The 472,133-nt window shown below is 41.5% G+C and overlaps 6 protein-coding genes across 15 annotated transcripts; 3 read left to right on the plus strand and 3 right to left on the minus strand.

Annotated features, from left to right (window-relative positions):
• Positions 1 to 15,889: 15,889 nt before the first annotated feature.
• Positions 15,890 to 67,951, minus strand: ACSL3 (acyl-CoA synthetase long chain family member 3). Of its 5 annotated transcripts, none has more exons than XM_051781429.1 (16): positions 67,864 to 67,946; positions 52,919 to 53,022; positions 48,002 to 48,423; positions 40,992 to 41,169; positions 35,647 to 35,756; positions 34,289 to 34,427; positions 32,297 to 32,447; positions 31,587 to 31,710; positions 31,230 to 31,301; positions 30,597 to 30,736; positions 29,698 to 29,870; positions 28,982 to 29,056; positions 27,817 to 28,008; positions 26,446 to 26,560; positions 21,699 to 21,856; positions 15,890 to 19,982 (listed from the first exon to the last, which is right to left on the minus strand). In XM_051781429.1, exons 3-16 carry the CDS (start codon positions 48,392 to 48,394, stop codon positions 19,819 to 19,821), a joined length of 2,184 nt encoding a protein of 727 aa, XP_051637389.1. In that variant the 5' UTR covers positions 48,395 to 48,423; positions 52,919 to 53,022; positions 67,864 to 67,946; the 3' UTR covers positions 15,890 to 19,818. The 5 variants fall into 5 exon arrangements, 4 of the variants coding, with proteins under 4 accessions (XP_051637389.1, XP_051637390.1, XP_051637391.1 ...); XM_051781430.1 differs by lacking the exon at positions 67,864 to 67,946 and adding an exon at positions 67,649 to 67,667; XM_051781431.1 differs by lacking the exon at positions 52,919 to 53,022 and having other exon boundaries at positions 67,864 to 67,951.
• Positions 67,952 to 89,060: 21,109 nt separating this feature from the next.
• On the minus strand, positions 89,061 to 112,963 carry MOGAT1 (monoacylglycerol O-acyltransferase 1). Of its 2 annotated transcripts, none has more exons than XM_051781456.1 (6): positions 112,760 to 112,963; positions 102,588 to 102,766; positions 101,972 to 102,173; positions 99,223 to 99,397; positions 95,772 to 95,971; positions 89,061 to 92,721 (listed from the first exon to the last, which is right to left on the minus strand). In XM_051781456.1, the coding sequence occupies exons 1-6, from the start codon at positions 112,851 to 112,853 to the stop codon at positions 92,567 to 92,569; spliced, it is 1,005 nt and encodes a 334-aa protein (XP_051637416.1). In that variant the 5' UTR covers positions 112,854 to 112,963; the 3' UTR covers positions 89,061 to 92,566. The 2 variants fall into 2 exon arrangements, with proteins under 2 accessions (XP_051637416.1, XP_051637415.1); XM_051781455.1 differs by having other exon boundaries at positions 102,074 to 102,173; positions 112,760 to 112,940.
• A 1,150-nt stretch (positions 112,964 to 114,113) lies between these two features.
• On the plus strand, positions 114,114 to 149,089 carry FARSB (phenylalanyl-tRNA synthetase subunit beta). The gene is made up of 17 exons (XM_051781440.1): positions 114,114 to 114,218; positions 115,150 to 115,205; positions 116,137 to 116,291; positions 116,797 to 116,869; positions 117,341 to 117,456; positions 117,900 to 118,050; positions 119,244 to 119,352; positions 121,578 to 121,648; positions 122,964 to 123,025; positions 123,107 to 123,158; positions 124,703 to 124,764; positions 125,167 to 125,374; positions 125,799 to 125,879; positions 128,268 to 128,360; positions 129,592 to 129,709; positions 134,969 to 135,121; positions 148,817 to 149,089. Exons 1-17 carry the CDS (start codon positions 114,161 to 114,163, stop codon positions 148,966 to 148,968), a joined length of 1,770 nt encoding a protein of 589 aa, XP_051637400.1. The 5' UTR covers positions 114,114 to 114,160; the 3' UTR covers positions 148,969 to 149,089.
• Positions 149,090 to 153,841: 4,752 nt separating this feature from the next.
• Positions 153,842 to 190,898, minus strand: SGPP2 (sphingosine-1-phosphate phosphatase 2). Its single transcript, XM_051781454.1, has 5 exons — positions 190,634 to 190,898; positions 177,047 to 177,205; positions 166,000 to 166,179; positions 163,440 to 163,529; positions 153,842 to 157,261 (listed from the first exon to the last, which is right to left on the minus strand). Exons 1-5 carry the CDS (start codon positions 190,853 to 190,855, stop codon positions 156,719 to 156,721), a joined length of 1,194 nt encoding a protein of 397 aa, XP_051637414.1. The 5' UTR covers positions 190,856 to 190,898; the 3' UTR covers positions 153,842 to 156,718.
• A 17,062-nt stretch (positions 190,899 to 207,960) lies between these two features.
• LOC127468345 (RING finger protein 223) lies at positions 207,961 to 208,896 on the plus strand. The gene has a single exon (XM_051781394.1). The coding sequence runs from the start codon at positions 208,066 to 208,068 to the stop codon at positions 208,894 to 208,896; it is 831 nt and encodes a 276-aa protein (XP_051637354.1). The 5' UTR covers positions 207,961 to 208,065.
• Positions 208,897 to 223,692: 14,796 nt separating this feature from the next.
• PAX3 (paired box 3) lies at positions 223,693 to 299,774 on the plus strand. 5 transcript variants are annotated; one of them, XM_051781445.1, is made up of 9 exons: positions 223,694 to 223,979; positions 224,862 to 225,097; positions 226,468 to 226,597; positions 227,247 to 227,381; positions 274,535 to 274,734; positions 285,212 to 285,377; positions 286,467 to 286,681; positions 297,379 to 297,625; positions 298,145 to 299,774. In XM_051781445.1, exons 1-9 carry the CDS (start codon positions 223,895 to 223,897, stop codon positions 298,177 to 298,179), a joined length of 1,449 nt encoding a protein of 482 aa, XP_051637405.1. In that variant the 5' UTR covers positions 223,694 to 223,894; the 3' UTR covers positions 298,180 to 299,774. The 5 variants fall into 5 exon arrangements, with proteins under 5 accessions (XP_051637401.1, XP_051637405.1, XP_051637406.1 ...); XM_051781446.1 differs by having other exon boundaries at positions 226,471 to 226,597; XM_051781442.1 differs by having other exon boundaries at positions 223,695 to 223,979; positions 274,529 to 274,734.
• Positions 299,775 to 472,133: the final 172,359 nt, after the last annotated feature.

A 472,133-nucleotide genomic window follows, 5' to 3' on the forward strand; every position in this document is an offset into this window, starting at 1 on the left:
GATATAAGGAGTACTTCATATTAAGTTTAAACACTGCTCTTGAGGACACAGTGTTCAAAAGAGATTGAAAAAAGAGAGGGAGTTCATCATGGTATTTACTACAAATACAATTCACAACAGCATACAATAAAGGCTACAACCCAAGTGTCACAGTGATATCCCATCCTCCCATCACATGCAGAGGGAGGTTCACTCTCCTCTCCCAGAAACAGGTGTAGAGCAGAGATGAAAGGGAAAGAGTGTTATCACAGTGGCACACATCCAGCCCAGCTGAAGTAAAAGCATTTGCAAGGCCTGAGAGGAACAACCCACATTTCTCTTCATTCTTATTTTTTTCCAGTCAGGCAAAATTTGTTTGCAAAGTAAGAAGTAGCCTATCCTGCTTCACAACCATGTCAGCACAGCACTCAGGTCACTGTGACCTTCAGCACATGCTGGATTTTCACTTTCACATGGATACCAGATGTTAAGCTCACTTTCCCTCTGATAGTCAAGGCCCTCAGGCTTTTGTACATCAGGCACTAGGCATCATGTGCTTTTGTAACACTCCCTTTGAGTTTTAGTTGAGAAACTCTCACATTTACTGTAGCTGTTACAGCAAACATCACACTCCATTAATTTTGGCTTTCAACCCTGTTGACCTGAATCTTCATGGGATTGCAAATGCAGCTAGATTTCATCACTGCAGTTTTCTACAGCAGACCCCTTTCAAGATGAAGCAAAAAGACAGCATTTCAGTTTGATCCATTACATCTTGGCGTCTGTTGACTGTATTACTTTTAGAGCATAAAATACTCAGAACAGCTATTTGTGTTCTTATTCCAAAAGTCTGCTTTGGAATCACAACATAAAGCCCAAAATAGCAATCTGGGGTGTAAAGAGCATCAATAGGATGAAGTCCAGGTGTATAGCAAAGAAGACAGAAAGTATACAAAAGAATCAGCAACAGCACATGCATCCTCTCCAAAGGGAGGGATTCCGCAAGGCAAAGGAGAGAAAGCAGGAAGCTGCGATTTCTGAAGCCTGAGGCTGAACTCCCAGTCTCAAAATATGAACCTATCTGCAATTTCCTTTGGTTCCTGTAAGGTCTGGATTTCCCTCTTAGTGTCTAGATGTAAGAATTTAAGATTATTCCTGAAAATGAGCTGAAATCTTTTCCTGTATTTCTGCATTTTGGTATTAGTCCTCAGAGCCACAGCTGTGAGCGTGCAGAGAAGGAGCCCCTAAATGCATAATTGTAGGGCTGTAAGCAATGCAGGGTCACATCAGCTTTAACAGGACAGGATTTCTTTCTTCTCAGCTGTTAGAAAAAACTTCATTTCTTTCATTTAACACAAACACTCGTAATCCAGCCTTGAGTGGACAACTGATGGAGCTTGAATAATCTAATCCTCCATTACCAGGACCTTGGCTGATGTAACAGCCCCCTGAACCCTCCCATACCTCCTGCATGAAAGACATTGAAAAAGAGTTCCAAGAGACTTGGAGAAGCCCGAGGAGAAGCCCTCCTGACATTTCCCTCATCAGTGCTGTGAGTTGTGCTGCAGATTAGGTGAGTTGCACCCCCTGGGTGCACGTGGCATCAAACTGAACAGATAAAGCATGCAGCCCTCTGGAAATGACTGCCATGTTCCACTCCACCCCACGGAAAACTGTCCCTGTACCATGTGTTGAATAAAAGAGGGGAAAGAGTAGCATCAACAGTGCAATAAGATTGATCAAAGGAATCAAAGTTAACTTCCTGAATTATTTTTTTAAAAGCGATACCAAAGAAAAGAAACAGCACAACACAGAAATGCCTACTCTAGGCAGGGGTGGCTTACTTGCAAATGATAAAAGAAACCAGAGAGGATATGTTTTTCAAATGCAGGCATTTATATCTCAGTGGGGAGACATCATCCCTTCTTCAACGAATTTTGTTAAAGCAAAGACAACCATTGTTTTGATGGAATAATGCTTTTAGAACTTAAGGGAAAACACTCTCCTATCTTGGCTGCTCCTAACATGTGAATAATCAGCCCAAAGTAAACAACGTGTGGTCTTGTGTGGTCTTTTTTCTCTTCATATGAGGCTGGTATTTCACTCAAATCTAGGAAGTGACGGGAAGTGGAGAGTTCTGTGCAGATAAAGGAGAGTCTGTGTTTTCATAACAAGCTCTGGAAATGCAGCATGTTTTGGGAAAAAAAATACTGCTGTTGCAGATAGGAAATACAAAAAGTACATCTAAACCCATAGAATGAATGTGTTTAGTCCTTTAAGTCATAAAACTAAAGAATTTTGTGTGGCCACATTCACAGTATTTCCTGACTCTTTTGTGGCATTTGAGTGCTCAAGCATCACTGAGTACTAATCAATTCTTAAACTGAAGCATTAAAAGAGTTCCTGAAAGCAACATAACCACAGTATTATTTGCAAATATAGTTCACGTTGTGTCACATGTGGTTGCTCACATAAGTCATCCGCTCAGGGAGGAGAAACAGTGCTCTGGCAGACAGAAGGGCTCAGCACAGCAGGGTCTGTGCTCCCCTTGCTGTTGCACTGCAGGCAAGGAATCCATTGGCTGCTTTCTTCAGCAGGGATCCTGAAGAATGATGACTCTTTTGCACACTGCTACCCGTTTTCATGTCAATACGGGGTGTGGAACGTTTGTATTGGTTTTCTTAACTGCCACTTGCTTACTCAACCCCAGCACACCCCTCCTGCTCCCACCATGGTAGGGGATGCACACAAACCATCAACTCAGTGTGTTTTCCAACTCCCTGCTCCCTTTCTCTACCACACAACTTCTCTCCTACATGACCCATCCATGTTCCCATCACTCCAGCCCTTCCCCTCCTGGTCTTGATCTGCATCCCTCCAAGCCTTTCAGTCCAGCTCAGCCAAAACCCAGGAGAGGTTTGCTGCCTCTGGCCACCTCACAGGATATGACTGTCTCCTTCTGCCCCACAGGCTCAGCTTCATGCTCTGTGTAGTGCAAAAGCAAGAGGACACAGACTAGTCTTATGATTCAAATACTTCAGCTGTGAACTGAAAATGAAAACTGGAAGTTGTTGCTTTGAATACTGGGACTCATGTGGTCCTTATATACATTTCAAGGCTTACCTCCTTCTGAGTTATAACTCTGGACACCTTCTTCCATGACTCGTCCCTCTCCCAAGTTCTCTCATTTTCACCATCAATGTCCTTCAAAAAAACAGGTTGCCAAAGCATCTCCTTCAAACCCCTCTGAAATACACCTGCTTGCCTATAGGGGTAGGGAGGGAAGGGAGATAGAGAGATTTAAAAAGATTGTAAGTAACACTAAAAGACAATGAAAAATACTTAGTGCACATACATTACTCATCACGACACATCCATATTACTTGTCCATATCCTCTGTGTCTTTTCTCCGACATTTCTAATTATAAACATAACGTATCATATCAAACCACATTACTGTGTTTGTAGTGGGGTGGGACTGTAATTGTCTGTAGTGAGATACCTCATATTTTTCTGAGCCCTGAAGTAGCAATCACACCCCATACCTTTGTGAAGCTCGATCGCTGGGACAGCTCTGCAAAGTTCCAAGTGTTTTCCCAATATCTCCCACCAACAAAGAGCTGCCAAAATCAGTTCCTTCCTTCTCCCAAGAGAAAAACTCTCTCTACCACATCTCCCTGGGGGTGCAGCTCAGCACCTTGCCCACCAAGCCACCAGCCCTGGAGCTGGTGCAAGGCACATTCCAGGAATGCTTCCAGCCATAGCTCTGTGCTTCTAACTCCTAACTCTCCTCCTTTTCCTAAACTGTCCAGCCACAGTTTAGTCAAACTTTTTTTTTTTTAAATAATTGCTCATTCTTGAGCAGAGATGTGTACTTATTCTGGAAGGTTCCCTGCTCAGCTCCTCATCTTGGTACTAGTATTGGAGTACAGATCAAGAAAAAATTAATCTGAATTCATTTGCTTTTCTAAGTAACAGATTTAATACAAAAAGTGGATGCAGATTTAATTGTTGTGGGTATAATAATCTCAGCATTAGGATTAGCTAGCAGCATAAGTAAAAAACAAACAAACAAACAAACGAGCAAAACCAAACTACAAAAGAAAAAATAGTTCAGAAAACAGTTCTTTGGTATTAAAGAGTCTTGATGATTAAGCTTTATGATTTGCTGCAGAATCAACCAACACATCTAAATATGTCATTATTTTTCCTAAACCCAAGAATTAACAACACAAAACAAAATAAATTCCCATCAATGTTTTAGTCTATTACAAAGTCTTTTTTTTTGAATTAAGTATCAAGCTGACTCTCTGAAGACTATTGCAGAACATAACTAAAAAGTAAACAACACAAAATTGCAATGAAACTTAGTGATGAGCTGTGCCAGGGTACAAGTTTGAGGCAGTGAGGGCAGAACCAACTTGTTCTGGTCTTCTGCATGATGTGAGGGTGAATAAACCAAAAATAATCTCTTCCAGTTCTGTGAAGGATAAAAAGGAGCCGCAGAATCATTCAGAACAGGGCACAGATCAAAAATCCCTGAGGATACTGCACCACTCCTTTTGAATCACAGTTTCTAGAAATTCTGCAGGGATCAGACTTCGGTTGGTGCTGAAGAGCTTGGAAAGCATGCTGTGGAACTGGGAGCTCAGTTTCCAGAGAAGCAGCAGGTTTAGTGGTGGATGCAGAAGTCAATCACCTCCAGTATCAGGGGGCTCTGCCCTGCCTCTGCCGCAGCCCGCGCTGGCTCCCGCCGCTCTCTTGGGAGATGGGGCAGAGCTGATGGACATTACTGGGTCCTGAAAGCTCCCAGCAGGAAGCTCACAGCCCCCTATGCAGACAGAGGGGTGCTTGCTCACAGATACCCACTGCACTTGATTTTTTATTACAGCCAGTCAACAAGCTCGGGCACAGCCTGGGAACTGCTCAATTCCATTAGACACATCAAATCCACACAGAGATCATTTCCCGCTGAAGTTACTGGGTTGGTTTATTTTTCTATAGGGTATATCATATTCTGCCTTTTGAGCTTAATACATAAATCCTTTTCCAGATAAGATTCCCACTAACTCAGCTCTGTAAGTTGCCTCATAACCTCGTAACCCATTGATGTCAACAGAAATGAGGATTGGTCACCTCTTCATTGTGCCCCAAAACACTGTGCTTGTGTTACTACAAATCTGTCCCCTTTGCAGCCATTGCTGTAGCATGTCCAGGTCCTACAGTTTAATGTTGGCTGGTCTCTGGTACATCTCTGCCATAAACTCCTTCTCAAACAGAACTCACGTGGACTCTCCCTTGAGTATTCAGCAAACCACAACAGGCTTCAATACAGTGAACAGAGAGAAGTTGTAATAGGTCCTATTTCATCATTGGAAATCTGTGTGGGGAAGCTTAGGTCATCACTGAAACAAGGAGTTGTGGTTTCAGGTTTTTTGGTGCTTGGTTTGTGTCTTTTTTCCTTTCCCCTCATGACTGGCTTCAAAGTCTGATGAATCTCAAAAAGGAAAACACAAAATAAAATACAGACATTAATTTGGGTGTCCAGTGCTCAGACATCTTCAAATAAATTGTCAAGTGCCTTCATGTAATTTAGCTCAGGAAAGCAGACAACTTGCTAAATTAAATATATTAGAACTCTTATGAGTTAAGTGAGCCTAGACTTTGCCCCTAACTTATTAGCACTTTCATTTCATTTCTCTTATCTTACTCAACCCTTTGTTTCAGAACTGGTCAAGTTACAACCATGTATGTTCATTATCACATGGCAAAATCCACGTGCTAGACCAGTGTTGTAGACTGCAGTAGCACCCTTAAAAATAACAACCACTGCAGGAGTGAGCTGCACATCCCCAGCACGGGCCAGTGTGGACTCCTGTCACCCCGTGTTGCCATGGCTACGAGCGATGCTCAGGGACCAGCGCTGCACGGAGATGAGATTGCCATGACACCAAGGCAAGCAAGGCAGGCAACACATTGAATTCTGGATGTCATCATTTTAGTTAATGAGGAAATGTAATGTAGCCAATTATACAGGGGTAATGCAGAATTCTGGGAGCATTTCCGTCAAATTAAACTTAGGAGAGGATTTAATCTAGCTTTAAAAATGAGTGACAAAAATGCAAGATCTTGTTAACAAATCACAGATAAAAGATATTGGATTTCTGTTATTATAACAATAAAGTGGCAACAATGAATATGCACTAAACATATGTAAAAACCAAATTAGGATCCCTTATACCTACATTACCAACATACTACTTTCTGAGGATAAAAGTTAAAGGCTTCCTTCCTAGGAGGTAATTATAGTGCAGGGGAAACCGAGTAAGCTGCAAACTCCTCTGTAATAGGATTTTTAATACTGGAAATTTATCCATGACTGGAGGTGTTCACAGCTCAGTCTGTATGATCCACAGGCGCCCTTAAGCAGGACCCATGTCATCAACTCCCCCCACTTAAATAGATACCTTGCAGCACTGAGATACTCATCTCACATTATTCCACTGTTGCCAAGACACCACTCACACTTCTGATTACCTGTTAGCATTAGCTAATAATCTTCTGCTGTTGGTTTTCAAAGCACTCCATAAGGATTCAAGGCTGCTGTAAGAAAACAGGGCAAGAGAAAAAAGCTGCTTGCTCTTGCAAGCAGTCAAATGAAATTTACCCCGTGGCTTTTGCGTGCTTCAGATAACCAGGAAACCAGAAAGATAAAATCCTAAATCCATTACTTTAAATCTAATCATTCAGGGATCTGAGTTGTAATTTTTGAATTACAACTTGCTCGGAGTTAGCAAGAGCAATAAAACTTTAAAAAACAGGCATGACCACAGGTTCCCCTGTTTCCACTCTCTTCTCCCTTGAGTGTTAAGCAAGCTCTCTCTCTGCTTACATCCACAGCTGGGTCCCTCCTCTTTCCCTGGAAGCCCACAGCACAGCCCCTGCACTTCTCAGCTGCTTTCCCATTTTGCTCAAGGCACAGATGATTTCAGCAGAGATTCAGACAGGGCACAGAATCTGTTCATCCTGAGCAAAGTTTTGGGGAGCTGTATCCCAGGGCCAGAGCTAAGGAAAGCCCTGCTGCAGAGGCCAGCCAGAGCTGCTGCTCCTCAGCATGGACAAGGTCAGAGAGACTGAAAAATTCCAGCCAGCCTGATCTCACCCCATTACTTTGCTCTGACTGAAACAGAAATGCTGTTATCTTTCACCCTACTCTCCTTCCAGGATGCAACCACAGCACTTGAGAAATGCTGCTGCTTCTGCAACACTAAATCCACAGTGGGGAAATCAGTCCCATAGATCTCAGAGTCTGAGCAAAACTACAGACATTTAGTAACCACCGTGTTCACAGGGCTGTATATTCTGGGCTTTGCACTGGTGTAACATGAGATCCATGTCTTCAGCCCTTGGCAGGAAGGTAACAGTGGCAGAGAGAGATGAATGCCAAGGCTAGCAGGAAGCCAGCAGCACAATAAATGTCTAACTGCCCAGCCTTTACTGCAGCAACCAGACTACCCTTACCCCCAGATTTGCTTCCAATCTTATTTCAGCTTAACTTGATATTAGCCCTCAAAACAGTTAAAAGAAAGAAACTCTTACATCTGTGAAAACAATACTGCAGGCAAATGAAAGAGGTATGAGAACCCCAAACCAATACATTCTGTTAAGTTTGGTGCGATGATACCTGGGTTTGAGACGTGGAGATTTCTGATTTACTCCCTTCATTTTGTTCCTGGACAAAACACTTGCTCTAGAACCAAGAGGAAAACACGACTGGGTCACTGCCCGGGAGGAAGACAGCCTCCAGGGAGGTCAGGAACTCCCCCCTACAGCAGGAAAACTACAAGGATGAATTAAAAACAGATAAGGACTTTTTTACTTTGTTTTGCTACTGTGAAATAGACAGTCAAAATATTTTCAAAACAAATCAAGTCAGACCGGGAAGATAATTCTTTAGAGTAATTAAAGGTATTGCTTTTTCTAGATTCAAAATGTTGGGGGAACCGTGTCAGAACCACAGGTCTTTGCTCTTCTGAGAGCTTCCCAAATTCACAGGAAAACAAATGTCACTGCTGCTCACCAAGTCATCTGTTGCACGCAAGTGCTATCATAACTGAGTCATAGACAAGTCACAAACATTTCCCACCATTTATTAGTTCTGTAAGGTTGTGGAGTTTTTTGTGTTTTTTTCTATAGGAAAGAAAAAAAAACCCCTGAAGTCAGGTCCAACACAAAAATCCCGAGTTGCATTTTAAATATTACTTACATTATATTTAAATAGCATAAGATTGCCACCCTTCATACCTACTGACAAATTTTCTTAGACTGCAGTTTCAGGGTATGAACACAGATTGTGCCCAAAGATATTCATACAGCTCCTATTTAAGACAATCACATGTACCAGTAGAGAAAAATCAGTAGAGTTTTTTTGCTTTGAAACTACCAATACCAATACTTTGGTTCATTAGCCTAGGAAATGAAAAAAAATTCAAGCCAATTATCCAGCCTCATGTGGGCTGAGTTACTGATTCCCTCAGTGCTTCAGGAGCTTTCAGTCCTAGAGGAGCTGCAGTGACAAAGGGGCTCTGGGACACTGACTTGCTCATGTCTCCTGCATCCCATGATAGTTGGGGACCCCATGACTAAGGTGGGTGGCTTTTGCAGGTGCAGAGAAGCTGGGCTGCTCCAGCCCACAGCTCCCACCTCTGCAGCCACCTCCAGAAATGATGCTTGGTCACATCAAAAGACTCCCAGAGACAGCTTGAGGTATAAGCTCCACAATAAAACAGATGAAGAGAGGGGATAATGAAGAGAATTGAAGTTTCAATATACTTTGGAAAAAACTTTTACAAGAGTTCTGTCCATTCAGTTAATACAGAAAGTATTTTGCTGCAGCTTACACGTGCTTCCTAATTTTAAAAAGATCTATAAATTAAAATACCAGATGTGGAGATGCTATAAGCATTTGAGATGTATCAATCTCTAAACTGTTTGTCTCCAAAAACTATGAGAAAGGTCCTGGTAACAAAATCAAAAAGTCATAGTAAGAAAAAAATAGGGCAAACAATATATTAAATGTTTCCTAAGTGGATCTGGGAAGAAAACCAAAGCTGGACTGTGTAACAGTGGAAACTGGGTATAATTTTCTGAAGTGCCTCTGCTAAAGGTTACCACAGCAGTGTCCTTCACTGTATAAAGTCACTGTTTACCAGTAATGAGCTGGACTCAAAGGCTCCTGATGTCAGGAGGAAAGGCTCCCTTCCTTTCGCTGGGCTTTGGCGCAAGCCCTGACTCAGCAGCCGCCTGCACGTGGTGACGTGGCCACAGGGATCCGATGGGAAAGCAGGCTCTGCTCTGCTCTCCGGACACAGGGACGGCGTCACCACAGGCCATGCTCCCGGTGGAGGGCGATTTCCTTGGAAAGATTGGACTGGGAGTCCCCCCCAGCAACAACGTGCCCTGTGACCTGCCAGTGCATCTGGCTCCAGTCTGACCAGGAGGGCAAAGGGAGCACCTGGAGACACAGACAGATGCAAGGAGAAAAGTATGAGTGTGGAAGAGAAGCAACCAAAAGATTTATAAAATAATTAAACAACATTTGAAAGAAGCCAGGGAGTTGGCTGTAGCCTCAGCACAAAGTGGGAAAGGAAATGTGAAATGGCATCAGGCTGTGGTCTCAAATAGATTTTCTAAGGCTTTGCTGCACTGAATCAGCACAGAAATCTGCAGATCACAATGGGCTAGAAATTTCTATCACAATAAAGCTGTTCTGAGTACTACTAGAGCTTTCTTGAAAAAGTAAACAAACAAAGGCAGACAGATGGAAATAATTATAATCCAAATGCTTGGAATTGTTGGAGTGCAGTTTTCAATTATCCTAGATTGACCTGGGCCCTAAAACCCCATCCAAACAGTTAAAGCTACAAAATAGAAAAAAAAAAAACCTTCTGGTGAAAGCAGGTAGGAGGTTCCTGGGCTCTGGCCCTCTCCTGCTATCAGCAGCAAAACCCTCTGAGAGCACAGGCAGGGCTGCTGCACTGGCACCCCACTGTGGAGCCCTGTTTGACAGCCTGGGACCCCTGGCACACTCCACCTTTGAGTAGGGCTGAGCCCACAGAGCAGGACATTCTTCCCTGCATGGAGGGTAAAGCCCAACTCAGGTGGCTGCCCCAGGTACCTCAGGAGAAGCTCTGGCAGTCACACTCTGTCTGGGGGCTCCCCAAAGCTGCTGCCCTCCTCCTGGTCATCCCTGGAGTAGGATGGAGATGTTATCTACCAACAATTCCTTTACCTGCATCAAATCTTACTTTAAACATAAAAAATTAAAAATAAACAACTCATAATAAAAGTTTTCAAAAACACCATTAAACCTCTTTCTATATGTAAAGAGAAATGCCCACATTGCTGATTCCCCACCCAAACTGTTTGCCTCCACAGTACCCATTGCTCTGGCTGCTGTTGCCAAGGGTACCAGTTCCAAAAGGCACCCAAGACATGAGTGATTTGTGTGGCATTTCCAGAGTCACAGCTTTAGTCAGGTGGCAAGTAACTGAGATACAGATAAATATGGAAAACAGAAACCTATGAGCAGAACCAAATGAGCACAGCTATTCTGCTCTGGCTCCTCAGGCCCCCAAGGGCCACCAGTGGCACCAGCCCCACAGCTGAGGAACATGGTGTCTGGGAGGTCCTGGAAGGTTCAGCCCAAACTCAACGATCCCTTGGGGTGACCCCACACTTAGTCAGGGCAGCCCTGGCCCCAGTTCTCAGCCCAGTCCCTGGCCAGGGCAGGGGCACAGTGGGGCTTCCAAGTCACAAGCCCACAAGGCTGGATTGGACAGACTCATCTATGATTCAAAGTGTCTTCATTTCTTCCCTAAGGGAAAGAGAGCTGATGTAAATAAAATACACTTCTTCTTGCACCTTGGCCAGCCCTTCAGCTCAAGGAGTTCTGTCAGGTAGGCTGCTGAAGCCTGGGTGAGTCTTTCTTCTGCTAACGTTCCATTTGCTTTAGAAATTAAAAAAAATCTGTAGCTGATCTAATTATAAATATTGAAATATTTATTTAGGCATATTTTCCATTGTGGAAAACACAGGGAAGCTCTGAAACAAGGGGGGTAGTGGTGTCTGTTTTACCACTGTACAGTGGCTACTTACTACAACTGACATAACTAACCCTGTTTGCCTACCTGACATTTCCTGCTTTGCCCAGCTCCTCCTTGTGCAGGAGCCTGCCACGGTACCACCACCATTTCAACACACTGCACTCGGTGAGAGTGGGGTCAGAGGTTCAGAGCACAGGGATTCTCCTTATTTTTGGCTAGAGGAAGAAAAAGGGACCTGTATGGAGAGCTGCCCCTGGGGTAAGGTCAGGCTGCCCTCTGCTTGCCTCGGCACAGCTCACACACAGCACGGCTCCCCCGGGGCGGGGGCAGCATCTCTGCCGTGCGCTCAGGGAGCGATGCAGCAACACAGGTGGTTAACCAGGTATTCACTGAGGTACAGAAGGGAAATGGCAAGGGTTTACCTGCTCTCAGCAGAGGAGAGGGGCAGCCGGTGCCCTCCAGCACAGAGGCTGGTGGAGAAGGGGCAGCACCCTGGCACCAGGAGCAAGTCTTAAAGTCACTTAAACAATAAGACATCACATGACAATTCAGTGCCTAACAATTCATTGTTTAACTATGGAATATTTGGCTTACTGGGAAAAGGAAGGTGTTAGGTTAATTTAATTCTTTTTCATACCTTTCCCCCCCCCCAGGTTTTCCATTTCCCACTGAACCGGGGCTGCTGCAGGCAGATGCTCAAACCAGAGGCTGAGGACAGCAAGCCTTTGCTTTCATGGCAGGCATTTCTCAAATGCAGTTCTTTCTCTCCACCACATTAGCCATGGGCTCACCTTTCCACAAGGACCAGCAAAGGCAGGGTGGTGCCCTGAGCACAGCCTGCTCCACGTGACACTTGGCAGCCACAGCCTCACTGTTCCAGCATTTTAGAAAAAGTTATATCTAGAAATCTTTGCCAGTCAAGACTTAGCAAGCATCGTGCCTCCTGTGCAAGCAATCCATTTTATCTACATCTAATATAGTCCAAATTTTATAAAATAATTGACAAAGAATCAGTTATGGGGAAAAAAAACCAAACAACAAAACCCATACCAGAAAGGTCTGATCAGCACATGGCATAGTGAAAAGTTACTGGCAGAAAATGATTCTGATAGAAGGAAATGGAAAAATGACTTAAAAACCAAGCATCCCTTAGTTCCCCTGGAAAAATTTTGGGGAAAGTCCCAAATCTCATCTATTTATGAAAACATTAGGAAAATTACTGCAAAATACATTGTCAACAGCACATCAATGAATAAATACAGAAGCAATTACAAACTCAGTAGACTGGGGCTTTGGGGGGGCCTGCAAGGGCACAGAAAGTGTTCTGAATGCTCAGTGGAAACACCAGCACTGGAAGGACCACTACATTTGAGCAAACTAAAGTCAGGCTATCCAGAGCCCACAGTGGCTCCTGGGGCTTAGTGAAGGAAGCCAGCCCTGAGGACACACTCCCCATTGGACACCCCTCAACAAGACCTGTCACCTCCCAGTCCTGGAAAACATCAGATTGGCCCCTTTTGATATAGAAACTATTCTTGAAAAACTTTCCTTTTTCTACAGCTCTTACACAACTTTGACAAGAAGGGGAGGAAAGCTGATGTGCTGCTAAACAGGCCAGATTGCTCATTGGCCTTCTTACCCTTCCTGCTAATTTTATTACAATACTTTAGCTGGAACAGACCAAGTCTTGAATTGCAACAAAATTAAGCAAAACCATTTCATTTCCAAGAAACCTGGCAGTAATAACCAGTAAACGTGCGTGAGATCCAGAGAACTGATGAAACAAAATTCTTACCAAGTTTTTGCAACTAGTTTCCTTATAGATTGTTAAGCAACCACAACCTACCTTCCAACTACACTAAATAACAGACACCATGTGTTCCAAGACATTCTTAAATCTTGTAAGTTATATGCTTATATTCAGAAACAACCAGGAAACTTATCAAAAATAGAGAGTTTGTAGAAAAATCCCCGATGCAAATCTTATTTAGAAAAAACTGAACTGTGTCTGATCAGCATCATTAAGACAAATCTCTAAATCAAAGCCTGTATTATTAGCTAAGCATCCACTATGTCTTACCAGGTTGGGATAAAATGAATTTTATGGGAATTTGATACAGTAGACAGTCTCTTTTACTATTAATATTTTCATATTTCAAAAAGATAATGCTTTCTCCCCCACCCTCTCTAGGAGCCTGAAACTCGATGGAAACATAAGGATTTACGTCAAAATCTTGCCATTTCAGAGGAATTAAGGACACCAGCCACCAGGCCTGTTGCCAAACACAACTGCAATTGCTCATCAGTGGGAAGCCATATAAACTTTTCCATTAAAGTTTCATATGAACTTTTACATTCATAGTTATCTCTGTTATCTGCAAGTAATTACCAAAACAAAAAACAAACTACCCTAATCAACCCTGCCACCAATAGAAAGCATTACAGCTTCAGAGAAAAAAAATAAACACATGCTTGTAATAAAGTGGGAAAGAGTACATTGGAACACATGGATATTCAGGGACTAGGGATTAAAATGTGGCATGTGGCTTTTTTCCTGCTGTTGCACTGGGCAGTGCTGGGTACCCCTGAAGTCTGACATAAAACATCTTTTTGGCATTTCTTGCACTGAAGAATTGTCCCAGCAAACATAACTCACCCACCTCAAGAGGGAAACAGTGCTTGCTTTTCTACCAGCTGTCTTGTCCTGGAGACCAGGCAGCAGTTTGGGGATGCTGTCCAGGACCACACACAGATGGAAGTGGCCCAATGCCCAGCCCTGTGCGAGGGCTGCAAGGTCTGTACATTGGCTGGGTGGGCAGCCAAAGCCAAGCAGTGTAAAGCAGGAATGAAATCCTGCAAACACTTGGTTTAAAGCAATATGTAATGAAATTTGAGGTTCAGATCTTACAGACATTACTTGCTGAAAGCTACAGGTGTCTATTTTAATACTTAGTAGCTTCAGTGGAGAAAATATTCACATTCTCTGAAACTTTTAGCTACCTTCCCTCCAGCCACAGCAGCTGGATCTCTGCCAGACAGGTACAGGCAGACACAGGGCACTGGCACCAGCTCTGGCCCTGAAGTTCAGCTTCAGTTATCCACATGCAAAAGCTGCCTCTCCTGGGAGCATTTCCTAATTTCCCAGTTTTCACTGGCACCTCAGAAGACCAATAAACACTATCCAGCCCTTTCATCCCAAAATAGAAATATTTCTCCGCTGGCTCTCCGGCACAAGGAAAAGGCACACCTGCCATCAGTTCCCTGGGTTGCCAAGAGTGCACAAACCCACTTTTTAAGAATCATTCCTAGGGAAAGCCAGAGTTAGTTTTCTACACCATTCACCTTTGATCTGCAAGAGAATATTTCAAACAGGAGGGCAGGCTGAGGGCCCCCCCAGGTCACAGCCCCAGCTTAGCAACATTCCCAATAGTTCCCTTGGGACAGCAGGTAAGGACAGTCCTGCTCTGTGAACACGACACAGACCTGGGGCTCCCTTTAACTTTCATTGCCAAGATGGAAACTGTCCATACCCAGAAATAATAACATGTTTTAAAAAGTACTATTCACAAGTGTTAAAACTCTTAAAAAAAAATTACTCACTTTTTCAGCTGCTTGGGTGTTCCTTTCCCTGCTGTCTCCCCTATTTTTTTGGTGTAGACAATAACAGCAATTCAGGTCTACAGTGTTTTTTATTTTTATTGTATCTATTTTGGAGCCTATGCCTCTCTAATGACTTCCTTAACTTAATATTTTCTGAAAAATTATGATGTTTATCCTTTCTGAAATTAGTTGCTATAATAAATTAATATAGTAGTTCTGAACTTGTTTACTTCTCTTTATTTTATTAAAGAGACACCTAATAGCATTTTAGCAGCTATAGATGCCCAAGAGAAAAAGAAAAAAAATCAATTAAAGTGTGTCATATTATCCTAAAACATTTGAAACAAGAAGTTTTCAGTCTTAAAAAACACCCAGCATTTTTGAAAGAAAAGAAAAAGGCAAAAAAAAAAAAAAAACTGAATCAGGAAAAAGCTGGAGCCTTCTCATGGCTGATTAGAGGGATAAAATAAAGATCAGCTATGCAGCAAGGAAGGCTTGACATTTTGTCAGCACTATGACCCTGGGCATTTGGGGAATCTGTAAATAGAGACCAAAAAAAAAACAAAGAAAAAGATGCATCTGTTGAGATGCCTCCAGGCTGGATGGTTACCAGCAATGCTTTGTGAGTTTGTAATCAAAACTTAAAAGTGCCCAAGATCTCTTAAGAATTCCAACTGCAAGCATCCAACATCACTTTGGGATCTGACCCTTCAACCCACCCACCCTAGGGAAAATTACACACCAAATATAAGTCCTAGCACACCTGGACAGGTAAATAAGTCAGAAGGTTAGAGCTTTACATCAGGTATTTACCACAGCTGGTGCTTTTAAACAGGGTAAATAACACATCATATGCAAATTAAAAAAATTGATCAAGCAGGATTAACTTTCCTGCAGTGAAAATCCAGGCTAAACTGGTAACTCCTGTTCCTGCATTCAGCCTGAAAAAGTCACATATATTTGAAATATCTGACAATAACAAACACATCTCTATATTATCAATTCTATGTTCAGCACAAATCCAAAATGCAGCCCCATACTGGCCTTGTGAAAACAGACTATCTGAGCCAAATCCAGAACACCCAGTGACCTCCTTAACAGCCATGTGCCCAATTAACATAATTTGAATCTACTAATTTACAACCATAAGTTATCCAGACTCAGATAAAAATGAAGTGCCATTGAAAAAACTGGACATATGAGTCCAGATTTGTGAAATTAATTTTATTTTTGAAACATGATATCCAATTACAAATAAATAATTCATACAATATAACTCAATTAGGATATACAACGTTCAGGCAGTTCATAGTAACAACCAAGATCACATTGAAAATGAGTTTACATTAAATAACCCATTACAATAATATACAACTGGTCATTTAATTAACATTTCAGCCTGGTCCAAGGTGTACACAAGTTGAAGATTGTTCCTCCTGCCAGTAAAGAAACAGATGTACACAATTTTATACTGAGTCCAAAGTAGTTAATACATCACATTAATAGAAATTAAAAATGCTGCATTGCACTGCCTAAATGTAATTTTAGTACAGAATAAAAAGTCTGAATTTTAGCAGAACAAAGGTTATTGCAAAGGAGTTTTATGTCCTACAGCAATTTCTGCACAAACTTATGAGTTTTACAAGGTGTTCTTAATGTATGGTTTTGATTCCATACTCTTCTCTGCATCCTGTCTATAAACCAGGGGATGTAGGTATGCATTATGTCCTTAGCTCCAGTTGCATGTTGCTTTTTGCTTTCATTTCAGCACAATCTTTTACTGCTCAGCCACAGCTCCCATGGAGGTGTGCCCCTGCCTCTGTGTGACCTGCAGCAGCAGCAGTGAACTTGCACTGTCTTCTCTGACACATAACTTTTTAATTTCCTACCTACCCCAGAAACACTATCCTCTGCAAAGAACACTTATGAGATCTAAAGTGAATTTAGCCTAAAGTCCTGAAATTTTTTTAAATAATTGTGGAAATTTAAAGGAGATTCACAGGATCCTTGGAATTTCTTAGTCAATCATTTTAATAATGATATTATGTAAATTTTCATAACAGAGTAAGTAGTAACAATTCCAATGATTCAAAGTCCTGGGAAGCTTGTATTTACAAAAGTTTTGTTAAAAATCCCCCTCTTTTGGGGGGCCCTTGTTCTTACTTTGAACTCAGATTGTATAAAAGTTACAGCTCTTTCCATTATGAAATTCCCCACGTGACCATTACTCCCAACCATGCACTACTCTAAGTTACTGTACAGCCCTGGGGACACGTGCAGCACATTCCAGCAGGTACTTTTGTTCCTGTTACACTGGGCATGGGAAGACACACCAGGAAAAAAAAATATGGAGAGAGCCTAGGCAAATTCCCAGCTGGCAAGCACTGCATCTCTGCAGGGTTTCAACAAATTCCTCTACAGTTGTCCTTCTGCTCAGCAATGTGAGAGCACGTGGTGGCAGCCAGAAGCACCTGGCAGGCTTGGCAGCCTACAGAACCAGGGTCACCAGAGCAAGGAAGCCCCACGCCTGAACTGCAACCTGATTTACCAGCCCTTCCCAGCCCCAGTCACTTCCCAGCAAGTGAGGGCACCCACGGGACAGGTAGCCTCAGTGGGACATGGAAGTATTCATTCTAGCAGTATTGGAATCTGTCTTGTGTTATAAACCAAAAGCAAAAACATACTCATCACAAGTATTTTTAAAAGTCTTTCTATCTCCAACATTGAGACTAGTCTTAATGAACTGCTTTAGTTTCACATTCTGTTGAAGAAATAAATGTCCACGATGAATCTGATGTTTAATAAATGAGGAACTATATATATCACATCCATTTTAAACATAAACAGACCTGAACTATAAAATCAAATGCATAGTTAGACTGCAACCCCATCTTGTGACTGGATTAGAAGAAAAATTAAAACTACTATTTCCAAACAATTTAAAAAGTTTCATTTATGCAATTTCTCCAAAATGGATTTAAACCCTTAGCAGAACAAAATACTAACTTCAGATTTCTTTAACCAAAGCAGATTTGTTTTCTCACATCTGCTGCACAATGCACCAAGTGATATACATAATACTTCAGCAATTTATTAATTTTCACTAGAAAAAAAAATCACAAAAAAACATTTGAACAATGTACAGTTTGTGCTGAGCGTGAACTATTTAAGAATTTAAGATGGAGAACAGATACATATTTAATATTAGCAATGTGTAATAAATGGTGTGACACTTCCCTACAGCCTTGGCAATTTTCCCACAGTTGGATTCTTCAGTCATTTTTCAACATTTCATTTATGACCAAGATATCTGAAGGCAGTAATCTCATAAATACGGTTCCAATTTCTTTTTGATGCTTATCTATCCATTTGATTACTTACACCAAGATTCACCAAATGTTAACAGTTTTTCATGGACAGCAGCAGGGGAAATCCATGAATAGCAGAAACTACCTTATCATTTCATCAAAACCGAAGTACAGGGAACCTGCTTGATAACTTTCAACTCCTAGGAAACTGCTTTCTACAATCATTGGAAAGTGTTAATTTAAAAAATATCTCAGAGGGTTTTTTTAGATGAGAATTTGCACATCCAATAGCTCCCAAAACTCCATGTCACAAACACTAACAGCAGCAACTCCTTCCCCCAAACAAAGCTTCTGCCCTTCAGCATTGCTATGTCCTACTATAGCAGGGGATTAAGTGAGCATCAGGACCCTGATTTTTAGTACTACAAGTAAAGGATACGCATGAAAGTAATCTCCAAATTAAAGCCATTTTAATATTTGCTCCATCACAAGGTTGACTGATGTATGCCTTTTCACATTCTCATGTAACCGTGAATATGCTTTCCAGAAATATTTTGAAAATAAAATTCACACCTGAAATAAATCTTAACACTCTCATTGAAGAAAAGTTCCCACATATTTCTTCACACAATATCCATATATCTCTAGTGAAACAAAAATTGAGGCTCCTTCCCAAAATAAGAATTTGGTGTAACAAACCAAGCAACATAACTCTGGCTGACAAATGCTTCAAATACCTGTTTTTAAAGCAAAAAGTGCTAAACAAAAGAACACAGCATCAAAGGGAGATTTTTAATGGCACAAAGGGCAGCTAGGCACTGTGTGAGCTGAGAACATAACTGTCATTATGACTTTAAAAATCCCCCCCAGGAAGGTTTGGGTTGCAGCTAGGGCAGAGCAGGGGTCTTGCCAGACTTTCACAAACAAATAAAGAGCAAACCCAGTGTAATGTTCAAACCTAAAAGTTGTTAGAGTCCCTCTGCTAAAAGGACACTGTCCAACCTGTAAATTGTTAAGTGAAAATAACGCTGAGAGTTCATATTAGCACTACACAACTCAGCTCTGGATGAAATGGTCATGAGCTGTTTAAGAAAGGAGTTTCTGTATCTGAGAGATTATTCTTAGGTTTAACATCTGCTGTGTTAATAGCAATTTCTGTATTAACAAGCTTTAACTAACACCTGCCTTGATGCAGAGTTGTGCCATGACCATCTTTCCATTTTCAGATAAAAATAAAAGTAACCATTAGGCACATATTGAAGGTGTATTACACAAGCTGGAATGTCAAACATGTTCTCCCCCTCAGATTTACACAGAAAAATAGCACAGCAGCAAATAACCTGGTTCTCTGTTCAACAATTATCTTGTTACAAGCATTTTCAATGTACATAATGTCACAACATCAATACCTTATCTTTAAATAATTAGGTAAAAAAAGGCCCCCAGTATAACCATTTCTTATATAGCCAAGTTCTCTCTATATACATCCAAATTTTAAAGATACAAATAAAACATTATACAGGATTTATAAATGTTTAAAAATTTGAGGCTTCAGAATCATGGTTTCCCAAAAAGACCTGGGAAAATCCACAGTCTGACAAGGTAGCAGAGAAAACTGGAAAAAAAGGAGACAGACACAAGTTTGCTGCCGTAACAATTTACTAAACTTGCCAGTCATCATAGTGATGTCATCAGAAATAACAGTTTAAGCTGGAAATGAGGAATGGTGGTTTCATGTGTTGATCTCAAGTGCTGAGTTGAGACAGGCAATTCAAGTATTTCCTATTTGATCCAAGCTCATCGTAGCAAAGTGGTGTAGAGGAGAATTATTTTACATTTTTTCCATACATTCGATCAATGTCCATTTGATAATACGCTGTGAGCTCTTTGCGTTTGAGCTTGAACGCATCTGTCACCAGACCAGTCTCTGGGGTCCAAGGATCAGGGCTCAAACGAATCTTCACTGGTATTTCAAACTTCTCCAGATTAGCTGTAAGGAGAAATATTTTGAATACAAAACATAACTGTAACCATTTCGCTAAAATGAAGAGCAAAAGGAGAAATCATTCTCACAGACAAAAGCACGAGACATAAATGAAGTGCTCCTCTAAACCCCCATGGTTAGCTTTGATAACCTGTGGGGTCACAAGCAGGGACAGGATCCACCAGTAACTGTTCTCCAGTTTCCACAGAAATACTGGAATAAAGCCCAGCTGTTCAGATAGCTGTGCTCCCTAACTTCAGAAAAGCATCAGTGCATGGAAGTGACATCCTCAAAACATACACTACTGTACCAGCGTTATGGTACTCATCATCTGGAGACAAAAATCTTAAAATCCATACTACTTAAGCCTGAAAAAATAGGGGAGGTAGTTGTTTTTTCCCCAATAGTCCTAAATTGATGAAGGAAATTAAGTTCATATGGCAGCTGGTCCCTGTTCTGAAACAGAACAGTGCTCTGTATGTTACACATTTAGCAAAAAACACTATCATTTGCAAGAGCTTCTGCTACGGTTTCAGATATAAGAGAAGAAAAACAACTTAGAAAAGTAACCAACAGATGAGCAATAATCTCAACAAAACATTTATTTTCAAGTTAAATTTCAAAAATATACACAAATGCATAGTTATCCTGTGCAATCTGCCATTTTCAGATTGCAGAAGAGGTGCAGAAGGACATTGATGGTTCTCTGCAATGACTGTTTTGTGCTGTTTTGCAGTTGCTCAGTATCACAAAGAGAATGTGTATGAAAAATTTAACATTCCCAATGACCATTTAAAAAAACATTCTGTGCTCTTAAGTGATAGCTTTATGAAAAACCTCAGTGATTAGGAATGGCCAAAAGCAAAAATAAGGCAGAAATTATTCCGAAGAACAAACTGTCACTGTGCCACTGTTTCATTCTGCACCAGAACAGCCTAACAGACTATGACCAATTAGCATGAAAAAGATACAGCTGAGGGGGAAGTATAATCGACACCAAAAGTATCACAACCACCATTGTGACTGTCCACTGCCTCTCCCATACCAGAGCTCAGCAGAACCAACCCCAGCTGGCAGATAGCAGGGTTGGAACAAACCAGGCATTTCTTCACACACATGGCTGAACTGTGCAACTCTGCCACAGGATACTGTGGATATTGATACAGAACATTTGAGTAATTTTCAAGTGTGACAAAAGAGTTAATGGAAGGAAAAATCTACTGAAAGTTACAATCTGAAGAGATGCTGCTTTAGTTTTGGAAATCCCTCAGATGCAAGTGACTGGAAACCAGGAGAGCCCCTGTCTCCATGGGTTTATTTCAACTCTGTATCAGTATGTAGCATGTGAGACTGTGTGACACACAACCATGGATCTATAGGTAACACACATTATTTTTGGACCACCAGCTAAGGCCAAAAAGATACCTCAGGACATCTTAAAGAACACCAGACACACATACACCCATATATACAGGGAACTGAACTTGTTAAGTTTGTCCTGGTTTATATTCTTTCCTCAGCTATTGGCCACAGTAAGAGAAGTTCCATGAACCAAAATGATGCAACTCATGTTTTGTTGTTGGTGTCTTTTGGTATAAAAGTTTCCTTTCATATAGGTTCTATGAAATATACACACTCTGGGAAATCTTTTTAGGGCCTATACTTACCTGTTTCACAGACACTGCAGTCCACAAGGTTGATAATATCTACCCAGCCACTCACCTGCCATGGCAGCCTCAGCTAGCACCTTCAGTACCTCTTTTTCCATCTCAGGACTGTTACAGATCTCTTCCCAGGTTCCTTTAAATCCTTTTTTTCGAGCTAGTTCTGCGAGCTCCTTTTGATTTGGCACAACAAATCCAATGACATAAGAATGGAAACTGAGGAGTACAATATACTTTAGTATGAATTTAGTAAAGTAAACAAGTCTTCAAAAATAACATTTCAAGTTGGGTGGGTTTGCACTTTCATACAGAGATATTGCTCTCAACAGATGGTTTTTGTTCACCTGATAATATTTCTGAAATAGTACACAGGTTACCTTTACCTGCTTCAAAATAAGTAGAAAGAGAAGCTACTTACCTTACAGTAACTGGATTGCTTCAAGGTGTGCTGTCCATATGCATATTCCACTGTGTCTCATGCTCAAAGCTTTGGGAAGCAGTTCCCATACGGTGTCAATGCTCCCTGCCTCTCCTCATGTTTTGCATCCCGGTATGAAGACTGGTGTGCGGCTTCCCTACCTCAGTTTCCTCTCAACTGCAGAATCCAGTTACTGTAGAGGAGTAGAGGACTGCAGTGAAGAGGGGTTGGAGAGCAGGTTGTGGAATGAGCATATGCACAACACATCTCAAAGAATGCCTGCTTCTGTAAGGGAAGTGACTTCTCTTTCTCTTTTAAGTGATTGTCCATACGCTCACTCGACTGTTGGCAATCTTTGTCTGCTCCTGATATGCCCAGAACATATGAAGCTGTGATCTTAAAAGTCTTTGGAAAACACTGAAGCACAGTTCACCTTGAAACAGGTATTCAAGATTTTTCAGATGGTGTACAGTTTAGGGAAAATGTGAACAGAGCCTCATATAGGAGCTCTACTCATTCTAACAAAGCCCTTCATAGAATCAGAGAGTTGAAAGCAAACTCTCACCTAATTAACTGACCTGCCCTGAAACAGTCAGATATATGTAACAGATGCTTGTCTAAATCTTTCTTAAACATGGGGTGAGTGCTACCATCACTGCTTCATTGCAAGCTCTTCCTGATGGCTATTCCTGACTCCTCCTCTCTGCAGCTTACCTCAGAATGGTCAGATGTTCCTCTCTTTTCCACAGAAGCCATTTATTTATTTACAGACTGTTACTTTTTTTCCTTCTCACTTTTCTAGTCTTCCTTCCTTTTTTATGTTTATTTAGGAATTTAAGCAGTGCCCTTTCCTCCTAAATCATGTATCACAGACCTCTGCCCAGACATACCCATTTTTCTCCTGGACTCTTTCAAGAAGTCCACTTTTTCAGAAGCACTACATATGAAAAATCAGACTCTTTGATGCTTGGTAGAGCAAAAAGATCATTGTGCATCTTGTAGGCAATACATTTGTTAGGTCATACCTTCTTATAACTGCATGGCACTTGTTGACTCATGTCAGCTCCAACAGGCTACCAGGTGGTGGCTCTGATCCTGGCCTTCTGCAGTTGAGGTGTAAGTATAATTTACAATTCCCCTCTTTAACCTGACTCTGTTTTCAAGCAAATCTCCATCTAGCCAAGCTTGCTCTGAATTCTAATCCTATCCTCCACTGTGGCTTTAGTTCTATCTCACCTTAGCTACCCACAGATTTATTAAATCTTTTCAACTCTCTCTTTCATCAGACAGATCATTAATGTAACATACAGAAACTTAACCCTGGTATGGAGATTACTGTAGCTTATCCTTTAAGGTCTCCAAGATAATTTTAAAATACTAACTCTAAATATCCTTTTGGTTCCTGTACATTACAATTTTCTGCTTTGTTACTGACATGAATAATAATGGGCCTCTGACAGCAGTTGTGAAGACTGCAGCAGAGTCCATTACAAACACAGGCTTCCCTGTCAGCATCATCACAAGCTCTGCCTACTGGCTGCCTTGAAACCATTCTCATTTTGCTCTTACTAAGAATGTACTTAAAGAATGATTTCAGATTAGTCTCAATATCATTACTGCTTGCATCTCACTTTCTGCTTTTGCCTTGGTCTGATTTTCTTCCCCATGCACACTCATGCTCTGCTCTGTACTGAACCCTTGTAACTTCATCTAGGCTCTCCTCTCTAATGTGTATGTATTGCATATGAAGGCATCCAGAACAAAGGACTCTGCCTCTTTCATCCCTGGTTCCTGTAGTCTTTTGACATGCTTAAGGTCAAGTCCAGCAGTATCACCGGTGTCTCCACGAATAAACAGTATACAGAAACAATCAGTTGACTGCGTAAACATTGAACTTTCTGATTCACCTAAAATTCAGCCTCTTGAGTAGAAGTATACTTGTTCTGGACAAGCAGGTTCATCCAACTGTGCTTTTTCCTGGAAAGAACACCACAGCTCCTGGAACGTGCAGCTTTTCATTCTGTTTCACGATGTTAAATCTTCACTTGTTACAGTTCAAATGCTAAAGCACTGTTTTGTCTCGAGAAGTATCCTGAAGAGTACATCTTCTCTCTAGAGCAGTTACTTCCCTCTCCACCACCGTTCCTTCTGCAGATCTTTTGCATTTGGTAGCTTTGCCAGTCTTGGAAGTCATCACAACAGCATGAAGGAAGAAATCTTCAGACTTTGGTCCCCAGGACCTCCTTAGCCATCCCTCCCATGCTAAAAGAATTTGCCAAAATGTCTGTCCTACTCTAGACATCCTCATTCCCTTGCTGTGCTTGAAATCCTACCCATGTACAGCTCTCAGACCTACGGTCAGACACATTTAGTGACACTATACATCTGGTCCTTATCTCCTTAAGACTTCTGCTGAGAACTCCCTCAGGTGTTTTTTTACCACATTTGCTCATTTCTCAGGTAACTGAACTACTCATTTTCCTGAGGTGATGCTCAAGACCCACTTAATGCATCCTGGATGCATGAAGTGTTGATAAAGCAGTAGGAGTCTCCCCTGAAAGAACTCTAATAATGATTCCTTTCAGCAAACATTTTATTCCTTATCATACTGAATATTTATATGTGAAGTCAATACAGCTTCTGAAGCACCAATATCATGCAAACAATTTTGATTCCCTATTGCCACGTTCAGAGGAGCTTTGCACCCCAAGATCTAAAGTCAAATCACAGATATAACTCATTTATAAAAGTCTGCCCTCCTTGTCCTTTTGCATGGGGGAGGCAGAACAGCTACAAATGAAAGACTCCTCCTGCACAGGAGATCACCCAGGCAAAGTATAAGGAGAGACAGGATCTAAGAGATCATGGGTACTGTTACAAAACTCTCTGAGCTGACTGCTGAGGTGAGCATATACCCACAATGAAATGTGCATATGGACAATCAATCAGGGAATCTGTATGATGTGGCTACTTATGCCACATTACACACAATAGCCTGGAGAAGAAATACAGCAGCAGCAAAACCAATCTAGAATGTCTTGTCTTGTTTGTCCTTGATCTGGACTCTTGTTTGTAAATTACCTTTAAAAATTGCTCATAGGTTTTCCTGTTTTTAAATAATGGTCAAGACAGTCTATCAGAGTCAAGTGTCTGTCTGACAAGTGCATTTTAGCTTCCAAAGTTATTTTGACCTGGCAAAATTAATACAAAATTTGATAGTACGAGGCCAATAGTGAACTTCAATCCTAGAAGAATAGAAATCACCACCTGTAGGAAGCTCCTTCTCCATAGACTACAGAGGGTGCTTGGAAAAGGCACATAACTTCAGGCAGTCAAAGCAATCAAACATGAGACTCACTCAACAGGTCCAAACCACAAATAAAGATTAATATAATGGAAATTTTCTCAGCAATGGCTTGCCCAATGCATGTTAGCCTACTGATCCCAAACTGTCAGGACTGAAGTTACAGGATGACTACCATCAGTCAACACAAACCACCCAAGAACTACAGAGAACCAGGAGAACAACCCAAAAGTTAATTTTTTATTTATTACCACTGAGCAATTCTCTGGTATGCTTCTCCTGGCTTCTATCGAAAGTGGGGGGTTTTTTGCCATACTGGAAATCAGAATATTTCTGATAATTCAAAAGCTCCAAAATGATTTTTCAAACATCAAAACGTCAAAGAAAACAAAGACAACCTGAAGCATATTTATATGTGTAAGCCTCTATTATGCATAGGCAAGAAATTGTAGAAATACAAACTTAAGACATGCTTGAGCCCTTGTATGCCTCATTTATTAGTGCACATAGAAAGCAAAGAGAAAGGTCATTTGATCATCATTTATTAACTGTGTGTTTGCATAGTATTTAGAGTGTTTTAAGCTTCAAGGCTTCTGCTGGTGTATGCAGGGGTTAAAGAAAAGTAATTTTAACTTGCAAGCCAGCTTCTGGGCTGTTGGTGATTTTTTCTACCACCTTCCTCTGAAGTACCACAGTACTTCCTCTGAAGGACAGATGCAACTAAATACAGCAACAAACAAGGTGTCCTAAGGCTTCTATAGGTAATAATCTCTAAAGTGCTTGAGTGATGTCCATTATTAATGCAGCCAGAACTCAGCTGCTTTTCAGATTGGGGAAGAGGGAATGAAAAGACTCATTATTGGCATTTCCAGCAAATAATGAAAACAAATAAGAAAAAAAATAAAACCCACAGATTTCAGATGTTTCAGTTTTAATAAGGTTATTATTCCATTGTATTATATGTTAACTCCTTTTTCAATTGATTAAAAAAATGTCACACAATGAGTGGCAAAAATTTTTGCTTATGGTTTCAATAGGACAGACAAAGAACAGAGCAGTAAAAAAGTATCAGCTGCCTCTTACCTGCTTGCATAGACACAAATATTATCTACCAGTGGGAGATTCTTCAGAGCTGCTTCTACTTTGCCAAGAGAAACATATTCTCCTGCCTGCAGTTTTACAAGATCTTTTTTGCGATCTATTGAGGAAAAAAGGAATTAAATGTTAATTACAGAACAGAAAACTTTTAGACAACGATTTTAGATTTTTCTGAAATGCATCTATAAATACCAAAAGATAAGCTGACTCATGTTTGGTGAATATACCAGAAACATTTAAAGTCAGGTTTCCAGACTCTGTATTTTATCAATCCATTGCTCACACCAAAACAAAAGACACTACAATTCCATGCATTTTCTGCCTTTAGAACAGCATTTCCTATATGACAGCACCATCATGTGCATGGAAGACAACTAGGATTATGCAAAAGCCAGTATTAGCTAGGAGCACATATTTTGTACTGTCTGGTACAGACACTCAAGGCAGAAAATGCACCACTTGGTGACATTTTCTTATTTATTTCAGGCTAAATCCATATATAAAGAGCAACTGTCCTGTTGTTACTTGAAAAACAACAACAGGAACCAAAAGTTAAGGCAAAATAACTGAATCTTATTGTACATAGCCCAAAGAAGACAAAGGTGAGGACAGGGCCTTACCCCCAAGGTGTGGGGGCAGCACCTCTCCTTCCCCGTGTACTGTTGTGCTGCTTTGTGTGACCAGGCCAGAGGGTTTGTAGCTGTCTGACCTACCTGACCAGTGCAAGACAACTGCAATGGGACCTAAGATTTTTCTCCTATAATAAACTAAGTAAGCTTTGTTTTTCAGGATTAAAAGCTCCCTGAATCACCTACTGATTTTAAGAGACTCCTGGTCATTTATAAAGCACCTAATTTTGCACCTGCAGGTGTCAAAAAACTATGAGCCTATCACTGGCTTATGTACTAACACCTTTATCTCAGTATATTTTGCCCTGGTTCATATATGATATAAGGATATTCTTATTAAAGAATGCCAAGATTTAAAAAAAGTTTATTTAATTCCTGAGCATGTATTACCCCAAGAGCCTTTTCACCAATCAAATTCCACACTTACACAATTATACAATCTCAGGCAGCTTATCTACTGAACTAGCTTATAGTTAATTTTCTAATTACTACCCTGTCTCACTAATATATGGAGTCACTGTTAAGACTGTTTCAAAAGTAACCAAAAAACAACTTCTAAAACACACAAACAAGCCTACAGTAACATATCAGAACCTCTCTGGGATAAATGGGAGGGCTTTAGACTGCATGCCAAGATATGGAGATTTTTTTGTTGTTAATTACTGTATTTAGCAGCCCTGGAAAATGTGAGTATATATACACATATGTTCACCTGAATTTAACTCACCAATAATTTTTAGACACCCATCATGATGAAACTCTCCAATGTCTCCAGTATGGAGCCACCTCTGCCCATTCTCATCAACAGTGAAATCTTTTTTGGTTCGTGCTTCATTTTTGTAGTAGCCTGCAGTCACATTCTGCCCTCCAATAAGGATCTCACCTCTAGGATATGGTTTGTCAGTGTTGTAATAGCCACCTAAAACAATGGTTTTTTTAGTTAGCAAGAATTAAAACATATTACAAAGAAAAAATTCCTACTATTTTTACTATCTCAATATAGAACTAAACACTGTAGTAAGTCCTTAGCCAAAGCTACCACTTGCCTAAATAGTTCATTAAGAGAGGAAACGGTTCCAATTCTTTTCAGCATTTAAACAGCTGTTAAACAGGTGTGTTTAACAGTGATGTTCACACACATGCAGAGGCAAATGCCATCTCTGTGCAATCTTTCTGCCATGTACTAACACCCTCCATCAGTTCTACACAGGCTCAAATAAAAAAAAATAAATAATTTTGCCTCACATTTTAGGAAAGAAAAAACCTATAAGGTTTCCCTCTAGCCTAAACCAGCCTTAAGTATTATGTATTTCTACTCTGCAATACATAAAAGCCTACAGTGAAAGGAAATCACCTAAATGTATTTCAAACTTTATTATATATATTTTATATAGCATCCATTATGCTTCCACACTACGTGTCAATTTTTTAATGATTTTACTAATAATACTATAAAGATTATTTTAAAATATTTCTTAGTGGTAACTTAAGGTATCATACACACACTTCAGCTGAAGTTTCCTGAATCCAGCACCTCTAAGGCACAACACACAACCTGCATGAACACTGATCTAAATCAGGAAGAGGTACAGTGCTGTATGCATTTATATAATGTACAAGAAATAGTATAGTCAAAGAGAGTCATAACACTACCAAGTCAAAATCCCACCTGCATTGACAGCCTCTGTCTAGGTATTTCAAAGTTTAAAAACCACTGAGGAATTTATTTTACCTTTCTTCTCCCCAAGAGCAAGATTTATAGGCAAGAGTAGCATTTAAAATCTAAACAGTCAATAAATAGTCTTCTAATTACTACTACTGAACAAGGCCCGATTAAAAAAAACCAGTTTTTACAAACATACTTCAATTTAATCACATACAGGAATTCTCACCTTCTTCCCAGTTCATTAACTTTATTTCACAACAGACCAAAGGTGCTCCCACTCTTCCTGTAGTGTAGTCCCAAACTAGAATTTTAAAAAGAGTATTTTTCAGAAAAACATTTAAACAAAACTGATTAGAAAGAAAAACCTTTTTTTTGTCACGCATCTTATTTAGTGAGAATTAACTGCTATTTATTTTGAAACTTAATTCATAGAACAGAACTTACAAGAAAAACAATGGATTTATCAAGGTAATGCAGGTAAAATTCTTATCATGCCAAGAGAGTAGATGGACTGTATTTACAGACACCTTCAGTTACTAAAAGGCAACTGAAACCATTGGGTTCTATTATATGAAATTAGAATCTGGTGCAGGCTTTTGCTTTCCATTTTCTATTTTCCTAACATCTCAATATACTCACCAAAATTTGAAAAAAATTATTCAGTTCAACTGGTAAGTGCAACAATGCCACGATCCCATTCACATTATTATGGGTTGCTCCATCACAAACGAGAACATTCATTTGATATGTAGGTCACCAGTTTTAGCACAATGTGCCAAAATTAGTGCTCCTGCTGTTTCATACGTTTATAACAAGTAATTCCCAGGATTCCCCAATCATGCCTGGTGGCAGGCACACACCAGAGGAACAGGCCACCAAAGATGGCACATGCAGGATGCTCCGCACGGACCAGAGCTCACAGTGGGATTCACGGACACCAACCTTCCGTGATTGTTCCGGCTCCGGCCGATTCCGTCAGCCCGTAGCCCTGTCCCACAGGGCAGCAGAAACAGATGTTCATGAACCTCTGAGTTGCTGCTGAGAGGGGAGCTCCTCCACAAAGCAGGATGCGGATTTTCCCACCTAGCAGCATTCGGACTTTCCGGAAGATAAGGCTGAAACACAAAGATAGGAATACATATTTGCTGCTTAAAAACAAAATGAGACAATACCTAATTTTGTATCTGAACTGTAAGTTTCCACCATCTTCAAAAACACTTCTAAGGCATTCAAGGAAAATCCTGAAGGAGCAGCACACTCAAGTTTTCAAAAAGCTTTCTAAGCTTGTTTCCACATTCTAATTTAAAGAGGGGTTAAGTGTCTGAGAACAAAGATTGAATGAGACAGCAAAGTTCTGTGATTTTCTCCTAAAAATAATTCAAGTACACTGTATAAATTTTGGAACTACATTATCCTTCAGTCTCACTGAAGCTGGGAGTCAGACTCAGTGATCCTTGTGGGTTCCTTCCAACTTGAGATATTCTGTGACTCCCTTCTGTGAAAATGTGAAGTCTACAGTTTTCTATAGGAATAGAATTCTCATCTTACCCAAGAATTATATAAATCTATTATTAAATTCCTGATGAAAATAATGCAATAAATGTAAATTTCCAATCAGTTTATAGTTAAATAACACTCACTTGAATTATATCAATAAATATTTAAATCCATCACACAAACTACTGATTTGTTGTTTCAACTGACACTTATTTAGACTTGCTCATGTTCAGAGTGTCAACAATAAAGTGAAGAAAAGCACAAAAAGAAAACCAGATACTGCTCACGCGGTAAGACTTTGATAAGTGATTTTCTGGTGCCATTACAAATAAAGTTCACATTACCTGTCGCAGAGTGGGGTAGTGTAACCTTTGGAAATCTGTTCCATTTTGTAATTGTAGGCCAATATAAATAGATTCCGCTGGAAACTCGTCATTTCATTCACTTTATTCATAACATTTTTGTAGATCCGATCCATAATTTCCTAGTTACATAAAAAGATTAACTCAAAGAAACAAATCCTAAATTCAGTACAACAAAAAGAAAACACGATCTAGAAATTAAAGTACATTTCAGGTGACAACCAACTCCCAGGTTCCCTCCTCTTCCATCGCTAAGAGATACCAAGATGATCATAGAAAGGAGGAAAGCAAATGTCTGGGCAGGAGCACCAGTTAAACCCCAAGCTGCCTGCTGCCAACTCTCTTTATTCCATTCATTCACTATGATGATCAATAAATTACTAATTGAGTGGGAATCTAATCCCTATAGCTCTTCTAACTTGGAAAAACGCTGTCACTCATATGATGATATCCCCAACATAAAAATACTAAAATTATTATTTTAAACTAGTTTATCATCAAAGGATCTACCTTTTTTACTTAAATGGTCATTGCACTGATTTTGTTGTTAAAAACTGAATTATGAATCCACATTTAAAAACAATTTTTAGAATTATTTATCCTTCAGTTACTTACCGGGACAGCTGCCATTAGGGTTGGCTTAAGTGTAGTAACATCACCTTTGCTTCCTTTCTTTATTTTAGAGGACTAAAGTGAAGAACAAATTTACTAGCAGACATATTCAAGATTTTTAACATGAGAAACAAAATGACATATCTTTCAAAGCAATAATTTTTATTTAAATTATATTCTAACAATTAAAGCTAGTCCAGAGTATCAGCCATAAGCCCCAACACCCTGTTTCATGAACTGTAGAAATGAAGATTCGTTGTACTGTTTTTTTAAGAAATATTATAGAGATCTGAGTAATTTTTTTTTTAATTTCTTTTTTTTTATATATATATCCTCTAAGGACTTACATCTACAACATACCTGGTCAGCCAATGTCTGAGGTGAGGAGTAACCGATGCGGCACCCATGAGACAGACACACGAGTTCAGCACTCAGCTCCAGAACATGGGCAAGAGGCAAGTAGCCAATATAGATGTCTTTTTCCCTGTGAAGAATTTGTGAAAGACAGATTTTTGTACCACTAGAATCCTCAGATGAATCATTAAGCAAGATTTTCTCAGAGTTTACCACAGAAGTAGAGAAAGTAGGAAAATGCCTTTGAGCTTGAGAACATATTTCAAATGATATGGGTTTTGTTTCACAAGTCCTGTACTATGTACTGTAAGTTTAAGGCATGAACAAAGGGAGATGTTTACTCCCTTTAACCTGTGTTACGGTTGCAAAGGCAACTCTGTGGACAAGATCACAAACTGCACCAAACAGAAAGAAACCACAGAATTTAAACACTAACCAAGGGAAGTACTGCTTAGGGGAGCTTTCAACCACCCAAGTGCAAGACGGCCTCACAGGCTTTTGTGTCCCAGTCTTACCCACATAGAGAAGATGAGAGAACAAACAGCACATGAAGTAGTTGTGTCATTTAGTGCAGTACTGGAAGATCCTCAGACATCAGTACATAGTATGATGTGTCACAGACATAGCTATGTTTATTTTTTCCACAGTAATTAATCTAAAATGATATTAAACTACATGACTTCTTTATTTGCTGGTAACTAATGGTTGGTACGTACCCCAGGTTTGGAATCCTCTCAGCCATTCCAGTTATCCCAGCAATTATGTTGCAATGGGAGATCATGACTCCTTTGGGAATTCCTGTGGATCCACTTGTGTACATGATCACTGCAATATCCGAGGGCACAGGCCTGGATGGCTGTTTGTGTCCTGCAATTTGTGTTAAAAAAAGAGAACATACAATATGTGGAGAGGCTCTCAGGCTGGAAGATCTGATACACTAACATATTCCAGCAGTCACTGCAATACAGCACCACATGACTCTTGCCATCACATTTTGCTTAAAAAGACTGTGGTCCAGCTCAAATGCTTTCACAAAGAGTAGGAACTTTGCATTAGCTGAGCAATACTTTGAGGGACTGTCCTAGTCTGCCAGGACAATGCTTTTCCTATTATGTTTCTGTTATTCCAGCAGCAGAAAGAAAATTGAGCAGAACTTTGGCTTCTCAAAAATGTCACTGAGCATTTTCCCCCTCGGGCAGGTTTGCTGCCCTGGTTCCATGCTGCTGCAGGGACCATCCCCTCTGTGCAAAGCTCCTTTCTCACATGCTCCCTGGCAGGGAACACACTGCCTCATCTGCAACACCTGCAGCAAGGCACTGCTGAGCCAGTGTGAGGTCCAATTCCTATACATATTTAAAAGAAGTTCAACAGCTCTAATTGGATTAAAGTGCTTTTTAAATGCTTGCACTGAGAGCAAGAAAATACAAAAACAATTGTGTTTACTCAGAGGAAAAACTGCATAATGCACAATGCATGTGGTACAATGAGCACAGTGAATGAGAAGCATGAAAGCATATTTAATCATTTCCCACTCACTGAATCCTGCCCATCCCGCACAATGAACACCACAGAGGAAGAAAATATAAGAAACAGCTCATCTACTTAATATTAATTGGACATGCCTGACCATAAACAATTCATGATAGTATTTCACAGTTTATGAATGGTTAACTTGACAAAGATAAATGTTCCTTTATTGTAGTGCAGAGTATGTGATATTTAAAAGACTGAAGAAAGAAGGATTAGACACTGTTTTTACACTGCACACAGATTAACAGATCTCAGGGAGCTAATGAATTACCACAGACATAATTTTTCTGTTGGTGTTGTATGAAACAGTTTTAATAGTACATAAAACTGGTACATCAAAAAGGGAAAACCATCTTTTAACTAAATTGAGAGGTAATGATGCTGGGAGCAAACCTGCCATTCCCCTGAACATCAAGAGCAGACAGATTAACCACCCTCCCTACTCCTCAAATACAATCCATGTGCCTTCAGTAGTCAAGAGATTCTGAAAACACAAAGGATAAGGACAGAAGAAAACAACTACTGAATATAATTAAATCTTGAGATACTAAGTTGGCGGGACTTCAGAGCCAAGAATAAATATTTCTCATGTTAATAGTTAAAAAACCTTAGAAAATTCAGAATTTTAGTTCTAAAAATGTGACAGATTAGAAATAGATTTCAATGCATTTACATAGTAAATTGATACTTTCATATATGTAGTAATTGACCAAGTTCTACCAGATTCAACTGGTTATTTTACATTTTTCTATCTGTGAATTTTACAAAACTTAATAGTAGCAAACCACTGATTTCTTTTGTCATAAAATGTACAATGGTTTTGTGTGCCCTGAAAAACCTGGTTTTAAAATGTCTGATCAGAAGAACACTTTCTGAGCTTCTATCCTGGACTAAATGCTTATCCAAAAAAATTATCCTTCAACATGTGACACTTGATTGTGGAGAAGGCATTTTCACTAAAAGCATCTCCCTCTGTTGAAAAACAAAACAAACTACACCCCAAAAACCAACCACAGCCATACAAAAAGAAAATCCCACATATTTTATTCAAAGAAAAGGCAGATAAGAAAAGGTTAATCACTGCATAATTTTGAGATCTGCAATTTCCCCAGGTTTACTCAACAGAGTCAGGGTAGGACAACAAATGAAATGGTCCAAACAGAAAGAAGAGAACCTACCAGCATCTGCCTTGGCCCCCATGGCTTGCACAGATGCCATCGTGTGAACGATGACACCCTTGGGAAACTCTGACCACATTGTTGGTTTGCCATCCACTGTTATAATGTGTCGTAGCAGGGGAACTTGAGATACAATTTCCTGTGGAAATAAAAATGTGTTCAAAAACTAAAAATGAGGATTATGCCAACAAGAAAACAAACAAACAAACAAGAACCCAAACCCCCACACTATCTACTGTATACTTTTTAAAAAGCATTGACATAAAATCTCAGAATTTTAAATATCAGAGGATAAACCTGTTGAGCTCAAATAGCTGCAAAGGTTGAAACTTTCCACTTACAAGTCCAGAAGCTTCTCCAACCATTTCTTGATTTGTGTCTTATTTCATGAAAACCCCACAAATAAGACTGCAATGACTTGTAGAGATAATTGACTTTTCACATCTATAGAACACTGAGAGAAACTGATGATACTGAGCTCACAATAATTCTTAGGTTACCCCTTGGTAACTACGTTACTTAAAATAAGCAACAGCTAGCAAAAATATGGAAAATCATTAATCAAGCATTTGAAGCAAAATGGCAGTCCTAAAACATTTATCAGTGTCCTAGTGGAAGAAGAGATGATCATTACCTCTAGCAGAACAAATGCATTCTCTTACTGCAAGTTGAAATAAATGTGCATTGCATATATACCGTCATTGTAGAACCTTTTTAAAAGTTTGGGTCATTCCCATTCAATTTCCAGCAACAGCACAGTATTCCATTAAATTCCTTTATCTGAAAGGCCCCATTTCCACCAAAACACATAATGATGAAACTCATTCAGATTAATTGTTCTACTTGGGTATTCCAACTGGGTTAGCGAGTCACAAAAGTTTTTTGACCGTTCTAATGTTTAGTAAGTTTTCCCCCACACAGAAAAACAGCTCTAACTCTTCAATCAGCCATCTTTAGATTTAAAAGCCATTCTCTGCTGGGAGAACATCCAGCAATAAGCCAGGAGGGTGATCACATTTAGCTCTTCATACACAGTGTATACATTTTTCTGTTCTTCCCATTGTTAAATTTATAGGCACTAAATCCACTCAGAAACCATGGCAGTTGCTTGTAAAGGTGTTCCAGGCAGCACTGCAGGTCTTCTATACTGCAAATTGCTCATCCCATTCTCCAGAGTCACTGAGGAGCCTAAAACCCACTGAAAGCAAACTATCACTTTTTTTGTACGTAAACCTTATTCCAAAAGCATCTGCCTTATAGAAGGGCAATAAATCATTGTTCTGTACAATGGAACCAGGTCATTTAACGATAATGAACAGACACACTGGAAAGAAATAGACAAAGAACAGTTTGCTGACCTTCAGTTTTGTTTGCATCAATTCTTTACTGGTGATGATGGTGGTCACCTCCGTTTCATTCAGCCCATGTACTATTGCCGGGCCCCCCAGGGTGGCGTACAGAGTGACAACTGAAACACAGAACGGGGGGGAAATGCTGAATCTCCGTGTCACATTTTCAGTTCCAGTTTACAATAAAGGACTGAGATCGATTCATTCCAAGTTGCGTGACAGTAAAAATATTTGTCAACTCAAAGGCGGGACAATTTTGTACTTAAAAAAATTCCGACCACATGGATTTAAATGCAGCATGATTTTCAGTTACTCCCAGAACGAATAAAGAACTACCATTGTCTGTATGACTGTTTACTATTTTTCAAGCTCTAATTAGGGGTTCCAAAACCACATCACCCTATGCAATTCTCCTAGATCTTACCAACTGAAAAGAAGCAAATGTTCTCAGTTTAACCATTGTGTAGCAGTCCTCTTGCACACAGGAAAGAAACAGCTTTCACTCATGTGACTTCTCTTTTCAGAATTCACATACTCTGTTACTAATCTTTTAAAATTGACTACTAATAAATTATTACAACATAGCAAAATGTGTCATGAGCAGATGAATTCTCACACTCAGTAATAAATCCATGGCTATCCTATTCGCCCATCTATTTGAAACAATATCATGTCAGAAAGGTTTAATCATCACCATCATTAGAAATTAAACTGAAATCATGAGAATCATACAGAACAGTAAAGAAAATATTTTAAGAATTGACTATAAGAAACACTGTTTCTTCTATTTAAGGACAGTTCATTAGTAATAAATGCGTTAAAAAATTATTTCCTATTAACAACTTTTAAGAACATTTAATTTCCTGTCACTTTAATGGGAACTGAATGAGAACAGAAGAGATTGGTGAAGAAAAAGGCAGCTCAAAAAGGAAGAGAGGTATTGGTCTCAAAAAAAATCATAATTTCCTATTTTCCAAGCAGAACACAAAACATGGGTATCTCAAAGAAGTTATAAGGTCAGTCAACACAATCAATAGTTACAACATCCATGCTGGAAGTTTTGTCACATCAGGTATCTGAATCACTTTTGTATTTTAGTCTGCATTTAGTTGAATATTTAAACAACATAATTATGAAAACAAGACACCCTACTGTATGTTAGGACTGTAACTCTACTATGCTCACTGCAGCAAGGATAAAAAAATTAAAGTTCTGTTGTATTTTAAGATTTGAAATCCAAGGAGTTACTAACCCAGCACAGTATACCAAGGAAGAACTCAAAAGCAGTTTTCTTACACAGAAAAGTAAATAGTTGACCTCTACTTATTTTTTCCTTGTTAAAACAGTCCATCATAGTTCAGAACTGTTGCAGGGCAAATGCACATGCACTGTGTTTTCTTTAATTTGGTGGGAGCAAAGTCCAGAAGAGTGCCTCTACTAGTTCCCACGAGCTCTCTCTACTTACTGCAGTGACCCCTGTTATATAAACATCTCACAGAAATTCAGCTTCCCTGAGCCAACAAGCAGAACCGACACACCGCCCAGAAGGAAAAGGATCATCTCTGAAATAACCCTGTATGTAGTTACTCATCTGCAAATAAGTACATTAAGACACTTAGAGCTATATGACAGAGCCAAACAGAGAAACCATTTATATGACGGTGCACTTATGTCATGGAGAGAATAAAATTGAGCAATGACTCTGATCTCTGAAATTCTCACTTCTCCACACTGGCACCCAAAACTTTTTCAGGCAAATCTGAAAGTTTTGGTAAATTTTTCTTCTCTCCTTGTTCTCTTGAAAACATATCAAGAAGGGATTATCTCGTGTTCACCTTTAGACATGCAGTAGTACAAGTGAGCCTTTGTTATCTGACCTTCTGCTAGGAATGCTGCTCTAAAAGTCTAAAAAGAGAAACCCCAACACTTCTAAATATTTGCCAGCTCATATACAAGGACAAAGCCTTGCCCTAAAGAAACAAATTAACTACTGCAATTTATTTCAATGTAACTCAAATTTTAAACTGAGTATTTCAACATCCATCATACATCAAAAATAAAAAGCAAAATACACATTTAAAGGCTTCAACCAAATAAATTCTGACAAGACCACTTCTGCTGAAGGTATGATTGAAAAATAAGGTCTCCTATTTGGTTATTTGGTTATACATTTGGGTGTTCTATCTGCCTACACTGGTGAAGAGCTGTTCACATAGATGGAGAGGAGGTACTCTGGAAGAAAATCTGGTTTCATGTTATACTACTTTTCTCATTTTTGAACTAGCAGTCCCACTCTGCTTCCTCAAATACAAGACTTAGCCTCAAACAATTCACATTTAAAACCAAGCATTTCTAATCATAAAATTGCTTGCTTGTGCAAGTAATCCAAAACAAAAATTACTTTCCCCATTTTAATTCTGTAGTGCAAAAGGCATTATCTCCAACAGAATGTATGAAACAGATGAACCTGCTCTCTTGGCATCAGTTCTGGGCCCACACCATCAGATTTCATACACTTCACGTTCAGAAAGAATGTCACAACGCTACCAGAGCGGTTAGCTCTAAAACAAAAAATACTAAGTCACTTAGCAATGTCTTGCCACACTACTACTTCAAGACCATCTGAATTTTCTAATTCATTCAGCAAACTGACCGTGGATACTGCACAACACTCTCATCCTCTGCCAACACACAAGTCAGCCAAGTTCACATCAGACGACGCACAGCTCAGATGCCGAATACCACGTCAGACAGTGTGCTGGAGCACGTTGCAACGAGGGGATTTAAAACATTAATCCAACAAAACCAAAAACATATGCATTCCATTCTGCTCACAACATCCATCCCCTATCTCAGATTTCACCCCCCCCCCCCCCAAATTACGAAATCTTCCTAGGATTTGTAAGTGTACTTCACTACCAAAGGGAAAAAATGATACAAGCCTTTGAATTTTATTTATTTACAAGACTTTGAATGTTGTATTTATTACACAAGCCTATTAATTTTAAGCTCTTGAATTTTATTGAATTTATTCAAAGGTTTTTATACAAGCCTTTGAATTTATATAGTCACCAGGAATCTGATAGATCCCAAAAGTGATAAAAGGGAACTGGCATGGTGTATTACGAGACATGTAATTTAAAAGCAACACAGGTATCTTATCTGAGAATAGCCTGTGCAGGTCTCTGCTCTGACAGACAGGCCAGCAGCATTTACTCACTTAAGAAAGAATCAAAAACATCACCAAATTTAGGTTGGAAGGCACCTAGGAAGATCACCTGCACACACCATTCACTACAGCAGAGTGTTCAGAACCATGGCCAGTCTGGTTTTTACACATCTCCAAGGATGGATATCTCACAACTATTCTAGGTCCCTGTTCTGATACTGAACCACCCTCACAATGAAGAGGTTTGCCCTAATATCTAATCAAGTTTTCCTGCCATTCAACTAGTATCTGTCACCTCCAGTCTCATCAAAACACACCTTTGAGCAGAGTCTGGCTTCACCTCCTCTGAATGCTCCCACTGGATAGTTCTAGATGGCAGCAAGATCTGAACTCACTCATCTTAATGCTGAACAGATCCTGATCTATCAGCCTCTCCTCAAAGGTCACATTCTCCAGCCCCTTCAGCCTCTTGGCAGCCCTCCACTGGACTTGCTCCAGTATGTCAATGTCTTTTTCCTACAAGGAAGTCCTAAAGCAGACACAGTACTCCAGATGTGGTTTTACCAGTGTTCAAAAGGAGAAGAAGGATAATTTCCCTGGACACTAAGTGCTACATTCATGCTACCACCACCCAGGATGCTGCTGGCCTCCACTGCAAGAAAGCACTGAGAAATCTGATTGACCCATTGCCCACCAGAACCCTCAGGTACTTCTCTGTCAAGCTGCTCTCTCCGACTGTCCCCCAGCCTATACCGGTACATGAGGTATTCCAGCACACACAGAGAAAATTTTAAGTGCCTCCACCAAACTCCATCAGGTTCCAGACAACACGCTTTTCAGCTGACAGGTTCCTCTCCACATCAGCCCTGTCCTTGAGTGTCCAGAGCCCTGTCTTCCTCCCTACATCAGCTCTGTCCTTGACTGTACTGGCTGCTGTGTAACACCTCCTGTGTTTGCATTCTGTCCCATCATCCAGGTCTTCAATAAAGAAATTAAACAGTATTGGAGTCAATATCAACCCCTGAGGGCTGGCAAGTAACTTTGCCCTACTTATCCAGCTTTTATCTGAATAGTTTGGCTGTACAGGTACTACAAGAGCCCATTGCCAAAGGCCTTGGTGAAGTCACAATACAGGACATCCACTCTTTCCTTATCTGCAGAGCCAGATATCATATAAGGCAAGCAGGCTGACTTTGAAATGTTATGTGCTAGGGCAGTGCACCTTGTCATCAACTCCACCCTTAAAACTAAGGGAACAACCCAGCAAAGGGTACACACAAAATAAGTCTTCACTGCATATCTCGGGTTATGTAAGTGAAAACTGCTATACACTCATCAACATATGATTTCTCAGACTGAAACAGATTCGTGCTCAGAGCAAAGAGGGACCATTGAAGACATAATAATCTTGTTAGGCTTGTTGTGAAAAGCTGAAAAAAGTCTAACTGATAGACATCTTTGGTGTACATAGGTAGCAAATCAGGAATTTCTGCACATGTGGCTTTTACAGCCCATCTCTTATTGAAGGAGGGTTAACACAGCAGGGAAGAGGCCAAAGCCCGTGAGGAACAGCAGTTTTTAGCGTGCCCTGTGGGACAAGGAGATATGGACCTCTGAGAGCATCACAGAACCCAGCCAGGCTAGGTTTACAGTGAGGTGAATGACAAACTACAAGCGATGATGAAACAGATATTTAAACAACTACAGCAAGTTGAGATTAGCACTCAGGAAATTTCTTGGCAAGAAAAAAACAGGTCGAACCAAAATCAAAACCAAAAACCTGACAAAACATCCAGTTAAAACAAAACTTACAGGCACGGATGAAGGTTTGACGTCAACTCCTGAAACTGAGTTAATGAATTCATGTGTGATTTTTGTTTGTTTGCTTGTTTTTAGAAACTTGGGAATCTGTACTGATTTGAGACTACAAGAAGATAAACCTCCCGTGAATTCATTGAGCAAACTCAAAATCATACTCCATCTGCAAACATGCAGGTTTCTCTATTCACTAACACAAAATGCTATAAAGTGCACAGTCTCTACCTTATGCAGCATTTTTTAGTTTGCAAATTTTAACGCTTTATACAAAATACATACCAAGTTTTCTTAGTATGTAAAGCAAAGAAAAAGTTTTATTTTCAGACTGTGTTGTAAGATCAAAACTTCAGGGAAGACGTGGACTTACGCTGGTAGTTGCACATAAAGCAGGCCTGTGCTGCAATCATCCACTCAGCTCTGGTCTCACAGAAGATAGCGATGTTAGTCTTTGGCTGCTGACCCAACACTGCTAAGCCATTTCCAAAATTAACAGCTTTAATGTATACATCTTCATAAGAAAGCCAGGTGTACTTGCCAAGGATGACCTAATAAGAATAATAAGTTCATTTTAGAAAGTGAAAATGTTTAACACATGTCCTACTACATCTTCACCCACATGAAGAGTCCACAGATGTCTGCAGTAACATGTGCTTGAATTATAACAGCAGTTTACTCAAGATAATGAATAATACTCTTGCCAAAAGCTACAGGGTCTGTGGAAGTTCCAACACAAATACTGCAATATGTCCACACATGTTACCACCTCAGTTTCTATTTTCATGTGAGGGAAGCACACGATTCCCACAGTGCTCCACAGCTTCAGAAGCCCCCTGAAAGGCTGCATGTGGTTATCTGGCCCACATGCCTTTACTTTTTAAAAAGGTTTGTTTTATGTAAAGGGTGACAAGCACTAGCTGGTACAATTCGTTCTTGATATTTCTTGTATATTTGGGCTACAGTTCTCCTACACAAATACAATGCTTAGGCATTCATTAAAACAAAAAAAATAAAAAAAGGTAAACTGGAATCCAGAAAGCAGCATATCCACAGGTCCTCAGTCAGAAATTGTGAAATCCCTTTTCCCTTCACTCTGAAACAAATGTCAAGGGGAAGAGTAGCAATAATTTTGCCCTTTTTTTTACTGTTAAGCAAAAGTGGGACTGAAGACCAGACTGGAAATTACTGACAAATCTCAGTTCTGAGAAGTCATGTGGAAAATATTAAGCAATCTCACTTTTCCTCTATACGGGAAAGCTGGTGCACAGTAAAACTGGATTTGAATTTACAGGCCATATCACAGGTTTCTACACGTGCACTTGCACCTTGCAGTACTATTTTCTTACTGAGTGACAGAATATTTCTTTGAGGATATTCTAGATACTTTCATATCTAGATGTAGTATGAAGATGTTTTACATTGAAATCCAGACTCTAAATCATTATACCTTACCCATCTAGTTATACAAGCACACTGACAATTTTGAAAAACATAATTGTTTAGTCAAGTATTTCAGAAATTTTCCTTAACTAGAAAATATTAGCAATAAATGCAAGCAAACACTAAAAAGCTATAAAAGCAAACTTTTCTTCCTTCTCCATTCTTTTTTTCCCACATTTCACTCATAAACTTGAACTGAATTTCAAACTTGTAGGCTGTTGAATCTAATGATGTTTTGGCATGTAATTACATTTCTAGTGAGTATGTATTTCCACATCCACTTCCTTAATAAAATATATTTAAAAACCTCTCTCAAGCTCTAATAAAAACTAAAATTTAGTAGATTTCTTTTATCAAAACACTTTTCCAAACTGCTGAAGTTACAACAAGGTAACTGAGTTGGCACCTATCAGTCTTGCTGCATATTGCTCACTAATCTACTTGTTTAGCAGGACAAACCTTTCTTTACTCAGGACAGGTACATGTGCAGCTGCTCAGAAATTCCACAAAATGTTTTCATGGGACAACACCATTTAATGAACTCAAAAAACAATACTTGCAATATATAGCAATTCTGCCAGAAAATACATATTTCCCACACAACTATCTTCTTAGGTTTTCCTGGGTTAGTTACAGAAACTCATTTTCATTGGCAAACAGGCTGTTTCAGAGCCAAAAACCTTACTGGAGCAGAAAGACCAGGTTGGAAATCTCTACTGTAAGCAGTGAGAGAACCCCAGCAGCACTGCTGCTGCACCAAGAGGGGGGGGCTCACCCCTGGCTGGTGCTCACTGCCACATCCCCCCATGAGAGGGGGATTTTGGGGTTCCTTTCAACTCACCAAGATATTTCTGGTGTGGAAAACTCCTACTGTTTCCAAGGAAAATATTGCACCTCTTCCCGTCCATACAAATTTCGGTAATTTGGAATTTAAATTCTAATTTGGGACATTTTTCCCCAAAGGCAGTATTTTTGGCACAGTTGGAAATTCTTGACAAGCTCATCAGTTGAAAACAATTTATAGCAGTGAACTGGGCAATATCCTTTCCCCCATTATATTCTGCCTACAGCGTGGCCTCAGGAAAACTGTTCATAAATAATTAGGCCAGGAAATACAAGCAGATTCTTGTTACTGTTTCTGGTAAGTTTGCCAAGTCATAACAGGTTTTAGTAATTTCCACCATTCACTACGTTACTCGTTAAAGTAGGGAAAAAAAATCATTAAGAGGTCAAAAATAAATCTTATCGAGTAAGACCTGAAATTCCATTTTTCTTCCCTTTTTTAATTCTCTTACAGAATTCATCCTCATTACTTAAACAAGTTTGATATGAAGTAGTGAGAGAAGGGTTTATTGGTGCCTTCTTTTCTTAAAAAGGAAAATTCCACAGGAAAGACGTTAGGTATAGTTATTTATATACATATAAAAATACATTTCTGAAGAACACTGACACGTGAAAACAGGTAAGATTATTTTCAATGCAGTTATTTTGAGTTTTACTTTCCTACTGCCTTCTATATATTTAAATTTTAATGTTCCTTTCTTCCTCATGCCCACCATTTCTTCTCTATTCCCTCCCTACATGATTTATAATATATTCACTTTAATGAGTAATATATATTCACATATACATATATAAATATTAACATACTGCCTCTGTCTGTATGTCCCTTTCCTCTGCATTTCGCTATACGCTTCTTTTGCAGGGCACAGAGCAGATTATGGTCTTTCTCAAACTTCCTTATTTTTTATGTCTCCAAATCCATCTCCCTTCCTGGCCTTTCCCTCAGTAGCTTTTGCTAATATTTTCCAGTGCACAGCTCAGGAAAGACAAGAAACTATTGGAGAGGGTCCAGTGGAGGCTACAAAGATGATCTGGCATCTGGAACATCTCTCTTAGAAGGAGACTGTGGGAGCTGGGTCTGTTCAGTCCAGAGAAAAGACTGAGGGGATCTCATTAATGCACAGAAATATCTCAAAGGCAGGTGCCAAGAGGATGGTGCCAGACTCTTTTCAGTGGTGCCCAGTGACAGGATGAGGAAGACCATCTCAACATGAGGAAGAACTTCTTTACACTGAGGGTGGCAGATCACTGGAACAGGCTGCCCAGGGAGGTCATGGAATCTCCCTCTCCGGAGACATTCCAAACCCACCTGGATGTGTTCCTGTGTCACCTGCTCCAGGTGACCCTGCCTTAGCAGGAAGGTTGGACTAGAGGATCCCCAGAGATACCTTCCAACCCCAACAATTCTGTCCCTCAGTTTCTGCTGTAAACAGCTGTTAAGGTTGACATTAAGTGCCATAATCCTTTTTAAACGTTCACCCACATTTAACTTCACAACTTTCCGAACTTGCTTTTGCTTGGTAACTACTTACATGTGTAAAAAAAGCAACTGTCTAAGAGTTGGCAAAAGGGGCCAAAAAGTGGAGATTATTGAGCATTCACTAAACAGCCCCACAAACCTCAGCAGTGCCCAGCAGGGAACGCAGCTCTGGGGCTTCACCTGGAAACACGACATTCCATAGGAAAACGCTGCCCTCTAGTGCTCCAGATTTTAAACTGCAGGATGAGTTACCGACGTAATGCACCATAAAATACTAGGAAGTATCAGGACTATATTAATATTTGGAACTCCAGAAAAGTGTAGACACTAAACACACAGTTAACATTTCTTTTACCTGGATTTTAGGGAGATATTAAATTTTTTTACTACGAAGGTGTCATAAAATATTCTCCATAAAGCTGCTGGCACAAGTACAGTCATTAAACTACCTGACTTCAATTACCTTTGAAGGTCTTGCTAAAAGTACCTTATAAGGCTTAAAGAACCTTGACTACTCTTTGGAAGCAAGTAATCATTAATTAAATATATTTTCTTGTAGAAAGCATATTATAAATAATACAAACGAGATTATTTGAAATATCTACTTTTGGCCTTTTTCAAATGAAAACATGGATTGCAGCTGAACACTTCTGAAAAAACCCCACTCTAAAATAATTACTTACATAGCACCGTATGGTTTTCAACATCAAAAACTACTCTTTTACTGCTCAGTGACTTGGCATGCAAGAACCTTCCTGTACCTTCACAATAAGTTTCAGTATCAACAATAATGAGTAAAGTTCTGAATTCTCAAGTGCTTTCCCACGTGCTTGCTGTTTCACCTAAATCTCTCAGGCTTCAGATGCATCACCTTCCCCTCTCAAAATTGTGTTTTCTTTTCCTCACAATGTCTTATTTATTATGTTTCCATAAATTCTGTTCTTGGTTACAAACCCTTTTTAAAACAGAACGAGACAAACAACTGATCTCCAAAACAAACAAACATTCCCCTCAAAAAATAAACTACCAAAAGAACACAAACACACAGAGCGAAATCCACATACCAATGTAGATAAAAGCAAGCACCTGACAATATAACTAAGATGACATAAAGCCATCAGAATAAAGCTCATCTTTTGGGCATCACAAAATTTAAGCTCTGCTTAAATTAATCATTTTTTTCAATTACTTATGTCTTAATCTTTGAGGTATTTTTATTCTGACTTAAATAAATATTTTATGAAATTATTATTAGGTATGGTCTCCAACAATGAGATTGGAGAAGGAAACTGGAGAAGTAAACTACAGAAGGAAACAGAAAAACTAACTCCATATGAAATATTATAAAATGCAACAAGGTGAGCAAGTATTTATATTTTATTCACATCCATGAGTTCCTGCTACTTTGGCAACCGCACAGGAATAAATATTTTTATAACAATATCACATCACAAAAATTAAAGAAATTACACATTATCTGGGATATCTCAGAATAAATTAATGCCATATCTGATTTTAAAGACGTTAATAAGCTTTAAACAATTTCAGCTACAAGTGTGAGCACACTTAGCTCTCCGAAGAAGTTAAATATTTTACTTTTTTGAGATGTATATTTACCCCATTAATGAATCATTGATTAGGCTAATCTAGCCCACTGCAATTTGCCGAGGGACACATCTAACAGGTATTGCAACTCAGCCAGACCCATGATCCAGAGCTACTCCTGACTTGCAGATGACCCCAGAAAAATGCATCACTCCAATCACTATGTTCAATCATGAAAAAGGAAAAGTAATTAACAAGTTTCGCAGCTTCTGTAAAGTATACAAATTATATGCATTATACCTAAGAATGAAACTTGTCATGCACCTTTTTGAAGAGCTGCATCAAGCAAATCTCAGCAAGTTGCCTTTGCTAAAGGAATCCAGGCAATAAAATGGTGCATGATATGAAAGACAGAAATCAAAGGAAAAGAACCCTGACATTTAGAATCAACAAGGTATCTTGTGAAATGGTCCAATTTTCCTCTATTGCTAAAATATGCTATGAGGTATTAAGAAACACTGTATTCCTTAATGGAAAAAAAATTAAAAGTAGATTTGTGTGATAATGCCACAATTTGGAACAAAGTAACAAGAGGGCAAGTGTGGCAATCGACCATAATGCACTGTTGTGTCAAGCTTAGACACAATTATCTAACTTGGGTAATTTCTAAGTCTAAATACTTAGAAACAAGTAATTTAAGTAGCTCAACACAAACATTCTTCAGCTTTCCAATATTCAGAACACATTGCTTGCATAATGGAAAAGGCTAAAACTCCTAAGTTCTTAAGTCTTACATTACCAATTGCAATTAAAAAACAGGGCACATATCACAGGCAGCCAAAATTCTGATTTGTGCTCAGAAGTCTTTCTTTGTACAACTTTGTACAACATGAACTTTCTGTTTCTTTATAGGGTAATGAGGCAGCAAAACGTGTATCAAGAAAGATTACATGTAACCATTCATCCCAGCATTTCCTTCATACTAAAAAAACTAACTCCACAGCTGAGAGGAAGTTTCTCTAACAATTAAAGCTTCTATAAAGATTTAACAGAACTGAACTTTGCCATATATTGTGATATTAACCAAATTCTATTGTAAACATACTTCTCCATCAGAATTAAAACTAGTAGTATTTAAGGGATTTTATTTTTATTTTATTTAAGGAATATTACTTTTTATTATATGAAGAGATAATTTTTTTCATCTGCAGGGAAACTAATCGTAGCTAGAAATTATCTTTATATTATGGATTTTAACAACTTCTAATACAGAAATGCAGACCTTTCATAAACTACACAGAGATGCACAGACATATATATCCTGTTACAGTGTCCTGCCTTGCTTCTTCAGGCAAAAGTGCATTTTTAAATGCCTCTGAACAAACACAAAGCAGCAAATGACAATACAGGCTCGAACATTAAACACTATTAAAAAATCTGTCCCTTGAAACAGAGTTCATACTGCAATCACATCTCACACACACACCTGGATCACATATTAGCAGAGAAGTAGTTCACCTGAAAGGAGACAAAGAAAAAAAAGACAAAAAAGACTCCTCCAATAAAATCTGCAAAATCCTTTCCCAAAAAAACTTCATTTAAGTCTTGAATTTGCTGTAGAACAGTAAATCTTTAAGTTATAACTGAGTTTACTGGAATGGCACATCTGAGCATAGGCATCTAGTAATTTTTCAATATTTATCTGATTATAGTTCAGAATAATACAAAGGGAGACTTTTTTTAATTCACCTAAAAAGCAACCTTTAAAGCTACTTAAATCGTCAGCTGAATATTAAAAACAAATACTTAAAACATATTTGTGCTTTTTATTTGGATGAAACCATAAAAAAAGGATATCTACTCAAGAATGCAAAAAGAAGGTTTAGATTTGTTTTAAATGCCAAGTAATGAGAGATCGGGAATTAGATAATTTAACTCTTTTCAAAACTATTCAATCTAAGTAGAGAAACTTATTTTTTGCCCAGTTTTGTTTTACAGGACTAGAAGTGCTGCACAAGAAAGTAAACACATTTTGACAAAAATTCTTAAAGGCAGACTGCAGGAAGACCTACCTTTTTAAAAACTTTTCCCGATGGCTGGATTTCGTCTTCCTCTTTCAGGATTTCACGTGTTCCCAAGAGTTTTTTGTCCTTAAATTTAGTCTTCGCATATTTAAAAACTTTGTCAAGTGTATCACACCCAGGATATAAAACTGAAGCTAAGCAATGTAGGCTGTTAACAGATCTGTAAGCACCCCCAGCCTTGTTATTCACAGGTCTGGCTTTAACCTGCTTGGCTTTTTCTATAGCCTGCTTTGATCCCGAAAGTATGTACCATGGAATGTATGTTACAAGGGTGTACATCAAAATTATAAAGTTTATCAACTGTAAAAGAACAGGGTTGATGTTATGCTTCAACTTCATTTTGGTTGCTTGTGAAGGTTCCAAGAAAGAGTTTGGAAACATGAATCAACTACACAGGGATCCAAAGAGATCTGAAAAGAGAAAAGAAAAGGTAAGTGGTAAACTATCACCATTGGCAAGGGGGTTATTTTCGAACATAATATTACAATCCATATCCCAGTAGGTCTTTTTATGCAGAAATTATGCTACAAGTCTTAATCCATAATACAAATGAAACAAGACATTGATACACGAGGAAAAACTTTTCCATTCCCATTTAGCAGACTGTAATAGAATGACATGTGAATGGGATACATTTCTCCGAAAATGTTATGTGATTATACAGTTTAAAAGACTCTCTCCAACCACATCAGCATACCTACATGTGTATTTTCATTAGCCATCTTTACATGACTGTAAATCAGCCTCCAAACAAGCCCTAAGAACACAAGCAATGCCACTGCTCTCTGCACATGGGAACCCCAACCACTGAGGATGTGATTAGACACACTGGGACACATAAGAGAAGGAAGGCCCTGTATGTGACAGAACTTTGCTGGTTCTTTTATTCCTAGAGACTTCCAATCGGTCCCATGACTTCAGTCTCAGAACCAGTAGGCAATGGGCACACTTGTTATATCAATAAGCATGACAATGAGTTAACTTATATTTGGTAAATACTGGAAAATACCTTAGAAATAGCCCCAAATTCCTAAACACCAGCACTATGAAGAGACGTGTAACTTTTCACAGGGTCCCTAATGATGCCAGGATATTCACTTTGACTTTTTTAAAAGCATCATTTATCATATCCAATGACCACAGTGATGATACTACTTTCTAATGTACTCTACTGTTGAGTCAAGAAATGGTGCCATCTATCTAAAAGATTAAAAAAACCCAAATCAACAAAATCATTTAAAACCTTATGGAAAACCGGGACACTTGCCAAAATGGCTGAGGATGAATTTATGCAGCAGAGAATGAGACACCAGTTATTAAAATCAGTGTTTTGCACATAAAACAAAATCAACTGCAAATGCATTTCACTCAGGTAACTTTTCAAGGGTATGGATAGAACTTATTAATACCATAAATCAAGCAGCTAATAATGATATATACATAAGATGCAGAGCTTTTGATAATACTAAATTAAGCAAACTTTCATTTGTAAGATATATTATTCTTTGCTGATGTCTTACGCTCATTGACTCTTTGCCCACTAACTCTCCAAAAACCCTAAAGAAAAGAAATTTGAGTTGAAGAAGTAATGTGTAAGTCATGTAAGATCCTTCAGTAGTAATGAAAAGAAACCTTGCTTCACTAGTCTTAGATCTGTAGGTCCTTTTGGGAACAGATCAACCCAACACCCTTCCTTTGTAGCATGAGATTAATTCCACCTTTCCCTAAAATATACAATTTCTTAAAACTCCAAGCAAAAATATTTCACCATCTTCTTCCCTAACAAGCTGCTGTAACCTCATCGTTAACATTGCCTCATTACAGGCAGTTTGAAGGAGAGCAGAGCACCCACAGATGCACACCCAAACCATAGGAGCTCTTCACAGTAGGGACTTACTGCAACAAGCAGCAGGGGGGAAAAAGGGATTTAAAAAAAAAGGAAGTATATGTATTTTAATTTTCAGATCAAAGGCAAAAAGCAATGACAAATTAAAAAAAACAAACTTAAATAGGCTAAAGGGCAAACTCAGTAATCATTTGAATAGACTTATGTTCTTAGTCGGTCACCGAAGGATACTTAAGGAAAATAATCATGAGCCAGCCAATAAGCTACTGCTACCCAGAAAAACTGTGCTGTTGTTGATAGCAACATAGAACAAGATGTTTTAAAGCTAATCCAAAGTTCACACAGCAAAAGTTTACCCATTTTTCAAAAACTGTACGTTGCCCTATAATTTTGTCTGGCCCAGTTCAGAAGGGGTACATCTTTTTTCTCCTTATAAAGCTGGAGAATTCTCTGCCTACAAAGTAGAAAGAGAATATAACCAAACACTGTTATAAACAAAAACCTAAAGCAACTCATTTAATACCTTTAGGAAAACTTTTCTTCAAAGAAATTCCTTGTCTGACAGTCAAGCCTGTCTAAAAATATTCTAAGTTTCGTATCTTTCCTTGGTTAGAGAGACGCTGAGCCCTTCTGGAATACCAGCCTGTCATTTGATTTTGCAGTTATTTTAACAGCTTTATTCTTGCCTCAGAAGGAGAGAGGAACCTTTTTCACCATTTCTAAAATAACCACATCAAGGTCTCATGTCAAGCTCTTTCTTCTGGCTTACCCAAGGCCTTGCATATAACCCCCAAACCTGGAAATGTTGGCTTTGAATTGCAAACATAAATTGTGCTAGGCCCACCTGTTCATAAAAGGTTGCATTGCAAGAAAGAGTCTAAGGAACACTACAACAGGACAGACTTGAGGGAAATGTTTTGAAATGTCACCCTGGCTCAGAAAAGTAAGCACCCAGTTCTAGAACTCCGCTCTTATGTACATCTTTTACCCTGAGTAAATTGCTAATTATTTCAGCTCCTCCTTCAGAAAAGTGAGGCTATCACAAGTCATTTATTGCAAACAATTTCTTTTAAAAATTAACACTCGCAAAAGTTTTTTCATTTAAAAATGCAGGTTTTTTGAGATTAAAAACTATCTTTTGCACATGCAGTTTCTTGCCTTAAAGGCCACTTAAGACTCCATTTTTCTTCCTTCAAAGTCTTATAATTAGGAGATAGGAACCTTTAGCAAGAGAGCACTTCCGTGCCAGTATTGACAATTTGGCAATGGATTTCAGACTATGATATTTGCAGAGCATCTACACTTGTAACTAATTGTAATTACTGTTGTAACTGGAAGTTGGAAAAGTGCAGTCCCTTTCTGAACAAGCAAGAAAAATATAATAGTCTCATCGGAAGGATAAGCTCCAGTATCTTTGTAGGGTGATTGTTCTAAGGAGACCCGAGTCATGACACAAAGGAAGTTCCTTGGTGGCAATGAAAAGGCTCCACCTCTTTCCTTGTATAACTGAAGAACAGAAGATGCATTTTAATTCATCATTTTGTTTATTTGTTTGATATGTTGTTAAACAGAAAAATACCAGGTAAAAAAAAGAGATCAGTTTAAAATACCTTCATCCCCAACAGATTTATCATTGCCATTCCCAGTAGAAGAACACTGAAGTCAGCTAAATGGATCACTAAGCATGCAATAAAAAATTCATTTTGATGACAACATAGAAGCAAAACTCCACCCTAATGTGAGACTGGAGTTCTAGCTATAAGACAATTATATTTTACTGCAAGCAAAACCAATGCAGTTGAACTTGACAGTGGTTTGTTTTTGTTTGGTTTGTTTTTTTTTAAATAAAAGGTCATTTAATCTCAAAAAAACCCTCCACTTTTAATGACAATTGAAAAGAAAAAGATTATTTCCATGAAGATATAGAGAAAAATGCAAAAGCAAACACTTGTAACAACTGCTATTTCAAACCTTTACTGTATGGTATTCTAAAAACTCAAAATGAAAATACATTATAAATAATCAATTTGCAGAACTAACATGAAAATTAAAAGTTTTGGTAAATTTTCAGGGGTTTATCAGATTTGAAAGGCTTAAAAGAGATGCACTGTTGACTGTTTAACACTCTTCCTTTAAAAAAAGCACCATCAAACAGCAACAACAAAAAAATCCTCTGAAAGGTTTAGTGAAATACTATACAGGGCTTTACAATTTCATTTAAGTACAATTTGTTGTCGCCTTATTAATTTTGGAAGTATATGCCTGCTTTTGACCATAAAAAGAGGGTAAGTAAACCCAACATTTTCAGCCAGGGAATGGAAAGCAGAGGACATGAGCCTAAGCAGTTTTTGCAAGTATTAAGACTATGACCCAGTAAGAAAGTCCACTGCCTTTACAGTGCATAAGTTTTGTTCTTAGGTAGCTCCTGCTGACAAATAAAATCACTGACAAATAAAAATACCTGACGTGGTAATATTCTAACTAAGTGGTTCAGTCTGCAGATTAGCTGTAAACACTCAGGCGCTTACAGAACATGCATCCATCCTGGTTTCACACAGTCCTGCTGGGGTTTTTGAAAAACCAGCGCTCAAACTAGTGACGCAGGAAAAGTTGGGAGATTGAATCCTGGAGGGAAGAGCTGCTAACTTATGCAAGAATACAACCTATAGAAAAACTGTGCAAGCAAATGATTCCACAATAGCTGTCTGGTTACATGGAACTCTGTTTCACGAAGCTGTCACCAAACGGGAAAGAGCAAGACTACAAGTTAAAAAAATGTACACACTTTTTTCAAGAGCAAATTGAGAAGCAGCAATCAGCACACTCATGAATGAGTCTGGAGAAGTAAACCAGCTCTTTTCAGGACTGATCCTGCTTAATACATAATCAGTGATTTGGCCTGATATACTACTTATACTAATACTGTTATACCCTTTAGTTTTAGAAGCAAACTTATGTTAGATGAGAAAAAAAAAATCCTTAAAGGAATGTGTTTACTAATTGGCCTGCTTATAACAATTACACTACAATAAAAGCATGAATTAACAATAAAAAGAAACCTTATGCAACTTCTCATGGTGGCAGGTACAGGTACAACAGGCGATACAAGATGTTCCCGTCTCAGTTTACTCAACAGGAGCTGTCACAGGCAACTGCACGAAATCTAAAAATGGAAAATCCCCATTAAATATGGCAATTATAAAACATATCCTCCATTCTTTCACTTTTATTATGTAATAAATAAAGCCTTTTCCTCATCTGATACTGCACTGTATCACCTCGGAGAGTGTAGACCTACTACCTCCAAGTTAAGTAAAGCCAACTTTAACACAGCCATGGCTCAGACTCAAGTCCTGTACAATCAGGGTGGCTGGAAGCGCATTAGTTAAACTCAGTAGCTCATGGTACTTGCCTCCCTGACAAATTCTAATTCCCCAGGGGCTTTCAGTGTACACTGGTTCTACCATTAGGGGTAAAAAAAAAAACAACAAAAAAAAAGTACCTATCTTTGTTTATCTGTCTACACAGAGAACACATTTCAGCCTGAGTAACAAATATTCCTGAACACTTTATAAAAAGACTAAATAAAGTACTAATCATTGCATTTATTGACTATGCTCTACTATACAAAGTTTCATTTATTGCCCTTTGCAGAAGGAAGTCCTGATCTGTGCCAGTAATTCACATTTAAAATATGCAGCAAATGTAAACATTTTGTACCTATTACCTTTGTGCAAACATTATTATTTACACAGTTATTCAGTTCATACAGACATAATATTTTCCGGTTTCAGTGGATGTACTACTTGTTGCTTGAGGTGAACACCAATTCAGTGCCTCATTCAACTTCCTTGATTTCACACATACTAATTAAACAAAACCAAGCCTATGCTTCACAAACAAATTCCCTGGACTAAGAAGCAAGGTAGAGCCTGAGGTGATGAATGGTGCACAGAAGAATCCTAAACATGGACCCATCTAAGCAGAAGATCTCTTTTGCAATATGGATTTAAGACACAGTTATATCTGAAAACAGATGTTCCTCACAGCTACAGCAGAAGTGTCTTCACACATTCCTTGAAACTGAGAGGATGGAAATCCCAACAAGCCCAACTGAATGGTGGAAATGGATGCCTTGGATCCCTGGAGAGGAGCTGGTGCTCAGTACATCTTCTGCAGAGTGAGCACAAGGACACACCTCAGCTCCCCAATTAACCCCCCATTGCTTCCTCAAGCCTCTCCTCCCATCACCTCCTGTATCCCCAGAGAGCTGCTGCCCTGGACTGCTCACAGGACCCAGGGCCCAGTTCCCTCCAGGCCATCCTGGCAGTCCCCTCTCTTACCTGTCCTGTGGGTTCCACACAAGCACACACACTGTCCTTGTTCCCTGCTTGCTGATTTTTCAGCCTCCCCGTCTCTCCACGTCATCCTTTTCCAGGCTGCTGCCTGGGTCTCAGTATCACTTCTAGCACAAGGGAGACCTTCCACATGCTTCCCAAACGTCCACAAAACCCTTCACCAGGCAGACTTGAAACCCTGTTACAAAATGGACTGCCTCTCCGGAGTCAAGTTGGGAACAGATCCATGGCTCTGTCCCAAAGGACATCTGCTTTCAACAGGGTGCTCAGCAAAGCAGTGCTCACAATACCAAGCACTCACTGGAAACAAATCCAGCGGGACCTTCCTTGACAGCTCCACATCACCACACAGGGCTTGTCTGTAGCCTCTGCTACAGAAAGATCTAGAACAGGATTGCATGGCTGTAACAGACTGACCCACACTCAAAGGGGTTTTTGACACTTTTTCAAGCAGGCAGACACAAAGAAGTTATTCCCACATCAACTCCAGCCCTTGATTTCTCACTCCCAGTCCTGAACAAGAAATAACCCATCTCTCCCTGGACTCTGCCCTCTCTGCTGCTACATGCACACTGTGAACTGCTGTTAGCTTACACACATTTGGTGGGAGACCAAAATTACTACTGATTACATGATTACTCTTCTCTCAAAAGGAGGCAGATCTTCTGGACATGGGGAGAATAACTACTCTCTGCAAGCATATCTAGGGTAATTCTGAGCTACCTTATTCAGATCACCTGTAGCCTCCAGCTCTGACCCATCTCTTTCACAACCCTGGGTGAATTCTCAGGCTCTTTAAAAGCTTCCCATTACCCTTCTGTGGAACACAAACAGGCACTGGCAGATTGCTGGAGCCACCTCAGCACTCCTGCTCCCACAACTCGCCCCCCAAAAGGCATCAGCATAACCAAATCCACAACTTAACTCTCTTCTGTGCACGAGTGTGTTTCTGAAAAGCACAAGAAGGCACACACAGACCATCAGGAAAGGGGACAGCATGACCTGGAACGAGCCAGTTTCCAAGGTAAGAGTTTAGCAAACCGCTGGGGCAGCAAAGGTTGGTCACGAACTGCACAGCCTGAGGGTGTGATTTCAGTTTGGCTCAAGCAGGTTTAACTGGGCTGCTAATAAAAACAGACTGTTCATCTCTGAAGTGTAATTCAGCTCTTTCCCTCCATTGTACCAACACACAAGTGCCTATGTGGCTAGGAATGAGTCAGATTAGCTTGCTGATCCAGTTTAAACCCTCCTTCTCAGGGCAGAACAGTGGATTTTCCTTTGTATCAACACTGGTACTTACTCGAGCCTAGGGTGAGTCACTCCAGCCACCTAAATCAACAGAAAATTAGCACTACAAAAGAAGTTATTCTTCTGTTATCTCAAACTGAGTAACCATGAATAGGAGTTAATGCCAAAGCAAAACTGGAGGAGGAGAGGGAAGGAGACTGGCAATCGTACTGCAAATCAAACCGCAGAAGACCAGAGATCAGCACAGACCGACAGCAGAACACCTTGTGACTCGTCAGCAGTGCACTGTGGGATCAGAGAAGAGCTGTGGACTGGAGGATTAACTTGATGCTCTCCCTACTAATGATCTCTCTACTTACTTTTTCTGGAGCTCACCGTTGGGAGTTGCAACTGGTACAAACCTAAATACCTTTAAATTCTGGATGTAGGCTAATAAACATTCCTATAAAGACAGACGGGTTGAATTTATGTTCTTCACATGTCAATGTTTGTAAAATGATATTCCTATTTCCTTAGGAGGCAGCCAGAAGGCATGCTGTTAGGATAAAATTGTTATGTAATTGTTAAACACCAAGATACTATAACAGAAGGAATAACATGAACCAAACAAGTCCTTTACCCTAGAGAGATACTTTCTACTCTTTTAGCTAAATTTTGAGACAAAAAGTTTTATTATCTAGGGAAGAGTTTTTTTTCCTCTTAGTAGGCTCATTTACTTTGGGGGGGGGAAATCACACCTAGTGGTGGCAGACAACAGGGAGGCAAATGTGGTAACAAAGAACTAAAGTAGGCTGAAGGAGCTGACATTTCTTGAAGGCAAAGACCTGCACTTTCTCTCAAATGGATCCTTTGTATATCCAGTTATTTTTAAAAAGGTAATGGTAAGTGGGTGTTAAAAACTATTTGACATCAATCTCTTCTACATACTTCCAACCCCTTCTGTATGAAATATCACTACATGGTGCAGGACAGCAAGAGGCTCAGGTTTGTACATCTATCCTCTGCTTTCTAACAAAACAAAGACAGTAATATTTCTGAGAACCTAAAAGCTAAAGTGAAATCACAAAGCAGACAAAAAGCTTTATTTTTCAAAAAAAGCCCCTACAGGACCTTCAATGCACAGTCTGACTGCACAGGCTACAAATTTAAGTTTAAACCTTTGTTACAGGTGAAAATTAAAACTAAATCAAAATGAGTTCAGCACTGATGAGCTCCAGGAGCAACACTTAAAACAGGCACTTCTAAAGTTACCCTCACCCACAACACAAATACCCATTCAATAAAATCAACTGAAAATGAAAACCGCATTACAATCCTGCATCTTAGGTTTTTTTCTATTCAAAACATTTAAAAACTTATTTTCCTTAAGTAATTTTTTTACCTTATACAAGACAGTTGAAATATTTAATGGATTGACAAGTACATCTTCTATTAATAAGAACAATAAAAGACAGCTCTAAGGTAATAACTGCCGTCAGCAAACCTGAAAGCACTTCCCAAGATGAAAACAGTGTGCTAAAAACATTTACTCAAAGTCATGGAGCAAAGTAATGGCTATGCCAGAACACGGTCCCGTGCTGCTACATCTTTTATCTCCTTCTCCTCCCACTACATACTACTGCTTCATGGCAAACAAGTGTCTTGCTTGTTTCAGACACTTTATCAGATACTGTCAATATGCTGCTTCTACTCCTTTTTATAAGAAGGTCTTAGAGCACATAAGAGATGTATTCAATGCCAAACTAAATTCAATGTTTTCACGTTTGTGTCAGAGAAACAAAGAAATTAATGGATAAAGTACCTTACTACTGGAGAAGACCTCAGAGGAACTTTGGTATCTACAAATCAACTGACAGAGAGAGAAAATCCCACCAATTTCCCTGGCATACTGCTAGATTTTTAAACCACAGATACAAATTATACTTAAATAAGAACACTAATACCACTGTATATACAGTATGAAAAAAAATCTGCATAAAAATAAGCCAGAAGCTTCACTGTTACTCCCAGCTTTTGGCTACTGAAGAAGGGGAGTAACTGCCTACTTATCACTGCCAGTTTATCACTCCCCAAATTCCTACAATCACTTTCCACTCCTTTAAGTCAATCCTCCTAAGTACTTCCACTGGGAGGCAGACTCTGCTTTCCATCTGAATCGAAGGGACTGGCCAGAATGGTTTATATGCTATTTTCTACTACAAAACAGCCTAAGATCACTTCTCCAATTTCTGGGAAATCTGAAATGCTAAGGCATAAACAATTCTGGTTCGTTTGTTTCTTAGAAAAGAAAACAAAAATAGATATTCTGATGCCATACATTCAATGTGGTTTGTGCTGTATCCTAGTCATGTATTTGTCAGATCAGAACAAAAATATCTAACACAACACAACAACACCACAAATTTTTAGCAGTGAGGTTGCTTCTGGTTTTTTTTTCTCTAGCAGAAGCTATACATGCATAAGAGTGTTCTTATTTAGATTGAGTTCATATGCAGTGTCACAGTAAAAATTACCCATTACCCTGTATTCATCTTTTAAAAAATACCAGGTGGTCAGGTCCAAAATCTGGTAAGCACGTGTATTTATATTTTTTTTGCCTTCTTTCTGTAACATTTCTTCTCTGTTTGATGTGCTTTTGTTAGGGATAACTGTTGTCCCTAACACAGGCTCCTTACCTGGTGTGCAGACTCAAATCATACACCAAGATGAAGTATTTTATTTGTTTAGTCTAGTTTGTGCAAAGTAGGGAGGTTGCTGTAACCCACAAAGTCAGTCAAACCGTACACTTCAACATTTAAACAAAGGCATCAGTTTTCATTGGTTACAAATTACATAGCTTTCTCAATAATTAGTACTCAAACCCTTATTTGCTAATTGTATCTCTTGCTTCTTGTGCTAATTAGTCTGCATATGCAGCTCTTCCCTCCATTTGAGTCAAGAGTCTGTTCTGAGTAGTTGGTCGATGGGTCGGTGGCCGTGATCTCCCCTGCCAGAATTACCTTTCCCTGAGCTCCTGCTCAGTCCTGCTCACTTCACTCCTAGTGGCTCTTGTCCAAACAGCCCATTCATCTTGGGATTGTGTTCCCCTTTCCTGAAAGCAGAACATGAGCCAAGCCTACAAGTCTCTACAAGTTTCACAATGCAGTTGCTTAATTGTAACTGCCTACCTATAACTACTGTTAACATCAAAAACCGGCAGTTTGGTTCAAATCTTGACAGACTAGATACCACAACCTTAAACCAGAAGCTCTTAAAGAATAAGCAGCAGATGAATACACTCAGGGAACAAAGCAAATCTGAGAGAACAAAATGGAGATCGAGACCTCACCAGAGAAAGTGTGAAAATTCCACGTCTTTAGAGAAGTTCTTCACAAGGAAAACAATCAATCAGGTGAACAATATGTGCAACAGGAATTTTATATCTCAAAGGAAAAAGGATATCCACAGCATGACCAAAGCTATCAAGGTGATAAAGTGGGATGTTTCACCATTTAGTTTGAAAGGCCAAGCTGCTGACATTTTCAATACACTTTCTCTTTTGAAGGATGAATACATTTTTGGGTTTCGATTCCTTGGGGTTTTGGTGTGGGTTTTCTGGTTTTTAGTGTGGGTTTTCTGGTTTTGGTGGCGTTTTTTTGGTTGGTTTTGTGATTTTGTGGGGATTTTTTGTGTGTTTGTTTTGGTTTGGGTTTTTTTGCTTTTTTGGGGTTTTGTTTGTTTGTTTGTTTTAGATTGGGTAGTTTTGGGGGGGAATTGGTTTGTTTTTGTAATCCTTTTTCTTTGTTATTGTTATTTTTTTAAACATCATCATTGTGTGCAGTCATCTACAGAGATTTACTACCAAAAACAATTTAATGAAAAAGTTCCCACAAGAATATCTGCTTTTCTCACACCCCACTTTCCACTGTGGTGACTGAAACTCCAGAACAGGAGCAACTCCTCTCCTCTGGCCTGCAATGGAAGTCACGAATCCTTCAGAAAGGACCACTACCTTTTTAAGGAAAGACTACTGCTCCCAAGCCCACATGCATGCTTCAGACTTACCTAATGTTCACTCTCAAAATAACGAAGAGTTCCCCCTGAAGCCACACAGAAAGACCAAGAGGAATGCAATTTATAAAAATCACAGCCCCAGGAAGTGTTGCCTCAAGCCAACACTCCCCGGGAGTTTCGTACTTTGCAGACTGAACTCCCTGCAAGGACTAAGCCAGACATATCGAAAGCAGTACTTCACCCCAGCAACCATGTAAATGCAGAAAATAACTTGTAGAGCCTTTTTTGAGCACAAATAGAAAGAGAGAAATGACATTCACTCATTCAAAGTTTTAGGAATGTGCAATTTTCACTTTTGGTAATAAATCTATTCTCAAAAACATAGTTGTCTGTTTCTTAGACAGCTTACAGGAGTGTCTGTGAAACCCCTTCTCCTAAACACCCAGGTTTACAGATAACTATAACTGACCCCTAAGCTCGTTTAACAGAAATACTTTGCTTAACAGTCGTTGTATTTGAACATAAACCCCAACTGTACTGCAATGGCCAAAAACTGCCTCTCCCCTAACACTTTTCAGAACGTAATGCTAAAAAATACTTGGCTTATGTAACTCCAGATTTCAAAAAGACTCACACTAAACTGATTTATAAGACACTAGGAATGCTGCAAAATCTGTAAAAACAGGACTTTGACAAACGTTTCCTATGGATACAAACATGACACTATAAATGCCAAGTTGCCAAAAGGAACATCACCTGGAAGCCACAGCAAAACAGTTCCCCAGTTAAGCACTTGATGAAGGCTGGGGAAGGCTACCACAGAAGCAGGTTTCAGCTGTTAATGTTTCAGCCTCATTCCTCCATGTATTTATGGGCAGACAGCGCTTTTTACACTCAACAAGTGGGGGATGACCAATGGGAAGTCACACAAATCGTTGAGCTACAGAAAAACCAGCAGGATGTTTCACTGCAAACCACTTTATAAGGTTTTTATTTCTCTTGGCTGCTCTAAAATTCTAGGGGCAGTGGGGAATACAATATTAGAAAAGAAAGAAATGGCCAAGGAAAAAGAAAACATTTCAAATTCAGTGTTTTCCTAAAGAGCTACTTGATCAAGGTTTTATATCAATACTGCTTGGGGAAAAATTACTCCTTTGTTCAAAATCCAGCACTAGAATTTACTTAAGCATGGCATAAAGAAGTCTACTCTGCTCATTTGAGTCATCATTCTGTTTTCTAGCCTTAGAAGTAACAGTGTCAGGACAACCTCTCTCCTCCATCACACTGGAAAAAATATCCTTTTCTCTCCTTTTATTATTCTCTCTTTCATAAGTAAAGCAAGGCAGGATCAGTTATGAACATGCTCAACAATTGCATAACACAAAGCGAACATGAAACAAGATCTCATTAAATTAGAGGCCATTTTATTCTGTGTGAAGAAGCCTTACAGAAGTGTGGTTCTCAGCTCCAAGTCCTTACATGCCCTTAAAACTTACAGGTGTTGGAAATCAGAGGACAATATCCAGCACCCACAGATATGGACTGGATGGGAAGAAGGCGAGGAACAAACTAAGTCTGCACAGGAGACAATTCAAGTCAGTAGTTCAGAATTAGCAGACAAACATGGCATAGGTAGGCGGAGGTTTTGGTAGAAGGGAAGCCTGTTTTTCTATTCAGGGAAAACAAACACACCCTTATACTCGTTATATAAACACGACCAAAACTGAGTTACCTGGCTGGGTAGAGCCTTCACTGCTAAGTTTCAAGAACACTGACCTTTTTAAAAAAGAGAAGTGCCATAGTACCAACAGCATTTGTAGGAATTTTGTGAATATTCTTGGGCAAAATTATTTTGTCTGTCTTATACAGATGTTCATATTAGATTAATACAAGCTGACAAGTTGGAAGTCTAGAATAGACTATTACCTATTTTTGAAAGAATATAAATATTTCATCTGTTTCATGAGCCTCCAACATTTTAAACACCAAGAGAAATACATCTTGCCTTTAAAAAAATCTCCAAAAAAGTCATGAAATATTAAGCTAATGATATAATTAAAATACATGCAGTTTCAACCACTGTACTCAAACTCTTAGATGTATACACATCGGCAAATGCACAAAAAGAAGTCAGGTTAGTACATCTCTCAGTTCTTTCACACCCTGGACCTGGCCACAACTGCATTTGTGAATGCATAACACAGGATTTGGGCAGAAGATTATTTTTTTCTTAACTAAAACTTAATTTTCTGGTCAATGGCAGATTTTTTTTAATGTCTATTTTAGTGAGCATTCCTAATCAAAAACCCTCACACCCACTAACAGCCCTGGCTTGGTGGCTGACACACCAGCTCACAGCCCTGCTGCACCTATTGGGAAGTGGACTTGTACCTTGTTCTTTAAAGTAATGGACGTTACCAGGTTAAGCTATTTGTGCAGCTTGCAAAAGAAGTACATAAAAATCTCCATAAGCATCTTCCCCCTCAAGGAGGGGGAAAAAATAAAATCCACACCATTTTCAGCACTGCTGAACTGGAAAATATTTTCTAAGCATCTCAAAGCTGTCCATCAGGAAAATCATTTCTCTATTTACAGTTTCCCTAGAACAATACAGGGCAGCAGTACTTCATCAAGACAATCAAAGTGCAGCAATAAAAGCCTGGAAAGTTCTGTCAGCACAGCCTGATGAGCCATTTGTGGACTTTCTGCTGTGGAACAGACCAAACCCAGTTTGCCACACAGACTCCCTGCCCCAGCATTACTGAGACCACTGTCTCCCCCCATGCCTGCTTCCTCACCTCTCTCCTCTTCAGCACTCACAAACATACAAATCCTTACAAAATCTGCAGACATAAAAAGCAGATGCATCTCTCCACGTAACCACTTAAATCCTCCTGCAAAGCCATCACCTCCTGCTTCTCCTGTTCCCTTCTGTCCTTCTCCATACCCACACAGTTAAAACTGCTACAGACACCTCTTTACCAAACACATCTAAATTCTACAAGCTAACCTTAGATGTTCCACATTTTTCACAGGTTCTCACAGAATAAGCCCATAAACATAGACTTTAATAATGGTGTGATGAAACAACTGTGGACGACACTGTTTCACAAATCACCTTCTCATACAGTCTTAAAACTTTGGTTGGTAGAAATCATTCTGTATGTCTGATCCAATAAACGTTGTGTCATCATGCACACTGATGTAGGACACTGCACTAATTGCTCAAGAAGCAAAGTACCCAGGAAAAACCTTCCTGAGGATGGTCCAGGTTTCTTGCATGTCTCAGCAGCCAACCTGAACAAAACGAGGCACATTCCATTCCCTGTCCTGGAGAGCAGTAAGGGAAAGGCAGAAGTCTTTTCTCTAAAGGTGTAGATAAGGTATTTTTACATAGCTTTCAGTTCAAAGTATCCTTAGGAGTTTATCACAGGAGGAGAGAATGTTCCACACAGACAGCAATGTAAAACAGCAAATAGGTGGGAAACTGGAGCTGGTAGTGCAGGACTACTGCTATTCTGCTGCTTCATCTTCAGCAAGTCACTTCTAATATTTATTATCTACTTTCCCTTTCTAGGTCTCATACTGGTTTCATCTAGTATATAGAAGCATTCAGGGTAAGGATATTTACGTAGTTCCTAAAAAACAAACCACCAGATTTCCAAATTTATAGTATAGGGAGAAGGCTTGCAGTTTGTTATTGTTGTTTTCACTATTAATGAAAATCTAAGTCAATAATTTCAATAATCTTATCTTCCCTGCTTTTCAAGAAACTCACAGAACTGAGAAGCCAGCTTGTCCCACTTCAGATACTGTAATTAACTAGCACATTTTCATAATTAACAAGACTCAGGAACACTGAAGGAAAGACAACTTCCCAATGCTCACGTGGTGACAAATTGCCACCTCCTCCCCCGGGATTACAGACACTAAGTCAGCACCTTGACTTCCCGTGAGCTGCAGGCTCACTTAAGGAACGAGAGGACAGGTGAATAATTCCTTCCCAAGGATCAGTAAAAGACTCTTGCAAGTTTTGAATCAAGCTGATTTTAAAAACAGTTTGAATTTTGAACAACTTTTCTCTAATTCATTTAAAAGGTAATACACAGTAAGATTTGAGCTTCCTTCAGAGAGTTGCACTATTTCCCCCCCCACAGAGTGGTATTTTGGAATAGCCATTCAGAAGGTGTGGTTAGGATATGGCCTTGTCCAGGGGATTTCCTTCAACAGACTCAGAATCATTAGATCCCAACTGTATCTCAAAGCTGAGTACTGAATACTTTGACAGCCCTTCAGGCCTTACTACACAGCAAACACTGATGTAGACCAGGCCCTCAGGATGAAGAGCAGGTTCTTCCAACTCTAACTGCATAATTAAACAAATAAAGCCCTGGCATTTGGGAACTGCTTAAGATTGGCTTGAGTGCTTCCTATACTCCTCCAAGTTTGATGTGTAAACCTGCACTGCCAGACCACATGCAGTCCTAAATAAGCTGGCTCAGAACCTTCCACTGCGACTGCTCTGTTGGCACAAACTTAACAGAGCCACGGGACAATTCAAGTAGGAAAGGACAGTAGGAGGACTCTGGTTCAACTTCAAGCTCAAAGTGAGATCACACCTGCTTTCTCATGGCTTTATCGAGTTGAATTTTGAAAACCTCCATAGAAGGAATCTGCACAAGCTCTCTGGATAGCAAGTCTCACCACCTGACAAACCTCAGGGTGAAAAATGCCTTGTAGAGACAGACCCCTCACACCCACTGTCTCTTGTCCTCCCACCATGCACCACTGCGAAGAACTTGGCTTCATTCTCTTGAAAACCTCCACACAGGTTCTGGAAGGGCCCCCCAGGCCTTTCTCTTCTCCAAGCTCAACTTCTACTTCTCCTCACAAAGCAAAAGCTCCAGACAATCTTGGCAGCAGTCCAGTTAACTCACTCCAGTTTATCAACATTTCCCTCGTCCCAGGGAGAAAAACCGGATGCTGTATTCTGGATGCAGTCTAATGAGTGCCAGTGGAATGGGATAATTGCTTCCCTTCACCTACTGGCTGTGCTCCTGTTCATACAGGGCACACGCTGCCCCATGCTCAGCTTGCTGTCCACCACGACCCCGAGAGCCCTCTCAGCAGAGCTACCCCCAGGCAGGCTGTGCCAGTGCAGGAGGTCACTCCTGACAGAGAACAAGCCAGGAAGCCCCCACCCTCAAACAGCTGCTTAAATGGTAAATTTGCTTAGTAATCGGCAGCAGATGAAATGGATAGAAATTGAAGCCAAGTCTTCTTAGTGTTAATACACCTTACTTAGTAGTACTAAGTCGCATCTTAGGGCCATATTCAGATGGCCTAAATTCCACATAAATCCTTCTGTCTCCTATTTCTTATTAGCTGGCTTTCAGGCAGCTCCCGATTCCGTGTCATATGTAAATTCTCTGAATTGCTTTTCAAAACCACCTAGATTTCTCCAATGAAGAGAAAAGGTGCTTCAGTGGAATCCAGGCCACCTGAATCTAGTCTTTAGGGTCCGATAACATTGCAGCATCAGATTGCATTATTCCTTTGGATTTGCCATTGTGGTAGCAAGTAGCAGCTCATTTGTCAAGACAGGTTTAGTTACTCTTCCACTGAAACATATATTTCAAAAGAAAATGTAGATCACTAAACAATTCAGGACTCAGTTCTTCCTGCTACTTTCTGGAAATTTACTCCATAGTTGGATCTCCTTGAACAAGAATGCTTTATCCACAGCTCTTCTGCATTTTGTCCTGAGACATGGATGATGCTTTGTTCCGGATGTCTCAACAATTCATTGAAAAAAAATGGGTCTTTAGTATGACTGTGGCTCAAACCATTCACTGGTCTACAGAAAGGAAGAATAAAAGCCCTACAATCAGCACTGAATGTGGGCTGGGGAAATCAATGGCTTAAATGCTCACCAGTTCAGCAAAAGCACACCACGCTTTAGGTCAAGCATGAAGACATTTCTTCTAGTTCTTCAAAGATTATTAGTTTTCCAATAAATACCATTTTGATTTTCCTAATTTTCTGGCTGAACCAGAACTTTTGATTTGAGAAATTATTTCTTTTAGGCATTATGGTTTTATAACAGTGTCATAAATTGAGAAGTTACACATACCAGCATGCTCTACTCACTGTTCTTACATAACCAGGATTCTCCAAGCAAGAGAGATGCAGCAGGGAAGGTGGGAACCACTCATAAACACTTCTGAAAAGAGGACCCAGATTCAACGCACCACAGTCCTGACACCTCTTTTTAGGACAGTAACAGTGCTTTTCTCAAAGCTCCAGAGAACTCCAGATGCACAGGTATGGAGAGTCTGCCCCCTGTACACAGCTGTAACCCAGAGCTCTCTCAAAACATCCCAGTACTGTGACACATACAGAATAAAACTGAGGCTGAGATTTATTGTATCACTCCTCACTTTGAGTGGAACAGGACACTTGGAGACAGCACAACTTTCAGAACCAAGCGCCAGTTTATTGCAGATCAAACAGGCTATTTTAGAATTAAGTCAGTAATTTTGCTCCTCTCCAAGGCATTCTGTATCCATTAGCAAGAAGCTTGCTTTCCTGATCAGCCAAAAGGTACCAGATGCATACCACAGGCTGACTGTATTATGTGTTTCAGAAGTTTCCACCACACACATCAGCAGCTCCATCAGACTGACTCAAGCCTGTCAACCAGCCATCAACACTGAACATGGAAACATTAAATGTGAACCTACCTTTGGTTTCTAGGGACTAACAACAACAAACGTGCTGAACAACTACAAAGAAAATCAGGTCTGTAAGTTACAGTGTTTAGTTTCAACCACTCCTGAAGCATAAATCCACGGGACAAGGGGGAATTACCAGACTTCATAATATCTTTCCTTCACTTTTCAAAGCACACAGGACAGTCAAATACTGCAAAGTGCAGATGGTTATGAGCAGTGGTGCAGATGGTTATGAGCATAAAGTCTTAAGAGTGCACCGAGATGATTACCTTCCTCTTAGGGAATAGTTAAGAGCTGATAAAGCATCTATTATTTCAGACCTTTACTTTTTAGCCCCAGGAAACAAAAAAGGCATATGCCACAATGAATTTCTGCACAATGAGATACCAATCCACTCTGGAAAAAGACCAGATCTACAGCAGAATGTAACCAGACAAAAAAAGTCATTAAGGCTTTTTGGTTTCATTTTATGCTTTTTCTTTACATGATGCTTAAACAATAACAACAACAAAAAAAACCCCTTTCACGTCAACTAAAATATTCCTTAACACTTCTATAATATTCCAAATGTATTAAGTAAAAATGACTGCCTTTACCGGTATCAGACTTTTAAAAGTACCCAAAACCATTTATCATTTGTGTTGCTCATAAATATTGGTATTGCTCACTTCATAAATTCTGTACTGAGAACTGCACTTCAGGATAAAAAGTGAGGCTATTTAAATACAAGAATTTCACATCTGGTGTTATCAAATCCATTTCACAGGCCAAAAAAAGTCACGTTCTAGAATCAGGTACTTCTAAACAAAGTGCAGTATTTCTGATCTTAAAAAATTACGTATCAGTTGCTGTACATAATAATTAAACGGTTTGGGAAGCTTATTTCTTCAGCAAGCTAAAAAATAAATGCAGCAGTGCTTATAAGCTACCTTACAACTATTTTTATTCTGTCGTTGTCTTACTTTCTCTGAAAGCTACTGTTTGCTTATTTCTCAGAGATTCTATACGGGTCCCAAACACTGAACTTCACCCTCTTAATGAAGTTTCATTATCTGAAATAGTCTTTTAAGCCTTTCTTTCCTCCCCTCGAGCGAAGGGTGTTCCTGTGCTACCCTTCCCGGGGGAGCCCAGGGAGGGAATCTACCCAAGCACTAAATCCAGCACCGAAACCCTGGAAACCTGAATGGCAACACTGGAACGGGGCTGGAAGTCCCGGCCCGTGCCTCCCCCGGCCCTGCAGCTCTCACACCACACGCGCTCGCACATCCCGAGCAGCGGCCGGGCCGGGACCCCCGGGCCGGGGACAGCGTGGGGACAACCGTGTCACCCCCGCGCCGGGCACCTGCCGGGCGGTGCCCCCGGCCCCGCCGGGCTCCCCGCACCCGCCGGACCCGAAACACAAAGAAAAGCCTACGGAAAACCCCCCCTCGCTATCGCCTGTTATCTCGCTAATTACCCGCGGCCGGGAGGCGCGGCGGCACGGTCGGTGCGCAGCCCAGCCCGCCGCCCCCGCCGGGCCGCCCCAGCCCCGCCGCGGCCCGCGCGGCCGCCGCACTCGCCCCCGCGGAGGCGGCGAGAGGCCCGGCGGGGCTCCGCAGCGCAGCGCGGCGCGGCCGGGCGCGCTCCCGGCGGGCGCAGGGCCCCGCGCTCCCCCCGCAGCCCCGCACTCACCGGCCCCGGCCCCGCGGACGCTCCGCGGCGGCACCGCCCGCTCCGCCCGAGTGCGCGCCCCGCGCTCCGGCTCAGCCGCGGCCGGGCCGCCCCCCGCCGCCAGCGCCGCGCGCGCTCATCCCGTATGCGCCACGGCGCCTCCTGGTTGGCCCGCGCCGAGTGGCGCGCGGGGCCGGGCTCCCGCCGCGCGGGGTTACTACAGGTCACCCGCGGAGGGGGCGGAGCGAACCGGCACGAGGGGGCGGGGCCGGAGCCGGGGCCGCCCCCCCGCCCGCGCCGCGTCAGCGCCGCGGCCTCGCCGAGCTGCGCATGCGCGGCCGCGGGGCGGCCGAGGGCGCTGAGGGGCGGTCGCGGTTCGGAACGAGCGGGACCCCCCCGGGCCCGCCGGGGCTGCTCACCTCCGGCACCGCCCCTGGTAATGGCCCCGGGCCCGCCGCTAACGCCGCTGTCCGACGGGCGCTACGGTGGCGCCGGTACTGCGCGCAGGCAGGTGATGCTCTGTGTGCCGCCGGCGCGCGTTAATGGGTGCTCTCTGACACGTGCCCCGGTCAGAGTCACCGCGGCAGAGCGCTGGACGGGCCTCGGCAGCTGCCCGGCTCGGGTCCTGAGGTGCTGCAGGAGCGCCAGGGCTCGAGGCTGCCGTTTGGGCTTCCCTGAAGCTGAGCTTTTAAGGGACGGTGTTACCCGTGGCAGCTGCTGCAGAGGTTCTTGACCTGGATCTCTGCTGGCGGGACTGAGCAAAGATCGCTCCTTTCACATCAGAGCTGCCGTCACCTGCAGCGAGTTTTGGTCAGTGCTGCTCGAGGCTGGGTCCCTATTTAACAATTACTGAGGAACCTCTTCTGTCAGTATTGATTTACCCGGGCCCTGCAAATGTTCCTGCAGAATTAGAGGTTTCCATTTAATCGCCCGTAATACAATGCTGAAAGATAAAAGAAATGAGCACCTGCCAAAGATAAGCAAAATAAAAACAACGAATGGGAGGAAGGTTCCAAAGCCCCGAGGAAAGATTTAGTTACGGCAGGTGCTGGGGTTGCCTTTGCAGTGGTGGCAGCCAGCATTGACACAAGGGGTAGGTTTGTTTTGAACAGTCTGTGCAGGTCAAGTGTCCCTGTCACAGCCCTGGGAGCTGAGCAGCCCCGAGGTCTGAGGAGAGGAGGATTGCAGTGCTGGGGACAGGAGCCTGAACACAGCTGTACCTACAGGTCATCGGGCAGTGAGTTACTTTGTGCAGGTGACACTGCCCATGGCATGTCCCACCTCCTTGCCCCTCGCTGACACCACGTTTCAGAAGAAGAAGCACTGTTTGCATCTACAGTCATCTGCAGGGCACTTGAGTGGCAGGGAATATACTCACTCTTGCTAAGAGCAGATTAACAGGGTATATACTTCTAATCCAAAGACCAACTAAGTCAGTCACCTCAATGACTGGAAAAAGCGCTTCCAAGTGTTTAGAACTGGAACGGAAGAGATGGCCACTGACTGCTTTGAAAAGCAGGAAAACAGTATCCACAGGAGTTGTCTGAGCTATAAAAGTCATGAGCTATTGAAGGTAGTGATGCTACCTGGATTATGGGTAGGAGCATGGAAGTGTTATATTTCAGTTTCACACTCACTGGAAAAAGTGGAAAAGGATAAGCAAACTTGGAAGAAGAAACTCATTTCTCAAAGATAGAAAATGTGGCCATTTGTGCAACAGGAGGGAATTCATGGGGCTTTCTGCCAAAATATTTACTTATATTGGTAGAGACAGGATAAAGTTAATAAATACAATGTGAATATTAGCACAAGGAAAAGAGTCCCAGATTTGTGTCACAGAATCACAGAATTACAGAATCACACCATCTTTCACATATCATTCAAAGCAAGGAAGGTTCAGAATAAAACTAGAAAAGCAATTTGATGTAAAGGAAGATTGGAGATAAAGCATTGGACAGCACAGAGCTCATCTGCTCAGTGTCAGATCTCACATTGAACCCTCTGTTCTTGTTTGCTTCTGGGTAATCACCAGTGACTGACTGGAAAACACCTCAGCAAAAGCCTCACTGTGAGAAATAAATGGACCCCACAACTTGAAATTAAATGTGATCCTTATTAAACTGCTAGATCTGAATACTGTCAATTTTTATGAGAAGGAGATTCCAAAGAAACTTTAACTTCAAATACAGATTTGTTGTAAACTTTGTATTTCAGTCTTATCTGTATTAGAGGGTGCATCTGTGTGCATGGTTTAAGTTTGCCTGAACTTTGGAGTGATTTGAAATCCAAATGCTGTGTAAGTAGCTGTATTTACTCCAAATAGACCCACGTATTGGCTGTATCCCTAGCAGTCTTCAGGGTAAATAAGGAGTTGTTGGTGACATACCACCCCAGAGGGATGTTTTTTGAAAAATTGTGAGGCCTTTGGTGTTGATACCCCCCAGTTCTTACTGCTTGTCTGCAGGAGATAACAGCTACATCAGCCAAACTAGTACTCCAGGCCTGTAACTGGGGAGTGGGCAAACTGTTACAGACACCAAAGGACCTGAAGTACTTTAATTGCCCTCCCAGTACCAACCATCCAAGCCTGCCAGGGTCTTCCTGCATGCAGGACCACACATAATCATCACAGAGCATCTCTTTTGTCCCAAAAAGCTGTCCAGTGCATTCCATATCTAAAGATAATTTAGGTATGAGCAAGACATTCAAATAACAACAAAAATACTTAGAACTAACTATTAAATTCTAACAGGTTTTCAAACTTTCTTTTGTTAGCATTTAAACTAATTTCTAAGGAGTTACTATTAAAAAGACAAAACTGTGTTCAATCCACTAGTCTACAATGACATTTCTTAAGCTTCTCCCTGTGTCATTTGGTGCTGGTGGATGCTGGAGACAGTACTCCTGACTGGATAGCCTGGTCCCTGGCAATCCCTGTGGTTCCTAATTCAGCTCAGCATCAGAAGTGAAACATAACTGCAGCCTACACTGATAAAGCAACTTCAATTTTACAGACCCCTAAGGCTTAAAAACGTACACACATATACAGAAACAACGACTTTGTTGTTAAATATTGATTTAAATGGATTCCTACATGTATTCACTATTTTCTTGAGGTTCTTCATAGATTCCTGATGTTTACATACAGCATAGGCAAAGCTTTTCACAATATCAGGGATTTTACCACACCTTTTGCTTAAATGTAGATTTTACAGAGCAGGGCTTTGGAAGATACTGGTGTAATGTGTCACTTACACTAACAATTTTCTTGTACAAGTCTATGCTGAGTATCCCATAGGAAAACCAAAGAATTTGGGGATAGATAGTACAGATAACAGTCACCAATAAAATTATGGATAATGTATGTTTATAATTGGAAATTTAAACTGCACAAGACACATGCTCTAGTGACTGTGGGAGACAGTGACTTTGCCTACACAAGCCATGCATAGGGATGGGAAATTAAAACAGTATCTGATTTATATTTTCATTAGAAAGGCAACTAACAGAAATAAAGGCAAGAAATAAGTAGTTGTATCATTCTAGAGCATTCAGGCAGGGAAGGAGTATCAGTGAAAATATTCGTGGCTCCTACTAACCACATTCATGTATTCACAAATGCTTGTTTGGTTAGGGTTTTTGATTCCCAGAAGGAGAAGCTCATTAACTATTCTCGTTTTCCCTTTTAAAAAGTTTCAGGCATGCAGTCAAGGGGAAAAAAAAACCACTGCCATATGTTTTGTTCAACAGTGGAGAATGAGTAGCAAGCAGTAAATAGCAGGGAAAATTGCAAGTGATCCTATGAAAATACTGATTTGGAAGTACAGTCAACTGACTCATTAGGAAAGAGAACACAAAGCCCATCTTATATTTGGCCAATTCTAACTAATATCTAGGGGGAATTAATAAAAACAAAACCATGAACCACACTGAAAGAGGAGAGTCTGAATGGGTAAACGTGTGGAAGGCTGGCATTAATCCTTGATGAGCAGGCTGCTGCCCACTGATTCTTGGGAAGAAGCTAGAGGGGAAAGACCCAACGGTGTCACAGATATAACAGATGCAAGAGCCTTCAGCTAAAAATCCCTGGAGGGACACGAACAAAATTAAGTAGTATAGGACAGTACATATGGTTAAATTACAATCAAATTGACTTCTTATGTGAAATAACGGAGACCATCAAAGAAGGGTTTGGGTGGAACAAAGCTCATGGTCTTGATGGAATATATGTCAGTGTATGCCTTCAAACCTGTGAAAAATGAATGGCTCTATAATTAGCAAACTTTCTCCATGACTCATTAAATAATTGAATGCTACAAGTTAATACAGTGCTAGTCTAAATTAAATTAATTGTAGCTGAAGAAAAGATAATATTTTTAAACTGTTTGCTTAGAATTTATTTTGCTTTAGCTACAAACAATACCAGTTCAACAAAGGGACAGGTATCCCTGGTAATTTTTAATTAAACAATCAAACTGACATTGTAATGTTTTATTTCTAGAGATATCCTGGTAGTGTGGCATTTTTAAATGCCCTCTTAAAAGGCAGAGAGGGCTGAGTTACTACTGAAGGGGCAGGGAGAGCCAGCTGGGATGTGAGTTCTGGCAGCAGAAACAGCTTGTGTTCCTGAAGTGATCATTCTCACAACTGTTAATTTTGGGGTGTTGTTTTAAAAGATGGAAAAACATTTCTAGCACAAGCTAATGTACACGTGTACATATCAGTATATTTGACTCATTTTTATCCGTGAAGCTTTTTGTTTCCAAATAAAGAAATGAATGAGTAAGTTGCTGAGATTAAATTGGAAAGCAGTAAACTCTGGCAACATGACCCAATGATTAATTCTTTAGCAGAACATCTGGTCATATGGGCATGCCCAGAGCCACTTCTTACAGAGAGAGATTGATGACATTAATAACAAGGTGATCAAGGGTATAGTGGAAAATTTATCACCACTTGACACAGTTCAGCTTTGTTAATGCTTGAGTACTTCTTTAAATTCCTAGCTTGTATTTTCTCATCCCACAGATCTGTTGCCAACCCACTGTGATAAATCAAAGTGCCATTCAGGTATTAGTAGTACAATAACCCCCAAACCTGAAATTTCCAAGTAGGGGAAAGCATGTAAACAGGTCAGGATCTGTAAAACAGGCTGCAAGGCAAGCTCTGTGACACCACCACACCTTGGAACTGCCGTGCTGTGAGAAATTGTGTCACCCACGGAAAATGAGAAGAAGGATTAAAAATAGAATTTATTTCTGCTCTTGAACTTTCTGGCTCAAAAAGCCGCCTGTCATTTTCTAGGCCAGTGAAAAATTACAGTGGAGCTGACAGTGTCAAAGGCAGCCAAGAGGAATCAAATCATCAAACAATGAATGGTGACTCAAGCCTGCAGAAGAAAGGTAATCCCTGTGGGCTCCAAAGACAGTGGCGTCCTGAGAATCTTAAAATACAATTTAATCACCAAGTAGACCATAAAAACATCCAAGCCCAGATCCAAATCCATGTCTGAGCCTTCCACACTGCTTGTGCCCCAGTGGCTGCCCGGACTGGGCTCCCCCACAACTTGCCCTGTGCTCAGATGTTATTCCATGGGCATGGATGCATCGGGCTTGCTGCAGCCCAGTCCAGCACCCCTTCCAGCCTTGGCACAGCACAGATTTAAGATTTGCTTCTTCATCCAAGCAGCACCAGGCACAGAGCCCTTTTGCTTTTTAGACCACCATAGTTAAGACTCACCAGGTTTGTCTGGATTACCTTGTGTGCACCTGATATTTGAGAAGGAAGGAAAAAGACACTTCCCAGAACAGACCTGCTTTCTTCGGCAATTCTGAATAACCATGGTAAACAAGTACTATTACAGATAAAGCTGGCAGTTATAAATCCTGAAATGTGACACCAAGTGGCCAAAACAATCCGAGTGTTTTCCTGCTGTAGCAGGGGAAGGCTGCAAAGGCTTCCAGTAGTTTGCTTTTATTTAATGGGCTTTGTTTAGTCAACTACTGTGCAATGTTTTCATAAAACAAAACCATTTTACTGTCTTAAGACTTCAACCAGGAAACAAATGTGGCCAAGGGTTTCCAAAACAGAAGTTTAAATTTGGGCTCTTGTGTGAGTTGGATATTTGGGGTTATTTGAGAAAACTGAGGTAAACAACCACATATTTGACAGCTTGAGAAATGCATAACTCAAGTGGGTGCCCGACTTACCCAAGACGAATTCCGTGAACTTCAAAAGAATGGCTTTCAGTGTGTTTTCTAGAGGAGGGAACAGCATCTTCCCCCTGGCAGAGATATGGAAAGGAAGCCATTCCATCAATTGCATTAAGCTGAACTAGGGAATTCTTCAAAAAATAAGGGATGTAGCAGAGGTGTCTGATTTTGCAGGCTGAGCTGGTCACTGCCAGGCTGTCTGCTGGTTAGTACCTACAAGGCAATGCTTCATGACTTGTTTATTTAAGTTTTGACTGATGGACACACTCCTTTGCTTCATAGCAATTACTTAGGAATTGAAAATCTGGTATCAGAAACAGCAGACAATGAAACAGAACTTCTCTAGCAGCTAGGGCTTATATGCTTAAGAATTGTGTGTTAAATAAAGAAATTGCCAAATTCGATAATTCAATAATAGTAATTGCAAAATTCAATACATTTTAAGGCTATTCCACTGAAATACTAGAGAAAGAGATCACTGATTTAAAAAAAAAAAAGAAACCCAAAGAAAAATAAATTCTAAATTAAATACTAATATGCTTACATACACTAATATTCCATTCTATACCATGAAAACGTACTAGAAAACATATTAGAAGGCACAGAGAACTGAGAACTTGCAGTGACAAGTACAATCAGAAAATAAAAAGAAAATATGCATAGCATAAAGGCAGGAGTATTAAAGAGTACAGTCTCATTCAGGAATTCAGAGCTGAAGGTGGAATAATGAAAGTATGATTTTATAATCCTCCTACGTCTTGGCATTATTCTGAAGTAAATCTACGAAGGCATAAATAACTGAAGACAATGTGATCTCTTTGATGATTAAAGTGATACAACACTGAGTTCAGATATAGGGTGGTCTGGGTTTAGGGAAACTAGGCCAGTGGTAGCTGGGAGCACTTAGAGCATTCACCCTCACCTGACACAGGAAAGGTCTAAGGATTAGAAGGATTAAGATTAAGGAAGACAGTTCATGCGTGAGGAAGATTAAAACCACACTTGCTTAACAACACACCAAGAGAATGGCTACATCTCATGATCTGCATCACTGCAAAATGTTAATTATCAGCTAATGGAACATATGTGTGTTCTTCCAGACACTGCATTCTGTACCTCTTCACTCCTCTGATATTTCAAAGACATGAGCGTTTCTAAGAAATGAAAGTAGAATATATGCAAATGTATGTAAAAATTTGAAACAACCAATGCTTTACATGTGCTGGGAATATTTTTAAGGGATAGCTCCCCTAAATCTTTCCCATAGGAGACTAAAATGCTATTACATTCACAGGAGAACACCATAATTCAAAGAAGTCTTAAATCCTGTAAGGGTGGTCCAGCTTGAACACAAGCAGCATTTCCTCCTGAATACTGTATGCTGGACCTTCCTGAGACGACCCATGCCAAGAAGTTCTAACCCCAGTCCAAGCAGTCATTACCTTTGGCAAGAAGGTGATGAACATGAATTTATCCTCTCAAACTACACATCACTCACAAAATACATTTAGGGCTGGTCTTTGCCAGCCAGTTAAGTTACAGGGCCAATGTGCTCAGTACTGGGACCATTGCATTCCTGTGCAGCCAGGTGTCAGCTAACACCACCACACTACAGGTATTCACAACTTTTGTGGGGTTAGTACAAGTTTCCACACATGCCAGCTTGGGAAAAACTGAACATACTTTAGCTAGAGATCACCTAGTTACTAACTGTAATATTTTTTAATTGTATCTACATTTTGTTTAGTGCTATTTGTGTTGTTTTAAATGCATTTTGTCTCATCTAATTCTCTACTTGAGACAAAAGCCTGGAATTTTAAATCACAGTCATTAGCACAGCTCACCAAGGTCATGTTCTCACATAACCTGTTTTGCTCCTGGAAGACAGTTCTGAGAGCTCAACTGCATGCACTGAGTCAGCTCCATTTTCTTCCAGCATGGGACGTTAACACAGCAACAGCATTATTTTTTCTTGAAGCAAGGTATTACTGTTCACCAGGGGAGGCTATGGCAATAATTGCTTCTTATGTAAACAAGCAGAAATTAATAATGTTTTCTGGAGACCTAGAAAAAAGTCTTGTAAATTACTTGGCGAGATGCATGGATGTAAAATCTCAGACCAGATAAATATTAGATCACTATACACTTAAAGTTCTATTTCATCTCTAACGTTAAAGAAATGAGAGCAATAGTTTTGTAGTACATGGATATGTTAGAAATGTCTGCAAACTATAGGGCTGACTTAGCACATGGTATTCTTACAATACATTAGAGCATGATTTTTTCAAGATTTTGAGTGTAATAGACAATTAGACTACTCAGCTGACACTGTAATTACCATGATATAAAGGTAATAGTGAATAATGAATGGTGCTACTGAAAGTATCTTGTGGAATAACTAATCAATGTGTGAAATCTGGATGCCTTTAGGTTATGATCAGCTAGAAAAACTGTCACCAAGTGTCATTTGCTTTGTTCCATCTGAGACAAAGAAAGCATGATACAAACCATTACGAACCATTAAAATGAGTTTATTAATAAACTAATTTTAAAAGGCTTTAAACTCTCCTTATTACTTCCTTAAAAATAAGGAAGTGCAAGGGATACCAGACTTTATTGCAATATTAAGTTTCCTCTGATTATCTCAAAGGATAAAACTCCTGGAAAAAATCTGTTTAATTGATCCATCTTTATTTCTATCCTTAACAGTTTTCAACACTAATTCATGAAGCCGTTTATACCTTTTTATTACTCCATTCATCCCCTCCTCAGTACCCAGCACTGAAGGTAACAATCAACATCACAGTCATTACACCATGAAAAGAAGCTGATACTTTTTTAAGCAAGAGAAAAATCTAGCTTGAAGTCTGATTTTAGAAATTCAATGGTATTATTCTGCAAACATATAATCGTGCAGTGTGGAACAGATTACACCCCATCACCCTTATTTAATGGTTTGGTATTATAATTAGTAATATCTTTTGCCTGCTGAAAGCACCATTCCCAAAGTACTTCTAGCCCTCATAGTCAGCCTTGGGAAACCCATGGTTTTCCTTCATTTCATTTACCAGAGACAAATACAAAATGAAAACTAGTCTTCGTCTAAAAAAACATCCCAGCAAATAAGACATCAGTGTTTCTATAAACAAAGTCTGAAATCTTGACAGGCTCTGAATCCAGAGTGCAAAGGATGAATCTTACATTTGCTATTAACATTTTTTGTGGTGCAAGATTTCTTTTTTTTTTTTATATTGAGGCTTACAGTGTGGCTTTCAAGAGACACTTATTGCTTACAGAACCCAGTTCTTGGTTTAGGAAATATATATATGCTATGATATCATAGGAATTGGCTAACCTAAGTTCCCAAAAAGTCACATTTGAGGTGCCAGCTGCAGAGTAGCCTAGCTGTGGCCAGCTGGAAATGCTGGCAGGGGAACTTCCGCCGGTATTTAAGAGGAAGATGTTATATTTCAATGACAGCTCTTTTAAGAGGACAACAAAACTGGTACCAGGGGAGGGCAGGCCAACACACAGGTAATCCTCCTGTTGGATTAAATGTTTGGGTCCTGTGAAAATTCTGAATTTTCCCTTTCTGCAAGAACTGTAGTCATCATGTACAACTCAGCTGCTGTGACCCCTGCTCTCCATCATCTTCATCGCTTGTTGTGGTACCTGGAACACAGCCCTTGATCTTACAGCAGTTGTGCTAGACTAGGATCAAAGTCTAGAGGCTGGCAAATTAGCATGTGAGGCTCCAGCCACAAGGAAAAGGCTTTTTCATACTTGGAAAACAACGTGCATACTTCTGCTGCCATGTAACTAAAAGCATAGTTATGGTTAGACACATGATGATGAGTAACAATGATAGAGATTACTTGAGTGCATGGAGATGTGTTCACATCATCCAAAATGCTGACAGTGCCAGGATTCATCACTTGCTGTTAGTGACACCTCCCACTACATGCTTTTATTTTTCCACCATGAGCTAAAATTTCAAAATGTGGCAGCATGAGCTAGTTACGGATGACCTGAACTGACAAGCAAGTAGTTATTCACAGAAAGCCAGATATATTTAAAAAAAATTAGAAGTTCATGCATCTCTATCCTATTTCGTCATCACTGCTTGTGGTTACAGCCTGTCTACATGACAGGTTTAGTGATCACCTCTCATCAGCTGCATTCCCTGACCCTTAGCCCAGCTAGGCAGTGGCTGACAGCTTCTGCTGCAATGAGACAGGGAGGGAAGGTAAAACTGAGCCAGGTTCTTCAGTCCTCGGTGGGCCGGAGCAGCTTTTGGTCTTGATTTTCATTCAGTCCTTCATGGGTGATAAGGAAGGCAGGATAGTGGGCCTTTGATGTCATTTGCAGTGGTAATTCTGGGACCTGCAGCCAGTGCTGGCAGGATGACAATTCTCACTGGGATCAGTGGAGGCACTGCTGCTCCCCAAAGCCAGTTATTTTAAGTCACATCTAAACAAGGAATTACGAGCTTAAGATCAGCCTTTCTCCCCCGCAGGAGGTTCAGTTAGATGCAAGACTTGGTAACTAAAAACCCAAATCACATCCCTCTTGCTTGAGCCAGACTGCTGTTGGGTTAGGAGGGTGTTGGCTCCTGCTGAACTGAAGAATTCACAGCCTGGCCGTAGGTATGTGGGTAAATACCTGAGAGGCTGACGTGCCTGGTGTGCCTCTTTGTTGCTGGATACCAGCAAAGGGGGCCACAGCAGCCTCACTGCAGACAGTTCTCTGCATGCTAATGACTGACATCCTTGCCTGTGGGTGGGCAGGTGACTCCTCACCATTTCTTGTACCACCTGCCTGGCACCACCTCACTTTCTGGTGGCTTTTATTTGAGTCTTCTCTTACTCATATCCTGAGCAAAAATAAACAAACACTCCACCAAAAACTACCACTGGACTCTACACTTCACAGCCTGCCCCATGCACGCTCCTTTCCCTTCTCTCCTCCGTACTTTGCATTTTCAGTGGGTATTTGCTGCTCCAGCCACTGTGTATTTAGTGGCAGCATATCTGCACCAGCACTTGGCATCACTGTTATAATCCAAGCAGAGCCTAAGAGCCCATTTCAGAAAAGGTCTTAGAAACATGAAGAGGCTTGCAATAAGGGAAACACAACAAAAATGCTCTTAACACATCCATGTTTTTTTCTATGAATCTATTTCATTACTTTTCTTTTTAATCCATCGCTAGTTCCCTATACAATATTATTGCCCATTAAAGAAAAAGATTTACACAGCCAAACAAAAAGACAACCAAATCCCAATCTCTTTATTTTTGCCAGGCTTAGCTCAGGAAACCTCTTGCTGGGCTGTAGGGCTGAGCACCAGCCAGGGCCACCAACAGTCATTTAAATTAGAGACATCCCTGGGCAGTGATGGCCAGTTCCAAAGAGTGAAGCTAGGCCCTCCTTTTCTCACTGCTGAATTAAAAACAGCATGAGTAAATCCCCTTCCCCACAAGTCAGAGCATTTCTGTTAACATCTGTTAGATAAAAACTTCACTCTGTATCCAAATACCTCTGGCGTTCAGGCGGGTGCAGATCCAGGGATGACTCTCATGTCTTACTGAAATCCATGGCATTGCTTCTCAGCTTCCTTGCAGAATTACCAGCCCACATCTAAGGCTCAGGCTCCACCAGGCTTCTCCTCCAGCAAGGGGTGACCCCCTGGAGCCCTGCTCAGCTGCTGTGTCCTCAGCCCTGGTCAGCCCCTCAGCTCCTCCAGCTCCTCTGGGTATGGCTGTCTTCCCAGGCAGATTTCTGAAATGATTCAGTTGAGGGAATAAACAAAATGGAGCTTCCTCCCTGCGGGAGAGGCATGAGCAGCAGGTGAGCAGTGAGAATACCAGCAACCTGCTGTCACAGCCCAAGACTGTCATTGCCTTACATTGCATGTAATTAAGGCTGCGATTCAGCCACAGCGAATTAATTTGTTCAGTCCTCATTCACTTGCTGCTGAAATCATGGCATGGGTCCCCTAACTACACTAGGACTTCATATGTGAAGTCAGATTTGCACTCTTCAGACTTAAAACCAGAAAACCTCCATCCAGATCCCCTCTCTAGTTCTTTGTGCCTATTTCTTCAATTGCAAGGATTTGTTTGAAATTGATGATGAATCAGGACATTTTTGAGGGATCTGAACAGAAAAGAAATCCAGGTGAATTTTGTGTATATATACATTTTTAAAGGTTTCACTTAATTTCATCAATATTGCTGTACTAAATGCAATAATCTTGAGAATCCAGGTGTGAACTTCATGTAAAAAGGTGGAACAAGCCTAGGACTGATGATGAGAGTGCTGATGGAACAAATGAACATTAAAAAAAAAAAAAAGAAACCAAACTTCCCTTCAATATTAATTTGATCTGGGCTATTGTAGAGCAATGACAACCCTCAGATTGCTTAATACTCCAGTAGGTTAGACTTCAGTGCTTCATGAGAGAACTAAGAAAGCTCATGAAAAGAAACGCCATCATTCAAAATTTCTAAGAGCTAATAAGAAATTAGCTACAGAAAGTTCTGCCATTTTATTACCTACATGCACACACGTGCATGTAGAACTGCTTATTTACTCATTAATGAACTTTTTACATCACCCACCCATTGTAGCTCCTTTGCTGTGAGCCCCTAACCAAAATTTAGAGGCAGCTGCACAGCCCTTTTCACACATTAACAGAACCTGGACATTATGTTATAATTCTTTGTATTTCAAATGGTTATAAATTATTAAAATAGGAGATCTAGCTGACTGTGGTGTAGAGAAATCATGCTTTACCTAAGCTCAGACTGGTTTTTTTAACAATATTGTTTATTTCAATACCTCATAAACTCGAATATAGGAAAAGCTATTTTTCTATTGAAAATTTAACTGAAGGTTATCCCAAGTAATAACGAAAGCCTTTAGCAGCATTGGCATTACATCAAACGTCTGTCCTGGTGTATTACAAAGGTACCTCTGTACTAATCATGATCAGAAAAAAGATTAAGTGATATAGAGGGTCGGTTGGTGCTGTTTTAATAAATTCTGGCAACAGAGTTACAACTCTGGACCCTGGCCAAGAGCACGGTTTTCCTGTGCAATCAAGGGTATAGCTTAAAACAGAGAAGGAAACAAATCCTCCTCTGCAGCCAGGGCTGGAGAGGGGACAAGCCAGCAGGTGGCCACGATAGAGCCTCAGAACCACGACTGGGGACAGTTGTACACTATACTCCAGTTAATTTTCATATTTTTTTTTAATGCAAGTGATTAAAAGCGCAGCTGTCCATCTGCACTGCCCAATGACAGCTGGTTTTGCTTTCTCACAGATTAAGTAAAGACAATCAGTCTCCGTAGCCCTCTGAGACCACTTCCCATTGATGCAAGAGCCTGGCTCAGCCCCATTCTCACTGCACCCTTTGAATGGGAGCAGCAGGTGACTCCAGTGAGTCACTACCACGGCAAGGGCAATCTAGATGCCTTTGCAGACAGGCCAAGCTAAGCAGGCTGTGCCCGACTGCTCCTCAAGCACCACAGGGCACAGCAGCCCTCCTGTTGTGTAGATGGGGTCAGGAGTGGCATCAAACTGACCAGGAATTGTGAATGAAGTAGAAGACATTGTACCCCACAGCCTGGCCTTTGAGGAGCATCTTAAATCTCAGCACACAGCTGAAATGATGCCCTTTTACAAATACCACTTTGCCTTAAGCAAAGAAGTTGCATTTATATCAGAAGGTGTCACAGGGGCCCTGCCATACAAATCTTCATTGGAAGCAGAATCTGATTCTTTAGATGCAACTGTGTAAAATGTGCAATGGCATTGATTGGCAATTTTACATGGAAAGAGTCAATTTCATGCTCTTCTCTATTTTTTCCAGCTCTTACCATCTTGCACTGTGAAATCTTAGGCAAACGTAGCAATACAGTCAAGCAATATTAGAAGAATTTTCTTTGCAATACTGAAAAGGATACATCACACGTGTTAGCAAAATTTGTAATAATGCCACATAAATATCAAGCACGTCAACATTATTATCCAGCTGCCACCATGAAGGACTGTAGACAAATAGTGTGATAAGCACTTTGAGAACTGCAGATTTCCATGCAGGTATCCAAACAGATTACCTTTTTCCCAAGAGTTCAGTGTGCCAGGCTATCGTCATACAAAATCAAATGAAGAGATTCTTGTAGAAACAAGACATGGGGTTTAGGATTCCAGTTCTAAAACAATTAATTTAACTTCAAAGTCATTTTATGTTATTACATTCATACTTTTGGTTTTGTTATTTCAAGTGTGGATTATTGTCTTACATATTTTGGTTTTTACTAATGGATAAATAATAATAATAATTAATAATATGTCCATTTAATTTTTCCAACTCTTATAGAAAAGGTCAATTATGGAGTTTATACCAGCTTTTAAACCAAAAATTTTTGTCTGAGGAAGGAATCTAGGAGCTCTGTCTTCTATGAAGGTAAACTTCAATGCTTAAAAAAGATCCAAGTTGATGACAATATCACTTACTAGTTTTACCTCCACTGACAGCATGCCCAGACTGAGATAAGAATCACACCCATGGGTGGTTTCCATCAGAGGGGGATGAACTTCTCAAGATACTCCAGATAGAGCTGATCACCTTGCAGTGAGGGTCAGTGTTTCAGCACTGGATTTTGAGATACAAGAAAAATCAGCATTTACTGGGATCAGGCCCCTAAAACAGCTTTTCTCTTCACTTTTTACACCAGTGTTTGTACAGACTGGTTATTACAAGTGGGGTCCCAGGTGCTGCAGGGAAGCAGCCTGTCACACAGCCTGTCACACACAGAGCCATACCTGCCAGTGAGTGCCAGCAGGTTTTGGGATCTAGCTACACTTCCAGCAATTTGCAGCAGCAGATACTTGGGAAGCATTAATTATGCTCTGGCCAAAGAGGTAAACCGAGGCACAGAGGATGAGGGCCTATTCTGAATCCCAAGGCAATCAGTTAATGAACTCTGATTTGTTTATTACAAAATGGTTAGTCCTTTGTGAACCTGCTCCCTGTTTGCCAATCCACTGTCCTGACTTCTGGACCACATTCAGGCTACTGGACCAGACCCACTGTTACCTGGTTAAAAGGATTGAGAACAATTTCCCCTTTTGTATTTGCTTTTGCACAGGCAAGTTGTTGCACCATCATTACCTGTAAGTGAAATCCTCTTGAGCTGATTATCTGTTGGTGTGAGTAACTTCTCCCAAGGTTACTGCAGGTTTTTTAAGACTAAAATGTGTCTCTCTGAAGTGCTTCATTCCCACAGGCTTTGTGGCTTTGCACTGAGGTCCATCATACCTAAGGGTTCTGTTTACTTCAGTTGTATGTATTTTCTCAGTGGCTCCCCAGACACGTGGACTGCTATGGGACTATCTGGGTGATGAGAAAACTTTCAGTGCTTTGCTCTGAAATGTCCAAAGACAACACTTCCAGAAAGGTAAAAAGGTCTTGACAACACATTCCTGTGAGGCTTGCAAGAGGATCCTGAGTTGAAAGTTAAACAAACAAGAAACTCACACTGTCTACAAGTCAGACTGGATCAAGACTTTTTTCTCAAGGTATAGAAATTTCAGCTGACCTGCTGGTGACTTCTCACTTTTGCCTCATGTAAAATTGAAACAAGCTTCACACATAAGACCCAGGATAACATGCTGTATAGTGGGGAAGTGAAATCTTCTCAAGTTTTCCTGCTGACTTTGAGACCTTTCCCCTGGAACCATATGTTTTCAAAGAAAGAGAAACTGCTACAAGCAAATGCATTTTAACCTTCCCTGCTGTTCTTCTGATTCAAAGCAGATCTGAATAAACTGCATCAGATATATTTAAGAGTTGCCATACACCAGTGAAAAGATACAGTGCTTTGGACTTATTTCTGTAGTGCTTCTTGGAATGAATGCCTTAAAGTCTACAGACATTTGGTCACAGAGCAGAATCCAGCACATGAGGATAGTGGCTGAGGGAGTTTATTGACATATCCACATTTTAGTTTAGCTTGGGGTTGCTCATTTGAACCAAATCTTCGAAGCACAGCAGTTCAGAATTAGTTGAAGGTATGCTTTGTGATGACTAAACACTATAAAACTGAAGAACTAAATTCCTGGATACAGCTTCATTTCTCACCTGGGAATAACACTTAACGTAGGACTAGAAATTAAACCCTTCCTTCCATAGTTGAGTGGATTCAGTGAGAGCTGTGGATACCAGTGCCCATACTGCCTTTTCAACACACCTGTATGATACTCAGCACACCTCGACCCCTGAAAAAAATGACAAAAGCTATTTCAGCTTGACCCCGTGCTTTCTCTCTCCAGCTCACTGTTGGCGGCTGGAATTTCAGCTTCTGTTTTCTTCTCCCCAACTTCCATCCCCCCTCCCCTTCCCGCCCCGTGCTGACCCCCAGCTTACAGAGACTGCCCCACAATATACAGGACACACCGCAATTCAAAGGCCAAAAGTTGCTAAAGCGCTTATGCAAGTTAATTACTGTGCCTGTTTAATCCTATGTAATGCAGATTAGCGCTGTCAGCTACTGTTCGGAGAGCACTTGATGTTACGGGCTGGGCAGTCAGCAGGGAAACCGCTCTCCTCAGGAGCAGCACAGTCACTTGGAGTGAGGAGATGCTGACCAGTGCTGGGAACAGAAACCTACCGCACTGTTCCCTCGTTGCTGTCAGGATGGAGGAGTTGGATACAAAAGCTACATATGAAAAACAGGCAGGTTTAAAGAGGGTATTGCACCCCTCATTTCAAAAGAAAATTGTCAGCTTTGACCCCATACCCCACTTCTGCACCTTCAGATGAAAAATTCCAGCAAAGAGATCCACAAAAGAAAGACATCCTTACACCAAGACACGAGCCATGGTGAAGTCAAGCCACTAGACACTATTTATATATCAAAGTCCTAAAAACGAGAGGTCACAGAAAGCTGTCCAGTTCGAAAGGCACATCATCTGTCAGGCAGGAGAAGGTAGAAAGGTGGAGCGCTTCCTGGGAACTTCTACTTGTCACAACTTGAGTCCAATCTAATAGGATTAATATACAGTCATTACTCAGGTAAAATGTCCTTTGGCAGCAGGTGTGTTTACATAGGGCCTGCTTATTCCCTGAAGGAGTGCAAATACAGTGTGTTCAGATGGCTCATTCAAAAAATTATTGACATGTAGTATTTCAGAATTTCCAGCACTGCTTTTCCTATTCTAAAGTGTTAAAAAATATGGGTTATCTTGATTTGTAAATGGTAGCCAGGACTACAGCATTTCATATGACACCATTGGTAACCCAGCTACAGTAATAATGCCAATTTCCTCCACCCATGCATTATATTACAGTTAAGCAAATATTTTCCACCTCAGCAGATTTTACGATCAAATGACAGACTTATCTCTTTCTGGTTCATGGCTGATAACACTTTGATTGATGGAGGTAATAATGACAGAATATGTGATAAGGTTGTCTATCACTGGCTGAGACTCAAGGCATGGGACACTAAACTTCCACATTGTTAAAAGACCTTTTTATTCTATGTGACTTACAGATGCAGTAAAATTTAATCATTATTTTAAAAAGAGTATAATTAATTATAAATCACATTAATACCTCTTTTACATTAGAAATCTAAGTCATTTATATTCTTAAAAATTAGATTTTGCAAGCAAAAGAGATAAGAGATTAAAAGACGAACCAAGTGTCTAGAGATGTTTATTATTGCACTCAGCATGCTTCAGCCTCAATGCCTGAGCATGGACATTAAACTTTGCAGCCATCTACCTCAAGCTGAATCCGATTTCCTTAAAATCTGCCTGCCAGCACTCCCATGTGCAGCACCACAGCGATGGTCTCCTGGGATGATGCTCACAGGTGAGTGCATTGAGTCTTGGCAACAGCCAGAGATGTTCCTGCCCACACCTGCCTCTTCCTCATGCCTCTGCCAGTCGCTGCCAGCCTGAGTTTCAATGAAGGCTTGAGGCAAGATGCCAGGCTGAGATGTGGACACGCATCTTGTCCTACCAGCTCTCCTTCAGGAGTGCTGACGTCCATCAGGGAGGTGGGGAAGGGAGCAGAGGTGCCATCTCAGCCACCACGGCAAGACCTGCAGCAGCTCAGGTACCAGACACCCCACTCCTCTCTGCTCAACCCCAAGGGCAGTGGGTATCCAAGGAGGGGGGTTACCTGTGACTGTGTAGGAGATGGCAGACAAAACATCTTGGCCAATCATCAGCAAAGCCACTCACTTCACACAGCAGTGGGACAGGATACTGCAAATGAGGAAGGCAAAAGTATCCACAGGGAAACGTGGCAAGTACAGAGGAGCAGAGTGGGTAGAGAAAGTCGCTCAAAAGGAGGAATACACTGAAAAATAAACTCTGGTACAATGTAAACAGGCTTCCAATTTGAGAATATTAAACATTTTTTCATAGGGTCTTTTTTTCTTTTTGCTGAAGATCAAAAAGGAATTATCTATTTCAGTGGCTTCCAGAGCAGCAGCAGTTGTGTTACCGTTTCTGTGCCTTCCTTCCTCCTCCCAGCTTCAGGAATTAAAATGTCGAGCTTCAGAGTCATACCTAGAATTTTTTTCAGGTGAAACACTGAACCGGAAGGAAAACAACCAGGGAACGAAGGCATTCGAGCAGCAGCACCTTCCTCAGAGCAGAAAACAAACGCGCCAAAGCCGGGCAGTCGGGAGGCAGAGTCTGCGTGTTTTAGCTCCATAGAGCTTGAGCAAACCGCCAGCCCCACAGCTCCCGCAGGCAGGAGAAGTAAGACAAACTCATCTCCTCCGCTGTTGCCTCTCATCCCACCTGCGCCGGCTTCCTGCTCTGGAAGCGAGCAGAGCAGGGAGTCACGGCACCGCGGAGCGCACAGGGCACGCTTCCATCCCTCCCGCTCCAGAAGCGCGAGAGAGCACATGCCTAAATCGTGGTATCCAGGGACAGAATTTCAAGGGCATCCATCCCACCCTCTCCTGTCCCTGGAGATGAGGACCGGTTGCCGGTTCCTCCCCGCATCCCGGTCCCGGAGGGTGCGGAGCCGCTCCCGCAACGCGCCGCGGGCGTCACCTGGCGGCGATGGGGCTCCGTGAGCCCGCACGGCTCATCCCGGCCCAGCCCCTCCTGCCCTTCCCGAACTTAAAAGGCAATGCTGTGTCACTTACAGAAACTGCCACCGAAACGAGAAGCGGCACAGATTTTAGCAACAAATAAACCACCTGGCTTCTGTTTTAACGCGGACTTCCAGTGCATTTTTAAGCACACAGATGTCCATATTATTACGTGCTTAGTCCTAAGCAATTTCCCCAGGAAAACACTGTAGTTCGTGTCTCTAGAGGACAATCTGTGCTCTGCAAATAGGGAGAATGAGAATTTTCCACTCAACACACTTATTCTCTGCGATTAAATACTGCTTGCTGACTGCAGAAGGGAAAGATGAGACCACTAGTAACTCATGTTAGCCAAAAAAAAAGCTCACAGTCAACATGCCAGGTTCCTGGTCTGTTCATTAAATTTCAGCATAGCCATTCCAAAAGCAATGGGGCTCCATTCATGCCAGAAGGAAATTTAGCTGAAAATAAATTGCACAAACAGAAAATGTCCCTTGCCTAACAGTTGTAATTGTTAGTACTGCCCAAGATGGAAAGGATCCAGGTTAGATGCCTGCCCAACTGGGTAACAAGTATCTCTTGATCCCAGCATGCTTTAAGGGAAGCTCTCCATCTTTGCACCACAAAAGGCTTTTCCCAAGCTTGCTCTATTTGTGAAACTTATTGTATGGAAGGCAACCAAAAAGGATATGGTTCCTCACCTTCTTTTAGCTACTTTTTTAGATGGATGTATTTCTCCAGCATGTGACTACATTAAGTAAATTAATTTCCTCTCTTTTGTCTTCTTCTCTTCTTTTTCTGCAGCTCTACTCTATCTGTTAAACTGGAAAAAAACAAGGCTCTCCTGGGATCTGCACTATAGGCACTGCTCCAGCAGTTCAGCTGACAGGAAAGTGATACCACGCTTAAGCAACATCAGTTGAAAAACCATCTTAATATCACTGTATCACTTACCTGTCACAAGCAGTTGAGATCAGGATTTGTGTTGCTGCAGCACCTTGAGAAGCATGAATGTCCAGTTCCTCTCCATTCCTTGTTTTTCTGCATTTCTTGCTTTACAGGTATAACATGCTTCTTTCTAGTATTTCAGCAAAACCAGGATGTGATCTTGATCCATTGATGAACCATGCCACACCTCCAATTTACACATGCACACACATAATGGGACTACTTCAAAGCAATCCAATGCCACTTTTTATCCATTTTTCCTCTTTACAGTATACTGAGATGCAAGATGGGATCATTGCACAAAGAAAGTACTAAAATAGTAACAAAATACAATTAGCTTTTCCTAGGCTTTGGAATTCACACTTGTCACTGCAGCTGTTAGTGCTGTGTAACATTGCCCTACTTAAAAAAACCCAAACATCAAGTACATCACTGTTATGAGTGGTTTTCCTCTTCCCAAAAGACAAATGAGACACATTTTTTACTCCAACAGCTATTTAGTTCTCCAGTTCCTAGAGTTAAGCAGAGCCTCTGCAGGGTTTGTTCTTCTTTCTAGGGTACAGTTACTAAGATTTGGACTCCTTGATGCAAGTTTCATGTAAAATTCAAACTTGTCTTAAAACTGAAGTTGAATTCAACTCCAAAAACTATTATTTCACCAGCTCCTCAGGGGATTGCCCACCTTCCCATGCTCTAGCTTCCCTGTTGTGCCCTTTTGGCATTGAGCTCCTGGTTGTGGGCTGCTGCAGCCCAGCCCTTCCCTGCTGTGGGTCACTTGTTCCTCAGATCCTTTGGAACCCCAGCAGGAACCTGGTTTCTGGTGATCCTTCAGGAGACTGCAGCAAGCAATCCATCCACCTTCCCTGCCCCCCTGATTTCTCAGCATGCTATGAGCACATAAGACCCCCTGAGGAGCAGTGGTACATATCTGAATTTCAGTCAACACAAGCCCACTTTGATACAAACCTTTATTATCTCACATCTTGCCACAGCTATCATTGAAACAATTGATGTTCATATTTTACAGGCACCATAAAAAGTTACAAAGTGTAAAATATGCTTTGTAGTTCACAAAGTAAAAATACTTGAGGACTGACTTTCTGTAAACAAAATTTGGCACAGAGATGTTCACACACAAGGGAACAGGCAGGTACTGTTATCCTGAGCACATTGGGGAAGCAGCGTTTGTGTGGTATAGAGGCAGAGCATCTCTGTCAATGGGATTACCTGTGGCATTAAAATCCCTTCCCTGGGATTACCTATGGCATCAAAAGGCACAAAGAGAAACACACCACGAAGCAGACCCCAGTCAGTGTGGTCATCCCATCAGAAATCTAAGCGCTACCCAATTCTTCTAGTCACAGCTGGGGAGGGGGTGTCACCATTCCTACTGGCTCTTGCTTTGTCCAGCATGAACTGCAACTGAAGACTGTGTTACTCCAACAAACATGGGCAGCCTCCTCGTGGCTGCAGCAGTGGTGGGATTGGTGCCTTCACTGGCCAAAATGAGTCTCTGGCTTCCAGGAGTCTGGCCTTTAAGCTCAGTATTGTGAGTCTGCTTTACAAATCCACACACTAACACAGTAAAATTTTTAGATGATGCCATGTCTAACAGGTTTATAGATGGAAATCCTATTTTAAAGTAGTCCTATAGACAAATGGTTAATAAAAGATACTTTGGAAGGACCATTATAAACTATAGGCAGCAGTTATTGAGCAACAATAAACTTTTAAGTAGCTTGGAAATCTTGTTTTCCTTTTTTCTTTTTTCCATCTCCCTGTGTTACAAAGCAATGACAATATCAGTAGTCATAGTAACACAGTCCCTACTTGTTCTACCTATGCCAGTTATGGATGGTACTCAGAGCCCACAGATAATTTTCTCAGGGAAAACACAGGTAAGCCTGTTTTTAAGGTACTCTCTGGACCAGATATTGCCCCCAAATCAGTATAATAATAATAATAATAAATAATGCATATTCCCTAGAAGTTTTGGTTAATTTGATCAACAAAAATCCATTGTTACTTCCCATCCTCAACCTCAACATTAATGTTTTTAAATTTACATACAGCCTGAGCTTCTATATCATAAAGTAATGTAAAAAGAACAAACAGAGAATGAGAGGAAATATCTCATTAGAGCAGATGATCTAGGAGAGAACAGGCTGACACGGACTTCAAATTCTTCTTTCATGAATAATCAGCACTACTCATCAGGGCAGGCAGCAAAGAAACAGATCCAAAGGCAATTTCACACAGCTGGTTAAGGAAAAATGACTGCTCAGGGCTCATCACTTAGTACCATGCTTAGGACCATACAGATCTCTGCCGAGGAAAAACCTGCTGTGTTTGACCTCCCTAGAAACATGCCCTTCCAAGTGCTGAAACAATCCTGATCTTAAACTCCTGTCAAACCTGTACAGTCACAGTGCTTCCTCTTCTCAAACCCTGTTCCTAAAACTCATTTCTGCTGAATGAGAAGACACCACTCAATATTTTGTATGCACAGACAGTCCAGAGATCTCAACCCAGGGAAAGATGGACAGAGAGTGAGGAAGTAAGATGCCTACACCACAGTGATCATCAGGCAGCAAAGGCATGGGAAGGGAGGGCAAACACTTATGGCAGCAAGAAAGCTCAAGTAGAGGTGAATTATGGGCACATTTACAGCAGTCTGTCAGGGAAGAGAGGCTTCTTCAGGCAGTGCAAATTCCAGCCCTGGTTCCCAGAAAGATTCTATTGTCCAAGAGAAAATGAGAGCGGGATTTGCTGGCGCATTGTTGCCTACATCCATACACTAAAAGGAAGAGCTCTCCTAAGGAAACCAACTTGTTGCTGGGGGGGTTTTTGGAACACATACATCTGCTCTGTCTGGCAAATACTTGTTTGGCTTTGGAGCTTTGGTTCATTAGGAGTTCACTCTGTAAGAGTTGAGATCTTTCCTTTAAACACTTTCATCTTGCTAAGATACTTTCTTTACAGAGTTCTACCTTGTTCCCAAAGTCCCAACTGTGTTTCTTCTAAGAAGCCTCCAGCCCAGCAAGCACACAATGTGCCCAGTCCTGCTGTTCCTGGAGCATCCCAGTGCTGAACTGAACCATCTGCAGATGCCCCAGGCTGCCTGACAACCCTGTGCACAACTTGCCAGAGCACCTAATCGATGTCATATTCAGGCACCAAAACTGCTTAAAGCAAAACAAACTGTTCATTAATATCAGATCTGCAAAGTCCACATGCAGATAGAAAGTATGTACAAACACAAGAATTTATCTCATAAAAAGTTCAGTAATATAGTACAATTCTCTCCACACGCCGTAATCTCCAAGACCTAGGCATTTTAACTGAAAAACAGTTTGGCTAGGATTTTTTCCTTTTTTCTGAAATGGATATCCACATTTAGGATACAACTTAAGGTACTTGGTTTATACACAAAACCTCCTCTTAACCTGCTGCACCCTACAGCTGTGCTCACACTGCCTTGGCATTGCAGCTGTGTCACACTGCAGAGCAGCTTTACACATACTTCCCCACATCTGTCAGAGGGGAAGAAAAAGGCATTATCAAGTACATTTTCCTTGGTGAAGATTCAGAACTAGACTGAGCAAACGGGGCTCCCCTTCCTTCTGTGCAAGCACTTGACATAAAATCATTTTTACTTTGCACAAGGTGTAAAGTTCACATGATTCCCTCACTTCTCCTGTCCTGTGCCTGCCATCTCCTCTGAAGCTGGAGCTATCAAACAGATGATTCAAAACACAGATTGTCCCGAAAAGTCACATCATTCAGTGCTTCCCACCACTCAGCACACACACGCACACAAAAGCTCAACACACTGTTCTCCTCCAAACAGAAGGTTTGCTTTGCTTCCTAACTCGGACAAACCACCTTTGCCAATATCCCATTCAGGGCTGAAAGCTCCTATTTATTCTTGAATTCTCATGTAAATGGTTTACAATACCCATCTGCTGAAAACACACACCTTCGTTTCTGTGGAAGAGCAGCAGGGGTTTCTGGGATTCAGAGAACAACCTGATGCCACATTTGATAAATGCTGGAAAGTCTCTTAACTTCTAATCAAAGACTTCTTGGGTTTATAGTTTTCCTGCTCATGATCTCATGCTGGGGCAATTTCCTGTGCTCAAGCTATGGGTAGGTACCATGGTGGTAAGAAGATCTGTGTGAGATGTCTCACTTGCATTTCTGGTATAGATAAACCTAAAAGGACAACTCAAAACAGCACTGGCTTCGAGGCTTATATCCCAAAGATTTCCCCCCCCCCAAGGATAAGATAAAAATCAAAAAATCATCTAATAATCCCTTCTTAAAAGTATTCCTTGCATAAGGATAATTACAGATTGCAAAATATGGATTGTAACAAAGATATCTTTCAGCAGATACTGTTTCTTTCCATGAGATTTGGAATTTCAAATTGTAATTTGCTATTCGAAGATGAGAGATTTATGCTCAGGGATCCCATAATTTCTTTTGTGTTCTTCAAACAATTGCCTTAGTTTCTGTAGATACAATGCATGTAGCTCATCAATCTCTTCAGTGGTGGGGTTCAAGTTCCGTTTCACAGGGATGGGGCTTCCCACTGCAAATCAAACACAACAGCAGCATTAGCTTCATTGATATCCCTTTTAAATTAGAATTACTGTTCCTCTTGTAACAGATGCTACACAGCTCCCAGGGAGATGGCAGAATCACAGCACAATTCTCTTGCCGTGGGGCCTGATCCTGCCTTTCACAAACCTGAGTCCTGGGTCTTGTTTTTCACTTGCTTTTGCTGAAGTTCAGGTAAAATGAATTAAAACCCCCACCATTTCAGTATGGCAGCAAAAGAGCAGGTGAGAAGGGGATTTAGTTCTAACTTGAAGGAGCAGTTTACACTTCAAGATACAACCCCATGGGTTATGTGCTGTCCACAAGTTCAACATAGTATTTAAAAAATGTACTTTCTCACAGTCTTCTGTTCTGATGGGAATACTAAAGCTATTCAGTGTGTGGGACATGCCTAAGACAACAGTGGTGCCCTCAACCACACAGTCACAAAACAGGACTGCAGGAAACACAGTTACCTTCCAGTTTTTTTCAGAATGGGTATCACTGCACCAGAAATGTTGTCAGTGACCTCAGCCTACGGTAGCATGTAAACTCCCAGACCCTCTAAGGTGTCTTTGAACCATCCATTGCCCACAAATGTAATTGCAACCAAAATGTTCTCCAGGCACTGCAAAGCCTGCTGCTTGCTCCATCCGAGCGAGAGCAAGAGGGAACATGGAAGTCCGGAGGGCAGTCTCCTCCTCTACAAAAAGCTATTGTTAAAAAGCCTGTGATGTGCTAAGAGAAGCTTCCCATGATCTCAGTCTTCCCTGTGTTGTTCAATCACTGCAGATTTTGACAGCTGTTCTGGCACTGGAGGCACCAAGACCCAAACCTGGATTACAAAGAAAATCTGTAGAAAAGCAGAGAGTTAAAAGCACCCCCAGGAGCTTTTCCAGAGACACCTGAAAATCCCTTTCAAGAGATGTTGCCACTTCAAATTGAATGGTGTTGACTATAGGGAAGCCTAGCCAGAACCACAGAGAGGCTGAATCTGCATTTTCCTGCTGCAGCTTCAGCTGCCAACAGCTCTCAGGCCTTGTGTGGTGCTGAAATTCAGACTTTACGTGGATAGGACTGGGAACCCAGCCCCGGATTGAGCAATACCTTAGGGGGTATGAAATCAATATACATACAATACAGGATTTCCAGAAGCAAGACTGGAAACAGCAAACAAACCCCAAGCCCTTCTGCAACAGCCTCTTCTCCCAAGAGTGAAGATTTCTTGTGGAATTAGAAACTACACTCATCTCCCTAATTTTATGTGCAGCTTTAAGAAACCTGCTTAATTTGATATTTGAGAGTTGTTTCTATTTCTGAAAAGCAGTAATAATTTTCAGGAAAAACAGAAGTACCTCACTGATCAAGCCCAAAACACTCAGACTACACAAACCTTGGCTTAGCTGAATGGCTTTAGGATCCATGACTTCTGAACCAGGAGTAAAACGCTGTCAACACAGCTAACTGGTGATCCCTGTGGGTCCCTTCCAACTCAGCATACTCTGCAATCTGTGAACCTGGCTCAGGTAGAGCTCACTGTGACTCTGCAGCTCTCAGAAGCAGAGCCAATGCTTTCCAAGCCATGTTGAGCCATACCAAGAATAACCCACACACCTCCAAGGACACAAGGACATCGTGACAGTTCTCAAACATGAGGAAAGATAAAGGTAAAGGATTTCATCAGATCTTATGAGTTCTGTTGCAAGACTCTGGTCTTGCTGATTTGTAGCACTCCTGTGCTCTTGCCAGGGACCACCTCTGCACTTGCAATAAATATTACAATGATGATTTGACTCAGACTAAGACATTTTAAGCTCCAGAACAGTCTCAATGTCATCAGCCAAAGGAAAAATTGCAGAAAATACATTTTAGGTCATCCAATACATCTCATTCCAATGCTTTCTTAACTCTCTGGCTTTAAAATAAGTGACATTTTTAGCCTACCTGTGAACAATGCGGGCTTTAAAAATTAAATCTTTTCAAAATATTTAACTGCATGAAGTGATAAAACACAGATCTGCATGAAATTTAACATAAGAGATACATTTTTGTCTTAAACGTTTTTATTTGCTTCATACTAAAATCAAATCATCCCTCCATTAAAGGGAGGGCCACATTAAATGTCCCTTGTGGAACACCAGAAAAGCTTGATTTACTTTTCTTTGGAAAAAGGCTTCATTAGCTCACTCCAGTCAGAATCTGGCAAAACATTATTTGTCAAAAAGTATAAAGACAGAGAAGTATTGCTTTTGCATGATGCCCAGCATCATTTTTTTTTAAAAAAAGTGTGGTTGTCAATAGCACTAGTTAAAGCCATTAAAAATATATTCAGTTCCTCACTCCAGTGAGAATAGATGACCAGTAATGAAAACTTTTGGGGAAAAACACTCTTCCAAACTGCCTGTTTTGGCATGAACACTCACAAGTAAACATGACTGGATCTTCCCATGGGGAAAAAACCAAAAGGGAAGGAAACATCCTAAAGACCTGCAAAGCCCAAGGGCTGTGGCAGAGGTGCTGCAAGGTGCCCTCTCCCTTTCCTCCTCCATCTTTCCCTCTGTCCTGATGAACACCAGGTCAGGACCACACAAGTTCCTTCCAGTAGCCTTGCCCCAGAGCACTGCTGTGGTGGCATCACCCAACTGTTACTTCTCTGCAGAGCTAAGAAATTAAGGTTCTGGGCTTCTAACATAATAACTGCAGCATCCAGAAGCCACAGCAACAGCTGGAGAGCTGTGGCATCCCTCTGGTATGGACTGGACAACCCTTGCATTTCTTTGTGGATTGCTAAGGATAGAAGCCTGGGAGTAACTGAGAATGAAGAGTATGATATGGCCTAGGGCAGAAAGGGGAAAGGGAGAAGAAAACCTCCCCTTTTAACTGGGAAGGATAGCAATTAAAAAAAAAAAGTAGTTTAAACCTCACATACTGGTTTTAGATGCACAATAATCAATTCTTTCTATTATAACAAATTTATAAAGCAGCACACTGATGAATTTCTAAACATTTGCAAAAACATTAGAAAAGGCACAGGGAACTTACCAACAGTATGAATAGGTTGCCTGTAAGGTATTATGCCAAAACTGTATTGAAATACTCCTCTAGCATGAAACAGGGGTAAAGCAAAGCCCATTATCTTTTGCAGCTTCTCCTGTATGTTTCTGAGCCACGAGCCTTTGGGGTTTGCAACTTGTTTGAATAGTTCATTTTCCCCAAAGGAAAACACCGGAACCAGATGAGCTCTGTAAAACAAAGAGGGCACTGAGAACCCCACATCAGCCTGCACTCACACTGCAGTTCACATCAGCAGCGTGGAAACAGTTTCACAATACCCAGCACAGAAAGCTTCAGCAGCTTTAGATTTCATCAGCAACAGGCATTCAACTCTTCTGATGTGCAGCTGCTTTTTGATGCCTTGGGTGGTTTGTGTTTAAAAAAAAAAAAAAAATGATAGGCATACAACTAGCAACTAGCTTTTGGCAGTGTTTGTTGGTACCTATTGCAACTTGTTATGACTGTTCGTAATCATAAAAGTGAGTAATTGTATATATCATAAGTACGAGTTTATCCACTTCTGTTTCCGCAAGTCCACACTTGCTGCACTACATTTTCTCCATTGGGAAGCAAAGAAGCCTCATTTCTAACCTTATAATGCTCCCAGCTGGGTGGCATCAAAACCAGATCTTGGCTTGCCTTTGTCTTTTGACTGGCATAATGCATGCCCTTGATTTCAGCTTAAAAGCCATGATAAAAAACAGACATCCTCACAGACATGACTGCAATGCCAAAGTTCTCCTCTGCTGTCCAGTTCCCAGTGAAATCCTGCTTCTTCCAGACTTCTTTGAAAACACCAGCCTTAATCCATTATTACCAGAGGTTAAATCCTACCCACAGAAATTACATGAACTCGCTTTGGCTCTTGTACAGCCTAATGAATTCCCATTCAGTTCATGAATTGGCTTGGCGGGAAAGGCACTGACTCCTGGACAAACTACTTGGGTAGATGGAATCAGTGCAGTTGTCTCCAGCAGGTAAACCCACCATTATATTGAAAACCTTGACTGCAGTATGCTTTTTGAATAATGCTTAGTTTCATTAAATATTCTACAGAGTTTAGAGGAAAAAAAGAGCAGGGTAATCCTAAGCAGTCTCTGAAGGATTCATAGATGTTTCATTTGCTTTACTTAAGTCTTAGCTTGTATATTTTAGCTCCATGCAGCCCACGTTATCTTTGAGGAAAACCTTACTGTAAAATAGCAGCATTGCTATAATGTTGTCAGGATGAATTTCTGCATGGCTCTGAATGCCTGAGGAGGATGGAGGATGCACTGAGGACAGAGCTGGCAGGAAAATACTGTGGACAATCAAAACCCACCAGTACAGAAAAAAATCAACTGCTTCAACAGCTTCTTTAGCCTGAGGACTCACAAAGACTATCATTCCCACCTACTATTCTGACTGGTGTCTGCTCGAAGTTTCTTTCTCCAGTGGAGCACATATCAGCATCCACTTGTAAAGGAAATATTATAAAGCCTGGTACTTACTGTGGCCATGTAAAAACTCCACTTTCTACTCCAACACTAAGACAAACAGGAATATCGTGTGGTGCAATAGTACCCTGACACTGTGGGATTTGTTTTAATCTGGTGAAGGCTTTTGCAAGATGCTATGTAGGAGGCTGAGACAGAGAAATAAGTAACTTATGGTTATGAAACTACAGATAAGTCAGTTGATTCACAGTTTGTTTCATGTCTTTAAGATTTCTTCACTTCATATCAGATATTTGTACTACCTTGGACCACAATATCTTTTGCAGAAGTGCAGGAGTTCTGCTGACATATTCAGACCACTTTTGACAAGTTCCTAGCTGAGGAACACAGCTTCTCTGTGCTGGCAGCACAGAAGCCAGGGGCAGAGAGGACAGCTTTCTGCATTGCCCCTTCCTCTCTTGGTATTTGATGCTGCAGTTCATGAGCACCAGGAATGTGTGCAGGCACTGATGGCAGGTGGCTCTTCTCATCCATGTCCCACAAGCCTCCCTTACCCTTTCACTGCCACATTAGTTGGAAGTTTTCTTCACATTTTGTTACTTTTTAGAAACAAAACATTAAAACCCGAAGCAATTAATGGATGCAGAATCTTTGGGCAAGAGCTCTGTTAGAGTCATATTGTCCCACAGCAGCCATTCCTCTGTTTTGTAAGTGTCCTGATCTTCTTGTTATGTGTTAGAGATGCTTTTGAAATCAAGGCCACGACAGGCCCAGGTGTATCTGATTTCTCAATCCAAATCAATTTAGATGAGAGATAATGACCAGCCTTTGTGATCTGACAGACCAGACATTTATCAACATGCCAAAAAAAAAAAGAGAAAAAAAGGGCACCTAACTATTCTTCTAAATTTTATGGTTAAAACAAGTAAAAGCTACTGAGAGTGTTGAGGATCCCACTGAATTAATCAGCAGCTGAGCAGAAAATGAATAAAGACTCATTTAGGTGCTAAAGTTCTAATTCAAATACAGAAGAGGTGTTTCTGGGTGCAAATTAGACTAAAATGTTACTTTCTATTGGCAAACAGGTCCTTTATGAGTCTCCTAGTCATATGTATAAGAAACTCTCTTGGAATTTTGACACAGAACAGTTTCTAGAACAGACCTTAGCATCCTGTGTGAAAACAGAGAGCTCTTCTTGTAGACCACCTTTTTCCAGCTAATAGCTTAAAAAGCTGTTACAGATTTCTCAAGACTAGTATTTCTTTCTCATTGCTTCACATGTTAATATATAATCCTGGGAACTTTTCAGAAAGCTTATCGGGTACAAGTCATTGGTTCCAATATTTCTAATATACAAGCCATCTAGACCAGTCCAGAACAAACACAATAGCTTCTAATATGTAAATCACTCAAAAGATAATACCATCTCTGTTTAGTTACACACTGATGGCTGCTTGATAATAAAAAGTAAGCTAGTTTTTCACTAAAAATTCCCAGGAACTTACTTTTTCAAATAACAATCTTCAAAAGGAAGTCTTTAGAATAACGGTGAAAGCAGATCTTCCTCGACCACAGATTTTCAGAGATTTAGTAAAACAGGGCCTGGCTTTTCAATTTGTTTGTTTGCTTAAATTGATAAGAAAAGTCTATCTTAATGTAACTTTCATTTACAGACCAGACAACAGAATGTTTGTTCTACTCAGCAAAACCAGCCAAGGTTTACTAATATTGTTTCATAATTCTTACACTTTGCTAGTGCAAGAAACAAATGAAACAAAATGTATGCTAATAACACCTACTGTTTACAAATTATGAAAGTCAAAGGGAGTTTTCAACACTCCCAGATAGGATCTAGGTGGACAGGCTCACTCCTGTGCCAGATATCTGCATGTTCTTAGACAAGTAACTTTCAAAGTCTCTAAGTTTATATAATATGAACTATATTTAAGAATCAATCTGCATTCAAAGCATGCTTACTATATCAGCCTAAATGGGAAACCTACCCATGTTTCAGGGCCATTTTAATAAAGCCCTTCCTCTTGAGGATGTTCAGTGTTAGACTTCCAGGATGTGCATTCAGAGACTCCTCTGCTCCTCCGATCACAATGACGGACGCATGGCCACCTCCTTCGTTATTCAGCACATACGAGACACTCTCCTTGGATGCAGAAACCATTCCTTCAGGAGAAAACATTTCAAGAGTGACCACTGGATCTTCATATGCAAGTACAATGGAATTTAAGAAATATTTTTAAATATCATTGTGTTTCAAAATTATAACAACAGAGGACAGAGTTCAGCTCTGCAACAAATTTGGTCTTAGGCAAGTCCTTTGATTCACACTCATGAGCTAAATGCTGTTGACTACTGCAAGAGTTTTGAGTTCTCCAGTGTGCTCCCCTGCCACATTAACTCCCCCCCAGAGAGACTCTGTGCCTGGGAACAGAGGAGTTGAATGGCAGCAGATACTGCTGAGAGGCAGCAGCTAAAGCCATACAGCAGGTGCATATAAACACAGGCACAGAGGGGTTAAAAGAATATGAATAGAGGACTTGTTAACTCAATGGAGCTACAGTGCCAAGCTGATCCCCTTCATTCTTTTCAAAGCTATAAAGCAGCAGCTCCATTTAAGGCGATGGCCCGACAACATTAGAAGCAGCAGAACTTGTACCATTCCCAGTGATTGCAACAGCTCATTCTCGAGTAACCAGGCCCCAGCACTCACCAACCTATTCAGGCTAAAACAGCAGACTACATGAAGCTTTTGTGGTACTCCCACTGGTACTTCTAATCAGAGGCACGCTGCTGTATGAGCCTTTATCAATGATTTAGATCTTGCTCTGGACTTGGTGCTTTGAAAAATCCCCTTTCTAACAGATATGTACCTAACCCTTTCAGAGTTCCTTTGCACCCTAATTTTTACTTCAAAGGCTCATAGTTGTACCATTTACCCAGAAGCCGTGTTTAAATACACTGTGCTGAATTAATATAATCCAAATGATAATTCAGAGATCAAGTCTAATTGATGTTGTAGTTGGTTTTACAGAGCTGGTATCAAAATGCACTCTTTTGGATGTCCTGGTACTCGCTTGGGTGTTTTTCTCTCAGGGACATTACAATGTGGATCATAAAAATTTCATAAAAAAGGAAAAATGACTGTCACCTCGTTTTGAGAGCTGGCCACCAAGAGGAATAGCTTGCTACTGGAGCAAGTTCAGACCTCAGTAAAAAGCTACTTTCATTTGCCATATAGGTTTTCACAGTTACTTTTACTCTGAAAAATGCAGCTGACCTGAGACTCACAAATAATTCAAGTGATGCTCGTTCACACATCAGCTTGCATCTTCTCTGGAAAGGAAAGCAAGGGCCACTGTCTTTCCCCAGGACAAATGTGTCCCACTGCTGAGGCTGAGAAGTCAGCCTGCATGCAGGCACTGCTCCCTGCTCGCTCACACCACAGCTCTGCAATGACAACTCCAGCCTGGTAGGCTTTGGAGACAGGCAGAACAACACTGGGAGATGAAACAATGTGCTAGGAGCATGGTTTTCAGTACACAGAAGATTTTGTGTTCCATGACTTGACTGATAACCTGTATGACACTGAAGGTCCTCTCTGGTTTACCAGCTGCATACCCATGAAAACCGAGCTCCAATGCTGACTATTCTTTAGCATGCTTTTTACTGCAGTTGTTTCTTATCCTGCAGGTAAATATTTGTTCCTCGGGGTCAAGATGCCAAAAACATGTAAAGCTGACTTCCAGCCTAGGAAGTTTAACAGGGTTTAAAAGACACTATTTAAAATTGTCATATTCTGCCACTGCCAATCCTTCACTTTGCAAGCCTCAAAGAATCCCCTCAGAAATAACATTTGCCTGGAAAGGCATTCTCTGCTATGTTGATGTATATGTAGATATGTAATTCTGATATTAATCTGAACAACCCCCTAGATCTGTTTCTACGAATGGAGCAGCTGAACAGCTTATTGAGATCACACCACCTGTGTTACAGTCAGGAATAAGTTACATCTCTATCTCCCAAACCTAGTCTTGTGTATCAGACCATACTCAAATACTCTAGTTGAGTGAATTTAAGTAAAATAACTCCTGTATTAAACCACTGTGGGGGAATGCTAGTCCTGATTTCATGAGTCATTCTACTCTTCCCCCAACTTTATTGCTTATTTTTTATTACTGCAGTACCAGTCATGAATATCACCCCTTTATGACAAGTGCTGCTAGGAACAGAGAAAAAAGGATCCTGTTTTTAGAGTTTACATCTCAATTAAAAGTACACAAATTTGCAATATGGGACCTCAGTCAGAAGCAAGTAATTAAGATCTGACTAGAAAGATATTTGTAATGAGTAAAACTTTAAGCTCCCTCAGGTAAGAGATTAGCCTGAATTTGTTTCACAAGTGCCTGCTCCATGACTAAATAACATTATAAATGATTATGCCCTTCTCTTCTTGCATAAAATGAGTACTCAGTACTGCTGTCTCACAGTTCAAGAGATAACCAGCAATTTTTTTTCAGAAAGGAAAAAAAAGCTCAGTGGTATAATTTAACAAAACTATTACTAAAACCTTCCAAATTGTTTTGTTAAATTTCATCATAAAATACAGGTTAAATTTAGCATCAACACTGATCCTCCTGAAGTGAAATTACTTACCTTTATAAGTAGAGGAATAGACCCTACATTTGAAGCAGAAGCTACAATATGGAGGAACAGCTGAGACATTCTGCTTTTACCTACCAGCACTCATTACGTATTCTCTGAAGAAGGGACAGCCAAACCAGATGGGCATGATATGAAGATATGGAGTAAGCCCAGGAAATAAATTTTTGAAACTTGTACCGGTGCAAAAGTTTCCGAAGGCTCCAGCTACCAGGACCCCATGAGGGTGAAAGCCAAGTAAGTAGTTGTGATTTGGGTTCAGATCTGAAGTTTTTATAAGCTGAAAAATAGAGTCAGTGGAGGACATTATAATACTTACCTCAAAAACAACAAGTACGGAGATTGCACATTGACAGGACACAGAACCGATGACAATTCATCTCTTCTGAGCACTTTAAACTATTGTCCCATTTTACAGATGAACGGAGTTTAAATAGACGTGTCTCAAGATATCATGTCTAGCATTTACTGTGCTGAGGCACTACCTGGTGACCCAACAGTCCAAGCAGAAAACCGGGCCCTGTCCCTTTTTGTCACTATATCTCAGATTTCCCATGTTCTAAAAAGAAGTTAAGTTCACCCTGGAGTATTAGATTTTTACCAAAGATGAGTCTTAGACAGTTGTCCATGCTCATGGCTATTCAAGCTGCCTCTGTTCCAATGTTTACAGTTCTGTGAGAAACCTCTTACTCACATGAATGGGAAAGTATTCCCTAAAGTACTTCCAAACAGTCCAGCTTCTGACCCATTGGGACCGTCTGCCTCCAGCACATGGTGTTTCCCAGTCGAGGTAGAGCCACAGCAGATACAGAACAGCAAGGAACCAGAAGTTGCCCAGGATCAGGATCACAAAGAATCCACAGCAAAACTGTCCTGCAAGATACGAAAAGGGAAACCACAGCAAGCATTAATCACACTTGTCTCCTTTTAAGACCCTGAATGTCCAGCCCTGATATTTTTATTATGGATGTTACTCACAAGGCACACAAACTGAACTCAACTTACTCCACATTGCATTGTTACCCTGATGGTGAAACATCTCATGGGTATATCACCTCAGTCTATTATTTCTCCTTCTACTGCACAACAGGATATTTGGTAACTAATGTTTGGTAGAGAGCATCTGGTTTACCTAAGGCAGAATAAAAGGACATAGCAGGAGCTAACAAGGATGTGAAGCTCCAGGGAGTGAGAAGAAAGGAGAGCTGTGGAAGGAAAGAACAGAAAGGGGACCACAGCATCATCTCTTTTCTAATGAGAGCAGTGTTGGGCAATCATTTTTCCATTGTTTCTTAGTTTCTCTACCTATAACATGGGACTGGTAGTTCTAATCCCAGTCAAAAGTGCTGTCAGTGGTCAAGGAGACACAATAGACAAGATCAAATGTCCTAGTTAGAACAGCTGGGACCAGTTCATCACTGTATGGGTGTAACCCAAAACTGTGTATTCTATAGCCTTCCATGCCATTTCCCAGAAACTGGTATCAATAGACTACTTACACCTTCTGCCCAGAGCAGCCTGACTCCTCAGGCTATAAACTAGGTGTTAAGAGGCCTGTGAGATAGGAGGGTGCCTCCCATGTCCTCACACTCTTTTGTGGAACTCCCCTCCCTGAGGGAAGTACTGAGCATTCCTGCCTGAACTGGAGAATATATAATCTTGGAGTCTTGGAACTTTGGAAAACACTCGTGGGATCCAGAGGAAGACTGCAGACCACCACTCTCGACCGGACTGCAATCACCACTCTTGACCAGACTGCAACAGCACTCTCACCAACAGGTTTTCCCCTCTCCTTTTACTTTGGACTCAGGGGGCCCAAAGAACACCACTCTGTTCATGCCCCAGGGTGCTGGGTTGTACATTTGGGTTTTGTGGGTTAAAACCAACTGTTTGTCTGTATAACCGTACTTATTGTATTATTTTATTAAATTGTTATTCTGATTTATAATCTCTCTTTTGAGTTGAGTTCATTTCCCCTGCTGGTTTACCTTTAAACCAGCACATCAAAACATCAAGAGGTTCCACTTCAGCCACTAAACATGTCACTCTAAGTGGAAGTTCACTACTGCTATGGAAACACAACAGCAGTTTTAAGTCCTGATACATCCATAAGTACATCCTGCTACAAAAAACAGAAGTACTTCAGGCAATAATTTGGCTAACACTAAGTAAATATCACCAGAACTGAAAACTTTGAAATAAGCAGATGGACCAACAGTAAAACCCACTCATCCTAGTTTAGATCACCTTCATTCAAGAGATATTACTTGGGCATTGAAAACTCACAGCAGATTTCCCAGACTAAGCAGGTTTCAAACTGCTGAAATTCAGAGCTTAACTTGGCCTGACGACACCCTTTCGTTTCCTTCAACTTACTTTTTCTGAACTTCAGCCAACTTGTTCTTCTGCCTAGTTTGACTGTGCCTTCGGAACAGAAATTAATATCTTGTCATGGGGTCACTGAGAACTACCACAGAATCCAGAAGCAGACAGAGAAAGCAAAGTTGCTGGTTAGATTGAGTAGAAAAGAAAGGGATGAACATTCACATTTATGGCAGGGATATGAGCAGAAAAATAAGGAATTTCACTTGCTCTGAGGAAGCAATAGGGAAACAACCATAAACAAAACCAAGAGCTGGATCAGATCTACCATTTTGAAGGATAGTCCATTCCTCAGTACAGAAGCTCACCGCTCCCTGCTCAAACAGGCAACCCCAGTTTTGCACAGAAAAGCACTTCAGTGAGAGCTCTTGAAAAATACAACTGTTAATTGAGACCCAGAGACCTCCAAAGTCAATGTGGAAAACTCACAAGAGTTGCAACAAGTTCTAAGGAACGTCACTAATGCAGGACAAGTAACACAGGTGAAAGATGACACTCAATTCCACTGCTCCGGATGAAGAAATCATTGGGAATCCCACAACAACATCACTTCAAAATAGGGCACAGAAGTCTTTTGAGGAAAAGTCACTACCTGTTCTTTGAAGAAGAGATTCTGAAACTACAGGAATTTCTAGGAATGCTAATCTGGACAGGATGCTAAATTTCACAGTTTAAGTTTGAATGAGAAGTTTTTTAAATCACCATAAATCTATTAGTTTCAAGTTGTTAATGCAAAAATTGTCAAGGATTTATATTTGCTAGCCTTCCTTGCAGAAGCACCTTTGGCTCCATGCAGAATCACATAGGTTTTTGGTATCAGTTTCCAAGCCAAATAGCTGAAAGGTGTTTTTTAATCAAAGCATCCTTGCTGTGAGACCTAATTAAATCAGCAGTGAGAAGGCCCCGATAGCAACACTTAATCCTATGCAGACAAACATACACGAGATCAACAAGCTCAATGCTTTGCTTTAGGTAGAACACATTCCTGAGTGCATGCAAGGTATGGGGAGATAAGTGTGCTGTTAGCACTTCCTAAGGAGAGCTCAGCATCTTGTAGGACAAAGTCGATTACTGCATTCCCTGTGAGACACGTGGCAAATTCCTTTTACCATACCTCCTTATTATTTCAATGCATTAGCAGCCTGCAAGGTGAGTTAAACAGTGATGACTCAAAACCAATGAGCCTATAAACACAAACCGGGTGTTTTCTCCTTCAGACAAGACAGTGAGTAAACAAATGACAATCATTTTACCCAAATTCATAAACAAATTCCAAGCAAAAGGTGTATAACTTGGAATTCATCGTTCTGCTCTATCATTACATCCGTGGATGTAATGCAATGTATGCTGTAAGAATAATTTTTTGGTAGAACTTGAATTAAAGCTTTGAAAAATATCTCTATGGTGTATTGGAATAGTGGAGGGAAAAGGAAATATAGATTAAAAGAAAAATCACTGCCATGGGACTCTGAACATAGGGTTTTCCAGCCAATGTTGGCGAGTCCCTTTTCCTCCATTTCCCCATTTACAACTTGTGGATATTCATCTGTTGCAACCAACGGATGTAGTGTTAGCAGCACTGGAAGCCATCCTGCCCAATGATATTTGAACCCCTGATGCTTTAATCATTGAACAGGCTCTGAGTTTGCAGCTGTGGGCACCAAATTCATCAAATAGTTAAAATACCACAGAGGTAGGAAGTAGGAAAACAGCATATTGGGGGACAAAATACAGGTGATGCCTGCAATTGGAAGATCAAAATGCATTTGTAGTTATTAAGGAGTCAAAAATGTTTGAATAATATCTAATGTGATGGCCACCAAATGCCCACTAGAAGAAAAGCCTCTCATTACTCTCAGAGCAGTCACAAACCATGCCCAGACAGTGCAAGTGTGTCCTAGGTGCCAAGGGTGCTTGTCTCAATCCAAACAGCACTACAGGCTCTCAGTAGTGCCCCAAAAACCTGTGCAAAGCAGCTCACTCCAAAACCTCCACACGGCCTGACAGGTCTGAACTACCAGCCAGTTCCTGCTGTTTCCCACATGCCATTAGTAAACACATTATGTTGCTATGCCTTAAATGAGATGAAGACTTTCAGAGTTCAGCACCAAGGACATGATAAACAAAACATCTTTTTTCTGCTGGCATGCTACTGAATACACAGGCAGAGATGTGATTTTTAATACTGTACTTCTCTGGGCTTTATGAGTACATGTGCATACCAATACACAAAGCAAGGTGAAAAGCTCATTTTTTACACCTCTGGACACAGAGGGGGGAAAAAAAAACAAACAACAAAACAAAAGATGGCATATCCTTCAATAACCATGTTGATGTATCTACAATGGAACACCTTTAGTTTTCAGATCTCAGACTCTGAGCTGGGTTAGGAACAAAACATTGGAGGGAACACATAAAGAGAATTCCACAGTGATGCTTTCATCCCTAATGCTCTTCTCTATTATCCCTCAAGATACCATTGATAAGTTGATTTTGGCATTATAAAAAAATTACTTTCCCTGCTTAGTGGATTCTTTCACGCTGGAAAAGAAAAAAAAAATCAGCTTTAATTTCTGGAAATACTTTCTGTATTATTTATAAATCATAAAGAAAGTGATTGAAATTTAAATGAAGTAACGAATACCACAAACATACTCCAACAGTCCCATCAAAGTAAGACCTGAGACAATAGGCAACACCTGAAAGGAGGCAACCTGCTAGGGCAACAGTATCATGCCTCTGCAGTATTCACATAGAAAGTCTCTTTTTAAAAAAAATAGAGTCATAATGTTAGTACTATCCTGTTTAAAGCCTACTAGTCTGTGCAATTCTGTCAATTTACAGATTTCCACCAGGAGCACAGGAACCTGCTGTCACTTTTTAATTATGGCAAAGAAAAAACTGGGAATTTATTTAAACTAACTGCACTGGGAAGTTGTTGAAGCCCACAGGAATTTGGTATTCTCCTCCAGGACTGAGGTGGTCAGGTGGCCAGCATTCGTTGAATACGTGGTGTCAGTCTCCTGTAGTGGAGGGCCTTTGTCAGGTTATTGGTTACAAATGGGAGCCCCAGTCAGAAGGATATTTGAGCATTCCTACCCAGGGAGCTGTATCTCAACAGTGGTGTGATAATGAATACAAACCACCCTAAGATGCAAGGTTTGAAGGTTTGTTTATTTGGTTGCAGTTCCCAAGACCTTGCACTGGCAAATACTGATAAACTACAGATACAGAGCATTAAGCACTACTGACTTGCAGATAGTGTGGTCTGGATACCATAAATCCCTCAGTTACTAATTACCAAATCCCAAAACAGCTTGCCACATTTAGTCTACATATTTCCTGTTTCTTTTATTTCTCCTTAGGCATCCACTGTCAGTTATGTTTCACACACAGGTTGCCAGGTCAGCATCTCTGGCCTGACACAGCACAGTCATTTTCTCTTCTTATTCTTGAGAGATACAAACAAATATACACAGATATATGGTGAAATTCCCTCCCTAAGACAAAGGTAACAGAGGCAGCATTCCTAGAAATACTAGTCAGTCAGGCATCATTAAGTACCCTGTTATTCTCTGTGATCACACTTCAGTCACTAGCCACGGGCCAGCAATAAATTTTATGGATAGATGAGTTCTGACTGACAAAACCATGTAGCAATACCAGCCTGCTTGCTAAGATAACTCAGCTAAGCTCCATGAGCCTTTCTTAATTATTAAAAGAGTTTTTTTAAAGAAGGTTTTTGGAAGAACAGGACCATATTAGTTAGCCAGCTATCGCTGATGAATTAAATCAACAACAGATAACAAGAAACCATGGCATGTTTTGGGAAAAAGTTATTATTTGCTTTAGCACATTACCTGCTTTCTCAACACAGAAATCACGTATTAATCCAGCAGCAATATCTCACCCTGTGGCAAATTTTTCATCATTTCTACTCTTTTGGGGAAGCCAGATCCACAACCCCAAACTATCTCCAGCAAGTTCAATTAACAGACTATTTCATCCTACATGCACAGAAGTTTAATCACTAGAAAACAGGATGTACTTTAATATATAACAACGTCTTCAACATATTATTTTGTGGCTTCATGCAGATTAAAGTATACCTTATATTACATACTCATTTTGTATGTATTTTGCTAGTAAACACAGGGATGCCTGCACAACAGTCACTTCCTAAATCCCCAGCAAGAAGAAGACCAGCTGGACCTCAAAAGTGAGCCTTAGAGGATGCATCCCCTACCACCATCTTGTCTCAGAGCAAAACACTGGTACCTCTGTCATAGGGTTAAACTCTCATTTTCCTCTCTCATCATCATCCAAGACATCACCACTCCACCCAAGTTACCTAGTTATGCATTTGATTTTGTACCTGCTCAAACTCCACTGTCCCTTTTCACATCACTTGCACAGAAGCTAGCAGGAGAGAAGCTCACCAACCCATCCTCTAGCTTTATTTTCTCTAAAATGCTGTCATCTGATTTCTGCACATAAGAAAGAAAGGGAAACAAAAGGCTAAAGCACCTGCCAAGCAGCACTTCAGTCAAATCTGATTAGTTTGTCGGTTTTTGTTTGGTTGGGTTTTTTGTTTTGGTTTTTTTTGTTTGTTTTAGTTTGTTGTTTTGGTTTTTTGCTTAAATGGTTTTGTCTTTAAATGAACCCTTTGATCTACCTCCTGGCTAGGTACTGCTCATGTCCTGATACAAACTGAACCTCACTGACAGATGTGCAGTACTGAGGCACACAGCTCACACACAAAGGATAAATCACTGCCCAGTTACTGTGCAAGAAACAGAAAACCTGTTCCTAACAGGAGGATATTGGACAAAGTGGTAAACACATACAATTAATTCAAAGTTCTTGAGAAAAATATTTCCAAGCTTAAAAGCAAAGATTTCATATTAAACACTGGGGACATCCATTGCATTCATTGACAGCGACAATTCCTTCTGTGTGTGTGTGTGTACCATGAAACCTATGGCACAAAAACGTGAGTGATGTGACCTCTTTGTTTTGTTGGTCCAGCAGCACTTACAGGTTCGGAGATTTCATTTCTCCAGGTGCCTTTCTGATTGGGGTTGGGCTGCACAATGGCACAGAGTGATCAAGAGCAGACAGCTCCACAGTGAGACATGATGTGGGTGCTGCATGAGCTTGGAATGGGGCCAGACCAGCCCCAGGACTGTCAGTCCCTGGCCAAGATGATGAATCTCTAATAACAGTAATTACATCCATAAAACTACCTATCAAAATGGTCTGTTTCAGCTTTTTTCCAAGGTAGGTGCTATGAAATTGCAAAACTTTATGTATTTGCTGTTTCAGCAGTATAACACTAATCGCTTGACATTATGATTCAGCCTGAAGATCTTTTGGATACCTGCCTAATAGTGCAAGTAACAGTATAATTTCAGCATTTCCTCATTTTTAGTTTTCATAGGTTTAGTTTTCTGGACTCCAGACTAACCATAACACTTTTCTTTCAAAAGAGGGAAGCCCATTTAAAACACCTTTTCATGGAACTTATAACTAAACTTTTTTGGCCTGCTGCATTTAGAGAACATAAGATAGGAAACCATATGGCAGTTTCAGCCAGCATAGGGTGGGAATCTGTGAATGGACATTTCTCTCATCTAATCCAGTATTTCAGAACTTATTTTGGCTTCTGGTGTCATGCCCTTGGATAACGAACAGACAAATCACTGTTACAATGAAAACTTGTCTTTTCCCTTTGAGGGTGAACTCTGGCAGCTTGCAGCACAGAACAAGGAAGCACAGGAACTTACAGCCAGAATTTTAAAGAGGTTCCTTTTGTGTGTAATGAAATTCTGTGCACATCTGTACAGCTTTTCTGAGGCAGGGGTATGTTTACTCTGCCTACGCTGCACAGCAGAAGTAATGCAGACCCAGCCTAAGTTGGTATGCTGCATGAAGAAGCACAACTTTGCTTGTACCATTCTGCTGCAGCTATTTTTTCAGTATTTTTTGACTGATTCGCTCTTTCTACAGTGGGGATAAGATTCAGTCTTCACCAACTATTGCATGTCTGTATTTCAGATCAACTTGTGCATAGCCTTTAGTCACACAAGCAAGAGGGCATTTTTAGTCATCAATTCCACAGTCTCAGAAAACCATGCAGCAGGGATTTTTACATTTCTCAGCCAGGGAGATAAAACCAATGCTTGATTTTCTGAGTCTTCTATCCAAGCCACATTACAAATTCCAAGTTGAAATAATAGGCTCACATACCCCTTACAGCTTATTCAGTGTGCCAAATCACATTTTCACATGTCACTCCCCAGATTTAAAGGACATCATTAACCGATTAAGCTTTTGTCATTCAGGGCACTAATTTTCAGAGTTATCTTTATCTGTTAGTCCTACTGTTCATTTTACTAAGTTAAGGCACCTTACCACATACCTAGATGGACAACTTTGGGAGCTAGGCCAGTCCCCTGGTTATTCACTGCTCTAAACATAATACCTCTATCTATAATATGAATCATTAGTTATCATGGGGTGTTACCTGTTCATGTTTTCACATGTAGATATTTAACACAAGACAGACTGAATCTACATAAGATCTTGCTTGCCATAAACTAGTTGCAGCCACATACAACCCCCCAAACAACACCTAAATCTCAAATGTCTCCTGCAATCAGCTCACACGGTATTTCAGTTGCACTGGGACACCCCCTCCATGATTTGAAAGTGTCACTTTTGAGTTCAAGAGCTTACAAACAGATAATGCTTCCCTATTTTATCTGCACAGCAGGGGAAAAAAAAAAAAAAAGACAGAAAATCCAGACATAGAAACAATTCAGAACTTCAGAAACCAGCCCTTTTTTCACTGCTTTAAGTCATTTAGGATTCAGCCACCTGAATTTTCCTGCAGCTAAATGAAACGTTTTGGCCAGATCACTATGACTGAAAGCTTACGTCTATGAAATTAAAAGCTCACCTGGGATAGCCCTAAACATAAGCATCCCCATGAAGCACAAGCAGATAACCATTATTAAAATCAATTTGTTCACCAAAATTCAAACATTCTTGCAAACTGCTTTTTCGTGGTCACATGTACTCCCTATACCAAACATAACCAGCCATAAGACCACTTCCTTGTTGATTTTCCTTGACATTTATTCCCAAACACCATCAGCTGCAGATGACAGCTGCCTACTTCTGCTGAACTACAGCAAGAGTGGATTTTCTGCATCCCAATCACTTCTAGTAAGCTCAGAAGGATGTGTTTTTCTGCAGCAGCATTGCTACTTTAGGATAAAAAATTGCTTTCTTCCACTGCTACTGAACTTCCACTGCATTATGAGACTGGAAAAATGGCAGCTGCCAAGATCTAATTCAATAACAGAAAATTAGAAGTACAGACTATTTACCATGTAGACACAAACACAAACCGTTCATACTCCAACTACATATAATTTAGAGGTAAGAAAACAGCCAGATGGTAGGGATAAATCTATGAAGATGCTTCATACCCTCCATGCTTCTCCCACATACGCATATCTTTCATGTGTGGGCTAACAGCCTAAAAAAAGAAATCATCTGAAAGACATGAGACCATCTGAAGGATAATATATTTGTAAGACACACAAGGAAGATATGCACACAATTCCTTTTCTCCTTGTAAGTCCTCAAGCACAGACGGTAGCAAAGCATTCCAACATTTCCAGTAAGGCACAGGTAATCAGTTGCTCTGTACCTCAGAACAGATTATTTGATAACCACTTCCCAATTTACACAATCCATGGCTTTAGTCTGAGAGAGCTAAGGCTTATCTTTCCTTATCAAGTGACCCATTCCACTGAGTTCAAGATAACTACCCATGTGAATAAGATTTGCTGCTGTGAATAGGTGTTCAGTGATAGGTGTCTATTAAGACATTATGAACATTAATTATAGAGGAACAATCAGTGCAAAAAGTTTATCAAGTAGAATTGTTACAAACACTTCCTTAAAGCAAGTGAGGACATTTACAGAAATGGTTTGAGCCAGTTCCTTGATGATCCCTATTAATTTTCATCACCTAGTTAAATGAGAATTTTATTGAACTGCAGTATATAAAGTTATTTAACACAATTACTAATGAAAACAGCATTAGTCATGTACAAGCCTTTATGCTCATGTTCAGTAAAAAGTTGCTGTCAGAAACCTAGACAGCACCTCAACGTGAAGACACAGTCACTAGCTTTTTAGGATCATATTTATAAAAGAACCCATAGAAAGAAATAGACCCAAAAAAGAGGAAAAGCCATCCATCCAGAGCTTTAAGAGAAGAAAGAAGTGCGATGCTCTTCCCCGCCCAGGGATCGCCGGGGAGCTGCTCGCCTCCGGCCGCAGCCTCTGCACCCACGTGGAGACACGGGTGGCACAGAGCGACGCGCACAGGTAACGCCGGCCACGGAAAAAGCCGATTCTTAGCCCTTTTCCCTCTAGGGCAAGGGTAGGAAGGAGGAAGGCTGTTACCCAGCAGGAGGAAGGAGAAGATCCACTGCAGCACGGCGACTGTCTGGATCCTCCTCTTTAGGGGGATGTTGATGGGGGCAAACTCGACCTTCATGCTGACGGGCGGAGAGCAGCGCGGGGAGGCGCGGACCTGCCGGCTCCGGTTCCAGCCGCGGCTCCAGGCGCAGCCCCAGCTCCAGGCGCAGCCCCAGCTCCAGGCGCAGCCCCAGCCCGCCGCACCTGCCCGCTCCGCTCCGCTCTGCCGCGGCCCCGGCCGAGGACGCGCCCCTCCCGCCGCCGGCGCTGCCCACGGAGAGGCGGCACCGCCCGCCCCGGCCGTCGGAAACCCGATCCTGGAGCGAGAGTGGGACGGAGCCCGGGCGCGGCTGCGGGGCTGGTTCTGCTACGCCCCCTCCTCAGGGACGGCTCTCACGGCCCGGGACACCGCGGCTGCTCCCGGTCCTGAACGGCTGCGGGGCGGAGGCACCCGCGGCTTTATCGGAGCGAGCCCCGGGCCCGCGGAGCCAGGTGTGTCCGCACCCCCGGCACCCGCGGAGCCAGGTGTGTCCGCACCCCCGGCACCTGCGCTGCCCTGACGGTCCGGGCCGGCGTTTCCTCTCGCAGCGGCCGGAGCGCTCCTGGGCGCGCTTAAGGCTCTTGCCATTAAAGAGCTTATGCAGCTGACCCAGAACTTAAGAGTTCCTGCAGCGTTCGGGGTCAAGCCTTTCGTTTCTGATTAAATTAGCACACGCACAGCCTCCTCCGGCTGCCGGGGTGTCCGTGACGGGGACCGTCCCAAACAAAAATGAAAAGTGATAAAGAAAACACACTCCCGAAACTTGCACACCGCTGCCCCGGCTGAACCCTCTTCCCCGCGGGGACGGCGGCAGCGCCCGGGACTCCTGGTCCAGTGTAGGGCCAGGGACAGCGCCGGGAGTGATGGTCCGGTATGGGGATGGGAACAGCGCCGGGACTGGCGGTCCCGTATGGGGATAGGAACAGCGCCGGGACTGGCGGTCCCGTATGGGGACAGGGACAGGAACAGCGCTGGGACTGGCGGTGCCACGTGGGGACGGGGACAGGGACAGCACCGGCACAGCGGCAGTACCGGGACGCCCCATCCCCGCGGGCGGTGTCCCCGCTCCCCGCCGGCCCCTCCCGCCCCAGCGCCGCCGCCAGCCCGGGTCCCGGCCGCCGGGCTGATGTCACGGCCGTAGCTGCCCGCCGCGCTGCCGGGACCTGGCGCGCCGCCCTCTCCGTCCCCGGGCGCAGGGCACGGGCGGACCCTCCCCACGGCCGCCCGTCCGCGCCGCGTCCCCTCGCTGTCCGCGCCGTGTCCGCCCCGGGGTCCGGCGGGCGAACCGCGGGCAGCGCGGCGGGGCCTGGCGCGCGGGCGGCGCAGGCGCGGTGCGAGCGGCCGCCATGCCGACCGTGAGCGTGAAGCGGGATCTGCTGTTCCAGGCGCTGGGCAGGACCTACAGTGAGTGTCCCGGGAACCCCGGCCGCGCCGCGGGGCTGCGTCCCGACATCCCCCGGCCCGGCACCGCGGCCGCCGGGCTGCGATCGGCCCGGACCGGCGAGCCCCTGGGTGGGCACGGCCCCGCCGGCCTCGCCCTCCGCGGGGTGTGTCCCGTGTCCGGGGGCTGAGCTGGGACCCCCGGGGGAGCCCGGGCTGTGGTGGCGCATCGCGGGTGCCCCGAGCCCACCTGGCTGCTCCTCGGCACCGCCGGCACGCCAGGCACGGCCTGGCCCACGTGGGCGCTGTGTGAGCCCAGATCTCTTGGGGAATCAGAACCAGGCGCTTCCAGATCGCGGGTTCTGTCTGGGAGTTCCACTGGCTGTTTTAGGAACTGGTTAAATCAGAAAGGAGAGAGAAGAGGCGGGAGTGGTCAAAGCAAGGGGTGAATACCGTGGTTTTATTCAGTTCTCCTTTCCCGGCTCTTTAGAAACGTGACTCTTGGGCTGAAGGAGCATTCAGGGCCATACACGCAGGGGCTGTGGCTCTTCAGACAAATCTCCATGGCCAGATCAGGGCTGCGTGTGCTACGACGCAGTTGATGCAACCTCTGTATAACAAGCTGACAGGAGCAGTTGGCAGAAGCTGCCCAATTATTCGCTCCTCTTTTCATTATCTGTTCAGGCCGGAGTTGCTCTGACAAGCTTGTCTGAGGAGCTAAGCTCCAAGGCTCAGAAGCCCTTGCTGTGACTGTAAGAATACCATGTCACTAAATGTACATATACTAAAGAAGCTGCCACTCAGATGCAAATACAAGCAAAATTCTTTAAATTACTACTACCTTTTTTTTTTTCAAAATATCATTCGTTACCTTGTTTGAAAACATTGAAAACAAACACACAAAAAAATTAAGTCTGAGATCTGCTTATTAACCAAAGTTCACCTTCCTTCACAGCGGATGAAGAATTTGATGAGCTTTGCTTTGAGTTTGGTTTGGAGCTCGATGAAATTGTAAGTAATGTTTTTATTTGTTGCTTTTTTGGTAGAGGTAGCGTGTTGACAGTGTTTATGTTTGGTAAGAGTTTTTACTGCATTATTTCCAGTGTATCCTGTGGTACAGTATTGTAATGGATATTGTAATGCAATGTTGTATTAACAGTGGTGTTTTGAATCTGAAAAAAATCCCCTAGTATGCAAAAATTATTGCCTTGGAAGCAAGAGACTCCAAGGTGGCATATTGCTGGACATTCTGGAGGTCAGCACTCTGTGACACTTATTCTTCAGTCTCTGGCCCCATTTTATTTAGCAGCATAAATATGGCCACAGACCATATATTGATTCTACTTTACAAGATTTGTTTGGCTTTGTTTTGTATGCATTCTTTTGTGCAATATCCACAAAAAGTATATTTGTCCTGTACATTGTTACCTAAGTTGTAATTAATTCATATTTAAAGTTTTGATTTAGATTCTGTACCTGTGAAAATTTGCTAGCCCTGATAAATGTATACATGTAAATCTTTTTCAAGTAAATCTTTTGCAAGTAGACCTATTTTGGTTTTGATTTTTAATTTTAATTTATTGATCTTTTAATGACATATGTCAAAAGACATCTGAACATCATGTGTTATGCTTTATTTCAGAATAGACTTGATTATAACAAGTCATTTGCCGATCTATTGCCAAAAATGTCTCAGTTATCTACTGGGATCTGACAGCCTGGAGACTCCTGCTTCTAAAATTTCTATTTTTAAAATAGTCTCTTAGTCTGAGAAAGATGGTGTGTAGCTCCTCATATCTGGTGTGTCCACTTGTTGTATAAATCCCAATTACACTGTTAAACTTCTAATTAATACAGTCTTTTCTTGCTGTGTTATATCACTGTCACATTCCTGTCAGTGATAAGTTATTTCAGGTTCAAAACACGTTTTTCTTAATTTCAGACATCTGAGAAAGACATTATAAGTAAAGAAAAAGGCGAAGAAAAGGCAAAGGGTGCATCTGATGTCGTTCTCTACAAAATTGATGTTCCTGCCAACCGTTATGATCTTCTTTGCCTGGAAGGGCTGGTCCGAGGACTGCAGGTCTTTAAAGAAAGGTAAGGCAGAGTTGTGAGATTTTTGTGTGGTTGGTTATTTGTTGACATACAAGTCCATTTCTGATCAGTGAATGAACTTTCTACTTGCTTGGATTATGAATATGATGAGATTCACCAGATGTTCCTCTGGACAGGATCTACTGTATAACTTAAAAAGACTACACTGTTAACGGGGTATTGGATCTGTTCTAAAAATTTTTCAGCTGCTGTTCCATTGAGACTTATCCTCTGTAAAGAACTCCTGCAGCAAAACTTCCTTATGATCCTTTGTAATAAATACCAAAACAAAGAATTTATTCCACTTTATCTTCTTGACTCCTTCCTTTCTAGCTCAGTAATCTGTTTACCATCCCATAGAAAAGAAGTTTTGAACAGTTAGCTAATTACATGTCAAGAAACGTTACTAAGTTTTGTACATATCATTGCTGCTACATTTCTAAAGTTTCCTGCCCTTGGGGAGCTTTTTTTTTTTTCACTTACAAACTTACTTCTGGTTTTGTTTTAGGATAAATGTCCCTAGATATGAAAAGATAATACCAGCTGAGGGTGAAGGTCAGAAGCTGATTATCACTGAACAGGTAAAAGTGTTTACTGCACCTCTGTAAATATATTGAGAGGTGCTGAAGCAGCAAGATCTATATCAGTGCCAATTTTGTAAGAGCAGTGAGACTGGAAATCTTATTTGCAGAACAAGAGCTAAGGAAATTAAAATATCTCTACTCACTGCGATTAATTTTTAGTGAAGTGGATGGGGAGGAACAACAGACAAATTATTTTGGGTGAACCTAATAGCAGATCAAATCAAAGTTTCAGATGCTCACATTCCATTGACCTTCTGGGCCATTACACAGTATATTGCAAACCTCCTGGTCTCTACTGACCTGGATTGGGTTTATTTGGTTTTTTTCCCCTTTGGGATTCAAATGTCTTTCCATGAATTTTCCTACTTTACAAAAGGGGATTTTATGACGAAGAGTGCACATTTAATCAGTTGGAATTTTGTATTTTCTGTGTACTTGAAATTTGCATGTTGCTGCTGTAAACTGCAGACTGTCCAGATCCGTCCTCACGCTGTAGCTGCCGTCCTCCGTAATATAACTTTTACCAAGGAACGTTATGAGAGTTTCATTGACCTCCAGGAAAAGCTACACCAAAATATTTGCAGGTTAGTGCTTAAACTTAAAGTAGTATATAGTGTCTATGTGTGAGATTTTATCACATGTTAAGACTGCAGATCGCTATTGCTGAGAGGCATTATGGTTACACCCAGAAAAATCTTCTATAGCAGCTGTCTTTATCCTTCTCATTTCTTTGCCTGTTTCTGCCCTCTATCAATAATGTTCAACAAAAATAGCTGTTACAGCTCGTACAACAGTTGAGACAGAAGCATTTTACAACATTCCCACTGGATTTACCTTGACTATTGTGTTGTTAACATTTGATAAAATGTGATTTGTGAAATAATTTCTGGGCTTCTCAGAATTATCATTCTATTTTTTCAGTAAGTTCTGGGAATGCATAGAAGTGTAGAGCATCACGACATACTATTTCTAAGAAACTCCAAGTATTATTAGTAAAAACATTATTTTGTTTTCTTTTTCTTTGTAGGAAAAGAGCGTTAGTAGCAATAGGTACCCATGACTTGGACACCATCTCTGGTCCATTTACTTTTACAGCCAAACCACCTTCAGAAATTAAATTCAAGCCCTTGAATCAATCTCAGGAGTACACAGCCTCACAAATTATGGATCTATATAGGGTAAGTGAGATTTTCCAGGCTTGTTGCACTAAATGCAGGAAGATAAATTTCCAAGGCTTAACATCTCTAATATACTTGTTACTGAGAGTTGTTCTTACAAATAAAACACAGTTATTTTCTGTAGTTTCACAGACAGTGAAGAGTCCACGTTTTTTCATGAGAAATGCATGGTAATACTTTATTTTTATTGTCCATGAGGGATACATCGTGGTGTTCTGTGGCTAAGCACAGCTCTAAGAATAGTGGGTTTGATAGTAACCCTCTGATCTGTCAACACAAAGGCTGCTTTTTATGATGCTTTTAGTAATGCTGTAAAAGGGTTCTGTATTTATCTGTCTACACTGGTAAAATACACAGTGTAAAAAGCTGGGAAAAGTTCGGGGTAAATATTTTTTAATGTTACTTTCATTTGGCCAATTTATTTGTGGAAGATGTTGGATTGTTTACCCAACTGCATATCAGGCAAGCATAGCTGTGTGAAAGGCTCAGGTTAGCTCTGGCACTGCTCTTGGCCCAGCATCCTGATGAAACCAGGTAAATGCTAGGAAAAGATTCTGTCAGGGCTAACTTATGATGTCTGTGTGTCCACTTTTAGTGCCAGCATTTGAACATAATAGTTATTATTGCTATTGTTACAATATACAGCTGTGCTGGAGCACATGTACTGGCCACAGAGACAAATCCTCAAATATCTCTGACTGAAGATGAGTAAGAGCTAGGAAACAAGGGTTATCAGAGAGAATGATGTTTTTGGCACGGCATATACTTATATCATTGAAATAAATGTAAATTCTGAATCAAATTCAAGTGTGCCAGTGTGCAGCAACTTATAATTAAGAGAATTACAGTGCTAATTTTTATCACTTTTAAGGACAGTTCCTATAAACTAAGGATGTTTGGCAGTGAAATGTCTGCTGTGGTGAACAGGGGCATCCTCTGGACAGCATGGCCTATGTTTGTTTGAGAGAATCCTGAAAGTAATAATTTTTAACACTTCTGAAAAAAACCAAAAATCCAGTTCTCTCATTTCAAACTTCTCCTGCTGCTGCGAGCAAACAGCCTTTGCTAGTAAAGTATGTAGCTCTAAGACCAATCCTTCCTCCTTTCAAAATTCCCCTCAGTAAAGGTTTGTGGCACTGCAGAAGTTCACGTGTGAGCTGAAGTGACATTTAGGTTGTGCTTTGTTTCCCCAGAATGACAGCCACCTTCGGCACTATTTGCCCCTAATTGAGAACAAGCCACGTTATCCTGTCATTTATGACAGCAACGGTGTCGTTCTGTCCATGCCACCCATCATCAATGGTAAGATTAATTTGTGACTGGCTTGTGCTGTCACTGCTGTTCTGTGTGTGTTTGTGTCTCACAGAAACACTGATGTGTAACAGGGATTATTGTGCTTTCTTAACATTGTTTCACATAATCTTCTTTTCTTCTTCCAATTTAAATGCAGCCAAACCTTTTGCTCCCTCCCTAGGCTGCTACTGTTCCTTCCTCTGATCCTCATCAAGAGGATGTAAAAGTCCAACTGCAAACCTCTGCATTTATCTTCTCACACCCTTCTACAACTCAGTAAAGTTCCTTGTGACAGGAATCTTTGTTAGGAAAGCATTTGTTTAGCTAAAAGGAGCATGCACTAAATTATTTTGTGAACTGGTAACTGTAACTTTGTACTCCATTTTGTATGGTCACAGCAGAGAACGTTTCACCTCTGCCATAAGATCAGTGTATTTATCAGCAGTGTGAACTAGTTTTTATGGATACCTATTGCTATCTCACAAGTGATTTCAGGAGACTTTGATGGCTTAAAAATAATAAATTGGTCTCGACTTTTTTGCATTGTTTCTAAACGTGGGTTCCTCTGAAGGCAAAAGAAGTGGGTGATTTTTGAGAACCACACTTACTGAAGCCATTTAATGGCATGACAAGAATTAATTACTCCTTTAAGAAAGATATTTCAGTATGTCTATATCTATATATACCTATATACTGAAATACAGGTCAAGAATCAGTAACTTTCCCTACACTGACCAATAAATCTGCAGTGATAATCTCTTTGGATGTATTTTTCCTAATTGACCTTATCCAGCTAACCCAAATCTTCTTAAAAAGCAGCACAAACTCTCTGACAGGGACTGGTAAGAACAACTGCTGTGAACTGAAGCCGATGGCAACCACTGTGTCTGATCCTTCTTTGTTGGGCTCGTTCCAGTTTGGGTGTTTTCCATATATAAGTGTTACATATTGTTTATATTTTATCAATTAAAAATGTTGAACAGTATCTGAGATAGGCTTCCAGGTTAAAGGTACTTTTTAAATGCAGTGTCAACATCACTATTGGTTGTTTGGGCTATCTACAAGCACTGAAGTGAAGGGTTATGTTTGCTTTGAAGTGGGTCCAGAAATGCCGAATACATTCCATCTACAAAGAGATGCAGCACAGCATTAAAGGGAATACAAGATCCCTCAGTCCTGGGATCTTCAGTGCACAAACTTTCAGTCTAGCTGTGACTTAGTTTCTCAGATAGGAAACTAAAACAGAAAAGCTGAATGACTTGCTCAGGGTCAGAGGAAGCAGGAATGCCCCTGTGTATCCAAGTGCTTCCCTTTGCCTCCAGTGGGGTGCATCTGCTTTAGCTAATGGTGCAGTGAAAGGCAAGAAGGAAAAGGAGGTTGGATTTGGCATGATCCCATACAATTCTAGGACTCTGTGTGCCCATGGTGCATGGTTACCAGCAATGGAATTCACTCAAGGTGTGCAATGCCCATCTGTACCTAACAGGCAGTACCAGGACTGCGTGTGGCTTACTAACAACCCCACTTGTGAACCAGCTACTGGGGGAGTTTGCATCCAGTTTGCAAGAGAGACACTTTAGGTGCTTCTTCCAGACAAGAAACAGTTTTGAGTGCATCAGGGATGTGCTTTAGTGCACACCTCATGGCTCCCAGGACAGACAAAGCAAATTCATGCCTAGAAGGGATCCATACTAGGACCTAAATCACTAATGTAGAGCATCCTATAGTGTGTCAGCAGACAGTGTCTAGGGATCTTGATTATTCACAAAATTAGCTATTGACAGCCATTAGTCTAAAGCACTTTTTAAAAACCATTTCATTTATTCCTGCCTGAGGAAATTATGCACTTCCCACATCTGATGCGAATGTGAGACTAAATCCAGGGACGATGGGATGCTGTGGTAGTGCAGAACCCCTGTGCCAACAGCAGATGGCCACTGTCCTGCTAGTTGGCTTTTTCAGCTGGGGACTGAGATGCCTGTAGATTCGTGTGTCCTTTAGTGAAAGTCATGGCCCAGTCAGTGTGTCTGGTCTTGTCTTTTTCCTTTCTTTGATTCATAAATTAAAAAGAGCTGCTATTCTGCCAACAGTTGTGAATGTTGGTGCAGTAGACAGTGTCTTTTTTAAGCTGCAGAAGATGATAGTGATCTTTCTGAATCACAAAATGAGTCAGTATCAGTGTTATTGCAATAAAAGTAATATTCTTAACATGGTTTTGTCTTCACATCTTTTAGGAGATCATACAAAAATAAGCCTGAACACCAGAAATGTGTTTATTGAATGTACAGGCACAGATATTACAAAGGTAAAATAATCTTTCCTGCTTTTGATGTGTATTAAGATTATTGTTTTCCCTATGGGTGATAGGGCTCCAATACAAAGACCTACAATAACCGGGCATTTACTTCATGGAGCCAACCTTCCAATTCAGAAGCTGTAGGACTGTGGAATTCCCTAGACACAGTTTTAGGCTTGCTCAATAGACAGCATTCTGTTTTCACTGAGTTTTAATTTTCCTGTATCTTTACGTGGACAGTAAGTGTTCAGCTTGTACGAGAAAGTAATTTAAGTAAATTAGGAACTGTTTGTTCTTGTCGAGTTCAGCACTTCTTCTAAATCTGAAAGACTCTGAAAAGAGTAAAATTCACTAAGACTGCCTGTTTTGGCAGAATACTCTTTCTAAATAATCATTTTGTCTCCTACTGAAAATTTGGGCTGAGGGAAGGAAGGCAGCAATTTTTCTTCATAGTTATCTTTTTCAAGCAGGGATATTGTGCAAATAGTTGCCAGATTCAAGTCTTCCCATATGCAAATTCCGTAACTCAAAGCTGAAGCATGAAAGCCTAGCAATTATGATTGCCTATTCTTGAATATAGGTTGTGCATTCATTGAGAGTCTCCCCAAAGTGTGTAACTTGATCCTTAAGAGCAAAACTGCTTTTAACTTACCCTACTACACAATTATATGTTAGCAGCACAAATAAATCTGCACATTGAGAGTGGCTTCTAAGCAAACTAATAAATAACTGCTTCTTGCTACTGCTTGCCTTGACAGTAAAAATAAAAATAATGCTATTCTGTTTGCATGAAGGAAATTATACTGTCAGGCATCAAAAAAACCCCCTTTGTGGGTGGAGAAGTTCATCTGAATCTCATGATTATGTTCTGCTATACTGATCTCTTAAAATATTAACTGTAAAAAAATTTGCAGACAAGGTTATTTGATAATGTATTACTAAGCAATGCACAGTCCTTCAGCCTCTACATTCTCACTTGAACTTCAGTGAAATGACTAATTAGACTGAAGGTTAGGAAGACCCAGCTCCAAATGGTCAAGACCCTGTGTATCTTCAGAACAGAATTAATATAAGATAAACCACTACTTCAGAACCTCGAAAACCAAAGATTTCAAGTTTTTGCACAAACGTCTTTGCGTCAGAAGAAAAACATCCATTAAAATTGAATCTAGTTTTCTACTGCTAGGATTTTGTTTAAGTTATTAGAATAGAATGAAAAGAGTGTAACACAAGATTTCCCCTCCCATTTTTTGTTAAGATATTTTGTCTACTTCAACACAAGGAGATGAGAGATTTCAGTGGGATTATTTTCTTTATTTTGTAGGCAAAAATTGTTCTTGATATTATAGTCACGATGTTTAGTGAATATTGTGAGAAGCCATTCACGTGAGTATAAATCTCCAGTTGGAGAGACATTTGGGCCATGTGTTAAAAACATTTTTACTTCCATTTTTTTGTCTCTCTCAGTGTTGAAGCAGCAGAAGTAGTTTATCCCAATGGGAAGACCCACATCTATCCGGTAAGCATTGCATTATGATATCTCTGTGTCCTTAGGGAAAGGGTTTTATTTACACAGAGTTTGGTAAGAGTGACACTGGGGGTTGTTTTGTGCAGTGGCAGCATATGCTGGTTCTGAGGTGCAGTAAAAACTCAGCTTGGCACTATCTGTGTATTAGTGAGTCAGAGCCTTCTCTAACCCCATAGAAAATAACTTGCTTCCTCTTATCTAGGAAACTCATTATGTAGCTCCATTAATTTATGATAAAGCTAAAGATACAGACTCACTGACATAGCTTAGTACTCCAGGAAAAAGAGTAGGGTTTAAAGTTACAAGTGGCAACTACTGTTATGTTTTAGAATGCATGTGATAGGAACTTCTTCAGGAAAAAATAAAAACTGCAACCAAAGGTCATAATCTATGTCTAAAGCCTTTAAAACCTATGTATTCCAAATCAGGAAAAATTAATGCAGGAAGAGGTTCTTCAGCCTTAAGCCCATGGACAGCTGAAATCAGCCTCAGCATAACTTACTTATCAGATCTGGAAGCTCTAATGCCCTTCAGTTAAAATAACCTTGTAACACTGCATTTTTCAGTCTTTCACTTCATAGACACCAGCTATATAAAGGTCTGTAAGGCAGGATGTTGACTTCAAGTGCAGGTTGCCTGCGTTCAGAGTCCCAGACAGACAGACCTCTTTGCAGTAATAGAGTCTTACATTTTTGTTCTCTTAATAAGTATAAAGAAAGCAATTCCTCATGTTTCCTGAAAGTAACCGAAGACAGATCTGGTTGAGTTCCTAAAATCAGATATATCAAGCAAGTACAAACTGTTTAGAGGGAAAGTTATTTTTGTTGAGAGGTTTTCTAGTGGTATTTTAGCTTTTTCTTTTTTGTAATGTCAGCTTTAATCAACAGAGGAAAGACCTTGAATCCTGAAGAGATATCCAACCAAACAGAAATCTCTGCAGTCACCAAAGTAGCTTCTCTAAATAAAACAGCAAAAAAAAATCCCCAAAGTTTTGGATGCTATGGTTTTTAAAGATGTGTATATCAAGAAGTTTAGAAACACACAAAATACATAAATACATACAAAATAACTTTCTAAAATATGGTGCAAACTTGCTAAGTAAGATACTCAGATATTTTTTGCTAATATGGAAATAGAAAAGTCCTAAAAAGTCACTTGATCTGTACTAGACTATGAGATCTCATGCATTCAGTGCTTTAGGGCTTTGACTTAGGATGAACTGGTGACCAGAAACTTTCAGTGACTCTGTTACTTGCATAGGTCAGAAATTATCAGAAGTTTCAATAACAAGGATTTCATGCTGCATTCAGCCTTCTAGCTTAACCAAGACCAGCTTTTGCATCACATACTATAGTATGTTTTCAAGATTCCTGTTACCTTTAAAATGCTAGGTTTAGCCCAATACTCCACATTTTCTTCTGTGGATGTCATTTTAATATGGCAGTTAGAAACTGGATTACTAAGATGTCAGCATTGAATCCTCTTAGGTGGAAATGGCAGGCACTGTGTATGCTTAAAAGCTTTTCTCTTTTCAGGAACTGGCTTATCGAAAAGAGAAGGTGAAACCTGAAGTCATTAACAAGAAAATAGGAATCAGGTGTGTTATTGCAAATGAAAACAGTTTCCATTGATCATGAAAAAGGTACTGGAAGATACTGATTATTGCATTGTTTTAAAAATGTTTAGATTATGTGACTTTTTTAGTTTATCAAAAATTCAGGGGTAATTTGAATCACCCTATAAGACTTTATCCCCTGTTCTTAACGAAAGGGAATGATTTTTATGGTCCCACACAACTGTTATGAAGTAAAGAAAAATGACCATCTCAAGAGTCAGAATCTGAGCTGGTTCTGATTGAATGCTAAGTCTATGTGTAGTCCATAAAACATTTGGAGATTCTTTAGGACATAAGGCAATGCAGCAGAAACATTGATTACTTTAAAAAGCCGGTCAATATAGTGCAAAATCCCTAAATTACTACTCTCTTGTTTTGTTTCAGTGAAACTCCATCAAGCCTTGCAAAGCTGCTGACCAGGATGTGTTTGAAGTCGCACGTCATAGGGAATGGGAACCATCTAGAGGTTGAAATCCCTCCTACCAGGGCAGACATTATCCATGCATGTGATATCATAGAAGATGCAGCAATAGCTTATGGTTATAACAACATTCAGATGGTTATTCCGAAAACGTACACCATAGCTAATCAAGTAAGATTGCCCCTTCAAATGAACTGCTCTGTTGTCAGTAAATGACTGGTGCATGCCAGAAGGGCTTTGGGGAAAACAGAACCTAGGAATTAAATATTTTGACATGCTTTGCCTTGAGAAGTATTTACCATGGATGGGATACAAAACAGATGCCCCGCTGATTTGAATAAGTCCAAGACCAGTGGTTGCTGGTACTTGAAAAAAGACAGGGCTTAAGTAGGGAGCCTGTATTAAATCTCTAACTGGGAGATTCATTTCCTCAGGCAAGCCTAAAGGCAGCTGGCTGATGCTTTCTAAAATTTTAAGCACACAAGCATAGTCCTTCCCTAGTGAATTCACCATCATGTAACAGGCAGAATCACCTCGGGGAAAAATAGCAAAATGCTTTTAGATGGAAGCTGAAAACTGTTTTGTTTCATTTTAGCTCCCTCTGAATAAGCTCTCAGAACTTCTGAGACTGGACCTGGCAGCTGCTGGATTCACTGAAGCACTCACTTTTGCCCTGGTATATTACATTGATTTCATACTTTTCTTAGTTGCATGTTGGAACAGCAGTGCAGTCAGAACTGCAGAGGACGGTGTGAATATATGTTGTATAAATGTACCAGTATTGTACTGTTTTGGCAGCTGATTAGTTTACTAGTGCTTTGGATTTATAGTATAATATATTTTGTGAGTTTGTAAGTCAGAGAAATTGAATGAATCACTGTTAATGTGGCGTGGAGTTTTAAGTATAGAGGGGAAAATAGCTGCTAGTACTAGTTTGAGTTTAACTTGATAGGATGAAATTGTAAGACAGCAAGTCTCTCTTGAGACTTTGGTCACCAGTGAAATTCATCACAGTTCTATAATCTGGAAAACAAACATTTATACGTTCTGGTGGATACTACTACAGTTTATGGATTACCCTGTTTCTGTATTTCTCTTCAGTATTGTTACTTGCCCCTGATTCCTTGCAATAGATACCAAGCTGGTATATAATTATTCAGTCAGCAAATTTTTATTCTTATTTTAAGAATACCCTTTAAAAAGTTACAATGCACACTAAAGGGACACAAAATCCCCTGTAAATTTCACCACAGTTAGAGGGGAGTTTTCTGTATGCAAGAACAAATAAAAATACAGCTATTGTTAGCACTGGTTGTAGATATTATTCATATTATTGGCTACAAGCCATGCCAGTAGTCTTTGACCAAGAATTAGGACTCTGCAACAGCAAGATGCACCAGTGCAGGCTCCTAAAACACTTCCAGTATTTGAAAAATTCAGGTATTGCAATCAAATTTGGTAATTTGAATGTATTAAATAAAATTTTAACACCTTCAGGTTTCACAGAGCTTCAAAAGCAAAATTTGGCCTAATTCTAAAAAATATATTCCAGTTTTAATATTTGTTATTAACATTTAAGTAACCAGAACAATAACTATTATTACTTCCTGCAGTGCTGGTATTCAGACCTGTGGTAGTACTGTGTTGGGGAAACCTGACATATTACATGGTCAAGCTTTTATAGTTTTTCTTACTCATTAATAAATATAGTTAATTTTTTTTCAGCATTGAATAGGTAATACATTTAAAACATTTAATGTATTATATCGCTACAACTGAAAACCTTTTATGAACTGCAACAGCAGAATTTTTGAAGGTCATGCAGTATATCATGTTATCACGTTACATATTTGTATTTCTGCTGTGGCAGGATGAAACCCACAGTCTGCTGTGTCACCAACACTATTAAAACACCAGTGTGAGGCCCATGACTATGATAACTATAATTTATGCTGTAACATTCTGTAGCCCAGTGTTATATGATAAACAGTGCTTATGTATTTATGCACTCAATCTGTTCCTTTGGTTAGATAAATTATACTTGTACACAATAACATTGCCTTCTGTGAGAAGCTCCAATTTAGCCAGAATGCATTTGGTTAAATCACAGTAACATGCTGTAGTTTAGATACACATCTGAAAACTGTTTAACACAGTTTTCTTCTCCTGAGTTCAGCATTCCTTGTGTTGCTTGGGGATTTTTGTTATTCAGTCATCCATTTTTTCAGATGGTATCATCTGCTCATTTTTCTCACATTTGGTCTATCAATACACTTTTCAGAGTGCTGCCAGTGCAAAGGGAGCACTTCTGGGGGACTGCAGTATACAAGCAAATCCTCAATTACATGCCTAGTCTGCTATTGGTTTCTTTAATACATTAATAAAGCTATAAATTCTGGAAATCTGAAGTGTGGATCTTATCAGTAGCATCTATTGCTGTATGTGCACAGACAGTGTCTGAGTCTGATAAAGTGAATGCATATTGTTTTACTGACCAGCATGAAAATACACTCTAGAATAAGGGCATTAAAAATACTCCAACTCAAAAAATTGAAAAGAACAAACTGCAAGAGTCCTATGCAGCTCTGAAGATTGAAGTCTTGGCCATAGGACCTGTTTTTCATAGACAGTACCCTACTTGCTCCAAGTTTCCCCCCAAAGGATTGTTCTCACGAGAAAGCTCAGGTACAGTCCCTTTACAAGTGTTATTTTCAGAACAAAATACTTCACCCACTGCAAGTCAGGGGGCACAATCTGAGCCTCTGTTTTTAAAACAGATGACAACAATCCATGACAGAAGCTGAAATAAACACTTTTTTTTTTTTTAAACCAGATTTATTTTGCTTAGTAATTAACATTTGTAAATAAACCAGTTTGCCTACTTAATCTTAGGACCAGGGCTTAATTTTTATTACGAGTAATTGTTGCACATGAGAGCATATATATTATGGGGCCTCAGAGCCAGTGCTACAATTGCACTGTTCATTCTTGATATCAGATTCCATCACTGGCTTGCTGTCTGTTTTAACCACTTGACCTTGGTGGGGTTTTATCTCGTTTTCAGTGTTCTCAAGAAGATATAGCAGATAAACTTGGCATGGATATGTCTGCAACAAACGCCGTGCGCATAGCAAACCCCAAAACCGCCGAATTTCAGGTGAGGTCATGGACGTGGGGAGCAGTATTGTCACAGATTCTATATTTAAAGAGGAGAGAAAGGAACCAACAGAAAGTAAAATTTATAGACTAGAGCTACTTTTCCTACATTAAAGAGGTTGTGTTTTTTTACATGCTGAACTTGCTAGCAGCCGTCTTCTGTTACTCCTTCACTGAGAAACACCTTTTCTGGTGCAAAATACTATTAGCTTTTCAATAAAGTAAAATACCATGCTCTGTGTACAGAATATGGCAAAACTGAGCAGTCTGACTGCAGAAAATTCCAGATGGTTGATCAACTCCTGCATTTAGAAAAAACTATTCAACATAAAAGGAACTATCACACCTGGCAATCCCTAAACTTCCTCAGCTCTGGATAGGAAACATTTGGGTATTTTTTTAATTATTAACCATTTTTACTGCTGTGTTGGGGTTGCACACTCCAACTGAGTGTGCAGCTAGAACCCCTCATTGGTTATGAAAAGTAGGATAAATAGGCAGAAATGCTGCAGACCAAGGATAAGTAACTGTGGCTGAGCACATGGTAACTTGACCTGCAGTCGAGGAGCAGACAGTCACTCCCATCCCTCTTCTGTTAGATTTACTGAATTAGACTCTTCTGGTTTGACAAGTAAAAATGAAAAAGCTGCACTTCTAAGGAACTATTTGAATGGAGAACACAGGAAATGTTACTGTTCCTACAGATAAATTCACAGGTATGACTGTCTCTTGGTTGGTTCTTTACATACTTTTTCCATGGATTTCAGGTTGTCCCTGACTGAATATATCCATTTCTGTTACTTAGCGTATTCCTATATCACTGATTGGTATCAGGAGGTATAAAAATAGTAGTTTTGATTGCACTTAATATTTCCAAAATAACACTTAGGATTTGCCTTTTGCATAGGTGAGAGTAAATTTCTGGGAATTTTTTGCACTTTATGTGTTATTTTTCTACCCTGCACTGCAGCTCAAGCACCTGTAAAATGGTACATGTTCTTAAGGTCACATATAAGCTCTTTGAGAAAATGCAGTATAAAGAACATGCAGAGAATGTACATTTTCATGTTCAGTCATTCTAAATCAAAGACGCTTAAACATAAGAGATAAGTACAGTATTTGCACCTGACTACTTTTAAACTCTTGTTACAAATGAGAAAAAAAAAGTGAAGAAAACGAACAAGAGCTATTTTGGAAGGTATTTGACTTGCAGCATCATGTTTGTCCTGCAGGTGGCACGTACAACCCTCCTTCCTGGGCTGCTGAAAACTATTGCTGCCAACAGAAAGATGCCCTTGCCTCTGAAACTCTTTGAGATTTCTGACATCGTAGTAAAAGATCCTAATACAGGTAAGAGAAGGTTCCTCAGAATCTTTGATAGTGGAAACATGCCTACATACCAAAAGGCAATAGTAAGTAAATCTGTATTTCCTTAAAAGTAGTAATTTCAATAATAATAGTTATTACGTACTACGTTGGGGGTTTTATTTATGTGCACAGGACAAGAGAGCTTGGTGGACCAGGCTGGATTTTAAGAGTGGCTAGAAACATGGTTCATTTTAGATGTTCTCTCAAAAGTACAAGTTAGGTAGATTGTAAATTTATAGGTATCTAAATATCACTTAAAATCTGTCAAGAAAACAGAAAAACTGCAAGGGTAAACACAAGGCAATTTTGCACCAAGAAAGAACCTGCTCTAAAATGCTTGTGTTGATGCACCTATTTTTACTTGCTCTTAATCTAGGGCTCCTTTGGATTCTCATCAGGTATGTAATTGATATTCTTATCAGAGATGTAACTCAGAAGCTACCTGCTGGTAGTGTTTTCAAGTGGCACAAATGATGTAAAGTAGTAAATACTGAAGCCATGCTGCTGTTACAGTCCTAGAGCCCTGAACCTCTGCAGATGTGCAGTGCTCTGCCAGCTGTAGAGCAGAATGTCTTGAGCCTGGGAATAGCAGGTTGTATTTGCAGACAGATTCTGTCCTGGAGGGTAGTGATTCAGAGGAAAATTTTGGGGTCAGTGTGTCTCAACATGAATCCCTTTTCCATCATCTTTAAACAGGATTGCTTGTATTTGTTTTCCATAATTATCTTCTGGGAATCTGACAACAGATATGAAGAATGAGATTGGTAGCAGAGATACAGGGTAGAGAGTGGAGCAAGTCTGTATAAAACTGTATCAATAAATAGAAAAGCTCCACAGTACAGAACTTCCCCTCTCATCAATAAAAATATTTTCCTTATCTTTCCACTTCATCCAACTATGCTAAGAAAGTGTGGCTGCCCTGTAGTTTGGGCCTCTTTGCACTGATTTCACTGTACATGATCAAAATTTCAAATTGCCTTTGTCTGGAAAAATGTATCACAGGAAAATGAAGTGTAAAAATAGATTTTTAAGTGTTAAAAATTTTACTGATTAATTTCTTTTTTTATGGTATATTGAGGGAAAAGGAGGGCACAAGCTACAGCTTTTGGGAAGAGTTACAAGTCTGAATGGAGTTTTGCCTCTCAGTGAAAAAGGCTGACATTACTTTAAATTCAGCAGTAGAATTGGTTCTGTTGTTTCATTATCTGGTTTCAGATTTTAGTGGTTGTGTTTAAAGTATCTGGGATCTGCAAAACAAAGGTTTATATAAGGCATAAACAAAATGGCAAGTAAATTGCTTTGGTGATGAATTTAATTTGTAGATTACCTTTTTTTTTTTAAAGAAAAAAAAGGAGCTTTGCCAAGCAAAATAAGCAGTTTTAGTAAGCCATATCGACTTTTTTTTATTAAATACAGACAGTTTGGTGGTGCAGCTCATTCCTTGTTGGGCATGCAGTTAGCTACAATGCAAAAAACGTGGTACAGATGGCAGAATAGCATCAGCATTCTTCAGGACCGAGAGTGGGGCTGTTTATCTTGGACTAAGGAGAACATTTACTCTGGCATTGTAACATTTGCAGGTTAAATTGTTACTTTTATTTCGTGTGTGTCAAGTGTAGCTCTTGAAGGGTTTCATTTATGTGGATGGCTGTTTAACAGTTCTATGAAGACTGATTTTGTGGTGTGCTTCGTTTTGATGGGAATCATCGCAACAGATAAAAGACTTTTGAGGCAGCAGCTTTGTGCTGGTGGGCAGCCCTCTCATGGACTGAGCACTTACAGAGTCTGAGCAGTGTCTGATTGGTTTTAAAGTTGTGTTTAAAATAATTACTACTGTCTTTCCCAAATTTACTTCCAAAATTAAACTTGGCCTAATAAGCAGTTTGAAAGCGGGGGGTGGGAAGAAAGGTAACTCTGCAAACACTGAGAAATATGGGGTTGTCCTCTCACATATGGAATGAGATTTCCTTCACAAGGCTTATGTCATCAGACTGAGTAATTTAATTTTATTATTTCATGATTTTGGCATGCAGAATTTCCAATTAATAATTTCAAAAGTATGGGTCAAGAGAGTACTGACATTAACTGTGTTTGAAATGGCATCCTGTAGTCATTCATGTGTGAATGAACCAGTCTCTTTTAAACACACTGGTTTTTAATAAAATACCTTCTTACACAGAACTTGTGCTTACCAAGGTGAACAGAACACATTTCTCTTCAGACATATCTGGAGGAAAGGTTTGATGTATTAAATTAGCAAAATGTGTGCCAGATTTAATGTAACTAAATGGAACCAAATCTGAGCAAAAATGTTTCTTCTCAGGGCAGGAGGAAATGTGCTGATTTTGAATATGTTGCACAATATTTGTGTGGTTAGCTTGTAACACCAGACAGTCTCTTCGGGTAGGATAGTTACACTAGTTCAGGGCATAAATCATCATTTTTACCACCAAGCCTGACAGAGAATACCCTTTCACCACAACAAAAGAAATTAATCCATTAAAAAATCACCTCTGACTAGTGATCTTGGAGAATCTGGCAAGCTTATGGTAGCACACTTTTGGCACAATTTACATCATTTGTGAGTACAGCTGCTGCCACATTTTGAAGCATTTTTCCAAACTGTCTGGAAGTGTTAGTTATATGCAGAAAATAGTTTGGAAGGTGAAAAGACAGGTTTAAATGAGCAGGTGTCTCCTTTCAGATCACCAGGTCATTTTTCTGAAGCATCTCTAGTTTGGAAGTGAACAGCACACAACACTGCTTTATCTTCCTCTGTACTCTTTTGGCTCACATGTTCCTGAGCAGCTGCCCATCCTTTAGATTGTTTTTCAGCAGCATCCCCAGGAAGTACTTTGAAGTCTCAGAAATATATACATATATATATATATGTATTTATAATTTAGGTTGACATACTTGGCAGGCTCATTTGAAAAATAGCAGTGTTTCATGGCATGACACAAGAGATCTCTTAAGTGAGTTATAAAGAACTGAAGCATTTCTAACATCTGCCAGCTTTTGCCTACAATTCGTAATAGTTTCTTTTTTCTTCCTGTTGCCTGTAAAGAACTTCCTGTGTTGTAATATAACTCTGTAAAGGAGTGAGTTTTATAACACAGCTTTTTTGAGTGCTTGAAAAAGCATCCTTTACCAAAGATTTCCTAAGTTGAAAACATAAGGCATAAAAAAATGTTCTGCATGTTTATTTATGATGCTTTAATTAACAATTCTGATCTGAAGACACCATTGACTATCTTAATCATAATGAAACTGAAATTCAGATAGTTGTCACAAAATCTGCTAGCATAATGACTCACAGGAAAAAAAAGGAAATCATTTTACTGACTGTCTAGCCCAAAGAATGTGCTGTCTTAGGGAAGGAAAAAACCCTTTTTTTCTATTCTGTTGTTCCATACAACATGAAAATAAATTATCGACCATCCATGACTGCATTACTGATTGGTATCTCAGTAGAGCTGGGAAACAGAGACACATGTTATGGGGCTGAACAGCCAGTATGCTGAGAGCCAAAATCAGATGCTGCATTTATTCATACTTTCTCTGTAGCCTTTACTTTTTTGCGTTGCCATTTTAACTTCAAGACTGGATTCTCCAGCGTTATTTAACACTGAACATTATTATCATGATAGGAAAAATATCCTGAGTGACGAAATACAGACTTACTGTCACAGTAAGTTCAGCTTTCAGTGACTGATTAGAGAAGTTGCAGCTGTGTTACCAAGTTGCTGCACTGGAAGCTTTGAATGACTTCTGGCTCAAAAAGGCTGAGCTTTCATCTTGTATGGAGGCTCTGCCCCTGTGTTTTCCTGTACTTTTTAACCTGTATTTCTAGTCATTTGTTAAATGTTTTCCTGTTTAGTTTCTGACAGATTTTTTGTTACTAACTGTTTAGTTGGAGCAAATAAACAAAGTGTAAATTTCATTTACTCTCTGATTTCTTATGTGGTAGGTAATAACATGAGTTCAGGAAATACTCATGAGTGTGAAAGTTTCTGCTGCTATTTCAGCTCACCCTGTGTCATGCACGAAGATTGGCTATGGGGAGTCAGACTAAAGCTCATTTAACCCAGTGCCCTGCCTGTAACTCCTGCTAAAAGTGCTTGTCAGGGGAGAAGCATGAGAGCAAGTACACAGAAATCATTCTTTCAGAGAGCTCCCTGTTGTCTGGCCACAAGTAGCTCAGGGACTTCCCAACATAACACGGTTCTTTGTGCTAAGAAGTAGTAGATTTATCTGCTATGAACTTCATCTGCCTCCTCAGAGCTGTGTAAGCTCCTGGCACCCACAAAATCCTGTTGCAGAGAAGTTCCACTACTTCACTCTATGCTGCCTGAAGAACCCAGTCCTTTTCTTGTTTCTTGCTTTGGGTTTGGTTCCTCTTGACTTTAATGAAAATGCTGAAACCCCCTCAAAAGTAGACCACAGTAGTCCTAAAGAGTGTGTAGTGCAATGAAGTAGCCTCAAGGTACAAGTATAACAACATACTACCACATACTAATTTTGAAAATTTAAAAAAAGGGAGACCTATTTTGCTGAAATCAATAATGTAAGAAGGAATAGGGCAGGGTTCTTGCTTAAGGAACTGTCACAAGTGGGAGATACTTGTGTCAGTCACTGTCTTGAGTTTGTGCAGTGTAGCACAATTTTCATAATCACTTGGTTTCAGGGATATCCAGGATGATCACAAAAACCATCAGTTGTGATTTGAAACCCTCTGTGAATTTAGATCTTTTCACAGATCACCACACTAATGTTATTACTCATGTCAGGTTGTGGGCTGGGTTTTTTTGTAGTGGTAGTTGTTCTGCAGCCGAGTTCTATAAATATTTAGCTTTCCCCCCAGCATCACAGGTTTCTCTATGCTTACTGAGTATTTGCATTTTGGCTAGTCCATTTTAAATTTCTTTAACACTTGACTATATGCTTGGTACCTGTCACTGCACAGAAGATACTCCTATGTAACAACCCTCTTTCCTGCCCAAGGAATAGGGTACTTTAAATCTTTCTTTACATTTCTGACTGTGAGAGCCCAGTGGGTTAAAGAAATACCATTATTTCCTCAGATTACATGACAAGTGTGTCAGAGAAGCCATTTTACGTATTTATTTCTCCTTTCAGCCACAAGTGCCTCACAGTACAGCAGAAGAAAACTGATGCAAAAGGCAAGGTTGAAAGTGTGATAAAGTTCCCAGATAGAGTAATTGTTTCCTCCTCCTTCAGATGTCGGTGCAAGAAACTACAGACATTTATGCGCCATTTACTACAACAAAAGCCCGGGCTTTGAGATTATCCATGGTTTGCTGGACAGGATCATGCAGGTTCTGGAAGTACCACCAAATGAAGAGAATGGCTACACAATCAAGGCAACTGAAGGTAAGGAAGACAGAACTAAAGTGTACAGCAGAGGTTGTTCTGGAGCTCAAATGTTCCTCTGCAGTCTGAGGTGAATTTTTGGTTGTTCTCAGCAGTAGACACTGAAGATTAATATCATTATATATGCTGTCATTCTGAGGCATGATGAAATGATAGTGAAAAGGCATTAATGGCATTCACTGATTGTAGGATGGGATTGCTGTATTTCTGTGAGCTATTCTGAGTAGTTTTATGTAGTTTGTGAGTTGACAGCCTTTTAAGGACACTTATAGTAAAGCAAATGCCATGAGCATCCTGGACTGTTTATAATGAATTAATCTGCTGATGGCAAGGGTATGTAGGAATTCACTGAACTGATGAATATGCCAGACACCCACTGTATGCTCCTTGGATAACAGAGGCTGGAAAAGACAACTTCTTACAGCTTATCTTTTAGTTTAGAGCTTTATCCATAGCTTTTTTTCCTATAGGTACGCTTTATTTATACATTCATGTGAAGGTATATGCCTTATATATCTTTTATTCAGCCTTTGAGACTGACCCTGCTGCTTAGACAGTTTTATAACAGCCCTCTTCCTTCTCCATACAGGGTGAGCTGCATATGAATTAAAAATAACATCCTTAAGTGCAGAATCTCCTCTGTGTATGTGCCTGTGCATGTAAGAGAGAAAGCAAGCAGGTTGACCTGATTACTTCATTGAGAGAGCATAGGCTGATGGAAGAGAGCAAGCACCAGCACTCATCTATTCTGCTGCCTAAAATAACAGCATAGAAAATACAAAATAGAAAAGCAAGACTGCAGGGATGGCAACTATGATTCTTCCTACATGTCATGCACTGGTGTCCAGAGATAGGAGACACTGACTCAGCTTGCAGAAGTGCCTCCATTCTGCACTTCCTGGGGCAGAGGCACAGGGTCCCTGACAGCCTGACCGAGCTCGCCTGTTCACAGACCTTTAATGGAAAATTGTCAGATATATCCCTGTTCTGCAGTGTGCTGCCAACATCACACTTCAGCTAAGCAGTCTTCTGGCACTTCAGTGCACACTTCTCTCATATGTACTGACGCATCTTCCCTCTCCTTTTTTTAAGAAAGTACTGTTTTGCTCAGTATTATTTAGACAGACTCTCAAAGGGTTTAGTAGAATATTGCTAATAGGATTCCCAGGTTGACCACAGGAATGTTTAATACAATTATACTTCTTATTCTAATTCTACCAAGCACCGAATGGGTAATAGCAAAGCTTCATATTTGGAAAGGGGGTAGTGGTAGTGGGGAGTTAGAAGAGCCTCTGGGAGCTGGGTACTCAGCTGTCATTGAAGTTAAACCAAACTGCTGTACGCCTATTAAAATTCTTCTGTAGCTGCTTTTTGAATAGACATATCAAGAGTTTGCTTTAATACTGAAAAATATTTGCAGGTGGTTTTATATTCTGTATTGTAACATTTCAGCTGGCTGCAAGAAACAGGAAAAAGATCTCAAAAATAATCCTAACACAAGGAAGAAGTTATTTCTAGATATTAGTGCTGCTCAGTATTCCTGATGCTGTGAGATTTGTAATGCTCATTCAAAATCCCTGCATTCTCATGACATTACTCCACAATGCATTTAGTGTAAAGGGTGGATTATGCCTTGTCATGTGCAATATATTACAAGCAGTTTGTGGCTGTTGGCTATAGCCAGAAAAAAGTGTCTACTACTTTCTGTTTCATCAGTGATTCAGAAACTCTCGTGGGATGGCACATAGATTCCTTGCAGTTCTCCTGACATTGGAATTTAACCTTGGTAACAATGCAGATGGCTGATACTCCAATGCCATAGCAAATGCAGCGTCACTGCACCAACTTATCTTCAAAGACCTTCACTGCAGAGATGGTTGGAAGTCAAAGTAGTTGGGGAATTTTGTGTGGGGCTTTTTGTTGTTCGTTTGTTGATTATTTTTGGGTTCTTTTAAACTTGCTTCACAATCTGTCAATTGAGCATGTGCCAGAGTGAAAATGTCAGCAGATGATAGAGTAAGGTCAATTGCTGAATGAAAAAAAAAAAGATATCCTTTAACATCTTAAGAGACTGCAGGATACTGAAATAATTCATGAGAACACTGCAAGTTACTTCAGAGGTTTTAAAATCAGGACATTACACATGGCAGGGATTTTTAGATGCATCTCTATGGAGCCTGCTTTTTTATTGCCTGTGCCAAATTTAAAATTTATACAGTGAGAAATGGGTTTATCCTGTGACTGGTTTATTCCCTGATTTAGAGAGATTTAGAGGTACTTTCTCTGTATGTAATTTTAAGCAAAACTTGAGACTAGCGAGCAACAGAGTGTAAAAGTAGAGTTTTAGTCCAGTTGTTTTTATTCCTTGTGTAACTGATTAAAATAGTTCCAGTGATTATTGAAAAACATTACAGGGAATAAAATATTGCTCTGAACGAACAACTGAGAATCATGGCTAGGCTTCACGAACAAAGATTTGGGGAACAACTGAGAATAGACAGAGATGTATTGGGGACATGTTTGTCACTTTCCCAAATTCACTTTGAAAAATGAAATGCCTGTACTGTAGTCCTGTTTGGTCCATATGTGCAAATCACGGTTATTTAAGCTCCTTCTGTTCCACCAACACCTAAGTGCCCTGTGATTTGACCTTAAGGTCAGAGTCTTTTTGCCTTCGTAGCAACACCTGTGAAAAAAGTACAGATGCTAGAAAATATGGGTGAAATTGTGATGTTCCCCTGGCCTTTGCACTAGGGTTTCGTGTAATCTGAGCTAGGTGATAAATGGAGAAGAGCTGTTTAGAGCAGCCTTAAGGAAGAGAGGGTTTTGAGTGACTGAATTCAAGGATTTCAACATACATTTGGCACTCAGTGCCTTTCAGTTTCTTAAAAGCTACTAATGAAACCTTTTGGGTTTTTTTCTTATTGCCTCTAAACACACAAAATTAAAGTTTTAAAGGCAGAATTCTGAAATACTACCCATTGTTTTAAAATGCACAGAATTAACTTTTTGATGTGGTAGTGAATCCTACTGGCCAAGAAAAGCATTTTGGTTTTTCTCTTTGTTTTATGGCATAGGCACCCATAATCAAACATAGATTGAAAAGAGTACATTGAATCAATCCTCAAATTTGTATGTGCTCCATAATAAAAAATTTTTGCATAAAACTTTTGAGATTTTAGCCAGTTCCATACCATTAATAAAATGTAAAGATCAGTGTGAATGTGTATGATTAGGAGGTAAACAAATAGAATCAAACTTTTTAGAATATAAAAATATGGGTAGAAAAAGACAACAAATATGGTCATACGTTGTCAGGTAATTTCATAACATCATTAAATTTTTAGTTCACTTTCATGGCTTTCAGTTCCCTTGAATTGAAAGCTGGAGGCATTCTGATTATTGTATTGGAAGGTATTCCTAATTTCAAGTTTTAATCTCTTCAGGAATGAGTATGTTTTCTGCAACATTTTAGTGATCCTGTGCTTCTGGATGACCATCTGAGATGACTATTTTCTTCCAGAATTCAGGACAATGATCACAGGAGGTGCTGTTAATCATGGGATTTGGGTCCATAGTAAAGTCTCACTTAGGCTAAGAAGAATAAAGAAGGGCTTAGTAAATACTGACAGCAGATTATATATCACAGCCTTCAAAGGAGTGGTGTGAAGTCTAAGGTGTAATTATCCTCACTCTTAATGTAACATTTAGAACGACTGTCCCTTATTTAAGAAGAAACCCCTCGTTTTACAGTACCTTTGAAGTGCCTCCCTACTTTGCAAATGGAATGTAATTGGGCACAAACTGTTTTAAAAGGGAAAACAATATCCCTATTTTATAAAAAAGAAGCAATTAGGTTCACAAAAAGTGAAAAATCTATATATAAAGAAAAAACCTATATATATGCATGGATACTGCTTCACTGTCTCCCCCACTGCCTTCCATGGTAAAACTGAAGTAGCATTAATGTGAAAACAAGCAATCCCTGAATAGTGTCAGCTTGTGACATGAGCTACTTTTTTGTACATGATTGATTCTTATGGATCTCAGCTAACTCTTGGATTTATTAATATTTTTTTAACTAAATGTTCATGCCATTCATTCTTTTAGGGTAATCATCAGCTTAGCAAAGCTGGGAGGTCAGTCTGTTTGTGTTCAGCATAAACATGTGCATAATAAATGCATACTAACTCTTGCTTCATTCAGTAACTGACAATTGTCTTTAAAAAAAAAAAAGAGAAACTGCACTCCCTTCTTTTTATTGCCCTTATTTAATTAAATGAAAGGTGTGGTAAAGTGTAGAAAATTTTAATTCCACAGTAAATCATAGTAATAGCTTCTCATTTAGTAAGGTTTAGCTGTGAAATTAGAGGTGTAATAGTTATCTCCATAACTAAGAACATCAGTAAACATTTGCTTTTATAATAATAATTATACAATAAACAACTTTAAAAGAAGATTTAGACCGTGAACCTCAATTCACAAGACAAGAGGAGGGAAATCTGGGACTAATTCCAAGTTAGGTGGATAGAATGGAACCACAGCATCTATCTCTAGTGATCAGTTTAAACTGGGAGACTACAATCTGTACAGATGTTTAATGCCCATGTTGAACTTGGCATTATTGATGCCTGGTTTATTTTAAGAAATCGTAGCTTGATTGCTTTTAATGGCAATCCTGGCCTTTCAGCTGCCTGTCTTGGCAGCCACTGCATTGCTCACAGATGTCAACAATTGTCTATTTACTCACAGATAACTAAAGGACATAAGCCAATTTTACTATGAAGCCTCCAGATATCATTTCTGACATACTAGGAGATGCCAAACAATTCTTAATTCATTTAACTGGCATTCAGAAATAGATACTTTATAGGTGCTATTGCATCCTTGTAATTGTATTTATAGTATTTCAGATTACAAGTTTGGTAGATAATCAGGTTTCTTTGAAAACATCTGTTCTCAACAAAAACATATCAGCTGGTAATTCAATATATTCAAGTCCTCTTCATTTCACATTTGCCAATTCCTAAGATTTATTTTTTTGTCACCCAGGATCAATCTAGATCATCCACCTTGGAATATTGGCACTACATTAATGTTTTTCTAGTACTACTGAATTCCCAGTATTGTTACTGTAAGTTAACAGCAGCAGGCAGGATATTTGCTTTGAGAACTGTACCATAATTCTGACACCTAAGACTCCTAGTGTCTCAGAAACATCCTAATCCTGGTAGATGTAACCAGACATATTCTTAATTTTTTTTTTTCATATTCAAGAATACCTTTCCCCCCCTGCCTGGTGAAAAGAAATATTTATTAAAAACCTAATACATTTCTATCTCATGAAAAGTTAAGCCAGTCTTGTTAGCAAATGAAAACATCATAACAAGTCTAACAGATAAAAATATTTCTTGCATCAGGAGTTTTAAATGTCTGGCACAGCTTTACTTTATATAATTGTAGATTTAGGTCATTTCCATGTTTTCTGTCTGTTTCCTTACATTTTTAAATAGAAAATTACTTCTTAATCATAAACTATATTTTTCATGTTGCAAAGCCTTCTCTAGAAAAGAAATGATTCATCCAAGCCAGTAGCAGAAATAGCAGCAATAGCACATCTCCTTTCTCAGTGAACAGGGGCAGTGATCTAAGCACTGAGGGTCAGGGTGTTTGATCCTTCAATTCCATTTTCACCTGCACACCTGCTATAGCTAGAGGCAAACTAAGTGTGCATATGCTTTCATTTTCACTACTATATTAATATTAATGCTAGCAAATGGGAACATGTCAATTTTATGCTTTATAGTTAAGCAGTTTCTCCAGTCTGGTGTGATTTTTCAACTGTGATATGGGAGCAGAGGGGCAGTGCTTCAAATTTAATCTTACTTTTTTTTTTTTTTTAGTGTCTGCAATTACATTTTAAACAAGAATTTGCAAGATATTGGCTCAAAGTTTTAGATCAATGTGAATGCAGGTTCCAAAGACTTCTGTTGCCCGTGGTGGAGGAACTGACTTTATCGTGGCTCATGGTTTATATGTTAGAAAACAGTAGATAAACAAAGAAATGCTGAGCTAGGTCAGGCTGAGCCCAGTACCTGTGCTGGGCACAGACCCTCCTGGTTGGGGACCTGAAGCAGAACAGCCATATTTGTGTCAGGCCCTGGTCTTGGGTGAGCTCACACTCAGCCAGTTCAGGTGTTTCTGTTCCTGGTGGAGCAGCCGTGGTGCTCCAGCCACGAGGCCTTGGTTTGCAACAGAAACCCTATCTGCTAAAACTTGAGTGATTAACAGTTCCACTGACTGCTGGAGTTCATCTTTTCATTATGTATTATTCCATGCTAGTTTGTCAAGTCATTTCCTGAAGGGCATGAAATGTGGTAGCTGTGAAAGCCAACATCAGGTGGCTGTTAGTTATCTCAGCAAGTGATGTCAGGTCACTGGGAGGGGAGGGCAGCTCCATCTGAGACATGAGGTGATTAAACAACATACAAACTAAGTATGACATACTAAAGTAGACTTGCAGACTGACTGAGTGCTGGTTCTCGTTATTCTCTAATGCTTGTGTGAAAGCAGAGCCTAAAAGCTAAAACTGCTGCCTTACTGCGAGTACATAAAGTTCTACCCCCTACCATAAGGAATATGGTTTATTGTTTCCTAGTTTCTGACAGACTGTGATGTTTGCAAGGATGAATTATTCCTTTAGATATGCAAAGAGAGATAAAAAACAGTCATGGAACAGAAAGAAATTAAGGTTTTTAATACTGAAAGCTTTGTGTTCTCTGACTCAAGTGAAATAGCAAGACATCTAAAAAAAAAAAAGAAAAAAAAAAGAGTGAGCTTCATCTGGGATTAGGAATTCCCTAGTTTTATCAATACAATAGCTGTGACACAATACCAGCTTAGATTTGTGACTTTTAGAAAAGACAAGGTATAATATTTCAGATAAATCTGGATAAATCAGATAAAACAGGCCTAAAAGCAAAGGTTAGCTGTGTAATGGTAACTGTGCAGTGCAACTAAACTCCAGTGTAGAATTGCTGTTTCTCACGACTGCCCCACAAATGCAAAGTTTTTGAGCTTTAGACACAAACACTGATTTCTAGAAAAACACATGGAATTTGATAGATTTCTTTCTAGGTTTCCTGCTGTAGTTTTTCTGTACGCAGTATTTAAACAACCACACTGGGACTCCAGCACTGAATAAGAGAAACACTGTTACCCAAATCAGTGACCCAAAATGTCTGTGTTCCTTTAGCCTCAGCATCCACCCAAGTATTACTCTCCATTAGGAAAGGCAGGAACACAGTGATACAGCTTAAGTATCTGAGACTGCTGTAATCCTGAGGATAACATGGGCAGATAAAGAGGTTCTCCAAACCTATTGCATTCTTAAACCACTTCCTGACATCCAGCAACACCAAACACCCTTCGTTTCTAGAGCAATAATGAAAAATAAGTCAGGCTTATAGGGTTGTAGTATGAGATAGAAGAGTTAATTTTTCTCACATCCTCCCTGAGATACAAATTAATAAAAACACAGCCATTGACTTAGTTGTAATACGAGATGATGATTAATTGACTGACCACTGCAGATTTGTGGATGATTCTCCATGTTCCCTAGTCTCATTGTCTGCACAAGGACTCTAATATTCAGCTCTATTTTTGGATATCCAGTGTACCAGTCCAGGTAAATAATTGACTGTCACTCTACCCTCTTCTGTTATGCCCTGTATGAGGAGGCTTTTGAAAAAGGAGATTGTCAGAATGAAAAATGTCCTTTAGACAAGGACATATTCATTCCCATCATAAAGATATTTCTTCTGTCATTTTTGTCAGGTGTTAATTATTTTCCTGAGGGGGAGAATTAAGGCACATACCTGAAATTTGATTGTACTACTTTGAATTTCCTGATATGTCATTACAGTTAGGTGTGATCTGGGGAGTGGCAGTTGTTGTGGCACAGCTGTAGTCAGGATTTACAAACCAAGGGACTAAAGTAATAAATATTCCACTGTTCCCAAAGTATGGTTTTTCTGGGCATGAGGATATAAGGGGGAAGAACTGCAGACAGTGTGCAACTTAAAAGAACAATTGGTCTCAATGTGTTCCAAAAATCATGCCAGATTTGAGATGTCTGTGATTTTAAAAAATTAGCTGAAGGTAAATTATCCCACAGAGATATGATTTTTAGGTTGCTGTTTTGCATAAGGTTCTGGGAGCTTGGCTGCACTGTGTGCATGGGCAAGAAAAGGTGCCTTTTAAAACACTGCCCAGTCTGATAGTGTCCTCTGACTCTGCATTTGATTTGTATTATCTGCCAAAAGAAAGAATTGGTCGAAAGTGTGAAGAACCTGATCCTAAACCCAACATCTAACCTCACAAAACTAAATTCCACCCAGTCCAGCACAGGCAAAATACTTCACCAGGTGAGTCAGGATGAGGTAGTGAAAGGGCAGCTGGACGACTAAAGGGGAAGAGAATTAAGATGAAAGACTACTGAGGCCAGATGAGCTCTGCTCTGTTACCTTCTTAAGCTTCAGCTTCCAGTGTTCCTTCAAATTACAGGAACAAACAAGTGGGTCTGAAGGCTTAGTGCAACTGTAGGCCTATAATACTACTTTAACCTATTTCTTTTTGAAAGGAAGGGAGAGTAAGGTAGAGAAAAGAAACTGTGCAAGGTGTTTGACAACAGAGAGTGCAGGGAACTCAGAGCTCTTTGAGGGTCAATTAGCCAGAAAATGTGCTAAAGACTACATGCTCTGTTGGATTATTGGCCAAAGAATTACCCCAGAGCAATCAAAGTGGCCCTGTTGCCTGAATACAGAAAGGCAATTACGGATTTTGAGGACATGCTACAGAAGCTTTAATTAAAGGTATTATTTCTACATCACTGAACATTGGAAATTAAATTCTTACTTGCAGCCATGAGAAGTAGCTTTTGTCTTTTACTGGCGTGTAGTATGTCAGCATAAGACACGGCTGGCTTTGGCATCTCTTCTTTAGGAACACATATTGTATTTCACCCCACCCCTTCTCCTAACTACCAATTATAGACCCGACATATTAAGAGGTGGATTTCCATTGCTAGACCTTCAGGCTTCCTCTGGCATTGTCTAGGTCTCAATCAGCAAGGACAATACAATCTGACTAAATTTCAAGGTGAAGTTTATGAAGTACTACTACTGTGCAGAGCAGAAAGGATTTACATATCGAGAATGATAAATCTGTTATCCTTAAAACAGAAGGTATAATAAACTACAATTTTTAAATTAATTTTGACTCTCCACAAACAACCAGACAGACCTACAAGAGCAGCCTTTCAGTATGACTGCACTAGCAGCAAACACAGTGCCTTCCTTGCACACCTACCAAGAGTGGGGCCTCCAGCTGTGCTTTAGTGGCTGCCTGACTAATGAAAGCTTCCTTCAGGAAGACCATACTCTTCACAACCATACTGTTCTTGATGGCACTGCCTAGACAGATAAGACAAACTCTATGATGAACTCCTGCTCAAAAGCTGCAGGTCACAGCTGCTAATGATTCTGGAAAGGCTCCTTTTGGCATCAATGCTTTATTGAAGCCTTAGAGCACTGGGCTTCACCTTATGGTGTGATTTATTCAAACAAGGTAACACTGTGCATTTTTTTATGGACTCCCCATATGTGCAAGTAGCATCAGCACCTGTCTTTCACACAGCCTGGACTCTCACTCTATAAAGTTTTTAGTTTACTTCAGAAGTTGAAGTCACATAACACTGTCTAGTACAAAACACAAGCTTTGCTAGAAATCTAAACCACCATTGCTATTTACTTGATAACACAAGAAACACACAAATTAGGATAAAAAACATCCTTACCTTTGTTTCCTGGTTATTTTGATGTACCCTCAGGTTTGCTGCCCTGCTCCATGGGTTGTTCAAGCCCTCCTGCAGCCTGTCCTCAGCACAGGTTCCTCCAGCTCAGGTCTCCTTTTGTGGTAGTGGTTGGTCCCTCAATCAAAGCCCTCCCCCCCCAGCTGCAAAATGATTGTTCCTTTTTCCCCCCCTGCTTTTTGCTCAGGTGTTTCCTGTTTCTTCTGAGATTTTTTCCTTCTTTATGTGCTTCCCTTTCACTGTCTGAATTTTTTAATCTGAAATTTACATTTGCTCCAAATTCCGGTGCCTTGGCAACCAACATTACCCAGTCCAGTGCCTGAGACAACCTCCTTCTCTCTCCACCTGTGTGGTCAAAGGAAGAGTTCCTAAGATGAGGAAGGCTTTAGATCCCCCATGTGGGATGCAGTCTGGAGGTCCTTTTGGCAGGCAGGAATATACTTTGAAGCATTCTGTAGTGCAGCCAATTATCATAATAATAGTTCCATTATTAACCAGAGTTCATAAACTCTCTGTAAACCTGTTCCTCAGCTCATGTTTCTTTGGTGCAAGAGCCAAGTGTTAGCTGGACAGATGGGGGCTCTAAAGCTTTTAACAGGTTCTTTCATTTTTATTTGCTTATTGTCTGATCTTTTCCAGTCACAGAATTATGCCCTGCAACTGCCATGTCTGCAAAGCATTGGGCACAATGGTGACTGCCCTGTGAAGTAGCCAACATTTCAGGGTTAGCTTAACCAGAAATGGAAAGGTACTTTGAAGGTCCTATTGCCTGCACTTTGGGGACCAAAATGTTCCCCCTTCATATTAACTATCTATTTTCCTCTTCACTGCAAGGAAGTGCAAAGAAAAGTAACATCATGGTCCAGCATAAGTTGCTGCATGAGATGGAAAAATACTGCTGAATGTCTAACCTGTAGCCTGGAGCACCATGTTTGGAGCACACTGAATGTTTGGTTTCACAGCAAAGGCCTTCAGCCAAATCAACAGCTTGTCCCACACTCCTTCCCCCTCCAGGTGTGGAGCCAGTCACCACCTCCTTCTGGCAGTAGTGATTCAGGTCCCTTTGCCACGGAGCTGTGCTGTAAGCTCATGGGGAGAAGGGATAAATTTTATCAGTGTTGAGATTCCAGCTAACATAGTCTTCACTTTATGCCATAATCACTAAGCCATTTCATAGTTTTTGGTGCAATGGCATGAATTGCTTTCAGGTTTCAAAATTTATCACAAATGCATGTTATTTAGTTAAATGCAAGGAAACTTCTCCTGAAGTTAACATTCTAGGGAAGGTCAGTAGTGGTGGATGTGAGGGTTGGATAAGGCTTCAAGTCCCCCCACCACTTGTTCAGCTACTGCCTGACTTCTGACTGGGAGACCAACAACTGGTGATGCCTGGATAGCAGAGCATTTCTTGTGCCTGAAAACTTGACAGCGTTTCACACAATGGGAAGTGCTACAGATCTGGGAAACTGCCCTTGACAGATTGACTGAGTGCAGTATTATTTGAGACCCCATCAGATGTCTATAAGTTTAAAAACAGTTGAGTCTCATGATATAGTTGGGTCTAGATGTGCAAGAAGATAAAATAACTTTCCCAAGACTACAGACAAGGCAGCTCAGAAGAACAGACAAGTCAGACTCATAGCTTTTTAACTGACCATACTGTCAGAGATCTTTTTTCCTATAAATTTATAGTGGGGTACCATGCCAACCTTATTAACTTGTGCTTGGTTCTTGCTCTTGTACGAGTTTAATCTTACAGTCCAGTTTCTAAAAGAATGTCACTGTATGCTGCTCACATCTTTGGGACAATACTGGCTTTATTCACAAATAGGAAAGCCTTTGCCACTGACTAAAAGGGGACTTTATTTTTAGGTTGTGTTTTCACCCACAATCTGCAGAGTGATCTGTATGGCATTTGTCTCTTTTCTAAATTTGTTTCATCAAGTTTTATTTTAACACTTGTTTTGAATAGTGCAGTTTGGCAGTTCAAGTGTCTGTTTGGCTGGAGTCATGTGCCAGTAACATCCAGGGTGAGATAATTTCACTGTTGTATGTCCAGTGTAGGTAGTAGGTATGTGCTTGTAGCTAAGACTGGAATTGGATCATTTAAAAGATGAATATTTTTTAAAACAGCCTTTAAGTAATGTTACTGTGGTCATTTGCTACTGCCATCAGATTTCACAAGGTAGCCAAAACTGACGTAAGATATTTAAGTTAATTTGCTCTTGCAGCAGCTTGGGCAAGAAAAAGACCCAACTGCTGTTCTTGTAGCTGCAGGTTACAACTACAAACCTCACAGGAGATACTTCTTAAATGAATTATTTCCATTGGAGAGCTAACGAAGAATATATCTCTAGACTTGACCACTAGTGATCAGAGTGTCACAGAAGTGTTCCTGAGGTTTGAGATTCATTTGGACCTTTATTGCCTTTTAATTATCTCCTTTTTCACATAGTAAAGTGTCCTGGGCTTATCCTGAACCTTAAGTAGTATTTGGAACAACCAGAGAGTAAGTTGCTGTTAGGAAGTTCTTGTGACCTTTTTTCAGGAGGTAGAGGATGCTGAAGGGCAGGGAGCAGGAGTGGGAGCAGCTCCTCAGCTCTTGTCTTCACACTGGCACAGAAGCAAGTACAGCATCCCCACTGATGCAACCCCACACACCCCCAATAACTGTCTCCTTCTGGTAGAAGATGCTTTGTTGGGTTTTAGCTAAAGGTGCAGAGCACAGGGTGAGGGCAGGGAAGCTGACTGGTCCCCAGTGCTGACCCTGCTGACTTGTTTAACTTCTGAGTGGAAATCCAGTAAAGAGGCCTTCCTCTCTGCAAGGGCAGCAGCATTAAAAACATGGTGGAGGCAGCTTTCTGAGGAGGATCTGTAGGATGCAGTGGCCTTGTTTCATCCTCTCTCCTTTCCTCCTTTGAGATCACAGCATCAGCTGCAGCACTACTCACTGGATATCCCACACCCTGTGCCTTGCTTCCACACACTTGTTCTGGAAGAGGTCGTTTCAGAAGGAGCAACTTGCTGGTTTGGTTTGGGTTTGTCTTTTGAAGGGCTATCAGGTGAAAATGCCTCTCAGCTCAGACCAAAAATGCAAGTGTAGCTGCTCTAGACAAGCTTGAACACATTGCTGGTATAGGCACCATGCAGAGGGAAGTTCCCATGTGGGAAGGCTTTCCATGAAAAAGTCTGCACAGCTCCTCCAAGTTCTTCATGGCAAATTCAACTACTATTTTTTTAAAACTTCTAACTAACACTGAAAACCTGGGACTTGGGTTGAGGTAAGAGGAAGGTGATCTTTGACTTCCTTGGAGTTGTTCATTGTTTCACAGTTTTACAGTGTATAGGAAACTGCCTAAAAGCTCTTCTCCAGATGAGGAATGTAGGTTGTTTCTAATTATGTGACATATAATCAAGGATGACATGCCTACTTACCCTTTAAATGACAGCAAGCTTTATTTCCTTAAACAGACTAAGGTGGGAAACATTCAGGTGTTAAATAGCCCAAAGGCTGCAAAAGTTCCTTATTTCAGTAGCCCTCCGACTCGACTTAACTGTGCTAATTTCTGTTGCAGGAGCAACTTAGTCAAAACAACTGGAGTGTGAAAAATGCCCACGCTTTGGGCTTCACATTTTATTTTTAACTCAGTGTTTTCTCATTCTCTATCAATCATGACAACTGTTAATGCAAGAAAGTGAGAGCCCCTTCTTAGCATCTCGGCACAGAGAACAGTTTAATACTGAGAGCTTTGTTCTGCACGTTAAATGCCTATTGACTTCTCTGGCCCAAAGAAACATTGATTTTTCTCTCACTTTCTTTACAGGCTCTGCTTTCTTTCCTGGTCGCTGTGCTGAGGTCTTTGCCAAAGGTCAAAGCATTGGGAAACTTGGAGTTCTACACCCTGATGTTATCACCAAGTTTGAGCTCACCATGCCATGCTCTGCCCTGGAGATCAATATTGAGCCCTTCGTGTGAAGATATGACTTTTATCCTCCGACAGCTGTCCACTGTCACATGCAGCACCCTCTGGTCTTTTGTCTCCCCCTCGGGGGACATCGGCTGGTGCTTTTATGTTCCAATAAACTAGAAAAACAGCCCCTGTCTCCCTGAGTAAATGTGTTCCTTACAGTCAATCTGGCTGGCTTCTGCAGGGAAAGAATGTGGCATCTCGGACTAGGCTGTGCCATCAATGTTTTTAAAGGGCAGGGGGGAAGAAACAAGTTGGGTCAAAGCCCAGTGTTTTTCAAGAGAAACGTAATGGCAGAGCACATGATTAGTTTTCAAAATCAGAAATGTTCCACAGACACAGCTTCATACTGTAACTGATTATGGCTGCATAACAGGAATCTCATTCTTTTCTTATTGCATGAAATAAGATAATTGATTAGAGCAAATGTTGAGTGAATGTGAGCAGAACTAAGGAGTTGAGCTTTTATTCTGTACGGTTGTCATGTGCTCATCAATGGCTGGGGGAGGAAAATAAACTTGTTTCATGAAAACCAGAGCTATTTTGTAAGCAAGATGTGTGTAATATCTGCTCCCCTACTCCAGACATAACTGTTGATCCTTTATCATTCTAAATTCAGAAAGGAGAGGGGGTGGAATTAAATTTTTTCATGGTTGATGTAAGCCTAGCGATTTTTGAAGCGCCAAACCAAACTGGGGAAGTGCATTTAAGAGCATATGCCCGTGGTCTTTTGCATGAGGAGCAGAGCACTATCAAAGCCTTTGTCCTTCTGGGGCTGGCATGTTTGTCTGCAGAAGTCAGCGTGGGCCCGCTGCACTCACACCCCGCCGGTGGCTTTCTGGCCCCCAGCTGCACGGGGACCACGCAGCTTTGGGATAGGATTACTTCCCTTGAAGTTTTGCCCCTGCCAATACATGAGAACCTCTCATGGGTCAGGCTTTTCCTTCTAGGTGGCTTTCTGGCAGCAGTTATGCCGCAGCCTGGCGCATTGTGCCTCGGCTCTCTGGGAAAATGAGAAGCTCCATCCAGCACCGATGCCCAATCCAGCCTTTCTGTGGGAATGTCACTAAGTGGGTGGTCAGCTCAGTATGTTCAGGCAGCTCTTTACTCTCTGGCTTGTGAAGTTGGCTGTCCCTCCTATGCAATGTTATAACCATTGCTAATGGTTGCAGGCTAACAATAGCCAGTATTTTATGTTAGGTCTGTACACTGTGGCTCTTTTCCATTGGGAGAGCCAGATAGCCCCTGATCCCAGGAGGGGACTGTCCAAAAGTGGGCATCTGGGAGATGCTGGAGAAGGGTGTTACAATGACTGCCTCACTGAGCAGAGGGATATGCAATGGTGAGGTAAGCTCACAGTTTTACGAGCTGCATGCCTGCACACACCCATATCACTAGACCCACGAGGGCTTTTCAATGGCAGCCCCGTCAATAATCTTAACAGGTGGGAGGGCAACAGGCAAGGCTTTTTGGTATGAGTGCTAATCCAGTATGAAAAATGCACTACAGTTACTCATCTGGAAACCCTACGGTTCCCCCTCAGATGGAAGTGTAGATTTTAATTATCTCTGCATGACAGAAGTGAAATGAGAATATAGCTATTGCCATACGTTGCACGACTGGCTCCAGTGCCCACGGAGAGTGAGAAAACTGCAGCTCACATTTTAACTCTCCCAAGGGATTAGCCAGCTTGCCGTTTGCAGGATATATCTCTCCGTGGTGCCTACACAACTGTAACCAAGCAAGCTCGCAGTGTGGGAAGCAATCTGTAACGCAGATGGTAAGTATTAACCCCCCCTGTTTATTGGTGTGTCATGCACGGGGATTAGGACGACAATAAGGCAGATTTGCATTGCAGCAGAGTGCAGGCATATTTGCGTGCACTAAATATATTTCTCTACACAAGATTTTCTGACTCTTTGGGTGTCCCAATTCTCCTGTGAATTTACTGTCCTTTGAGTTTAAAGACCAGATTAGGCAGGGACTAAGGGCTTGAGCTGCAGTGGCATGTGTTGTGAGGCTTTTAGGGATCACTTCTTTTTCAAACCATTTGCCCATGCATTGGCAGCTAAGTGCACCACAAACGGGACACTAACTCTGTCCCAGGTAAGTACCATTACTTGCTAAAAGTGGAGGATGAGAATCAAGATAAAGGTTAAAAAACCCATTTGGAGCCCCTGGCCTCCCCAGCTAACTGTGGTGCCAGCAGCCTTGCAGGGGCTGCTGTAGCAATGAAATTCAAGCTTTGCTGTAGTGCTGTGCTCAGGATTAACCGTGATTCCTGATGAGTGGGGCACTTCATATAAGTCTGGTGTATTTATTGCAAGGCTTTGTCTTTCACAGCTCCAAACCAATTATCTGGTATTTACGGCCTGCTCATAGCTGTATGCAGAACTCGAGGTAGCTATCACCCAGCTTCATGCTGGAGTGAGCCATTGTGAGCATTGAAATTTGCTTTTACCCTTTGCTGTAGCCGTGGTCTCAGGCAAAGGCAATGTCTGCTGGTGGTGGTGGCTTCTGAGCAATTTTTTAACATCTTTTGAACTTGGATTTTCTTTTTAAAGAAAAGTTGGAAGTGGGATTTTTCACTACTGGTCCCAAATTATGGATTACTTTTGGCCTGCTCCTGCTGCCTGTGCGTACTGGGTCATCGCTGGGGATCTGAACACGAGCACAAAAGGATGAAGAGCTGGTGACAGAGAGGACAAAGCTGATTTAGGGTGCTGTCCAGGTAGCTGCCAGGTTCCATTCTGCTGGACACAAGCACCTCTGGGTTTGTCCTTGCTGTGCTTTGGAGCTGTAAAGGCGATTTTCCAAAGGAGCAGAACCCTGAGACAGCCCGACTGCAGCTCCCAGCACAGGCCCCTGTGCTCGCAGGTCACCCTGGCTATTGCACAAGAGTGTTTATGTAAAGGTGACACTTGGGACTGTTTCCATCTCCGTGCTGGCATTGTGCTTGCTTGCAATTCAAATCATTCTCGGTTTGGCAGGTGAGTATGGAACAGGCTGAGCAAAAGCACCGGGCGCTGCCAGGAGGCTGCTGGGGGGTCACGGCCTCTCACACGCGACACCTCTGACCGCCCGGTGACCTCGAAACCGAGCCTGGTGCAGGGCAGCCGGGTGAGCAGGGCAGCAGCAGGGTGGCAGCGGGACAGTGGGCAGGCTGGCCATCACTGCCAGCCCACTGCCAGCCCCAGCAGATGACAGGGGAAGCGATGTGCTCTGGCAGGAGCTGGAGCTGGAGCTGGCTGGCAGCAAGCGAGGGCCTTCCTTTACACGGGTTTTAGCAAATGTGCAAGATCCCATCCATACACTACTGAACTGCACTTCCACCCTGTGCAGAGAGGTACTCGCATTTCCTAACTTCTGCTTGTAGCACAGATATTAGAAGGGTCAAAACTGAAACTCAAACCGTTGTATTCTATCCCCTAAATTACATCCAGAAAAGCAAGGCGCAAGCCTGCTGCTGATTTTGCATAGAAATTTGGATGGATTAGGAAACTGGGGTCATGACAAAGTTACTGCTGGAAAGTTAAAGCAGAAAAATTCAGTGCTTGCTGCTTTGAGTTTTAATCCCTGCCAAAAGGTCCAATACCATTTTGCTGCTGGCAGAGTAGCTGGTTCTGCACTGGAAGGCTGTCACACAGAGATGCCCCACGACAGGAGGAAGGCTGGGTTGGCACCACACAACCAAAAAGTGATTTGCAAAGTGAGCATTTCAGCAGGCAGCCTCAAGGCAGGACAGAGTGGACTAAGCTAAGGGTGAGGTGCCTGCTACATCCCTCTCGACAGAATAACGAAGGAAACTTAGAAACAGATTGCCTTGCACCACCCCTCCAGCTGTAGGCAGCCACAGGATGGATACCTGTAGCACTGGACCAGGACAGACAGAATTCAACAGCCCAGGCTCCAAGGCTGATGCTCTAGAAGTTGCCTCCTATCCCGTTCACAACAAACACAGTGTTTTACTCTAAAATCTGAGCATGCCTACTCAAGAGGATTCAGCTGGTGACTTTGTGAGAACAGAACATGACCAGCAAAACAACCACAAAAACTCATTTTCTACCACCACACTGGAAATGCAGAGGCACACACGCTGCAGGGATGAAGGGGTGGGGAGCATTTCCACAGACAGCAAAGACACACACGGGTTTGCCATGAGGACCTGGTTAATGAATACAGAAAGGGTGAAGTCTCTTACCTTGTTAGAGGACTTGCCTTTCCAAGTCTGGCCCTGTGGGAATGGCTGTGGTCCCATGAGCATCCCACAAGCACAGATACAACACAGAGCCCAGCTGAAACCTGTGCCTGGCCCAGGTGGCCCAGGGATGTTGCAGCAATTGGGCTCACTCTCATCAGCTGTGGGCACTTAGGGCCCAGGGCCATGCCACTTCCAGGTAAGGCATGATGCTGAGGGGAGGACATGGCTCTATCTGGTTTCAAATACACATCCTTGGCCACAAAACCTTGTTGGGCTGCTCAGTGAATGCAAAATATTCTTCAGTTCATGGGTTGTCACACTATAATTGCACATGTTAACTTAAATTGGCTTCCTATTAACTGTTTAGTCTATTAGAGGTAGATATTGCAGGTGAAGAAGAAATAATCATTAGTAGGTCAGCAGTCTTTTTTTTATTTTATGTTTTAAAAAGAGCAAGATCTTGCTGTAGGAGCCAAAACTCTCAGCTGGACTGAACAGGAGACAAAGGGCCACAAGCAGGACAGCTTGGGAAGAGAGGTGCATGGTTGCACTTGGGAATCTCTTTAAACTGTGACTCATTCCCCTCACATCAGTCATTTACAAATAGCAATGGAGGGCACAAAATGAACAGACAAACACCAAACTCTGCAAAATAGATATATTTTAAAATTTGAACCAAATACAGTTTGCATTTATTCCATGAATCACGTGCAGGTTAATACTATAAAAATACCTGTGCAGCATTTATATATAATTTATAAAATCTTTGTAGCACAAAATAGCTGTGAATCAAAACAGAAATTTTACACATAAAGCTGCATGAATGTCCCTGTCAAACTATGCCTTTCTTGGGACTGATTCCACTCCCCAGCTTAAACACAGCTTGCTGCCAAGTTTTTTCCCAGTTTTGGTCCCATCCACTGCGATATGGCCCCTCCACAGGGCTCCAGCTCTGCACAGCAGCTGTACATCATACAGCACTCTTAACACTGGGGTTTTAAAGGTGTTTTAAAGGTGTTTTAAATCCTGATGGCAGCACTTTTGTGGTGTGTGGGAGGGAGAGAGAGTGAGGATGGAACCCCATGGCTTTGATGGCCAGAGCCCAGCACTCACCCGAGGGCAAGTGTGACTGGGCATGTGCCATGCTGAAAGGCTCATTGAAGCTGTTGGCATGCACATGTGAAGTCCACACAACCCGATATAAAACAGTTTATCCACAGCCTGAACAAATCTAAAAGTGGTTAAAATTTCTGCCTGCATTTCTTCTGGAGACGGACACCCTGGGCTTTAAAGTGGCACAGCCCTTTCATGTGCATGCCTCCCACTCCTCAGAAGAACTCCCAGGTACCATTTTGGAACTTGATTACGTTTATCCAACCAGCCAACTGATGGCAAAGAACTTCCTTTACACTCTTCAGGTTCATTTTCCTTGCAGCCAGGAAGACAAGTGTACATGGTTAAAAAGCTGGCTCTCACTGTACATTCTGCCAGGAAAGGCACGGGGGCCATGCTTGAAGCTCTGCAGCGATAGCATGGTAACATTTTTCTAGCCAAGCAGACCACATTCACCGCTGTATTTCTCAACAGCTCATTGGTCCAACAGCTGATATATATTTTTTTAAATAAGCAGCCTGAGTTATAGGGATGACCCTCCCATGAACACTCCTAACCTGCTATTCTACAAATGTACAAACAGTATTGCAGGATGCATGGAAGACCAACTGTGATGCTGTGCAGCACTAGAAAATGATAGCATCCTATTATTGCCACACGTTGCAGTCACCAGAGTCACTACTCAGCTCCTTCCACAACGTAGTTTATGGACACTACTTGTCATCCCTGCATGACAGGAAGGACTTTTCCCTGTCCTTTAGACAGGGGAGATTAATCTGAGTTAAACAGTTTGAACACAAACATCAGTGCTGTGGTAATAACTCTGCTCAGTTGTATGTGGGCAAATGATCTCTTGGTGGAGGCTTTCTTACTAATATCCAAGATAAATTTGTTACAAATCACATTACATGTTTTGTGTTAGATTTTCCTTGTGTTTTATGTTTGGGGGGGGGTTTTGAACTGTAATGGGTAAAACCATCCACAAAGAACTAGCCAGCTCTGGCAGTGCCATCAGAAGACACTGTGAGATCTGCCTGATGATGGCACTTCACTCTGGGATGGTTGTCCTTGCCCCACACCACCAGCCACTTGTTCTCCCATGCCCCAAACCTAAGCCCTTCCTTGGCTTGCTCTACTGCTTCAGCAGGAACAGGCTCACAGCTGGGCAGGGAGCAGCACAGCCACACTCCCTGGTATCCCCAATCCCATGGCAAACCAGCCACTGCTGCTACTCTGGAAGGGATTTTGGCTTTGTGCTTGTCATCTTTAGTCACCTGGACCAAGGGGTCTCTAGTTATGGGACATGGTGGGGGCAGAGATTTCTCACCCAAAGGTATCTGTGCCCAGCAATTCCTGCAACTCCTCCAAGTCAGCCAGTTGGGGTCTGTGTGGCAAGGTCATGGTAGTGAGGGGCGGCTTCTCTAAGAATGTGCCAGAAGCTCCAACAGAACCAGTGCCAGCCAGCTCCAAGACAGATCCACTGCTGGACAAGGCTGAGCCCCACAGTAACAGTGGCAACACCTCTGGGATAACACAGCTAAGAAGGGGAAAAAAACCTGTGCAACTGCAGCCAGAGAGAGGAGTGAAGATATGGGAGAGGAACAACTCTGCAGACACCAAGATCACTGAAGAAGGAGGAGTAAGAGGTGCTTTGGGTGCCAGAACAGAGATTTCACTGCAGCTTGTGGCACAGACCACATGAAGCAGCTGTCCCCCTGCAGCTCACTGAAGTCCATAGTGGAGCAGAGACCCACCTGCAGCTTGTGGAGATCCCACATGGGAGCAGCGGGATGCCCTAAGGCGGCTGCAACTCTGTGGGAAGCCTACACTGGAACAGTTACTGAAGAACTGTAGCCCACAGGAAGGACTTGTGTTGGAGAAGTTTTAGAGAGGTGTCTTCTATGGGAAGGACCCCATACTGAAGCAGAGGAGGGGTGTGAGGAGTCTGACCCCCATGGAGGAAGGAGAGCAGAAATAACATGTGATGAACTGACCGTAACCTCCATTCCCCATCCCCCTGTGATGGTGGGTGGAAGGATGTAGAGAATTTGGGGGCGAAGTTGAGCCTAGGAAGAAGAAAGGGGTAGGTGGAAGGTGTTTTTAATATTTGGTTTTATTTCTCATTTTCCTGCTCTGATTAGTTTGGTAATAAATTAAACTAATTTCCCCAAGTCGTGACTGTTTCGTCTGTGACTGTAAGTGCTGAGAGATCTCTCCCTGTCTTTATCTCAACCGATGACCCTCTCGTTATATTTTCTTTTCCCTGCCCAGCTGAGGAGTGATAGAGCGGCTTTGGTGAGCCCCTGGCATCCAGCCAGAGTCAACCCACCACACCAGTGCAGAAAGGCACAAAACACTTTTTGGTCAAGTTACCAGCCTTGATGGAGTTCCCGCGTCTCTGAAGTGGTGGTGCCGCCCGTCGCTCAGTGAGGAAGGTGCTGAGCTCACTTCAGCCCCAACAGCTCGTGCAGCAGCGGCACAATCACGGTAGCCGTGAAGCCAACTGAGGAGTACGTGATAAACTTATAGGGCACTTCAACTTCCAGTCGTCTCCGGGCTTCCAGGTCACGAATGGGAAACTTGTACCGATAACCCAGCGCACCAAGGACCACGCTCTTCATGAGCCAGCGCGTCAGTAGAACAACTAAGATGCCTACAAAGAACCTGGCTAGCACAACCACCAATTTGCTGGTGATCAGAGGAAATCCAAGCTCCAAACTTTTGCTGGCATAGACTGGTGCAGTGTACTGGTTGGTCAACCAAAATCCCACAGTTGCTCCAGCTGTTGCTCCTAAGATAGTAGTGGTGTCTCCCCTAGTAGGGCTATAATAGTCTAGTTTGGGGTAGTTGTAACATAAGACAAGAGGCACAACTATGGAAAGCAGTGGGCAGAAGGGACTAGTTAACAGCAAGTGATCTATCATGTCCCACGCAGGATACAAGAGCATGAGCAGCATGGCCGAAATCAGTGCTCCACCGATCACATCCTGCAAAGAAATTACGTTTAGGAACTTTGTGAGACCTGGAAGGTAAGCAAGATATTCAGGTGATGATAAAAGGCCATTATCTGCATTGGTGGGTGCCCAGCAGTGGAGGAACACACTGAATTCACAGTGATGGCACTATTCATGTGCAGGGACAACCTGAAGCCTGTGCTAAACAAAACCCAACCCAGATACATACAGATATGCATGTATCTGTGGACACATATTTCCCCTGAACAAGTGAAATTCTCCCCCTCACCCACTCTCATGCTTTAAAGGCACTCTTCACCTACGACCTGAATGGAAAAGGCACACACACAGCTCCACCTCAGGGACAACCTCACAGTAATCTGCCTTCACACAAACCCTTCCCCTCCCATTATCCTACAAGTAATTTCATCACATCAGCAGGATTATCATTGGCTTGCTTTGCATAAATGGGAAGATGCTGTCCTTTGTCAGAGACAAGCTCCCATCCTGGTAACACAAGCTCCAGGGATGAGAAGTGCAGAGCTGTGGGACGTGGTGCGTGTGCCATGATTTCTGCCAGCCTTGGCAGGAGGCAGGCGCTGCCCGGCAGGAATACATCGAGAGGGAATTTGTTGCCCAAGCCACTGAAGTCCGGCTTTCAGTACAGCGCCTGGAGCAAGCACATAGTTAAACCCTAATTTATTAACAGAGGCAAATAAGGTGCTTTAAGAACTTGATTGTTGTCAGCTACAAAGCTGGGAAAGAAGACAGGAGGTAACCCTAACAAAAGCCGTGTGTATGAGAGCAGCCAGGTAAAAAGCAATAAAACAAGTTTCCCTGTGCTGCTCTCAGAGGCAGCAGAGTTAGTACTCTAGGCACAAAATACACTGCAAAAGCTGAAGTTAGTCACAGACAGAAATGTCCCTCTTCTCAGGGTTGTTTCTTTTTCACCAAATCATGGCAGTATGAATACTACCATGCTTGGTCACAGTCTGAAAATGAATTATTTATGCAAACTTCACTTTCAGTTAGGCAGGAATGAGGGGACTTTTCCACAACAGAAATATTTAATGGTATTCTGGTAAATGCATTACTCCAGTATAGCTGAACTTCAGCTGTTTACAACTTCCAGGCAATAGATTCACAGCATGTTTGGTTTTAAGCAACTTCAAGAGCCATTTTGCATATTCCTAATACAAATTTCCGCTTACATTTATTCTCTCATTCATAACTTTAGGCTAGCCATGGAAATACACAAAGTTGTTCACAGATATCTAGTATGTAAAATACTATTAGGTGTCCATATTTCATAATAATTCCTCTTTTTATATCAATTTTTAGGTGATAACTTTACATGCAAAGTATGTTTTGGCCCAACACTAAGTCAGTACCTCAACACAAAAGAGCTGAGGACTGCTCCCAGGACTGATGTTCAGAAATTCCATCCCCACTCTGTACCTCTATTTCCCGCCCTGTTATTTGTCCACCTCATATTAGAAGAAAAAGTCCTTCTAAATACCCCTCTATGGGTGATCAAGGAGTGAACTCAAAAGCTGTTCACGTGCTTTTGTTTTCCAATTAAAGAGATGTAACCAAACATCATCATTCCCTCACAAAGGCTTTGCTCAGATCTACCCAGCCAACTCCAGCAGTTCCCAAACCGGTTGTAGACAGTGTCTATTTACAAACCTGATAAAAGTTTTCTGAATTTTATTATCCTCCCCATTCAGCCCCAGTACAGTCACACAGCTCCTGTAGCTTTCAAGCAGGACCCAGATAACCAGCTCTGCCCCAACTGGTGGCTTATACCAGTGGTCTCCAAATGGGGTGCACAAGGCAACCCTTTGGGCTGGGGGAAGAAAATAGCTTTGGCACCACTAATGAGTAAAATAAAATATACATATTTTTTCAAAGTACTGTTTATTTTATCCTTCTCTTACATTTTTAAAGTCTATTTCATGCATGTTTTATAACATATGCATCAGTACAGTAGTACATGATTGCAATTCCTAAGTAAATATGTATGTATGTATAGGTGGTGTATGTTCAAAATTTTTTACTGAACAAAAAAGTTTGGAGGCCAGTGGTTTATTCAGTTTTTAACCCCTATCCACCAATATATGGGCTGCTCATATATTAGGAGCTTAAAGCTTACTAGAAGCTGCTGGAGAGCTCAGGACACACCCAGCCACGGCAATCTGTGGTGACTTCCTTCGGTCCTGGTGTGCATGGACAGCTTTGAGTTTTTGAACACACAGAGATGTTCCAGACCAACCCTTTATACAGACATTTAGCAGTGAATTAATTATTTCCCCCCCGCCTGTTAAACTAAGGAGCAAATGGGAAGAGGAGGGTCGGCTCCGATTTCTGCGAGAAACGCTGCTGTTCTGGACCCTCCCTGCTGTGCCCCCTGGAGCAGGACCCGAGTTTTTCCCGGGGGTGGAGCTGCTGTTAGCACTCCCAGGAAGCACATTCTTTCCTATACGCCTGTGTAAACAGATTAGCCTCTCGCCAAGCCCACAATTATAAAGGAATTTTTAAATAAGGGCAGGCACGAATTTTGCTCAAGGTGCAGTACTACCGGCAAAGCTTAAAATCCCCTGCTGGGATGCTCCAGCTTCCTCAGCACAGATGAGCCCTCCACAGGCTCCATCTACCTCCCCAAAAGGCCCCCCACTGCTCTGCAGCTCGGCCCCGCTCCCACATAGCACCAAACATCTGCCCCTTTTCAGCACCAGCGAGGCCTTGCTCTCATGGATTTTAAGTGGAGAGCTGCCAGTTTGCTTTGCTGCCCTAAGAGCAGGCCACTGGGGGAGTTTCTAATGCTGCACTCATTCAGATTGTTTTGCTGTGCACCAGGTACATACAGAAAAACAACAAAGGCAAACATCCAGTTGCAGGTGATGCCTGGGATGCAGGACTGGGGGCTTCAAGATGCTCCCAGCCTGTCATCAGGGTCCGTGAGTACCGTCACCAGCTGCCATTCTTGCTGGCTTTTTATTTCTCTATGTCATAGAGCACAGTTTGGTGTAGGATTGAAAAAGCTTTCTGGAGGTGAGACCCTCCTACACTCTTCCCACTGAATCTACAGTTGGAATTGCAGACACTCACAAAATCCCTCAGGCTATCAAACCAGCACAAACCACCAAACGTTGCCACTCAAGCACCTTCCCTGATATTGCCAATCAAAGCAAAAATCACACTTTTCCCATTCTGTCTTGTACATGGTCACCTATTGCCTGAGTTACCTTCATGTTTTCATTTAGTGTGAAACTCCACCCGGTCTCCTAAAGATAAATATCTTATTTGGTTTCCATTCCTAAAGGTTACTTTATTTCACCCCCCAAGGACTGTACTGCACAGTGTGTAAAGTAATGTGAATATGTTGTTTCTTGATCAGCTTTAAAATATTTAGGATAATTTCAGGATTAATGGTACTATTAAAAAACCTGCAATACAGCACAGGAAAGGGGCAATGTGGAGGCTCCAGAACACCCCCTCCTGAGCACAGTGTCATCAGTAGTAAATGCATCAACACTGAATCGGTGTATCTTGGGGGAAAAACAAGTGACTTTTGTTTACAGAACAACTTGTTTACAAACAACTTTACAAACAACTTTCACGTTTCTTTTTGGTCATAAAAAGCGACCTTTTGACTCCTCCCTATACCCTGCACACAATGCTGGCCAGCACAGGGAATTATTGCTTGTAACTCAGGGCAGCTGCAGTACCAGTGAGGTTCTCACCACATCAGCTGTGGCTCTGGAGGGACAGGCTTCAGCAGCTGAGACAGCTCAGACTTGTTCATGAACTCCACTGAGGCAGAGACCAAAAACTGGGCCAATGTTTTAAGATGGCAAGCAAAGGGATATTTTCTAAAATACAGTTCTCTGGTGAAAAAGGCAAATGAAACAACCACTAGTCTTATTGTCTCCAATTGCTTTTTGTTCCATAAAAATAACTCCTAAAATCTTACGGATTCACTGTTTCAAAATGTGTCCAAATTTTTGCTTTGGTCTTTCCAGGTAACTCCAGGTTCCCTCTTTGCCAGGCCTTCATATTCCATCATCTAAGACCTAAAAGAAATGACCCTGCCTTTCCACACACGTGGGACATTCTGGTGTTGAGGCGGTGAAGGTGGGTTGTTGTAACTAATTTACCTCTAAGCAGTGCAAGTGCATTGCTGCCACCCCATTCTTTGGCTGGGTGATGTTCTCCCAGTAACAGCCCAGGCAATGGGTGTTTATTCCCTTTTCCCTAAGCATAGTATTCATTCTGGTACAGCTATAATGATGCAGATAGCTCTCATACCAGCTTACTGCCTCTCCAGAAGGTCTTCAATGGTAACATCTCTTCTACTGACATGACTGTGCTTTCTGAGACCACTCTTGATTCAAAAGTGAGACCAGTAGTGCTGAAATACAAACTGATTTGTAGAGCTGAGACTCCAGAAGACAAGCTTCTGCACCCAAGCTACAGCTGTAGCAAAGCACAATGCAACCCTCCTTGTCACTCCTCTTGTTGTTCCTCGAACAGGCAAAATTCAGTTACACCAAGCTGGTGGATATATGTTACCCACCATGTTATCTACTTACTTTACTAAAACATGATGGTTAATACATAATTATATCCTTTGTATTAAAACCTCAGTTAAAAATCCAGAGGCTCTTCCAGCCAATGGCTTGGCTGAGCAGCTGCTGCACCTCGGCCCCATGGCATCCCACACGGCTCAGGGCAGGAGCCATCCCTCAAAGAGTGGGAAACGGCTCTGAACTGCACTTGTTCCCCCAAAGAACCAGTCACTGCAGGTGGGGCACCAGAACCAGTCATTGTGGGTGGCACACTGCTGCAGAGAGAGGGGTTGCATTTGGGCAGCTGTGATCTTGGGCCTTTCCCCATCTCAATCCCCACCATGGCATATATGGGATGAAGACCCCAGCAAAGTACATTTGCCCTTTTGAAAGGCAGCATTGCTCCCACGTCAACTAAGGAGCTTTTTTTTGGTTATTTTAAAGCCCTTTTTTACCATGTCAAAAGCACAAAGGATGTTTTCTTCTTTACCCTAAAATCCATCTAAATTTAGAGGAGTCTTTCATTATAATGGACCAGCAAGAGAAGTATGCAAAGAATTTTTACTGATTGACTTAAGGTCACTAGCCAAGAAAGGGTGTCTCCAGCTTCGATGTAAGTTATTGTTTTGATCCACTAGGCCTGAAAGGGAAGGTCAAGCTATATTTTATAGCTAACCCTAATCTCATAAGGGCTCCCTTTCTTACAGTCACCAAGTCTCATTACAAACATAATTACTGCTTAGTAAAAAAAGATTAAATTATTTATGCACATGCAACCAACAATGCATATCAAACTCCTGCAGGGAAGTAGCCAGGATTTTTTATCCGTACTTGGGAAGCTGGACCACCACCCTGACCACTATATATAACACATAAATAGTGTTTGCTCTTGTCAGGAAGGAACCAGTTACTGTGTTATCACAGGTACACTGAAATCTGTTCCTAAAACAGGACTGATGTCTCTAAGCAACTGTGCCCAACAAATCTGTCGTATAAAGTCACAGATATTTTATGATTATTTTCAGACAAAGTATTTGCACATCTTAGTCCTTTAAGAATTAGTTTCCTTCCAGCTGAAAACAAGAAACTTGTCATAATATTTTTATAAGTATGGTACCTTGTATGGTAACAGGAGACCTGCTGTCCCCCAGGCCCCCAAGGGCAGCTCACTTGCCATGGTTTACCCTCGTGACTCACCAACCTGCTATTCCTGCCCTGACACTCCCAGGCTAAACCAGCCCCGTGTATTTCTCGCTGAAAACAGTGATACTGTTGCACAAAAGGCTTAGCTAAGGATCAGCGTCAGTTACCCAAGTACATTCCTCACAATTAAAATTTCAAAATAGAGAACTACAATTGAGATGCCACCCCGACCTCACCCGGCTCCTCAACCTCCGCACGCTTGTGCTTCCCAACTGCTATAAATTATTCCCCTGTGCACTCAAATAGCAATAGCCTGAGGGTTTCCTCACAGCTCCTTTGAATGCACAGCCTGAAATTCAGTGGCACGACTTTTATATCTCTGTGGTGCCATGGCCAAGGCAGGTCACACATCATTGGAAGAGTGAGAGATGGGAATTGCTGTAGGAAAGCAGAGCTGGAGGCACAACCAGCATGGGGCTGGTGCAGGGCATCCTTACCAGGACTGTGTGCATCCCCGTGTAGAGCCTGCTGAGACATACCAGGGTCGAAAACACAAACGCTGCTACCAGGCCGAGTTCAAATGGATACTGTGAAAAGGGAAAAAAATTAAAATAAATACACCCATTACACCAAGCAGTTGGACTGACCTAAGGACGTCTGCAAGGATCTCGTGCTGGGAAGTGGCTCCTGACCTGTACTTTCCCAAAGAGATTAATCTGACCTGAAAAAAGACCCCACATCAGCCAACGTGCAATCCTGCTAGAAGGTCATTTCATTACCTGTGGTGCTGCTTTTGCAAAAATATAGTCTCAATGTGGGGAATCCTGGGAAACAGATGGCATTTGTGGAGTTGTTCCCTTACAATATCTACCTTTAGCATGTTAGTGATAAAGACCTTAAGGAAAATGTCACAGCATGTACAAACGATGTCCAAGGTTGCACTGCAGCCTCAGCTCAGCCAAGGGGATCGTGACAGCCCCAGAGCCTGAGCAGATGTGTGATCAATAGTCCTCGAGCAGTGGGCTGAGAGGGGAGAATCAATGTCTGGGCTGAAACCACAATCCGGCTATTAGAGCAGTCAGGACCGCTCTTCCCCGTGACACTTAAAACTTTAATCATCTTCTTATGAAGCTGTTTTTGCTTAATTCCCTCTCCAAGTTGCCTGCAAACATGGAAAGGAGCATTTGAATAAGTCAATGTTTAAAAAGGAAAAAAACCTCCTACATTTGGTAAAGAATAAACTTAACATATTAGCCCTTAATCCAGTCATTCAAATCCTGAAACCGAGTGGGCTGCTGGGTTCCTTTCAGTCCAAAAAGGAGATTTTTCTGTAAAAAATAAACCAACTCCAAATACAAATAAATGAAATTAATTCACCCAATTTGACACAAAGTCTCCATCTTCTGCCAGAGGCTGCCAACTCACCAGGGTGGCCACAGGTCAGAGCAAAAATGCATCTGTGGAAATTTTAAGCATAACAACTCTCTTCTGACCCTTTCACCCAGCATATTCTAACCACCAAATAGAGAGCCCAGACCCAGCTGCAGATGTCACTCCCAGTTCATAAAACACTACTTTTCCTGGCTTCTCTAAGCCTTCAGAGGATTTACACCCACTTTACTCCCCCCTTAGCGAGCAGCCTGGGAGCTAGTCCAGATCAGTAATTGATATTTAGGGCAGCTTGAGAAGATAGCAGCATAATGTTCTGGAAGATTTTTCTGTCCTAATAGAGGCAATTAAATCATTTAATTATTTGACAGCAGTTTTATTGTTTCATGGCAGCTTCCAAGAAGTGCCAGGCAGCCTGTGAAGAGCTGCGTGTCCCAGTGGTCACTTGTTGATTAAAGAAGAAGAGAAGGTGCTGCTGGACCAGGTCTTCTTGGCAGCTCTGACACACAGGATGGATCTGGTCTTCCAAGGATGACAAATATCCCATCTTATGGCTTCCTGTCCCCATCCCACTGTCAAGCTGTTCTGATCAGTTACCACACAGTGATCGGGGAGCAGGGGGCTGGCAGCACAGCTTTGGGCACGACTGACCTGCTCACTTGTCCCCATGCTGTGGGCAGGAGAAAAGCCTGCTACTTCACAGCTGGGACCAGAGGGGTCTGGAAGTAAAATTATCTCAGAGATCTCAGTGTAACTCAGAGATTCCCATTGCTATGAGCTGCAGTCCCAGGACACGGTGAGCAGTGGCCACCTTTCTCCCTACACAGGACTGGAACTGCAGGGGGGACACCCAGGGACACTGTGACAGCAAGACCCCCCTGGCTGTACTGCAAGCCCTCTTGGCTACATGGATTTATCCTTGAAATACACTTGAGAGGGATGAGAAACATGCTTAAGTACAATGCAGCCAGGAAGTTATTATTGCTAGAGTACAGGAAATGCATGCTTGGATTCATAAAATGAAACGAAAATAATCATCATGGAGAAATGAGTTTCTAGTAAATAAACCTTTTAGAAAGATAATGAGGGAAAATAATGATGAAAAATCCCCAAGCAGCCTACAGCTCCAGTGCAGTGAAATTGCTGTTACTTCTCTGGCAAACAGGCTCTCAAATCATGTTGTATGCTGTTAGTCTAACATATGTTAGAGCCAGGGGATTTCCAAGGATGCTTTTCCTCTCATACAAAAAACAGGTGACACAGAGCTCCTTGGTTTCCCTGGGAGCTGGCCTGTCCTGACGTACAGCAGTGACTTGGCGGGCATGGGATGAGCACAAAATGCTGGCATTGGGCACCTTCCCTCCATGGTCACCCCATGTGAGAAAGCACAGTGAACTCACCAAACCATGGCAGGGCAGTGCAGCCTGCCCACAGTTCATGCTAAAGAGAGGAGATTTCCACTGAGTTTCTTTTTGTGTCTATTATTGGACAGCTACAGGTAAACACAGGAAAGAATACATACACATCTGTGAAAATAAATACAGAGCTCCTCTGGAAGCAGCAGCAGCTTTGGATTTGCCAGCTTTGTGTAGCTTGCTGGAAGCAGACACATGTTTTTTTAAAAAGCCATATATTTTCTTTTCCTTCCTTTCTTTTTGTACCCCCTACCTTGTACTGGTCCATGGTTGCAATGAAAAAGGAGAAGGAGATGGCTGTGGCTGCCATGGCATGGGTGGAAGGCATCCCATACTCCGCGTTCGTCCTCATTTCCAGCTTGACGACAGGTGGTGAGAGAGGCCGAGGCCACTTCAGGATGTCCTTGGAGACCTGGCCTATGTACATCACTATCTGGGGACAGGAAAGGCCACAGGGCTGTCAGTCAGCACAGGCAACCCCCATGCAACCCACCCAACAACCACCTGTATTTCTGTGCTTTTTCCTGCAAAATCCACCCCTCCAAGTGCAGAATTTATCCCCTGAATTATTAAAGGGGTTGCCATTAGCTTAGTCAGTGAAGGAAGCAGTGGTTTTACTGCACCGTGTGGTAACTTGATCAGAAGTGGGACCAAAAGGAGGGTTGGCTGACGAGATGCAGCAATACAGGACAGTGTGAGACAGACAGCTGGCTCCCACCCCATGCCAGAGAAGTTTAAGTTCCCTCCCTATCCCTCACACCCCCTCTCCTTCAAAGAAAACAGCTATAAGAGAAATTTTCCCAGCACCATCTTTGAATCAGTGCCTTGCCCAGCCATGTCCCCCCCAGCTGCGTGCAGCACCAGCTCCCCCATTCCCAGCAGCTCCCACTCCACCCACTGCACGAGGTGCTGCAGGAAACCCTCTGGGATGCACCACCCGTGTGGTTATTAAATTACAACCTCAGCATCCTTGGTGAGGCAGCAGAGGGAGAACTGGACAAGCAACATGAAGTACCAGTTCTCCTGCCTAACTCCGCAGTAAAAGGCTTTTGTTCCCTGCTTGGGACCCCAGAGGTTTAAGCAAAGACTCCATTAATTAGCTCCCAAGGAGAGCAACACTATTTTTGGGGGGAAATGTTGCATTCTCAGTTCAGCAACAGAAGCAGAGGTAAGGATGGCCAGCATCCCTAAGAGGTGCAGCTCATCCAGCCATGCCCAGGGCACCCACTGTGTCAACATCCTCTGCTCCTTTGCAGCAGGCTCTCAGCATCCAGTGAGGACTGAGAAAAATCAACCAGGCTGTCCCTGGAGGATGCATTTCCTTTCTATTTCCAGCCTCCTGCCTTTAGATAGTGTAGCCAGACATAGGCAAAGAAGGCTCTTCAAAACAAAGCAAACCTTTTTCCTTTTTTTTTTAATATAAAAATCAGGTTAACTGATGTCTACCATGAAAGCTCAGTTGCTGTGTGAGACAGCTCACTGTTCTGCTTCTCACGCTTCCACTAGCAAAGGAGGGGTCTTAAAATAACATCCTTCCCATGCTGGTGTTAGCCATATGCTACAACAGCAACACGATCATCCAGTGCCACATTTGTCACCAGCCACATTACATCCCTCTCTCTCCCACCAGCCATTTAAAAAATGGCTTCACATTGAAAGAAAGACATCAGGACTCGGGATTCACATGTCAGGACCAGGAAAAAGCCAAAAGTCATGTCCTTTTCTCTACAACAAAACACATGCTGCAGAGAGTGCTAGACTTACATCCAGCACCAGAGCCTGGAAAAGTGATTGCTGGTGCCTTTTTAGCCTTTATCCCTCATCATGTGAATCACGTTACTGCCTTACTATCGGCACCAGGTGTGACACTCCTGGCTGCTCCTGCAGACACACAGGGCACAGGGGAGACAGCAAAGACCCTGCCCCAGACTGTTCACAGTAAACAAAGGCTCAAGGAACAAATGTCTTTTAGAAAACACTGTGTGGGTTTATTTGGTTAATGCTACCAGTTTCCAAATGGATGCAGGCACATCTTTAGAAGTTAATTAAATTCTGGGGTAGAAAGCAAAATTACTCTCTCCAGCAGAACATAAAACATTGAGGCTGCTGTTTGTGATACCATCTGAGAGGCAAGGTAGAATGAGCCAGTTTATCAGCAGTCCTCTGTAATAATGACTTCCACTTGTGGAAGTATTATTAGTGCTGGTACGTAAGAGCATTACAGGAGAGGAAATGAGTCATCTCTAAAATGAAGGCTATGCTAGGACTCCTCTGATGGTGACAAACAGGCTGAATACTTGAGGTGGTATGGGTAAGCAAAAATACCAGGCTTCCTCACAACACCCTCCTTCCTGGCATCCCAGATTAAATTCTGACCCTTCTACTTTTTAAAAACACATATTGTACAGACGGTGAGGAGAGGTGAGACAACCTCTGTATAAACACAAAGAGGAATCCAGAATGTGCACAGACTAAGCACTGATCTCTGACACACCAGACCTTTGCCTTTAGCTTATCTGGGTACCGTACACGTGTCTTTACACACAATGTCCTGGATTATTTGGCAGAAGCAGCAGTTGTGGGCGCAGTAAAACATCCCTCGCCAGTTGAACTGGCAGGCTTCCCTGAGAGGTGAAACATGGCAAGTGCCCGTGTCTAAAGGCCCCCCAGCACAGGTGTTGCTCTGCTTTGCCTGCACCCCACATGCTGCTCACACTAGCTGGAGGAGCCAGACTCAAACCACGCTCATCTAAGATTTAAATAAAACCCATTCCAAAAGTTTTTCTGTACCCGTGTACATTTCCACCCAAGGGGTCTCCAAGCCCAAGGCTGAACACTGAGGAGAAGAGGGAACAGGCCCTCGACCACAGAGCAAGCAGGTGCTGTTTGCTCTCTTGTAGGCATGGCAGAGAGCAAAACCTTGAAGCAAGTAATGCCTCCATGCTTAATTGTTCTGTTTGCTTCTTCCTTGCATTGCTGACATTTTTTGCCTGCCTAGAGTGCTGTATTACAGCTCTCAGTGCTGTTCTTCTGTATTTATTTCTAGCACAGGCTCTTTTAAATAACCCGAGTTTCAAAGATGTATGAGTGAAAAAGGGGCACTGCTAAGGCTGGCAGGGAGCAGGGGGAGCTGAAGCTCAAGGATGGACAAGGGAAAAGTACCCAAAACCAGGCCCCAAACCTGGGCAGAAAGAAGTGATGTTCTTGAACATCAAATAGATTCGCACAAGGAGCCCTTGTCCCAAGACCCTCACCACACTTTCCCACAGGAACCCCTGTTAAGGGACACTCAGGGACCCTGCTTTCCCTCTGCATTTTCCAGTCCTACAAGCTATGGTTGAGACAAGAGCTACAGCGCGAGTCCTTATTAAACAAATGACAGCAAAAGCAGGACTGTGGCCTGGGAGCAGAGGTGTGGTGGAGGGGTCACTGGCAACCATCATGCACATGCATAGCAGGGAAATGCCACCTTCCTGTCTGTGCTGAGGTGTGTGCATGCACACACAAGGAAAAGTTGCTCCCACAGCACTGACATGGTGGGGACCCTCAGGAAGTTATGTCAGCTCCTTAACATTTGCAGGGTCACTTTACAGGGGCATGGCAGCACCAGCTGTGGGAAGTAAAGCACATCCCCTCAGTCCCTTCCTCCAAAGCCACAGGGGCACAGCCTGTCACCATGGGGCTATCCTCTACCATCTTCCCAGGAGACCCTGGCCTCAGGCTGCACAACTCTCGCCTTAGTGCAGCACAAACCAGGCACTCCATTCATTGGCTGAAGCTGTGAGCTGCACTCACAGGCAGAGGGAGAGCCCAGGGCAGGCTTTTCCTCCCAAGGACTCCTGCTCAGCACTGCATGGGAATGTATTATCTGCATCTCACTCTGCTCCGCAGCGAAGTAGTAAGCAACCCAGCTAACTGAGCCATGCTTGAAACCCAGAGTACAACTGCCCTAATCTGAACAGAGGTGGACAAGCCTCCTCTGTTTCTGCACTGCCAGGTGCTACCACACCAGTTCAGCAATTCCTGTTCAGCTGGGAATGTGACACAGACTGTGCCTGAGCTGCCGTCCCTCCCAAGGGTCTCGCATCTATAACCACACAGGCTGAACACATGGGCCAGAGCAGCAAGCTGGGCACACCAGTCTAAATCCAAACCCATAGACACTATTATTCAGTTTTGGATCCTGTGAATTTTCTGCTCTTTTCTCAAACACATCCATGCCTTCTGAATGCAATGAAAATGACTCTGAAGTCTCCCAAGTTAAATCCTTACAAAAAATGTAAGCATCAATAAAAAAAAAAAATACCTGGGTAAGGACTTCTTACTTGTTCCCCTCTCAAAATTACTTTTCATTAATACTGTAAGCAACTTAAAATCAAGACTTCCCTCCCTGGTGCCTACCAGTAGAGCTGGGGTGGCCTGTGCTGTGCGAGGGCAATAGCAATCATTTACAGTAAGCCAGGGTATCAGGTGAAGGAAAGGCAAAGCTTTATTGCCACTTTGGGTCAACAGCATTACATTTTACTACATAAAGGCAATTGGCAGTTGCTATAGCAGCACGACAGCCTCTGTAGTCTTTTTCTGAGAGCTTCCTCTTAATTTGCTCTGAGTCATATATATGGTCTGTCTCCAAAAATATATCCTCACCTGGGCCTTTACATCACAGTAAACAAGATGAATCTACCTTTGTCATTTTAACAGATCTTGCTTTATTGAACAATCATAGAATTAAACTTGAGGCATTAGCATCCACACAGGTCCAGATGCCAATTCATTTGTTCCAACATCTGCAAGAGTTCCCTCTGGGGTGAGAGACTGCTCCCTTCCCTCTGAGCATTTTAGTCCCAAAATATGACCTGTGTCCTAGACATTTGCATACCTCTGGTATTGAGTCAATCATCTAAGAAGAGGTTTTTCTCACCTGCAGGTGTTGTCTGGCATTTGCAGTGGTTCTCCCTCACTCCTCTCTCAGTTGCTGCAGGCAGCACTCCCGTGGCAGGAAGCAGGAATGCTGCAAGCAGATTTACTGCCACAGTGCAGATGCACAAGAGGGCACACAGACACACAGCCAAGCCAGTTCTGCATGTAGAGGCACAGAACCAGTGCCTCAGGGCACGATTTCCCCTGTGGAACATTCCTATGGCAGCTGCCCAGACCCCGAGTCTGGCAGGATTGAGGAAACAGGCTCAGTGCTGCAGGTGTGCTGTGTGTGGACATCCTCCATCACCCTTCCCCTGCCACGGCCTCCACACAGGGCTGGGCACACCTGAGCCTCCCACAGGCATGTGAAGGTCAGGAGGAGCAACTCTTTTGTATTCTGTAATATTTCAGCTAACAAAGAGAAACCAGAACATGTTTATTTTCAACTTCTGATTTTACAGCTCTTCTATCTATGCTATTGATCTACTAAAAGGACAAGATGAAATTCAAGAGGAGACATGGGGTCAAAAAGCATTGGCGACGCCTTCCCCGAGACTCACAGTGTGGCAGCCTGACTTTGAATCTGCTGTTTTGGCTCCAAAACAGAAACTCTATAACCTGGCTCTAGAAACCCTGGCCTGCAGTAGCATATGTCATCTTCTCAGAAAGGAAACTCACAGTTTGAAAATGATGTTGTTTTGGGTTTTTTTCCATAACATTATGCACTGATAAGAGTGACCAAGTACATCAGGGGAAAAAGGAAGGATGCACTATTAATAAACTGGCATTTGCAGATTAGTCAAGCAGAAGCAAAACTGTATGTGGTTGCCAAGGCAAGACTTTCATTTACCATACAGGAATTAAACCAAGCACCCAGGCTGCACCATTCACAGCTTCTGTTCTCAGCATCCCCCAGTGAAAGCTTAAGTGACCAGAGAAACACTGCAGCAGATAATAGCTGTGACTGTGTCCCTTGAGCATCCCTTGGTTCATGGGGAAAGAGGAGCAGGGAAAGGAAGAGAACGTTCTTGTGGAGATACTCCTCTACCCCCAAGTCAATGCCAAGAACTAGGGTTTGGCATCAGGGAAACACACCGTGAAAGTCACTGAGCAGCACTGCTGGCCTTTTGCCCTGGCAGCAGCCCATGTGGAGGAAGCCCTGTAGAGCAGAGGAGCCCCAGGCACCCCCAGCCTGGGGGGGCCCTAAGCCACTCTCTGATTTTATCCTGCTCTCCATCCCCTCCCTGAACCTCCCTGCATGCAGATATGCCAACGGCTGGGATCCTCCTTGAGGCACACATGCCTTATGGGAGAGGGCAGCTGGCTGTGGGAACTCAAGGATCTGCCATTTCCAGCATGGTTATTGCTTTTCAGAAAATACATCAATCTTGTGCTAGCTGCACAGGAACTTTACACGTTTTCCAAGGGTTTAGTCAGGTTCAATGGGACATTCAAGGTCACACTGAGCTGGTGGGATGCTCAGACACTCGGGTTGTCCCAGCTCCACAACGGGAGCAGCAAATCTAGGAGGCAGGTCTCCAGCCCACCACAAGCTTCACAGCACACACATCATGGCAAGGGTCAGCAGGAGACAGGGAGAGAGGAGAGACAGCATAGACAGCTTCCTAGAAAAAGTTATATATATATGTGTGTATATATATATATATATATATATGTATGTATGTATATAAGGAGGGAGGACTTTGTCTCAATTCAGGCTTCAGAAACACAAAACCAGAACAAGATCCCGTGCTTCCAGAAGTACAACCAACTAACACCCTAGCACATTCACTCTGTCTTTAAAAGAAGCCTTTGGACAAAAACTATAAGGGGGTTGACTATCTCATAAGGAGCTCAAAGAAGGAAATTTGGGGCCAATCTCCTGGCAGCAGGAAAAGTACTGTCAAATTGATCTGGTTTGTCATCTAACACCTAAAATTGGGAAATGGTTATACCTAGTAGATCTAGTGAAATACAAAAGGCTGCCAATTTAAACTTCACCTTAAATGATTCACAGCTGGTCTCAGTTGTGAAAGCCTCACTGGCACTCTTTCTTCAGGGGTGGAGTACATCTACCAGCTCTTACAAAATTCCATTTCAATCAACACTTTATCAACTTCCACATGGCATTTTCTTTTAGGGACCATTTATTTTTGCATTCTGACATTATGTAGTTATTTATGTGCCCAAATACAGTTTTACATGATCTTGTGCAGTGTAATATATGATGCTTTCAAGAGCTCGACTTTTGAGTGACTATGTTTATCAGCTGTTCCTGGCTTGTTTTGGTGAAATGTAGCAAAAGCAGTAAAACTAACAAACACATAAGAATTGTTAAACCCAAAGTTTGCTTCAAAGTGTGTTTTCAAAGCAGTGTCCAAGGATTCAAGCACCTCACAATAATGTCAGTGGCACCCCAATTGCAGGTAAACTCCTGCTGGTTAGGAAACTCCTGGTTACCCTGAGAGATGGAGTTCAGAGCTCATCATTCCTAACTATGTGCTGACATTCTGTACAAAGCTGTTCCTCTGAAAAGCAAGATGCTAAATTGCCATGGACTCAGACCCAGGACCTTCTCAGACTTGCTGAAAATGTCTACACCCAGTGCTGCTCAAGGAGCCCAGAGTGGCACACACAGCCTGGCAAACTCCTGCCTGGCATCACCAGGCACCCAAACCCTGCCTTCCTTCAGAGCTGACACCTACCCCTGAGTCAGCAGCTTATCACTGTCACATGCCAACAGCTTCCACACCTGCCCCAACAAAGTCCATGCTGGCCAGCTCTTATTTATATTGCATAAATTAAAGTTTTATAGGCTATAAAGAAGTGTGGATACCCTCAGAGAGAAAAAAAAAAAAAAAAGAGAGAGAAAAAAAGATTTCCAGGCATGCTGAATAACAAACTGAAACTGTAACTAATTTTTTCCCCAGGTCTCTACCTCTGAAATTGCACACCAAAATAAAGCTTTCAGACCTGAGAAGTGCAGAAAATAAAAAACAAACAAACAAACATACAAAACCAAAGTGAGCTTTCGCCTCTTGACCTGAGATGTGCAGTGAATTTAAAGTACATTTGAGGCCTGGTTTGTGTGAAGCTATTTTTCATCTCTGTACTTCCTGGTTGAAGTCACGACAGTCACAGGCTTCAAAACTTTGTCTGTGCAGGTTCAAGAGCTTTTACTTCAAATTTCTGGAGAAGAGAAGCAAAGACACCAGAGTACCTTCAGCACTGACCCAGCATCTTGCTCAGAAGTTTCAGTTATTTCCTCCATCTATCCAGAAAGGTAAAACCTGCATATGTACTATGAATCCTCAGAGGAAAGACACCATTGGAACTGCCTTATGCATGTTTCTTCTTGTGATTGTACTTTTATTTAAAGAAGCTCCTTTCCTGTGTGGTTTGCAGCCAGCCCCATTCTCTCTCCAACTTCATTTTGTTAGGGACTTATCTAAGTTTTCAGTCTGCTCAGAAAATAGTCTGTTCTTTAATCATCCCTGGCCCTGCTCCAGTTTGAAATCATCTTTCTCAAATGGGGGTGACTGGCTCTGCATAAAATATTACAGATAAGATGGCAGGAAAGCTTTGTAAACAGCATTAATGCTGCTTTGATTCTTAAGGGAAGAAACTCCCCTGATTCATCCTGGCAAACTGACATTATTTCCAACTTGCAGCAGAAACTCACAGGTTTAAGTTGGAAACAGCACAAACCAAAGTACCACCCTCAGCACCCTTCTGTTTCTCCAGTGCTCACAGGCAGCCCCACTTCTGGCCGATGATCTCACCCTCTTTGTCACCACCATCCCTGCCTACGATGTTCCCAGTGTACCCAGCTCTCACTGGGAACTCTCACTGGTCCACTCCCTGCTGAAGAGCTTCACTAACAGCCCCTCCTCATCCTGAACATCTCTTTTAAAGGGAACTACTACTACCTTCCTCTTAAAGCTCTCCCTTTGATACCAACTCCTTTCCCCTGATGGGTAAGAGCCTTCTGCAGAACATGCCTGGGTGCTGCACTTGCCCCTTCATACTTTTCCCAGACTTCAACTGGCAGCTGTTGCCAGAGATATCAGGTTACCTGGATTTTTACTTTTATCTAACACAGCTCTTAGCCCCACATCATCATCATCCATTCAGAAGCATTTCTTCAAAACTCTGGATTGCACTTCTGCTCACCACTGTGTCACCAGACAGGTGTCCTTCCACTGCTATCAACCAAAAACCTCCCAGTTAGCTAACACCATGGCTTTGTCCCACTGACTCCTTGGCATTTCCCATGCAGCTAAACCAATTGTGCTGTCACATACATGACTAAGACCAGGCTGGATGGGGCTTTGAGCAACCTGGTCTAGTGGAAGGTGTCCCTGCCCATGGCAGGGAGGATGGAAGTAGATGATCCTTAAGGTCCCTTCCAACCCAAGCCATTTTATGATTCTGTAAGACAGACCAGCACCACTTACAGCACTGTTAATACCAGTTCCTGCTCACAGCCTTCTCGCCAGCAAGAAACCCACCCAGCTGAGCTTGCCATAATATTAACACATGGCCTGCACAGACATCTTTAGTCATTTCACAATTACACATAATCAACGTTTTAAAAATACAGGTTGTCATAAGCCCATATATTTAAAACAACTTCCCCTTTTCATTATAAAGTGCAAATCCACAACTCCCTCAGTAACTGGAAAAATAATATTAATAATCATAATATCACATGCTTGAATACTCTAATTACAGAATCACAGAATATGCTGATTTGGAAGGGATCCGCAAGGATCATCAAGTCCAACTCCTGGCCCTGCACAGGACCATCCCCAAGAATCACACCATGTGCCTCAGGGTATCATCCAAACACTTGAACTCTGTCAGGCTTGGTGCTGTGACCACTGACCTGGGGAGCCTGTTCAATGCCCAACCACCATCTGGGTGAAGAACCTCTTTCTAATATCCAACCTAAACCTCCCCTGACACAACTTCAGACCATTCCCACAGGTCCTGTCACTGGTCACCACAGAGAAGAGATCAGTGCCTGCCCTTCCTCTTCCCCTCACGAGGAAGTTATAGACTGTGACGAGGTCTTAAACCAGACTAGATCTGGCCAGTACTCAGAAGAGCTCCTTGAAAGAAAAAGACAAGGCAAGTCTGCATGTGAGGAGCTCTAAAGAGTCATTTTCTGAGCAATATGCAAACCCAGAAGGCAGTGACTACCAATTTTCATCTTCTGTGGCATGTTTCCAGAAGCAGTAGGTGTACTCCTGGCCAAAACCCAGCTCTAATTATACAGTGTCCACCTACTTCTACATTTCACTTGCAAGTTATTTTTCATGTCCTCTTTATAAAATGTATTGACTAGGGTTATTGGCACAGAGCAATTGATGCCTTCTCTCCAAGACCGTGTGTATTTGAAGTGTATTAAGAATTCAAATAGTTTTTATTATTTCTTATCATATTATTTGGTCAAAAGACAGAATATTATTAAACAGAATTGACCAAATCACAGAGAAGCTTCACTGTAAAGAAAAAAAGCTAGCTATCAAACCCAAGTTTTTACCAAACTTCAATTTCTTAGATCAATTGACAGCTAAACCTCCATGGTCCTGCCATCTGCCAGAGGTGCTCACTTACCTCCCTTCCTTGTTCTAAAATGGTCATATTTGGGCAGCAAAGATCTGATCAATACCAGGATGAGCAATGTCAGTGACAAAAGAGCCAATCTCAGCCTGAAGTGCCTGGTTATCTACTATTTTTTCAGTGCCAGAATGGAAATACATTTTTCTGGATACCCACAAACCACACTTGTGAAGGCTGAAGCAATGCAGAAACCAGTTAATTTGAGAATGCTCTCGTATTAACAAAGAAATCAATGCTTTTAAGTCTTAGTCTTCAACAGATAATCTGATTCCCCCCCCTCAAATTACTGCTTATCCTGCTGCAGTCTGCACATCCCCTTACTATCAGGTTTATAGTAATTTCAGTCAAGCAAGAACTATGCAATAAGTTATGCAGAAGAAATTAGAATAAGAGAAAGATTTCCCAAAGTTATGAAAAATTATCATTAAAATACTATGACACATTGGGAAGGAAGTGTTTTCCCCAACTGTTCTATGTAAATCCTATCAGCAGCTGAATCTGTGATTGGGCTGGAAAAAAATAAGTCAGTCCAAGATGTGGCAGAGATGAGCAGACACCCCATGTCAACTAATGCCTGCCAGCTCCTCTTTCAGCATCACAATGCCTCTGATTCCTGAACACACGAGTTATGTATAAATAGTGTCGGTGCTTCTTTTGTTTGAAGGGATTTTGTTTGTTCAAAGGGTTATTCTTAAATATTCATTTGCTGTAGATGCAGAATCAACATTTAAATTAATCATAGAAATACTTACAGACCAAACAATTATCATTCTTCTAGATACGGAGTGATCAATATTCCAGTAGGTAAATGGAAGGAAAGTGATATAAAAAATCTCTTCACCCAAAGCAGCTGAAAACCTGAACAAGTAGTAGTAGAAGTAGTTCTTCACAATATACTTCTGTGTGCAGCCCTGGAAAAGGAGAATTTTGCAAAGTTTTAATGAATTAGAAAATCACAGTAAACATTTAAGATACTTTAACTGCTACAGTTCCCAGACCTTAAACTAAACAACTTGTTATAAAAAGTGTCAGGAAACGAAGTTCAACTTTTATACTAAAATGAAGACTATAGTGATAGCTCAACTATGTTTCCTGCAGAGCAGAAATCTATTCAGGCTAATTAAACTGACAGAAACTTTCAAGAGAAGGGATCAGCTCTTCCTCGAGGGTAATAAAGAGTATTTCAGAAAAGAGTACTGATGTGCTAAGTTTTTACATCTGTAGACAAAGCCACCATTGTTTTCACTGTTGAGATGAAAAACATAAACTGCAATTAGCAAACCACTTCATTTAGGATTTGCCTCATTATAGCAGGTAAAGTTGGGCCAGCTAGTATGAGAAATTTGCTGCCAGGTCCACTGACAGCAGCATCCCCAGCACTGCCCTCAACACCAGGCTCTCCATGTGCCTCCCACTCCATGCTGCCCATGGCAGGATGCTCAGGGAGTCACCCCACGCTGAGATGCCACAGCTGTAAACTACAGCTCTTACATGGAACTGGGCTCAGCAATCGCAGCTGCACGAGCAGATCCAGGGGAAAACAAGGCTGTGAGTGGGCAGAGAGAGGAGCTGCCCCTGTCACCACCAGATTTTCACTTCTGTGAAATCTTTAAGTAACAACCACCAGGTTGTCTCTTTAAACATTACCAGCAGATACATTGCAATCAGTGACACTTTAGCACTTTATTTATTCATTTTATTAAGCTAGATATTTCATTCAATCTCTGGATTTGGCAGCTGGATGATTTCATAAGATGTACCCCACCTAACACGTTTGTATTCTCTCTTCTGAAAGGTGACACCCAGCCCTCCAGGGCTGGGAAGCCACAGAACAGCACTCATTGCTAAGTCCATGACTTTGTTCACTTGTCCAAAGTGTCTAGAAAAGGTTTGCTGCTGCTGCTGCCATTTGAGACTAGGACACCACTAAGCACCCTCACATCCTGTCAGCAGGAGCAACATGCAAGTCAATCACATTTTATAGGAATACCTGTACACTTAAGGAAAAAGAAGGATATATATACACACATATATATACACACACACACAAATGTATATGAAGAGAATTTTTGCTTTGGGGAAGAAGCAAAGGAGCCAGTCTAGTCCCACTCCATCTCCCCCCAAAAAATTAATATAGAGGTTGCCTATGTAAATATGAGATGAAAGAACTTCCTAAAGATGAGAACTAAGAAGGGATCACAAAGGTTTCAGCATAGACACACTAAGTTAAGATACAGCTTTGACATAAGCTAGCAAAACTCTTCTAACAGGAACACTGTTATGCTCAGAGTGGTCTGTGTAATTCATTAACCAGAGAGAAACTCTCATCCTATGTGCTAGTGAGAAAATGTAAAAATTGTCTAAGGAGTCTAGATATACAATTGTGACTCGTTGTAAAAGCCATTAGAAGTTTCAGTCATTTCATCTGCTTTTAATGCAGAGATGAGGCAAACTGCATAGACACTACAAAAGGAAAATGGAAAGAAGTTGCATCCATTCACCTATCATAGAAAAAACACAACTTAAATTGATTTTTGTGTCAATAAACAGAAGAGATGAGTCTGAAACGCCGGGGTCAGAGGAGTGTTCCACCATCTATCAGTAGCAGAGGTCACAGAGGATTTACTAGAATCCCTCTAGGATAACACAGCAGTATGCTGGGGCTGGCCAAATGACAGAGCAATCAGTCTGAGTGTCTCTAGTCTCATCTGCCACTTAGAAAACACCCCAAGTGCAATTAGCACTCCAATGCTGCTTCTGTCTGAGATTCTGAAACCGTATTTGGTGACACTTAACATGGCCCCACAGAAAGCCCTCTTCTGGCATCACTAACTCCTCAATTAAGCATCAATCCTCCAAGGTATTAGGAATGATGTGCTTGTGTGCTTTAGCTCAAGATGATCAGATATATCCCTAAGGTAATGCTTTTGTATTCAGAACCTGAGGGATAAAATATTCCAATTCCAATAGCTGTTTTGTGGGCAATAGTTTTTCAAGTTCTAAAAGAAATCTGGAGTTAAAAAAGTATTTTCAGGTAGAAGGCAGGGCCAAGTCCTTCCACGTGATTTTTAAAACCTTTCTTTTTCTTTCTCCTTTCCTATCAGAAATCACCCCCTACACACACTTGTTTGGGATTTTTTGTTTGCTTGGGTTTTTAACACTTTCTTTTTTTAACTCTACACCAGCAGTTGTGCACAGCCAGTGCGTGGCAGGGGACAAACAGAGTCTGTCTGTGACCCACAGTGCTAACAGCCACATGTCAGACATGCACAGTATCACCACTTGATGTTGGGTAGTGCATGGTAATAAAAAGTTGATGTTTGCACTCACTGTGATCCTAAAGCATTGTAAGTACAGCAAACCTGCTCCATGCACCTTCAGACAGCAGTTAGCTCACGTTCACTATTAATACACACTATTCCTGCAGAAAGCAAAGACTGCTGTGCTTTGAGAAGTGTCTTCCCTTTTTATTCTCATTCTAACCCCAGTGCAGGAAAAGTGATTGCAATTGTTCATGTGAACATTTAGCATATTCTAACATTCTCAGAAGTTTATCCAATCTCTAATTTTAAGTAACACTGATCTTTAGACTTGGTTATTCTTAATGTACTGAAGTGATCTGATGCCTTTCACAATCCCTGAAGCCCTTTCAGTGAGTCAGCCCTTTCATGCATCTCCACTGCTATTTGGTCTGGACCAGAGGGGTTTTAATGGGCAGTAATTAAGGCTGTATATAAAATCAGAATTTTAGAGCATTTCAGAAGCAAGATGCTATAAGCCATGACATTTGCAGATGACACATAATTTCCCACAAATGACTCTTCTCATCAACTGTAAAGTATCTACTTTTTAAAATCCTTGACTGCTCAGAATATAAGAAACTCTCATGAATGGTGAGTCTCTGTAAATTAACTACTCACCTGAAGTACTGTCATGGAAAATGGCTATTGAAGGTCATCCCACTTTGGCAGTCTCTGCATTTGAGTGGGTCACCCACACCAGGTGCTGCCTTATCTCAGGGCCCTTGAGTGCAAACCCTGTGCCACAGCACCCACCCAACCTCCCTGGAGCATCCCCAAAGCATTCCTACAGAGCAGTAATGACAGGGCCAGCAGAGCAGGGCAAACCAACACCATGGTGACTCTGGAGATACAATAACAGACAATGACACAGCATAGCAGGAATCCATCATTTTAAAAGGATGTGCATATGTAACATTTAGCCATCAAAGCTGAAGTGAGGGAACAGCAACTGCACCACTAACAGAACTTGTATTTTTAGGCAGAGGTATAACCCCACAAGACAAAAAAATAGTAGCTGTGTAAAGATACTGCTCCTGCAATTCCTGTGGGATATCTCTTGTCAGAGATCTAAACAGGGCTTATCTTGCCCTGTCTCTAGAGACAAGCTTTGCAGCATCAGACTTCTAAGGCTCAGAGTCTGACCCAGAGATACAATTAACCAACACTCTGTTCTCAGCTCTCAATTACTTTGGATCTTTTAGAAGATGTACATGTTTAATTGAAGTTCTTGAAGTCCCTTCCTTCCCCTTCCAACAGAATTGCCTTGCAGAAGATCAGTGATTTCCCTCCCAAAGTCCGTAGTTAATGCATTGCAATATTTATCATTTCAGTGATTTTTTTACTGCAGTAAAAAAAAAAAAAGGTACAAAATTTAGAGAAGTCACCAGGAACAAGGGGAAAAGCCAAAAATTCTAATCTAGATGTTGCTGCACATAGAGAAAGTGTAAATCAGACAATTCAGCCCCAAAGGGCAGTGCTGTCTGGAGTATAAGCAGTGGGAAAAAACATTCTGTACTCCAGTCTTCTGTAGAAACAGTCAGTCTTACATCAGCTTCTATGTTTACTAGCAGTTAATAAAAGAACCTATCAAGTCACAACAAAAAATTAGATATTGGTGATTAGATTTTGGAAAATGAGAAAAAGCAAAAACCACGATTATCAAAGGCTTCAGCTCTTCCATCCATCTCAATGTCAAACACATTCAGAGTTTCCTGAAGATCCAACAAGCAGCTGAGAGCACTCAGTAACACTCCAGGACCTATGCATTCACCTTCCCTGGGAGCAGCAACACTGGAACTCACTGCTCCAAGAGGAAAGAACAGGGTGGCCACAAGACAGGCACTGTGCCCAAGTGGGAGATCCTGATGTGGCCACGAGCCCCTCACAGGGAGGGCTGGGGGCAGAGCACCCATGGTGAGGTGAGGGAGGAGCCAGCAAAGGAGGGTTACAGACAGATGGAAGGAATTGCAAAGACGTCAGGAAGACAGTGGTGGGGAGGGCAATAGCACAGGAAGCCCCAAGGCATGAAAAACACACCTAACCAAACTCATACATATGTGCAGCTTCCCACTCTGTCCAACCACTTTTAAAGAAGTAATTCATTTTTTACCCTCTACAGAATGTGAGGCAGCCAGTGAGCAATAGTTGTGCAGTCTACATACTGTTCTTATTGAAGGAGGGACACCTAGAGCTAATGAAACCTCAGAAATGTGGAGACTGAGACAAACAGAAATCACAAGAAAATGCCATAAAGTTCAGTCCAGCTCTGCTGTTTGCAGCAAGTGCTTGTTGAGTAGTACACAGAGAGGCAACGTCCAGCTCCCAGCAATTACAGGGACATGTGGTCTGGGACCATCAGCTGATGCAGAAGCAAAGACAATCACTGCATGAGAAGTAACAACACATCAGCTTCAAGCCAGAGAGTCACAGAGCACTTTCAGTCACCTCAGGCAAAGAACAAGTGGGGAGCCTAAAAACCAGGCAGAATCCCAGTAACATTTCTTAATTCATTCAAAGCACTAAAAAAGGCCATTACCTAAAGCTCTCAGCAAAGGTACCATAACAGAGCAGTGTTGCAAATGGCACCAGGGATGGCTGGAAGCTGTCAGGCTGAAAGGGGCTATGCTTTGCCAGACCAAAGCCTGAGACCAGTCTAGTAGTAAAGAGGACATGAGCATCCAGGTCTTCCAACTGTCCCACTGGGCACAATGGTCACCCAATCAATCTCTCACACCATTCACCACATTTGACATCAGTACATCTTCATCCAAAATTTCCCCTTCAGTCTGTAAAGGATGGTGTAGCTGAGACAGACACACACACCTGCACAATCAACACACACCCAGCACACTGAAGCTGGAATGGGTTCAGCACACAGTTAAAATAGCTCAGCTTACGTGTGAAGATTTAATTTTTTAAACTTCAGATTATAACTCCTTCCACTCCAATTAGTACTTGGGAGGTAGACTGAATTATAGGTTTTATTTCTGTATCATGCTTTTGAGGTAACACTATTAGCCTCCTTCATTCAGTTGGAAGAACACATAGAAGTAACAGAATCTGCCAAGTAATTTAAATGTAAAGGGAATAACATAAGATTAGAGTTGACAGAGCATTTGTTCAGGCAGTTAATAGGAGGAATCAGTGAAGGAAAAAATTGATTACGTTGTCTTTCTAAAAGAAAGCCTTCTTAAAGAAACAAAGAAAACCCCATAAGTCTTTCAGATGCATAGGGGCATGGTTACAAGAGTGAGATTGCTTATGAAGGACCTGCAAGTCACTGGAAGGACAGCCTTGGGCTTCCTAAAAGACAACCTAAACCAAGCCTAGTCCAGCTTGTCTGCCAAGGATGGACAGCTTACACTCTCATCACTCCAATGGAAGTTCATCTAAAATTTGTCTAACCTGTCTTTACTGACACCAGTGGTGGAGGCTCCATTGCTTCTCCAGGCAATCTCCAAGTGGTCTGCTCTCCTGCCACCTAGCCTGAAACTTTCTTAATAAAATAGTCATAGGTTTAAATTTCAGTATCTGCTGCAGACAAGGAAAAAATTGTTTCCCCTCTCTTAAAGCTTACACAGGAGAAGGTTGCACAAGCATTCAGAAAGGACAACTGTGCTCTCTTCCACTGCTTAATCACCTGGTAATTCTTCCAGAAGATAGTTAGCATTTTCCAGACACAGTACTTAACATGCCTGTCTTGAATTTCAGAGCCCAAATATCATGGTGCAGTAATGCTGAAGAAACACTCCTGCAGAAATTCATTCATTTTGAGGGTGGTTTTCAGAGGCATGCCACCATTGAACCATGCCCAACCTGTGATCTCCTCTACCCACTTCTTTTCCTCCATGAAATCGCTACCAAGTCTATTGTTTTCCATTCTGCAGTTGAGTATCTATTACAACTGCTTCTTCAATAAGTATCTGCACCTACTGAACAGAAGCCGATTTTCAAACACACCTTCAGCTTGACAAGACTATTTGACTTCCGTTCTCATCCTCCAGCCTGACTGCAGTTTCTCCTAAATTCACCTCACAAGCAGCACGTCTCTCACAGTCAAATTTCCAACTAGTTATTTCCACATAGATATGAAGCCTATTCTGAAGAGACTCTCATTGTTTTCCATCAAAAGGTGCCCATTGTGGCACTCAAACTTGCAGACCATGCAGCTTCATATATTCCTTTCTTAGCCAATACCCGGAGAGTTGACAAACTCAGGGAAACAGAGCAGTTTAGGTTGGAAGGGACCTTTAAAGGTCATCTAGTGCAACCCCCAAACCTGCTAGCTCATATACTTTGGAGCTTTTGCCAGTTGCTAGTAAAAAAGCGAGATGTTCTGATCTTCTCCACACAGTGGTCTCGTGAGATCAGAATCATGCTTCCCTCCTTTTCTTCTGGTGTAATTTTGAGGAATCCAAAAAGGTCTACCTTCCACCATGATCTTCAGAGTTTTGAGCACACACCTATACACACCTCCCTGACACAGAGGGTAAGGCCTTTCTGTTTGCTCCCTTGCATGCTCTTTATGGTAAGTTGTTCCTCTCACGGCCATTCCAGTTGCTCGAGTGACACCCCCGATGTCCAGGTCTTACTCTTTTGTTTTTAATCACTGATGTGTGTTGGTAGCAGTTTCCTGCCAAGAAAGCTGCACAACAACAGTGTAGGTAGGGCTGTGTGCATCTCCTTCTTGATGAGCTCACCTCCTGCATCCCCTCAGCCCTGCTTTGCCAGCCAGAGGTTGGGCAGATTGACACAGTTTCAAGTGCCATGACAGAAGCGGTGGGTGAGCTTCCCATGCACTTCAGCATCCTCCCACATTCCAGGAAGAACTGGCCAATTTGTGCAATATCAAAACAACAGGGCAAAAGGGAGGCAGGAGAGGGAAGGGCAGAAGGAAGGGCTTCCTTCCTCCCTATTTTACAGTGGAAGAACAGGTTTATTTAATTGCATTTTAATTTACGAGAATTAGACTGCAATTTTGAGAGGTGCAACATAGGGTCCACACCTGGAAATGTCTGAGGAGGTTATTTTAAGGGCTAGGTAACATTTGTGTCTGTGGACAGAGGGAGGAAAACACATGAGTTAAAAGCCAGAGAAAGAAAATTACAGGCAGTACAGAAAGATGGGCATTCCAACTTCAAAGCAGATATCACATTCCTCTGAAACATAACTGTACTTCATCTCTGCAAAGGCAGAGTGTTACTAAAACTGTTTTTGGATAGAAGAAGGATGTGTCACAAAACAGCAGTTTTCAATCTGCACAGCATTAGATGGCCACCCTGCCTACACACCAGCTCCCTGCAAGCACCACCACCTCTTAGTTCTGACTTCCTGCCAAAAACACATGAGTCAGAGCATTACTAGGACCTGCATGGCTGCTAAATAGCCAGGGTGTTCTCAGAGATATAGGGGAGGAGGAATGGGAAGCCTCTCTATTACTTTTCCCCCAGCACACCAGGTTTGAGGCGCTCCCAGCTGATGGGAGCTCCTCAACAGAAGCTTAACCTGACCTAACCCACCCACATTCACATGTGTGAATGGCCAGTGACCATGGAGAACCAGCACTTCACTGTTATGTTTCTTCTCAGAGCAAAAAGCTTGTTCTCATCTTAAGATTTTGTTTTAGAAATTAAACCTATCCTGGAAGCTTGACACCACAGATTAGTCACATATTTCTACCCAGCAGCACCAAGAACGCAGTCAGTTACTTTTGCACAAAGATTGGTTCCACAGCAGAGGTCTACCCTGAGAGGCATGGAGCAGTAAGGCTTCTGGAAGATAAATGGGCAGAGAAACATTTACCATTTTCAGAAAACTAAACTATTATTTTTTTAATCTCTGAGTCCCTTCCCTGCAAACACTCAATATTTGCTCTTGTGACACAATAGAGGTGTCTGACACTGCCTTCTGTAAAATAAAGTACCCCAATGCTCTCCCTTTGCAAGAGGAAATTGCAATGGGAAACACGGAAGGCAATACACCTAATTAAGCTGGTTAACATAAGTATTTATAATTCTATCCAGTGGAGTGAGCTGCAAAGGGGATAACAACCTGGCCTGGGGTTATAGAGTGACCACTCAGCTTCCTGTGTGCCAGAATCCAGTTTGCAGCTGCGAACTGTCTTCAAAAGGAAGAATTAAACATTTTTATTTTTATATTTAGTAATAAATATTTCCAAATATAGTAATAAAATAAAGTAGCAATAAATCAGCAATGCAGCTCCATATTAAAGCATTTAAATGCCTCTATATCTAAACCAATAGCAGTTTACCTTGAATAAGTAGCAGATGCTAACCAAATTGAACTGATATGAAGCCCTATAAAGCAGGAAAGTGAATAGCCATTTAAAATAAAACTCTCATGGTTTAGACAATGCTACCCACACATTCTAGACCTCAGATTTACTTGCCATGACAGACAATAGTCACCTTCCACTGTCCAGATGACCCATAAACATTCCCTGCAGAGCATATACACAAGGTAAAGTGAAAGAACTGGCTGTTCAAAGGAATTTTCCAGAGACAACAGATTTTCTCTGGCTTCTCATCTGTTAAACCTACTCCTGTTCTCCAGAGCTCTAAAGGAGAAAAATGACAGCAGATGAGCTTTTATTCTTCTGGTTGATATCTGAACTAATGGCCTAAGACATTCAGCAGAATTATAGAGCAGTAAGTGGCTCACCTCCAAGCACTGGAATTAATCCTAGGATCCTGACAGCTCCTCATTACGAGGTTCAATGGCCTCCAAAAAGATGACTGAGGCTGTGAGCCAGGAAGCACTGAGTCATGAAGCTCATCATCACAGGTGTAAGGACTCGGGCTGCTGGCACAGCCCCTCACACACCCCCCGCACTAGCACCCACCTGGCCAGCAGCAGCTCTCTCAGCAGTTGGCACCACACAGCCACCACGCAGGATACCTACTGCAATCAATGAAGCTTCACAAACTTCTCTCAGCATCAGGCATTTCTGCAGCAAGATCCTGAAGATGAGACGGTAACAAACGACACACGTCTGGCTTTGCTGTCTGTTCTCCGCAGGGGACACTGGGCTTCTCACTGAGGAGTGGCAAACCCAGGGCTAACAGATTTTCACAGGGTTGCCACACACTACTTGAATCTTGGATGCGACTGTACTGTCATCTTCCAAAGGACCATCACTCACAGGGCTGGCCCAAACCATCCAGTGAAACCATCTCACTCATACAGAATAACATCATCCCTTAGTGCCTGCTTAAACCTTAAACCAAAAATCAGACACATGCAAGACAGACAAGCTCCCTCAGCAGCCACACCAGGTAGGGGATATTGAACATGGAGTACCAGAGCATGGGAACAGCGTCGGGGAACGTGAGCCTTGTGCTCATTGAAATAAGAAACTGGATCTCATGTTTCTCCAGCTGCAGCTCCAAACTGAGGAACTTCCAAAAGTTCAGCTGCATTCTCTAGGAGGACAAAGTGCTAGCAACTTGAGGCAGGAATGCCTTGCTGCCAGTTCTCCTAACAGTGCTCATGGGCATTTTTCACAGGGGTTTGTCTCATCTGCTGGACCTACCCCAGCTACCACCAACTTACTGCTGCACGAAAAGGGAAACAACATGAAAGCAAGTAAGCCTGCGAGATGATTAAAAAAGAAAAGTAAGATTCTGAGGCTGATGTAAAACTCTATTTCAAGGGAACACCACAGAAGAGAGAGCTTGACTCTAGCCCTAGAACAAGCATGCTTCAAGTTACCAGCCATGCCATCACAGCAAAAGCGGTGTTGTCATCTACGTCTTGCCAGTAATTGACTACAATTTCTGGGAACTGCAATACATTTGAGCTGGATGTGCAGTTTTTACCCACTTTTTCCATTTCTGTTACCACCACCTTGCTGTTATCCTGGTTACGATCCTCCTCACCTACAACATGAGCAAGAACCATACAATCACTAAACGTCATCAGGCAGTTTGTAAACATTGTGCCAGTTCGGAGCAGTTCTGGCAGTTAAGGTATAACTACAGAGTAAACATGAACTGTACTCTTTCAAAGGCAGAAAGAAAGATCTCAAGAGATGATAAAGCATCTGGGAAAGGAAGAGTGGAGAAAGACAAACAAATCTCCACAGAGAACTTTGAATAGATGATTATTTTTTTCCTTTGCTCCCTTTCATTCAGGCTATTAATTTCAGGAGCAAAAGTCCATCAGGAGATTAAAGATAAGCAGAGCTCCACTTTTTAAACATATCTAGCATTTATTTGGCAAGTCACAGAGCACCAGAGAAATCCTCAAAAAGCAAGCCAGTGTTTTTAAGTACACAACTTGAAGACTTTATACAGAGCATCAGGAAAAGATACCTTTCAAGCAGTTTCAGAAATAAATTCCTTGTGAAACAAGCTAATAATAGAAAGGAGTACAGAAAAGAAAGTAGTATTAGCTAGAGACAGGATAATTACAAGAAGTTACTGTCTTGTCTTCTGTAGCAATAAAAACAGACAGTTTCTCCACTAAAAGCCCATGGGTTCAATATGCAGTCCAAACCAGGTCATAAATCCAGTTAGCATCTTGGACTAGCACCATTCTATATCATCCACAAATACCAGAGTTTTCATCTGAGGTATTAAAAAGTGTTTCTAAATGATCTGGTAACCAGGGAACATCAAGAACATGGGCTAGGCAACTAATTCAATGTTTAAGTAATTCAACTAATTCAATAATTAATATGCAGCTGTGGATGTCACATCTAAGCATTTCATTCCTTGTCTCATCATCTCATGGCAACTCCTGTGGGGCAGACAGGACTGACTTCCAAAGATTCAGGAATACAGCAACTGTAATCAGGCCTTGCTGGCTTTTTTTTTTTTTTTAACAGGTTATACATAAAAGAAGACACTCATGAATTGTGAGCAGCCCTCCTGGCAACAGATGTATGCAGGTAATTAAAGTCCTCCTTCTCCCAGATGAAGAGCTGTCCTGTCTCTTTACCCTCCTGAGGGATCCTCTTTTCTCTCCATCCAGTATGACATCCATCCCTACCAGGTGTGTCCATGTCCTCCCAAACTACTACCAGCTACAAGCCCTCAACTCCCTTTTCCCAGAGTCTCTCCAGCTGGGACACCCTGGCACACAATCCAGCCCATGTCCGATGCAGGGACCTGAGAGCTGGCACTGAAGAAAGGGGGAATGCCCTAGAGAGATGGGGCTGTGGCAACCCCAGCATCCAGTCAGCCATTCACATCTTCACTGCATGCAATATACTCTGTTTTCAGATATAACCCACTGATTACACAAGAATTCACACAGGAGAACCTGAAAACCTTTAGCTACTGCATTGCAAGAACAAAGTAGTGTGAGAGTTACTACCTCACAGAAACCACTTGTCCTGATGACACGAACTTTGAAACTCCCAAGTTTCAGGAAGGGATAGATGAGCATAGAGCCACTCCAAGTCGTCAGGAGGAGATGCAGAGGCAGCGCTTAAGCACCTTTCTACAAACACCTGCAGCTAACAGCAAGAAAATACCACTGTTGATAGAGAACTTATGGCCAAGGAATTTGCTATGTGTATGAAACTCCTAAACCTACTTATTTGCAGATATGTCAGGGCAACCCCAGTTCATTTAGCAACAGAGCAATGGGCCTGGGAGTTGGCATAAGGGAGATCCAAATTCACTTTTTTCATCACCTGGCAGGTTGGACAAGGCCCTCCTTGTAAAAATGGATTTTCCATTTCCCATTTCAAAAAAAGGAGCAGAGAGAGTCTATCTTTATAATTCTAGGACCTGAAAGAAAGAAACTCTATTCAAACCATTACTCCCATCTCCATTTGGGAGGGATTTGAACCCAAATTTCACATGTTTCAGAAGTTAGTGTCCTAATTCTATGGAAACAAACCCTTTTGCTTCTATCTCCAAGTTTCATGTAGTCTCACTCAGGACACATTCACCCTCCATATACAGGTAGTTGTGCCTTACTTTGTGAAACCCAAAACAGTTGCTCAAGGTGAACAGCTGCATTCATGGATCATTAACTTGGACAGTATTTTAGTATCAACACTGCTACATTAGCTATGTCACTGTGCAAAAGAAAGCAACAACAACAAAACTTCCTGTGAATTATCTGCATATTTTACCCAAAATAGATCTTACTGTAGTTCAGAAATTAACAGGCTGAAGAACTACATCTTCTAATTGACAAAGAGTCAAGCAGCAGCTGATGAAGAGTTTTAGATGCTTGAAACGGGAATCCGGGCACTGGGTGTGAAACAGGGAAGGAGTAGTAGAGTTGCAGCATTCACGGCTGGTCCTTGTTTATTTTGCAGGTAGAGTTTGGAAGCCCATTATCACACCCGCTTTCCAAAAGGCACCACAAAGCTATCTACTAATGAATTCAAGTCATTACTGTAGGAGAAAAAGCAGGTCGTCCGACCTGTACACATGGGTTGCATCATGCCCTTCCCTGTTCCCTTCTGATACACAAGGGAATTACAGACCGTGCCGGGAAACGCCGCGACCTGCCCGGCCAGCGGGCAGCCCAGGGAGCTCAGCCTGTCTCCATGGGCACCCCGGCTGCGACGAACAGAGATGAGCCGCTCACCGCCCAGTCCCGGGCGGCAGCGGGGCCGGCTGCGGGCACCCGGTGCGGGGACAGCGCAGCACCGCGGCAGGTGCGCCCGGACGGAGAGACCGCGGGGAACAGAACTACTCCTTCCCGGCCGCTGCCCGCCGGAAAACCTGCACCCCATGGTGACGGGACAGGGGTCCTCCAGGCCCCTCAGCAGGCAAGTCCCGCTCGCACCGACCGCCTCATTTCGGGGGCGCCAGCGCTGGGGATGAGCGGAGAAGCCAAAGCTGCCTCCCCGGCGGGGCCGGGATGCAGCCGGGCTGCGGCACCGCACAGCGCTCCCCGGCGCCCGCTCGCAGCCCGGCCCCTCCATCCCTCCTCCCGATCCCCAGCCCGGGCAGGCGGCCGGATGCGGGGGAACCCTCCCGGGGGGACCCTCCCGGGGTGCCCCTGCGCGCACGGCTGTGCTGAGTCACGGCCAGGCCCCCCAGCACTCACCTGCGGGCCGGGGCCGCTCCGCACCCCGCCGGGGGGGCCGCGCCCGGCGGCTGCTCGGCAGCGCAGCGCGGCCGCCCCATTGCAGGCGCCGCGGTCCCGGGACCCGTCCGCGGGGTCGCTGCCGCTGCCGCCGCCCTCCTCGCCGGCGGGGAAGAGCCCGCAGGAGCGCTGGAAGCGCGCCACGGGCTGGGAGCTGCGCAGGGTGCCCAGCAGGCGGGCCATGCTGCCGGCAGCCTCCGCGCAGCGCGGCCCCAGCGCGCCCCGCCGGCCGCGGGACCGCGGGCAGGTGCGCCCGCCCCGCCCCGCACAGGTGCGCCAGCCCCGCCTCGCCCCGCCCCGCCCCGCCCCGCACAGGTGCGGGGCCCCGCCCGGGAGCGCCCTTTGCCGGCCGGGCCGTGCGCTTCCCTACCCCCCCCGCTGGTTCCCACCCGGCGGGGGCAGGAATTTCAGAGCCTTTCTCTTCTTTGGAGTTTTCCCTGCCTGATGACCCTGGTAAAAAAAAACCCAAACAAACACCAAAAAACAAAAGAACGTAATCTGCCTCGAGATAAGCACGGCTGCTTTCCTAACCTAAAGATAAAATGCCCTGAATCACATCGAGATCTTTGGGAAATGTGGATGCCAGGCCACGTGAGCTCATTTCCTGTCAATTCACCCCTTGGGTGTAAAATGTACCCTGGGTTGTCCCTGGCTTCATTTGGTCCTGTATTGGAGTCAGTTTTCATTTCTTCTCCCAAATATTTGCACATCTGTATTGTATAAATCACATGTACACACACCCCTATAAGGATGCATCTCTAAATATTTCCTCCCTTAAATACAACTATGAAGTTTCCCATAGAAAGAGAGGAAGATGCTTGGAAGATGCTTCTCAATCTCTGGGGTTGCAAACCTTGCCACAGGTGAAACTTGCTAATTCTTGCTGTTGAAACATTAAGGACCTTAGTTTTGTAAGTGCATTTTTTATTTTTTTTTTTTTTTTTAGAACAGCCCATTTCTATTCCCACAAATTATTTTGTACAAGGATTGCACAATCATCATTTGCTCAATGCAGACTCATTTCAAGTTTGTTACCTTTTTTTTTTTTTGCTCTCAAATACACCAAATTATCCAAGATTGCATCAAGGCTTTTCTTTCCAGAGCCCTTGGAAACCAAAGGAATGCTCTTACACTTTATAGCAAGTCAGTTTGTCACTGTGCCACTGTCTGGGCTGCCTGTGGGAGATGGTCACAGGCCCTGTGAGTGCCTGTGCTCTCGAGATGGCAGAGTCATCTCACCACCCAGCCTGGGCTGGGGCCTCTGTGAGGAGTCCCAGGGACAGCTTTCCATCACCACCATCCACACTCCAGGGCAGACTCCATAGATCTTATCTAATTGTTTGTGTGATTCATTTTCTCTTATCTTCTCACAATGCAGCCTTCTATCATTAGGGGTTGGGCTGCAGCTCCAGGTGCCATCACGTTTCGGTGCTTTCCTCACTGCTGTGAGTGCACACACTCCTCCCAGGCCGTGATGACAGGGCTGCAGCTCAGCTCTCTGCAGAACCAGTTCACACAGACTGAGGAGGGAGGCTGCCCACTCCCACTGGGTTATATGTTTGTACTCTTTCTTAAGGGAATTATTCATTATTTGCTTCTGGATTTGTTTTTTTTAATGGTTGTATAATTTACTAGGTGCACACATAAGTATCTGGGAAACTTTTCCGTTCTTTTTCCTGTGTCTTGGATCTGAGAAACTTCCACAAGCATGGAATTTCAATTAAAAATTGCATTCATACTGCTTAATTCCTTCTACATAGACTGACTTCAATACAGCTGGATGCATTCAGTCCATACTCCCTTCATGGTTGTTTTCACTGCATTAAAAAAACTGTCCTCATAACTATTACATTCTTATTTTATCTACTTATATGACAGCATGTACAAGGGTTTTAGCATGTTAATTTGAAGAGGAAAATTACAGCCCTGCTGGTGCCACCTGCAGCTGATGCCAGTGGGATGGGACATCATCCAGAGACACAGCGGAAAGCAGAAAAGCAGGAATGAAAGTGAATGACCAGGGCCAGCACTCAATAGGTATTTTAAAACATCTCTTTGTCAACCACAAGTCAATATTTATCTGATCTGCCTACACACTTATGTCATTATAATACTTCCAAAGTATTAAAATAGAACTAACCATTTGCAGCCAGCTTCTCCCTAATTCCTCTTCAGGCACACACTTAGGCTAGTGGAAGTGTGCCTCAGAGAGGATATCCATGTCCAGCTGATAAAAATTGAGGATGATTGAGGTTTTTTTAATCAAACTTACTCTAAACTTAATAGAGAGGGAAAAAAAAGGGGGGGGGATTTCTACTTATTGTTAATTTTAATATGCCTTGTCCATGTCTTGGAATCAACATGAGCAATTACAAGTGCTACATGAGCTGATAATGGAAGTCTGTGACCCTTTTTTTGCTGTGGGAAGTGAAGGGATTTGTGGAAGTTATGTTCCTAATATAGACTGATTTCTGGAATGAAACGTTGCAGGTCCTGTTTCATAGAACCAGAGAATATGCTGAGTTGAAAGGGAGCCCCAAGGATCATCATAGTCCAACTCCTGGCCCTGCACAGGACAGCCCCAAAATCACACCATGTGCCTGTTAGCATTGTCTAAACACTTCTTGAACTCTGTTATACTTGGTGCTGTGACCACTTCTCTAGGGATCCTGTTCCACTTCTCAACCACGCTCTGTGTGAAAAACCTTTTCTTATATCCAGCCCAAACCTTCCCTGGCACAGCCTCATGCCACTCCCTTGGGTCCTATTACTGGTCACCAGAGAGAAGAGATCAGTGTCTGTCCCTCCATTTCCCCTCATGAGGATGTTGAAGACCACGAGGTCTCCTCCAGGCTGAACAGACCAAGTGATCTCAGCCCCTCCTCACAGGGCTTCCCTGCTAGACCCCTCACCATCTTTGTAGCCTGTAGGTTTAGGACACAAAGAAAACTCACTAATGGCTTTTGGATGTTTTCTTAGGAAGATAACGATCAACCTAATTAAACTGCCTTTACCACCTCTCCTCAACTGATTTTTGAACCAACTGGCAAATTCTAACCACATTCATCATGGGAGCAGAGGTTTCCCCAGACTTGCAGTCCTGAAAGGAGAAATGGCAGTGGAATAACAGACAGAGACACAACTTGAGCTTCCTGATGACCCCACTCAGCACACACTTATTTCCAGGTAGGCGGCTGGCAGTTCCACCTCTTGCCTGTCCAGTACCAAACAGATACAGGCACGGCTGCAGGATACAGCAGCATGGTTATGGGGGACCAGGAACAGGGAAACAGAGATACTTCCAGGATGAAATAGAGGATTGTAGAAAGGATTGCAGCACATCAGAGAGAGGTGTTTGGACCAGAGAGAAGATGGAGGATTTGAGGAGCGAACTGAGGGCAGAAGACTGACTATTGCAGAGGAAAATACCTAGTAATGTGAAAACATAAAAATCTATAGAAACCTTGTTTTATCATTTCTACTGCTCACAGAACAACTTGTTTACACTTGCTCAAAGCAATCCCTCTTCTATTCCCTTTATGGAACAATGTTCTAACCCCCTTTTCCTGAGACCTACCTCCCATTACTTCTGATGGGAAAAAAAATACTCAGGATTTGGCTCCTTGAAAGATTTGCTTTAGAATAAAACCCACCAAAATATAACAACTAAAAAAAAAATCAAGAACTGTCCCACACTTCATGTGGCCCATAGAGATTTCCTGACATTCAGAAAGGCAGTTTTCTTTAAAACCAGTGGAATCAAGTCACTCCAAAAGACTAGACAAGCAGCATTCTGAGAGTGTTTAAAAGAAGCTATTTACAAACTGTCCAGTTCCAAAAAAAAGGTTTTTAAAGCTTTATCTAGTAAAACTACCTCATCCAGGGCCAGAATATCTCACTAATAGCTGGTCAGCATTCAGCTACATTTTCACAAGGGAACAAAATCACCCCTGGGCTGAGGATAAGCGTGAAAGATGAGAATATAAAGGATAATTTTTGAGAAAGCTGAAAATAGTGCCTTGTGCTGAAGGCATTTCCTTTAACAACAACGGGTGTCACTGTCATGACTGTGGATAATTTTGCCTCCAGCATCAACACAGCTAAGAGCGAAGTACAAGTTCCACAACTGGGGGTGGGTGATGATGCTGGGAGAACACAGCACAGTTTTCAGATGTCAGCCTGAGCTTGCAATCCTGACAGGCCAGACAAGCCTTGTTTTGACTCGTAAGCTGAGGGAATGGGCCTGGGGGAGCAAAACAGAAGCACAACTTTTGCCATCGCTCTACAGACAGCAACCACATTTCACTGAGGAAAATCACGCTTGGAGTTACTTCGGCTGAGAGCCCTTTGGGGTGACTGTGGGTTGTTAGTTATAAATACAAACATCAGAACTGCAGTTTTCCAAACAAAAAAACCACTGAAATGACATGAACATGGACAAATTGACAACTTTGCTGAAACTGCTGTAGAGCAGGCAGAGAGCCACTGCATGATGAGGTATCTCTGGTACCAGGGGAGAGGCCTTACTGGTGTCTTCAATAACTGGAGGGGTGATGAAGGTTTGCCGGGGCAGAGCTACAAACACCAGCAGACTGTGACCTGGGACCACCAAACTTGGCAGTGGGATATGGGCTATGCCAAAGGGAGGGGTGAGACTCAACTTACAGTTTCCTGAGAGTCCTCTTCTTCCCCATTTGAAGACGCTTACGGATAGACACAGAAATCCTTTGGCCACAGTGAAGACAGAAATCTCACCAACTCATCAAGTGTCACAGCACATTTTATTTAAGCAGGTTTGAACAAATTTTCTTTTCAGCTCCATCCCATGTGTTTTCATTATTCTCAGTCATTTTCTCAACATACTTAGAGCCCAACTCTCACTTTCATCTTTGCTGTTTTTTGACAATTTGCAATTTTTTACTGTTATACTGTGAAAGAAACCATTAAAATTTGTATGCTTTAATAACTCAAGTTACAAGTACTCTTTCTATGACTCTTTTGCTTCTTCATTATATTTAGTTGACAAGCTATTGAACACATTAGTTTGGATCTGAGCCTTTCAGTACTGAATGTCAGACCCAACCACCCACTAACCTCACAGGCAACAAAATGAAGCTTTCTCAGCTCAGCTGGAAGAACTGAAGTTTTTAAAATATGGTGAGAAGATGAAAAAGTCCTGTAGAAAGTGCCCTTAGAAACCAACACATGAGAGGCTATGGTTTTCACAGCACTTGAATTTTTTGCTTTTGATTTAATGCTATCAGAGTTCAAATAAAATTCGGTTTGAAGAAATGTTTTTAGGAAAAAAATGTTTGCAACAAAGGTCAATAAAGAAAGAATCACAGAGTTTCACCAGGCTCTGCTCTGCAGCAGAAGGAACCTGTGTCTGCAACCTAATGCCACAGACAGGTACAATTCCCATTGCATCTCTCCCAGGTTTGATCTCCATTAGAGACGTAACAACCTAAAACCAGCTTGATTTGGCACAGCAGGAGTCTGCACAGCTGTGATGGATCTCAAGTCTGCATGTTTTGTAGGCCTTTTCTGACTAGGATGAAATTTTTTCTGTGCTAGAACCTTCACTAGTTTAGCTGAGTGGTACAGCAAGACTGGATCCTGTTTCTGTAATACTTCCACGGGCTTCAACGCACTGAACACATAGTGATTGTCATTGCACAGATGGTCTTAAAATGTAAAGCTCCATCACACAGTGTGTGATAAACATATCAGTCCTTTGGGGTCCAAACTGCTCATCAAGTCCCATAATTCTAGGCACAGAGGAAAATGGAGTTGTAGACCCATTCTTGAATAATTCTCTCATAATTTTATTACAAAATCCCTATTATATATAGTCTGAGAGAATGAAAGTACAAAAGCAAAGTGAATTTTAGAGCTTGGAAAGATGAATGCATCTCCAAAAACTGCTAGAAAGAGAATGTGCTGAAGCTGCAGCGCCGTCTTGGGTAGGGATAATTAACTTTTCTGTTTGCAGTGTAAGTAACCAGATAATTCTATGTAATTGTTTATGATTTGAATTGCTTGAAATGGTATTGCTAATTTCCAGAGATGATTAGCATGCCATTTAAATAATTATTGTGCACCATATCACTTGGGCACTTCAATTGCACGCACATCTACTGTGAAATTCCTAGAGGTGTTCTCAGCATTTCTGGTTATTTGTAGGCTATACCATACCTTTACTATTCCAGTGTTTTGGAAAACAACAGCAGAAGAGAAATTAATAAAGTTGTGTTTAATTATCAAACTTAACCTCCAAAAATATTTAAAAACTTAACTATCATAAGAGTTGACCTGTCTGATTATCTTATTTACAGCACCATATACCAGCCCTCCGAAAAAAGTTCCGATTGTCTCAACAGCAGTCTAGGCTTAAAATGGTGAAAACTTTCCTTTCTCTGGGCTGAGTTTTGCCTTGACGTACTTGGAACCATGCAAAGGGTTTCTAGTGTTTTTTACAGTGGCTCCCATGCTACTGCCTGGTGCATCTCTGCTTACAGCAGTCAGTGCTGGGACTGAAGGGATGACACAAAGACAAGGATATTCAGCAGGTTCTGTAAATCACCCCTGTGAAGGTGCCTGGGAGGGTCTTTGCTAATGGTGACCAGCTCCAGATCCTTGTAACCAGCTCCCCTGGAAATGGTCAGACTGATAGTACACCTTTGCTAAAGAGATGAGGACACTGCTGGAAGGGCACAGCTGAACAATCCTCCTTTCTCTTTGTTTGCTTTATTCCAAGACATCTGCTGGCATGGTCTCTTTTACTCATTCAGCATGTGTAAAAATGATTACAAGATTATAGTTCTCAAGTAATTATTGTTGACTACAGCACAATACCCCACTTTTTACAACTGCCTTTCCTTTCAAGAAATCTGTTATTCTAGAAAAGTCAGTTCTGCTCTGAGCCCACGTGCACAGCAGGAAGCCTGAACACAGTGTGCTGTTTCCAAGCAGTCAGCTGCTAATGGGCAGCTCACAGCCAATATGTACAAAACTGAGCAAAAACTATGGACAAAGAGCTGCTGATTTTAATCACGTACCTTTTCTGTGGCAAAAGTAACTGATACTCACCAGTGCTGGGCAGCAGCAGTTTATCTTGCCCTGGCAGAGACCACTTCCAAATGCCCTCTGTGCACTGCATGTTCTCCATGGTTCTTCATCCTGTTCAGAGCAAGAATGGATTTGAAAGCCTCTCCATCCTGCCCCTTGGTAGCTTCTCCTTACTGACAGCTTGCACACGTCAAACTTCATGCCATTATTTCTGAAGCTGCAGCACCACGTCTTCTAAATGCTTATCCCTGTGTTATGGCAGCATGAGTCACTGCTGCCCAACACTTGTTTGCAATGCAACCCATTGAGGGTACTTTTCTTTCCTCTGAAATCTCTCTATTTGCAGTATGGAGCTGGGCATTGCTAGGGCAGGTCAACCTGGCCATCAGGATTGTTCAGTCCCTGCAGAGACTCGGCCAACAGAAAGCATCCTGAAAAGGGCAACAGTGGCTTTTGATGGGAGCTGCTGTCCTCTTAAATAATTTTTTTTCAGGCAATTCATGAGTGAACAATCCAGAGAAGAAAGGGTGGGAGTGGAAAATAAGCAATGAAATGGATGGATGGAGATTTGTGCAACAAGTTCATAGATTTATTTTATCCTTAGTTCATATATTTATTTTGGTTTTATGCATGAACTTTGGGTAACTAATGCTTTTTAAACCACTAAAAAATATATGCCCAGTCAATTCATTCAACTATGAACAGCTTTGAAATTCGCTACTTTTTCATTCTACTGCCACCCACATTACAGATGTCATCCTAAAACCATAAATAACTCTTGGGTTTTTTGCCTTATTTCTACTATTTACACGACAAACCTTAAGGTCATTGATCCTATTTTAAAGACAGAAAAAAATCCCACATCCATATGTCAACATTTTAACATTGCTTGACTGGCAGTAAACCAAGAAGAATACATATGTACATTTTTTAAGATATAGTAGATAGAAACAATCATTAGGAGGTCTGACTCATTTAAAAATAATATGAGCCATCCACTTCAAACAGTAGAATCTGTGAAATTAACTGCACAGGACAGTAAGAAAAATCCTTTTATATTCTGGGAATTTGCCCTGATTTTAGCAATACTCAGTTACTGATGAAGCAAGGACACTGCTATTCTTACACGTGGATAAGTGATGTTGAGATGATTATTTCTTTCAGGTGTGACTGATGTGTTTCCAGAGCCTCAGGCTGTCCTGTCCCTGCTTTCTGAAGCAGTTTGCAACCCTAAGAAATGTGACCATCTTCAGATGAGGGGAAGGAAGAAAGGAAAAGGGATCCATAAGGAAGACAGAAATATAGGGCTACCCTGCACTTACAGAACTCTTTGTGGAAACATCACTGAATTCAGAGGCAGACAGACTGAGGAGGTGGCTTGCCTAGGTGGCTCCCTCCTCCCTCTTCAGAATGGAGTCATAATTGGTCCTTCACCTCTAGTAACTCATAGTAGGAGTGATTTTCTACTATGCCTCATTCTCAGAGCAAACATTTTGCTCTTGAAATGCATTTAAATATCACCAAATGGCAGGCATTTTCAATATTTTTTTGCAGGAGGGAAACATGGCCATACTTTGTTATCTTCCTTTAATGCAAAACTCTATCAACTGCCTGTATGGCTATTTTAATAAGCCTTATTTTTAACTATTTCAACAAAGTATTTCCTCTGCATCAAGCTCCTGAACATCAGATGTCACCTGAGAGGTGACCAACTACACCTGATAGGAGCTGCTGCACCCTCTGACTGGGAGGGGGGATGTTGGGGGGATGTTGGGTGGATTTTAGGTGGATGTTAGGGCAGCCTTTACAGTGCTACAGCCTGTGTGTCTCTTGCATGCACACTGTGCAGGTCAACAAGACTTGGAACATCCACTGATTGTTTTAGAGAAGACATCCATGCCCACCCTGTTATCTCTATTGTGCTCATTTGGGGAATATGCACTTTTGAAGAGCAATGGTAGCATCTACAGAGCTTTTAACTATGACTGTTGACCTTCCACCATGGATCATGCATCTGATTAGCAGATCTGTCAATGGCTGAAGAGAAAATTGTGTTTTAACTCTGTTCCTTAGCAGTTATGAGGTCTCTAGTAGTGCAAGAGTTGAGAGAAGTTGCATTCTTTGAGTGCTTTCTTGCATGAGCATCTACAAATCCAAACCACAACTCTAACTCAATGTCCACTCTTCTAGCAAAATTATTACAGAAACTTGGGATGAGCTTCTGAAATCTTATTTGAAGCCTCAGACAGTCAAAGAGACAAGACTATAGAAGTAAATAAAACAAAAATATTGATCTAAATACACAGGGTCAAAATGTTTCTCTGAGACTGCAAGATAAATTTTTTTGAGGGCAGAAGTGTTTACAGAGACCTGAAGTGGCTCTAAGAAAATTTCTCCCAAATACGGTATTTTTCTCTCTACACAAAAAAAACCCAGTCAGTATAGATCACATCTCATAAATGAGATATATGATGATTTCTAGCATGAAGAATGAATTGCCTCTTCTGCTGTTGATAAAATCACCCAAAGGTCTCTTTCATAGTAACTGCCAAGGCAAGCTTGTTTTTACTGATTTTGTAATCTGCATATGAAAGACTTGATCTGGAATAGGATCTCAACCTGGCTCCTGATTATATTCCCTCAGGTCTAAAAGTGGAAAACTTATGTACACAGAGCCCAATTCTGTACTCACTAAGGGAGGTACAACTAGAACAAATGCAATGAACCCAGTGGAATTCTTCCAAATTGGCATTTTCTACTAGGAGTACAAATTTAGTCCACATTTTTGTGGGGAAAAAAATTGTGAACAAAAAAAATAGTAATTTAATCAATTTTTAGTTATTCTTACTCATAAAACTCAGGAACCATAAACTCTTCAATGAATGTAATTCAGGTTTTAAATTGGGATGAAGGAATCTCTGTCTTGACTCAACTAGAATTTCATTTTTAGCTAAATGAAGTTTTCTCTCCAAATATAACATCCTGAATTTTCACCCCCATCAGAAAGTTGCTTGTTGCTTTTGTTACAAAATATTTAATATCTAATCAATCCATTAGACTCAAGCTTCTCATCTTGCTTTCCAGTATTGTGAAAGTGAGTGGGCCAGCAGCACAGACCATACAGCAGGAATATGCCAAGTAACAAATCAGATATCCCTTTCCTTCTAGAGTTACAGTCACCCCTGGCAGGGAGAGTTTGGAAGTTGGCAGCATCCCTTTTGGCAGTCTCCATCCCCTTGTAATGCTGTTCACTGGATCTAAGTCACTTGGCTTGTTCAGCAGAGACAGTTACACTGCTATTGTATCCCCTTTAAGCCACCTCTTCCAGAGGCTGTGGAGTTGTGGTCTGTTGGATTTCCTTCAGACGGAAGATCTTCCCAATCCCCAGTCCTTTCTGCCTGAACATTTTCCTTCCTAGAGAAGAGGCACCAGAAGCACACACAGTGCTCAATATGTGGTTGATACAGTGACAAAATAGTGTTTTCTCTTTTAATCTATAATAGTTCCTAATCACCTCTAACACTTAGTTTGCTTTTCTGACTGATACCTCTTTTAAAGCAGAGGCTGAGCTCATCCAGGGTTGCAGAGATCCAGGTAGGTTTTAGGTTCATGTCAAGTGATGTTTAAATTCACTATTTCTTGTGAGAAGATGTTATGGGTTTTTTTTTTAAAAAAAAGAAGAAAAAAAAAAAGAAAAGAAACCCCTTTGTGCTCACTTCAGCTCAAAACCAACAAAAAATTTATGATTTTAATATCTGAATATACACAATAGTATGAATGTAAAAATTCCCAAGCTCTTCCTCTGTTTCTCATTCTGAATTCATTCAAGCACATATACATAATATTGTGGTCTAAGCAGTAGTAGTTGTTTCCAAGCTGTCCTAAAAAAATATGTCCCTATCATTATCAAGGACAAAAACTTGGCTACCTTGAAGCTGATGACAAAAAACTCTTAACCAGCTTCACTGGATCAGGATTTCAGTTCAGAGATAGCCATCCCTATTTTAACTCAAGGTTACCAATGATATCCTGTAATAAAATCAGTAAATGTAACGTGCACTATGTATTTTAAACTGAGCTCTCAAAGAACTAAGTAACCTTTTACAGTGATTCCATATACTCAATATGATGCAAGAATAATTTGGGTAGCAGAAAGTAACTGCCCAAGATAAGGTAGCCATTCACTAATTATTCTAATCACCATTAATAGTAATTATTAATTTTGGCTATATTTTCCCCACAAGCTGCTTTACTGTGGGAAATATAGCCATGACACTTAGTTAATTTTAAGCTCCAAGGTGCCACGAGACACAGCAGCTCCTCATCCTGAAACGCCCTGCTCTGCAGAGATCTGTCCCCTTGCCGAGGCTGCTGTGCCAGAACGCTGCACCAAGCAAGCCCAAACAGGCTCTGCCAGCCCCACACTGCCACCTAAATCAGCATCCAGTGTCAGATTAAATTTTCACTATTACTCTGATGTGCAGAAAATATAATGCTGGCCAAAACAAAGGCCTTCTCTCAGGTTTTCCCTCTTTTTCTCCTTTTAGCTTGGTCCTTTTCGAAAAAAACAACTGTTAAATCCAAGAATCCAATTCCTGGATTCTTGACTCAGTTCTATCATCAGGAAATGATTTGAAGAAGTGCCATTTGCTTAGGAGAAGGTAAATTTTATAAAAATACATTTGTTCCCAAAGCTGCGACAAATCCGGAAGACTGCATCAACTTAAATACTGTTTTGTATGAGATTAATTAAATCCCTGCAAACACCCAGGGCAAATCTGCCCTAACACAGAAACACAGTTCCTGCTCCAAGGACCTGTTAATAAAGCACCATTCCATGAGAAATGCAGACTCCTTTGGCTGTGTATTGCTGCTCTGTGCAGCCCAAGGGACCCGAGGAGAGAATATCTCTGGAGCCCAAATGATCAATCTTAATTCTTCCATCAGCTGGATTAAATGCAGGTCTACAAAGGGAATACCAGAGTAACCTCTGCTCAAACTGTACAGTCAGCCCATGTCTGCCACCATCTTAAATAACATTCCTGAGCTGGGTTTCCTCTGGTAGCAAGTCTGTAGTGATCTCCTCGTTGCTGTTAAACCTAAGCTATTTGGTAAGTATATTGCACTTAATGGTCATACCCTCAAAATTTCAAATGGTTCCTCACCTTTTCTTAACAGCTTGCAATGCAGTTACCTGTTTGGGATGTGCTGAAAACACAAGATTATGGAAAATATAGGGATGGGAATAACCAGAAATTATTCCCATCAGAAATTACGTATCATCCCCAGCCTTAAGCCTACGTCTCTCGCTCTTTCATTGCCAATAAACCTGTTGCACAATTTGGCATCAGACTGATGCCAGTTGAGGGTGTGTCTGTGCTTGGGGCTGCAGGTCAACACTGGGAGAGGAAGTGAAGCTTAAAGCTTAACCTAGAAGAAAAGAAGAAGCCCAGACCTCACTGGCAAAGTCGAGTGGTTAGTGAAGTCCTGTCTTTCACATATTTCTCATTGCCTGAGGCGGCTGAAATAAGACCGAATTTAGCAGCTACAACACAAGAAAAGGTTTTTTTTTTAGGGAGAGTAGTGTCAAACATTGTATGTCTGCTTTTACCTCTGCATCTTTCCTGTTATATACATTAAGAGATTAACATGTTTTTATATGGCTGTGGCTGACATAGAATTGCTCATAATTGTAATCCTTTTTCTCTCCTTTTTCAGCTCCCTGAAATACCCTGCAAATATTATTGAAAATTAACACTCCTTTCTGTACTGAACACAAAAGACCACACATGCAATAGCTTTTATAGTAGTTCCAATACAGAAAAGGTAAAAAAGCACTATAATTGTAAATTATTCAGAAATACTTTATGTAAAATAAAATGTTAATGTGAAGAAAGTAGAAGATGTTGCAGTTTCCTACTATGCAATGATAGTGCATAAAAATGAGGCACATCTTTTGCCAGCCCTCAAAAGTGAGTGGAATTGGGGTTGGAGAAGGAATCTTGTGTAAATGAATTTGAGTGGAAGAATTGAAAATAAGAGAGTTCTGTTTTTCTAAGTATTTACCAAATGAGCTCTCCTGATGTCAATTGTTGCACTATATTAAATCACAAGAACTGTCAGATTTCAGAGCTGTTAGATTTCAATGACATTTGCATCAGTCCTAAACAAGCTAGTTAATTGCTGCAATGTACAGAAAACATAAGCATAAAACAGAGGGTTTAACTTTTTTAGTGAATGGTCTGGCATCCAATTCATTCTTGTCTTGTTCATCCATCAGGAATAACTTTTGTCCTGCCTGTAAATAAAAATGATGTCAAATTTCATTAAACATATCTATTGTACAACAACAATATTCTGAAGAAATAAACTGGCTAAACATGATATTACTGCTGCAGGGCTGTACATCCCTTCTGAAAAATGGGAGGTTCTTCTACGAAGTTTTGGGCTTGGCTCATCAGTGAGTTCATTTTACGCTGTTATAGCTCTTCTTAGACCAAGTCCTGCACCGGCATCAAACTGGCACACTGCACTAGATAAATCAGGCCCAATATTTAAAACGCTAAAAATCAATTCTTATCAGCTACAGAATGACTATTTTTAAGTGGAAAAAATATTTTGTAAGGGTTGCTTGCCACTTTTGCTCCAAATTTGTAACACAACTTCTGCTGAATAACACTCAAAGTCTTCAGTAGTGGTTCAGCCAAAAATCAGCCCTCAGAATCGGCTCAGCTGCATTTGGCATTATTTTTACAATAACTAATACACCTTTCCCCCTAAAGAACAGTCCCTACAAGCTGACAATCCACAGAATAAACACTCGTTGTAATTAAAGTGACTAAAAGAGAGAATACATCTGGAGCTTCAGAAATACAGCAAGTATTCCAGAAATCTGAAGAAATTTTTCTTCACTCTCTACTTAGGAAGCCTTTAAATTCATCATGGAGATGTTTTTCAGTATTCATGGTCCAGCTTCTCTGCTTATGAAGAATCACAGGTTTGGTTGCCAGAAGAATCCAGTGAAGAAGCCACTTCTAACTCCAGGTTGGACACCCTGCTTGTCCAAGTGACCGAGGAGACAGGGCAGCACCACACTGCAGAGAGTAGGAGCATGTGCTGCACAAACACTGCCTGGTGAAGCCACAAACCCCTGGAGAGCTACAGCTCGACACTATCCCACTTATCCTATAAGGCTGCCAGCGGATACAAGAGCACAACTTACTCTTCAGGTTGTCACAGCAGCCCTTTAAGCCTGGCTCTGGACTATAACATCCCATGACACAACTAAAGCATGCACATGACATGATGCTGGACCAAGACAGAAGGGCTGAACTCATTAATAGCTGTGTTCCATAGTAAGGTAAGTGCATGTAAGTCACCGTCGCTGCTGTCCCAGCCTCAGTTCCTCTCCTGACCCCATAGCCACCAGTGTTTTCCCTCCACTGGCCACAGACCTCATGCACCCAGGGAGCAACCTGCTGTGCTGAGTTGTTTCAGCAGAAAACTTAACGAAAAAGTGTTCAGTTTGATTGTCTCCTAGAACCGACTTGCCATGTTATCACACGAGTTCCTGTGCTTGCAGAAGGGTAAGGACAGAACCTGCAAATGCCACTAGAGACACAAAGAGGTAAACAGGAGTTGCACCCTTCCACAGAGCAAAGCAGCATCTCACCAGCTGTGAGGACCTCGTGCCCTACATGTTCTGCTTAGTAATGTCCCCTAGGGACTGCATGGCACAGGATAACCTTGCTTGTGTGGGACTGACTTGTGCAGCATTGTGTTCACGAGGGTAATTATGAACATGGAAGTTTCTGTGATTACACACCAGTTTTTCTCATTCTTTTATCAGAAAAAAAAAAAAAGTAAATTTCATCTTAATTTTGCATTTAGCTTTTTTAAGTTATTACGATTTTTCAGTTATGCTCAACTTCCCCATCTGTGTAGTTTTCATGCCAGAATTACAGGAAGCTTTCCCAATTCTGACTTCCATATACTTATTAGACAGAGTTTCAGTTGACCTCAAGGCAGATACACATCAGATAAGAAAATTCAGAACAAAAAAGACAGGGGAAAAGCAGTTTGAACCAGAAATGCAGCTGACATATCTGGACCTTATTAAAGCATTTGATACAGTGCCTCAAAAAAATTTACTTGAAAAAGTAATTCATATTTGCTTGGATCTAAGGACTTTCACATGTTTTAAAAATTAATTGGAAGTTGTAGGGTTGTGAAAGTGACAATAATATTAAAGGGAAGGGCGGTGCCTGGGATAATTTGACATACATCTTTTAACAATGAGCTAATTAAATAGGAACATGACGCTATTTGGGAAACAGTAGCGAGCAAAAAAAAACCCCAACAAAAATAAAACAAAAGGCAAACCAAAATAAACAACCACCAGAAACATACGTTATAGAATATAAGAACGCCTGAGTAAATATGATGAGATTTCATTTAAAAAATTGAAGTTACCAGAGTTAGATGAAAACCGTCCCAAATTTATCAAGCAGATTATCTCTGAGGTTGCAAACCAGTGTGGGCTTTTAAAAAGGGCCAGTTTTTGACTCCGCATGCCAAGTAGCTGTGCGCTGTAGACAGCAACAGCGAAAGTAATTAGCTTTCTTTTTTTTTTAGAGACACAATCAAGATTTTTAAAAGACTTTAAATCTTCTAGGCTAAATTATAAAAAATACATGTCTCTCTGTACAGAGAATGTTCCTCTGTTTGACTTTATCCCATGATTTTGGTTTATGCTAAGCTAAGGAACTTTAAGTTCCCTCTTTTGCTAGCTTTATTTCTCAAGGACAATCTTCAGATCTGCCATCACAGATGGTATATTTACCAATATTTACCAATATGTGGCTTTTCATCTTTTCAACAAGCCAGTCTTTCTTAACAACGGTTTCCTCATTTTGTCTCTTCAAGAATGCTCAGAGCTCAAGAACAAATTAAGTCCTGGCACAGTGAGAAGGGTCCAGTACTGAGAAGAAGAGGGAGCTTTCCTTAGCCTTTGCCATGAAGCACTTCTGATAACGTGGCAGAGGAGAGGGTAAGGTGTCCAAGCTGAAACAGCTCTCAGTCCAGAGTGGACATGCCTAAGATGCAGCTTTAGCAAGACAGCAGGGCAATGCAGTGTGCCTGAAACACAGGCATTACCTGGCTAGAGCTATCCTCATGTAGTGTTTCAGAACTACAAAGAGAAATAATCACTGTTACGGCCTGTGCTACATCTGAAGATAAAGGAGTTGTTCCAGACTTCCCTGACAAGGCAGTGCAGATTTTCATTTAGTGAAATCTATCAAATTGTTTAACATATGACATCACCAGCTATGGACGTTTCACTGTTGGGATTCTTTTTCATTAAACTAGGCAAAAGCTCTCAACCTTTTAGTGATGTCAGGATGTAAATAACAACATCAGCAGCTCCTTCCGCCTCCTGTTTCCGGAATAAAACACCTTTTATTTTCACTGTGCAAAATGAAAGAGAATCACAGTGGACAAAAGGTTCTTCCTGAAAAGCAGCAAAATATCGGTTAGCCTGTGAACTGCAGTGTATGGAAGAGATGTCACCCTGTATTCCCATGTTAACCCTTCACCAGCGGCGTTCGTGCCTAACGAGGGTCTTGTCATCGCAACCGCTGGACCCAGCGCATAATGACGGTGGGGAATCCTCATCAACTGCAGAAATGAACAAAACGGTTAAAAAAAAAAAAAAGGAAAAAAGAAAAAAAAAGCACTCCAAGACTAAAAATCTCCCCGGCACACAGTCGCGTTCCCAGAGCCGAGCAGCGCTGCGGGGCGATGGGGCTGCGGGAGAGCACCGACCCCCCGCCCGGCCGTGCTGCGGGGGCGGCTCCCGCGGCCGAGCCAGACGCGGGGCGCTGGGATGCGGCATCCCGGGGGCACGGGCCGCCGCGCCGCACGGCCCCGCTGCACCGCACCGCCGCACGGCCCCGCACCGCCGCACGGCCCCGCACCGCCGCACGGCCCCGCACCGCTCGCCAGGCGGGCAGGGGAGAGGCCCCGCCGCGCACCGGCGGCCGCTCCCGGAGGCGGGCGGCGTCGATCCCGCCCCCCGCCCGCGGCAGCCGCCAGCAGCCCCCGGCAGCCGCCAGCGCGGCGGGCGGCGCAGGCAGGCGGCCATCAGCCGTCCCTCCCTCCCTCCATCCTCCCGCCCTCCCCGCCGGGCCGCACCGCAGCCCGCGGGCGCGGCCAGGAGGCGGCGGGGCCGCGGCTTCCCCGGCTCCCCGCCCGCCTGCCAGGCGTGGGGCGGCCCGGGACTCCCCGCCTTTCCGCGGCTCTCCGTCCCCCTCCGGCGAGATGTTATGGCCGAGCCGACGCAGACGGGCGGCGTAGGGCAGGGCGGGCAGCGGGAGGATGAGGCGGCGGCGGCGGCGGCGGCCGCCGTCCCCAGCTGCGAGGACTACGAGTGCAAGATCTGCTACAACTACTTCGACCTGGAGCGGCGGGCGCCCAAGCTGCTGGAGTGCCTGCACACCTTCTGCCAGGAGTGCCTGAGCCAGCTGCACCTGCGCGCCGCGCAGCATCCTCCCGCCGCGGGCGCCGAGCCGGGGCCGGGCCGGTCCCCCGGCGGCTCCCTGGCCTGCCCGCTCTGCCGCCACCGCACGGCGCTGCCCGACCACCGCGTCCACGGCCTCCCGGTCAACACCAAGCTGGCCGCCGCCTGCCCGCCGCAGCTGCGGGCCCGCGACCCGGTGCCGCAGGACCGGCTGCCGCCGCTGCCACCGCACCGCCCGCCCCGCGCCCGGGAGGCGGCGGCCGCGCTCGCCCCGCCGCCCCCCGCCCCCGCCGGGCCGCGCTCCTCGGGCGGCGGCTACGAGAGCTGCCAGAGCTGCAAGCGGGCGGCGCTGAGCGCCGGCTGCGTGTGCGTCGTCGTCTCCTTCCTCTCCATGGTGGTGCTGCTCTTCACCGGCCTCATCTTCGTCAACCAGTACGGCGGGGACGCCGCCCCGGGTGCCGCGGCATCGCCGTCGCCGGTGGGGCCCATCTGCCTGTCGGTGGCCAGCATCCTCGCCCTCTTCTCGGTCGTCGTCACATGGCTCATCTGCTGGCTCAAGTACCGGCCCGAGGCGGCCACCGGCGGGGCCACCGCGAACGGCACCGCGCGGGGCCGGGCCCGCAGGAGCGACACGTAGCCCCGGCGGAGCCGAGCGGGGCCGAGCCGGGCCGGGCTGCGCGGCGCGGGCGGCGCGGGGCGGGCTGAGCGCGGTGCGGGGGTCCGGCGGTGCGGGCACAGCGCGGACCCTGCGCGCAGGTGCCCCGCGCTGGGTGCGGTGACCCCCGGGCGGGACGGGCCCGCCCTGGTGACAGGTGTCAGTCCTGCCGCGGTGACAGGTGCCAGGCCCGACCTGATGTCATGGTGAGCCCTGCGGCCACGCCGGCCCCCTGGCACCGGCACAGCCCGCGGCGGTGGGGATGGGCTGCAGGGTGAGCCGGCGAGGGGTCACGGAGGGTCCGGACGCTCAGGAGGGAGGGCAGGGCGCGCCTTTCCAGCTGAGATGCCTGGAAGGGCCTCTCTGGGGAGCTGGAGGCTGGGGGCTGACGCGCCTCCCCTCTTCTGCGGGAGCGCACCCCGGGTTCTGAGCTCCTGATGCAGAAGGACACAATCGAGATTAAAGAAAACTGGCTTACTGTTGCCCCCACCTGGAAGATAATTGGAGAGATTCACTGTGGTTAGGAGCAGAACAGGATTACAATGTTTAATGCGCTTTGTGTTTTCCCTTTTATGAAGTTAACAAGTACATGTAGAAGAAGCTGTAACAGAAATGTATTATCTTAAAAGAGACTGAGCCAAAGTTTCCTACAATGTATTGAGTACGGTTTTATTATAATTTTATTACAAGGCCATTGAGCCCTCTGATGGTTGCTTAAAATAAGCTGTATTATTTAATTCTTTGAAATTTTAATTTAATGTGGGAGACTGAAACACTACATTGAACACTTACAGCAATTTATGGAAGATTATTTAATTAATGGAGCTCTAAAATGGAGCAAAGAGACTCCTGTGGCAGGGAGTAATATTTCACTGGCCATTGATTTCAATTTTTACACAGTGAGAGAAGCCCACATTAAAGTACAGACTTTCAGCATCACTGTAAAAGTGGAATGCAGTAGCATAATTTGTGATTGAACGTTTGCCTCTGGTCGAGATAGCTATAATAAGATGGTGGTTTTCCCTCTTGGTAAGTTTCTCTTCTGTGTTGGGAGTTTCTGTAGCGGCCAGTAGAAAATGTTTTTATTCTAAGTTTGGAATATCACAGATGTCTGTGAAATGTGATGAGATGCTCATAAGTTGAAATGGAAAAACATTGCCATACAGCTGGGTTTGTAGTATATTAAGGAGAACACTCTATATAGATACTGTTCAATGTTGCAGGATAATTCATTTGGTGCCTGAATTTTTTTAACTTAATTAGTTGTTATAATCTATTCTATTGGGAATAAGATAATGCTACTTATTCCGTGTTTCTACACAGTACTGTAATGGAATGAAGTAATTATTTTCGTGCTTAACAATTCAAGAATTTTAAAAGTGATCTTTTAGTATGTGTGTTTTGCAAGCTGTCTGCATGATATTCTGACAAGTATCCTCTTAATAGACCTTTACTTGACCACTTATATTTATCACAAGTGCAAATGAATTTACTATGTAGAAATGTAAAGACAGCAGGTGAAGATGTGTGATGTGTTTTATGACTGCACAAGTGATGTGTACTGTGCATTGTCCTGATTATCACAAATTTGTGAAAAACAACCCCCTGACGCCCGAGAAATCCCACAAACCCAAGCGATGTTTATACAAACTCTGTGACGATGGACACAGTTTATGGAAACAGTTTATGATCTTTGTGTCACGTCTATTTAAAAAGATCCGCACCAGCCTTTTAAAGTTGTATATCATATTATAAAGGCCCTGTGGAGATAAATTACTGGGATCAGCTGTGGCTCTGACCATGATTCGTGTATTTAGACCAATGTTTTCCAACTTGGAGTTGCTCGTTAGCTGTCTAAAAGGTTATGCCTCCTAAAATCAGGCCTGACCGTTAGCCCCTGTTGACTTCAGCAGTAGTTGTGAATGTTCTGCACCAAAGAAAATCGTGAGACTTTTATTTAAGCATCTAAATGAGAGTTTAGGTGCTTGACTTCAGGTACAAATGTTTGAAAATTTGGGCCTTAACCTCTCTGTTCTTCAGTTAATGCATCTGTAAAGTTTGATAATAGCATTGACCTACCTCACAGGCAAGATGTGAGGCTTTATTTATTAAAGTTTTTAAGCAATTGGAGATCCTTGAAGAGGAGGTGCTATAGAAGTGAAAGTATTATTATAAATGATACTGTAGTAGGAATAAATATATGTAAATTAATGGACATAAACAGCAGCAATGTTTTCTAAGAAAAATAAATATATAAAATATGTACATGTGTACATCATATGCACCAATACACGATTTACCTGTTTGTGCTTCTACTGCAAACGCAGCGCGCGTATCCGCATTTCTGTTCAACCAGGTAAGCTCCAGTCCCTTGCAGTTCAGGTGAGCCCAGCCAGCGGTCGCTGCTCCAACTCCATCTCTTGTAGACGTGCCAGAGGTAGCTCTGAGCTGCTCAGGTGTCACAGGTGTGCTCCTGGCGCCCTGGTGAGCTCCCACCAATGTGCAATGTGTGCAGGAGCTGCCGGCCCACGGAAGCTGTCACTTTGCTGTGCCCTGAAATACTGATTACAATAAGAAGTGTATACTCCCATCCAATCCTTTCCACATCATAGTTTTTATTCTTGCCTTTTCTCTGTAAACAGTATTTGCCATTTTGACTAAACCAATGGTTTCAACTGGGATCCATGGACTACTTCTAAAGGAGCTGCGAAAGGTAAGTTAAGAAAAGCAAATTGATAATCAGAAGCTTAAATCTGTTACTTTAAACTTTAAAGTGTTTAGAGGTTGGCACATTACAAAAAAGTTGAAGATCACAGGCCTAAACAGGATTTTCAGCCTTTTTCACATTGAACGATCATGTTACGTATCGGGTTCCTACACATATATTTGAAAATACATCAGAGCCAAATTAAAATGGGCAGTCTGACAATATGCCAAATCTTTCTCTCTGCTTATGCAAATTTTGGGAAACTCCACTGGTTTCAAGAGTGTTAGTCTGGATCCACATCACAGTATCAGTCAGAAAAAAATCATGCATTGTATACATCTCTGGCTACTGTAGAATCCCAGTATTATATTTGTATTTTGGGTTCCTTTGAGTGTACAGATTGTTTGTCCAAAGCCAAACTTTGCTCAAGTTTCAGTAAAAAAAAAGGTTATACAAAAAGAAAAAAATCTGTGTGGCTGGTGGTGTTTTATTATTGTAACTATTTCAGTCACAACACTTCTGTGTTCTGGTTGTTTAAAAATGCACAGAGATTGTCAGGAGAAGGGATGTGCAGCAGTTACAGTATCGACACCTCTTGCAGAAAAAAGTGGTGCTTTGGGGCACTCTGTGGGAAAGCAGAGAAGACAGGGTATGCCACAACACCGTGGGGAAAATTGTGGGAAATACAGGCTACTGGCTTTTTTTTTTTTCTTGCCCTCATTGGTTTTTTGCCCTTTTTTTTTTTTTTCTGCTGTGCAATATTTTCCTGTTTTATTCAGTCTGGGGCACAAGGAATGGAAATACCAGGAAAGTAGACAGCGGCCTGAATCTTTCTCGGGAATTTTTTTTACCTCTCCGTGATCACAGTCTGTGTGAACTCTGAAAGATACGTAGTTTCCAGTTGCACCAAAAGATCTCAACATTTTTGTGGCAGTAATCCCCAATTCCTCTACCTGAATGGAGCATACTGAACTCCAGACAGGAAGATTAGATCAAATGTTAGGTGCAGGATTTGGAATAGGCTGCCAGACATCGGTGGTATTAGACCAAGAGAGGGAGAGAAAAGTAGATAGGAGGGTAGAACCACCCAACAAACACAGAACCTGGGGGGGCAGTCACATGCTGCAAACTGTGCATTTCCATGTCACCTGGGACAGGTGACTACCATTGCTGCTGGAGGAAAGTTCTCATTGGAGATAACTGTAGCCACAGGAGGAGACTCAGTCTATGGTCTTCATGGGCAGCTTCTGCCTTTGAAAATGTGTGGGGACAATCACTACCACAACTTTCCTTCGTTCATGTCACCCTTCTGTATAACTTGTGCTCAAGAATTCAGTTTTTTTAAAGCACAGTTACATTTTTAATATTTACCATGTACCTTCAGTGTCACAGTGTAAAAATGTTATTTCTGCTCTCTCCTCTGGAAGTGTCTCTAGTAAATACTGAAGTTGCAGAGAAGAAATTATGTTGCTTTTTGCATCACTAACCCTTAAGTAGTAAAGAATCATACAGCGTTCATTTATATAATGGCAGGTATTTGTTTTTTGAAAGGCAAGTTTGACAGAAAACCACTCAAGTATTTCATAAATGCATTGAAGGAATAAACTCTAGTTGATTGGTTAAAAGGCCTGCATCCGGAGAGACTTATGTATTTTATCATGCAAAAAGCAACAGAGCAGTAACTCTCGTGTTTATGATAATTTGAATTTTAGCAAATAATGAAAAAAGTAGGTAACAGCAGTAGGTACGGAGTTGTACATCCCTACAAGTTAGAGCAATGACCTGCACTTCCTGAAGTGACTAGTAGTTTGCATCCCATCTATTTTGGGCTGGGTTGAGACAGCATTTTGGAAGCAAATTTTGAAAATCAGGCTTAATCATAGTACTGTGGGCTGAGAACCTCAAAAAACCATCTTACTCTGAAAAGAGAGTTTCTGTCTGCATTTATACTTTTAAGAACAGATAAAAAAAAATCTGTTTTTTATTTTCCTGGCGCTGTCAAAATACATTTTTAAAATATGGTGGGTCACAGGTGCAATGGAAATGCTGTTGCTTCTTATCTTAATACTCTTTCTTTGTAGATCAAATAACAACTCATAGGGATTCGGGTTTGTTTTTAAGGCTTACGTCCCAAAGTAGCTTATTGTGTGTAACTGTTACGACCCCGTCCCAGGAAAAGGGGAGGGGGAGTAACTCACGTTTTTATCAATAATTCCCTTGGGGTGGATTAGAGTGAAAAGACACTGAATAATCGGTGTCTGAAAACATATATTGGTAAGATTTATTTTAAAAATTCTGCATCAACAGCTATGCTGTTTCGGTGTTGTCATATAACTATGTGACATAGAGATAACCTTTTTGGGGGGGGGGGGAGAAAATGCATAGGGGAGAGAAAGACAGGATAAGAGTAAGGGAGAGTAAGGAAAAAGAAAAGATGAGAGTGAGAAAGAAACGTATATAGTCACCGCCCACTGGATCCAGCGATGCAGCTTGGCAATCTTGAAAGCGATGGTCTCGATTCGGAGGCGGTGGGGGAGAAGGAAAACCCCAAAACCCCAAAGTCACCAGTCAGTTTATATACCCTCAGCATGCTTTTACACCTCCCCTGAGGCGGGGAGTTATCTTCTTGCTTTTTCAGGGCTTGACACCTTCAGCACTGGAGGGAGGGATGGGCCTAATTGCCCATCAGAGGTATAATACAGAAGTCAAAAGCCTGCAAGAGTCTCCTAGAATAAATCATCAACCATTTCAGTCTCTGACAAACACTTCGCATAAAATGCCTTCTGCACATGATGGAAGAGTGAGTTTCCTGCAGGCAGTTACCTGGAGGGGAGTACAGGTGTAGTTGTAGGGTTAATGAGCATTTTCAGTTCAAATCCTACTTTGGTGAAAAATTTCACTGGTGTGTGTGAACTACAGGTTCACTGTAGGTGTGCTATGTGTATTCAAACCTGAGGCTGAAAAACTTTGCTCAGGGCAATGGTCTTTGTGAATCCCTAGGAAAGGTGCTGTTGCAGCTTCTTACTGCCGAAGAAGCCAGTATTTAAACATGAATGTGTCCAGAACAATGGTTATTGACCATCTCTGACCTGCAGGCTTAAGCATAAACAATGCAGTGGTCAGTAATATGGTGCAAGATACGTTTATAGGCACAAAATTGAGAGCCTAAAATTCATTTAAATTAAAAGTGTCTAACTTTGTCAGAGCTCTCTGTGTGCACTTAAGTCTTCCTGAGCTGAATGGCCCTTTCTCATGTGTTACAGATGCTTTGTAGCTGTTCTGTCCCTGTCTGTTCTACTAGTCTAGAGAATATGCTTTTCTCACTGGAGGTTAGTTGATTTTGCTAGTGTGTTATATTGCCAAAGAAAACTTTAATCTTTGCTTGTATTAACCTCTGCTCATTTAAACTACAAGAGGTGGCTCCCTGTCACTTGCCCATTGGTACGAGATCTTCACACAAACAGTACAAATGTTCCCTTCATGTTACAGATGGGTCCAGGAAGCAGTGGGTTTTTCACGGCTATGATTTCTAATGTTTCTGAAGGATATTTAAAATTGATGGCTTGCTTTTATTAAAGCTCGAAAATGCTACAACTTATCCTGCTTTTACATTTTATCCAAGCACATGTAGAAATGGAAACAGTTGGAAGAAATGCCAAAGTTGCATTAACAAAATGTGGTTTATGTCATGGGGTATGCACACATTCATACTGCACATATTCAACTACGTTGATCTTTGATCAGTGCAGCATAAAATACTTTTGCCTGTGTTTTGAGAAGGAGAGATGTTGGCCCTCTGCCTGTTATCTCCTCTTACTGAAAACACCTGGTTCTGAAACTGGCCTCGAAGCTTAGGATCTGAGCTGCTCTCAGGCGTGTTGTTCACATGTCATGCAGATTGAGAGATTTTGCATGAAGGTGGTTGTAGTCTCTTACACATAGTTTTGGTTGAGAAATATTTCAGCTGTTTTAAGAAGATTTTTACAGTAATCAAATATCATGAGGTTGATTTGTCTCATTGGATTATGAAATTTGGGGGGAATAGCTTGAAAGATTTTTACTTTTTTTTAAATTATTTTTATTTCTCACTTTGATTCCTCCTACTCTTGATTTGTCAAGGAATCTAAATCTTAGACTTCAGCTCATTACAGATCCAGATATAAGCTGTTTCCCCATCCTACTTCTAAGTTGTTTAAACATGTAGAAAAATCTAACAAATCCATTTTGATTATTATTTTGTGATATTTTGATTAATAAACAATAGCAATAGCAGCATTTGGGTTTTGGCTGGGGTTTTGATTGGTTGATTGGTTGGCTGGTTTTTTTTAATGAGTGAAATTTGAGGAACATGCTTGAGATACAAATCAAAATTTGCTTTCCTTTAAAAGGAGAAACATGAAACTTTTTATGACTTAGAAAAAGTGATGATGAGCAATAATGCCAGCTTGACTTCCACGTGGAAAATAAGGACTTGTTAGTTGGATGGTTAATATTAGGAGACAGAAAGTATTCCTCTAGGAAAAAAATAAATCTGTAACTATCGAAAACTTCGAAGTAGATTTAATGAAACTGTAAAACTAAAATATAAAACACTTTCTTCTAGTCAAGTAGCAAGCCTTTCTCTGTGAGAATAAATTTAGCTCTCCTTGCATTATTTAAGTATCAACATCATTTGGAAAATAGGTGACATTCCAGTTGTCCTGGAAGTTACTTCTTTATTTCTGAAGGAGGAGTCTGTCTTTGGTAATGATCACGAAAAGTATTCGTCTAGATATTAATTGGGTGAAGTTGCCCGCGAAAAAAAAAAACACTCCATTGTCTTTATTTTTTGTGGGCAGTTGTTTAATTTTGGCCCGAGGCAAACCCGTCGGGCCGAACACCAGCTCTCCCCCGCGCCGGGAGCTGCGTGGCCGGGGGCGGCGGCGGTGCCGGGATCTGGGGAGCTGCCCCCTCGGGAAGGTGTCCACGGGCCGGTGCTGAAAGCGCCCCGAACCCCCCACATCTTGCGCTGTGTCTGTTCCCGCTGTGTTTTACTTAACCCAGTGATGCTCTGCCGTTGGAAATGAGCGCCTGGCACTGACAGGGGCAGCGCTCGGCGGCTGGGCAGAGGGATCCCCGTGTTCGGGGTGGGATGGATGGCGGGAAAGCAGGCGGCAGCAGAGCGGCGGCATCAGCCGGCTCCCGGTCCCGCTCGGGGATGGGCAGTACCCACTGCGGGGAGCGGGGGCTGGAGCCAGGGGATGGAGCCGGCCCTGCTGTGCTGCCCCGGGCCACGGCTTCACCCGCTCGGGTGGCCGGGGACAGTACCGCACGGCCGCAGCCCCGGCACCGGCGGGACCCCTCTCTGGTCCTTCTCTTCTTTCTTTCTTTCTTTCTTTCTTTCTCTTTCTTTCTTTCTTTCTTTCGGTCTTTCTCAATTTCTGTCTTTTTCACTCTCTTTCTGCTTATCCTTTCCCAAATTTTAATCCAGTTCATCTTTAAAAGAATAAGCGATGAAATCATATAGCTGCGGGCGAAATACCGATTAATGAATTCAATGTCTGTGCTAATAGGGCCGTTTCCCCCTTAATATCGTTAATTCCTGGCTCGATCGTATTGGATAGACGGTGAGGAGAGAGGGAGGCAGGAATGTCCCAGAAGACAGTTGTGACGGCTGGGATCGAGGGCTGGATGCCTGCTGGTGCCCCGATACCTGTTGACAGACCTGGTCACGCAGAGCCACGGGTGTTTTCTCCCCGCCGCCGTGCAAATCCCTTGCTCCGAAGCCAGACGTACCTGATGGTCCAAGCCTCGGGTCCCTAAATCCTCATGGTCTCTCTGCTGCAGTAAAACTCCCGGTGGAAATCTATTGTGATACTGCTGGAATTAATAATCTCTGGTGTTTTTACGAGTAATTAACGAGGATTAGACGCTTCGTTTTGACATGAGGCTGGTAACTACGAAGGAGGTGGGGAAGGGAGATGCGGGTTTCCCGAGAGTGGCTCGCAGGTGGACACGAGGAGCCGGCCCTGCCCTCCCGTCGGGGACATGGCGGGGTCTTGCCGCCCCTCTCTGAGATGCACCCGAAATTCGATGGTAATCCTTAAATTCATAAATGAATGAGTAGCGCCGCCTTTTCCTCTCGTCTCTTTAAAGGGAAGGACCGTCTCGTCCCAGCCGCCGTGGCCCTCTGGAAGGAGCCCTCGGGCCCACACCCACCCCTCCCTCCTGCCCCCAGCCTCAGGACTGCAGATACATCCCTGTCCTCGTTCGGCGGGCACGTGTCAGTGCGGAGTGGCAGCTGTAGTATCGCTTACTGCGGGATCTGGTAGTAATCAGAAAGGTGAGGAGTTAGTGAAATACATGTTGTATTTATTGCCAGTTTACAGGGAGAGAGGGCGGCCGCTGCCGCAAAGGGAGCCATTTGTGGGGTTAAGTGTTTCAGCTTTCTCCCACAGGCAGCCTCGCCGGCTTACGGGGAGATGGATTTCGGCCCTTCCTGGAAACCAACTCCCACCCCTTGGGTGTTTGCTCCCTCTCATGGCTCCCTCCGGGACCCTGCTGGCGAGAGCTATCCCGTATATTCCCACCGTGGAAATGCTTTGCCGTTACCCTCCAGATTTCTCTTTCCTCCGCGGTGATGGCACAGGCGATCCCCGGAGGACATAACCTCGGAGAAAAACTCTTCCTTAATGGCAGGGGCAAGATGCCCTCCTTTCCCCTCGGCCCGGACAGCGGGGCTCCAAAATGGTTCCTGGGCTCGGCTCGGGGGATCTGGGATGTCCCGTCCCCTATCCCTGCCCTTCCACAGAGCCTCCTCTCGTACCGAGCCGTCCCTTCTCCGGCTGCCAGTCGTGCTGATCTGTAAATTAATGAAAACGTAACAATTCAGAAAGGGAACAAAAAAAAAAAAAAGATGGTGCTGAAACGTGCGGATGGGACATAAAAGCAATGGAAAAAAGGTTCAAAGCTTTCAGTGATGACTTTTCAACCTTTATTTATGTGCCTATTAATGCAATATCCATCATGGAGATACACATCTTTATCCTTTCAACTGATATGCTGGGAATCAATTGGATATGCAGATTACATTTCATAAGTTTCCAAATGTTAATCTCCCCGGCCCTTTGCTGGTAATTTCTTTTTTCGCCAAATAGTATTATGTTTCTGCCACTAAAAAAAAAAAAAAAAAAAAGCCTTAAAATAATTAATCTTAAAGCTACTTGTCTCGAAATATTGCTAAGGCTTGGTTGGGCCCAGGAGCCGGGCGGAGGGCACACTTCTGTCCGCTCCACTGCCAGCCCAGGCCTTCCCGGGGCACCGGCCTTCGACCCGGGCTCCTCTGGGGCGAAGGCTTCTGAGGGCTCGGGCGGCGAGGTGTTCGGTGGGCCGGGGGAGACGTCCAGCGGGTACTTTCCCTTCTAATCCCAGCGGTGTGATCCGGTTCCCCCCGAGCCTCCCAGCCCGGCGGCTGGGGAAGCGGCGCGGTCGGGATCCGGGCGAACCCCGCACGTCCCACCGCCGCTTCCCGCCGCCGGGGCGGTGCTTCCCAGCCGGCTGCCCCAGGGCTCCCTCACAGCCCCGACTCGATGGGTAATGTCCCCGAACACCTCTGGGACCATATATGAGGAGTGGGGGCGATGTGCGAAAATACGACGCGGAGGGGCTTTCCTGGGAGGGCTCATTCGCGGAGCCTATTTCCGAGGAGGTGACCGGGCTGTACCGAGTATCTGTCGCTGTAACCGGTCACTTCTCCAGTGTGGCCACCGGCGGGGTACCACGGGATGTCACCACCTATCGCCTCCATCCTTGCCCCGCTCCTCCACCCCCGCGCCCCGCCGCCACATGTCCCGTGGCGTCCTCTCTAGAAGCAGGGGATTTAACAACCTTTCGAATTACACTAACCTCAAATTACTCGAACAGCATTGAAGTTTCTGTTCTGTGGCGTTTTACAACTCGCCGTCCTACGTCGGTCACTCCCGTCCGAACACGGCGATACCAGTTTGGTTTAATACGCCTCGGGTCCGTGGCAGCGCTCGAGTCCCCCATGTCAGGCTTGCGGCGGGGATAGACCTTCCTAACGCGGAGGACACGCTCGGGGCGGGACAGCGGTTGCTGGAACTTCACAGCCCCAGCCCCGCAACCCCCGGTCCCCATCCCGCCGGGCACACGCTCCTCCGCCCCTCACCGGCGGGCAGCGGCTCTCGGCCTCTGCCCTGTCCGGGAGGCCGTGATCGGGTGGGCCCGGGTGCCCCAAACGCACAAACCCGCTCGCTCCGGGGGAGGGGGAGAAGGAGGGAAACCTGTGTGAAGCGAGAGCCGTCAGGGAGGAGGTGAAGCTGGACCGAGCAGCCCCGAGGGAGCCCAAGGCCGGAGACCCAAACCCAGAGGTTTCTTTTTAAGGTGTTTTGTGGCGAGGGCAGCGTGGAGCACGGATCAACAGTTACAGGCGCCCGAACACACTAGTTATGCCACTCTTGTCTTTCTTTCATTCATTCTTTCGGTTTTTCTGGTCTTTCTCTCTTTCTTTCTTTCTTTCTTTCTTTCTTTTTCTTTCTTTCTTTCTTTCTTTCTTTCTTTCTTTCTTTCTTTCTTTCTTTCTTTCTTTCTTTCTTTCTTTCTTTCTTTCTTTCTCTTTCTTTCTTTCTTTCTTTCTTTCTTTCTTTCTTTCTTTCTTTCTTTCTTTCTTTCTTTCTTTCTTTCTTTCTTTCTTTCTTTCTTTCTTTCTTTCTTTCTTTCTTTCTTTCTCCCTTTCTTTCCTTTCCTTTCCTTTCCTTTCCTTTCCTTTCCTTTCCTTTCCTTTCCTTTCCTTTCCTTTCCTTTCCTTTCCTTTCCTTTCCTTTCCTTTCCTTTCCTTTCCTTTCCTTTCCTTTCCTTTCCTTTCCTTTCCTTTCCTTTCCTTTCCTTTCCTTTCCTTTCCTTTCCTTTCCTTTCCTTTCCTTTCCTTTCCTTTCCTTTTTGTACATGTTTCTATATACCAGACTGTAGACTCCTCTACACTTCACATCCCTTGGAAATATCCGGGGAATTCGCTTCGAAACCCTTATCAGAAATGAATTTGTGCAGGAAAAGGCGGAAACAGTTGTAATTGATTTATTTCTAATAGAGGGGAGACCAACACTGTTTATCATTCAGAAATGATTGCCTGTGTTCTTAATAGCTCTAATTTTCACTGTCCATTTGATGTGCTGCAGGTTTAATATAGAGCACTTACTAATCCAATTAAAAGTGCACCTGGCCTGGAAGAGCTCTGTAATTAGCAGAAGCGTTTTTAGCTATTTCCACTGGAAAACCGTGAAATCATCTCTGCTGGCCTAAAGGACTGTAATATGGGGGTGGGGGCGCGGAGGGGAGGGAGGAGCGGGGCCAGGCATTCGTGCCTAATCTTTTTGCCTTGAATTTTTCACAGTTCCCGTGCGGGAAGATGAGGCTGTTTCATCGCGGGCCACTCGGTGTCTGGTAGCACAGGACCGCGAGGGCGAGACTAGGTGGGTTTCAACATCGCTTTCCCCTCCCTTCCACGCGAGCCCGGCCCAGGAGCCTGTCTTAGGGGAGCGGAGCTGAGCTTTGGGACTGGGGGGAGGCGCTGGGACGGCGGGATCCACGGCAGCCCCACGGGGCCGGACGCGGAGCGGGAGTCGGAGCTACTGTTGGAGCCGCCAGCCGTGTCCCCTGCCCCAGGAGCTCCGGCGGCTACGGAGCTCCCGAAACGGTTCCTGGCACCGGGATGGGCTTGCCAGGGCTGCCCCGGGCACGACTCTGGGCCCACGCAAATATACGCGGCACTCACACGAAGGCGCGTCGTTAAAGGAGGGGGGAAAGCAGCTGAGACACTGCCCAGGCCGGTTTTCCTGCCGGGGTGAGGGGCTCCGCTCCTCCTCCTCTGCGGGTGAGGAGTCGGGGCAGTCCCCGTTCGTGCCCCTCCTCGCATGGACGAGGGTTACGGCCCGAGCATCACGATGGAAGGGTTTCTGGTCCTACTCTGGGAGCCGTAGCACCGATGGGGAGAGGGGCGGCCACGGGGACGCTGTTGGCACCGAGTGCACTTCTTGCGGCCCTGCTCCCCGCCGCGGGGTTCCCAAGCGCGAATTAAACCATAAGTAGTTTCATCTCTTTTTCTAATAACACTTCTACCGCCTTCCTTTCTCCAGTAAAAGACGCGTGGCGAGTGGCACGGCGCCGTTGGACGGTCTGTGGAGCGCCGGAGAGTACCCACGGCTCCGGCCGCCGCTCCGCCGGCGCTCCCCCGGCCGCCGCCGGCGCTCCGCCGCCCGGTTCGGCGCGGGTCTCACGGGGCTGGGTTTCCACAGGGCTAGCTAACGGGTTTCTCAAAGCTCCGGCCATCGGGGTGTTTGTAGAACACAAACGCTTTGTGAAACACACGCTGATTTTTACTGCGTGCGAACTTTTCCTGCCAGCCTGTTCCTTGGGGTGCGGGAGCGTTCCCGGGCAGCACCTGGCATTAGGGATTATTTGTGTGCGTTTAAAAAGCGAGAGAAACCGCTCGGTTTGGTGGCCGGGGTGGGGGTCTGGAGAGAGCGGGACCACGGGCCAGAGGCCTCCCCGGTGTGCGGTGAGTGCCGGTTGTTCTGCGGGCCCCTCGCCCCCCATTGCAGAGCGGAGCGCGACGGAGACTCCGAATTTCCCCGGGGGCCGCTGTCCCCGCCGTGATGCTGCCGGTCCCTCAGCGGCCGGTTCTTTTACAACTGCGGCTCCGGATTTCTGCCTAAATAACGCGAACCCCCGCCCTCCCTGGGACCAGCACCGGCCCCGCAACCATCGTTCGGCTCTTTAAGGGAACGCGGACTGGGAGCACAGAAAACATTTTCCCCCCTCATTTTAAAGGAGGAAACCTGAGCGATTCCCATCCTTTTGATTGATTAATGTCTTGAATAACTTGAAGCTCGGGAGTGACAGTTCTTGAATAGACGATTGCAAATAAAGAGCCCTGTGGAAAGCTGGGCTGGCACTTCGGAGTGTAAAGGAGGCGAGTTTGCTGGCACTTACCAAGTTATAAATAAAAGGCCGTGCACAATGGTACCTTCTCTAAGGACAGACAGTCTTTACAACACTCCTGGCGTCATATCCTGCTGTGGGCACTCCAGCTCCGAGGCAGACTTTACCTCTTTTATTTTTCCAGCAGTTTAGTTTGAATACTACAATAAATTCCTGGGAACAAATGCTTGTTAGTAAGACTTTAACACGCACCGCCTCGCACCCATACACTCCCGCATATAAGCGCTCACGCACACGCGTGAAACGCAGAGACACTCTTGTCTCATCGGTTTTTAAAAGCAGATATCCCCCCGGACATCTCACTGATAGCTCTCTCTTTCAAAACGGTGAGCACCGTCTGTTCCAGAGATGCTGCTTCTGGACGCGAGAGATTTCGGTTCAAAGTAAATGAGTAGAAAGAAAGAATGAGGGAAGAAGCATTTTTTCCTTAAAATTAAAAAAACAGGGAGGTTGTTCCCCCGACCCGCCACCACTGGTGCTGGGGGAGCGGAGCCAGGAGAAAAAGTGCTTCATGGCAGCGAGGCGGGCGCTGTCCCTGCGGGAGTCCCGCAGTGACACGGGGTCCTGAGAGATGCGATGTCCGGGCCGCCCCGGCTGATGCTTCTCTCTGCGATCCGGGGCTGCCGTCGGGGGGCACCGAATAGATTCCCCGTCGCCGGCTGCGCTTTGCTTGCGGCGAGAGGGCCCAGCACGGCTCTGGCAGTGGGGTCAGCGCGGGATGTGTCTTGCCGTGCCGTGTCGAACCGAAACGAGCCGGGTGGGGCCGTGGCGATCCGTGCGGTGCCGGGGCCGAACCGAGCCGGGTCGGGCCGTGCGGTGCCGGTGTGAGGGAGCCGCGGGCCGGGGCGATGCGGGAGAGCCGCCCCGCTCGCCCAATCAGCGGGGGCGGCGCGGCCGGGCCGGGCCAATCGCGGCGGCGCCGCGGCGGAGCCGCGCCGGGCACGGAGCCGATAAATGGTCCCGGCCCCGCGGCCGCCGCTCCCGCCGCACCGGGCACCGCGCTGGGCACCGCGCCGCCGCCCCCGCCCCGCCAGCCCGCCCTCCCCGCACCCAGCCGCGCCACCCCGCGGGGCTCCGGCCCGGCCCCTGCCCTCCCGGTGCGGGGCAGCGCGGGTCACTGACAAAGGGGCAGTGGCGGAGCTGCCTCCTCCCCGCCCCTCGGCGGCATCCCCCACCCCCTCTGGGACCGCTCCTGATTCGGCGGGGCCCGCTGACAGCGCGGGTCTCCCCTAGATCAGCCCTCACCTGGATATAACCCTGTCGGCCGCTGCCGCCGCGATGACAACTCTGGCCGGAGCTGTCCCCAGGATGATGCGCCCCGGGGCCGGGCAGAACTACCCCCGCAGCGGGTTCCCGCTGGAAGGTAAGGCCGCGCTCGGGCTGCTCCCGGTCGGGAAAGGGAGAATCGCTCCGTGCCGGGACTCCGGGACAAAGCGGATCCCCTGGCCCGCCAGAACCGGCGCACGGAGGACTCCAGAATAGCCGCCTGGTTTCCCCCGGGCTGTCAGGGCAGGGATTTTTCCCAGGACGGGCAGGGCTTGGGCCGCTGCGGGCCGGCGGCTCCATCCTCGCTCACTGAGAGCGGCCCATCCCGGGAGCGGGAGGAACCGACAGGGAGACCGGCAGGGCAGCGGGCCCCGAGTCCTCTCTTCAGCGGAGTGAAAGGGCGGTGGTTTGGGGAGCCCAAAGTTTGGGAAAAAGTAAGGGCGAAGTTAGAAAAAATAATTAAACTCAAATAAAAGCCACGTGAACGAAATCGAAAGGAACTTTAGAACCGTGGACATGTCCCAGGCGGGCCGGGCTGCTGCGAGTGGCCGCTCTTCCCCGCGGCAGCGACGGTGCGAGGGCCGCGCGGTGCCGGGGACCCTCAGGCCGTGCCCGAGGGAGGACGGGCGGTGCGGCGGCTCCCACCGCGCCGCCGGGGACACCGCGGCCTTCCCGCATCTCTTCCCCCTTCTCCGCTGGAGTCGGGCGGGCTTTGAAAGCCAGCTCGGGCGCGAGTGCAACAGGTGAAGCCTGTATGTGCCCGCCGCCCTCCCCTGCCCGCCGGGGTGGTGGTGGGGGCTCCGCGGGAGCTGCGGGCCCCGGGCGCGCTGCGGGGCGGCGGGGCGGGCGGGAGAGAGTTGCTTTATAGAAAAGTAACGACAAAAAACCCAGTAACAACAACAACAAAAAAAGACGCAGCAGGATCCGAAGAAGACGTTAACGCCGTTTACTCCCCTGCCTCCCCTCCCTCCTTTTCTAGTCTCTACCCCTCTAGGCCAGGGCAGAGTCAATCAGCTCGGAGGAGTGTTTATCAATGGCAGGCCTTTACCCAACCATATCCGGCACAAGATAGTGGAGATGGCCCACCATGGCATAAGGCCCTGTGTCATCTCCCGCCAGCTGCGAGTGTCCCACGGCTGCGTCTCCAAAATTCTCTGCAGGTACCAGGAGACGGGCTCCATCCGGCCGGGGGCCATCGGCGGCAGCAAGCCCAAGGTGAGCCCCTCCTGCCCGCCCGGAGCCGGGCAAACCCCGGCCGCGGTGGAGGGGAGCGAGGCCCGACTGGGTCACGGCCCAGACTGGCCGGCACTGGGGTTTGCAGGCGGGACGGCAGCACCCGGGAGGGCCGGGGGTGGGCGTAGACACGCATGGGGCACAGCACCCTTGCCGTGTCTCTGCCTGTTGCTCACAAACTTTCCGAGGTTTTACAAAATATCGTTGGAGTTCGCGGAAATTAGATACTTTAATTAAGAAAACTCTATTGAAAAACAAATTTCAAACGAAACTAGGGCGAAAAGGGTGTTATTTTGAGCGCTTGGCTGCCCAAAGCCCCGCATGCCCTACACTCATCCCCGCAGGACCACTGGAGGGCTCGGCGCTGCGGGACGGACCGGGACGCGATCGGTCCGGTGAAGGGCTGGCACAGCGCGGCGGGATCGGGCCCTTCCTGCTTTCGGTGCAAAGCTCAACAAAACGACCTGTATTTCTGCCTGTCTCCCTACCACTCCTTCTCTTGCTCTGTTTACTTTTTCTCCCCGCTCTGAAGCTGCGTGTATTTATAGCCACACCGCCGAAAAGTTTGTGCTCGCAATAATGCAGACGAATTCTTGTCCCAAGATTAGCCTTCTCCTCTAGCTTTTCATTCCCATTAAAGAAAAGTAAAGGCTTATGTTTCTGTTGGAAATTGTTGCTAGATTTTTTCCCCCTTTGTTTCTTCTAAAGTAGTAATGCTCGAACTTTTCCTTTCGGTGTTGGCAGTAGATGTAATTTTTTATAAGCGTGTTATCCGAACATAAGGTTGTTCCCAGACCGTAGACCGTTCTTTTGTTTGATTTTAGCTTTATCTTAAAACCACGAGGCCACCGAAGGAACCTTTCGGTACTCGAACCTCTCCGATCTTTTTATTATGCTGGTTTTTTGTTCGGCGCTGCAACCTTTGTTGAGCCGAAACTTTACTAACCTGGGGCTTCGCTGCCCGAAGTCCTCTGCTAACCGCGACCCAGAATTTACCCGGGACTTTCAGCTCGGACGCACGGCAGCCAGTGCTGCCTAATTCGGGGTTTTCCTTGCCGAGGGCTCGGTCCCACCTTCCCAGTAGCCCCGGAAGACTTCCTGCGACGTTTCGTTTAACGCGGGGACTGCTTGTCTTAGGCGGACCCGTTATTACCTTCTGTGTCCCCTCTGATTTTACCCTGCCCGTCCTCGGGTGTTTTATAACGGGGTTTCTAAGCGGGGCCGATGTCGGCTTTCGCTGGCGGTGGCGCGGGAGGCCCCGGCCGCACCGGGGGTCCCGGCGGGGCACACCGGGCTCCCCCGACCGCCTCTGGCCCTACAGACTGTGCCCGCTCGCCTTGTCTTTACTGAAGCAGGTGACGACTCCGGATGTTGAGAAGAAAATCGAGGAATACAAGCGGGAAAACGCGGGCATGTTCAGCTGGGAGATCCGGGACAAGCTGCTGAAGGACGGGGTGTGTGACCGCAACACGGTGCCGTCAGGTACGGGGCGGGGGGCTCGGACGCGTCCCGGAGGGTCGGAGGCAGCCCGGGGGTGGGGGGCAGCCCGATACCCGTGTGAACCCCGACTCCCCGGGATCGGAGCCCCGGGCCGGGCCAGTGCCCACGGAGCGGCTGGCATGTCCTGGGAGGATTCCCGTGCTCGACGGGGTGTTTTCAATTAAATTGTAATTTCATTCTCCTCCCCTCCTCCTCCTGACGCTTCCCCGCCGTCCCCCCCGGGCTGCTGCCGCAGGAGGGCTTGTGTCTTGCCGGAGTCCGGGAGCTGGGAAGTAGGAGATGGGGAACAGCTCCCTGTGCCGGTGGATTACTTGTGGGATGGGGCGGGGGGGCACATGGAGCCGAAACAGTATTTGTGCGGGTGTCCGCCACTTTTTTTTATCATCCACCACCCGGGCTCGGGAAAAAAAAAAAAAGATACTTGAGAGCCGCTGTGCCCTCCCTGGAAGCCGGTGCGGGACGATGCCTCCTGAAACCTCGCGGGGAGGGGAGCGGGCCGCTGCCTCTCCAATGCCCCGACTGATGGCGGCTGCGGGGCGAGGGCAGTGGCTCTGACTGGGGGCTCGGCTCGACCGCTGCGGGGGGGGCTTCTGGGGACGAGCCGCTCACAGCTCTGCACTCCCCCCCGAAGTGAGCTCCATCAGCCGCATCCTGCGGAGCAAGTTCGGGAAAGGCGAGGAAGAGGAGGCTGAACTGGAAAGGAAGGAGGTGGAGGACGGCGACAAGAAGGCCAAGCACAGCATTGATGGCATCCTCAGTGAAAGAGGTAAAGTCCCATTTCCCCTGCTCTCCGTAGGGTCCTGGGATGGGGTAGTACCAGTCCCAGATGCTGGTCGGTATCATTCCCCTTCTCTCGGAGGTTGTCCGGGGGCCAGTGCAGCGGGAGGTGTAGGGCGAGGGGCTTGCCCTAATGGCATGGCTGCCACGTCCCGTCGCATCCCCGCTGGAACGACCCGACAGTGTGCGGTAATGGCGCGGAGGTGGGAACGAAGATGGGAGTCAATGCGAGCTTGGCTTTCAGTAACCAGGGAGCAGGGAGCGTTGGAGCCACCACAGAGCTCTCCAGTCGCAGCCATGCAGGGGCTCCTTTCCCAAACCAAGAAAAAGGCTGCATAGAAGTGGCAGTTGTAGCCAAAGACTGAGGAGCCTCGAGTCTCTACAGTCGTGAACAGGGCAGGGAGCTGCACGTTTTGTTTTTTCTGCTGCTAAAACTGCTGGGAAGAGCATGTGTTGGTGCTTGGCCAGGGGCTGTGAGGAGGTTGCAACCTGAACAAGGCGGAGGTGAAGGGCTGCTCCGGGGGGACAGCTGCTGCCCCCGCCGCGGCCATGCCCAGCTCCTGGCTGGGCCAGGGTGCAGGGGCAGGGCAGGGCCCGGCCGGCGGCCTCTGTGTGGAAGTCGCTGCCCAGCACATGCACAGGCGCTGGAGAAGGCGAGACAAAAGTACCAAATGAGCTGGTCAAACATTTGTACAACTTTTCCAGCTTTTACAAAGAAGGCCTTCTATACACAATCTACACTTGGAGATGAACTTGGAAAACAAAGAGGGGGGAGTCCATTGAAACTCACACTTTGGCTTTGCACAGACAAAGCTTCAGCTAGCAGCAGCTTGATGTGAACAAAAGAAGGCAACCTTTTTATAATTCAAGGAGAAAAGAAGAGAAAACAGCCCCACAAAAGGCTGAGAAAAGACATTATGGGCTTGCAATGAGGGATGAATTATTCAATGAGCCCCTAATAGCTGATGCTCCACGCAGTTTTATGGACTCTCCATCGTGGAAAAAAATAGCTCTTTTTAGGCAGAAAGTGTTTCTAGCATTTCTAGGCATCTGAGATGCTGGTGCCATCCAAGGACAACTGGAACCCATTCTTTAACAGTAGGAAATGTCCTTGGTTTTTAGAAACAAACCCCTAAACTCTCCCAAAATATAGTTTTCAACTCTGTTATTAAAATTCTTAAGAAACTTCATCTTCTGTGTGTCTGTGTTTGCATGGATATGTGTAATACAAACACGCAGAAGATGAAAACTAAATACGAGATTTTTAAGGCCAGAAGACATGATTTGATTGCCTGGTCTAGTTGCCCCCACAGAATAGGTTCAGTTTCCTCCAGTGTCTCCTTCAACAGAGGATTGCTCCAAGGGGGATGTGCATCAAGGGAAAAATAGCTAAATTCAGTGTCCTACTTGTTAGATAACTGGTTTTGCTGCCTTCCTGAATTTCTTGATAGAGATTAGAAATAGAAGATAGTGAGCTTTGATAATATTATTACTTTATGGAACAAAGAGTAATTAATAGAGACAACAAGAGAAAAAATTTTGTTATCAATATAACCCATCCCTGTTTGTCTTTGAAACAATCTTCCTCTTCTTTGACTCTCTGCACTTTAAAGGGGGGCTCCTGATCTATTATATATGGGTGCATGGCTGCTTCCTGCCAGCCCAATGGAATCCCAAAATTTTTTCTTGCAGGAAAGTCAGTGATACCTTGCTGTGAACAGGGGCTCACTCTTGCCTCCCAGTTGTACAAGAAGGCTGCATTCTGTCCCTGAATGTATCTTCTCCTTCACTCTCTGTGGATGTGAATGTCTTACTTTGCCTCTTTTGAGTTTGATCAGTAGCAAATTTCCCTTGATTAAAAGGGGTAGTGTAGCCCTACCCTGCCCTGGGCAAGCAGGTTTTTTCTGCATGAACGTGACCGGACAGTTCCGTGGAAACAGCAGCTTTGATAATCCTGTCTGTTCTGTGACGGTGCCTGGGAAGGTTTGGCAGTTGGAGGGAGAGCGTGCTCTTTCCCACAGCAATGCTTACTCCCCCTCCCTGACTAGCAAGCTGTTGCTTAATCTCATTACTGCAGTGGCCAGGATGCTGCTCCAGAAAGGATGTATTGCCATACTTGTGCCTTACATGTATTGTAATACCATAGGGACAACACACTAGTGAGATCATTACATGAAAAAAATAACCATAAAAGAAGTCTGCCACTACTTTCTGTATCCAATCAACAAAAAAAGGTTCTGCTTCAATGCCCACTGCCAGCTGAGAAGCTTCAATTTCACCCCATCTATAAAAATAATCCTGCCCTCTTATTGAAATACCTGGCAGTGCTCCTAAGGATTTTGATGCTGCAGGATCATATTTGCCAGTGCCCACTAGCCTGGCTATGAGGCCTGGTGTGGCTGAGGGTGCCCGCTGGCAGTGCATCTCAGATGCCCTTTCCAATAGTCGGGTTGCTTGCAGTGTTTCCAAAGGTTATCCACGGGCTGTGCAGCAAAACCCTCGTGTGGTAGCTCAGCACTGAGTGCTCCACATTTCGGAGGGAGAAAAGTGTGAATCTTTTGCAGTATGTGGAATTTTTATAGCTCTGGTCTCAGGAGCTTGAGGTATCCCAGAGCATGGGTGCAAGGGAAGGCTGTGGGATAGATCAGAAAGCAAGTCCTGAGGCTGAGCACAGAGCAAAGTATTGCTCTTCTGCTCAGGAGCACACATAAGTACTGGATGTTTGCTGACACTGCCTGAAATCCCCTCCTCACCATGGACTTTTGGGTGCCTTAAGGAGTGGCATTTTTTCTGAGGGCAGGGATAACAATTGTCATTTTAATGGTAGCTAATTCAAGATTTAGAGAGCACTTACAGCAGAGTGGGATTAGGGAATATAGAAACATGATATTTTTGAAAAATGTGTGATAGAAACAGTATATTGTGTGACTTGGGATTTTTCCCACCACATATATAAGTGTAGGTAAACTTTGGTATGCCCCGTGTGATTCTGTTCCAGCCTCTTTGCAGACACTTAAATATGATTCTCTCACCGGGGTTTACAGATGCCACACGTGCAGCCCTGTACGTGCTGTATTTCAGCATTTCTGTTTGCATCACCCTCAACCCTGATTTTGAGTATATATTTAAAGAAAACCTTGACTGTCATAATGTGTATGTATCAGGAAGCTGGTAGTTCTACAATAGCACATCTGTATTTCTGCATGCGTGATAATTTTCTCTTAAAGGCACAAGCCATAAATAAAGAACATGAGAGAGAAAGTTTTGTGCCTTTATATGGCACATCAGGGCTTATTTTTAGCATAACCGCTACAGAAGAGGGAGTCACTTGTACCTTTGGTGGGAGTTACGTGTGGTTTGGTTTGCTGACTAATCTGATAACTCCCCCCTTCATAAAATAGCTGTTGTTTTCTGGCAGAAAACAGTGGCTTTCAGCACTCCAGTGGTGGGGTGTGGAGCTGGTCCTCGGGCCGCTGTGAGCGGGCTGGGGCTGGGGCTGGGGCCGGGGCCGGGACCCCCCCGCCTGGCCTCAAAGGGGGCCTCTGTTCCCAGCCAGCGGAATTGGCCCCCGGGCCCTGTCCTGGCGGATCCTCCCCCAGTCATGCGCACCCGTCCAAAAAGGGCCCTACTCATCCCAAGCCTCTACCCTTGGCTGTACTGAGAGCAATTCAGGCTACAGCAGACTAAATTGCCTCCTTTATTTTCTTCTTACTTTCATCTTGGACCAAACCCTTCCCCCCTCTCCCTCCCCTTCCTCTTTTCTTTTTTTCTGTGTGCCTGAGGCTCACATTAATACAATTTCAGCACCACCCCTATTTTAGTGTGTGTATGTGGGGAGTTTGAAGGGGGAGAAAGAAAAAGGACCTTAGCACAAAAGCCCTGCTCAGCAGCTCGAAAGTTCAAGCTGCTGCTGCCTCTCTAGCTGTGTGATGCTTTTCCTGTTTGTGAGTTTTGGGAAACATTTTTGCTTTGTACTGTAATGGAATTAGAGGACAGATGCTGACTGTAAATGGGACACGCGACTACCAGCCCCTAGCTTAAATATTTAGATGCAATGTTACAATTACTGACTTGATGCACAGGCTTTGAAGTGGTGGCACACGATCTAAAGGGTATCTCAGGCTAGATGGGCTGGCAGATGTTTTGATTAGAATTGGTCACTATCATGCAGCCAGTTATTTTTAGATTGCTAAACTAATAAAGGCAGTTTATTAAGGGAGGGGATTAACATGCAGGCACCAGATATCAGTTTGAGTCATCCCATTCATTTCTGTATCATAGACTGTTGGGTTAGTGGCTGGAGCTTGGGACAAGGCAGATCCCGAGTTAGATTTTGCTAGTGATTTTCTAACGCAGGGCTTGTCCTGATTTTGCTACAGTGTCCTGTCCCAGGGCACAGTGGTGAGAGGACTTACGTGCTGTGTGCAATGCTGTTGTGGGCTGAGAAGCACAGTGTGTTCCCCTGCTCAGTGTTCCCGGTAAAGATTCACTTATTGAATGAAATATGATGACTGTGGCTGCAGGCAATTATCTTCTTGAGTCTGGAATTTCATACAGTACTTTATATATTTGGTCACTAGCAGGTCTAAGAAATCAACTCGTGTAACTTGAACAGTGTTGTTTCTGAGGCTCTCAGAGCTGACAAGAAAATAGTGCTTAATTAAGAAAAATTCCTTAGTGAGTCCAGTATTTGGCTCAAGGCAAATATTGCCAACAATATTTTCTGTCTTTTCCCCTTTTCTTTCCTCATATCTTACTAGTCTGGGTAGAGAAGCCAGGTGTGGCACAAGCGTAAATCGATGTAGGTGATGCCACACAATCCCAGGACAGCTTTGTTTCTTTTGCCTGACCCATCATCACTGCGGGGCTCTGGGCCAGGCTTCTGCTTCCAAATACTTTTTCTAAGCTAATAATAGTAGTAACTGATGACCTCAGTGATCAATAATGACCTCACCATCAAGCGTGATGTCCCAGCATGCTGAGCATTTTTAGAAAGGTGCTAAATGTTTGTGTTTAGAGTGACTTGAAAGTGAAGTTTGCAGTTCCAGAGCTACCGGGAGTAGCCCATACCCTCCTGTCTTGGAGGGAGCTGGGAAGGGGGGGATTTTGAGGAGAGTGCTAATTGTCAGACTAACTGCAGGCTAATCGCCTGACACAAGCACTAGTAATACTTTCAGGTGTGGGAAGAAAGGGTGTTAATCTAGCAGCGACTCTCTGAAGGAATATATAGATACATCATATCCCTTTCTTAAAATCATGATTTTGTTAATGGCTTTGCGTGTTTTGCCGTCTTAGGGACACTTTCTTCAACTTAAGAGTCAGTGCCTCTTCAAACAAAATTGCTTTGGGCTTCCTTTCTCGTTTTTCTAATTGCATATATATAGAACAAAGCCAAATGTTATTTTAGCAAATGTAAGATTGCTTCACACACAGCAATTCATTAACTTGAATTTGTACTCAAGTTAACATCTTATTTGATTGCTTAGAAAATCTTCATCTATTAGACTTAGTGTCATTCTGAAAAGGCTGAGGCAAGAAACGTGGTTGGTTGATTGCCGTGTGCCTGGGACTTGCTCTGAAAATGCGATTTGTATCTTCGGCTTTCCAGATCCTCCCGTGATTGCAGAATCCTTGACGTCAGCAGGAATTTACCACAGTAGAGATCAGGCTTTTCTTGAAACCAGCTCTGTAATGTGCTGAGCAACAGCAGCTCTGCGAGAAATCCTCAGGTTTAATATGTAAAATGGGTTTGGTGGTTTGGGTATCAGACCTCCAGTTCTGCAAATGCTGTCATAGGCGAGTAACAGCGAGGAGTCCCCCTCAAAGGGCCTATTCATGTGTGTAACGTTACTCACGTGGGTTGGGGCAGGCAGGAATGGGGCCCAAATTTGTTCTATTCTGCTAGTGTAAAGTACCCGCTACATAAGAGTGTGACTCTAATCCCTGGTGAAACTCTGGCAAAACTCTTACTGAGGACAAGGATCTTTGTGTCTGTGTTTACAGAGGTAGTGATGGAATCAGCAGACAGACAGAGGTTTTAATTAGATAAAAAGCCAATTAGCAATTAATGCTGAAAGTAAAAGTCAATACTGATAAAATCCTTAAAACAAATAATTTTCCATGTCTGATTCTGAATAGTGATTCTCTGTTGTATCAGTCAAAGAACACTTTTATTTAACACTTATTTGGGGATGGTTAATTTAGTATTGGGATTACTTATTGATAAGGGTTGAAACAGGGTTTAGAAGAGGGAGGCCAATAAAGCTGATAGTGATAAATTATCATGAGTCTCCAGAGCTGTGTAATAAAACTTCATTGGGAAATGAAGCAGAACTACAAAGTGCTCTCTGGTTAATTTAAGAAGAAATTGAGTGAAACACAAAGCAATAAATCAGAGTAAGCCAGTCAATGTGAATTTCTCCATGTAAATGTCACTTTAAATCCTATGTAGCAAACACATGTGGCCAGAGAAAGAACAAAATATAGAAATAAAAATGCAGGATGCTTCCAAGTGTTCCCCAAACGCTGAGTTCTCTGGCTAATAAAAATTATGTACAGTAATATAATTCACCACAAGACCTTGTTTAGTGTAGAGTGAGTGTGGCATTTTACTTTACTTGCCCTGGAGTACTCCTACCCCATGCTGTTAAGCTAATTCAGTTTAAATCACTCTACCTAGAAAAAAAACGTGAATCGTAATGAAATTAAAACTCACTGAGGACACATTAGAGTTAAAGTGTGTCATGGGATGAGATTATTTAGCTAGTGGAGTTTGATGTAATTGTTGACAGGTCATTTATTCATCCTAGTAAATAAAGATCTACGAACTATTAAGAATGTGCATATATAACTAGTAAGACAGTAAAAGGCAATTAAGCAGTCAGTTTAATGTCTTATCTTGCTGGTTGCCCTACAGTTGTTTTACAACTAGGAATTAAAATTTGAAAAGAAAGTTTTCAGTGTCCCTGGCCAAATATTGATTAAGTAGTTGTTTGCTGATGCCATTGTGGCACATAAAAAGGCCAGTGGTTCTGCCCCTTGTTGTTCATCTTCCATTGTTGCTGATTCTTAACCTCGGAGATCAAAGGAGGATCATTTCAGTTTATCTGTCTTGGAAAATCCTTCTTTGCTCCTAAACCCGTATGGATTAATGGCCAAATTGTCTTTAATGAGATGTGAAATTTGAATGGAATCCTTATTTTGCATGGTCTGTTTTATGTATGCACTGTATGCTCTTACAGTTTTGCGGAGGATATTTCTTTAGCATTATTGGATTTGATTTTGTTTTAATCACTTTAGTATACAGTGCATTGAAATGTTACTATTGCAGCAGGTAAAATACAATGTGTTTAACTGAATTTTACTAAACCCCATTTTGTTGCATGTAATCTTTTTGATGAGTGTAGCCTAAAGGTGAAAAAAAAAAAGATAACTTCTCTTTGTATACCAAATCATATAGGAGAGAAATAGTCCAGGGCTGCCAATAAAATAAAGGAAGCTTGAGAAGCCTGACCAGTCTCCAAATTGGGCTCTCAGTATAAAGGCAATACAAACAAGCTTGCAGCATTTCTTTGTGCATTTTCTTCAGTTTCGATTTTATGGACCCTATTGCCTCAGTGAGGATAGTTGTACTGTCCCTTCTCAAAAAGGGGAAAGTTGGATCAACCAGGCTGTGCAGAAAACTGAGACTCCTTGAGAATAATCATTTCCCTGTTGCATGGTAGAAAGCTACACTTTATTTCAGAGACAGTAAAATATATCCCACAACATCCTCTGTAGAAGAGACCGTGCAATCTGGATGTGTTATGTTGGCTTGTAATTATGATATGAAGTTTCACGTGAATTGTAAGGTGTGTGCATGTTAGATCCAGGTTCCTCTGCATCCACCTGACACAGAAATTTAGCTTCAAAAACAGTAGTAAGAAGCCTCGTAAAGCCACTAATCCTCTCCTGGTTTTGCATTGATTTTTAGGTGAGTGAGCCTCCTCTGCTGTTGTGACAAACAGCAGAGTGAAGGGCTAAGACAGATTTTTTTTTAACCATAATTTTCTTGTTCCCTTTCTTAAATACCCTCTGTTTTTATTCTGTTTTGTTATATCTGATTAAAATACCAGTCTGTGCATACTTTACAAATACTCAGCTACTTAAGGAGGCATTTTGTCCTAGAGTAAGAGGTAACATTCCTTGAAAGCATTTTCAATACAAATTTCCCTTAAGTCTGTGAACTCAACTTTTTTGTTTCCATGGAGAGCTGTGGTGAGCACAGTGTTATCCGTGCTACCTTTTGATTTTTTTTTAGTGGATATTTGCCTGGATGTACACTTTCTGCCAAACTTGATCAGTGTTTATATCACACACAAGCCCATATAAGGACCCATCTTAAGGATTTTTATATTTGTGATGTGCCTCATGTTGGATGTCTGATCCAAAAATGACTATGTAGTAATTTCTTTATCAGATATAATGTCACATAGATCACTCTGGTTTGAATAGTATGAGGAATAAACTGTCTGTGGCTGACATTTCTGCAAGCAGACAGCTTATTCAGCCCCTGTCAAATTTTATTCACCTTATATAAATGAGTAGGACTGTTCATGCCAATATAATTAGAATCTCTTCCATGTACCAGCCCAGAGAAGCAAAAGCAACCACAATTCTTTTGGCAAAACTACTCTGCTTTGTTAAAAATGTAACCAATTTATAACCCATACTACCCCCTGTGAGGTAGTAGCACCAACCATACTCAGTATAACCATATTGGACTTAAAACTACTTTCTGTTTCTGTGTCTTTAGCTGGCTCACAGAAGATGGAGATGAATATAGACAGGTTTTACAGAAATGAGGCTTGGGGAGTAGCAGGGAATGTTTCCACAGAAAATCCCTTTTTGCAGGCGATGGTGTGGCAGGACTTCCTTTTTATTTTGACCCAAGGGCTGGTTGTTTGATCTGGTGTGAAGTGTTGAAGGGTCAGATGGATGGTGAGGTGGGGGGATCAGTGTCCTGATACTCTGACACCTACTCAGCCCCTCCTGTCAGGCTGAGTGGCCAAAAAAAAAAAAAACGTACACAGAACTAGCTGGAAGTTAGGTTTCGTCTGGTTTCATGAACAGCAAAATAAGTTGTTTTCAGAAAGGGCGTTTTGATAGAAAAAAGGGAAGTGGAAAATATTTAGCTAAAGAAATTTGAAAACGGAAAGCGAAATACACTGTTTTGCCATTTTCACAATGAAATCCTGAAAAGTACAGATTTTGAAAAAAAAAAATAAAAATCTCCAGAATTCCATTTACTAAGGTATAAAATCAAGATTAACTCGATTAACTCCACTGTAGCTGGTAAACTGATGCTGGTGTGTGAGCAAACACTGAATTAGATCATCAGTATTTACATATAGGAAGGGATTTTTTCAAACAACTACTAGGTAAGGAGTGGTGTTTTAAGTGAGTAGAAATCAAATCTTTATGGTGTAGTATTTTGGAGGCAGTCTACAATTTTTTTCTGTAGATTTTTAATACATGGGGCGCAGAGAAAGTCATTGTATGTGCTGACCTCTCTTGCTGCCCGTGGTACATATTCCCTGCATGGTATATGACTTAACTATGCTCTTTGCCGCTGCCCATGGAACTGGAAAATAATAGAGGAAAATATTTAGAAACCTATTTAGAAGATTGTACAACAGATGTCACAGTCAGGAAAAAGCCCTGTGGGTTCATCCCTGGTTTAGCACAGTTGATTTGACCTGCTCTCTTTTAAATCAACAGGCTCAAGCAAAAATGCTCAAATATTTGGCAGCTCTACAGAAAACCACACAAGCCTCTGTTGCTTTAGTACCCACAACTTGTTTTCCAGAAAAACACAGTGTTTCCTTTTGAAAAACTTTTAAAACTAACTGCCTGTCCACCTATTCTGAACAGCACTGAGACTGCAGTGAGCTGCATGTTGTGTGCACCAGGGCAGGTGACCCTGACCAGCCTGCACAGAGCTGGTGCCCCGAAGGGACTGAAGCAGCCAGAAGTATTGCAGGCTCTCGGGATGCTCACAAAATGCAAAATGGCTGCATACAGCAGACATTTTGTTTATCCTTTCGTTTTTTCCTTCTTCCTCTATGTTTAAAAAGTTTCTTGATACCAAATTTTATTGTCGTTTACATCTGAACAGTCCTGTGCTCTCAGTAAGGGCTATGCAGGTTATCATTGAATTTGGCCCTGTATGAAAGTTTAATTATATTTCAGATTTGAGGGAACACTTTCACTTTCTCAGACTTGGCAACACCTTATAGTGCTAAATGCGTATTTTTGTTGGTAAAGAAGAGATCTGACACGCCAAGTAAGCATTGTTAAAATACTACAAGCAGAACAAATTAAAAAGAGCTGTTTTAGAAAATGGCATTAACATTTTTTTTTTAAATACATGATTTAGCAAAAAAGCCAAACAACCGCCCCTGGCTCTCTGCTGCAAGGAGCTCTATAACCAATCTGCTCTGCCCTGGTGGGGTGGGTGGCAGTTCTGCTCGCTGCCTCTGATTTCTGGCTCCTCCCTGGCCAGAAGAGGAGACATGCTCTGTCCCCCTACACAGCATTCCTCCCCTCAACCTTTGATCCTAATCAACAAATTGAAAATTTCAGAAAGATATCAGTGCCTTAATTTGAATGGTTGTCAAACCTTACACTATGACAGCTGTAAAGAAGATTTGTCTCCAAGCTGTTAAGAGGTCACTTGGCCAAGGAAGAACTTAAAACAAACCAGAATTCAAAGTTACTGTATTTCTCTTGCGTTGGCAGTCAAAAAGATGGAGTGATGATTGATGACATAAATAATTCTCTTAATCTGACATCAGGAACAGACTTGTCAGTCCTGGAAGAAGAAATCAGGTACAAAAATTTTGAGCGAGCATTAAAAGAATCCTAACTATATCTAGTATCTGAACCCTGATAATGGTAGCTATAAATAAAAAATAAAACACCCCAGAAAAGTGCTGTGAGGGGAAAAAAAGATCCTCCAGGTGATCAAAGAGTGGATGAGGGACTCATCTGTTCTTAATCTTAAATGTTAGCATGCAGAAAAGTCACTCTATTAAAGAAACAGGCCACCTGGGGCTTATTTTTTGGCCACTGGCTAGCATAGGGAGGGCATATAGAATGGTGGGTTTCCCAGGATGGCAAAGAGGGAACTTCCTTGGATGCACTTCTGTGTTGTTCCTCTGTTTTAACCTCAGGGGTTTTTTGGAGTGATGTGAGTTCCCTCGGGGCACCTTGGCCCCCTTTTGTAGGGGATCCTTAGGTTAAAAGACCCGTTGTGCTTCTCTGAGTGTGAGTTTGGAGCAGTGAAGACAACCCTGGCAATTTAGGGCGGGGTGCAGGGGTGGCTCCCAGCACAGGTGGGAGCTGGTGCTACCCTGTTTCCAACCCAGGGAGCTCCTTGTTCTGCCTTTTTCTTCTGGGAGGCTTGCAAGTGCTTTCCATTATATTTGATGTGAAGTTTAAAGCTTACACGGGACCGCTGTGTTCTCTAGGTGGAGATGTGGTCACAGCTGTGCTTTGTAGGTGGTGTTTTGCACTTGGTGACATTCAGCTCTTTGAGTGGATCCCTCAGGTCCCAGTGATTTGGGCTAAAGGGCTTCCCCCCGCCCCCCTCAGACAGCTGGTGCTGGTTTGCTGCTGCAGAAAAGGGGCTGCCCAAGACATCCTTCCATAGGCTTTAACAGTCTTCTGATGGGGCTGTGGAGAGCATGGTTCTGCATCTTTGAATTGGGAAAAGAGATCTTTTTAACCCCCCTTTTGAGAAGGAAAGAGTGATCCTGGTGACTGAAGTGTTTATAAGTAAGTGATACCCCTAAATACAAACAAATATGAGAAAAGTGGTTATGGCAAAACTGGTGCTGGAAGAGTTGGCTTTGTTTTGAAGGAAAACTGGCTGGAGTTGGTACAATTTGCTCTGCATTTCTTTCAGTGATTTTCTGCATTGCTTGTGCCTGGAGACAGCAGAGATAGGATTGCTCACTCCTCCTTCCAGTTACTGGTCTCTGCCCTTGCTTGGCCATGCTCCTCCTGAGTAGGAAGAAGCTGCTGTTTCCTGATTTCTATGCTTTCCTTAATTTCCTCCCCCCTCTGTGCCCTACCCTTGCTGTGCATCCTGACGGTGTATGCTGTGGAGAAGGAGCTGTTTCTCTGTCAGATGATCCTGTTAGGTCAAATTTTCAATTTTGTCTTTGTAACTGTGTGGTTGTGGTTCCCCACCCCCCCCCCCCGGGTATGGGTGGGGGGAGGTTACCTTTTTGTTTGTTTGTTTGTTTCTGTGTGGGTTTTTTTGTTTGTTTGGTTGGTTTTTTTCCTTGTTTGGAGTTTTTATTTATTTGGTTTTTTTTCTGTTAAAAATGGGACAAATGATATTTTCCTCCCTCAGTGTTATCTCAAAATACCTGGGGTCCAGGAATCAAAAGTGCTATAAGGTTCAGATGCCATAGTTTATCTGCTGAAACTGCAGATCCAGATGGAAAGAAGTTTTAGAACAAATGCTTTGTGGCTAGGAAGGGTTGCAGCCTGTCCTTGGAATCCAGCCCTTGGGGTTGCAGAGTTGGGGAACACTAGGTGTTGTTTGTAGAGGAGCCAGTAGCCCATGATGTGCAACACTTAACTGAGCAGAGAAATGCTGCAAGCCCTGGCGCAGAGCAGCAGGTGTGTGTGTTTTGACAAAATGGTAAAGACTGTGCACCTTTATTTTTAATACTTTTATTACTATTGTTTACAGCTAAAGCAGATCAATAGCTAGTGTGGTCTGGGATCAAGATCATGAATTCAGAGGTGTTGCCTCAATTTATATTGAGGCTCTGAGCCATAGTGTGCTTACTGGAATACAGCAATTATTGATACATATCTTTTGCTGGTTTTGCTGGGTCTCCCATGAATACCCTGCAATTTTCTCAAATATGTGGTGTGGAAAATCTATTCAATAATACAAATAATCACTGGTTCTAAGAGAGTATTCGATGCTTGAAATTTATGTGGTTGTGACTGGGCATGCAAGCCCTGCCCTGGTTTCTTTTTCTGCAACTTGGTGTTGCTGTTGCATTCACTAAACACTTATATTTTCTGGATAGTTGCTTAAAACATTTTATTTCTTTTAAAATTAGATTTATTTTTTTACTAATGTATTTGTTAAAACAGAAACATGGACTGAGCAGAAGAAGGAGACAAAAATCGTGCTTTTAGCATTCTTTTGTTGTATATTGCCAGTATTTATGGTTTAAAACTGTAGCTCTCAGTCTTTATGCAAGAGAATGCATTTCTCAGCGGTGGGATTTTGTGCTACACAGGCTGATTAAAGATGAACTATTTTGGTTTGCTTTTGAACTTTTATTATATGAAATCTGAAATTTCTTCTATAAACATTCTTCCTGACAAAGAGAAATTGTACATCATCTTGGACATCAAGTTATGAGCCAAAAAGCCGAGGAGCCGGTTGCAGTGGATACACTGGCTTGATCTTGTTTACAGGTCTTAGAGAAAAAAGTTTTTAGATGTTAAGCTGCAGTACAACTTGCAGTAAGGCACAATCTGATTTCCAGAGTTGTTGAAACAAATAATTTTTACCTACTTCTTGAGTTTCAAGAAAAAGAGTATTGTTGAAGTCTGTTCTTTAAACAGTAAATTTAGGTTTTGGTTTGTGTGTTTTTCTTTTTTTTTTTTTTTTAAACACCATTGATTCCTCTAATGAATAGTGTCAAACATGTGAGATTCTTCATAAATCTCAAAAAATGCCTATTGAATGTAATAGCAAGACTTGCATTGTCTTAAATGAAATTTAGTCAGACCTTAAATAGACAAGTTTTTTTCTGTCTCTTTTTTTTCCCCTATCTTTTTTCTTTTTCTCTCTCTCCTCTCCTTTCCTCGAGGGAGAAAAAGTTTTGAGTTTTTCTGAGGAAACAGAGGAATTCTAGCATTCCTGGGCATGAGAGGAGAATACTGATTTGAATCAGGCAGAGAGCAAGCAGGTGCTGAGCATGTTCATTGCTTAACCTCCTGCCCTGCTCCTGCATCCCGGCCTGACCCAGCGCACAGACCCTGCAAATAACAGCAAGTTGCCAGATGTTGGAGATGTTTTCAGTAGAGTGATTATTCACCAGGTCTCGTCTAAGACCGGGGAGTTCCTACAATGGTTGTGTTTCATGTTTAAAGCCCGGTTGGATAAGCCACTGGGGACAGTGTTGGGGGAAAGTACTGTATTTCTAAGGACAAGGGCTGTCTGTTCTGTTGCTGACTGCTGTGTGTCTTTGCAAAAAGTAATACAAAAATTTAACAACTAGAGTAGATTGCATGAAGGGGGAAAGATGTCTATTTTTTTTTTTTTTTAAATGAACAGAAGATTTTATGACTTAGAAACAGCACGCCCTAAAGAGAGGTGTGTTTAAAAGTTAAGAACTCGAAAGCTTTTGTCTGGAGAATAATACACTTGGTGTAAAGAGCAGCACAATGGAAGTCTTTTCTTCTAGTTATGTATGGATGAGCATCAGTCAGCCAAGGAAGAACTTCAAAGGCCAAAGTGAAAACTTGCTAGATTCTTTCTTTCCTGGCAGGTTCTTCTTGAGGTAAGATGGGGAGAGCTGTTTGAGCTGGGAACTGGCACTCTCCTCCTGCAGCAGAGGAGGTAATAAATTCTGTGCAAACTGAGGTACTCAGCTTCAACTATCTCTGTCTCCAGTTGATTTGCCTTTTTGGATGTTACTAAACTATTCCATCTCATGAGACTTTATTGCTTATTCATAAAGAGGTCTTGAATTCCACTTCTGCCTTGCTGGGAAGGCACCATGCCAGAGGGAAGGGGAAGATGATCTATTTCTCTGCATCCAAAAAAATATTCATTATTCATATGCTATGATTTGCCTCTAAGGTAGAAAAATAGCCCCAATGTGTTTTAATATAAGTAGTCCAAGGATATAACTGCTGTACACCAAAAAGGCGACCAATCTTCATGTCTGCAAATATGTATGCAGAGTGTCAGGTTTTGTAAAGGGGATGCTCATGTGATAGGAAATAGAAATTCCAAATAGCATCCATCTTCAACATGACTTTACATCACCATTTTGTTTTATGAATTTTAAAACCTTTTTTTTTTGCCTAGGAGTTTATTTACAGGATGTTAAATGCTTCAGTCTAGAGCCATTTATCTAGTTTTAAAATGAATTGAAGCAGCAGTATTAGTGTTACCTTCAAAGTTGTGTTTTGGAGGCATGTGAAGAAGTGACTGCTACTTTAGTGGACTGTGTGTGTCACACCAGTCTTTGTCAAAGGCAGAGACACAACAGAGAAACCAGAGGATGTCTGATGGAGAAAACAGCTCTTCTGATTTCCCAAGACCACAAAGTAGAGCAATCTGTACCACAACCCTAAATTATGTTGTGCTCCTGCTGATGCACACAGGGCTATTCACCTTCTGGGGGGTGGGGTAGGGAAAGCCAGGTGTCATTTGGAACAAAAGAAATATTGCAGCATCTTGGCACTAATACTTGAGAAATGCTTGTATAGGCAAGTGAGTAACCCCCCTGCCAGCCCTCCTCCACAAGCAGGGTATGAGCATCAGAGAGTGCCACTTGTGCTGCCCTGGACCCAGTGACCAAGCAAAGTGGTGGGAAGGAGAGCCCTGGGTCACCAATCTATGAAGCATAAAGCAGTTTTTCTGAGGTTCAGGGAAAGCTCAGGTAGGCTGTTCTCAAAGCACATTTTGTATGAGCCTGTATTAGGACTTAAGTGCTGCACGGAGGAGACTGTGGGGTTTTGTGTGTTTTCTCTGTGTTCCTCTCCTGATCATCCAGCTGCGCCAGACTTAAAATTTGAGTCCCTTTTCATGACAACCCTCATTCAGTTAGCTATGCATTAGGCTGGGAAGAAGAACCAGTAATTATGAACAAGCTGGCAATAGCATGTTCCAATAACAGTTTCATAGTGTGTTTGAGTTGATGGCTTCAAGAATGGAAAATAAGTCTTTGGGATGATGTGGAAGATCTCTGTTTGCATGCTCTGTCTTTTGGCTCAAGCCTGTTGTACGTGCTCAGGCATCCTTGGCTTCAGTCAGGCTGTTTGGAGGAAACAGGGTTTCTGTGAGGGCTAGGTTGAAAATAAATGATTTGCCCACAAAAGTAGCGGTTGTGATGTTTGCTAGGAATGCATTGTATGATTCAGCCCACAGACTCTGTCTAGGTGCTTTGGAGCCATCAGTTGAAGATACAGAAAAGGCAGCTTAGGGTTGGCTGGTTTAAATTTCCTGTGCAAGGGTTTGAGGGAAGCTTCTAAGGAAACACTCTAAGTGGAAAAAAAAGTGAATGACCACTTCATTAATGATTTCAGGTGAGTTCAGCTTCATTGCTGAGAGAGTTTCAGTAAGCAAAGCAAGGGGATGTTTCACAGAACAGATATGTGCAGCTGTGGAAAGTGGTAATTTGAAATTATGATACTTTATAATAAGTTTCAAATGTGTAATACTGCAACTGATTTGTTTTTTGGTTTTTTTTTGTTTTTGTTTTTGTTTTTTTTTTTACTTTCAGCATAATGCAATGCCATCTAGCTCTCTGAAAATAAAGTATGTGAACAAACACAATTAATTTTATCTTTCATTTTGGGAAAAGGGTGAAAGAATAATTAGGATTTAGAGCTAAAAATGGGATAACAGACCTGGATTTGGCAGAGTTGTCAGCAGGGTTTTAGTTTTTCAAAAGTAAAGAAAGTGCATTTTGGATTCTGGTTCTGTCATGAGCTGACAGTTTTAGACCATTAGTGGGAATTGGATAATAGTCCTTGTTTTGCATGAACTGTACAGAGTTTAAAACATATTTGGGAAATGAGAGAATTTGTTTCCTACTTGCATGGAACATTTTTAGACTCTTGCAATACAAACATAACATTTTTGACCATGATAATGTCTCTATATTCTCATTTCCAAAGTACTTATTTTTATAAAATAATAAATGTCTTTTGACTTCCCTAGTGGAAAAGTGCTAGGTAGATTCAGGGTATTATTTTTACGCTATTCCTTCTCCAAATTTAAACCACACCTGATTTGCTAGAGATTGAGGTAGGGGGAAGTTGACGACTGGGAGGGATCCTTATTTTACTGCCACTTTTCATCAGCTGTTCATAACTCATGGAGTGCCACGGGCAATTGCAGAAAGAGCCTTTACAGGTACCAAAATAGAATAAAACCCTGAAAATTCATCTGAAAAGTTTCTGCTACACAAATATTCAGGAGGCATTCGGGTACTTATCTGCCTCTGTCCTTGATTGCATGGGAAGAGAGCTGGGTAAAGAGCTCAGTAGCACTATCAGTCCACTTGTATTCAGCTGCCATCATCTCCTTTTTCCTGTATGGTTCTGTAGTTTAGTAAAAGAACAATTTTAATCTCCTTTCTGGTATGTTTTGTTAGGTTGCAAAGAAGAAACCAATGTATGCTGAGATATTGACCTAATCTAGTTGCTCTCGTGGAACAATAAATAATGGATTGAGGCATTACAAATTTGTACTTTCATGTTGATTTCCCAATAAACTGTTAGGAAATAGTGCCACAGTATAGAATATGTTTTTAGATCAGATTCTGGACCTGGCATCAAATTTGATGCCTGCTGGCATCAAATCAGAGTGATTCCTTTGTCTAACTCCCTTAGTGTAACAGAGATCTCAACCTGGCTTTATGGATAATTCTGTAGTTTCAACAACAGAGGACTTTTTGCTGAGCAAGGGCATGTAAGATGTACTGCCAGGTATTGAATTATCTCTGTTGAAAGGTCAAGTTATTTTTCTAATTTTTCTTTGGGGATGTTAGTTGCTGTTTATGGAGAATCTTATTCTGTTTAATAATATAAACCAAATTATGGAACGAATAATACCGTGATTTGGGGAAAATTTGAAAGATTCCTGATTGCTTTTAATGCAGCTTCTGTAATAAGGTGGTATAGCACACTTTAGTCTAATGTATGTGTCTATTGATATTAGTTTCCTGAATGTATTGTTAAGAAATATTGCTAGTCTTAAGGAATGATGCTCTGTAACTTCTGCTTGTTGTGTGTGTCACTTTTCACACACACAAGTGTACAGATGTGCCCTGCAGACACATGTAAACTGTGAAGTTGGGGCAGAGCAAGGTCTTACCAGTCACATTGCTCTTGCAACCAGAAGAAAATCATATGCTTGGTGCAAAAGATGAGTTTGTAACTACTTAAGCAAAGCTGTACCTGCTTTTATTAGTAAAAGGATGCAAATGGAGGATTTTATGCATATTAAGGAATGTTTCTTTTGCTGCTCAGCAGTCTTGCTGTCAGCAAAGTCTCCAAATTAAAATAAAAATAAAACAACAAACAATCCACCCCAACCCTTGAATTTCAAACAAAACCCAATCCTCTGAATATACTCTGTGTGGTAGACAATTTAGAAAACTAGGTTATAACCTCAAGACGCTCCTCTGGCACCCCTCCATGTGAACACTGCTAATATCCTTTGAATTACTTTGTGCTATTGTCTTTCCAAACACTCTTTGGAGGTTGTGCTGGTCTGGAGATCTCAGAACTATTTTCTACTGGGAAGATAGGAGTCCACTGAACATGAAACTCAATCAAATCATGACCATTATGGCAGCATTTTGTTCTGAAGAAAACAAAAGGCAGAATCTAGGCTACATAAAATCACTCATTTCAATATTTTGCAGAATTAAATATTTTTTTTATTATTTTTAAATTTTGTTTCTAATTTTTAACTTTTTACTCTTAGAAAATGCAGGTTAAAGACCTGATTATTTTGTTGTTATTGCTTTTGAGACAAAGTGAATATATTTAAAAGGAATTTTTCCCTGAAGTTTTCTACCGTTGTGGCATATTCAGATTTCTGTTAACTAGAATGAAAACAAATGTAGAGATGCTCAACTTTGCTGTGGATCGGGGTTTCTCTCTCCAAAAAGTGTCCTTTAGAGGGCTGACTGAGAAGAAATGTCAGAAACAAAAGTTACACTTCATTTTCCCCCCCAGACACTGGTTTGCACAGGTCAGTTAGTCTGTGGGATGTGCAGAAGTTGGCAGCCTCTTTGAGGATGGACAGAATCAATTTTTGTGGTGGCTGTTTCCCGCAGCGATAGCAGGCACCAGAGCTGGCAGGAAGGACCTGGAGCATTAGCTCTGAATCCACCAACTGGGACAGTCCCTCAGAGTAAAAAAGGCTGTCCCAGCAAACAGTAAAGTACTCATTTTTACTAGAGCAACGTATTTTGCCTGCCTGTGAAATGTTAGTTTTGAGCAAATTTGATCTGTCACTTAGCTTAAAAAGAAGTGATTTATGCAATAAATTTAATGCTTTTTTTCAGTTTGTTTTGCAGACTTTTGTTAATTTAAAATCATTGGAGCTGTTCAGGGAAGTAGCAGAGAGCTCAACAGCAAAGCAGTTAATTATAGCTGAGCAGTGGTTTGAAATAGGGACATGAATATTAATTCTTTTGAAGCTGCTTGACGTATAAGCTGAGTTTGATTGGGGCTGCTTCTTTCTGTCTCTGCTTTTAGCATTCTTTCATTTTTTCATTCTTTTGTCCACTTGACACACAGTTCCTCTAAAATGGTTTTGCAGAAACTGTTGGCATGGTCCCTGAACGGTTTTTCCATGGAGTAAGTTGCTCCCCCAGTGTATAGCCTGACTTTTAATTAAAAGATTTGTCTACACTGCTTCAAACAGATGAAGAAATAGCAGTTGGTGTAAAGGTATGGGTGGAAAGTATTGGTGCTGACAGTGCTGAGCACCTCTGTGGCTTTTGGGTGTTGGGGATAAACAGGTTTATGGGAAGAAGGAGGTGTAGTTTTTAGCATTAGGAAGATTTTCTGGGGTTGCCAGAAGTTTTCAGTGTGGTTATATTCAGTGCCATTGAAATTTAAACACAGGCTGAGAAAATAGTTTTGTTTATTAACTCAAATTATGGGTTCTGTCAGTCTTCTGCGGGAGGGGGGGGAAAGGAAAGAAAGGTGTAACTTTAAGCACACACTGATTTGTTCTTATTACATAACAAAAGTCTATTTCTTTATCATGTTATCATTCAGTTAATAAAAATTAGCTACAATAACAGCATCAACTTAGAAACCCCTCAAAGTCCAGGGGATTTTCTTTCACAATGAACATGAATACTGTTCAGAAATACAAACAGTCAAAGGATAACTTTAGGTCTGAAAGAGAAACCTGGCAAGGGTAATTGAATAAGCCTGGATCTCCTGAATATGTCATGGTGAGTGCAGTCAACATGTCATAATTAGGTTTATTGAGGGCCATTCCAACAATCTGCTTCTATTCTTCCTGCCTTATTGTCCACAGCTAGGCAAATAGCCAGGGGACAAAAGGAATCAAGTGCTGACAAAACATGAAAGAGGAAAAAGATTTAGCTGCTTTTATCAAAGAAACTGAGAAGGACTTTGTGTAAATAAAGTAAGTAACTGGCCATCCTGCATTTAGGCAATGCCGTTTTCATTAGAATTAATTCTTGACATATTGGAAAGGTTCCAAGGGAAGGATTTCTACTTCTGACAAGTTTAATTTGTAAATTAAAAACAGTTGGTTAAACATGAGCTGCCATCAACAAAACTTAACTAAAGCCATACATGGTCAAGTCCTAAGCAGGTGAAAAAGAGAATTACTTTGAAAACAAAGTATTCCCCAAAATTATGCAAATTCTTATTACTTCATAACAAATGTTTTCTATTGAGACCTTCAGCAGGATAGCTGTTCGGAAATTTTCTTTGGATCCTGTTTATTTTGCTCTTTAAATCCTGTTAGCTTGCACAGCACTCCCTGCTCGTTATTTATGGTTGATCAGCAAAAGTGGCCTCAAGGTTTTGGGATCTTCTGGGGACTAAAAGGCCAGGGGGAAAAAAGTAGAGCCTATGTATATGCCTGTGCTTTGGATAATAAGTGGAGAAGAGCAGTTTCAGGTGAGTTCCTCCTGCCTCTCCTTTAACTCTTGAAATGATGATGATGTTTCGTTGGAGCACAGGGACAGATGAAATATTTTCTGCTATTCACAGCGGGTAGTTTGATTAAGACCAGCTCAGTGCTGCAGTCCTGGGCTGGGAGCTGCTCGTGGAGCTTCTGCTGAAGTCAAATGGGAGCTTCTTGCTGGCTTAATGGCACTGGAACTGGGCCCTCTGGGCTGAGAGCCTGGGTTAGATCACATCATGACATGTGCTTTGGGGTCACACCAACGGTCTTTTAAGATTAAAGAATTAACATACGGCCACATTTTCGTTCTCTTGTACAGCTTCTAATTTTCCTTGAAGATGGTTGTATTGTATGTGTGAAAAGTAGACACCCCTGTTCTGTAACTGTCTGTAGTGTTTGTTTTTTTGATAAGTTTGCCACTGGACGTTTACAGATCAAAAATCCTCAAACCTTTCTGTTAATTTGGACTTAAGGTTAAGCAGATGTACTAGTAAAACTTGTAGGTGGGGAAAAGAAGGATTTTTTTTAAACACACATAAGTCCTTTTCTGAAGAACTTTAGAATGTCTTAAAATTAAATAGGAAGGCTGAAATTTATAAAATAAAAATTCAGTACAGAAAACCTTGTAAAATGTATCAAAAGTCTTTTGGTGCCTCCTGGGACTCTGTCCAGTTAGAGCTAGAGGCCTTGGGAGAGCTGTCCTGCATAGGACCTGGAATGATGGAGCACAGTTCAGTTTATCTGAGTGCTTTCCCATAAATTTCAGTTTTGCTGTAAATTCAGTCTTTGAGTTTATATGTTTTCTAAGATCCAGTTTGCTTTTCAGTTTCAGTGATTCAGTGATCTTTTAAGTTGTTTTTTTTTTTTTAAAAAGAAAGTGGCTCAGTTTCATTGGTGTTCCATCCACAAACTTCCTGGGCTCTGAAAGAAGACCTGAAGGTTTTGATAAAATATCCCAGCAGCAGGTAGGTGTTGGGCAGGGGATGAATGAGGATGTTCCCACCTGCATCAGTCTCTGCATACACCCCAAGAATGGTGCTCTCATGGACATGATGTTCTGGAGAATAATTTGGCTAAACAATAATACTATTTGTATTGGGAACTCTGCATTAAGTTGAGTATGGTGTGATGAATGCATTGATACAGGTTTAACAACTGAGTTTCAGTTAATTATTGAAATGGGCAGTAGATCAATCCGGGTAGCAAAGACCAGATTCTCAGTTTTGGGACTCTCTATTTCTGTACGTAGTACATAGATGGTAGGGGAATGCTGTTCTTCCAAGCTTTAGTTGGCTACTTTCATGCAATTCCCTGATGATTAGATGGTGATTATTAAACTCTACAGTATTTTCATTCTTTTTTTTTTTTATATGCATTATATTTTTCCCTTTTTTTTTTTTTTTGTTTAGTAACAATAATAAACCAACTGTCAGTAATTAATTACTTTGTATAGGATTTAGTACTGAAGTTGTAGATAACAAAAAAAGCTGGACAATTAGACTTTGAAGTGTGATGGTTAAGCTCTTTAAATGACATCTAAAACCAGAAACAATGTTGAAAAATTACAAAAAGCAGAGAATAGTTGAATCCAGTTATTACAAAATGGTCTTGTGGTGTTTGACACAAAACTTCCAGGGAAATATTGTCCAGGAACACACATGCCTCAGGCAATACTGGATGGACAGCTAATTGCAGAGGGGTAGTGGTGGTTGTGTTCATGTCCCTCTCCTGTATGAAGTGGTTTGTATCTATGAATGGTTCTGTTCTGCTTTGTGTCAGTAAAGAACTTATGCAGTACAAAACATTAAGAAATCCATTTGCTTATGTTTTAAATTTTATGGTGATTCTTGATAATTCGCTAATGATAATCACAATAACAAAGGGTCCCTTTGTTTCACAAAATATAGCAACTTAGCTATTTTTATGGTAGTGAATATGTAAGATTATTATTTTTCTGTTTGCCCATGATTAGGTTATTCTGAACAGTTATTATCATAACACTAAATATGTTTTATGTACTGATAGAAGCTGGAGCAACAGATTGGACAAAATAGTCAATTTAATAGAGAAATAAATTTATTCCTCTTTTTAATGTTTTGTTAGGTTTTAATACATAACGGTAAAGCAATTTTGCCTAAATTTGAAAGATGGAAAGCATCTAAGCTACTTGTTTTGTTAGGTTGATTCTAAACAGGTTCCAAGTGGAAAGTCTAGGTATCCTTGTTGGAGACTCATGTATCTAGCTTTGCATTTGTAATTTATACATTATAGTCAGGAATTATAATTGTGACAGTCTGCTGTATTTCTAGACTGTGTGCTAATGAGTAAGAGCAGTTGAAGATCTATACAAACTGCAGACACCATTGCACTGCAAGTCAAGAGAGGACAGTCCACATGTCTGGTGTTTGTTTCAATAATGTAATGATTATGACAATTGATGTGTGAGTAGGTTTGACTTGTTAGTTTTGCCCTCATGGGGGGTGAAAATGTAGGTCTCAGCTCCTGTAATGGTAGCATAGTGCCTGTCGTGGGTGAGACTGGGTGGTGAGGATGGGGCTGTGCCGCCTTTGGGACTCCCTGCTCTCTGTATCTGAGCCTCATCTTTGGCTTCTGAAGCAAACAGACCTGGTGGCACCAGGCTGGACCTGCTTCTCTGGTTTTCTCTGAGGCTGTGGCATGGAGGAGACTGCTTGTGAGCTGGCCAAGCAGCCAATCTTCAGCCTGGAGCAAGCTGTCGGGAACAACTTTGCCGTTTCCAGCCCTAAGCTCGTGCCATGTGTCAGGCTGCTGCTCAGCCCACTGTCCCTGCAGCTTTGCTCCTAAGTGCATGTGGGAAACATTCATGTTATATGAGTGGAGGTGACGTATAAATGGCTATTTCTACATGTGGTGTGACGCAGTTTCGCTTCTGATGCTCTGCTGAGGCCGGTGTTGTGGAGGTGTCAGCTGTGCTGTGATTTCTAGAAGAGGAATTCAAATGGGGCAGAATGTTTTATGTTGCCAGCTAATGGTGTAAGCTAGCCTAATGTACAGAGCTGTCTGTGAGTATTTGAAGAAGAGTGAAACTAATAATCTGAAATACGGAAAATATGGGAAAAATAAATTAGCTAACATTTTTTTTGAAAATTTGATAGAAAATACAACACTTCTGAAAAAGAAGAGCATCAGGCATTAGAGGAACAGTACAACCTTGGTGGTGTTCGATGATTAATGAAATAAATCCAGCATTTCAAGGGACTTGACTAATATTAAAGCAGGATTGCAAATCAGGCTGGCTCAAAAAACCACCCAGATTTCAGTAGGTTAAATTAAGACAGTACAGTTGAGCAGTTTCCTAGCAGGCTGCTCAACATATGGCTTTATGTTCTGAAAAACAAGCAACTTAACTGTGCTGCTGTTGGTGCTGAAACTTCAAAATCTCTCCTGTCCCCGTTCTGCAGCTGATACCTTTTCGTTCTCCTCTTGCTTATTTTTCATTACTGTGCTACTTCCCTCCACTTCACAAACGCACGATGCTTTTCCAGTGTTTGTCAGTACTGAGTTTCCAGCTGGATGTTTAAGGTCAAAGTTCTTCACGTTCTGGTAAGTAATAAAGATTCTGATCCAGGATTGGGGTGATGAGTGCTCTTACTGAGCAAGGCAGGGGTAGGGTAGCAGCGAAGGAGTGTAAAAAAAAAAAAAAAAAAAAAAAATCCCAGGAAGTGTTGGTAAGGGAAAGTCTTGTGACAGGTTGCACATGGAGTTAGGCTCGAGTGGATGCAATATTAATGAGAGAACCTTTTTTGAAGAAGTGGGGCTAAAAATGTGGTCTGTGTTTTTCTGGGCTGTTTGTACCCCTACAGCCTTCTTAGTTATGGGAGATATCAGCACGATTCTTGGTGTGAATGCACTTATAAGGCACTTTTACACTGTTATGAGTATAGCTAATCCGCTTTCATGGGGGGATAACTCTTCTGCAAGAAAACAACCTTGTATTTGTTAAGTAAGTTATTATTTCTGTGCAAAGAGAAGCCTGAGTCTATAAATAATAAGTCAGAATTTATAAAGAGGACACCTGTGAACTTCTTGTTTCTGTTCACTTGCATTGTGGATGTAATTGCATTACAATATATGTTAAAGCTTCTCATTTCAATTTTATATTCTTGCCGTTTTAAAGAGAAAATAGAAGACTCCATAGGCAGGATTAAGAAGCTGAGTAAGTTTTCTTAGTGCAGCTTCATAGGTTTCAAATAAGCAAAACTAGCCAGTCAACCAAACAAAATCCCCAAGTATTGGAATTTATAACAAAATATTGGAGACGTTTGGGCAATTAAGAAATTTGAACACCCACACATTTTAACACAGTACTGAATGCATTAGGAAAATGTAATCAATAATAATTTAAGTATAGAGTTTTTTACTCCATAGGCACTAAAATGCAAACTACTGAACATGCTCTGTCTCCGAAAAAAATAAGCAAAGTTAACTTGCCGATTCCTTTTCTTTATTTCTTATAGCAAAATTAGAGAGACTTTTTTTTTTTTTTTCGATACCTCTGGAAAGAACTGTGTTAAAACAATTTGTGTGTTTGGTCTGAGAGTGAAAGTTTAAACTCCAAAGTTTTTTATGGAAGGAACAAGGAGGTTGGAGCAGAGGCTGCACCTCAGCATTTTGCAAAGGGTTAAGGGCTTTATGAACACAATAGGATGTTGGTGCTTTTTTAACACATTCAGCCATACTAACTTATTTTCTGTTGTGGGGATGTTTGCGTTGTTTTTTATTTGTTTACTCTTGTTTGTTTGAACTAATCACCACTTAAGTAAAAGCCTCTCTGCCTGCCCTGCCTCCTCTTCACCCAGCATTTAGCCATGGTGACCAGTCAGGCATAAAAACGTGCTTATCTGCAAATGAATGGCAGCTCTTTGCTTCATTAAAGCCTCTTTCTCTTTTGGCACTCGCATTGTGACCCTTTGATATTAATTCAAAGGGCAATTAAAGAATGCGGCCCATCTTTGAAGTAAAGCATTCAGGGCAAGGAATGGGATGAACCTGGGACTCTGATGGACTGTGCACATTCAACAGGCCTTTTCAAGGCAGTTTGAAGTGACTCAAAGAAAATGGGCAGGAGAAGGTCAAAGAGAAAAAAGGGGCTAAAGAAACAGTCTGTATTTGTTCGAAGTATTAGCCAAGCAAACTGCAAATAGCAACAAAATGAAACAGTTAATAGAGCAGCCAGACAGAGGCATGTCAATCACTTAACTTGAACAGCATTGGGCTAACCAAGGCTTCAGTCCACTGTGTTATCTAATTATCTTGGGAAAGCCAGTAGCTGGAAGTAATAGTATTGTATTTCTTTCTGCTTACTGCTCAGAAAAGGTGATAAATACTCACAGCTTCATAATTATTCAACATATATACATAAAGAGTGGTGGGTTGGTGGATTGTAGGCAAGCTGCTAGTAGAAAACCAACAAAAAACCCTTCTCGATTAACCTGAGATGCAGAATGTGAGCATTAGCATGTTTAAAAATCGTGTAAGGGTTTGCATATGGAGCGAGCTAAGGCATGCGTGGTTTCCTCTGGAACAAACCCTAAAGACAAACACATTTACCGACCTAGGAGACTCGTTTTTGCTCTTTCCTCCAAATATAGTTTTAAACCACATATAATGTTAAGGGTCAGACTTTAAACCACAATAAACAATGAGATTAAGAGCCAAGGCTGCAACTCTCCTTATTTAACATATGCTGTTGTACCTAAGCGATGTAGCACACATGGTATGAGGTTCCTGCCTTATTTTGCCCTAACAGGGTAAATTAAGGACAAAGTTTCACATTTGCCTCACTATTTTCTTTGTATTGTTGGTTAAATCATCCCCATGGGGCTTAATTTTCCACTGACCTGAATCTGCATGCTCAAAACAAATACATGATTTTATTTCCCCAAATGAATATGCCCCAAAACAACCATATTTTAAGGTTCTGGCATAAGAAAAGATTCCTGAGCTTATCTTCACAGTTACATTAAACTGTCAAATTATTGAAACAAGGAAATAATGAATTTTCTATGTGAGAAAAGTGCTCTGGCCTTGATCCAACTGATGCAGAGAATTATGTAATAAGACAAAACGTGAACAGAAGTGTGTGGCAAGAACCATCTTTAAATAAGTGAAGTTTTACAACATTACTGAACTACTTGCATCTCGATTGTAGTTTTTTGTTTGTTTGGTTGGTTTTTTGTCTGTTTGTTTTTAACGTGAATGGATTTTAATTTGAAAGGGTGGCTTTGTACATGCAAAATCATCTGAAAAGGTTTGCTTTGTTCGAAGATGCTGCTGCATCACCTTTGTGTAAATGTAACTTCAGTCTCCAGCCCGATCCTGTTTGGTGGGATCCCGCTTGTGCTAATAAGCCCCAAGCTGTGCAACAAGATTGGGTGGTACTTTTGGGTTTATTGGTATTACATGGTAAAGAATTTGTAGCAAAAATTGCTCTACACACATGAAATGGACTATATACAATATGACTTAACGCATGTTAAAAAATACCCTGTCAACAGCTGGTAATGGTTTACTGTGGAGGAGAAGGAAGAAATAATTTTTTGTTGCTGTTGTTGAGAAAACAAAAGCATTGGCATAGTCAAAAAAAATCACTTTTGTTGAGATCTTCCATGCTAAATTTTAACCAGAGGGACTTTTTTTTTTTTTCCTGGCTACATTGCACCCTCCTTTGAACTTCAGTCTAACAAATAATCTAAAAGACTATTCAGTGTGGTTGTGCTTGTATGAAGGGTTCTGCCATCATACAAGAAAAAATATCATCTTTTCTTTTATAGTGGCCACTGTATTTTCTCTTTTAAGAGCAGAAAAGAAGAGGAATTCTTGTATATGCTAGGCATAGAATGATTTCAAAGCTACATAGTAATAGAGAAAATGGCATTATGTGAACACTTCACTGTCTAAGAATTCCAGCTGGAATAACTGTACAGAACCAATGACCTCTGTTTTGTATGGGTCCCTCCTGATGTCTATAGGGTTTTATCTATAGTCTGTTGGAGTCAAAGCCATAAATTAAATTTGTTTGTCTTTAAAAGGTTCTCCCCTTACAAGAGGGATAAGGCTTTATAAGGATCCTTCTGAATATATCAAGACTGACAAAGTCTTATTGCATTGGCTGAAAATAGAGAGGATTTCTAGAGGGAGCACAGAACCTTAGCTGGTGCAAGATGCCTTGCCCATGTCTCCAGCTAGACTTGGACCAGGATCCACGGCAGTAACAGATTGGTGTAGTTCACTAGCTGGTCTGTTTTCATTGTCTCTCTCTTTTGATTTTAAGCTGTTTCAAATGTTATCTAAACTTCTTTCTTCCGCTGCAAACGAAAAGTGCTCTGTTCTCACTCCCTTGGTAGATGCATTTGCCCGGAGCAAGGAAGGTTAGTGCATGTCCCAGAGGGGTGGCTCACTCTGTTGCTGGATGGCATACCAGTTTAATAGGCTCTGCCAATTTAAAATTTGGAGCATAGGACTGCAAAAGGAAGCAATAGTCTTCACATTGCAAGTGGAGCAAAGGAAAGATGGCTGGATGGAGTCAGCTGAGCTAGGAAAAGAAAACAGAAAGCACTGAAGTCCCATGATGTGCATTATCTATTATGTCAATGTACAGTAAACAACTTGGGGTTTGAATACCCTGTTCTGTGGAAACTTGGAGAGTTTGGATATCTGCCCCAGTCTCGTTTGCAAGAGTTTCAGGGAGCTTTGCTGCCTCCTTAGATTTTTGGTTTCAAACCAAGTGAGCCCTGCCTGCAGCATGCATTGGTGGGACAGATGCTGCAACCAGAGCCTTGCCTGGAACAGAGCTTGTTTCTTTGCTGCAGTTGTCTCAACTCATGGTTTAGTCCTACAGAAATCTGCCCAACTACCATCAGGCCCCAAGCCCAGTCCAAAACCCACATTGTTTGGGGTATGTTCTGTCCTGGTAGGTCTTTTCAGACGTGCATAGGGATTTAATAAAAATCCCAACCCTTGATTATTGCTGCTTGCCTGGTAGGGTTTCCTGGATGCTGTGTTTGTGACTGAGTCCCCCATGTTTGTGAGGCGAGTGTGCTTTGGGCCTGGATGCTGCCCTGGGCCCCTCTTGATTGTCAGCCAAGGGACCTGAGATGTGGGGTGAATGCTTGGGATGCACCCCTCAAGGGTCAGTGGGATGCTTGAAAGCACAAAATTTCCCATCTGACTGTTCCACCACCCCAAACTGGAGTCTAGCTGATCTGTGGCAGGAAGAAGTGGAACCTGAGCGTGTTTTTTGTGAAACTGGCTTCCGTCTATCCTTGTTGGTGCCAGTCCCTGATGTGTTCCTGGCCTTCGATTTCTTCAGCGAGTGTTGGTTGGTGCTATGTGGGTTTTGCTTTTTAAATGCAAGACTTAATTTTAAACTGCATTTTCTTGGAGCTTTTGGGAAATATTTTTGCCTAGCAAGAAAACAAACCCAGCTCTAAGAATATAACATTGTAATTGTTGAGTATGTACTGCATTTTATGAAAAAAAAAAAAAAGGCAAGTCACTTTGCTTTGTTAAACCCTCTCATTTACTGTGCCCAGTGCTTCTCCTTGAGTTTGGAGGCCTTTCATTTGGTGGTGTTCCTTACCAGAGGCTGAGTGCTGTAGTGTTGTGTGTGCGATGTACACTTGATACATCATCTAAGCACTGGAAAACATTCACTCTCCTTGTGCAATCTCTCAGTCCTGATGTAAAACAGGCAGAAGTGCAGAAATTCCTGCCATAATGTAACATGATTCCAGGAATTAGAAATTTCCATCTCGGAATGTACCAGGAAGCAGCAGCGTGCCTTGGCTGGCGGGGATGGGCTGGTAGTGGGATCTTCAACCTTTGCTTTAGTGCACTGTGTGTGTGAATGGCTGCTAGAACAGAGGGTTCAGAGTGTAGGAACATATGTAAATATCTATTTTTTTCCTGTAGACACTGAAACTTCTTTCAAGAAGTAGATCTAAAAATGTCAAATGTTGGCTAGAAAGTGGCACTGAGTGCCTCGGCCCAGAGGCCAGATGCTGTTGACATGGGAATCAGTGGAAGTTTTGCCTTTGGTTTTTGTGGCTGCAGGACTGAATCTGAACCATGATGTAAAGTGATCTGAAAAAAGTTGTGAAGCTGCTGAAATGCACAGATAAATCTGAAAAGCAGTGCAAAGAAGGAGGCTTTTTAGAATATATTGTTGTTCATGGGGAGGATTTTTTTTAGTAATGTCAAGGAGCTTGAATGTTACTTGGAGTTTTACTAAGCCTGAAAACAAAAGATTAAACTCTAAAGGAGTGTCTTGAGAGGTTGTTGTTTTTTTTTTTTTTTTTTTGTAATCTGGAAACCCACTAAATGAAGTAAACATTCATTATATTCAAATTCAAACAACAACAACTTAAAAGGAAGGGAGAATGCTTAATAAAACATGAGCAAAATTAATTATTACTAGAAAATAAGTTTTTTCCACTTGCAAACAATTGACAGGGTTTAGGAATCAAGTCTGGGGTCAAAAGGTCTTGATGGCCAAGTCAAAGGGCACCTAGAGATGTATATTAATGCGTGTCAGCTTCTAGATCCTAGAGTCAAGCAGTAGTTCATAAAAGAAACAAGGCATCTTAAGAAGAAGTGTTATTAGCAAACATCAGGTCAAAGTTTATCTTTGGGTCAATGTGTATGGGAGGGTCATCCATTCACACTTCTGACACAGGCGTTATCCTTAAAGCTGCCTCGGCACAAGGTGTTAAGGGAAAACAGAAATATGAAGTTTTAACTGGGGAAACTTGGTAATTTATCAGAACACTTTGCAAGATTAAGAATTAAATTGTGGCATCCTTAATGGAGCAAAGGAAAATGGAGATTGTATTTAAATTAGTTTTCTGATTTTAATTTTATATTATTTCTTTTTAAATCCAAAGCTAAAACATACTTTTGTATTGACATACGGGATTCTCAGAAATGTCTTTGCTCTCTTTCCTGAGTCAGAGCTGATGCTATAGGGGACAGACATGTCTTTCTCTTTGAAAGAACCAGTATAGCCAATGTCAAACCCTTTGATGTGGAGGTATTGTAAATCTTTCCACGTGATTCTTCCTGGAAGCCATGGATTTCCTAAGAAGCGTGTTGACCAGTTCATCCCATTTACAACGCTGCTTCTGCAGCTCTGCTTTCTCCTCTTCCCACCGCCTTGGGTGTGGGAACCCCGGCGCCCAGGGCAGCCACGGCCGGGGGCGCTCCGCCACTCAGACCTGGAGGAATGCTCCCGCTGTGCCGGAGCACACAAAGGCTGCCTACTTGCTTTGACAAGCCCATGCTGCAGAAAATCCTTGCAATCTTTTGTGCTTCGTGGTGTTGACTTATTTTAGTTCCACGCTAAGATGCTCCCCATTGAAACAAGCCAAAAAAAGAGGGGGGGGGGAAAAAAATGGAATACGGTTCTTTTAAATACTGTTATTCTGATGCCTTTAGGAACCACTTTGCCTGACTTCCTAAAGAGATGGGTTTGAACGGTGCAACTTTGGTTATGCTTTGGAGGGGAAGAGAAGAGCATAGTTGTAGGAATAATAAATATGACTATTCGCTAAAGCCCATTATGTTTGCATTGAATGTCGATTAAAATATAATGTGCAATGATAACTGGGTATTTCTGAGAACCAACCTGACAAGAGGTGACAGAAAAGAGATTATCTGTTAGATTTTCACCTGCATAGTATGAATATTGTAGACCTGAATTGTGCATTTCTTACATAACATTGTGCACTAGAAAGACCCAAGTTCCAGAGACATCAGTTAGCATAATGGAAAACTGTGTCATGCTCATGAAACCAGTCATGTGTTGGCTGTTCTGTGCAGTTATAGCAGAATAGTTTCAGCCTCTTAATTAAGTCTTTTCGTAAATCTTTCTGAATTTTGTTTTGGTAAGATATATGAGGAAAGTCAGAAATAAAAACCTTGAGCTGTAACAGTCAAGCTTTAATGTTTTTTAGACAAAATGCCTTTCTCCTTGGCCCCTGGCAGTGGGACAAAACTGACTTTTCTTTGGAGCACATCATATTTGCCAGGAGAATTTTCCTGACTCCAGATGGAGGAATTCCTGGTTGGGAGTATGGGGAGAAAGTGCCTGTCCTGTCTGCTGTCCTGTCCTGTGAGCAGGGCATGTCCCTACCTTAGGGAAGGAATGTGTTTCCCTGGCACTGAGGTGAAAGCTGTAACCAGACCTCTCCAGGTCCTCTGAGTTCCTTCACTTCCTCTGTATAACTACCGTCTATTGGGCATTAAGATGATTGCTTGGAGCGTGGGAGAGTCAAACTCAAGTGCTTGGGGTTTATTTGGGGATGTGTTGGGGTTTTGTTTAGTTGGGTTTTTATCTGTCTTTTTTTTCAAGCACCCAGTGGACCTTTTTGAAGAGTAGAAATAGAGAGGGAGCTACTGGTATTGGATAGGCCAGTTGGTTTCCACTGTAAAGCACCCTGAGTGAGTGCCATGACCGCATACCTCTCCCTCTAGAAGACAGATGATTCCTTCTCTCTTTCCATTTTTCACAAAAAACTTTAACTAAATTTTGTTTTTCTGCTAGCACAGAATCAGGAAGGCGGGGGAGAAAGTTTGGAAGGAGAAATGTGAAATGAGGAGAAGGGCAAATATTTCCCTCCTCACCAAACCGCAACCATGGTCTGAAAGCATGAAATGGCATCAATTGGAAACATACCCAAACGGCAGAGCAGCCGAACCATTGCTGGTATAATCTGTCATGGCTCCAATGAAGTTAATTTGAAAGTCTGTCTGCTCCTAAATAGGTGCAAAGGCCTTCCAATGAATTGTGTGTTACCGTAGGAAATCATATTAAAGGGAACGGCATTTTAGGAGTCTGTAAGTCGTCACTTTTAATGGTTGCTGCATTGAGTTTGATATAAGTGCTCAGAAAATTTGTGGGCTTGACTTTAACTTTGTGAGAATATCTTGTACTGCTAAACTGAGAGTTCAAACTCTGTAAAATGCTTTGTGCTAGAGCCTGGTCCTGACAGAGCTCTGCTAAAAAGTGGGAGCTGAGTGCTCTCACTGTGTCATGGGAACAGACTCCTGAAACCACACTGTACGTGGGGTGCAGAATTCAGAAAGTCAAAAGTTTGTTAAGTGTGCTGGTGAACTCAGAGGCTAAGGGGGAGTGTGGGAATCTTGGTTCCTTCTGTAGCTCAGCAGGATCAAATTTACTTCTAATTCTTTCTCCCGAATTCTGGTTGCAAAAATTAACCAAATAAGAACTTGAATTTATTAGACAGAATTAGGAGTTTATCTTGTTCCTAATGAAGCTGACGGCAACATTAGTTTATTACAAGATGGTGCCCACTAACATAATAAACAATTACTTTAAAAGAGGAAAACAACTGAATGCCAATTAAGACAAGCATCAGAATGACAATGTTCCATTTTTCCACTGTACAGAGAATGATTTGTGGCCAGGGGATTACTTTTGGAATTGTTTTGAATTCTGCCCTTTAATTTATTAAATGAATCCTTCTTAAGAACTTGATTACTAATTCACTCTAATTTAGAAAAGCCCCACTGTCTTTGGATGTAGGCAGAGCCCTCAGGGGTCTATAAAACTGTCAATATGGCTGTTAATTTGGCTTTTCTTTTTTTTCTTATGGCTTAAAGCTTATTTGTGGGAGCTGGGAAGATGCCATGGTTTTGGTTTGCAGGGACTCAAACAGTGCCTTATGGGTTTCAGATCCCATCAGAAGTCATAGGAACCCTCCTGGTTCTGCTGACATTCCAAGCTGGAAAAGCTGTAAAAATCTGGGGAGGACTGGGGATTTGCTGAAAGTGAGTCCCACCTGGTTTTCATGCTGGAATCAGAGATGGACAAGAACCAAGTCACTTAGCCTAAATGTCCCTCAGCTTTGGGTGGGTCTGGATCCTGATCAGGATCTGAACTTTTTGTGCCTCAGGCTTGTCTGTAATTGAATCCATGCAAAACCAGACATTTCACATGACTTTGATGCAAAACCATAAATAGGCCCATTTTTTTATTCAAAACGAAGTCCAGGTTTGCTTAGAAGGATCACAAACCTTCTACTGAACCTTGATGGTCCCAGATTATAATGAAAATTGAAGTCTCCAATGCAATAACATTCCTGGAGGGAAGGATGCTTGATTTTTGTCTTTCTAGTTAAATGTGTAACCGTTCTGAGACAGGCAATGATGTCCCACTTGCTTCAAATTGGAGAGAAGATGGTCTAGACTCTTGCTCACACAGAACCTGACTGTAATTAAATATCTTGGATTAGATCCTGATTGAAAAAATCTCAATGGCACTTATACTGATTTTGTGTCTTGTAAAGAACAGCATAGAAATAATTCCAAGTGATATGGGATTAAAAAAGCAAGACAAAGCATGGAAGCTTGGATGAGGTTTTGTTTGGATTGAAACACTTTCTGCAAACTCTTTTCCTAAGCAGTTAAATTGGGGGTAAAAAAATCTGAATGTTTGAATTTTGCAAAACAATTCTCATGTTTTGAAGGAGACTTTCACAGTGCAAGGATTTTGGCAATACAAATTCTCATACCTGGGCAGAACAGCATGACTATAACTTAATTTTAATGACAGATACAGGCTCTTCTTTGAAGATCCCAGTCTGAGCATTCACTGTGAAGTTATCCACTGCACATAGTGGTTAATCCATTTATACGTGATGATATATGTTAGAATCAAGTGAATGTTCACCAGAGCACAGCCTGGGTCAAAGTTTGTTTGTAAGATATTGTTTGGTAACTGCCCTTAGACTCTGATTTGGAAAGTCTAAGTGGAGTGTCTGAATAGGTAATTGTCACTGAAAACATCAGAAATGTTTCCAGGCCATCTGTCAGTCAGCCACTTGTTGTTATTTGTATTGCTATGGTAAACAGGAGCCCTGCTTATGGACTGCCACTGTGCTGGGAGCTGTACCAACACAGATCTTGCAATGTCCCTGTGAAAAGGACCTAATGATGTAAGCATATGATGGTGCACAGACATGTTTAGACTTTAAAGTAGAGTCGGAGGCTCTTGAGCTCTATGATGAGCAGCAGTCTCAGCCCGCTGGTACCCAATCTGCAGCAGATGTTGGCAAGCTGTCACAGCAGTGAAACCCCTCTACAATTGATGTCTAGTTTGATGTCTGTTGTGAGCCCAAAGGCACAACAGTTATGTGCTACCAGGGACAGAGGAACACGCCACTTGGCCGACAGTAGATGAAGGCAAAAAGTCCACTACACTCACAAGGTAACTCTGGCATTGGTTTCTGTGCTTTGTGATCCCCTTGTGAAGTATTAAACCTGGGACTCTGGTTCTCCTTACCCTGCTTCTATAACAATAAAAAGGAAGCCACTTAGAAAAGCTGCAAAGATCCTGTTTCTGAGTTGATCCCTGTTTCCCTCTCTGGACACAGGAGGCTGGCTGGCAGTGTGCGGCTTTTATCCTCTTCTGTCTCTCTCCTATTGTGCAGAGTTCACTCTGGCAGCCTCCCCCTTACGCATCTGGGGCATCTGTCAGGCCCCATTGCCGGGCTCTGTCCGGCTGGGTTGCAGGCCAAGTTTTGACTTCCTAATCTGTATTTAACTCTTTGATGTGGCTCTCAGCAGGATTTGACCTAAAGCAGACAGAGGATTGCATCTCACAATCCGTAGGGTATGAATTGAAGAAAAAAATTAGCATTATAAAAATTTGCTGTCAAATAAAAAGAAAGAACATGATTTTTGCTGAAATTCAGTGGGTTTTGAATGCTTGTCTTTTCTAAGCTTCCTGGAAAAGCCCACCAAAATATGTACTGCTTGTCTGCATAGGCAAGGAAGGCAGGCTGTGTATTAGTGGTTGCAGTTCTTCCAGTACTCATCATGAGGCTATTTCTTTTTCAGAATGGATTTAGAAGATGAGATTAACAAGCTTGCATGTAGCCATACTCAAGCTCCCATTTTAGGACCTGTTATGTTTTCATAACATAACAGGAAGGTAAATGCCAAGCACCCTGGAGAGTTTGCTTTCAAGAAGCCCTCTTGCTTTTAAATGTGGTAAAATGCTAAGAGGATTTCAGAGTTTTCAGGAGAAATTATAAACAAGAGCTACTTTTATTTCTACCTAAGGAAGCTCTCTCATTGCACGTTTTATGATGGAGCTATTAGGACTCTCACTTGTGTGGTGGGTGCCCAGCATCACATGTATGAGTCTTTGCAGGCTGTGGTGCTCTTAGCTGAGTCCTTGTTTGTTCTACTTGTACACAACTGAGTGGTGCCATAGCACTGGAAGACAAGATGAAGCAGGAGCCAGGATTTTTACAGTTGACATAAAGCTTCTCCCTGATTGCCCCTCTCTCTCCCTGAAATGCTGAGGACCTTTGGGAAAAAAGAGAACCTTTAAACGGATGCTATCAATTAACCCTAAAGCCTAACAATTTAAGATAGATGATTTTACAGAGATGAAAGATTATAGCTAAGAAACTAGGAGTTTTAACTTTTCTGAATTCATCTGTTTGCATTTTGGCCATTTGTTTTTTCTGGTTTTAAACACTGTAAATCTTTTTGGGACCAGTTCCACTGTTATCTTTGAGAATGCGCCCTATTTCTGGAGGGTAAAATCATTACTTTTAATGAAACCATTGCTTTTCAGTCTGTGGGAGATGATCTAAAAATGAGCTTCTCTTCGTGCTCCAAAAAAAGCACAGGCTGTTTCATTGGGTTCCCCATTTGGGTAAAAGGAACAAAATTAAAGAACATCTACCTTGTGTCTTCTGAACATGGACATTCCTAGTGCCTGAGGGTGATTGAGGGCTGCATCTGAGCCTAGAGGCTGGATCTAAAGACCACTGAAACAATGTGATTTGCATGTAATATTGGGGTTGTACAACCAGATTCTCCGCAGTCTCTTCCTTTGTGAATGGCAAGAAGCAAATGAGTGATAGTATCTGTGGGTTTGTACCTAATGTATCACTTAAATGCTTTCTGTTTAGGCAATCATGTCACTTTAAGTAATTTAAACTCCAGGGACACTGTTGGAGTGGGATAAAGAGAAACAAGAGTGAAAATATGTTTTGTAATGTTAGTGTCCAAGCAAAGCCTACAGGTCTTACCAGTAGGCATCCTGCTGCTTCTGCTATATGTGTACAGCAAATAGTTAAGAGAAGTCAGTGTGTTTATCTCACAAAATTTGGTGTAGAGTTACTTTGTCAGTTTTTGGGGCTGCTAATAATTCAAAGAGACAGGTATAAATTGGTTAATATCTGTAGAGGTTTCAAAGCAGATGATATTAAGTATGTGTATGTTTAGTCAAATAATTTTTGACGTCTCTACCATTAAGCATTCACCAGCAACCATCTTTCTTGTAGGTTTTCTAGAACATTTATCAGCACCTGTCAACAAGTAGTAAATGAGAGCAAATGTATGGGAATTACATATGTCTGTGGTGTAGAGAATGGATCAAGAGTGACTCCCAACTGGCACATTTTCCTTGCTGTAAAGGTGCTGTGGGCCTGGCTGCAGCCCAGCACAGCACATCACTCCCTTTCATTGACTGCTCTGAGGTCAGCTGGTGCTAGGCTTTGTTCTGGTTTTCTTATTGAACTGAAGAATTGTAAGTTTTCTTTGGAATTTAAGCTCCCCGTGTTTCTTTTGAACACAGAGCAAGCAGTATACCTTGCTTCATTATTAGCAAACCAGAGCTCGTCCCCTTAAACGAGTTTAAACGAGCATTTTCTCATGCTTGTTTAGTGTCTGTATTATGGCAATGCAATGGTCAGGTGGCATCTACAAGCTTTTGCCAGGTTTGTTTGCTCACCTTTTTCTTACACAGGACTCAATCTGCTCTGCTTAAGTGTTGCACCACAGGCTCTCGGGAGACAGTCCCTGGGAAGGGTAATTAAAGGATGATGCTAGGAGCTCATGGGCATGTAAACCTCACAGGGTAAGGAACAAAAAGCATCTGTAGGTGACTGGCCCTTGGATGGAATTCAGGTAATTAGTGTAACAGCATCACAGGCACTATAACGAGTGAAACAGCACTGTGTGCTTTGGGGAGTCTTGGGCACAGAGTCCTACACCCCCCTATGTGGGCACCCAAGGCAGGAGCTGGAAGGAAAAACCCCAGGGGAAGTAACACAAAGAGGTGCTGAGCACCCTGCTGCTTTCCCGTTGTAGGGTCCTTTCATCCCAAATACTGGAACAACCATAAAGGCAGGGGCTGTCTTTGACCAGTGGGACTGAAGGGCTCAGTTCCCAGTAGGACCAGGTTCCATGACAGAAGATGATGGATTTGAGGTCAGCACCCCAAATCCTATGTAGTTGTAATGGAAGTGCCCTAGAGTTACTAACAGCTTTGGATGGAAAAGGAGCATTTAGCAGGAGTAGGTAGTGCCTTGAAAAATCAATTACAAGAAAAATATTTGGCGAAAAACCTAACTTATTTTTATTGACTGAAGACTGGAAAATAGAGGGGAAAAAAATCAATACTTTCAGTTTTCTCTCACAAAAAACCACAGAAATCTTCTGTAAAGTTAAGTGATTTCCAGAGGAAGTGGATTGTTTGATAAAATCCAATATTCTGTTTAAAAAAAAAAAGTCCGGAAATATTTTGACCATTCCAAGTCCTGAAAGTGATAAATTGAGATGGTCATATAACTCAGTGTAGCTCAATAGCAGGTAAAAGTGGCTTGAGAGGTGGCCTGGCTGCAGCTGTGGGTTTAAGAAGAGATGATAACCTTTATTTCTCATAGAAACTTTGAGGACTGTAATCCTGACACTGAGATGAAGCCATCTACAACAGCTTGCTCTGCCAGTGTTTCTTTTGAATAAAGGATGGTATTAATTCAGGTGCTAGAACTAGTTGAGAGAAATAGGAAATGTATTAGAACATCCTCAAATTTTTTTTTACCTAAGCCATCTTTGCAGTTTCTTTTTTCTTCAGAAATGTTTTAGCAACTCCACAAGTTGAACCAGTGAAGCAATGAAGAGCTGTTCTTGAAAAATGCTTGTAAGCTTTAGCCATCTTGGTGTGACCAGTAGTTTGATCAGCTTGTATAACTTCGGTTCTGTTTGCATGGTGTTGCTGCAAAGGATTGAGCCAAATATAATTTATAGATTTTTCTTTTTTTCTTCTGTGAAATCCATACTGCCTACACAATTGAGAGGTTACTGACAGCTCAATTATTTGCAGTGCTTTAACTCGCTAATACAGTCTCATTATTTATCCAGGGACTCCTTCATTTGCTTTAATTTCTCAGCTGACAAATTCCATCTCCCAGGATACTCAGTGTTTTCAGTCTTAATTGGTTACCAATCGACTCTTCCATCAGCTGATACCGGCTCGAAGACATGATGCCAATCCTTTCTAAATATGTTCTGAGATTCCTGCAAGAGAGATCTAGCTTTCCTTTTAGTTCTCCCTGTCTTATACTAAAATATCACCTAAAGTATTCACTTCCTAAAGTGGGAGCAAACCTTATTTGGTTTTGAGTGTTTAGTTTTCTTCACCTCATTCTAAATTTAGGAGGCAGAGTTCTTCTTTAATCCTCTGGAAGTTTTTCTTTGAAATGTCCTGGTGAGAAGATGTTGCAATGCTTAAATACAGTGCTCGTGTTCACAGCGTTACCACGGATGCTCCCTGTGGGAAGGACTGGAAAACCCCCAGATGTGGGCACTCGTGAGCTCCCAGTGAAAATCAACCGGACGTGCTTGTGACTCCTCTTCACACTTTTTGGAAAGCTCTCCGGGTCCCCAGGCTGTGTTCAGAGGGCCGGGCCAGAGTGACTCACAGTCTGGTGACAGTGTGATTGTGTGGGTCTGTGCTCTGTTGTGCCGGGTTATCTCAGTGCTGGCTCCCTCTTGCTGAACTCCTTCCTTGGATCTACCAGGAAAGATGAGAGAGATCAAACAAGGGTCAAAGTTTTCTTGGATCCAGCTTTGCTCTTATACCAGGAGAAACAGCAGAGTAGTCTTTTGAGGCCAGAGAATGGAAACTTTATGAAGTCAGCACTCTTGGCTGCGTGGGGAAAACTATAGCAATTTAATTTTTATTTAGTCGTTAAACCTTACGTGGGTACCAACCTCTGAAACCACAGGGAAAACTCCCACAGGCTACATGAGTTTTACCAAATCGCATTATTTCTTGGTTTTCTTTCCTTTTTATTTTTTTTTTTTCCCCCAGATATTGTAGCTGTTCAGGTAAATCTGGTGGAGTGTCTGGTTTGCCCTGGTCTGTGCAATTTAGGAAGAGCTGTCTCCTCTCGCTTTCTGCCCTTCCTTAGCAGTCTCCCTGGGCTATACACACAAGTGTATGTACTACCTGTACATTAGGAGTACTAGCTGCTACTCCTTTACATTTAGTTTTCAATGAAAAATAATAATCATAATAATTCCCAGTGCAGATTTACAGCAGTGAAACTTGGGATCGGGCCCACATGCAAAGCTATTAAGTACTTTAATGTTGCTTGTATCAACAAAACAAATCTTTTTTTTTTTTTGGCAAAGGAGGTGGTGGAATAAGAAGAGATGTTTGTAGTTGCATTTGCAGTTTCCTTTTCCCTTCCTTTCACTCTAGAAATTCTTTATCCTTTCATGCACAGTTGAGAATTAGCCATTTATTCTTAGCGCTGGCGATGCAGTCTTTGATATTTAAAATGGAATGTGTTCCTTTTTGATGCTCTGTGGTTTTGAATGAAGTACATGCTAGCAGATTAATGGTGCAGAACAGTTAGATACTGTGCATTTTTTTTCCTTTCCATATTATTTCATCATTCAAAAAAAAATTTAAATATATTTTTTAAAAGAAGAGCTCGTGAATTGTCTGTTGTTAGTGCAGTTAAATTGTTTTCACAGTCTTGTCATTCTCTTCTAAGTTGAAATCGTTGAATAGCTATGAGCTGTCACATTTTTTGTCAGTTATAACTGCATCAAGCTGTGCTGACAAAATGTCCCTGCATAACTGTTAATATGCATTGTCATTTTAAGCATGGAACAGTTTAGCTAATGATTTATCTCTTATAATGCAGCACTTGGGGCAGCTGTATGATTTGTCTCTTTAGCAAGTCAAGTAATTTCTTTAACAAAATGTTAAGCACAGATGGGCCATAGGCTGTCAGTTAACCATTATTGTGCATGCATCTGCTTGCCTTCAATGCACTGTTTTATGTATTCAGCCACTTACTTAGGCACAGTTCTCTGAAAAGCGGAACCTACTCTGATTGGCAAATAAAATGTTCATTTGTCTCTTCTTCCTATTGTTTTGTTTTGGTAACACATGTCAGCAGCTCAATTACCCAGTTCATTAACAGCTCCCAATGGACATGATGGCCAACCCATGATAAGGAGGGTGATTGTGGCACATATGGTCAATAATAGCCTGTCTCTTGGTAATTGTAAATAAAAGTCACTGTCGGCCATTTCCTTTTACTGCAGCTACTGTTTTCCTTTTCACTTTGCTGTACAAAGCAAAGTTTCTCTATGTGAATCAGCCCAAACAAAATAAATATGCCATCCATTTCTCTCAAGAAGATCACTTTTATCACTGCTGTGGTGGTTGTTTCCTCTCTGTGCTGACTTTCCAGCTTAGAGCTCTCGGGATATGGGGTTGCTCTTTTCCAAATCTAGCAACAGATTAATTACTCTTATTAATCAGTTTACTTAAATAGCAACATATTTTATCCACATTTCTCTCATTCTCTCACTGCAGATTTTCGTAAAGTGCCTGTGGAGTTTAAAAAAAGCCATTTACGATGTTTTTTTCTATGTATGCCCTTTACAAATAGCAGGGGTTTTCAAAGGAGTAATTGAAGTGTGACTTAATCCTTGTTAGATGAGCGATATTCCTGTCTGGAACAGAGGCTTTCTTTTTGGTTTCGTTTCCCCTTCTTTGATATTTCATAGGCAAAATGCCAGTAGAACAGGTTAAAAGCAATTCTACTACTTGTGCATATTTCACATTGTACTAGGTACTCTGCTGCTTTCTAGCAAGGTAGAGAATTTCCTATATATTTGCTGATCCTAAATTTTTCATAGGAAAAGGGGAGCATGTAGCAGGATTAGCACATTTTATGATATCTTGTTTTGTTTTTTGTTTCTTGAAATTTGCTTTTCCTTTTCCTCTCCAAGAAGAGGAGTCCAGCTGATAACAAGTGTTGGGCTGTGACCTAACTTGGGTGCCCAAGTCTTCCCTCTGTCCTCTTCCCCTGTTGATGGTGAGGCACAGAAAGCAAACATTGAATTGGATGAAATTGTGGCTCTGAGTCCTGGTCACCTTGATAAAAGTGCTGTGGTGGGAGCACCAGAATCTGAAATTTAGGGGTGATCTTCTCATCCTTCAAGTAGGCTTTATCTTGGATAAACACAGCCTTCAGTTGTAGTGTCTTAAATGCTCACAGTTGGCTGAGGGGTGACTCTGGAACCCCTGAGCTCGTCCGTCCCCCCCCCGCCTGCCATATTCATAAGTAATCTGTAGTCTCCTCCCCGGGCTGCAGGCACTTGGGGAGTTGTTGAGTGTCAGAGTTTATTTGTCCTGGTTTGATTAGCACAGACCTGGCAGGGTGTATTTTCTTTTTAATGGCTCCTTGCTGTGACAGTGAGGTTTTGGGAGGAGGAGGAGGAGAAGGGGGAGCCTGGCGTCATGTTTCCCCAGGCAAACACAGCAAAATGAAGGACTGCTGTGGTGGGAGGGAGGTAGGTGGTTGGCTCTAGAGTCTTCATTATATTTCGTATGGATATATGAGCCTGCCCCTAAATGGGACTGCTGATGGGGAGAAGAGAGTAGGGCTGTCAGGACAAAATAAGGATGCCGTTTTATTATTCCTGTGGATTTTATTTTGAGGAAAGAAAGGATGCCTGATGTGTTTCTAGCCCATCACTGTTAAACGCCAGCTGCTGAAAGCCTACCTCAACACAAACAAGGATCCAGGGAGGAATGCACTGCTGGCCACCTACTGCTGCTCCTGGCCCTCGTGGGGAGCCAGTGCCAGAAGTGTATTTGAGGAGCGCCTGGGATGCCCCTGACATCCCCATCCTGGGGCAGTTCTCCCACTCTCCCCCCCTTTCCTCCCTAATTCACCCACAAAGAGGGCTGCGTTTGAGCCCCTTTACCTCTGTAAGCCCCTTTACCTCTGGCGGGGAGAGGCGGTGTTGGAGGGACACCTCCAGGTGCGGAGGTTTGGAGAGGGGGAGCCTGGATTAACCCCTGCTGTGCATCCCCTTCACCAGGCGTGCCCTGCCCGGCCCCCCCGGCCCGCCGTCCCCCGCCTCCGCAGCAGCCGCCTTTGTGCCTCCCGCATCCTGCCAGGCAGGTGTCAGAGCCCTGAATGCGGGCAAAGGCCCCGCTGATGGATACCACAGATGGAGCGTGGAAATCGGCCCAATAGGCCTCAGCCACAGGCCATTTCTTAGGACCCAACAAAAGCCTCCAAATAAGTCAACAAAAATCCCAAAGATCACAAAGAGAAAGTGTCATTTGTCATTTGCTGTGGGTTTGTGTGGGGGTGGTTGCCCCCGCTGCACTCCCCTCGCCTGCACCCGAGCAAACACGGGGAGGTCACTCGCCTGCTTCAGCCTGCGAGGCTGTGGGGATCAGACGGACGTCGGCTGCCAACCCAGCGAGCCCCACAACTGGGGCTGTCCCAGTGAGCCCCACAACCAGCAGAACGAGCACCCTGGAGAACCCCAAAGCGGGGGCTGCTCAAGCCGCAGACTCAAGTGAGCTGCGGCACAAGGGGTAGATCCCGTGAGATTGATCTTGCTTAAATAGAGAAATGGGGAGGTGGATGTGGGGAAGGTAGCTAGCAAATAAACGGCTACCAGAACCCTCCCTGCCCTTTGCTATTTTTTAGATTGGTATTATTTTAGTGATCTCCGTGGCTAGACAGAATTCGTCCTGGGCAGACCCCGAGCAGTTACAGTCAGAGGAAGAGGCTGTGTAATACTTTTTAAAAAAATGTCAGAGTGCCTGAAGGAGTGCCAGAGGAATTGTGCCTCCGTGGGTCGCAGGGTGATAACCTCTCCATGATGAACTCCCTGCCTGCCTCTGTCAGGTGCGCTGTGCTGCAGTGCTAATGTATGGGCTTTAAATGGTTGTCATGTTATTGTTATTTAATTATTCAAATGAAATGTCTTGCTGAGAGGAAGAACAGCCCACAGAATGACCTCTTGTGTGTTATTTTGTTGTTCGTTTTTTGCCCCCGATGTGTCTATTTACAGTGTTTGGAAAAGGGATGGTTGCAGAACTCCAGGTGACTGAATGCCTACGACACTGGGCCCAGGGGTTCTGCATTTTGTGCTGATAATCGGCATGCAGCATTTCCTTAGGCCACCAGATAGGTCACGAGGGGTTAAGGGACAAATAATTTCTCTTTAATTCTTTAATTCCTTCTTTAATTAAACTTCACGGCTCACTCCTTGTAGTGCTTTTGGCTGCCTCTCCCACTTTGAGCTGTGCAGTAAGGGATGCTTTGGTGATCCCAAGAAGTCTGGTTGGGGAATCTCCCAAGGCACTGGGGAGTCTCCTTCTTTTTCCTATTTACAGCTTGAGGGGCTGGGGACTTAAGATCATTAGGACATCTGCAAAGGTGTCTGTAGTGGTGATAGAGGTAGAAATGACCCAGCTAAAATCTGACTACCTTCACCTGTGCTAAATAATATCTTTGTATATCATGGAAGTCAGTGGACCTATTAGTGAGATACTGTTTAGCAAAAGGGCAATGCACTATGACTATCGAGCAAATATAAGATTAAATACTGAGTCTTTTAAAGGCTGAGGTGTATCCAATTTATGTGTTTAACCAATATTCTCATTGGCTTCTCACCTATATAAAAATCTAGTAATGATATTTTCACAGGAAAAAATAAGAATAAAAGCTTCCTTGAAGCTAATAATGTTTAAGAATTTTTTTTTAAGAAATAAAACCAGTACAGTTTGTAGTACAGACATGTAACTACCCTTTGAGATTACACTTGTTTGATTTTAATATCACAGAGAAGATAAGACGAAGGAAGCCAATGTTTCCAATAAAGCTGCACGGAGCAGCCAAACCTGCCAAGGGGCAATGTCGATGAAAGCAGATAGATATGAAGGTCACTTCATTTGGTATACATTCTCTCCTTACTTTAACTTTATTATTTTCTTTCTGAATGCTTGCCCTTGATCAGGCATATTGTTCTGAACTCTTAGATACTACAGGATTTTTTTATTGGTTTACCTTTGTGCCATTCACATACTGCTTAATGAAATGGAAATCTAAAACTAAAATGAAATGAAGTCGGGGTTTCAGTTCTGTATTCTTATTGCAGAAAAGAATGAGGGTGCAAGGAAACATTCAAGATGTTTTGCTGTCTTTATAAAACATGTTAAGAATGATCATGATATATCTTCTGGTACTTCCCATTCAGTCGGTGAGGGAATTCACTTCAGAAATTTAGCAATAAATATCCCCTTTAAATTGCAGAGTTTAAGCTGGCTTTTTACAGGCATATACACAGATGTTTGAAGAAGTTCTATACATACATATGAAATATGAAAGAGTATTGAATTTCGAGTTCTCGACATGTCGGTATTTGACTTTTTTTTTTTAACTCAATTTGTACACAATCAAAGGCAACTTTTGTCAGACAAGTTGTCTCCAAAAGGGATGTTTCTGAGCTCTGTGTCAGATCTCACCACATCAGGTATGGGCACAGTGCAGTGCTAGGCAGTGTGGCTGGTGTGCTCTCTTCCTCTAGCCTAGGTGGGCAGAAATAGCTGCTCTGCTTAAGATGGGTGATTTGTATCTCAGGATAACACTGGGAAACTATATTTTAGATACCCTAAGTTTCTTTTTGTTCTTGGATGGCAGCATGAAGCCATCCTGGAGGATTGTAACTTGGGGCAGTTGCTGAGGAGAGCAGGTGTCACTTGGGACTCCAACTGAGAAGATTTGGGGTTTGCCACTAATTCAGACAACGTGTTATGTTCATTTGGGAATACTCTAGATTGTTTGTTTAATAAGGAATGAACTTGAACTGTTTGGGATAGGATGTCTGAGCTGATTTTCTTCTGTTCTAGAGAACAATATTCTTAAGAACGAGAACCATTTAGTCCAGTCTTATTTGGGGCAAACTTTCAATGCAAGTAAGAGACTTTGGGAGTTGAGTGTTCAGTATACTGATGCAGATATCCACAGAAGTTTCTCCTTATGCTCTGTGTATGTTGGGTCTAAGATATTGATGCTGTCTGGAAAATGAAGACACTTTTCACATAAGAGCCACTGGTTCAGCTGAAATATTTTTGTTTGGTTGGTTGGTTTTTTGTTATTGTTTTTCTTCATGTTTTTTTTTTCCTTTATGTTTTTTGGTATACAGAAATTAATAAACTTTTCAGCTGAACTGTCTGAAAAAGCACTCTGTCTTTCTCATGCTGCAAGACTAAGTAAACAGATTAGGTGTATTAATTAGTTCAAACAACTTGAGTGAAATTGGAAATGTAAGATAGCTAGAAATGAACATGGTGGGAGGTTTTAGCTGGAGCTTGAGAAACTTTTTACTTCCAAATAAATTACATTAAAAGGATTATATTAAATCAATGTCTATATCAATAATTTCTTTGGCATTATTGAAGTAGTAGCAACAATGCTTGCATTTCCATTAAATAAGCAGTTTCAGCATCACTGGGGAATGTCTGCCCTCTTTAGGTGGTTTCCCTTGAAGACTTGGGCAAGAGGGAATGTCTCCTGGACAGCAAGTGAAGGCTCGCTTTGAAAGTCTACTCTTAGTTCATTACCATTTGCTGGAGAGAGTGAATGGGGTCAGGTGCTGGAAGAGGCTTTGCAGCCTTCACAGTTATAGCTTGGGTTCAGCTATAGCTGGAATTCATTTGACTGCCAGGGGAAACAAGTAATGCTGCCAGGAGCTGCCTGGCTGTGTGTGTGACCTCACTATTTCCATGTCTATGAAATCCAGAAAGAGTTTCTGTATTGATTTCTCTATAAACTGCTGATTGCAAGAGTTGGTAGCCCCTTCCTGTGTCATGGACATGCTGTATGTGGGCTGTTTCTTGCTGGCTTTCCTCAAGTTCCAACTCAGGGCATGTGAGGGGGCCTTTGGTCCAACACAGCCTCCATACAAGAGCATGTCATTGGTTGCTCCAAAATTTTGCTCTTCTTTCTCCTCTACTAAAGTTAATTTTTGTCTTTTATTTTTTTTTCTTTTTTGAGCACCAGCACCCCAGTCTGATGAAGGTTCTGACATCGATTCTGAACCAGATTTACCTTTGAAAAGAAAGCAGCGTCGCAGCAGGACGACCTTCACAGCAGAACAACTAGAAGAGCTGGAAAGAGCTTTTGAGAGGACACATTACCCTGATATTTATACTAGGGAAGAACTTGCACAAAGAGCCAAACTCACAGAGGCTCGTGTCCAGGTATGTATTGGAAAGCTGCCTAACAAAAGGAATTTAGTCTTCTGTTAGCGTGTGAGTCCTTCTAAATCTTATGTGATCCTACTCTGGAGTAGAAGGAAAATGTGAAGCAACATTGTTTACAGCCTTAGGGTTTGTACATGGACAGTGGTTTTACAACTGTTTGAGACAACTGCTTTGAAAAAACCTCTTGTGTGTTCCCCAGGAATTGTTCCATACCTACCATGAATATAATACTGAGTCTGTGGAGAAGAAGGTCTGATATCCCCATTTGTTTGTTTTATGCATTTGACAGTACTCTGCATGTAATCAGGCCAGCTGTTGTGCCAGCTCATGGTTACTTAACTGATTTCATCTGTTGTTGTTTGGGTCTTTCAGGCATTAACAGAGGAGAGAAAAACATTTTTTTAAAGGACAATGTGTCTACAAAGCCATGGAAGTGAGCAAGGTTACTGGTGTGGTATTTACAGTTAATTTTTAGGTTAGATTTTGTAGTTGACTTGGTTTAAACCTTGTAATATCTTTTATCCCCACTGTTAGTTTAATTCAAAGGAAAATAAACCCTCAAATAACTGTTAAATCTTCACAACTTCATGTAGATCTGGATTGTCTAAAACAAGCTAATGTACTGGAGCAGTAACATGGAGTTGATTTAAACTTAAAAAAAGGCATGAACCTAGATTTTTAGCTGTCTAAAAATGGGAAAATAGCAACTAGATAACTCTGGAACAAGCTGCACCCTGGAGTTCAATTTTAGATTAGGACTTATTTGGTTTCATGGCAAAGAAACACATCCTGTAAAATGTTTAATACCGCAAGCAGAATCTTCTGCTGGTCTTTTACTATTTAACATCTAAGGGTCAGTGGGAAAACTACACCCCCTTTATATCAGTCTGAATTGCAAGTGTAACTAAGCAAATATGTGGCTGGGTGAAAAGCAAAATGTTGTAGCTTGTGATCTAACAAAGGAAAAGAAATGAATGGTGACTTGTGATCTAACCAAGGATGCAGGTGAATTTGGTTTCTTTGGCGAAACTTTACTATGTTTTGACCTTTGAAACTCAGCTTGAGGCATTCAGACACTGCAAACTCAAATAAGAAATACAAAATATCCCTCTGACTTTTTAAGACAAGCATGCCTGTTGCAGCATAGCTGTATTATTGAGCATCTACCTTGAAAGGTCCAGACTTTTTCAGTTTTACCTGCTAAATGTTTTTGCAGAGGACTTCACACCACATTTCTTGTAAGTGTTTGTTATGACTGTGGGAGAAAATCAGATGTGTGGATGAATTTGTCTGGAAGGCAAACTCAGTGGTGCAAGACTCTTAACATGTTTACTAAGTGAAATATTTGCAAAACAGCTTTGTATATAGACTTGGACCAGGTAAGACCAAATCAAGCCCTGAGAATAATTTGTGCACAAACATAATAAAGATAACTCCCCTCACAAGTTCTGTTAGTAAGACGAATGGGATCTAAGCTATGATGTTTTGGTCTATGTTAGCTTCAGTGGACAAATATGATAAAATTAAAAAGACCTTGTTCATGTTTTTCTAAATCAATGACCCACAGCTAGAAGAAAAGCAGAACTCTCATTAACATAACAGCTGTCTTAATGTGGCTTTAACCCTGTGACTTTTTACATTCCTTATGGCTTCCTTGGTTCCCTTGAGATGCATCCTGTCTCACACCACTCGTATGATCTACAGCCTCACAAATTCCCCAGTACCTCTGACATGGATATTTTACCTAACCCAGCATGGAAGAAAGTTCCCAGTCAATCAATGATTAAAATACCAGAACAAAACCTTTCTGGATTAAAGATGAGCTGAGGTTGAAGTAACCACCCTGTGGGCAGTTTTCTAGTGCACTCCATCTGTCTGGTACCCTTGAAGGCTGGCAGAGTGATTTAGAAGTGGATTAAGGGATACAGGATTTGCCTTATCAGCATTCAGCACCTCTCTATAGCCTCTTAAAATAGCCACTTATGATGGGCATGAAATAAAAGAAGACCTGTGAAAAGAAAATAACCCTAAGAGACTTGAGACTGAGAGGGATGGATAGCCATACTGAAGTAGCATTCAAGCTTTCTTAGTCACACTTCTTTTTTGGTAACAGTATGACAGAGATCAGAGATACCAAATTTTATATGGATATAAACACAAAGATCTCTTTGACTGCTTCCCAATTAAGCATCATCCAAAAGAGCTGGCTCTTTGCAGCCTGAATCCAACTGAGCTCAGAAGGTTTTTTTATTTTTTCCCTTTCCCTTTGGAGCTGTAAGGTCCAATTTTGTAGTTGATCACAACTGGACCAACCTTGCTATTCCCTCAGTCCCTCTGTGTAGTGCTCACATCTCGTGATTTGTTTTCTTTACCCTGCCTCCCCCGTGCTTCCCCTTTCCTTCTGTTCCCTGAGGCAGTCTATTACTCCTGTGAAAGGAAGAGTCTTAAGCCACTGAACCATCTATTTTCTCACTTTCCCACTGTTGAAGGGTAACCAAATGCATGTTTCTAAACTGGTTGCTTGGAGGTGGGGAAAAAAAGTTGCCTCTGGTTTGAGATCAAGCTTAGAACACGTCAGCCCCTAAGGGGAATTTTTTGAAAGCTGGTCAAGCAACTGAAAACAGACTTTACACTGTCAGTGTTACTTGTGTACCTAATCATGGGGACAGGAAAGGCTTTCAGCAAAAGAAGCGTTGCAACAAACTCCACATTGCAAGAGTCATGAGATGTGTAAGTACAATCACTACAAATATTTCAGCACTGAGTGTAATAAAGAGTTAAAAGGCTCCCTGCAATTCCTCCTGCAGCACCTTTCCACTCAAGAACTGCTGATTCCTTCTCCCCAGTGTTTGAACCTCAATGTGATGTGGAGCCAGGACAATCTCTTGTGCTGCAGGTGCACTTTAGACAAAAAGAAGGGGGGAGTTCTTTGTTTTTGTATGTTTATCAGATATGTTTCAGAAAGATAAGTAGAGCTCCAAAGGAGGAGCCTTCATTTAAAAGATTAAAAAAACGTAGTAATACTCACAATGTGAAGTCAAAGATTCACATATTGTGAGTAAAAATCGCAACCTTACAGGGCTTTACTTGTCCAGTTCAAAACTTCATTAAAACCATCATTAAGTTGCAGTGTAGGCCCTTAAGGTCTGTGGCCTACTTTTACTGACAATCTGAAGGCAAGTTCTAAAAGTGAATTTTTCCCCAGTGTAGATAAAAATCAATGGCTCTTTCTGAGCTGCAGAGCAGTGTGGTTATGGTTTCTGCAACAAATACTGCATAAGGAGTGGTGGGTAGCATCTTTTCCGTCCACCTTTTAATTCACACATCTGGCTTGTTTTTGGACCTGGATGAACTGGGCAAGCTTTGGCAGCAGCTTGGAGCCTGTTTCATGTTGATGGTGGGGGCTGTTTGCATCAATCTTTTGGTGAAGGATTTTTAAATAAGGTTCAGGTTTGTCCTGTGGCTGGCCAGGAGCCTGCCTTGGCCAACAGGGGCTGGCCAGCCAGACAAATCTTTTGGGTTGTGGGTTGAAGGCAGGTCCCCCAAATTGTCAGAAGTGTGATGCATGATGCTTGTGTGTTGGCCCACTTTAAGGTGTGCCCCCAGCTGTATGGATCCTCTGGGGTGGGACACCCAGCAGTGAGAAGCAGCTGGCACACAGCCTTCCTGTTTAACCCCAAAAGGCAACGGCAGAAATTTGTTTGGGTTCTTTTTTTTTTTTGTCCATGAATAATGTTGAAAAAGCAGGGCAAGTCAGGAAGAATTCTGAAACATGACTATGCCCTATCCTGAAAATGTTCTTCTTAGCCAGATCCCAGTTTTAAATTGACTTGCTTGAAAACTTCCAAAAAGAAAAATGTTGTTTATCAACAGAGCATGTCTGAAAATTCAGGCAGATCTCTCCAGGCTACTAGGATGGGATTGAATGTTCCCATGTCAAACTTGTATTCAGCTTGTCAGCTATTGTAAAAGCCTTATTATAACCTCAACAAATAAGTCCCAAGAGCTCAGAAGTCTTGAGTAGCCAGAAGAAAAATTATTGAAAAAAAAATTTCAAGTGTTTTGCTTACATATTGCTTTCTTTGTTTCACTGTACTACAGGGAGGGAAAGAGATAGTTTATGGAGGAGGATAGTGGGAGGAAAGGTGAGAGAAGTTCTGACTCTTAAGCTAGCAGTAGGGCTTGAAATCTCCAAAGTCCAATCTCTCAGCTTTAATAGCCTCTTCTCAGTAGCAAACAGTGAAAAGCACTCACTGAGAAATCATGGAGGAGGGGGGAATCTGTGCCAAAAAAAATCTTAGCTTGCCCCCAGCTCCTCTGAAAATGTTTGAGCTTGTATGCTGAACTGCCCAGTCCTAGGGGAAGATGGGACAAGGGAATGTAGGATGGATTCAGAAACATTTAAGACCTTTCAGCAGATCTTCATGGTTATTCCTGATGTGGTTTGTGGAGAATTTCTAGTGCCTTTTCTTGAGACTGATGCTCTTGCATTATATATGGGCTGAAGAAAGAAAAAGCTTTGTGTATCCTTGCAGTAGATAACCCTGTAATTGCAGATTCCACCCTCCTCCATGAAGGGGAAATTTTTATGTGTAAATTTGCCAACTAAATTCATATGCAGGCCCAGGAGGACATTTGTAAATATAAAGGAAAAGAAGGGATGTGATTTTGATTGTCTTTTTCTGGTCCCTGCTGCCTGAGGGCTCCAATTAGTGTCACTTTAATTTATAAATACACAGTTCAATTTGTTTATTACTGAATAATTTTCAGAACTATTCAGCTGCAATGTTTTAGAAGTATTTTTCTAGGACTGAGCCAAAGTCTTTTCAAAGGAACCTATAAGATCTGAGTACGTTGGATCGCACTGGGAGGTGGTTGGAAGTCCCTATTCCCTTTGGCACAGTCTACTGGCTTTTTGGTCTGTGTTTTTGGGGTTTTTTTCTGTTTTGTTTTTTTTTTTTTTTTTTTTTTTGTGTGTGGTGTGTTGGGCTTTGGATTTTTTTTTGGGGGGGGGTTGTTTGGTACATTTTTCCTTCTTTCCCCCTCCCCCCCGTTATGTTTTAAAAGAACTCTGGTTTCCATTGCATTGATAACTCGCTGTGTCCCAAGCATCATGACTTCCCATTTCCATAAAGAGCAGTTCTCAGCAGGCAGAGAACATTCAGCCTTGTGACGTTCCCACTGGTGGTCACGGCAGGTTGCTCCCAGCAGGTTTTGGTGCTGCTTTGAGATGCTGTGAGGAAACACAGTGTGCCTCTGTACACTTATTCCTGTGAGGCTGGGGGTGTACAGACATTGTAGTGAAGCTGATTTACCAACTAGTTGTGCTAAAAAGCAGTTCTGTCTCTACTCTTCTCACTATCGCTGGTCTCTGGCAGCGCTCTCCTTGGAGCTCATCTGATACCTTGGTGAGCCATGATGGACATTCACTCTACTGCAAAAAAAAAAAAAGAAAAAGGGAGATAAAAACTTATTTCTTTTTTTTTTTTCTCCGCTCTTGTGTTCTTTGAATGAACTTCCAGCCTGGTCAGGCAGGCATATGGGCTGTTAGCCCTCCACCTGGCGAGAGGGTTTTCACTTCCTGCACACACCACTCTGTGGGTGCTGAAATAAGTGAGGCATCAGTAGGGGCTGAAGGACTGGGCACTGTGGGTCTTTAGAAGTCACACTGCCATGTTTTCCTGTTAGCGATTTCCTTCTTCAACCTCCTCTCTTTGCAAGGCACCCCTGCTGCTTCTGGCACAGCCCACATTCTCTCCCTGGTGGAACACCCGCCAAGGAGTCCCGCTTCCAGCATGGTCAGACTTTATTTTGAACATGTGAATTTTGTGGGAAGGGAGAGGTGGGGAACAGCGGGGTGGGGGAGGCAGTTACCATGAAAAATATCATGTGGCAAAAGGGGAAAAACCCAACACCCCCCTCCTCGTCTAAAATTAGAAGTGCCGTTAACAATACATCAGTCTTTTGACTTTGTGTGTTTCTGGCACTCATGCTTGCAATGGTCAGGACTGTGTATAACAAAATATCCACGGGTTTTCTGCAACATTCACATCTTGAATGTTTTGCCCTGTTGAATCAGAGATCTTTTTGCCTTAAAAGCACATAGAACACTCTGTGTTTATGATCAGACTGTCGAAATGTCAAGGCTAATTACACTAGTGTGTTCCCAAGTGAATAAATGCGTCTTTTAAAGAATATCCTGTTGAGATCAACAAAATAAGATGTTGGCATGATCACTTGAGAACTACTTAAAGGAAAAAATGATAATAAGAGGCAGGATCTAAATATTAGGAAATAGTGATGGGAGAAACTTATTAGTTCACCTTATCCATTCTACATTGGTGTAAAATGCTTCTTTTTATGTTCTACTACAGAGGAATTTCTTTTTTGGTCAGTCTAGTTCCAGGCGCTAGGAAAAACTGGAGCCTCCAGTACTTAAAGGGCTATTTTTTTTTTCCTTTTGTTCTAAATTTCATCCTCTCCAGTTCTCTTTTTGAGATGTAAATTTTGGCCAGACTCTGGGGTACAATTTTGTTTCCAAATCATCTGGGTTATTTACATTCCAGCTTTGAAAGTGACATAGGAACTGTGGAGCCCAAGCCTCACTGAAATGAATGTAACTTGGCTTCTGTGCAGACTTAGGTTTTTGGATGCTTGGATCCCTCAGCCAAGTCATGTTTCCTCTGTCCATGTCTGCATTTGCACAGCACCAAGTGCAATATTCACCTAATCTAGAGCTCCTGCACGTTACACCAGCATGAGTAGATTGTGTTCCTTCAGAGTGCTTGTGTAAGACCGCTGCGTTTTGAGTCTCAAAACTGCAGTAGCTTGCTTAGCCACTGCTTTTGCTTCCATGGGAGAAGTTGGTGTGGTCCTGGTGATTTGATCATGCAGACCTAGGATTGGTCTGCGTGCCACTGAGATCCACACTGTTGCTGGTGAAGGCAACACACAAAATACATTAGTTTGTCAGGTGAAGTAGTTGTAGATAGTTTAGAGTTGGTTTTCTGTTGTGTTGTTGTGTTCACGGCAGGGTGGCACTTCATCACAGAATGACACTTGTGATCTTCTCCAGGGGCTGCACTGTATTCTGAGCATCCCTGAATCCAGGTGATGGTTGTGTCCCTCTCAGAAGGGAGGCTGTAGGAGAGCAGAAACATCCTATGGGGACCTGCTAGACTTGAAAAGGCCACTCACAAGATGAGGATTTCTTCATGTTAGTGGAAGCTGAAATCTGCTGCACATAAGGGGGCACTGTGTTTAAATCACATTGGAAATGTACAAACAAAAGAAAATATTTCCCCAGGTGCTTACAATATGTTTCTAAGCAAACACATTGGCTTGTGGTGACTAGATTTATTTTTAAGTCTTGGCTTGATATTAGCAAATTTTTCAATATTTCTTTAATTAGTGATAGTAGTGCCCAAGGATTTTTCATGTGAGGATTTAAAAAATAAAAGAAATCTGGACTCTTGAAAATGAATCAAGGCTGTAGTCCAAGTGAAATACTATGATTAAAAAAATAATTTCGGTTAACACAGCATGTGTTAATATGCTATGCTAATATCGCTTCTGAATAAAGCTTGAGATCTGACTAATTCCCATAAAATTTACAAAAAATGTAAATAAAACACTTAGACTTGAGTTATTCAGGTTTGAGTTGTTTAATTTTGAGTAACTTGTTCTTGATTCGATTTTTTGTTTGTTTTTATTTTCTTATGTGCCTCTGCCATCCTGTAGTGATGAACGTGTGTGATATTAGTGGCAGTAAGACTTGCTCTGCAGTGGAGTGACAGTGTCTGGAGCTGACAAGCCTGGAGCTGTGACAGTGCCAGTGGCATGTGACATGGGTGCCAGTCAAGTAGCACATCCCAGTTCATGTAGCCTGGTTTCTGCACAGCCCAGGCAGGTTTCTGCACCCCTGCAGAGTCCCACTTATATTACTGGGGCTCCAAGTGGCAACAAAGCTGTGCACCAGGATGTTAATTGTGTGGCTGCTGCAGACCTTTTGATACCATTGAGTGTGTCCCTTTCAGGGATGTCTGATACATAGCTGCAGTTCTGGAAAAAATGCAAGTCTGTAAAATGAGCCAAAATCTGCCTGTAATTAGAAGCACAAAACCTGGCATTAGTGCAAATCGCTCTCTACTGCATTAACATTTGGGATCTGACTCATTTTAATAAAGATCTGGAGCTTGAAGAAAAATGCTTATCTGTAGAGGAAACAAAATCTTGTTACTTCATTTTTCTTGGTGAAATCCATTCATGTAATGTAGTTCAGTCAGTGTTCTCAAAGTGTTTAGAGGTCATCAGATAACCTTTTTGACCTGAAGAAGGGAGAGTGTTAAGGAAAAAGCTGCAGTTAATGACCTGGGTAGGCTAATTACAACGTGCATTTGCTGTTCCCTCCTTACTCTTTGACCTCCATTATCCTTCCTAAGTGTTCTTTGGCTCTTTAGCAAATCCTCTTTCTTGCTCTCCAGTGTGTCTTGTCCTCTTTTCCTTCCCAATATGGTTGTTTTCAGAAGATATTGCTGCAGGAGTGTGAAACTGGTGTGCTTTGGGGGACAAAGGCAGGTGGAAACAGTCTGTGAGGAGTAAATAAGAAATTTAGACTTACGTGTCAGTGAAGGAAGTAAAAGGTAAGAAGAAAACTTAAAAAGGGTATAGATGTCTATAGGAGGAGAAATAAAAAAAATATTGCTGAATCTAGACACACCCTCAACTATTGCTCATCACAGGTTTCAGATCTCCACCCTGGTGACTTGTCCCTGCCAGCTGCTTTCAGAAATGGCTCATGTGGAGGCAGAGGGGAGTTAGTATGTATGGTAAAAAAACAAGAGAGGGATTTGTAGGGTAGAACAGAGGCTCAGTCTATCCCTCTGTCCTAAATCTTAAACCAGAGTGGGAGTGTATAATCGAGGAGTAGTTGTGGCCAAAGGAGAAGGCAGCTGTATGAGCCGAGCATCTCATTCTGAAAAGCGTATGAAGCCAAAACAAACTACGTGGTGACAGATGGCCTACGTCAGAAACCAGATGGCCCAGTGAGTCCCACCACTCCTGTTATGAAACAGAAAGCAGAGAAGCCCACAGTGTAGTTCAAACTGTTTTTATACTCTTATGTGAGGGCCCACTCATGGTTTGTAAATGATGCTACACCTAGAATTCTAGTCTGTGATGGCTGATTCATAAGCCAGCATGGGCTGCTTGCAGGAAGGGTGACAGATCTGAGCCCCAGTTTTTACAGATACATCAATATGTGGCTCATCAGCTCACTTGCCTCAGAGGCTTTCAGACCAGGCTGCCTTACAGGCTGTGCAGAGCTCCCTTGTAAGGTGCTAACACTCAGTTAAGGTCTTATCTAATTGATAGTATCCATGGATGATCATTGCAGCTGCTTCAGGGTGTAGGATTATGAGCAACTGTCTGCTTGTTTACAAATGTGTATAGTTTCTGTTATCTTAAACAACCTTTATTTTCTGTGGTCATCCAACTCATGGACCTGAGCTCTGTAATCAAGAAGTTGCTCTGAAACTGCAGCAGGGCAATGTGCCTGCAGGCTGGTCCAGGCACCCCTGCAGTGACTCGTTGCCCTTCCAACTTGTGGCAGTTTAATCACTGTGATATCAGTATTAACCTATGTGTTTTGCAGCTCTATTATTATGTCTACATTTGTGAAGTCTCATGTGTGCAAGTCTTGCCTCTTCCTTTCTTGGAGGGAATAAGCCATCCAAGACTTGGAAAACTTAAAACGAACTGAGAATGGCATGAAGAAAAGCAGATTTATAGTTAAAATGTTGCACTAGTCCAAACCCCATCTGGTTGGTATGCTGTCCTGGGAACAGATTTCAAAGTGGTTCTGAAATGCTAATCTAGTGCTGAAGTTCTGACCTACTGTTGTAAGTTTATTAAGAGATGTTTTTTACATATGTGAATACATGAAAACTTCCTGGGAGGGATTTGTGTGTTTTGTACATGGGGCTTGTATTTTTCTAATTAAAAGCTTAAAGTTCTGTTGGCCATTAGGACAATATAGTATCCCAATATATAAGTACATGCACCTTCTAATAGTGCATTGAGTGCTGCTACTAACTTGTCAGCAAATTAAAGATGATACAGACTAAATAGCTTTGACTGGCACTTAAATTAAATGGAGACATGTTTCCCCTTTCTTATTAAATGTGGCACAGTAATGATAGTGGTTGATGGCTATTAAAAGCACTAAAGCTTGAAAGAGCAGTCAGTTTTCTTCTCAGGAGAGGAAACTAGGGATCAGAATTCCCGTGTCCTGCCTGTTGAACCATGGAAGTGTGTGCCAAGGGCACCTTTCTTGTCTAGAAGCCCTGAGTCTGGTGTGCATCTTGTGTATCTCTCATCTCAGACACTGAATGCATTTGAAATATGATGCCATTATTTCTGACGCAGCTGAACTAAATGTACAAAAATCAAATGTTCGTGTTTAAAACATTTGTAGGTCTGGTTTAGTAACCGTCGTGCCAGATGGAGGAAACAGGCAGGAGCCAATCAACTGATGGCTTTCAACCACCTGATCCCTGGAGGATTTCCACCCAGTGCCATGCCAACTTTGCCGACGTACCAGCTCTCTGATCCCTCTTACCAACCCACCTCCATACCGCAAGGTACAGTAGCCAACAGGTACTTGGTTAAAATAGTGTTACTGGGGGGTTTACCTTGTTGTTCCCTTGTAGAAATATTTTCTAATGTGTCGACTAATTCAGGGTCTGACTCAGGGAGAACCTTGCAAGCCTGCTTATTTTAAGCACGTAAGAACTCATGTTTGTTTTGCTGCAAGAAAGGGCTGGTTCTACATGAAGGGTGCTAGCTAGAGAAATAATCACCTCCCTTGTGGTAGGTGTGTAGCTTTGGTAAAGACATGTACACACACTCCTGCCCTTCTACTGTATTGGCCTCCTCTGCTGCCCAGAGCGGTGCAGAAGGAGGCAGGTGCACTTTAGATTCTTTGAGGCCTTCAACGGTGGTGCACTGGAAACTTCTGAATATTTATCTGATGGTGGAAAAAACAGCTATTCAGACCATTTTGTTTCACATCAGACAATAGCAAGTCTCAGTATGGTAAAAATTTTCCTTTATGTTATCAGAAATTCTGTGAACTTTGGCGGATTTGAGGGGTGAGGGAACAGAGCCTCAAACCTAGACTATGTTAGATTTTAGTACTAAAGAAAAACCTTACTGGTGAGATTTTATAAAATATGTTACTGTGTTTCCTCCTTGAGATTTGGATGCTAATTGTTGATGGATGTTCTAATTAAGGGAATTTTTCTAAGCCCAGGGCTTCTCCCATGCATTGCTAGGCTTGCTACAAACCACGGCAGAATTTCTGTGCTGTGACCTGGAGGGGAAAACCTGTTGTTAGTCTTCTAAGGAAATAAATATTTTCCTTTATTTATATATATATCTATATATCTCTCTATATATAAAATATTGCTGACCAATATGTGCCCACTAAGAGTGTCCCCCAAGGTCTGAAAACTGCATGTGTCTGTTGTTATGATGTTTACAGTCTGCTTAAGAATTTTTGTGTGATCTTACAAGCCAGTTAAATATCTAGCAATAATAAAGATTTACCTTCCTACTTAACCAGTATTTAGATGCAGGTTCTGATGCAATTCTGTTGAGCTTCACATAATGAACTTCTTATGCCAGAAATAAAGGAGTGAAACATATCGACACGCTTCTTTTGCTTCTAGCTGTGTCTGATCCAAGCAGTACCGTCCATAGACCTCAACCTCTCCCTCCAAGCACTGTACACCAAAGCAGCCTCCCTTCGAATCCAGAGAGCAGCTCTGCCTATTGCCTACCCAGCACCAGGCATGGATTTTCCAGCTATACAGACAGCTTTGTGCCTCCGTCCGGGCCCTCAAATCCCATGAACCCTGCCATTGGCAATGGCCTCTCACCTCAGGTCAGTCCTGTGTTTTCAGACAGAGGATTTGCTGTATACCAGAACCAAAGAGTCTATTCCCTCAGGCCACAGTATAATGAATTGCCAAATTTAAACCATAATGTATTCTTTATATAAGCCACATGATTTCAGTTTGCTAGTTTCCTTCTTTTTTTTTTTTTTTTAAATTTTTTTCCTCCTACTGGCTGAATCAAGAGTCATAGTTTATATTTAATTTCAACTGATTTATAATGAAATCATGCGGACTTCACTTTTGCATTCAGTTGTCAACCATTTGTAATGTACTATTCTTCTCCTGAAGACAGATCTTGTAGCTTTTCCGTGAATAAAATATCTCTTTAAGATAACCTCATCAAGATTTTACCGACTGGTACAGGAAAATTACAGGCAAGTTGTACGAGGAGAGTTCCAAGGACTGAGCACTGAGATGAGTGTGCATTGAGATGAGTTATAATCAAGTTATAAATACATAAATTAGGAGTATTACTGCTGTTTGGCAACATATAAATGCATGAATACCATAATTGTTTTTCTAATTCGCGTGAGCTCTTTTAAGGAAATCATGTTAATAAATTGCTTTGATAATTGAGTGTCAAAAGGTTGGTTGAATTTTCCTACACATGTCATCTGTCTGAAGCCGACATTATTAGTTAAAGTTTAAATAGATGGTAGTTTATTTTATTAGCTAGAGCTTTGCCCAGGTGCTTGGAAAGAGATGTCCACTAAATTCTGAAGATTCACAAAGAGGATGCAATCTATAATTACAATCAGAAATCTCTTCAGGGCTGAAAGTGAGAGTTTTAACAGCTTTATCTGCTTTTTACCCTTTTTTCCTCTCAGTGGTTAGAAAAACAGAGAGAAGCTCAGAATGACACAAATGAAAAGTGAAAAGACAATTATACTCAATTACACACTAATCACCGACTATCACCACTGCCTAAGCAGGGAGAGGGCATTCTAATAGGCAGAAAATGAGATTTTAATGGCACAAAGGGTGGCCAAAATAACGACTCGTATATCTTTGCCTCCTTCGTTTTCCTCAACTTGTGGTTTGCATCTCGGGAGTACAGTTCCTGGTTCCTGTGCAACGGTGATAACTCTGTGCAGCTGAAAAGTTCAAAGGCACTGGAGTTGAAAAGAATGAATAACAAAGGCAATGAAATAAACATTTTTGCCCAAAGGCAAAAGTTCATAAACCCTTTTTTGTAACGGTAAATGTAATTAAGATTCACAGATTCCTATAGCATAGAGTGGGGCACAAAACTTTATGGCTTGAAACCTCAGGAAAAAAATACCAACAGGAAAACAAACGAATGTACTTCCAACAAGACTTGGATAGATTTCCTTTGAAAGAATTCTGATTTCTAAATGCAATCTCCAACAAAATACATGACATTATGTTAGTTGCCTTATTTATTTATTTATTTATTTATTTATTTATTTTTAGTGACTAATTTCATAGTGTGCAAGGCTTCAACATTTTTGACACAATTATCTATCTGGGGTTCTATGTTAATTTATCAAAAGTGTTTGTTAGTGTCAGTTGAAATGTATGTTGGTTCTGCTTATGGAAAATGTGATCTTTTATTTTTCCTTTCACAAAGCTTTTATTGTCTGTGACCCAGAAGGAGAGCACAACAGTAAAGAAATCTTGTGATGGCTGGGCAGAATGGGAAAAAAAGTGAGGCCAGGCTTCCTCCCCCCAAAGTCTTGCTGATCTGAGGTTTGATATAATCAAGAGAGATCCTGGAGAAGATTAAATTACTTTAATCAGTTCTGTGCTTCCTTACACCCAGCCTTGTCTTTCTACTACGAAACTTTTGTTGTTTTGGCTTTTTTTCCCTCTTTAAACTTTTGAAATCTTTTTCTAACCCAGTGTTTAGAGCTCCTGGCCTTGTCCAGCAACTCTACCAACAGGTTTAGGAAGACACTGATCCCTCTGAAGCCTGACATCATGCATTTACCACTCAGTGCATAGAGGAGACAACTTGCATCCATTTAGATTTTGAACAACAACTTGGTAACTGAATGATTACCTTCACCAGCTGATAAAGATCTTCCCATTAAACAAACAAACATAAAAATCCAAGCCTTAAATTCATGTGGTGTTACCAACAGCTCCTTTAAATCAGTTTTGGTGCCTAAACAATGAGTTAAGAGACATGTATAAAATGTAGAGCTTTATAAAGTGGCATACCCAGACTTCATGTTTATATAAGAGAGTGATACAGCCACAAACATATAAATCACGTGTGGGGCTGTAGCAAAACAGGAAAGTCTCACAGACTAAAGGAACCTCAGCTGTTGGTCACGTAGGTTGCAATGTTAGTGTGTGAAACATCCCTTGGCTGTGGGGTGTGTGACAGCTCATCCCCTCTCCACCCTTCCTCAGGGCTCTTCCCACAGCCTCCCGGGTGCTGCCCCAGAGGATGAGGTAGCAGTGGATGGAAAGTTGAAAGCCAGCTCTGCGTTGGGGGTTTCATGAAGAGGAGAAGCAGGAGTTTTCCTGCTGAGTGGGCATGTTGCAGTGCCCTGCCAGTGTGCATGGAATTTAGATGAGAAAGAAAGAGGGTCTTTTTATTAGCCAGTGGATTTTTGACCACAATAAATCTGGGTGTGTGAGCAATTAACATAATGTTTCCACCCATCCATGTGTCTCTTGCTGGCAAATGCTCTGGACAAACTGTGTGTAAAGCTGAATTTATGGTGACTTTAGGGGGGGTGGAGAGGGGAGCTTTGTCTGAAGCCCAGATAATCTTTTGTGATTTAAAAAAACCCACCCTTAGAATGTGTGGAACAAAATCTAATACTAAGATTCACAGGATCATATTCTTAGTATACTTAAGCTTCTTTCTCCCCTTTGACATCAATTTATTGCAAATGAGGTCTGACACACAGAACTCTGGGGAAGCCTTATTTTCCATGTGGGATGTTCCATTCTTAACTTTTTTCTTGAATATGATGGACAAATATGTTGTTTAAGGCAAGCCCTGGGTGAAGGCACAGGACAGGGAGAGATGGCCAGGGTGCTGTGATTTTATTTTTATTGTGTTAGCCTTGAATTTGGAGGTTAGAGGGCATGGTATGTCTTTGTCAGTTTTAGGAAGCATAATGCTACATATAACATACTTGTCTTGCAAGCTGGGTATTAAAACATTGTTGCTCTTGTTAAAAAAAAAATAAGAGAACAAAAAGAGTTCCACCTTCTTAAGTTTTGGCATTTTTTAACATCAAGACAAGATCTGCAGGTATCTTCCAGATGACTAATTATTCTCCTTGTTCATCTGGTTTATTCATTGTTACCTGGATGCAGTGAGAGAATCTCTGTCTTGCAGACCTATGAAGTGTTGACTTTTGCAGGAAAAAGGCAGGGATTAATGTCCTGGGGAGCTGATAGCCTGGAGTGTCCTTGTTTGTATTTCATGAAAAAGCAACTCAACTGCAAGCATGCCATCTCAGCCAGAGTTCTTTAAAAATAGCATCAGAACAGAGATTATTAGTGTGTAATATATGTAAATTGCATATTTTTATGTTTTCTATGCCTATTATGCAGCTTCTTGCCTCTCCTGCATACGTTTATGGGAATACTGTATTTCCTTTTCAAATTAGGTTTCAGTTGCTCAGTGCACTTTCTTTTAGCAAATATTTGTTCACTCAAAATTTTGAGTGGGTAGCATATCTATGCATTAATATGTGAGTACAGCACCTGGGTGTGCTTCTGAGTTGGCTTGTCCCTTTCTGATCCCAGTGTCAGGGGCCACTGCCAGCTCCTCGATCCGGCTGCAGAAACACTTGTCTCGCACCTGCAGGTGTATGGTCACAGCAAACAGCAGACTGTTTTTAAGACAGGATATCAATATTTTGAACTGCTTCATTTAAGATAAGGGAAAAGGCTTTTCCGGTGTACACGGGCATCCCCTGACCTTGTCATGTGCTTTTTATTAGTGTGGAAGCAGCAGAGTTTGCCCTACACCAGGAGATCAGGCAGTTTGCTGGTTTGGAGAGTGCTGTAGCTGTTTTGGGCTACTGTGGATTCGGGTGGAGCAACAATACTCTGCTCAGGTTCCTGCCCATGAGGTCGTGTGCTTTCTATGTTTAACCTGTAGGACATTTAACTTGTAGGATATCCAGGCTTAAACAGTACTGCAGTGTTAAGGTTTTACTGGAAAAAGAAGTGTGTGCTACCTGTCTCCTGCTAGGCACATTTTTTTTCCTCCTTGCCCTGTAGAAAAACTTCTGATATCTAGTTTTTCCTCTTCTGTGCCTTCTCCCACTATAATTGAATCAGTAGCTTTAAAGGCTGCAGTTTTAAACTGGGAAATGGATTGAATGTTGAAGGGGTTGTGTAGAAGATCATAACAGGCTTTAACAAAGTTTGCAGTTCCCGTGCCATTACCTGGTGCTCAGGAATAATCCTAATAAGAAAATTCCAAACTTTTCCATGAACAGTAGTAAAGATGCAAGCTCTTTCAAGTTTTCTTTCTTCTACTGTCAAAACATTTCACTGCCTGAGTTTAAGAATTACCCTGTAACTCCTTTTGGTGAGATAGATCTTAGGCAATGGGCTTCCCTTAAGTCTTTGAGAGCACTTGGTTTTCATTAACCTGAAGTATGGAACTGATGGCAGCTGTCGAATCAGTTAGATATGTTCATATTGTCTTGTTAACTCTGTTTGTAAGGGAGACACATGAACCAGGGGCTAAAAACCTTCATTACCTCATTAAGAGGGATGAGAAGGAGGGGAAAAAAAAGCAACTATTAATTTTTCCTATACCTTTTGTTGGATTACTGCTGCATTGGTTGCCCACAGAAACATTTCACTTGGATTCAAGTCCCACAGCAGTGAGAAGCTCATGATGTTTGTCACAATGCACTTGGCTTTGAGAGCTCTTTGCTTAATGACCCAGGAACATGAGACAGGTCAGGGATTTCTTTGTGAGGAAGAAAGTAAATTCACATGATATAATTTTCATGAACATGAGTTTGTTGGTTTTTTTTTAATTAAAAAACAAAAGCCCAGCCAATGGGGTTGATTATTTTTGTTTCTGTGAGTACAAATAGATGATATTCAACAGTTTTGTAACTGTTATCATGGAAAATAACATTTTTATTTGTTTTGTAAGTATTCTAATATATAAAATATTGAAAATATACATTTACAAATAACATAATGTATTATTAAATATATTAATATAGCAGCAACAATAAACAGGTGATTGCACATTTTTGAATGTCCACATTAACTTCTCTCTTTTAGTTTGTTTGGCTTTCAGACAAATCCATGTAGTTGTGGATGGAAGGTGTGTAAGATCTGGGCTGGTGTTCATAATGTCCAGAATCCTTCTTTTGTGTTTCAGGTTTGATAGAAGGTGGGAGAAGGAGAGTTCACAGACAGAGAGCAATCTAATCTCAAATTTAGGCTTGTTATGGATTGTTTTAAGTAATATTTCCAGAGTTGAGCATTTAAATTCATGACCCTACAATCTCTGAGACTGTCTGAAAAAGTTATGAAATGTTTCATTTTATATATATACTTATATATTCATATAGATTATTCATATAAATTATATGTTCATCTCTGATCTTTCTTTTGTTTTTTGAGTCATCTTTGGATGCTTTTCATACAACCAGAAGCTCAAGAATTAACTGATCTTACAATTATTTGGTAATGTTATCAGGTTCCATGTCTCTATGATCTAGCACCTAAAAAAAGACATGAGTTTCATGTGATAATGTTGTGAACATCGGTAATCTTGTGTAGATAAAAATATAATTCATGAAAGAGCAAGTTATCCTCTTAATTATCCTAAATATACACCAGTGCAACTTCTCTAATTTCAGTGTAGGTGATATCTGGTGGTGTGAAATCAGCATGAGGTCTCATTTGATATGAGGATACAGAAGGTCACATCATCAATGTTCAAAATCAGTGCATTTGCTCCTCTTTTCATCAGCCAAGGATGTGGTTACCAACACTTGCCATTTGACACAAAAATGCTTTCTGTCAGGTTTCTTATATTCAGCAGAAACATTCATATATATAAAATGAATCAGCAACATCATTCTAGGATCCTACAGGTATACATCCATGTCCCTAATTAATTTTAATTAATCCTCTCTTTATAATGCATTATAACAATCCTTTTTGTACTCTTTCTTGTGCAATATTTTGTTTTTTGAGAGATTTCTCTACAGTGAAAAGAGTTAACAGCAGGTAATGCCATTCATCTCGGGAGGAGTTTGAAATTTTCAGTATTAGTGATGAATGAGGGTATCTGACCCACATCTGTTTTACATTAGAATGGAACATTGCCCTGACATCGTTAGGAGCATTTGTCAAGATTCCCTGGACAGAGCTTCTGTAAATTACATGCTGCAAATGTGTCAGGGTCAGATAAGAGGATATCATTAACTGTGCTAAAGTTTACTCATGATTCTGTCACTTCAACTTAATATGTTAACTGCCAACCATTTTCCTTGGGTTGTTTCATTAAATCTTTCATTCACGGGAGGGGAAAAAAATGTATCACTGTACCCAAAAAATATTGCACATGTTCTTTTCTCATAAATCATATTAATTGCAGACATGGTCACAAAGCATATTAAACGCAGGCATCCGTAAATGAATTAAAACATATGAGAATTTTATTGTGCCTATGGTAGGTCCTACGTCCTAAAATACCAACCATGTTAACAGACATAAAGTTTCTTTTAAATGGAATAAGCTTTTTCTCAGTTTAATGGTCTTTATTTTGGTGATAATATTTTCTAATACCTGATAATGGAGCACACATTTTGTACGTGGCCTTTAAGGCTTTCATCACTCAATTTCTCTTTCTGGATCGTATCCTCAGCTGGTGATTCTGTGCTAACTCCACCAGCAAGGGATTTGTCCTAAGGAATATTTTGGATTGTTTCAGATGTGGTCTCAAAACTTTTCTATAGAGTTTGACTGTTGCAGTCCACTGTGTTTCATTTACTTATTCCTAATTTCTCCTTTGTTTTCTAATAAAATATGGTGATTTTATCAACTGCATATACTGTATTTTGCTGTATAAGTGCAAAGGCTGTGCCTTAACATTCCTGCGTGTGTTTTGCAAAAAATTATATCCTGACTTTGTTTTTTTTTATTTATAGGTGTTCTATTCTAAAATAATTGAATAGTTATTGCATCATTTAATTATAGGTGTCAGATTAGCCCTTGGGGCTAATATCCATATCAGTGAGGCTGACAATTACTACTCTAACTTTCCCAAAATCATTCAGAAGGAAGTACATATTTTACAGTAATATGGATGATATAGAGAGTGAATAAATGTATTTTATGCCTTAGTTATTATAAAACAATCTGGTCTGTTTACTTCTTTAGAACTGTACTGCTTCATATCCACGGAACATCTGAGTTGCAAAATCTAGGTTTTTGTGTGTTTTCTGTGCACTGCTAAGCTGAGGGTGCTGAGGATCTTGCAGACATGGCCTATTAATGGATTTCTAATTGATTAGGTGAAAGTCAGCCATGCCCTTCCTGTAACTCCTTGTATGGGTGATAAGGTCATGGCACATACCTACAAAAGACTTCTACCCTGAGGCTACTTCCCTTGGAGCTTTCAAAACAGACATGACCAAAAATCTAATTATTTAGATACTAATCAACTGCAGGATGATTCTGAAGGCCTCTGAAGAAGATATTTTTGAGAAGACAGTTACTGTTTGAGCTTCAGTTTTCTCCACCTCAAAGACAGAGAGCTCTGTCAGTTCTGCTCTAGTGTATCTACTAGGTGCATATCCACTTAGCAAGATGATGCCTAAAGACTTGTGTTATTATCTAACTAATCTAAAAATTTTAAAGTAAATCTCACAAAAAGCTAATTTTAGTTTGTCAAAGGAGATAAATCTCTACCCAAATATAGATGCTACTCAAGTTTGAGAGGCATTTGAGACCATGTCTGGATCCAGGTTTAAATTTCAAGGCTAATCTCAAATTTTAAAATAGCTTCCAATCCCAAAAGTTTATAGCTCACTGTTTTCTGCCAGTAAAGTCAAAATAAGTTTGTCTGGGGCTCTATTCTATCGAAAACATTAAAGTGAAAAAAACTTTAGTTAAAATATGCAGTTGGTAATATAACTGTTTGCCAGCTCAGCAATCACTCCTAAAAGTCCTGGCAGAGACAGGGTGTGATGTGAGAGTGCTCAGGCAGGGAGAAGTGTCACTGGGGTTCCAGTAGGGCTGTGAGAGTGATGTGAGCACAACCCCTCCTCTCTGCTCTTGAACTTGGAACAGAACGTGGTACAGTCTGTAAATATTGGTATCACACTGGAGCTGTGCAGGGATGGAAAGGGTTGTGCACTTACTTCAGATTTCTGATAAACCCCTGTGTGTTTTAAGCCGTAGTCAAAACCATGATACTCCTGCCAACATAAATATTTTCCAAAGTAGTAATTTTCAATGTAAATGTTGAAGTTAAGCCATGTTTTTTGTAGATCTTTCTCTTCTTTTAACTCTGCCAGTGATAATTTCAAAGGACAAGGATTAATATAACCTAAATGAATGTAGGTTCTAATACTGTGTCCTGCTGATGCAATGGCAGGTCATTAAGCACGCTAGATTTTCAGACCATATCAATTTCCAAAGTTATAAGAAAAAGATCTGTAATTTCTGAAACAGAAATACTTGCTAAAATAATCTTTAGTAATTCTAATAGTTTTCAGAAACCAACTTTTGGAAGAAAAAGTTAGGAGCCCAGTTATTTCACTTTTTAGGGAATTTTGGGACAAAATGCTGTGCAAGTTGCTGGGCAGATAACATGATTTTTCAAACAGTCGTGACTCCAGAGTTGTTTTTTTATTATTAACCTCAAGTTTTTTAACAGCTTTTGTGCACTGAAAAGACTCACTGAATGAAGTAGAAACTATCTTGCAGCCTGAATATAAATTCTTATTGTTTTTTAACTTAAAAAAGATTTCAGTATCTGAATGAACTCTTGCATGTGTTTTGAAACTTCTTTTTCACAAACTTAAGCATTCAACAGATACCATCAGTTAAACTCATGTTTTCCTGCTTAGTGAAACAGAAGTGAACATTTCAGTGCTGTATGTAGTAACTGAACTTCTTTCTCAGGCTTTTTTTTTTTAGTGAGATGTCTTGGGTGCATCTAATGCAAAGATATTTTTTGTTCTTGATGCAGATATCTGGGTGTCTCTTTTTGAAGTGCTCTGCTTGTACCTCTTGCTCTTCTCCTAATCAGACATTCAAAACCTGGATAGGTCTTCCTTCCTACTTAAACCACTATCCCTGGATCTTGTTTCACTTATTTATTAAAAAACAAACAAAATTTGGAGCTGAGACCACAAGCTCCCTGCAGTAATAATCTCTTTTAGTTTGAGATGGAAAAGGAAGTACAATTTAGGGAGGAGCATCAGAGCTTTAGGAACCAGATATGTTGTTATGAGGTTTAATTTATTCTTCACAAAATAGACTTCAATTTAAATAATTTCTCTTTAGTTTATGGTAAGAAGTGCTGTGAAGCCAACTGATTATCAAATAGCAGGTCAGATAATTGTGATGCCTTTTTGGAGCACAAACAGCCTGTAAATTATCAGAACATGCAGTTTTGGCAGAAGCTGTACATCAGCCATCCATTATAGGCTGCAGACTGTTTGTCAGGCTTTGAAGTGCAATTTATTCCAGCAGAAGGAAGCAAATCTCTCAGCCACACTTATTTTAGAAGTGTGTTATAGAGATGTGCCAGGAAAGGAAATACCATCCTACAGTGTGAGGGACTTTTGTACAGCAAAAACTTATCACTGTAGTTTCTTCCTTTGCTTCTTTTTGAAAGTGCAGATGCTTTTTTTTTTTTCTTTTTTATTTTTTTTTCTTTTTTATTCTACTGGAAATCATAACCTAGAGGGCCGGACTTTTATAGGGACAAGCATGTATTTCCCAGTAACCTCTTTTCAAACTCATTTTGACTGTTGATTTCATAACTGCTACTGTAGAAACAGTTTATTAAGGGAGTCACAGTTGACTAGAAGCCAGTCTGGAATACCTGACCCTTTCTGTTGTGTCCTCTAACACAGAGGATGAAATGGATAACTGGTGCTATGACCAGTACTTTACTTTTTCACATTCTTTTCTTCACAGGGCATGAAGCAGCAGGAGGGGCTGCTACTTTGCCCTTTTCCCAGCACCCAGAACATCATCAATATGTGGGGTTCTTTGTTGCTTCTGGTAGTGTTGCTGTGATCTGCTCCATATTAACCTCATTGTAATGATTGCTGATCTTGGAGAAGAAAATTGTGTGGGCTTTTTCACATCTTTTTGTATGTTTGTTGATCACGCAGGACAGCACGGCTGAAAGCCACTACGTGCTTTTTGTTCTCTTACAGTTTAGTTCTCAAAGAGTAAACATATGCAGAAATCCCAGCTGGGACTGGGATCAGGCACTCTAAAACTATAAAAATTTAAAATATTAATTTTCCTTATTTGCCATTGGTATCACCTTTTATTGCTTGTTACCCATCAGATTTTATTTTGGTGGATGATGCAACCGAGTTCTACTTCCTCTACTCAATGCACAGTTCAAGTATCAAGTCTACCTGGTTTAGGAAATCAAATTATAGATTTGGGAACTTCTGTGGCTCTGTAAGCAACAAGGTTCATCGCATGTTTTAACTGTTTTTATTATTCTACATTTTAGGTAATGGGACTCTTGACTAACCATGGTGGTGTGCCTCACCAGCCCCAAACCGATTATGCCCTGTCTCCTTTAACCGGGGGCCTGGAGCCCACCACCACTGTCTCAGCCAGCTGCAGCCAGCGGCTGGATCACATGAAGAGCTTAGACAGCCTGCCTACATCCCAGTCCTACTGCCCGCCCACCTACAGCACCACGGGTTACAGCATGGACCCCGTCACGGGATACCAGTACGGACAGTACGGACAAAGTGAGTGTGGGGACACTGCGACACCGCGCCCGGTTACCAACGGGCTGCACTTTGTGTCTGGGACCAAGAAAATTGGGAGCAGAGATCCTAAAGGCTGACGGCTGCTTCTCTCCAGAGCCGTGCAGAGTGCACTGGTGAGATAGCTGATTGTTCGAGCGAGATTTCTGCTGCATAATTATTTTCTTAAGTGATGTCAACAACATCTTGATGTTATTAATTGTTGAGACATGAAACCTGATTGCCATTAGGTAAAACATAAGGGTTGTCCAAAATGAAATAACCGCTGGCATTCCACTATTAGAAACACATGTTCTTAATGAGGTCAGCTCAAGAATCATTACAGTATATAGTCCCAGATACATAGAGTTTTGTCAAACTTGTCCTAGGAATAAAAATATTAGTCCCTTTCCTTTGATATATCAGTATTAAATATGACAATGTCAACCTGTAGTTGGCATGGCCCCATGCTGTGAGGTTGTCACTGCATGACTTAAAAAGCTTCTTTTGCTTTTTTTGCAGGTGCCTTTCATTATCTGAAGCCAGATATTGCATAAATGAACTGTCCACTTCAAGTTAAAACTGGTCTTGTTTTCCGGTCTCACTCCAAGGCTTGGATAAGAGGGATCTTCTCAACACTCTGCAGCCTAAACTGGGGCAGTCCCATTGAGAGAAGCAGGCTTGTTATGTTCTCTCCAGTCATAGCTTTTAGTAGACTTTTGAAGGTTGGACAAAGCTATACAGAAGACAAAGGCCAAAAGCAATAATGAATAAATGTGACATGCTTCATTATGAGTGGGTATACAGAACAGAGCATATTGAACATCACTGCCTGGCAAACATTCCATTTTTTTGTTGCTGTTGAAATTAATGGACATTGATTGGGACAAATAGAACATTTTGAAACTAAACTTGGAGCGGCTGAGCTCTGCATACTCTGACTCATCTGACATCCAGTGCTGACTTTAGTCTAACTTTAAAACTGCTCAGTTTCTGAAGCAAGGTCAGGAGGACCTCTTTCATTTTACACACTGGAAATTGTCATCAAGAAGAAACATCACAGTCCATAAGGAAGCTAGGATAAATGCAAAAGACTTCCAGAGCAACTTATTGGTTACCTTACCATGTTTCTGTAATCACATTGTCAATAAATGCCACTCATGAGTTTTGCTTTACTGAGAGATGAGATCTTGTGTAACATGAAAAACAGATTTCACCTTTTTGTATGTGGAGTTTTCCCAGTCCGTTGTACCTTTTTGGTCAAACGTGGGAGGAAAAAAAACCCACCAGCAACGCGACTGATTTTTCACAACTGCCTAGCAATGTGCAATACTGTGTACCTCACACAAACTTTGGGATCATCCAAAGTCATAGAGATAGAATCAGAACTATATTTTTGCAGGTACTTTTATTTTTGCAGTGCATAATTCCTGATGATAAAATACAGAGATGTTGCAGTCTGCTGGATTACTGAAATCCAGCTTGCTAATCATGATTTAAAGGTCATCTTCAGGAAACAATACGAAGAAATGATTACGTTTACATTTTTTTTAGTGATATACAGGACATAGACAGAGATGGGCCTGTATTTGACACATTTGTTTAAATTATACAGCGATATCCAATATAGAAAGTATAATTATAGGAACCAAGGTTTACAACAAGTTTGCATTGTGACATTTTAGAATGTCAATAAATTTGTGTTTTGTGATGTTGAGAGGAAGAGGACGATGGAAAGTGGGATTATTTATTTCTCTCTATTCTTGTAAAAGGAGGGAGGCAGAACACAAATACATTCCTTTTAGTGTTAAGGACTATGAAGTAGTGAGTTAGACTAGGTTCAGTACAGAGGTTAGTTCACACATTGGTCTTAAGGGTGATGGAAAAATGAAATATTATCTTTGTGTTGCAGCCTCTACAACAACACATGTTGTAAAAAAAAAAAAAAACAAAAAAATAAAATAAAAAAAGAATACAAAAAGCAAATGTCTTTCATGTAAAAAGTTCAGTAAATATTTACTATTTATAATGAATAAACATTATGAAGACTTGCAAAGCACTGATGATTTTGTCCTAAAATGTAGTATTGTGCTAAATACATTGATACATTTTAATCTGAATATCATGAAGAAATAAACTATGTTATCTTCAATGCAAACTGTATTCATTATGTGTGTTGTGCACACATCCCAGGCTGCAGGAGCATTGGGCAGCCTCTGTGCCCAGGTGCTGCTAATGTGCCACGTGGAACTGTGTGTGTGTGTTAATGAACTATGCATTTTTCAAGTGCTGTCGGTACTATAGTACATATTCCTTATAAGAGGCCTTTTCTGTCCATTTTAAAAACAATAAAATAGGCCTAAACCAAGCACAAATAGGGCAAATCAATGGCTTCATACAATGCAGGAACTTTGTAATCAATTACGGGCAGTATCTGTCCTGAATTATATTTTTTTTCTTAGAAACCTCAAGATTTTTTTACTAGGCTTACACACAAGCTGATGGAAACATGGGGAAGACCCTCCAAAATGAGTGGAGTGAGTCTTAGTGGCACATCAGTGTGCAAATAAATTGTACTTCACCCTAGGCTTGGTGGACATTTAATTTCTTCACCATTTTGTAGGGGATGTAACCTCCTTGAATTTATTTCGTCTTTTATTTCTGTGTGCGCTTTATTTTTATTTTTTATTGTTATTTTGTTCTTTTGATTCTAGCCCTCTTCCACTGGAAAAGGAAGGAATGTAGAAGATATTAAAAATATGCTGAAAAATGGGAAAAGGGGATTTCTTTTTTTTCCTTCCAGTTTAGGTTTCTCTGATATACTTTTTAATTTCTGAGACTATCAAAATTTAAAAGACTCTTATCTATACCTATTCCCTGCTTTAAACTTCTAATTTTTCTGGTTTTTTTTCAATGTTTCTTCCCCTCCCTGGGGACTTGGCCTTTGGCATTTGTCTCCTGTCCTGGGCTTGCTACAAAGGCTAAGTAAACCTCTGTTTCACCACTTGCAATCCCTTTGCTGTAAAATGCAGAATAGAAGCCTGTTTGCACAGTTTGGAACTGGGTGATGTCTGTGAGTGTGAGAGCTCCTTGCCAGGAGAGGTTTACCCTTGGTACAGGAGAATTACCAAGTGCCACCTTCACTGCCTGTCCTTTTCTGTTCCAACAGCTGTGGGGCTGGGACAGAGCTGTGATTTCTCCCCATCCTATCAATGCTACTGAGGTGTTTTACTGACCTCAAGTTAAAGAACAGGAATTTTGGCTACTCCATCCTCTTTTCAACTTGCCTCTCCCAAGCACTTTCTTGTGTGAGATCCTAATGCAGAGCTGGAGAGCCTGGAAACAAGTCAGATAAGGAGAAAAGGCAGATGTGGGAGGATTGGAACTAAATGATCTTTAAGGTACCTTCCAACCCAAACCATTCTGATGCTATGAAAATCATCTGGGTCTCTCACAGTAAGCCATGCAAGCAGGGAACCAGGATGAGGTCTTGCCAGGGGAAGTGAGGAGCCTGGGGCAGAGGGGACTAAGCAGTTTCCAGATTTATGATGCGCTGTAGGAATCTTTGACAGAGCTATAGGGATCGCTTGGGGTACAGCTGATCCCTTCTTGTTATCACTGTCTAGGCTGAAGAGGTTCTTGGGAACAACATGTGTTGTCTGGAACACAAATCCTGAACACTTGGAAAGTCAAAGGGTAATGAGCCTGCCATGGATATTGCATTTGACAGAAATGCCATGCAATAGCTTGGAGGAATGTGCTCACAGCAATGGAGTCCAAAACCCAATCACTGCTGAGTAGAGAAAGGGCAGATCTCAGGGTCCCTCCTGTCTTTTTCTTTTTTGTGTGTGTGTGAGTGAGCATATTTTACAAGATGAAAATAAATAACAACAGCTGCTTATTCAGCTGTCTGCCATCTCATTGGAATAGGAAACTCTTGAGAGACAGGTTTTGATGCAAAAGTATTTGTTTATTGTGGCACAACCATGATTTTTACTCTATTATTTTCTTTTAAATCTTCCTTTATCTACAAATAACCTCTACTCCTATCACAATACCCAATATATGCATTTTGCCATATATTTACCTTGGTATGTGCTACTATTCCTTTATTTGAGCATTAATGAATGAGCTACGAAAAGAATAATTTTTAATGACACCTATTATCCTTTTGTTTTCCCTGGATATTTCAGTGTTTCCCATTTAAACAAAACCTAGAAATAAACATTTTTTTCCCATAGTCACATGGGATTTTCTAGTCAATATTGCCTAAAAGTCTCTCATCTCTACAAGTGACAAATGATGTTGATGTGTATCTTTCTGAACCACTCTGAAAGGCACAAAATGCCTATCTAAATCTACAAACCTTCATTAAAAACAGATGATTGTTAAACAGGGTCTATATCTTCAGAAATCCATTTCTGCATATATGTGATATTAAATTTTTAATCCCTAGGTTAAGGTCTGTGCAAATTCAAGCTTTAGAAAGTCTGGCCACAGGTCTGTAACCTAGATCTCCAAATGTAAAGAGAAAATACAGTTACTTAATTTTGGAATTCCAAACCCCATCTGAAATTATCACCTGCTACTAATAATTTTTGTAGCAAGTATGTATTTGTATTTTCTCAGAATTATGGCAGACTATAGTATGCAAATTATTTGTTATGTCTAAATCCTGTGATATATTCTCATACATACATAAGAGAACTGCTGTTTACTTCTGATGTGTAAAGCACATTTTACTGTGCTGGTAACCATGAACTTTCTCAACATTTTCTATCCATCAAGTCTTCTGCCCTAAAGTCTGTGAAGTGGATTACTAAAAGGTATCTTTGCATAAAATAACAAAAAATTAATTTAAGGCAATATCAACGAGACAATCAAACCTTGAACAGCTTGAATTAATGAACTTCTTTGTATTGTTCTCTTCAATGTTCTGCTACTCACTTAACTGCAAGAAAACCTGCATCCTGATTAGAAGATCCCATTTTTCATTTCTTCTGGCTTTTCCAATGACATCTAGATATTGCCTAGGGCAACTGGAGAGTCATAGGATAATTTAAAGAATCACATAGGTTGATTTGAATCTCTCCAAGATATTTGTCTATTGTAAAATAATAAAACCTGTAGTCTGCTCCTGTGGTCATTGTAGGTAACAGGCCATTTGATCTGTCAGATTTTCACTGCCTATTCTCTCCCAGCACTTCTGGCAGCTCATCACAGGCTGAGAAGCTCTCATCAGTCACAGGGAGCAAAGTGCTGTAGCTAGATGGTTAGTCAGATTCAAAAACTTACAAACTATTTCTCATATAAGCAGGCTTCAAAATCAGTATGTGTACATGATGCTGGTGCTTGGTTCTCTATCGCTGTTATGGTTCCCACAAGCAACACTTTGCAGTGTTCACACATATTTTAAATCTTTGTTTAATTCATTTACATTGCCTGAATAACCCACAGCGTCTGTGGACACCTTGGGCACTGCAGCATTTTTATATGCACTATTTATTATTCAGCTACTCAGGCAATGTCATGAAAAATCATAATAAAACTAGGAAGACACATCACATTTGACCTTTGCTGAATAATTTAATAAAGCCAGCTCGATACACAAATATGAAGGAGCAGTTACTGGTAAGAGCGGAACTATTGCTTCCTTGTCTGAGAATTGGAAACAGTTCAGAAGCTTTATTAACCTTTTGGTGTCTTCATCTTCAGCGAAGTTTGTCCCTTAGGCCATGACCAAATGTTAAGCTACTTGTTTCTTCCTGCACTCTCCTCCTTTCAGTGCTCACACAGGTATCTTTGCATATGCTGTACACAATTGTGATTTCAATTCTTCTCACATCTCTGTACAATTATCCACTTTTTTTCTCACATTCTCGGTTTCATTTACACAAGTATTTTTCTCCCCATATATATGCACTTATTCATAATGATCTCAAGTGTACATACCTGTAAAAATTTAGCTTTTTAAGAGTGGTTGTTACTTTTTTAAGGGTGTTAAGTCCTCTGCACACTTAGCCCATAACATTTTATAGTTCAGAAATTCAGAGATGGAAAAAATTTCTTTGGAGCTATGTTTGTGTGAGTGTCCCCATGGTCAGTACCAGAATAATTAACAAAGAGTACAAATCTCCCAAGGTTTTGAACTGCTCTTTTGGCCATGTTTAACCTGGGGAAGGGTCTATTGGGGCTGGGGATGGTGTGGCTTGCAGAGACCATCCAATCTTTCTCCATCATCTCCATCTAAAATCTCCGGGTGGTGGAAGACGTTCCCTTCCCTTTGTTTCATGGCTGCTCCCCATTGCCTCCCTTTCCCCTGTGGCTCTCCAATAAACTTGAGTCCTGCCACTCTGCAGGTTCCCGCCAGCCACACCTTTTTTCCAGCATCTGGATCAGCTCAATAGAATTTCTCTCTTGCCTGCTCTTCCCAAGGACTCCGACCTTCCCCCTGCCTTGGGCAGGGCAGTGCCAGCAGCACCTGCACCAACCACAGACATCCCCAAATGGCACATCACTGTTTTGCCTAGCTCTGAAAGCTGAGGGAAACTTTGAAAAGTCAGGGTTGCCTGATTTCAGAAAGGGGATAATGAATGTGTGTTTAAAGGTAAGATGGAGTTCAGTTTTTCCTTTAGAGTCCAGCACAGAGTAGTTGTGGTGGACATGGGTGGGCATGGGGGGCACAGGGGCCACTGTGGAATACATGGGAAGCAGCCAAAACATGGCCCTCACCAGCTGTGATGACACAGCCCTGAGCAGAGCACAGAGCCACTGTCGGGAGCAGCTCCTGACCTGCTGGGACTGGGGAAGCTCAGGGGTGTGATGTGGGAGGGGGACAGTGCTCGACCAGGAGCTGTCAGTGGTGGGAGGGGGCTCTGTGGTGTGTGAGCCATCTGGTCTCTCTGGTGCCAGGGTGTCCAGATGCCATGTGCTGTGGAAACAGCATGGCTTTTCCTGTGGGTGGAGAGACAGCAGGAACCATGCTGGGAATCCTCAGAAACCTGAAGGGTGGTTTCTGCTCAGGGTAAAGCCCAAATACGATTTTCCACATGGGTGCTGCTGTCCCAGGAAAGGCACACAGTGGATGGGGAGGGGAGATGGTGCTGTGGCCCCTCAGTATTACTAAAAGCACATTTTTCTCAGCAAGAGGTGGCTGAGTGGAGCAGCCAGGGCAGAGGCATTCCCACCCACAGCAGACATGGGTGCCTTTGAGCAGAGCTCAGTCTGTCCTTTGGGAATGGCTGGGAGAAGTGTGTGCTGGTTCTGGTGCTCCATGCACCCCAGCTCACGGTGCACAGAGCACTGCATAAAATAAAATCCCACTCCCTTTGCAGGAACTACTGAGACATGGTGGAGCTATGCCAGTGCTGCAGTGGGTCCAGGTGATCCACGTGTGAGCAGAACTAGGTGTGGTAGGGACCATACTGGCTTCTTGGTAACTGCACTTGCCAGACCAGACCTCTCCTGTGAACCTTTGCCTTAGGCTGGCTTTGGTTTCAGAGCATTTTGTTGGATCCAGTCTCGATTCAGAGATTGAGATGTGAGACTGAGATGTGCCAGTGCTGACACCTTACATCTGAGGTCTCTGCCAGTCCCACAGGTGATCTCCCAGGCCAGATCCTGACCCCGGGGGGGGGGGTGGCTTGCCTTGGTGAGAACCAACCACAGCAAAACCATCTGTGAGCCTCTGGAAAAGTAGTCCGTTTGGGTAAAATTACCCTGTAGACTTTGGTAAATTATTTCTGGGGTTTAGACATGCATCAAGTTTGGGGCAGAAATCTCTGCCTGCCTTCTTCTGTAATCCTTATTCATAAAGGGATACATAAATGCCATACATTTAAAAGACCTGTGAGTAAGGAGTTTCTCCACACCCCAAAAGGGTGTTCTGCTATTGTGTCCAAAAAAATCTAAAGGAAAACATAATCTGTACTAATGCAAATGGTATCACAAGCTCTCTTGACAAAAAGAGACTTGGAGTAGTTAGTTTTTTTTTAATCTCTAAAGCTTAAATAAACCTTCCTAAAATGAATACACAAAGTAGATAAAGAGTTGGATCTTATATCCATGTCACTTACACCCAGTCACTTTCCCTTGATTTTTAGTGGAAATTTTAGGTATGTGAAGACCCAGAGACAACAAAGATGAGTGAACAAGGCAATTTTTATCCATGAAACTACAGTTCTGTTGCTTCTATTCTGATCCTGCTCAAGTTCATCAGGAAAGATTAACTTTGGCAGCTTGTTCAGTGACTAAATCTTGATATTTTTGTGGCTTAATTCATAACATAACTGTAAGCTATTGCCCTGTGTTTATATTTCCCATCCATTTCTCACATTTCCAAAGCATACTGATATGTGATCCTGGCAATTTAGCTACCATAATTGGCATTTTTCTAGGGCCAAAAGGAAACAAATTCCTTATCCTCCATACTTCTTTAATTTCTGAAAAACAACAAGTAACATAGTTAATCCTCTTTTTTGATCTTTCCCCCCCCTTTGAGTTTTTCTTATGGTCTTTTCCTTTTAATCTTTTACTTTCTTTTTAATCTTCACTCATTGTCCCCCCGCATTTGAAGAGTTTCATGTACTTACATCTCTAAAAAGAACTGGACCACTTTATGGAAATAGCTCTTTAGGATCTTGTTCAAAGCATCATTATGTACTTTTAGGTTTTTAGGGGAGGTTGAAAAAAGGAGAGAAAAAACAACTTTAAAGCAGTGTTTGTGTAGCCTAACAGAATACTGATCTGTTCAACTAAATGCAGAAACAGTGGACGGAAATACCCTAAATTACAATAAACTCAGATTGCATTAGATGAGCAGGAGGAAAAATAAGCATCTGCCTTTAATTGGGTGGGGTCATATCATCTAACTCCTGATGCAGGTGTGTTTGGGCAAGAGCATTTCAGGAGGGGCAAAGCAGGACAGCACAGGTGAGTTCAATGGTCTATCAGCGAGCAGCTCCTTCAAAGCAGGAGGGAATGAGCTTCCAGCTGTGTCTGGAAGGCATAACACGTCCCAAGGCTGAGCAGGAGGCAGTTGAGGTCCCTCCATTTACCCAGAAAGGATTCCTAGAGGCTTCTTTCAGTTTAGAGGCAGAAGACTTCATCTGCTGTGGTATGTGTGTTCCTTGGCTTATAGTTTTCTTGTACGTGTGTGTGCAAAGCCTTTAAACGTTTTTTTTTTTGCAGCTGACATTTGTTAAGACTAGAAGTCTTCCTTTGTGTGTCATCCTTTCTCAGGTGGAGATTGCTCTGTGAGCAGTCATGTGGAAACTGGTGAAATGTAGTATCTGTTGTGCTAAGGGTGGTGCATTCTGGTTCCTGAGTAGCCTCTGCTCTGGGGAGAGATGGGCATGTTACAGCATGCTTGGAAAGGAAGGTGTAGCACTGAGTTCAGTGGGCCAGGATTCTGGGTTTGTGAGCTACCTGAGGGATGAAGCTCATATATTGACAAGCATGGCCCAGGGTTAACACGGTAATTTAGCTTCCAGGGTTAGGCTGATGTACTTTCTTTCCCTGCCATTCAGACAGTCAGATCCCCAAGTCTTGGTGTGCCTTTTGTTGCCTTTTGTTAAAAAACTGCTTAGACACGTGAAGCTGTCAGCTCACTGCATAGCATAATATGCAGTGTTAAACCCTCTTATTTCTAAGAAATAATGAGTGTACACTTCAAGAGTTGAGGTGCTGCAGCTGTGCTTTAAGAGGCATGGTGAAGTGTGGGCACAGCTCTCCTTGTTCATAGTGTACCCAAAACTGTCACTGGGAATTCACTGGAGTGATTTTTGTCACTTGTTTCTCAGTTGTGGTGTCCTAGCCCTCGACGCCCCCGCCTCCCCCATTTTGTTTTGTCTTGCCAATATTGAAAAGGCCCAGAAACTTAGCTAACAGAGGTCATGTGTTTTCTCAAACAGGCAAGAAATTTACAGGATTAGCATGTGTCCAACCTAATTTGTGTGGAATCACATGCTTCTTTTACTGAAGCAAATTCTTTAAAAAACAAACAAACAGTAAGAGTTTACAGAGTTCTGGAAAAGTCGCAGAACCTAGATGAAAATCTTTTTCCAGTTACATGAATATAAATTGGGCATAGGTCCCCTGAAGATTTTATACTAGTTTAATGCATGTATTTTTTTTGTAGTTAAACTGCTGATAAAACTTTTCTTCTCTTTCCTCAAAATGATATTAAGTCCCCCGAATCTGTTCTCCTTTACCCACAAGAATAGGTGAATAAGATCTCTCCCATAACTTGGCCCCAACCAAGAACAGGATTTGGTATTGCTCTTTATGGGATTTTTTTTTTTTAAGGCTGATTTTAAAACAAATAGTTAAAACGTGGAGCTGAACATTTCTTCTAGAAGTTGCATATTCTAAATGTACTTATAGCATAGTCTGCTGCTCATATAAAATTACAGACTTCACTTTCATCTTTCTTTTTACAAGAAACCCTTAATGACAAATGCAGGCTGTTTAGTGATACCGATATACTGCAATCTTAGCATGTGAATTAGTCATCATACAATCAGTTCAGGGGGTCAGGCCTAAAGAAACAGTGCAGAGTTGGCAAACTGCTAGTCTGGTGATGTGCTCTCCACTTCAAAGTCATGGTGCTTACTCCCCAGAATTCAGATCACAGAAAGAAACAGCTGGTATTGTCGTTTGTGGCAGTAAGGACTTTTTTTTTTTTTGTAGCAAGATAAGGTTTCACTACTTTGTAAAACAACAATTTACTTTAGAGTGACCTAGCCTGTAAAACACAATAGGAAGCAGGAATCCACAGAGCACTGCTCTGCTATTATCATGCAAGTAGACATGACCTGTGAGAAACCACATTGGAGAAGACTTAACCTCCTTGCTCCTTGTCCGAAAACATTCGGTGTAGTCCACTTGTCAGTGGCAGTCAAGGGTTTCATTTTCCAGAACGACTTTATAAGCAGTTCTTTTCTGTTTTGATATTACTCTCTTGCATGTTTCCTATGTGGTATTTGTGGCAGCACACAGCTACAGACTATCAGTCCTAAGGCTTAATGCAGACACACTAAAACATTCAACTTTCCACCTAAGCTCCGAGGTTGTCAAATTTGAGTTGAAATTTGAGTTTTCATGCTTAACTCGTAGATAGCAGCTGACTGAAATGTCTTTTTTTTTTTTTTTTTTTTTCCTTCTGCCCCTACATACCTATCACATCCCACTGGTGTTTTTAAAGTCCTTTCACCCAGTAACCTGAGCAGATTTTTTCCCCAAATATTGGGGTGTGGATGGGGGATAGGTGAATAAAACACTAAATTGCACATTTTAAACTGCCTGGCAGATGCATGTCTCAGGGATTTGATACTGTTATTATTAATAGACTTCACAGGCAAGGCAGGCTTATCAGCCAAATGCTTCATTATCAAGTGACTGGGACCCAATAAGTGCTTAACAGCATTCTTTACCAAAAGAGGAAATGATTACAGGCCAGATCCAACTCCTGTTGGAGCTAGTGGATAGAGTCCCACTTGAGCAAAGCATCACTTGGGGCCCCTGGATGCTCACTCCTCTCTGTTTTCTGATGTGCTTTTGAATTCCCCAAAATGAACCAAACAGCTTTAGCTTCTCTCATCTCGCAATGTGTTCTGCAACTTCTGGAAAGGAACCTGGACACAAGGAAAAATGCTACAGAACAAAAAGAGCCACAATACAAACCATATGACAACGCCTATTTCTTCGTCCTCTTTGTCATGTTGTTTTACTCTTTCCTGGCGTTAACTGTCTTTTTTGGTTATGTACGCTCCAAGAAAGAGATTTCAAAGCAAGATCCTTACCAGGAGTTCATCGAGGATAGGAATCGAAATAAGAAGTGGAACATGACCCGGCCAGTGGTGGTGAAATTTGACTTTGAAGAAGAAAGTATTCTTTGAACTCCTTAAAACCAAAATACTCTGCAGAATGCACCGGACTGTCTCTGCTGTCCCTGTAGATCTCAAGGGGAGATCCACACATTTATCTTGTTCGTCTGTTCCCCTCACAATAAATCAAAGCATTACTTAAAATAGGTAATGGAAAAAGAAGTTTCTTTCTTTCTTCTTCTTGTAATCCATTTGTTGCTGGAATATATATTTTCTAAATTTTGGAGAAATCTTGTAAACTTTAAAATAACAGTGAAAAGTGGACATTTTTTGCTTTTGCTTCCGGTTTGGTGCAACAAGAATGGGAATCCATTCTACACTGAGATTCTGAGTTTGAGACAGAGGACTAGTTTTTGTATGCACATACCCACTGCAGGGGAATGCTGTTGCTTCTGAGTCATTCAGACCTGGGAACTGGAGTGTAGTGTCCCTGTGAAGTGCCTCTCTTGAATAGCAGAATGCATTTTGCCTAGACCAGCAAATACTATTTAACATGTAAATATAGAAAAGCTCCTCTTGCATTTCCTCCCCTCAAAAATTAATTTCGTATGCTATGGCAAAACACTGAAAAAAAACATCTGCAAAATGTAATTAAAATGCATCTAGTGGAAAAACAGGTTGTGTATTCAGTGAATTTAGAGTCCTTGCCTTTTCCATGTTTTGCATGTATTTGTTCTTCACCAGCTTCTAATTGAAGTGTATGTTTCAGTCCTGGAGAGTGGTAAATACAGTTGATCAGAAACCTAGCAGCAGAAGGGTTTCTCTGTGTCTGCAGTAAATATTTGCTAAAATATTGCACAAGCTTTGTTCAGAGTTATACTGAACATGTTAGACTGCCACACTATTTACTATTTTTTCCTCTTGCTTAATAAGTATTGAAAAAAATAATAGAGTTCTGACATAGAACTTATTGCTATGCTTAATATAAAAGAACTGTGCTTAAGTGCTTTGTGATATCCTGCATGTGATGTGACACACTGCTTTGTGATAGAACATGGTATACTCTTCTGAGACTTTGTTTCTCGCCATATCCAAGGTCTCTGATTAATGGTCTCTACTTGTTATAGAACTGCTTAGGTACATTAAATGTAGCTGCATTACAGAGCCAGTTGCTACTCAGAGGACTGAGCACAGTAATCATTTTCAGGTGGAAAGTAGGCTCTGATTTTTCCTTGCTGTGCATACAAAGCCAAAGTAGGGCAAATAAATTTCCATGTATGTATTAACTTTTCTTTTTCTGCTAGTAGAATTATAAGGTTAAGAATTTGATTTTTCTGAGGTGCGTAGTATTTTTGATTTTGTATTGACTGTTTTAAGGATGAGTAGATTTTTAGTTCTTTCAATATTCTTATATGTATTCAGCCTGGGCTGAACCATCAGATGTTGTTCTCATTTCCTATTGGGGTGTGTTAAGGATTTCTGGTGTGTGTGCAAGCAGGGAGGTTGATGCTATGCATAATCCTCTTCTCATAGAACTAAAATTTGCTTCCCACTTACCAGCATGAATATTTGTAGAAGTAGGTGTTGACTTAGCTCATAGTGCTCTGTTTCTCATAACTGTGCCAAAGGAAGATAATAAGAATAAGGTGATACTTGCTCAACCTTCAAGGATTTGTTGGCTAGGCAGGGGCCATCTGAGGCAGAGGCTGCTCCATTTGTCTAAATATGGGGGTGGGATATGTGCAGAACACTGATGTGGAAGTGAATGCACATAAAGCATTTCAGGGGGCCAGAAAACATTCACAGATGTACTTTTGCTTGATTCGTCCAACTCCAATTAAAATGGTTTTGACTATAGTAATAAGACCAGAGTTGCAGTTCTTGCACAAATCAGTGTTTTGTCTATGTTATACGTGTCCTGGCTGCTTCATCTACAGAGTTTGGGGTGAAAAAATGAAAGTTGAAGTTATCTGTGTTCGCATCATGCTCCTGACTTTGGAGTGTATGAAATGAAAATCGCTCTCAGTTGGGTGCCTTGTAAGGGCTTGGAGCAAGTGAAGAGACTTACTCTTTCAAACACTGTGTTCTGAAAGGCTGTGTAAATGTGGATTTGCTCTCCTGATAGATCTTTTACTGTTTTTATCTTGCTTTGTCATCTTAAAAATAATTTTTTTTTCAAGTTTCATTCAAACCCATGTCCTTTATTTCTCTCAACTGTTTCTGCTTTTGCCTTACCAGGCAATTATCCGATCAGCCTATATCCCTTAAACATTCTTTAGCAATGTGCTGCCATTGTCTAGCATTTAGGCTTTTTGGAAACATTCACAACTTGCTTAACAACAAGACCTCAAGCTCTTCAAACAATTTTCATAGTGCATGCCTGTGTGTGTGTGTGTGTGTGTGTATGCCAACAGCATGAGGCTTTTTCCTGCCCTGTCTGTGCTGTGTTTTTGTCAATATTAGCCACAGGACATGTTGGTGGCATTATTGGCCTCATTTTCTTCTGTGTGTCAAAGCCTGTTTGTCCCTGCCCAGGAGATCTTATTAGTAACAAATGAGGGAGGACACTTGGATGCTGCAGCACCACAGGCATGTCCTCAGCCTCTAGAGTGTTTCTGTACCTTCAATGCAGCTATGTCCCTCTGCCCCTCCTGGTATCTAAACCAGTGAACTAGTGGAGGTAGAGAAATTTTAGAGGTGTAGCACGAGATCTATGTACAGCCTTGGGAGTTGAATGCCTGCTTTGGAGGACAAGCAAGACCCCTGTCTGACACACTGATGAGTTGAGAGAATGAGGTTAAAAGATACCTCTTATTCTCTTGGCATAAGGAAACATGACAAGGCACTGCAACTCTTGGTCCCTCCAGTGCATGATGCGTTGGCTGCCTGCACTGGAAACAGAAGGGGGTGAGGGTGGAGAGGATGGGGAAAAATTACATACATACCATGATGTGAAGCTGCTGAGGGAGTTAAACCATTTCTTATAATATGAGAATTGTCCACCTCATTTTGTGTCTTCTGTGTGTGAAAGTAGCATCTGTACAGTGCTTCCAGAGCTCGCAGAAGCCTCTGATCTGTAACTTTGTCAGTCTCCTTTACAGCCACTTCTGGTTTTCTGTGTGTGGAGTGTGAAATGGGAATAGGAGAGCCAAAATAACTCCATTCATGGTGAACTCTGGACTATGAAGTATGATTTACACCTCTGAGATTCCTAGACTACTCCAAACTAAGCACTGGAGAAGAAAGGGGGGTGGAGGGAAAGCACCATAAAGAGGACTTAGCCCAGGCAAGGGAATGTGATGCTGTGAGAGAGAGTGTGTCAGTAATACTCAGTTCTACGTGCTAATAAGTGCCTTGAATTTTAAAAATTTTAGTGTCACAAGAAGAGACGGATTCATTTATTGTCTTTGTTTTTTATTTTTCTTTGTCTCTCTCTACTGAGTTAATATTACTCGTCTGGTGATCTCTATTAAGAAGCTTCTTGTTCCTTCCTCCTTGCTAGTAAGAAACATGCTAAAACCAAATAGATCATGTATCCTGCTTTAGTTCCTGTACTTTTTTGCTATTTATTGTGGCCCTCTGTAATGTGTTGCAGCTGATGTGTGGGGTTGTTTTTGGGGAGGTGTCCACTTTGAATTTAGTTCCAGCATTTTCAGATACTTTATGAAAGGCTTCAGTGAAATGCAGGCATGTTGCAGTTTCCATTTAGCTTTTGTGAATTAATACTGCAGCTTTCTCAGACTGGTCTGCAAGAAGGTCTAATTCTGATTAAACTTCTGCTGAGAAATATTAGGTTTTTTTCTAGTTTTATATGTATATGTGTATACCTATGTGTGCACATGCATTTTAGTGTATTAGGGTTTGTTCCTTCTCAGAATGCCAAAATTATGACAAACAAGCAGGATCAGATAAAATGGTGGTGTTTTGTAGTACCCTCATGCTGGTGTTTATCTGGAGTAGGTTGATTTGGCTGTGTAAGTTCTGGTGTTTGCTAGTATGAGTTACATCAAGTTCTGAATCTGTCATTATGGGTCCATTTTGATTACTTACAGCTCTGATCTCTACAAATGAAGCTTTCTGCATCCATGGGGAGTATACAATACATATTGTATGTGACCAAGTTTTCCTGGAGCCTGTAGGCAGCTGCAGACATTGAGAATTATTTTGCTGTAGTTATTCATGCATGGAAAACTTCATGGCAGTGACTTCTGTTGCATTCCTGGAAAATTAAGTATGCCTGAATTAAAGCAAGCCTAGCACTATACATGTCCCTACCTTCTTTTCTCTACTTTGCATATCAGATGCTGCTTGTTTCTTCATCTGTGGCATACTTGTAGACGTAGACAGACAGAGCCTGGTATTTAGAGAGAAAATATTTTTCTCATCAGAGGAACATCTAAAATGACTTTATGGAATTGTTCAAGTATTCTCTGGCCTGGATTCAGAGGAGCACACTAGTCTACACTGAAATCTTCCCTCAGTCAAGTGTACGAATGCAGTGGGACTTGGAAAGCACATGCTTAAAATTAAACACATGCTGCCATGTTTTCTTGAGCAAGCCTGCTTCCCTAGCTTGGAACCTCAATAAGTGCAGCAATATGTAGTACAAACTTAAGCAGCTGAAATAGGCTTTTTTTTTTTCCTTTTTTTTTTTTTTTTTTGTGTGGGATGTGTAACAGCAAATCCTTTGCTCTGTAAGTAAGCTGAGTGAATTAACAGAGCTCATAGTACTGGGAATAAGTGAATAAGGGCTTGTTTCGAATCAAATTAATGTGAAACCTCCACAGACTTTTTCCCCTCCATGATAGAATGACACGCCTGGAGACTTTCCCACTTTTTTGGCTATTCTAAAAAAAACTGGAAGGCACAGTAAGACCTGACTGACACCTCCTTGTAGTATGATTGCACACTACCTTCAACTTGTTTTTTAAATTCCCAGCAGCAGAGCCTTCTTTTTAGCCTGGGAATGCTATGTGACCCAGCACATGAAACTGCATTAAATATAGATGACCTTTGGCAGTTACCCTCCCCCGCCATATATTTGCTTTCATCCCCCAAGAAGAAGGACAACCAAAGGGGTCATAAAATTAACACAAGGATAAAAGATTCTGACAATTTAGGTTACACAGCTAGGTATCTTTGTGTGTATAAGAAGATACTCAGTGTATGTTCAATAAGGTAAAAGAAAATTGTTCTTTTTTCTGGCTCATTTAGAAGACTGTGGTCAGGGCCAGTGTGCTGTGCTGGGGTAGCCCTTCCTTGTTTTCTGCCCTGGCAAAGCACTACTTGTCTCAGAGTAACAGTTGCACGCTGACTGACATTATTCCTACCTCCTGTGTCTAGAGGACTGAAATTGGATGCAGCTTTGTTGGCACAAGTGTCAAAAGCTTATAGCGACCACTTTGTCCCTTGCCTTCAGTCACTGAGGTGTCTCAATGTGGTAACAGATTCAAACCTGTGTTTAATAGGTGTTTGTGACTACCCAGGGTCATTATGAGGAGATTGGGCACAGGGGGTTCTATAGACAGATACACAGGTCTGATCTGGAAAGGGCATGATGACAGGGTAATGTGCTACTGAAACAGAACCTGGTCTCCCAATGTGCTGAGCATGGTCCCTGTTCCAGCAAAACGTGTAAGTGTTGTGGTCCACAGTGACCTTGATGAACCAACAAATTGTAATTTTTTAGGGGAAGGGAAAAAATAAGTCCACTCAACATAATGCTAAGGTTCTAAGGTTTGTTTTTTTCCTTTTAAATAAAATATCTTTAAGTAAATACGTATTGGTTTACTCTCCAGCAGAGCGTTTTTATTGAAGAAGTCTATGAAACTTTTTGATGCACGTTAGAATAATTAGATAGCCACTTAAATTACTTGGACATGCAATGTCATGTGGTTTTATTTATATAGTCAGAAGTTTTGGCGGAACATCTTCTGTCTCTTCTTTCCTCTATCTCCCTGGTATTTGCTGATTCATCTAAACTGCTGTGTATTGAGGGAATGAGTTAATTGCAGTGGAGTGGTACTGTCAGAGACTCACATGAGTTCTCTCATGTTTATTTATCAATGCTGATCCTGATGGGCTGGAGGAGAGGGAGGGTAATCTGTCTTCAGCAGCCAGTGCTATTAGCCTGGCAGGGTTCCTGGCTTTCACAGGAGCACTCTAGAAAATGACAATTCTCATTTTGTGGTCATTTGAAGAAAACTCCCCTGCTGAATCATGACGTTTGGTTCTGGTCTTGGAATTGTGAGCAAAATGGAGTCTGTTTTGCCCCTAATTGCCCTCAAGTCACTTCAGTACTGGGTTTTTCTGTGTTTTTTTGTTTTGTTTTGTTTTCTTTTTTAAGAAAGGAGGGGGGAGAAAAAAAAAGAAAAGTGTTTTCTAACTTTCATGTGTATGCTTTGATCCTGCATCCTTCTGTGTGTATAAAGCTTTGGTTTCGTTGCTACAAAATCAGGATGTGGATGGTACAAACCAACTTTTTTCTCTAGCCTTATATTGGTGTCAGCTTGGATGCACAGCTCGTCTGAGGAGGCTACAAATCATTTAAATTTGGCACAGAGAGGCTACTTATAGTAACCAGTTTCAGGCACTTAGCAGAGTGGGTTGGTGAGGGGCAAGGCTTTCTGTGGGCCTGAGCAGGCTCCAGCTCTCACCTACTGGAGACAACCACCTTTCCCAGTGGCCCTATAGGATAAGCTCACTAAACCTCCAGATCTACATCACTTGGTGGGGCCTAAACTTCACTATATCCCACCTGGTACACAGGTAAAGCTTTTTTTCATAAACCTTTATATCAACATTTTGATTGTTTACATGATTTGCATTTGAAACGATGCCTTAAAAATTATCTGTATCCCACATCGCATGCCACGCTTGCAGCTGCTTTGTTGGACACAAATATTCTATGTCTATACAGAGAGATGTAAATCAATGACTTCAATAAAAAAGGCAAGCAAGCAATTCTGCATCAAAAGAACCTCAGGGAAATACAGGTTGTCCAGCCACTCATTCTTGAAACCGTTGGCCTGCAGTCAGCTGCACAAAATAAAATGCTCCTTGTCTCAGGAGAGCAGAGGGATTGAAGAACTGATGTGTTATGTTTGGTGTTTTAAGCTTATGAGCAAAAGTTATAGTCAGAACGTTGTGTCATTTCTGAATTACACCACTCTGCCATGCAGAAAACAAATTTCCTCTCGCTGAAGAGAATTAGATGGATAGGGTGAATGGGAGGCATCACACAGGTACTACCCATGGTTTGTGTTTGACGGCACAATTGTACTGAAAGAAAGAATAAACATCCCAACACTTATAATCATATTCTCAGCCACTTTTAAGAGCTATTTAAACAACAGATTTCTCTTTCACTTGTGTGTTTATGTCCTGGCATGACTCATGATTAAAACTGTGTAAATATACACACTATAAAGAAGAGATGTTTTGTCTGGATGGACGTTTCTTCTTGGTGTGTGACTATTAGATTGCAGAGTTCTGTGCTTCTACAGTTCTGCTGGTTAGTTCTCTTTTCTCAGATTTAAGTTGCTTCAGGTCCTCTCCCGTGTCTGGAATAAAGAGATCTTAGGAAACATTGGTTGTTTGTGTCAGAGCTGATTGTGTTGCTGTTATGGCTTCCCTGTGCATTTATCAGGACTCTCTGGGAGGCTGCAGTTGAGGTCTCTGTCTCACTTGGGCTTTTTCCACCACTTCTCTCTCCATCAATAATGCACAAGTTGAAATGAAAACTTACTCTACCAGTCGTGCCCTCTCTCTCCAGACTGGCTATCGCAGCTCACATTTTATGGGCAGTAAGGTTTTTTTCACCTTTTCACTTTTTTTCACCTTTATCCATTGGATCTGGGTTGGTGATGGCATATCTTGGGAGGTAAAGCTCGTGCAACTGCTCTTACTGTGTGACTTGCCTGTGAACCTGGTGCTTTGTGGGTATTTTTCTGCTGTGTATAGGCATGTCCTTTGTGTGCAATGGCAGTATCTGTTTAAGTTTTGCAGAATACAGTAACCATGAACAGCACTTATGTGTTTAAACTTCTGTCCTATATGCTACTTATGCACTGAGCAGGAGAGCACTACTTCAGCTGTATTGTGCAGTCTGTGCTCTTCACCAGTCCAAGTCTGATGAAACTAGAATAACAATGGACATATTTAATGGACATATTTGATGAAATTTGGCCTGGTCATCCTGATTAATCAGCTGGACTTGGTTATTGTGATTTCTTATTGTCACCTGATAACTTGCCAGACTTTGACTCAACCGATGGAGCCATGTGAGAATCAAGAGGCAACTGTGCCTGTTTCATTTGCCTTTTTCATTTTTTCTGATATTTTTCCCCCCCACTTTTTATTTAAACTTCCAAAATTGATATTGGATTGGACGGTGTGACCTCAGGAGAGGTTACCTCTGTCTGATTCTCTTATGCTGCATTTATAGAAAATTTCTTTTTGTACTTTTTTTTGAATACTTGGTACTTTTCAGAGGGGGAAGAAGTAGGATTATGTATACCAGGCAACATGGGGATTTCAAATCTAGAACATTTGTCATTTCAGCTAATGGAGTGTGACTGAGGGAGGAATTTGATCTGTGAGTTTTAGTTTGGTGCCTACTATTTCTGTTGCTGACCATTAGTTTTGCATCAGCATAGACAAACCTGTCATGCTTCATAAATACCTACTAGATTAGTTAGTCAAAAATAAATTTTTAGAGGCATATGACCATTACTCTTTTAGTTGGGATCTCCCTCTTGCACAGACCCACATTGATGGTAAATCAGTCTCCTTTTCCTAAAACCAACATTGCATCATGAATTTATACCTGCTAAGGATGTGTTCAGTGTTCCTTATATGCACTTATAAGAAATTTCCTTCATTTCCATTAAGTGTAATTATTTTGTATATGGTTGAATTCTCTAAACTGTATGTGGCCTTTATTAGAATTAAAAGGAAAACATTAAATATTGTTTTCATGATTTACTTCTATTTTTTAAATAAATTTCTGCAAAAGCAAATAAGATATTTTATTTCCAATTTGAAACTCCTTCCCTCCTTCCCTCCTTCCCTCCTTCCCTCCTTCCCTCCTTCCCTCCTTCCCTCCTTCCCTCCTTCCCTCCTTCCCTCCTTCCCTCCTTCCCTCCTTCCCTCCTTCCCTCCTTCCCTCCTTCCCTCCTTCCCTCCTTCCCTCCTTCCCTCCTTCCCTCCTTCCCTCCTTCCCTCCTTCCCTCCTTCCCTCCTTCCCTCCTTCCCTCCTTCCCTCCTTCCCTCCTTCCCTCCTTCCCTCCTTCCCTCCTTCCCTCCTTCCCTCCTTCCCTCCTTCCCTCCTTCCCTCCTTCCCTCCTTCCCTCCTTCCCTCCTTCCCTCCTTCCCTCCTTCCCTCCTTCCCTCCTTCCCTCCTTCCCTCCTTCCCTCCTTCCCTCCTTCCCTCCTTCCCTCCTTCCCTCCTTCCCTCCTTCCCTCCTTCCCTCCTTCCCTCCTTCCCTCCTTCCCTCCTTCCCTCCTTCCCTCCTTCCCTCCTTCCCTCCTTCCCTCCTTCCCTCCTTCCCTCCTTCCCTCCTTCCCTCCTTCCCTCCTTCCCTCCTTCCCTCCTTCCCTCCTTCCCTCCTTCCCTCCTTCCCTCCTTCCCTCCTTCCCTCCTTCCCTCCTTCCCTCCTTCCCTCCTTCCCTCCTTCCCTCCTTCCCTCCTTCCCTCCTTCCCTCCTTCCCTCCTTCCCTCCTTCCCTCATCACAAGACAGGACACCTGTCAGCCAACTGTGAGCTGAATTTCTATAATTTACAGAAAGACTGGTCATAAAGTGCTTAAAGCTCAGGGGACTTGGGTACCACCCAGTGCAGAACAGATTAATTTCATGGTGTTTTTCTGCATTTGCACAAATTGAAAATATGGGAATCTGTACTTTGTTCAAACTCCTTGAGTTAAATTTCTTCAGTTAGTTTGGACACTTGGTATTTTCAAAAAGTCTCCAGATTTCTCAAAGTTCATTGAGGCCAGTTGGATGCACAAGCCTCTTTCTCTGCCTTTACCCTGTTTCTGATGCAAAAGGATCTGTTTCTGTAACCTTTGTTCATTGCCAGTTTTCTCCACTTGGACTTGGACATTACCCTTGTTTGCATGTTTCAGATGTTCCTACATTACATGTTATTGCTGGATGAAATGCTATTCTCAGGGACTTAAAATTTTTGTTCACTCCTACCTCAAATAGTTTTGGTGATTCATGTTGAAACTGGTGTTTAAACAGACAGAACTGTGGCTTCAGTAATCTCTCATGGTTGTTTTGGGCAACTTGTGGTTTGATTAACAATTCTCAGTGACTCAGTGATGTAATAGAACTCAAACATGTTTAAATTTAGCCAAACTTATCCAGATATTTGGGGGCTTTTTCTTTCCTTCCTTCTAGTGAGAGCTGATAAAAGAGTGTTCACCCTCTCCACCCTTGTAGAAAATTGCCATGAAAACAATACCTTTCAAACCTGCTGAAAAATGGAAAACCCGCAAATGGAAAACTCTGGGCCAGCAAGAATAGCTATAACAATAGTTTAGTGACTCAGATCTTCTTGAATCACATCTCCCTCTGGGGTCTAGATGTCCCTGGATGGGGTTAGGCTGCAGATTGGTGACTTTGCTTGTAGCAAATTTTGCAATATATAAAACATCTCCTTGCAGTTCCCATGCAAGAAACGATCCTGAGTTAAAGCATCTCTGCACTGCTGTGACTACACAGGAATTAACCTGATCATCATCTTGATAACTGAAGTACAGTTTCTAGGCATTCCAAAAAAATTTGCCACTAAGTCAGTGTGGCTTTGTTGTTGTTGTGTGTGTGTTTTTTTAATTATTTTTTTCCACTTCAGTCAATTAAGATGGGACTTCATGTACTCTGCACTTAGCAGTTCAGTTAGAACTATTCAGGTTAGGCATCCTCTGTGTTAATTAAATGAATGAGGAAGCTTCCTGAGAGCATTTAAACTCACTTGTTTGAATATTTATTTTAAGATGGTTGTATCAGCTTCTGTTGTATCTCTGTCCAGTAATTGGGTAGGCTAACATCTATTTACTTAATTTTATCAACTCGACAGAAAAGAATTCTACATATGAAATAGATATAGAAGAACAGATTATTTTTGTGTAAGATTGCTGTCATAATTTCTTTATATACTAAACTGAATAGATATAGTGATTACTGGGAGAATTGATTTGTTTTCTGAGATGCAGAACACTAGTGTGCAGGTACTTAGTTCTTGAGGGCTGACAATGCATCTTTAATACAGGAGGATAGTTTGCTAAATATCTAACTCCCTAGTTCCATGCCTCTTCATTTCACTATAATTTGTCAAACTGCAGAGTATCTTGAACTTATGACTTCTTTTGTTCAAATAGGACTGAGTCCATGGTGTGATCAAGGCCAAAGCAGATGATAGTGTGAATTGGCTCCTGCTACCTGATGATATAAAACACTTGACTAGATTTGCCCTATGGTGCTTAGACTGAGTAAACACAGTTGGAATGACCTACATTTCAAAGGCTATTCTGAAATTGGGAAGTAATTCTTGTGTTCTTGTTGCCTGCTCTTTTTAAAAGTTATTGCAATTACACTGCTTTCCTTGTACTAATACAGTGCAAAGCTAAAGGCACAGTTGTACCTGGTTGGATTTTATAGACTCCAGAGGCTGACTATCCGCCTTTCCTGCATTTTATTCCATAAAGGGGGGCTGATCTACAGCAGTAGAACAGCTTTTTCCAGAGACCATGCTTAACTCACATATACAGTTTTTCCATTCTAGAACTAATTAGTTTTGGTTGAGTAACTCATCAACATTAAGTAACAATAAGAATCATATTTCCAGGAACACTTTCCTTGTTACGGAAAATTGGAATCAACTGCAGAAGTGCGGTTACTGAATCTAGTTACTTTTTACAGAGTATTTTTTTAAAGACTTAAGAAAGAGCTTCCTGTTACAATACAAAGTGTTTTAAATACAGATGATTAGGTGACTGGATTATAGATGTAAAATTTTAGGCTTCTTTGAATGTAAAGTTTTATCACACTCTGATTTTAATAGAAAGGTTTACACATGTTCTGAAAGCCTTCCTAAGATGAGGGGTAGTTCAGCTAACAGAGGAAGATTTAAGAAATGTCTTCTCTGGAGTCTTTACAGAACAAGTTAGATAAGTGTTGGCTCTGGGTGGACCTCTGAAAATCCTCCCAGTTTCACACTTGCTGTGAGCCATGTAATCTGTTTAGTCCATTTGTGTTACATGGGCCTGCAGCCGATTTCAGTTACGAAAGTTTTGTTTACACTGACTGGGCTTCGATCTTCAATTTAGGGGTAGATTCTGTCACTGAAGAACTATATACAGTGCCCCTGTGCCTGAAAACCAGCCCAGACCTGGTTTTTTGTCATCTGAGCATCTGGCTAGTTTCTACCACCTGCTGCTGCCTCTGTACCATGGAGAAATTTCAGCCCTTCTCCCTTCCTACCTGTTTTCTTTTCACTCTCAGTGCCTGAGGATGCACACCTTCTGCTGGTTTTCACCTTCCTGACAGCTGCTTGTGCTTAGTCTCCTCCTTTTCTTAGTTACTGCTGACCTGCTTCCCAGGAGGATGCAAGGATCTACGTCTTAAGGTCTGAATTTTGGGGTGTTTGATTCCTCTTGGGCAAGTGATTTCTGCATATTCTCCCTTTTTGGTTTCTCTTGAGAATCTTTTGCTGCATTTCTGCTTTGATTTCACACTCTGTCCATTTACAGTCAGGCAAGACTCCAGTAAAATAAATTGATTCCCCTGACGCACTGTGGGACATGTTTCTTTTGAATGGTGTCATGTTCTTAGTGACTTGTTTTTTCATTACTCAGAAAAGAAGGGAGAAAGGTGAAGACCTTAGGCTTTTATATTTCTCAGTTGTCTCCTTGCTTTTCATTTTAACTTTTACTTCTTGTCCTTCATCATTATACCACCCAAATGTGCTTAGGTCAAAACTAAATTCTTTGCCCCTTCAGTGTTTTACATTCAGGCTTTGCTGCAGAATCCACAGCTCATCACATCGATCTCACAACAAGGGAAAACAGATATTGAGGAACAAAAGAGCCTAATCACTCTCTTTTTTTTTTTTTTTTTTTTTTCCTTCTTGCTTTGACTGTCTAGTGTTAGTTTATTTACCAGTAGAATGTATACAAGATGAGAAGCTTATTGACCCATTGAGGCCTGCCCTTATTAACCCGGAAAAATCTAATCAACCAATCCATCACCACTGCGAACTAACAAGTTCAATTGGTGGCTGTGGCTTCTGGTTTCTTCCACAAACATGGATCCAAGTCTCCTTTGAACTGACCATTTTTATTTGCTTTCACTGCTGTGTGTGTTCATTTGTTGCTCACCTCAGCTGTGTGAAGGGTGGATAAATTTTGTCTGATCTGTGTGCTACAGCCTCTTGTTTAACTTTTCTTTGTGCTTTCTCCTTTATAGCACCAACTTAACTAAACGAGCTTAGTGACATAAGCTTGCCAACTTCCTTTAGTGCATGTGTACCAGTGTTCACAATGTCAGAGAAATAGTGTTCATTCTTTGATGATTTCAGTACACATGGATATAAGTCTTCACTGCAGAGTTAACCTGAGTTGACCACACTTGTGAATCCACTTTTAGCCTGGCAAGTGAGAGCAGCCACAGCAGTAGGCAGCACACAAGATGATTACAATGACTTTATAGCAACTATTGTCTTGGGCTCTCAGTGGTAATCCACTCAAATCAGGACTAAACATTCACATTTGTGTTTGAGGCAGTCACCTGTGTTGTGCTCAGCCCATCAGCCATAGTTTCAGGGAAGCTGCAGCTAAAAAAACCAGATATTGTTCCTGGTTTCCTCCTGTTCATTTCACAACACCTGACACCTTCCTTCATTTACAGAGCCTAAAGGAACTATGTTTACTGGGAGAGTTTTTTCCTGACACAATGAACTAGAGAGTTCACTACCCAAGGAATGGTAGATGGTAGAATTGTGTAGCTTTAACTTTCTTACAGCTTTGTAAAACTTTCATGTGGCAGCTGTTTCAGGAGAACAGTAATGTAATTTGCCTTAAGTTGGGGATAATGTAATGATAGACAGTAGGTCCTGTTGTTCTGACTGGCTGGATGCACTGTGATACACAGTCTGTGTTTCAGTTGCAGTTGAGGGGAATTTTGTTGGGAAGAGAGAAAAAACCCCACATAATTGAAGAATAAAAGAAACAAGGCAAGAAAGAGACTGCAAATATAGACCAGCAGTTTTACTGGGCATCATAGGTTTCCAGTACTGTCTAGGAACAGTCACACTTTATCTGTACTCACATCTGGGCCAAACCTTTAGTTCATGTGGAAAGGGCATAGCTGCACAATGCCAAAGCAGCTGGGCTAAGAAGATCCAAGTAAGGATCCAACTGCCCAATTCTACTTTTGCTGGTTACTGTGCATTGCATTTCATGTATTCCAGGCAATATGTTTCCTATTTGCATAACTGTTTATATTTTAAACAATCCTATCTCAGAGCAACAATGCGTACTTGGTTTTTAAATATTTGTTTTGATATGTTTCCCAATTTCTGGTCCTGGCACATCAAACTCAATAGAATACACTCTGGTTTTGGGAAGATGAAATCAGCCAGTGATGTAATCTTTGTAACTGATGTCTCTCTTTGCTTCACGGCTTGACTGAGTTTGCTTCTTTTATTTTCTCCCTCAGAAATTCAACAATAAGGGGCAGACAATAAAAGTTGGGGATTTTAGGCCCTCCCTGTGTTTTACATTTATAAGACAATCATATAACTGACTTAGTTGGGATATAAATCAGTAAGAAAGAGAGATAAGAGAAACAAGCACTAGACTCAATGTCTGTCAGTCAGCAGAGATTTATGTATCTTTAATGTGGAAAGGAATTGTTACTTTAAAGAGCTGTTTTGAGAACATCCTATTTTAAATTCACTGCAAATGTTAGCCATGCACTGTTATCAGGAATACCACTTATCCTGGCACAAGGGTGCTTGAGGTGCTGAAAAAAAATGGTTTGGTTGGCATCCAGGCTATAGTAAGATGAGCAAATTGTTCTCACTACTGAATGACGGTTTTGAATTCGATGTGTCACACATGGACCTTACTGTACTGGGGCAGGTCAGGTCCTGTGGGTTGTTGTTCTGTATTGTTGCCACTGACTTTCTAGCTGATACTTGCAAACTTTTTGGTGAGCCCTGGTAGAAAAGCTGAGAGGGTACAGAAAGTCTTGTCCAAAGCAAAACTTCAGGAAACTCAAAAGATTGTTGCCGGTGCTATTTTACACCTATTTAAACAAAGTATGTTTGGTTTCTTGATTTTTTTTTTTTTTTTTTTACCTCTTTAAGCACTAAAGCCAGATGTTGGCAAATTTGGAGTGACCAACCTTCTTTGTGGTAAACACAAGATACAGGAAATTGTAGATTGACAATGATGAAAAAATGTGCAACTGCATCCATAAAATAATAAATTTCTCTTTTCATGGAGCAAGAGTAGAAATCATGATTGTTTTTCTAATTAAAAAATTTAAGTTACCTATTTCGGATAAATTAATTTAGGAAACTCATTTTCACTTATTTTCAATTCCCTCCCACTGCTGGCACACTGTAACATAGTGCTCTTAATATCAGTAAGGGTCCGTCCTAAGACATCAAGATCTTGCTGACGACTGAACCATTTATTTAAGTAAGATTAATTCTGCTATTGGAAACATGGACTTACTCTTTTGCTGGTTTCAGAAAATGGACCCAGATCAAGACAGTGAAGGTAATAAAATATTTTTCTACTATAAATACGTTATTTCCTTTGAAATATCACTTCATTCAATTTTGTCATTTGTAATTGTTTTGCCTCTACACACATGAAAAGCAGAACAATCTTTATTTTCCTGTAAAGAGTGAATATCATCTTCTTAGCAACACACAAGTTCTGTGATGCTTTAAGTGATGTTTTGGCCTAGGATTTTATGGGAAATGATGGAAAAGAGCTAAAAATATTTAAGGAAAAACAACAGCAAACAAATAACACTTGGCAATACAGTTTTTCTAATTAGCTGGAAGTCAAAAGAACAGATGTCAAAGAGAATTATTTTCTTTTCCTTTGTTCCTTTCCTTAAAAAAACCCTCAACTTCTAATGTACTCTCTTCAAAATCTTAAATGAAACAAAAGTAGTATTGAGGCCAAAAGTCAAGCAAACATCTTTGTTTAAATGTCTTAAGTTAGTGGAAAATATGAGACACTGCGAAGGGAAACCTGAATTGTAAGAGACTATATTGAGAATGGAAGAGAAGTAATTGAGTGCAATGGGAGTGGAGGGACTGTTTATTGATGTCTGAGCAGACACTGCTTGAGTAGATGTTGTTGTCATATGCTTGCATTATGCTTTTTTACTGGAAGCTCATCTATGAAAAATGCAAGCCAGTTATGTTGCTCTGACCCCAATAATGATTAAGGTAAACACTTTCAAAGTCATAGGTGAATGGCCACATGTGGCTTCTGTTGACTTAAGCAGAACCTCTGCATGAGCTTCTGTGTTCAGTATTTGATTTGTCTTGTTTGTGGGAGTGTGGAATCTTGCCTGTTCTGCCTCATCTTGGTCTAGAGACCACACAAAAAAAATACATTTTTAAAGAAGTGGCCAGAGAAAAAGCCACAGAAACGTTGTATTCCAAAGTTGCAATAATACTCAAGGACAAGTTCAGAGATGATATGACAGATGGAAATGAAAGCAGGGAGAAGAATGTGGTCTGGAGACCAAATACGTTGTATAAATTTAGCCCACAGTGGAAATTTTAAGTTCAAGCAATCACACCAATCTCATTGTTCGTATAACTTAGTTAAAACTGCTGTTAAAATTGCAGTAGAGTTTGTATCAAAACATTGAATTTAGTCCTGGCAGCATTTTTCTGTAATGAAATGGGAAAAATATCTAGAAAATAAAATTCAGATTTATAGTTATGTTTGACATTGACAAAAAAACCCCATTGCAGATTCACTGATCCTTGTGGAAATCTGTGGAGTCTGAGTTCTTGTTAAATGGGACCCACAACAGCTCACATTCTCTCCTCCTCTACCCCCCTTTTGTTGTTGCCGGCTTTGAAAACAAATGCCTGTGCTATGGGGTCAAAAATCTTTTGAGTAGACTATATACCACAGGTGTAACTCAAGAATGACTTTAGTAGGCTTCCCAACCCTTCTCCATCTGCTCCTGGCACCTGATTTATTACAGCACACAGGTCAGACTTGTCTCTGGTGCCTGACTGGTCATAAACTCCTTTTTGTACAAGGAAGAGAGGAAAGTATTAGCACTCTATAAATCATAAAATGAAAGAAGACTTAGAGTAACAATATCACAGATTTTAGTCTGGCTCTGAAAATCCATGTTGAGCAGTAGAATTACAAGCACTCTGGCTAGAGAAGTCTGAGGCCACCTTGGATCCTGGGGTTTCCTGAACCTTGGTTAACTCCATTTGAATGTGGGATGCACACTCCACCGGGTGTTTTTCAGAAAGGAACAGAGGAAAGAGTGGAGTAATTGGAAATTACGTTTCCTCTTCCGACGAGACCAACTGCTGTTGCAGTGTGTTTAGATAGCGAGGCTGCTCCCTCACAAATGGCTTTCAAGTTTCTAGTGACCCGAGCTGTCAACACTTCTTGAGGAGTTTCGGATGGGATTTTCTAAAGAACCAGCTCTGTTCCCCATAAGATTGGTGGTGATACGTCTATTGATTCTTATTGGAAATGCTTGTTCTCAGCTAGAAAAATCTTAGTGTCATTTTGGGTTGAGTGGACAAGATAGAGGTGTAAAATGCTGGCATTTAATCTCATGTTTCCTTCTGCTTTGGTGCTCTGGTGAGCTGTTTATTTTCAACTTTTTTTTTTCTCACTGGAGGAGTAACTGGGACTTTTTTCTCAAGCTGTCATGGCACAAGCTGAATAAATAGAGCTGCAGAGAGCTTTATCCTGAGCCTGTATTTTCACAGTACAGAAGAAAGCTGCAGACTTAAGATCAGATCCAAAGTGGAGGGAAGTCAGTGAAGGCATTTCTGTTGTTTTCACTTAAATTTGGATTGTGATGATTCTTGTAAAAAGTGAAAAGCTTCCTGTACAAAAATTCCACCAAAATAAGGTTTAGCTTTGCTTAGTATCAAACTTGCCTTTAGTGTAGTAAAATTAGAAAATTATAGTTATTTTGAATGATAGAAAGGGATAAAATCCAGCAGTTAATTAATTTTTCACTGCATCCTCATTCTTACTAAAACCTGGAAGAATTGCACTGCAGTTTCATGTGAAGTTTGAAGACCTAAGGGTGGATAACAGAATCAAGATGATGATATTTACCAATACTCTGAGATTTGAGTGGATGCTATTAATTTTGTTTGTTGGATGGATGGTTACATTGTGCTCAAATAGCTGAACTGACTGACTGTACTCTTTTAAAAACAAACAAAACCAACCCAAAGCACAAGTTCTGGTATGTGGCTGAAGAACGATTTGATACTCTTTTATACTCTTCTCTCTAAAAACATTGAGTAGGATTTTTAGACTGATGCTTTGCATGATGATAAATTATAGAGATGGGAAGCATTGCTCTTCAAGGCTGAAAAATGAGCTTGCAAATATCATACTGTGGTTCTGTGTGCACTGAGGCTCTGCCTTGGGAGGTGGAAGAGTAATTGCTCCTCCTGGCATCGTGTTATCCTCACCACAGCTTGTAAGAGTTTGTTCCAAACCCTGCCTATACTTGTGCAGCTCTGTTGAGAGTTTTTTTTCTTCTGTCAATTTTGATGATAAAACAGGAAATAGTGAATTTTGTCTCAGTGGCTTTAGGTGTGTTGTGTCTGAAGTATTAACAGAACAGGGAAAAAAAATTCATAAGCCCCTGTACTTGTAATAAGCAATTTGGAACCTTCCTACTTTTATAGATTGAATACTTTTCTAAATCAGCAGTAGAATTTTCAGGTACTTCTTGTTTTCTTTAGAGAAACTGTTTGTGCTGAATGGTGCAACTGTGTCTTCAGAAGGAGGATATGAAAGCCAGGGGCCCATCTGCATCGGTGAGTTGCAGTGGTATGATGTGGTATGATGAAGCACATGGTTTTAACTGTTGCAGTGAAGTTGTGGTAAAGGCTGTTCATTGTAAGCCTGGGTGGTTTTTGGATTTTCTTGGTGTCCTAGACATAGAACTAAACTCTAAGCAAAACATCACCACCACTAAACCCCACTCTTTTAACTGCCCATTGTCTTCTGTTTCCTTAATTACGAGATGAGGTGTAGAACAGGTTCCTTTTGTTTCATGCCTGGAATTTAGGCATTGGCTTCACCGGCAAGAGACAACTTGTGAAGGCACCAGAATTGAGTGGCTTTTAAGTTAGGGTGTGTGCTCTCATCTAACTGAATTAAGACCCTTTTAAGCTGCTACTACATAGTTGCAAGTGTTTATATAGGTTTAAACGCAGATTTAGTTTAAATCAATACACCAGATCCCACTGGAAATGTGTTTTGGAAATTCTGTTAAAAATTTTCAAAGGAAGCATCCCCATGGTCAGTTTGCTACTTGCTGGAAATTATAAGCAGTTGGACCTCAAAAAAGTGAGGTGGGTGCTGCAAGATCATGTGGAAGGACAGCTGAAATATATGAACAAAAAAAGTTTTTTCAATTCAGATGATGGAAAAATCTATTTCACAGAAAATATCCGTTTGGACAATGAGATTTAATTTTTACCAAACTGAGATATTTGGTAGATTTTTTTAAGTGGGTAACAACGTTAAGTGTCTGGGAACAATGGAAAAAAGACTGCAGGGGAAAAGAAGAAAAAGCTGTGTTCTGACTGATCAGTTCATCAGCCTCTGCACTTTTGTGCTGTACAACCACACTCTTCCCAGGCACAGAGATTCTCACACAACATGATATGCTCAGGGTAATAAATCCTAACAGTCACATTATACCAAAACAAGAGATAAATGCAGGTTTTATTCATCTTGCTGCACTCTGTAGTTCACAGTTGTTCTATGTCTTTTACTGCACAGCTTCTCACTTCAACCTTTCCCAGCCCCATCTCCCAGCTGATTGATTGGTACAGGTTTAAAGTGGTAATGAATATCTTTTTAGGTAAACTGTGATATCTATTCAGGCTGCACATGTACACCCATGGAATAAATTGGCTAGCATATAGATTCCCTTGGCTATAAAGAAATATTCAATATCTCCTTGTCCTATTCCTTCTCATCTCATTTGGACACACAAGATCAGTGATTTTTTTTTTTTTTCCTTGTCTCTTAAGGAAAGCAGTACAGTGGCTGGGTCAGGCCATGAACAATATCTGTGGAATCTGCAGCCTTTCACTCACACAGAGGGGAACTTGCAACAACTCTAAAGTACTATATAATGGTGTAATCACAGATGTTTCCCTGAAAACAGTTCTGTGCAGTAAACCCTTGTTGAATCTGACAAGGACATGAGGTCTCAGTTGTTCTGCTTTTTGTAAGAATTATGGGATACTTTTAATCTCAGGTTGAGGTGCAGTAAGTAGCTGCTCTTTGCTGTGAAGTAATATCACAAGGTGCTTTTCTGCAGGAGCTGTGAGCAGTCTCATTAGCTTTTTCAATGACTGTCCTGACTCCTTGTGGCCACTAAAGACACTCGTCATGCATAAGCTACTTTTTCAGAAGACAGTAGCTTTTTTTTTTTATTCAACAATACTATGTCGGTCAGTGTTTGTTGCACTGAATTAAAATTGGTCACTGCTTATTTTTCAGTTTTGTAGAGGTCTCCACTTACCTAACTAGAGAGCTCTGTGAATTAGGAGGTGACTCATTGATCTTTATTAATGCTGAACTTTTGCTCAGCATTCAGGGCAAACTAGAAAGTGCTATTATAAGTGTTCATAACCTCTCCTGTATGGTCATTACACCTCACACAGCTATAGTGGAAGCAGGTACAGCAGAATGAAGATGAAGAGAATATAAGATTTTTGTCTGGAAAGCTCTGTGATACCAGGATGCAGTGAAAACCACCCAAGTTTTGCGTTCTTGAGTCTTCATTTTGTGTTAGCTTTAATTTTTTGGTAGCTGGATTGTTTAGCAGGACTGAAATTTGATAGGAGGGAAGTATTCCTTTCTCTATGTAATGCTGATGTTTGCTTTTCCTTCCTTTACTGGATTCATTTGTAGTGGTAGGTGGTTTATTTTCTTTTCTTTTGGCTTCCTGCCTGTATAAAAATAGACTACAAATATCTTGACAGATAAAGTTACCCAAAAGCAGCATCAGCAACAGGCACTGCCTAACAGTAACTGAAAATTGTTAATGTAGCTACAGAGAGAGGATCTCTGAATACTTCCAACATCTCAAAGTTGCCTATACTACTTTGGATGTGCTTAAGAGATCTTTTGGGAGGAGCTGGGGACAAAAGGAAACAAAGGAGATCTTGGCCAGGTTCATAAAATTAAATCTAAGATTTAGCAAAGTAGGGAAGTCAGCTGAGTTTTGTTTCTAGAGTAATGTGAGTGGTGTTTTTTTTTCCTGACTATTGTAACTAGTTCTGGATAAAAATATAGCACACAAAAGCTGCTGGTGGTGGTAAATGATTTGTGTACCTATAATGGAATTGGCTGTTATCTTACCTTCCCCAAGTGCATTTACATAAAATGAAAGTCTTTTAATATGCATTCACTTGTGATTTTCTCCTCCTTCCTCAGAGAGGCTGAATATAGCAATTCACAATATAGCAATACAGAATTCAGCTTACATTTGGCATTTTCCTCTTTTTCTTTTTATGGCTGTCATTTGTAAACTAAATGGCATCCTCATTGCCATTATTTTTATGCAGACTTTCTGAATGTGAAATTTTAATTGCCACAGGTGAATGCTTCCTAGCCCATTTCTACTAGATTCTGGTGAGGTCCTACTTCATACATAGAAATATACGAACTATTACAACAAACATGGTGCAGTAGAAGTTAAGACTTAGTATTTTAAATTTGCAGCTCAAATTTCAGCTGTTGCTAGAATCAAATGAAGGTCTTGTGATTCTTTCTGTAATAAGGTAAAAGAATTTCTGGCTGTTCCCTCCAAAGTGATTTCTTTTTGTGGTAGATCTTCTAAGGTACAGTCTGACACTTGACCCTTGGATTATGTCAAGAGAAGGTGGCAGTGAAGAGTAGTGACAGAATTCCAAAGGAACTTTGTCCTAGCTGTTCAGGAACTAACACCTGGGACTCGGACATAGTGTTGAGTCACTTCTGTGAGAGAAAGCACTGGTGCTGCTGGGTAGCAATATTGCAGTAGTCTGCAGGTGTATAGATGACCTCTAAGAAATTAAAGATGGTACATGGGCCAGATTCCAGCCCGTGGAAATCCTTAGGGCAGTTACTCTGTGGTGATATAGCAGATGAATGTTTATAAATCTCTCAGGAGGAAAGCAGGTGTTGATATTTGTCTTCTGCCCTGCAGAGAAGGGAGTAAGTGGAATGTTGTGGTTTCCCTCTCTGCTGCCCAGCACTGCTTGTGCTCTGCCCCACATTCTCAAGGAATAACAAACAAACGAAATGTGACAAAAGAAAACCATATGCAGCACCTCCATACAGACACATGAAACTATATTCACATTCTGACTAAAGGGAAAGGAGAAAAGCTATTTTCTTGTGCCCACTAATTGGTTGAGAGGAACTTAACTAACAACAGTTAAATGGGATTGCTGGGAATGGTATAGGTGGGGGGATCCATTATGAATACATATCTGCTTTATGGAAGCAGAAATTCTTTTGTTACTCTCCTTTCTGTAGTGCCCTGGTAGGAAAAGTTTTGAAAGTTACACCTTGATTACTGACTGAACAGTTCACAACTAACCCTGCTAAAGGCTTAATTAAAAAAGTATAGTATAGAATTGCTTGATATCCTCAATATGTCTTGGATACAGCAAATAACTTTCTCGAATCAGATTAAAGTTTTACTTAATGAGAAGGTTTTTTTTCTCTTTTACTGGCTGCCATCCTGCCAGTTGCCAGATCCCATTGGCACATCTTTGCTATAGCATCCATTGCAGGTGCTGGAGTGCCACATGCAGTCCAAAGTGCTTCACATCACTAGCAGTCCCAAAACTCTGCTGAGCAAAGCCAAAGGACACACAATTCACCTTTGGGTTACTCAGCACCACTACAGCTGACAGTGAGCTCACAGGAAATCCCAGGATGGACACTTGGTTTGTTCAACGAGGGGAGCACCACCAAATTGTCCGCGTAGCAGTATTGTTCCTGTATGGGATAGAGCACAAGGGGCTGATGAGATCTCATTTTGCTATCTAAAGAAGGGATGTAATCATCAGAAGAAAAAAGGCTGGGAAAACATGCAAATTTAACACTACATCTTCCCTACAAAGATCCAATGTCACAGCAACTTCGTTTCAATGGCTTTCTGGAGAGAACTCAAAGGTACTTAATAAAAATTGGGGGCACAAGAAGTTGTTTCTCACTAACTGGATTGAAAAAAAATATTGGGGAGCTGTTTTTGTTCATATTGACCAGTTTGGCCAAGACAGAAACTGCCTTCTTCCGTCGGAGAGCAAAAAGTCTCAAGCAAGCAGCAATCATGGAAAGGTGGGGAAGGAGCACCCAGGGTTTGCAGCAGCACTACAAAAGAAGAATTTAACTAAGTGTGAGTTTGTCTGTAGTGTATGAATGTACCTTTGAGTTGCTTGCATTTGTTCATTCTTCTGGTTTCAAAGAGTTTTAACCAAGGAGTTTCAGGCAGCACCAACAGATACAAGGGGACGGGGGCTGTTCTTGCCTCCAGCCTGTGCCTCTTGTAGCCATCCCTCCATCCTCCCTCCCCTGGCACAGGCCTTCAGGCACCTGCATGGTGAACAGGACTGGGGAAGCAATCTGGTCAAAACCATGGCAGAGTTGCATGTCCAGTTTCTGAGGCTTTTGTTTCTCAGGAGTTGTGGGAGCTGTGTTTGTGCCTGGTGTGAGTAGGCAGACTAGCGTGACACACAAAAATTTTAAGAAATCTGCCTGCCTCATAAAAGGGTGTGTGAAGATGGCAAAGAACAAAGGAAATATGTCAAAGCCTGCTCTGAAGAGTGGGAAGCAGAGTGGCAAATGGGATCAGCACCTGGCAGAGGCGTCTGAAGAAGGGTTTGAAAAACAAGGAAGTTTGGGAGAAGAAAAAGGAGGGGCACATACTTAGGGAAGAAGGGATTGTTCTTGCTGGAGCAGGCTTTGGTGAAAGGAGGGGAGGCTGTCCTTCCTCCTTGTTGTGGAGGGGGAAGGTGTGTGCCCTAAATACCTGACAGAACTCCAACAAAATCTTAGTGAGTTCTCCACAGTGAGAGACTGGCAATGTAGGATTGTGCATACAGTTTTAGAAATGAATTTTTAAAACCCTTTCCAAGAAACAGAATAACAGAGTTAGAAACATGTGATCAGACTGTGTGTGTCTCTGCTCCAGTTTTTTTCAGAAGGGAACTGTAAAGCAAAAAGAAGGCAAGGATGAAACCCTGGGAAATGAATGGCTTCATGTTTTGCAGTGGCTTGTAGGTTTTATGGCTGGGCCTAGGATCTTAAAACAGCAAGAAAGCAAAGGCCTATTCCTGCAACAGGTTGACAGACACTGACTCTGCCCAGGAATTGCAGGGGCTGAATAATGTGATAGTTACAACCTGTTCTGTTATGACAGGTTTTTTTGTGTTCCTGTTGAGAGTGAGAGTGCCACAGCAAAGAACAGGAGGAGGAACCCAGCCTTCATTCGTGATGTAAGGGAATGTCCAGTCCATAACGTATGGAAGGAGCATGGTGGATGTCATGGAGAGACAGGAAATCCCTGTGCAATACATGGAGCCTCCCTGCAGAACCTACCACGGGGAGTGATACTTGAGTGAACAATTGTGTCCGTGCTGTTGGTTTAACTTGTGTGCGTGTGCTCAGGGATTGAAACCTTGCATGGCAGTGGGTACATGAGGAATTTTCATGGACAGAAAAGGGAAGTGATTGCAAAACATGAATATCCCAAGATGATGATGAAAATGGCATGTTTGAACTCAAAAAGCAGCCCATGCTTCTTTAGTTATCTGCAGAGATGTCACCTGCTATTTAGTTGGTTTGCAGTGGCTGCAGCCCAGGTAGCTATGGAAAAGAAAGCCTTCATTCAAGCTGCCTGCAGTGCTAAATGTTTTTGGCTGCCAAGGGGAGACTGGAGTGGTCTCAGGCCTTTCTTCCTAATTCAGAGCCCTGGCTTAACTTTAAAGTTGTCTTCCTTGTGTGGAAAGAGCTGCTCCCCTATTCTTCTTCACAGCTGCTGCTGTGAGTTGAAATGTGTCCCTGTCTGAAAAGGTGAATATATTCTCTCCAATAAATTAGATGAAAAAGATCAAGGGGAAAAAAGTTGTTTTAAAAAGACTAGAGGTATTAAATGCTTAAGACCGTTGTGCAACACGTGCAGTTTTCTGGCTGATGGTGCAGGAGGATCAGGAGCCGCTCTCAGCTGAGGTTTTGAGGGGCTGGCAGGGACATGGCTTGGTGGTTATGTTGTACCTACATGGCAGCCACCCTGGTCCTTCAGGCAGCTAGTCACAAGGATTCCCTTGTCCAGTTTGCTCCTTTTCTTACACTGCAGCTCCTCCTGCCCTTCTTGCTGTTTCTGTTTATGGAATTAAGTCTAAGACTCTGCTAGAAGAAAATTCCTCCGAAACCAGGCAAAGTTCATATCAAATGTTTCATGTGAGTGCAGGAATTAACATGCCTTGTTTCACATCACAAACTGAGACAAATAGGGTAGTCCTTCCCTTTTTGCTGGCAGCCCACTATTCCTCCTCTGTTGTAGAGAGAGGGATGGAGGAGGTTTCTGACAGCAGTGCTCTAAAAGCTGACATTGTTTTTGCTGGTTGTTTCTCAGTGTGCTGAGGCTGTGCCAGGCCCTTCATGCCACTTGTAGGCTGAGGCTATGCAGGTTAAGAGGAGTCCCTGCAGGGGACCCTCACCTCAGCTGCTGGGTACCTGTGTTTGGTACCTGTTTGAGACAGCATTTGCAGTAGTGGGAAGGCTGCTGCCTCCAGCAGCAATGTTGCTCCTGTTTTTCTCAGTCTGGAAGACTTTTGCAAAAGCTATTCCCAGGTTTTGAAAATTTGCCAGTCTCTAAATGCAGCTAGAAGACTGGGGGGTGGGGTGATCTTATTCTCTGAGTGTCTCCTTTCCCCACACTGAAGGAAAGGAGTGGGTTGTTTGCCTTGGTCTGACACTAACGCTTCCAAATGCCTTTGCTGCTGACAAGCTCTGAATAGTGACAGAGAGAAGGAAAACAGTGGTGGGGGGAGGCTGACAAACCTTCATTTTCTTGGATAGGAAAGTAAACCATGAAATATTTGTTTGTGGAAAAAAAACATATTTTGAAAGCAAAACCTTGCTGTGCTTTGGAACAAGTTGCATGCAAGACTTAGTTCCTGTTTGCTTGTTGCCTTGTACAATATTGTTGATTTGTTTATTTGACCATACAAACTTTCTGTTAGGCACTTTTGTTTTCTGCACTGACACGCAAAGAAATCTTGCATCTAAACATTCAACTGCTTTTGGTGATTTGAGCTGCTGTTGTGCTTTAGAAGCATGAGTAGCACACAATATGCAGGGGTGTTCAAACTGTGCAGTCAGTCCTGTAAGACTTCTGTGCATGCTACTGAATGGTCCTTCTGAAGTGTTAGAATGTCTTTGAATATTACTGCACGTGTGTGTCTTGATCTTGTTTTGTTTTTGTGTAAATATTATAGAAATACAAATGTCCTCAGTTTTAGAAGACTCATTTCAGCTGCACTTTCTTTATTTATTTGCAAAGCCCTATAATTCAGGGAGAGACAATTGAAAATGTATAAGAGATTGAAGTGGTGTTTTACAGATGTGTGGGATCCTGTAGACAGTGCAGAGGAAAGTGTAGAGTAGACGGGGGCATAAACAGACATATCCATTAAGCTTAACATAAGTGGTGAATCATTAAGTTCACAGAATTAGTTATAAATAGAAGTGGCAGCAGCAGGTTATTTCTGTGAAGGACTTCAAAGTGAAGGCAAGAAGTTCGAATGTGACGCTGAGCAAGTCAGTCAAGGGAGAGTGACAGAAAGGTGTCCTGCAGCCAAGAGATTGGAGCTGTATTTTTAACAGCAGGAAGAAAAACTGTGATACTGGGTTATAAATTATATGTTAGCTTGTTGAAACCAACATCATTTAAATCTGTTTAAGTCTGTTTTTTTCTTGGTCAAACAAGCAATCCACTTGTCAGGTTTAAACTTATAACTAATTTAGCTTTCTGCAGGGCTCATGTACTCAGAGTTTTGCAAATTGATGAAAAATCTTGAAATGTTTGTTAATTGTTTTTTGTGGTCTTTTCTATGACTCCAGCTGCCCCCTGCTTCCCCTGCAATTAATTAGTTTTGAGAGGAATTGGGAGAATTCTCATGACAAGTTATGACAAAGGTTGGTTCTATCATGCATTTGATAATGACCTTCTGACCAGTAAAATGACCACTCTCACTTTCTGAGGAAGTAAGAAATTTCAAGAAATATGCCTTGAAATGAAGTCTGGAAAGCAATAAAGAAATATCATTATAGAAGAAATATTTCATAATTGTTAAGCGTGGTGATGGAGCTGTAAGATCCTAATATAAAGTTTCTCTAATCCATGTTGTAAAAATGCATTAAGAACAACGTGATAATTCCATTGATAAAAAAGTGTGAGGGAAGAAGAGAACATCAAACAGCACCATCTACTGTTCCCTCTTGGACTGCGAAGACCACAGTAAGATGGGGATTATTCCAAAAGGAATCTTCTCAAAAAGTGGTTTTTGATGTGCTGCTAGAAGTTTATGAAAACTCTCTTAGCGGTCCTGCTGACTTGCATAGGAATGTGGGTATGTGAACCTTTAGATTTTGGTAGTTTTGATAAAACCCTGCTTCAACAAAGCCTGAAATTTTTGATTATACCTGCTTGTATGTGACATTCAGAGATTTGGTCATGGGGAAGATCAGCATTTCCATCCAGATAAATATATTTGGGTTAATATAGACTTACTTGCATGTTTTTAAAGCCTGCCTAAATTAATACTTGCTTTAGTACATAAAATAAAGCGTCATCACATGCAATAAAAATATACATCAGTGCATACAATAACTAATACATACAATAAAACTTGGTTGCAGTCATCTTGTGGCAGTTTACACAGCCTGAATCAAATGGTCTGCACTGATGCTTATTGCTTATAATTATGGTAATATCCAGCATTAGTAAGTGTTGTAAATGCATCCAAGTAAATAGGAAGTGGTTAATAAGAGGTCAGAGGGAGAAGGGATTCCTTCAGTCCCCAATAATGGCAGCTTGTGCAGCCCTAGAGGGTGCATAAATAAAAATGGGATGTTAAGTGCCACCTGAGAATAGAAAAATTGTCCACAAGAGCAGAGAATTAAAAGCAAATAATTTCATGAACTCCATTGTTGCTCATGCTTGCAGTGAGTAGAGGATGAAGATGTGCAATGAAACAGCAGCAACCTAGAAATAAGGTTGCCAGCACTGTCAACATTGGGGGGAAAAAAATACTTGTGTGTCCTAACCACCTTTCCTGGTTGAGGGATAACAGCTAACTTCAGTGGGAGTAGTGTGTAGGAGTGAGTGCAGGATTAGGGCCAGGGTATGCCTGTGTGTCCTGTGTGTGCTGCACTTGGCTCAGGAATGGGCTGGAGCTGAGAGCCAAGTCTGGATTTAAAATGGGACTTGTTGCAAACACTGGTGTCTGGCAGAGGAGTGTTAAGGCAGGACTGAAGACAATGTGTAAACAGGCACTTAAGTGGTGCAGCCATGTGTGCACAATCCTTGGATCAGAAGCTGTGCTGCCACGGCTATTACAGTGCTCCCAGTGTGGAGATGGGAGCTGCTGAAGGGCAAGGTGTTGCCACTGGCACTGCATCCTGCTTGTGTCAGAAGAATAGTGGGGAAGCTGCTTGCGGCAAAGGTGAGGCTTGTTCGTATCTGTCTGCAAAGACATACCCTCAGTCTGGTTTACTAGAGAGGAAGATGCTTGCTGGGAAGTGCATAACTGGGTCAAAACTCTTCCAGACTGCTTGGATGATGGGATCTGGTTTTGGTTCAGTTCCTTTTCAAACATCACATTTATTCCAGATACTTATTTTGTGGATGAGATGACAGATTATCTTGTTTTTGAAGACTGCACAAATGCATTTAATTGCTTTAAGATACAATGATTTTCAGAGCAGATATAATGATTTTCAGGAAAATCTTACAGTATATAATAATTCTTCAATGAAACTAGACTGCCTTTTAATAAGGCCATACAGTATGTTCAAACTGCTCTGTTATCTTCATTGTCTTATGATGTTCTGGGCTCTCCTACAGCTTAATGATGGATGTAACATTATCACAAGCATTGAACTGACATACAGGATGAAGGGAAGTGGTAATCTGTGCCTTCTCCATCTGCAGTTTGTTGTTGTGGTTATTATCATCACAGTTTTTTTGTTTCTAAATGAACACCTCTGACTAGGGCGATCCATTGATGATGATTACTCAGTATTGCTACTGTGAAATTCAAAGCAGAGAGGGTAGCTTAAAGAAAAGCCTTGGTGGCTTTAATTCTTTATCACACTTACAATAAGAGTTGTAGTGTATGATAGTAGGAACAAGTAATAAATTTCCAACTTATTCCGAAAGTAGTTAAAAAATACATTTCCTCCAGAATATACGGATTAGATTAATTGAAATGTTTAATTTTTTTTAATCAAATGTGGGAGAAAATAGAAATGCTTTAATTAATTCGAATTTTAAGCTTCTATTAATCTAGCTGGACAGGTTGTGAAGTTCTGATTTTTATCTCAAATGTAATACATTGCTTGACCCTAAAAAATATTTCGCTAAGCGTGAGGAATCAGAGGGTTCATTTCAATGTAAAGATGGAACACATAGCAGTTTAGATTATCTTCCTTTATTTTTCTGAAAATCTAATATTTGCACAACTCTAATTATGAGCTCTGACATAAGATTAGATTCTCTGTGTTGCTTTTTGAGGGGAATGAGTAGCTTGAATAAGAGGACTTTGTCTCTATGAACAGTCTGGTCCTGAAACTTGAGGTTCACACATCATTTCCAGTAATGTGCTGCTAGGATAATTATGGAATCTCTGAAGTGTGTGCAAGGAGGGGGGAAGAGCAGTAAACAAGTACTTAGCATGTACTTTTAAGAGCAGGTGGCTTAATCTTCCACTAAATAAAGCAATAATTTCAGCATATTCTGGTGATTACAGATAATAGTTATTCTGGTAATATTAGCTTTTTCAGGTGTGGCATCTTGTTCTAGGTGTTGTAACCTGTCGTTTACTCCTTCGGTGTGTTCAGGTTTACTCAGTAATTGCTTTGCTGAAAAACAGATTATATATTATTTAGCTGTCAGTTGTATTGGAAAAGTGCCAAATAACTCTTAAAAAACTAAATGTTATGCAATAAACACCGGTGACAACAACTCATGCATGAAGCAAGGACTCAACTTGTTTTCATGTTAGATGGTTAATATTGCAAAGAAATTCCAAATTGGGTCTTTCTGCCTTTGCCTCATTGTCCAAGTCATCTGACAGGCTTGAAAATGTTTAACTCTTAAACAGTAGACAGGCATACTTCAGCCATCTCAAAAAGACCCTCAAACTATTTTGACAGAAGGAAAAACTCCAGTGGTCCTCAGTTCAGCAAGGTGTTGCCAGAGGAAGGGTTCCTGCAGTAGAATTTCAGTATAAGTTGTTACATTTTCATAAAATTGGTTGGAAACAGCTAATGGTCAATGTTTGAATGAGTGTCAGACAAGAACCCCTATTGAAGCTTTCTTTTGAGCAAAGCAGGGGAACCATTTAATCCCATTTTAACAGCTGCATTATCTTATATTTTGTATTTATCCAGCAATGACAGACTTTAGCAGAAATAGTGGCCAAAAACAAGACTGTACATGTGCTCACCCCTAAAGGAGAAAGTTCTGAACCCAAGTTTTGGGTTGTGTCTATTTCTTATAAGCTACTGAGCTTTAAATTTGGTTTAGCAGGAAAGCTGGCATGTTGTAAGCGTCCCTGTGTTTCCCTGACCAGCGAATCACAACAGGATTCAGAGTATCTCTGTTGCTATCAACTCTTTGGGGTATAGAAATTCTATCAATCCTGTGATACATCCATGCAACAGAGACAAGACTCCTCAAAACCACAAAGGAAGTAAGGGGCAAGATAAAGACTGGTAATAGATGTTCAATCTTAAAGCCTAATCCCGAAACTTCTGAAAACCTTTATGGGCTTCAGGGGCCTTGGTTACACAATTACATTGAAGGCCCTCATGTCCTTTTTTTTTTTTTTTTTTTTTTGAGAAGGATATGGCTATTTTGGGTGAAAGAACTGAGCATCTAAACTGTCAGGCTGTCCCATTTCCTGCTTCCTTGAAGTATTTCTCTCTGAAAACCAGCTGGTCAGCCAGGAGGCCGTGACAGGATGGTTCTTTGGCAGAGCAGGTCCTTGCAGTTCACGTTGTAACAGCTTGAGGTCAGTGAGCTGAAAGCAGGAGTGGAAACTATTTGAAGAGTGTGCTTCCCACCCTTCCCTCCTGCTCTGCTCTGCCTGAAGCAAGTTGTTTGATTCCATATATATTATTTTCCCTGTCAGAGAACGACTCCCTCTCAAAACAGGATTAGGGAGCTTGGCAAAGGGAGGGTGAATTTAATTATAGGACAAACCAACATTCCCTCCCCCAGGAGTCTTGGCTTCAGTTGTCACTTCTGAAGCTTAGTCTCTATAAATGGTGTCTGGTTGGCCTGTGTTCCTTTTCATCTGATAAGATGACATCTTTTTTACTGCTGTGTTGTTGCCCTGGTGTACAGATTTCAGATACTGATGGATTAACATGAGCTGTGTGCAGAACAGTGACTGATGCTTTTAACTCTACTGAGATTATGACATTAGGTTGAGAGCTCATATGAGTCTAGGTACTATGAGGCACTAAACCATGAGGAAAGTCTCTCCAGGCTTTTCCCAGCTGATGGAGCAAGACAAGATCTCCATTCAGGCGTAAGGAGGACTGAATAACTTTCTGCACATATAAATTTTTCTTTTCTATCTACTGGAAGAACCTACAGTGACAAAGGTCCTAAAGACTACTGAAATGAATCTGAATGTTATGCAGAAAAATTTAACGTTTGGGCCTAGATCCTCCAATAGTTATCACATGTCCTTAGCACTGTGCACCGCAAAGTAAACAAAGAGTTTGTAATGTAATGCATCATTCTGTGATGATTTTGATAATCTTATATCAAGTCATGAAGAAAAAAGCAACACAGGATACAGGATATGCTTGTAACTGGTAGCGTTCTGTAATGCTGCAGTGTTAAAAGTGTCTTTATTCCTGCAGCTGATCTTTCCAACATCAAGTCACACCAGGTGTATTCAGAGTTGACTCTGCCTGGGGGACTGACACTGCAGGTCAACTGAAGCAGCCACAGCACAAGTGACATGCGAGGTACTCACAATTCCTAATGCCTGTCTCAACCTCAGTGTTGCTGGGGATTTGAGGGTTGTCTGTGATATGGACCTTAGCACTCTTTTTCCAATGAACAGGAAGGATCAGGACAGCAGCCTGAGCTTTAGGAGACCTGTGGAAGGTATTTAAGGGCTCTCATCAGACCTTGCATTCAGGCTGAAAATTAAACGGGTTATAAAACCCCAAATGCAAGTACAGTTTTCCTTGCCTTCAGGAAGCCTAGGTTGAAAGCTTCATCTTGGCATTTTCTGTCTTTAGATGGAAGGGAGATGTAGAATACTTTTCATGCTGGCTCTGCAAAGAAACTGTCTTCATTAAGCAGGAAAGGGTCCTGCCAGATTTCACAACTGGATAGACCTTACCAGTAAAGGTCTTCTCCATGTGTATCCACTGGACAAAGTTAAGAGATGTCTATGTGTATTATAAAGTAGTAAACCAACACCAAATTAGGAATAAGGGAATGTGGGCAATGAATGATATAAAGGGATGAAAGAAGGAAAAGAAAAATTCAGCACAGGAATTTAAATATTACTTGTTGGATCTTGCATGGTATTCCATTTCAGTATACTGTCAATGAAAGATCAGGATCTTATCTGTTGGTGATTATCTGGCCTGTAATATTTTTGGTGCAAAACCCACCCGTTTAAGAAACATCAGTCCCTATGCTGATTGTAGAAGTGAGCTGACAGCAGAACCTGCACCTTATAGCCCTGGATAAGAACAGATATTGGAGGAACTTTAGCTCTGGAGAAAAGCTTAAAGACTGCAACTCACATAACATGGTTTTTCTGCGTTTTTCTGTTTCTTTGACCTGGTCTAGAGCTTATTTTTTAATTAATGTAAGACTCCTCGTGAATCCTGCAGAATTTAGCAAAGTTGTAGCTGGCTAAGAAGTGATATTTCTGTCTAGTGGTTTCATCCTGAATAAAAACAAAATAAGTGTTTACCAAAAGAAATAGACATTGTTTCATCCTTATCAGAATATTTGATAAGGTTGTTATGGTCATTTTCTTATAACATAAATTTAAAAAGTGACATGGTTCAATCTTGTAAGTATAAAAACACATTTCTTGTGGGATATTTTAGCTGAATCAAATCTGCATTTTTCATTGGAGAAACTATTGTGTACAGTCTTTTTTGATCAGTGGAAGCCGAAATATTTTAAAATGCCATTGTAACTTAAAAAAATAGCACTTGGAATTAGTGATGTTTCAGTTCAGAGTTTTTGTTATCCGGCACCAAATGTGATGAACAGGAAAAGAAAGAAAATGACAGAAGTAACTTTGTGAATTCTTTTGTTTACATTTAAAAAAACCTAAAATTCCACTCCATAACACTTTAATAACAAGCAACTATTTTCTGCTATCTTCATTTGCCACAAGAGGACTTACAGTCCTTACAGAGTAATTTCTTATCAACTTTGTTGGGTGCTTTATGTTTTACAATTGTAGAATTAATTTAAAGTTTTTATTTGAATTTGAAACTTGACTAATCTGAGTGTTTAACATCCCTGTTTCAATGAGTGAATACTCAAGACAAAACTTATTTTATTAAACCTAATGTTCTCTTTTTTCCTTTTACCCCGTTTTTATCTTCTGTTTCCATATTTCAAACCAAATAGCCACAGTTCTTCATATTTGCACTGTAGTAAATATTTCCTCACATATAGTAATTACTGTAGAACTAAAATTATGCAAATTAGAAGGAAGGAAATGTCTACTGTTTCTTTGTATGTTGGAACAGTAAAAATGTGGTTGAGTTGGGTTTCAGAAGTTTTGCTACCAGGAAGATGTTGGAAATTCTGAAGAATGCTGTTCACTGGGACATGCAACATATTTTCTTTTAGCTACTTCAGGTAAGAAAAGGATGAGTGTTAAATATTACCAATATTCCTGGCTCAATAATATTGAAGGCATCAAAGGTTGTGTGAGCAGAGTTATAAGCTGCCTAGAATGCTTTGTTTCTAGTCTTGGCTTCCCCCACTATTCATCCATCAGTATATCTTTCAGTATTTGTGTTTCATCTCTTCATTTATGAACCTCCAATACTTCTTTTGCATCAGATTTTTTGACATCTTCATATGTGCTCTGCTTAACACGTAGTAGGGCTCCTCTGCTGGTTGGCCGTGAGTATGGACCTTGCTGGGGCTGGTTTCTGGTTCTACCCTTTCTTTCCATCTGATGCTACCCTGGAGTGAGATTGGTTTAGCAGGAATTGTCTTCCAGAGAAGAAAGGAGCTGGATGACAAAGTACAGAGACTTAGCTGTATTTATTTCCAAGAGATAAGCTTCTAAAGACGTTACTTGTTTGAGCTGAGCTGATATTGGCAAACAAGGCATCAGGCACAGTTTATAATGAATCCTATGTGGTTTATCATATATCTTTACAAATGTGCAGAATCTGGCCTTTCTGTATAACTTGGCTGCTCGTGATGAAGTGATTTTCATGTGGGTTTTTTTGAGTGAATACATGAGTAAAAAGTCTTGCTTCAGTACAGGTGAACCTGCAATGTGTCATAGGGAACTTGTGGAGTAGGTCTAGCCAGCAATTTCCTTTTATCAAACAGCAGTTATGGATTTGTATGGCAGCTGTATGTGGGCCCCCCGAGGCTCCTGTGCCTGGTAACATAGAGGCACTCAGCAAAAACACACTGCCCTGTACTGAACAGTTCAGAGCAAGAGAACAAATAAAAATAATGAGGTGACGTGAAGGCAGAGGTCCAAGGAACTACTATTGTTGTGTAACCCCAAAGAGAGTGGTAGCCCTTATAAGTCTGTATCTGATAACCCCCCTTTGAACTTAAGTAAAAGACTATGGTGTTGTTTTTGAAAGTCTTTGCTTCTGTTTTTGCTGCTGCCTTGAATGTAGGTTATCTCATGGTCATGGTGATGAATTGTGTACAACGATCATGATTTGAAAGTATTCTTATCAACACTGGGATTTTCTTTAAGTGCTAAAGTGCAAAGCACTGTAGAAAGTATAGCTTTGAATACATGTGTATAGCTGTAGTGTACATTTATACATCTTAGTTCAGTGGGATCTCATATCAGATATATAAAAAATATCATTACCTGGGGATAGAACACCTCTTTGTTATGACAAGTAAGGACACGTCTCTCTTCTGTGCCTTTTCAAGTTATATCTTGAACTGAATGATATCTACTAAAGTTATGCTAAATGCAATGAAGCTGCCAGCAGGTTTTTAGCAGTGGAACTGGTTGTGTTTCATCCTGGTAACTCAGGGCTCCAGCAGATGAGCTGAAAACCACGCTGCATTGCTCAGGAGACAGGTTTTGTGTGTCACAGACTTGCTGTTATGAGCAGCACTAATTGTTATCCTTTTCTGCCATCCCTGCAGAAGTACAACACAACAGTCTACCCCACCCTTACAAAAGGCCTTGTCAGAGATGTGTCCAAGCAGAGGTGGGGGTTGTGGAAGAAACCTTATGAATCTGCCAGTTTTGATGAATAGATAAAGAGATAAGGGGTGAGAAAGGAATTTCAGATTCCAGTGCTTTTAATTCAGTGCATCGCCTAAGCTAAGTGTGCTTAACACAGACAGTATTGAAAAAAGCTAGACATTTTTGTCTAATTCCCAGCATTGCTGTAAATTCACTATATTATTTAACCCTTTTAAACTGAGGTTGCAGGCTGTAAACAGGCGTGAGCATTTTCTTAACCAATTTCAAGTTCCCTTTGGAGCCGTATCTTTTCTTTCTTTTTAGTGCTACAGTAATGCAAATAACCCAGATGAGAAGATAAAGTCTGCAATAAAAATGTGTGGCTCTGGAGGCTGGGTGCAAGCTGTCAACAGCTGGTATCCATAAGAAATGCCATGATTATGTTATCTAGCAGAGTTATGGTTCAGTTCAGTCTGATCAGACATCCGAATTTTTTTCCTCTGTGAAGTGTGCTGACTTAGAATACAGGTCAATTTTCTCCTCCTTCAGAAAGTAGAGGGGGAAAAGCACTGTGCCATTCTTAATATGCTGGGAAAAGACTGCTCTCTAGTGTCGAGTGATGGGGTAATTCTAGGAAACGCTGCAGTCACGTATTTTGCATATTGCAGCAGGCACTGAGATTTGATTTAGGCTTGTTCCGCTTACAGAGGGAGTAACAATTTGATAGAGGGTATTTCAGAGTGTGTATTTGCTGACAACCTGAGACATTTTGCAATTACTACTTAATTTTTTTGCCAACTATTTGATGGTAATCTATCTCTGCACGATTAGCAAAAGTCAAAGCCTCCTGCCAGTCTCAACCAGTTGCTGGAATTGACTGACAGGTGTGGGTTATGCCAAGATTTAATTCTATTTTTTGAACAGGGGTAAGCAAAAAGAAAAGCAAAAATGTCACATCATTCCTGCAAATTTTGACAAAGATTAAAAGTCCTGTAGGTGAACAATCGTTTTCATCGGGACAGAGAGACAGAGCTCCAGAGGAATCAGAAGTTAAGCGATTCTAGCAGAAGAAAACCTGTCACAGTCTAAGACCAAAGTTTTCATTTACATCTCTGTGCTGCCCTCTGCAGGACATGATTTAGTTTGGTCCAAGCGTTTTACTGTTTGCTGCTGTGTTGATGACTATAAATTGATACGAATAAACAAGAATAGAAATTAGAAAAGCTTATTAAATAATAGCCATAACTAGCACACAAGTCTTTTCCTAACAGCTAACTTAAGTCATCTTTCCTATACGTTAATCCTATTACTTCCTGTAGATGTAAAGGTCAGTTTATTCTCTCTTTTATCAGTAGTCTTTGCAGAAACACACCAAAGATGATCTGAGACCTTTTCCCGTGTGTAGATGTTCTTTGTCAAGTCAAACCGCCAGGATGAACAGTTATGCTGATCAAGCCAGGTTTATGTACCTCACTACCAGCCCTACTTATGCAATTAGGACATGTTTAAAACTTCTCTAATAGAGAAAATTCTGTTTGGTTTTAATGTAAAAGTCACATCCTTTTTAACTGGTAGGCTTCTTTTCTCCTCTTTTTTCTCTCTTATTTTTTTTTGCCTCTCTTATTTTTTTGCCTCTCTTATTTTTTTGCCTCTCTTATTTTTTTGCCTCTCTTATTTTTTTGCCTCTCTTATTTTTTTGCCTCTCTTATTTTTTTGCCTCTCTTATTTTTTTGCCTCTCTTATTTTTTTGCCTCTCTTATTTTTTTGCCTCTCTTATTTTTTTGCCTCTCTTATTTTTTTGCCTCTCTTATTTTTTTGCCTCTCTTATTTTTTTGCCTCTCTTATTTTTTTGCCTCTCTTATTTTTTTGCCTCTCTTATTTTTTTGCCTCTCTTATTATTTTGCCTCTCTTATTATTTTGCCTCTCTTATTTTTTTGCCTCTCTTATTTTTTTGCCTCTCTTATTTTTTTGCCTCTCTTATTTTTTTGCCTCTCTTATTTTTTTGCCTCTCTTATTTTTTTGCCTCTTATTTTTTTGCCTCTCTTATTTTTTTGCCTCTCTTATTTTTTTTCTTTTTTACATTTTTAATACCACGTACCAAAATGGTAAAAGAAGTGGCTAAAATGATCACTGAAACTTCTTATGTAATGCTAATTATAACACTTCAAAAGCTTATTGAAAGGATGTTAGCTGAAGGACTAATGCTCTTCTGTCTGGGATCTTACGTGTGTGAGGTCAGGTAGTAGAAAGAGGTCACGTAAATTACAGAGATTGGAGGTTTTAGGTGAAACTGTAAACATGTGTCGGATCTTGTCTGGTAGAGAGGGGAAAAAAGAGAGTAGGTTAACTTTTAAGACAAGCTGAGGAAACCTGCAAATTGATCTAGAAACAGATATGTTTGCTTTCAGTTCATTTATTGGCTGGAACAGATTAAACCCAGCAAATCTCTCCTTTTAAGAAAATAGAGCTGGTTAAACTGCAGCTTGGTTCAAGTGAAGAAAAGGATTCATGTGGAGCTAGTGTATTCCTGGCTCCCAGCCACGCAGAGAATTGAGGAATCACTTTCCCATCATTTCAGTTGTCGCCCTGCAGGCTCTGATGGCATCAAGATATATGTAATTCAAAAATGTCAGTCTCTTTGAGAGAAGAATTCTCAGGGAAGAGCTGTTTCCCACTGCTTTCCTCCCTGCTTAGGGTGGAGATAGGTGTTCCTTGGAGTCGGCCACGTGCAAAATCCCAGTCTGCACAGCAATGTAGGGAGGGAATTCCTGCTGCTGCTTGACAGCTGGAAAAGCAGAAGGCAGCAGAGGTTGCAAAGGCTGGCCCTCCTGGTGGAGGGAGCCTGAGGAGTTTGGACTTGTCGGATAAGTAATGCAGAATCAGAGCTCTGGCAGAGCACATCTGAGCAGCTGCAGGGAGTATAGAGTATCTTTACCAAAACAGCACAAATGTTCTGCTGAAATTAGTTGACTAATAATTTCCCACTGTACTGGTTTCCCACACACACAGTCAGCTTTTTCTTTGAGTTTGCATGGCCTGGCTGATGTTGGCACTATCCATCAGCAAGGCTGACTCTTTGTGCTCTCGGAGACAGTAAGTCTTCCACTTGCTTGCCTTCAAGAGCTGGAGGGTGAATCTGATTCTCCTCAAGCAGCCTAGTCCAGCTCAGACAGAAAAAAAGGAGGACCCTCTGACCCAGCTGGTGCTGTGTATGGTAGGTGGCAAAGCTTCTGTCAGTGCTGGCTTGGGAGGTAGTGTCAGGAGCAAATGGGTTTTTGTAAACAATTTCAATAATTCTTTAGAATCAGGGAAGCTAATGAGCACAGATATGTCATACTAAGAGAAGTGAAGGTCTGGCCTATCTTAAGTAGGATATGTGATAATTTTTTCCACTTCAAGGGCAAGAGAGCATGTGGATTTATTGGATGGTGCCATTAGAATTAGCAGTTCTATGTTTCAGTGAGTGGTGGGAATGTGCCAGGAGGAAAATGTTTACTTCTGCTGTAACTAGAAAAGCAATTTTCAGAAAATCTGAAAGTGTCTGGCTTTGAATTAGTTCCGGACTCTTTTGCTGCCTCTTGAAACTATTATCTGTCCATGGAATAGAGTCCAAGGAGTGCATTTGATTTGCCATGTGTCAGAAGCATGGAGAAGCAAAAACAATGCAGAAAGCATGGAAGGTGTGTATCAGGAATGTCATGGCTTGCAGTCAATGTAACCTAGCAACCTTCTGCAGCCCACAGGGAAAAGTGTGGGCAAAAGGGGACAATAAGAGCACTTCACAGAGCAAATATGGACTACAGGGAATTCTGTTTCCTTAGGCAAGCTGTTAACCACATCTGCCAAATGTTGTTACTGTACATTTCCTCCATAAGAATTTAAGAAACAACTTTTGGAAGGATGCCCTAGGCAAACTTATTCAAAAGTCAGAATTTGGCTCTTTGGGGAGCAGAAGTTAATGTGCAGCACCACACCAGCATGGAATGAAGGTACAGCTTTGTAGAGGATGCATTCTCTTAACTCTGCTCCCTACAGTGTACATAAGACTTCTTAAGAACTGAAGGCTCTGGTTACACACCTGATTGGGGTGAAGTGTGAAAGGAATCTAAAAATTTCTTAGTAAGAGACCATTTTATCTAAATAAATCAATAGTTACGATGCTGATGTGTATGTTACCCTTGTTTTACCCAATATGTATACATTGGGAGAAGAACATTGCTCTCAGCTGACTGTTATCTAAACACATAAATCACTTCTTTTTGCTCTATTTAAGCAAAATATGTTTGTAAGTTACCCCATAGGGTAAAATCTTGCTTTATGTTGAGATCTAATCAAATCCCTCTGCAGGTGTGGTCTTTGAACAGGCTTGAGATCATACTGTAGGTATATCAGTGTAATTTGCATTTTGAAATCAAAATGCCATTCAAGTCCAATTTAGCTCTTAGTTTGAAGGTATATACAGAATTTGAGCACTGTAGAAGACTTGCATTCAGCTTCTGAATAAAGCATATATTATATTTTTCTCTGCTGTCACTGAAGACTATTTTTTCATCTCCATTGCTAAACAAGAAACAAATGGTCTTAATTAGAATTTAGTGTTTAACTACTGAACAAATATGTATAAAGTACTTTTCTGCCACTGTTAGTTCTAAACATAATGTTTGTGATTATACAGCCCATCAGAACCCTGGGCTCTGCTCTGATATTTTTATTTTTATTATATTTGATATTTTCTGTTTTAATCAAGCATAAAGGTCAATTGATTTAATTTTGGTTGACAGTGGAGATGCAGTTTAATTTGCTGTCAGGAAGATATTAAAAAGTGATAGCATTTCAAGGACAGCAACAAAATTCCAGGTGAAAGGACAGAGTCTTGGTATTTTGTCTTGCTTAACTTAGCTAATTTTGATCATCTTACATGATTAAATGCCAGCACTAACATAGTTAAATACACAGCAAACATTGCAACAGTTAACAATGCTGTGTTAATGAGATGAGAAACAAAACGTAGATGCATTTTAGTTTTCTAAGTAACTGGAGCAAAACAGAACTGAATTCTCCAGTGATTCTCCAGTAATTTGAAACACATTTATCTAGAGAATGTGTTATTGGCACATTTAGAGTAGATCCATGCTTATTAATCTAGACAGGAAAGCTTTTGGCTCAGTGTCTATTAGAAACTAAAGGCATATCAATGTTTATGATTTTTGGTGTTTTTCTTCTACACTGGTGATTTTTTTAATTTTTTTTTTTTAATCTGCATCATTATGGAGAGATCTCCTTCCTTCTTACTTTTTCCAATTAAAATCTAGATTGCTTTCAATGGATTTAGAGTTAGTACAATTTTTGAGAAGCAAAAAAAAAAAAAGGCACATTTTTAAGTTAAAAAATATGTGAGCACTGATACAGCAAAGAGCTGCTCAAATATTTTTTGCTGGATCAGGGATTTTGGCTTAACGTTAGGAATCCTAATATGTTTCTGCACTTGTGTAGCCTGCAAAATTGGGAAGGAAATTCATAGGGGTGAGCTCTGTGAACCAGCAGTGTTGTGAAACAGATAATTTTATACTTCTTTCTTGGTTGGAATGATGGTTTCATACTTCTGTTTCAGTAATCAGATTAAACAGAGAAAAGCAGAAACACACTACTGAGGGGTGCAGTACAAGAGCATGACCTTGTTAGGACAATTCTTAACACAACAAAAGCTCCTGCTGCATTGTTATTCTGTAACTGGTAGGTCCAGTTGAGCACTTTATGCTGGAAAGCTCTCTTCGCAAAAAATCAATATTTTCTCTATATGTTATTTGGAAGCATTTCTGACAAGAGTAAGAAGAAGTATTTGCCTTGGGTTGTTTGCATAAAGGTTGTGGTAGTTTGTTAATTCTTTTATTTTTATGTTAATCTAATCCAGCTCAAAAGGTTTTGTTGAGTGCATCCACAACTGGTTTCACCTTGTAGACATTGTCTTCTGGAATTTTTTCAGTGCAAGGAAGAAAATGGAGGCTGATGGTGACAAATTTCTCTGAAGTTTTTAGAGAGGAGTATAACAGGGTGCACTGGACAAGAGGAAGGGTGCTTTGGAAGCTTACTGGTTGGGAAGAAAATGGTCTGTTTATTTATGGAACATGAAGTTCAGGAGTCATGGCTCAGTATAAGGTTAAGTCAGTTCATCAAAATGTCAATGAAATACATGGATTTAAAAAATGTCAATTGCTTGTTTTTCATGAAATATCAGCACGACACAACTTCAAAACCAAGGTATTCACATTTTCTTGACATGCGTATTATGCAATATGTAGAGAAAATGGACCTTTTGGTGTCCTATTTTGGGAATACAGCAAGATAGCAAAATCTTTAACATGTTCATAGAATTGGAAATGCCAATTTATATGTGAATTTTGTAGCATTATACAGCAGTTGTCCATGTATATTTTACACATATGTAAAGGCTGCAGTGCAGTACACAATAATCCATGATTCCTGTTCAATACCTGCATAGAAAAGTTTTCAGGAGTTGTGCAAAGTCACAGAGAAGAACCAGGTGTCATCAGTGGAGTTACTCCAACAGGAATTGTCCACATGTCTGAATTTCCTTTATGCTGTTCAAACTATGTTTGCATCAGCATCACTTTGAGTTTATCTCACTTCTACCAGTGACCACACCAGGTAAAAATCATGTTTGAAGGACCAAGCCCTACTGCAAGGTAACCCAAAGGCTGCAGCAATTCTGATTCCAGTACTGATGTGCTTTTGGGTCCTTTTCTTCAGTCATCACTCAGTCAGAAAGAGCAAGCCAAAAGTACAATGCCTTTAGTGTAGGGCTGGAGCAGGTTCCTACACAAGGAGGGCAAGTGAGAATTGTGGTCCAAGGATTGCTCGGTCTCATTAGTTAAGTGTGGTTTCATGTAAAACACACAAACATCCTTTGAGAAGAGTTATCCCCTGTTCCAGTGTGGAGTGCTGGGTGATAGCTGTGGACACTTGCGTTCTCTTTTTGGGTTACTACTGGTTCCCCATGCCTGAATCTCTATGTTAGGACAGCACTGCCTGAGAAAGCTAGAGGGGATCAGTGAGGATTGTTACTGTTTTCTTTTCTTTTTTCTTTTTTTTTTTCCCTCCTACCAGTGACTTGCTGCATTTAGCAGTCTCTGTTTCATCTCACTATTGGTAAAAGGGATTTCAATACTCCCCTCAAACAAGAGAAACATTTAATATTTGTTAAGGGTTTTGAAATCTTCAAAGAAGGATACAAGAAAAACTTGAGACAAACTCAGTTTTAAAGGGGTCCAACATTTTCTGTGCACTACAAGGGGTTATTTTGAAATCTGGTGGGGATGCCTCCTGCTGCTTCATATAGGGAATGCACTTCACTAAGGTCTAAGAATGTTTATTGAAATATAAAATGAATTTGCTGTGCAAAAACGCAACTGCATTGGCACATATAGCAGGTGTCTCCTGCCACATTTCAAATTGTCAGTCTAAAGTAACTGGCACATGCTGGATATGTCTGAAGTGTCATGAGAGAAGGGAAACTTTCAGAAGACTTGTCTGTCTTTTCACCCATTTCTGTCACTAAAGATGCAGTGTTACAAAAAGCTTGCAATATCTGAGGAAAACCAGGAAAGAGGTGACTCTTGCTTTTTAGCCTTGGGGACCTTTGACAGCAGCTGTCTTAGGAAGGTACATTCACTGGCTGAACTAGCAGTAGAGGCCTCAGTGTTTCCCCCCCTCTGAAAGTTTTTTGAGCCCTTACAGGTAATGCTGCATCTGAAGGGCAGCACAGTCCTATCAGTCTGAGCTCATCTCTTGAGCTCAAAATCTCTGGGTGACTCTTGGCAGCACAGCCATGAGGAAAACTGCTGGAATGCAGTTCATGTGTTGCTTCTTGGGAGAAGGAGACCTGAGAAGTGAAAGCATCAAATCACATGTGCACCAAGGGCATTTAGTCCAGGGGCCAGACAAAATCTAGGTGGGAAGTAAATCTGAAATACATGTAGCAGAGATGTCAGGGGGCTGAGCATCAGCCACTTTCACCTACTTATCCATTGTTGTTGTGCCAAAATACTTCCTGATGGGGACCTAAACTTATGACACTTAATCTGGACAAAATCTCGGACAGTTTGGGAAGGGTGGTGGGTGATAAACTGTGTTTTTGTGTTTTGCAAAGGGTAGTAAGGAAAGCATCTAAAGAGCTGGTTATTTATTCAACCTTTCTCATCCATAAAGTCAGTTTTTCAGTAAACATGCTGCTGAGAGAATCACCTCTATTATTTATAGGGTGGTGGGTTTTCCAATGTGTGCTCCCACCCACAACTGGAGAAACACAGATTGACTGTATTCTAGCGTGGCTGTTCTCCTTTGTGAACTTCAAAGACAAAATGCCATTTGAAAAACAGGTTAACTAAGTAGGTCAGTATTTGTTCCAGGAGGAGTATGTGTGGTCTTTAAGACACTGAAGAAATTCTTCTTTTTGAAAGTCTGCATTTTACAGCATTGAAGAGTTTGGCAATGCTGGTTTAGCACAGGTCCTTTTTAAAAGCTGCATACTTCAGTGCTAAGGGGATTAGAGTTGAGCTCACTTTAATGAACACCTGTGAAGAGAGTGAACCTGTTCAAAAGAATAGACATGTTGTGCTTCAAAGTAATCCACAGAGAGAAATATGGAGAGCCATTTTAAAAGAATACTGTGCATTCTAACTAGCTAATCCAGTTAAAAGAATAAATTTTCAATGCACAGAAAGGCAAAATACAAAAGAAAGCAGAAGAGAAGGGTTGTGTTATACGGTTACATCTTCTGCTGCTATATTTTTTTGTTCTTAACCTGAATAAAAGCAAGAACACTCTTATCCATCTGCCTGAAACAGATATTCTGGTGTAATTTTAGTGGGGTTTCTCTACAGCAAGGGGATTATGCATTTAATGGGTGTCAGTTGTAACTCCTCTGTGCTTTTTGGCTAATAGTTCTTCTGATTCCTTGGGAAACGAGAAAATTTTGAGTGAGTTTGTAATGATTACATTCACTAAAGGAGAAATAGTAGAATTTTTGCTGACTGATTATTTTATTACCATTAGTACTTCCTTATAATAGTAATGAAATCTTTGAAATATTCAGCTGATGAAATGTTTTATGACGGAGACTGAGCCAGTCATTTGCAGAACTGAATTTGTGACCTGTCAATGGCTTTGAAAGGCTGCCCCAGAAGGCAACAGTGGTAAAATACTCAATGAGTAGCACACAAATACTAGAGGTCTACAAGGATATTTTCAGAGTACTATCTTGTCTGAATAGAGTAGAAACAAATAGCACCTGGTGTGCCAGAAGGATCTATCTCCTGTGGTGGGAAGACCGATAATAAGCGTCAATTTAAGATTTTTGTTTTTCATTAGATGTCCTGTAACAGTGCTGCCCTTCACCCAGCTGTTCATTCTTTCTGCTGTTGCTGATGTACTGAAGCTTTTCTTGGAGTGGAACTTCTTCACAGATGTTTTGATCAAAATCATACATCATTCTGGCCTCCTCAAATAACTTTTTGTATGGGAAGCATAAAAAATGTACACAGAGATCAAATCAATATAAGAATAAGCAAAAAATTTTTCCTTTGTAACCCTTACTGTCTGAACCTCCTGAAACGCTTTGTAAACTTTAGGCCCTCTTTGAAGGGAGCATTGCTCTCTCTATTTTAAATACAGGGGAAGGGGTAATGAGGGGCAAAGGAACTGAGACCTAAATAAATGAGCTGGGCTGGACTTGAAGGCTGACTTTCCACTTCTGCATGCAGCCAGAAGGACTGTTTGTCTCAATTTGAATGCACAGTAGAGGAGGGAACATGTGCCAGGGAAGTCAGTATCAGATCTAAGTCTGATTCTTGGGGCAATCCTCTCTAATTCACTGTAACCTTGTGTGCTTGGTAAATGCTTCACTAGTAAGGGATTGGAAGGATTGTCACCACCTCCCTGGGCTGTCAGGTTCCTGGGGAGAGAAGGTGTCTATGCAAGGGGCATGAGGGTGCTCTGCCCCTATAACAACCCTGCTGGCATCAGGCAGAGGGATGGTAGCCCTGCAGGACCCCCTGCTCTGCTGTGCAGCAGGGGCTGTGTTCCCCTGTGGAGATCAGCCCGGGATGGAGGCTCACTGGCCCAAGAGCCATGTCCCTGCTGCTCTCTTTCCTTGTAGGAATGGTGACAGAACAAGGAGGCTCCTTGGGTTAGTGCTCCAGTGCTGTGGGTTTGCTCAAATGGAGGTGTGAGTTTGAAAGAGTTCAGCTGTTTTGCCTACAGGGTCTATTGCTGTTTAATGCTGCAGAGTGAAAACATTGATACGTCTCTTGTGTCTGGAGGCATTGATGTCTCCTGGTATCCTTCATAAGAGGAATTTCTGCTATGAGGACTAACTCATTAAAAAGTGCATTTAGAGCAATTTAAGAGCAGATTTGCTCTTATTGTCAGATTTCTTTAAGCTGTTCAGATGAGACCCAGTTCACCAGACACAGAAACAAAAGAACAGTGTAATCAAAAAATGTGTAAAACGAAGGGGATGAAAGTTTTTTCTTAAACTGTGTGGAATCAGCTTAAAATGGGCCTAAAATAAGTAGGATTTAAGTGAAGTACAAAAGATCAAATCTCAGAACAAATTGTCAGGTAATTTTAAGAAATCCTCTTTGCTTCTTGTGCTAATAATAAGACTGCTCTGGAAGCCCAGATCACTACTGTTTCAGAGCAAACATCTCTTTATCTGTGTAGCTGCTCTTCCTCTCACCTCAGAACATCAGAGCTGAGCAGCTTGTAGTGGTTAGCAACTGAAAAATGGCCCCTGGAAAAATAAAACTGAACCCAAAGGTAATTTGAGGTTTTCTTCTTAATGACTTTGTTGATCCTTTGAAATGGGATAAAAACTCAGTTCCTCTACTAAATATAGGGGAAGAGATTCTTTTGCTTAAGTTGAGATGTTCCTTCTATTAGGTGCTGATGGGTTTTATTAAAAAAAAACAAAACCAAAAACCCCACAAAAACCCAAACAAAAATGAGGGGGGAGAGAGAGATGCTCCTGCTCTTAGTTATTTCTTAAAACTGTGTAAATAACTTAGTCTTCCAAAAAGTGGACTTTGGTAGTTACTGCGGAAGAAAATCACCAGTATGATTTAGGTCCTTCAAACCTTCTTTCTAGTAGAGGAGGAATTCTTTGCAGAATATTAGCAAGGGTTCACTTTGTCTCCTTGGGATGCCAGGAGCACAGGGGTAGTCCTGCTTTGTTTCCAGTTATTCCCTCCTGTCCCATGGGCTAATGTTGGTGTCCCTGGTGCTCAGCCCCTGCCCAGCTCTGGCTGTGCAGGTCATGGGCCAAATGACCTGCAGGCAACAGAGGAGGCTGAGTCCTGGGTGAGTCTGATGGCAGGGAGGGAAATGCAGGGCCATCAGGAAATTAATTTGCATGTCGACTGCATGTAGCATAAATTAATTGCAGCTGGTGAATGGCAGGGACAGGTGGATTGGCAGCTTTCAAAAGGTGGATTCAGCAAACTTTATGGAGATGGGGAGCTGTTTGTGCTTGGTTTAGAAGTAAATCACAGATTTGTGTAATCAGTTGCTCAAGAGTTTTATTTTATGCAAGCCTAGGAGGTGGTGACTGGCACTGGATTTCATAAAGTGTACATTTGGGGAGTGCAGCAGAGGAGCACAGCAGCATGTGCCGCCTATTGTGATACTGTTGCAGAGAGGCTGCTCTGGAGAACATACAGATGAGAGTCCCTTGTCCTTCCCACTGCAAGAGGTGTCATTCCTGTAAGGCTACTTCGTTTTGCAGTCAGATTGCTAATTTTCTCAGTTTAAAAAAAAAATCAAATTCTATCTTAAAGCACTTTAAAATCCAAGATATGCTGATCAAATCTTTTAAGAGATTAGCAATTATTAATGGGGAAAGGGCAGAAGAGACTGCTCGACTTGGATTTTGGGGATGTTTTTGGCACAGCAGGGAGGTTACTTTCTGGCTGCAGCTTGGAATATTTGGAGTTGTTGCATGGTGGGGGAGGTAAGCTTCTCGAAAGTTTGTTTAGATATCTATAGATATAAAATTTTGAAAGTCAGTCTCTAAAGGAACAGATACAGAGAAGAGATGCTCAGGAGCGGGGGAGGAGGGCGGGCTTTTGAGCTGTTGTCCCCATTCCTCCCTCTTGTTTAGGGGAAAAGCCTGAAACGCTTCAAGTCATCATGGGCGGGAGGACGCCCCAGAACGCCTGGCGTTTCCCAGGGAAGCGCCTGTCGGGAATTATTTCGCCCTCCGCTCCCGTTTTTGCCGGCGGCTGCACCGCCGCGGCGCGGGGGCAGGGGGCGGCCGCGGGCCGGCCTGGAGCGGGATCCCGATCCCTGCGGGTGCCCGAGTGTGGCTACCCTGGAAAAACACGTGTGTGAGGGTACAGGACATTGCTCGCTGTGTGGGATACACTGAGAGGGAACGGGGAAACTCATAGGATAGGGCAGAACGAAAACCTGTTGTCTCCTCCTTGAAAATCCTGTTTAAAAAAAAAAAAGACGGGAAATGAGATGTTTGACAGGTGCTCTGGGTTTAGGTAGTGCTTTAAGATTTACTGGTGGTGCTAGAAAACACCAGTTTCTACACAATGTTGTTTCAACACAAGGTGCTTTCTCCCCTGCGTTTGTTGTGAACGTGGTTTTGCTGGGGGGTGGGGTTGGAGTTGTGGTTTTAGTGGGATTTTGTCTGTTTTGTTAATTTTAGGAGATTGCCAAGGGTCATGCCTGGTGGTGTGCTTGTGCTCTGTGCAGCCAGAGTGTGCAGGGATTGGGATGTAAACACACAGGTCGTGTTAGATGTTGGATTCCCATCTCCTTGGGGACTGTCAGGTGCGAGCCCAGGTTTGGCCCCACACACCCATCACACAACTGTGGGGTGTCACCACACAGCTCCTGCCGGGGCTCAGCACACTCAGGACAGGCTGTGTTGGCTGACACTGTACTCTGCAAGTGCTGCTATTTCAGTGAGGCTGTCACCACTGAATTGGAGAAAAGGATTGCAGCCTGACATGCAGTATTTCTGGGAGTGTTTTTTATATTGAAAGTGTGCTTTTATTTTATTTTATTTTTTTAAAAGCAGGAACACTATGACAATTCAGTGTTGTTATTCAGGACCAAGTGTAAAGAAAAAGCAAATGTAGCTATTGTGATTACCCTGCTGAAGTGAAATCCTTACTAACCAGGAAATTTTGATAATTATTTCATCTACATGTCTATCACTTAAGAAAAAAAACACAAACCAAGCTCTTTTTTATTTACAGTAGTTTTCTGACATTGCCTTCCCCCCCTCTCATTTTTCCAAGGTAAGTGAAGAAAAGATGTTATGCTGGTTCCTGCCTTCATATATAAATAATAGTGTAGAGGTTTTTGTCAATGAAAATTTCCAGAATTCTTGCATTTGCATACACATAGTTATTTTTTAGGGATTCTGCAAGTGCATGATCTTGCATTTCTTTTTTTTTTTTTTTTTTTTTTTTTTTTAAACTGCTAGAAAAGAGTGAGGAGATACTTTCCTAACTGCTCCTAGTAAGATAAATTTTCTAGGAATGAAGAAATGTGCTGCAGGAAGAAACTTTCATGTAATACACATTGTGCCATACTGGGGGAGTGAAAGTAGAGCATTTTATTGCTTGTAAATACAGCAAGTGTTTCACAGGTGACTGTTTTGAAAATATGATAAGGCTGTTTTTCTATGTAAAACACGAAGTACAGGGTTGCTTGACTAGGCTGCTCAGAGTTTATGTGGAACCTCATACGAGTATTGAGGAGGATACGTCCTGAAAAATTAGTGTTCAGGGAATTTTTTTATCTATATGGAAAAATACAGACTTAAAGGTTTGGGTTCTGCATGAATTGGTCTGTACTGAGACGATAGGAGTGACTAGAGGGTAAAAGTGGAAAAAAAGCAATATAGTCTTGCTGGTGTGGTGGTTTGGGTAGAGGGACCCTGAGTGTATTACGCTCTTGCAGCTCAGAAAGCTGAAATGAACTTTCAGGTAATCCTGTGGACTCAGAGTATAGAAGTCACATGATGGAGTTCAGCCACAAATCTTCAGACTTAAACAAAACATATTTTTCAAGTTTATTAAAGGTTTCTTTGCTCTTTCAATGTAAAGAGGAGCTCTGAGCAAACCATGGTCTAGCTAAAACTGGTATACAGAATCTGGATCAATAATTATGTGCTTGAATTCAGGACCTGACTTGCAACACTTGATAGTTTAGAAGAATTGGGAAAGATTTGGAGAGAGCTTATTATAAGGGCTTGATGTGCAGGGAATGGTGCAAAATGAAAGACTCATCTCATTGCCACTGAGCAGCAGTGCCCTCCAAAGCTCAGTAGCTGTATCCCAGCTCTGAATCCCAGTCTTTATCCTGAGGCCTTTCAGGCTTAGGCTTGGCAAAGTGTTAGCAATCAGTGATACTGCTTGATGAAAGTGTAATTTTTTTTTTTCTTAGGTCTTATTAGGTGCTCATTTTGCTCTTCTGGGGCTTTACTAATGTGTGCAGTATATTAACAGTAAAGTGTCCTTGGCAGTAATAGTCAGGCTTTTCTGTGTGAGAAAGCAAAGTTTCTGAAGTTACTTTGCATCCTTAAAACTGTGTTAAGGAACTGGCTTGATGTTTTACCAGTAAAATGATAGTAATTAACTTTTTCACAGAATCACAGAATATTCTGAGTTGGAAGAGACCCACAAGGATCATCAAGTCCAGCTCTTAAGTGAATGGTCCATACAGGGATTGAACCCATGGACCTTGGCAATGTATCTTTGTTTTGTTAGATTGCATTAATATCAGAGCAGTCAATAAAAGTTTCAAAAAACACCTTGAAAAGAATCTTAGCTGAAGTAAAACAGATATTAGGAATAATTTGGTTATAAAGTGGATTTCCAGCTTCCATGGTGAAGTCTAGGCTATTCTGATCAATATATCTGGTCTCTAAGTTCCTGCCCACCTTTATTTTACTCTGTCAATAAGATAAAACTAAACCATGTTAAACTTGGACCTCTTTGGGACAATTATATTCCTGATGCAGGCTCATCAAGCCAGTTGCACTGACAAGAGAGGAAAACCTGGATTTTCTTTCTGCCGATGAACTTAATCCCTGGACACACTGTTATTTGCGTTACAGAAAAAGCAAAAGGTCACTGACTTTAACACCCTAGAACTCGTGTCTGATGGTGATGAAAGATGAAGTTTTACACGTTAGATATGCCTGTCATTTAGACTTGTTCAACTGTCTTTGGTCCAACTTCTTTCCTCACGTTTTATCTCAGCTCATACCTGAGCCCAGCAGTCAAAAACTGCCGAACCTGGGCAGTGTGCACGGGGCACTTTGGTGGAGATCCCTGGTCCCTGAGATTCCCTTCTCTCCAGGAGACCAGCACCACCACATCTGTGACCTGCAGTGTTTGATTTCCAGTGTGCACTTTTTGTCATCAGCAGAGAAGTTCTTTTGCTGTGTTAGTTAATGCTAATTTAGCTGACATGTGGTTTTGATTTTTGAAAACTGAAAATAAGCCTTTAGGCTGTTAATAGACATTTTTACCAACAGAAGAACAGACAGACATGATTTTTAGCTGAGAGGAATTACAGTGTAGTTTTAGAGGAGAATATTAGAAGGACATGATTTCGCAAATGTATCGCACAACAATACACTAATTCTTTGTATGTCTCCAGAGGCCTCAGCCCAAAGGTAGCTGAAATTCTACACCATAATTGCATTCTTTCAAAATTGCAGCTATAAGAGATGGTAGTTGTTTCCAGAGCAATGCTAAAAATGGGATGTGCATTTTTCTGTACATACGTTGCATATGTTAACATTCAGTCATAGATTACTTCATTAACCTTTGCTCTTCAGAAGCCTTGGAAAGGAAAAATACTTGAAGGAAAAATAGATTGGGGGGAGCAAGCCGACAGGATTTCATGAAAGGTCAAAATCTAGCAAGTTAACTCTCCCTGCCCCCTGCTTGACTGAACAGCTTCTGCTTCATGTCTCTACAAAGAAACAAATAGGTCTTGCAGGTGCTGCAGAAGCAGAGATTGTTTCAGTGCTTATTCCTCATGTTTGTTTGCATGTATAGTGCTCTTGCATGATTTGCTTCCTCAGACTTTTTCTTGTTCTTGAGTGGAAGCTGTAGGAACAACTGAAAAAGAAACAACCCAAACCAAACATTCAGATAAATGCGTTTTTTTGTCTGCTGTTCTGTTTTAAAGAAACAGAACAAGAGTTACCTGAGTAACTTGAGCCTGAGATGCCTTTAGCATTGATAGCTCATCAATACACCTGCTTTTGATTTAGCTGTAGCTGTTTTTTTCTTTTATTTATTTCTATTATGTATTTTTGATGTCCACATGGTGACAATAATATACAGAATGCAGCTAAACTCACTCTGTATTCTGGATTCAATTTTAAAAGTGACTTTTCATGGCCAAGTTATAAGCCCTTGAAATATGGGATCATAATAGAAACGCTGACAGTATCTTAACAGTGTCTGCAGTAGTGGGTGTTTCTCTACTATAAACAAATGGTGTTACTGGGCTCTTTTTTTCACTCTCCCTGCTTTCTGTCAAAGGTGATTTTATCATTCATTAGCTTCAAAACCATCATCTTTTTTTGCCTAACCTGCGACAGAGTTTGTTTGTTTTGTTTTGTTTTCCTCTTTGAATCTGGAGTGAAACAGGACAGACAGGGAAAATTTATGTTGTGGCTTATCCAGGAGACTTCCCTGCTGTCTGATGCTATTATGTACTTATGTTCAGTAAGTGTGTAAATAAACACTTTCAATCTAAGCCTTGAAGGAGACAATCTTGAAAGAAAGTGTCATGACAGTGTAATTAAAAGGATGGTCATTTTAAGATGCTATATATCTAGCATGTTGTATTGACAGAAATTAAGCCTTTTTCCATAAAACACCAAGAAAACCCCCTGTAAGTTTTTTAACTGATACCCAGGGAAATACTTAGCTATTATATTACTTTAAAACTCCTCTATAAAACTCATATTCTGGACTGCAGTTGCATGGAGAAATGAAGGTGGAAGGAGTATGTCCTCTCTCCCATTTGGGTGATAATGTTGGGGCTGTCCATAGGCTTCTCTAGGAAAACTGCTGGTACAGAGCAGTAAAAGGACCGAGGTGAGACAGAAGCAATGATGTGCAGACAGGGGTGGTGCTTCCTCCTTTGTCCCTTCTCCTGACTGTGTAAGTACCCAACAGGGTGGAAGCAACCCTGACTAACTGCAGGATGTTGCATAGCTTCCTGTAAATACTGTTTTAATTGAAGTGTGTCTGGATTTCCATGTGTGCTAAGTAGTATTTTCTCTTAGAAATCCTACCACAGACTATTATTAACTGGCAGCAGTTGTGGATTCCTCATCTTCAGCTATTTCCTTTAGCTAAAAAATGCAGAACCGTGCTGCCCTGAAAGGTTATTTAGCAAGAGTTTTAATGAAATAATAGAAATGTTGCACTCTAGTGATTTCCCCCATGCAGGGAAATGTCACAGTCCATTGGTCTTTCTCAGAAACATTACATGAGACTACACCTATTTTCATTACTCTGCTCAAGTACAATATTGTTAAGTAAATATTTGCACAAAAATGTGGCCATCCTAAGGTGTGAGCTGTCCTGCAAGGTAAATAATTAAAGCATGTGCTTTCTCTAGTAGCAGAAACCAGTGCTTGATACAGGTTTGATCATTTCACATGTCTCTTTGGTAATCCATAACTGTCTTCTGCAATTATTTTCATCATCCAACCAAGCAAAGATAAAAGGTAGAACATGCCTCTTTCGCCTGCTCCCAGGGAAACTCCATTATCCTTCAGGGGTCACGTGGCCACGAAAAAGCCAATCTGAGTGGGAAGAGGCAGCCCACAAGGACGAGCTCAGTATGAGCAGAAAATGAAGTTGTTACCAGACAGCAAACTGCAGCCCTCGGTTCTTATGAATATTTGAATGAGTAACTAAAAACAGCTCAGTGGACTCTAAGCAACTGTGACAGCTGAAACTGCCTGGGAAACTAGCAGTCTACAAGGACCATGATGAAAAGATCAGCAGTCACATTTCCACCTACGCCAGCAAAAGTATATTGTAAAACATGAGCAGGTTCTTAGTCCACAAATACTGTTTAGAAAGAAAAAACTCTTTTCCCCCTATGAATTTTCATAAGCAAGGTATGTACTGAATCTGTCAAGAAATTTTGAATTCATTAAAGTCCAATGATTTCCAACAACCTACTGAAGGCAAGAGAATAACCACGTTTTTTAGACATTGAAATATTGATGTTGCTGTTGCTTATACTTTTAGAAAATTTGCCCTAGTGAATCTTTCATTAATATTTTTCAGCTAGTTCCACGTGGCAAGAAAGATGATGAGAACAGTTTCCCTGAAGCTAAAATGTTCTGAATAATCTGCACAAAAAAAAAAGGGAGTGAAAGAACCATAATAAGCAAACTAATGAAAGAGTGGGCTTATTTTACATCATTTCTAAAAAGAACAAAGCAACTACATCTCTTAAAAAAAAAAACCTCTTACACTGAAGTGCAATTTTCTGACATCAATTTTTTTAATTTTTTCTTTTTTTGTTCTCATGAATGTTATAAAGCTGTTTAAAGATGTATTTGGTATGACCTTCTGGATTATATAGACCACGGTTAATGTGTCCTCTGCTGTGTAACTACCCAGTGTTCATAACATGGATATTCCTCGCTCAGTTGTTTTCATTGGGACTGCTTGCACAGGAGGAGGCTGCAGAATTGGCTTGGTACAGTCTTTAACGTGTTGGCTTTATAGTAAAACTGTGAGGGTGACATCTTCCTCACATTTTTTATCACTATTGCAAGTTTACATTATAAATCTGACTTATGAACCAGATGAATTGTTCAGATAAAATGTAACTGGCTTGCTGTAAACGAGCAACAAAGAAAGAAGTATGCTTTTAAAATAGTAAGATGAAGAGCCTCTTTAACAAGAACTGCACTTACATTTGTCAAATGGCACTTCATTCTGGCACTTGTGCCATTTGGTAGCAGGGACCTTGGTTTCAGTGTAGCATCTGCAGTGCTGGAATGGAGTACTTTGAAAAATTGTGCAGTTCCCACCAAAGGAGATCTGTCTAACCTGTTCTTAAAGGTTCATCAAGAATGATGGTGGAATAATTGATCCTGTAATAGTAAAGCACAGTGACTGACTGGCAGCCCTCTTGAACTCCTGCCCAGACCTCTCTTCTATGAGCTCAGGATTTAGAGATCCACAGTTGAGTCATGTTTGTTAAGGGAGTGATGTCAGAGCAAACTGGAAGGCTTAGGTCTGATTCCACCTATTCTGTTCATACTATCAAGTAAACATTGAAGTTTCCCAGAAAATGTGGAATAAATCAAAACTCAGGCTGAGTTAGCTACAGAACTGAATTACAAATTCTTTGCTCATTTCTGTTTCAACTCCTGCATCTGTTATGATTTTTTTGTATTTGATTTTTTTTTCATTTGATCTCTTTATTTTGATTATATCACAAGAATTTTACCTGATTATGATTAACTGGTGGGATTTATTTTGCATTTTGACATAGTTATTTAGTTTTGTTCTATATTGCATACAGAAGGTCTTGAAACTTACTATCTTTTTTCCTGTGCCTTATGTTATTAGTAATATTTTACTCTTGCATATCTGATGAAAGATATTGTGGACAAGAGATGATGACTTTAAAATAAAGAAAAAGGGGGTGGGGTGGAAATGGCAGGGAAAATAAGAGGGATGTCTATTGAAATCTAGAGACTATGCCACTATTTGGGCCCATAGCACAGCAAAGGTGTGAAAGCCACTTTCTTGATTCCCAAGACTTTTGGATAAATACAGAAAGATGCTGTGCTTTGCTCCTCTGCTCACATCTTGGTTTTTGACTGGTTTCTTGGATGATTTCAAGGGTTTGTGGTTTTGGCTATACCTTTATAAACCAAAGTTTTACTAAACACCACAGGCAGTAGGCTCAAGGAGATCTGGAATGAACAATATTTCCCTAGAAAGACCTGTTTGGAATGCAAAAATATCTGGAAAAGGAACAGGTCAAACTGTTCCTGTGAAGGATGTCAGTGGTTCCTGTCTGTACTTGTCCTAGGTTCACAATTCCATGGGGAATGTTACAAGGAAATGCAGTTTATCCTCAGGAGCTGAGGGATTGGAAAGCTCTGGCTCAGTGTGGAGGCAGGAGATGCCAATGGGCATCCTAAATACCTGATGTCCCCAGTGAAGGACAGGGCAAAGACAGAAGTGTAATGCTCATTTCCCAAGGATGTTCCCTGCCTTCTGCTTCCCACTACAGCCAGGAAGTCTGAGTCAGCAGCTCAGGGCTGGTAGCCACCAGCCAGGGCTACTGTGGTTTGAGTAACACTTTTTATTCCATGCTGCTGACTTGTTGGTGACTCCCCTTGACTGGAGGGGGAGGATCAACAGGGTCCAGAGTCAGCTCTACCTCTGAGTTTAAATGTGTGTCATGGTGCAAAGAATAGGTCCAGCTAAAATCCATATCACTGGGCAGGAAGAAAATACCTTTGGGAGTTGTGTGACTGACACGCTGTGGATGTGAGAGCTGAAGGAGCTGGAATGCTTTGTGACTGTGCTGGCCCATATGCATAGCAGCAGCTGAGTCCCAATTTCATGGCCTAATTTGCTAGTGTCATCTTCTGTTTAAAGAGGTACAAACTGTCTTGCCTGTTCATATTACTCTCATACTTGGATCTTTTTCACAGCTGAGCACAATGAAGAGTTAAGATTCAGGTAGTGGCAAGTCCCAGGCAAAGGGATTTCCTTATGTGGCTGCCACTTAATGTTCTCAAGTCCTTGAGTTCTTTCTATTCTCCCTACTTTTGATTTTAGTATGATAAATAAAGTAATTGCTGGTGTGCCTTGCAATTAGTATCTATTAAGTCTCTGGAAACAGAGCCAATAAAAAGTGATCAGATTGTTCAGGGGATCCCCAGTTTATTTTGTTGTGTAAAGCAATAATTTTCATCACATAACAGACAAGGCCATTTTCTTTTTAGGTTTCCTAGGTAGGAATTTAATTTTTAAAACAATTATTATTTATTATTTCTCATTCAACATGCATTTACGTAATGCAAATGCACACGCTCTGAAAGCAGAATGGTTTCTAGCATTGCCATTCTCTCTGGGCCTGTAAACAACTCACCTGGCTGTCAATCTTCCCTTCTCCAGAAGCACTGTATGAAGACTAATGGCCTAATCTTATGCCTTGAATGGATCTGAACAAAAACAACCCCAAACCCGTTGTAGCTCTCTTGATTTTTCCAAAATTCATCCCTTCTCCAAACCTGGAAAAATCAAGCTCTCTAAAAAAACCATGAGTCCTTTGTTGTAATGATGATAAAACTCAAGACCACCAGGTATCACTGTTGCACCTTTATGTAGAGATTCTTCACCTTAATGCAGATCATGCAGTTAATCAACTCTGGATCATTTCTTCTACTAATATTTGTGTCACTGTCTCCACGGAGGACTCTGACCCTAAAGAGACTGTTTTTGTGAGTCGCATCCACTGTATCAGCTTTGACCCAAGTTTAAAAAGCTCTTTAAAAAATTAGGGAAGATATATATCTTCCTGCTTTTTATCTGCTTATCTTCTTTCAGCACCTCTTTTCCTTTAACTGTACCCACCCAAGCATAGCAGGTGTGAGCATGGATGGCTTCATGTGTGCTTTGGTGGATGAAGGCTGGAAGGAAACACCATCAAAGGCTCCATCCACTTGCAGGTACCCTGTGAGATGAGGAGATGCAGACTGGGAGTTTGTTGTGATGTGCAGTGAAGATGAGCTCTGTAGGGGAGCTGTGGGGGTACCAAATGCTTTCTTGCCTTCTTGTTCAGGCATATGAAAGGAGCTTTTCCTTCAGTGTTGCTGAGATTGTGTGAAACGCTGCAGGTGCTAAAGCTTTCCTGAATTTCTTGTAAGGCAGAAGTGCACTGAGTACACAGCTAAATGTTTGCCACAAATAAGAAAGTGTTTGAAGCAGTTTGTTTTGTTGTTTTGTTTTCTAGCATTTTGGACAGCAAAGGAAGTTCTTTAATCTTGGTGCTCTCTCGCTCTCACCTCTCCGTTACTGTTATTCAGTTTCCCACCAGGAGGTTGCAGGCAATGTTGATCAGAGGCTGTGGCTTCACAAGTTGCAGCAGCAACAATAAATTGGTCCTTAAAAATAGTTTTTCTTTCTGTTTCATGTTTGTTTTGTTTTTTTTTTTTTTGGGGGGGGGGGGAGGGAAAGAACTCCTAGCTTTGTTTTTTTCCTTCCCCAGCAAATGAATACACCAGACTGAAACCAGTCACTATGCACAGAGATAGCTGAGCCTGCACCTAACAAGAGAGTGGCTTCCATGAGTGACTTTCATTTAACCATGAAAGGAAAGCACCACTCCTGAGATCTCGGTGTCTTTCTGTAGCATTCTGCTTCAGAAGGGTCTGTTTGGGCTCACATTAGCGACCTCTTCACCTACAAAGGAAAAATAAGGATTTGTATCCTGCTCTCCACTGGAAACATGTCAGCGCTTATCACTGACTCTGGAAGTCATTTCCTCTGAGATTTTCTTGGTTTTGTACACAAAAAGCAAGACCTGAGAAGTGTTTCATTGCTGCTTCCCCACCCTCTCAGGCACCCTGCACAGTAGGAGACAATAGCCTATTTCCTTTTGCTATTCTCCCACTAGATTCTCAGACTTCTTTTTTATTATTATTTTTATAGCCAACAATTGGAAGCTTTTATTTTATCTCCGTGGTTCTTCACATACAGTGGGGTCTTTTCTGCTTTCATGATTCAATGATATACTTGCCAATTTACGATACTTGATGATTTTTTCAGTACATAATGGATTGAAGGGAGAGTTCCTATATTCTTGCTTTTAATTTTTGTTTGAGGTAGTTCTTTAAGACAAAAATAAAATGGATTCTTCGAATGACTGGGGAAATGAAATTACTGACTTTCATAGAAGTCACTAATGCAGTGTGATTCTAATTAAATGATGTAATAAGACACTTATAAATCTAAACAATTTGCTCTTGACAGAATTTTATTTTTTTTTTTTTTTAGGATTTTCAAACAAAACAGCCAGCAAAAGTACTTTTTTAACTCTTCTATATCTATAAGGATTTTAAAATAAAGGCCTTTTTCCAAGGATGTTCTTTGCAGACTTTTAAACACCTGTTCCAAATCCCCTGGGTCTTAATTGCAACAGCCTTTGTAGACATTAAAAATAAACTGTGCACAATATAAACCCCAGACACGTTCTGTGGAAAACTCTGATATGATTAAAATTCTCAAGGAAATTTTGGATCTATAATACCTTCTGAGTTTTAAAAGGAATCTGATTTGTCCATTTGAAAAGGAAATTAGGTCAGTGTCTTGAATGGCAGCTTTCTGGAACACTGAAAATATATTCTTTATTATTTGGAATGTGAATGTATGGCATTCAAGGCCCTTTCATTTTTTTCTTCTCCACTGAAACTATTGCATGACAGTGTTACTGAAGACATTTGGGAGGAGAAATTATTCCATGAGAAGCTGTGTAGCAATGGAAAGCGAATAACCTGAGGCAAAACAAGAAAGAAACCGGAACAAGTTCAGGTCAGGGATTATTACTTGGGGAATTAACAGCCGAGAGCAGCAAGGCAGTAGTAAGGTGAAAGCAGGCTAAATACTTAAGAGCTGCAGTCAGACCATACAAAGAGACTTGTAGAAACATGGCAGTCCTGGCATGTTAATCAGGTTTTTGCCAGGAGTGATGGAAGAGCTTGCATAGGAGCGGTAGAGAAATTTATACTGTATACTATGTATAAAAAAAAAATAAAAAAATCAGGATGAACATTTGGCTTAAAAACTGATCCAGTTAAACTTGTGTAGATCCTTAATGTCAGTGTGTTAAAATATCTTGACTTGTTCTGGCAAACAAACCCAAGCTCGTTTCAATCCTGTTTAAGTACATCTATGTTTACACAAGTTAACTAGTCTTAAGATTCTGGGCTAAATGGATGCAATCCTGCTAGTAACACTGTATTGTGTGAATACTGTAGGTCTGCCAACTTCAGTTCTAGAAAGTAACCCTGATGATTTAAACTTCTCCTTTACCTGACACTCAGATGTGCCTATGTTGACCTGTTGAGCTTAGGAACATGATGTTGCAAGGTGTTCAATTTGTCTGTTCTTTGCCCTCTCTTCTCTCAAAGCTGTGGAAAGCTAACATCAGGTGGCCTTCCTTGGCATGCTTTTGTGTAGGAGGCAAAGGGGCAAAAACAATCAGAATTTATGTAGCAAAGAGATGTGCTTTCTACTGGTGCTAGTAACATCCAGCCATTCCTCTTGTCTTGGTCGCATCACAAATTCAGAATTGTAAGAATGAAACATTGTGCTCCTCTTTCTCATCTTTTAGTTGTAATAAGAGTAGGTTCCTTCTTCCTTCAGAAGAACAAATTTAACTAGTGCCTTTATATATATATCAAAACCCAGAGACCTACAAGTGTCAAGGTTTAAGGGGTTTAGAATCCGGACTGTGAGCAGTTCACCCCAGATGTCATGTCCTCAGCTGTGCAGTGTGTGGCACACTGGAACTTCATGCTGTGAGCAGTAACACAAGTAAAGCAGATATTTATATCTGCCATGAAAGGGACATGATGTGGTCAGTGAACCAAAGGGAGAAATTCTGTCTGTACAGTCTGTGCCCATCTGCAAGGACTGCCATTCTTGATCAAAGAGCTGAATTTTCTCCCTTCAAAGATTTTCTCGTGTTATAAATAGGCATACTTTCTTTTATGTAAAAGAAGGCAAGCCAAAACAAGACATCCTGATTTGCAAATTTTAATAGTGTCAATATTAGAAAAAAATCAGGCAAGCAAGCTAACTTGTGACTGAAGAGTGATCCAGCACTCTGTATGCACAACTCAGTATTATTTATCCAGTATTTGAATCTAATCTTCAACGTCTTTCTTTTAAGTGTGGATTTCCTATGTGCACCTATGGAACTGCTATTTATCATGTTTTTACTCCTTCAGCTCTAATACCTTGTGAATACAAATTGCAGCTTTTGAAATGGTTCCCTTTTTATCATTTGCTGTTCAGTGATTTATTTCTAACGAAGATTGCAGATCAGATGTCCTGTCTTTGGATGTTAGTTTTCCACGGGAAGAATGATGGTGTGCAAATGACATCAGATTTAACTCCAAGTATTCTCACAGCGACTTAAGCTTTCAGCAGCACTGCTGAGTACCTGCTGAAGCAGTGCTAAGCTTTGTATGTGTAATGGGAAACCATCAAGCAGCTTGTTACAAGATGTTTGTTTGCACTCCACTTTAAGCAGCTGTAGATAAACATCTTGCAACAAGACCATGTTTTTGTCTGTAATTTAGGAAGGAAGAGAAGGAGGGATTCAAGCTGTTTTCTTCAGGCAGCTTTTACGGTACAATCTGCCTAAGGTGGTGCACTGCTCTAGGAACAGACCAGCGTGCTCCTTGTTTCTCGCAACTCAGTCACTTTCAGAAACCCCGAAAACTCCTCACCTTGTTCTGGGAAAGAGTAAAACACTTCTTTATTTCTTGAATCAAGATACTCTTTTGTGTAACCTGAATCGATATTAAGGGAGAAGATGACTCCAAGCCCCTCCTGTTGCCAAGTCTTTACCAAGCCTCATTTGTGTCTACTTTCAGGGCAGAGTTCTTGGCAACCAGCCCTATCCACTTTCTTCTTCCTCCTGCTGCTAGTCTAAACCCCAAACACAACGGAGACAGATCACATTTGTCTTATCTTTTTGTCACTTTTAGCTCACATTGGATTTCTGCTTTGCCAGCACTGAAAAAATTTAAGACCTGGTAATTCAGCCGTGATTAGCACTAGGTATAACTTATACCATGATGCTCATTCCCTTTGCTTTTCACTCACCTCCTATCCCCAGGGTAAGCAAAGTGACATTCACGGAAAAAGAAAAGTTAGGTCAAAACTACTCAATTTTCCACCAGGGCTAAACTCGGCTGCACAAGTCCTGAAGGACGGGTGTCTACTTTCTAGAAAACAAATGATATATTGATTTCCTATTAAAAGAAAGCACTGACAGGAACTTTGAAAACAAAAGCCTTCTTTCAGCAGAGCATTTAAATACGGGACTGCTTAAACTGTGCGCAGTCTTAAGTGCTCTGTTGGAACAGCTCTTCAGTGCTTGTCTTTGAATCCCTGTGCCAGCCTTGCCCTGGCCCTCACCTGGGCTTTGCCCGGTGCTCGGAGGTGCTTGGGGGTCACCTGTCACACCAGTAACATGCATTTTGCATCCCTGAGCAGACTGCTGAGATTTTGAATTTCTGAAGAGTGTCAGAGTCCACTGAGGGTTTTCTTTCCTTTCTCTCTTTTTTTTTTTCCCCCCCTTCTTCTCTCCCAGTCACATACAGTGTGAACTTCAAGATTCATTTCAAGTCTTCCTCCATTTTGTGAGGACAGGGAAGAGGTTAAGCAAGATACTTTCTTTTTTAAAGCCAATTTTACTTCACCTTTTTCTACTATTAACTGCTTATATGTATTGCAATGCTCATTTCCCCCAAATCCCAACCAAAATATTTCCTGGATAAAGGCAAAAATGAGTAATGCATTTTAGGATTTTTAATTACTTTCTCAGATGAGGAGCAGCAGCTGTGGTGCTATTAATAATAATGTGCTTTCCCACTGAGATGGATATTTATATCTTGCTGTATGGTTACACTACTCAAACCTTTGTGCAGGTACAGTGGTTACTGCTAATGTAATGGATGATAATTTAATTGCTGTATGTCCTGGAACACAAAACAGGTGGCTTCCCTCTCTTAATTTTTTTTCATTTGCTATACTAGCACTGTTTTCTCGCAGAATTGGTCCAGCTCACAATATCATTTCCCAAGTGACTTTGCCCCCTGTGTTTCTCTCAGGTGACCCCTGCTGTGAATGCCTCTCCCTCTCCATTTGAGATGAGGGGCTGGTTCTGAGCAGGAGCTGTTCCTTCTTGCCCTGGAATGGAAGAGTGACATTCTCATATAGTGACTCATGGAGAAAATATCTTTCAAGTACAGGAAATGAGGAGACAAAATATCAATCTTTTCCAATCATATTTGTCAAGAGCTCTATGAATGAGAGGGAGATGATAAACTTTCAGGTATTTCTAATTTGAAAAATACCTGTAGGACTTGCTCCAAGCAGATTGATTTTTTTCCTTTACTTAAGGTTCTCAGGAAGCTATAAAACACAGCAAAGTGATGGCAACAAGATCCCACCAGTTTCTTAAATAGATGAAAGGATGCTTCAAAGTCTATTTGTTTAGTCAGTCTCTTTTCATCTTTGTTAATTGCTGAGGAGGATGAAGTAGCATTAGTATGCACAGCTTGTGAATTATAATCTTTAAAAGCAATCTTTTTTTAAGCATAGGTGTTACCCTTAATTCTGCTTTCTCACAAGTGCAGCACGTGTGTTTACTGACATACTTAAAAATTTATTTCCATAATAAAAAAAAAAAGACAAGGTAAATGAATAGGTTTGGAAACTGTTTTATTAACTGAGGGGTCCTATTTTCAGACATTAATGTCCCTTTTTTTGTTTGTCTATTTTAATAAAATACATAATATTGTCAATTGGGAATGGTATTACAGTTCATGTAATAGGGCATTTGGAAACAATTTTAGTATTAAGTTGTCCAATTTTTGTAGTACCTTGTGCTCTACTATATGCAGGAACACTTGAAAAAGCTGTCTTTAGTAATAGAATGCAAATTTTGAGTTTCACATGGATATCTAAGAGATCTTGTTTCTGATCCTCCAAGTTTACTCATGGTAATCCTAATCTTTTAGGTAATCCTAATCACCAATTGAGAGTGGGAGGAAAACTTTCAACTTTGGGCATATTTTTTTTGTTCTTGGGGATGTGCTGGTGGAAATGATGGGGAATGATTAATTTGTAAAAAAAATATTCATTTTTAGGATCTGAGTCATATAAAATTAAGCAGGCATTTTAAAAAGTAATTTCTATAGTAGTTCGAGAAACAGTTTAATAAAAGTACTTTTATTGAAGTTATGTAGCATAACCATGGCAAAGAGTGTCTTGATGATCTGGCAGAATGCAGACTGCCACCAGAATTACCTACCTTTGCCAGTGAGTTGTTTCCCTTTCATGTACCACAGGCAGACCAAGAATGTGAAAAAAAATAAAAATATATATATATAGCAGAATGTGATACATGGCTGCATCACAGTATGTTACCTAAGAGCATGATATCTATTCAGTACAAATTCTTATAATATTATTTCTGGTGTCTACATGAAAAACAGTTTGTGAAGTCAGGCTTGGTCATCTTCAGCAATTGGAATACCATGTAGCAGGTGACTAGTTTATCATTGCATTGTTTTTGAAGTCACTCAATATCAGATATACTAGTAAAAAAAATTGGTTTGAAATTTGCAGTTGGAAATTTGTCAGAATTGGCTTCTTAGAAGTTGTGTTTGACACGTGCATTTCCATTCCATAGAATTTATCTAGCCGGAGTACAGCTCAGAATGAGCTTGTTAATGGCTCAGTGTGCAGTGTGCTCTCCCCGCAGCAGACAGCTTGGAAGCAGTCAGGGTGGCATTACCAGTGCAGAGATAATCCTAAAAAAAAATAAAATATGGAGGGGAAGAATGAACCTGATTGTTGCTATCACTTAACCAAAACCTGCCTGGAGCTGTAACGTTCTGCATGTGTCAAGGGCATATCATTTTGGCTCTCGTACAAATAACATCTAAAACAGCAGAAAAGTGTGGGGAGGGCAGGATTGTGTTCTTTGGTAAGCTGTTTTTTGGCTTTGAGTGCTTTCCAATTTTTTTTTTAATATCAATTAACTGTTGGTAGGTAGATTAGCAGGCATGTGGGATTCTTCTCCAACAGGGCTGTAGTAGCTTTTTTTCCCCTCTGTACCTAAAAAATCATATTATTGTGCCCAGGTCTTTTCATCTGGTGGCCCCTCAAGAACTCTTAAAAATGCCTGTTTCCACCTTCCTTTAAACAGTGTCTGCCTTCCCAGGTTTTCTGCTGCATACAGAAGATCCAGCTTATAAAGACATAGAGCCCAGCGACTATAAAGGAGCTCCCTCTGTCAGTTTGTCATGCTTTAAAGGATTGTGGGCACCCTGAAGGGAAGATTAGTGGAAGATTGTCCAAATTGTCAAGGTTCTGAATTCTTTTTTAGCAACCATTTTCTTGTGTCTGCTCAGAAAAGAAAAAAGGAACGTCTGTTTTTGTGGTAAGGTGGTGAACGGGCAGGAATGGTGACATTCCCGCTGTTTAAGACGCTGAGCACAGGCTATGTGGAGCCCAGTTTCTCAGTTCCAGACCTAAGTATCTGGCCCAGCCCACTGATATCTAAAGCATGAACTTTGAGTATTTTGTACTTTGTACTTGCCCAGAACCCAAAATCAAGGAACCCATATATTCAATGTAATCTTCTTTCACAGTGCCGTCTGCTCTAGTTTTAATAAAATACACTACACATCTCTTTGTCTTCTGTTGGAGACACCTTATATTGTACTCCTGCTGTGAGTTGTTTTCTCTTTCTTTGTATTCCAAATTAATGTCTGACCAGTTTCTCTTGCCCTCACTGTTGTCTCATTCCTCCCCTGCTGCAGTGATGCTCTGGGGCACCAAAGTGGAAAGTTCCGCCTGATTAAACTTAGTAACTGGTCAGATATAAAGGGAAAGGGCCAGGATTACTGTTTCCCTTTATTAGGAGGCAGCTCCACTGATGGCTCCTTGGGCTTTCAGGGGAACTTGGAGGGTTGGTTGCAGGCCTCTGTGCACTATAAGTACAAAAGCTGTAGTTAGCAGCAAGCTCTGTCTCTGGAGGAAACGGCAGTAAGGTTTACTCGCTGGTGACTTGATTTGGTGCTCACTGTCTAAGTGGCTGCAGCTTGTTATCATTCCTCTGCACTGTGTGGCTCTTCTTGCCACCACCAGCACACGTTTCTGGCTAACTTGCAGTTTGCAGTGATGGATGGGTGAGGAGGAAGGGCAGGGCTGCTGTGTCCAGGTATTTCTATGCTTGTGCAGTATAGCCCATTTATATTAGGCTTGACCCTTCCAGAGAGCACTGGTCTCACTGTCACACTCTGCACACATGCTCAACACATGTACTATGAATGCAGTGCTTTTGGGACAAGTCAGATCACTCTGTTCCCATGAATCATCTGTCTGACACTGTAAATCCACCACTCCTGGACAGGCTCAGGTGTACTGTGTGGGCTGTGTGTGGTTGGTCTGTCTGTACACTGGAGAGCTGGCTGAGCTTTCCAGCTCTGTGGCAGTCCCTTGTGCATGCCAGATGTCCAAAAGTCCCAACCAAATGTCAAACTCTCAGATTTTGTTTGATCAAAATTTTCCCTTGGGAAAGCTGGCTCTGTGGAAGAGAGGTGATGTATCACTTGTGGCTGTGCTGGGGAGGGGTGATCTTTGGTGCACTTGTTTTGCAAACCTGAAGCACATAAAAGGAAGAACAAAGCTGCAAATTGTAGGAGTTCTGTAGGAATCAATAATTTTAAAAGAATCGATCCTAGAAAAAAATATTTTAGGGCTGAATTGCAAGACATTATTGCAAGATATTATTTTGGTGGGCTTTTTTACACTACTGAAAACTCACTGTCCCAGGAAAAGTTCTCTGAGTTGACATCTTCTGAGCTTGTGCCCAGCACAGCTACTACACGTCCTACTGATGTTTTATTTCAAGCATCATTGCTTGTCACACTGCAGACAACAGAGTGTAACCCACTTTATTACTCACCATTGTTGTAACAGGGTGGAAAGTTAGTGATGCGTAAACCTGTCTTTGGCCACCTACATAAGTAGGAGTCCTTTTTGTCTTCCTGGTCCCTTGCCAGGATCAACAGGGAGAGCTTCACCTGCTGTCACATTTTAACTATGGTCACACTTGCCCCGGAAAAACAGGTGTGAGCCTATTCCTACTCTAAACTGGAAGAAGTTCAGGTAAAATACACACCACTGGTATGTGTGATGCCTGGATGAAGTGAAAAAGTATTTGCAGTCGAAGAAACTTGGGCCAGCAACTGAGCAGCCGTTAGCCCTGCATTCACAGCCAAAAATAAAGTTCATGAGCCTTTTATATACTTCCAGCAGCTTCAGTATTTTCTCAGGTGCATTTAACTGTACAGCAGTCACTTTAATTTACACGGAGTAGAAATTTAGCCAAACAACCTCTTTTGTGCTTAATCTATTCAGGCTTTATTCCTACAGAAAGTTATCTGATTTTACTTTATGTACTTACTGCCTGAGGGAGATGGTACTTCTGGGAATGTATTTCTGGGTCACTGTGTATTGTAAGGATACACAGGATTAGAGAGATAACCAGCTACACATCTACTGTATCACTTGTTCCCATTTCAACAGGTAATAAACAGTGTCACAAAACATAGCAATAGTCAATATACCTACTAAACCATCTGTTCAGGACTGCTCAAATGGAGTTGGTTAAGTAATTATCCCCCAGGGACTGTTTATATGTTGGAGTATCTGCATATCCTTTAGATCCTTAACCTTTAGACAGGTCCGCATAGCGATGCCTTGATTTATTTTCTTTGTGTGGTCTTGACCTTCTCCTGGCAGATTTAACATTACCTTCCTGAAGAATGTAGTTAATGCTAGAAAGGGATGACTGTATATGAATTTCTGTACTTTCCAACTACTGGTTTTGTATGTGAGTTTTTGTAATCCCTGCTATTAAGCTATCAAATTCAGCCCTAATAATCCTCTGAGGCTGGACAGGATTCACACAATGTAAGAACTGAGGTCTAGTATAATACTACTCCACATATGCTGGCTTGCCTGCCTTTCCTCTCCATCTTCTATGCCACTGGCTTTCTTTCTGAAGTCATGAAAAGATGTAGAAATCATGGTCTTAGCAAATAAACTTTCTCATTAGGAGCCTGGACCCCCTCTATTTGAAACCGAAGGAAGTCTTATAGATTGGAATAAGACACAGAAAAATAAAGTGGGTGCTTTTTTGATTGTTTCCTGTTAAATTAATACTGCAACTTCCAGTGGGTAAATTTAGCTGGGCTCACAGCATCCAAATGTCCTCCATTTCTAATGGAAATTCATCACATACTGCAGCTGCATTGGGTGGGCATAATGAAAAGTGACTTGTGAGACTGTGCTCCTGGCAGCCTCAGTAAAGGGATACTGTGGCTTGGGAGAGGCATGAAGAATGGGTTCGTTTCCCTGCTTTTGAAGTGCTGATCCCTTACAGTTCACAGCTCAAGTGTACACCAGTGGGTGGGGTGGGAACACTTGCCCTGGTGATCAGTAGTGTTCCTGTTCTTTGGGTTAAGAAAGTGTTCCAATTCCTTCACTGGATGCTTCAGCTTTTCACTCAAGTAGTGAGGCAAAGGAAGGCTGTGCTGTCAGTAAGACAACTTGATAGGTCTTATCTCTGTGTGTTTGCAAATAAGTTAGAACTGTTTCATGTATATTTTAAATGAGCCCTTTGATTTATTTCTTAGGCTCTGAACTTGCTCTTTGTCTTCAACTTCTTAATCATGGTAAAGGTTTGATAGCCTTTAAAAACATATCTGTGGGCTGCTTAGAGAAACCGAATCAGTCATGACATCTGTAAAGTAGTCAGTGCTTTAATGGGCAATCCTTGATGCAAAACACTTTGTGCCTTTCAGCAAAGAACTAAATAACTATTTTTAAAAGGTATATAAAAGGAGAGGTTATAAAATGCCTGACGGTATGTTCTGAGGAATTTTCTAGTTCTGGGCCTGTGCTGCTGAAGACAAATCTGACTGAGGTCCTGGCCTGCAATGAATATGCCCCAGGGCAGCATGCTTTGCTCTTGGGAGATGCTTCTAACAATATTTGCCATGAAATGAAGGCTAATGATATTCTAGCCCCTACTCTTTTATCTGCACAGTAAGAGGCACAGCTCTCATGTTATCTGCTGGGGTCTACCATGGTTGTAGAAGACAACAGCCAACTTCTGTAATTTTTAAGATTTAAACATTTTCTAACTATAATAATGAGCTGCTGTTCATTCACAGGCTTGTTCAGGGAAATGGAGAGGGCTCAGCACTAGTAGTGATGGCAGCTAGCCCCATTGCTTGGTTCCTAGTTGCTGTTTAACAAAGAATATTTATATTCCCTAGAATGATGTTTTCTTCTGTTTAGTCCTTGCCTTGTATGCTGGGATAAAGATGACATAACTGTTGCGTTGTTGCATAGAAATAGGATTCTTCACAGGATTATAGTCTAAGAAGAAAGTGTATTTATTATGGCATCTTTTTCATCAGTAGATGTCACAGGAATGCACAAAGAAGGTCAACACCATTATCTGTTTTGCAGATGGAGGAATTGTCTCTGTAGTTACTGCAAACAGGGAAGCTGTCTCGCCATACAGACGTTGCCTGGAACCTGCTCTATAGCCCATAACTGAATTTGAACTTGCATGAGAATTTATTCTTTTATATTGCACCTTTGGAGCCCATTTGACCTTTTTAAGGGGTTATTTCTCCAACAGTAAATATGAAATATTATTACAGAGATCGCTGTGTCCTTTTTATTAATTAATTTTGATCTTTATTATTTGAAATGAGAGTTGTTTAATTATGCTCTTCAGATTTTCAAAATTGGCAGTATTTTCTACCAGTATCATAGTAGCCAGTGATCAGAAATAGTACTGCAGTGAGGCCTATGTATGTCAGCCTTTTCTGAGTAATTTTCTTTCTCAACACAGACATTCACCTGGAAGAAATGTAAAAGATTAATTTTTCAGGTTTTTCTGAGCTCTAAACATCCAGCAGCCTCAGTGGAGAAACTTTGTGGGGCAGGCAAACAATGGGAAATTGCACACCAGGCCACTCTCTGCCCATGAAGTCATGCTGAAACATGAGGCTGATATGCCTCAAGCAGCTGGAGTGTTTTAGCTTTCAGCTGGTGATTTTTACACGACTTAGCAAACTGATGGCTTGTTTAGGGTTGGCTTAAGACAAAGCAGTTTAAGTAAAGAGTTGGAGATGAGAAAGATTAAAAGCGCAATTGGATATAAATATGGGTGTCAGGGTTAATCATATTTAGCATTCAAAGGACAAGTTTTGGAAGGAAAATTAGCTGTCCTGCTTCAGGGTCCAACCTAATCTTTGTGCCAAAAGTGGGACTCCCCTGAGTAGCTGCATGGACTCACTTTTGCCTGGTTTACACTCCCTGTTCTTTAAAATCTGCATTTGACTTTGGGAGAAGAAAATAGGAATCAGGAGAACCATCTGTTTGTCTGTTCCTTTCTGATGCCATTTTCTTCCTTGTGCAAATGGGTGTGGAGGGGAGGGAAGGGAAGCTAAAATGCATGTAAAAGTAAAATACAGACTGTTAGTGGCTCTGGTCTTGGTCCTTGTAGCTTCATTCACCATCTGAAAAATGATATTTTTTTCCAGCTATAGTAAGCATAGCAGTGTGTTAATGCATCTCTTTCTGTACGTATCTGGGGAAGATATGTGTCCCCTCTCTGGAGCAATAGCCAGAGTAAGGGAATCTCAAGGACTAACTCCTCACTCTTTGTGAGCAGGAGACAGAGTCAGGTAGAAGCAGGGAATAAATCCAGGAACTGACTCAGGGTTTCTGTGTTCTGGTATAGGATTCAAACCATGAATGATTTAAACTCACTAAGTTTGAATCTCAACCCAAGTCTCAGCAAATTTTATGCTGTATTTCTCTCTTGCACATTTAAGATAAACTATTAGTCTACAACAGCAAGATCTCTTCTGTCTGCTCCAAGCTACTGTAGGAGCCTTCACAGAGCTCATCCTTGGCAAAATGTCTCTGTTACTACCAGTGCTGTCTAGGTATCATGTTCCTGTTGCCTGCCTGTCTGCTGCCCCTTCACCCCAGGAATGACCTGAGAGCAACTTTGATTTTAATAGTAAATGTGAAAAAGCCTGTAAGGAGAGTTGGGTACTTTAGTGAGGAAAGTGCTGTGTAGATGCAGGAGACTGTTGCATCTAAAGGCTGGCAACTATTTCAAAAGGTTAGCAAGCAACTCCCACTCATGCTCACAGGGAGTCTGCCAGATTAGATATTTCTGTCCTGGCATATCTCTAAGATCATAATGATTTTTATTTAGCATTACTGTGGATGCCTTGAACATTTCTATGGGACTTCCACTGTCAATTCAGCATTAAAGTGCCATTAAAGCAAAGTGTTACTGTAAGAAGCAGTGTCTGCCAAACATTTCTCAGAAGAGCACAATGCTTTACAAGATGGGTAAGCGCTCACTCTTTTCCATTTTCATGTAAAAGTCAGCAATAAGTCTTTTTATTGATTGGACAAAACAATAGAGAAGAGACGTGTGAGAACTGTTGGCAAGACTTCTTATGACAAGTGGCATAGATATTAATTTGCTGTTCATTGCACTGCAGTGTCCAAGATGAACTTTCACTGATATTCAGGAGAACATAATGTGATATTGCACAGGAATATAGGGCACTTCCTATATAAAATTGCCAGATAGTTCAGACTGAAATAGCGACTCCTGGCTATAAAACTATATTGCAAAACTCTTCTAACAACTTCTAAGTGAACTGCATTTGACATTTTTATGTAGCATTGATTATATCTTTATTCTAAACTCCGTTTTCAAAAGCAGCATTAACAGTGTGGTACAAGTTGCACTGGAAACTCAGGGGTTAGGCTCCTGTGTCAGTTATGTGACTTCAGAAAGTTTTAGCTGAAAAGATCAAAATGACCAAAGAGGGCTCATGTTTCCCTAGGAATCTTCTGTATTCTGCATCACAGAACCTTATCCTGCAAAAGCAGTGTAATAAATCCTAAGATCATTTTACAGCCCTCCTCCACTCTGTGTAGAGGATTTACAGCAGAATTGGCCAACCGATAAAGACAGGGAAAAGTAAGCAATAACATCAGGGAGAAGGTGAAATTGCCTGAATAAATAAATCCTGCTCTCTTAGTTTGCAATCCTGACTTTGCAAGCTTTGAGGTCTAGTGGTGTAACGCTTTCCAGCCTTTCTCTGCACTGTTTTAAAATAAAAAACGGAATATCCCACTCCATAAGAATCCTGTGAAATATGTGACAAAAGCACGGGCTGACAGCAAACAGGATGAGGAATTTTAATAAGGGGTGTTTAGATGGAAAAAAATTGGAGTTTGTTAAAATAATTTTCTTTCAGTAAGAGATAGGAAATTGTAAGATTTCTCAATGTGAGACTGGAAATTTGAGAGGGATAGCTGCACAGAGACCTCTGAATGACCCAAGTGAGATGCTCACCTTGCCTGGCGTTTAGAGCCGAGACTGCTCTGCCCAGTTCAGGCTGGGAGTTTGAACCCTGGATCTCCCTCATCCTAGCTTTTGGTTAATTTTGTAAACTGTTCTTTCTCTTTTCTGTTAGAGAAAAAGTTTGAAAGGTCTCTGTTAAATCCGGTTGTGGGAAGGGAGTGTTTTGAAACCGTAGTTTTGTGAGACAGGAAATCCCTTTCCTCCCTACCTGTAAGATCCTGATGGGCTTGCTCTCTGCTGAGCAGATACATTGTGAGGGTTGGAATGGGAATATCAGACAAAAGAGCCTCTCATGTTTTTGATAGCTCTGGAAACTTCATGTTTTCCACCCTAGGAAGAGTACTAAATAGGGTCTTTTCTCATGCCACTCCAGCATTCCCAAGGAAGATTCATGATTGGATTATATTCCCGGGCATTATAAATCAGAGCTAATGGCAGAGATAGGTTGATGGCTTGAAGTAAGTGGAAAAATAAATTGGTCAATGTGAAGGCCTAGGGCTGAGAAGACATAAATATAAAATTTACACACACCCCCCCTACCCCCAAAGAAGGTGGCAGACTTAGACTTCTTAAAACATCACTTAATCAAACAAGAAAAGTCTGTTATACACGATCTTTGCTCAAGTGATGGGAAAGTTGAAATCTGGGACAATACAAAACCAGCGTGAAGCTTTTGAAAAGCAAAATTTCTGTATTTCCTGAGAAATAGAGATATATGTAACATGAAACATTAGTTTTGAAAGAGCATTAGGCTTTTTCAGGAGAAACATCAGAAGACAAAAAAATCTTTGTCAATATCAGATTAGAATGAAACATTAAAAAAAAGTTTATATTCAGTCTCATGGGGTTGGGCTGCAAGAGTTGAATGCCTCTATTTGGCCTTGATAATTATTCTTTTATCCTTTGTACTGTGTTGGTATGTTTTCACCCATAGCCTGCTGCCTGTGTCCCAGTCCTCTCAACTGCCAGCTACCCTGACTCAGTTCTCAGCTTTGTTCTCCTTTATGACTCAATCACAGACTGTAAAATCTCTGCTGAGGCTGTGATTCATCACCTGAATGCACTCCCTTTAAAATCAAGTATCTTTTTGTGATAGAGAAAAGATAAAAAGATGATTTTTCAAAGTAGTTCCAGAGGCATTTTTCAGTCTAGATACCCTTCCTTCTCGTTTACTTTTTCTTTTATATAAAGCTATAGAACAGTCTTTAAAAATATAAAGAATATGAAAACCACTAATGATTATATAAGATGGAAAATAACACTCCCAGAATTAAATAAAAAAAAATTAATTCCAAGTGGCTGTTGGCACCAGTCTGTTTTGCTGTTCAATGTCACGCTGTTTCTGATCTCATTTATTTTGACATGTGTTATAGCAACTTCTCTGAGGGGAATTGAGTTATTCTGAGGTGCAATTGCCACAGGTGAGATGAGAGTTAGGATGTTGGTACAGATGGGAATGTGTTTTATTTGCCTCATCTGTAATGGAAGGTGGGCTCACTCTGTTCTTCTGCTCTTTAGAAGAATCTACTCTTTTGTTAGTGCTTGTGAATGAGTCTTATCTTGATTTTATTGGGAGAGATATGATCTCCCCAATAAAGAATAAAGATGGTAGAAGACAGATCTCTTTCTACAGAGCAGTTTTCTTTTGGAGAATACTGATCCCTGATGATTTAGTACAGTTTGAACATGAATGTGAAAAAAATTTAGTGACAGCCCTTCATTTTATGAACCCTCTTGTTTCTTTCCTGGTGGTACTCGTGGGATGGTTTCCTTCCAACCAACTGAGGAAAACTGTTGAGATAATAGGAAGTTTTTTAACATGTTGATTGCCCACGAGGTGTTGTGTGGGTTTTGTTACCAGGTACAGTCTTGCTTTTGACCAGTGAGGAGGTCTGTTACTAATGAGCACATGAGCATTGTGAATCATCTAAGGCACTTCATGAAAAGGAATTTCCTGGAACACAGGAAAGAGAAGCTGACTCTTCCAGCCTTGACAGTGCTGTTCAACGTGTGCCAAAGCTGGGTGCCAGCCACCTGTAACCTTTACAGTGACACTTGTAGTGCAATGCAGAGGATGCCACAAGGACACACAGCTGGCCTGCTTTGCTCCTGCATCTCGTTTTCCCCACTTCTGTTGTCTAGATGTATGGTATGGTTCAGTTCAAAGGCACTTCCTAAAATAATGCTTGTGGTAATGCTAGATTAAAAATATTTGGGAGAGGGGTAGTTGCACAGAAAGGAGCAAAGAGTACAGATACAGGTTTTTCTGTTTCACAGGTTGCTTTTCTGAATCTCCCAGTGGAGGTTACCCACAGTTGTGCTGCTCTTTGATTTCTTCAGCTGAGGAGGCTGCTTGTGAGTTGAATGAGAAAAGAGAGCTCAGTGTAGGAAGGAGGGATAGAGGAAATTCTGTTTGTGAAGCTCTGAACCACTGCATGCTTTTTCCTGCTCCAGTATATTGTGTATCTTTAGTAACTGGGGGTTTTATTGCTCTATTAATGCCCAGAGATGCAGGTGCATCCTACAGCTGGATTGAGTCCAGTGATCTGTACAACTTTTTGGAAAACCTGCAACATTTTAACAATGGCTCCACTGACATTATTGGGAGTTTTAGTGAAATAAACTTGTATAAATAGTCTAAATTTTCTGTTTTTTCTATTGTTTCTTGTGGGTGGTTTTGGTTTTGGTGAGTTTTTTTCCTTTTCTTTTTTTTTTTTCTTTTGGAAAGTAATTTAAGGACAGTGACCTAAAGAAGTTGGAGTTTCTCTTCAAGAACTGAGTCTGTGGCCCTACTGTGGTAAATAATTCATGTAACATGAGGAGAATCCCCAGTTCTTTCAAATTGTTCACACCCTGTGAAATTGGAATGCAGTTACTAAAGCTGTCAGAAATGGCTGGGTTCAGCATATGAGTTGCACCTGCTGAGGTTGGCCCATAAATGTTATCACTTATGGATAGGCTCTAAAAGACATGAGAAGGCATGGAATTTGTACAGCCTTACACAGGCCTGACAGTCTTCTGTGTGTATAGATAGATAAATGGATAGACTCTAATTCTGAGAATTGTGTGTTTTGGGAAACCATTTTGCTAGACTTGGGAAATGGGTTCTCTATTCCCAGCTCACCTCCATTTCTATGATTAATCTTGATAAGTCCATTACACCCCTTGACTTACCTGTAAAAGGAGGAATTGTGATTTTTCTTTTTGTTAGGTACAGTGATTGAAAAGCCTTTGAGGAGTTTTCCTCCTGGGATTTTAAAATAAGCTTTTTCTTAAACAAAAACAACTACTTCAATGATGAAAAAATGCTTCTTGATTTTATTGTTTAGTCTGACACCCCAGAAGTGTATCACAAATATTTTTTTTCTCAAGAAATTATGTTCTGTGTATACACTCGTGTTCACAAAAACATTATTGGAAGGAGGAGGCTTTTCTGTCCTTGCAGTGATAGCGTGATAGCAAATTGTGCTCGCTTCTGCAAAAGCTGACGCTGACAGGCAGCCTGACATTTCTGAGAGGCATGTCCTGACAGAGCTCTGCTGAAGTCAAGCAGAGCCAGGACCATGAACTATCGACTCAGAAACTGCCTGAAAATCAGGGAGAACTGCAACTTCTGCAAGCTTTTCATATGGTGTGGAGCACCTGGCCTCTGTCTCCCCTCCCTCTCCCTCCTTCATGGCCACTGGAATTACAGGGGAGCAGGGCTGCAGCAGCAGCACGGGTGATGAGAGTCGTATAGCTTGGGACAGGGGGATGTTTCCTGTTTCACTACTATTAGTAATACTATCACTGTTGAAATTTTATTCTGCTCAAGCCTTATATTTATGTGAAATAAAACTGACTGTAAACTCCTGGCAGCTGTAATGGAGCCACTAACCAGACATCACCGTGGCACGAGCAGTCTGTTATGATTGAGAGAGGATTTTCTGATGGCCCTAAAAAGTACCGAGCTGTCGATATCATCTTGTACTCTTTCCAGGTGCAGTACTTTAGGAATTAATCTTGCCAGGAATTACAGTAGTATTAGAGGGTGGGAATTTAATTACAATATTGATTATACATATGTATTTATATACTGCACAAATTGAAAAGCAGCTGCAAGGGAACATGGAGTGAGCAGTTTTTCCCGCTGTTTACAGGACTGCTGGGTGGTTGGAATGATTGATTACCTTACAGTAACCTTTCTGTTTTCGGGAGAACACACTCTATGTATGGAGAAATGACTGTTCCCTTAGGGAGGGCAAAGCTTGTAATGCAAATGTCAAATAATTTCTATATTAAAAGCCAAATAAAAGGCCTAAATGACTTTTATTAGTATCTTCTTTAATGAATTCACTGTCCTTTGAACCCAAACAATTTCAGCTTTAAGCACAAACCCTCAAACCCATATTTTATAATCTGTGAGAACATTCTCTTCTAGGTTTGGTAGACTTAAAACTGTTGGCTTTGGTTTTTATTTAATATCTATCAGACAAAAAATCTTCCTTTTTAAGAAACACAAGCAAAAAAAGGAAAAATAGATCTTTAAAGTAAAAGATTTTTTTTATTTTATTTTTGAGCTATTTATTGACTTGAAAACATACAAAAGGTTTAATATTTTACTTCTGGAAAATTGCCAAGGAGAGAATGAACTACAAATGATATAGATTATATATCACACTGTATAATTAAGACAGCAAACAGTCTACTGGAAAATATTTTATAGACTACTTTATATAATGGAAAGTTCACAGCAGTCTAGCAGAAACCAGCTAATATGTCTCTTAATATGAATTCTACCAGAGATTTAAATTAAGGTTTCAACACTGGTGCATTACAGTCTATCAGTCTTTATAATGATTACACCTGCCTGCATAGCCTAATTTTGAAACTCTATTATCATTCAGAATTAACCTACTAGAAAAACTCAGCAGAGATTTGATGTGGTTTTCTCTGTTTTCTTTGCTATGTGATCAGATCTTCTGGACACTGCCTTGGACTTCGTTTTTTGCTTCTTCTCTGTGACTTGTTATGACCAGTTTATCATGTATTTTGACACTTATTTTTCTGTTCTATGATGAGGATACTGTTGCAAGTTTTTGATTAATTAAGATACAGTTCAAAGATGGCAGGCAAGAATACACTCTTTAGATTTACATGTATATTCCTTTGTAGCATGTGTGAAACCATCAGAATTTTGGTGGAAACATATTCCCACTGAAATAATCAAGAATACAGGCCAGGCTGAGTGGAGCTCTGAGCAACCTGATCTCGTGCAAGGTGTCCCTGCCCATGGCAGGGAGCTTGGAATTAGATGAACTTTAAGGTCTCTTTCAGCCAAAACCATTCTGTGATTCTACTGGCTTGACTGGGATTAGGATCATTATCTTTGTGTGGTGGTTCATTTCACTGTCCCCATACAGTGCACCAGTTTTCACTTAAATGTGTGTTCCATAGCTTTCCCTAGAGTTTCTGATCTTTGGCATCCCATACCTTTTTTTCTTTCCAGGCCTTACCCAAGGAATGTTGTTTGTTGCAAGTTTCTGCTCCCTGTTTATTTATGGTCTAGTTATATGTATTTTGTGAATACAGTTGTTGGAATGAATTCTGCTTTTTCCTCACTCAGTGTGAGCTGGTGTTACTGAAAATATTTTTGAATGTTAATGAGAACTTGACTTTGTGCAAAACTGTAGCCCAGAAAGGGAACCCACAAGAGAAGTGTCATTTGTTTTCACTCTTTTCTGTTTTATGGCCACATTTTGTGGCAGTATTCTGCTTGCTTTACTGGAAAAATGCAGCATGGAAAGAATTTGGGTTTTAATAAAAAGGGTTAAAGGAACCCTTGTGGCTGTGTTTCCTGATTCTTGATAGTCACGAGACGTCTTTGCTTTAAATCCATGTAGGCACACTAATGCATCTTGTATTTGTCATAGGACTGAGACCGCTGGATATGTTGGCTCCAAAGGCCTAATAAGAGTCTTTATATTAGCTTTAATGGTCAGGAGGAGGAGAAGAAACAGCCCTAACAGGCTGAAGAGTGAATTCTGGCTTGGTACAGCTCCAGTAAGACAGCTCTGAATAGAGGGACTTCATGTTTCTTGACTGTCCCCTCAGGTGAGTGCTGTCACTCCCCTTTCCTCCCAGGCTGGGCAGGACTAAGCTGTTCAGGCTGATCAGGAAGAGGAGCCAGCACCATTGTGCAGAGAGGCTGTTCCTTGCCAGTGCTCTGGAGAAGATGCACGTCCTGTGGTGGGTACTGTGGGGGTCGTAAAGAGAAGTGATGGAAATTCTGCTTTGTGTCATGATGGGTACCCAGGCTAGATCTACGATCCCGAAAGCCATCCTCCTTCCCACAAAGCCCTCAGAAACAAGGTTTTCATGTTAAAAATACAGCTCCTTCACACACTGTCTGAATTGACCCAGATACCTGATAACTGACTGCTGACAAGATTTTGAAGCATTTTGTGACAGTCCGAAAAAACCTGGCATTCATCCTGACCTGACAGCCAAAGGGGTGGTTCTGAGAGGGTCTTTCTAGTAAATGTTCTCTGGCCAGCCTGCTGATAATATTGGAAAGCTCAGAATGTGATGCATCAAGTCAATTAAATGTAACACATCTTCGAGAACTACTCAGAGATTAAATTCTCTTAAATAACACCGATATTTTGGTTGTGCTATTTATAAAAACTACTGAGAACTTGAAAAGACGGGGATTAAAAAGAATTATTTGTCTATTTGCAATTCCCAGGGCTAATTTGCTTCATGAGATGGAAATGTATATACCCAGAAAAGCTTTAATACACATCTACAGTGATAAAGTTATTAAAAAATCAGACCATTAAATGTGCTGGCATGGATAGCTGCAGAGTACTGAAGTTTCTTGAATCTTCTTTCTTTTTAAACCTCACTTGTAAGACTGCTTCTAACACTGTCAGTGGTTAAAAGGTATGATGTATCTGGGCTTGTAGGACCCAGTATAGCCCTGCTGGGTGCACCATCACATGGTTTCTCTGGCTTCTGCTCTGTTTTTGGGGTTTTTTTTGACGGCTCCTCAGTGGAGGCAGATAGCATTCCTGACAGGAGTGGCAGGCTCTCCTCTGGACACTCAATACAGGCATGAGTGAGGTCTTGGAAGTGAGACCTGTGGTTGCTTTAGGAGTCTAGAAAAGAAGGAGTGAGACTTGGAAGGCACAACACGTGTGGTCCTCTGCTACAGGCTGAAATTTCTAGCAGGTCTCTCCACATAATATATGGGCAGCTCTGTGTACTTAAACTGCAGGGTAACACTTAGGAAGGGACAAGGATCTAGTGAATTGAACTAAATGCTAGTTACTGGTTATGTTATCACCATGGTTAACTGTAAAAAAATCTATAGGAAAAAGTATATTTAGGTGCAGAGAGAGAAAGAAAAAGACAAACGTGGTTCAAGCATTGAATGAAAGTGGAGGAAGATGAATTGGAGATTATAATTAGAAAGCAAAGGAGCAGGCAGGTTTTCCAGCCTCAGTGGGAAAAGATGATTGACCTGAGCAGCAGGAGAAAAGAAGAGGAAATATTGCTGACAGCTAAAATGCAGAAGCTATTACTTGAGACTGACCTCTAAAGGAGAGTGGGAGAGGAATTAAAAAAACCTCAACCAGTGGAACCTGCAGTGCTCATGCTGGAGTCAGGGCAGTCAGAGAAACAACATTTGAAAGCTAGAGGACACGAAGCAAAATTGCTAAGGTTAATATGTACATGTTATTTCACGTGTTGTGGTGACATATACTTGTAATGCTTGTTCCTTATGTTTATCAGAGTTGTCAAAACACACTTTACAGTATTTGGTAAAGATGTTGAAGATGCAGGATGAGAATAGTAAGGCAAGACAGATGGTTACAGCTATCTAGGGCTTCCTCCTCCCATGCTCACTTCTCCCATTCTTTGCTTGGTAAATCAGTGCATGAGGAGCATTTGTTCAAGAAAATCTTGTGGTCACCAGTTATTTCATTCCTCCACAATACTTTTTGGTGATAAATAATACAGTGTTATGTTTTCTTGACAATATAAAGCAAAGGGTCAACTCTTCAGCCACTGTAGACAGGAATCATGCTGTAAAATCATGCTGGACAATGTGCTTCTTTCCTGATGCCTGAAGTACCCCTGGGAATCCTCAGAGCTCTCTGTAACCTCTGATTTAGTAGAGTGAAGTGGTGTGAATTTTCTGAAGAATGAGGCTGAGTGATTTTACCCACACCATCACAGCCCTGCTACGTGAGGTGGAAGGCTGAGCTGGCTATGAGCTGGTTTGCCATTCTGGGGGCTTGGGTAGAGACAACTGTACTTGGATCCTGGGTTGGATGTTGTCCACAATGCACACAGCCCTTGCCTCTCTCTCTCTCTCTCTGTGGAGTGATGCCCTTTGTACCTAATCTGGACCATTTTTCAGCTATTTTTATTTTATTCTTCCCCCTCCCCCCCTTCTAGTTATGAAATGTCATTGATAGTTTTCAGTTCACTTAAAAATTACGTATCATAAAATGTTGTTCTGATTATTGCTCATTTCCTGACTTTCTGCTTGTTTCATATTGCTTTTAGTCCTATTTCCTTTGCCCCTTCCTTTCCTAATTGATATTTCTCTCACCTGAAAATATGTCTCCTATAAACAGAACTGTGCATTTAGGTGCCAAATAAGGCACTTTCAAAAAAATCCTAATGATGTGTAACAGGTTTGAATATTGTTAATAACCACTTTCTGCTATGGAAAATTGGCCTCCTGAAAGACCATGTGAATATGTGAGTGTGTAAAATAATTACTTGTCATACTAGGTTCTTTTTTTCAGATAATAAATTAAGTTCTAGTAATTAGATCTTAATCACTGACATCTAGACAATGGCGTAGTTCCTCCTCCATCCCCTTCTTTTTTTAATAAAAGTATAATCAAATCACTTGCATCCACCAGATGAAAACATAATGGAAATTTACCCTAAGCATGTGTTCATCTAGGTGGCAGTCAGCTCATGGAGGCATTCCAGAGTGGAGCACATAGGCAACATTCAAGAGCATAATCGGCATATTTGCTTCCTCAGGCCGTGGTATTTGGAGACCTAATGATGCAAGAAATCCTACTAACTGCTTATATAGGCACCACTATACCTTTAAAACTCAAACTGCTATTCAGTCCTGGCCCAAGATTGGATTTTAACGTCTCCTTCCCAAGTTAACTCTGCCTGTTTTCAATAGCATAAAATCAGTTGCTCTCTTGTGTTGGTGCCCGTATGCCACCCCTATTCTCGTACTGTGCCTTGTGCCCAAGTATCTTCTGCTGCAGTACAACTTTTCCTTTTGCAAATGGATGGCCTTGATCCCCATCCAGAATTAATTTTCGTGTGGCAGCTACATCATTACAGTGAATAATGTTGGCTACATTTAATGTGAAGGGAAAAAAAGAAGAGTTTAATAAGGAGCACGGGACCTCCAACCTCTGTGCAGGCCATCCTAGAACTGCTCGCCTAGGGCTGCTGTGTGAGAATTGCCCTGTTGTGATTCCAATATATGAAATTATCCTAAAACTAAGCAACAAAAATTTAAAACCTGAAAACAACGACTCTTTTTCCACACTGTAACAGGAGACATTTACGGGTAGCAGGACGCGGTGCTTATATCCTCACAGTCCTCTTATCTGTCTGCAGAAAACATACAGCACAATCCCCATGGCATTCCCTGTGGCTCCAGCTCAGCAAAGTAGCTCAGTGTGCCCTGAATTTAAAGTGTGGCTCCAGAAGGGCGGCTCATATGCTTAATGTTACACAACGCATGTGATTATCTTGTTAGCAGGAAGAGAAAAATACTAATCTCGTAAGATTGCAGACACGAATGTATTTTCTTCACACGCGACCTGTGTGTAACCAAAGCCAGTTCTAACCCCTCACACGGAGACCCCATTTTGTGCTGATCTGTCAGCTCCACAGAGATGCAAGATGGTTTTTTTTAAATTTATTTCTTTTCCCCCGATAAAAATATTTGAGTTCTGATGTGAAACTACAAAGTGAGCAGCTATTATTTCTTCTTTGTCAAGGACCTGTTTTCTTCTATTTGTCACTAACATTTGTCAGCTGGTAAATTATGCACAGTTTTCTTCAGTCTCTGCTATTTTTTAGCCAGCCGTAATTATGCTAGCTGATTCCCGTGTAGACTTGTTTTCAGCTGCATTGCTTACATGCCTTTTTAATAGACTGTAATTTTTGTTAAGTAAGTTATGTCAGATTAACTACTTCCGATAAGATGCGGTATTATACTTGGGTTTTCTTTTTCTCCCAGCTGGATGCACAGAATATGTCACTGCTGACTTTCTTTCTCCTGCCTCCCTCCAGCTAAATGGCAATATGCCACTGCAGCAAAACTTCTGTTTGAGGATTCATTGGCTTTTTTTGTTGGCTAGTAATGAGGCTTTGAGGTAGCTCGCTGCTCCTGATTAGTGACAGCGCGCACAAAGAAAGGAGTAGTGCAAACCAGTCATTAACTCACAGTGAAAGCCTCAGCATTTAACTTCATAAAGATGAGGAAACACTCTGTTAAATTCTTTCCATTCAGATTTGGCTGTTTTGGGTTTTTTTAGGCGCCTGCCTTGGTTTTGTGGAAATAACCGGCTGAAGTGTTGATGATACTCCTGTTCTTGCTGAGCTTACGCTGCCTTTGTGCTCTGGTACCACTGCTCTGGTTCCTGCTGAGGGCCCTGTCGTTGGTGACATGGTTGAGGGTTCAGGCTGGCTGACGGTGGAGATGAACTTTGTCACTTGTGTGATGGCTTGTGCACATGGGGGCTGGAATATCTCTGAGACTTGGCCGTGGGTGGCAGTCCCCAAGTGCAGACAAGTAGGATCCCGGGGACAGCACTGCCAGCTGAGAGCTACTGCAGCCTGTGCAGCCTCTGCCCCATCCATCCCTTCCTGGCACGGGGCTCACATCTCCCAGGGCTTGAATCACACCACAGAGTTCAGTGCTGGTGCAGTGGCCTGCAATTTCTCTTCTCCAGGCTGGCTGGCACTCCAGGCTGCAGTGTCCTGGGGGCCTCCGAGTGTGCTCACAGCTGTCTGAAGCAGCAAAGCTGTAGATCCACTAATGAAATCTCCAGCTATTCCTGTCCTTTGTTTTATTGCTTGAAGAGAAAATGAAAGGTTGTGTGAATCTCCACAGGTTGACATAGCAAACTTTCACAGAACTTTGTGCAAGAGCGTCAGCATAGTTTTTCAGCCTTGTAGTAGAGTTCCTTTATATCACAGATTTCAGTTTCAGTCATGGTGTTAATAGCTTTACCAGGTTTTGTTGTTTTAATGTAGTACAGTGAATTATATTTCTGGGGTCTCATATGAAAGAGGATTAGCTGCTGGAAGCTGTTTATTTCTCTTGCAGTTTCTTTAAAGAAGTAAATAAAACGTGAAAACAATGGTACTGTACATTGCAAATAATAGGCTATTTTCTGCCCTGGTTTCTTGATGGAATGGCTGTCATTTGTCAAGTGTGAGGATGATAGAATGAATATTATAAGTCATCTTAAATGTGATTTGCCACCTGCCTGATTGTTCAGAAGTGTATACATTCTTAATTAATCTAATTAGTCAATGCATATATAAGAAGCAAATTTACAGGCTCTCTGTCATCTTAAATAAAGCGTTTTTGTTTTTCTAGGATAAATAATTCATTATAGAGCTGAAAGCTAGTCTGTAATCCTGGAGAGCTGGCTTCTTGTATAACAAAAAAAAAAAAAAAGAATTACGATATTTCTTCCTTTTTCCCTTTGGCTTCTCATTAGACAGGGATTTCATGGAAGGGAAGGAGAACATCCACACTAGAGGAACATAAATTTCCTTCCACAAGAGAAGCAGAGAGCCCACTGGCTTGGACTCCATGAGCATTTTCATGTGAGTGTCTGCTTTGGCACAGAAACACGCTGCAATGTGTGCATGATTATCTCAGAAAATGTAATAATTAACATGCTGAAAACCATGACAGAGTTCATTTAGCTTGGGTTTTGCTGCTTCGGAGGTTGGCCCGGTAATTCTATGAACTGAGCATATTGTAAACACGCCAAGGGACAGCAGCTGCTTCTCTCTGGTAGGAACAGCACTTCACATACGTACCAGTGCAGTGCAGTAAAAGGGGAAATGTTTGGATGCATGGACAACCTCAGATTTATAAAGTCACATCATCATCATTAGCTGTGAGAGAGAAATAGCTAAATCAAAGGAGGTTCTGCAGGTAGCAAAAACTTGCAGATTTTACATAAATTCTGTTTATTGGTATTGTCCCAGCCTGTGCAGCAGAAACTTGTCCAAGTGTTTGAACCTTGGCACAAGAAGGATGCCCATCACCATGAGACACTGCCACCAGCACATGTATGATTAATTCTGTGAACTGTAGCTCTTCTCTTGTTATGATCTCTTTAGGGGTCTGGTAGAACACTGAAGACCCTCTCCGTAGTTTTTCCTGCTATCTGCTATTGGGAGGAATGGAATTTCGTGTGAAGATTGAAAGAGAATTTACCAACTGATTATATGTTTGAAAGAGTCTATACTATCTAGAGTGGAATAAATTAAGTATTTTGGTTTAGGTTCTGATTTTTTTTTCTTACTGAATTTGTAAGTAAAAATGCAAAATTAGTTAATACATGTTCTTTAATGATAACTTTGCTCTCTGAAAGCATGTAATGGTACTTTCTTCCCTGATTGTCAGGTGTAGTCCAGCTTCCTGGCCTCCAGGTCCACAGGAAAACTCCTTGAACTTGATTATCCATTGAAAAACATGGCTTGATGTTGCCAGAGCAAAATCATTGGCTGTAATCACTGGCTGGAGCTGAAGGAGGCTCAAGGCTGTACCCTGGATGAATTCGTACTGCTGTAGTATTTACCACTGGTTTCTTCACAACTCCACAGCAGGTTTGACCACCAAAGCAGAATCTGTGGTGAGAGGATATTTAAAGACATTTATTTTTTCTTAGTTTGCACACACAGATTGGTGTAGAATTCCTGCAAAGCGAATTAGTATGAAAGTGTATAATTGATGCATCAGCACCATGAAGATTGCTGCGACTCCAGCTGGAAATGATAAGCAGTCTGTTTTCAGGTGTTGTGGCCCTGTCCTAGTAACCCTGCTTGATTTTGTAAACTTTTAAATGGGAGATGATCAGAAAGGCAGTTTGTTCCAGGGGCTTGCTTCCCATGCACTGGGGTCAGCCCCATGGACTGGCTTGTTTGTCTCAGTGTTGCTGAGTGAAAGATGCTTTTGCATCTTCACTGTGTAGTGTGACTTTGCTTACTTGCCTATTTGACATCTCTTGTGGAAACTTGAACTTTCCATAACAATTTCAGCCTGTTGATGCAACTGCCAATTTGCCAGGCTTTCTGCAGGTTTGGGGCAGAAGTCTTTCTGTGTTCTATGAAAATGTATCATGAGCTACCCTTGGTACTGTATCTGTATGACCAATAGTCTTTGAATAGATGTCTGTGTCACAAAGTCTCTCAGAGATGGCAATGGGCACACTCCTGTTTTCTGCTTGGAAACTGAAGCGGAGGGGTTAGATTTCAGACCCACGAGAACAGGAGCCACTGACTATTAGGCAGCCCAGCCTAGTGATGGACTTCACAACTCTGAATCGGGTCCTGGGAAGTAAGGGGGAGGCTCTGGGTATTTTAGGATGGATTTCATGGGGTCAGAGTGATTGCTAACCCCAAATAAATGCACGGCAGAGGGTGCCTCTGGAGAGGCAGGACACACAGGTGCTTTTCTCAGTGCTGCCAGGAGGTGCCTCTCTCTACTTGGGATTTATGGCCCCCGAAGGAAATTTCCATAGCCTTTTCTTGCAGAAATTTCTCGGGCTCACTCCTGGTTTTTCTTGAAGACCCTCGTTAGTGCAGTGGACCTTTTGCCCAACAGCTGAATGGCTAGAAATCTAGGATGAGGAAAACGAATGTCTCTCTTTTTGGTAGGGAAAGTCAAAATGTCACATTTCACTTTCAGGGGTTTGTGTGTGTTTTTCTGGTCCAGCCCAGGGCAATAGGGCTGTGCCTGTGGATGGCTCTGCATTGTGCCTCAGTTGTGCTCCTCACAGGACTGTCCCTCACAATCCTGCTCCTCACAGGCCATATGTGGAGATGAAATCCATCCCTTCACATGTCCTGTGGTCAGTGAGGCAGCTGAGGTGCATTTCAGCAGGTTTCCTGGTGTGGGTCATGGGGGGCCAGGAGCCCAGGAAGCCCACCTTCTCTGTGGCCTCAGCCTGAGTGCCCTGAACTAAAGTGTGCAGGAGACAATTTGTAAAGCACAGGGTTAGGCAAAGGATGGCAATTGCTCTGTGCTCTAGTGATTTGGGATTTTCCTTTGGCAGGATCATGCTGGTCCCTGCTCCATGAACTTTCTATGTATTTTCTTTAAAATTGCTTGATATGGGATACATGCAATGATTGGAACACTTTTGACACCCTCTTCCTTGCTCTAACATTAGGCTCTTCATTGTTCCTCTACTGCTCAGCCAAGCCTTCAGGCCTAGAGAGGGGATTCCCAAAGCTGCATATTTTATAATTTTCTAACTGCTGTAATAGTTAAGAAGAGCTTTAGTTTTGTGATAAATATGCTGGCTTATGAAGTTTTTAGTACATGTTCCTGAAGTTTTACAGGAGAACTGCACAGGGACCGGAGAGCAATGCTTTGTACTGGGTGAGTGTGGGTGGGAACTCCTTGAGCTGATGCTGCTGGCAAGGGTGGCATGTTAGGATCTAAGCTGTTGCTCCATGTGCTTGCTTGCTTTTTGTTTTTTCCATCTGTGTCTCTCGGTTCAACCCAGAGACATGATAACACCCCAATGCATTGAATTCCTTGGTTTATTGCTTTGTTTTTTTGACCTTACTGTCTGTATTTAAGGCCAAATTTTTGGACCTGTTCTGTTTGGCAGTGTCACATTCCAAAAGGGAGATCTCTCTTTTACTATTTCTGTATCCCCAGTGCTGAGTGCTTCCTGTGCGTCTGATCCCATTCATTGCATTTAACCTATCATAAATGCAAATAATGATAATTAGATGGTGAATAATGCTATTAAAGATGCAGTTCGGTGCATATTTCACTGATTGGGCCAAATCAGGAAGCTATGCAACGCATGCTGGCAGCTTTGTGAGTAAAAGTGCTTATTACTTATCTCAGATTGTAATGTGCTATCAATTAATTGCTCACAAATCTCTGGTGTCAGTTTGTGTGGGTTGTGAGGAGAGGCAAATCATTAACTTTCAGTGGCGCAGAGTTTGAATTACAATGCCAGTCGGGCAAGGTGGGAAATCTGCAAATTTAATCTGGTGGAAAGAATCCCTTTGTCTCCCAGCATCTCGCTGGTGAGGCCAAGAACAGACACTGGCACTCCAGGTTCTTCATCCCCCCTCCTCTCCCTGTGTCCATCCGGTGGGTCTCAGCCCCTCGCGTGGGGCCTGGGGCAGTGGCTGCCTCCTGTGCTCCTCCCTTATCTGACACATGCACGCTGGGCTCCTGGGGAGCTGCTACCTGGAGGAGGAACCCTGTCAGCCATGTGTCGTTCCTCGGCCCCCTTCTGAATAGCAACAGATGCTTAAATCAAACAATGCGCTCCCAGACAGCAAGCTGGTGTGTGATCAGCAAACACGGTGCGGCAACAAAGCCCAAACCAAAAAAAACACAGCCACGACAATAAAACAAGATAGAAGAATAGAAAGTGGCTATGATTTGGCAGACAGCTAAAATGCAAGGCAGCAATCGCGCTGCCACAAGCATGGGCACAAATCTAATTCTCAGGGCACTGATAAACTCTTAACTCTGTGTTTGCCTCTAGAAGGCAGTGGGGGAAATAGCCATGATTAACATGCCGAAGAACTGCCTTAAAGCATTAACATTTTATATTTTTGTATCTAATGTTAATTGTGTTGAGGGTTGTGCCAGGGGTTAATTTATGTTTTATGAGAATTGGAGGCACAAAGGGAATAAGAAACTTCTCTTTCCCAGAGCTTAAAAGGAATTCTGTCACAGAACAGGAGGAAAAAACCCCAAGTCTCATGAGTATCATTTTCTTGCATTGACTCTAAAGGATTTTTATTAATCATTCAGTGCTTTGAAAGCAAGCATTGGAAATTAAATAATTAGCTTTCTTGTTCCAAGTAACAGTATTATTGTTATGACAGAGGCCTTGCTTGCTCTATTTAATTGTTGGATAACCAGTATGTGTCGGCAATCTTCCTGCTAAAACCCAAGCGAAAACAAGGCTCTGCCATTTTAGCATAAAGAGGAGGGTGCAGATGATACCACCTCACTATTTTGCTTTGTCTCCACAAAAGCATCATGCTATACATGCTTGTTTTAAATTAATCATCTCAGGCTAAAAATGTTCTACCACTGTAATAAAGGCATTGATGTTCATCTGGCGTAAACCATGCCCGGCATGTCAGAAGATCAGTGAATCAAAGGGCATTGTTGGTACACTTTTTTCCTCTGATTTATCCAGCTGACAAGGAGCACTGGGCACGCTGCAGTTAGAAGCAGCTTGCCAGGCACGTGTGTGGAGATAGTGCTCAGTGCCTCACAGCTCGGCTCCCTGTGATCTCAGGCTCCCTCTCTAACTGAATTAGTGCGGTGCAAATCTCCCTTCTTCTGCTCTCCAAACAATGATCCTTGTGCTCCCACTGAATCTGCAGTGACTGGTTTCTTTGAAAAGACTGTCTACAGCTCTCTTTCCCTTTTGCTCTTTTCCCAGCATTTTCCAAGCAGATTTTATAAGCTCAGACAAAGTTAGGAGGTGTCTTTTGTAATCCTTCTTTGTCACATTTCATGATGGATACAGGGTCTGACAACAATTCTGCTCCGGCTTTAACAACATTCACTTTAGAGAAAGGTCCAAAGTCCACATGTGCCATTTCAGAAGGTAAAAGATGCTCTGTTTCTGAGCAAATAAAAAGCAATATTTTATCTCAAACTTCATTCTAAGTAGAAAATGACATTCTTTCCCACAGGTCTGACCTAGACTGCTGAGCTCATGTGCAGCTGTGTTTTGTTGCATTTTAGCCATGCCTTTCCTGGGAATCAAAAAGAGGTCCCTCTAGTCTGAAAGAAAAAAGACTTAGAAGCCACATGCATCAGGTCTGTAACTGCAGAATTACTGTCTGCATCTGTTATTTAAAGCTCATCAAGCCTTGTGAGTGCAGAGGACGCTCTAGCCTGACCTTCTGCTGGGGGAGACTCCAGTGTTTGCTGCTCTGTGTTTACCTTTGTAACCGTTGCTGGGGAATAATTTATTTTGCTGAGTTTTTCTGGCCAAACCATACATTTGTGCCCTGTGGCACTGGAGCATTGACATACAGACACTGTTGCAAATTACACGCCATGGGTCGAGGACTTCAGAGCAGGCATGCTTTGACCTGAAGTAAATCTCTGTAGAAATAAGGTGAGAATACATAAAAGCTGTACACTTCTACTACTTCAGAAACATTTTGTTGATATGGGAAGACATGTACTGAGCCTCCTAATGAAATGCTGTATTACAGTTTATCACCTTTGGAGGAGGATGAGCAGGGCTAAACCTTCAAACGTCTTTTCAGTTTGTGTGCAGGTATTTTCAATGTTATCTGATCTATGAATAGAAAAAGAAAAAAGGTCTAATCAGGATAAGGACTGCTTAGCATATATGCAAGCTGATGTTCCTTTCAGACATGCCAGTCAAAAGGGAGTGCTTACTAAAGAGCAGCCATGATTATTACAAAATTTGTATATGTAAGGGATTTTTTTGTGTATAGTTAAAAGGGAATCTTCATCATTTTCTGCCTTTCACTGTAATCTCATCTCTTAGGACAATCCTATATTTAGTAGGGTAAATTCTGTGGTCACTGTATGGCTGGTCATACAGCTTTTGTACCATGTGCCACTGCCAGCAGCAAAAGCCAGGTCCTATGACAGGAGCAGCAGTGGTGGCAGTTCTCACCTCTGGTTGTGAGACTTGCACTGGGCTCTGATGGGATGCAAACTACGATGGAGTGCCCTGCATATGGGGTGTAGTGCAGGTCCTAGATCTTGGGAAACTCTGCTATATGCTGCAGGAGCTTTTGTCTTGTCCTCCTTAAGATGAGTGTAGGGCAAAGCTGCTGCAGCCTCCTCAGATGAGAAATGAGAGATCAAACTGCTCTATCTGTGGAAAAGAAAGGCGGGACTACTCATAACGAGTCTAATACTGATTCAAGTAATTGAGACTTTTATTAAAATGTAACTCTATCCACTCTGGTGCTATTAACTACAAGAAAAATGTTTTATTTGTTCTATCTGCAATATTTCCACTTTATGATACATCTGAGGAACTCTGATAGGTTCATTTATTTGTCATTTGAGCAGTGAAATATGAAGGAAGGGTTGGAATCTATAGTGTTATTATGTGGGAGTTATTTGTGCCTTGTGTTCAATATTGCAGATCATAATGACTCTTCTTTGGTTCCAGTCTTTCATTTGGCGTGAAGGTTGCTGAGCTTCGCAGTCATTTTCTGAATGAAAGAAGGGGAAGGGAAGAGTGCTGGCATGTCATGCTTAATGTGGCCTTAAGAAAATAAAACCTGTGCTAAGCAAGTGTTACAAAATAAATGTAAATGGGTAAATTTGGGTGCATAAGAACCTTTATTTTAGTTTAATCTGTCCCATTGTGTAAACTAGGCTTCTTGCTCAGTCACAGCTAGTTTAAACAGCTGACTACTGGGGACCACACCACAGCGTTAAGGCAGCTAGCAAAACTCTTACTGAATTCCCTCCCAGCAGGGAAAAAAAAGCAAAACCCCAAACTAAATTTGCTAGATAAATTATTCATTGTGAATCATTCCCTTAATTCTCATAATAAATGGTTTCCTACCCTTGGTTCTGTTGACTAATTACCGTGTTTAATGTTTTTACTGGCTTTTGTTTGCTATGCAATTTAATTTTGCTGGGATGAGATAGTCTGGAAAAGTCCAAGTGAGGGAATGAAAACTCTGTGTCTGTGCTGATGCAGTTCCCACTGAGAGCCAGGAATCCAGCCACAAATTCTGCTGCAGTCATTCACAGCTAGATTATGCTCAGTAAAGGCAGAGGAAGAGTTGGGTTCTGAGTAGTGCAGCCTCCCCTTAGGCTTCTTGCTGTGATGAAGACCATGCTCCTGTGCATTCGCTGGTACTATTTTCTGCTCTCTTTGATTGTCCAGCTTCACTGGATTGCTGAAGCAGTTTAGAGCTGCAGCCCTGCTCTCTTTTTGTCTCTTTCAAAGCTCTGTGCTGCATACTCTGTGTGTGCAGATGCTCTACTTCCAAGGAAGTCCAGGCCACCTCTTTTTCACTTCCATCGCTAGCAGAGGTTGTCCCAGGGGCTACCCAAATAGGCTGGTCTGGAGCTGAAAAGGGGGATGGCAGAGTGTGGCCAGAACAGCCTCTTACACGCTCCACACCCGCTGCCTCCCCTAACACTTGTGTTCACTCTCTGAACTTGCTGTCTTTGAAGTCAACAGCAATACAGTTTTCTCAGCACAGGCAAGGACTGGCAGATTGAGGGTAGTTTATAGTTATGAAAGTATAGCTCAGAATTTATATACAATCTGTTTTATCAAAAGAACTTCAATTCTACTGATTTTTCAGTATCAAAATATCACCATGATTTCTCGATAGCAGTGAAATGCCCTAGTCAGGATCTTGGATGTTTCCCTTGTTCTGCAGTCACAGAGCAGAGGCCTGTCTGAGAGACTACAGCAAGGCACTTCCCTTGTGCAGTTAGAGGTCTTAAAGGAGAGACTCAACCCTGAACTGGGTGCTTAAGCTCTGTGGTTGATGACACTGGCAAACGAGCTAGAAAAGCTTGAAGAAAACTCCTTACGTGTGAACTCAGTCTGACACTTGAACAGCTGAAGGTGATGCCACAGCAAAGTTATCACTGTCTCCCTCAGGAAACCATAAGGAGGATGGGGAGGAGAGGAGGATGCCTATTACAACTGTGTTCAGTGTTGTGTTCATGCCTATAGATACTCTATAGATGGATTATTAAAATGAACACATGATACAACTGATGATTTTCCAGTAATGAATATTGAAAAAGAATTCCTTGTTCTCTCTAAATGCTAATACTACTGCATAACATCACAAGAAGCAGTGAAACTCTAACTGGTATTACTGAAAGAATACTGAATTTGAAGAATTTAAAGGAATGTGAAACTGGAAGTGCAGTTTGAATAAATCTTTTCAAGTGCTCTTCTCACAAAAGTACCTTTGACTTCTGTTGCACACAGATTATTTGCATGACCTGAGGAAAAGTCTGGAGATTATTTACTATCTGGGTTACAGAGTTCTGTTTGAGTTTCCAGCAACATGTGCCAAAATAAGGCAGATACAAAGTGAAATAGTAACAGACATTTTCTTTTTTAACTGAATAGGAGAAGCCTTTGTAATATGTTACAAGCCAGCTCAAGCCCAACTGCCAGGAATTTGATTAGCTTTTTTGATAATTTATCATGTTTTGATTTTTTTGTCTTTTTATGCCAACCTTTTACAATTTGATGTTGGAATCCTCATTTCTGAAGTGTGGTGTTTCCTTTCGCCCTCTCCATCTCCCTCTCTTTCAGTTTCCTCTCTAAATAGTAACATGATAAAAGAAAACTTTTTTTAAATGCATAAAATCTTTACACATTTTATGGTATATGGGCAAACACTGAAGTTTGCCTTACCTTCTGGAAGTGTTTGAGGATAGGCTCTGGAGGATAATCAACTCTTGTTTTTGCAGTAGCAAGCTCAGTCTGAGTAACTGTGTCCCCAGGTAGTGGTGAGAGCAGGAGATGGCAACACTGGACTGTGCTTCCACCTGAACTGATGACCCTGTACCATGGACAGAATTGAAAGTCTCTCTGTCCTTGGTATTTTAGGCTGCAGAAATATTTTGGAAGACCTGAAGGAGCTGTCCATGTTCCCTGGGGTGAACAGACTTGAATTCTCTGTTGTTAGGAGGACTTCATTCCTGGCATAGCTTTCTATTCTCTGTGACTCAGAAAGCTAAATACCAGCAGCAGTGCTGATTTACTTCATTTTTATGTTGATTTGAATGGACCTGTTTCCTGGGTGGAGTACTGCTTAACATCAGAATGGCAGCAGGATTGAGTGTTTCCAGGTTTTGGTGTGTATGAGGGTAAAATGAATCCAATAATAATTATTTAACACAGGCTATTGGGAAGCTCATTAGGTAGAGCACTTTCCAGCTGTCAGCAACAAGCTATTAGGAAATATCCATGTACTTAACTCCTAACACAGGGGAGCTGAGGCAAATTCTAAGAGAATGGGTTACTGCTAAATTATAATAATAAGCAGAACAGTATTGCAAATACTGCACCAAATCAGAATTGTTTGAAAAGCATGCTCTAGTATGTCTATAAATCTTGAAAAGAGAGAAAAGATGGGGAACCTCATGAGAATTTTCCTAACATCTTTTTACTCTCTTTCCCTTCTTGTCTCAGGCTCTATTTGCAGTGATTCATGAAAAAAGCCCTAAAGAGCTGACATTTGGGCTTTGGTCCTTGACACTTATGTAAAATACTTTAAAGTGTAGTTTGGGAGCTTTAGACTCCTTCCTTCCACTCGTTCTCTCAAACACTTTTGAAATAAAAAAAAAAAAAGCACCAACGGATGTTGGTTTTCAGTTTTCCTTTCTTCCGACTTAATCTGTTCTCTGGGGTGCTTGTGGAAAGCAAGTCATTTCAAGGCAGCTCTGCCAGCCCACTCGGAGGTTGTAAACCCGAGGGGTTCAGGGCTCTGGCAAACACTGCCACTTTGTTTGTTCAGCTATTTGAGGGAAGTCAGTGCGTACAAGGGCAGTGCGAACAGCTACGTTACCGTGAGGGAAAACCAGGAGTGAAGAGTTAATGTGCAGGAATGCACAATAAAATTACAAGAGCTTTTCTACTGCAGACCTGCCTGTGAAACTAATAAAGATAGCACTTAGCACATATGCAGGGCTTTGTTTTCAGAGATCCCTACAAACATTACCTAATTCCCTTCTGAAACAGCTGTGGGAGTGACTGAAAATAATTCACTCTTTGTGCTTCATATATGGGGAGGAAAAGCCTTTGAATCCATAAACAAAGACTGATATGCTATTTCCATGTGGCTCTGTGATGAAGGGGTAGCAGAGCCAGAAGCTCCCAGGCTCTCATTCAGCCTTTCTGTTTGTATCTGTGTTCACTGCCAGATCTAATGATGTGCACTGCACAGAACGTCAGGGCAAAGAGAAAGCTGTGTTTGGTAATGTATTCATGCACAGAAACCAATCTCTCTGGAAATAATTAATAATAATAGACCAGACCATGATCTTGGTTATACTGATGTAACTCTATTGTAACTCTATTGACTGCACTACATACAGTTCCCAATTAGCATACTTTTTTTGTTTCACACAAAATAACATGATATAAGGGTCAATAACATCTCATGCTGACAAAGTACTTTTTCAGCCTGTTTCATCTGTAAGGTTGTGGGTACTGAGTTTCAACATGTGCATACTTCAAAAACATTTGGGAGGCTGCATCTCAGCAGGAGCTCTGGGGAATAGCTCTTGATCCTAAGAGCATTAAGCAAGAAATACACAAGGGGTAATTAGGTGGCAGCAGCTCAAGTTTATATTAAACATCCTGCAGCTGTATCAACCAAACTCGCTTGTCCGTGTGTTGGTTACTGTAGCTGTCTTGGCCCTTCACAGTCCAGCTTTTCTCTGAAGTCAGCCATGGTTCTTGTGGAAATGACCATGTGGTTCAGAGGGCTGAGCTGCATCCAGCTCTGTCTTCTGTGGCCCAGCATGACTTGGGCTCCTCCAAAGGAGAAAGGATTTTTTTCCTGCTTTTCATAATTCCTGAATTTCAACACTAAACGGTTGTAGGTGAAAAAGAAAAGTGTTCTGTCTGATACTGGAATGAATGTTTTGTTAATGCTGAAGCCTCTTAGGTAGAACCCAGAACCTTATTCCCGCTGATCTGTTTCTATTGAGAAAATAGCTTTTTGTTGTAGAGTCAAAGCATTAGTAAGTAAAACTGATGTCCCCACAGAAGGTCATGAGGCTATTCAGGGGTGAAATGAGTAGTCCTAGGTGAGGCAAAAAATGAAACCTGCTTTATGAACATTTCCAAAGCATCATTTCATGTGAGATTGCTGAAAATAAGCCTAAGAGAATACATCAAAGTAAGGTGATCTGCTTGGATCACATCTGCTTGCATGCTTGTCTGCAGTCATTACCTTTCCATCAATGATGTAAGTCATATGAACCTCAAAGAAAAATCAGAACAGAATATTCCAAATATTCTTCAACCAAATTCTGCTGTTTTCCCCAGTTTCTTTCTGGTGTGACTTTTCTTTTCCTACTCGGAGGTTTTGTTTGGTTCATTTCATTGCTATAGACAGATAAGACAAATGTGTACATGGATTTTTCTATTTGTAAACGAGCACTACAAAGGAGAAGATATGACATAACATTTCTGTCTTACAATAAACAAAACAAACTACTATACAATGAAGAGAATGACGGGAGCAAGTTGTATGTGTCAAAATGAAATAGGACATCTGTGTAGTAAAAAGTGTTGCTAAGAAAGCTTTTCAAGTGTTTAATGAGGGAAAACAGATCGTTAAAGTATAGATTTGATTGTTGGAAAGAACAATGCCTTCTGCTTTTGGCAATGGCTCTTGGGTTGTTTATAATCAATACATTATCACACAGCTCTTTCAGGCCCTTCTACTGTGTGTCGTTGTGTCAGTACCTGATTTGGAAAGAAACTGAACCTATTTATCGATTAACTGCTTTGTAGTGAAATCATCACCTATCAAACTCCAGCATCTAGAGGTCACCAGATAAATAACCTGCTTGGCTATGGCTGGGTGTGTGTGCAGGAGTGAAATGAGAAAGGAGGGCCAATCCTCAACACAGGATCCCTGTGTGTGCTGCTTCAGACCAGTGTGAATGAGAAGAAATTTACAGCTGGTGGTAGAGCAGCCATGGGAGTGAAGTTTAACTTGTTTTGGTGTATATACTTGGAAGGGTAGGAGCTGGACAAGTGTTTGAATGACCTGAACTTGAAGTGGGTGATGCCTCCTCAAGTTCACTGTCTATGTGCGAGCTGATAGTGCTGGTACAGCAATTGAGTGGTGTAGCTGGTAATGAATGCAGGCAAATAAAGTTTACCCAGTTGTAACATGGACAGCAAAGGATTTAGCAGCATCTCCCCATGGAGCCCAGAAAACCAGGCTCTGCCTGAGCTGTGCAGTCCAACCAACACCAGTGGTGGCCTCGCTGCCCAGATCTGTGTCCAGCTGCCTCCAGCTGATGCTGCAGACCGAGGTGGCTATTTTTCCACTTTGAAGGAAATTCTTTTTCCTTTTAAACAGTGCTTTTCAGTTGTTTTTTTGTGGCATGGAATACATCTCTAGCTAATACCCCTCATTATGCATTTCCTTAATTATTTGGTTTCCCAGCGGCTTAGTAATCTAATATGACTCTAGGGACAAATCCTTGCCTGAGATCACAGCCTAAATATCTAATGTTATATGGGATCCAGAGATTAGCAGAACTAAATCCTAAATCCTCTGGGGCTAGAGAATGCCAGTGAAACTGGTGGGGAACTACCAGTATGTGGCTGAAACCACAGTGAACAGAAGTTAAATAATGGTGCATCCACTCCAGCCTCTTCTGTCTTATTTGTTATTACAGGGCCTCAGGGATTTCAAATGGGACAAAATCAGAGTAAGGTTTGTTGGAACATCACCACAGGTAGTGGCTGGAAAGGGTCACCTGCTATACAGAAAGCATTAGTACTGAGGTGTGGGAGAGGGAAAGGAAGAGGCTCTTTTTTTGCCATGCTATGTTGCTGTTCTCTCCTGTTTTCTGGCTGCCGAAACACCCATTATCTCAGGAGCTGTTACTGCTATTTGTCTGATGCAGAGTAGTGAATCACAACCAAATCGAAGGGAGGGTCCCAGGTTTTGATTGAATCCCAAACCAGACAGGTTCTATTATCCTTCTTTTTGTCTCTTATTCAAATGTGCCTGAATCATTATAGATTTTAACATAAGGCACTGAAAAATATGCAAATTTCTGTAGGATTTCAAGCTTCTGAGATTTAAATTTTGCAAAAACCAGCTAGTAGATTGCAACATCTTATCTCATTGCAATGCTACCACAAATCTGGTCACTGAAATGAACCTTTTTTTTTTTTTTTCCCCCCTGGAACAGTTCCAACTCTAGTTTTATTGCTCCAGGCCTGAAATTTATTTTATCTATACATTCAGAGTCTTTTTTTTTTATCCCATCCTATTTGATAGTCTGGAAAAAAAAATTGTTTATGGATTTAGAGATTTTCATCACAGTAGTGGTGAGAGTAGAGCTCTGTTATCCTGCGTGCACACGGAATAGTTACAGACGTGCACTGTACATGCTAATCCAGTGCGGCCCTTGCTGTGAGTTTTGATATTTTAACTGTACCAAATATTGTTGAGTTTAGTTGTCACTTGGGTCCCTCCAAATCCTGGTAGTAGAGAGTTGTCCTTACGTCAGTGTGGTATGTGTGCAGCTTTGTCCCGTGTAAATGGCTTTGAATTGGAATTATTGTTACAGCAACACTATTATTTTTAGTATAATGAGGTGCAAAAGAATGAAAAAAATAGCCTCCCTCCCCATTTTGTTATTAGTGTAACTTTTCACAGCTCATTCTAGCAAACTTTGTGGCTGTCTTAATATTTCCTCTTCAGCACAAAGAGAATAAAGCATTAGGCACATCAAACAGTATTACCCCGAAGTGTTACCCTTTGCTCTTGCGTTAAAGGCAAGTTGTTCCTACCTGTTTTGAGAAAATACCAATGTTTGGTTCTTCAGACCTAACGAGTACCAGCTGGGACACATCTCTGTTTATATAAAGGAAAGTAGCTTTAACCTTTGTGCAGTGGTGTTCACCCAAATTATTCAGCCTTGGGGATATTCTGCTGAGTGTCAGGATCTTGCCAAGCTGTGCATTGCTCATTTCTGCCCCATTTGTCGTTGCAGCACAAGGATGTCTCAATAAACAACATCTGGAAAGTGACTTGAGAAGTTCCTTGTTAATCATTTATTGGTTATAGGCTGAAGAGCATTTGGTAAACAGGGGCTGATGCCAATTACCTGGCAGGAATTTTGGTTTGCTCAGAAGATCTAAAGGACACTGTGATCATTAAATTCTTTCAGACTCTGCTCTGGAAAAATATTAACCTGAGAGAGGCAGAACTGTTAAGTGAGAAATTTTAACAATTGACAAATGTATGTGGCAGCCTCTTCACGCACTTGTCTGCTGAATAAAATGTTTGCACTTTTTATCATTGCTATTGAAAGCCCAGTCCATGGAGTTGTTTGCTTAGTCCCCAGAGAACAATCGGTTCAGATCAGTTGCTCTCAGTCCCCGTATTGTACACTGCACACTGCCTCAGAAGTGTTGCTGATGTCTAACCAGAGGCGTGGATAAGAATCAAAAATCTGGGTAACAGTCTCCAAAGGCTGTGTTCTTCCTTTGTTAGGAGCGTTCCTCTTTGGATTTTCATAACGCTGCTAATATTTTATGTTGTTTTCCATAACAGTATGACACTGCTATCTGATTCTTAATATTTCTTAGAAAAATCAACGATGCAGACGGATTTCCACTGTGTCATAGCAGCTGCCTGTGTCAGGGTGAACACCAGGTGAGCTGGAAAGCTCTTAAATAACTGTGGCAAAATGGCTTTGTTTTGGGGTCTGCACTAGTTTACTCGCTGCTGGGACCCTGGGTGTGGTTGAGCACAGACATGCTAGAACTTACACTGTCTATGTTTTTTCAAAATAGAGAAAATATTCAGAAAACATAAATGAAGTACACAACTCCTGCAGTTTTCATTTTCTAGAAGTGCAGAGAGGATAGTCTTAATGATGGTAAATTCATTTAAGCTCTCCAAATCAGCGGTTTCCTTAATGTGTGATTTTTATCACAAGGAATGCTCCATTGGCCTCTCAGGACTACTGTGATACAAATAATCACTCACTGAGAGTTAATTGATAACTTTCACCTTTTCATAATCTTTGACCTTTACTCTTCTAATTTATACCAGCGTATAACTTAGAAGTTTGTACCAGCAGTTCTGGTGGACTTGCTCTTGATCTACACTGAGATCAGACAGGTCACTGTTGCCTTCTAAGAACTGTCTTTCCTAAAACTGGGTGTGAGGAAATTATCATTTCATACAGGGCCTGTTAGTTCCCGAGCTTAACAGATTTACTGATTGCAGAAAACCTACATTAAAGAAAATAAAATATTTAAAGGTAATGGATGTTTGGGTGATTTTAGTATTATGCTTATGAGGGCTCTGTAAGTCTTTACCATGGAACTATAATTGTGCATTCAAAAAATAGTTCATTGATCAGTGTCTCTTAAAGATATGATGAAGAATTGGGTTCAATAATTGTTTAAATACCTTCTCTGTTCTTTCTCTCTGTAAAAATTATATTTAACTCTATATGGATTCTCCACAGTTATAGCTTAGGTTTTCAAATTACAGGAAGAGGAAAGAGGGAGGGCGGCTGAAGAACAGGGACTTAAGATAGTCAATTTAGCGTGGAGTTAGTCCAGCTTAATGGCCAAGTAACACAATTAGGACCCTGTTGTCCACACTTAGGCTCTGCAGACCTCTCATCTTTCTATAATTAGAATGAAATACAGAGCTATCTGACTCTCTCACCTGCATTATGCAAAGTCATTTTTCCCTCTCTTCTATAATTATAGTGCACAGCTTAAGAGACTGCCAAGTGCTGAGAGCAGCTTTAGCTTATGTGATAGTGCTTCCCAAGAGGATCAGATGGACTTGGTTTTGATTCGAAAGCATGTTGTGGAGATGGGAAGGTTAATCAAGCATTATTTAGATGTTAAGAAACTCTGACAAATTTGCACTCAGGACCTTTCTATTTCTATGGGGTTTTCAAGCGAGGTAAGGATTTTAAGTAAAACTATAGAGATTCTATCAGTTTCTGAACTTAGCAGCAATTCAGGAGCTGACTTGGTAGCCAGACTTTCTTGATGTAGCACCATTCCAGCTGCTTTTATTTTTACGGTTTGCTTTTGTAATCTCCCAATAAATAATTTTGCAGTAAGTCTCCACACAACAATTTAACAAGACTTGCAAGATCTACTACTGTAAGCAGCAGAATGTGGTTTTAACAGAGTCGGTTAATCATCTGCCTTTTGCCTAATTTTCCACCAGCCTGGGATGTTCAGATGCCACTCGTGTGCATGTTACTCCTGTGTAAGTTGTGAATCCATGGCATGTTTTTACTCTGCCTGTCATGTGGCTGTGCTTCAGTGAAGGGGGGGAACTGTGTCTCTTTGTGCTCTGGATACCAATGGTGTGGTTTTAGGGTGGGTGTGCAGAGGGGATGGAGAGAGCTGGGCATCCCTTGCTTTGGTGGAGTTTGTGCTGCCTCTGCAGCCAGCTGAAACATTCTCATCAAAGAATGCTTGTGGTACTTCCTTTCAGGTGCATCTTGTTTGCATTTGGAAAGACCCAAAAGGCACCAAAAGGCAGTTATTTTCAAAGCATTCCTAAGGAAAGATATAACAATTCTTCTGTGTTTTCTTCCTTATTCAAGTCAGAGTCTTCATCCCACAAAAACAAACAGACCGATCGCCTGACGAGTTGCCTGCATTCAGCATTTGGCAAAGCTTGATCAGTTTGCCAAATGTTAGTGGCTCTGTTCATAGAGGACCTTGCAGGGAAGAGGGGGTTTTAGTTATTTCAGATGACCTCATTATCCATTGCAGCTAATACCTATGTAGCTGTTTGCAGTAAGTCACAAGATTTTCCACAGTAAACTGAGAGAAGATTTTGGTGGTTTTGACTAAAGTATTAGATGCTTATAATAAAGTTTTAGTCTACTTGACTGTGGTTCAAAGTGCTCTTATCAAACAGAGAGAGCACCCTTAAAAAGGAGAGGAGCTCATCTGTGTACAGTAAGTCCTTGGTGCCTGGTTGCAGCCCTGGAAGAGGACACCTCTCAAAGGGACACCACTGCTCACCAGGGGAAAGTGGTCTCAGCTAACAGGAGGATGGAAAACTTTGGATTTGGATCCTGGTGATTCTTCTGGTTGAGAGGCAGATATTCAGAAGATTAATATGCTGTCCTTTGCCTCAGTGTAAATACCCAGTGAGGGGAGTGTACTTGTACACTCCTTGTGGGCTTTTTAATAGGAAACTGGGAGAGGAGAAGCTGCAGTGATGCCCACTGGGCATCGTCTCCTTGGCAGGCCCTGCCTGCAGCAGGCAGGAATTGCCTGTCACAATCAGGCTGGGTCTGAGCAGAAGCAGCTCAGTCATTCAGGAGAACCTTGCTGTGATGTGCAATGTGGGAGGTGAGAACAGCCAGGGTGAGCTGCTTGACAGAGCAGTGTGATGGGATGTGCCTCCTGTTTCTGATTGCAGCCAAAATAGATCACTAGGCTTGTTTTGTATGTCTATACTCTGAAGTCCTCACACAAGAAGTGTGTGTGTGTATACAAAGCTTTCTCAAGCCTCTGGTAGTCACTTCTACAATGAAAAATCTTCAAGTGAGATGCAGCTGAACAAGTTATGTGTGTCTGTGACAGTGACCAAGCTACCTAGGAGCCAGAGCGAGCCTGTTGATTGAGATTTCACAGCTCCCTGTGGCTTGAAACAGCTGCAAAATCGCTATATGTGGGCAGTGGCTGTTGCCTGCTAGAATTCCAGTCCCTTTTCCCTCCCATCTTACCTCCCACAGTGACCTGTATAGCTGAAGCACTGAGTGCTGTATTGATAATCGAGGATAAAGATCATTATTGCCAGCCTGCAAACAGAAAAGCCCATTGCCCTGGATATAGCACGTCCTCTGAGCCCACTCCAGCTGCACTAACTTCCTAAGCACCAAAGTCAGATCAATAAAATACCTGCCTTGGTTCTGCCACTTCAAAGCGATTTCCTGTTTTCTGATTCAGGTTCTTCATGCATGCTGTCCTTCTGCCTCTGTCAAGAAAGGGAAGAATAATGTCCTCTATAACTGTTCAGTTTTCTCCAGAGTTCAGGGTAACTGTAGTAAACTGGACCATTTAAGAGTCTGTCTGAAAACTTAATGTGTAATAAAGTTGTGGTGATAATTTAGTCATGTCAGAGAGAGATGACACTTCAGTATCTACAAAGCTTGGAATTCTGGAAACTGCTGAGGCCCTGCTGCATGAGGGAGAGGTGAAGTCTTTCTCTCTTACTTTTGAGTGCAAGGCACAGTCCCACAAAACCAAATGTGTTTCTTCCCCTGCGTGCCTAAACTTACCAGTGGCTCTGCAAGATTTACAGTGTCTGAGCCTGGTGGCCATTATTACAAGTGGTAGTGCTGATGAAAGATGGGATGGAAAGTCTTATTCTGTTCCCTTTTCAAAAGTCCTCTACAGGCTGTAACTGATGGCAAGCAGCCCACAGGCACAGCCTGTGCTTCAGGTAAACTGATCTCAATCCAAAGTGACTCCACTGAGCTTCAGTTAAGGGTTTTGTGGTAAACTCACATGGGAAGAGCTGAGAGCAGAATGTGAAGGTAAAGTTTACCTCTGCCCTTCTTTACAGTAACATAAACCATTAGACAGAAAAGTGACAGTTTCTCCATTATTTCTGGGCATTATGTTCTGGGCATTTCTCCATTATGTTCTGGTATGTCAGTGTTAGTATGTTGAAAAATAATATCCAGTAGTGCTTACCTATAAAGGAGAGTTGGTCATCAGAGTAAATGCAAGGAGAGCATCAGGCTCTGAGCACAGTACTGAGTTTAACCAATGTGGGCAGGTACTGGAGGTGTGAAATTGAAAAAGTCACAAATGTTTCCTGCCTTATTCTTTCTAGACAGGTTTCTTGTACTTATTTAAAGGCCAGGAGTCCCAAAGGACAGTGTTACCACCTTTATTACTTTCTTTCTAATGAGATTTTTCAGATTTGTGGCAAAGCCACATCCCATGTCGCAAATGAGATACTAGGATTTGCTGCATCTGCCAACGTGCCTTAGAGTGAAGGGGCAGCTGTAATTCTTGCCGTTCTGTATTTCCTCATCTTTCTTTAATGCATTTAAACCTTGACACAGAGATACTGTCCTCTCTGAAGGGGAAAAATTCAGACCTGACAAAACTGTGACTTCAGTCAGGCCTCGGTAAGAGCGAATTTTGCTCAGAGTTGTGTTTCATATAAGGCTTAGGACTAGAAGTCAGTACTCATATCAACCTGCCCTTAAAGGTTTTAATTCACTATTACTTAATCTCCCAAATATTTATATATTAGGGTATTTCATTTACAACTTCATGTACAATTTCATACACCTGCAGCCATTGGTACAACTATTTTATTTTTTAAAAAAATTTAACATATGAGTAACGTGAAGCCAATTTAGCTTACTTCCACGAGGCACAATAAAGTTATGTGGGCATGATGACTGTTTAATATTCTTGGAGGCATTTAGCACAGGGTAGAATGGCAACTTAAAATACTAGAGCCAGGAAAAACATGAATTTGATAAGTCCATTTTTTTTCTGTCAGACGTGTATTTTAGCAATCAAGACTGACTTCTATGAAGCCAGACTGGGTCATTTATATATGAAATCCTTTTATATTTCTGAAGTCCAAATTTGCATGGCTAGATTTTCCTGTGAAATATCCAAATGGCTGGTGCTTTATTTTCCCTGTGACTCTGTGTATCTCAAGTGTTATGTGCCTTTCACTCCAGGAAACGTTGCTGCATTAAAAAACCCATAATGAGTTTTACCTCCTGGCATTATTCTGGGCAACAGGACTTAGTCTTGCTCTTTTCCAAGACACTCTTTGGTTCACTGCTGTCACCTGCATCACCCTTCTGACGAATCTGTGAGAAATCAGAGTGCCTAGAGCTCAGTTATGGGGCTGTTGAAGGCAGCCCTTCTCCCCTGTGGTCTATTCAAACTCTGGAAAAGAAATACACCAGTCCAATAATCCTGAATAAACTTGCCCTGTCAACTGACAGACAAAAGTGGGAGGGGAGGAGAGTAAAATAATTAGTAAGTGAAAATCCTGGAGGCAGCACAATGTATAATTTGTCTTTTTTTTTTTTTTTTTTTTTGGTAGTTGTGAGATGTGAGGTGGACTGGTTAAGATTTTGAAGGGAATGCTGCCACAGTGCTTCCTGGGGTCTGGCAGAGGTGATTTTGGGAATGAAGAGTAACATTTCACCCCACAAGTTGTAAACATGAAAAAGTTAGGTTTTAACTCTCTTCCTCAGCTAGGGACATGCCCCTCCAGAAGTTAGCTGCTGCATCCAACCTTCCTTCTGTTCTCTGGCTTCCCTTACTGGCTCAAGGGTTGGCACCCCTGTCTCCCTGCTCCCAACTGGCTGGATCCATGGAGGATGCTGATTGCTTCTGGGGCTGCACCTGTGAGGTCTGGAAGTCCTGTTCCAGATTCCTCTGGCTTTCTCAGATCTTGTACTGACTTGGAGGTACTGTTGGTGTACAGGGAGGCAATTAGCAGAGCGACTGCTTAATTGGTGCTGTAAATGCATGAGTAAGTCTTTTAGTGTCCATGAAATCAACAAAAATGCCACAAGAGGAACATTTGTTTTTAACAGCTGCTTGGCTGAGGAGACATCTTGCATTGATCCCGGGCTATTGGACTGCCAGACCTTTATTCCAGTGTAGTTATCAGTAATGAACTGGCGGTAAGGAGGAGTTGGGGTGAAAAGACTGCAGCCCTCTAACGTTAACCTCACCACAGAGAGAAAGGATGACTTTAGCACACATAAATATGAGAAAAGCATGATCTTAAAACAAGGTCCTGTGCCTTGAAAGGCTGCTCTCAGAGACTTCACCTCTGCTCATTCTGGCAAGGTCCCAGTACAGGACTCTTGCTATAAAGTGTCACACCCTACTCCTGTGAGCTGAGAGGGGAATCTTTCACAAGGAAGATGAAAAGTTAAGAAAATAGATTCCATGACTGAAAGAAGAGCAGATAATTGCTATTTGTCTCTCTGAGCTTTTGTGGGCAGATATTGAATAGAAAATGGTTCGTATAATTGTATTTTTGGGAGCCTAGTTGCAGCCAAAGATTTATAGGGGTTTTTTTCCTGCGAAACCCCTGCTCTTTTCTATTTTAAAAGAGGGACTATCACCAAGTGTCACCCTGAAGAATTGGACCCACTACAGTATTTTGTTACATATCAGAAAACAAAGTGTGAGGCTGGTACACTATTAAGCAACAGCAGCGGAGCTGCCACTCTCAACCTCATTATTCAAACCTCTCTTTAGTTCAATTATACACCTCTACAGCTAAGGAAGATAGATGAAGGTCATTTGGGAGCTGTAAACCACAACGCATTGAATGCAGAACTATGTTCTTAAGCTGATTTACACCTTGTTCTCCAGTGTTGTACAGCATGGGGCTTCGATTGAAATGCAGAGGCAGTGATTGAAAAGCCTTTTTCCTCCTCTTAGCTCCAGATCCACTGCCTGTAATTATTACCTTGATTAGATGGTGAGAGACAACGGGTTCTGCTTTCAAACCCGGGTGGTGACAAACCCCAAAATCTTGGGACTCGGGCAAAGGACCCACTGGGGCTGCACAATGGTGTTTACATCTGCAGTAAGTTAATTCTTGATTGTGTTTATTGGTCCAACAAGGAAGAAAAACTTTAATTGAGGGAAGCAATTTGCCTTTCAGGAGAGACAAAGAACTGCCATCTTGTACTGATTTACCTCCCATATATCTCAGCATGAGAAATGTCAGGTATATTGAAGAAAGTTAATTAAACAATGCAAATGCACACGCATACAAAAAGAACCTTTTCATGCTATTCACAAAGGATTTTAGGCTTCACTCATAAGAAGCAGAGACATTTTAAAAACAACACAATCTGAAGTGTACTGTGCAGACCTACCTGGGCTCAGATCTTTAAGGCAGTGAATCTGTGGGTACTGAGGCTTTCAAGCTTCTGGCTCCCCAGTAAAGCCCCAGGGGGAGACCAGTTTGGGTTCTCTGGCACTTGGTAAAAAAACTTTCATAAAAACCGTAAATTAGCCTCACTGTCCCTAAATATTGTTTCAGAGCCTGTGCAATGCAAGTACCTTGCTTTGTATGTTAAGGTTAAGTCACACATTAGTTAACACTTTCACTGAAGTCAATGGAAGCAGATACCAGCTCTGACAAGCTAGATCTAACTAAATATCACCTTGGATTCCACTCTTGTCCTGGAAAATGTTTTGGCATAAGCTAACTTAAGAGGGGAAGAAAGGCAATAAAACTAAAATGATTTGAATTCTTTTCTGAAGTGTGGTTAGCTGAACATCCTGCATCTCTAGCAACTCATCTTTATCTAGAAATAAATTCTAACAGTACTCATGCTTTTGTTCATTTGACAGAGAAAGCAGGAATTAGAGCAGAGCCACAAGTACTTTTGACAGAGAAATAAAAACTATTTTAGCAATATTGTATTTCTATCCATGGATCAGAGTGTGCTTCATTAACATTTCCCCTCTTTTTATGGTAGGGTAAAACATTAAGCACCATGAATGCATTTTTATTTATGATGTTTCAGAATTTGTTTCAGTTGGAGATATTTTTCAGATATTTTTGTTTACTGGAAATAATCGCAGTAGAGTTTTAAACATTAATATTTTATGAAAAGGTTTTTTCTCTGAAAGTCTTTATCATACAGACATATATATGTGTATATATATATGTTTACCTTTTATTACTAACCCTTTACAATTAAAATCATGCTATGATTTCAGTATTGTGGCACTGTAAAAACCTAATTCTGTCCACGTGTGATGTTCCCTAATTTCATAGTACCTTCACCTGAAGGCCAGTGTTTCTTCTGTGTTGTTTGCCTGAGTTTTTATTATTTACACCACCTGGTATCCCTAAGGAAAGAGCTTTCTGTCCGTGTACATGTCAGGTTCTCTTTGCTGAGTTTGGCCAAGGAACAAACATGCAGCTCCCACTTCTAGCATGGCCCCATCCCATTATTTGCTCTAATTGTACATGAACTCCTGCCATCATTAGAGTCAGTGGGAGCACTGAAAGGGCCTGAGGTTGCTGAAAATTTGAATCTCTAAGAGTCCACCAGGGACAAATGTAATGATAGATACATCCAAAGACAATAAAATTGTAATTACATTTAATTTGCTACTAACTTAATTATAGATATTCTAAACAAAGATCTGGAATCCCCTTTTCTCACAGGAAAAACTCTGCTTTAGTCAATAAGGCTCTGGTGTAAAAGCAAAGTGGGACTTGGCTCTGATGCATGTGACTGCAATTTGCAGACTTTAACTGAGATTTTGCATTGATTCTTTCCTGCACTGAAGATTTCTGCTGCACTATTTATAATTTTTTATTTTCCTATTAAAACAAAAGTCTTTTTAAAGGAGAAAACAAGTGTCTCAGAACTATTCCCTAACTTCAAGATTCTTTTGCTGTGGAGATACTGGATATGCTCGATGTACTTCCCAGCAATCATTACAAATTTAATGACCTGCAGTTGTTAAAATGAAACTTCTTTAGTATCAATTCAAAACTGCCAACATAAGCATTTAATAAAAACTTTGGGCATATATTCCCTCATATAAATCTAGGGTTGTTCCCTAGTAACTTTTTGTTTGGTTGGTTTGTTTTTTTCCTCCCACGAATAACAATTTAATCACTATCTTATTTTTCCTCCTTGGTTGTACTGATGCAATTATTTGCAGGGCTGCAAATAAATCTGATTAGGGAATGATCTGGATTAAAAATAACATCAAAGAGCTCCAAAATCTGTGGTGGAGCTGAGGGAATGGTGCAGGGTTGGGAATGGCTGGTGAAGGATAAGTAGGAAAGATGTTTATGCCAGTATAGATGCTAACATTTTTTAACCTCAAACTATGGATCAGCTGACCCAATGCCAGACCAGGCAGTGGCATAGCCACTCTAATTGTGAGGGTGGAAATTATCCACATGTTGCAGACTGATAAACACTGATTTTCTTTGATTCTGTTCTCCCCCAGTGATTAATTAATAATTGTTCTCACGAGGCAAGATTAATAACTTTGAGTAGTCCTGGCTTTTTAATTTTTTCCTTCTTTTGGCAGTAAATTTTGAATCTACCATACATCCTATTCTGGCTGAAATGCTGTTCTGAGTCTGTACTGGCATCCTGCAAACTCTCTTGGAAAGGGCAAGGCATGGCTGTGCTCCAAAAAGAGGGGAGCAGGGAGGATATAATCACTCCGGGATGCATGTTCTGTACCCTGTGTGCAGAAATTCCCTGCAGAGAGTGCTTCAGGGGAGAGCCAGTCCATTTTATCTGTGTGAGTTGGCTCATGTTCCAGATCCTTCCTTCAGAGAAACTTTGGACACATGGAGGTGTTGCTCTCTCTCATATGATGCCATTCACGTCTATGCTCTTAAAAGTAATGGTGTTTTTTTGTTTGCCAGTTAAGATGACAGGCCTTCATTTCAGGGATTGAAAAGGTGAGATATCATAGAAATTTCTACCGTTTCTGCAAGCCAGAGATAGACTAAGCCTTTTCCATCTTACGTTCCATTTTTCCCTGCTTTTTTTTTTTTTTGCACACCATGAAACCCAGCAATGTCAGCTCCAGAAATTATTGCAAGCCCTGTAGAGAGAACTGGCAAGCAATGGTTTCTAGAAAACGTGCTGGTTTTCACAGCACCACATGTGGATCATGGTCATGCTTTCACTGTCCTTCTGCACCTTTCTTGCAAATACAGTGTGGACAGGGCAAGTTGTGTGTCCAGTCTTCTGCTCTTTTTCTTCTGTAAAAATCCTTGGGGTTTTTGTGTTGAGAAGGGACCAAAGACTGAAATTACCCTGCTGGTTTATTGGAACACACAGCAGGAATGAGAACTCTCTCCACTAGTGTATTTGGACCTTGGAAACGCTGTGTATGCCAAGATAGGATACCCACTAGCTCTTAGCTGGAACCTTCTAAGTAGAGGATATGGCAGTATCAGCTAATTCCAAGAAATATTGGAAATAACAATCTCATGCATGTGAGTAAGTGCTTAAACAGAATACTTAGGGGTTTATTTTATTTTATTTCAGGGGTTTTTAATGCAATAATCTTCTTCAGGAGCAGCATCTGATAGCTTTATACAAAATCATAATGAAGTACTCGAGCAGATTATCCAGGCGAGCTCTCAATTAGCTGAGACGTCTTGACCTATGAATCTGAATAAAAAGGTGCTGAGCTTATTGGTGTGACCTTTCTAATGAGCATGAAACTGCTGTGGGTAGAGGAGTCACTGAAATAGCCATAATGTGGGGCAGTAATTCTGAAAGAAGGTTACACCTACTCAGTTTTCTTTTTTCCTCTCTGTATGCTGCAAGAGGGTTTATGAGCTTTAGTTAATGATCCCAGCTGTTCCCAAGGAACTCAGATGTAGATAGCCTTGGACTGAGACATGTATCATAAACAAGGAGTAGCCCTGTGTATCTGTATCTTTTCTTAATCAAGCTGACTGTAAGGCATTTTATGGGTACATGCTGTACACATCATTGAAATGCAGTGCTTCACTAAACAATCAGTGAATGAGCCCTGTTAGTGATATATATATTTGTTATTAGCTAAAGACATCACTATAAACTTCTGTAATTAAAAGTACAACAAAAGGTTAAGCTGAAGGACCTACCTTTCTTAGAGCAGTGCCTTTCTTAGTCTTCTCTGGTCTTATCCAAGAAATCTGCATGCACTATGTTGTTTGGTACTCCATTTTTTTTCTTGGGAGGTGTTGATCTGATCTTTCCAGGGCCTCAGTCTGCTCTCAAACAGCTACTCTGTGCTAGTGAGGATCTGTTAATTTGAACATGTTTGCCTTCTTCCATGCACTCCACCCAAAACAGCCTCCTCTAACCAGAATACCTGGTGCTGCCTAGTGTTTTAATATGACAGACTCATGTTTCTGGTTTTTGGACTCTTACTGCCCTGGCCAGAGACAGATATCTTTGGCATGACAGACTTCTGTGACATAGATTTATTACTGTCCCTCTGTGCATCCAAAACAACCAGGGTTGTTTTTCCATGTGCCCTGGCCACAGGTCCTGTTTCCTCTTTCCACCAATTGACCAGGTCCAAGCATTAAAACATGTGATTGTGTCCCAAGTACTTGAGGGCCCTGATAGCAGGACCCTGCCCCATCCTGCATGTCCTCTAACACCATGAACTGCACCACCTCCTTCTGCACAGTGCCACAGCCTCTGTGGTGGGAACAAAGCTTTCTCAGCCTATCAGTCAGGGATTGCACTGCTTTCCTAGGAGACATGAGATCTCAGCTTAATGTTTGAGTCCAGCAAGTCTTCTACCTACTCACCTGCTGTTAAACTACAAGTGACAATGATGTTATGTCTCCTGACTGTGTTTGTTTTAAAAGATGAAGGCATTACAGATACATGTTGTAAAGGATTCATTCCTTAGATCTGTTCCAAATGTGGGCAGTGGAAGGGGCACCTTCTAAAGGACTGGCATGCTCCTCTGTCTGCCTTTAGATCTTTACCAGGCTTTATCCAGCAGTAGGTTCTTAACTGTTCGGGTTGGGTCAGTTTTGAATCAATGCAGTGATATCACTTTCAGGTGAAATAAAGAATTATTTACTACATTTACCTGCTCTTGTACTGAGATGTTTGTTAAGATGTTTAGAAAAATGTAGAAAACTCATCCAGTTTTCTGCACAAAGCAGGACTAACGTCAGAGGGTCATGCAGTTAAGTGCTTATAGCCCACAGATCATAGAATCAGCTCCCAGACTCTTTGCTGGACCTTTTCAAGCCCAGCTGTCGGGACCATCATGTTACCTGTGTATTAGCAAAGGGGTGCAGAAGGGAATGAGCAGCTCTGTAGGATGAGCCTTATGTAACACAGAAAAGGAAGAGTTCTTACTGAGTTACAGGGGAACACAGAATTGCAGCAGCATATAGTCTGGATGGTTTTAATAAAGTCATAGATTTTGAAGCCAGAAGGGACCATTATATTTGTCTGTTCTGACCCTCTTCATGATGATACAGGGCCATTGAATAGTCCTAATGCTGGAATAAGAGTCTGCTTAGCACTACTTTTCTATAATGATTTCTAACTATTATAACATTTTTCTGAGTTATTCTCTAACCCCTAAATTACTCTTTTTCATATAAGGCTGTCTGTCAATCTGTTCTTTACTCCTTGTCTGACAGCTCGTCCCCTCCTTCCAGTGTCTTGGGTGCCTTTTTTTCTGCTGTCAAACTCAGGCTAATTCATTTTCAGCTCCCTTAAGAGACCTGTCTGAGCACTGAAAGATCTGGACTCTCGCTATTTCATTAGCCCTCATTATTTTTCAGTTAATGGTTAGCTGGCAGCACTGGTTTTGATTTTTTTTGTGATAGAAATGAAGTAGGTTTGTATTTTATAGTCATTTCTCATCAGTCTCAGAGAGAAAAATATATCTGTCTACAGAGACACTACAGTCTCCTTGAATGCAAGCTTTATTGTTATTTGCATCACTTTCAGTTATGCACAGTTTTAGTGGGAAAAGTATGGAGTGCACACAGCTGTTCACGATGCTGGCAAATCCTGCCACAGATGCTTCCTTCCCTTCTTTGTGACAGGACCTTCATTTTGTCAAGGCACTGAAAGGGAAGCTACTGGCAGAGACAGAGAAACAGCACTTGGTTTTCTCATAATACTCTATGTTTTCTGAGACTTTAAAGATACAACAGAGTTTTTAGGAGTAACATGATTAATTTTGCTACTCTGGAATAGAGCACGGAGAGTTATCGACTTCAAAGTGTCATTGTTCAAGCTGGCTTTGCAGCCAGCCAGCACTGAGCTGCAGTTTTCCAGCAGGGGAGGGGGAGTAGCATACTTCCCTGATTACCCTGTACTGGTGTTATTAATTAATCAAGCACAAGCTCGTTTACAATGACTGAAGAATGACTCAAGAACAATCATGTCAGCTTTTTTTTTTTTTTTTTTTTTTTTGTGGAGGAGAGATGGGAGAAATATAGAAAATATAACAGTAGCACACAAAAATATTTTCCTGAAGACAGCAGATTCACAGGGAAGGAAAGATTTGAAATATTCGGGTCATTAGCCTGAAGTTTTCAAAATGAATAGGGGTGCTAGATCCCCATGTTTCCTCAGCAGTTTTGGTAACCTCAGTTCATGAAAAATCTATCAGAAAATCAGCTAAGCATATCTTAATTCAGAGCAGGCTTAATAGTCACATTGCATTTACCTGCATAAAACTATGCATGCAGGGTGACTTACAGTTGCTGATCCAGTGAGGAACAGAACTTTGGAGCCTGGGATTTGATGAGCACCAGCAATAGCTGTGTCTTGAGCAGCAGTTTCACATGAACAGCTCCAGTCAGATCAAGGTGCTTGTCATTTATGATCATTTTAGCAATAACCTGAGTGGTTATCTATAAAAAAAAATACATTTTACTCTTCTAATCTGACCTGTTTCAGAATGTATATAAACTCTCCATTTTTTATTTGTTCTCTTTTTATATATCATCTGTCAATCTACCACAGACAAACTATCTCCATAACTGAGTTTATATGGAATGTAAAACCTATGCAATTAACATTAGTTCTAATTATGCTTCAGCGCTGATGGGGGAAATGACAAGAAATTTATACTTAATGGAGAAAGAGGGAGATGGAGAAAAGATTACAAGTAGTAATGTTTGGTAAAGAGGTTAGTGACATAAAGGAGTTATCCAGAATTAGCAGCAGGAGCAGTATTTGCTTTCCTGTTTTTTCCAGAAATGGTTCTGCTAATAAAACAAGCACAGATGTGGAATGGTTTTATAGCTCATCCTTAAGTGTCCTCATGCAGTGTCTGAAACCTAATCATTACAATGTTTTGCATGAAAGCCAGAAAGTGAGCAAGTCATTATGTTGCTACGTGTTGACATGGTTCCTCAGTATCTTCCTCCTGAAATAAATACAGTCTCTCTGTAGATTTGCTATAATTGGATTCTACTGCACTGTAATATGTAAATCATAAACTTCAATTACCAATGTATAAAAATAGAAAGTCATGTAAATGTCTGAGGGAAAAGTATTTGAGCAACTGTGAATATTTAGGATAACCAAAATGTGTATTATTTTGTTATAGTTGTTGTCATGACCCTGAATTCTTAGGGAGTTTTTGTTTGGTTTTTCTTTCCAGTTTTACAGTTCTTGGGTCAACTGTGTCAGTGAGCCATGTTTCACCCACTTGGTGCCATACTACTAACTGGAGGTGTGTTGGCTCTTTAGTCTGTCTGTGGTATTTTGATAGCTTAAAACAAATAAGCAAAAAGGTGGTTTAATTTGTGTTTTAAACTAAATTGCTCTGAGGACACTGTTATAATCTGAGTGTTTAGCTTGCCTCTTGCTGTTCCTGTACAGTCTGTGATGAGTGACTTCAGCAGTCTGTAACTCTTGCTTTTTAAAGGTATGAGTGAGGATGGCTAATGCAGCACCTCCTGAAAGGGATGTTGGTACAGTGAGGCAGATCCCCCAGAGGACATTCATGCTTATTTTTGCCAGGGGTGATATCCCACAGGTGGGTCCCACAACCAGACATGGTCATATGATAAGGAAGGGAGAAATTAGGAGGCTGGTTTTGTGTCATACAGCATTTCATAGCCCAGAAGTGTTGGGTTTCACCCCCACGCAGTGTGGTGGCTCTTGGCAGACGCTGCTGCTTGTGCCAGCAGAGGGGCTGTTGTCTTACAGACCTCAGCAAGGAGCAGATGGGAACAAAACCTGCAGCAGCTGTACTGGATCAAATAATGGAGCTTCATGCACAAGGCATGAGATTGGACTTGGTGACGTAATTTGTCAAGTACAGTTGTTTAGAGGCAGCCAGCAGGAAAATGGGAGAGGATGAGTTCGCCAGTGCCATCTGAGTTAATAGAACAAAAGAAGCAGGCTCTGCTCCTTTTCTATTTTATTTTGTCACTGAAGCTCACTTGTCTTGGTCCCTTAAATAAGGAAAACTGAACCTAAATTCCATTTTCATCTTTTGCAGCAGCTCAACTCTCCTTGTTTTCCTCAGGCCTTTCTGTTCCAAACTCTTCTGCTGCCCAAAGCCAACTACCTGTAGAAACATGTTCCATTTACATTGCACTAACACTGTATCAGCATGCAGGATTCAAACAAATGGGCTGATAGCTTATGTCTTAAAGTGAGCTTTGCAACTGCTGTCTATCACCAGCTTCCAGAGAGATCATTCCATTACAGTCAAATTACATTTACTTTACTGATGTGAGTAACGTCTCAACTCATTAGGATTAGCTCCAAGCCTTCTGTGGTATAGATTATTCTACATGGATGTGCCTCAGAAAGTTCAAATCTATTTCTTACCTGTCTAAAGGATTTCAGTAACGAAGAGATCAAGGAGGAAATGTGAATTTCTTCTACCTGCTACTTAATTCTAGACTTGCTGTTTTTATCTTAGTGCAGTTTAATGTTATGCCAAAGAAATGCAGCATTCTCTTTCTATATAAAATGTGTCAATTAAACTGTTGTCCTTTGTTCATCTCATATTCTGTGTGCAGGTCCAAAGAAGTATTAAGGCAGAAACTTTTGAAGATACCTCAAAAGTGTAATTGATTAATTTTTTGTTGAATTCTAGTGTGATATTGGTGTCCAGTTCTTGAAGACTCCAGGAAGCCTATGAACCTATAAAAACCTGTATTACATTCAGGGCAATGTAAGTTCAAGTAACTTTAACAAACTATTATATTTATCCACTATTTTTTAATGTTGGATGGTACTGAAGTTTGCACTTTGAGATGATCAAGTGCAATACTGAAAACCCCACAACAAACCAGGCCTTGCATCCTCAGTAAGAAAACAGACCAGAAAAGCTTGCTTAAAAACAGTACTCATTTCAAGATACTTTTGTATTAAAGTGAAAGAATGAAAAACCTGCTGCTCACTTCAGCAGGTATGGTTAAAGAGGAATGCTTTTATTGCATTTCCAGGGAAAGGCCTTAAAGAATTGGTTTTGCACTGCTGGAAAAATCCCATTGCTGCTCTCCAGCTAGACCTGAGCCTGTAATACAACGGGATCCTATCACAATCTTTCATTCACTGAGCCCACTATATTTTTTCTTGACACAGCAATTACTACTTAATCTCGTTACGATAGATGGTAATGGAGCCTAGTTGTAAAATATCCCTTTGTGTTTTTTTCTTTCATTTTGTTTTGAATATATTGCTTTGATTTTTATCACATTTATGTGCACATTAAGGCACAATTATTCATTGTTAAAGTCAATCTGCAATCAATGTCGTTTTCTGTATTTTGTTTACCCAGATTAGGGGTTTGATCCTGCTCATTGACTTCAATAAGTGCTTGACTTACCCTCTCCTCCCCCTTCCCTGGATCTCCATTTTACAAAGAAGTTTGTCCTTGGCCCTGGCCTTGGTGCACAATGAAAAGGGCCCATAATACAGACTCTTATGTGCTCTGAGGAAAGACTGGTGATGTTTATTCGTGCTGGGGCAGGGCACAGTGTCACCCCTTCAAGTCTCCCTGGTATCCAGTAAAGGATAACTGAAGGACAGGGGCTGGAAAAGGGTGGAAGGATAAGCATAGGGAGGAGGAGGAAGGCAGAAAATGGCTAGTAAATGCTTTAGAAAGAGACAAAGCCATGGCATCCCAGGGCAAAGGCTTTGTCACACCAAGGACTGGGTCTGGGCACTGCTCTCCTCTGAGCATGAGGAGCTCCAGGGCTCCTCTGAGCTCTCCTCTTTCACGCAGGGAAGGGCCTGTGGCTAAAGGGCTCAAGACTGGCCAGAGAGCTCTCAGACAGAGGACTGTGCATATGGAGAAATTCAGTCAATGAAGACAGCTGGAGCTATGGAGGAAAAGGAAATGTTCTCAGTGCTTCAAGGGGCAGCCTGGAAGGACAAAAGCAGTCCCTTCTGACCTTCAAATATGTTGCTGCTTCAGAGTGGTTCCAGTTTCGAGCAATTTTCTGTGCATTCACTTGAAACCTTCCTCTCTTCAAAAATGGGATATTTGTGTTCTCCACCCTTTCCTGTGACTTTTCCACTTGTCATATATCCCCTTCTTTAAGTTATGAATAAGTAGTTTTTTCTCCTATGAGCTGCATTCCTGTTCTGGTGAACAAGAAACTTAATGTAATATTAAGCAAAGAAAGAAACTCATTTTCCTATCTCTCTAACTTGACTCAGGCTATCAGTTACCCTGGAGTAAAGTGGAGATTAATCTACCCCATGTGTACTTGCTGTATTTAACAATAACAGTCCGCTTGTCTTATCAGTCTCCCTGTGGAAGTTTTGATCAGAGAACTGAAGGAAGAATAAGCCTGTGTTTACTCTTGCTGAGGATCTTGACGTTTGGCAGAGTGTTTGCCTTGCTGGTTCTGTGCCAAAGCATTACAGACCCGGTTGGCTGTGCAAGGGAGGGGGAAGACAAGTAGGAGAAAGCCCCATTAGGGAGTGCTGGGAGAAAAACCTGCAGAGGTCACAGAGCACTTTTGCTACCCACATTTAACCAGGAGAAGTTGCATAGGCAAAGTAGGATTGTTCCAAAGACAGTGAACCCTGCCTGTCACAGGGACCATGCCAACTTAGCCACCAGAGCTGTCAACCACAGCCACCATAGGTTGTGATATTTTTGGTAATTGAAATATGTTACTTTTATCATTCTTGTTTTTCTATAGAGCCAGACTGCTTTCTGAAACTCCAGGCGAAATTATATTCCCCCCCCCACGTATTTCAGTGTGAGGAATATCCAGTTAGCTTGCTTCCTGCCGATCTGTCCATGCCAAAAGGAATGTTCTTTGGGTGATCTGAAAAGTCTGAATCATCTCCCTCTTTAAATTCTGCCTCAAGAAACCTCTGTAATGTGCTGTGCACAAGAGTTCAGGTCATCAGCTCTGTGTAGATTGGTGGCACTTAGGATAGAACATGTTTCATAGAGAGTTTTTGTTTAATAAATGATAGTGAAAAGTGTCCTGGAGTATTGTAACTGCTAACGTTGCACTTCCTTACCACAGCCCTAATTTAATTTCCTTAAAAAGTACATTTTGAACCTTTCCAGGCACTGAAAGTGCCTGATGAATGTATGTGGAGTGTATAATTTCAACCCGGACATTGTGATATTATTTCACATAAATAACAATTAATAACCTTTGGAGAACATTCTCAGCCTCAGATGTAAGACCAAAAGTCTGGTGTTACTGTGATTTTGCACACATAAAGGGAAACTAACCCCTCACCCCTATTCTGTACCAGTTCTGTGGTCAAGATAATCTCCTCTCCATGGATCATCTGTGGGGTGGCATGTATCATGTCCCACTGCTTGGGAAGGGAGGAGGGCAGTGCAGACCTGCCAGTCTCCTGGGTCTCATGGGACCCAAGTCTCATAATGAGAGAATGGGAACAGGGTGAGCAGCAGAGATGCTGCCTTCTGCTTTGCCACTTCCGTGGAGGAGTCCTTGTATAACAGCTCAAGTTAAAGAAGCTGCTTGCACCAGGATGCAAGTTTATTTTGGGGGGAGGGAGGATAAGGATAAAGTGCACTTTTTAAAAATAAAATATTACTGCTTGTACTTATTTGATGCCTGACAGTAGATTTCTAGCCCTTTTTTAAATTAATCCTTAGCCTAAAATTCAACATTACAAATATATCATTTTCATTTCAAGCTATAGCTATTTTGCTAAGTCCTACTTTCCCCCTCTATTGATTTTATTCCTGTCTAAAATCTCTTTCTGTCATTCTGTAATAGAATAAAAATGGGCTAAATCAAGCACTTTATCCAATCAATGACTCTTCATACTTGACCAAGAATCTCTGTGCCAGAAATAACATTCCACAGTCTGGAAGTGATAAGGATGAAAAGGTCCATTACAACATATTAATCATTGTTCTTTCATTTTTCTTTAGGCAGGACAAGTTCCATTGCTGTTTATTCTGTGACTTGTGATGGGTATCTTTGAAGCTGGCTTTACAACAGCATTGACCTTAGGCTTTACATGCTTTCTTCGACTTTTTAAACTGCTGTGCCAAGATATATGCCCATTGGGTGTGCATTATTCCCACATGCAATTCCTAGGACTGAATACAGTACTGACTGGAAGCCTGCCATGGGGAGGGAGGTTGGTCATTTTTCTATGCCTGACCTGGAAGAACGGGTGTGGTAAGTGGATGGTGAAATCAGGTTCCAGCCATGTGTGGAAATACTTGGATGGTGGATACTGCCTGTGCAGTGAGAGAAGGCAGGAAGCAAGCACTGGGGTGGAGCAAGAAAACTACCAAAATCCATCTTCCTCTGCTTGATGCAGGAGAAGGGAAATAGGCAGAAAGGGTTAGAGGTCTAGAGGCAGTGAGAGCTCATGCAAGAAACACAGTCCAGCTGCTTCTGTATCAGACAGGAGAAGTAATACTTGTGCTTGATTTGGAGTAGGGTTGTTGATGCTATAAAAGTAAATGCCAAAGACACAGTAGAAGAAAATGTTTTCATTTTAAGCTGAATATTCATCTCCTACGATGCTACTCGTACCTCTTCCTATCCATGTCTGTGCTAACTAGGACCTGCAGAATCAAGTGTTTATATTTGCAGCAGTCAGTTTGATTGTCACAAACACTGGTGTAGCTCTGCTCAGCTCGGGAATAGATCTAAGAAATTGCTAAACCATGCAACATGTTGAGCATGGTAATTTAAACAAGCCAGAAGGAAAATGGGAGAGAGGCAAGTCTTCAGTCATTTTCTTCAGTTGTAGAGAGACTCTGTGCAATTTATTATCCAGAGATTGGAAATGCCTCCTGAAAGCAGGGGCTTCCTCTCATATAACCAAGGAGAGTGCTCGCTCTCTCTCTCTCTCTCTCTCTCTCTCTCTCTCTCTCTCCTTTTCTCCTTCTATAAAAGCCATCAGAAGAAGAAAAGGAAGAGTGATGCTGCTCACTCTTCAGTGGTTTAACAGACTAACCATGATCAAATCCTTCTTCTTCCAGAATAAATTCTGCTACACATCTTCTGGAAGGATACTCTGCAGACAGTTGTAGAGAAAGGTATGATATCATGAAGAAAAGAAATGGAGGTTATTGGGATCAGGGAGACAGGCTAGACAAGGGACTGCAGCTGTGGACTGGTGTGGATTATGTGTAGTGGCATCCCTGCTCTCTGGATTTTCCCAGTGACTTTGATTCAGTGAACTCCTCCATATTTTTTTTTCTCTTAAATTTATTTTTGTAGGGAAGGATGAGCACATCCATTTCCTATCTCAGTCATATGTCTTTAGGATACTTCCAGAAGTGTTACTCGGGCCCTGGGAAAAAGACGTTTACACAGGGTTAGGAATTTCCCAGCAGAAGGCAGGTACAGCTTGGAATAGCCTCATGCAAAAGTAGATATGCAGTTGAGAAAGGCTGTGGAAGAAGCACTTCTTATCCACATTTGTTCTCAAAGTAACTACCATCAAGATCAAATCATATTTATTTGATCACAGGTTTTCAGGATAGAAATTTCAGCATCACCTCAAATGGAATTTTGGTACTTGAGCATAAAGTCCTTTATTCAGTAACTGGATCATGGTCAGTGCAAAGTTGATGTGTCTTGCAGTTGAAATTGGATCTTTAGGCAGAATGTTCTACTGCCTGTCCCTAGTGGAGAATTTGGCCCACAGTTATTTTTAAGCATGCAGAACCTGGCACCTGACTTCAGATGTTCATTCTCTCCCTCTTTCCTCCTCAAATAGCTAAATTTAAAATTATTTAAAATTATTTAAAAATAAAATAGTTAGATTTAAAAAAAACCTCTCTACTTCCTCTTTATGAAGCAGTACTTACAAAGCAGGTAAAATTGAAAATTACATGGTGTGTAGCTGAGATCAATAGTTAGAGCTACTTTATGTAATCTCAGCCTAAGCACATGACTGTTGAGTGTTTCTCACTAGAAGTTTGTGGAATGTTTTCTTTTGCTTAATGTTACCTGTTTTTTGGTGTTTCCTGCAGAGACTTGTTGAGATAATCTTTTGTGTATTCTGACACTTCTCCACTGATGTGGATCCCCATTTCTTGTCCATTGAGTTAATCAGAAGTTTTGCAATATCTTATGCAGCCCTCCAAATCCAGGTGGGAAATATTTTCAAGGGTTTGTCATTTTAAAATGATATGGATTCTTTTAAAAAGACCAAGATTCTTGATACTGAATCACATGTTATGAAATAGACGTATATAATGTGGTGGCACTTCTATCATCCATGACAGATCTATTTTGTAAGGAAGGTTATTGTAGAAAAATGCAAAACAGACTGCCACAAGAGCTTATAACAGAGATAGATCACAGGTGACATTGGTTTCTGTAGAAACCACAGGCAGATAAAACCAAACAAATTAGCAGAAGAATGTTTCTTTTCTGGTGCTGTTGGCAGAAGGATCAGATAAGTTATTTACTTTTTGTCTTACAAATAAAGGAACACAGAGAAAATGTCATCAGAAAACACTTTGGACTCTGGATCACGTCCAAGCACCCCCATAATCCTTAGGAGGAAAACAAGCAGCAATATTGCCAATTTAAAATTGTGACTTATTAAAAAAAACCACATTCATGCCTGGATTCTCCCATGCATCTTGTGCTGAGCAGAATCTTTAAGGAGCCCTCATCCATCCAAACCCAAGTCTCTGTGTGGAGTATAGTGCTGATCAAACATGGAAAATCAGAGATCCTGTCCCTTAAAAGCTCATCCCCCACCCCATCTGCCAGTCGGCCTCATGAAGTACCAAACTGGATTTTTAGGGATAAGCAGTCCGAGCTGGTGGTACAGCATCCCTGTCCCTTGGGCAAGGGCTGGAATGGGCTTTTCTGGACTGGGAAAAGAGGGAGTGGGGAAAGGCACAGTAAGACCTGGATGAGGAGGTGCATTGGGATGCAGGGCTGACAGGGGAGTGCTGTATTTGCCCAGTGACCCCCCCGAGTTTCATGGCCCCAGGGCACTTCCCTCCTTCCCACCCTCGTGCTTTCCCTGCAGACTGTGTGTAGTGGCTGCTCCAGGAGAGCTGTGCCTGCAGGTTTTATGTGATAGCAGTGGCTGTCCAGTGTTGTTGATGATGACAATTTCTCTTCCACATTACTTTTGATTATCAGCTCTCCTATGACTAGAGGGTCCAGGTTTTGTGAAGGATGTTTCTTCACACACAGTGAAACAGATATCAAATTGACCTGAAGGTTATTTCCTCTAAATTTCCTTTGGGTTCTGTTTTCTTCGGCTGGCTGAAAACAGGTTATTTCAAATGAAATTAGTGTACCATAAATCTTCTTTCACTTCCTTTTCTGCCACAGGCTCTTGCTTCCATGTCCATGGTCTTAAATTTTTTAAAATATATTTATTTTACAATAGCCTTACATGATTTTTTTTGTAGATCTTAAGCTGATAATCACGAGAGTGTAAGTTCAACTTCCCATTACTGAAGAACATTTCCTGGGATGGGTAGCACCATCGGTCACACCCTGTACCCAAAATGGGTGTTTACTCTCTTGCATTTTGGTGTGAATAGTCATTTTTAGGATGTCTGTATGTGACCTTTGTTACTATCAAATTTTCATGATCTTTCTGAAGTAATTCAGAAGGAAATCATGGAGTTTTATAGTACAATGGCTTTTAAATGAGTCAGCTCTCCAAGAGTTAAATGAAGATATTACAGCTGTTGCTTTATATGTTGTAAGTGCTTGGTTTTCATCAAAGCCTTAAATGTTAGCCTATTCCAAAGGGTCAAACTTTATATTACGTATCATTTATCAAGGATTAACACAAAATTAAGTTTTAATTGTACAGTATGATGGAATGTTGGATTTGTTTAAAAGAGGTAATAAAAAGAAATTTATGTGTTTAACTGAATAGCAGAGTGGGGTTGGGTGACTAGAGAACACTTAATGTTTTTTTTGAGGAAAATTAAGGAGGTGAAGGGAGAGAGGGCAGGCAGGCACTCTGCTTGCTGATAACCTTCCCAGCCAGTGGAGTTGTGCCACGGTCTTGTGCTTGGGTGTTGGGGGATGACACTGCCATACGTTTTCATTTAAGCCAGGCCCCACGAAGATTAAAGCCACTTAGGGGAAGGCCAGATAGCCAGCCTTTCTTACATTTTCATTCAGGAGTAAAGCTCACTCTTCACTTGTGTTCTCAGCAATTTGGGGCTTGACTGAGATTGAGTTTGACAGTAAAAGAGATAAAACTTATCATTTGGTGTCATGATTCAGTACATAGCCCAGAAGATGAATGACTCATTTCAGAGATTGATAAAAATGTATTTGTTCGTTTGCCATTATATGATCCGTTATATTTTCAAGGAGTCTTACAACAGAAGTAACATCCATTAGCTCAAAACAGCTGTGTGCTGTCTGTAGAGTTAAAAGGAATTAAAGCACAGTTTTGTTTAAGAAACATATGTGTGTTTTCAGATTGCAGCCATAGCTTGATGAAGTGCCATTAGATACTTGGGTGGCCAGAAGAACAGTGAGCGCTGATACGGACGCACAGGCTAATGACAAGTGAAGTTCCTCAGGGAGATTACTCAGTGTGTGTCAGCAGCTGGGCAGTGCCCAGCCCCACACTGTGAGTTAGCAGCTAAAGCTCTGCCTCCATGCAGTCCAGTTGTAATCCAGAGGTGATCCCTGACGGAGCTGGCCTCTGCCTGCCAGCCTGTGCACCTGATACTCAGCCCTTTTGGGAAAGACGTCAAAAAGCCCATGTGAACATGCAGAGATTACAGCAGGAGGGATCTCTGTGAGTGACAGTTAAGTGATCTTAATGGGGGTATATGTTACAAATATCGAGGCTTTGAAGCCTAATTTTAAACCAATGGGAGAATATTCCTTCCGGCAGGGCTGGAGAAAATGGTATATGTTCTGTCAAAGAGCTCTGGGCCAATTTCTTCATCTTTTATGCACTCCCTTTCTTCTTTAGCAGTTTCCCGGGCTGCCTTCCTTAATGGGCTTTTGCAAATCCTCCCTTTGCATAAGGCTATTGGGAACTCTGGCTCTGTGCTGGTTTCAGAATAGGGGACAAGCTGTTCTCTCTCACTTTCTTACCGACTGACTTGCCACAGCACCATCTGCACAGTTTCTGAATCGGGACCCAGCATCACTCTGCTGAAGCCTGCTCTGACCAGTAGTAACCATGACCTCAAGGATCTTCCATGTTTCTTTGGAGTAAGAGACGTTGCACGGTTACAGAAGAACTGACTTAAATCCTTGAGAGATTTATCACCCATAAGCATTGTGTTTAGGTCTGCAGATGCAACAATGATCTTAAATCCAGAATGAATCTTTGCATGCTTTACACAGGTCCCACAGCAACGTGCAAGTCCTTCAGCAAAAAGTTAATCTTAAGGTCCCAATTCATAAACACAATTAAGGCAGAGCTTCAATTCTTTTCTGATCCATGTTTCAGCTCCCATTTTTTTCCCCTTTCCAATGTATTTATACTAATAACTTGGTGGGAAAATGTTTCACAGGATATATGTTTTACTACCTGAAAATAATTTTCCCGTAGCCAGTAAGATGCAGTATGATCCACTGTGCCTGTGTGGAGAAGTTTTTTCTGAATGTGCTTAATAAAATTATTATTGCAAACATAAGTCCTTGAAAAAAATGAGATGACAAATGAGTGGAGATTTTATAGTTTCCTCAGAAAATAAAAAACAACATTTCAATGCACACATTATTTATCAGTCCCATGTCTTTATATTTATACAGGAGTTCTCATTGTGAGCTGCTTTAATTATCCTTTCAAATACTGTCCTCTAAGTCAGGGAGTACTGGAAATTCTGCTGATAATTCACTCCATTTCAGTTAGTTCTTGAGACCATATATATTTTTTCGTTCATTTTAAATATCTTTTCCAATGTTCGATTGTTTCTCTTGGATTATTTACAAACCAGTATTGTTTTCATTTTCTGATCATGGTTTTGTAATTAGATTTTTTTTCTTCTTCCTCTCCCCCTGATTCTTTCATAAACAACTCCCCAGATATGCACAATTAATTATTGGTAACATCCTACTCCTTTTCACTTCATCATCACCTTTCTGTGTTAAGAAGTTAATCCATTGTCTCGTTGATAATATAATGAAAACTTTTTTACTATGTATAATAATAAGCAGTTTAAATGCCCTTGTACGTAAGCCTCAGAGTTACACAGTGTTATTTTCCCATGAGGGTTGGTTAGACACTGGCAAATGATTGTTATTTGCTACTGGCAATATCAAAGCTGGGGAGGGAACTCGTGTGTGTGCTGCCTGTGGTCCGGAGCGTCCCTGGTGCAGCCGTGCCTGACTCCGGCTGTGGGGACCCTCTGCCTTTCCAAGGCTGCACTTTAGCAAAGGCTCCTCTGTGCTCTCCCCCTTCCCTTAAAGCTTTCTGATGCCTTTTCTCTTTTCACATGTTATGCCACCTCTTTCTTTATGGTACAAAACAGGGGTGACGGAACTGAGGGAAGATTGACCTTTTGTTCATCTGCACTTCTCCTGGATGATTTCTAACCTATTTTTGGATAAAGAGGGATTTTTGCCTCCTAGGAAAGATCTCTGCTTCAAAACTGAAGAAAACATTTCTGAGCCATCTCCGAATGTTCGAATTAACTTTCCAATGGTTCTTAACTTTTCTGCCTGTTCTAGATTTATCCAGGCAATTGCCTAGATGCATGATGAAACTGTGTATGTAACGAAAAGCAGACTTTTTTTCTGCGGGAGAGATGCAAACCATTCACTGCAAACTAATTTTTTGGTGGATTTTTTTTCCTGCTTACACCAATCTGCTGATCCCTGGTGTATATTCTGTAATATTTGGTAGCCAATACATTTGTGCCTTTCTTATCTATGCAAAATGTGGTCTCCTGAGTCCTTTGCCATGCAGCTCCCAGGCTGGTTGTTACATTCACCTGTGGCTGTTGGGGAGGCATTTACCTTTCTTAGGGAGGGATCTACCTTTCCTAGGGACTTGATGGTACGAAGAATAACATTGCAAGGTTGTTAGACATCAGCACAGTTTAAATAATACTTAGCAGTCAGCTAGCTGTTTAAGTAACTGTGAGTGCTGACCTTGTGTTACCTGTATTTTTTATGAAAGATAGACACAAGACAGAGGATGTTAGATGAACCCTAAATCAACAAAAAAACCCCTTATTCCTGTGATGTATTTACCTGTTATATCTTGCTTTTGTATCATGGCAGATGAGGCATAAGTCCATGCAATGCAGTTCATCTCCAGCACCTTTCCAGAAAATCAGAACAGGACTTGTTTTGTGTACAGCACTCATTAACCCAGGAAAAAAAAAAGTACTTTCATTGATTGTGGCTTGCTTGCTGAGTTCAGGTACAGTAAAGCCATCCTTGAGAAAACATCTCCTATAAAAGCTCTGTAAAAACCCTGAGTGGGGGTTTGTGCTGTCAGAGGAGAAAGTGCAGACAGAGGGAAAAGACAGATCAAGATTCAGTCTGTCCATGTGCAGCAGCTAATGTCTCAGTGACTTTTTGGGATGATGGTGGGTTGTTTAGTTACTCAAAACACAAGCAAATTCAGGAACATTTTCCCCTATGAAGGTAACAATTCTTGACAAAAATTATTATGGAGAGTTAGAAGTCTTTTCAGTTGTCCAGTCTGGACACAGCTACCTGTTTCATTAACAGCTGTGATTGACTGTCCTAGATTTTATTCTTACCTCAGTCCCTGCCTTTTCAAAAATAAAATTAAGAATAGTTTAATGACATTCATAGATTACTACTTAGCGTATTGTGATTTCCTCCAGAGTACAGCAAATTTCAGAAATGTGTTTCAGTCCCACTCTGCTACTGTGGTTGGTACCATTTCTCTCAATTTTTTCTGTGACTGTAAAATGTGGATTTGTGATGAAAGGTTCAACCTATTTAGATAATGTGGAGATTGAAGAAATGGTTATTGTGGCTCTATTTCATGACATTATTTCTGCAAAGGCAGCAATAATGCTTTTTACCCCCAAAACAAAGCATACAGACTCCATACTTCAATAAAAACATGCAAGCCCCACACTCCTTAATTATTGTGTTGAAAATTGAAAAGAAATGAAAAAGTATATCGCTCAGGAGCTCATGGATGTTTGCCATGTATCTGTTAACTACATCCAGCAGGGCAGGTCACAGCCATCTGCCTGCTGCGTGCACCTTGTAATTGTGGCAGAACTGAGAATAGGGAAACCCCCACTCAGGGTGATTTGCATTCCCTAAGCCTCTCTCATTCTTTACTCTGCCCTCATTTTAGCAATTTGGTTTTATCTGCAATAGTATTGATTGCAGAGTCATTGATCAGAACTGATCGATAATTGGCAGCCTGGATTTTAGCATGTGCTGCAAGTTTTAGAGAAGTAAATTCTAACATTCTCAAAGCAAAAAAAAAAAAATAATTTCAGAAGAGTCTCACCTACCCCAGTCAGACCTTGGTTTCTATACAAGATCCATCTCAGACTGTCTGCATGGCTGTCAGCCTCAAATTCCTGCTGAATTCAATGGTAGCTGGAGATGAAACTTTCAGAAGCACATCCTTAAAAGAGACTTAGAGGGTCCCTCAGGGAAAAGTCCTTTCCCTTCTCCCTCCCCTGCCCCTACCACTTCTACGTCGTGTACAAAGAGGTCTTGAAAAGATGGAGCAGGGAAATCTTCAAACTTAAGCCTTCTGGGTCATCTTTTTATATCCTAAAATAAGGTCAACAGCAGAGACCTTTAAAGGCTTTTCTTTTTGTTCAAATGCTTTAATGAGAAGTGTATAAACTGACACTGATCTCCTCACGTTAGGGTTTATTATGCTGCGATGCTGGAGACGTTTTTAAGTGATAAAGTTCTGCTCAAGTGCTCAGTAAATAAATGCAGTAATAGAGAGATTTGGCTTATGTCAAGAAGAGATGAGCCGAACAGAATAGACTATAATGGGCAACTTTTTCATGAAAACATTGGGGTATTAAAAAGAATAATAGGGTTTGTTGGTGTGCTTTGAACTCCGTCAGAGTGAGTTTTGTGTGGTCTTATTTCGAGGGTGGGGGAAATTGGATCGGATCTAAGAGTGGCTTTCTAAATTCTTGTCTTGGCTCGGCTGTCATCTTTAGTAGATGCTGCTAAGGCAGATCAATGTTTCTGTTGATGTAAAGTAATCTTGCCATTGGAAGAAGTCTAATTTAGATGCAGCTTAATTTAATTTGCTCTGTTTGGACATGCTGTTTAATCCGGTGTTGAAAACCAAATCTTAGAACAGCTTTTCTTGACTGTACTGACAATTACACAAGTTAAGTGGTTGTGCCTTTTGGGACAGCATGTTCACATCTTTGTGGCAGGTTTATATTTGTTTTATTTAGGTGCTATGTCAAGTTGGGGTTTATGTGATAACCACTCAGGCAGACAAATTAGCTGTTTCTGTTCTAATTAATCTCAACTAACTTTTATTGGAGGCCTTCAGGAATGTTGCTAATGAACATATTCAAGATAGATTACTTATAAACAAATACTTATGTCTTTATTCCTAAACCATCATTTAAGTCTGAAAATATTGTCACAGGATTTCAGAAAGTTGTGTTCTATCCAGTGTAAATATAATGATTACATTACCATCACATTCACAAGCTGTCAGCTGTCAGATTTTACTGGTAAATATATTGAAGTAAACAGAGAAGCAGTATTGCAATTTCTTATGTTAATAGGGTTCTGTAGCTATTAAAACAGTCTAAATACATAATAAGTAAATAAAACTCAACTTTATATAAAATGCTGACGTGGGACATGATTTGTTTGTCTCTCCAGCAGTTTGTGGTATTAATGGAAGCATGAGGTTGGGACACTCCACCAGTGGTTCTGGGATTAATTGTCCTCTGTCCCATTATGCAGCAGTGGGGGATCTGCCTTGCTGGCTCACAAGCCTTCAGATTTTGGGTGCCATTTGCCTTATAGTGACCCCCAAAGGGGTGGATTTCTCTCTTGCCAATTTCCTTGGGGGAGATGGGAGGTGGAAATGCCTGTATTGCAGAAATAAGAGGGAAAAATATGCAGTTAGTTTTGTGTTTTTCTAGAAAAGAGGAAGGGAAAGTCAGACTAGCAAAAGTACTGGGATGAACATAACTCTGGACTCTCTTTTTCAGTGTGTGAGGAAAATGACCCGCCCTCCCCCACCGCCCACAGCAGACTCTTTCCTTGCTATAGGGCTGAGAATAACACTGAAGTGAACAGTAAAATATAAAGTGCACCATCTTACAGCGTGACATATCATTTTTCCTTGACATCTCATAACTTACTCTTTTCTACAGCTTTTTGTTCTGAGCCAAATGTCACAAGTTAACGCATGAATAAATGAGGACGGTTCTCACCACTCTCATGATATGTTGCAAAATATACACAGGTGGTGCTTTAAAGCTTGCTATTTGCCTCAATAACTAAATACCATTTGCATTTTACTGGCTTCTATGTGTGTCAGATCCCACACCTGTTCAAGACTGATTTCAGTAGCCATTATACCAGAGCCTATATTTTACTTCTTTCCAGTGGTAAATAGGTCAGTATTTCAAGACAGAAATCTATTAAAGAGAAAGTAAGCATTCTGTACAAAAGGAAATATGGCATGTATGAAGTTAAATTAAACATAAATTGGGTAATAATCAGTCAAAAATTATAGAAGTGTTAAAGAAATCAGTCCAAACAGGAGAACTAAAAAAAATTCAAACAAACCTCATCTTCAAACTCTCATGTATTAAATTCATGTTTCTATAAAACCTCTAAATATGTACTTAACTTAAATATATGACTGGCCAATTGTAATCAGAGGTAAAACACCTATGCTTGAAGTTATATATGTTCTTGTGTACCTTACTGATCTGTGGCTGAATTGGTCAAGCTTAGTGAGTATCTCTGGAAAATGTATCTCTGATGACATGTAGAAAAAACTGCTTATGTTCACAATATTTGTTCCTTTGAATATTCCTTAAAATACAGCAAGTTTGACCATGATTAGAGGCATTGTGACACTAGATGCTGTGATGCTTGATGAACAATAGCAAGAATTGTTAAGAGTTATTCTGAATGCATAAATGAGGCAAAGGGTAGTGGTTTTGGGAAGAGGTGATTTTTACTATTCCCGTCAACACCAGGTGCTGCACCTTGGAGAAACTATGTTCTTTCAAGGCACTATAACCTATCTTAAATGGTTTTCAGCTTGCTCTAATCGAGTAAGGTGCTAGGAGAGGTTCCAGTGCAAATTTGAGCAGCCCCTGCCTGAAGCCATCCATCAGCATTCACAGACATTTCATCTTGTGCCTCTTGACCCCAGCTAAGAACTTTGAATCAGTCTGAATGAGAGTGTTCATGGTGTTTACAGTTTACATTAAGCAGCTTTTAGAAAGGAAGAAAGGCTTTTACTTCGCAAATTAATCGCTCTGTATATATTATTATGATGTACTAATAGAAGCTGGTGTGCACAACAACAGCAGAACAAAAACACATCAGCTCTCTTTGTCAGGAAAATCAGAGTTTTTAAGAGTTGCATGTACATAAATTAAATTATGTTAAGAAATTTATAATGCCATTAGGTGGCCTTTACAGGCTTTAAATTTATGAAGCAGGGCTTAGGCTTTCTCATTTCCAATTGTCAGTGGGCATGTGTGCACACTGAGAGCTGGAATGGAGAGAGTTATAGACCAAAAAATACGTGAGCCCAGGAACAGAATTCAGCACACAGACAGAAAAATGAACTAGCAGGGGCTTGAATGAAAAAGTACTTGTGCTTGTGTATCCAGCATTTGCTATAGACACCTGCCATTTAGGTGTTTAGATCTCCAGCTGTCCTGTTCAGGGGATGTTTCTGCACCCAAAGCAAGCAGTTGGTTGCGAGGGCAAATTCAACTTTGGCCTCAGTGGGAGATGCAGTGCTGGCAGCAGTAGGAGGGCTTGTCCTGGAGGGGCTGTGGAAAACCCTCTAACCTTTTATTCCTCTATAAAATGTTTAGTTGATTTGTCATATTTTTGTTTTTGGAGACTTATTTTCCCCCCAGCTGTTTTGGAGAGAGAAAAGGTGGAGCCTGGGCTGGGTCTCTGCTGTTGACCTCTATACACATAGATAGAGGAGTCAGAAGAGAGAAGAGATCAAACCTTCCCCAGGAAAAGCCCTAGTGTAGAGTCAGGTACTTTGTCCAAATTGTGCTTTCCTGAAGTGACTCGTACAGTATTTGCTGAGGGAATCTTACTTTGCCACACCTGTATTCCTATTGCAGGGTACAGGTTTCCCCAGAGCCTGTACTTGGTTTGGATGTTGGTATGAGCAGAGGCCCTTTAAATCAGTGTCAGAATATAAATGTTACAGAAAGGAATTGATCACATAGTGACCACTGAAAAATAGCAGTAACCTTGGAACTGAGGTGGACTGCTCTGAGACCAGTCCTTCACTATCCTCCATAGCTTTAAAAAAGAATAGAGTCCTCAGAAACATGAGCCACACCACTCTGTCCTTCACAGCTTTCAAAACACAATAAACCAGTATATTTGTTCAGGTGAAAAAGTGGAAATAATGTTCCTTTTGCTCAGATGTCTGCTGTTTGTTCTTCATCACTAAAAAAAATATATTTCAGAAATACCAAGCTTTTTCTGCAGGAAGTTGTATCTCAATTAAAATGACAGTATTTATAAAGAAAAGGTAATGAGAGCGCTTTCACAGTATAACATTTTGAGTTTTTCTTCCTCAGCCATTAGGAGAAATACAAATATTCATCTGGGACTGTTGAAAAATACCATCTATTGAAATAAAATTACTCCATCTCACTTGACTGAACCAACAGCTTAGGTGCTGAAGTATATTTATGCCTACTACAAGAGGAAGAGTGTTTTCTAGCCTTAAAAAACCCTCAGAAATTGTCAGTGTAGAGTTGAACTAAGTTTTTCCCCTTTTGCTGTAGTAGGGGACTGTTACACTTGCCCCAAGAGCAGACCAAGGAGTTGCATACTCCTGGAGTAAAATCAGGGTTATGTGAAAATTGTGACCATTTTCATCACTGAGTGGCAGTGGTGTTTTAACAGGTGGGTTCCTGCTGCTGGTTGCTACTGGATGGCCATTAATGGCAGATGTACTTTCCCTCTGCTCTGTGTCAGCCCCTTGGACTCGTCGTGTGTGACCCTTTGCCGCGTAAGCTGTAGAGTGAGGTCCCAAGTCTACCTTTCTGACTGACATTTGTGCCATTTGCCACAGCACAACCCTCACCATCACCTCCTTGGTACAATAAATTAACAAAGAAAAGCACCTATACAAATAAAAATCATGTGGTGCTGAGCTGTTATTCCTCAATATATCATTTGCTGACCCAAGCCCACATCTAGAGGGGGGCGTGTGGCTGAGGGTCCCTGTGCGCTGTGCCCTGCCTTTCAGTGGGTCTGAGAGGGCTGAGCTGTGCAGCTCCTGTTGTTGGTGATGGAAACTGCACAACTGATGTGCCAGTCACTCCTCCAAAGAATTTCCTTTAGAAATATCACAGAGTGAGACACAAAGTGCACATCAATCCCAGCCGCACCCTGGTTTGCTGCCTGCCTGCTGCTCCATTCAGAGAGCTGCGGTCTGCTGTCTCTCTCAGAAGGTTTCTGCACTCACCTGGGTGGAGGAGAGTTTCAGCCTGTCTCATACATCATGTGGAGCTGCTGTAGAGTTTTCCTAAGAAGCCACATAGAGAGTTTTTGAAAGTGGAAAGAAACTCCCTCCTGGGGTGCTTCAGTTTGAGATAAATGTCTCTCTGTACACAGCACAGCATAAATTCCGTGAAACTTTGCAGTCCATAGGCTTTGCTGCTGTGCAGTATGCATTGCTAATTATGCCATCTCAAACCCAGCATCTCACGCTGCTCCTGGCTGTGTGGTACCTCCAGAAGACACACCTCTTGGCAGAAGGCAGCACATGCTGTGTTTCTGATTCAGCCAATTTGCATCCCTGCATGCACCCCTCAGGCCATCCCCAGGGAGTCAGTGCATGCAAATCACTTCTCAAACATGAGCATTTTTCAATCCATATTTAAGCAGATTTAAAAATAGTCTTTTTGGCAAGTAGGCTCACCTGTTACTTCTGTTGGCTTTGAAAGAATGAGTTCTTGATGTTCCTTGAAGTTGGACTAGTCTTTGATTCTTTTGGCCAGTATTTTGAACCTAAAGTTGTAAAATGTTTCTCATACCTGTAGACCATATAATAGGAAAGCTATGGGGTGAAAGCTGAATCATAGACTTCTAACCATGTATTGCTTTATTGAGGGATGTAACTGAGCCTGTGTGTAACTGTCCTGCCTTCTAAAAGAGCAAATTGTTTTAGTATACTTAAAAAAAAAAAAAAGCCAAAACTAAAGTGTATTTTCCTTTGCAAAGTTTGGATATTGGTGACTTCCATTTTCCAAATTAAGTCCTTTCTGACTCTTTCATCTGTAGATTATGGTGTAAATTTTGTACGAGTGTAACATTGTTTGGGCTGCCATGTGTGGCTCCTTGTATGCAGTGATCATTGGGTGGTACTATCATGTGTGCCAAACCTCAGCATCTTCAGATTCCTATCATACATACACATCTGTTTTCACAAATGCTCTCAGAATTTGTAGATGCCAAAATCCTTTTGGGGTATTTACCTATTTTTATATTTATGAGGGTTTTCAATAAATACACAGCATTTCTTACGTGTTTGTTTGCTTTGAATAGGTAGCTATTTTATAAACATTGACTGCTATACTGTAAAGGATTGGCATGACCCTCAGAGCAATTAAGTCATATTTTTCCTACTGAGATTTATTGTCTACATTTCTGCATCAGAGTGGAAAACTATATAAAGATAAGCCCTTTTAGATTGGCTGTTACAGACTCAGTAGAGTGGAATGTGGAACGAACTTTTATATAGGCCATCAATTGAGGATTTCTGCAGAACTCCAGGCTCGCTGACGGCGGGTGTGAGTGCACCCAGCTCTGCAGGTTGTGCTCTAATGTGCCCTCCTGCTCCAGCCATGGATTTGGCTTTGAGGCTTGTGTTTGTTTGAGTTGTGTGCTGAAGGAATGTGCAGGGATATGGGCACTGTTCTGTTGGCATGCAGGTTACCCAGACTTATGTATGTTTACTTTACTGAACCCGCGGGATGAAGTACTTGATACGGTTAATTTATTATGAGACGTAAATTCACTAACATGGTAAAGAACTTACTGCAAAATGATGGACAACTTGTATTAGAATTCCTCTACTAATGCAGTGCAACACTCATTTATTATTATTATATGTCCAAAAGTGCTTTTGGCACAGTTTTGACACATTCTACTAACAGACATCCAGTCTAAATTTATTGCCAAAGATAGATCCCCATAGGAATGGCAAACTATCCACACTGTTCCTGTACTGTCAGATACCACACTCTGCCAGCTATCCAAACAACTACAGGCAGGGGGCCAGGGAAAACATATTATAACATATTATAAAACTCTATTTTGACTTGCACCTTTGTTAAACAAACAGGAGACTGAATTTTAAAGTAATAATAATAGAAGAAATGCTTTTGAATTGGGGACCTAGTAATCTGAAGGTAATTCAGTGACCCATCAGACTAATCACATACAAAATTCTGCAGTCAGTGCAGGGAACTGAAATGCTAACTCCTATGCCTCACCATTAATTTTTCTTCCCTTTATGATTTAATATTGAACAACGATGAAATATGCCATCTGTAATAGGAGAATTGGCTGAAGTGATTTTCCAGTAATTAAAAAAATGTATGGAATCTGGGTCAGTTTTCCAACAAAATACCCAATATAAATTGATTCAGAGATACTAATCCATGAAACATATGATTCCAGTTCATTATCTGACTGCTGAAATGCTGTAGTACCTGAGGATCTTGTTTTCATTATCTTAGCAGATGGAGAATGATCCAAAGTTCCTTTAAAATGAGAGGGTGCATTGTAGCCTCCCCACGATTGAAAGCATACTGGACATGATTGAAGAGTGTCAAAACTTCAGCCAGTTCAATGTGTAGGTAGGGGAAAAGTATGTTAAATCTCTTCCCTTGAAGCAATTTTCTTAGCTGACATGGTGCTCCCTGAGTCTCTCCAGTGGTGATGGACCAAACCCTGCTTGCTGTAGCCATGTAGTTGGTTTGCTTGAAGCCAACAGAAATATTTTTCTAAGTAAGAAGAGTGGTCTCTGGCTGCATTAATTGCACTCATTTTCCCTATATTTGTCCAAAAGGCTGCCCACTGATTTCAGTGAACATTAGGTGTAGACTTTATAGCTTATTTCTTCTTTACTATGGTAAACTCCTCCTGGCTTCTGAGATGTTTTTCTGGCAGGAAGTCTGCAAGATCATCCAGACTGCAAGTGACTCTGGTGGATGCTTATAGGGTTTTTGTTTGTTTGGTTGGTTTTGTTTTGTTTTGTTTTTCCTGGGTTTTTTTTTCTTTGGTGTTTTTTGTACTTGGGGTTTTTTGTTTGTTTGCTTTGGGGTTGGTTGTGGTTTTGTTTATTTCTTTGTTTTTGTTATTGCTGTTTTTTGTTTTGTTTTGTTTTGTTTTGTTTGGGGGCAGGGGGTGTGGCAACAGGAACTATGTCATTTGAGGCCAGACAGTTCCCCTGCTCCATCATCAGTAATTTCAGCAAAGTAGATTGTGAGGTTTTGTTTTTTAAAATTAGGATCTCTGTATTCCTATTTCATTAGAAGAATTGCAGATTTCTAATAAAGGGTTTGAAATCACTCTAATTTAATGGAAGCTCTTTCTAATATGAATGATAGAACAAGTACAGGACTAATCAAATATATTAGTGCACAGAAGGGAGATTGCAGGGGCTCATTTATCTTTTTTGTCCGTGTTTTATATTGTCTATATTATGCTATTTTTTTACCATTTTCCCTTTACCTTTTTTTTCTGAGCTTCAACTAGGCAAATTCACTTAGGGTTCATTGTAAGATGGTCCAGGAGTAGATTACATAGTGCTTAATGGATTGTATTTCTGCAAGACCATTGAAATTACATTTATTAGGGAACTTAGGTTTATAGAAAATTAATACAAATATCAAAAGATTTGCAACATTATATATGTTTCTGGGCTCCTTCATTTTAACAGTTTGTATGAAGGTCTACCATCTTTGTAGACCTAGCAAGTGATATGTCAATGAAACACATTTGCTATTTTCTGTAGAGTTATTATGTTACACTGTTTGCTTAAGATATTTTAAAAAATCAAGAAGTCTTATAAAAGTTAATTAGGTCTTTAAAAAAGTGAAGTGTAATCAAAGACTTTTGCTTCATGTCTGGATTTCAGAGCTAGACTACTGGCATCAATTGCATGATTAAGAGTCACTCTTCTAATTTAGCTATTAGACAATCATTAGCCTGATTACTACGTATTGACTGCTGCACTTAGCTCTCCGACCATACTACAGGAGGGGGAAAAAATATAACAGCAGAAAGGAATAATTTACCAATGACAGCTTTGCTTAACAGTTCTCAGAGCAGTTTTGGTTTTTAAAACATTTTTCCTTTCACAGTAAATGCTCACCTTGGCATTTAGAGATGTAAAAACCTGTCAGGTTGTTACAGCGGGCTGTGTGACCAGGGCTGGGTCTCATGCTCTGGATGAGGCCAAATGGTCCCTTTGTATCTCAAGCTCTGAAGTCACTCCAAAGTCAGGCTGTATTTTTATAGGAGGAGAACATAGGGTTTTATTCTGCTTCTGAGACCCAGAAAGCTTGAAAGCCATGCTTCAGAAACACTTCCCAGCTCCTGTTGAAATCCCTCTATGCAACGGCTTCCTGCTTGGAAAAGCCAGACTGATGTTAATTTGGTTTGTCTAGTCCCGTTAGGCTGCAAACCCTCAGGGAGGGGGTTCTGTAACCAGATGCTTGAGCAGTGCCTGGCACAGAGGGGACTCAACTCCAGCTGGAGCCTCTGAGGACAACAGCGATACAAACAGCAAAGAGGAATTTTTGACTTGTATGAAGATAAAGTGAGAATCCATTGCCTTCCTCTTTGCTTTTCACCAGCACTGTCGTGGCAGCAGCCAGCCAGCCAGCCTGCTCTCCTGAGCTGTGGACACAGGGGCCGGTGTCCTGCCTGCCTGCTGCCTCCTGAGAGGTTTCCCAGGGACTCCTCTTCTGCCTGAGCCTTTAGGACATCTCCTCCCCGCCTGTGAAGGCCACCTTCACTGGACAGGAGAGAAGGGTGAAGGAGAGTCTCTGCTGAAAGGGAGGAGTGAGAAACCTTTTACCTTTATCCTCCTTTTTCCCAAACATCCTCCTCCAGGCTGCTCTGAGCTTGTAAAAGGCCTCTTTTGCCTGGGACATCTCACCAGGGCACAGGTGTGGGCTATCAGTGGAATCATGGGTTCTTCCTGGAGCTAAGGCAATACTGGGCAGAGCTCTGCTGTCTTGTCATCTCTTAAAATATTTCTGGAAATGAACCTTAACTGTGTCCAGGGATGGGCGGCCAAACCAGGAGTGTTGTCAATGTAAAAAATGGGTTCTGGTGAAATCTAATCAATGCTTTGACTTAATTTGGGGCAGATTTCTCCCTGTGAGTTTGTTTTGACATAATCAGGCTGTTTGATGATTAAGCCTTTGGAACACTGCTCTGTGTCACCTGCATTAGGGCTGGTAGCCATTGGTAAGGACTGATACTTCCACTCTTCCTCTGCCTAGCCTTGTGAACAACTTTTGTGCCAGGCTGTTTCGTTCTGAAATGGAGCTCATCATACCTAGGATGAGCACAGAAAGCATTATCATCCACTGCTTCTCTGAGGCTTTCTCTGTGACTGCACTCAAGAGCATAGTGAATATCATCCATAGTAAGTAGCTAATTTAGCATCTCCTTTCTGAAAATGTGGTAGTGATGAATAATCAGGTAAGTTTTAAATGATCAGGAACTGAGACACTTTTTGAAAGACTGAAAGATGAAACTGAGATCTTATGTTACAATATTCTATGTATATGATACAATGCTAAGTACCTATACAGACACTTACGTTAAAAGATAACAGGAACATTGTTGCAGCTTAACCCCGTGTAATGCATTTTTATTCTCTCTGCAAGTAATCTTACATTATTCTTCTAGTCAGGATGATTGACTGATTCTGATTGAAGAATCTTTTATTGTTAGAGAATACCTTTTTGTTTTATAATTTCCCTAATTAGCCGTAAATCCTGCTGCTGCTCCTCTCTGTAAAGAATTGACGTCTGCCAGAAGTAACTGCCCACATAAATGCAGACCCCTTTGAACATTGCCTCACAAAAGTTTCTTTTTCATATCAAGTGACGTATGTGCCACACAATAAAGCTAAATCACTTTAGCTAGAAGAGTGAAATTAAGCACAGAAATACTGTCTCAGATAAAATACCAACCTACGCAAGTCTCCGTGGCATACATAAACCAGCTTGGACTGCTGGCTCTTGAATGCATTCTGCTTGCTTTTGAGGATGGATTCCAGCTGCAGGGACCCCTGTGAGCAGCATCCTTCCATGGCTTTGCTGAGAAAATAGTCCTGAGTTGTTTTCTGGCCTCTGAAGGCTGTTAGTAAAGGCTGCTGGCTGCTGCTGAGATTCTTACATCTCAATCTCAAAGAATCTCACTTTTTTTCTACTTCCATCTACCTCCATTCAGCTTCCTACCTCATTCCAGAAGGGCCTTTCTCTTTAGGTGGGCAGTTTACAGGTTCAGGAGGGCGGCAGAAAGGAGATATGGTTGGTGTTCAAAGGGGGCAGAGGTGGCTGGTGCTGGAGCCCTGCCAGTGGTGAGAGCAGCTGAGCCATCCATTCCCCCCTGGCACAGCACTGGGCTTCTCCAGGTCATGTCACCAATTAGGACTGCTCCTGTGATGGGGAGGTGACCTGCATGAAACCAGAAAATAGGACCAATCTTGGTTTTCTGAGGCTTTCAGCTGTATAAAGGGTTTAGATCAGCTTTGGACAAGTTTCTGAGCTCAAGCTTTTGTAGGGCATGAATAATTTTTCTACTCACGTCAATGTGTTTTGGATCAGGCCCCTCATTGGGATAGGCTGACTCTTTTGATATATTAGCCTGTTGCTGATTAAATGTATATTTCACTTTTTAATTTTCACTTTTCGGGGTAGCCATCGCTCTAATGGAGACCCATTTAGCCATTGCTATAGATCAAAAAAGCCAAACCTGCTCTGTGCTGCTATGGATTTTCCATGGAGCTGCCCATAAGAGCCTTGAAGTTATTAAATCCTTTGTTTTGCTGTCAATTAAAGATGGGTAAACATCAGTCAAGGAAGGGTGGGTTGGTTTTTTTGGCTTGGTAATTAATCAGTGAGCCCCTTCTCTCTTTCCTCTATGCATTCCCTCTCCTTTCTGTGCTTTATTTTATGTCTGTCCTGGTTTCTTTCTAATAGTAGCAGGCAGCTGTACAGCATGGACTTCAGTGCTTTAGTAGCAGAACTCTGTGCCTGGATCAGTCACAGCCTTACAAATTAGAACAATCCCTGGTACGCATGTCAAAATAGGAAAGAGAACGGTCCCTATTTCATTTTATTTTATTTTATTTTACAGCACTGCTTTGCACACAGCACACACAATGTCCTTTCACATTAAGAAATAAGTTACGTTTCCTTGATGACTCACTTTCTTATTAGGTTACAATTGGTACAACTGTTTAGGGCTACTTCTATTTATTCATATAATATTGTCTTATGTATCAGGATGGCCCATTTTCCACTAATTTCTCAACGCTGTTTTTCTTTCTCTAATGGCATATGACCAGCTCCTAACGTAAAAGGAAAAAAAAAAAAAAGGAGGGTGAATAAAAGGATAGGAAAAGAAAAAGAACTCTGCTGTACAACCAAAACGGGTAATTATGCTCCTCTAAGCACATCGCTAGAGCCCAGCTGGCACAATTAAAGAAATAGCTGATCAGTTCCAGTTATTGATTCTGCTAACATGTTTGTTCACGGTTGCTTCTTGTCTAATTAGTTTTTTCTGCTTTCTTAGTCTGAAAGCATACCTTTTCAGTCAAATCTGTTTTCAGGCATCAGATAGCAACGCTTTATTTAGACCACTTGCTAGCCATTTATTTTAATGCAACAGTACTTCTGTTCACTTTTTTTTTTTTTTAACCCACTGTGGGGCTGATTCTTTGCAGTGGTGTTGCATTTCCTAGAGCTTTTTGAGATAGTCTGAAATTTAAGATGACACTTCATAACAGTGAAATGAACAGATCTGAAAGTAGGGGTTAGGTGATCTCTCATGAGCATGAAAAAACATTGAGATATCTCTTGCAGGTTGTAAGAAGTTCCTGGCCATGCTTGGCAATTAGGGAAGAGTGAATGTTAAGGTCCTGTCCTTGCATTTTAACTGTGGGGATATGCAGTTTTAACTGCTCAGAGACTCTTCTGTTTACTTGAATCTGGTCTTTTTTTCCCCTCTTTTGAAAAAACAGATCCTATGCAGAAAACAGTACTTTGACAAAATGGCTCTTCTTCACAAAACGGGGATTGGACAGAGAAAAAGGGAGTGGGAACTTGGTGGGAATCCAAGTGTACCAGGTTTTGTCATTTCTGAAGTGCAAATGTGTAGCTATAAAATGCTTTTGGTTTCAGATGTGTGTTTTACATAAAAGTGAAGAGAATTGATATATAAAACAAAAAATAATTTCCCTCCTGTAGAATTGAACCATGTGAAAACATTTAGAAATATAGCTTTTTGCCCTGACTCAGAATGGCAACAACAACAAAGGAGAAGAAATATTGGACTGTTCTGCAGGACATAAAATGTATTTTCTAACCAGCTCTAGTTCTGGTGTTCCTCCTTTGTGCCACTGAGCAGCTCTCACACAGCACCGTAAGCACGAACACATTTCAGTGCTGGATAAAGCTTTCTATATTTCAGTGAACAATAAATAGGTAATTGTGGTCTGAATAACTTTTATCTTATATTTAAAAACACCAAACAGAAAAGAACCTGCTGCAGTCTCCATGACACAATGTGTGTGTCTGCACACATCAATGAACACAATAAGTCTAAAATGGATAGTAGTAGACTGACAGCTTTAAAGGTACAGAACATAGGAAAGACATCACAATTCTCTAACTTAAAAAATTTGTTCGTGAAGTGGCTTCTTCAGAAAAGAGAATTGCTTATTGTTTTATACAAAGAGATTTAAAGGATTGCATTATCTGGACTGAGACAATAAAAATTAGTTTTATATCTGTTCAAATCATGCTGTTCTTAAGGTTTGTTGTTGGAACTGTATAAATACAGGTTGCTATTAACTGTTTTCAACACCCAAAGATGTACACATTGCAGTATTTTAGATATTGCAGTAGTCCTTGTCTTCATGGCTGACATCACTCTTTCCTGATTTCCCATTTTCCACTAAGTGGGGGTGGCCAAGAAGTATTTAGCAGATGAAACCTGTACCCTACCAATCTGGTTATCATTCCAGGAGCATACAGCACAAACACCCAAAGGTTTTTGGCACATCTGGGCTCCACCACTTCTTTTCTAGCCAAAATATTCAGTGCAGCTTAATCCCAGGTCTTGTCCCAGTCTCCCTCCCTCTGCTCTCTGGGACACTGTGTCCCTCCTGATACCTGAAGGTACCTTCTGTGGGTACACCCCTGCAGCTACACTGCTCTCCAAACATGGAGGAGGTGTGGGGAAGGAAGGAAGAGGAGTTAAATGTACCTAGGATAGGTGCTGGAACAGTCCAGGGAGCTGCTGCTGCATACTGGGGATGTGCTCGTTAGGGACACAGGGGATGGGGATGTGGGGACCTGCAGAAGGTGGCAGAGCTCGGTACATTTTGTGGAACAGCATTATCCACTACTGGGGGATTCCCAAAGTTTTTCCTGCCTGGGGCACAGGTGTGATGCTGGGGCAGGCCAGCAGAGAGGCTAGGAATAGCCTGGGAAGCTAGTGAGGTTCAGCTCCCAGCCCTGTCTGGGGGATCTTGAGCAGGTAATCTTATTTCACTGTGCCTCAAATTGCTGTCAGTAAAACACAGAAAGTAGAGCACACATGCTTTCCTCTGCCTGGGGGCGTCTGTGGGGATGGAAGTTGTCAGGGTGCAGTGATGTGAGGGGCAGCACAGCTCGAGGAGGAAGGAGAGGGGCTGCCTTTGGCAGGGGGCTCTGGCACTGCCGGGGCCGGGGCTGCGCAGTTCTGCTCAGCCAGACATGGGGCCGTCTGATCTGTCCTTATTGAAGATGCAGCTCTTTGTGGTGAAGCTTTCTCCTCTTCCTACCATAAAAAAAAGATGTAAATTGGAAGAAAACAGCACTTCTCATAAAAACTCTGTGCATTTATATTTAAACACTGAAGTCACACCACTCCCCATTGAAAAGCCCTCGGCTCCATTGTTGCACATGACTAGCGCAGAAAGAGACCATTATGCTCAGCAAAAATGTATTTTCCTTGCTCATTTTCCTGGAAACAAAACCTTCCGAGCTCTGGTGGCACAAGCCTCACCAAATGGTACTGATAAAGAGGGAGAAATTGCACATGGCACCGAACGGCCGGCTCCATCTGAGAGGGAAGGAATAAAGCTGCAGAATATGGCAGCAGATGCCTGTGTGAAATGGTGAGATTGCCTTTGTGGCAACGCAGAACAGTTTACCAATAAGGCTCTCTCTGGCTGTTATAGTTGTGTTCAATAGCAATGACAGCTGTCAAGGAGCTCAGGGACTTGCTGGGATGCCTTCAACATTTTAATCACTCCAGCAAAGGCACAGAAAAACTGTTTGTGTTTGGAGCACTGTTATTGTCATATGATATTTAAAAGGAATCAGTAATTGTTATTTACCTAAAAACTAGAAGGGGCTTTTAATTATTGCAATACAGCTCTCATTTCTGTAAACAGAAAGGACAGGTCCTCTCTCATTTTAGTTTTGAGGAGTTAATTGGTGAATTACATAGCCCCTTTTACCATCACAATCTTCAGACGATGAACTATTTTTCCCTGTGAAGCTCAACTGACAGATTTTAATATTCCATTAACTTTACAGTTTTACTATAACATCGCATCTTGAGACACTGGGGCACTTTGATTCAAACTACAGGAAATTAATTTTCTCTCTTTTATTATACCACCAGTAACTACCTTAAAAAAAAAGAAACTTTAAAACTCCTGGTGACATGAGTAAAATATGTAAAAATGACAGGACGAATTATGAATTTTATTTCCATAAGAGAAGGAAAGGAGGGGGTAATTATAGTGCTGAACCATTGTATTCAATCTGAAATTAAGATACTTTTCAAAGACAAGAAATTCACATAGTGAAGAAATGATCATGATGTAAATCTTTGCAGTTGAAAGGCATTAAGAGTTGTTAACCCCTTTCGTTGCAGCCAAAATGTTTTGACTGAATATTTCTGCAAAAAAGAAAAAAAGTCACAAAATTTGTTGAGAAGACTGAACTTTTTGATCCTGCCTGAAATGACCAGCCTGACCAAGAAATGACTGAGAATATGCAATAGTTTCTGAAATGCAGCAGTCTAACTCATATTGCTGGAATCATGGAAGAACACATATGGGAGGATTTAAAATGTCTTAAAACTGTTTGGTTTTTAATTTCAGATCAAACGAGGATTTTCAGGCTCCCATGCCATAGAATTACTTTTCAAATGGGATTATACACATGAAGGTCTCTTTCCATTTACCTTACACAAAGGACTTTCCCATAAAGTACTGTGTTATGTTGCAAAAGACCTGGGATGTCTGCACATCATCAAAGACAGCAAATGACATAATCACTGCACAATCTGAGGCTCAGGTTGAGAAGGCACTTCAGTTGCAGGGGGAGGGATGCTGCCAGCAGAGAGGTGTTATTTCTACTTTAAAAACAGATGAGTAGCTTGAGAAATACTCATCCATAATAAGGAAGTGAGATTTCTGATATGCTTTTGGAAGGCAGGAGAAAATATGAGCATAGATCCTGAGGAGGTCAGGATGAATTCCAAAGAAGCACTTGCTCCGTGTTACTGGAATTAAGGCAAACTGAGACTAAATTATTTGAAGTTTCTGTCTTCTCTTTTTCAAAACAGAATATTCTAATAATATTGTCTCTTCTTAGCTGTCTCTTATGAAAAGTTTGTTCACCATCTTAATCTTTTAATGAATTCTTGTTTACGCATACTTAAAAAAAATGACGAGCATCTTTTACTTGTACTTGCTGTGACATCTCTGTTGGATTAAGGATGACCTGGGAGTTACAGTTTCTGCCTGCTGTTTTCACAGGGCTTTTAGCAACCAATCCCTGCACCTTTATAACCATGAGTGAAGGATTAGTCACGTGGAGGGGAACCTGTGCAAAGTAAGCAATGTGACACTATATTCCCTGCTGAGATAATAACTCCATTTTCACCACAGGATGAGTTGAGAGGTAATTGAGATCTCAGAGAAATTTATTACACATACATTGCAAGCAGTGACTATGGCACTAGTAGCTCTGTGTTTCTGTAACACAGGATCTTTAGCATAACCTCTATGTGTTTCATTGGAAGACAAACGGGAATTTATGAGTTTCTCAGTGCTACAACATAGTATGAACATACATGGCTGCTTGAGAATTCCACTGAGCTTTGGTAAATAAACTTTGGCATTTAGAAACAACTTTCCCAATGAAGTGCTCTGCCCCTCATCCACGTTTCCCATAACTTGAGAAATTCTAGCACGAGCGTGTTGATTAATCTGTAGAAATTGTCAGATAGAAACTGCCATTCATTCTTAACCAGCCCTGTAGCCCCCTGTGATGATTCTGTATTTATTACTGATATAAGATTTTGTCTGTGGGGCAATAAAGGAGAGCAGAGGACACTTGTCATGGCTGTGTCATGTAGATCTGCTGTCAGCCCTCTGCAGCTTTAGCCAAGCCAGCACAGTGCAGGGGAATGATAAAGGCAATTGTTTCATAGTAAAAAAGTGTTTGTAAGTTTTGACTTGCAATTTGGGGTTTTGGGGGAATTTGGGGTTTGAGACAGTTGTTTTATGTAATGCTGACCTACTCATGCTTTTTCTCTGATAATTAAGATCTATCTAGACTTTCAGCTTATTCCCCATGAAATGGTGTAGTAAATTCAGGTCATTTTACTATGGTAATTCTGAGAGCTGGAAATGTTACTCCTCCGTTCTGCTTTGATACCTCATGAAGAACAAGCTTTAGCAAAAGAGTATTGCATTTTACTGTTAACCATAAATCAAAATCCTGTTGACATTAAGTACTAGAGCTGTCCCATGCTCACTGAGGAGCTCCTTGCTAAGCACCAGAGCCATCCCTGTGTGGGATACCAGTGGGACAACTGTGATATTTTCAGTATTTTAGTATTAACAATACAAGCACCTGAGAAGTCACAAGTATTTATTGCTTCCTTTGATTTATTTGTAAATGCCTGTTATGGGGCAAGTCTACTGCAAAGGTGCTTTGGGACTGAATCTTCCAGCACTGGCACAGCTGTGGAGCCTGTCAGGGGTAGTGGGGGCTGTGGGACAGCATGTCCCCACTCCATGTGGGGCTCCTGCCATGGTCTCGCCTGTCCCTTGCCTGTTGCCATGGAGAGCAGATTTGGTCATGCACACTAGTGGGTCCCACACGTCTCTTCTCTGCCAGGGTAATCTGCTGTCACTGTGGTCATCACAATAACTGTGCTTTTCCCTTTTTTTTTTTAATATACTCTTCTCAGTATCACATATTGTTTTCGGCTGCCTAGGTGCATTCCTGGTGTCAGCAGCCTGATGTGCTACTGCTCGTTTAAACTGAGAGACAAAACCCTGATGTGCTCTGCTCAAAAAATTGCTCAGTACTTCTGTACATTCTGCAAGGTTACTTAGGATACAAGCACCACTGTTTCACCTTTTGTCTTTAAAGTGATGCAGGATGAATATCTTTCAAATGGAAAGACAGGCGACTGGAAAAAAAAGGGGGGAAAACAAGTAACAAGATCAAAGACATAAATAGAACAAAATATGCACAAGAGATCTCATCTGAGATCAAAGATGTGAACGTAATTACCATGAATAAGACGTGCAGAGCTCACCAGAACGGAATGGTTTGTGTGCCTGGAGAATTCTGCAGAAATAAACCATTCTGTGGGAAATCGAGCGCTCCACAGAGTGATGGAAGGACATTTACTCTGCACTGGAGGGGGAATAGCAGAAACCCCACCGTTACAACTGGGCTGTTTATTGCTGGCTGACCCTGTGCAGGGCTGCAGCCATTGAGGTAGCTCAAACGAAATCTCTGAACCTTTTACTTTAAAAAGATTCTGACCTGGGAGAAAAAAAAAAAAAACCAACAAAAAACAAGCAAACCCCAGCTCTTTAACCCTGAGAGGTGTGTAGTTCTTAGGCAGACATTTTCAAGGGCAAATGTAGTGATTGTGTTATGAGTGTGGTTGAAAGAAAAACAATTGCTTCTCTTAAGCTTAACACATAGAGGAATTCTGCAGAGCATGAATCATTTCTTTTCACTAGCTCTGTTCAGTCAGGGATTGTGCTTGTATTTGTGATTTTTATGGCTGTTATGTACACGTGTCCATGGGCCCTAAAAGAACATGCTTAGAAATGTAATACATAAATAAATTGTCTAGAAAAGTATGTAAGGAAAGTTACAGTGACTGAGTGAAATTGTGAACTGCTGATTTTTCCAAGGGAAAGATCTTATGAGTTATATGCTGGTCATATATACCAGAATATTGTTTGACTTTTAGTGGAGTTTCTAAATAAATCCTGGTAAAAGTGGAAAAGAAAAAAATAAATCTTTATTTTTCTTTTTCCAAGAACACACTCTGGACACTGAACAATCCCTCGTATGCTTCCACATAAGATGTGCCTTTACTGTGCATGTCTCAAACCTGATGAGAACGTGGGAACTCAGTAAGCTTTAGCAGTGATTTTTGGTTTAATACCTCTCTCTGTCAGCATGAAATAGAAATTCAGACAGAGGTCCACGTATCAGGTTTATTTCCACTGGGGAGAGAGGTCAGAAAGGAAAGCATGCATGAACATTACTGGAACTGTTTAGCATGTAGATGATTTTTTAAAAACAGTATCTTAGTCCATCTTTGTACAGAAAAACTTGCTGTAAGGAAGCTGGCAAGCATGCGCAGTCTAGAAATGAATATTTTCACTCCATTCTTCTGACTGCTTTGTTTTTGTGAAGAGCTGTCCATAGATTCTGCTGTCAAACCCTGGAAGTACAAGTAGTGTCTGTGTCAGATCTCATACTGATCTGTAAACTGTACAACCTGTGGTGGAAATCCTACTTTTCCATGACAATGGGCTTACTGTCTCCATTGCAAAATCCCCATCAGCAGTCATGGTGTGGAACTCTGCCAGATAATACCTTCAAAGGGTCACTTCTGCACAAGGCACATTTCCTCCTTCCGTAATAAAGAGGTGAGATGATTCTGCTGGAGGTATGTTTTGCAGGTATTGTAGGATTTTTGTGGCATAACAATAAATTTGAAACTGTACACTTTTCATCAGGCAAATAATTAGTTTACTTAGAAACAGCTTGTCCTATTCCCTTTGGGAGAATAGGTCTAATTCTGTCTTCAGTCGTGTCCCCATGATCTTTATGAAATAGAGATATACAGAATAGAGGTATAGAGATTAAACTGAGAGAATGTTCTGTCCTTTTGTAGGAGATATTACTTCACAAAAAGAGCTCTGTCAAGTTTTTAGGCCAAAATGATGTATGATGTATTATCTTAAGATCATTGGTTGCTGTCAGATTAGAAACTGGGGAGAGTTTATTTTGTGATGTCCACTACTATTTCTGTTCTCCTGTGAGCCTTTGCTTTGACTTCAGTTCTCTCAAGAATCTGTAAACTCACTCATAAAATGAATAATTTTAATTTTTTTTTTTAGCTTAAAGGTGTTTCTAGCATTCACAGACACTTTCAAAATAACAATTTTGCCCGTGGTCGTGGGCAGCCTGTGGTAGGTGACTCTGCTTGAGAAAGGGGGTGTGTAAAATGACCTTCACAGATCCCTGCCAACCTCATTCAGGCTGTGACTCGCTATTTGTAACTCCTTGGTCTCTTCATTTTGATTCAGGTGATATAGCAATAGAAAACTCTGTCCCATTATATTCTATAAATGGGATCCATTCTACAAAATGGGCTCCACAAGCTTTGTATTATTTTCGTCTAGTATATTTAGTTATTTTCATTAGATAATGCTATGGACTTTGGTCTAACTAAGTGCTTAAACACCAAAGGCAGGCACACGAATAATCCTGAGGAAGTCAAGAGAGGTGCTTTTATACTGAATCCTTCAGCTTAAGTGCTTGGCTAAATAGGAGCCATTCTTGTGATTTCATTAAAACAGTACTGAGAAGAGCATGTAGTTTGTGTGGCAGAGAGAAGGGTGTGCACTGCATGTGAGCCTCTACCTTTTACAGAGCCTTTGAAATTCTGATGCATAACTGTAAGCATTGGTGAAAAGTGCAGAGTTGTCTCTCAAAACACAACTCATTGCTTAGCAATGAAGAAAGGTGGATTTTAAACAAACATCATCTTGCCCAATGACAAAATAGTTATTTGGGTTTTTTTTTCTGTTAAGAGTGAGCTGTCAAACCTGTTTTCTAGGCCAATATTGACTGAGGAGAAGCTCTCCTCCCCATCACTTCATCCTGCTATGCAAGTATTCAGTCAGTTCAAATAATTTATTATTACCTGAAAGTTGCTGTAGCTCATAGCAACTGTGAACACCCACAAGGGCATCACAAGGCAGCTAAAAGGCAGTTAAAAGGCAGTATAAGCTGTAGATATGATCTCAATTCTCTATATCGCTTTTTAATTTTTTTTTTTTTTAATTCTTGACTCATTAAACTCAGGTTATATTGGATATATCTAAACTGTAAGATTAAGATTATTGTCCTCAAAAGCCTGGTCACTACAGTATGTTATGAGACACTGCAGGTTTGTTCCACCCCTGCAAAGGGAACCAGGACTATGATCTCTCACTATGTCAGGGTGCATGGGCTCATCTGCCTTCTTTGGGAAACACATTTACTGTCTTTTTTTGCATCTAAGAAGTTCTACACATCCATTTAAGTCAAGTAAACCAGTGAGAGCAGGGTTTCAGCACAGTAGTGCTGCAATACAAGCTTGGATCAGGCCTTTTATTTCGTGGGTGCAGTGCTGTCTATGCAGCACAGAGCCTCCTGTTTGAACTGGCAACATCAAATATATTTCTCCCCTCGTGAAATGTTTTGATCTACCTTACCCCTAAAATTAAAGCCTTCCTTGCAATTTCAGCAATGAGAACAGTTTTACAGTGGGTGTAAAGATAATGCAAACCTTAGTCTAAGTGAGAATCAGGCTCAGAGTGTGTGCATCGAACACCATTTGAATTATATTCAGAACTGTTTATGGGTTCTCAGGAGTTGCAGAGCCTGTTAGAAATGAAATACTGCTTAAGGAAGAGGGCTTATGTTTTCTATTCTGCTGAAAAAGAAATAAAGAGGAAAACATATTTGTGCCTGTTCAAAGGCTGCCCAAGGACAGCTTTCATTCTTTATGACCCAGTTACATTAAATGCTTTCACAGATACTTATTAAAAAAAAAAAAAGAAAGAAAGGAAAAAAGAAAGGAAAACACAGATCAGTACCTCTAATCTTCACTCTGAGGACACATCCAAGCTTGGAGCCTTTGACAGATATCTTGCATCCCTAGTTACCTGCAGGAAAATTAAACAAAGCAAGAGATGAGCATCACTGGATACGAGAAATTAACTCTGTCCATGTAACTACTAAATACCAGTGTTTAAGATCATTTTCTTTCTAAGAAAGAGGACAATCAGTTATAACTTCAGCCAGCACAAGAAGACTTATTGCTCTTACTCTCCTTCTCCAGAAAATTTTTTTTTTTTCTTTTGGCACAATATGACTACTTTGGATATTTTGTCCAGACCTCGAGTCCAGCTGAAAGTTTTCTTTGGCTTTTGACAGAAGGTAGGCACCACCCCGGCACACATACAGTGACAGTGGTGCTTATCAGACAGGAACTCAGTCATTTTGAAATCTTTTTGTGTGGTGTGTGAACAGCACTTATGAGCCTCAACCTGCCCTATGGCTACAATCCCTACCAGGGTTTACACAGGAGCTGATCCCTCTGCCTATTTGACTCAAAACAGGCTGTGTTACATCCTGCCTAAAACCAAAATCAGTCTGTGCTTTTTCTGATACTTCTTAGTATTGAATCTGAGTAATGGTGTTTGACACTGCTTGAGGAAAATGAAGCTGGAAGGATTTCTTGGGAGTTGTGGTATGTCCCTTTACACCTCCCAGGGCTTCCAGAAGGGAAAGAGAGTGCACACAGAGCTCCAGAGAGCACTGGGCAGCAGTACTGCACACGTGTGGTGACAGAAAAAGCCTTTTGTGGAAACTTGGGAGTCCTTTTGGATATCTTGTTGTCAGTGACTGAAGTAGTAGTAAATATTTTCTTCTTAGTGGTGTTGCTTTCTAATGAAGGAGAAAATACAAACTAAAAAGTCTGTTGTCATTGCTTGCTGTGATTTGAAAAAGTTAAGATACTCACTATTCACTGTACTAATTCCCCTGACACTGTGCTATATTGCCAAAACTAAAAAAAAAATTTAAAAAATTCAATGTTTTCTCTATATGAGCCCTGAATTCTTTTTTTTTTTTTCTGTCATATGAATATTGAATCACTGATATTTTCTGTGTCACACAGAATGGTTGAGATATCAGAGAGAACTAATGATTTGCATAAGCATCCCAGAGGCATTTTTGGCTTCCTAGCATGCAGAAGCTTTAGCCTGTTGTCTTTACACAGAGTCTGCTGTAATGCTGCATGCCAGAGATGATAATTCATTTTGTGAAACATGATCAGAAGAACCTTTATGGAGGTGTGACAGATGCAGCTGTAGTCATCACTTGAAGCACTTTTCCATAACCTGAAAAAATGTGTCTCCTTCTGATTATCTTTCTTGATGACTTTTTTAGGTATCGTTGTGTTGCAGCTGTCATATGCAATGAAATTCCTAAAAAAGCAAGGGGAAAGAAAGGTTAAAGTGCCTGCAGCCACAGTTTCAGGACTTAATTGGACACTAGCTACTCAGCTATGAGCATTCCCCCAAAGAATGGTGGAGCTCTTGTAGGCTTCAAACAATGGAGGTGCGTGGGTTGATGCCATCTGCAGCCTAGGGCTCGTAGAACAAAAAGATGCTTGAAGAAGAGGGAAATTCTCAGAGATATGGTAGAATGGGAATGATCTGAAAGTAATCAATCATTACGGTGACATAAATCACAACACACAACAGCCCACAGCCAGAAGATGTCAAATACCGCCCGCAGCGCGCGAGTCTCTCTGGCATCGTCACTTTTGTGTGTTGTGCCACCGCTCTTTTGTGGGCCATCAATTTTGTTGGGCAATGAAACTCAAGAATGCCGTGTTCCCCCTTCCTGGCTAATGCAGGCTTTATGATTGCGCACCCTAACGTGCACTTAGGGCGCATTCATCCTTTGACCCGAGCTAACAATTGATTGTGAGCTGGGTGCCAAACCCGCCAGATGTTGCCTGATCTCATAATTACATTAGTGCCATTGCTCCAGTGCAACAGCATCAAAACAATACCAGCCAATCTCAGGCACAAAGACAGCCTGCAACTCTCATGTGGTCATCTGGTCCACGCCTGACATTTTTGCGTAAAGCTCTCAGATGCTAAACTTAATTTCTCTTACTTGATTATAAGCAAAATGATCTGTGCACAATATTAAAAAAACATTTATCAGCTGGAAAACACTAAAAGGCATGGCATAAACTCACATAAATGTTAATGAAAGGCAGACAAAATTAAGCAATAGTATTGTGTTCTTGAGGCTCTTACACACTCTTTAAGTAAAAGAGGGTCTAATAGAGGAGGTCAGAACAAGATTGGAGGATAAGCACAAAAAACATTGTTTTGAAATTTACACCAACTCTTCTTGTTGTTCAAAACACTGTTCTGGAAGTCCTGTTGAATGGAACAAGCATAATCCCCCTTTAACTTATTCTGATATTGATCATCAGATCAATGTAAATCATAAATCCCTTAGTTTCAATAGAAAGGCTCCATTTTTCTACTGTTGCCCATAAAACAAAACACGAACTATTTGTTGCATAGCACCTTCCAAAAAACTGTAAAAAGTGGCAAAGCAATGATTGTGGTGGTTGTCTAATGGGGTCTATTCCTCTGAGTTAGGGCAGTGCTCTTTGGATGGTCTGTAGGGCAGACTGAGTACGAGGCTCCAGATCCCAGTATAAAAATACCTAAATGCAAATGACTCAAACTGTGTTATCCTTCGTCTTGTCATATTGAGCTGTAATTTGCTAAAAGAGAGCTGAAATATAGCAAGGACATTTTCATCCCATTTTTTTCAGCCCTCCCCCTCTCCAGATTGCCAAGGGGCACATTGCCCCTTTCCTTCACCTGCCTTCCAGCCCAGAGAGCTCTGAGACCCGTGCTTGAGTTCTTCAGGATTGGTGCTGTACATGGGAGCACTAGGCCACTGCATAGCTCACTGTAATTTTCTGCTTTTTCAAATAAATGTCGTGAGTTCTCATCATCAGCCACTGTGAAATTACAGCATTTTCCTTCCCTCTCAATTGTGAGCTACAACACATATCTCAGAGTAGGCACAAGAAAAATTGTAGCACAGGGCAGGATCTATCAGCTAAAAAGAATTTCTAAACAATGCAAGGTGGTTTCAGCTTGCCCTACTAATATTCTCCATCTTGCAGTATTTTCATTTCAAATAAGAATATAAAGTCATGCCACATATAAGAGAAATTTTATTTCCTGTACTACTACAATTTTTAATCATAATGGGCCATGTCGATCAGTGAGCAAATATTACATCCTAAAGTTTCAGATAATTGCCATCTTTATGCGTCGTATCTGATCTTTAATAAATGTTATTTTACACAGTGCAATTAGACTTCAGGATATAAAACTCTGAGAGTAATCCTTAAGCTTTTTGCAGAGCTGGATATTTTCAGGGTACACTGACACCTAGATTCCGATCCAACTAATGGCACAAATCTGAAGCAATTTCCTTGAAATCAGTACGATTACATCAGCACAAACTGCATAAAAATGGGATGAGAGTCAGACCTTTATTTCTTTTCCAGTCAGCTCTAGAGATATAGTATTTTCCATTTAGTCAACTGAAGAAATGATAGAACTAAATTTTACTATTTAACATATGGGAAACTTGCTTATTATTTTACCATAAGCATACGCAGAAAAAATTTTGCAATAAAATGGAAAAAATTAACCTCAGGTGTTGTATCATGAAATCCAAGGAAGTGACATCAAAGATTAAACCTGGCCCATTTACTTTTAAGTTATTTTGTTTAAGTATCAGATTTTATGTCTGGAGATTTTCTCTACTCTGTGAATTGTATCCTATTTTGTAAGCATAAAACTGAATAAGGATCAAAAATAAAAATCATTTTGTTCCCTCAGTACCAATATTAGACCCTCATATTCTTAGACACTCAGTACCAACATTAGACCCTTATATTCTTAGACACTCACATTCTTTTGACGGCTTTGGGTGCTGTGCTGTGGGAACAGCTACAAACTGAGGTCAGTGTACACAGCAAACATGGTGCAGGGTGGTTTTAGACAAGCAGGACACAGTCGTTTGCCCATGGAGAGCTGTGGCTTGCTACTGCCAGTAGGACAATTTTCTGCACTCAGTCACATCGAGACAGTCTTAATTTTGTGTTGGATAATATTGTCTCTCAGTTATTGCTCTGTCTTGAAAGGAGAAGTGGGAGTGGCAGCGTTATCCAGGCTGGCAGAGGTGCCATCGTGTCTCCTCACAGCCCGTGAAGCCACAGCCTGTTGCCAGGACTGGTACCTGCTCTGGGCTGAGAGTTGTTTCATTTCATTCATTTCACTAGTTCAGAAGAGTGAGGGAAGACCACTTGGAAACTACAGGAAAAATTCCAAACTCTTAAGGAAAAAAAAGCTAAATGGACACAAAAGGCCTTGTTTTGGTTAACGGGAGCCAATGGGGAGAACATATCAGGGATAGGTGAGGGGGGCACAGTGGGAGAGGTGGCACTGGGTGGACCCATTGCCTGTAAGGTGCCCTGGGAGTCCTTGGTACATGGAGGTCTCCTTTGGGACTCTCTGGCATGGGCCAGCCCTCACCCCTGCACTGGTGTACTCTGGAGCTTTTACCAGGACTTTCAGGAGCTGGGGAAATTCAGAGGAGTATGGAAAGCTTGGTACGCATAAGATGTGTATCTGTCATCTTAAATTTTGTTCCAAGTCCAAAACTGAAAACTTTTTTTTTTTTTTTGTGGGTAGAAGTTGACTGGAACTGCTGAAGTTTCTTTTCATGGATTATTTAAGCAGCACAAGATGTTGTTAATTCTGAGTTTCTTCCATGTTATTTGGGAAAGTATGTCTGATTATGTAAATTAAAAGTTGCTGCTTAAAAATATTTTGCTTGAGAGATTGCAAAGGCAACACAGTAAATGAATTAAGATCAGAGAGTCTTGCTCAAGTGAGAAGATTGCATAAGTAACCGCATGTGGTATTGAAAAATACATATTGTTTACTACGTATTCTTGCAAGATCCTTAAATATTTCACTTTGAGGTTTGCTTGATATAAAATACTGCATTTGTTCAAGCTGTCTCACAGGCTGGGCTCTAAGCTGATCTGCAGCTACATGCAGATTAAAACCATTATGCTGTCCCACTGCAATTTTGGATTTAATTTGGTTAGTTTCCGTCTTTTTAAGAGAAACAAGAGAGTTTTCAAACCAACAGGCATTGACTGCTTACCTAATTAAAAATGTATCCATCTGCTGGTTTGGTGGCTGACTTGTTATTCAAAGCATGCAGACCTAAGTAGATTGATTTATTTATGAAGACCTTATGACACTGAGAGATATGCACTCAAACACATGCAAAAATAAATGTGGCTGCAGATGGGTAGACACACACAGATCTTTATGGACAGACAGAGAGAATTTGGAAAATGTGCTTTACAGGGAAGATCCTTTTATGTTGCTTTCACGTGTTTAACATTTAGAGCTCAAATAACAGAGCAGCCAGCAAACATGTTGTGAGATAACTCTAGTCTAAATATCCTATAGTGCCTTTTAAGTTGCGATGATTTTTTCTGAAAGCTCAGTGTGAGTGATAGACTCTTAAAGAGATGCTACATTTTAAGCAATGTTTTATTTAGAGAACACTTTAAAGTGAATTTTAATTAAAGGAGGAAAAATCATTAGCACTCACGAACATCATGTGTTGGAATCAGGCTAAATGCTGTCTTCTTATATTTAATTTCGTTGGTGTATTGGTAAATGTCTCCCAAATTAAGTTTCTTAGAAACTATGCTCAGGCTTTGGAAACATCTAATGGATTCATTCTCAATGCTATAAATATTGCTGCAATCCTTAGGTAAAGTTTATTCATCAGTTTATGGGCTCCAGGAAATTCCCAGTGGAATGAAGCCATCACGGTGTTTCCACGTGGGGCGTGGAGCTGCTGGTGTTGCACCTCACGTCATGGCTGGTGCAATTCCACTGTGTGAGCCAGTCTCTTAAACTAATGCAAAGGGAAAGATACCCACGCTGTGTGCAGAGCTCTCTCCATGAGAGCGTGTAGGTGGTCTGCACAGGCCACCTGAGAGGTATGAGGAAAATGGACAGTGCCGTGTCTGGGGCAACTTTACAGCTTCTGTTTCTGTTTTACAGCACAGTTTCTAGTGGGTCCTTTTTGTTTTTCCTTCCATCCATGTGCCTGGCAGCATGTTTATTCAGGTTTTGTACATGTTTGCATGTGTGTTCGCATTCATGGGTAAAAGGAGCCATTTTATCCAAAATAGACTGAAATTATTCCTTTAAAGACCACCAGATCATGCTGGTGTCCTCTTAAATTGAAACTGTCTTGCACCAGACGATAAAGTTGCTTTCAGCAGAAATGTATTTCTCGCTGAACCATGCATTGACAATTCTGTTCGGCTTCACAAAAAGATAATTCTCTAATCCCAAGGTCAGTTTAAACTGGTTCCCCAGTATACACATTTTCAGATTCCCTTTGAATCTCTTTTTATTTCCATGTCAAGACAAGCATGTGGGTTTCTCAGTGCCAACAAAATATAGAAACATGGTTTGTATGTAGATTAGCCAAGGAGGATATTAGACTGATCTGCCTTTTGGTAGGAAGCCATCCTGGCATGTCTTTGGAAAACTCTAGAGATGTTTGAATAATCCTTATACTAACAGATGTCACCACTGGGAATCTGTTTAACTTTTACAGCTCTTTATTTGAGCATCTTACTGGCATTTTTTGATAGTTTGGAATGGTGGGAGAAACTCAAACAAATTAATATTATCTTTTACTTGATCTCGCCCAAAGACATATTTTGATGAAAGTTTCAGACAGTAATCAAGGGAAGAAACCCCATAAATTTTACTGCGGGTGTTCCTTCTGTGTAGAAGGGAGGGGACAAAAAAGTGACCAGTAATCCTTTCCTTTCGTTTCCAACACATTGCAAAAGGCTCTTTGCTGTTTTCCTGGTGCTGTGCAAGCCCTGGAAATGGGGGACAAGGGATCACAACGGGTCAAGGCAAATAGTTAGTCACACTCTTCCTTAGAATTGAACCCATTGTTCAAGCAAGGCAAGCGAGTTTTACACTACTAATTTTAGTCTGCATTAGAAACTGTGGCCAGCATGGTAGCGTGGATAAGGATTAGCAGTGGTGAGCAGGCAGGCTGAAGGGGTGGCATTTTTATGCCAGGAAAAGCTGTGGTTGTTGCATATTTCTCCCCAAATATAGAATTTTTACTGTTTATCTCAGGATACTGCAAGAGGACGTGTTTGGGGAAAAAAACCTGTTGGAAATATCAACGGCATTCGTGTTAGGAAAGTCTTACAATCGACTGTCTCAGTAATGCAACACCAATGAGTCATTTGTAATGGAAACCTTGCCTTAAGGTAGAATTCAGAGAGATGTGTCTCTGCTCTTTACTGTTGTTACGGACCTGTGTACAAGAAAACACAACCAGGGTTTGGGGCTGACTCATTAAAGGGATGAAGTGGTTACTGCTGAAGGAAGACTTGGAGGGGAATGGAACTTGACAAAGAGTGGTTGCAGCTGGAGAAAAAAAAAATGTATATTGGTGCCGTCGGTGGAGGAAAAAAGAGGAACTAATTTGTGTGTAATAAATTTAAAAAATTCTTAAAATGAGGTTTACGCCTGTGAAATGCAGGATGCAGGTACAGACCTGTGCACATCTTTTGTTCCAATGCAACAGTGAGCTTCAGATTTCTGAGAGTGGATATGAGGTCTGGTTGTGCTAGAAGCTATACGAGAATATCACAGGATACAAGACCCAGCAGATGGATATAAAGAAAAAGAGAAAAAGAAAATACAGTGGCAACATTACCCAGCACAACAAACTACCCTATTCTCTGAACTCTTCTAATATCAGTGACATCACTGAGGAAATAATGGCTGCCACTTTTCTAACATAAAAGTGAGAGATGGTTTTTTTCCATTGTCCTTGCAGTTTCCATTTCTGTGCCTACTGTTTTGCTTACATGAGGTTAATCCAGAATTTGCAATGTTCTGCTGTAAAATCAGTGCAAGTACTGAACTAGAGCACACACATATACATATACTCACTTCTTCCAGTTATTGGTTCTCCTAAAATAGGACAAATAAATTCTTAGATAAAAAACAACAATTCTTTTGTATCTATAGGTTCTCTGATATCAAGACAGAAAAACACAGGCAATGCTTCAGATTCTGAGGTAAGCTCATCATTATAACTTTAAGGCTGGCCAGCCTCTAGACCTCAAGTTCCACACTTCTTTATAGATGTTACCACATGGAACTGCACATCTCCATATTATTTGCAAGAATGGAGCAACAGGCACCAGATACCTACCGATCTCTCTGGCTTTTTTTAGCATCACTGTTTTAAGGTGGGTATTTGAGCTGATCACCTACATCCAATTTCAAAAGTGTAGCTCTTTAAGGAAGTCTGTGCAGAACTCTCTGAGCAGAGTCCTTCTTGTAGAGATAAATTCCCAATCTTAATCTTTCTCCTGTCCTGTGAATGTATCAGTCAGGCCTGAATGCATAGGAAAAAAATGCATGAAGGCTTTCCACTTTTTGGAACAAAACACAAGGATTTTTTGTTTAATTCTAAAGAAAGACAAAGAGTTTTTCCTACTATTAAAAAAATAGCACACATTAAAAAAGAAGGAGGTGGTGCTATTGTTTCTTACTTTACATAGTTTTCTCCTCTATGGTTGCAAATATTTTGTTCATAATAATGAGTGGACTATCTCAGATAGGATGCTTTAATCTGAGTTTAATTAGGGTTTACACTCTATTGTAAGTGCCAGAAAGCTTCAGTGCTCTGTAGGGAACCTGTCTCTGCTGCAGTTTGATTGGTACCATCATTGCATAAATAATCTCTAAAAAGATCGTTGTCTCTGAACACACAGAATAAAAATGAATTAGAGCTCTGACACTCTATTCTTTTGACAGTCTTACAAAAAAGACAATTCAGAGACTTGGCAAAAAAGTTATCTTTATTTATACAGAACACTTAGTGGTGCAATAAAACTAATCCTATATTTTTCATTTTTATTTTTTTAAATACTACCTGCAGTAAATTATGGCAGGACACCTAAAATTCCAGTATGAAAACAAATCTGGAAAATATTTTTTTTCTTTTATAGTAATTTTAGATTTATTCTATTTCACATGAAGGGCCCGATTCTGCCTACTTATTAAAGCTTAGTAGCTAAGCTGCTAGTAAAATTCAACTTTACCTTAGTAGAGGCCAGAATCCAGTACAGAAATCTTAAATTGTGACCCTGCTCTTGAAAGAAAAAACCTGTCTGTCTGACTGAATGTTTTCTCCCACTGCAAAAAACCAGGTAGGTTCTGTCAAAGAAGCCTGGATGCAGTTTGTGGTTCTGGATGCTTAGACCTCATCTCTACCTTTCAAATTCAGCTAAGGCTCCTCTGAAATCGCTACAGGCAGATTCCCTGCAATTTCTGACAGAGGCTCTTTCCCTGACATTTGTTTCATTATTAATGGCACACGCTCCCTCACACGGGCTCCAAGGAGCCCTTTGGAGGAGGCTGCCTGTGTAGATCCCCCCTGGCTGGTGGCCCTGGCTCTGCCAGCAGCTCTCCTCCCACCACCACCACTCCCGCACCAGCCCTACATCTTCATCCCGGGAACTTTTATTTTTTGGAAGCTGACGCTACTCCCAAAAGATCCTGAATGAGTAAGAAGCACAGCTGCTAAGGACAGGCAGCATAAAGCCAGCGATATTCGAAAGCAGTTTGTAATAATTAAGGTGTCTGTTAACCTCCGCAGCTCTAAAGAACCTTTCAATGAAACGTGGGCAGGCACATTCCTCTCCGGGTTGCCAAGCATCTGTGCTTGCACTGCAAACAACCTGCAGCCTTATACAGTTATTTGCACTGGTTTATTGGTCACACTTTCACAGGAAAAAAAACCTGCAGGTTGGTGCTCTCCCCTGGCCCTGCTGAGGGTGAGAGCTGCGGTGAGCGAAGCCGACACCTCCATTGCAGGTGTGGGCAACTTGTATTTGCTACATTTGATCTGCTTATTAGGTGAAAAGAGGTAATATCTGGTTTGACATCCTGGTGCATTTATTTCTTTGCTCCATCCGCACTGCTTCTCAGATTTTACCTTTTGCCAGTGCCCTTTTAGGTTTATTTATTTTAGGAAGCATAAACTGCATCATAAACACTCCCGGCTTTGTAAATAGTTTTGATGACAGGATTTTCTTTTAGGGACTTGATAATGGCATATTATACATTTTAGGCTAACTATGAGATTTGCCTTGTGTTGTCAGGAGCAATGTAATAAAAGGTACTACCTCAATTGTCATTAAAATCCTGTTACATTTCACTTATGCTTATCTAGTTTCCCTTAGCCCTGCTGGTTAGAAAAGGCAAAAAATCTATGCATCTGTCTGTCTGGATATTGTCAAGTCACGCCGTGTGCCTAGTCTGAATAAAGGCACTGTCACAGGTCCTGTAATCAGCATCAAAGCAGTAATAAATAGGAAACCCTTATGATGATGATCACGATTAACAAAAGGAAGTGTCAATAATCTACAGTGCCTAAAGCTCACTTTTTTGCAGAGTGGATTTGCAAGTGAGCTATAAACCTGATCCTTTTCTTATTGAGGTCAGCAGCAAAACTCCTGCTAATCCCAGCTGAAACAAAATCATTCTGCCAGCTTGATGTTTATAGAAATGCATATTACCTTCACGTAGATGTTCTCCCGCTACGGTTTTTTGCATTACAGCCTGCAACTTCATTTAAGGCAAACATGACCTGAGGAATGAAATCTCACTCAAATCAAATCAAAACCTCTTATTCTCGAATAGCTAACAATAAATTTTGTCAAGTAATTTATCAACAAATGTTTAATACTCACAGATCCATAAAGAATCAGTAAATCCAGGGAGGGAAAGGCTGGGCACATCTGAGCTCTTGTACTGGGAAGGAGCTGGCAGTGACTCTCTGGTGCCAAGCCTGATAAAGGTGCACCTTTGGGGCATTATTCCCTTTTACAATAAGACTCTGTGTGTGAATGTTAAACTTCCTGGGGTTATTTTACACTTCTTTGCAAATAGCCAAGTAGTGTGGAAGTTGTGTGGGAGTGGAGTAAGCAGGACTGCATTTTTGTAGGAAATGGCTTTTCAGAGGAGATGGCTGAATTTTTCCTGCAGGCTGTGGAATTGCATACTAAAGGAAGAGCTTGTGCTTCCTCCCTCCGACTTCTTATTTTTCCTTTTTTTTTTTTTTTTTTTTTTTTTCCCCATCTAAATGTAGTGCTGGGCCTCAGGAGGCCCATGAACACACAGAGCTTCCTACTGAGGTTGTCACTTGACTGACAGCAAAAAGCTTCTAAAGAGATGGACGAGCATGAGTGGGTGGACATAGAAAAATGGAGAATGAAAGGATAAAGTAAAAATATAACTGAACGTTCATCCGAAGTCACACCCCTTTCAGGGGCTGTAATGTATTTAAATTACAAATGTTGTATTTTTGATTGGGAAAAACACAAAGCAACTCTATCTATATAAGTGTACGTGTGTGAGAGGCATTTGATATCCATTCAGAAATGCTCAGAAATGTTAAAAATTATATTAACTACAGAGATACATCCAAGATAACCACCTTGTGTCAATGCCCAATTATTTGTATACTGATATATTCCCTCAGTTTTTTAGAATAAGAGCAAAACAAATTGCGAGTGAGTGGAAAATATAACATTTCAGTCCTTACATTTCAAGATGATTTACAGTTTCTCAAAAACTCTGCGTTTGTGTGTTCAAGTGCCTGTTTGTCTGTACCACTTGAGTCCTGTAAACGGATCTCTAAATAATTCGGCTGGGGTTGACCTCTATGAAGCAGACAGGATCAAACATTTAACACATTGTCATAATTATTTCAGTGTCTGCTGCAGGTGAATACAGTTTCACTGAGGAGCTGAGACAAACACAAGAGCTGAGACAAACATCAGGGATGCTGGCTGTGCTTTTTCGAGCTGCATTAAATTGACCGTTCAAATGGTGTAAACCTGATGATGGTACAAACATGATTAGTTCCCATCAAAGACAAATCACTCCTGATAGTGAGTTACAATAACATGGCAGGTTGGCAGCAGCACAGGTAATAGGCAGTTAAGAAAAATATAACAGCTCCAACAGCTGTAACAAAATTTTAAGGAATAAATTTTGATGTCAGGTACTTTGTTGAAGGGTGGGGTTACTGGCTGAAGCTGAGAACAGGATTTAGTCCAAGTATCGATGACATCTGTTAAAACCAAGCTGGATTTTTACGATTCGTTGAAATGACACAAAGTAAGGAAATTATGATTATTTTGGCAAGACTTAAAAAAACCCGCCACAGACTGGAGCCAAAATACAGTGGATTTGGTAGAATTGCAAACATTTTATTTTATGACATTTGCAGGCCTTTTTTACATTGTCTGTGTTTATTTTACATTTTTTAAAACAAATTAAAATTGCATTAAATTATAGAAATATTTTTAAGGTTTCCAAGCATTTTATATATTTTTAATGACGACTGACTTTTCTGGCATTGCCACAAAAATAACTTCAATTAAAAAAGATGTTTTGATGCTCCATCATTCCCATAAAGTTTACCCTGACTTGTAGTAGATCTGTCAGATGCATCAAAGATGTGAAAAGAAGACGACTCAGATTGCTTTAATTGAGAACTGCCTATATTTTTGTGTAAATAATAAAAAGGAACTAAACCTTTTCTTCCTCCTCATTAGGCCAAGAATTCTTGTAGATAATTAAAGTCAGGAAGTACAAGTTTTAACAGTTGCATTGACTGTGCAGCACTGTTTTCTAACTCCCATTATCCAAGCTGCTGCTTAAAAGATTTATTTTCCACGGAAAGAGAAAAACACACCAGCTATCTCAGCTATCTTTGCAGGGTTATCTTTAAGGTTCTGCCAGTGGGAGCTCCAAAAGAGATGTTCAAGGCAAGGGAAAACAAACTGAGACGCATACTATAGGAACCTCATTGTAAATACTGTGTTAATAAACCTTCTTAAAGCAGTTTTAAAAGCCATAAAATGCATCCTCCCTAGATCTTGATCTGAAATTAAACCACGTGAAAGATACTCTGTATTTTTAAGAAAAAAAGTGCATTTGTAAGTATTACGCTTTACAGAGATTTGAATTTGGGAAAAAGTAGAATGATTTAAAGAGAAAACAGCTGATTCTCGGCAGATGTGTTTCCTGATGCACAGGATTGTTAGTCAAACTTTAAGATGCATTCAAAGTATATTTTTAAGTAATCGAGCTTGTACAGGGGTTCTGTGCGGAACCTAAAGCTAACAGTGACAAGGATTCGTTTTATCCCAGAGGGAGTCCGGGTGCGATTCCCCGATTCTGGGGTGCAGCCGGGGAAGGAGTTGCGTCCCGCACGGGGTGAGAGGAGTACCAGGAGTACCGGGGAGTGCCGAGAGGGCGCTGCGGGGGCGAGGGAGCTGCACCCACGGGTGAAGGAGGGGGAGTGTTACCGCCGCGCTAATCTGCGGGAAACTGAGCTGCGGGTGGGAGCGCGGGGGGGTTCGGCGCCCGGGGCGGGAGGCGCTGCGGGAACCGCCGCTCCTGGAGCTTCCCGAGGCGCTGGCAGCGGTACTGAGAGCGGCGGTGGGTCAGAGCCCCCCGAGGCGGGAAGGAGGGGGGGGCTGCTTGGTTTCCCCGGTCCCGCAGCGCTGCCCCTGGAGGACGGACGGACGGACAGACAGACAAGCAGGGCCGGGGGCAGTTCTGTCAGTACGGACT

Source organism: Manacus candei, unplaced genomic scaffold (assembly GCF_025592945.1).
Source record: "Manacus candei isolate 608988 ecotype Guabito, Panama unplaced genomic scaffold, ASM2559294v1 h1tg000015l, whole genome shotgun sequence".
Lineage (NCBI taxonomy): Eukaryota > Metazoa > Chordata > Aves > Passeriformes > Pipridae > Manacus > Manacus candei.

What these genes read in the sequence shown, in the direction of transcription:
- ACSL3 (XM_051781431.1), bottom strand. Translation starts at nt 48,394, where the DNA reads ATGTTTCCAAACTCTTTCTTGGAACCTTCACAAGCAACCAAAATGAAG. An exon ending in TGATGCAAACAAAACTGAAG is followed by an intron (nt 34,428 to 35,646) that starts GTCAGCAAACTG and finishes TTATTTCCACAG; the next exon opens with GAAATTGTATCTCAAGTTCC. An exon ending in ACTACCCCACTCTGCGACAG is followed by an intron (nt 29,871 to 30,596) that starts GTAATGTGAACT and finishes TTTGTGTTTCAG; the next exon opens with CCTTATCTTCCGGAAAGTCC.
- MOGAT1 (XM_051781456.1), bottom strand. Translation starts at nt 112,853, where the DNA reads ATGAAGGTCGAGTTTGCCCCCATCAACATCCCCCTAAAGAGGAGGATC. An exon ending in GGGAATACTTTCCCATTCAT is followed by an intron (nt 102,174 to 102,587) that starts GTGAGTAAGAGG and finishes TCTATTTTTCAG; the next exon opens with CTTATAAAAACTTCAGATCT. An exon ending in AAAATGGCCCTGAAACATGG is followed by an intron (nt 95,972 to 99,222) that starts GTAGGTTTCCCA and finishes TTTGTTTTACAG; the next exon opens with AGCTCATCTGGTTCCGGTGT.
- FARSB (XM_051781440.1), top strand. Translation starts at nt 114,161, where the DNA reads ATGCCGACCGTGAGCGTGAAGCGGGATCTGCTGTTCCAGGCGCTGGGC. An exon ending in AGCTGATTATCACTGAACAG is followed by an intron (nt 116,870 to 117,340) that starts GTAAAAGTGTTT and finishes TGTAAACTGCAG; the next exon opens with ACTGTCCAGATCCGTCCTCA. An exon ending in CGTACACCATAGCTAATCAA is followed by an intron (nt 125,375 to 125,798) that starts GTAAGATTGCCC and finishes GTTTCATTTTAG; the next exon opens with CTCCCTCTGAATAAGCTCTC.
- SGPP2 (XM_051781454.1), bottom strand. Translation starts at nt 190,855, where the DNA reads ATGGCCCGCCTGCTGGGCACCCTGCGCAGCTCCCAGCCCGTGGCGCGC. An exon ending in GAATGATAATTGTTTGGTCT is followed by an intron (nt 166,180 to 177,046) that starts GTAAGTATTTCT and finishes TCCTGTCCCCAG; the next exon opens with ATAGTGATGTACATAGGCCA. An exon ending in CAACCATGGACCAGTACAAG is followed by an intron (nt 163,530 to 165,999) that starts GTAGGGGGTACA and finishes CCCTTTTCACAG; the next exon opens with TATCCATTTGAACTCGGCCT.
- LOC127468345 (XM_051781394.1), top strand. Translation starts at nt 208,066, where the DNA reads ATGGCCGAGCCGACGCAGACGGGCGGCGTAGGGCAGGGCGGGCAGCGG.
- PAX3 (XM_051781441.1), top strand. Translation starts at nt 223,895, where the DNA reads ATGACAACTCTGGCCGGAGCTGTCCCCAGGATGATGCGCCCCGGGGCC. An exon ending in CAGCGGGTTCCCGCTGGAAG is followed by an intron (nt 223,980 to 224,861) that starts GTAAGGCCGCGC and finishes CTCCTTTTCTAG; the next exon opens with TCTCTACCCCTCTAGGCCAG. An exon ending in TGGCATCCTCAGTGAAAGAG is followed by an intron (nt 227,382 to 274,528) that starts GTAAAGTCCCAT and finishes TTCTTTTTTGAG; the next exon opens with CACCAGCACCCCAGTCTGAT.